Source organism: Bubalus bubalis, chromosome 7 (genome assembly GCF_019923935.1).
Source record: "Bubalus bubalis isolate 160015118507 breed Murrah chromosome 7, NDDB_SH_1, whole genome shotgun sequence".
NCBI classification, from domain to species: Eukaryota; Metazoa; Chordata; class Mammalia; order Artiodactyla; family Bovidae; genus Bubalus; species Bubalus bubalis.
Genome location: NC_059163.1, coordinates 88,671,833 through 89,248,548, shown reverse-complemented (window position 1 = coordinate 89,248,548; position 576,716 = coordinate 88,671,833). Strand labels below are relative to the sequence as shown.

General features: G+C 38.1%; 1 long non-coding RNA gene and 1 other non-coding gene across 9 annotated transcripts; both read right to left on the bottom strand.

Annotated features, from left to right (window-relative positions):
- Nucleotides 1–156,969: 156,969 nt before the first annotated feature.
- LOC123334482 lies at nt 156,970–541,967 on the bottom strand. 8 transcript variants are annotated; one of them, XR_006552420.1, is made up of 9 exons: nt 541,068–541,967; nt 519,936–519,973; nt 510,689–510,764; nt 449,855–450,116; nt 376,173–376,288; nt 247,647–247,770; nt 244,650–244,753; nt 243,367–243,438; nt 242,450–243,138 (listed from the first exon to the last, which is right to left on the bottom strand). It is a non-coding gene; the product is annotated as an uncharacterized LOC123334482 (long non-coding RNA). The 8 variants fall into 8 exon arrangements; XR_006552423.1 differs by lacking the exons at nt 242,450–243,138; nt 243,367–243,438; nt 244,650–244,753; nt 247,647–247,770 and adding exons at nt 156,970–157,715; nt 184,930–185,045 and having other exon boundaries at nt 541,068–541,963; XR_006552424.1 differs by lacking the exons at nt 242,450–243,138; nt 243,367–243,438; nt 244,650–244,753; nt 247,647–247,770 and adding exons at nt 156,970–157,655; nt 184,930–185,045 and having other exon boundaries at nt 541,068–541,963.
- On the bottom strand, nt 307,301–307,430 carry LOC112586303. The gene has a single exon (XR_003110769.1). It is a non-coding gene; the product is annotated as a small nucleolar RNA SNORA76 (small nucleolar RNA).
- Nucleotides 541,968–576,716: the final 34,749 nt, after the last annotated feature.

Here is a 576,716-nt window from a genome sequence, read left to right as displayed (position 1 = left end):
AAAAAACTCCCCTGAGATTTCATATTTCTATAGGAACTCTTATTTCAAGGAGAGTTTGACTTGCTCTGGTTTTACACAGCCACGGTGCCATCATGCCATCTCATTGTTGGGATATGCAGAGGTCACTGAAAAGACCTGTGCCTCTTTTATGGAGACAATGAGTAGGATATTATACCTAGACAATGATAGAGAGACAGGGAACTACTTTGAAGTTCAGATAATTTGACAAGTTCTGGAATTCCTAAAAAATAATGGAAAGAATCTCTGCCGAATTTTTATTTTGTTTTTGGTCTGCCTTCAGTTCACTTAGGCGGGTTCAGGCAGGAAGCACAGTCTGTACAGCTCAGTCTGATCTGGAGGGATTAGTTACAGCAAAGAAGGCTGTTGTGCAAATCTGAGTCATTTTTTTAAATGGTAGCAATTCTAAAGAAAAAAATTCATAACACACATAAACATGCCAAATCCTACCCTTCTGATAAGTGTGTGCATGCTCAGTTGCGCAGTTGTGTCCGACTCTTTGTGACCCCATGGACTGTGTAGCCCACCAGGCTCCTCTGTCCATGGGATATTCCAGGCAAGAATACTTGAGTGGTTTGCCATTTCCTTCTCCAATATACCTTTCTGATAAGTATATCTGGACAAAACTTTTAATGTAAAATCACCTAAATATTACTTACACCTAATTAGAATGATCTGTTCTATTGCAATGCTTTATTGGACTCTAAGTGAAAGGTAGGGGCTCTTATTTCTGAACAAAATGTAATTTCAGTCATAATAGTAAATAAAATACTTAATTTGGCATACATTTTCACATCATCAATTGCTTTTAAAGACAAGGGCACAAGATAGGAATTGCACAAGCAAGGTGTGAAAGTTTTTCCATCCATTTTAAGAGCAACTAGGGGGATGTGAAAGGTGAAATGGTGATCTAATTTTTCCACAATACTCTGGGACTAAAATAAGTGTGAAATAAGGAAAATTAATTTTCAAAATATAATTTCCTAGCTGAAATTATTTCAAGTTGGAAGAGCAAAATCTACCCCTTGAAATACACCTCACCCAAAGATCTATTCTAAAATATCTAAAATGATCCGTTTTCTGCTCCACCTAAAATTAAACTTTTCACATTAAACTTTAACATTTTATCTCTGCCCTTAACCAACTCCCCCAAACCTGGAATAATCCTGAGACAAAGAAACTAACTTAACTAAAACACTGATTACCCAACTGTAAGATCCATTTTCTATTACATTATGGTCTCATTGTGTATTTTCGGAAATGTTCTCTGCCTATGGAATGACAGAGTTACATGATCATAAAAATGAAATAAAAATATTTTAGTGATGATTTTTTAAAAATCACCTATATTTTGGTCCAAGAATCACTGCACAAATACAGTGTCAGAGTTGCAAAGAATGCTTATATTCAAGATGGCAACTTCATGTGGTCAGGTAGCATTACACAAGTTATTCCAAACCGGACAGAAGAAATACTACAAAAAGTACTCAAGATGCTGCTTTTCTCCCATAAGAGCCCCACCACTTACACAATTTGGAGTAGCCCAAGAGATCTGATAATACGTGCTTCTTACTATATTGCATAAGACCATTTCTCTTTTCTGGCTATTTATTTATTCATTCAGTTAATATGCCATAGTTAATAATGACCTATTATTAACAATTTTAGGCAAAGGAGAAAAGGAAAGGTATACCCATTTGAATGCAGAATTCCAAAGAATAGCATGGAGAGAGAAGAAAGCCTTCCTCAGTGATCAATGAAAAGAAATAGAGGAAAAAATAGAATGGGAAGGACTATAGAGATCTCTTCAAGAAAATTAGAGCTACCAAGGGAATATTTCATGTAAGGATGGGCTCAAAAAAGGATAGAAATGGCATGGACCTAACAGAAGCAGAAGATATTAAGAAGAGATGCAAAGAATACACAGAAGAAGTATACAAAAAAGATCTTCATGACCCAGATAACCATGGTGGTGTGAGATCACTCATCTAGAGACAGACATCCTGGAATGTGAAATCAAGTGGGCCTTATGAAGAATCACTATGAAAAAAGCTAGTGGAGGTGGTGGAATTCCAGTTGAACTATTGCAAATCCTAAAAGATGATGCTGTAAAAGTGCTGCGCTCGATATGCCAGCAAATTTGGAAAACTCAGCAGTGGCCACAGGACTGGAAAAGGTCAGTTTTCATTCCAAGCCCAAAGAAAGGCAATGCCAAAAAATACTCAAACTACTGCACAGTTGCACTCATCTCACACGCTAGAAAAGTAATGCTCAAAATTCTCAAACCCAGGCTTCAAAAATACGTGAACCATGAACTTCCAGATGTTCAAGCTGGATCTAGAAAAGGCAGAGGAACCAGAGGTCAAATTGCCAACATTCACTGGACCATAGAAAAAGCAAGAGAGTTCCAGAAAAACACTATATCTACTTTATTGACTATGCCAAAGCCTTTGACTGTGTGAATCACAATAAACTGTGGAAAATTCTGAAAAAGATGGGAATACCGGACCACCTGACCTGCCTCCTGAGAAATCTGTATGCAGGTCAGGAAGCAGCAGTTTGAACTGGACATGGACCAGTTCATTGAACAGACCGGTTCCAAATCCGGAAAGGAGTACATCAAGGCTATATATTGTCACCCTGCTTATTTAACTTATATGCAGAGTACATCATGTGAAATGCTGGGCTGGATGAAGCACAAGCTGGAATCAAGATTGCAGGGAGAAATATCAATTACCTCAGATATGCAGATGACACCACCCTTATGGCAGAAAGTAAAGAAGAACTAAAGAGCCTCTTGATGAAAGTGAAAGAAGAGAGTGAAAAAATTGGCTTAAAACTCAACATTCAGAAAACTAACATCATGGCATCCGGTCCCATCACTTCATGTCAAATAGATAGGGAAACAATGAAAGCAGTGAGAGACTTTATTTTCTTGGGCTCCAAAATCACTGCAGATGGTGACTGCTTACTTAAAAGATGCTTACTCCTTTGAAGAAAAACTATCACCAACCTAGACAGCCTATTAAAAAGCAGAGACATTACTTTGCCAATAAAGTTCCATCTAGTCAAAGCTATGGTTTTTTCCAGTAGTCATGTATGGATGTGAGAGATGGACTAAAAGAAAGCTCAGCACCGAAGAATTGATGTTTTTGAACTGTAGTGTTGGAGAAGACTCTTGAGAGTCTCTTGGACTGCAAGCAGATCCTACTAGTCAATCCTAAAGGAAATCAATCCTGAATATTCATTGGAAGGACTGATGTTGAAGCTGAAACTCCAGTACTTTGGCCACCTAACACGAAGTGTTGACTCATTGGAAAGACCCTGATGCTGGGAAAGATTGAAGGTAGGAGGAGAAGGGGACAACAGAGGATGAGATGGTTGGATGGCATCACCGACTTGATGGACATGAGTTTGAGTAAGCTTTGCGAGTTGGTGATGTACAGGGAAGCCTGGCGTGCTGCAGTCCATGGAGCTGCAAAGAGTCGGACATGACTGAGTGACTGAACTGAAATGATTAACAATTTAAAAACTTACCTGGACAATTAGTAGAAAGAGCACTATCATTACCAGGATATTAAAGCTTGAATACTCCATTTCTTAAGATTCATAACTAAAAAGAATTTTGTGGATTTTAACAGAAAATCCATAATGCTTGAAACTGTGACTTGTTTTTAGCTCGGGGTATGAAAGGCCTACAGAATTTCATTTAAGAATACATAAAATTAAGGAAAATTCAGGTAGGAAAGCAAAGAATTAGAATGCTTGCTTGAAATTAAGATTGATGTTATTTAATTAATTTGTTAGTTGCTTTGCTACAGAAGTTGGACAGAATGACAGAATTCAGTATGTAGCAAGATAAGAAAGATCTTTTTTGGCAATTGTCCTGCAATTTAGTTTTATAATGATTTGAAGGAATAAAAAAAGCAATTATCAAGGCAATTGCTTCAATATGTATTCTTTTTGCATGTTCAGAATCAAATGACTTCATTTATCTTTATTCTGTTAGGTAAGTGGACAAATTAAGAGTCAGCCAAAATCTATTCTTTGGCTTCACTTAAAATGAATATACAAATCAAAAAACTAATGAAAAATAACTTGGATCAGAAGTAATTACAGGGGTCAAGCACGTAGTATTTCTTTTCCCTATCCCTCTCTTCTCCACCTAGTACACACACACACACATCACAGAGACACATGCATAAACACAGACACATGCACACCATGATTATACATCCACACACATGCACACTGCATTTTCACAAATACACATTTATGCACTCACAGAGACCTTTATCCAGGTATTTTGATGTTTTAATTCATCACAATTAATCAAAGTTCAATGTCTCTGTGTCATTCTCCACTCTCACTATATAATATGCAGTGCTATTTGCTATTTTAATTTTTTATTTGCTTATCTACCTGGTCATCTTAGAAGAAGTACCATTGGTCAGCCTTTTTTACAAAAGTGTTTAACTAAACCTTACTCAACTTGTTTGCTGTATTTTCTTGCAATCCATGGGTAGTAAAGTTGACTAGATTTATAATTACAACATTATGAAATAATCTTTAGAACATAGTTGCACAAAATTTATAAGGTTCGGGGGTCGATGCATTGACATCTTTCTGTTCTCTGGTCTAAAAGGACAGCAGAGGGAGCCCCTGCATGACTTAAGGAAACCAAAGGCAGGCTGGAGAAGAAAGGTTTCATGATCGGAAATTATGCATGGTGCCCTCTGCTGGAATCACTGATCGAAAGCTTGGATTTCAAAAAGAAATTTGCAAGCACAGAACCCCAAACTTTATGTTCATATGTGTTATCACCAGACATCATAAAGGGCATAGCAGAATTTTCTAAATAAAACTAATAATTTCTTTGAATTAAAAAAATAAATATATGCTTTACAGTTTTTACATGAAATTTGAGGTTGAAAATGAAACAAATGTCTGTATAAAATCTCACTTCTCTAAAATTTGTAACATTACTGAGTAGTCACAATAGTTTCTCCATAAGTCTGTAACTCCTATATTCTAGAATCTTAACATGAACTGTATAAACTATGACATTCATATGACAATAATGCAGGTATAACATTCTAATGTAAAATAGTTTTACAGTGGGTGAAATAATCCATTTAGAAGGTTTTAGATTTGGGTTTGTACTGACTGAACAATGTGATTAATAAATGTTTTTCCTTATGATAGGTCACCAATGATCCCACTTAGCATTTTAATTCTGCTTACTTTTTAATTCCTTTAAGGAATACTCCAAAAAAGGTATCTTTTAATTTAGAGTGATTGGTAATAAAATTACTTTCAATTTTATTGTAAATAAATAAATATTAATTATAAATAAGGAATTCATTATTTCTACTGAGAACCAACAAATCTCTCAATATACCATACAATATCATGTTACAGTATTATGTACGATAATACTATGTAATCACTTGCAAATAAGACATTTATGAAGTCCACTGTGGAAACCACTTCTTACTTAACTCTCCTATTATATTTAAGTCCCATGTAGAAAAGCACTATTGAACTATAATTTGAAAGTAACAGAAATTTGAAAACTATTTCTTTCATTAATGTTTGTTACGATCAAATGACTACTGACAGGGTCCATCTATAGGAAATAAACCAGATATTGAATGGGAAAGAGTTTATTTGATGTTCTGCTTCTATTTTACACTGACTAGGCTAGTTAATTTACTATTAAGCGCTTTTAGTCTGTATTTATGATATTACTTTGAAACTGTGCTTAGAAGATACTCAGAATGTTAAACTCGAATGGTCTTCAGTTGCTGTCATGTCCAACTCTCTGCGACCCCGTGACTGTAGCCTACCAGCCTCCACTGTCCAAGGGATTTTCCAAGCAAGAATACTGGAGTGGGTTGCCATTTCCTTCTCCAGGGGATATTCTTGACTCAGGGATCGAACCCGGGTCTCCTGAGTTGCAGGCAGATTCTTTACCACTGAGCCACCTGGGAAGCCCCAGAACTCTAATGGTAAAATATAAATGCTGTACATATACACATAGCACTAACTTGCTATATATATATATACACATATATATATGTATAAAATTCAAGAAAAAGCATGATATTACTGTCCTCCATAGCATCATTGGGAGGACTGATGCTGAAGCTGAAGCTCCAGCATTTGGCCACCTGATGTGAAGAGCCGACTCACTAGAAAAGGCCCTGATACTGGGAAAGATTGAAGGCAGGAGGAGAAGGGGACGGCAGAGGACAAGATGGTCGAATGGCATCACCGACTTGATGGATATGAGTTTGAACAAGCTCTGGGAGATGGTGAAGGACAGGGAAGCCTGATGTGCTGCAGTCCGTGGGGTTGCAGAGAGTCAGATATGACTGAGCAGCTTGATGCTGACAGCTTAATGCTGAGATAGTGTAGTTCTGGGAGAAAGAGCTTGGCACTGCTATCCACAGTGCTTGTGGGGCATGATTTTCTCTCTTAGGTTTTTTTTCTAAAAGCAAAAAACCTCTTTGGATTTCTTTCAGTTATGGAAAACAGGCACTAATGTAAGTCTTTTGTAAAAGCAAAATGATGTCAAACAAACTTTTGGAAAGTGCAGTATACCTGTATAGGTATATAAATTCAAACTTAATCTAAAGGTGTTCAATATTCTTTGTCTCGCTGTCTCTGTCTCTCCCTTGTCTACCAATTAGCTATCTACAGTCTATCTCCACCTCTCTTTCCTAAAATAATGTGTGACAAGAATACAACACATTTTCTGACTGAATTATGCTTATACTGATTTGCCAGTTATTCCAAGATCATCCATCCCCATCTATCTGCACAACAGTATGAGCTAATAATCTCCTCTGCCCTCTGTGTGGGACAGAATTAACACCATTTCTTGTGTATCATTGATTCTCAACTAGTTTTTTCTCTAATTTTGTATATAAATTATTCATATGGTGAAAACCATCTTTCCTCATTTTTGTCATCAAGTGTATCAGTTCAGTCGCTCAGTCGTGGCTGACTCTTTGCAACCCCATGAATCACAGTACGCCAGGCCTCCCTGTCCATCACCAACTCCCAGAGTTCACCCAGACTCACGTCCATGGAGTCAGTGATGCCATCCAGCCATCTCATCCTCTGTCGTCCCCTTCTCCTCCTGCCCCCAATCCCTCCCAGCATCAGAGTCTTTTCCAATGAGTCAACTCTTCGCATGAGGTGGCCAAAGTACTGGAGCTTCAGCTTCAGCATTATTCCTTCCAAAGAAATCCCAGGGCTGATCTCCTTCAGAATGGACTGGTTGGATCTCCTTGCAGTCCAAGGAACTCTCAAGAGTCTTCTCCAACACCACAGCTCAAAAGCAACAATTCTTCAGTGCTCAGCCTTCTTCACAGTCCAACTCTCACATCCATACATGACCACTGGAAAAACCAGAGCCTTGACTAGATGGACTTTTGTTGGCAAAGTAATGTCTCTGCTTTTCAATATGCTATCTAGGTTGGTCAGAACTTTCCTTCCAAGGAGTAAGTGTCTTTTAATTTCATGACTGCAGTCACATCTGCAGTGATTTCGGAGCCCAGAAAAATAAAGTCTGACACTGTTTCCACTGTTTCCCCATCTATTTCCCATGAAGTGATGGGACCAGATGCCATGATCTTCGTTTTCTGAATGTTGAGCTTTAAGCCAACTTTTTCACTCTCCACTTTCACCTTCATCAAGAGGCTTTTTAGTTCCTCTTCACTTTCTGCCATAAGGGTGGTATCATCTGCATATCTGAGGTTATTGATATTTCTCCCGGCAATCTTGATTTCAGCTTGTGTTTCTTCCAGCCCGGCGTTTCTCATGATGTACTCTGCATATAAGTTAAATAAGCAGGGTGACAATATACAGCCTTGACGTACTCTTTTTCCTATTTGGAACCAGTCTGTTGTTCCATGTCCAGTTCTAACTGTTGCTTCCTGACCTGCATACAGATTTCTCAAGAGGCAGGTCAGGTGGTCTGGTATTCCCATCTCTTTCAGAATTTTCCACAGTTTATTGTGATCCACACAGTCAAAGGCTTTGGCATAGTCAATAAAGCAGAAGTATATGTTTTTCTGGAACTCTCTTGCTTTTTCCATGATCCAGCGGATGTTGGCAATTTGATCTCTGGTTCCTCTGCCTTTTCTAAAACCAGTTTGAACAACAGGAAGTTAATGGTTCACGTATTGCTGAAGCCTGGCTTGGAGAATTTTGAGGATTACTTTACTAGCATGTGAGATGAGTGCAATTGTGCAGTAGTTTGAGCATTCTTTGGCATTGCCTTTATTTGGGATTGGAATGAAAACTGACCTTTTCCAGTCCTGTGGCCACTGCTGAGTTTTCCAAATTTGCTGGCATATTGAGTGCAGCACTTTCATAGCATCATCTTTCAGGATTTGAAATAGCTCAACTGGAATTCCATCACCTCCACTAGCTTTGTTCATATACTCAATAACTAATTCAAATGCCATTTCTTTTTTGAAGCAGCCCCTGAGTTTTCACACAACTAAAAGAAGCTGTGTGCTTTCTCTGAACTCTCATAATATATTTTTAATCTTTTTCAGAACTCAGTGTATTTATCATTTATTTTTCCTTCTGTGGTACAAATCTTAGGTTTAATCTATTACTCTAACAGGAAGCTCTATAAGAATCAATGTATCTCTAGAAGTGAATAACATGAGTGCTAAACTCAATGGAGGGTTTTTTAAAAATATTTACAAAAATAATCACAACTTATGACCTAATTATATTTATTTAAAGCACTTTTTAGTAAGAGTATTCCCTGAGATCTAGTGTGCCTTTAAGGAATATATGGTATCCCAGGGTTTAGGCTATTCTGACTTCAAGATACTGTACAAAGTATGTTTACCAAATGATAAATTGTGATTACCTATAATTAATACAAGTTAAAATGGACAAGTAACTTTACTCAAAATGATTTCTTTTAGGAGTGACAACTTTCAAGATTATGCATCTTAAGAAAACTGAAGAAACGTGATTCAGTTTGAAAACGAAATATATATTTTCACATCTAATAAAAGTTTCTCAATTAAAAATATATTTAACTGAATATATATTATATATAGATGCATAGAAATACATCTTAAGAGTTTTAAAATATAAGGAAATTTTGCTAAAAAATAAAGCTTTTCTAGAAGCAATTTTTGTGTATTAAAACACTGTATAGCCAGGTTTTTGTGTCACATATATGTACAAAAGGAAGATTCAGAGACTGTGTGATCATTTACTTTATTGTCACACTTTTTGAATTACCATTATGTAGAGATGCAATCATAATATTTATTAACATATACATATGGCTTAAGAATGTCCCATTTGTTTATTTTTATTTTCATTATTCTGGGACATGGATCATAAAAGCTGCTGCTGTGATTTATGTCAGAAAGTGTTCTGCCTATGTTTTCCCCTAGGAGTTTTATAGTGTCTGGCCCACATTTAGGTTTTTAATGCATTTGTGCTTATTTTTTGTGTATGGCATTAAGAAACATCTAATTTTATTTTATTTTATATTTTTACATATGGCTGTCTAGTTTTCTCAGCACCATTTGTTGAAGAAACTGTCTTTCTAACATTGTGTAGTCTTGCCTCCTTTGTCACAAATTAATTGATCATAGATGCATGGGCTTATTTCTGGTTTTTCTATCCTTTCCATTGATCTATATCTCTATTTTTGTGCCAGTACCATACTGTTTTGATAACTGTAGCTTTGTAGTATAGTCTGAAATCAAGGCATCTGATTGCTCCAGCTCTGTTTTTCTTTTTCAAGATTGCTTTGACTATTTGGGGTCTTTTGCATCTCCATACACATTTTGATAATTTTTGTTCTAGTCCTGTGAAAATGTCATTGGTAATCTGATAGGTACTTCATTGAATCTGTAGATTGCCTTGGATAGTATAATCATTTTGACAATATTGATTCTTCCAATCCATGAACATGGTACATCTTTCCATCTGTTTATGTCTTCTTCAATTTCTTTAATCACCCTCTACAGTTTTCAGAGTACAGGTCATTTGTCTCCTTAGGTAGGTTTTTCCTAGATATTTCATTTATTTTTTTGATGCAATGGCAAACATAATTGCTTCCTGAATTTCTCTTTCTGATCTTTCATTGTTAGTGTATAGAAATACAATAGATTTCTGTGTATTAATTTTGGAACCTGCAACTTTACCAAATTCATTGATGAGTTCTAGTAGTTTTCTGGTAGCATCTTTAGGACCATCTATGTATGCTATAATGTCATCTGCAAATGGTGACAGCTTAACTTCTTTTCCAGTTTGGAATCCCTTTATTTCTTTTTCTTCTCTGATTGCTGTAGCTAAGACTTCCAAAACTATGTTGAAAAAAGTGGTAAAAGTGGACATCATTGTCTTGTTCCTGATCTTGGAATGCTTTCAGTTTTTCACCATTGAGTATGATGCCAGCTGTAGGTTTGTTGTATATGGCTTTATAATGTAGAGGTATGTATCCTCTATGCCCACTTTCTGGAGAGTTTTTATCATAAATAGGTGCTGAATTTTGTCAAAAGCTTTTTCTGCATCTAGTGAGACAATCACATGGTTTTATTCTTCAGTTTTGTTTTGTGGTGTATCACATTGATTAATTTGTGGCTGTTAAAAAGAAATCCTTGTATCCCCGGATGATTGATTATTGATGATGGTGTATGATCTTTTAATGTATTGTTGGATGTGGAATGCTGGTATTTTGCTGAGGATTTTTGCATCTATGTTCATCAGTGATATAGGTCTGTAATTTTTTTTTTTTTGGTGATATCTTTGTCTAGTTTTGGTTTCAGGGGTACTGTGGCCTCATAAAATGAGATTAGAAGGTTTTCTTCTGCAACATTTTGGAATTGTTTCAGAAGGACAGGTGTTAACTCTTCTGTAAATGTTTGATAATATTTGCCTGTGAAGCTATCAGGTACTGGACTTTTGTTTTGGGGGAGGTTTTTGATCATGGTTTCAATTTCAGTGCTTGTGACTGGTCTGCCCAAACTATATTTCTTCCTGGTTCAGTCTAGAGAGACTATACCTTTCTAAGAATTTGTCCATTTCTTCCACGTTGTCCATTTTATTGGCATACAGTTCCTTGGTATTTCTGTGAAGTCAGTTGTAACTTCTTTTTCATTTCTCATTTTATTGATTTGAGTCCTCTCCCTTTTATTCTCAGTAAGTCTGGCTAAAGGTTTATCAATTTAGTTTATCTTTTCAAAGAACCAGATTTTGGTTTCATTGACCTTTGTGATTTTTTTTTTCTTGGTCTCTATTTCACCTACTTCTGCTCTGATCTTTATGATTTCCTTCCTTCTACTAAGCTTTTGCACAGAAAAGGAAACAATAAACAGAATGAAAAGACAACTCACAGATTGGGAGAAAATATTTGCACATGTTGCGACTGATAAGGGATTAGTCTCCAATTTACAAACAGTTTATGATGCTTAACAGCACCAAAACAACAACCCACTCAGAAAATTGGCAGAAGACCTGAACAGACATTTCTCCAAAGAGGATATACAGATGGCCAATAGATACATGAAAAAATGTTCAACACTGCTAGTTGTTAGAGAAATGCAAATCAGACTACAATGAGATATCACCTCACACGTGTCAGAATGGCTATCATCAAAAAATCCACGAACAACAAATGCTGGAGAGGGTATGGAGAGAAGGGAATCCTCTTACACTGTTGATGGGAATGTAAATTGCTATAGCCACTATGGAGAACAGTATAGAAGTTCCTTTAAAAACTAAAAATAAGGCCATCATATGATCCTACAATCCCACTCCTGTGTATATTATATCTGAAAAAAAAAATATGATCTGAAAGGATACATGCACCCCATTGTTTTTTATGGCACTGTTTACAATTGCCAAGATGTGGAAACAACCTAAGTACACATTGGCAGAGGAATAGATCAGGAAGATGTGGTACATATATACAAGGGAATATTACTCAGCCATTAAAAAGAATGAACTAATGCTATTCACAGCAACATGGATGGACCTAGACAGTGTCATGCTGAGTGAAGTAAGACAGAGAGTGAGGAATATTATAAGACACCCCTTATATGTGAAATGTAATAAGAAATGATACAAAACAGAGACTCACAGACTTAAGAAATGAACTTATGGTTGTTGAGGGGAAGGGATAGTTAGGGAGGTTGGAAAGGTTATATACACGCTGCTATATTTAAAATGAATAACCAACAAGGACCTATTGTATAGCATATGGAACTCTGCTCAATATTATGACCAGAACAACCTGGATGAGAGGTGGGTTATGGGAGAGAAGGGATACATGTATATGTATGTCTGAGTCCCTTCCCTGTTCACCTGAAACTACCATAGCATTGTTAATTGGCTCTACTGCAATAGAAAATAAAAAGTTTAAAGTTTAAATGTAGAAAAATATATAAATGGAAATTTAGAAATGCCCTTGTGACAGAGACAAATATAACCCTTTCACTTTTTCTCTTGAGAATATAGACCATATTTTCAAGACTCATCTCCTTTAGATGGAACAACATGACCAAGTTTTGACCAATGAGACATGGATGAAAATGAAGTATGCCAAGCCACTCCCAGGCCTAGCCAATAATCTCTCCCCCCAGCAAACTTCCATACTCTTATTTCCTGAGAGATGACTTCAAGGCCTTAAGTAACAGAGTCACACAATGAAAGAAACCTTAGTCCCTGAATCACCACTTGGAGGAAAGCTACCAGAAAAACTTTCTGAGAACATCCATATTGGACAGTTACAGGAGAGAAAAATATGTTTTATTATGTGAAGCCACTAAAATTTCTGTATTGCTTGTTATAGCAGTTTTCCAACCCTAACAGAGACACAGCAAGAAGTCATACTATTTATCTTGTGACTTGTAAACAGCCCACATGGAAGTTTGCATGAAAGGATGAACTTCATAAACTTAGATTAGGCCAACCAAGAGGCAAGAAACCTACAACAAATGAACAAATTTTTATTGCATGAGATCCAGTTCAACAAGGACAAAAATATTTGTTAATCACATTTTTATGAAGAAATCATATTGAATGAATTACATGGAGAATGCTTCTTTAAATGTTATATTTCATTTATTAGAAAAGTGTCATTGAGAAAACTAAGAATATCAACACTAAAATCTTAGTGCTTGAAATTACTTGAACAATCAGTTCAGTTCAGTCACTCAGTTGTGTCCGACTCTTTGTGACCCCATGGACTCCAGCACGCCAGATTTCCCTGTCCATCACCAACTCCTGGAGCTTGCTCAAACTCATGTCCATCCAGTCAGTGATGCTATCCAACCATCTCATCCTCTGTCACTTGAAAATTAACAGTATGAAAATAACTCTTACTTTCCATTCTTACATTTGATAACAACTTAAGAGTTTGCTAGAATTCACATGTAATACATTTTATCACATGTAATGCAGCTTGTCTAATTTTATCACCAAGGGAAGGCTTCAAGGTAGATTTATTGGAAGTCCCATGTTTTTTTTTTTTTTTTTTTGCCATGGGAAACTAAAAGTTAAAATACCTCTAAATCTATGTAGCCAATAGCAGCAGAGCTGAGGCAAGAATTAACCCATTCCAAACAATGCTATATTTTCTGACTATTCTGTGTCAGAAACCCTTCAGGTATTATATTGAAGGTACAAAGATGAATAAGAGATGGTCCCACCTAACCTAGTCTGTCCTAAGATTATGCCATCTCTTCTTTATTTGAGCTAAGAAGTGGCTGAATATTCGAGTGGGATGTATTTCACTATTTTCTGGAAAGGGCCTTTTGGTTGCTCAGAAACTTTGAGAGAGTCCTGTTAACCAGTGTTGCTCAGTATTTGTCCAACTCTTTACAACCCCATGGAGACAGCCTTCCCGGCTCCACTGTCCATGGAATTCTCCTAGCAAGAATACTGGAAGCCATTCCCGTCTCCTGAGGATCTTCCCACCCCAGGGAACGAATCCAGGTGTCCTGCATTGTAGGTAGGTTCTTTGCCATCTGAGCCACCAGGGAAGCCCAGTTAGACATTCCAGGTTGTGGCAGTTCTCATCACCCTTCTCATGTCTCTCCACCACCAGCACAAACACTGCCCCCACCTGCTGGCCTCCCACCATGCACAGTCAGCAGCTTCGTGGAGAAGCCCCTGCTCTAGCTTATCTCCTCAGAGAACACCAAATCGTAAGTGGCTTTTGTGTGTGTGTGTGTGTTTTTTTTTTTTCCTGTGCCGAGGTGGTTACCTGAAAGGCTATTCCATTTGTTCTTTCTCCTTTGAGCTGAAACGCAGATGGGGAGTAATAGGCTCTACACTCTGGACTGTCATGGGCCCAAGGACTTTGAGTTGCTTTCAGTGTCTTACAAGAGCATGCCTCAGACCACCTTAATCCTAATGGGTGAACCATATATTACACAGACTATCCTTTTTGTGTTTTATACACAAGGATTATTTAAGAGGCAAAGATTCAAACCATTATAGTCAGTCTTGTGTTGATGCTTTTAAATGCACTGTCTTCTATAGTCTTCATGACAAATTAATGAGATGAGTACCATTAGAAATCCTGACTCACAGGTGAGAAAAATCTAAGCTTAGAGAAGTAATAAAACTGACCAAGGTCACACAGTTGGTCAGTAAAAAGGGATGACTCTAGGAGCCTTTTCTTTCTGGTGTCAAACTTCTTGCTCTTAACTAGTCTTGACTTTGTTATATTATCTCTTCTTCTTTGAAACAGTGGCACTCAATCAAAAGAAATCTTAAGGTTTGAGTTTATAGAAAAAAAAAATGAGCAAAACAGTTCCTTACATTTAATATAACTCTTGCATTTGCACAGCCATCTGTCTGCATGTCTTCCCCAAAACAAATAGTGTGATCTTGTATTCATAGTCCAAACTCAATATCATAAAAATTCACATTGTTTGATGAAAACTGCTTGTATTTTTTCTTGTTTAGGGAGATAATACAAAGAAATACATCTGTGTCTGTTTGGGTACTCATGACTATGCTTTTTGAAATTTATATGAAAAAAAATTCTATTTTACAAGACTTTTAAAACTTTATGGTTCTTCAATTCAGTCCAGTTCACTCACTCAGTCTTGTCCAACTTTTTGCGACCCCATGAATTGTAGCATGCCAGGCCTCCCTGTCCATCACCAACTCCCGGAATTTACTCAAACTCATGTTCATTGAGTCAGTGATACCATCCAGCCATCTCATCCTTTGTCATCCCCTTCTCCTCCTGCCCCCAATCACTCTCAGCATCAGGGTCTTTTCCAATGAGTCAACTCTTTGCGTGAGTGGCCAAAGTATTGGAGTTTCAGCTTTAGCATCAGTCCTTCCAATGAACACCCAGAAATGATCTCCTTTTTACTATATTGTAAATTGTAAAGCAGGAATTTAATCTTTCTACTATACCCTTCTCATTACTCTTATCTCTAACAGTTAAAATATCAACTGATTAAGCATAAAGACAAAATATTTGTGATTATATAATAATTATCACAGTCAACTTTAAACAAAGGTTATATTTGATGTGTATACAAAGTTAGTACAGATTATTTAGATGATGAATTAAGATTTGGTAACTGTGGTTAAGAAATTTTCCCAAACTAACTGTGAGTAAGCAAGGATAAAACTCAGTCACTCTGACATTACAGTTTGGCTTGTAAGCTTCCCACGTCAAACCATTACCATTGAAAAGAATGGGAAGAGTTGTTGGTTTTTTTCCCCCTCAGAAATGTCCTTTAAAATTAACCCTATTAGAAAATACTCAATTTGGTATTTTTAATATATTATTTGTAGAAAAAGTTCTCTCTCTTGAAAGCCGCATTCCTTTATGCAACAAAAGGAACCATCTAACAAATGAATCTGATATTAAGCATGCAGAGATGGCATAGGGGACACAGATGTATAACTAAATATAACAGATATTAGAGAAGTCAATGGGAAAGTCTTAAACAAAGTCAACATAAGTTAAGGAAAAACTAAAGGAGACAGGTACAGAGTCAAAAAATTTATCTACATCCAATCGAATATCATCCAAAGGAATTTGACTGAATTACTTCATGTGTATTGAGCATTGTTTTAAAAGGAGTAGTACATCAAGGCTGTATATTGTCACCCTGCTTATTTAACTTCTATGCAGAGTACATCATGCGAAATGCCGGGCTGGATGAAGCACAAGCTGGAATCAAGACTGTGGGGGAAATATCAATAACCTCAGATATGCAGATGACACCACCCTCAAGGCACAAAGCAAAGAGGAACTGAATAGTCTCTTGATGAAAGTGGAAGAGGAGAGTGAAAAAGCTGGCCTAAACTCAACATTCAAAAAACAAAGATGATGGCATCTAGTCCCATCACTTCATGGCAAATAGATGGGGAATAAATGAAAATAGTGACAGACTTTATTTTCTTGGGCTTCAAAATCACTGTTGAAGGTGACTTCAACCATGAAATTAAAAGACCCTGCTCCATGGAAGAAAAGCTATGACCAACCTAGATAGCATATTCAAAAGCAGAGACATCACTTTGCCAACAAAGGTCCATCTAGTCAAAGCTATGGTTTTCCCAGTAGTCATGTATGGATGTGAGAGTTGGACCATAAAGAAAGCTGAGCACTGAAGAATTGATGCTTTTGAACTGTGGTGTTTGAGAAGACTCTTGAGAGTTCCTTGGACTGTAAGGAGATCAAACCAGTCATTCCTGAAGGGAATCAGTCTGACTATTCATTGGAAGGACTGATGCTGAAGCTGAAGCTCTAATACTTTGGCCACCTGATGCGAAGAACTGACTCATTGGAAAAGACTCTGATGCTGGGAAAGATTGATGAGAAGGGGATGACAGAGGATGAAATGGTTGGATGGCATCACTGACTCAACAGACATGAGTTTGAGCAAGCTCTGGAAGATGGTGAAGAATGGGAAGCCTGTCGTGCTACAGTCCATGGGGTCACAACGGGTCAGACACAACTGAGAGACTGAATTGGCCAAATTGACTGACTGACAGTCATTCAATTCCAAATGACCCTAAAAGTTATTATCCTCCTTTGCCAGATAAGGTAACTGAGGTGCAAAATGGGTTTTTTAAAAAGTGTCCAAATCCAATAGCGTAAACCAGGATTTAAGCTTAGGTCTGACTCCACAGCTCTTGATCTTATTAGGAGTTTATCATATAATTATAATTAAGTGCTTATTATTGCAGTTTTCCATCTCAAAAGTTCTGCTAACTTTTAAAACACAGTATTAAATTTTAAAGCACAGTATATTTAAAAATCCCAATTATGCTATAGCATTCCACATATATTATGTCTCAGAAAAGCATTCACACTGACTCTACTGAGGCTGTAAGTCATGATTTTCTCTCTGACAACATCATAAACTCCATCCAGAATCTGAAAATAAAGCTTCTCTGCCTCATGCATTGTCATTAGTCATATAGATTTTTCAGTTGGGACTTGGTGGTAGGACAAGGCGAACAACTCCACAGTCTACCTGGGAGAGACATCTCTTTAGGGGAAAGGTCTGGATAACTGTATTCATGCTAACGCTTTCCAAAAATATCTTTTCTTTTGGCTACTTTTTCTGTTTTGAGATCCTGCCCCCAGGCTAGTACCAACTGGAAGGACTATTAACATCTAGCAAACAACTTCTGTATCACATTCTACCTTCCACCGACCTCTTTGATTTCTGTCTGGTTTCTGACTGCTCAAGTTTTAATCCTGGCTTCTCACTTACTAGCAATAGCAGTATTTAATTGCTCCCTGTAACAGATTCCTTATCTATAAAATAAATGTAATAATAGTACCTACGCGGTAGGGTTATTATAAGGGTCAAGTGAGATAAGACATGTATTAATAAGATGCTTAGAGCAGTTTCCAGCATTCAGCAAGTCTTACTCAATTAGTATTAAGTACAAGCTTTAAAATGGAAAGAGCCAAGATTCATATTGTAATAATCAACTCCTATAGGTTAATACTAAACTTTTTAAAGAACAATTTTTAAGATATGTGAAATGTGTTCTAGTTCAGTTATACTAATGAAGAAACTAACGTTCAGAACAATAATTAATTGTTGGGACACAGTACCTGAGGCATTAAAGATATAGAGTCCTATAAACTACTAAGGGAACAAGGGGAAAAAATTGAAACAGTGACAGATTTTATTTCCTTGGCTCCAAAATCACTGCGGACAATGATTGCAGCCACGAAATTAAAAGACGCTTCTTGGAAGGAAAGCTATGACAAACCTAGACAGCATATTAAAAAGCAGAGACATCACTTTGCAAACAAAGATCTGTCTAGTCGAAGCTATGTTTTTTCCAGTAGTCATGTACAGATGTGAAAGTTGGACCATAACGAAGGCTGAGTGCCAAATAATTGATGCTTTTGAATTGCGGTTTTGGAGAAGACTCTTGAGAGTCCCTTGGACAGCAAGATCAAACCAGTCAATCCTAAAGGAAATCAACCTGAATATTCATTGGAAGGAATGATGATGAAGCTGAACCTCCAATATTTTAGCCACCTGATGCAAAGAGCCAACTCACTGGAAAAGACCCTGATGCTGGGAAACATTGAAGGCAAAAGGAGAAGGGGACAACACAGGATGAGATGGGTGGATAGCATCACTGACTCAACAGACTTAAATTTGAGCAAACCCTGTAAGATAGTTAAAGGACAGGGAACACTGTAATTCATGGGGTCGCAAAGAGTTGGACGTGACTTAGCGACTGAATAACAACAAAAAATGACTAAGAACTGGTACAGACCCACTGTGGGTTGTTTCCAAACTATGAATTTTTTTTTTCCTTTAGATGAGAGATAAACACTATCTCTCAAGTTGGACAACTCGTTTAGAAGACAATTTGATATTTCTCCTTCTTCAGTTGATACTATCCTCTATAGACATGGTTCCCCTCTTTACTAGGAGAGAACAATGGATTTGGATCTACAAATATAAGCCCTAGCACCTTGAAATATTTATAGAGGCTTGGGCTTGATGTTTGAGGTACTAAGAGGGAAACTGTTTCCGGCTACAGTCTGAGAACAGATTAATCTGAACTTGGCTGACCAGAAAACATAGTCTTCTCAGATTCTTCGGTGTAAGTCACTTCATAGGCTCAAAAACCTGGCAACAACATAAAGAACATCATGTACAGAGTCATGTGGGTGGCAGTTCAAATCTTGGATTTAACTCTCAGCATTGATCTCTGGGAAAATTATTTAACTTCCTTCAACTGCAATTTCTTTTTCAACAGTCTTGATAGGAAGATTAAGTGTGAGCATGTGTCTAAAGCACATATTACAGGGCCTGGCAGATGGTAGTTATTGGAATGTGAGTTGATTTGAGCATTAAATAGCAGGTTGATGTAAAGGCCTTTAAATATCCCAAAAATGAGATTCTTTAAGTCTATGAATCTTTAAATCCTGACATACAGCTTTCTTTCTACACACAAAATGTATGCCTACTTTGTGTAATTCAAAATCCCTATCCTACACATGATAAATAGAATCATCCAGCTGTGGTCAGTAAATTATGTAAAAAAATCGCTTAGTGTTTTCTGCTGAAAGAGGTAAAGAGGTTACCTCAGACACCATATTTGTCAAATATTAAGCTCATCACCTTATTAAATTGATCCTTTCTAATTTATTCATGCAAGTGAAACACCCAAGACTGTTTCATCACTGAAAGTGAAAATCAATAGCAACAACCCTCTTTATGGAAATACATTTTCTAATATAATAAAATTAAACCAGGAACTTTTAATATCTTGGAAAATGCACACACTGGGTTGATACAGCCTTCCTGTTAACACATTTAATGAGCCAGAATAGGGAGGAGGGTCAGAAGGGTGGAGAAATAGTATGTCAGGGTGGAGGGAAAATTTCCTGGGATTCTAATCATAGTTTTTAAACACCAAATAGCCAATAGGGGTTTCAGCTTTGATCAAAAGCCCTTTACAAATTATAATAAAATAAACGGCCATGGATCATGCCATAGTCTATGAGAATGAAATGCAGGCATTTTCTCTTTAACTTTGCTTGCTCTGGAACTTCAAAAACTGCTTCAACCCCGATGGCAAAGCTGGAAGATTAGGTACTAATCTTTCCTCTTGAATTATTTTCTGATAATAGCTATTGTTTAATGGACTTATTGCTGGCATTCTGGGATATTACATATAAAAGGAAAAAAATATCTTTCCTGGTCTTTTTGCTGACAAGATTAGAATTAAGTTAATAGCCATCTGATGCTCCTAATTTTAACTTAAAATATTGTTAATTCTTCACAGACATAGCAATTTAAAATTTTCTGTCTTGACCAATACACACCAATAAGCACGTTATGAAAAAGTAAGGGGTAAAGGATGAAGAGAAGTAGACTGTAAAAGGGAAGAGGGAAGATTGTAAAAGGAAGAGAAACAAAGAGAGCATTGATTATGTATCTGAAGAAACTGAGAGCACCACTGAACAAGATTTCATCATGAACTTCTTTATATTATTTTTTCTTATCTTAGGATATTTCTTTGACCATTTCATTTCCATTTTCCAAAACCTTTTATTTGCCCAAAGGCTAAGACATAAGGATGCTTTGCCCCTCTCTTTTCATTCCTTACTTCTATTAATCCTTCCTTGTTCTTTCCCATTATCATTGTTCCTTAAGTGAGTCATAAGAGTGCCTATGCATCTGAATACAAAAAACTCCTTTCAAGACACGGATTCTGGCTGTGATTCTCTTGTGATCTTTTCCATGAATGGAGGTAACCTTCATAAACACAGCATTTTCTTTCTTTAGAACTAGTTATGCCCTGGGCATAAGGACAGATTCTTATAAGATGATTGATCTAAAATTCCCTTTAAGAATATAAAGGACTTTATAAGTTCAAGGGAGTAAATTAATACCCACAAAACAACTATTCACCAATGAGATAAGAAAACATTCTTAACTTTGCTGATTTTTACTTAAGATTCCTAACATTTAAGTCCATTGAGGCTATATTCAAAGCCTACTCCTCTGGAAAATATTATAGGATTTTTAAAATATGGCTACAAAGAGCAAACGAAGATTTGAGTCTCCAGAGAAAAGTTCTATAGATTGAATGCTGCATAGAAAACAATGTATTCACCTTAAGAAGATGAAAGGACGAAAAGACCCTGAAGGGTAATAAAACTTACCCATTTTTTTAGAGCCTCAAGAAGCTGTCTTATCAGTCTTGGAAGTTGGAAAGTATTTGCAATCTCAAAGAAAATCCTAAATAGTGTCCAAAGAAAATGTCTACATAGATTTTTAAAACTTCACTGTTTTTTCATTATCTCTCTATGACTTTACTTGAGAAAAATTTGTTCAGAATTATGATGTCATTATTTTTAAATCTTTGTTCTACATTACAATAAACAATATTCTTAATAATTAAAATATGATTACCATGTTTTAATTACCTAATTCATTTTGTAAAAACAAGATGGCATTCATAAATGCAAAATTTTAACTTAAATAACTTTAAACTCTTATAATTTTGTTTCAGAAAACCTTTCTCAGTGAGTACAGCTAAATTAATAGGCAATTATTTGGTCACTAAATGTATATAACTTGTTAGTTCATGACATGGGACAAAATCATAAAGATTTAAATGCAAAAGACAATGATATGGCAACTATAAATAAAAAAAAAAAAACCAAGAAGACGAGTAAACAAAGAAAAAGAGAATGGGGAAATAGTTTGTAAGGATCTGAGGAAACAAAAAAAGGCAGAGTTTGACCATGAAATAGCCCAAGGGTTCATAGGTATTTGTCATCATAGAATTTAAGCTCTAATACAATGAGCAATTTTGACCTCCCTGATGCTGGGAGGGATTGGGGGCAGGAGGAGAAGGGGATGACAGAGGATGAGATGGCTGGATGGCATCACTGACTCGATGGACGTGAGTCTGAGTGAACTCCGGGAGTTGGTGATGTTCAGGGAGGCCTGGCGTGCTGCGATTCAAGGGGTCACAAAGAGTCGGACACAACTGAGCAACTGAACTGAACTAAACTGTATATAACCGAACACTCTCCTTGTACTTTATTCCACCTGAGAAAAGAGTAAATAAAAGCATCTGGAAATCCACATATACATTCACCCATTCTCAGGTCCCGAGGTTGCCATCCGTGGGATAATGCAACATGGGTGCAATGCATTGCGGACTTTCTCAATAGAAACCAGGATGCAGTAGTATGCTGATGGGAATTTCTTGATAGCCAATAAACTTTATTGTCAAGGAACATTGGCTACCACTAAAGAGCTGCTGCTGCTGCTAAGTCGCTTCAGTCATGTCCAACTCTGTGCACTCCACAGACTGCAGCCCAGCAGGCTCCTCCATCCCTGGGATTCTCCAGGCAAGAATACTGGAGTGGGTTGCCATTTCCTTCTCCAAGTAAAGAGCTAGTGGTGGTCAAATTTTGTGACTTAACATAGAGTCTATATTCTGTGGCTTTTGGGGGCTAGCAAAAGCCCAATGGGCAAAGACTATGCCCATTTAGAAACTGTGAATAAAATATATTTACAGTACTTATATCTTACCATGGCAATTTTTACTGATACTCAGAAGTATAATGAGAACCAGCTTAACTCTTGCCAATCAATGTCGGAAGCAACGGGATAGGAATGAGGGAGAGAGGGTGTTGGAGGCAGGGTGGTGGAGACTAAACAGATATTCTCTGAAGTATATTTTATGGCGCATAAAACCAGATAGACGTGATCTCTTTGCAAAATATCTCTTTGATCAAATAAATTGAGGAAAAACTGTGTGTCACACACACACACACACAACCTCCCTGGGAATTAAAAATTCACATTAGCACATAGTAGGTACACACATGCCTATACACATAGTAAAGACTCTAAAAGTCCCTCAAGGCATAGCATTTCCCAAACATTTCTGTCTGCTGATTTCACTGGCATATTTGGAAACACTGCTGTTGAAGAATGTGGTTTGATCTGTGGGAGCCATCGAAGATGTTATATAAGCAAAATGCAGGAAAGGGTAAAACTTTCAGCTAATAAGAAGAACAAGGCCTGAGTATCTAGTATAAAACACGGTGACTATCGTTGATAACACTGTCTTGTATAAATGAAATTTGCTAATAGAGTAGAGCTTAAGTGTTCTCACCAAAAATAAAAAAAAAGATAAATATGTGAGGTGATGGATGTGACGTGTAAATCAACTAGATGGGAGATCCTTTCACAATGTATAGGTGTATCAGATCACTGTGATGTACACTTTAAATATCTTACAATTCTATTTGTCAATTATACCTCAATAAAGCTGGGGGGGAAATGCAGGGCAAAATGGAGTACACAGGTAAGAAATCACCTTAACAGAGGAGAGTGCTTTATTAATTTCAGCCCTTTATTGCAAAAGTAAATGCCTGAAAAATTCTACACACTAAGGATTTTTGAACTACCTTCTGTGTCTCCCCACTAAGTGGCCTCCAATACTGGCTGCTCATTAGAATTGCCCAGGATCTTTTTAATCATCAAAAGAGAGTCTGACTTAATTGATTTGGCTGCAACCTGAGCATCAGCATTGATGAAAAGTTTTCACATGATTCCAGTGCTGTCTGGTTGAGAATCACAAATGTAAAAATTTTTGTAAAATCCATTTTGAGACCAATGAAAATGTTTAACTTATAACTAAAGGCTTTTGATCAGCCCAGCAGGCTGTGGTGTGGCCTTGTGTAAAAGGTATTTGTAATTGATGTCGGCTTGGAAATCCTCTCATTCAATGCTAGCTCACCATCAGCCTGGTTCTCTGCCTTTATATTCTGCTTCCTTTTGCTTTAATACATTAGCCCTCTTGTTATGCTCTCCCCTTGAGTTTCCTCCCCCCACTACCAGCCCCTCTTGCCTTTTAGAAAGGCGTTTTCTCATGTTGCCCCTTCTCCTGGCTGTGAGGAATCACTCACAGATGAAAACAGCTTTGGTGGTCATGCAGCTGAGGATAATTGGATTTGGAAGCACCTACCATCTAAATGCATACAGGTCAACATAAGCTGCTTCCTTCTTAGCTACAGCAGGAAGCCCAAAATAGAAGCAATTATCATGAAAGAAAATCTCATACTGCTGCCTAGGGGCATGCAGCCCCTCCCACTCTCACAGCATCTACTACCTTTTATGGGCAATCTGTTTTCCTCCTAATTGGACATTCAGGTGGTGCATAATAAAGCAGGGTTCTGTCTTTATGGATGCAGGTTATTTGTTTTGAATATACATGTAAACTTTTACACCAGCACCCAACTTTCCTTTATTATTGTTGTTAAAGGGTAGCTTACTGTTTTTTCCTCCAGGCAACAACTGTATTTAATGAAATTGTAGATTTGAGTGTCAACTCCCCAAAACAGGAAATATGGAACTGGAGTTTATCTCCATTTTTCTTTCCTTTTTTTTTTTTTTTTTTTTGTTTTGTGTAGTGGGTATGGCCAGGCATGCTGGGAAGAAGTTGTGGACTACTTCTAAAGGAGGTAATCTTGAGGGAATAATTTTTTACTTTTCCCAAATAGTTCTGCAAACATGAAACACCAAAAATACAAAACAAAAGCTAGTGTCTATTAAATGCATATGTGGGAAGGAGGAACTGAAGGACGCAAGGAATGGGGAGAGCACAGGAGGTGAAATCTGACAGGAGGGGGAGAAGGACACGCTGAGGATGAAACACTGTTGGCTCAGTTGCCTTCATCCACAATTCTGTGAGTAAATAACTTTACAAGTGCTCTTTTCTTATTCTTGAAGCCTAGAGACTGACAATTTTGCTCAAATCCCGATTAAGTGATTTATTTAAAAGTGCTTCTTTCCAGAAAATCCACAAAATGGAGTCAAATAGTCTCTTCTCTACTCCCACCATCAATTTTTGTTATCTATACCAGCAAGGGAGTGATGTTTATGCTTTTTCCCTCCTGTCTCCACTATGTAAAGAAGAAATCTGTTTTTTATCAAGCGCTCAACTTTTTAAAAAATATCATAGTATAAAACATCAACATACATAAACTGAGATAACTTCTTCAAATGAGAAAATCATCTGTATATAAGAAAATTAATCATCTTTCCAGACTGAACCCCCAAATTGAAGGGGTTGAAAGTATAATATATAATCATCTGTTCTTATATCTGAGAAGAACTACTGGGACTGATATATTTCAGCACAGGATCTCAAGAGTCTCTTGAATTTCTGAACTAACAAAAAGAATTCATGCTAGTAGTCTATACCTCTTTCACATATTTAAAAAGCACTGATTTCTTTCCATATTTTCATAACAGGTTGCCTACACCACATTTTTGTTCATTTTGCTATCACTTGGTACTTCGTTCATTTAGCGTGCAAAACCACTTTAAGAAAATTCTACCAAAACTCTATCACGACAAATCAGATGAGAAGAGGTTCTGAAACCTCGGCTCTTTGGCAGACAAGGAGAGAAACTGGTCCACAGTGAGAGGGATCCTGGGTAAAGCTATGGAAGCTAACAGCCTCCTCAGACAGCACTTCTTACCTCAGCAGAGGACATCAACTAAACGCTTTGCTCCTTCTAAAACGTGGGCATTTTAAGTACGTATTTTATTGAACTGATGAGATGTAGTGAACTAACATAAGGGAATGATGTCATTATTCATTATATATCATCATCATTCAGTCGCTCAGTCATGTCTGACTCTTTGTGACCCCATGGACTGCAGCATGATAATATATAACATCATTTGGAGCAGAGCAACCTTTGAAAGGGGTGTCCCAGGTGGTGCCAGTGGTAAATAACCCTCCTGCCAATGCAGGAGACATAAGAGATGCAGTTTTGATCTCTGGGCTGGGAAGACCCTCTGGAGGAGGACACAGCAGCCCACTCCAGTATTCTTGCCCGGAGAATGTCATGGACTAGAAGCCCGGCAGGCTACAGTCCATAGGGTCACAAAGAGTTGGGCATGACTCAAGGGATTTAGCACACACGCATGGCAACTTTGAAAGGGCACCACTGGAGACCACGGCAAACCAATGGAGACTTGGCCATGATTTTCATTCTCACCAAATCTTTACCTAGATCTCCTGTCTGTGTCAATCAAACAGATTCCATCTTTTTATGCTCTCTCAAAAAGAAATAATAAGAATAATATAGCCTCCCTTTATTTTTCCCCTTCCTCATTACTGGTCTTCATCAGGCAATAAGGAATTCAGTAACTCAGAGCCACCTATCCGTCGCTTTTTCTGCATTTGAGAAGCAAGGCCATGAGGGAAAAACAATAAACCACACTCTATTAATTTCCACATCTTTCATTGTTCAGAAATTATGATGACAGCATATGAAATAGAACTCCTACAGTGCAATCTTTTGAATCAAGTCCAGGGGTCCACAGTATCTCCACATTGGCCCCTTACTAGTCTGCTCCTATTGATAATTCATGTTCTATCATTAGGGAGAGCAATGATCTTACTGACAGCATCGTATCCTCCATGAATTCATTTTTATTGGCCAGATTGCATAAGGCCAAGTTATGGGAGCTCTAAAATAAAATAGACAGGAACATCGAGAAATATCGACCCATTGAAGGTTCTTGGACAGGGAAATAATACGAAAAAAAAACTTGCTTTTGAGTGAATAACCTGGGAGTCATATGTAAATTATGACAAAATGGAAGACCCTGGTATAAAAGATAAGAGCTATAAATAACAGGGTTGCAGGTATAAATGAAAATGAAGAATGCAGAAAGAAGAGAGAGTGTATTGGGATGGTAAGAGAAAAATACTTGGAATTTAAGATCTGACTGGATCTAAATAATTAAAGACATACACACTTCTAAATTGACTGCAAGAAAAAAGACCTTCAAGACTGGGGGAATTTTGATGCCAAAAGAGAGAAGTTTAAAAGAACATTTGCTAGAGATAGGAACTTGACTTTGGACATGCCGAGTTCAAAGTAAAGGCAAGGTATATGGGTAAATGTATCCAACAGGTGCCTGGTGACTCTGTAGTGACACCTTGGTGAGAAGGCAGGGCTGGAGATGGGCATGGAGGAGATAAAACATAGAGGTGACATGTGAAGCTGTGAGTGGATGAAGTGGCCCAAGAGTGAGTGTGGAGGGAGTTTCAAAGAGAAGAGATGCCAAAGAAGGAGGAGGAAAATGAATCTGGATGCAAAGAAAGAAATGAGTGCAGCTCTGAGCAGGTCAGAAGACAAGAGACTCTAAGGGCAAGGTAGATGTGATGTGGGCAGAGCAGCAGCACAGTAGTTACTGGATCTAGATTTGGTTCTGGATCCACTATTTTACTAACTCTCACAGACCTACTCTGAACAAATTCTTTGTATGCAAAGTAAGGCATTAAGATGAGCTTAGCATTTCCTGAAAGTTGTTCCACAAAAGATTTTAAATCCTACAGAAAGCAAATGAGGTGTCCTGTGTCCAAACACACTTAAGACATGCCTATTTAAAATACTGTGAAATAGATTTTGCTTATTGCAGGAGTTATGATAATTTTTATAATATTGATATGCATCATGAATCTCCAAGATGAGAGACACAGTGTGTAATGTTTCTGAAATTATTTGACAAAAGAACATGTGTGTGTTTGTGTGTGTAGTAGCAACATTTCAAAGTATCAGCGGAACTATGGAAACACCAGCCCAGAAGATTTCTAATGACTCTCCCAACTCCAGAATTTTATGACTCTATCGGGCATAGAGTCTGATTCTTGAAAATCTTCGTTTAATAACGATACACAGCAATGTTAATGCCATCATTAAATGTTATCTTTAAGCCCAGAAATCTACATTTATTATTTAAAAATCTGTTTCTAATCCATATTTATCCATGGTAATCTATACTATCAAAAATGACACATTAATATAGTTCTCCAAAAGAATTATGCTTTTAGAAACCTACAGCTTTTTTATCAAAGGAGAGGTTTTTATTAGGTGAGGTGATAGATGTCAACCAAACCTATCACAATATCTAAGTACACCAAATAATCATGCTATACACTTGAACTTACGTATTACTCTATGTCAATAATATCTCAATAAAAGTTGTGTGTGTGTGTGTGGGAGGGGTATTTTTGTGTACACTAGATAAAGAATCCACTTTTTTTCCCTTCAAAATAGAGGAACCTTAGAACTAAGTGTTACATATTATTTAAAATTAAGAGGGGGGAAAAACATTTACATGGAATTCATGATACGTTTGTCTCTGGCTCTAACTCTGAAAACAAGCTGACTAGCCAATCTTGCCTGACTACCACATTCAACAGAAGTTTTTCCACTCTGTCTACTCCTGTTCTTGCTGATTCTTCACTCATAGTTTTCTTGTTTGACCCTGTTTGCCCGTGTTGCTGACCAATCCCAACTCCCCGACAGCATGGCTCAAGTCAAAGTAATAGTTTCACTGAATTGTGATCTTTCAGTCTTTATTTACAGATTAATTAACTTGATTTTTAAATAGATTTTACATGCACAGGAAAAATATCAACGGATATTAGATCAAATGTTAATCATAAAATGGTTAGTATTTCCTATTTCTACTGCTGTTATTCTTTTTTACAATTGAAAGTTGATGTACAATAATATATTAATTTCAAGTATATTACATAAATGATTTGACCTTTGCATACATTACAAAGTGATCACCATGATAAGTTTAGTAACCATCTATGCCCAAAGTTATTACAATATTACTGACCAGATTCCTTCTGCGGTATATTACATTCCTCTACTGCTATTATTCTTATTTCTGTTATAATTATTTGCTTATTTTTATTAAGAAATCATTTGAAGCTTTTGTTACATGGCTTCCCAGCAATCAAACGGGTATAATAATAAGTATGAGGATCTGGGAATTAGGACTAGAAATTTATAGTTGGTTACTCTGACAGCAACAATATGACAATTAACAGGCTGACATTAAGAGAGGTGACAGAAAAAGATGCACACTGAGATCTATTACTACATAGGAATGGACCTTCATTCAACATGACAAGTGTGGGTAATGAGGAAAAAGGTTAAATGGTAAAATGGTTAAAAGGTAAAATACAAAGCTATAGCTTTGTATGTTAAACCACATGAAAATACACATGACATTTTATTTGAAAAATCTTAATTCAGAACAGTAGAAAATGAACAGGTAAATGGTTTGGCACACAAAGGGGTAAGCTTGAGTGGTTAGGAAAATGATAGTGTACAAAATACCTCTTCCTTTGTTGCTGAATAAATGATACTTCGATATAGTTTCACGTGAAAATGTACTAAACAATATTACATATGGTCCGATATCGTCTACTGTTTTTACTAAAATGTTATTGTTAAAGTCTGATAGCTTTAATTTACCGACATGAAAATCAGCAAAGACACATTTTAAATTGTTCAACTCCTGCATGAATTCGACTACTCCAATCAGGGAAAGCAGTGCCCTTGGCCGTCACGGGACAGAAGGTTACGATAACAAGGTGGGCTATCTGGTGGTTTCCTAGGAGGAGTCACTGGCCATGGCATCCCCTTTGTGAACTAGTTCGCAAACTTTTCTAACAAAGATGTAGAAAATAACAGACATATTTCGTGAGGAAATTTGGGGAAGTCTTAATTTTCTTAATTCTAACTTTACAATTTAATCACTTTGAACTTCAAATGATACTCTGACTCTTCAAAAGATTATCATAATTGTACAGCTTTCCTCATTAAAGTTAGAAAACCTGAACCAATTGTCAGCATTAAATTAGCACTATAAATTTTATTTCAATAAATAACTCAAATATTAGTATTTCCTGACTCACAGAAGATATATATATTTTTTTTTTCTTTCACAAAAAGCATGTGATAGAAAACATTGCCAATTTCCACACTGGCTCTTTTAAATGATAATTTGTTTAAGGGCAGGGTATTTTTGAAATCAGACACAACAATGCCATCATATAAAAGTGATTCTATATTCAGTTATACCATCTTTTGGACAAATGTATTAGAAGCATGAAACTCAAGTGACACTTTCATTTTCCTTCTGAGTCAAAGTGTCTGTGGTATTAGATCTCAGTGCAGTAGCTACAGCATCCATACAAATGTAGGTATGAAGTACCCTCACTTCAACACTTCATGAACTAAAGCAAAGTTGGTCCTAAATTTTTAACAAAACCTGAACTACTGTTTACTCCTCTCCAGTTTAAACGAACCTGAGAATATAAAGAGCTCCTTTCAGCTTTCTGTCAAATAGGAAAAGATTTTAATAGAGAAAGTGATGAATAACAATGGTCACATTGGTTTCCTGGTAAGTGGTCATCTCTCTCTAATTTTTCTGGCATAATATGATTGTTATCCTAATTCTATATCCTAATGCTGAAATGCCAGCTTAGGATTTCTCCTTTTCGGAGAAGAAGGGTATAGACAATGAAAACTTTCACATATAAACAGTTTACTTCTCGAAGAAAGCCAAACGAGCATACAAGAGCACATAATCATTAGCGGCGTCTTTTAGAAGAGGGAAAAAAAACCTTGGGGGGAGAAAAAAAACCTCTTTATTAGAGTAAAGAGGATTTACAATTTGAGATGATACCTGCCATCCTAGAGTTACAAAGGACAGAGAACAAAGCATTATTTGAGAAAACTACACTAAAAGATCCTAAGGCTCTAGTAATGCTTAAAATCCAAAGTAATTATCTCATATCTGAACCAAGAAACAAAAACACATGATGTGTAGAAGCTTTTAATGTTGCAGCATCTTCCCAGTTTCCTGAAATTTTGAAGTGAGCTTTGTCTCTATTTTCTTCCTGCAAACATTGTAAAGACTTCATAATCTTACCTTTGACCTACCATCCTTCATGAGCTAGCTTTTCCTGCTTAAATAAGTATTCTGCTTTGCTAACTGGACATGGGCTTTTGAGTATAAATAACCTACTCTATTGTTAGATTAAGTCCAACATCTCACTTAGGGGAAAATTACACAGTGTTCAAGGACCTGAGTGAAAATTATTTTTATTGCATACTCTTATTTTTTTCAAAATGGCACATATAATCCTCACTGTAAATAGATTACATAAAAAGAAAAATATTGCTTCTAAAATCTCATTTTATTTAGACTCAGAAAAGAAATATTTATACGTTCCCATAGTATGCTCAACTTTCTTCAAATAACTTTTGATATTCTAAAATTTAGTTTTTGTTATAGCAAGAAGAATATTCTACCACAAAACTCAGAAATATTTTATATTTATTTAACTACACACTGTGGCTTCCCAGATGACTCAGTGATAAAGAATCCACCTGCAATGCAGGAGACTCAGGTTCAATCCCTGAGTCAGAAGATCCCCTGGAGAAGGAAATGGTTACCTACTCCACTATTCTTGCCTGAGAAATCCCATGCACAGAGAACCGGCGGGCTACAGTCAATGGGATCACAAGAGTCGGACACGACTTAGCACCTAAACAACAACAATAACAAATTACATATTACTTAAATAAAGAAAGGAGACATGTATCTTTTTGGTCAAAGTATAGTACATAAAGCACACATTTCTTTTAGATTAGAGTCACCATGCAAGGTTGTCTACCAGATGGAGCAGAATCAAGTCATATAGATACACAGTGGTAAACGACTCCATTGATTCATGTCTTTTTCACAAGACACATGAAGAAATTTTCCATTGGACTGGGGTTGAGCAGTCTACATATGTAGGTCGATGGAAAAGCTTTCCTTGGTTTTTGGTCTATCATTCTGTTGGCCCAAGTCTTTCTTGATTATTAGACTCTCATCCCATTTTCCCTTCAAATCCTACCATAATCCACATATTCCAATATTCAAGTTTCATATCTCTAGATCTGTATTCCCAGCTCTGCAAGATATACAACCTCAGTTCTATTAATAATTTCCTTTAAAAGTACTCAACTTATATATAGGAAGTGAGAGAACTGAGCCAGAAACAGAGATGGTGCTAATGTAATATAGTGGATATGATTTTAACTCAGCTCAGACGACCTTGTTTTACATTCCAATTTTTTGCTCACTCTTCATGTTGCCCTGGATGTGATCATTGCACCTACTTCATGAGGTTAATATGTGGATAAAATGATGTTTAGAAATGTTTGATACTGTTCCTAGCAGTACCCAATTATGCTATAATTATAATTAACAAGGCAAAGCTGTCATGTGTTATACTAAGAACAGACCTGATAATTACAATAATACCAAAATTCTATTAAGTGAATATTTTGATTCCTTAAATCCTAAAGTCTCATTAGAGATCTGAGTTGGCACTCCTATGAATTTCCTTTAATTCAGTTCAACAACAATGTAATAACCGAGCATTAACTATTTGCACTGTGATAGATGATAGAGAATAAACGGAGAGGGAAAAGGAGAAAAAGGACAAGAACTGACATAAGAGATGCAGGTTAGATTCCTGGGTCAGGAATATCCCTTGGAGGAGGGCATGGGAATCTACTCCAGTCTTCTTGCCTGGAGAATGCCATGCACAGAGAAGCCTGGTGGGTGGGCTAGAGTCCATAGGGTGGCAAAGAGTTGGACCCAACTGAAGTGACTTAGCATGCATGCACAACATTCATTAAGTGTTAAGTTAGGTGTCAGACATTATGTTCAGTATACATCTTGGCCAAATAGACTGAAAAGTCATCAAGCTGGCAGGTGGTAAAGCTAAGATTTGAACTTGAGTTCTCCTGACTTCAGTCTGTATTCTTTCGTGAGAAAGGCAAATAAATAAGCAACTATCCAGAGGATAGTATAGAGTGTACTGAGTACTATGGAAGATTGGGGAAAGCATGATGAATTTTAACTTGGCAGAACTAGATCAGACAAAATAGAAGTGGTGACACTGAGTTTATTAATACTAGGGAAAAATAACAAAATGTAATAAAACAGTCAATGTTTATTTAATGATTACTATGTGTACTATTCTAATGTTTTATTCAGGCAACATACAGATAAGGGTGAGAAAATGTATTTTGGGAGAAAGATCAGACTCGACCCAGAGCTGAGACAGCAAACAGCAACCGACACAATAATGTAAAGCAATTACCCATCAATTAAAAAGAAATAAAATTTTTTAAAAAGAAGGAACTTCATAGTCCAGTGTACTCAGTGTTTGTATGCACAGGGAAATGACAGTGATGAACAAGAAATGCAGGTCAAGGCCAGTGTTTGGAGCACTCTCTGGATGCTGCGCTAAAAAGAAAACAATGGGTTTTATCCTAGAGAAAAAAAGAATAGAATCAGGTTAGGTTTCTTAGCAAAAGAGTCATATTAATCAGACCTAATCCTTTAGAAAAATAATTAAGTTAGAAAAGTAAAAAATGATTGAAGTTAGTGTCTCCAGAATAAACAGATAGAAAATAACTTAAAAATTAAAACACAGTGAGATTACTCAAATTGTTCAAGTAAGAAATGAAAGAAATTGAGCTTTTAAACTGGGAGTATGAATGAATCTGCCAGGAGTGGATATAATAGGTCTTCAAGAAACAGAATTGACAGAATTTGATACATTAATGGATACCAACAGTAATGACAAAAGAGAGGTCTTCAAGATATTCAGGTCATATTGCCAGTAAGTAATGTGTCTATAGTTCCAGAGAGAGAAGAGAGCCAGAAACAATGATAGATGATGGAGAGATGAGAGGCCATTGGTCGATGGCTCGAGTTCACAGTACTTCCACATAAATATATATATGATGGATACTGTAAGTATACACAGCGTATGTAAAATGTGAGGGTGAGGATTAATGGAAGGTTAGGCTGTTCAAGCAAAAATTTCAAATTCTTATGAAAGAGCTAGCAGTGAAGAACTGGATTAGCTGGAGAGAAGCTGGATTTTTCATTTTCTTTTTAAAAAGATGAGAATAAACTTCTTTTTAATGTCTAAGAGAAAAGAAGCAAAAGGAAAAGGGACATATTTTTGAATATCCTAGATAGACAGTGACAGAGCAAGATTTAGGGGAAAAGGAAACAGGCCTTGATGAAGAGCATAACAAGGGAGAACCCAGGAAAGAATATAAGCCTTGGTTACCTGCGGCAGAAAAGAAAGTAAGAAAACTGGGCCAAGACAGAGGCTATCTCCAGCCATTGATGAGAAGAGTTGATGGGCTTTAACATGTGTGTATGTGCATGCACAGTGTAAGCTTAATCATTTTGCTTCCTCTACAGCAAAGCCTGAGATGAGTTCATTTGCAAAAAGAGAGAAAGTCAAGTTGGGGTAGAAGCTTGAAGGAGGAAATAACATCTGAAATTTCCCCTTTGAGAGACAGATAGAGATTGCAGAACAATCGTCAGGCTCCATTTCAAAAGCTGGCATTCTAAATATCAGAAGAGAGTTGTTTCCTCCATCATTAGCCCGTAATTCTGGAGGAAGAGGTTTTCGGTTATTTCAATGCGGGACATTGCCTCCTGCCTGCGTGGAACAGTGAAAGGACGAAAGAACTAAGAATAGTTCTAAGACATTTCTTAAAATAGTTGAGCCAGGAATTCAAGTTTAGTTTACAAGTCAGAGGCAAGAAGGAAGGAGGATGGATGACAATAATGACAAGGATGACGACAGTGTTGGTGGCATCACTGTGTAGCTTTTAGAGTGTGCTTGGCAGTGTTCTATCGATTAATTCTTTCATTCTATATAAAGTCACGTCATGAATGCAAAAAAATAGGTTTATTTCCTAGCCAGATGTACACTCCACATCACACTCGCATTTTTAATATGTTTTACTTGCTAACGCATTTGTGTGTAACACATCATTTCCAAGACACATGGGCAATTTGTTTTCACTTTTCTAATTCACATTCTAGATGGCTCCAGTTCAGCACTGGAAAATTTAGCTCATTTTCCAAACATTACATTAATGCATGATTTAGGACGTAAACAAGAGTTGAAAATAAAATCCTCTTGGATATTCTGTTGTTTTAAAATATGAAGGGTTCAGTAATCCTTTAAATCTGTAATCACTAAGAAGAAATCCGTTGTCACTAAACCACATGTAGCTCTCTACAGAAACCACATAATGCAAAGTTCTCCAAAGAATAACTATCATTAACTGTGACTGTGAACAATAATGGATCTTCCTTGTTGCTCAGATGGCAAAGCATCTGCCTGCAATGCAGGAGGCCTGGGTTCAATCCCTGGGTCGGGAAGATCCTCTGGAGAAGGGAATGGCAATCCACTCCAGTATTTATCCTTGCCTGGAAAATCTCACGGAGAGAGAAGCCTGGCGGGCCACAGTCCATGGGGTCGCAAAGAGTTGGACACAACCGAGCAACTAAAACTACCACTACTGCTATGAACAATAACAGTACGTTACAAGGCCACTCACACATGCATGCTATTTTATTTGACATCATACAAGTCTTTATTCTCTTCCTTTGAATTGAAGTTAAAGCAAATCCAATCACAGTAATAAAATTACCAGAGGTGAAAAAGCAGTTATCTCGTATGTGAAAATATTCAACAAGATGCATAAACAAGGACCCATATTTGAATTAAAGCTGGCCTTCTAGGCACGTTTATCATGAGAAATTTAAAACCCTCAACTAATCTTTAAATTGATCTATTTTAACATGATTATTAAAACCACAAAACTACATATATAATCTCTATATGTTTGATTATATCACTAATATTAGAAAATATAGTACATTTCTTTAAAAAATTTTACATCTTGTTGAAGTCATCACAGAGAAAATTTACTTAGTGTATTTATAATGATACAATTTTGAATATCTATGATATTTGTTTCTACTGAGCTTTTCTTCTTTTCCAAAACATTATATATTTTAAATTTAAAGAAAATGTGCCTGCTTTTATTATTATTTTGAGATATTTTTCTCCATAGTAATCTTTCTTATTCCCATTGCTCCATTGTGAAACCTTTTTTTAACCTTAATTCCATCTGTAGTGCCTTTAGTCCCTTCTAATTTTGTATTTTTAAATTCTTGGGGGCCTCCATAATTTTTAACTAATCTTCTTGCATAAGATTAAATTTAAACTCCTCCTTGTAATGATATAAGATCTTTAATAAATGATCTTATAGCTTCTAATGTATTATATTGATAATTATCAGCGGCACTTTAATTTTTGTGGAATTTCCCTCTCCTCTCTAAAAACTAAGAAACTAAAATGAGCTCAGGGGTTTAGATGACTTGTTCAGAGTCACAGATCAAGGAACAAAGATCTCCTGATACTCAGAACCTTACCCCATGAAAAAAACACATAGAGAGGGCTGCACCCCAAATCTCCCAGCCCCATTCCTAAAGACCTCAGTCTACTTAAGGTTAATTTTTAAAATCTATCTAGGATGGCATTTGTAAATTGTCAGAAGCTTGAGTAGCCGCTGTACAAAAAGCCTTCATGTATAAACATCTCCGAAACAGGCAAATGATAGATAACACATGAGCATTTTTTATCTTCCCAGCTTCAGCCTTTGGCTAGCTTATAAATTTTTTAGAGGGGAGCTATAATGCTATTGAATTGATGACAGCAACAGACAAGAATTTGGAGACAGGAAGATTCCTTCAGACAGACATTCCCCAGACAAACTGATAGCACTTAAGAGTTTAAGTGACACCTCTTCTCTAAAATCCCTAGAGCAAAACCCCCCAAAAGCCATCAGATCTCTTGGCATCAGGTGTGAACGAAACACAATTCATCCCTCGGATTATATCATATTACCCTATAAGCTTCTATGTTAACAAATCATATAGAATACAGCTCTGCTTTGTTTCCTCTGGAAAGTAATTAGGCAAAATCTTTTCTCTGATTTTCATTTACCTTTGATTGAAAAACAGCTGGCTACCCAGAGGAATTTTCCATTTGTTATTCAGCATAAGAAGTGTCTTTACTTTTATGTCAATTGAAATATATCTTTTCTTTTGACAATAACTTGGACAACGATACATATTTCATTGCAATGCAAATGAATAATGTATCAGAAGAAAATACGCATGCCTTTGTATGCTTTTAAATTTTTTGCAATTTTTAAATGTCACTTTCCATTCATAGTTATTACCAAAATGGTCTTGATAACACCAAGAAATTTTTCTAATCCATCACTACACTGACTTTTAAAGGGACTGAAATGGGACTATGTGCTATGTTTAAATTTATCCGTGGTCAATAACCAGGAGGCCAGAGGTCCAGCACTGTCATAAGCCGCACTGAAGGCCTAGCACCGGCTGCTTTTCTCTCAGTCAGTTTTGTCATTTTTAACACTGACGGGAGAGAACGAGGTGATTTTCATTTTCAGACCAGTTAGCATCCTATATTGTACATTCAGAGATAATATATTCCTAAATATTAATATATTCCTATATAAGCTATGGAAGGGAAAATTGCCTCCGTATCGGACCAGTCTGGTGGATGGCCAGATGGCTTGCCAAAGTACCTCTGGACAGATGGGAGTTTTATGTAAAACTGATGCAGCCTTCTCCTGATTCAAAAAACTCACAGAATTTCTGGAACTGCTTCAAAACAACTCTTACCAAACACATTTCGATGAGTTATGTCTATGCTGATCAGAAACATACGGATTGAATTTTCCTAAGGTTTAAAAATTAAATGCAAAGAGCATAACAAAATGAATTTTTCCAAAACTAAAAAATTAAATCTTGTAAGATGCAAGAAGCCATCCTATATGGTTCCCTCTGAGAGTGGCTCCTTGGCTACCCATCCTTTTTTTTTTTTTTCCCCCTTAAATTATGATTAGGGGATTTAATATTCACTTATTTTTATTTTTGTTATATTAGCTGGCGTTGGAGAAAAATCAGACTGAAATTCATGAGCCCCACATGTGAGCAGTTATTACCAGTACTCCTTTAGGTAGGATGGCCTCACTAACGTTTGTCAGTAGCCTTGAAAACTTGTCAGAAGCCTTTGCTAAAGAAGAACCAAGTCAAGAGATAAACAAGATCTATCACAATCAAAGATGAATGACTCCAAGTGCAGCCCTTCCCAAAAGAGAATTAAGACAGGGAGGATGGTGGGATACACTGATGCAATGTCTAGGATTGAATCAGTCAGTACGGTAGCTTCCAGCCATATATGGTTATTTAAATTTAAGTTAGTTTGACTTACATTAAAATTCAGTTTATCAACTGCAAGAGCCACATCTCAAGCTCTCAATAGACACACATGGCAGACAACTGCTCTACTGAACGGTACAGATATAATACATTTCCATTGTCACAGAAAGCTCTATTGACCAATGCCGGCCCAGTATAATGCCTAGCATGCAATAGCTGCCATATGAACATTGAAGACGCTAACTATAAACTAATAAAGACATTTTGAATAGCTAACATTAACTGAGTAAAGTTTGTTTTCAAAGAAAATAAATTTCCTTTTTCTGCAGATTTTTGGGCCATCTTCATATATACATTATGTCAGAATAATCACTATGCTAATCAGTTGATATAATTTAAGCAGCTTCTATCAATCACTATAAAACATCAATTCAGCTATATTTTCTCTCAATTATCATTAAAAAGATCTTGTATTTGTATTGATTTAATTATAGGAAACTATTTAGCATAGAAAGCATATTCATTTAACCGTCACAGAACTCTAAAATTAAGGATCATTTCTGTTTTATAGAAACAGGTATGGAAACATGTTAATGGAATCAAATGACACAGTTACACAGCTGTATTTAAATTTAGAGGAATCAAGGGATTATTTATAGTGCGTGCATGCTCAGTCACTTATCTCACTCCTTGCAACCCCATGGAGCCTGCCAGGCTCCTCTGTACATGTAATCTTTCAGGCAAGAATACTGAAATGCATTGCTATTTCCTTCTCCAGGGGATCTTCCCAACCCAGGGATCGAATGCCTACCATATAATAAGGGAGTAATAAATATTGCATTTTTGTTGTTGCTGCAGTTATAATGAAGAGAATTATGGCCTGAAATTACCAACTGTAATAATTAGTTTTCAAAAATGGCTCCCAGTGAGGAATAAGCAATGAGCTTATTCATGTGTGTGTGTGTGTGTGTGTGTGAAAGCTGCTCAGTCGTGTCCGACTCTTTGTGACCACATGGACTATACAGTCCATGGAATTCTCCAGGCCACAATACTGGAGTGGGTAGCCTTTCCCTTCTCCAGGGGATCTTCCAAACCCAGGGATCGAAGCCTGGTCTCCTACACTGCAGGCAGATTCTTCATCAGCTGAGCCACAAGTAAAGCCAAAGAATATTGGAGTGGGTAGCCTATCTCTTTTCCAGTGGATCTTCAGGGCCTAGGAATCAAACAGGGGTCTCCTGCATTGCAGGCAGATTCTTTACCAACTGAGCTATCAGGGAAGCCCGAGCCTATTCATGCCTTTATGTAATCTACTTACACACTGAATACTGGACTGACCTGTGACTGCCTTCAACCAAAAGAATGTGGTAGAAGTGACACACAATTCTAGTTTCGAGCTTAAGCCTTTTAAAAGTCCTGACAGCTTCTTCTCATGCACTTTTGCGAGCCTTTGAGCCAACTTGTAAGGAGTCTAGTTAACCTGATAGAGACATATGGAGAAACCATGTGGAAAGGCCACAAAGAGAGAGGGAAACCATGGAGATTCTATAAAGTGATAAAGAGGCCTCACCACCTGATCATCCTATCTGAACACAACCTTCCAGTCATCTCTCCCAAGACACTGGAAGCCATCTTTCACGTTCTAGCCATGGCCACCACTTGGCCACAGTCACACAAGTGACCCCAAGTGAAAACCAGAAGAAGAGTCATCCACTGAGCCTTAGTCAATCAATAGAAACATGAAAAATAATTAAATGTTATTTTAAGCCATCTGGTGGTTAAGTGGTTTGTTATAAATAACCAACAAATAACCAGAGCACCTAATACTTGTAAAACTACATACGAAATCTTCAAAATCATTGTAGTCAGAGATAATATTTAGGTTTCTCTATCTATTGTCTTCTATTTGATATGGTCTCACTTATTATATCTGTCAAATATACCTCTCATCTAATTTTTCCTAACACAGATTCTGAGCTATGTTAAAGTAAATCCACCTGATTTACCATTCATATAACCTCTTTCTTCTGGTTTTACATCTTTGATTCACAACATTTTCGTTATCTGTGATATTTCCCTTTTTCATAGAGGTCAATCTATTTTCACTTTCTTCTTCCCAGAAGCCTTCCTCCACTTTACTACTATATTTCCATGGCTCACATATACACATTTTGAACCACATTAATGCACTGATATATATTTATAGTAGATGGCTTATTTAGTATTACGTTTCACTTGTGCCTCAATCCGATTTTGTCTTTGAAGAACAACAATGTAAACTTTTGTGTTTTTATGCAGTACTTAGTATATCACACAACTCTATATATAGATTGTCTCCCGGGGACAGACTAACATCACCAAGCTCTAGAAATAGCTGACTATAACACCAATGTCAGTTCACTAACATAGTAAGAAAAATGATTTTCAAAGTAACATGACTAGACTAGAATGATTTTATCACATTATGGTGGTTTTAACCTATAGGCAAACAACATGGGAAGCTAATTATAATCAAAAGCTTGCTTATTGAGGGTGGAATGTTTCTTAATACAATTTGATTGTATTATGGAATCTATCTAAGACAGTCTCATGTATCCATAGCCACAATAAGCTTATACCCATTGCCTAGCCATGCAAATGCTCAGGTCAGGCATACTCTTTCTACACCGTGTTGAATAAATACTTCTTAACTGGATCTTTATTCATTCAAAAATAGTTACGAAGCATCAACTATATATCAGGCATTAAGAATAAGGAAACAAAATATGACATAAGGGGACAAAAATCCTCATCCTAATGGAAGTTACATTTTAGGAAAAGTTTCTGACTTACTGCTAAGCTCTCTAAAATAAATTCTAAAAAAAAAAATTATTTTTTAAGTATGCTCATATGTATATAGCTATTGTTTTCTATATTAGAAAATTTATATTTTACCTGGAATTCTGAACCTATAAAGCTATCAGAATAAGCAAATATCTACTGACACTGAGATTAAGAACTTCAGTTTGCCAGATGGGTAAACGGTTAGACCATACTTCTACAGTGCACTAAGGTAAAGCATTAAATCCTTCTATTAACAAGAATCATTATAGCCCTTTATTTCAAAAGTGATTTAGAATTTTTAAAATAAACCCAAAGCAACCATCTAGTGCAGTCTATATTTTCTGATACATCCTTTAAACTAATGTTCACTTCTGCAAAAATCACCAGAACATCTATTTATTTGGTTCAAGCTAATGTTATCCCATTGCTGTCAGTTTCTAAGCCTCATCATCACCTAATAGGGAGCAAATACGCTTTGCCTCTGACAACCTAATAAGGTATCCAAGGGATTTTAAAAATATTTAACTGGGTTTGGTAAAAATCCTCCCCCCAGCCCCCACCCCCTACTCTCTAAAAATATAAAGCCTTTAGTCTTCAGTAATACAGATTGAAGGACCTGAAAATGTCTATAAACACATTTTCCCTGCTTATCTAGGGTTCTCCTCTGTTCATTGGGATCAATGTTTAGATTGTTTTCAGAGAGGGGACAGCACCTTGTCAATGCCTGTTACATGTCAAAGGGTCATCTGAGCTTGAATCCACCATTGGAGCCTCGAAGGAATGCATTTACTTTTAACAGGCTGAAGTTTGGGCCTGTGAAAAATTATTATGTCAAGGTATAGCCATTTAAGGAGGGTTAGTGTAAAGTTACTCCACCATTAGGCCTATGGACTGAAATGATCAGCACTTCAAGAAAACTCCTGAGTATTAATGGAAACAGGAAATGATGACAACAAGGTAAATAACAAAATACCACCTATGGTAGTGATGATGTTGAAAATAGTGCTATGGAATTCAAAGGGTTCACAAATTTGAATTACTAGATGTGGTTCCTAAAAATATTCCTCGTTGTAACTTTGTGTTTTTCCCTAACAAAGACCTCTATAATAGAGATATTTTATCAGCATGTTTATTAACATCTTTCATTGACTATTTTATAAAAGTACAAGACTCATTTTGTAGCTCATTTTAGTTTCCTTTAGACTCCTTCTACTTATCAATTCAAGCATGTGACACATATTTCTTTGCTGAAAGTTTTTGCTACAAGGCTTTGTTTTTTTAATTGGAGGAAATTGCTTTACAATGTTGTGTTGGTTTCTGCCATAACAACAACGTGAATCAGCCATAATTAAACATATATCCCCTCCTTCATAAACATCTCTCTGCTCCCCCCATCCTACCCCTCTAGATCATCACAGAACATCAGGCTTGACTCCTTTGTTATATAGCAACTTATCACCAACTATCCGTTTTATACGTGACGGTTTATATATGTTGATGCTACTTTTTCCATTTGTCCCACCCTCTCCCTCCCCTACTGTGGCCACAGGTCCATTCTCTGCATCTGCATCTCCATTCCTTCCCTGCAAATAGGTTCATCAATACAATTTTTCTATATTTCTTATATATGTGTTAATATATGATACTTGTTTTTCTCTTTCTGACTGACTTCACTCTATCTAACAGGCTTTGGGTTCATCCACCTCACTAGAATTGACTCAAATTCATTTTGTATTATGGCTGAGTAATACTCCATTGTATATATGTACCACATCTTCTATATCCATTCATCGGTCGATGGACATCTAGGTTGCTTCCATTTCCTGGCTATTGTAAATACTGCTGCAATGAACACTGGGGTACATGTGTCTTTTAGAACTGTGGCTTTCTCAGGGTATATGCCCAGCAGTGGTGCTGCTGGGTTATATGGTAGATTTATTCCTTGCTTTTAAGATAATCCCCATGCTGTTCTCTATGATGGCTGTAGAAGTTTACATTCCCACCAACAGAGTAGGAGGGTTCCCTTTTCTCCACATCCTCTCCAGCATTTCTTGTTTGTAGATTTTCTGATGATGGCCATTCTGGCTGATGTAAGAGGATACCTCATTGTAGTTTTGATTTGCATTTCTCTAATAATTAATGATGTTGAGCATCTTTTCATGTGCTTATTGGCCATATGTATGTCTTCTTTGGAGAAATGTCTGTTTAGGTCTTCTGCCTATTTTTTGATTGGGCTGTTTTGGAAAAAATCAGAGTTTTATGATCAAATTCATCAACCTGGTCAATGAAAAGTTATGTGTGGCTCAATTACACATTAGAAAGAGCATAAAGTCAGACATTTATTAGCTGTTTCTCATAGGATAGGTACTTAAATTCTGTTCCCTCATCTACTAAAATAAGTATAACAATACTACTTCAAAAGGTTTTTATCAGAGGGAATGAGTGTGAAATGTCTCTAATGTTGCCAAATCCACAAAGGTTAACTACATATTTATCACAGAACTGTATGAAAGAATAAGTCATACTAGAAGTGAAACTGAAGAAATTCAAAAGCACCCAAAATACTTAATATTAATCATCGCCATCATGCAACTCCACCAGGTTTCCCCACAGGACTAAAAGGGTCACCATTCCATACTAAATCATTTTCATTAAGTGCACAAGCTTCAGGGGCTAAAAACAGTTTGATTTAGCAATTCAAAGGCAAAGGTACAAGGATTTCCTTAAGGTATATGTAAACATGGACTTAAGCCAGGAGCTCTGTAGGCCCCCAGGGCTGGCGCTTGCTTGCAAATGAGCCCATCCTTTGGACAGAGAATGCCCTACAGCAGGATAGCGTGAGATGCAGTCTTGTGTGGAAGTTCCTGATAGTCAGGTTTACATAGCCACAACAGTGTTGACAAAGATTTTTTGAACAGTAAAGAAACTGGGGGCAAGGCTAACATCCATTCTGGTTTGGTTGGAGGGCAGTTCTTTACAAAATCATGGTTATGGGTTAAACAGTTTTCAAAAGGCAGAAAGCGGAATGAATTTTATGTTCCTTTCTTTTCTATTATCTTTCTAATACATCACCTAAATCCTTACTGTTACAGTCCCTTCTTCATCACTTCAGTGGAAAGAGAACAATCCAGAATTGGGTGAATTATTCCTAAGAAAGCCTGACCTATACAAAATCTGGTAAAAGGATTAGCATGGACTTCTTGCCTGCTGTGCTTTTATTTATGCACGGTTCATAAAGGCGCACTGCTGATTCCCATTTAGCTTGTTATCCGCTCTAATCCCATTATTTTTCTGCTACTGTTGCCTCACCCTGAAATGTTCAGTTTTTGTTCTTAGGATAGTTTTCTCCTCACAGGTGAATTGTTCTTTACCGTCTCTATCAGAGGTCATTCAATCTGTCAAAGGCTTTTTGAAATGCAATGTTCTTTCCCAAGATTTCACTTTCAAGGTACAGTGAAATGCCTACAAAGATCTGCACCACTGACAAATAAAATTATCATCAACATCTACTGAATAAACATAAAAATGGTTATGGCATGATACAGATCACAGTGGATAACATAAAGGCATGTAATGCACTGTCCTCATTCAACTGCCTGGTGAGGCCTGGTGGGCAGAAAAGACAACCACAAGTACAAAGCAGTACATGGAGTTCAAGAAAAGAGAGAGCACTCTGAGAAGAAGCCAAGGTAGTTAAAGCCTGAAAGAAAGGTTAGGCTGTTTTTGAGGGTAAAGAAGGGAAATTAAAGTGACAAGGGCAAGGTTTTAGTAAAGACAAAATATTTCTGGAGCCCATTTGGATCGTAATAAGAGAACTAGAATGCTTGAAATCAAGACTATACCCAGAGGCTTAGAGAGAGAAAACTTTGGGTAATGGGCTTGTGCCACATTATGGAGAACATTCTGTACTAGGTCAGAGCAGTCAGAAGTATTCAACAAGGTCATACTGTGTGGTAGTTAAAGTACAATCTGCAAAGATGAGTTCAAATCCAAGCATTGCTACTAACTGGCTATGACTCCTTGGGAAAATTACTTTCATTTATTTCTCCAGGTGTAAAGTAAGATTCTTAATAGCTTCCACTTATAGAGAATTCATGAGTATATAAGATAGTACATATAAGATGACTATTCCCATGAGCACCGTGGTGGCACTAAGGGTGATGATGAGCAAACATGTCTGATCTTTGTCATCGGGGATTTAGGGAAAAGGAGTTTGGATTTATTCAGTTAGATGAAAGAAAGCAACTTTTTTTTATTGTTTCTTTTACACAGACAAGTATCATGATGAAAACTAACTTGGAGGTAAATAACCTTATAATCTTGTAGTAGAAAATTTATACACCTAAAGCATATACCTGCCAGGGGTCTGATAGCAGAAACGTGATAATGAGTTTCTAGTTAGATGTTATGAAAGATCAAAACTCTGGATTAAAAGATATGCCATTCATTTGCATATTTGGCTGTGATCTGAAGTAGTAAAATAGAAACATTATAGTTATAAGGGAAGATTTTCTTTCTGCAGGATTTACTGTAGATTGCTCAATCTTTATTTATATTCATTAAAGAAATGAGAAATCATTTACTGATTCATGCCTTAGACCTCCTGAGATTTAACAATTGATTATAACAACTTAGCACTAAACCACTTCTCTCAAGGCCAAGGAAAACTCAGGCAACTCAAAATCATATCTATGAGCCATTAATTAAGCAATAAAGATAATTAATGGAAATAGCACTGAGCTGAAGCCCAGTAGCTGCAGTAGGAGTCTTACTATTCCCATTATAACCTTGTAAAAATTCCACTATCTAATCTGGGTCCCAGATTCTTCAACATGAATAAATGGAACCAGAGGTACTCAAAAGTCCTTCCAGCTCACAAATTCCAGGATTTTATGATGTAATTCAAAGAGCTGGTCATTCCAAACTACTTTGGTAGAGTGTGTTATTAATATGTTCTCTTTAAGGTTAGCATAAATTTTTTCAGTCATTTAATTAGAGGGCTGTGCTCAATAACATAGAAGATACATATAGAACACAATATTTTGCAGTGGTGTGTGGGATTCAGCCATTGTGAGAGCCTATTGCTAAAGTTTTAGGAATATTAAAAGCCCATTGACATCAGGCTGTTAGGCTCCCATTGATCATGGTGGGAGAATTTATACCCTGCAAATCTGTAAATAACACAAAGTATGTTTTGTACTTTTGTTTGTCTTTTCTGGATAGTCAGTTGTTAAACATTTATCAGCACATTAAATGGAATAAGTAAATCAATATTATCAAGCAGCTACGGTCTTCTGTTTTGTAGTTTTTGAATTATGATTGGCTCTGTGAGAAAAACTAGTAGGAACTGTCTCGAAGAGTAATTCAGAACAAATAAAGTACATTTAAAACAAAGTGCAACATGATGTCAAAAATAACAAAACTACTCTTCCATTTTATCTCTTTCCTATTGTCTCAAGATAATTCTGATTGGTATAAATGAGAGCTGCCAAGAAGACATGGACTGTTGTTCTATATCCCAGCTGGAAATCACAGTCAAGATAGCTAGTTCTTAATAGAGTGACTTGTCCTCAGTGGGATGTCCTAGGAAGTGGGTTAGCTTTAAACAACATCAGGGATAAATAAGAATACTCACCATAGCAGCACTGACAGTGGTTTAACAGCAACCCACAGAAAGAGCTGAAGGCAAGCATTACTCCTAATAAATATCTTGATATTGAAGCTAAGGGACTCTAAATTTGGTTTGCAAGATTGCCAACACATGTTACAATGCTTCCTGGGGTCCGGCACCACCACAGAATCATTCTAAAAGGAGCCAACGTAGAGGGTAAGAGAAGAGCTTTAAATCTGGATATAATTTCTCATAAATGAAATAAATGTGCCTTTTTAAGGATTTTTGCATGCCTGTTAACAAAGAAAGAGACACTGCAGATTTACAGGGCTAGAAGACTAAAGCTCCAAGAGTCTTTGTTTGAGAAGAGTAAAATGTTCGAAGATAACTCACTACAAAACCCTGCCAGGACCCTTAAGAGGATGATGAAATGTGCTTTGAAAAGAGGAACCAAGTGCAATAATCCCAGGAAGATTTTATCTCTTGATTCTTTTTCTTTTGCTCACTGCTTTTTATTAAAATGTGTATTGTAAAATAGCAAGAGTAACAACAAAAAATAACTGAGATTACTACTACTTGGCACCTCATCTGATGTATGGCAGGGTAAGCAATCTCATACTGTGAGTGTATGCTCAGTTGTGAGTGTAGTTTTTAGAGAAAGTTTTTAAAAGAAAAATGGCTTAAGGACCTAGAAAAATCAAAGTATATATCCTAATACATTTTCTTTTCTATCAGGAGTGTAAAGTTTATATACTCCCATTGTACTCAAGATGGAATTTAGACTTAATTTCCCACTGCTAAGGATCAGTTCAGTTCAGTCACTCAGTCGTGTCCAGCTCTTTGCGACCCCATGGACTGCAATACGCCAGGCCTCCCTGTCCATCATCTACTGCCAGAATTAACTCAAACTCCTGTTCCCTGGTGGCTCAGAGGGTAAAGCGTCTGCCTGCAATGCAGGAGACCCAGGTTCGATCCCTGGGTCAAGAAGATCCCCTGGAGAAGAAAATGGCAACCCACTCCAGTATTCTTGCCTGGAGAATCCCATGGACAGAGGTGCCTGGTGGGCTACAGCCCACAGGGTTGCAAAGAGTCGGACACGACTTCACTTGATAAAGTAAGCGACTTCACTTTCACTTTGACTTTTCATGTCCATTGAGTCCGTGATGCCATCCAACCATCTCATCCTGTGTTGTCCCCTTCTCCTCCCGCCTTCAATCTTTCCCAGCATCGGGGTCTTTTCAAATGAGTCAGTTCTTTGCATCAAGTGACCAAAGTATTGGAGTTTCAGCTTCAGCGTCAGTCCTTTTAACAAATATTCAGAACTGATTTCCTTTAGGATGGACTGGTTGGATCTCCTTGCAGTCCAAGGGACTCTCAAGAGTCTTCTCCAACACCATAGTTCAAAAGCATCAATTCTTCGGCACTCAGCTTTCTTTATAGTCCAACTCTCACATCCCTACATGACCACTGGAAAAACCATAGCCTTGACTAGACAGACATTTGTTGGCAAAATATTGTCTCTGCTTTTTAATATGCTGTCTAGATTGGTCATAACTTTCTCTGCTAAGAATAAGACCTGTAAAATGAGCTAATCACTCCTTTATGGCCCAATCAAGCCACATCTACTAGAGCTACTAATAGCAGCAACATTTTGAAGAGTAGGCCATTTGGAAATCACCAACATTTACTAATTAGTTCCATTAGCATTCTTAGGAAATAAAATGATAAAAAGATTTTGTACCCAATGGAAAAAAATTTAAAAGAGTTAGTGAAATTTAGCTTGAAAATTAATGTTGATGTATTATGCCTTACTCATAACTCTGTTTTCTTCTTATGATACCTATGCATATTGAATCCATAAGAAAACATTCCCTGAGATAAAATGAATAAAAGGGCAGAAAACTGTCTTAAAAAGGAAGCCATCAAATCAAGCTTTCCAAGTATAACCTTGTTCTCTTATTGGTGTTGGTTATTGTTACTATTATTATTCTTTATTAACATTATTATGCAGTGATATACTTTTAGCAGAAAAATGAGCGGTTTCTCTCATCCTGACATAAAATTATCATAAAACATGAAGTCTCTAATGCTTATGAAAGAGAATTATTGGTTGTGTGTAGTGATTTTCATTTCTGTTGGAGTAGTTATATCTGTCAGTTGGGCTGGGGAAAAAAGAACCATTTATAAAGTATAAATATTCACTTTGAAATTTTCATGAAAATTTGGCAATGAAAAAAAAAAAAACCTGTAAACAATTTATGTCTAATGTAGAGGATTCCTGCTGCTGCTACAAAACAAAAAAGTAACCACACCAAATGCATTATAGACATCACGCTAACCAAGGCTGACAGTGCTGGGATAGGGAATCAGACATAATCTTATTATTTGGCTATAGTTTGGACAGCTTCTAGGCATGACTTAAGAAACAGAATTCAAAACATTATTTTCTAAAATGGCAGTTTCCCATTCAAGCTTCTGTTTCCAATTTGTCATCTCCCTCAGACTCCATTCCTCTCCCTGCTCCCCTCCTTCTCGCATCTTCTTCTTCCTCCCATGGTTACCTCCTTACTTTCCTCCTGACTTCTTGGTCAGCTATTTTTGAAGTGGTAAAATACTTCCTTGGGATTTCCTGTTTGCCTATTATAAACCACATGCAAATTATCTCAATAGTATGCTAATCACAAAAGGTTGGGTGGGCGAATGACTCTCTCACATGTAAAGTCACTGTTGTGCAGGGTGTGAGGCCAACTTTTTCTTAAATGAATTTACCAAGAGTCATTATCGAGAAACTAAATCTTTGGAAACATTTACACAAAACATGGTGATAGTGGGAACCAGATGCTCTCATTTCTATTACAATGCTTTTGCGAGTTGGGCCTTTTTTTTTTCCTCCTCTCTCCCCTGGTATAAAGATCAAGTTTCCACACTTTATCATGGACATGTTGCAGTAAACTGTGTCAAAGTCTGCCTCCACTAATCTGTGGCTGTTATTAATATCAATGGAGAAGAGCTATAAATTCCACCCTGACATGGCTTCAGTGGTGTGAACCCCTAGATCTTCTCTAATCCCAAGATTAGATACTGAAGTGCCATTTCAATTGCACGATATTATCACATCCTATCACTTGGTCCCGTTTCAGACTGGAGCATTTACTGACAATACTTTCCAAGCTGTTGCTAAGTTGTGAGCACTCCAGCTTATCTACTGCTCCTTTTACAGCCTTAACTAGTAAGACTCAGAAGAAGTGTCCTGCTAATAATGCCACCAAAAACGATCTGCTTATTTTCATCCCCTTTAATACAAAAGGTCCTTAATAGTCACAAACACTTATTTACTCTCAATCAGTCTCAGTGAAAGAATAAGTCTCCTTTTACTTATTAATTTTTTGGACCTATGCTTATTTCACATCCCTGTTTCTTTCTCCTTGGATTTCTTATTGACATCATGAAAATCCTGTGAAGATGTGAGGAACTCTTTGTTGCTGTACATGGCCTTTTTTTTTTTTTTTCTGTGAAAGATTACTTCATGTTCATCTCTACAGTAGAAATGATGAATTAAGAACTTTAGAGACTTAAGTAGAAGTCAGTCTCCTTACTATAACAGACAACAAAGACAGTTAAAATAGCTTGACATATTTGATGAGAAGATGTATTTCTTCATCTGAAAATAGGACTTTCCAAAGTTTCTGGATCATCAGAATTTGGTATATATGTAATTGCTACTGCTACTGCTAAGTCTCTTCAGTCGTGTCTGACTCTGTGTGACCCCACAGACGGCAGCCCACCAGGCTCCGCAGTCCCTGGGATTCTCCAGGCAGGAACACTGGAGTGGGTTGCCATTTCCTTCTCCAGTGCATGAAAGTGAAAGTGAAGTCGCTCAGTCGTGTCCGACTTTTAGCGACCCCATGGACTGCAGCCCACCAGGCTCCTCCATCCATGGGGTATTCCAGGCAAGAGTACTGGAGTGGCGTGCCATTGCCTTCTCCATATATGTAATTACATACACACAAACACTGGATAACAATGAATCTGCTTGGCACCTCCACTTGGATAGCGAGTAGAGCTACCTGCTCAATAGGAGCAAAAGTGAACTGCAAATTCTCTGAGTAAACCACTCTTTGGCAATATTCCCAACTCAGTTCCTAGCCACAGCAACCCAGTATCTTCACTGATGCTCTCTCGCTTTATTATACATACAACTCCTGAATAGATCTTGTGTGCCTAACACTCAAATCCAACCACTCCCTACCACCTTTTCTCCTCTGGTCATACAAGCCAGTGTATGTCCTTACAAAAATTTTTGCACTCACATCTTGATTAGATTTTAGTCTTTCACTCTCCCCCCTTTAAATATTTCCTTAACAGAGCATCCAGAGCAATTCTTTTATAAAACACTTCAGATTATAGCAATCTTATACTGAAATTTTTCCTTGGTGTTCCTTCCCAAAGGGGAAAAAAACAACTAAATCCATCATTGATTACTTATGTTCATCTCTACGGTAGAAATGGTAAATTAAGCACTTTAGAGACTCATGGGGAAAACCAAAGTCCTTAGGGTAACAAACAAAGACAGGAAAAACAGCTTGACATAACTGATGAGAAAATATATTTTGTCAGCTGAAAATAGGACTACAAGACTGCAAAAGCTGGCCAGCATTCCCTGCTCTTTTTCATTCCAGTGACTCAAGTCACTTTGCTGTTTCTCCAGCACTGTGGCCATGCTCCATCTCAGACACTTGTACTCTATTTGCTGGCATCCGAGAAGTCCATGTGGGTCCCTCCTTTGCCTCTTTCTACCCAAATGTCCTGTTCTCTATGATGGGTGGGGAGAAAATAGGGTGTTTGGGTTTGACATGTCCACACGGCTATATTTAAAATAGATAATCAACAAGGTCCTACTGTATAGCACATGGAACTCTGCTCAGTATTCTGTAACAACATGAATGAAAATAATTTGGAAAAGAATGGATACATGTACATGTATAACTGACGCACGTTGCGGTACACCCAAGACTAACACAACACTGTTAATTCACTGTGTGCACGTGTGCGGGTTAGGTCACTCCAGTCCTGTCTGACTCTTTGCAACCCCACAGACTGTAGCCCACCAGGCTCCTCTGCCCATGGGATTCTCCAGGCTAGAATACTAGAATGGGACGCCATGCCCTCCTCCAGAGGATCTTCCCAACCCAGGGATCAAACCTGAGTCTCATATGTCTCCTACATTGGCAGGCAAGTTCTTTACCACTAGCACCACCTGGGAAACCTGGTTATTTACTATGCTCCAATATAAAATTAAAACTTTAAAAATTAAGCTTTAAGCCCCACATCCCCCTGTACTCCCTTTCTTCATTTTCATTTTTCTCCTTAGAACTTTTCACAATCTGTTATACATTTTATTATTTACTATGTTTATTGCCTGACTCCCCTCACTAGAATATAAACTCCATGAGGATGCACATGTAGGTCTGATTTATTTGCTGCTTTATTCTTAGGCCTTAGAAAGTGCCAGGAACATAGAAGTACCCAATAAATATTGTAGAATATTTACATCTCTGTATCTATTGCATTGTACTGAATGTCATCTGTGTTTGCCTGCTAAGCTGCTAGGTCACTTCAGTCGTGTCCGACTCTGTGCAACCCCATAGACGGCAGCCCACCAGGCTCCCCCGTTCCTGGGATTCTCCAGGCAAGAACACTGGAGTGGGTTGCCATTTCCTTCTCCAATGCATGAAAGTAAAAAGTGAAAGTGAAGTTGCTCAGTCGTATCTGACCGACTCTTAGCAACCCCATGGACTGCAGCCTACCAGGCTCCTCCGTCCATAGGATTTTCCAGGCAAGAGTACTGGAGTGGGGTGCCATTGCCTTCTCCTGTGTTTGCCTGGTAGCATGATATTTTTGGAGGTGACTAGAATTATTAACATTAGAATAAACCTTGAAAAAAGTAAAATATAATTTTATTCATTTATTTAACCCCATAAAATCATGATTATCTATTGATTTTGTTAAAGAAAAATAACAAAGAATCTACATTTTATAAGCATAGTATTAGTTTCCTTAAACACAACTAGATAAAATAATCCACAATAGGTTATATATTTCTAGACGTTAAGATCTCTATATATACTTGATGCGTTTAATGACAGGTTGTAAAATTTGAAGAAGACAAAAACAGAAGTTTTAAATCTCAACATACATAATAAATAAGTTGGAACAACTAGAGATTCCTAAAAACAAAATGCATTATATTGATCCACCCACAATATAGCTTGATCTCAGGGACTTTAAGATACTTATGTAGTAAACTTCAAGAGTATTTGCATTTAATTACTGAATAAACAAGTGTAGCTGGTATATAAGCCAGGGACTTCTGGTAGCACTTTGTCAGTTTTCTTTGATCTCTGGAAGTTTTAAGTCCTTTTCCAGACTTTAGCTAATTACTAGGGACTTTTGTCCCCTGCTCCACCTGCTTTTCGCCTTGTTCAATCTCACCAGTTGTTTTGTCTGTCATTACACAGACTTTGGCATGAAAGTCAGCTCCCTGTCAGTGTGTACAAGAAAGCAATCCTTTTGATAATAATAAAGATTTCAGAGGGCCACACAGTGGAGTCTTATCACAGGGCGTGCAGTTTTCCACCAGTTTTCTGTTTCTTCTCTTTTCTTTTCCTCCTCTACTCCCTTCTCACTCTTCCTCTCTTTTTAGAAACAAAGCAAGTCTCTGCAATTCACATTTAGTTGACTCCTGAATTCTTATGTTTTGTTGCATGAAAACCTTCTGCTTGTTTCTGGGACTGTCATCTACCCATTCAGACTAGTGAATGTCTTTTCTGAAATAAAAAACATTTATCTTCACAAGGAAAAATGCTAGTTACGGCTGCTAACATAATAAGTTAAAAATTAACTTCCAAGCCGTTCATCTTTATAATGAAGAGCAGCAACAGGAACTGCTCTAGTAGCCTTCAATAAAAACAGCATTTAGTTCCTATTTTGCTCAGAAAGGATTATATGCAACTTGAAAATACCACAGCCTAGCTAATTATTATACTACAAACAAAAGTAAATGAGAAAATGTGAGCAAAGGGAAAATAAAGATAACTAAGATGAAGCCAGAAATAGGATTAGTATATTAAATGTCTACTGAGGAATAACCAACAAACTTAGATTGGTTTTGTCAACCATCATTTCAAAGTGGGAACCTAGTCAGTCTCATAATTCAGTTGCCATAAAGTTAAAAAAGAAATGTTTCTCAGAAACCCAACTAATTACGGCATAAAGACTTTTTTAAAGTCTGTATCTTCATTAAAAAGATACTGTGTAATGAGGTAAGCAAGTTCTCAAAAATATTCTTAGAATAAATAAAATATAAGTGTTAAAGAGTAGTTCAATGGCGTAAAAGCTAAGGGCACTTCAGTTCAGTTCAGTTCAGTTCAGTTGCTCAGTTGTGTCCGACTCTTTGCGATCCCATGAATTGCAACACGCCAGGACTCCCTGTCCATCACCAACTCCCAGAGTTTACTCAAACTCATGTCCATTGAGTCAGTGATGCCATCCAACCATCTTATCCTCTGTCATCCCCTTCTCCTCCTGCCTTCAATCTTTCCCAGCATCAGGGTCTTTTCAAATGAGTCAGCTCTTCACATCAGCTGGCCAAACTATTGGAGTTTTACCTTCAACATCAGTCTTTCCAGTGAACACCCAGGACTGATTTCCTTTAGGATGGACCGGTTGGATCTCCTTGCAGTCCAAGGGACTCTCAAGAGTCTTCTCCAACACCACAGTTCAAAAGCATCAATTCTTCGGCGCTCAGCTTTCTTTACAGTCCAACTCTCACATACATACATGACTACAACTCTCACATCCATACATGACTACTGGAAAAACCATATTTAATAAAACTAAATTTTTGAGGGAAATAGTCAATTCACTGATTTATTTTCCACTTTAGTAGAACATGGAGTGTCAAGGAATGTTTCTTTCTTTTACTTCAGTGGTTAGTGTTATAATCATTGTATAGTCTTCTATAAGAAAGGTAATATATTATTAATTTATTCTAAAAAAAACTATATTAAAATTTCATTCTTGAAATTTTATTGAATTTTGAATATTGAATATTGAATCTCAAATAATTGAATTATTTGAGACTTGAAGTATCTGATATTTTAAGAATATAATCTTATGCTAAGAATACAAATTGAGAGAAGAAAAATCATTATAACATAAAGCAAAAATTGATTTTATTTTGATAAAATAAAATTAGGAGATGAAAAACATAACTTTTATCAGATTTATGTCTTAAGCCAAAAGCGTACATTTGGCATTGCTTCCTGAATGTGAACCTTTTGTATGAAAACATTGTTATCTCCCATGAGGGACAGAATGAAAGAGGGGGAATAAAAATATGTGTGAGGCATCTAAGTCTCTGGATGAGACTAATTTAATGATTGAAATATAATGAATGGGAAACATATGTACTTATTTCCCCTTAAAATTCATATTTAATGAAAAAATGACCTTCACAGCTAACAGTTTATGATGTGATGTCCTCCCTTTAGCCGTGTCTAATTTTAATTTTATTAAAGCCATGTTTCTCTAGTTATATGCTTTTCCATCAGATAACGTAAAATTTAAAAGTTTAGAAAGAACTAATGGGAAAATAGGATTTATAATCCTATCTCTAACTTTGAGGGTTTTTTTTTTTTTTTTTTTTTGGCCTCCCACAGTGCAAATACGCAGCAGGTGACTGAGAAAGACTGTATAAATTATTCTAAAGCTAAACTGGAATGCCTTTACCAAACTTCTCTTTCTCAAGACTGCTTCATAATAGTAACAACACAGAACAAAAAGGAATAAACCAAGGCTGTCGTTCAGTCCACTGTCACAGTTGTTTAATACTGGTATCAGTTCCTTGTCTCATTTTCTATGCCATTGGGTTTTAAATATTTGGAATATGAACCCTAGATCAAATTCATGGTCAACAGATATGAGTTAAGATATTAACACATGTCTTAAAAAACAAAAAGCAGACGTAATTGTGTTGAAGGACAAAACAGATCAGTTCAGTTCAGTTCAGTCGCTCAGTCATATCCAACTCTTTGCGACCCCATGAATTGCAGCATGCCAGGCCTCCCTGTCCATCACCAACTCCCGGAGTTCACTCAGACTCACGTCCATCAAGTCAGTGATGCCATCCAGCCATCTCATCCTCTGTCGTCCCCTTCTCCTCCTGCCCCTAATCCCTCCCAGCATCAGAGTCTTTTCCAATGAGTCAACTCTTTGCATGAGGTGGCCAAAGTACTGGAGTTTCAGCTTTAGCATCATTGCTTCCAAAGAAATCCCAGGGCTGATCTCCTTCAGAATGGACTGGTTGGATCTGCCTGCAGTCCAAGGGACTCTCTAGAGTCTTCTCTGACACCACAGTTCAAAAGCATCAATTCTTTGGCGCTCAGCTTTCTTCACAGTCCAACTCTCACATCCATACATGACCACAGGAAAAACCATAGCCTTGACTAGACGGACCTTTGTTGGCAAAGTAATATCTCTGATTTTCAATATGCGGGAAACTAAAACCCAGATCATCTCAATAAAGGACTTGCAGGAAAAGCAGAAGCTATTTTTTCAAAAAGAATCTTGGAAAGATTCTTCCATCTTAGCAATTAGAAAAAAAAGAAAAAGAATTAATGACAGAAGAGTGTAAGAATTGGGGCTGAATCATGGGGAATAAAGGAAGGTCTATTTGTGAACAGTGCTATCAGTTGACTTCTTTGTTCTCATTCCGACCCACAAAGCTTCATTGACAAACAAAAACTAGTGGTCTTCTCAATTGAATAACTGAGTCATCAGCCTGGGGAGATGCAAGTGTAGATGTTAGCGCCTCAACCAAACCTTGATAATTCTGCTAAGGGACACTCAGTCAACAATTCTGCTCTCCTACACAACATGTAGCCTGTCAGCCAGCCAATTCTACCTGAGTATTCAGAATTCCCACAACAACCTCTCATTTATGAGACCATCCATCAGAAACATACCCACCTACACAAAAGAAAGAGCTATCTGAAATAATAAATTTTTCTTTCATTTCCAAATGTAAGAAGGCAAACAAGAGCTTCAAGACATCAGAACAAAATCCATTTGAAAATCTATTGTTGATAGGAGAGGGTACAGCTCCCTGTTGCCAGTTGAGCCAATGAACTCTTTTCCTGGTATTTTTGGATATGTGGCAAAGAAAGCTGTCTGGGTCTATCAACAGCCATTTGGGTATGATAGGTGGAGAGGCCATAGGTTTTACTACCAATACTCTTTCCAACAGAGAGAAGATAAATCTATCATAAGAAAGAAGAAAATAAGCACCCAAAAAAAAAAAAAAAGCAAAGATGAGAGACAAAGTTTTGTTGGCATCCAGATTATATTCTATTCCAGTTGTCTCCAAGTCTCAAAGACGTCCATGCTTTGCCAGCAGCTTAGCACTCGTGCAATTCTATAAATTCCTTTGTTTTTCAATAGTTTGAAAATACATCATAATGTTTGAAAACAATTACTGAATACATTGCTTTATAAATTATCATAGTAGACATGATATATTTTGTGACAAGATATGACAAGTCATAAAACCAACCAGAATTTATTTCAACATATATTTTCCTCCTTACACTATTAAGACATTCTATGCATATTCCAATAACACTGTTGATTTCAAAGAGGCCTTTGGGACTCAGCTTTTGGAACTGCCTTTTGAACATTTTACAGAAAGCATTACAGTGTTTCCAAAGATTCATGTCACTGAAGGTAAATATCATATTATTTTAGATTCCGTTTTTATAAATTAATTAGAAGGTGAAATCTTCTCAGGTACATTGAGTACAGTTGGGGATAATGAAGAGCAAACAAATATATTTAGTCTTAGTCACTCAAACCTTAATCTCTCAGAGCCAAGTGCCAATGGCCACCATGATGTTTTGACCATTATACTGTAAATCATGTTTGTCCTTAGTCGTAATATAACTATTTGAGTCCAGATTGGACCTTAATTTAAAGATAATTATAAAGCAATAAAGAATGTATATTGCTTAAATTAGATAGGTTATACTGTGTAAACAATCCCAAATTCTCATAAATAAATGTGGTTTTTGTGTTCATTCACATTTAGCATCGGATAGTAGGGTTTGGGGTTAAGTGCTCCCCAAATAGGAGAAGGCAATGGCACCCCACTCCAGTACTCTTGCCTGGAAAATCCCATGGACGGAGGAGCCTGGTAGGCTGCAGTCCATGGGGTCACTAAGAGTGGACACGACGGAGCGACTTCACTTTCACTTTTCACTTTGACGCATTGGAGAAGGAAATGGCGACCCACTCCAGTGTTCTTGCCTGGAGAATCCCAGGGACGGCGGAGCCTGGTGGGCTGCTGTCTATGGGGTCGCACAGAGTCAGACATGACTGAAACGACTTAGCAGCAGCAGCAGCTCCCCAAACGGGCCTCACCAATTCCAGGGTTGAAGGTTTTCTTATACCAGCAAGCAATTCTTAGATACCAGTTGTGTGTCTTACAATCCAACTCAATTCTGCCATTAGCCAAAGACAGCATCAGATTCCATAGATCAGGGGCTCAGTCTTGCAAGACTGTTCCCCTCCTCACCCCACCCCATACACACTTTAGACACCTATTATGCTTCTCACAAGCCATCTATAGCTCAGAGGTTCTCAGGAATTCTTCCTTAGATTCAATTAATCTGCTAGAGCAGCTCACAGAACTCAGGAAACCAGTTTACTACTAGATTACTGACCCATTGCAAAGGATATTAAAAGATAGAAATCAACAGCCAGATGAAGAGATATAAAGGGCAGGGTATGTGGGAAAGAGAACAGAGTGTGGCACTCTCCTCCATTTCCACATATTCATCAACCAAGAAGCTCTCCAAACCCGAACCCTTTGGGTTTCTATGGAGGTTTCAGTACATAGGAATGACTTGGTAATTCACTGACCACTGGCAGTTAATTCAACCTCCAGTCCTTCCCCCTCCCCAGACTTTAGCGAGTGGGACTAAAAATTCCAACTCTCTAATCACTTGGTTGTTTCTCTGAGCAACCAACCCCCAAAATTAGGCCCCCAAAAAATTACCCCAGGGATATAACAAAAGACAACTTTGTTGCTCTCATCACAGGAAATTCCATGGATTTTAGGATCTCTGTGCCAGAAACATGGGCAAAAACCAAATATATATTTCTTATAAATCACAATATTACAGGTAAGCAGTTTCTCTGTTAGAAGCAATCGGTCAAGGGCCAGGATGACGGAGACAAAGGAGGCGTCACCACCTCGTATTGTACCATCTAGAGATTTGATCCTGTTGGTCACCGTGAAAGGGAAGAGAAAAACCTGGAGAACCACATATGCGTCTTTCACAGCCTTGGCCCAGAATAATGAGCCGTTTTCTCCTCACAAAATGCTCACTGGATAAAAGCGGTCACATGCCTTGCCTACCTGGAAGGAGACTAAGACATGGCAAAGTGGGCATGGCTGTCTCTGTCACAGAGCCTAGGTCATGACCCTGCAAAGCCACTTCAAGATGATCTTCCCTAGTTCCCTATGGTCAGTAATCTTCTATTGTACATCAAGATGTCTCTTTTATATTATAATATAATAAATAGACTGTTTTTTTAAAAAAAGTGTGACAGTTATTTCCAATTTGACTCTTCACTTTTGAGGAATAAAGCATACCAGTATCAGCAATACCATATTTATGGAGAAGAGTTTTCAAATGAAATCATAGCCTAAAATGTTTTATCTCCTCAAATAGGAAAAAAAAAAAAAGATTATATAAATGATTTAATTTTATTAAAGAAAAAGAAACACCTAGCATATTTATGTAAGCAATTTTTCTATTTTGATTCTATAAACTGTACTTGAAGTTTATTTTAAATGTCTCCAAATCAAATAGGTTATTTTCAAACTCACTGGTAAGCAACCTTATTTTTCTCACATAATTGATTTAAAGTAAGTAACTGATTTTATTTGTTAAAATGACAATATGTTTTATATTATAAATACTATTAAGAATTGAAAAAATTGCTTTATAGTAAAATCTTTAACAATACACTGATAAAAGATTTTATTTATTTAAAGTCACTTCTTATCATTTACCATGAAAAAAGATGTCTCAAAATTTCTATAGTGATAAAAATAGGTTGCTAAGAGGAAAAAAAAAAAAAATATATATATATATATACACACACATATTTAGAAATTGCTAGCATAGAAAAAATATGTTGTTTCTGAGCTGATATTAAGAAATCTGAGTTCTCAAACTGATTCTGGGCCCCATTTCTCTTGTCAGTAAATCCAGGGTCTGCTGGAAGATTTTTGAGGACAGGCTCCTCACAGGAGCATCCCATCAGCTCATGTATTTGCAGTAGGAAGACATTGAGACGCCTTTGAAGGCATTTTCTCGGGTCCAAATCATACTACAGCAGACCCAATCAAGTTCTCTCCATCCCATGCCCTTCCTTTTCCAAAAACTTGCCAGTGATTTTTTTAAGACTGCATCATTAATTAAGATAAAAAGGCATAGTAAAACTCATGAGAAGAGATAGTATAGCAGAATAAATTTCAAAAGGAAAAAAATACTTTAAAAAACAAAGCACAACGAAATATGAAAAAAGTGATTTCACCACAAAAGACCCAAGATATGATTATTTGATCTGGTATGAAGAGCATCATTAGAAATGCATTCTCTAGGTCCTAAAACGTTTAATAGCATCTTAGCTAATTAATCAGTGTGGAGAATTTTAAAAAACAATAACAAAAATCCAATGCCAGCATTTGCACTTTTATTACATCAGAGTGTCCAAGTATTGCTCGAAAACATTCACCTCAGTTTATAGATGTTTTATGTGCAACTGTTACCACAAAAAAATCCATCAGAACAACTCAAAATAAATGTCTCTAAAACTAAGTACATTTTCATTTAGTATTTGTTAGCTACCTACTTCGGAGAAGGCAATGGCACCCTACTCCAGTACTTTTGCCTAGAAAATCCCACAGACGAAGGAGCCTGGTAGGCTGCAGTCCATGGGGTCGCTAGAGTCGGACATGACTGAGCGACTTCCCTTTCACTTTTCACTTTCATGCACTGGAGAAGGAAATGGCAACCCACTCCAGTGTTCTTGCCTGGAGAATCCCAGGGACGGGGCAGCCTGGTGGGCTGCCGTCTATGGGGTCACACAGAGTCGACTGAAGTGACTTAGCAGCAGCAGCAGCAGCTACCTACTTATTACTCAATCCCATTTTTTTGGCCCATCTATTATAGGATTATGAGTCTGTTTATTTTCAAGTTGTAGAAGCTTTTGCAAATCTAGGTATTAAAAGTTTTATCAATCAGATACTTTGAAAGTTTTTTTTTCAATCTATAAAATATATGAAACGCATCAAATTCTAATCCTCAAGACCCTTGTTGATGAGTTAACAGATTCTAAGTTTCTTTATTAATACTCTTAAATATGGACTATAAGAAAAATCAAATGTGTTTTCTTATTTTTCCCTTTCTTTTACTGATGGGAAGTGGAAAAAGTTGTTGGAAAATAAGCAATGTCACTGACTCTTCTTCTGGTAGATGTATTTTATTCCCATGAGGGACAGTCATGGATAGGCTACCATTTTGTTTTAATTAAGTGTATTCCAATCGGAGAAAATCAGCCCTTTTGTTTATTCTTCAGTTTCCTTCTAGCAACCTTTCCACTTATCCATAGTACAAAGAAAAGATGAAATCATTCAAAGGTAAAGAACCCAATCTGGAAGAAAATATAAATCAGTAAACAGAAGCTTATTCCTCACTTCTTTATAGTTAGACTGAAAGCTTATGTCCTCCCAAAATTCGTACATTGAAACCAAATCCCCAACATGATAGTATTTGGAAGCAAGATGCCTTATGAATCAGATTAGTGCACTCATAAAAGAGGCATCTGAAAGCTTTCATGTCCCTTCTACTATGTGAGGACATAGCAAGAAGATGACCGTCTACGAGCCAGGAGGCTGGCCCTCACCAGATACTAAATCTGCAAGGGCCTTGATTTTGGATTTCTTAGACGCCAAAAACTGTGAAAAACAAATTTGTATTATTTATAAGCCCCCCCAGATGATGGTATTATTTTTGTTATGTTAGCCCAAATGGACTAAGATATTCATACCCTAAAATACACAGTAAGAACAGGAATCAAATTAAAATAAGATATCAGAACTGAGATATTAATAGCCACAATAGACTAGAAAGGTTTTTTTTTTTTAATTGAGAAAACAAACAGAATAAAACAACTTTATTACAGAATTAATAATAAATTAAATGCAGAATGCTCAAAATATATGTGATTTATTAAATAAAAATCTTGAAATAATCAACATAAATGCAGGATGGGCAAGACCAAGATTATAAGGAAACTAAAGAGAAGGTAATACAAATGAAAGATAGATCAATATAAAGTAGAAAACCCAGCAAATGGATCAGAAGACACATTTGATGTTATACCTGAAATGAAAAAAAAAAAAGAAAGAATGTGCACCTTGAGGAGCACATAGAAGAATTTGAGACAGACTGTTCAGTCCAAGCTTAGCCATAGAATGTCAAGGATTAAGAAAGACTTATTCAAGCATTTAAATAGAGAAAGCCATTCACCGACATGAATGGAAAAATCAAGCAGGACTCAGATTTCACCGTACAAATATTCAGTGCCAGAAAACAATTGCACAATGTGGATGAGTATGATGCAGGAGCATAACACCCCGCCAAGTAGTTACTCAAGTAAAAAAGGCAGCAGACGTATTTTAAACATGAAAAAATTTAGGAAATGCAGCAGCCATAAGTCACTACTGATAAAAGGGAAAAAGTTTCAAGGGCAAAACTCAATCACTTAAGAGATAAAGTTAAAAGCAAACATCTCTGAATTTATCTGTTGAATGAGAATTTAAAAACAAATTGTTAACTTAATTCCAGGTCTTTTTGAAAGCTGCATCTGACTCTCGTTAGATTCCTTATTTTTCTAGTGTTCCTATTAAAATTGCTATCTATGTCTACCTGTTTTCTGGCGCTGAATGTTACCATGGGAAAATCAAAGGCCTTCCTGATTTTCTTCCAGAGGTGCTACTTATTCTTTCTCTGGATGCTGAGCGCCTTTAAGTGTTCTTCTAGGTGAATTGCATTTTTTTGCTTGAAAACTTGCAGCAAAGTCACAACGGCTGCACAGTGTGGTTAGGCAGAGAGCAGGGCTGGGTCTCCTTTCAAGTTTCTTTGGTTGTGCAGGAAAAGATTCAGAAGTTTCCATGTGTCCTTTGCTGCAGGGCCACTCTATATGGCCTTCTCAAAGAGCTCTTCCCTGGTGGTTCAGCTGGTTAAGAATCTGTCTGCATTGCAGGAGACTGGGGTTCAATACCTGTGTCAGGAAGATCCCCTGGAGGAGGGCATGGCACCCCACTCCTGTATTCTTGCCTGGAGAAGTCCATGGACAGAGGAGCCTGGCGGGCTGTCGTCAATGGAGTCCCAAGAGGAGGATATGACTGAATGACTAATATTTTCTTTTCAAGAGCTATCTGTACCAGGGAGCTAAGAGTAAGTAAGCTGTTACAGACCTTTGAGAACCACCAGCGGAAGTACCATTCCTGATCCTGCCAGTGAGCAGCTGGGTGATAGGCTTGCCTTCAGTTCTATCCTGAAACACCAAGAGGGAGCCTCCTTTCTCCACAGACTCTAATTAATGTTCTCCTGGTTCTCAGGTAGGAAAAACCTCAGCCACTTGGTACACTATTCCCTGCTCTTCTTCTGTAGGCAGTGGGGTCACCCGGGTCCTCCTAGTGCATGGACCATCCTTCCACTGATAGTTCACACATCTCATGAGCCATGTCCTTTGTAAAGGTAGCAGGGTTCTGATCTTTTCTCCACCCTTTCTGCCTCCTGAAGTCACTAAGATTTGGTGCAGTTTAGAGGGAAGCAACCCCAGGTGTCACAGTGGTAAAGAATCCACCTGCCAATGCAGGAGATGCAGGTTTGATCCCAAGGTAAGGAAGATCACCTGGAGTAGGAAATGGCAATTGACTCTAGTAACCTTGCTTGGTGGAGAAGGCAATGGCACCCCACTCCAGTACTCTTGCCTGGAAAATCCCATGGACGGAGGAGCCTGGTAGGCTGCAGACCATGGGGTCGCGAAGAGGCGGACACGACTGAGCGACTTCACTTTCATTTTTCCCTTTCATGCATTGGAGAAGGAAATGGCAACCCACTCCAGTGTTCTTGCCTGGAGAATCCCAGGGGTGGGGGAGCCTGGTGGGCTGCCATCTATGGGGTCGCATAGAGTCGGACAAGACTGAAGCAACTTAGCAGCAACCTTGCTTGGAAAATACCATGGACAAAGAAGCCTGGTGGGCTATGGTCCATGGAGTTGTAAAGAGCTGGACATGACTGAGTGACTGAGCATTCACACAGAGGGAAGCAAAGCCCTGTGCACACCCTCACCTACCAGATTCTAGCACAGAACAAAGTTTTATCCTCTATCTTAACTTCTGCCCCACTCGGGAGGGGTAGTTAGGCTGTAGTGATGAAAGGAGTCAGAATGTGTATTCAACCTGTGTGGCAGTCATGGAAGACATGAACCATTCAGAGTGCACTTGTCCTGCTGTGTGGACAGCTACTGCTGCTGGACCTGCTCCAGATCCACCATCCTGTTTGCATGGAGGCCACACTTCCCACAGGCTCTTCCTAGCCAGTGACCAAGGATGGTGGGAGAACCAAAGCAGGCCTGTCCCTGTGAAATTCAGGACACTTCTGAAAAGCATCTTCAACTCAAGTACTCCTTGTTGGCCTGGCAGTTCAAGACCCTGCTACCCAATCATCTCCCTTCTCTCTCTTCCATCACAGGTATCGGACCTTAGGGGAGCAGTGGGAAAGATGAGGGTGAAACCCTTAAAACTAGTTACTTATCAAAATAACAACATCAGCAATAACAAAGCTTACCCAAAACCTATTTTACACTCCAAGAGTATTAAAAGCGAATGATGGCATACCTGGTGAGGTTAATTTTCTCCCTATCATCCCATTCTGAAAGTTGGGATATTTTATTTGAATATGGACAAAATACATGAACTTAGCTTGTGACTAAGTGTTAAATAGGAATAGCTCATTATCAATAAAAAGATGTATAATTTTAGCATTTTATACCCATTAGCTTATTTAAACTGCATGAAACTTGGAGATATTAAAATTATTTCCCCCATTTTATAGATGAAAAAAGATGCATTGAAAAGTGAAGTAACTTTTTCAAGGCCACACATCCATGAAGGAGCAGAGCTGGGCTCCAACCGCAGGTACAATGACTCTTCAGATGGCAAGACTTCTCCCTATGGCTAGTGCCTCTTCATGTGTTTCATGAACTGAAGAGAACTGCAATCTCCCTACTGATGTAAAAACTAAGTACAAGCTATGCTCCCTTGCATTTAAGACTCAATAAGCTGTCCTGGACTCACTATTCCTGCTCTCTGTTTCTTATTACTCTACTTCATGAACTTTAATTGTAGTCAAAGGAAATTGGATTTTTCTGTTTCTCAAACCTACGTCTCTCTTTTCATATATTCATGACATCATCTGTATTCAGGATTTCCTCAGCAAGTACCATAGCCCCCAAACACATGTATATGTATTTTTCACTTAATAATTACTTCAGTTCAGTTCAGTTCAGTCTCTCAGTCATGTCCGACTCTTTGAGACCCCATGGACTGTAGCATACCAGGCTTCCCCTCCGTCAATCACTTATCATGTGCCCAGCACTTTGCAGACAAAACGTGCGATGGTAAAAATGACAGGCAAGTTCTTCATCCTCAAAGAATCTTATACTCTAGTGTCAGAGACTAGATGAATTAGATAAGATAAACATGGGTTTCAGACAATGTTAGAAATCCAGGAGGGTGAGAGAGAGAGAGTAACTAGGGAAGAAGCTTCTCTAATCATATGGCGTCTTAGCTGAAATGTGAAGGATGGGAAGAGACTATCTGTGCAAATAGCCCAGGTGAAGTTTTTCTAAGAAAAAAGGAAAGCCATTAAAATTTCTTAAGCAGATTGACTTTTTGAGCTCTGGGAAAGAGAAGATGTTGGTATGGATGGGTAGTAGCAGTGATGACAAGAACTGTAGAGACTTCGTCATGGATCGGATAGGTGATGCTGGAGAACGGGGTGGAGATAGAGGAAGAATTAAAAGAATACTTCCTTAAGTCTGGACTTGAGCAACTCAGAAGATGCTGATGTGAGAAGTTGAGTATAAGGGAGAAAACTTCAAGACTGACATTTCAGACATAGATTACAAATTTCTAATCAACATCCAATCAAAGATATCAATTATACAAGCTGTAGTCTGGAGCTCAAAATCTGGTCATGAAATGGTTCTGAGTCTTTACACCATCAAGATGTGTTCACTGGATTCTCTGAACTCTCAGCAACTTTGTGCCTTGCTTTCCCCATTTATCACACAAAAGCTTTTGAAAAAATCCTGGCATGCATGGCAGTTTATAATTGAGTCATGTTAAAATACACAGACAAATAAAAGATGCTAAAGCTTTCCTGCCTGACCTTATAAATTACTCCTTATCTATAAGTGCCCAAGAGATAATTATTGACCTTAGCCAGTTATTTAATTGTTATATCCATCTACTAGATAAAGCTCAGTATTGTCCATATTTATATTCCTTCTAGCTTCTAAGACATCATTTAATAATGCTATTATTGATATAAATGAATATCTCATCCCCCAAAAGTTCTGAAGATATTATACTGTACTTTGGGGAGAAAAAAATAAATGACAATCCTGCTAAAAATCGAACACAGCCAAAACCATCTCCTGAAGTTATCTGACAATTGCAAAGCATCTGTAAAGGACATCAAAAGGAAGAAGCAAATTTTTACAGAAAATTTTGCAAATACATAAATAAGTTTAAATTATTGTTTGACAGAATTCACTTAACATATTTAAAACATTTTGTTATTTTTACAGACATACCTTAGAAAATTTTGATATATTAAATTCACATACTTCATGTCAGCTGAATAGTAACATTTGCTGAAATATATTATCATCCTATATATTATTATGTAAACAAATAAAACCATTCTTTTACTTTCTCTGTTTTTCATTTCTGTCATTTTTTTTTTCCTTTTGAAGTGAAGGATATTTCAAAGTCATTCAAAAGATTTTACTGCTTTTAGGATTAATTGTATAATACAGTGCTGAAATTACAAATTGATTTTAAAGACTCTGCTAGAGTGTCTCTCTGTATTTTAAATTATCATCCAAGCTCTAGGATGAGAAATTGAAAAGCTGATAAAAGCAACCTCCTTATCCAATAGTTTATTACCTTTAAAAAATCACTAGTGTTTGATTTCAGGTGATGTTATATAACATGACTCCCATGAAAGATTTATAGTTTTGCCATATGCAAGAGGGCTGTTTAAGCTCAATACAGTACTGTTGCTGTTTTATATCAGTAACTATCAAGGATATTTATTATCAATACCCATGGTGCACCAAACAGCTATACTTGGCCTCTTTGAAATATTTAGAACAGCTTTATGGAACTATTAGCACTAATAATAATTTTCATCATGAATTGATAAAATAGAAACAGATTTGTGGCCATCGTGACCTCTCTAGCAGGAATGGCTCTTCTTATCTGAATGCAGCCCCCTTTCCAATTTAATCTCTTAAAACGAAAGTCTGAACGTCAGCATCTATCAGTACTGTTTCTTCACCAGCTGTGAGCACTAATATATGTGAGGTGCTCCTCTAAATATAAACATTTTATCTTCCCACTGTGTTCTCAGTCCCTGTTACACAGGGACTTTGTGTTCATACAGTTACTTATATTCAGTCTTTTTAGAGAAAGTAGAGAGAAGCCAGAATTAAGTTATTACCTAGTTACTGGCAATAATGATGATGCCTTAAAACTATCCATATATAAAAATCACAAAATTATATATATACACATATGTATATAAATACATGTACTTAATTATATGTATATATAATAATATACATGTGTTATCATTCTCTCAACCATACTGCAAATGTGATACTATCATGTCTATTTTTAAAGTGAGAAAACTGTTCAGTGGGCCAAAGGTACCTCCCTAGAGTCAAACAACTGAAAAGTGGAAAAGCTGACTCCCACCCCAGCCTTTCGATTGCACAGATTTTCATCACATAGTACCCAATGTTCAGCAGAAGCTCAATTTGTAACACTGACCAAGAAACTCTGAAAGTGCATATGAAAAATTTGAAATAGCTATTTGAGGGATTCATGGGACTAATAACATTTCAATTGCCTCAATAGGAATAATGACACAACTCTGTAAGTTTGTAAAAGGATGAATTAGAATGGAATTTAGAAGAACTGGAAGGTTTATAAAGGAATCACAAAAGTGTTATGATATTTCTAGAGTTTTAAACTCAAAACATTTTCCCCCACTGGATCTAAAAGCCACAAAAAAGCCTATTGAAAATTTGTATTTTTTGGACTCGCACACTTGCAGATACCTTCATATCATACAAATATAGCACAGATCCTTTGATGTTAGTTAATCTCACAGGCTAGAGCTGTGGCTACCAGAGGTGATAAGAAAGTTTTTATTTATGGAGGAAAACCGATTATCTCCCAAAACAGATCATACCACTTCCCCAATACAAACAGTTTCCAAGTTATGTCCACTCACTCCTACTTACTTTTAATGACATCCCTTGAAAAATCTCAGGAGTATCTAAGGAGCAAATATCTTATTTAGAAAAAACATACCATAAAGAAAACTAGTTATTATCTCTTAGTAAATGTGGAGAGTTTTCTCACTTCTTCATGTTCTTCATTCTTAATTTTTTTTTTTACTTTATATATTTTACATGCATTTTTACTGTATCTCAGAGAGGAAGTAAAATTATAATGTTAAAACAGCAAAAGCCATATAAAATACCATATAAAATCTGCATAAAGATATATACTAAAAATAAGAGAAAGTTAATTCACAAAAATGCCTTCTCATTTCATTTGGTACGTTCTACTGTGAACACATCTGCAAGCAATACCAGAAAATAGAAGAATGTGTTGCTGAATCTGCCTCAGCAAAATCTTTGATGATAGCTAAACATCAATCAGTGCGACTAAGCAGACAGTCTGGAGTTTGTAAACAGAAGATAAAACTCAAAAACACGTCTCTGAGTTGGAATCTTATTCAGGAAGAATCAATGCAGCATAAAGATTTAAAAGATAAGATGTAAGAACAATCTCTTCTTATGAGATGAATCCAGCAATTTTAAGAATGTGTTAGACTTAAAAATATTAAAGTGCTGAAGTCACCAGAGCTGAGGCTTGGTCAGTAGACATGTTATAAAAGTTTGACTTTTTCTGATGAAGGAAGTACATTTGCATATATGCTGCTGCCGTGTTCAGTTGCTCAGTCATGTTCAACTCTTTGCGACCCCATGGACTGTAGCTCGCCAGGCTCCTCTGCCCATGGGGATTCTCCAGGCAAGAATACTGGAGTGGGTTGCCATGCGCTCATACATATTTGTGTGTGTGTGTGTATATATTTATGTGTGTGTGTGTGTGTGTGATATATATATATATCACATATATTTTCCTATACATATATAGGCAAATGGGGCTTCCCTGGTGGCTCAGATGGGAAAGAATCAGCCTGCAATGCAGGAAACCTGGGTTCCATCCCTGGGTTGGGAAGATCCCCTACATGAGGGCATGGCAACCCACTCCAATATTCTTGCCTGGAGAATCCCCATGGACAGAGGAGCCTGGCAGACTGCAGTCCATGAGGTTGTATAGAGTCAGAGACGACTGAGCAACTAGGCACAGCACAGCATGTATTTTATATACCCACATATATATGAATATGAGATAACAGTGCTTGCTCCAAATTAAAAAACCAATATCAGCTACATATCTCATATACAGTTATTTTAGAATAATATATACTATTCTGATATTTATATATGCATACACATTTATACATGTATTTATACATGTATCCTGTTGTGTGTGTATATATATACATATACATATATACATTTATGTTGACAGAGAGAGAGAGAGAACACTGTATTTACCATAACCCTTTATGTAAACTTGAGTATTTCTATATATGACAACTCTGTGATACCTACATTTACCACTCGTCATTCTCAGAAAAATGAATGTCATTTGGAGGTTCCTTTAACTCTCCTTTTCCTACACTGGTATGGTTTATCATATAGCTATGAATTTGGTTTTTCACCTCCATCACAGTTTTATAATCTTTCTATCTAGGAAAAATGCTTTTCACAAAGATGGCTACCCTATTAAAATTGTGAGAATTAACATATTTTAAGAATATTCACCATATAGGGACTAATTTGGGGGAAGGGGGTGGGAATTTGGCCAACAGAGGTAAGATGCCTATTGAGTTCTCTTTTCTGAATTTTCTTGTGTCTTAAACCCTTTTGGTTTTACGTGGGCATCAGACTAGCCACTGTAAAGTGTGACTTCATTTATAGTCACATCACAGAATAAGATTACTTTCGTTGACTATGAGATTAGAGTCTTCCCCATAAATGTGTATTTTATAACTACTGTTAGGTGTAAGCAATCATAGCTTAAAACTGGAAGCAAACACACAGAAATCATACAGTTGATTCAGGCTAGAGGCTCTTAGGCAAGTCACTCTTCACTTGCCCTAGTCAAGATAAGTAGTGCTAACACTCTCATTATTCATCAATAAAACAAGAAAGATGAAAAGAGTGGGAGGGCACCAAGTATGATAAATGCTAAATAAAATGTTTGGGAAAAGTGAATTCAGCAGTCAGGCAGAGATTAAAATACAGCATATCCTTGGGTCACTCAGTTAAAAGGCTGAGGACATTCATCAGGGAATTCTATGGTGTTTGGCAAACATGTTCATTATAGATATAAGGGAATTCTGACACAGGTAATATAAACACTCAGCCCTTATCATATATCATCACCAAGTATTATAAACTATCCCTAAGAAAACCATGTTTCTTTTTCAGTATAAAAACTGTGTGAAATTTGGGGTCATGGTACCAGCCTGATGTAGAGAATTTTTAACCTTACTGCTCTTTTGTCAAGCACAGTTTGCAATAAATATTGAGATGAAAAGTTCAATCAAGAAAATATATTTTTATTCATATGCTGAACTATCTAAGAAAAGTAATATAATTGGTATCTTCAATAAATAAAGAAGCAGGATTTCAAAATGTAATAATAATGCTTTCAGAATTTATCTAATAAAATAGGCAACATTATTTTAGACACATGAAAATATGAATATAGTGGGTGCATATGTGGACTTGCAACATATAACACATTCAACTTAGTGTACACTAATGTGATAATATGATGGTTCCAATAGTAAAGACTCACTGATAGAAATCTATAGTACATGCAGGTAACCCACCAACATTTTGGCCTGCCCACTGCAACTTTAGTAGAACTGAAAAGAGAATAGAAGAAAAACAAGTAACCACAAGATTCTTTTTTGGCACACTTAATAAGGAGAGCAAGAGGACATTACTAAAACTTTAAAGTCATATAGCATGACCATTGGAGAAGGAAATGGCAACCCACTCCAGTATTCTTGCCTAGAGAATCCTGTGGACAGAGGAGCCTGGTGGGCTGCCATCTATGGGGTCACACAGAGTCAGACACGACTGAAGTGACGCAGCAGCAGCAGCATGGCCATTGACTATTGGAAAGTATTAACAACCAACAGATCACTCAATACATTGCAAGCTGTGGGTGTCCTATAGATCAAGATAAAATAAACCAGAACTCACACATTAATAAGACCCATAAAGAATGGCCAACCAGCTGACAAATTACATATAAAATTTGACTTATAAATACCCTCAGGCATAAGTCTGATTTTACACTTTTTACCCAACAATAGAGTTAAGCTTTCCAGTCGTAGATATAAAATCTACATCTTTAAAATGGCAGTACTGCATAGACGCAGGTTTACTGCAAAGCTATTAAAACTCAAGCGTCCTTCAGTGTACCAACCCCTTCTAGGATCTTGAAGGTTACGTGGCTTTGCAAAATATACTAAACATTAAACATTTCAGCTTAATTTTGTTAAGAAATGTGTTTTCTTCTATTCCAATTTTCCCTCCATTTTCATCCCCTCACTGTGGATGACAATAGAATAACCAGTGACATTTTTCCGATTCAGCTAAAGGGAAATTATCTGGAGAAACAGTAGTTTAGAGTTACTGGAGTATAGTTTACAGATTTCCAGTGATATCTGTGTATAGTTAGGTTGCTGCTAGCCATAGAATGGCTCTCACAATTTTCCTACCAAACACTGACAGAGCCAGAGGCAATACCATGATATGAACACTTCTTTGAAGGCCTACCTAGGACTAGAAGTATGTGGATAGTAGAACAGAAAAAAAAAAAAGAAAGAAAGAAGTGAATGGAGCCAGAAACTAACCTTTGGATAGTTTTACAATCACCAAACATGTAAAGTTACAAGTGAAGGATTTGTTTCTCATCAAAATATGTTAGTTCTCTCTTATCAGGAAAGGAATATACTCAATAAGGCAGCATATAAACCATAAATGTACCCAGTACTTTTTTTCTTTATGGAAATTACACTAGAATTGTATCATAAGTTCTCTTTGTAGAACACAAGCCTGGTTGTATTATTTCAGCTTACGTGTTTGTGAGTCAAATTACCAGGTTTCTGAATAATGGATGACGCTTAAGTCATCTGACTCATTGGAGCTTGATGAAGTCTGGGGGTTCCAGAGGAAAAGGCATACAAAATTCCTATAGATGCAGCAGGTTGATGTGAAAATACGAGCGCTCAGTGACAAAATTCCTCACATATTAATTGATCAAGCAATGTATATACTATCATAGTGTTTGATTATAGTATTATATAGCTCAAGATTCCTGATGTGGACACAAATGAAGGTATCTCTTTTAATCATCCTTAAATTCATTTATGAAAACAACTAAGAAAATTCTGATTAAAAGTTAGTAGAATATGAAGCAAAATAATAAAATGAGCAAGAAAAGCAATAGAATTTATTCTGATATTGAGAAGTAAATAATGACAAAGAATTAGACCATGTTAAAAGTAACAATTCATTAAAAGGAAGAGACAAATTTTGAAAAGAAATAATGAATAGACTTAGATTATTTAAAACTCCAATTGATGAAGAAGAGTAAATTTTATAAATAGATTACTGAAGACCTACAAATTTTCCTAATCTGACACAAAATACTGACAGACAAAATAACACAAAACTCCCAGTAAGCCTTTAGGATAAAGACATAGTAAAGAAAAAAACTGGTTAATTCAAGAGTATTTAAGAGTACTTACTGAATAAGTAACTTTGAAATACAAAGAAATCTTTTTTTTTAATTGTAGTTGATTTATAATGTGTTAGTTTCAGGGGAACAGAAAAGTGATTCACCTTTATATATACATTCTTTTTCAGATTTTTTCCATTATAGATTATTATGCAGCAGGCCCTTATTCTTTATCTGTTTTATATATAGCAGTGTGTATCTGTTAATCCCAAAATTCTAATTTATCCCTTTCTCTGTTTCCCTTTGGTAACACAAGTTTGTTTTTTATGTCTGAAATTCTCTTTTGTAAATAAGTTCATTTGTACCATTTTTTAGATTTCATATTATAAGTGATATCATATGAGATTTGGTTTTCTGTTTTTCCACTTACTTCACTTAGTATGATAATTTCTAGGTTCATTCATGCTGCTTCAAAGCCATGAAATTATAGCCTACACATCAAAGTTGATAGTTTTCCCAAACTTTAAAAATAAACCTAAACATTTAATTATTACTTATAAAGCTGAAAGTTTTCAGATCCAACTTAAAAAAAAAACACACACACAAGAATTTCAATCAACTATTCTAGAAGATAGAATTAACTATTGTTCTACATAAAAAAAAAAATCACAAAATCATTGCCATATGAAGAGACTAGTAAAAGATTATGCACAGTACTTCCTACAGAAAAAATTCAGGATAAAAAGTATTATAGACATTGGTCAGACAGTTAATAAATTACTACGCTTTTATATGGATTTTGGAATGTTCGTTACATTTGTTAGCTTTTTTAAAAGTTTTACCTATTATATCTTTCTTTATTTTAAATAATTATTTCTGAATCTAATTTTGTTTTTAATGCTGTGCTATTTTCATAAGGATTCTTCCTAGGTGGTGCCAGTAGTAAAGAATCCACCCACCAATGCAGGAGACATAAGAGATGCAGGTTCAATCCCTAGTTTGAAAGGTCCCCTGGAGGCGCCCTGACAACCCATTCCAGTATTCTTGCCTGGAGAATTCCATGGACAGAGGTAACCGGCAGTCTAGGAAGGCTCCTAAAATTGTGTAATTTAGGTTTCACATTTCATAAAAATTAGTTCACACCCACAGTCCCCTGGATTTCACATGATAAGTGCTGGGTTCAATTCTCAATTCAGCAATTTCTAGGAGAAGTGATTTCAAGCTTTTACTTAGGATAATAAGAATAATTCTGTCACATATTATTATAAAAATTAAGTGAAATAGACATATTATAGTACAATGTAATGTGTAAATACTTTAATGTAAAGATGTTACTTTTATTATTGTGGAACTGAATTCTCTTTAAAATGATGATTGTTTTTATTTTCATGAGACATGAAACTGCATCTATAGTAAGGGACAATCAAGAAAAATTGACCTAAACCACATGATTTAACTTAAGGATATGGAAGACTTACCCAAGAGTGGAAAGTTTTAAATGTAGCCATGAATTACTATGGGAAATTATCAGACTATCATATAATCTCTTGAAAGTAAATCTTTCTGAAGATTCAAAGTAAATGGTTCAAATTCTTCATGATATAAATGAGTCTGAAATTTCACTGAAAAAGGGTAGTAACTTATTTTACGGACATTTGTGCACTTTTCTTACTAAAAAACTAATACAAGGACTTTCAGGGAAATTATAAAATAAGATAAATTTACTATCATCTACAAGCTGGGTGATTTTAACTTCTCTAAGGAGAAAATATATACATATTAATAACTCGTGAAACATAAGTTAAATATCATCTTATGATCTCACCATGTAAAATATCAGCCCTACCTACTTCCTCATCACAGTCAGTATCCCCTCTGATATTTGTATTTCCATTTCACATGTGTCACTCATCTCATGTCTCATCAGTCTCCAATTCTATTCCTTTATTCTAGGCTCTTCATGTGCTTTCCATCACCAGCATATTTTAATTTTTGCTTTTAGGTCATTTGTTATGATATGCTTACCTTGTATATTTCCTAAGGCATGGAAGATCTGATAGCCTCCACTAATACATGAAAATAAAATTTTATATTTATATCTGTTGTCATATAACTTGATCATTGTTTTATATCATCTTGTGCATGCATTTTTGTTTTCCAACTAGCCTATAACTAAATTATTACAGATAAAGAATATATAAAACAGTATTAGATTCAACTACAATTAACACTAAAATCTAAATTCACAATGGCCTTAACAAGAAGCTTGTTTCATACACATATGAGTTCTGGGGGTAAACGAATTGGTATAATGACTCCACCCCATAAAGTCCTCAGGGACCCAGCTCCTAAAGCCGCTACATTACTCACTCCAGAGGGCATTGGTCATAATGGCTATATAGCAAAATGCAACTCTGGGGTTTCTCCAGCCACTGCTCTAACACTCTTATGGGGTGGCCTCATGCTTCTGGTCCAAGATGGCCTATACCCAGGCTTCCAGTGACAAAATGAGAGAAAAGAACCACATCCATCTTTTCAAAAAATTTTTCCAGAAGGTGCCGTAGAACATGTCTGCTTGCAGCCCAATGACTAGACCGTGGCACATCCACGTACCCACACCCATCTGGAAGGGCAGGTAAGAGTTGCATTCTGCATCTGGCAAGCCCTTGGTCACTACAAGGAGAGAGAAATGGGGGCAAATAAGAAAATGAAAATGAAATGAAGTTGCCATTATGAGGATGAAATCAAAAGAAAAGAGATTTAAAAACTGGAAAAGTTTTGCCCCAATTTTCTTGGACTATACATCAATATATAGGCTTGGGAAAATTAAAACTTTTGTGTGAAATATACAAGTGCATGATAAACAGAAAAATATAATTTTGTATTGCTTTGAAAGAAAAAATATTTAAAACATTCCTAAATTTTTCACTAATATAAAGGTATGCTTACAAACTGGAAGACAGAATTCTGAAAGACACTGCATCTTTTCTTTTTTTAGTTTCCAATATGTCAAATATATTCCATTATGGCCTAAGTGCTGAGTATATATCAGGTCCTACATGCAAATCAAGGATTTCTGAACATATCATGATTTAAAATGTACATTTATACAGTATGTCAACCATGCAAACTTTTCTTGGAAGGTGATAGTGGGAAGACGAAAAAGGGCAGTAAAAGGTAAAAAAAAAAAAAAAAAAAAAAATGAGATCTCATGAATAGTTTTCATTGAAAGAGAGGTTTCTGGAAAGTGTTGGAGTGTCTCAGACTACATCTTACAGCTGTGTGCGAAGCACTATCTTCACTTTCTTCACCAGAACCAGCATAAACATTAGTGCACTGAAATGACATAGCCAAAAGGACATAAAACAAGATGTGTCCAGAGATATTTTGAAGTTAACCTTGAACTAGAGTAAACAATGGTCTATGAATATTTAAATACTTCAGGGGAAAGGAAGGAAAGTATAGGAATATAATTTTTTTTTTGACTCTGAGGAATAAAGCCTTCTTTTCTTTCCACTCTGCTTCTCTCTTCAATTCTCTAAGAAATAGGTTATATCTAAAACTAGAGCTGGAAAGGAATTTCAGCGATGTTTTACCAGCAAGTGGCCCCACGTGCACCTGTGAGACACCTTCCCGGAGCTGCAGATGCAAGTGGGATACGTTCATGGCAGCTTAGAACAGATGGAACCACTACAAGCAAAAAGTAATTTCTTATATAAAGTCAATGAATCTAAACCTGTCTGATGTTGCCCAAGGATAATTTGAAATAGATTCAGATAGCTCCAAACCACAGTATTTGGGCTTTAGCATGTTCTTGTCTGGTAATGATTTAAATTTGATAACAGGCCAGATTTCCAACTTTTTATCCCCTTTTCCCAAATCGATGTAGAGAGCTATGAATTTTCATGCAGCAAAATCATTTAATATCAGTATCCTGCCATTTTACAGATAGATCATATTTTCAAGAAAAGGAAAAACTCATTTCACGTTCATATTTTCCATTTGTAGAACCCATAACAAATATTTAACTTTCTAATGGTTAGCTTTCTACAAGCTTGTTTCAGTTAGCAGAAAGAAATGTGACTCTATCCATAGCTCACAAAAACCCCATGCGTGGCACAACACAATTTTGAGAAGAGACAGATGGAAAGAGTTTATTCTCAGTGTGAAAAGCTATAATTTATTCCTTGGTAAATAAATAAATTAAAGACCATTCACATTTGAATTAGCCCAGAAACAAATGTGAAGGGCCTTCTCTAGTATACAATGGTAGCTTTAGCATCCTTTTATGTAAACAAGGCTTGAGCCAGCATTGGCATTGGAATTTGGTGAATAATAAACAGTGGAGGGGCCCAATGCCTACTATTAGCCATTGGGAGCCTACAACAAACTTGTAAATGTACCAGAGCCATTCACCTGGCTCTGGAAAAAGCCAGGTCACTGGCTTTTGCATTGACACTTGCATTGACAGAGGATGACAGACTTTCTACTTCTCAATGTCATTGTTATCTGAAGAGATCATGGGATTGGTGAATACAAGTGTTCCCAACTTTACTATGAGGCATCTTATTTCTTCAATGTTTTTATCAAATTTTCACATGACATGGTTTCAAATCTCCCCAACATCCATCCTAGTCATTTCTGAGTAAAAGACAGTCTACATTGCCCTTAAAGTATAACACCCCAGATTGAGCAGCATGAGTTAGTTGGGCATGATATGACCACTGCACAATAGTGGATCTAATACCAGCCTTTATTTAGATTTTATGTTTTTAATCAATACCAATATCATAGTAACTATTCGTAGAACACGGAGAAGGCAATGGCACCCCACTCCAGTACTCTTGCCTGGAAAATCCCATGGACGGAGGAGCCTGGTGGGCTGCAGTCCATGGGGTCGCGGAGAGTCAGACACGACTGAGCGACTTCACTTTCACTTTTCACTTTTCACTTTCATGCATCGGAGAAGGAAATGGCAACCCACTCCAGTGTTCTTGCCTGGAGAATCCCAGGGACGGGGGAGCCTTATGGGCCGCCATCTATGGGGTCGCACAGAGTCGGACACGACTGAAGTGACTTAGCTTAGCTTAGCTTAAAGCAATAATACTAACAACAATAATAAAAGGGAGAAAAACACGCAACCATGTTAACTCACCAGACCAGGAACTCCACCTGAGATAGGAATGATTTTACTCCTGATTTTACTACTTCCCCAGCACCTACATTCTGACTGCAAAATAGTTCTCAATAAATGTTTGTTGATCGAATTACACTGTAGAATAATGGATTTGGAGCAAAACCATTACTAGAACTATTTAGAAAAAATCATAATAAAAATCAGAATTAGTGGTGTTCTATGGAGAAACAGGCTTTCCAAGACAGTGGCAAGCTGAAGGCTGAGAAATTATTCCAAACACTGATGCACAGATTTGTATACCTTTTCAATTAAGTATGTGGTTGTGCTAACACTAAGTGTGGTCCAAGAGCCAGGAAAATCCAATGATTGTAAACAATCCTTGAAATAAACATACCTGGTTTTCCAGGGTAGGCTTTCCAAATGGTGAGTATAAAGGGATGAGAAGTGAGTGCCTCAGATCTGGTAGTTATAACTCATTGTCATTGCTTTGTGAATCGAGAAAAGCTCAGGGGAGTTTTGTCCAATGAATTTCTGCTTTGTGTGAACTTACTACTTCAAATAATAATTTACATCTTTAATTAATTGTTTGAAATGTCATTCACTCATATTTTCTGTGTGTGGTGGAGATGGGGTGGGGAGAGGTGTCTCTTCCTAATCACCTGGAACTCACTAGAATTCTGGTGGCAATAAATCTAAAACCAACCATATTAATACATGTCAACATGCTCCTATATAAATATATAATATTTTGCCTTCAAAACATTAAATGAGATAGAAAAAATGCTTAAACGTAAGTAATGAAAAAGAAAATTATCTAAGGCAAGAATAAAGAAATTAAGATTCATAGTTGTACTGACAAAATGCCACTTATTGTATATACCAAAAGGTTTATAAGGTATACATAAGGACAAAATTTTAACAGTTATCAATATGCAACAAATGATTGATAGATGATTGCTAGCTAGCTAGATAGCTAGTTAGATAAGTGGATAGATATACACACAGACACAAGTACATCCCAAACTACAAAAGGTTAAGTAAACAGGATTTCAGTATCGCATATACAAGTACAGGCTGGGGGTTTCATGAATAAGGAAGAATAAGAGCTAACACTATTACAGATCTTATCCAAGGTAAGAAGCCAGAACTTAGAAGCCAGAGTTTATCCACAAACCCAGGAACAGGAAGGGAGCTGTCTCTTCTATGAAAAGAGAACCAGAATTAGTGAACTAGGAAAAAAAAAAAATTCCACCTTGGCCTGGAAATGCAAACAGATGTAAGCCACATATTCTGGGCCATCAGTTGAAAAAGAATATACCCTAAACAAAAAGTATAGAATATGAATTCACAGTTACTCAGGGTAGAGGAACCTGTGTCAAGAAACAAACAAACAAATTGGTCAAGAAACAATTAAACCTGTAGGGAAAAGACAGATAAACTTGGGGGGAAAACTGCTGCCTCTACAACCTATATCAGGCATAAGGCTCTCATCAGTCGACAATTTTCATTGAAGAATACACAAGTAAAATTTTTAAATGACAAGAGACGGAAATATATCCATGAGGGCAGCAACAAATTAAAAAAAAAAAACAAGAAATCTCCCAATCAAAATTGTAGGAAAATCTGAAAATGATATTAAAATAAAAATATATTAAATTTATTAAATAAATAAAGTAATAAAATCAGCCTGAAGACTGAAGTACTGATTAATTTTGAACATTGCTCAGTTAAATGTGTAAGTAGGAACACGATATATAGACAAAGACTGTTTAAATGTCAAGATTATATGTATGGTATAGAGAAGACCAATCCACAAAAAGAAATGAAAACAACAAAAATCAATTAAAAAAACTACGGAAAAACTACTATAAAATATAATCAAACATATTAGGAATCACAGTCAAGAATCAGTTAATTACTGATTACAAGAATCAGTTACATTTATCTGTCGATGGACAATTAGGTTACTTAGCTATTGTTAAGGACAAAGTAATGGCGACCCACTCCAATACTCTTGCCTGGAAAATCCCATGGACGGAGGAGCCTGGTAGGCTGCAGTCCACGGGGTCTCGAAGAATTGTACATGACTGAACGACTTCACTTTCACTTTTCACTTTCATGCATTAGAGAAGGAAATGGCAACCCACTCCAGTGTTCTTGCCTGGAGAATCCCAGGGACGAGGGAGCCTGGTGGGCTGCCATCTATGGGGTTGCATAGAGTCGGACACAACTAAAATGACTTAGCAGCAACAGCATTTATTGTTAATGATCCCGCAATGAACATCAGTGCAGTGCAGTGCAGTTCAGTTCAGTCGCTCAGTCGAGTCTGACTCTTTGCAACCACATGAATCGCAGCACGCCAGGCCTCCCTGTCCATCACCAACTCCCGGAGTTCACTCAAACCACGTCCATCGAGTCAGTGATGCTATCCAGCCATCTCATCCTCTGTCGTCCCCTTCTCCTCCTGACCCCAATGCCTCCCAGAATCAGAGTCTTTTCCAATGAGTCAACTCTTTGCATGAGGTGGCCAAAGTACTGGAGTTTCAGCTTTAGCATCATTCCTTCCAAAGAAATCCCAGGGCTGATCTCCTTCAGAATGGACTGGTTGGATCTCCTTGCAGTCCAAGGGACTCTCAAGAGTCTTCTCCAACACCACAATTCAAAAGCATCAATTCTTTGGCACTCAGCTTTCTCACATAGGGGTGTACATATATTTTCAAATTTAATTATTTGAGAAACGTCCATATTGTTCTGTATAGGGTCTACTGCACCAATTTACATTCCCACCAAGCATGCACAAGGATTGCTTTTTCTCCACATCTTCACCAATGCTGTTATTTCTTGTCTTTTTGATAAGCCATCCTGACAGGTATGAAGTGATATCTCACTGTGATTTCAATTTGCATTTCCCTGATTGTTAATGATGTTCAGCATCATTTAATACGCCTATGGCCATCCCTTTATCTTCTTTGGAAAAATGTTTATTCAGGTCCTCTACCCATTTTTTCATCAGATTTTTTGCTTTTTTTATACTGAGCTGTATGAGTTCTTTATATATTTTTGATTGTGCTGTCGTTGGTGGTGGTCATCACTAAGTTACATCCAACTCTTTGCAACTCCATGGACTGCAGCATGCCAGGTTTCCCTGTCCTTCACTATCTCCCAGAGTCTGCTCAGATTTATGTCCATTGAGTCAGTGATGCTATCTAACCATCTTATCCTCTGTGACTCTCTTCTTTTGCCTTCAATCTTTCCCAGCATCAGGGTCTGTTCCAATGAGTCACCTCTTCGCATCAGATAGCCAAAATTCTGTAGCTTCAGCTTCAACAACAGTCTTTCCAATGACTATTCAGGGTTGATTTCCCTTAGGGTTGATTGGTTTAATCTCTTTGCAGTCCAAGGGACACTCAGGGGTCTTCTCCAAGCACCACAGTTCTAAAGTATCAGTTCTTTGGTGTTCAGCCTTCTTTATAGTCCAGCTCTCACATCCATACATGACTACTGGAAAAACCATATCTTTGACTATATTTTGAATGTTAACCTCTTATCAGACATATCATTTGCAAATATCATTTTTCATTCAATGGGTTTCCTTTTCATTTTGTCAATGATTTTCTCTCTGTACAAAATCTTTTTAGTTTGATGTGGTCCTATTTGTTTATTTTTGATTTTGTTGCCCTTGCCTGGGGAGACAGATCCCAAAAAATATTAAGACCAATTTCAAATAGTATATTACCTATATTATCTTCTAGGAGTTTTATGGTTTCAGGTCTTAAATTTAAGTCTTTAATCCATTTATGAGTTTATTTTTTTACATGGTGTGAGAATCAGCCATTTCAATTTTTTTTTCATGTAGCTGTCCAGTTTTCCCAATGCCACTTATTGAAGAAATCATCTTTTCCCCATTGTGTATTCTTGCCTCTATTGTTGGGGACCAATTGATCGTATAAGTGTAGATTTATTTCTGGGCCCTCTATTCTGTTCCATTAATCTCTGTGTCTGCTTTTGTACCAGTAACATACAGTTTTGATCACTATATCTTTGCAGTATAGTTTGAAATCAGGGAGCATAATGCCTCCAGCTTCGTTTTTCTCTCTTAAGACTGCTTTGCTTATTTGGAGTCTTTTGTGGTTCCATGCAAAATTTAGGATTACATTTCGTAGTTGTGTGAACAATGTCTTTGCTGTTCTGATCAAGATTGAGTTGGGTAATTGCTTTGGAAATTGCTTTGGGTAGTATGGATATTTTAATAATATTAATTCTTCTAATCTGTGAACACAGATTATCTATGTTTTTGCTGGGAATTTTTTATTATTTACTTTCATTACTTATAGTCAGTATGTTCAGATTTTCCATTCCTTCCTATTTCAGTCTTGGAAGGTTATATGTTTTGAGGGATTTATTAATTTCTTCTAGGTTGTCCAACTTGTTGACATACAATTTATTTGTAAGGTTCTCTTATAAATATATTTTTGTGATATTGGCTATAAACACACTTCCATTTCTAATTTTATTTATTTGGGGCCCTCTCCTTTTTTTTTCTTGATGAATTGGATTAAAGGTTTGTCAATTTTCTTTATTTTAAAAAAGTTCTAAATTTCATTGATTGTCTTTTCTTTTCTTTTTTGTGTGTCTTTTTCATTTATTTCCACTCTGATCTTTATTATTTTCTTCCTTCTCCTGAATTTCAGCCTATTTGCTTTTCTTTTTCTAGTTCCTTTATGTGTAAAGTCAGAGTGTTTATTTGAAATTTTTCTTATTTCTTGAAGTAGACTTGTATCACTATATACTTTCCTCTTAGAACTTATTTTGTTGTTTCCCTTCAATTTTGTAAAATTATGTTTCTAGTTTCATTCATCTCAAAATATTTTTTAATTTCCTCTTTGATTTCTTCATTGACCCACTAGTTTTTTAATAGTATGTGTTTGGTCTCCAAGTGGTTGTATTTTTTCCAGTTTTCTTGCTGTAACTAATTTTTATTTTCACACTCTTGTTTTTGGTAAAGATGCCTGGTATGATTTCAATCTTAAATTTATTGAGACTTGTTTTGTGACTTAGCATGTGATTTATCCTGGAGAAGTTTCCATGTTCACTTGAAAGTATGTATTCTGTTATTTTGGGTTGGAAAGTTCAGCATCTATCTGTTAAGTCTACTTGATGTATCATTTATGACTAATGTTTCCTTATTGATTTTCTTTTTGGAGATCTATTTATTGATATAAGTAAAAGTCCCCTACTATTAATGCATTATTATCAGTTTCTCCCTTTCTGCCTGATAACATTTGCTTTATATGTTTAGGTGCTCCTATGTTACATGGCTATACATTTACAAATGTTGTATCTTCTTCTTGGATTGATCCCTTTATTATTATGTAATTATCTTCTTTGTCTTTTGTTATAGTTCTTGTTTCAAAGTCTCTTTTGTCTGATATGAGTAATGCTACCTCACCTTTCTTTTTGTTTCCATTTGCATGGAATATCCTTTTCCATTCCTTCATTTTCAGTATGTGTATGTCTTTAGCTCTGAAGTGAGTCCCTTATAAGCAGCATATATATATATTTTTAATCCATTCAGCCACCCTCTGTCCTTTGGTTGAGAATTTAGTGTATTTACATTTAAAGTGATTATTGATAGGTATATACTTATTACCATTTTATTATTTTTGCATACATGCAAATTGCATGTGCCTAGTAGCTTAGGTGGGAGAGCAGGAGTTGAAGTAAGCATGAGCTATGGCTTTTTCCAGAGTGTGCCCAGGCCAGCCACTTGGCAAGGTGGTTTGAATATACAGCTCATCACACTCCAGGGGCTGTGCCCCTGGTGAGGGTTAGGAGGTGCTAGGATGGGCCAGGGCTTTTCCAAGGGCACGCCTGAAGTTGCCATTTTGGAGGAGGTGACAGGGTGGTGACTGGAGCCAGGGCCTTCCCAGGCCAGGGATTCTCCCAGGAGGAGGGGACCACCTTGGCAGGATAATTGGAGCCAGAGCCATGTGTGGATGGGAGGCATTCTAGGGTGGCCTTAGCAGGCCATCTAGAGTTCCAGGCACTTTTCAACCTGCTGCCTCTGCACTGGAACTTAGAATGAGTCAATTTATGTGCACAAAACTTTAAAAGCAGAGTCTTAATTTCCTAAAGCCCTCTAGCTCTCCAAGTCAAAATAGGCTATCTTATTTTTTTCAAAACCAATTAAGGGGACTCAGCTTTCCAGTACTGGTTCTCAGGACTGGGGTACCAAATATGAGGCTTAAATCCCTCATTTCTTAGGGAGGACCTCTGAGTTTGTGATATTCCTGTCCTCTTATGGGCCCCCCTGGGATGTGGGTGCTGACTAGATCTCTTGTCTTCCCCTCCTACACATCTTGTTTTTTTTTATTTTTTTTCTTTGTATTATTAATTGTATTAATAGAAGAGTTGTTCTGCTAGTCCTTGGATCATTATCAGAAAGAGTTGTTCCATATAGATTGTAATTTGGGTATATTCATGGGAGGAAGTGAGATCAGGGTCTTCCTACTCTGCCATCATGATCCCACATCTCCTAGAATACACATGAAGCACATATGCATTATTTTAGAAACTGGTCATGAAGAAGCCAAAAAACAAAGCTTCAATTAACTCAAAGTATCAATATCAAAATCATATTGATAATAATAGCCTTACAAGTTATTTTAATGAAAGCCATTGGGTTATTTTTAGACAGGAATGATATGATCTTTCTTAAGTTGTAAGAGTCGTTGTAGCTACTGTATTGAAAAGAAAGTGTAAGATTGAAGAGTCAAAGATGAAAGCAAAGAAGCCACATTTCTTGGTGTACAGATGATTAAAGAATCCAGAAGCAAAATTAGTGCAACAAAACAGTGGAAAAACTAGTCATGAAGGAAATACTCACTTCAGACTAATTACATTGAAATATCCATTATGCAGAAATACAACTTCTGTGTAGAAGAAAATTATAGTCCTGCTCTAGGGTTAATGCATAAATAGAAATGCAATATATGATAAATGCAATATATAAATAGTTCATTTCTGAACTATTTTCTAGTTAAAAAAAAAAAAAAAAAAAACACAGATCTAAGACAGTTGGAAAAAAGCCAAAGAAATCTCACCATTGAGTAAGCCCTGCTGAATCAAATTGTCTGGTAGTTTCTGTCACCACTCGTTCACTATCTTTGAAATAGATTACTATATGAAATTAGGCTCCTTGGGGTCTTGGATCTCACAATGGCCTCAGAAGAAAAAAAAAAAGACTCATTGTTTACTTATCAACACGAGTTAATTTATCAAAAAGAAGGTCATTTAACAAGGTAATTTATCATCTTCTACTATGTACAATGCTCATATTCCAAACTTTCCAAGGAAAACACTAATATCTACTATCTTCTAGATAAAAAATTAAATGAAGGAGGAAGTGACCAAAGGAAGGTCAGTAAGAGAGAAACTACCCTTTGTTCAAATACTGAGCTTTATATGAAAGACTGAAACAGGATTTTCTAAAGGACCTGAACCTACTTAACTATATCTTCTAATTTTGAAAACTCTCATTCTACTTCTTTCCTTTTCTTGTAAGAGGTTGAGTGTTGTCTGAGCTTAAAATTATTTAGATTAGATTTACAACACATTTTTAAAAAATTATAAAGCAATTAAGAAGATTTTGGAACTGTCTTTTGGGTTTGCTTCTTTGTTCTTCATAATGGTATACACATACAATTTAAACTACAGATTTTTAAAATTTTCTGATTCTAAAACTACCATTCCCCCTACCAGCTACATAAAGTTTCCCTGTTAATCATTACGGCTATTTACCTTACTGTCTTGATATTTGACACTCTCTTTTTGGAGGACTAAATAAGGAAAATGTAACTTTTTCCACTACAAAGTCATTTAGTACAATTTGGGATTGTTGATATTCCCCTCACCTACCCTCTGCTATAGCATCATGATGGCAAAACACTACCATCCAAGAATTATATGTGCCCTTTAAGCTATCTTATATTATCAACTGAAAAATATACCATAAAAATTGTGACCATTACACTTTGTTGAATAACATACCTATAAAAAGAAGACAATTTAGTTTTAAGCTGATAGTTATATAGAGTAAAAAAAAGATATTTGTATGTTCTTTGGGATTATTAATTTCAACAATGTCTGTCATGCTCAGTAAGTTCCAAATGACAGTGGGGAAACATATGAAATTGAAATTAGACTGCTAGAGAAATCTGAGAGGAGATATAGAAAATCAGAGCATATTATGCACAATCCCCAGCTCACTTGTAGACTATCATTTTCATTTTCAGTCACTTGATAACTTCTTCCTAGAGTTTTCACTCTTAACTGTGTTTGTTCTTAAAAATTAACAAACTATATAATAAAATTAAATAAATGATTTTAAGCCCAAATGCTTGAAACTGAAATATTTATATAGAACATTAAATTTACAAAATGATAAAATTTTAAAATAATATAAGATGTTTTCACTTGAATTTTGTTTAGAGAAAATGAGTCTTTTAAAAAGGAAAAATGATTAAATGCATTTAAGTAACATTTCATCTCTTTTTATGTTTATATATGAAGTGAAATGCCCAAATTATATTGAAACAAATGTATTTATATCCATGTATTTAATGACCATTTCATCAGATTTTACCAAGTAGCTTTATGCCAAGGTTTCTATGACAATATAAGAATAAGTAAATTAACATCTCTTTACTCAAAAACTACAACAAATAAGACAGTTGTAAATACAAGTAAATATTTTAACATGGAGGCTGTTAAATCTACCATAGGTGAGATCATTATTGCATGATAGTTCACTTTATCATTCATTCAACAAATAAATAAATTCTTTCTAAAAAAAAACTGACATTCTTCTGTGATGAATAGAGAGAACAAAGCCAACAATGAGAAAATTAATGACTTCACATGATTATTTAAAATGATAAATGTAATCATTAATCTAAAACAGGGTTCTAGTAAAGAGGGCTAGAAGTTGCTTTAGTTTCCTGTTACAGATATCTATAGCACCGGTTAGGATCCACTTTGTTCTCTGAGAAGAGAGATTGTTTTGGCTTACATTTTGTAGTGATGGGCCATTCAAAGCTTTATTCTTTTTATGAAATCACGTTTATGGAATTGTGACCATATAGACTATAATGCTTCTCTTAATATACATTATGTGATTATTTTACACCAAAGAAAAGAGCTATAGCAATATATGATCAATTCTAATTTCATCTTTTTATGATACCTTATAAAATGTTATTTTTCAAAGATCTTCCCCAAATACCTAAATTCCACAATTTCAGACTATCAGGAAAAGTCCATTTGTCTTTGACCCAGTGCATAGGCATATCCCACGTTCACATTTAATTCATTTAAAACAAATGACATTTGAAAATGTAGCATATTGTCTAGCTTGAGAATCCCTGATAGATAGCTAAATACTAGCCTCTTAGGCAGTAGTTCTTTCCTCAGGTAGACCTATCTATGTGTCTTCTAGGACTCTGGAAAAGGCAATGAAAACCATGGGTATAATTTCTGCACAAATAACTAACATAAAGAAAATTGCCAGGGCAACTTCTATTACTAGAATTCCCCATTTCAGAAAAAAATGCATTTATCACAATTTTAACTCTCCCAGGGCAATGTATGCCCTGCTATTGCAATTCCAGAATAACTGCTTATATCTACAGTCATTCCTCAGTATTCTCATAAGTTTGGTTATAGTAGCCCCTCAAAGATACCAAACTCTGTAGATGCTCAAGTCTCTTATATAAAATGACGTATTTGTGTATAACCTAAGCACCTCCTTCTGTATACTTTAAATCATCTCTAGGTTACTTATAATATAAATTATAAATAGTTGTAAATACAAATGTAAATGCTATGTAAATAGTTTCTGGCACAAGGCAAATTCAAGTTTTGCTATTTGGAACTTTCTGGAATTAGTTCTTTTTTATTTCCCAAATATTTTCAATCCAAGGTTGGTTGAAACCACAGGTGTCGACTCCAAGAACATAGTGGGCCAACTGCATATGGCAGTACAAGCTTTTGCTCAGTTATTCTTCCCAACTAATTAATAAGGTAAATAGAACAGTAACTATTATCCGTAATTTTCTCTAGGCTTTGGTGGTGGCTCAGAAGTAAAAGAATGTGCCTGCAATCTAGGATATATGGATTCGATCCCTGGGTCAGGAAGATTCCCTGGAGGAGGAAAGGGCAATCCACTCCAGCATTCTTGTCTGGAAAACCCCATGAACAGAAGAGCCTGGGGGGCTACCGTCTATGAGGTCACAAAGAGTCAGACATGAATTAACAACTAAACAACAATAGAGGAAGGGCTTCCCTTGTGACTCAGCTGGTAAAGATCCTGCCTGCAATGCGGGAGACCTGGGTTCAACCTTTGGGATGGGAAGGTCCACTGGAGAAGGGAAAGGCTATCCAGTCCAGTATTTTGGCCTGAGAATTCCATGGAATGTATAGCCCATGGGGTTGCAAAGAGTCGGACACAACTGAGTGACTTTCACTTTCAGCAATAACAAACAGGCAAGGTAACACAAATAACTGCATTGCAGATTAAGAACTCTAAAATAGATTTTTAATTCTTAGTTGAATGTTCCTTCTACAGTATTGTAAAGCCTTTGCAATGATAAACTTGGTATACTGGAAGAGTAGTTCCTTTCACTTGAATGTAGGCTATGTAGAAAACTGGGAATTTTACCATCTAGAAGAAAATTGTAAAAAGTATAGCACAAAGATTTTTTAAACAATGACATTAATAGTAAAATCTATGAATGTATACCAAAAAATACCGTGTTAACTTTTCACATAAACAGAAAGTCACAATAATATTCAGAATTATTTCCTTCCCTGATAAAATTTCACAAACCAATTTCTCTATTTTCTAAGATTTTATGATCTGGCTTAATGTACTTTGTGTTATATTAGTTCTGTAATGTCTGACTCTCTGTGACCCTATGGACTATATAGCCTGACAGGCTCTTCTGTCCATGGGATTTTCCAGGCAAGAATACTGGAGTGGGTTGCTTTGCACTCCTCCAGGGGATCTTCCCTACCCAGGGATAGAATCCAAGTCTCTTATGCCTGCTGCATTGGCCGGCGGGTTCTTTACCACTAGCACCAATTTTATAATCTTGCTTCAGTTCAGTTCAGTTCAGTCACTCAGTCGTGTCTGACTCTTTGTGACCCCATGAGCTGCAGCACACCAGGCCTCCCTGTCCATCACCAACTCCCGGAGTTCACTCAAACTCACATCCATCAAGTTAGTGATGCCATCCAGCCATCTCATCCTCTGTCGTCCCCTTCTCCTCCTGCCTCCAATCCCTCCCAGCATCAGGGTCTTTTCCAATGAGTCAACTTTTCGCATGAGATGGACAAAGTATTGGAGTTTCAGCTTTAGCATCATTCCTTCCAAAGAAATACTAGGGCTGATCTCCTTCAGAATGGACTGGTTGGATCTCCTTGCAGTCCAAGGGACTCTCAAAAATTTTCTCCAACACCACAGTTCAAAAGCATCAATTCTTCGGCACTCAGCTTTCTTCACAGTCCAACTCTCACATCTATATATGACCACTGGAAAAACCATAGCCTTGACTAGACGGACCTTTGTTTGCAAAGTAATGTCTCTGCTTTTCAATATGCTATCTAGGTTGGTCATAACTTTCCTTCCAAGGAGTAAGCGTCTTTTAATTTCATGGCTGCAATCACCATCTGCAGTAATTTTGGAGCCCAAAAAAAAATAAAGTCTGACACTGTTTCCACTGTTTCCCCATCTATTTCCCATGAAGTGATGGGACCAGATGCCATGATCTTCGTTTTCTGAATGTTGAGCTTTAAGCCAACTTATTTACTCTCCTCTTTCACTTTCATCAAGAGGCTTTTTAGTTCCTCTTCACCTTCTGCCATAAGGGTGGTGTCATCTGCATATGTGAGGTTATTGATATTTCTCCCAGCAATCTTGACTCCAGCTTGTGCTTCTTCCAGCCAGTAGTCTGAAATTAAAACCCCATATTGATTCTTTAGAGAGTCAAAGTTAGGGCTTCTGTGATTGTATATGAGAAAATACATGAAAGATGACTGATTTTCAATTGGGGTGAAAGAAGAAAGAGCATATAACCATAGCTTTTATCAATTACTCTTTCCTTGTAGTTGCATAAGCTGTCAGACCTGCTTTCATTCATAATCACTGAGTGACTTTTCAACCACAAACACCATTAAGATGGTCAGGGAGAAGATCAAAATATAATCATCTTTCTTCTAAGAATATTTTTGTAGGATGAACGTGAAAGGGGAAGAAAGGTGATCTGCAACTTGATTTTACTTGGATTTTAATTTAAAAAACTATATATTAAAAGTCAGGCTTCCCTGGTAACTCAGCAGTAAAAAACAAAAATCTGCCTGCAATGAAGGAGACGGGGGTTCAATCCCTGTGTCAAGGAAGATCCCCTGCAGGAGGAATTGGCAACCCATGCCATTATTCTTGACTGTGAAATCCAATCCCATGGACAGAGGAGCCTGGTGGGCTATAGTCTATGAGGTTGCAAGAGTTAGACATAACTTAGCGACTAAACCACCACCACCGTATATTAAAAGTCACTCAAAACTGAGAAAACAGATGAACTTGTGGTTTTCCTTCCAGGGCTTTCTTCCTAACCTACCACTAACAATGTCGTAGAATACTGAGACAATGACAATTGCCAATGCCAGAGCTAGGTTTGGAGCAATTGCTGAAAGTCTGAGGAAGGATTTTCTCCAAATGATAGTCACATTGAAATAACCACAGCACAAACTTTTCCAATATTCCACCCCCAACTCCTTCAATTACTGATAGACGATCAGTACAGTTCTTTGAAGGATCTAGGAAGAGATGCCCATGAACTCATGGATGACCTAGCGAGGCAGTGAGAATGGAACGAGGACATTTCAGTATGCTAGCAGAGCTTGGTGTACATCTATCAACACTTCTGAGTAGGGCTGGCAAAGACAGTGCTGTCCTAGTTGGACAGCTGCTCAGGATTATGATTCTGTATGGTGGGACCTGCTGTTTTTAAAGAGAATACATATGTGTTTGCTGAAAGCCAGGAAATATTAGTCAAAAAAAACCCTTATTGGTTTTTTAAACAATCCAAAGACTTAAAGAAAGGATCTGAAGAATAATGGTGCTACTGTTGACATGTGGTTGTTGAATGTTTTATGTACTGTTTCTAATGATAATAATTGAATGTGAAATGTATTTTTATGTTTTTCATGAAATAATACCTTTCAAGTTAAAGGTTAAAAGAAAAAGATGTAAAACTCTGTGAGAGGTATTAACTCCACAGATAATTGGGTGAAGAAAGAAGGCAGATCAGAGCAAACGTTTTAAATGATTTAATATTCCAAAGCAAATACTAATGCAGATTACCTAATTCTGGAACCATGTCCTTCAGTATATGTGAGAATGCTAACCAAGAAGATTATTAAAAATGATTTAGAAAAAACAATCACTTTCAAAGTGTTTAGACAATCCTAATTATGTCAGTTATCATGAGGTGATGACAGGCAAATTTATAGGTGATTTAATAGAACACAATACACATAAATGAAACTTTTAAGCTACTTACTGTTATTTATACCTTTTTAGGAGTCTAACATTTCAATGAAACCATAGCCAAAAAATAGAAATACTGGCAAATATTTAGGCACCCACTAAAATAAAAAAAGAAAGGAATCGAGCACCACAGCCAACAAAGAATCAACCAGCCATCCATCACTGTGTTTGACCATCTGTCTGCTTCTCTCTTCAAATACTTATCTACTTAGGAACCACCCATTTCCTTGGATGTTGGAAAGCCAGATAATATACAGCTTTAATTTAGCATTTCCACATGTTCCTAAGGTTTTATATTTTCTCTTTGAATAGAAACATAGATAGACATACCCTTTTCATGGTTTTGGAAAGAAATTTAGAACAGTGGTTACTGAAAGAAACTGTTTTCTTCAGATGTTGGTAAAATGAGTAAAAAGGAGGAAAAGGACAATACAGTGAATTAAAATAAAATTATTCTTTTGAAATTTGTGCTTTTTCATTGTTAAAATTCTCTTTAAATAATCAAAAGATGTTAATATAGTAGCTGTTTAACTTTGTTCTTTATAAAATAAAAATGTCAAAACTATGCTGCTTTATTTTACTTTTTCTAGTCTCTAAAAATCAAAAGTCTTAAATCAACTGGTTTACAGTCTTACATGGAAATAAATGGGTTGCTTTGAAATATATATTTAATTCATATTATTCTTTTCATAAAGACAGCTTTTTTTCTGTCCATAATCTATATATCCTCAACTAAGTAAAAGCCCTAAACTGTGCTTTTGTGATATGATTTCTGACTCACATCCATGTGTATTTCTTGGTGTCTCTTTCTATTTCCCCGCTTAATCCCCATGACTCCTCAAGCATCTGTCCATGTTTTCATGACTATCATTAAAACAACTTTGCCCACTTCTGAATATGCAATTTTCTTGCTTAGCACAACTAAATGAATGGGTGACAAAAGAAGGCAAGCACAGTTTAAATCAAATACACTCTAAATCACGTTGCTGGTCACTTACTTGTAGTTAGCACTGGAGACCGAGTTTGAACTGGGACAACTGCCTGCAGTAAAAGTGAAAATGAGTTACAACCACCTGGGACCACAATTCACAGTAAGAAATTTGTTCCCACTACTCCCCAGAAAGCACATTCACAGAGACACAACCAAACATGCACAGCTGAAGTTCAAAGTCTCACAAAACAATACTTATCTTTATTTAATGCAATGCATGATCACATTTTTTATTTTATCATTTAAGCTGACCCCATTTGCTGTATTGATTTCATGACCCACTAAAGCATCATAGCTCAGTTTAAAATTGTTCATTATAGCACAGTTTATAATGTTGCTATTGAATTTCATTGCTATATAAAGATCAAAACAATTAACTTCCCTTAAATCAATATAAAATTAGAAACCCAGCCTTATCAAATAATTTCCTAGTGTGTTGCCATTGAATTCTTGGAGGAACGAAAGACACAAATATTTTTATCTCATTTTTCTGTTCTCTTTTTATGTGATGTGATAGGCTGTATCTTAACACTCCTAGGTTTTTCTCTAGATAAATTTCTTCTAAACTGGAGAGGAATGATAACTATGTGTCATTTTTTTTTTTAAGTAAATTTGAGTATCCTAGTTTTAGCGTTGATAATGACTCAAATGTTGACTTAAGATTCTGAATTATATGGATGAAATCCTGAGATGTTCTTAAAATCACTAAAGAAGTAACAATTACCTTAAGTTGCCTATTTCAAGTTTATGTAATAAGTCTCTGCAAAGTTTCCTGATTTATTTTCAAATAAATAAGAGGTGGGTAAAATTTTAAACTGGTAAAGACATTGGTTATTTATTCATGGATGTGTATGTATGTGTGTACACAGACACACACTTTTATGGCAAGGAGATCAGGCTTAGGAATTCAAACAGATATAGTTCAAGCTCTGGTTTCAGTGTCTTCTAGAAATTTGTAGAATTTCTTCTGAGATTTCCTCCTCTGCAAAATAGAATAATAATCACACTTGCTTCACAAGCTGTTGACAGGGACAAACTGTATAGAGTAAGTAAAAATCAAAGTGCCATTAAATTGTTCATCATTGCTATGGATTTCAGGGAATGATCTGTTTAAGTTCATTTCATGCCTGGGGAAAAAATAAAATTATCCTCGCTGACCATTTTAATTGATTTCCATGCATGACTCTAATCTTATAATTCAGTTAATACATGTAAGTAGAGAAAAAGAGACCCCTTAAGACAAGGAAATTATAGAGAACAGATTAATAATATAGTTGAAGTTAGGAGGATATCAAATTCTGTACTTCCTAAAATCTTTAGACATTTGAACTTGACCATCGAGTGATTACTACTGAGAGAAGCTCCCATACTTTGAAGGATTAAAATTCCAGCTCCACTTGGCTCCCTTAAATTAATAACCATGTAGACAACCCAGTCTGTAGACCGTGTTCCATAGACTACAACAGGCACACAGGTTAAATCCAGCCCACTGCCTATTTATCTATGGCCTGTGGACTAAAAATCATTTTTACTTTTAAATGATTGGAGAAAAGAATTGAAAGAAGATAAACATTTTGTGACAGTTAAAGTTATATGAGGAGAAGGACATGGCAGCCCACTCCAGTGTTCTTGCCTGGAGAATCCCAGGGACGGGGGAGCCTGGTGGGCTGCCGTCTGTGGGGTTGCACAGAGTTGGACACGACTGAAGCGACTTAGCAGCAGCAGCAGCAGCAGGAAAGTTATATGAAGTGTGAATTTCTGTGTCGATAAATAAAGTTTAATTTGAGCACAGTGTAGGTCCTTCATTAGTATATTGCCTTTTGTGCTACATGAGAAGCTTAGCAGTTGCAATAGAGACCATATGGTTTTTAAAGCCAACATTTAAATATTTATTATCTTGTTATTTATAGTTTTCCAACCCTGGACTACAGAGCAAAAAGAAACTCAAGGACAAAGTGTAAATGATGCTTATTAGCTCCATCATTCCTCCACTATAATTATTTTAAAATATAGCAAAAATGATCCATAACCATAATAAGTATATTTATATTTGGTATAGAAATACATAACCAAAAAATATAGCACTATTTTTCTCAAGGAGTTTAGACTTTGATGCCTTGAATGGTTGATTTTGTAAAGAGTGATTCTACTACTTAATTTAAAACATCTTGGAAAAAAAAACTTGAAATCTGTAGTTCAGATCAATCCTTTATAGATGGTTAAAGTGAAGAAGTTTTAATAAAAGAATCTTTCTTTTCTCTGGCTAATCCTTAAGATCTGGAAAAAAACAAACAAACAAAAAAACCCTTTCAAGCTGATACTGTTTCTATTTTTTCCCTGCCAGTAGAAATGAAGCCAAATAAAATCCTATTTCACAGTTCCCCTCAAGGATATAAATGAGGCTGAAAGTGTCCTGGCTTCGTCAGCTAAGCTGGCGAAAATCCCTATAGCCATTTGCTTATCTCAGGGGGACTGGATGGCTCCTTTAAATTATATTTTATATGGTAGGTTCCATATTTGAAGAACTCTCTGAAAATGTCTTATTCCTTAAGTGGTACAATGGAGATGCTGGTTCACTTGCCTCCATGTGCTCTCCTACACACTCTGCTCATGCGTAGTTACCCTGCCAATGTCTGTAAGGTAAGAACCAGATGCTCTTAGCCACAAGACAACAAATCAAGGAACTGAGCTACAAAAGATGACGCCACTTTAAAAATCACTCTCTTCCTTTCTCGTTTCTCATACTGATCACTTCATACACCTCTCGGGAGAGAAACCGTCATAGCTGCTTGGAATTAGATAGCATAATTTCAGATTTTCAATGCTTCTATTCAGTAGTTGAGGATGATTTAAAATCTCTGAGGATCAATTTTATTATCTGTACACAGTATAATATTATCTGTATGAATAATAATTATTAATTGTATCAAGTTGTTAGCTTGAAAGAAAATAAATATGAAATTGTACATAAATGCATAAACTGTATACAAAATCATCATGAATATCTCATTTAGATAACAAACTAGTATTCAGTACAGTTCAGTTCAGTTCAGTCTCTCAGTCATGTCCGACTCTTTGCGACCCCATGAATTGCAGCACACCAGGCCTCCCTGTCCATCACCAACTCCCGGAGTTCACCCAGACTCAGGTCCATCGAGTCAGTGATGCCATCCAGCCATCTCATCCTCTGTCGTCCCCTTTTCCTCCTGCCCCCAGTCCCTCCCAGCAGCATCAGAGTCTTTTCCAATGAGTCAACCTTTCGCATCAGGTGGCCAAAGTACTGGAGTTTCAGCTTTAGCATCAGTCCTTCCAAAGAACACTCAGGGCTGATCTCCTTCAGGATGGACTGGTTGGATCTCCTTGCAGTCCAAGGGACTCTCAAGAGTCTTCTCCAACACCACAGTTCAAAAGCATCAATTCTTCGGTGCTCAGCCTTCTTCACAGTACAACTCTCACATCCATACATGACCACTGGAAAAACCATAGCCTTGACTAGACGGACCTTTGCTGGCAAAGTAATGTCTCTGCTTTTGAATATGCTATCTAGGTTGGTCATAACTTTCCTTCCAAGGAGCAAGCGTCTTTTAATTTCATGGCTGCAGTCACCATCTGCAGTGATTTTGGAGCCCAGAAAAATAAAGTCTGACACTATTTCCACTGTTTGACCATCTATTTCCCATGAACTGATGGGACCAGATGCCATGATCTTAGTTTTCTGAATGTTGAGCTTTAAGCCAACTTTTTCACTCTCCACTTTCACTTTCATCAAGAGGCTTCTGAGTTCCTCTTCACTTTCTGCCATAAGGGTGGTGTCATCTGCATATCTGAGGTTATTGATATTTCTCCCAGCAATCTTGATTCCAGCTTGTGTTTCTTCCAGTCCAGTGTTTCTCATGATGTACTCTGCATAGAAGTTAAATAAGCAGGGTGACAATATACAGCCTTGATGTACTCCTTTTCCTCTTTGGAACCTGTCTGTTGTTCCATGTCCAGTTCTAACTGTTGCTTCCTGACCTGCATACAGATTTCTCAAGAGGCGGGTCAGGTGGTCTGGTATTCCCAGCTTTTTCAGAATTTTCCACAGTTTATTGTGATCCACACAGTCAAAGGCTTTGGCATAGTCAATAAAGAAGAAATAGATGGTTTTCTGGAACTCGCTTGCTTTTTCCATGATCCAGAGGATGTTGGCAATTTGATCTCTGGTTCCTCTGCCTTTTCTAAAACCAGCTTGCACATCAGGAAGTTCACAGTTCACGTATTGCTCAAGCCTGGCTTGGAGAATTTTGAGCATTACTTTACTAGCATGTGAAATGGGTGCAATTATGCAGTAGTTTGAGCATTCTTTGGCATTGCCTTTCTTTGGGATTGGAATGAAAATGGACCTTTTCCAGTCCTGTGGCCACTGCTGAGTTTTCCAAATTTGCTGGCATATTGAGTGCAACACTTTCACAGCATCATCTTTCAGGATTTGGAATAGCTCAACTGGAATTCCATCACCTCCACTAGCTTTGTTCGTAGTGATGCTTTCTAAGGCCCACTTGACTTCACATTCCAGGATGTCTGGCTCTAGGTGAGTGATCACACCATCGTGATTATCTGGGTCGTGAAGATCTTTTTTGTACAGTTCTTCTGTGTATTCTTGCCACCTCTTCTTAATATCTTCTGCTTCTGTTAAGTCCATACCATTTCTGTCCTTTATCGAGCCCATCTTTGCATGAAATATTCCCTTGGTTTCTCTAATTTTCTGAAGAAATCTCTAGTCTTTCCCATTCTGTTGTTTTCCTCTATTTCTTTGCATTGATCGCTGAGGAAGGCTTTCTCTTCTCTTCTTGCTATTCTTGCTATTTCTTATCTCTTCTTGCTATTGCTAAACTAGTATTAGCTTTTATATATTCCACAATATCTATGTGCTATATTCTATGATAACATCTTGCATACATTATTACCATATTGTATTTTCATCAAAAGATATGTATCAGTCAGTATCTTCTACTTACTAATCAGGAAACTGAGACAGAGAAGGATAGAAAATTATTGAAAGACATATGGGATAAGTAGCCCTAAGTTAGGGCTTCCTTGGTAGCTCAGCTGGTAAAGAATCCATCTGCAATGTGGGAGACCTGGGTTTGAGCCCTGGGTTAGGGAGATCCCCTAGAGAAGTGAAAGGCTACCCACTCCAGTATTCTGGCCTGGAGAATTTCATGGGGTCGCAAACAGTCGGACAGGACTCAGTGATTTTCTCTTTCACTTTCAGCCATAAGTGAAAATGTGAATCTAGATCTACCTGACTCGGTAACCAAACTCTTCACTTTCATATTATTCCGCATTTCTCCAATAGTGGAGGGGGGGAAAAGAGATATTGCTTTAAAATATAAAATGACATTTTTCAAAAATGTAAGCCACAGAAATGCTGAGACAAATAGACAAATACCAAATACTTGAAAGAAGTTTATGTCAATAAAGCTACCATCACGAAGTATTGCTTAATTTTGTTAAGCAAATAATTTTAGTATAAATGCAGTAAGTTGAACTACATCTATTGTATGTGGTTCCTTAGTAATCTCTTTTACTCAATTAAGATGTGCCAAAGATATTATTTTCTTATCTGCTCTGCAGGGATTATTTCAAGTGTTTTAAAACCCTCATATTCAAGAAAGGTTTTTTGATACATACACATTAAATCCTCTTGCAGTAAACCAAAACCTGAATTTAGGGAAAAAAAAAAGATTTTCAGAGTTTCTCCCAAAAAATGCCATAGGAGGTATATAATCCACACCTCCATCCTCAAAGTGCAAAGCTGTTTGGCTGCACGTACACACAATTGAAGGGGCAGACTTTGCTCTTCCAGCTCTCTGCTTTCCCTTCTACTTCGATCTTCTACTGCTCTCTTCTCTTTTTTCATTTTGGACTCTGCCCCCACCCTCAAGAAGTCACTGAATTATTTGATATTCGGACTTTTAAACTCCTCTGTTTCTGCTCTTTGAGTGAACAGAAATTTTAACAAGGCACGTTCTTCTTAACATCGCTTCACTCTTAAACACGTGATTCATTTCAAGTATATGGAGACAAAACAGAACTAAGACATGATCCTGTGAGTTAATAATCCTAAAGTTTGTTTGACATGCCTGAAACAAAAGTTAATGTTTCTTGTGTTAGGTCCTCTTTTTTTTTTCTCCAGAGTGTCAGAGACGACCTCCTACGATGGGAGAAAAGGAAAACACTTGCTTTCTTTGGAGGGGAAATTCAATGCCAGAGACATACACTTAAAGTTCGTGATTGAAATTCCAAAGACAGGGTCTGGGGCTACCCACTTTGTTTCTGATACTGTGACAAAGCTCTCCTCGCCTCCATTTCTCTCACGTGACAAGCCTCATCCCCAGCTGACAGTTGCAGGGCATCCACCTGAAACTTCCTGAGCCTACAGTGTAAATGGACTCATTTCATCTGAGGATTAGTAAAAACAAGTTCATTTTTCCAGATTCAGCTGAAATCCCACCTATGAAGCTTTTAATCACTAAAATCCACAGCAATCCCAATGCACTTATTGACTGTATAATTCATAGAGAACCTGGAAATGTTTTTGGAATTGCTATTTAACACTTTTTTAGTTTGAGAGAAATTTTCCTCTCTTTTTGGCATTTAGTGAAGAACTGGACCAAGCAAAACACTCTAATATCTACTAAGGGCTTCCCTGATGGCTCAGATGGTAAAGGATCCACGTGCAATGCAGGAGGCCTGGGTTTGATCCCTGGGTCGGGAAGATCCCCTGGAGAAAGAAATGGTTTCCCAGTCCAGTATCCTTGCCTAGGAAATCCCCATGGACAGAGGAGCTTGGAAGGCTACAGTCCATGGGATCACAAGGAGTCAGACACAACTGAGCCACTGACAATTTCACTTTCAATGGTATCATAAATCAATAGTAATATCTATTAAAATGAACCTGGTAACGAAGACAAGGTAGCCTTTAAAAAATACAGAAAAGAGTGGGATGGATTTTAGAAACATTTCCATAGGAATAAACAAAATATTTAAAAACTGGAGTTCTTAGCAAATTATAGATAATTGACACTCTGGTGATGACAAGAATGCTGCTGCAAAAAATAATAGCAAAGAACATAAACCAGGCATTTGCCCATTGTCAGGCACTGCGTCTTTCCAACACACAATAAATGTGTTATTGTAACTTACATATTATGGATAAGAAAATTAAGGCACTTAAGTAAATTTTTAGAAATGTCAGCTAAGTGGTGGAGTCAGGATTTGGAACTCAGGCAGTTTGATTACAGAACCCATGCTCTCTAATCAAATTAATAACTTTGGCTTCAGAGTAATAATATTACATAGCTACTTCATTTGGACTTTAGAACAGAATTATGAAAGAAATAAGGCAGCTTATCCTACTGACAGTAATTACAATCTGAAAGAAATCTTACATTTAAAACATTATCTTGAAAAGACATGAAAAGGTAAAAAGTGTATTTGAGGGTTCTGGACTAGCACTAACTATGCCACTTTTCCTGAAGAATTATAAATAATAGATAAATTGACAGAGTTTCCAGTGAATTACACTAATATAATTCAAAAATAATAAACGTATTATTAGTGAAAACAAGTCTAAATACCAATGATTATTTCCTCTGCAGCACAAAAACCCCAGAGGCCCAAAAGGGTGAGTGGAAGGAGCAGCGACAGAAACCTGGAGACAGAGATGGGCCTGCAAAGCCCTCCTGAAAAAGGCACAGAGTCAGCCCGCAGGGGCCCAGCAGGGAGGAGGTCAAGAGAAGAAGTAACCTGACCCACTCTCCTCTTGCTCTCTGGCCTTTTGCTTATGGCTGCCTTGGTCTATTCCAGCCAGAAGCCAGAGGCCAGAGAACCCACTAACGCAGTCCCCACTGCAGGCCAGAAGGTGGGTGGAGAGCAGGGCGGAGGATGAGAGCAGGCCCGAGAAGCCACCAGAAGGAAGGTGGCCAGGAGAAGTGTCATCTATGCACATTTCAATTTTTCTACAGTCTCCTTCATAGAGTTAAAAATATACAGTTTTATCTGTACCATTCTGGAAAGTCCTCCTACGTATTAAAAATCTAAAGCAAAATCACTAAAACATCCATAATGAAAATCTTTTGCCTTAAGAGACAATTTTACCTTTGCTTCTTTTATGCAGTACATCCTTATATATATATATATATATATTTTTTTTTTTTTTTTTTTGAGTAACCCTATCTGCCAGGTACAGTGCTAGGCATCAGAGATGACAAGTTAAATAACATGGTCTTTGTCTCCAGAAACTTACATTCAATAGGAGAAAATAGCTAGCTAGGTAAATTATCATGGTGACTTGATAAGTTCAATGGTGTTGGGGGCCCACTGCCTGACTTACTGAATTCCTGAAAAATACTTTTCTCCTTAACTCTGTTGGTTCTGAAATCTTATAAACAATAATTATGATGCTTGTTTGGTGGCATTTGTGAATAATAATGTACAGGTGTTCTCTACAGCTCTAATATTAAAACCTGGTGCTCAGAACTCTAAAGCCTGAGCCTATAGTCACCTCACTGCTTTGACACTTTTATCAAGATGATTTTGCAGCAGGGTTTACTGTTGCTCCCTTCAGTTCAGTTCCGTCTAATTAATCTCGGGATTTGGGCTTAAGCGCCTGAGACTTTCTGCTTTAACTGTATCTCTATTCTTCTGGACCAGAGGTAAATGTACAAATTCACAGAAGGACTCATTTAAATAAAAAGCAATAACCAAATCTTCACCCACCTGCCTCGGGTGAGGTATGCAGAAGAACTGAAACTTCTTAGGTTGCCTGACATTATCTTCGGCATTTTTAGGAAAATTATCAAGTATTTTTAGGGGAAAAAACCTATTCATGGGCCTAGTGATGTTTTACAATTCACAGTTCCCTGTGTATAATAAAATAAGTCAAGTGAAGGGAGAGAGCTGCTGGCGTAAAAGGACTGGGTGAAACATTCAGAAGAAACTTGAAAACAATTTCTCCAGCAGAAGGGCAATGAAAAGAGCAGTTATCTTGATATCATATGACTCTGGGTTCTAATCTAGGTTTTTTCATTTTGTTCTTAGGCAAGTTTGTGAATTTCTGTTAATATCAGATCTCTTCTGTGTGAAGGAAAGATTGATTGTAATGCCTTCCTACTCAGGGTTCTAATGAGGCTTAAGATTATGTTTGGTAAGCATGTTTTATGTGCTTTAGAAAAGGTATCTTCTCTATATGATTATGATTGCTATTATTCCATGGCACCCTAACGAAAAGAGGCTACACTAGCAACAGAAGTACAAATAGTAGGAGAAAGTGTAGGAGTACTAAGAGAAAAGGAAACAGTACATAAGTTTATAGTTCACAGTTTATAACATAAACAGTTCACAGTTTATAAGAAGCTGAATTTTTGACTTGCTTGCATTTCTCTCAGATATAAAATGTTAAGTGCTCATCAGTATAGATGAGCACATTATTCCTGAGGAATAGTGGACATCCAGTGGCCTACTGAGCTCCTAGGGATAGCCTATAACCTAATTCCAGAAACTTCTCACCTACAGTTAGAGAAGCTGAGGCCAAAGAACATCAGACCTAGCTTCTACTATCACCACGTTCCAGCCCTAGCCCATCCTCCAAACACACCACAACCATGCACTTAATTCACATGGGGTCAAAGTGCTGTGCCTGGAGTGGGTTCCAGACACTTCAGATTTTCATTCCTAGTAAAAGAACATTGGGGGTGGTAACACTAATTCAAGTACATTTATTTTTAAGGTATACTCATTGAAATCAGAGCCCTTATACATTGCTGATGGGAATGTAAAATGATACAGTCACTGTGGAAAACAGTTTAGCTATTGCTCACAAAGTTCACATGTCTGACACTTCGTGACCCCATGGACTGTAGCCCACCAGGCTCCTCTGTCCATGGAATTCTCCAGGCAAGAATACTGGAGTAGGGTACCATTTCCTCCTTCAGGGGATCTGCCTGACCCAGAGATCAAACCTGTGTCTCTTAGGTCTCCTGCATTGGCAGGCATATTCTTTTACTATGAGCATCACCTGTGAAGCCCATAGCTCACTTTAAAATGGTTAATTTCTGTTATATGAATGCTACCTCAAACAATTATTTACACTTTTGAGTATATTTATTTAAATTGTACAAATGTGCTGTGCTGTGCTTAGTCACTCTGTCATGTCCAATTCCTTGCAACCCCATGGACTGTAGCCTACCAGGCTCCTCTGTCCATGGGGATTCTCCAGGCAAGAATACTGGAGTGGGTTGCCATACCCTCATCCAGGGAAATCTTCCCAACCCAGGGATCAAACCCAGGTCTCCCTCATTGCAAGCAGATCCTTTACTAGCTGAGCTACCAGGGAAGCCCATCTATACACATATAATGATATATTACTATTTGACAGATTTCAAGGGTTCTGGTATTAATACCTTCCAAAGGGAAACAGCAAATCAACATGTTCAAATTGACGATGGTCACAGGTAATCTCTTGCCACCAGAAATATGAAATTAGTCCTAAACAGATATAAATATTAACTAAATCATTTCTAATTTTTATTAATAATCATTCTATATCACTGCTTATTTTTCCCCAAGTTTCTTCCTGACTGATGACTACTTTTTAATCCCACTATCTCCTGCTGTTGCTTAAAATAAGTGTTTTCTCTGGATAGTAACATTTTAGTTCTTCACCTACAAACTAATGCACTAATAAATTTATAAATATCTCCACTACAAGAAAATGGATGCTTTTAATGCACTATACAGCTCAGTTAATCTAGACCTGACCAAATCTGACAGTGTTAGTGACATACTAACTGTGAAATCACACAACCCCATGCCCAAAAGCAAATGGCTCTTCCTGTCCTCTGATCCTGATGGTTCCTGAGCCACATATCTTATCATGGAATGTGTGAAGACATGGTAGCAAAAATAGCCTGACCACGTGTCAACTTAGAACTTCAAGGCCCACCCCCTCCATATATTTGTAAAAGTCGCTCTTCATTCCACTTTCCTCTGCTTTAGTTTTTTTCATAGCATTTATCACCACCTGGCAAGAATGTTATTTATTTATTTATATTCATTAATATTTAGTTATTCATATAAGCTTCAGGAGGGCAGAGACATCTGTATTGTTTGCTATTCTATTTCTAGTACCTAAAATAGTTCCTGGCCTACAGACAGTGCTCAATTAATAATCGTTACATAAATTTATTAACAGCTTCCAGTAACTGGAAATTAAACTATATTTCTACTCTTAATTAATATAGATGTTTTTATGTTAATGTTTTTTCTTATTATTTTTCTAGCAATATTTATTTTTCCAGTTAAGCTACTTGCCTTTTTTTCAATTGAACAATCAACTCACAGAAAAGATTTGATGAGTTGCTATATTTATATTTCTTTCACATAAATTGGTTCTAAATTATTTTTAAATGTAATATAATTTGACATTATATATTAATGTCAAACATTAATATATTTCTACAGAGAAAATAAATTCAAGCTATTTTAAGCTTCCTCCTTACAATTTTACACATGTGACACCTATCAGTAACACTTCCTCTGAGATATATGTGTGTGTTAGTTGCTCAGTCGTGTCCAACTCTTTGCGACCCCATGGACTGTAGCCCACCAAGCTCCTCTGTCTATGGGATTCTCCAGGCAAGAATACTGGAGTGGGTTGCATTCCCTTCTCCAGGGTATCCTCCTGACCCAGGGATCAAACCCAGGTCTCCTGCATTGCAGGTAGATTCTCTACCATCTGAGCCACCAGGGAAGTCCCACTGAGATAAATAAAACACTTCATTCTACTGTCTAGTCCAGTCTCATGAAAATGATTTTCAGTCATTCTTTTAGATTTCTGGACATTTAGCTTACTAGAAATAAAGGCTAGGAAATCTTATTTTTATTCTAGATCTACTGGTCAACTGTCAATACCTCTAAAGCTTATTTCTGCTATAAGAATATGTTTGTTTGTTTGTGTTAGTCACTCAATTGTGTCCGACTCTATGTGACCCCATCGACTGTAGCCCACCAGGCTTGTCTGTTCATGGGATTCTCCAGGCAAGAATCCTGGAGTGGATTGCCATGCCCTCCTCCAGGAGATCTTCCTCACCCACAGATTGAACCCAGATCTCCTGCATTGCAGGCAGATGCTTTACCATGTGAACCACAAGGGAAGGCCTGTATAATACATACAGGTCTATAACATTTATTTGCCTATGATATATAGACAAATAAATATTTCATTTTTCTAATATGGTTTGTTTTTTCAAATGGTTTGCACAAGTGATATTTGAAGACCCTTAATACATATAGTGGAGAGGGCAATGGCACCCCACTCCAGTTCTCTTGCCTGGAAAATCCTATGGACCGAGAAGCCTGGTGGGCTGCAGTCCATGGGGTTGCTAAGAGTCGGACACGACTGAGTGACTCACTTTCAATTTTCACTTTCATGCATTGGAGAAGGCAATGGCAACCCACTCCAGTGTTCTTGCCTGGAGAATCCCAGGGACAGAAGAGCCTGGTGGGCTGCCGTCTATAGGGTCGCACAGAGTCGGACATGACTGAAGTGACTTAGCAGCAATACATATAGAGTCATGGATCTTGTCAGCTATAGTGTCTCCTTAAGCTTGAATCAAGGCAAAGAATAAATCAGTAAACAGTGTGGGCTTTGAAATCATATTTTCTAAGTTTGAATCTTGACTCCTCTGCTTACTATACTGGCAATCTTTGGAAATTTACTTCTTCAAGATTCAATTTCCTCATTTATAAAATAGTGACAACGTACCTGTGTCATGAAAATATTGTCAAAAATAAATGACATAATCTCTGTGAAGTATTATATACCATAATGTCTGGCACAAAATAATTGCTCAAAACAGGCTGGATGTCATGTTTGCATCATCCCCCTAAATGTATGAAACTTTTTTCTCCTTGAACTTCCATGTATTTTTGTATGTGTGTATCTCAAGACATTTTCGTATCTATCTGGTACCAAAGTTCTTTGTGTATTTCTCTTTTTCCTGTATTACTCTCACATAGGAAATCTCATCCATCTTCATCTTCTCTGAAGTGTCCAGGCTTGTGTCTTGAACATGACAGAAATTTAATATATTTCAAAAAATGAGTGAAATTAAAATGGGACAAACATATCTACACTAGATTCCTTTAAAAAGAAAAATTAATTTCATATGTCTCTTGCAAACAAAATTACTTTAAAAGCTTTTTAGATATAGCTTTCAGAAAAACATGAAAGATAAATTTTAAAATGTGGATTGCTCTTGTATTCATCACTTCAGAAATAGGTATTTTCTTGTGTATACTGCTTTCAAGCATGTTGTATTTGCATGCCATTGAAGAATGAATTAGAATCAGAGATTCCATACTTAATGATGGATTTGTAAATTTAATACGCATTATTTTCAGAAAACAAAAACTTCCTACTGGATTGAAACAGTAGAACCGAGACCTTATTGGATCATCACAACTTCCTACTTTCCTCTTCTATTCAAGTACTATTTTAAGCTTTGGCCTAACCACTCATTTCACGGGAACAACGGGACCCAAAGAGAATAATAAATATGTTTAAGATTATTCAAAACAGCAGAAAAATTGAAGTGTTTGGTTTTTAGCCCATCTACTTGAAGTATCCTCTGATAATTTAACAACTAAACTTGCAATAAATAATGTAGCTAATTGAATTTTTAAGCTGAAAAATCATTATAATAATTTTGACTTTTTTCTAAAATTTCCTATTCAAAGACAAAAGGACATCACACCTAGTTCAGAAATTTTTAGCATTATGGTGACTAATCTGCTACAAGTTATCAACAGAGCTGATTGGGTAGAACACAGGATTGATATTTTCCTAACTACAATTACCAAGCTGTTATATAAGCATGATAAATTTATGATTGAAAATGTCAACCTCTGGTTGTCCCCTGGAAGTCTCACTGTGCTAAAAGCAGAGTGTCTGATAAATCCCTACCTTGCCTTGCTTTGCTTTGGCTTGCTGATAATTTTATTCCTCAGAAAGCCAAGGGGGCAAAAGTAGAGGAATAATATTTTGAACCTAATTTTACTAAATCCTACATATCAAGGGTGATACTCAAGCTACTTCATAAGCAATACTGAACAGGCACCAAGCAGTCAGGTGCTAGAGCCCCTCTATGCTTCAGCAGTTACTCCTGTAGCTGTTAAATTGTATGTCTCCTGGATCTGGAGAGAGGTACAAGAACCCAGTGAATTAGGGAGACACTTGGGCATATGAGGAAGGAGAATTTATCAACCAATATTTCATTATATTAATATTATATTCAACATTTATTTATATCATTATATAATGGATGCATATAAGTTTGTTGATAATTCTCCCCTCTTATGTCTTGAATCTATTCCCTTTTATATAACCCAGAAATACTTCTTTGCTTCTGAAATTCACAGATACCTAAACTGAATCACAAGTCTCATAGTTTCTATCTACCCCAAACCATCCAACTCCTTTCCCAGACTCTAGTCTCCATTTTCTAATTCATCTTGGCTTCTGATTGTGATATTTTCCAGGTGCAAATCTTCAATGTTTCTCCAATATTATCAATAGAAAAACCAAAATTCTTAGCCTTAATACTAAGACATACCTTTCACCTGATCCCAACATACCCTTGCAAACTGTTTTCTTGAACAATTTTTTTTTTTATTCATCCTACAATCAAGCCCAAATAAACAATTTGGTGTTTTCCGAATAAAGGACACAGTTTCACACTCCTTTTATTCCTTTGCTGCTACTCTCAACCAGAATGCCATTTCCTTCTTCTGTGTCCAAGCACTTCACAGCCAACCTCAGACATGACGTTCATCACAGTTTTCAGTGATCTCTACATCCATTACAAGCTGTATAGTGCTGTATATTTCCTGATGAAAGTAACCACCATATTGAACAATTTATTTTTTCATATATCTAATCTCCTGTTGTAGATGGTAAATTTGCTGGATATGATATATGACTGATTCAGATTTGTGCCTTGATAGCACATACTATATCTACAGCAGCTACCCAACAGACATTTGGTGAATGAAGAAATGAGTATAAAGAGCAAGAGTACAAAATGAAATTGGCAAGAATGTTGGCAAAGACTAATTCTCATCTCAAAATTTACCTAACTGAGAAAAAGAAATGCTGACTATAGTAAATAATGTGTCCTGGTCTCTAAAATGGCATATTCTTACATTGACTAAATAGTAGATAAAACTAAAGTTTTAAGTTATAAAACAATATATGACCAAAGAAGACGAAAGTCCACAAAAAATATACATGGGTGTAAGAGTAAATTTTATACCAGAGACAACTAAAGAAATCTATCTGTATGCACAGGAGTTATTATGTACATATGGTAAAAGAGGGCTCTCATGACCCAAGACCCTTGATACCAAACAGCAAAAGAGCCGAAACCCAGATAGAACTGAGTCTTTCGAAAAATAGTTGTTGTTCAGTCTCTCAGTTGTGTCCAACACTTTGCAACCCAAATAATTGTGGAATGGAGAGTAGGGAAGTACATGCTCTTTTGTTGTTGTTTGGTTTGGTTGGTTAATTGAGCATTATTTAATGCATTTCAACTAAGAAAAGAAAAAATATATATATATAGGAAGGGAGAGATAGGTTCACTGTGTGGCGAAGGTAATAATACTAAACATACATAAAATTGCCAAGAAACATTTTAAAATGTTTATACTAAAACAGAATGAAATCTCAGTGGAATCACGAAGAAAACATCAGACAAACCCATACTGTAAGACCTTCTACGAAATACCATACTCCTCACAAATATGTCAGGATTAAAATATAAGGAAAGACTGAGAAACACTACAGATGAGAGGAGACTAAAGAGACATAATGACTGAATGCAGTGTGGTGTTCTGGATTGAATCCTGGAACAGAAAAAGGGTATAACTGGAAAGCTGGTGGAACCCAAATAAAGTGGTCCGGTGTCTTTCAGCTTTCCCTGAAACTTCCCTTCCCTGCCAGCTAAGTGGGAATTTTCCTAATATTCCTGAGCTAGGGGAAATGATGAAGAGAGTTATGACCTCTCCCATGCCATGATGGAGTGAAAGGAAACAGAGAAAAACACAAACAACCTTCTCTTTGATATTAATATTTCTGATGTTAACCACCTCCCTGGACTGCCATCTTTCAAGGGAATTTAATGTTGCTGGAAATGGGAGAAATCACACCCACATCTACTTTCTAGGGCTTAGCTCCTTCTACCTAAAACACTATTTGTGAGTTCCCACATCCATACGTTAATGATATTACAAGTTTTCATTCATCTGTTCACTTATTCAGTGAGTATTTACTGAGTGCTTACTGCATACCAAGGTACCAGAGCTTTTCTGAACTAAAGACACAAAAAGACCAACCAGGCACCCTTATTCTCATGCAGATTACAAGCAATGTTTACTGAATGCCTACTACATGGCAAGAAGTATAATCTATACTTGATTAGATTATCTAAAGATTATAATTAAAACCGGAGTGTTAATTTACTAACTAATATGAACTTTGAGGGCAAACTTTAAATAAGATCCCAATAGATTGGAACATTTAGACCACATTAACAAGATTAATTTTAAAGTCCTAGACATAATTTTTTTTTAAATCAACAACTTAAATGGAAGCCTATTTTAACAGCAGCAGATTTTTAAAAAGACTCAGAGCTTCTTGGATGTCTCTCTACTTGATTGTATATTAATCAACTAAGAAATGACAATACAAAATGGTAATGGACAATTTAGAGTTCAACCCAGGTGGCTCAGATGGTAGAGAATCTGCCTGCAGTGCACAAGACCCCGGTTCGATCCCTGGATCGGGAAGATCCTCTGGAGAAGGGAATGGTGACCCACTCCAGTATTCTTGCCTGGAGAATTCCATGGGCAGAGGAGCCTGGCAGCTATCGTTCAAGGGTTCGCAAAGAGCAGGACATGACTGAGCGACTAACACACACACCATTTCCACTGCACTTTGAATGCTAGATTTTAAGTGAGATACTAGAATAATGGTACATGTTCTTAAAGAAATGAGTTGTCCAAAGACCACTTCATTGGAAGAATGGTTGAAGCAGCTAGAAATCTTTCACCAATAGGAGACACGCCTTAGAAAAATTGTGATAGGTTTGAAGAATTGCTTTGTCAAAGAAACATCTAGCTTTTCTGAACAATGCCAAGATGCCAAACTAGGACAAGCAGGCCAAAGTTACAAAGTGACAGATGTCAAACCAATATGAATTAGATCTACATAAGAATAAAGCTGATTAGAAAATCAAGGTGTTTCCTCAAGTAATAATGACTTTCTTATAGGTGAAAATGTCAGAATACAATAGAAATGTAGGGGGTCAGATTTTAAGACCTTAACATTTCCTTCCAACTTCAGAACTCTATTGTTCTAAGAAGATGCAGTTATCAATCTGTATGATATAAACTGATGCTGGTAAAAACCGATGCTGGGAAACCCTGAAGGCAAGAGAAGAGGGCAGCAGAGAATGAGATGGTTAGATAGGATCACCAACTCAATGGACATGAATCTGAGCAAACTCCTCTGGGATATAGTGGAGAACAGAGAAGCGTGGCGTGCTGCAGTCCATGGGGTTGCAAGAGTCAGGCAGGACTTAGCAACTGAACAACAACAAAAAAGATATAAATAAAAGCAAATGACTCTGCCTTCTATGGATGTTATTCCTGCTATGTGAGTCTGCATCTCTTGCTGCTTCTCACATCTGTCCCCCAATATTTATTTGACTTGTCTATCTCCTTTGTTCCTCATGGCAATTACTCAGGTAAAACCACTTTGCTATATTCCAGTGCAAACTCCAAGAACCAACAGTGATGACATACAAGGAAACCAATGATATTAAATCTTGGTTTGTTTCAATGAATATTGGACCCCTGGCCTACCTCCTTTAAGCACTTGGTGTGGAATTTGACAGTAATGATTTGTAAATCTTCTAAAGAAAGGTGAAAATCAGAGAAATGAGAATTCCTAAAGTCCTGATGTTTCACAGATTGGTAGCCTGCCATTAAGAAAATACAGGGCATTGGGTGAGTGAGCTGGAGCCATAAACATTATCAGGTAAAAGTGAGGTTTCCTGGGGCTGCAGAAAGAAATGAGCTTGTTCCTACTCCTGGTATTAATCATAATAAGTGTTTTATCTCAGGCTGTCATGTCTAGTTTCTCCATGCAATTTACCTCTCAGGCACACTGTTCACAATATCAGTTGGCCTTATCTTTTAACTTATAGTCTTCAAGTACCTAAATGTATTTCCCCCAAAGTTCCCACAGTTAACATGACAAAAGTCAACATTAGTACTATTTTAAGACAATGCTGCACCCACATTATAAAAGACAGAGTTGCTTATGCCTGGCTACTCCTATCATCTGTTGAAAAGTATAACAGGCAGCACCGATTCTTTGCCTAATTGCAGCTTTAATGTGAGATTTTGCAACCATTTAAATGGGGGTCCCTAGTGCTTTAAAAAATTTATTTATTTCACTTTTTCTCTTTGCCAAAAAAATAAAATAGAGATGTGCTTATCCTATATCTTGCTCATCTTATATCAAACAATACTTGCTAGCTGATATAGTCAAGTCGTTAAGTAGCTTTTGAGGGATCGCATTATGAAGTTCACTTTCTAAGAACCAGCAAAATGATTAGGAGCAATCCAACCAATCAAATAATCAATTTAAGCCAAAAATACTGCAGAGAGAGACTTTTTGCTAAAAATGTCAGAAAAAAAAACGAACCAGTAGCTTCTACAAACTCACTGAAAGATGCCAACCTGAGAAGGTACAAATTGAAGATGAGACAGCTAATAACATTCTAGTCTGCATGACCCTATTTCATTGAAGTCCTCTTATGATCTGCTAATAATCCTTTATAACTAAACTCAAGCATAATATTAAAATGTAATCCACATGAACACAAATTACAGGACAGTTCGTAGGCTGAAGTGGTTACCGCTTCCAGTCATGCATGACAATCACTCAGTGTACAGCTTTAGTTTCATATGTTTTAAATCATTTGCCCCAAGATTTTAGGGGAAAAAAATTATGATTCATTTCTATCCATAAGTACAGTGAAATAAATCTCATTTAAACTCAAACTGATAAGAGTATGTCCAAGGCACAGGCCTTATGAATTTGCATACCTTCCTTTAGAACTAAAACCTTCCGCTACATCCCCATAGAAATGAGGTCATCTTTTGAGGAATATCTTATGAACTGTTTACAGTAAATAAAACTGAGCTTACCAGAAACTGCCTATGGATGTCATTAATCAACACATACACACACAAATTTTGATTCCACATTGTGATAAGATTTGTTTAAACAATACTCCCTGTATTCAACTGCTGTGCATATATTTTCCATTTCTTCTATTTCAGTATATTATCTTCATCATATCTTGAAAAATTCAGTTTTTGTTTAATAATTAAACAATAAATTGAACCAAATAATAGATTATTAGAAGTAACACATTGAAAGTATTTTTAGTTTAACTGAGGTAGTTTTATACTCCAGCACAACTGGATCATGGACTTGCCCCAGGGGCTCAGTGGTAAAGAATCTGTAGGCAATGCAGAAGACCCAGGTTCAGTCCCTGGGTTGGGAAGATCCTCTGCAGGAGGGCGTGGCAACCCACTCCAATATTCTTGCCTAGAAATTCCCATGGACGGAGGAGCCTGGCAGGCTACAGTCCTTAGGGTTGCAAAGAGTCAGACACAACTGAGCAGTGAGCACACACACAACTAGGTCATGCAAATAATCTACTAAACAGTTTTACTTTAGAGCAAAATTATTGTTTGGATGCTGTAAAAATTGATCCCAAGGCTAGAAAGAAATGATAATGCACAACTTAACCTTATAATCTTTTTCTGATTCTGCCTCTCATGTAAAAACTGGGAGTTGGGTTGATGTTAACAACTTTCACATTTAAAATGTTGACTTGGACTCCAATAAAGAAAAAAAATGTGAAAATTATTGTGTGAGCTTTTAAAAGATTTGACTTGATTTTTAATTTACAGATAATAGAGTAGTATTAGCATAGGTTATTTTCCAAGTTGAGTGTTACTATAAACGAGGAAAATAACATGCTGTCAGATAGGAAATAATGACTTGCAAGCATTATGACTATATCTAGACTCATAAAGTGCTCTGAAAAAAAAATGCTGCTCCACAAATAGCTATTTGGTGAGATTATCATTAGACATCTGACCAAATTTAAACATTTTTACTGAAGGAAATGGTTTTCCTTAATTTGTTTTTGTATTTTTTAATGAAAGCAAGTTCTAAGGGAATAATTTATGAATGTCATTTAAGCCATTTTAAAATGGTGTATGTCAAGATTAATGTAATAACATCCTTTCAAATAATTTCTTGGAAATATTTAATTAAAACAATTCTATTTTTATGTTTTATATAATCCTAAGCATGGAGAAAAACAGGCTAAGAGATTTAAAAAATAAGCTTTTATTTAATATTAAAGATATCCCCTACACTGTGGCATGTAGTGATAGAAACAAACAGATAAATAAAACATAGAGTCTGACTTCAGGGAGGTTTTAACCCAGTGGTGAGGTCTGAGAAGAGGTGATGGAGAAAGAGGAGAAGGGACAACAGTGAGAAGGTCAACTAAAATATGAAATACAAAATACAAATTACAAAATACAAAATAATAAAATACAAAATAATTACAAAATAATAATTACAAAATACAAAATAATAAAATACAAAATAAAATACAGAAGCCACTGAGTTCAGCTGTAAACCTTTGACAGGACAGGCAGGAAATACAGATTTAGGAACCAGCTAAATGTAGGACATTAGGGAGTGGTAGAAAGTCCAAGTAACTGCAGAGTGCACGCCCCATGCAGAGCCATTCAAAATAAGTTATTTTTAAAACACTGTGCCAGTACATCAAAATAGTTTATCAGCTCAATTCAGTCAGCAATTTAAAATCCTTGTTTTAAAACTATGAGACAAATTAAACTGTGATATGACAAGTGTTATAGTCAAGGTACAAGTAAAATTTACTGAGAGCCTCAAGAGCATAGTGAGTAAATCCAGGAGAGGGATTGGAAAAGTCTTCAGAGAGAAAGTGAGATTTAACTGAATCTTGACAAATAAGGAGGATTCAACACATAGTGAATGGCAGACACAACCTGATGCAGAGGCTGAGAGCCTGGGATTTAGGGCTGCACTGCCTGGGTTCAAGTCCTAGCTCTGCCACTGGCCAATTCTGTGCTCCAGCAAGTTAATTAATCTCTATAAATCTCAACTTCCCATACATAACATGATTATTTACCTCAACTTACCTACTTAAGATTGAAGTACAAACCTTAAAATTGGAGTGTTTCAAAGATTAAATGATAAGATGCATGTAAATTACTGGCTTAGCATTCAAATTTCTACACATAGTTATATGTATTAGCCATTTTATAGTTCATTTCTAGAATTCAGCAAATCCTCCTATAAAATTGATCCCAGATTTCACCATTCCCCACAACTTTGTTGCAGTACAGCTGTCAGGAGGAAGCTGAGTTTTCAGACCTAGAGGCAGAATCATTAGTAAAAGAGCAAAGGAGATGAGGTAGAGAGCTACAATCATCAAAATCAGTAAACACCAAGAGGTATTACCCCGTATTTCATTACACTTGAGAACCTCTTGCTGTTTTAGAAATTACAAGCTGTAGCAAGACAAACCTTATCTTGTATAATAATGCTGGAATCATTCGTTGAAAATGCACTCAATCAGGAATAAATGGCACAAAACGATTATGCCAAGTGCTTACTCAACTCCTGTCATTTGGGGTCTAATGTTGATTTAACTGCTGTGAGGATATGGCACCTTTTCCACTCAGAACAAGGAGTCACAAAAAGATTTTCATGGAAGGAAAGTTTTGACTTTTCCTCTCTGGAGTTTCATATTGAAAAGGCAAAACATCATGTAAGCAAATAGAAAATAATTAAAAACAAAAATAAAGCAAGTTTCTCCCCAATCTTGATACCATGCCCAATTTCCCACAACATCTTCCAAATGGTTTCATACCACAGCACACATTCCTGAGACTGATTCCCAAAGCTTTTCTTAATCTAGCCTCTCAGCTGTTCCCAACAGCATTCTCTGCTCCTGCAGAACCACTCTGCCCTGCAAATGTCTGCCACAGCTCCAGGTTACTTCAACTCACCTTCCTGCCCATGTCCCCTTTGCTAAACAAATGCTTTCCTTCCATTAAGAACCAGTTCTAGTCCTGATGCTGCTCTCCTGCTGCAATCCAAAACAGACTCTCTTTCCTTCAAATTCCTACTGAATTAAATCCTATGTATTTACACTCTATTTGTCTATATTGATACTATTTATATCAACCATAGACCTTCAAATCTGTGATGCCTTCAGTTGCTTCTATAATTTGAAGTCTTTCTCTTCAAAATAAAAGTTTATTAATTATTACATTCTGTTTGTTTTTAAGTGTTTCTATATTTTTAAACTATTTGATTCAACTTGATTTTTTTAATATAAGATGTGAAATGTTAGGGCTTGTTGTTGTTCAGTCACTCAGTCATGTCTGACCCTTTGCCATCCCATGGACTGCAGCACGCCAAGCTTCCCTGTCCTTCATAATCTCCTGGAGCTTGCTCAAATTCATTTCCATTGAGTCGGTGATGCCACCCAACCATCTCATCCTCTGTCATCCCCTTCTCCTCCTGCCTTCAATCTTTCCCAGCATCAGGGTCTTTTCTGATGAGTCAGCTCTTTGCATCAGGTGGCCAAAGTATTGGAGCTTCAGCTTCATAATCAGTCCTTCCAATGAATATTCATGATTGATTTCCTTTAGGATTGACTGGTTTCATCTCCTTAGGGGTTAGATTATCTTTTTTTCAAAATGATCATTTTGACAAAACTATTTATTGAAAAATTGTTTCCTCCACAATTCAACTCCAAAGGTTTATTTACCCCAATCAGTCCATTTCAAGGAGTCCTAATACATGGACCTGACTATTCTACCAAAATGCTAAGTCATTCATCAGTATTTTGTGTTTTATAATTGCATTTTTGAATAAATTTTCATATATTTATTAATCTAGATAAACTTTAAGACCACTTAGTTTACTAAAACAAACCTTAGATTTTCATAAGAATTACCTTTAATATACCTGGTAACTTGGCAAGGAACATATTACTATCATATCTGGTAATTAATATAACATTTAGGAACATGTTAAATCTTCATTTATGTACATCCAACATTTTTTAGAACTCCTACACTGTCTTTAAGTTCTGAACAAACTTTAAGTTCTGAAATACCCTGTTTTTTCTAAACACACCTGATGTCTACTTTCTCAAATATACCCACTTCCTTCTTCCTGCTGAAAATGTTCTCATATCTCCCTAATGGTCACACTCACTTTCCAGAGAAAGCCATTTCAAATGCCACTGTCTCCATGGATCTTCTAATTAGACAGCAGAGAATAATTTTCTGATTTTTCTAAACTTCTATGGAGGAGACGTGTATGTCACATCAAAAATTTTGATTTATTATCCAAATGTCAGATTTCCTTTTCTTCTTTGTTTTCCAAAATTCTATGTAACCATCTCTCTTTTAGACTTGCACTAACTTGTATGTAAGACTACATTTTTTTAATATTTCCCCAAAAGTCCATTTGACAAATTAATAGTTAAGTAATAAGATCTGATAGATAGAGTGCCTGATGAACTATAGACGGAGGTTCGTAACATTGTACAGGAGACAGGGATCAAGACCATCCCCATGGAAAAGAAATGCAAAAAAGCAAAATGGCTGTCTTTACAAATAGCTGTGAAAAGAAGAGAAGCGAAAACCAAAGGAGAAAAGGAAAGATATAAGCATCTGAGGGCTTCCCTGGTGGCTCAGAGGATAAAGTGTCCGCCTGCAGTGTGGGAGACCGGGTTTCAATCCCTGGGTCGGGAAGATCCCCTGGAGAAGGAAATGGCAACCCACTCCAGTACTCTTGCCTGGAAAATCCCATGGACGGAGAAGCCTCGTAGGCTACAGTCAATGGGGTCACAAAGAGTCGAACACAACTGAGTGACTTCACTAAGCATCTGAATGCAGAGTTCCAAAGAATAGCAAGAGATAAGAAAGCCTTCCTCAGTGACCAATGCAAAGAAATAGAGGAAAACAACAGAATGGCAAAGACTAGCGACCTCTTCAAGAAAATTAGAGATATCAAGGGAACATTTCATGCAAAGATGGACTCAATATAGGACAGAAATGGTATGGACCTAACAGAAGCAGTAGATATTAAGAAGAGGTGGCAAGAATACACAGAAGAACTGTACAAAAAAGATCTTCATGACCAAGATAATCACAATGGTGTGATCACTGACCTAGAGCCAGACATTCTGAAATGTGAAGTCAAGTGGGCCTTAGAAAGCATGACTACGAACAAAGCTAGTGGAGGAGATGGAATTCCAGTTGAGCTATTTCAAATCCTGAAAGATGATGCTGTGAAAGTGCTGCACTCAATATGCCAGCAAATCTAGAAAACTCACCAGTGGCCACAGGACTGGAAAAGGTCAGTTTTCATTCCAATCCCAAAGAAAGGCAATGCCAAAGAATGCTCAAACTACCGCACAATTGCACTCATCTCACACGCTAGTAAAGTAATGCTCAAAATTCTCCAAGCCAGGCTTCAGCAATACATGAACCGTGAACTTCCAGATGTTCAAGCTGGTTTTAGAAAAGGCAGAGGAACCAGAGATCAAATTGCCAACATCTGCTGGATCATCAAAAAAGCAAGAGAGTTCCAGAAAAACATCTATTTCTGCTTTATTGACTATGCCAAAGTCTTTGACTGTGTGGATCACAATAAACTGTGGAGAATTCTGAAAGAGATGGGAATACCAGACCACCTGACCTGCCTCTTGAGAAACCTATATGCAGGTCAGGAAACAACAGTTAGAACTGGACATGGAACAACAGACTGGTTCAAATAGGAAAAAGAGTTTGTCAAGCCTGTATATTGTCACCCTGCTTATTTAACTGGGCTGGAAGAAGCACAAGTTGGAATCAAGATTGCCAGGAGAAAATATCAATAACCTCAGATATGCAGATGACACCACCCTTATGGCAGAAAGTGAAGAGGAACTCAAAAGCCTCTTGATGAAACAAAGATCATGGCATCTGGTCCCATCACTTCATGGGAAATAGATGGGGAAACAGTGGAAACAGTGTCAGACTTTATTTTGGGGGGCTCCAAAATCACTGCAGATGGTGACTGCAGCCATGAAATTAAAAGACGCTTACTCCTTGGAAGGAAAGTTATGACCAACCTAGATAGCATATTCAAAAGCAGAGACATCACTTTGCCAACAAAGGTCCATCTAGTCAAGGCTATGGTTTTTCCAGTGGTTATGTATGGATGTGAAAGTTGGACTGTGAAGAAAGCTGAGCGCCATAGAATTGATGCTTTTGAACTATGGTGTTGGAGAAGACTCTTGAGAGTCCCTTGGACTGCAAGGAGATCCAACCAGTCCATTGTGAAGGAGATCAGCCCTGGGATTTCTTTGGAAGAAATGATGCTAAAGCTGAAACTGCAGTACTTTGGCCACCTCATGCGAAGAGTTGACTCATTGGAAAAGACTCATGCTGGGAGGGATTAGGGGCAGGAGGAGAAGAGGACGACAGAGGATGAGATGGCTGAATGGCATCACTGACTCGATGGACATGAGTCTGAGTGAACTCTGGGAGTTGGTGATAGACAGGGAGGCCTGGCATGCTGTGATTCATGGGGTTGCAAAGAGTCAGACACGACTGAGTGACTGAACTGAACTGAATAAGAAACAAAATTTTTTACAGAGAAACTTATAACTAGTAGGTAAGTATTTTACATTATAACATGCTACAAGCAATTTTTAAAATTATTTTAAATCTGTTTGAGCTCTTTTCTGTCCTTAAGTCCTTGTCTCAGCTGGTCCCTGTCTCAGGCACTCTTATCTTCTTATGCCTTCCCTGCACAGTGAGTGCTCAGTCAACCAGAGTGGTCACTGCAATGTCCAACTGTCCCTCTACAAGGCAGAGGGCTTTCTCATCCTTAGGAAGCGTGGGTACCAGAAGATAACCGGACTTTGGAAGGTCCTTATCAGATTAACCTCAAATCAGCATTAAGAGGCATGAGTGGCAGGAGTCTCTTCATAAAACAAAGCTTTATACCAGCTGCTGAGAAAATAAAAAATTTTCCACGTCTGTATTTACTTTACTGTGACAATCTGTTGTCTCCCTACTACATGACAAATGTTTTAAGTGCAAAATCACTGAAATATTTATCTTTAAATATCTCCAAAGCACTATATTCATAACCAACCCTATGTTGCTTCTTGTAGATCAGTGCTTTTAGATAAATGAATGAATGATTTGATTAATTTATAAATGAATAGATATATGGCCTTTGCATGGCTCATAAAAGAATATGAATAGAATTAATCTGGAGAAAGCTCTATTTTATTGAAATGAGGAGACTAATATTTATAACTGGATATATCTGTTTCCCACTTTTTCTCCTTGGGTCCACAATATCTCAGTCTCTTAGTGGAGAGTTCTGTTGTGGTTTTCAGTTTTAAAAGAAAACAAATCCACCTCTAGTTTCAAGTTTATTTTTTGTTTGTTTTGGTTTTCTTTTGTCTCTCATTTACTCTGAACCAGCCTCTCTCAAAGTCTCATAGAACATCAAAAAAAAAAAGAAAGAAAGAAAGAAAGAAATCTAAATCAACAGGATATTAAGTAGAACTTTTCAACTGTCCAGAATTTGTCATTGAGACAAAAAATTGAAAACAAATGAATCAAGTACTCTGTTCTAAAGAGAGAAATAGCCAGGAAATCCATACAAGTTGTCAAAAGTGCAACAGGTTTCTCTGACTATAATATCTACCTTTTAAAATCACAACTTATCTACAGCAGAGGAAACTATCAAAAAAAATGAAAAAACAACCTACAAAGTGGGAGAAAATATTTGCAAATAATTTGAGTGACCAAGAGTTAATATCTAAAACATCACACAGCACATACAACTCTATCAAAGCAAACAACTTAATAAAAAAAAAATGGAGTCACAAGACCTAAATAGGTGTTTCCTTCAAAGAAGACACAAATGGCCAACAGGCACATGAAAAAATGCTCAACATTGCTAACTACTAAGAAATGCAATTCAAAACTACAATGAGGTATCACTTCATACCAGTCAAAATGGCCATCATCCAAATGTCTGTAACAATAAATGGGAAGAGTGTGGAGAAAAGGAAATTCTCCTACATTGTTGGTAGGAATGTAAATTGGTGCAGCCACTATAGAAAATAGTATGGAAGTTCCTTAAAATACTAAAATTAGAACCACCGTATGTCCAACAATCCCTCTCCCGGGCATATATTCAGAAAAGATTAAAATTGTAATTTGAAAATATACATCACCCCAATATTCATAGCACACTATTTCCAACAGCTAAGACATGGAAACAACCCAAATGCCCATCAATACATGACTAATTTAAGAAAATGTGTTATATATACACACACACACACACACACACACATATATATATATATATATATGTTGCTGCAAATGGTAATATTTCATTCTTTTTTATGGCTGAGTAGTATTCCTGGAGTATCCCATGGACAGGGGAGCCTGGTGGACCCTACAGTCCAGAGGATCACAAAGAGTCAGACACAACTGAAGCAACTTAGCATGCATGCACACAAATATACAGAGTGAGCCATAAGAAAAATCTCAATAAATCCCCAGCTTCAGAGAGTGCATAAACCCCATTATCTCTATACAAGAAAAATGGAAAATTAATAACAAATTTTAAGCAAAAAAAGAGCCCTACTGGAGTTTTTTGAAGCTCATCTAAATTATTATTGAGTTAAATAATAAATATTAAAGCCATAGTAAGAAATTCAGGAAATAGTAAAATTAAAAACACTAAATTTCAACACTTAGGAGAAGAACCAAAACTTAACAAAAACAAATGCTCAGCCTTAAGGGTAATCATTATGAAATACAAATTTGTGAACTAAGCATTTAACTTAAAGCATTATAATTATTTCATGTAACATTAATAATATCAATAGAAGCTTCTTTTTAAAACAACCACCCTGTTATAACATTCTATTAAACATATTATAATAGTTTCCACTTTTAATTCTGACTTAATGATATAGATACCAGTCCAAATTTTGCACACGGGAAACAGGCTCAGAGAGTTTGAAAGTTTGCACCTTTTGCAAAATCACACAACTAGCACATGCTAACTTCACTATTCATAATACAATATTGAAATACCAGTCAGGAGTAATAAAATATTTAAAATAACAGAATAGTGAATTATAAATCAAAATGGTATCAGCATTAGAATCATTAAGACTAATACATTCACAAATGAAAGGGACAGAATTCTGGTAAATGAAAAAGAGTATACACAAATAACCAAAAATCAGAATGAGACAAGATGTATAACAACAAAGAAAGGAGATTTTAAAGATTTTCAGACAGTATTCTATACAGTCCAGTACTAATCAATTTGAAATTTTATACAATTTTAAAATATATATATATAGACTTCAAAAGTTGGCTTATAAAGTAGAGAACTTAAAGAGAGAAAAAAATGAAAGAAATTGAAAGTATGTCAGAGATTATGTCCTCAGATAGCTTCAGACCAAAATAACCTTCCTGATAAGCTATTTTGATCTCTTAAGGAATAGATAATGCCAGTGTTATGTAATATTATCAAACATACACAAAAACATAATAGTTTCAAATGCATTTTTGACATTTTTCTAATCTTCACACCAACAGTCTGACTGAGAGCCACTTATAAACCAGTAAAATGTTGCCTTACTTAGATACATGCAGAAATACTGAGCAAATAAAAGATGTATCCCTAAATAAATGGTGTGGGAGAGTTAGAGTGGAAAGATTTTTAAAGACCTAGCAAACAATGTTAACAAAAGAATAATTAAAGGAAAAATACCATACTTGCTTAAGAAGGTTGTGAAAGTGAAAAACTCAGTCGTGTCCGACTCTTGTGACCCCACGGACTATAGAGTCCATGGAATTCTCCAGGCCAGAATACTGGAGTGGGTAGGCTTTCCCTTCTCCAGGGGATCTTCCCAAACCAGGGATTTAACCCAGGTCTCCCACACTGCATTAAGAAGGTTATTCTTATATAAAAGCAACACAGTCCTTCCTAAATAAATGCATAACAGTCATAAAATTCAGTAATTAATAGTCTCAAAATGTATAAGGAAAATATTGTCAGAAATTTTTTAATCTTTCAGAAATTTTTAGAGATACAGTTGTAGTGGAGGATTTTACTTTAGAAAAAGTTTCACAATTCACTGGAACAGTAGGCAATAGCAAATAAACAGTCAGGAAAGTAATAAAATGACCAACAAATGTGAAAAGGTGTTCACTCTCATAGCCAAACAAATACAAATAAAAGAGCTTTTTTTGGTCAGATTAGAAAATAAAAAAGAAGAAAAATAATTAGTGTAATGGAATATGGAAGCCAACAATAATGTACAAAGGACATTAAAATATAAATCAATATACCTTTTTTAAAGCTGTGTAGTATAAATATTGAAATTTAAACATGATACCATCTAGCCTATCCATTTCACTCCTAAGAGTGTATGATGAGAAAACAAGAGTGAAATGATGTGAAGATTTCATGCGCCTGAATGCTCAAGACAGTGAAAACTTCAAAACAATCTTATCCTAAAAAGAAGACTGATTTAATTAATTTATTGTAAACCTATACAAAAGAATACTTTTAGATAATAAAAGTAATAATGTTAGGACAGATTTTAGAAGCCTGTTACATATGAGTAGTGTGTGATCGCATTAAAAAAGTCAAACTGCTGAGAGCTGGTGAAGAATGCAGAAATTTGTTCACTAAAGATTGCCATTAGTTCATTGGCTCTACTTAATTTAGTCTTTCCTCTCTTCTGTTTTTAATTTGTGATTATTTTTACCTTTTAAATATGAACTTTGATTTCATTTAGTAAAAAGATTTATGTGTGTCACTGAATCAGATGTGTTTCAAATACCAAACAAATTTTAGTTCTAAAAGCTGAGACCACAAAAATCTTTAAGTTTTGAGATATTTCATCCCAAATTAAAATCAGCCATTCTTGGGCTATCCTATTATCCCTTGACTGAAAGAGGCAAAATTCTGACCAAGATTGGTCTCAGATCAAGAGTCTAGCTCTTTTCTGAAAAAATAATTGACTTAAAATTTTAAAGCTCAAATTCTATTTGCATCTATCAATTTGAACACTATTTTTTTTCCTCAAACAAATTGTACTATCTAATTTACTTTCTGAGCTGTGATCATTTCAAATTTCACCAGACAGACCAAGTTAAAAACTTCTTTAAGTGTGATCAGTCTTCTTGTTTTACTGCTATTTAGACCCAGATTTCAAAGGTCAATGAATTAGGCCAGTACTGTTTAGATTATGTACCAACTACAAACATACCATAATGTGCAGAGCTGATAAGAAATGTGATCGATAACCAGATAGCGTCTTACAGCTGGTACTTTAGAAAGGAAAGATGATCAAAAATGACCTAACATTTTCAGCATTTGTTTACAACATATTCATCAATTGTATAGCAGTCAATGTATTTTAAACAGCATGACTGCTCAAGCTGAAGTTGCTTTATATCATAAAAACCAAATAGAAACCCATGAAGCTGTGTTTCTCAGTGTGGTTATAGATTTTCTTTGTATTTCTATTTAATATATAGCTTTAACGACGTATCTTGGCACTTTACTTACAACCGTTCTGAAAACAATGTGTTCTTCACTGAGTAAATAAGTCAAATACAAACAAGAAGTAGTTCAACTTAAGCCCTGAAAAATCTCAGGTCAAAGTAGTATATGAGTGTTTTAAAATCAATTTACTCAGTATCCCAAAGGATCAGCACTATTTTCTAAAGCTCTAAAGCTCTGGATAAAATTCTGATATAGAGATTTTAAATATTCCATCCAATACGAACCTTAAACAACTCAATATTTTCATTAACAAAGTATCAAGCTATGATTCCTGACTATAAACTTCTAATCTGGAAATTTAAATGTGTTTTAAGTGCATTTGGACTCGGGAGTCACAGTTACACCGCCCCCAAGCTCATTCTCTAGGCCAAGCTCCATTTAAGAATTACATATATATTATTTCACATAATCTGAACAGCAACATTATGGAGTAGGTAGTTCCCGTTTTAAAGAATGAAGCATAGACAATAAGTATCTCCCTGCATACCTAGCTAGTGGGTGGCAGAGCTGACTTTCAAACCTAGCCAGCCCAGCTCTACAGTTTATACTCTTAACTTTTGTGACTTGGCATAACTATCCATTGATTTTTATTATATTTGGCATGTATGTGCTAAGGTATGTGTCTTTTTTAGAAAAATTTCTAATGATTTAAATGTGGCACAAAGATTGTATTATTAAAACTAGTTTCTAAAAGTGAAGTGATAATTTCAGCCCATATGTAGTCTGGACTTCCCTGGTGGTTCAGATGGTGAACAAGCTGCCTGCAATGCAGAAGACACTGATCCCGGGTCAGAAAATTACTCAAACTAGCTTCTGAAAGTGAAGTGATTATTTTAGTCCATATGTAGTCTATAAAGATGTAAACGTGTTGTCACAAACTTTTTTCCAGCCTCTTTTCTCTTTTTACTCAGTTTCCCATCTCTTCTCTACTCATGTACTCCTTTTCTCCCAGAAGGCTCATGCCATCCCCTCTCTTGATTCACTTTTTCTCCCCTCTGTGCTGCATCCCAGATCAACTGGCTTTCTTCTAAGCTCACCCTGCCCAGCCACCTCCCTCTACACAACTTCTTATTTCTCAGCTTCTGGATCTGAGTAAATGACTTAATTACCATCCTTCAACAATCCTAGAGGTTATCAGGCTTCCCTGGTGGCTCAGGTGGTAAAAAGTGCCTGTAATGCAGGAGATCCAGGTTCGATCCCTGGGTTGGAAAGCCTCCCTGAAAAAGGAAATGGCTACCCACTTCCATATTCTTGCCTGGAAAATTCCAGGCATATCTTAGGTGGAGGAGCCTGGTGAGCTGCAGTCCATGGGGTCAACAACCCTAAGATTATAGCACCAGTATATCTTATCACAGAACGTAGAGTTGATGCTGTAATAAAGATGTCTTTCAAACACATTTTAATAGTGATCAATAGAGTCTTAAATACAATTTTGAAGACTTCTACTCCAATGGCCCAATTTTTCAATTTCACTTGCCTTTGTGATTTCAAATTTTATTTCCAAATTTCAGCTTAATAATTGCCTACTTAAGAAATAGGACATAAAGGAACAGCTCTCCTTTAAAACAAGCTTTATCTTGCATGGTATTGTTTGACAATTAATCCCAGTTCTCTTCTTAACTATGGAAGTCAGTTGCTTTATGATAAATTACTATCTGACACCCTAGTAAACTTTACCACCAATAAAACAAATAGGAATTTAAAGGAGTAAAAGAAAAGAAAGAACATGGATCATGGAAAGAGAGAGGTGAAAAGGATGCTAGCAAAAACAAACCAAAAAAGTTTGAAAAAAAGTCAAACCTTCATTTTCAAATAAATACAAATACCTATTAAATAGACAAAAATAAAAGTAAATTTTTTACTTTAAAAACCTGAGCATCCAAAAAACAAAAAGCTTGTCTTCATTTCTACTGCATAAATTTTAAGATATGACCATACAAAAAGACATCTATCATCATATTGATTGATGAGGAATAAAATTTTTAACTTCAAAAATAGGTCAGAAACCATTAAGTGAGTGGCATGTATGTGTTTGTATGTGTACAAGTGCACTCACACTGAGCCATATCTTGGGTGTTTGTTTTGCACAATGAACTTTTCTCATCTGTCATCTGCTCTGCGGGAGGAAATAAGTAGGGAGGGGGCAAACCTTGTCTTTCTTGCTTTTAAAGAAAGGCCTGCAATTAAATGAAGGAAGAGTAAGGGTCCTCATTAGAATCACAGTGATTCCCACCACTTGTTTGTGGTAAAGGTCTGCTTCTCTCCTTGGGGAGTGGTCTGTGGTTCCCTTCTCCCTACTAACCTGGATGTCTTACCTTCCTAATACAGGAAGAGCTGACTGAAGCTTTATCACATTTCTCAGAAGCCTAAATTTAGCGGAACTTTTAACTGTGCCTTGGAACACCGTGTTCATGGAAGTTTTCTCCTGCTGTGGATTATTGATGCTGCAGGAGCAGATAGACTGATGTGCCTTGAATTCCAACAAGGACAAAGTGGCGTGTTGGTATTCTTTATGAATAAAAAAGTGAGTATTTTTAAAAGGCTTTTTACTTCAATGTGCTCCGTTTTCATTCCTGATCAAATTAATGTGAGTCATTTAAATGCCATGCAACATTAATTTATATTTACTCATGTGAAAACTTTGTCTACTTATTTGCTCATACTGGAATCATTTGAGACCAATCTGTAAATAATATTCAAATTCGCTGTCATGCAACAAGAATTAACGTGTGTGCATAGACATGCATTGGGGAGGCAGGGGATAAAGAGAAGGTAAATTATGACAAGCACATTAGAAATTAGCAAAGCTTGAGTCTTGATAATCACCAAATGGTTATTTTCCCCTTTTTTTCCCTAAATCAGTTTTGGCCTCATCCTGACAATTAGGAAGTATTTATAAGCCACAATTTGGCTCAGGGAAGTGATGTGTCTGTTTCTATAGACTACTTTAGAAGATTAAGACCTTTCAGTGTATCTGATCCCTCTGCTTCTTTAGGACCCACATTTTGGAAGAACTGCCGTCTGATTTTACATCGGGATGTTCATAACCTGAGTTCTTAAAGCTGTATATGAAACAGATTTCAAAGGATCCAGGTCTGATTAAAACAGTTAGCCTGCTCACATCCTCCCTATTTACTGTGGATTACAGAAAGGGAAGTTGGGGTTAAATCAGCAGGTCTTCCTGCTTCCCGAGGGGTTAAACTGGCAGCCGATTTGGCACCCACAGGAGGGCTGACAGGTAGCAGGATTTGTCTAAGCAGGCTGCCTGAGAGCCAACAAGGAAAACTGAATGCTCTGGATTAGTTCTGGATTATGTTGTCAGAGTGAAGGCTGATGGACAAACTGCAGAGAAATAAAATGCAATCTGTTTGGGGAGAGAGGCAGCGTGCATAGCTTTCATTTTTCAAGAAATGACAAGAAAAATCATTAATAATTTGTAAATCCATGTCCATTAACTTTTCTCTTTGGTGTCCCAAGACAGCCTTTTTAACATGAGTTTGCCACTGTCCTATATCTCTTCTGCTGGTGACAGATGACAAGATAGATATGAAATTGGATTCATAGTATAATACCCCCACCTCCAAGAAAGACAGAGCTTTATTCTCCCTACACGGCTCTGGTTCCCCCATACCTTACCCCTACCCCGCCCCCAGGATGAAAGGAAACTGACATTGAGACAGCCAAATAACATGTTCTTGCTTTCTTCCTACTGTAATAAATTTCTAAGACAATGGCATTACTTAATGAAATTTAAAGGCAAAAATAAGTAAATAATCATGACAGTAATCATGATAGTATTAATACTATTCATTATTATGATAAAATATGCTATGGGATCCCTTTTTTCTTCATAAAGGACTTGAGCATCAGTTTCAAGAACTCAGTTAATAGATGTGAATATTCAAGTACATTTAATAAAAACAAATTCAGATCTCTGTAGGAAGGGGTTAAAATTTTCCAATATAGGAGTTACTAAAATTCTTAAAAGATCACTGTGAAATAATTCTGGTTCCGTTTACGAATAAAACTAAGGTTCTAAAATAATTTGGGTTTTTTTTATAAGTTTCTTAAAGTGAAAGTTATTTTATCATCAGATAAAACTTTCTGCTTGAAACCAATAAATATATTCAAGTGTTTCTAAAATAGCAAAAATTAGGATGTCCAGATGTTTTGGCTTATGGCTAAATTATGAATATTATTTAAAAATAATTTCTTAAATGACATTTTATGGGTACAAGAAGATAGTATTCATAGACTCTAACAGCAACAGGGCAGGATGCTTTCCTTTATGATTTCAGTAACAAATTCTCTCTTTTTTGACATAGAAGATTTTTCTTTCTTCTTCACAAGAGCAGGATAAATTCAGCCCCAGTTCCTCAGAATAAACTGAATACTTTTGTGTATATCATTACAAACAGAAGGAACCAAGATTTTGAGCTTAAGAAAAATTCTATCTTGAATTTCCACTATTCTGACATCTCACTGCATCTGGTCCATAGTAAGCAGTCAATATATAGTTGATGAATAGATAAATAAAGCAGTAAAAACATTTAATACAAAAAATACTGAATTTACTCTGATTCACACAAAGCAAAAAAATGCCTGTTAGAAATTTTATTTGCATAATATTGCTCTATTGGATAATGTTAATACATGAAGCATAAAAGAATAATAGCAACTAAAAAACATATACTCAAGTGGTTATTTCGCATTGTAACAAATAAAAAAGCCTTCTGTGTACCTAAAGCTATGTGATTTTTTTTAATTAGAAGCAAATTAAATCAGCCTATATGTATAAACATACTCTCAAACCTGTGTTTACTCATAAGGCTGTTCAACCATAGACCATCTTTATACAACGTATTATTCAAAAAAGGAAACTGTTGATATAATTATTTTCTTTTAACAGTGAACATCCAACTATTTGCCCATGTAATAGCTTTTTATTACAGTCAATAACCACTAAAACTATTTTGAAATCTTGGTTTCAAATTAAAAGTAATTTGTTGGGCAGCAATATAAACTGATGCATAAAGAAATACTGGGATTTTGTTTTTTCCCACAACTGCCTTCAAGATAAGTTCTGCCTTAATGAAAAGTAGTACTTCTTGATTATTTTCATATTTTAGTATACAAAGGAAATGATACTACTTTCTGAGCACTAGTGTATCAGAGAAAGCTGCCACTGGCTGAGGGTCCACCCTGTTTCTCCACAGCCGATGACATCAGTTTTTCTTCACATCTTTGAACTAAGGGGTAATAGGGCTCTGTGCCACTACCTTAATTGGCAAGTTCCACAGTACTGGATTTTTTTTTTTTTAATCTCAGGACAAGCACATCATGAATTTAGTTGTTAATAGGAAGAAACTTTGGTTTTTCCTTTTTCTGAAGAAATTTAAGCAATGATAGAGGATAAAATATTTCTCTTCATTTTTAATAGTGAAATAATAATAAAAATAATGAGAAGTCTAACTACCTAGAAAATATTTTCAAATATAAAAGAAGTATATGAAAAAAAAATCATCTTCAAAGGATGTGATAGAATAAAAGAATTATTTAACTGCCATTCACATTATGTATAAGGTGAGTCAGTGTGAAAACAAAAAAATGGGCTATAGGTTAAAGTTATATAAAAATTCTAAATATTTATAATTTTAAATATGTTCAAAGATTGGTTGAGGAAAAAGATTTTACAGATGTGTGGATGGCAATTATTAAATCATTTCTATGAAACTATATATGGTGCAGAATTTCACCTAGGCCTCTGCTGCTGCTGCTGCTGCTAAGTCACTTCAGTCGTGTCCGGCTCTGTGAGACCCCATAGACGGCAGCCCACCAGGCTCCCCTGTCCCTGGGATTCTCCAGGCAAGAACACTGGAGTGGGTTGCCATTTCCTTCTCCAATGCATGAAAGTGAAAGGTGAAAGTGAAGTCGCTGAGTCGTGTCCGACTCCCAGCGACCCCATGGACTGCTGCCTACCAGGCTCCTCCATCCATGGGATTCTCCAGGCAAGAGTACTGGAGTGGGGTGCCATTGCCTTCTCCACCTAGGCCTCTAGCCTTTCTCATTTTCTCAAAGGTAAAACAATTACCAAATATTTTAGGTCAGCGAATTGTCCATGAGTATGAAACCATATATGTTATGCTGCTGCTTAGTCACTTCAGTCATGTCTGACTCTATGTGACCCCATGGACGGCAGCCTACCAGGCTCCCCCGTCCCTGGGATTCTCCAGGCAAGAACACTGGAGTGGGTTGCCATTGCCTTCTCCAATGCATGAAAGTGAAAAGCGAAAGTTAAGTCACTCAGTCATGTCTGACTCTTCACGACCCCATGGACTGCAGCCTACCAGGCTCCTCCATCCATGGGATTTTCCAGGCAAGAGTACTGGAGTGGGGTGCCATTGCCTTCTCTGATATATGTTATAGACTTGGAAAAATTACAAGTAGTCAATGAAAAAAGATGACGAGGTGCAAAGAACAACCAAAACCATGATGCATTTAAAGACTCTCATAGCTCTTTAAACTAGATCACTACTTCCTAATGGATTAAAGGCATAACGCTACTTCATTACTCTTAAAAGTGACAATAACTTTTCCTGAAATTCTATAGAACCCATGTTATAATAGTGTCCCTGGACTGATTAGTTTTGTAGTTTCTGTTGTAGATGATCTATTGTTTTGTATCTTTAAAAATCTTGTGGTTTTATCTTTTTGAACTTAAATAAGAACATCAAATTGCAGAGATATTTAAATTGTTTTTGGCATGAAATCCAAATAAAAGTCAAAGTGATTCAGCAATCACATAATATGTATTTTTATGCCCAATGTCCACTCCAGTAATATAAGGATGAAAAATAAATAGAATATAAACAGAATAGAATATGAAAAAGTAAAAGTGTATGAGAGTCATTTTGCTGTAGAGAAGAAATTAATACAACATTGTGAATCAGCTATACTTCAATAAAAAAGGATAAAAAATGTTTGTTGGGTTTGGAAAACTAAAATATATGCATTACCTTAAAAAAGAAGTTTTAATATAGTGATTAGGGATGAAATCATATTTCAGAGAACTGAAGATTAAAGACAGAAAGTGAAGACTGCTCTTTGGTAAAATTCAGGTAAGAAAGGAGAAGGAAAAAAATGAATAAGAACTAGTGGGACCCCAGGGTTAAGGGACATTTTATTAGAATGGGAGAGATTTGAACACCCCTAGAGGCTCATGGAAAGAAATCTTTAGAAAAGTGAGTTTGAAATTTTCAGGATTTGAGGCCTTGAAAAGTGGAGTAAAGTACAGCAAAATGGGGAGGTTATGGAGCCAAAGGATACCATGAATGGATAGATCTTCAGGCTTCAGGGAAAAAACATTTAAGATTGGTCTGGATATAAATAGCTTATAGGTAGAAGGACAAATCATAATGAGAGTCTGCAACACAGCTGTGATGGGCACAATTTTCTCAATAAATCAAGAGGTCATTATCTGGCAAGAGGAAAAGGCTGAACAAGTTACATGAGAAATGTGACATATGTTTAAATTATTCTTTGAAAACACTGGGAAAATATACTGAAATGGGGACCATGTTACAATGACTGATTAAACCGGAGACCATATTTCTGTAATGGTCAATGTCCAAGTTTATGTGATTATTTTTTGGTAGGTTCAGCTCCCTGGATATGAGGGCAGAGAAAGTGGATCACAGCAACAATCCAGGATAAGGATTTTGTAGGTAGTTGATGAACATGTGTGTGCTCTGCTCAGTCGCTCAATCATGTCCAGCTCTTTGCAACCCCATGGACAAGCCTACCAGGCTCCTCTGTCCATGGGATTTGGCATACACAAGAATCAAGGGTGTTGGTAAGAGACTAATTTGGGAAACAGTCACAAAGTCCAACCTAAGAGAAAGGATGAGAGAAGAGGAGAAACCTAAGGACTGAGAAGAGCCACATAAAGTAAGAAAATGGTCATGACTGGCACAAATAGTAGGAATTTTGTAAATTTGGGTAGTGTGTGAGATGGCCTGTGGTACAGGAAAGCTAAAGGCAAACCGTGGGTAATTCTGGCATTCAAGGAACAGACATATTTTTGTTCTGATTGGTGGTATGAGAGAAAAACTTTTGATTTTCAAACTAGTTATAAATACGAAGTTTGATGAATGCATTAAGGAATACCTTAGAAATTTTTTGCCATAGAGATACATTTTAACACAATTATATGGAAAAATACGAGTGATCTCAAATTATTTCCTGTCCAGTTCAATAAATAAACCAATTCAGTCCCTGAATAAACTTTTAAGAAGACATAAGTGCAGGAAGACATCATCATCAAGACGAGGGCTTGTAAAGTGATTTATTCTTTGACCAGAAGAGTTTTCAGAGCCTCCTTGGAATTTCTCCCAAAACACAAAAAATAAAAATGTGAGAATCTGACATCCAAATCCACCCCTCTACCGACCTCTGAAAGAGGTTCAAGATTCCACCAAGACAGAATAAGATGAATCTGAAAACCTTCAGAGAGAGAATGGGCACCTCAGATACTTGCAAGTTAGGGGACAGCTTTGTTCATTCTCAGTAACAAATGGGCAGAAAGTCAACAAGCTTTCCATGGGACATGTCTTTTAGCTTTTAGACCTCTGTAGGCCTATACACTCCAAAGTACTGTATTTTGTAGTTATAATAATTCCAAAGGAAGAAAAAATATTAAGATCTCTTAAAAATACAACTATGAAATTCTATCCCTAAATTCTATCCCTAAAAGTCTATGTAAAACTAAACTTTCAAATTATGGATTCAGTTCAATTTGAGAAATATTTACTGACAGAACACTGTGTTTTAGACACTGAAGAAAGTATCATAAGGTAAACACAGTTTTGTTTTTAAAGAACATACTGTAATCACAATAAACTCCATAAACTCAGGCTCTAATGGGCAACAAAAGACCATAGCAATAAATATCTCATGGGATGAATCATAAGAAGAGACCTAGTCAGGAAAATGCACACATGGTGGGGTGAGGAAATATTTTTCCTTTTGCCACTATAACCGAAAGAGACTTGGCAGAGCAACACAGTAACAGGTGTAATAAGTTGAAATCATGCAGTTCATATACATGAATTGATATATGAGTTTTTATCATTCTTGCAAAGATATATAATCAAAGCCATGTTTTTAAAGGCCCAAGTGAAAGAGAAAGCTGTGTATGTGTGTGATTCTCCTTAATGTAGTCCTCGCCAGCTTTTAAGGATTATCAACACCATCATCAGAAACCATAGCCGCAGTGTTGGAGTACAGAGATGTTACACAAATGGCCATGATTCTGTTTTTTTAACCTCCCTTTCTGTATCACCATCTCATCTAACACAAGTACACATACACACACACACACACACACACACACAACACACTACATCACCTTCTCCTCCTTTATCTTGCTTCACAGCACTTGTTAGTATGTGAAATGGCCTTTTTGGTTAGAGATCTTGCGTGTCTCATTTAGGGCTGGACCCTAGAACCTGAAGGAGGACTGGAATACTGAACTGAATGGATGAATGAATGAAAACACCGATCCCAGGGCTCCACAGAGATGCTACACAAACATTTTAGATTTCAATTAGGCAGTGTTGCCTTTGATGTTTGTTTTTTTTTTAACTCATAACCCTATTTTCTTTTGTTTCTTCTTATTCTTACAATCAGGTTTTAGAATTTATATTTCCAGAAGATAGAGCAGAAGAAAAGAATTATCAAAATACAATTCAGACCTGGAGACATAATTTGAGAGTCATATGCAGACACATGATAAGTAGATGCTTGTGATTTTTGTTACATTTTTAATATTTTTTCAAGGCATTTTTTATTGGTCTAACATATGTGTGACATAAAATTTATCCTTTTAGTCATTTAAATGTACAATTCAGTATTAAATACATTCACATCCTTGTGCAATCATTGCCATTATCTATTCCCAGAACTTTTTTATTCCCAAACTGAAACTCTGTACTCATTAATAATGACTCCCCATTTCCCTCCTCCCCCTAGACCCTGGTAAACAGTCTTTCTGTCTCTTATGAATTTGACTATTCTAGGTATCACATATAAATGGAATTCTCCATTATTTGTTGCATCTGACATTTCACTTAACATAATGTTTTCAAAGTTCATTAATACTGTAGCATATACCAAACTTTTATTCTTTTTTAGGCTGAATGATATTCCATTGTGTATGTATGTGTATATAGCATACATACATACACATACATATATATATATAGTGGAGGTGATGGTATTTCCAGTTGAGCTATTTCAAATCCTGAAAGATGATGCTGTGAAAGTGCTACACTCAATATGCCAACAAATATGGAAAACTCAGCAGCAGTCACAGGACTGGAAAACGTCAATTTTCTTTCCAAACATGAATTCCCTGGGCCCTTTGTGAGTACTATCTTCTACTGTAAGTTCTATCAGAGAGACTATGAAATAAAAACACTGATTTTATGTTAAATGTGCTGTGTCACTGTGCTTTTCTGGCTTTTCTCTCTAAGTGTGAGGATTTATGGATTAAGGTGCTGGCATGTCAACTTTGTCAAAGGAATCCATCCCAGGATACTAATAAAAGATTTATAGAAGCACATTTTTAAAAACTTTCACAATTACACTCCAAGGAAGAAAATTAAAAGTTATAGGCCACAATCTGGAGATAATTTCCACAGATTTTAGCAAAAAAAAAAAAAAAAAAAAAAGGATTGAGGAGTTCCACAATGGCATCTGCATGTTCCCCCAGGAACCCAAACCTTTTCTTTAGCTGGCATTAAAAAAACAGATAAGCTGGTTTCACCCTAAAAACAATTCACGTTTTCTAATTTCAAGTTTTGAAGGAATATTTTGATGAGTGTCTGTGTATTTGTGTGAGTGTGTTAGTTGCTCAGTCTTGTCCAACTCTTTGCAACCCCACGGACTGTAGCCCACCAGGCTCCTCTGTCCATTGGGTCATCCAGGTAAGAATGCTGGAGTGGGTTGCCATTCCCTTCTCCAGGGGGTCTTCCCCACCCAGGGACTGACCCTAGGTCTCCTGCATTGCAGGAGTACTCTGCCATCCTGAGCCAGGAGGGAAGCCCTGTCTTGATGAGAATATATACATAAGTTAATCATTGTGTTAATGCTTTTAATTTAGTGGATTTCATTCAGTTAGCAAAGTGGTAAGAAGATGAAGCTACCAAATAAAACATAACAGACACTGGGAATAGAATGAACTGAAAAGCAATAAGATGGTAGACTGAGCAAATGAGTTACCTTCCTTTTGACTGAATCTCAGAAAAATCAAGAATTATCTAAGACAAGGAATAGACTCATAATAACAATTTGAAAAAATATTTTCAAAATTAGCAGCAACATTTTGAGAATTTGAAAAATGTGAGATGGAATAGAAACCAGATAAAATAAAAACATCAATTAAAATATGTAGAAATCTGTTTTAACCTATCTATTTTTATCAGGGAAGCCCAAGATACAGGCACCAATATCATGGGGAGATTATAGTAATTATCAACAAAAGATGCTGCTGGGACAATGAAGTTTACATATTACTACACATTTATTAGAAAGGCTAAAATAAAATATAAACCTATGATGCTAAATGCTGGCATGAATACAGAGCAATATTACCTCTCATTCACTGCTTTTGGAAGTGTAATATGATACAGCCACTTTGGAAGACACTGTGGAAGGTTTTTTGATTTTGAAAATTAAAAATATATTTACCATATAATTTGGCAAATGAAATCCTACATGTTTACTTAGGCAAAATAAAACTTTAATTAGAAAAAAAAAAAAAAATTTTCTTTCCAATCCCAAAGCAAGGCAATGCCAAACTACCGCACAATTGCACTCATCTCACATGCTTCTAAAGTAATGCTCAAAATTCTCCAAGCCAGGCTTCAGCAGTATGTGAACCATGAACTTCCAGATGTTCAAGCTGGTTTTAGAAAAGGCAGAGGAACCAGAGATCAAATTGCCAACATCTGTTGGATCATCGAAAAAGCAAGAGAGTTCCACAAAAACATCTATTTCTGCTTTATTAACTATGCCAAAGACTTTGACTATGTAGATCTCAATAAACTGTGGAAAATTCTGAAAGAGATGGGAATACCAGACCACCTGACCTGCCTCTTGAGAAACCTGTGTGCAGGTCAGGAAGCAACAGTTAGAACTGGACATGGAACAACAGACAGGTTCCAAATAGGAAAAGGAGTACATCAAGGCTGTATATTGTCACCCTGCTTATTTAACTTATATGCAGCATCATGAGAAACACTGGGCTGGAGGAAGCACAAGCTGGAATCAAGACTGCAGGGAGAAATATCAATAACCTCAGATATGCAGATGACACCACCCTTATGGCAGAAAGTGAAGAAGAACTAAAGAACCTCTTGATGAAAGTGAAAGTGGAGAGTGAAAAAGTTGGCTTAAAGCTTGACATTCAGAAAACAAAGATCATGGCATCGGGTCCCATCACTTCATGGGAAATAGATGGGGAAACAGTGGAAACAGTGTCAGACTTTATTTTTGGGGGCTCCGAAATCACTGCAGATGGTGACTGCAGTCATGAAATTAAAAGACACTTACTCCTTGGAAGGAAAGTTATGACCAACCTAGATAGCATATTAAAAAGCAGAGACTTTGCCAGCAAAGGTCCGTCTAGTCAAGGCTATGGTTTTTCCAGTGATCATGTATGGATGTGAGAGTTGGACTATAAAGAAAGCTTAGCGCAGAAGAATGGATGCTTTTGAACTGTGGTGTTGGAGAAGACTGTTGAGAGTCCCTTGGACTGCAAGGAGATCCAACCAGTCCATCCTAAAGGAAATCAGTCCTGGGTGTTCATTGGGAGGACTGATGTTGAGGCTGAAACTCCAATACTTTTGCCACCTGATGTGAATAGCTGACTCATTAGAAAAGACCCTGATGCTGGGAAAGATTGAGGGCAGGAGGAAAAGGGGATGACAGAGGATGAGGTGGTTGAATGGCATCATAGACTCAATGAACATGGGTTTGGGTGGACTCTGAGAGTTGGTGATGGACAGGGAGGCCTGGCGTGCTGTGATTCATGGAGTCACAAAGAGTCAGACACGACTGAGTGACTGAACTGAACTGAACTGATACACACACACATACTATATTTGGTTTATGTGCTGATAGACATTTGGCTTGATTTCACTTCCCTTCAACTACTGGGAATATTTCTGTTGTGAACCCTGCTTTCAATTCTAAAAGTGCATTAAAGATTGCAAAAAAATTTTTTTATTCAGGTGAACTGGCAAATAAAAAATATTGGAAGTGTTTGAGAGGAGAGAAATAATCTGGCTTATATTTTACCATCACGACTCCCACCATGGGCTTCACAGGAGGCGCAGTGGTAAAGAACTCGCCTGCCAGTTTAGGAGATGTAAGAGACGCAGGCTAGATCCCTGGGTCAGGAAGCTTGCTGGAAGAGGGCATGTCATCCCGTTCCAGTATTCCTGCCTGGAGAATCCCATGGACAGAGGAGCCTGGCGGGCTACACACAGTGATAGGGCGGCACAGAGTCGGACACAACTGAGCAAGCACCACCACCGCCACTCTCACTAGTCTGAAGACGTTTGAGAACTTACACTCAAATTTTAAAAATAAATAAATAACACTGAAGTAACTTGTAAGTATATAAAGCAATAAAACCCCAGGGGAGACATCATAAGTCAGCAGGGGAATCTACAAATGCAGAAATGATGCAGGGAATGATGAGACCCTCATAGTGATGGGAAGTTGATGGGAACAACCTGGGCCCCATTCTGAAGGCCCCTGGAATGTAATGAGCAGATGCCTTAAACGTTGACTCAGAAGTGCATGCATGCTCAGTCATGTCTGACACTTTGGGACCCCATAAACTGCAGCCTGCCAGGCTCCTCTGTTCCTGAATTTTCCAGGCAAGAACACTGGAATGGGTTACCCTTTCCTACACCAGTTGACTCAGAGGGAGAGAAAAATAAAGAAACAGACATCCATCTTCTGAGAAAAAGATCTAAGACCCTCAACTACCAGTTCAGTTCAGTTCAGTCGTTCAGTCGTGTCTGACTCCTTGCAACCCAATGGACTGCAACACGCCAGGCCTCCCTGTCCATTGCCAATTCCTGAAGTTTACTCAAACTCATCTCCACTAAGTCCGTGATGCCATCCAACCATCTCATCCTCTGTCGTCCGCTTCTCCTCCTGCCTTAAATCTTTCCCAGCATCAGGGTCTTTTCAAATGAGTCAATTTTTCGCATCAGGTGGCCAAAGTATTGGAGTTTCAGCTTCAGCATCAGTCCTTCCAATGAATATTCAGGACTGATTTCCTTTAGGATTGACTGGTTGGATCTCCTTACAAGGCAAGGCACTTTCAAGAGTCTTCTCCAACACCGCAGTTCAAAAGCATCAATTCTTTGGAGCCCAGCTTTCTTTATGGTCCAACTCTCACATCCATATATGACTACTGGAAAAACCATAGTTTTGACTAGATGGACCTTTGTTGGTAAAGTGATGTCTCTGCTTTTTAACATGCTGTCTAGGTTGGTCATAGCTTTTCTTCTATGAAATGAGCAAGCGTCTTTTAATTCCATGGCTGCAGTCACCAGCTGAAGTGATTTTGGAGCCCAAGAATATAAAGTCTGTCACTGTTTCCACTGTTTCCCCATCTATTTGCCATGAAGTGGTGGGACCAGATGCCATGAAATTAGTTTTCTGAATGTTGAGCTTTAAGCCAACTTTTTCACTCTCCTCTTTCACTTTCATCAAGACGTTCTTTAGTTCTTCTTTGCATTCTGCCATGAGGGTAGTGTCATCTGCATATCTGAGCTTATTGATATTTCTCCCAGCAATCTTGATTCTAGCTTGTGCTTCATCAAGCCCAGCATTTCACATGATGTACTCTGCATATAAGTTAAATAAGCAGCGTGACAGTATACAGCCTTGATGTACTCCTTTTCCTATTTTGAACCAGTCTGTTGTTCCATGTCCAGTTCTAACTCTTGCTTCCTGATCTGCATACAAATTTGTCAAGAGGCAGGTCAGGTGGTCTGGTATGCCCATCTCTTGAAGAATTTTCCAGAGTTTGTTGTGGTCCACACAGTCAAAGGATTTGGTATAGTCAATAAAGCAGAAGTAGATATTTTTCTGGAACTCTCTTGCTTTTTTGATGATCCATCAGATGTTGGCAATTTGATCTCTGGTTCCTCTGCCTATTCTAAAACCAGCTTGAACATCTGGAAGTTCATGGTTCACGTATTGCTGAAGCCTGGCTTGGAGAATTTTGAGCATTTCTTTACTAGTGTGTGAGAGGGGTACAATTGTGCAGTAGTTTGAGCATTCTTTGGCATTGCCTTTCTTTGGAACTGGAATGAAAACTGACCTCTTCCAGTCCTGTGGCCACTGCTGAGTTTTCCAGATTTGCTGGCATATTGAGTGCAGCACTTTCACAGCATCATTTTTTAGGATTTGAAATAGCTTCACTGGAATTCCATCACCTCCACTAGCCTTGGTCATAGTGATGCTTCCTAAGAGCCACTTGACTTCGCATTCTAGGATGCCTGGCTCTAGGTGAGTGATCACACCATCATCACACCATATTGGTGGGTCATGAAGATCTTTTTTTGTATAGTTCTTCTGTATATTCTTGCCACCTCTTCTTAATATCTTCTGCTTCTGTTAGGCCCATACTATTTCTGTCCTTTATTGTGCCCATCTTTGCATGAAATATTCCCTTGGTATCTCTAATCTTTTTGAAGAGATCTCTAGACTTTCCCATTCTATTGTTCTCCTCTATTCCTTTGCATTGATCTCTGAGGAAGACCTTCTTATCTCTCCTTGCTATTCTTTGGAACTCTGCACTCAAATAGGTATATCTTTCCTTTCCTTTTCTCCTTTGCCTTTCCCTTCTCTTCTATTTACATCTATCTGTAAGGCCTCCTCAGACAACCATTTTGCCTTTTTGCATTTATTTTCCTTGGGGATGGTCTTGATCCTTGCCTCCTGTACAATGTCATGAACCTCTGACCATAGTTATTCAGACACTCTGTCTATCAGATCTAGTCCCTTAAATCTATTTCTCACTTCCACTGTACAATCACAAGGGATTTGATTTAGGTCATACCTGAATGGTCTAGTGGTTTTCCCTACTTTCTTCAATTTAAGTCTGAATATGGCAATAAGGAGTTCATGGTCTGAGGCACAGCCAGCTCCCAGTCTTGTTTTTGCTGACTGTATAGAACTTCTCCATCTTTGGCTGCAAAGAATATAATCAGTCTGATTTTGGTATTAACCATCTGGTGATGTCCATGTGTAGAGTCTTCTCTTGTGTTGTTGGAAGAGAGTGTTTGCTATGACCAGTGTGTTCTCTTGGCAAAACTCTATTAGGCTTTGCCCTGCTCATTCTGTACTCCAAGGCCAAATATGCCTGTTACTCCAGCTGTTTAACTTCCTACTTTTGCATTCCAGTCAACTATAATGAAAAGGACATCTTTTTGGGTTGTTAGTTCTAGAAGGTCTTGTAGATCTTCATGGAACTGTTCAGCTTCTTCAGCATTACTGGTTGGGGCTTAGACTTGGATTACCATGATATTGAATGGTTTGCCTTGGAAACAGAGATCATTCTGTTGTTTTTGAAATTGCATCGAAGTACTGCATTTCAGACTCTTTTGTTGACTATGATGGCTACTCCATTTCTTCTAAGGGATTCTTGCCCACAGTAGTAGACATAATGGTCATCTGAATTAAATTCACCCATTCCAGTCCATTTCAGTTCGCTGATTCCTAAAATGCCGATATTCACTCTTGCCATCTCCTGTTTAACCTTTCCAATTTGCCTTGAATCATGGACCTAACATTCCAGGTTCCTATGCAATATTGCTCTTTACAGCATCAGACTTCACTTCCATCACCAGTCACATCCACTACTGGGTGTTGTTTTCACTTTGATTCAGTCTCTTCATTCTTTCTGGAGTTATTTCTCCACTGATCTCCAGTAGCATAGTGGGCTCCTACTGACCTGGGGAGTTCATCTTTCAGTGTTCTATCTTTTTACCTTTTCATACTGTTCATGGGGTTCTCAAGGCAAGAATCCTGAAGTGGTTTGCCATTCCCTTCTCCAGTGGACCACATTTTGTCAGAACTCTCCACCATGACTCATCCATCTTGGGTGACCCTACACAGCCTGGCTCATAGTTTCACTGAATTAGCCAAGGCTGTGGTCCATGTGCTCAGATTGGTTAGTTTTCTGTGACTGTGGTTTTCAGTCTGTCTGCCCTCTGATGGAGGAGGATAAGAGGCTTATGGAAGCTTCCTGATGGAAGAGACTGACTGAGGGGGAAACTGGGTCTTGTTCTGATGGGCGGGGCCATGTTCAGTAAATCTTTAATCCAATTTCCTGTTGATGGATGGGGCTGTGTTCCCTCCATGTTATTCACCTGGGGCCAAACTATGGTGGAGGTAATGAACTATCAACTACCAGTTAGGTCTTTCAAATGTTTTCAGTACTTTTAATTTTCACATCAACACATACTATTTGCAAAAAATCAAATATTTTAGAGATTAGAAAGTCTCCCATAAGACCACTGCTTAGAAATAACCAGAATTAATTGTTGTTTCTCTTGGTTTAAATTTTATATTTGCATCAAAAGAATTACCAAAGAGGGATGAAATGGACCTAAAACAGAATAAGAGGGGGACTTTTTTTAAGGATTCAGGAAAGGAAAGAAAGTAGCTTGAGTCATCAAAACACTGGAAGAATTTGGATAATGACACAGCAGGAAAGTGAAGGAGATAAAAAGGGTTTTAAAAAGGGGGTGCTAGTCTAGAATCTCAAATTTGTCAACAGGTCAAGAGATGTGGACAGAAAAAATCAATATGTTTTCAGCACAGTTCTTGGTCTTTTTTTGTATGGCACTAGAGAAGGCAATGGCACCCCACTCTAGTACTCTTGTCTGGAAAATCCCATGGACAGGGGAGCCTGGTGGGCTGCAGTCCATGGGGTCGCTAAGAGTTGGACACGACTGAGCGACTTCACTTTGACTTTTCACTTTCATGCATTGGAGAAGGAAATGGGAACCCACTCCAGTGTTCTTGCCTGGAGAATCCTAGGGACGGAGAAGCCTGGTGGGCTGCCATCTATGGGGTTGCACAGAGTGGGACATGACTGAAGCGACTTAGCAGCAGCAGCAGTACAAAATTATGGAACACTTATCAGATAAATTCTGCTAAATTGAATAATATTATGAGGATAAAAGAAACAATTCTGTCAGAAAAAGAAAAAACAAAACAAAATTTTTGTTTTTTCCTTTGAAATACACTTGTATTTTTGTGCTTTGTGCAAATAAATTTTTGCTTGGCTATTCTTTTATTACTATAAGCATTAATCAATTTGTGGAGACAATTATACTCACTGACAGAAAGAATACTATCTCTTTTACCCTTTAATTTGTTTCTGATCTGCTGAAAGACAAGAGTACCTAAAAGTCTTTTTATCTAAACCATCTTAAGTATAAGGTACCGTATATACCAAATTCAATGGATTGGACTAATGGAATCCAAGAAAGCAGTAATTTCTTCTGTTAGTTTTTCTTTTTATTCTCAGTTTCTATACATGAAAGATAATGAAGGCTGGTTCAATGTGCTAAATATTTGCAAAGATAAAAACCATGGCAGAACCATGTAGACTCCAAAAAGGTTTGGAGCTACAAATGAAAACACCACTAAACAAGGAGAGGAAATGAGTAATGATGCAGAAAGAATAGCAGGCAAGAAATTGCTGAAAGAGCAGTATGTGGCCCTCCACCCGTAGTGAATCAGAAGCCCTGGTAATAAATATTTTTGAGGTATTTTTAGGTACATACATACACATCTATTGAACTACCAATATAAGTTATTATACATATATATTCTGATACACAGGCTTAACTGATGATAGAAATTTTCCACTTCTAGGAAAAAGCAATAAAGAATGAGTCATGATTTGGCTTGTGTATTTTATTGCTTTTCATATTCCAAATTAAAGTGCTGCTTTCCATAGAAAATTCATCAAATGTATTAGGATATTTATTTCTTTTTAAAATATACTTATCCTAAGAAATATTGACAACAGTTTTCTTAGCTTGGTCATAACACGAGTCAAAATTCTGTGGAATTCACTCCTGTAAGGAAGATACACAGTGTGTTGTTAGAGAATGTGAGAAAAATCATACTGTATGTGTTCTCCACATGCAGAGTTTTGATCGCTGAAATCTAGAAGGAAGCTCTAATGGCAGAGAGAGAATGTATTGGTTCACATTTGATGTAATAAATTTTGATCTGTAACTCTTCAAATCCCCCTGTGAACAGCATTACTATGCACCTTCATAAAGTCCAGCCCAGCCTGAAAAAGTCTTCTTTCACATATTCACATATATTAAGTTTAATTCACAAGTAGATAGAACAGAGATTTTTCAATCCCTCTTCCATCAACCTAGTTGATGTATTTACACAAATAAGGGAAATCAGGATCCAGATAATTAGGAAATCTATTAAAAGAAAATATGATCAATTCAAGAATGTTAAACTCATGAACCAGTTTTATTCTATGCTACTCAATAAGTAAATATTGCACTAAAGTTGCTTATTTTTTCCTGTCTTATAATTGCTTTTTATTTTTTTTAAAAATCCCTTTTAATCATCCATGTATTTCATTTATTATGCAACCTCATCTCTAACTGCCAAGGGCAATTGAAGGTTAAGTATTGACTGGAATTTTATAAGTATACAGTGAAAGTGTCAGTGGCTCAGTTGTGTCCAAATCTTTGCAACTCTGTGGGCTATAGCCACCAGGCTCCTCTGTCCATGGAATTTGCCAGGCAAGAATACTGGAATGGGTTGTCATTCCCTTCTCCGGGGGATCTTAGGCATCCAATCCAAGTCTCCTGCACTAAGGGCAAATTCTTTACCATCTGAAAGTGTAGAGGTTGCCCCATGAGAAGAAGGAGTCAGACACCATTATCTCTATCCGTACATACCATCAGTAGGAATTCTTCATTAATTTTCAGAAAACTATAACCAAAATTGCAGAAAAGAAACAACAGGGAAATTTTCTTCTACCTTCAAGTCTTTACATTTAATGGCCAAATGTCTAATACTTGTAAGCAACTGTGTGTGTGTGTGTGTGTGTGTGTGCGTGCTCCATTGTACCATGTTTATTAATGGCATTTTTGTACTCAAAATGTTTTAAGTATTTCCAGACAACTTGTTTTACTAGTAAATTAAAACATCTATTTGACAAGCAGAAGTTAGTCATTTCTAGATGTTCTTTTGAATACATTTTCCCTTTCCGCAGTTCTGAATCACAGAAGCAGCGCAACTGGCTGAGAAAAGAGCATCCTGGGCCTTTTGTGCAGCGGTCATTGTGGGTCATCTGAACACTGCACAAGTAGCAGCTCAGAAACGCCCCAATTGAAGAGGGCTTGGGAGGTTAATTCTGTCATTACTGCGTTGACATGAGGCATGTTGCAGCCTTCAGTGCAAAATGTTACTCGTAATCTTTTAATCCCAAATTAGGTCAATATTTTATCAAGTTAATCTAGCATGAAGATTAATTGCATTAGTTACACACACATATACACATGCAGGTTATTTGTTTTAGAGATACTTTTAATCAAAGAGCAAACCCCTGGTTATAACAGACACTTTTCTTTTTTAAATCATCCTTTTTCCAACAGTATTTATCTTTATAAAAGAGACATTTATTCTTTTCATTGATCTTTACATCAAGACTGATGTAAGAAGAAGGATAATGGCCTTATAATTACTAAAACAATGACTGCTTAGAAAAGCTGTTTATGAGGGAATAATGACTTCTGACTGAAATGTTTTTAATAAAGTATCTCATTCTTTGGTCTACTGTTTCAATTTAATTCTATTTGTTTTCTTAAAATATGTGATTAATTCTACAAAGAAAGTCAGTGGTTTTCTGTGTTTGCATGTTTGTAACTCTAGGTATGTTTTAAAATATTATAACAAAGAGTATGAACTAGAGTGGTTTCCTAGAAAATTATTATATCATAGTTTTTCAGTTATGAAAACTGAGATGAGACACATCTTCCTTTTTTTCTCTCACTTTTAAAAATCTAAGTAGAGTTTAGGGGATAGGAAGGTGGAAATATATTTATCTAAGTGGCATAAATCTGCTAACAGAAGTCATTAGAGTGGACAAATGCCTTTCTCCCTGAGTTTTTTAGATAAGAACTGTCTGGTAGTTTAAAATTCCCAGGCGTCATTCTGGGTAGTATTACAGGCCCCCCTGGGTGGTAGGACAGAGTTCATGCCCTGTTTCGTCAAATATCCAATGACATTCTCCAAGGGTCATGCTAATTATAGGGATTTTACAGCCAATGTTTGAGAATATCACGTCTCAAAACTTTAGCTTTTGTCTTCAAATATTGGCTTTCTGGAATTCATTTTGTGAAAATGATAGTTTAAAGAATTCAGGAATACTTTCATATGACTAGCCTTTTATTAGTATTAGTTAATGGATGAATATCAACTCTTTCATGTGATGAATAAATCAGCAACAAACTCAGTACACAACTCTTTTAAGAAGAGGATATTTGACTGAATTTGGAAATAAAGTTCACTATCCTGAATGTCAGCCTTACAGTTAGTATGAAGTTCAGATGAGCCATGCTGAAGAAACATGCCAAAGAATTCTCTATTCTTCTAATATATAACAATATAATATAATAAGAATATAATTTATCTTCTCGTGATAATAATAAAAATGTATATCCAACTTGATAAAAATCAGCCAAGTGCACAATCAACATAAACTGAAGACAAATACTTTTTAGAAAAGAATACTATTTTTAAAATCCCAAATGAAACAACAAATTATTTAAGATTCAAGTTTCAATTTTTATTTTTTCTACTCTGTTCTCAAATTCTAAAAATTTTACATGTCCACCATGTCGATTCAAACAATAAGAGGTATAAAGAAAAGCTAAACCTCTTCTTCCTTCTATCCAATCTCATTCATCACAAGCAGTCAATATTAAAAACTTAGTGTATAGCCTTCCCACTTCTTTTCCACGTTAATTTAAATATAATTTTATAAGTGCATGTATGCTAAGTCACTCTAGTTGTGTCCAGCTCTTTGAGAAACTATGGACTGTAGCCCACCAGGCTCCTCTGTCCATGGGATTCTCCAGCAAGAATACTGGAGTGGATTGCCATTTCCTCCTCCTGGGGATCTTCCTCACTCAGGGATCGAACCCATGTCTCTTACATCTCCTATATTGGCTGGTGGGTTCTTTACCATTAGCACTATCTGGGAAGCCCAGTATATACATGTTAATTTATAGACCTTCTTTAAGTCCTAATTTAAAATGTACATATAGAAAAAGACTGTCTTAAAGTTTTAAAAATATATACATATACCATTGTTTTTTATCATATTCTATATTTTTAAATTAATAACATCTTATTATCAAATTTCCTCATCAAGAGATATAGATCTAATAAATTATTTTTAACAACCCAATAAAAAAATGCCCATCCCTGATAAAATGCTGCCTAATCTCTATTAACCACTCATTTTCTTACTGAGAACTTCTATTATGTGTACCTATCACATAACAGGTTTGTGTGGTGGTCAACAAAAAGTACTAGCTAGAATTTCTGACAATATAATTTCATTTACAAGAAGAAAAAAAGACAAAACAAATAATATATCAATGGTATGGTCTTGTGATTAAGAGTATGGTTTCTGGAGTTGGCAGATGTGGTTAGGAACTAGGACTCCAGTATCCACCAGCAGGATGAAGCTCTGGACAGTGTCTCATCCTCTCTAGGCCTCAATTTCTTTATCTGTAAAGCAGGAACAATAACAGTACCTTGAGAATAAATAAATGAGAGAAGGAAAACAAGCACAATGTAGTGCCTAACACCTGATAAGTGTTTGATAAATTTTAGCTAATCTTACTGTCACCACTGCTTAGATGATCCATAAGAAGGGGCTAAGTTATGAGATAAAGGTGTGAGTCCCAAAGGTGTAAATTGTAGTGTAAAAGCTGAATCTCTGGGAAAGCTTCTCGAAGGTGAGCCGATCCAAATGGACACATGTAGTATTTCTGAGGACTAACTCTCACTGCCATTGTGAGGAGGAAGGGGGTGTGGGTCACTCAGCTGGGGAAGAAACTGCAGGGAAAGGAGGCAGCGATACGCAGATCAGATTTTGTATCACGGGGGTATGAGATTTCAGAGTTAGAGGCGGCTTTCTGGCTCCGCTAGGGTCATCCTGCCCAGTAGAAGGGTAGAAGGACACGTCCAGCTGGCAGTGGCTGAGCCAGGGTCAGAGTCTAGGACTCCTGCCGCCCAGTTTATCTCCCTCTGCTCTTGCTGCCTGCCGTATCAAGGGTCTAATGTGATGACAGTCACATTGTAGGAGGATTAATTTAGCAACCGTGTGTAGGCTGGACTGAAGGAGAAAAGTCTGCGAAGAGAGGAGTGAAAAAAGAGGCTATGGCAGTACTCCGGCCGTTAGGTGATGAGGCTTCAACGAGGACAGTGGATGTAGGATGGAAAAGACAAGAACAAATCCAAACTGATGCCCAAATCGTGAGATGGAAATGTCAGTTACTTTCCAACATGGTTCAGTCATAAGTAATTAAACATTATCTTCTACAACTTCATGTCATAACACAAAGTAAGCAGTAGCATCAGGAAATTAAACCAAGCTTTCTATGACCCTTACTTTGCCATTCCTTCTCCACATCCCCACAGCTCACCACTACCCTTCACACCAGACATGTAGACTGGTTCACCTCCACTCTGCCCAGCATCTCCATCTTTACCTGATATCTGAATGACTGTGACATTGGAAAATATGTGATAATCAAACTTTAATACCTACCGAATTTTATTTCAATTTTCCCCCGTTGACCGGGAATGTCAATTCTATGTGTATTGGTAACTAGAAGGATGTCTTGAAGCAAATTATTTTTTCCCACACAAAGAAAAGTAACTTTTTAACAGCTGACTCAAAGTCATGGACTGAAGTGACCAAAGGAACAGAAACTGATTCCAGATTTTAAAAATGTATTAAAAAGAATTTACTGGAAATTGGCATGGTTCATAATCAAGACAGTTTAAGAATCAAGCTCTGTGGTAGGCAAAATTCTAAGAAAAACCCTGTCCCTAGAACCTGCCCCTCCAAGTGTACACATGCCTTCTCCCGACTATTGAAACACTAACCTAGACACTGCTGTGAAAGAATTTTGCAGATATAATTAAAGCCCCAGATCAACTGATCTTAAAACAAGATTATTTGGGTGGTCCTATCCTAATCAGTTCAGTTCAGTCACTCAGTCATGTCCGATTCTTTGCAACCCCATAGACTCCAGCACACCAGGCTTCCCTGTCCATCACCAACTCCCAGAGCTTGCTCAAACTCATGTCCATCGAGTAAGTGATGCCATCCAACTATCTCATTGTCTGTTGTCTCCTTCTCCTGCCTAAAATCTTTCCCAGCATTGGGGTATTTTCCAATGAGTCAGCTCTTCCCATCAGGTGGCCAAATATTGGAGTTTCAACTTCAGCATCAGTCCTTCCAATGAATATTCAGGACTGATTTCCTTGAGGATTGACTGGTTTGATCTCCTTGCAGTCCAAGGGACTCTCAAGAGTCTTCTCCAACACCACAGTTCAAAAGCATCAATTCTTCAGCACTCAGCTTTCTTTATAGTCCAACTCTCACATCCACACACGACTACTGGAAAAACCATAGCTTTGACTAGACAGACCTCTGTCAGCAAGGTAATGTGTCTGCTTTTTAATATGCTGTCTAGGTTGGTCCTAATCACATGAGCCTATCCTAATCACATGAGCCTTTTAAAAGGACCACAGTCCTACAAACACAAGTAACCAAATTTTTTGATAGCTCCTTATCTGGGCCTTAGAAAGCATCACTACGAACAAAGCTAATGGAGGTGATGGAATTCCAGTTGAGCTATTCCAAATCCTGAAAGATGATGCTGTGAAAGTGCTGCACTCAATATGCCAGCAAATTGGGAAAACTCAGCAGTGGCCACAGGACTGGAAAAGGTCAGTTTTCATTCCAATCCCAAAGAAAGGCAATGCCAAAGAATGCTCAAACTACCGCACAATTGCACTCATCTCACACGCTAGTAATGCTCAAAATTCTCCAAGCCAGGCTTCAGCAATACGTGAACCGTGAACTTCCTGATGTTCAAGCTGGTTTTAGAAAAGGCAGAGGAACCAGAGATCAAATTGCCAACATCTGCTGGATCATGGAAAAAGCAAGAGAGTTCCAGAAAAACATCTATTTCTGCTTTATTGACTATGCCAAAGCCTTTGACTGTGTGGATCACAATAAACTGTGGAAAATTCTTCAAGAGATGGGAATACCAGACCACCTGATCTGCCTCTTGAGAATTTGTATGCAGGTCAAGAAGCAACAGTTAGAACTGGACATGGAACAACAGACTGGTTCCAAATAGGAAAAGGAGTTTCGTCAAGGCTGTATATTGTCACCCTGTTTATTTAACTTATATGCAGAGTACATCATGAGAAACGCTGGGCTGGAAGAAACACAAGCTGGGATCAAGATTGCCGGGAGAAATATCAATAACCTCAGATATGCAGTTGACACCACCTTTATGGCAGAAAGTGAAGAGGAACTCAAAAGCCTTTTGATGAAAGTGAAACTGGAGAGTGAAAAAGTTGGCTTAAAGCGCAACATTCAGAAAACGAAGATCATGGCATCCGGTCCCACCACTTCATGGCAAATAGATGTGGAAACAGTGTCAGACTTTATTTTTCTGGGCTCCAAAATCACTACAGATGGTGACTGCAGCCATGAAATTAAAAGATGCTTGCTCCTTGGAAGGAAAGTTATGACCAACCTAGATAGCATATTCAAAAGCAGAGACATTACTTTGCCAACAAAGTTTCGTCTAGTCAAGGCTATAGTTTTTCCTGTGGTCATGTATGGATGTGAGAGTTGTACTGTGAAGAAGGCTGAGTGCTGAAGAATTGATGCTTTTGAACTGTGGTGTTGGAGAAGACTCTTGAGAGCCCCTTGGACTGCAAGCAGATCCAACCAGTCCATTCTGAAGGAAATCAGCCCTGGGATTTCTTTGGAAGCAATGATGCTAAAGCTGAAACTCCAGTACTTTGGCCACCTCATGCAAAGAGTTGACTCATTGGAAAAGACTCTGATCCTGGGAGGGATTGGGGGCAGGAGGAGAAGGGGATGACAGAGGATGAGATGGCTGGATCGCATCACTGACTCGAGGGACATGAGTCTGAGTGAACTCCAGGAGTTGGTGAGGGACAGGGAGGCCTGGCGTGCTGCGATTCATGGGGTCGCAAAGAGTCGGACACAACTGAGCAACTGATCTGATCTGATCTATCTTGAAAGAATACTTTGAGGCCCAAATGAGAAGCATAGCCCCAGTCATCATTTGATTTCGGATAATGAGACCCTGAGCAAAGAATCCAACCACTCCTGCCCAGATATCCAACCTATGTAATTGTGAGCTAATAAATGAATGTGATCTCCAGTTTACTGGTAATGTGTTACACAGCAACAGAATTCTAATATGGGTTCCAATCATTTATCTTTGAGCTTTTCAAGCACCCTGTAATCATAATAAATCAATAACTAGCTCCAAGAATACCCACTTCCTATTTTGAAGAACATATAACTTGAAAGACTGTACATAATATATTTCTTTCAGAAGTATATATCACTATTCTCAGTGTTACACAGAAATAAGTTCATTAAGAAACCAGGAAAGTTGGCAGATTCAAATTACAGAATTTCAGTGATATAGGAAGTCAAGATCTTTGTTAAAGAGAATCTATTGTTTAAAAGAATATTAGATAGAAGGCACAAAGTAATAAGATGAAGAATATACTAAGTACATTTGTAGTTTTTATGTCTGAGAAATATCCTTTGTTCAGGAATATATAAATACAGGGTCATAAAGGTTTGTAACTCAGTTATTTGGCCTTGCTTAAAGAGAACCCCAAATATGGCTAGCTTGGTTTCGATCCCTGGGTTGGGAAGATTCCCTGGAGAGGGGAAAGGCTACCCACTCCAGTACTGTGGCCTGGAGAATTCCATGGACTGCATAGTCCATGGGGTCACAAAGAGTCGGACAGAACTGAGCAAGTTTCACTTTCACTTAGTGTTAAGAGGCTAGTACTCTACCAGATACCTGGAGATACTTGCTACTTTGTTTGAAAATTGGCATGTACCATTCACACATAGCCAATGATTTGCTCCTAAAATAAGCTCTGGCAATTCCCCATTTGATAGTATTCAAATTTGCATGGGCTGTCTGAGGAAATGTGAGCACCTAATGATGACCAGTGCTCAGGTGGGAAAGCTCCCCTTGAATAGCAACATTGTTGAGAGGAGCCAAACCTGCTGGTGCTCCCCCTCTCCTAAGTCGCCTCAGTCGCGTCCGACTCTGTGCGGCCCCGCAGACGGCAGCCCACCAGGCTCCCCCGTCCCTGGGGCTCTCCAGGCTCCCCCGTCCCTGGGGCTCTCCAGGCTCCCCCGTCCCTGGGGCTCTCCAGGCAGGACCCTGGGGTGGCTGCCATCATGGTGAGCTATCACAACATGTTCAGCTGTAAAGTTAGAAGCATAAGGAAAAGTTCTCTCAGAAAGATAAATCAGTTAAAGTACAAGACATATTCTAGGTGTTAATCGTATGATAGGAGAACACAGTATGTCTAAGAAATCTAAAATAGAACATTTTTGCCCTTCCCTAAGGTCACTCAATAAGATCATCAGAAAAAAGAAAAAAGATTTTAACCTTGAATTCTCTCCTGGAGACTTCAGCAGCCATTTTTATTATTCCTTGACTAACATTAAAATTGAAATATTTGATCTCGATTGTATTGTATGTTTCATTTTCACCTGTAGTTTTTTTTACAAAAGTAAAATTGTCTCACCTGTACTGGCCCCCCAAATTCAGTTGAACTCTATTTGCTTTCATAGGAAATGGAAAAACCATTTTCCATTTGATCTCCACCATCACTGATAGTGAGATAGCCAAGAACATAAACCATATCCACATATCAGTTTTATAAAAGATCAGATACAGAAAGAAACGGACCATAGTTTAAATCTCTCAACATAGTAAAGGTAGAAATAAGCTGAGTTAAATTAGAATTGACCTCCTTTTTATAAATTCCATAACATTTTAGAGACTATATATATCTACAAGTAGCCTGGTTTGTTTGTATGTTTGTTTTTTTGGCTAAAAGATTAACAATTTGCTGTAGATACCTATCAGGCTTGGCTATTGCCAAAACTATCTTGGGAATTAAATCTATTCTCATGACTAATATAGTCTGTAAAAATCTGACATAATTTTTTTCGTGGTACTGTTAGAGAAATAAAAACATTTCAAGACTGTCCTTACTACAACTTTTGGTTTATCATAGCAAATAAAGGATGTTCCTTTAACTTACTTTATGATAAAAGTTTGCATTTTTGTGACCTAAAATAATATTTTTTGTTTTGTTCCTTTACATTCTATTTATTCCATTTACTTTCTTTTATTTTTTCAATAATACCAAATAAGAAATATCCATTTTTTAAAAAAATGCTTCAACACTATATTTGATAGACAAAAACAAGAATAAATACAATTATGATAAAACTAGGGTAGCAGACCCACTCCAATATTCTTGCCCAGGGAATCCCATGGACAGAGGAGCCTGGCAGGCTGCAGTCCACATGGTCACAGTCAGACATGACTGAAGCAACATGGCACACAGGCAGTGGTTGCAGACCAATATCAATTTTTTTGCATCAAACTATTAAATCATTATTGTCCGTACTGATTGTTTAGTTGGCTATGTGTTTCTAAGACAATCAATGTATCTTGCCTAAAATTTTATCAATGAAAGAAAATTTTAGATCATCTTATTCCCAAATACCACAAAAGTAAAACACATTTGATTAGCTCACTGAACTAATGTCAGTAATTGGCCTCCCGGCTGTCCCTCTTGTCTCTCCCCATCTCAAGCCTTATTCTCCATTAGCATCCAAAAACTCTGCAAAACCATAATCAGATCTTGCTGAAATCCACTCAGAACCCACTGTGATCTTTCATCTTACTCAGAGTTAACCCATTGTTTTTAAACGGTCTGTAGGAAGCTGCACTGATTTCCCATGCCCCTTTGACTGTATCTCCTGATGTTCCTAAAGGCAAAGAAAAGCCCCAGCCTCAGGGCCTTAGACCACTATTGCCTCTGCCTGGAATACACTTCCCTATTCCTCATGGCTTGCTCCTTTTGTCCTTTTAGCTCTTAACTTAAATATTACTTTCTCATGGAGTCTCTTTAGAGCCAATCTTTTCAAATCTGTCAAAGATACACACACACATCCTACCTGTATACATGCACTCCCTGTATTTGCTGCTACGTTACCAGTCCTAAAACCCTGCCTGGCACAAAGAAGGTGCTCTCGAGGTATTCTGTTGTTGTTGTTAATGAATAACACAAGTACACGCGTGAGTGCTCAGTTGCTTCAGTCGTGTCCAACTCTTTGTGACCCTTATGGACTGTAGCCTGCCAGGCTCTTCAGTACAAATACATATGAAGCAAATAAAGTAAGATAATTTATTGGTCTTTTTTGCATATGTTACTTAGTTTCTTTAAGGCGGTTATTAATAATATCAATGCCTCAATTTTACATTTTGTGCCCATTCACTACCCTCCACATATTGACTATTTTAGTTAGTAGCTATTAATAATTAGTTATTACCTCATTGACTGTATTATTTATTGCTGCATAACAAATTACGTGAAAACTTAGTAGCTAAAAACAAGAAATGTTTATCACGTCAGTGTCTGTAATGAGCAATGTGGGTGCCTCTCAGCTTAGTGGGTTCAGCCTCTCTCCAGAAGTTACAATCGAGCTGTCAGCTCTGACTCTAATCTTCACAGATTTGTAAAGGGCTCAGCATCTACTTTCACGTTCATTCAAGCCGGCTGAGAGTCCTCGCACTCAGGCCTCTGAATAAACCGCCAACGTGCATCCCTGTGACAGGGCAACGTGTGCTCCGAGAAAGAGAGCTAGGAAGGGCTTCGGAGACAGAAGCCACCATCTTTCACGACCTCATCTCAGAAGCAGCACCTCAGTCCAGCCCACATTCAAGGGGAGGGGACTACCAAGGGTATGAATACCAGAGACAGGGCTCCTTGGTGCCATCTGAGAGGCTGACTAAATTTCAGACCATTTTATGGATAAAGAAGTTGAACCCTAGAGATGCAACTCTTCCCAAGGTATACAGTTAAAAGTAAGACAGAGTAATTCAAATTCTCTAATCAGTATCCTCTGAGGATCACTGATAATTTTAAATGTAATAAGTATTTTCAAAAAGTCAGAAGATATCTTTTTGTCTTGCTACATGCCAGATACTATTTAATTGCTTTATATATGTCAATCCATTTAATCTCTAAAACAACCCTATAAGGTATACTTTTTATACACATTTTACAGATGAGGAAAATGAGAAATAGAGAATTAAAGCAACTTTCTCAGAGTCATACAGCTAAAAAAGGGTCAAAAGTAACATTCAAACCCAGCCATCTGGCTTGGCTTTATAATCAGTACTCTATACTACACACCTCTTAGATCTATGAAAACTAAAGACTAAAATGCTTTTCTAAGTCACTTCAGTCGTGTCTGACTCTGTGCGACCCCATAGATGGCAACCCATGAGGCCCCCCACCCCGTCCCTGGGATTCTCCAGGCAAGACCAAAGGAGCGGGTTGCCATTTCCTTCTCCAATGCATGAAAGTGAAAAGTGAAAGTGAAGTCGCTCAGTCATATCCAACACTTAGCGACCCCATGGACTCCAGCCTACCAGGCTCCTCCATCAGTGGGATTTTCCAGGCCAAGAGTACTGGAGTGGGGTGCCATTGCCTTCTCCCTAAATGCTTTAGTCTTCATCAAAATCTATTTTGTAGCTCTTGTCTTTTTATACTCAAAACAAGAGAGGAGCAATGCTATTTTAAAAATTGTCTTGTGGGGAAACTTTCATCTAAGAGGCAAAAATACCTCAGATTAAAAATCTTATTCACGGTGTGAACTGACCTGCAGTGAGAAGACAGCTGGGCAAGCACGTGTTGGTTGGATCTATTCTAGATAGAATGTCTCACTGCTGACTATAATGTTCTCAGGTGAATAGCCCTTCTCCTTTCAAAGAAACAAGAAAGCCACACACAGAGAATGCATCCAGTACATGGGAAATACCTCTCCTCCTCTCTTCTTTCTAGTTTATAAAAGTTCCCCTTTCAAATGGTAATAAGTCACTTCAGAGAATGCGTTTTCTAAAGGATGACTGCCCTGGTTGAGTAGTGACACACTTAAGTCAGGCATGCAATAATCCCTAGAAATATACCGCCTGGAGTGTCTTATTGCTTAATTAGAGCTGGCACAGGGCCACTGCTTCTTAGCCTTGAATCAGTGCAAGAGCGCTGGAAGGAGGCAGGGGTATTTATTAAAAGTGCTATTTCAGGGGGATATAAAGTAATGGCACCGTGCCAGTCTGCAGAAAATAAAGCCAAACACTCTTGCTACCATAGTAAAATGTCAAACTGCCTGGCTTTGTTGTAGTCAGAGATTAAATCCATCATTGTGCCCATGATCAGGGTTTAAATGTGATCTCTGTTGTTCTAACAGACTTTACAATCATTACTCAAGGACCACTATCAATGTAAACATAGCTTTCCCCCAAAATAGTCATTGAACAGAAGGAGGAAGCCATCACTATAATTATGTAAACATATTCTCTTACTTTCTTGAATAGCCTACCATCTTTTTTTTTGTAAGTACATTTTAGAGAAGAGTAAATGGAGAGTTCATAGGAACTAGATGAGGAAAGTCTGTGACTCAAGCTGATGCCCCCCAGCTTCTGTGTGTACTCAAGTGGCTTCCACCTTACAGTGGACAGCAAATTTTACTTTTTCATAATCCCTACATTCAGTTCAGTTCAGTTCATTTCAGTCGCTCAGTCGTGTCCGACTCTTTGTGACCCCATGAATTGCAGCAGGCCAGGCCTCCCTGTCCATCACCAATTCCCAGAGTTCACTCAAACTCATGTCCATCGAGTCGGTGATGGATCCAGCCATCTCATCCTCTGTCGTCCCCTTCTCCTCCTGCCCCCAATCCCTCCCAGCATCAGAGTCTTTTCCAATGAGTCAACTCTTCGCATGAGGTGGCCAAAGTATTGGAGTTAGAAGTGCTCTATTTCTAGTTGTGAGACAGTCTATCTAGGGGATACAGTACTCTATTAACTAGGTCTTTTGTTCTCTCCTCAATAATTGGTTCCCATTTCTCCATTTTGTGTAATAGCAGAATTTACTCCTATCTCAACCCCTACTGGAACAGAATTTCTTGCTTCTAATCTAGCCCTTCCATGAGTTGGCCCTAAATGCTACTTTTGGTTCTCCTTGGTGCTGGCTACCTGTCCACTCAGAACTCTACTGACTACCTATTTTGAAAGTTCTTGAGTAGACATTCTGAGTCTCAGACTAAATTTGATTATTTTGCCAATGGTACTTGCACCTCACCTCCTTCTTTCTTACACTGATCATTTTTAATTTTTAGATGACTAATTAAAAGTTGCTAGGCCAATAGTGACAACCTGAAACAACTGACACTTTTCCACTCTCATATTCAAATCCCTGCAATTTCAACATATGTGTTAGGGTTCTTACCCTAGCCATCTCTTGGTCAGTCCTTGCTACCACCATTCAATGCAAAGTCATAACAGATGAAAAGTCAGTAACAAGATCCTCTGATATTCAGAAGAGGTAATGATTTTGGGTTGACACTGTAGGAAAACGTTTTCTAAATTTCACAAATACTACATAAAAATTCAATGTAAAAACATAGGTAAAAAGAATACCTCAACTGGAAATTGTATGCTTTATGCAATACCATGAGCTTAAGTTAAGTAAAATTTCAATGCTCGTGCTTAAAAAAAACGGCCCCATCTTAAACTGCCAGAAGTCATAGCAGTTAGGGCTAAACCTATGCTAAATGTTAATTTTTCATGGAGACAAAAGAAACTGCTTTATTTATTCAAACTGAAGTATATAAGAAAAAACTATAGGCAGATCCTAGAGCAGCAACAAAGAACACTGTTTAACCTCTTCATCACCAAAGAATTTCAACTTGTCTTATGGATAGAAACAGTCCATACGAATGATTCTTTGTTTCACAATGAAAAGCAATAGAAATATGTATATGGTTTTCTTTATAAACAATCTTTCACAGTCATTGGATATCTGCATTCTTTCAAGATCAGGCTCTGTCTACACAATTTATTGAGTGCCCAATATGTTCTCATGGACAATGAACCAACTCTCCCAGCCAGTAGCAATGTACCTACGTGCCTAGAATATGAAATAAACTTTTACTGGAAGTCAAAACCAGCTATATAATTTGTGGTATAATGAATGCAAATGAAAATCCTAGGCAGAATGAAAATCCTAGGTTCCTTTTCCAAAGTTTATTAAAAATTGTTATGAATTTCAAGACAGCAACAGCAAATGGGACGCCCTGCTAAGTGTGGAGTCTTATGGAACTGCCTAAGTGTCACGTTCATGGCTGTGCTGGAAGTCTAAAACACAGTAAGTACAATGCAATTAAATACATATGCTCAACAGCACTGTCACATAGGCAGCTTTTCACGTACACAGGTACTCTGTTAATTCAATCCTTTTTAGTCAGTTCAGCAACACAAACAAAAACATCTTCAATCCCACTGCACCAACCAAAAAGACAATTATCTTACTTAGAGCAAAAGAATTCATTCTCAGATAACTGGTGCTCATGACTTATTGGCAAAGCTGGTACATGTTCTAACACTAAAATAGAATTTTTAAAACATATTTATGTATTATTTTAGTTTGCTGAAGAGAGCTATTAATGTGTAAAATCTTTTGAAAAAGGAAGATACAGCAAGTAAAGAAAAACAGGGTGTGTGTGTAGGGGGAGGGGAGGGAGCGAGCGTCCATGCAGGTACTAATGGCAGAGACTTGGCTTCCAAGTTCCAGTTGAGTCTCTGCAGCATCATGTTTTGGAATTCCGAACTTGCAACGATTTGGAAATACTATAGGCCGCCACAGGCTTTTCTGTTTTTCTTTACGCAGTGTATATTTCTCCACCATGCCGATCTGGGAAAACAATTGACATCAGTCTTGACAGTACCAGAGTGGCAGGTTGCAAAGAGTCTCCTGGTGGAGAGAAGCAAAGGGCAGAAGAGAGCATAGGCTAAGTTACCTCATTACTAATATCTGCCCGACAAGGACTGGAGTGAGATTTATGTGCTGAGAAATCAAGTAATCATTGATGTTCCAGGCAAGCAAGTCCAAAGCTTAGATTTTACTGGATCATATCAAAAGAGGGAGAAGAAACAGATGCATCTTCCCAACTGGGAAAAAAGAGACAGGGTTATGGATCAGAAAGAAACTATGTGTGATGCATATGTGCCTGATTATACTACGATGCCTTTCCTTTTCACATATATCTAGAATATGCAATTTATTTCAATGTTTATTTAGTACTTGATATTCTATCAGCTTGGGAAAGATGACTGTTTCTATAAATGCCATCATGAAATGGAATTATGACTTGTTTGTTCAGATAACTTTTGTTTATCTCCCTGAGATATTCTAACACTGACAGAGACTCATACCACTCTTTGGCATGTGCGCAAGCTAAGTTGCTTCAGTCGTGTCTAACTCTGTGTGACCCTACAGACTGTGGCCTGACAGTCTCCTCTGTCCATGGGATTCTCCAGGCAAGCATACTGGAGTGGGTTGCCATGCCTTTCTCCAGGGGATCTTTCTGATCTAGGGATCGAATTTGCATCTCTTTGATCTTCTGCATTGGCCAGTGGGTTCTTTACAACTAGTGCCACCTGGGAAGTCCATACCACTCTCTCACCTTTTTCCAAACATGTAATCAGAACAGATTCTTAGGAAAGTATCCTTTTCTTGTTTACTTGGCATAAAATACTGCTTTTCCCCCTTTGGGATCTTTTTTGTACAATCTCTTAATTCTATAATCACTTCGTATGTCGAGAGTATTTAAAAGTCTTGAGACATAATCTTTTTTTTTTAACCAAGCAAGCCATGTATGTGCATCTTATTGTATGTGAGAAGCACCATTATTGCTAAGTAATTTTATGTATCAGTTCAAGGTTTATCACTGACTCACTGAACGAAAATTTTTACCTTTAAAAATAGAGCCAAAGACACTCAACAATATAAAATGGGAATAATATACCCTTGTCCCTGAAACAGAGAACTGTGGTTGTTTTTAGTATTAAAACCAGAGGAGGACTACATAAATCTTATATTCCCCTCTATACTCATTTTTAACTAATCTGTGTATAAGCTTTGAAGAGACCATAGTCAGCTCTAGGAATTAACCATAAAATTTTAAAATTCCTTTCTACACTATAATACTGTAAATCTAACCTACTTATTCCCACTAATTCCATAGTCGATGTGTGTATAGAAAATTTCCTTTTATTTTCTTAAGTTCTTGTGCAATCAAATTTCTCTAGACATCTCGTGACTTTCTAGGCCCATTCGGACCTATGCCCTGGTATCTAGGAACGTACTGATGGGGATAAACAGGAGGCTGGACATTATTTGCATCCTTCTTTGTTTGATGGAGGTTATTGAGTTGCTTTGCATGCTCTTTACTTATTCAACATCCAAAAGTAACCACAATTAAAAGACATATTAAATTAGAAGTCAATGATGTAACTGAATTCACACCACCGTAAGTTTAAATTGGCACCTCTAACAGTGGTCCCCTCTGCCTTTGATTTCTTAAATGGTCTTAGAAAACTATTTTGTTCAGGTAGTAATAAGCCAGTACATATTCTGGGTCATAGACTACTACTTCAAGATGACAATGAGTATGTGATTTTTTCCCCAGGGTAGCCATATATTAACATGTTTTTCTTTTCTTAATAAGATTATAGGGGAAAAAAATCTCAACTTTCTGATTTTTTTTTTCACTGTCTCTCACAGTTAAAACCTCTGTTGTCTGTTTTTGAAGGAACACCAAATCCTCACTGCATTTCTTCAGCTTTATCAACAGTTTATGAGATGCTTTATCAAAAGAACATAAATGAAGTAAATTTAGTTACTTCTGTCTTCCTTATTTTATACGTGCTACTGGATTTCTGGATTCCATGGGAACCACAGAAAAGAGATATGTTGGAATATTTTTAGTTTTGTTTTTTTTTAAAAGGAAAAAAACACTATTCCCATTCATCATTATTTTTCTTCTGTCAATGTGAATTTAGAAAATCTTGCTACTAATTTTGCAAAATTGTGATTTTAAAGATTCTAAAAACCTGAGTGCTTTCTATTTTACCTAGAATTTTTAGTTACCATGTTACATTTGGTGTGCTTCAAACTTCATTGACTAAATAGGAATTATCTGTTATCATTCATTATGTAGGTTAGTAACAATATGAGACATATGCCTTTAGTAAAAATGCAGCAGGAAGGGCTACATAATTTATGAGACCCAGTGCAAAATAAAAATGTGAGGCCTCTTCTTTAAAAAGGATGAAAACTTTCTGGACAGTTACAATGGAGCCTTAAACCAAGTTTAAGACCCTTCTAAGTGTGACTCAATGTATTACTTGTCCGGACATTTAAATAATTCACTTTGTAAGAATGAAGAGTGCATACTGAGACAGCAATGCCCAAATCAATTCACTTAGATATTCCCCCAAACATGTCTAGTACAGGTTTCCCCTGATATCCAAAAAAAGGCATTCCCATGCAAACTTTCATGAGCCAAACGGAGCAAAGCAAAGAAGCAGTACCTTAGAATACATCTCACTAACAGATGCACACAATAAATTGAGAAAAATTATGGATGCTCACAGACACATGTCCATGACTTGATGTAGAAATGTTGAGTATAAATCCTGGGGAAGGCGCTCAGTGGTGCCCTCTCACTGCAAGGGGAACCCAGTGCGTCTCCAACACTATTTTTACTTTTTTTCATAAAAGTAAAAATTCTCTTCCATTCTGGAAAAGAGGCACTGATGAACATCTTCGATAAACAAAGTGGCAGAAAACAAACTTTCAAAAAGCGGGGGATGCCTGTAAATATTATCGGCATACATTGCCTAGATCACTGGGAAACAAAATGTTATTTAACGAATGTCTTACATCATTTTAAATTTAAGCAGTATAAACTGAAGTAGGTTCCACAGTTCTTTTTTTTATTATTATTCAGTTGTTAGTACTTGGTTCTATGAAAAGTTTTGAAATTTAATGTAGCACTGTAAATTTGAAACTTTTCTGAGCTATATATTTATATGAGATATATTTTGATAATATGTTTATAGTATGCATATATAAGAATGTTATATATATATATATATACTTGGTATACTTAAAATCATAAAAATAAACAAATTGAAATTGCTATTTAAATTTCTTTAAATAGAAGGTCTCATGCTTCTTGCCTAATAAGAGATAATTGACTGAGTAAGGTTAAAGCATCATTCATTCATTTAGCAACACTTATTAAGCACCTACAATATCCCAGGCAATATTACAAGTGCTGATGATGCTGCAGAGAACAAACATGGTGCACAGTTGCATGAAAGCCAAGTATCTATAAACAAATGAATGGATGAATAATATGTGGTATCCACAGACAACAGAACATTATTCACCTAGTATATATATAAAAAGAAATGGAAAAGGAAAAAACTATTGTTTAATTCCACTATGTGAGACGCTGAGAATAAGCAAATTTATAGATACAGAAAATAGAGTAGAACTTATTAGGATCTAAGAATAAAGGAGTGAATTTATTGTTTAAACAGACTTTCTGTTTGGGATGAGGAAAAATTATAGAAATAGTGGTAAAAGTACTTCATGTGTTAATACACTTAAAAATGGCTATAATAGGACATTTTATGTTACGTACATTTACCATGATTTAAAAAAAAAAAAACTTCACAAGTAATAATAGAGTTGTATGCATCTCAAGAACACTGGAAACCAGAAAGGGCAGGCAAGTGATCAGAAAAGGAAGATGGAAATATAAGACTATTTTAAATAAAGAAGCAAACAAATACATGTTTGCCTATTTCCAAATTTAAATACGGTGTTCTCCTAAATACACAGTTTAAAATAAATTTCTTTTCCTCACCATAATTTATGATCCATAAATGTCAGAAAAATATATCCCCCTTAGCAGCAGAAGTCAGACAAGATCAAACAGAATGCATTTGGGGTGATGGTTTATATTAGGATATTAGTCTTTGAGTTATTTGTTTAAAAAATGTAACACTAGTTAACCTTCTTAAAAGATCACCATGTGGGAAAGTTCAGTTCAGTTCAGTTCAGTCGCTCAGTCCTGTCCAACTCTGCGACCCCATGAATCGCAGCACGCCAGGCCTCCCTGTCCATCACCATCTCCCGGAGTTCACTCAAACTCACGTGCATCAAGTTGGTGATGCCATCCAGCCATCTAATCCTCCGTCGTCCCCTTTTCCTCCTGCCCCCAATTCCTCCCAGCATCAGAGTCTTTTCCAATGAGTCAACTCTTCACATTAGGTGGCCAAAGTACTGGCGTTTCATTTGTAGCATCATTCCTTACAAAGAACACCCAGGGCTGATCTCCTTCAGAATGGACTGGTTGGATCTCCTTGCAGTCCAAGGGACTCTCAAGAGTCTTCTCCAACACCACAGTTCAAAAGCATCAATTCTTCAGCACTCAGCTTTCTTCACAATCCAACTCACATCCATACATGACCACTGGACAAACCATAGCCTTGACTAGATGGACCTTTGTTGGCAAAGTAATGTCTCTGCTTTTGAATATGCTATCTAGGTTGGTCATAACTTTCCTTCCAAGGAGTAAGCGTCTTTTAATTTCATGGCTGCAGTCACCATCTGCAGTGATTTTGGAGCCCCAGAAAATAAAGTCTGACACTGTTTCCCCATCTATTTCCCATGAAGTGATGGGACCAGATTCCATGATCTTCATTTTCTGAATGTTGAGTTTTAAGCCAACTTTTTCACTCTCCTCTTTCACTTTCATCAAGAGGCTTTTGAGTTCCTTTTCACTTTCTGCCATAAGGGTGGTGTCATCTCCACACGTGAGGTTATTGATATTTCTCCCGACAATCTTGATTCCAGCTTGTGCTTCTTCCAGCCCAGCGTTTCTCATGATGTACTCTGCATATAAGTTAAATAAACAGGGTGATAATATACAGCCTTGACATACTCCTTTTCTTATTAGGAACCAGTCTGATGTTCCATGTCCATTTCCAACTGTTGCTTCCTGACCAGGTTTTCACAAAAAAGGAAGTATTAAAGGATTTTCTATTTTTTTAATCTCACATAGAAATAAATATTTTCTCTTACATGTGTCATTTTAGAAAATGACAGAACACACTAATAAGAAGTGTTGTATTCATTAATCTCATCTATGTGTACCAAGCAATTTCTTCCCAATATAATTCTGTACTAGAAGAAGTTTAATAATTTAAGGTGGAATGCAGTGTTATTTCCTACAAAAATGCAATATATTATGAAGTATCCATGTCTGATATTTCAAAAATTATATATCCATATGGTGTTAAATAAACAGTTATTAAATCAATATCTTAATATCTGGCACTTAATTAACCACCAGGCATGCCTACTGTTGACATCTACCTGGCTTTCTGTAAACCCAGCTAAGACTAGAATCAGTTAAATGTTAATATCCTTATATGCAATTCACCGCTAAGTTCATAAATTCATATTTTCTTTTTTCCTACATCCTTTTTTTTCTGTTGACTATTTCTACACATATTAATATATATCTGAATCTGAAAGCTTAAAATACGCCAAATGAAAATAAACTTGCAATGCAGCTTAACTGGGAAGAATCTCGATTGTTACACATCTTTAAAATTCACCAGGATTAATACTATATGTCATAATTTTTAATCTAAGTCTAAAAAGCTGAAGGAAATTATGGAAGCAGATTTTTTCTGAACCTATATATAAATATCATGCATCTATTCCTTACAGGAGGACCTAGCCTAATCTTCATTACATGTTCAGAACAACTCTAATAGAAGGGAGTTAAATATTTAAAAGTACATGTACTATAGTAGGTATTTCCTGGGTTCAAATCCTGGCTCTGTCATTTATTAATAGTGTGAGAAACTACTTCCTTTTTCTTGACTCAGTTTCCTCATTTATAAAAATGAAAATAATAACATACTGACTTCATAGTACTGTTATGAAAAGACAATAAATGACTTAAAATACTAAGTATGTGTAGTGTGTGTTAGTCCCAAAGTCATGTCCGACTCTTTGCAACCCCATGGATTGTAGCCACCAGGCTCCTCTGTCCATGGGGATTCTCCAGGCAAGAAGACTGGAATATTCAGTAATACCCAGGGATCAAATCGGGGTCTCCTGCACTGCAGGTAGATTCTTTGCCATCTGAGCCAGCAGGGAATTTAAGATGTGTTATCAGATCCTTGCTCGCTCAGTTGCTCAGCAACTCAGTTGCTTCTGTACTGACTCTTTGTGACCCTAAGGACTGTAGTGCACCAGGCTCCTCTGTCCATGAGAATTCTCCAAACAAGAATACTGGAATGGGTTGTCATGCCCTCCTCCAGGAGATCATCCTGACCCAAGGATCAAACCTACTTCTCTTTACGTCTCCTGCATTGGCAGGCAGGTTCTTTACCACTGGCCCCACCTGGGAAGCCCAATCAGATCCTAATTCTCTACTAATTCTTGTTATTTTAGAGAAAAAAGAAAGAATCTACCTATAAGACATTTGATCATTGGAAAGTTATGATTATTAAACTGTATCAATGGCATTTAGATAGAAAACTTTAAAATTAAAACACCTGTTGCTCCTACTTAGTATTATAATAACACAATTTTATTGAGGAAATGATGAATGAAATTTCAAGGTATCTTTCCTCACACCAGTAGCCAAAGCACACAAGAATATTTTTTGGCAATCATTCACATATTTTAAAGTTTTTCCTTTGTAATATTTTTTGTAATAACTCAGATGTTTCCAACAAAGCCAATTTTATGGTAAATAACAAGTGGATGAAATTCTAGTTTGGTCTGTAAAATAGTTTTCAGGGAGTTTATTAGAATAGAATCTTAAGAACAATCTCTTCATAAGGCATTCAGGTTCTGATGTCATTAAAGATCCAGTCCCCCCCATATGTTTTATGGAGTTTAGTCCAAACATATTTTAAACCTTTACTAATTATTCTATCCAAAAAAGTGTTTCATTTAAATATTACTAAGTAAAATTTAAAATACTGGGAAAACACTCAAGTAAAAGTTTCAAGAACTTTAACAAGGACATACTACCATAAACAAGGGGGTCCAACCTTTCCCAAGGCAAAGCAAAGTTTTCCTGCTCAGGACTATTCCGTGAGGCTATTTTCTTCTGTGATTGACTGATGTTTGCTTTTGCTGGTTTTTGTGCCATGGGAGTTGAGTATTTGTTTTCTATCTACTGTGATTTTGCCTTCCTCTCCAAAACAATAAACTCTACATTCTAACAGTATCAGCCACAAAAAATTAACCAAGCTAACTTTTATTACCTTGTTTTCTTGGACTATAAACATGATGAGGTGAGATGCACTCCTGACCCCCTGGACCAAGTCAAGTCAGAACACTGAAGTGATCGGTATTTATGGCAAGATCTATTGTCAAAGCATTGTTTAAAAACGAAATGAGGAAATGTCTCTCACCTACTATGATAGGATAGTACTGAGAAGCTATTCTATTGTATAGAATCTGGGCTAACATGCAGTGTTTAATTCTTTTTTAAGCTTTACAGTGATTTCTATACTTATCTAATATTTAAAACTTTCTGATAAATTTGAATAAAATTTTATTTTCTTTTTTCCCCTGTACATTACATTTTTATCAAAGCTCTTTTTAAAGAAAGAGTAAATGAGCTTTTCTATATTCAAACAAAATGATTTTTCGACATCTGGGTTGGGGGTTTTGAGAGGAGGGAAGGAAGAAGGCAGAAACAATATCCCAAGTCCAAAAATCATCTAAACAGAGACAGAAAGTAGCAGCAGGAAATTAATACCAGGTTTAAAAGAAAAAAAATGTTACTATAATGAAGCAAATGTTGAGCCAGATGCTACATATGAATGAACCCCTCTCCTAAGAAGCGCTGGCCACTTTTATAAAATTCAAGTGGCCCGATGAGAGTTGATGACCTTCCAAAAGTTTCAGACTAAAACATTAACTGAATTATTCATAGGGTTTGGCTTAAGAAAATTTCAAACCTGTAAAAACCAACATATTTCTGTTTTGTATTTGTCAAAAGTGATGAGATTTCTTCTAATCAATACATTTCACTTGAAAAGCCATTTGTATTTTTTCTGCTGTTACCTTTTGTGTATACATAAAAACTTGTATTACTCTATTTGCATTATTCTAAAGCTCACAAGCAGACTTTAATTAATATACTTTCAATAAAAATTTAGTTATCATTGTTGGAAATGTGAATAATATTAGTATTAATCTGCCTGGCCAGGCAGACACAGACTAAATCAGTTCTGAGACATAGTTGTCCAAACTATTAAGGAAAATGTCAAAATTCACCTCAGATACATATTAATTAATTTTTATAGTCATAATTGGCTGTGAAAGTATCTGATACACGAACTGTAATTTGGAAGCAATAGTAAAACCAAGATAACAGAAGAGAAGCTGACCATTCTTTTGGGAACTCCAATATTGGAACTGAATGTGGTAATTAAAATGTTTTATAGGAAGTTTGCCCATCTAACCAGACTAAAAAGTAACCCAGTAATTTCCACATTGTTAAATCATTGGCAAATTCCTTTGGTGAACTTTGTGACACAAACTATAGGGCAGCCTATTAAAAATTCACCAGCATGCAAAGCACATGTATACTCGCATGCCTTCAACCACGCTTATTATGAGCTACATTCATGTGTTTTCAAATATACTATGTAAAACCCTGGCGGGCCAAGGCCAGATGTGGTATTTTATCTGCATTCTACCCTTGTCTGCCCCTCTGCTAACATTTCACTGAGCACAGCACACAGTTCAGCATGCAATGTCAAATAATTGCTGGCTAACACAGTGCACACATCCTTCTGTACATAATATATGTTACCCATGAAACGCAAATATTTCAAGTATTTAAAGTGTATAACAAATTAACAAAAAGAGCACAAGAGGCAAAAAAGCAAAACAAAAGTTATATCCTTTCACTGAAGGTTTCTATTACTGAATGTTTAAACTCAACTATTTCAAAAACAATATACACAGAACACAAACTTTTCTAACCATAGAAATGAGAGATGATATCAGTTCTTAGAAGTAACTAGAGATAAATTACCAAAGACAACTGATGTCTTTTTTTCACTTCATCAAATACAAACCTTAAAATTACTTAGAAAACCATTGTGGTAATATGCTGCTCCAAAATGTTGCCAGTTAGAAAATACATTTTATCATCTGACAAGTCTTTATTTCCCTAGCCCTCCTTCATTAAAAAATACTTCTGTAGTTTGATGCATTTTTCCAGAGGGCAATAAATAGGTTAGATCATAAGTGTCTTTATCCACTGACATACAGACTGACTGATGGAAACTTCTAACAGCCTTAAGACTTTAAGCCTTGGTACAAGGGTTTACATCAGACCCTTCGCAGAAGAGGAAAGCCATTTAATCCTAGAAACTTGCTAAACTTCCTACGAGACAAACCAGAGATTTTGTGTGTTTTATTAATTCCAAAAAAACAGCAAAAAAATATTTTTTATATCTCTGGGTGTTCATATTCCTTCCCCCCCCCCCGTATAACTGTGTATTGGAAAAGACTGAGCTTTGGGTGGCAAACCCAATTTCAATCTATGCATGTGTCATTTTCCCTATTCAGGGCTACTGCTTGCTTGGATCCCTGAGACTAACTGCTGCCACTTCATTCTGAAATGACGTTCAGGTTTAAAAAAAAAAAAAAAAGTAGAAAGAGAGAGAGAAAGAATGCCAAGGGACACTGTGTTTATCCTCCTAAAAGCAAATTCAAAGGTTTCATAATTTAAATAGAAAGTGACCAGAGCACACATTTGCCCAGGTGCTTTTTATTAAATTATTGAAAGCTTATTTCTCTGCATTTTTTAATTCTCAACTCCAATGTATATTTTCTATGTATTTGTACTGAATGAGAAAAAATTCCCAAAAGATTGCATACCAAAGAGCAGAGCCTCCTGTTCCCTGAGATTGATGTATGTTTATGAGGAAATCCAGCATGCAATTTTCAAAACCTGCAGATTCACTGTAAGTTAAACCATGTGGCCTCCACTCAAATCATTCCCTCCTTTCAAAATCAGTCTTTGGAACTCCCAGTTGCCCTTTTCCCTTAAATCTTTCCGCACTGATCTGTCCCCTCCGACCCCAGTTCTACGCAGTTGGAGCCACTGGGGGTGGTGATCCGCCAGCCATCTGTATCCCTCCCTCTATCACTGAAGCACCGCTCCACTGCCCTCCCCAAAATCGAATCTTATTTGACGGCCATTTGCTCTTTTATCTCACAGAAGAATATTTTAAATAAAAAAGGACATTTTCTTTGATAGAAAATACCTGGAGGGTTTGATAAAAATATAGATCGCCGGCTTCATCCCAGAATCACACCACTGATGGGTAGAGAGAGATTTGCATTTTAAATCTAAGAACTTCCTATATTACTTTTATGCCATTATAAGAGTGGGGAAAATATGTTCAGAAGGACATGCTTCTTTTCATAACAATCCACAAATTTTTTAAAAGTATGTATTGCTGAATAGACAAATGAGAAGCAGAAATATCCAACCTCAAGCAGAAGTTAGAATTTTAAGAGCTATATAATGTGTCATCAGTAAATTTTCAAAAGACAGAAAAGAAAAATAGAAAATGCAGCTTTTGTTTCATTATTTGAATAGGAAGAGTCGTGTAGCAGCACTGTTCGAGTCTGAAGGCCACACAGCATCTGTGAATTGATATGTGACCTTAATTCTCAGATAAAAGAAATTAAAATACAGTTTAGGTAAAGAATTTGCTGTCCACTTTTAAACCTTTTGTTGGTTCATTGTCACTTAACCTAGGCCTCATTTGCCTGGGGATTTGTACAGAATTCTGCTGGAGGGCTTCAGAGTTGTTCAATAACAATTTCAAAGCCAATTTAGGATTAGGCAGTTTAACCAGGTGAGCGGAGGGTTTCACTTCGCGAAAGAAAGCCGCAGCTTTGCCAGGAAGTCCTTACTGTGAGGCCCAGGGCTTGATTAGCCCGGGTTTGGAGGAGCTCGCACTCAGCGCGGGGATTAATCCCGGTTCAAGCTACACCGTCCCGTTCATACAGGCAGCGGTCCGTGAGGACAGACACGCGGGTGCCACAAGACTCAATACTTCATGCCTCTTCCGCGTATGAATTAGCACTTAGGGGATCACTGAATATTAAGACAGTCACTCCCGACTCATGCTGAAGAAGTGCACACGTTCAGAAGAGTCTTAGCGGAAATCAGGAACCAGTGGGGATGCGCTGCCTTGTACCTTTTTTTTCTTAAATGTCAGAAATACTTGATGTGTCTATCCTGAGACTGCAGTGTTTTCCTTAGTAGAGAAAGGCACACTTATGAAACATTTCTCAGTCAATATTTTTATTTCTCTCAACCAAAGGCTATATCCCCTACCTATGCTTGTTCCCACAGTGAGCACAGTCTCTGTGCGGCGTGGCCACATTCAAAGAGACATGGAGTCCTATGTGTGCTCAGAATTCTTGCCAGTGAAAGGGCGGGATTCAGAGAAACGTGTGTGCTCAGAAAGTTGTGGAGAGCAAGGGATTCTCCTTCAGGGGTACTGAGATGTAGATTTTAAGAGAGTAGCACTGATGATAAAAATTATTAGGTTCATTTACATTTCTGCAGATAAAACCAGTCTCTGAGAAGAAAGGAATATGTGCAAGAGAATAGTCAAAGGCAAACGGGCAAAAAAATCAAAGGCTGGTAAAAGGGATGATGAGTAGAACAAACAGCTGGTTGTTCACGTAACAAGGTTCTAGAAGAGAGTGGTTCCAGTCGAGAGGGGTTCAGGGATCAGCATCAGCAGCATCACTTGGAAGCACGTGGGAGCGGCAGCACTTGCCCTAGACCTACTGAATAGGACTCCGTATTTGAACCAGGTCTCTAAGTGGTGCATACCCACATGAATGTTTAAGGTTCCCTGTTCTAGAGAGAATGACGAGTAGAGATATGGGCTTTGAGCTCCAGAACACGTTTCAAATTTTATTTTTAGATGAAGGAAGGTAGAGTAAGAGTTTGAGTCTGGGAGTTATTTTAGCAAGAGGAATATGCTACTGTGTATCAGAATATTTGGATATATTACCATTATGAGGCTGGAGAAGACTCTTGAGACACCCTTGGGCTGCAAGGAGATCAAACCATTCAATCCTAAAGGAAATCAACTCTGAATATTCATTGGAATGACTGTTGCTGAAGCTGAAATTCCAATACTTTGGTCAGCTGATGTGAGCAGCTGACTCATTAGAAAAGACCCTGATGCTGGGAAAGACTGAAGGCAAAAGAAGGGGGTGGCAGAGGATGAGATGGCCAGATAGCATCACCAACTTACTGGACATGAGTTTGAGCAAACTCCAGGAGATGGTGAAGAACAGAGAAACCTGGTGTGCTGCAGTCCCTGGGATCTCAGTCACATGCTACACTCCATGAGACTGCAAAGAGACATGACTTCGCATATGAACAACAAAAACACATATACATATGCATAAAAGAAAAACAATTAGAATCTTATTGAGGTAGTTCAGTTGACAACCATGTAGGATAAATACTTTAAGAGATATTTAAATGCATTATGCTAAGTCGCTTCAGTCGTGTCTGACTCTATGCGACCCCATAGACGGCAGCCCACCAGGCTCCCCCATCCCTGGGATTCTCCAGGCAAGAACACTGGAGTGGGTTGTCATTTCCTTCTCCAATGCATGAAAGTAAAAAGTGAAAGTGAAGTCACTCAGTCGTGTCCGACTCTTCGTAACCCCATGGACTGCAGCCTACCAGGTTCCTCCATCCATGGGATTTTCCAGGCAAGAGTACTGGAGTGGGGTGCCATCATTCTATATTTTCTTTTATACTAATTCCTAAAATGTATCAGAACTCCTTGCCCCTCCATTCCCGAATACTAAATGTTCCCAAGAGTGTCATTCTCAGGCAACATGTTATCAAATAGCAATTCAAAAAAGGCTCACTCTCTACATGATAAGCTCACAAAACATACATCAACCTAGTCAGCACCTAAAGAAACCTAATGCAAAATTGTGATTAACACCATGAAAAGTAAGGGTCAAGATGAAAAGATGGCAAAGACTAATTTGTGTGAGAGAACAGATCAAGAAATATATAGGTCCTCTGCTATCCAAATCCAGGGATTTGATTTTCTAATAGCAGGGGATGACTGTACTGTCAGAGAACACTGGGTAAGAGACAGATAGTGGTGGACTGAATGTAACCAGTGTCATTTACCTAGAAGTTCATTGATAGAGAATTGATACAATGTCAGGAAAAGATTTAACCCAGCTGCCCTTCCTATTAAAGAATCATGATGATAATTTATGTTGCAGCACTGAGCATGAGCCACAACTCAAGAGTATGAAGTTGTGAGCTTTTTATCTGTGGCTTCTTTTCCTCTGGGCCTCTAAGTCATTTTGCCATGAATAAGTTCTCTCTTAAAGGCATACCAGCAGGGTTGCCCAGTCTATATAAGAATCTTCTGCAATTATAGACGAGTCGGTGTGGGAAACCATCTGTAGAAGACTGTTATCTATGCTATAACCATACTGCACTCAGACACTAAAACAACTGTCCTGCCTCAATGATGTGCCACACTAATTCTTTCTATTTGACTTGCTCACATGCAAAGTTGGTACCGCCTGTGGACAATGATAGCAGCTAGTCTAACTTGAAGCTAACAGCCAGTTAATAACTAAGTTTGCTATCATAGTTCCATAAGCTTTATTTTAATCGTTGTTAAAGACACATTTCCTTGGTGTAATATTCTACAAGAGGCAGTTTAGTAAGCCACTTAAGAAGCTGAGTTGTCTAGACAAAACTACTCAACACCTCTTTGGGCCCCAGTTCCCTTGTGTCTAATATGAGGATAATATTAATGCCTACTTCATAGAGTTGTTGTGAGGATTAAGTTGCATGTGTGTGTGTGTGTCTGTGTGCAGGCACATGTGCATATGGCACTCAGCTCATAACAAGTGCTATGTAAATATTGGTTATTATTATCAAATGCTAGCTCTCCAAATATTACTAATACAACCTGTCAATAAGATAGAGCTGACTTTATTACTTAACCTCAGTGAAGGAAAAGACAACCTCTTCAAAGCTTTGATTGTGTTCTTGAGAGAGAAAATTTGACCTTGCCTTCAAAATTTATTGAGAATTAAAAGCTTTGTTTATTGTGGGTTTTTCACTTAGGGGGATTCATTAAAATTAGATAAAGATTCAGACATAACTGTCTAGCACTGATTGTATTTTGATGCTTTCCATTGAAGATCTGGTAGGTCTTTAGGGAAGTTCCCAAGTAATGAAATCATTTACCTGGATGAAAGTCTCATGAAATAGTAGTCATCTTAACGTGGATATATATTTGGGGGTGGGGGTAAGTAGAAGGGGCTGATAGGGAGTTTTAGTCCTCACTGTCAAGCTGTGTATATGGGTTAATGGTTTCAATAGACATTATTATTGTTTATTCCTCATTGTTACATTTTACAGAAGGAGGTAATAATTAATGAATAAGATAATCTGTTTTCACCCATAATCACCCAGGAAACATCAAGACCTTGAGAAACCAGACAAAATGTATGGGAGTTCCCGGGAAGTCAGATCTGAGTGAAGTAGAAAGGCCGGGGGGTGAGAAGGAGTCAAGTAGAGAGAATGAACAGTGAAATAATATCAGAAACACATTGTTGATAGCACAGTTTTTTTCTGATGTCGGCCTGCTTTCTTCCAATATTTACTTATTTACATCAGGTTTGATCCTTAGAGGGCAACAAGTATCAACCATTGCATCTGTACTGTTTCGGTTTTCCCTTTATAGCCAGTGTGTGTGTGTGAGTGTGTGTGTGTGTGTGAGAGAGTCAATTGCTCAGTTGTGTCTGACTCTTTGCAACCCTATGGACTATAGCCTGCCAGGCTCCACTGTCCCTGGGATTTTCCAGGCAAGAATGCTGGAGTAGGTTGCCACTACTAGGGTATCTAAAAGATCTTTTGAGAAAGGCAATACATACAGTATTACCAGAAATAGGAGTGATATTTACATACAGATACATGTAGATATATTACATTGAAGGCAAGATGACTACAAGTAAATGGCAAGGGCTTTGACTCTAAGTGGATCTTCCTTCAAACCCTGTTCTGTCACATACTAGCTGTGTGGTCTTGGACATGTTATTTAACCTCCATGAACTTTACTTTCTTCACCTATAAACTAAGACCAGAGTATCTACTTGCAGGAATGTTATCAAAAAAGAGGTAATTATTTGCAACTAATTCTTAATAAATTATAGTTATATTAGACTGTATATTAGAACGCTTTATATTTTATAGGTTACATCTATATCTATCTATCTATCTATATATATAAGTACTCTTGCTTATGATATAGAAATATATCACTATATAGTATTTGTGAATTATATATCTGCACAAATTAGTAATTACAATATATGCATGTCATTCCTATTTTAAAGCTGAAATCTCATTAATCATATGTACACTCAACAAAGCTCCAACCAATACTTTGGTCACCTGATGTGAAAAGCCAACTCATTTGAAAAGACCCGGATGTAGGGAAAGATTGAGGGCAGGAAGAGAAAGGGGTGACAGAGGATGAGATGGTTGAATGGCATCATGGACTCAATGGACATGCATTTGAGCAGAGTCCGGGAGATATGAAGAACAGGGAAGCCTGGTATGCTGCAGCCCATGGGGTTGCAAAGTGTCCGACATGGCTGAGTAACTGAACAACACTCAGCAATCACAGAATTTAGTTTTAATTGCCAATCATAACTAATAAGTACAGTACCTAAAATATCCCCTATCAAGTAATCCTTTTCTTATTTATACTCAAGACACTCAACTTTATTTGTTTCCTCAGATAAGACATGCTTTTGAGCTTTTCCCATTTTTATAACATTATAAATTCTAGATCTAAAAACTCTAAAATTATTCCAAAACTTTTTAAAGTCACTATTTCTGCTACAGCATTTTTAAAAAGAAGATTTATTGGGGTTTATCATCGATTTGTTGTGCTAATACCACATGCTTGACTAGAAGAACTGATTGATAAAAATAGATTTAAAAGAATCAAATAATAAAATAAAAAACAAGCTGCAATTCTAATTTCAGATTTTACGGATGTATTATTCACTTCTTTTCTTTGGGGGTTTCTTTACATTAGTTAACACCAAACTATACTTGTCATCTCTGATTGTTACTTAAGATAAATTTCTCTCCAAAGAGGTTTATAATGAAGAGGGATAAAGTTGGCATCATAAAAAATGGCATTTTTGAACATGTATAATACATTTCATTTTAATACTATGTTGAAACTGAATATCAACAATGTCCTTTCTCCTTCTCTTCCTTTTCATGGTGCCAAAAGAGCCCATACATCCAGGTAGCCTTCAGATACAGTGTCAGAGAGCCCCATTTCTATCACTCCCTGATGATGAATGAGCTTCTTCGCCTAAACAAATAAGCACTTCAGAGGGTTACCCTTGACAGGGTTGTTAATCCAGAGAGCCTGCCTTATCGCTGCAGAATTCAAGGGCTGAAGGTTTACAGGATCCCTGCACTGCCTGGCTCTTGGGCAGTTGTCTGTAAGCCGCAGGGCACATGGCCACTCTTTTCAAAGAACAGCTAGGCTCTGCCCTTCTCTTCAATGTTCCCTCTGTTTCCAGATCCCGTCTTGGGCTAACTTGGGACTTTTCTTGTAGCCAATTGAAATCATTTATTTACATGTAAGTTAATATGCTACATGAATATAGCTTTCCTTTTATGTCCAAAAAAAGCAATAGGCCAACACAAATTCTCATGCATGCAAAGCAAATACAAGACAGGAAGGTTATATGACCAGTCCTGGTCTTCTGAAAGCAGAACTAGAAACACCACCTCTGGATTCCTGCATATGAAACACAGAGACAATTTTTACCTCTTATCAGCATTGTATAAATTTCTTACCCAAACTCTCTGGCTCTTGATTTTGCTTCCATTGACATCTAGACTAAAGGTCAGCATTTCTTTTACATTCCAGAAGCTATTAGGAATCAGCTTCAACTTAGATTCCTGTTGAGAATGGATGAGTTGATCTTAATTCAATGAGGGTCAACAAATCTCTCAGTAGCATCTCTCAAAATATGTGTCCAGATGATTAAGAAGTCAGGAAGACAGCCTCTTTAACAAGCATACGCTTTCTTGATATATTTTTTTTAAGTATCAACATTTTTTTTTTCAATAATAGTCACAAGTTAAAAATCAGTTTTGCCTCTGTAAATGATTAGCAGGGACTTCGAACATCCTTCTAACCTCCTCTATCCTTCCAGTCCCACAGTGTAGCATCACAGGAGATACGTAGAAATAAAGAATGCACATTTTTTATCCCAGTCACAAGCCTTATGTCTTAAAAGGTTTAGGAAAGGCATGTGACAAAGCCTGTTTGAAAAGCAGAGCATAATGTGTTTTCAGTTTATAAATTATAAAATATTCAAAAGCACAGGCTAACACCAAGGAATTGGTTACTGCTAGATATCTGGAACTGTTTTTTCTTTCTCTTATCTCCTTGGTTTCTCTTTATTTCCCTCATTAAGAACAAAATGCAAATAAAATGCAAATGAAAACCCTTAGGCCTGAGAAGCAGGAAAACAACCGTGCCAAAAGAGGAAGAATATGGGGGGTCTTTTTGAATGCTTATCAAACAAATAGTTTAATCATAGGATTTTCTGATTGACCAGTTCCTAAAATGTTATTTTCTAATTTGCATGTTGCTTAAGTATTAAATTTTAAAACCCCATGGTTGGTTAAGCAAACCAGACAGACTATTCGCATTTTGTTTTTAATTCTTGAATAAAGAGCCTAAAATTACAGATTACAAATACTGTTGATCAGTACAGAAAGTTTGCTACATTATTTCAACACAGGATTGCTGCATTGTAGTTATTTCACAAAATGGGGACTCTCAACATTCCATTAGATTATGTCACTGCATTTGTTAAGAAAGAAGAGTTGGAATATGCTCTACCACAATGATAAGTATTGAGCTTCCTAATACTCTGAATATGTGTGGGTAGCATTTTAAGCCTTAAATTTGGATCTGCAGGCCTTTCTGAAGATTCTTTATAAATTAAAGATCAAGTGAATCATATTAAAATAGCTCAAGAAGATTCCACCCTAGAAGGAGAACCCAGTGTTTTCAGGCTTCCTGTAAACCTATTTACATGCATATCAGAGCTAATTGAAAAGGTTAAAATTCTAGGAAGGATCAATTCTACTGTAATGATTACATATCTGTATTTAGATTCACAGAAAACCCTTGCATTCAAATTCCACAGCTGGTTTTAAAAATTATTTGTATTTATTATGAACTAGGAATAAAAACTATAATAATAAAATAAACTATAATAATGAAAACAGGCAGACTCTAACAAATGAGCCACCAGGGAAGCCAATATAATAAAAACTAGTTGGCTTAAAACTCAGCATTCAAAAAACTAAGATTACAGCATCCGATCCTATCATTTCATGGTAATAAATGGGGAAAATGTGGAAACGGTGTCAGATTTCATTCTCTTGAACTCCAAAATCAATGCGGATGGTGACTGTAGCCACAAAATTAAAAGACACTTGCTCCTTGGAAGAACAGCTATGTCAAATCTAGACAGTGTTTTAAGTAGAAGAGACATTACTTTGCCAACAAAGGTCTGTATAGTCAAAGTTATGGTTTTTCCAGTAGTCATGTATGGATGTGAGAGTTGGAACATAAAGGAGGCTGAGCGCCAAAGAACTGATGCTTTCCAAATGTGGTACTGGAGAAGACTCTTGAGAGGGCCTTGGACTGCAAGGAGATCAAACCAGTCAAGCATAAAGTTAAGCCTAAGTCCCAACTTCTCCCAACCTCTACTTCCTCAACACTTTATTTTGTGGCTACATCTTACCTTTTTTAGATCATCTTCAACTTTATGGCAAGGAAAAATGTTTCTCTCAAGTTGTAAGACCATGTAAGTATGTAGTCATGATATTTATATTTATCAAAATATGTTAAGTATCTTTTTGACCAGCTTGAGATTTGATTAAAAACATAACCGTGATATATCTACCATTGTAGATCTTTATATATTTCACAGAGAGTTCAACAAATGGATTAAAATACATTATTTCTAATGTCAAGTATAGAAGCTATATTATAATATAGTAACTATTAAAAGAAGAAAACAATTTCTGGGTAGATGTTAATCAGTGTCCCCTGTATCTAGATAGACAGTATCACTGAAACATGTGTCAGTATACCTAAGATAAATACACAACAGAGATTCTTAAAAGAGATTAGATAAGTGGGAGAAAATTCAAAAGAAAAGCAAAAAATGAACTAGAAGATTGATTTATCCAGTTTCAAATGCCTTGGCTTTAGAAGTTTATGACAAGAATCGACTATTGCTTAGAGAAAGTAAAGACAAGAAAAATTTATTTGTAGCAATAGATTATTGTTTAATATAAGTAGAGAAGATGAAAATTAAAAGAATGAATCTTTTATAAGCAGTGGAAAGGATTTCAAAATAATGAAAATAATGCCTAAAACAGACCAGAGTCACCTTAGGGCTTTATGTAATGTTAAGTTTTGTAATGGAAATAAAAGGATATCATATAAGACAAATATCTCTGCCCTTAAATATCTTCTTATAGTCTTAGCTCTATTCTGTCAGATAAATGAAGTCTTACGAGGAAATCCTGTTTCTTAAAATAATTTCTATGTCTATCTTAGTCCATTATCTTAGAAAAAATAAATGATTACATATATTTCAGTCAATGTCATTTTCCTGAGAAATTAACTACAGAGAGTTGACCTTGAGATGTTTGGATAGAAGAGAATCTCTCAGGTCTTTCATAGAGTGTATTCCTTTCCAATAATCAGCCAGATGTACATCTCAATTGCTCTTTATTTCTATGTATCTATTGACTAGGACATTCGCTCTGCTAAGGAACAAACACAAAAGCATCCATGAGAGAGCTATCAACTGTGATGTAACTGCCCCATGGAGAGATTGTGTCCTTGTTTTCCTCCCTCTGTTATCTCACTAGACAAATCTCCAGCCTTTAATTGCAGCCCTGACTGTGCAATAATTAACAGTTTGGGTTGGGCGAAGGGTCTTTTTAAAGTACTGTGTAGCATATTTGATGTTTTTACCATATAACACAACTTAGTATGGAATTGATTTTTAAAATAAAAATTACTTGGCAACTGCCATTGAGTGGTCTGGACACAGCAGGAAAGCATTTAGATTGCTTGATTGTTAAGACAGATGTATAAAATTGATTTTATTGATATCAGAGTGGCTCTTCACATTTGTCATTGGGTACATGTTATTGTCTTTTTGGAAAAGATCAACTAGCGTGAAAGAGAGTCTTCTTTTGTATCTGCCTCCCAAATAAACATTAACTCCTGCATACAGAGGATGAGAAAAGGTTCCCAGTGCAGTTGGTAGTAGGCGTGAAGTGGAGGCTACTTCTGAGAAGCTCAGATTAGAGAATGCCCCTCAGTAATGAAGTCAAACCCCAGATGAGATAATTCGCTGGGCTTTCATCAGCTACACTCAGCTCTCATGAGGTCCTATCCAGGCCAAAACACTGAATTGAACACAAAGATCTCCAAAATAAAACGAGAAACTGACTTCACAGTACAGCAGCAGGGCTCACGGTGGGACTGGTGTGAATGCTTACAAAAAAGAAACGAGCTCAACATTAGAACACAGCTTAACAAGAATGAAATAAAAACTAAGTTTTCTCTATGAATGCTCTTTAATGGTATGATAATATTATATAGAATTTATCCCAAATGGAAATGATACAGTAGTGATTTCTTTTCAAAACGAGACAGTATAAAGTGGCATCTCTTCATGTATATGAAAATTCTAGGCTTGATCCAGTCTATTTTCATACTATGAAATAAAATGGTGATTTTAAAATAATTTATATTTATCACTAAACTTATTCCTAGATGTGTGTGTGTGTGTGTGTGTGTGTTTATGTTTGTGTGCATGTATCAGTTGATCAAGCATAATAGAATAAGATTTCTATTTAGGAACACAATCAAAGAATAAATTTTTTTTTCTTCATTCTATTTTAAACATGAGTCATGATGGAAAATTCTTACAGAACGATCTCAACTTTCCATCAGATATGGCCTTCTTAAGCCTCCAATATCTAGAGTAAGTAAAAGCAGATACTTGATATGAAAAGAGTCTAAGAGATCTCTTCCGGCTGATCACCACAATGACCATTTAAGACACCCCTGGTTTCAAGGACCATGTGAAACTATGTTTTCAGAATTTAAAAGTGAAAGTGTCATGTATCAAAAACACAAGACATATGGTCTAAAATGTACTAGGAATGTTCAGGACTGGCTACATAATTATCAGAATCCAGTGCATAATGAAAATGGAGGGCAAGAGCAGAGCATTACACCAAGCGCCGAGTCCTGTGTGACTGCACAGGTCACCACACACACCCGTGAAGTGGCCCTGGGTGTGCTGCAACGTGTAAGGAGGGAAAAGCTTGTTTTACTGAGTAACTTCTCCATGCTTCATATTATTTCCCCATCCCCTAGGCTCATAGCACGAATCCACGTCTGCATTGATTGGCTATGCATTCAGAGACCTTTTACCTGGCCTCTGTTTGTGTGGCTTAATATCTTTATGACATGGAATGAACAGCTTGGCGCCACGTTGCTGTTATCCATTAACCATTCCTGTTTTCCTAATCATCTTTGACTCCATCTTTCTCTGTACTAACTGTTATTGTCTTCGGAAAAGAGATGTGAGGTTTCCTTGGGCTGTTCTGGTTTACATGACATGATTTGTGTATCTGCCTACAAGAGTTTCTCAAATGAACCCTGTGTATTATCTTCTTCCCCAGATCCTCCTCCTCTGAAGAAAGAAGAAAAAGGTCATACAGCTGTAAAATGACAGCACTTATGAAAAATGAGAGTTTGGCCCACATGGCTCTCATCAGACGCAGACTCATCTGCTGTGCCACAGACACTGCTCATTTCCTTCAGAATCAGACTACAGTTAAAAACAGGAAACACCTAATAAATTGCCTGCTCTATCAAATTAACATAGCATAAAGAAACTTTCAACGTAATCAATGAGTATCACTTGCTTTAAAAAATGCAATTATCAGACATAAAAAAATCTGTGACCATACTTTTCTCTATGAAGCTATTTTAAGATGTCAACCTTAATTCAAATTTAGAAATAAAAACCTACTCAGAGAAGATGCACAAACATCGGAGTTTCTATTTAATTTGTAGTCACAGATGAACTTTAAGCATTTGAAAAACAGTGAGAACTTTTATCATATAGTGATAGCGCTAGGATTTTTAGGCACACACAGTTTTTTAAATAATAAATTAAGCATACAACTATCATACAAGTGACAGAATTCCTAAGATAACCTCGTTTTGTGTGAGATTAATCAATCCCATTTTTCAATGTAAAAAAAAATCTCAGCTTTATGCAATATTTTATCAGGGCAGTATCTAATTGTCAAGAGCTGCTGATTTTCATATATTCTTGCCTAGAGAGAAATCAGTAATAAACCATAAAGCAAGAGGATACTTTCTTGAGCTGCATTTTGGATAACAAAAATACAATTAAATTTGTTTGGGGGGAAAAATATTCTATGCAATTACAACCCTTTTTTGCTCCTGCTCCTAAAAAATCCTTTCTCCAATGAAAAAATAAAGGGTAAAAGTCTGAAAAAAAAAAAACCAAAACTATGCCTTCATTCCTTCAAAGCCTTTGAAAGTCTAATCTCTCTAATGCTTGTGTGCTCTGGGTTGCATTCTTATTCTTAAAGCAAGCTTCTAGAAAAATGTCAAGGAAATAAAATCTTTTCAGAATTGACAAGAAGAATAATCATTACACTTACATTCCAATACACTCATTTGGAAACAACCTTTATTTCTAGAAAGAATTCAACTGGTATGTCCCTCAGAGGTGACCAAAAAAAAAAAGTTTCTACTACCACTCAGACATTTTACTATTCAAATCAAGAGTCTACTCCACTGAGAGTAGTATTTGTCCTATGCATGAGTGACCCCTTCAGGTGCTGTATTGAAAAGACCATTCTATGCACAGAGTGGAAAGGTCCCCCTTACACAGTGTATAAATGCTAAGAGTTTTCAGAAAATTTTCAACAGAGGAATTCACTCAAAAGTGCTCTGCGAATAATAATTATGATTTTAAACAAGCTAACAAATGCTTCTTCTAACAATGTATCTCATATACCGTTCATACATATTAACCAAGAAAGAAATTTTGAACACTATACGCAAGAAACTATGCTAGAAATAAGATAACCATAGTATTCAGAATATAATATCAGGTCCTATTTCAAATAATTCATGCTCTGACTCTATAAATATACTTGTTTTAGTCACTAAGTTGTGTCTGACTCTTTTGTGACCCCATGGACAGTAGATAACCAGTCTCCTCTGTCCATGGGATTTCCCAGGCAAGAATACTAGAGTGGGTTGCCACTTCCTTCTCCAGGGGATCTTCCCAACCCAGGGATTGAACCTGCATCTCCTGCATTGGCATAAATATACTAGAATTTATCAAATTATGTATCTGGATCTATTCTCCCAAAATATGATTATTACAATAGGGAATACAAATTTCTGTCCTTTAGAGGTTTAATTAAAAATAATCTAATAATTAAGCCAGACTTTTTCAGGAAGACATGATAATCTCATGATCTTCACTGTCAGAGAAAATGTCTGAAGCTGTCCTAACAGTGTAGGTTGCCAAGGAAAAGCAAGTATTTGGAGTTGGGGTAATTCTGAATTTGTGAATTTTGAAATGAATTAGGAGTTGGACCCAAGCATAACTACCACGAATCCAAACTAAATGCCTAAGGCAAGGCTCATGAATGGGAGTTGTATTCAAACTGCCAATACACTAAGTGCATTGGATAAGGCAGGGTAATAATGACCAGGATCTGGAAAATGACAATAGCTGTCTGTAGGGAAGCAGTGTCATAGACCTGGGGTAGAAGGATAAGATGGAGTGAGGCAATGCCTTAGCCAAGGTGGGCAGGCGTTAAGTACAGGATTCAACTTTCCAGAAATAAAGGGTTTGGAGGGCTGGACCCAAATCAGCTAATGTTCAGAGCAAGATTTCATTTTGGATAGTGCCAGACTACAAACTAGTCATTGTGGAACTCCACAAGGAGTTAGTTAAGCAAAAGGCAGCTGGTGCACTATTGGGGCTGAACTGAACACCAGACTCAAAGCTGAGGGTAAGAGGGTGATTCCTTATCCCTTCTTCATGAGAAGTTGTAAGGGGTCCGTAATAAGCAGCAAAGTTGACATTCATTACTGCAGTAACTACGCCAAATATTGGACACACTGCTCGAGCAGGAACAGACACAGAAAAGGGTTTGGATTAGAGCCTTTGAGCAAGGGTGAAATTTTGAAAAGGGAGGGGAGGAATGTGGCATTTGCCCGTGAGGGAGGAGTGATATTACATGCTGTATTTAGGAATTAAAAGCTGATTATTGAATATTCTGCCAACCATAAACCTCAATATCAATACTTTTATATATGAATGGTATAAAAATCATTTGCATATATAAGGATGGTATGGAGATAATAAAGATGTTCAGATTTCCTGAATGATTTTAAATAACTTTTAAAAATTTTATGCTAAAAAATATGTCAAATTCTATCTTTAAAATATAGTCTTTATGTTAAACAGAGATTACCTAAACTTCTTGGATAGATCTTAAGTTCATACCATTAAATTTTGTACAGGCTTGTGTACATGGCTCTATTCTGCTAAAACATTTAATAATATTTTACTGAAAGTCCAAAGGCATTCACATCAAAAACTTTTGAAGCTAAGCAGAAAAAGTTATACACTTATAAGAGTATTTATATTAGGTGAATAATTAAAACAAGACAAAAAGTTGTATCAATAGGCATAAAAATGTGTTCAAAATACAAATATGAAATTTAACATCATTAGATATAATGTACTTTTCCATAGTTAAAAAATAATTCAATACTCTTGGATGAAAAACTTAAAAATGTATAGATTTAGTTCTACATTTATTTGTATATTTAAGAGAATTTAAGTAAAAATATAGCTTATAGTAAAGGTGATGGAATATGACAAAGAGTCATAGATTTTCTGAATAGATACATGATAATTGACATTTTTTAAAAAAGGAATTACATTGGGAAACATGTTCTATAAGCTAGTGAAACATATTATAAAGCTACAGTAATCAAGTGATGTGGTCAACTGTATGCATATATGCTTGTTTTGTGATAAACTCTTAGAAGTAGGACAAACCTATTATTTAACACTGCTAATAACTAAAGTTTCTTTTTTTAATCAGGGCTAATCAATGAATTATTCTTTGCAGTCAGCTATTTCCACTAATAGAATAATATTAATTAGATTAGTAAAAATGTATTAAAAATCTACTGGATGCTGACCTTGTGAGTCACTCATCCAGGCAACTTAAAACTGAAGCATATCTGCTCTGTGATTTTGTATCCCTTTCCTTCTTTTCCCTCCATGACTTTTTCAAGAAAAATTAAAAATCTTTCTCGGTAAAAGCCTGACCTAGAAAATGCTCAGTTCCTCCCACTTCTGCCATGAACTCCAGGAGACAGAAAACAAACTGGCTCAAGGAGAGTCATTATTTCCAGGGTAAACAGAAGATGTTTCACGGACAGCATGTGTCATCAGAGCAAATCTCCTTATCACCCAACCTCTGCCTAGTCTGGAAGGTAACAGGAAGCAAAGAGAGAAGCTTAAAGACAGACTTTTAAACACTTGCAGTAGGAGAAACAATTCTCCGCAACTTGTGTTCAATTCTGGTGATAAGGAAACATACCTTCCAAAACAGACCAGTCAATGAAGCACTCACATTGCCAACCCCATCTGGCCAAGAGTTCCACCCATTTTTAGTGAGGAAGAACCCAATAACCTGGCTGGCTATTTGTATTTTGTGAACTTTATAGTTACACTAAATTAACTATTAACAGTGTATGTCTTTTACTCTGTTGTACATTAGTTCAATTATTTGAACATCAGTTATTCTGAGCTAACCATTTTATGAGCTATAATAAATTCTCAAGTAGAAATACCTCTTTCTCATGAGGCAGAAGCTATACTATTATTCAAATCAAGATTATATTTAAGAAAAACACCCCACAGAACAAGAAAGCATCACCTTTACCACTGAACCATCTGGGAAGCTCCATGATAGCATCAACATCCACTAAACTATTGAGATTAAGTAACTTTAGGTTCTTTAAGTGTATGACTGTGGGCACATGTGCACAATCACACAGGCAAACACATACACACGAATACAAAAAAAAAGCAACAAGCAAAACTGGAAAAATTATGTTAATAAATTATTGCAATACATCGCTACTTCTGGGCTTCCCAGGTGACCCTACTGGTAAAGAATCTTCCTGCCAATGCAGGAGATACAAGAGATGCAGATTGGGCCCTTGGGTCAGGAAGGTCCCTTGGAAGAGGAAATGACACCTCACTCCAGTATTCTTGCCTGGAACATCCCATGGACATAAAAGCCTGGCGGGCTACTGTCCATAGAGTCGAAGATTTGGACACAACTAAAGTGACTTAGCATGTGTGCGTGTACACAAATTAAAATACCTGTGAACATTTGATACAGCAGAAGCAAGTAAGCTGGACTTGGTGGTTACCGAAAAAAAGAGATCCCAAGTCCACAAGTCAAATGTAGCAAAGAGGAATGCAACACTAAAAACCCTAATCGGAGACTTCATGCCATTGGAAGGGGGTTTTCCCTCAGTTATTATTGGGGGGCGGGGCAGAGGTCTCTTACTCCACACACTTGTTGCAATGGACCAGAGTTCCCATGCAGTGCCAGTACATGAGGAAGACTCCTCTGGACTTCCTCCTGAGCTGGTCGGTATAGACACAGTCCCCATTCAGACTTACACAGGACCCTGGCAATTGCTGTACTTGCATCACAGATAACCCAAGAGAATCTTGGCTGAGGTTGGAAACCAGAGGTCAAGGGCTCGCATCTAGGACCCACCTGTTGGGCACTGTCCTCCAAGGACTTTCTACCTCCCAGCTGGGAGCTTCCAGGCCCAACCCAGCCTCAAGTAACATCCTTGCTTCCAGCTCTTTTTCCCCAAAGAGTCCAAGCTTCTAGAAAACAAAATTGAAAAGCACAGGTTATTTCAAATAACTTCTACTTTTGCCTTCTAAATAAACTTCCCAAGAACAGCGAGTTTGGCTACCGGTTTGGACCTGGGGAAAAATAATAGAGGAAAAGCAACAAAAAACAAGTAAATTAATCAATTATGTTGCCTGGAAATAATGTGCAAAAGTAAGGAAACGAGTATTTTAATATGCCTATTTTCTATCATTCTGTTTCTCAGTTACACTTGCTTCACATCATACTCTTTCTCTATTTCACTCCATTTCTCTCATATTTTCATCTCTGTCCCTCACTCATGACAGCAGTCCTCTAAAGTACCCCCGTGGTAAGTACGGGGCACAAACAAACTGGCTAGGAATCTTTAGAAGTGTTTGCCCAGAACTAATTCAATGTCTTTTAAGTTTTAGACTGTGAGGGGCATGGGGAGTTATGGATAATAAATTTTTCTAGTTTATTCTCAACAGCATTTGGCAATAGATATTCCAATGGTCTTGAAGAAATTCTGGTCAAAGCACCATATCTCTCACCTGTAACTGGTGTTTAAAATTTAGATGATAAAGTAATCCTTTTAGTTTGCAAAAGCTAGTTCCCTGACTTTTTCAAACTTACTTTAGACAGAGATGCTTTAATTTTTTTCAAATTTCCAAGCCCCTGAACGGTTTAACTCATCGAGTTTTAGAACGCTACAATGTGAAGTCGCATTTAGCAGATGTTCATCTCAAGGAGCTCCAGAACTTCATAAATTATTATAAATTAATTTGCTTATTTCAGAGTTTGACAAAGCAGCTCCTGGGGTTTTGCATGGTCTGTGCTGGAGGAATAGAAGACTGAGAAAAGCAGCAGGTTGGGGTCCCAGGAAAAAAGAGTGTCTTCTGTGTTTCAGTAAGGGGCTGTGTCACATAAAACTTATGGCGGCTGTTAAGTGGCCGAGCCAGCTGCATCCCATGTGCCACAAATGCTCTGGCCTCTTATTTCTCCCATTCGGTTATTGTGTCTATAAATTCAATGGGCCACCTGTGCAATGTGCTCATGCAGAAGAGCCCCAGAGGAAGCATTAATGTATCAAGGCTCATAAAGCACAAATCCTTAAATGTAAAAACGGACACTTTCATCCTCTCCAGGCTACATCTATATAGATTTCTTTTTAATGAAAAATAGAAAAGGTTTATTTCCTGGTTATAGGATAAAGCGCCTATGAATGGTGTTATACAATTAACAACTGCAGTTTTTAAATCTCTCTTTGGTGTGGAGCCACCTAATTTTATTTGCTGAAACTATGTGCCCGTCTATGGTGAGAAAACCCATCCCTATCAGTAACTCACCGTTCAATTTAATCATGAAGATGACTCATGCCAAGTGCCTGGCAAGCATCATTTCATATGATGAGCAACAACAAAAAGTGCAAACTTCAACTGAATATGTCTTTTTTCCTTTCTATTCCTTTTTAAAATTAGCTTCCCTGGGCTGGTGCACTGGGACGACCCAGAGGGATGGAATGGGGAGGGAGGAGGGAGGAGGGTTCAGGATGGGGAACACATGTATACCTGTGGTGGATTCATTTTGATATTTGGCAAAACTAATACAATTATGTAAAGTTTAAAAATAAAATAAAATTAAATTAAAAAAAAATTAGCTTCCCTGAAAATTTGTTGCCTACTGGCAAATCTAATGAAGCCATTTCTCTATTGTTGTCTCTTCACTCTGACAATGTTAGCCAAACATTTAAGCAACATTTTGCACATACCCCTATTTCACCTGAAGGGTTGTGACTATTTATTTATCTCTATCTCCCTCCCTTTACATTGTAAACGTCTAACAGTGGTTCTTAATGGTCGTTGGAGGCAGTGAGTGGATATTTAGAGATCTCTTTGTATATACACATTCACTTTCCAGGCACTTCCTTCCCCATCCTCAAACACTAACAGAACACAGAAAAGCAGAGAGTAGAGAATAAAGGAAAAAAGGTCATGTGTATTTTTGAAAAGTTCCCCACTGTGGGAAGGAGATACACCTCATTCACATTTGTGTGCACATCAGTAACCTGGCACATCACAAGATTAGCTCTGAATGAACAAGTGAGTAGGATAAGATAAAGCAAAAATTTTTCATTCAAGTAATTCAATATTAATAATTTGAGTCAAGTTATTTACCAAGCCTATTCTGGCAAATATACTTATGTATGTGTGTGTGTGTGTGTGTGTACAATATATTAATATACATATAATACATCAATATATGTGTATATATTGATGTATTATTTTCTAATCAACATTTGTACCCTCTAAACCAATAGTTGGAAGAGCAGAGAAGTTGATAACGTTTAGAGGATGAGATGGCTGGATGGCATCACTGACTCAATGGACATGAGTTTGGGTGAACTCCGGGAGTTGGTGATGGACAGGGAGGCCTGGCATGCTGCAGTTCATAGGGTTGCAAACAGTCAGACACGACTGAGACACTGAACTGAACTGAGGGAAAGAAAAGAAGTAGTATTGATGAACAAGAACAAGCCTAGTATAACATATAGAAGACAAAGAAACTCTACAGTTTAATGACTCTGTTGGGCCTCAGATTCCTGCATAAGAACCAGAACACTTACCTTATGATCTGTGCTAAAAAGCTGAACCCAAGCTGCTGTACACTCTCATTGTTTCCTTACTGATAAAACATTAGAAGTTCTCACCAAAATATGATAAGTATTTAAGAGAAGGGAATAAAACATATATTTTGTGACACCTCCTAGGTGACCAGGATTGATTCCTCTTATTACCAAGGAGTGAGGAGAAAAAAATAGACCTGATATTCAGTCACTTAAGAGAATTCAACTTCAGAGTATGCAGGAAAGATTTAACCTTACCAAAGACAGGGCTGTACTTTCTCCTAGCTCCCGAAAGATGATCTCTAGGAATAGTGTCTTTGTAAACCTGGAGGCTTTCGGCCGCACCAGACAATCTAACCATGTGACTTCCAATGGGGTTTTGGGCCATGTGATATCTACTACCTTTAGAGGGGCTGGAGACTAAAGATCAGACACTTGGGCAGTCAAGTTCACAATGAAACCCAATAAAAACTAGGGACACAAGCCTCAGGTGAACTTGCCTAGTTGGCTGTACTCCACGTGTATCATCACATATCATTGCCAGAAGAATACCGCTGTCCAAGACTGACAAGGAGAGGATAAGCAGAAGGTCCTTGTTTGGAACTTTCCTGAATTCTGCTCTGTGAATCTCTTTCCTTGGCTGATTTCTCACCTGTAACTAACTGTGAGCCTAATAGTTTAAACCCAAGGGTGGTCTCTGAATACCCAGGTTCTGTAGCTAATATCAGAATGGTCTTATGGACTGATCCCTAACTTTGTACAGAGCTTCTCTGATTTGAGGGTAGAATTAGGGGAGTCACAGACTCTCAGGTCATTGCAACACAGGGATTAAATGAGCAACAGAACTTTCCAAAATGAGATGGCTCTTGTATATCCTGTCATTGGCTACAAAGACTGGTGCTTCTGGAAATCCTGACTTAACTGCCAGCAGTGCCTCAAGTGGCAACAAGTGGTGACAGCCAGGGCTTCACAACTTTAGAAAAACTACCTCCCTAAACTGCTTCTCATTTACTTTGAAAACTTACAGAATTATTTTCATATTGCATGAAAAGTAAACGTACTATGTTGTTTTCTAATTCTCTCCTGATTCATAGTAGGGAATCACAAGTGAGGATCACTTTAATAATTAAGCAAATAACAGATTTGACAATCACAATCATAATTATAATGCATACATATACAAATGGTGTTTACACTGTACAGGGACTACTCTGAGTGATTTAAATAAATTAACTCTCAACCCTCACAATCATTAACCCTTAATGTTATAGATGTTCGCCCACTGATAAACCTTTTACATTAAATTTTAAAAGTAAAGTTTGGTGTAAACCATTCAGCGGCATCAGAAAAGCCACTTTGTTTCCGTTTTGTTGTCATCTCAGTCTATTTCAGCTCAGATCTACATCCAGGATTTTTAGTGCTGATCTCCCAGAAAGAACATCATGAAATCAATTGTCTTTTTGAAAATACTCTTTCTGGTTCTGTAGGAACCAGGACTTACAGGAAATCCAAAAAGGACTGGTGGAACGGGGACTTTGGAAGTGGAAGTGGAAAATATCTTTAAGATGCCATTGGGCATTAGTTTGTTCAATTAAAAAAAAATGCTGAGATATGGCAATTTTTCCTCCCCTTGTTGAATATATAATTTGATAGAATTTTAGATGTTTATGATGTCTGACTTTCAGAAGTATTTTGCATTTGTGCAACCAATTCTTTTCTCTTTTTCTAATTATATGAAATGCTGCTGTAAATTTCTTTCTGGGGCACATACTCTTCCACTTATCTATTGCTACATAACAAATTACACAAGCACTAATTTTCTCATGGCTCTGTGATGTAGGTAGGGCCCAGTAGGAAGAGTTCAGTTTTATTCACATAGCATCAAATAGGGTAGCTGGAAGACTGGGGTCAGAAATCTTCTGAAGATCCCTTCATTCACATAGATGGTGGCTGATGTTGGCTGTTGGTGGGGCACTTAGCTGGACCTGTGGCCTGAATATGGCTTTTCCATGCAGATGCTTGGCTTATTCATAACACAGTATTTAATTTCCTAGGATGAGCCCCAAAAGAGAGAGCACCAGAAGGAAGCCTTCCCATTGGTATAATCTCACCTGAGAAGTCATGTACCCTGAAGTCATATTACTCCACTTCACTTTATGGAGAGTCTCACCCAAACTTGTCTAGTATCAAGAGAAGGGGATACAGACCTCACTTCTTGATGGGGGAGGGGGGAGGGGTGGCAGGTGACAAGGTTGTGGAAGAGCATGTGGGACAAATAGTAACACTTGTGCCATTTGGGGGCAGTATCACCTACCACAACAACTCCCTGTGAGAAAGGAAAACCAATGACTGTGTTTATTTTTCCATAAGGAGAAAAGAAACACATCTATTTCACAATTAATGTGGTATGCACACACATTCAGAACTTCAGGTTACTGGGAAGTTGCCAAGTTTTATATTCTTGACAACTGAAATGTAACACTTCTCTCTGATTCCTATTGGCCAGCTGGGAGTCAAATGAGCTAGATGATACTGAGGACCTGAACACAAACAAAACTTTCTTTTTTTAAATTAATTTATTTTAATTGGAGGCTAATTACTTTACAATATTGTGGTGGTTCTTGCCATACATTGACATGAATCAGCCATGGGTGTACATGCATTCCCCATCCTGAACCCCCCTCCCACGTCCCTCCCCATCCCATCCCTCAAGGTCATCCCAGTGCACTGGCCCTGAGCACCCTGCCTCAGGCATCGAAACTGGGCTGGCGATCCATTTCACATATGGCGATATACATGTTTCAATGCTATTCTCTCAAATCATCCTATCCTCACCTTCTCTCACAGAGTCCAAAAGTCTGTTCTTTACATCTGTGTCTCTTTTGCTGTCTCGCATATAGAGTCATCCTTACTATCTTTCTAAATTCCATATATATGCATTAATATACTGTATTGGTGTTTTTCTTTCTGACTTACTTCACTCTGTATAATAGGCTCCAGTTTCATCTACCTTATTAGAACTGACTCAAATGCACTCTTTTTAATAGCAGAGTAACATTCCATTGTAGATATGTACCACAGCTTTCTTATCCATTCATCTGCTGATGGACATCTAGGTTGCTCCCATGCCCTAGCTATTGTAAATAATGCTGCAATGAATATTGGGGTACACATGTCTCTTTCGTTTCTGGTTTCCTCGGTGTGTATGCCTAGCAGTGGGATTGATGGGTTGTATGGCAGTTCTATTTCCAGTTTTTTAAGGAATCTCCACACTGTCCATAGTGGCTGTACTAGTTTGCATTCCCACCAATAGTGTAAGAGGGTCCCCTTTTCTCCACACCCTCTCCAGCATTTATTGTTTGTAGACTTTTTGATAGCAGCCATTCTGACCAGTGTGAGATGGTACCTCATTGTGGTTTTGATTTGCATTTCTCTGATAATGAGTGATGTTGAGCATCTTTTCATGTGTTTGTTAGCCATCTGTATGCCTTCTTTGGAGAAATGTCTGTTTAGTTCTTTGGCCCATTTTTTGATTGGGTCATTTATTTTCTAGAGCTGCATGAGCTGCTTGTATATTTTTGAGATTAATTCTTTGTCAGTTGCTTCATTTGCTATTATTTTCTTCCATTCTGAAGACTATCTTTTCACCTTGCTTATAGTTTCCTTCATTGTGCAAAGGTTTTTAAGTTTAATTAGATCCCATTTGTTTATTTTTGCTTTTATTTTCATTACTCTGGGAGGTAGATCATAGAGGATCTTGCTGTGGTTTATGTCAGAGTGTTTTGCCTATGCTTTCCTCTAGGAGTTTTATAGTTTCTGGTCTTACATTTAGATCTTTAATCCATTTTGAGTTTATTTTTGTGATGGTGTTAGAAAGTGTTCAAGTTTCATTCTTTTACAAGTGGTTGACCAGTTTTCCCAGCACTACTTGTTAAAGAGATTGTCTTTTCTCTACTGTATATTCTTGTCTACTTTGTCAAAGATAAGGTGTCCACAGGTGCGTGGGTTTATCTCTGGGCTTTCTATTTTGTTCCATTGATCTATATTTCTGTCTTTGTGCCAGTACCATACTGTCTTGATGACTGTAGCTTTGTAGTATAGTCTGAAGTCAGGCAGGTTGATTACTCCAGTTCCATTCTTCTTTCTCAAGATTGCTTTGGCTCTTTGAGGTTTTTTGTGTTTCCATACAAATTGTGAAATTATTTGTTCTAGTTCTCTGAAAAATACCATTGGTAGCTTGATAGGAGTTGCACTGAATGTATAGATTGCTTTGGATAGTATACTCATTTTCACTATATTGGTTCTTCTGATTCATGAACATGGTATATTTCTCCATCTATTTGTGTCCTCTTTGATTTCTTTCATCAGTGTTTTATAGTTTTCTATATATAGGTCTTTTGTTTCTTTAGGTAGATTTATTCCTAAGTATTTTATTCTTTCCATTGCAATGGTGAATGGAATTGTTTCCTTAATTTCTCTTTCTGTTTTCTCATTGTTAGTGTATAGGAATACAAGGGATTTCTGTGTGTTAATTTTATATCCTGAAACTTTACTATATTCATTGATTAGCCTAGTAATTTTCTGGTGGTGTCTTTAGTGTTTTCTATATAGAGGATCATGTCATCTGCAAACAGTGAGAGTTTTATTTCTTCTTTTCCAATCTGGATTCCTTTTATTTCTTTTTCTTCTCTGATTGCTGTGGCTAAAACTTCCAAAACTACATTGAATAGTCATGGTGAGAGTAGGCACCCTTGTTTTGTTCCTGACTTTAGGAGAAATGCTTTCAATTTTTCACCATTGAGGAAAATGTTTGCTGTGGGTTTATCATATATGGCTTCTATTATGTTCAGGTATGTTCTTTCTATTCCTGCTTTCTGGAGGGCTTTTATCATAAATGGATGTTGAATTTTGTCAAAGGCTTTTGCTGCATCTACTGAAATAATCATATGGTTTTTATCTTTCAATTTGTTAATGTGGTGTATCACATTGATTGATTTGTGAATATTGAAAAATCCTTGCATCCCTGGGATAAAGCCAACTTGGTCATGATGTATGATCTTTTTAATATGTTGTTGGATTCTGTTTGCTACAATTTTGTTAAGGATTTTTGCTTCTATGTACAAAAGTGATATTGGCCTGTAGTTTTATTTTTTTTGTGGCATCTTTATCTGGTTTTGGTATTAGGGTGATGGTGGCCTCATAGAATGAGTTTGGAAGTTTACCTTCCTCTGCAATTTTCTGGAAGAGTTTGAGAAGGACAGGTGTTAGCTCTTCTCTAAATTTTTGGTAGAATTCACCTGTGAAGCCATCTGGTCCTGGGCTTTTGTTTGTTGGAAGATTTCTGATTACAGTTTCGATTTCTGTGCTTGTGAAGGGTCTGTTAAGATTTTATTTTTCTTCCTGGTTCAGTTTTGGAAGATTATACTTTTCTAAGAATTTGTCCATTTCTTCCAAGTTGTCCATTTTATTGGCATATAGTTGCTGATAGTATTCTTTTATGATCCTTTGTATTTCTGTTTTGTCTGTTGTGATTTCTCCATTTTCATTTCTAATTTTGTGGATTTGTTTCTTCTCCCTTTTTTTCTTGATGAATCTGGCTAATGGTTTGTCTATTTTATTTATCTTCTCAAAGAACCAGCTTTTAGTTATGTTGATTTTTGCTATAGTCTCTTTTGTTTCTTTTGCATTTATTTCTGCCCTAATTTTTATGATTTCTTTCCTTCTACTAACTCTGGGGTTCTTCATTTCTTCTTTTTCTAGTTGCTTTAGGTGTAAAGTTAGGTTATTTTCTCTTGTTTCTTGAGGTAAGTTTGTTTTGCTATGAACCTTCCCCTTAGCACTGCTTTTACTGAATCCCATAGGTTTTGGGTTGTTGTGTTTTCATTTTCATTCATCTGTGCATATTTTGATTTCTTTTGTGATTTCTTCTATGATTTGTTGATTATTTAGAAGTGTGTTGTTTAGCCTCCATATGTTTGTAATTTTAATAGTTTTTTTCCTGTAGTTGACATCTAATCTTACTGCATTGTGATCAGAAATGATGTTTGAAATGATTTCAGGTGGTTTTTTGTTTGTTTGTTTTTTTGAGTTTACCAAGGCTAGATTTATGGCCCAGGACGTGGTCTATCCTGGAGAAGGTTCTGTCTGCACTTGAGAAAAAGGTGAAATTCATTGTTTTGGGGTGAAATGTCCTATAGATATCAATTAGGTCTAACTGATCCATTGCCTCATTTAAGTTTGTGTTTCCTTGCTAATTTTCTGTTTGGTTGATCTATCCATAGTTGTGAGTGGGGTATTAAAGTCTTCTATTATTATTGTTTTACTGTTACTTTTCCCTTTCATACTTGTTAGCATTTGCCTTACATACATAGGTTGGGTGCATATATATTTATAATTGTTATATCTTCTTCTTGGATTGATCCTTTGATTATGTAGTGTCCTTCTTTGTCTCTCTTCACGGCCTTTATTTCAAAGTCTATTTTATCTGATATGAGTATTTCCTGCTTTCTTTTGGTCTCCATTTGCATGAAATATCTTTTTCCAGCCCTTCACTTTCAGTCTGTATGTGTCCCTTGTTTTGAGGTGGATCTCTTGTCAACAGCATACATAGGGGTCTTATTTTTGTATCCATTCAGCCAGTCTTTGTCTTTTGGTTGGGGGCATTCAATACATTTGCATTTAAGGTAATTATTGATAAGTATGATTCCGTTGCCATTTACTTTGTTGTTTGGGGTTCAAGTTTATATACATTTTCTGTGTTTCTTGTCTAGAGAAGATCCTTTAGCATTTGTTGAAGAACTGGTTTGGTGGTGCTGAATTCTCTCAGCTTTTGCTTGTCTGTAAAGCTTTTGATTTCTCCTTCATATTTGAATGAGATCCTTGCTGGGTATAGTAACTGTGGTTGTAGGTTTTTCTCTTTCATCACTTTAAGTATGTCCTGCCATTCCCTTATGGCCTGAAGAGTTTCTATTGAAAGATCAGCTGTTATCCTTATGGGAATCCCCTTGTGTATTATTTGTTGCTTTTCCCTTGTTGCTTTTAATATTTGCTCTTTGTGTTTGATCTTTGTTAGTTTGATTAATATGTGTCTTGGGGTGTTTTGCCTTGGGTTTATCCTATTTGGGATTCTTTGGGTTTCTTGGACTTGGGTGACTATTTCCTTTCCCGTTTTAGGGAAGTTTTCAACTATTTTCTCCTCAAGTAGTTTCTCATGGCCTTTCTTTTTGTCTTCTTCTTCTGGGACTTCTGTGATTAGAATGTTGGGGTGTTTAACATTGTCCCAAAGATCTCTGAGGTTGTCCTCATTTCTTTTAATTCTTTTTTCTTTTTTCCTCTCTGCTTCATTTATTTCCACCATTCTATCTTCCACCTCACTTATCATATCTTCTGCCTCAGTTATTCTACTGTTGGTTCCCTCCAGAGTGCTTTTGATCTCAGTTATTGCATTATTCAAAAAGAGGCATTGGTTGCCTCTTTTTTATTTCTTCTAGGTCCTTGTTAAACATTTCTTGCATTTTCTCAATCCTTGTCTCCAGTCTATTCATCTGTAATTCCATTTTGTTTTCAAGATTTTGGATCATCTTTACTATCATTATTCTGAATTGTTTTTCAGGTAGACTCCCTATCTCCTCCTCTTTTGTTTGGTTTGGTGGGCATTTATCATGTTCCTTTACCTGCTGAATATTTATCTGCCTTTTCATTTTGTTTAGATTGCTGTTTGGTTTGTTAGATTGCTGTGTTTGGAGTGTCCTTTCTGTATGCTGGAAGTTTGTGGTTCCTCTTTATTGGGGAGATTCCTCCCTGTAGGTGTGGTTGGATGAGTGGCTTGTCACAGTTTCCTGGTTAGGGAAGCTTGTGTCCATGTTCTGGTGGGTGAAGCTGAATCTCTTCTCTCTGGAGTGCAATGAAGTGTCCAGTGGTGAGTTTGAGGTGTCTGTGGGTTTGGTGTGACTTTTGACCACCTATATTTTAATGCTCAAGGTTATGTTCCTGCATTGCTGGAGAATTAGCATGGTATGTCTTGCTCTGAAACTTGTTGGCTCTTGGGTGGAGCTTGGTTTCAGTGTAGGTATGGAGGCTTTTGGATGAGCTCTTGTCAATTAATGTTCCCTGGAGTCAGGAGTTTTCTGGTATTCTCAAGTTTTGGATTTAAGCCTCCTGTCTCTGGCTTTCAGTCTTTTTCTTACAGTAGCCTCAAGACTTCTCCATCCATACAGCACTGATGATAAAACATCTAGGTTAATGGTGAAAAGAGTCTCCACAGCGAGGGACACCCAGAGAGGTTCACATAGTTACATGGAGAAGAGAAGAGGGAGGAGGGAGATAGAGGTAACCAGGAGGAGAAGAGGGGGACTCAAAAGGGGAGAGACCAATCTAGCCAGTGATCAGTTCCCTAAGTGTTCTCCACAGTCTTGAACAATCAGAGAGGTTCACAGAGTTACATAGAGAAGAGAAGATGGAGGAAGAAGATAGAGGTGACCAGGAGGAGAAGAGGGGGACTCAAAAGCAGAGAGACCAATCTAGCCAGTAATCAGTTCCTTAAGTGTTCTCCACAGCCCAGAACACCTAAAGAGATTCACAGAGTTAAGTAGAGAAGAGAAGGGGGAGGGAGTAGATAGAGGTGACCTCCTTTCAAAGAGAATGGGCTGCCTTTCTGGGTGCCTGGTGTCCTCTGCCAGCATTCAGAAGTTATTCTGTGGAAGCTGCTCAGCATTCAAATGGTCGTTTGATGAACTTGTAGGGGAGAAAGTGGTCTTCCCATCCTATTCCTCTGCCATCTTAGGACTGCCCCCAACAAAACTCTTAAGTGTCTTAGTTTTGAAAGAATCAGGCCAATCAGGGATAATTATGTATGTTTCAATGCCTTAAGAGATATTCCATGTAAGATATAATGCTAAAAATTGCCCAAGGGGGTGGAGGATGTATGGAAAGAGGTCTTTCAGCAGCATTTAAAGGAGATTTCCAATAGACAGAAGACATCAGACTAAATGGATACTTGGCAATATCCAACTTGCCTGTTTCAATATTGCTAACCATTTCTCCGAAGTTGTTTGTGCCAAGAGCAGCAACATCCAAACCCAAAGTTTGCCTAAATAATAGCTTAATTTAATGAACACACATTTTCCCCTTGAAGTTAAGTTTTAAAACTAGTTCCATAACTGACCCTGGCAACAGATCAAGGATTCGCTGCCCTCAGTAAAATGCAAAAGTCATTTCACATGGTTTTTCAAATTTTTATGCATAAGCCAAATATCCCTTTGATTAATTCTTAGAATTTTATGAGTTTTATTAAAACTCAGTAATACACGAGTCTACCAATACAGAGTGAAGATACCAGTTTTGGACACCAGGAAATCTGTCTGGTCAAACAGTAGTATAGCTTCCTCTTTGCCACTTATGTGAGAAAATCAAACCAGAATTCCAAAAATATTACAAATGGAACAAATTTCAGAGTTTTCAAATTGTTATAGTTCTCCCTGAAAGTCAAAATGCTAAATCATGGGATGTAGAAGGAAAGTAGGAACATGGGAAGAAAGAAAAGAAGATGAAAGGAAACTAATATTAGGAAAGAAATAAATTTTGAGAGTAATTTATTCCATTGTGATATTTTTAAAATATGAACTCACATGAGAAACAATTTACTTTGAGTAAATGACCACAATTTTCAAATGACAAGGATTGCAAGTATTTGCAAGGTTATCTACAAAATAATTACTTCAAGAACAAAGTGGAATAAAATACCATTGTCTTTTAAGCTGAGATTACTTTATAATTTTTAAATAAAATTTTTGTCATAGATGAGAGGAAATTTGCTCTATATTTACCAGTAAAATTTTTCCATTAGTTAGAGCCATAAGCTCACCTCATTGTGTCCTTTGTGGCACGCTCAGTGGTAGAAAGTAAATGTTATTTCAAGTTAAAGGGCCTGACTTGCTAGTAAGTTTTGAAAATTTACCTCACTCCCCTTAAACCCCAGTATCTTCACCTATAAATAAGTGAATAATAAAACTTAGAGCACATTTTTATTATGAGAAGTAAAAAAAAAGTAGATGTAATTTATTTAAAAATGTAAAAGCACTATAGTACATTATATCATAATTATTATTTTTATTACTTGACTGTAACACTATAAGAATGAATAAATAAGAAAATTTTCTTTAACAGATTTTTTTTTTTTCTGAAATTCAGTTTGAAGATACAATACAGGAGATGGAAGAAAACTATATCTGGTTAAAATACTAACCAGATACTTTGTAACTTAAAATTTAGTAAAATTTGTCCCCTGCTTCCATTCCAAAAAAAAATATTTTTCAGAAACTCAGGTATTTCACATTTCAAGATATATATATATTATGGAGGCAAAATAGTGAGGGAACAGTGTGTGAGCATATGCAGATTTTTCTGAAGCACTTTTTATGCTGACATTTCTATAAGGAGAGGAACTTGATTACCTTTCTACTTAGTGTTTAAAATTGTCTTTCCTTAGAAGAAATGGAAAGGAAAGAATAATTGGGGAAATTCATCTATAATTAAAATTTCTCAGGATTTTTTTGAAGTAACATCAGCACAGAAAGCAAATGATGATCAGTTTTTCCAAATAAATATTGTATATTATAGTTTAAATCTCCTTGTTTTAAGTACTCTGCACTGTGTTCTATCACACAATTTAAGTATAGAGCCATAAATGCCTCTTACACCCTATCATCACTGCAACGAGAAAATCCTGGAGGTGATAATAAATAACATGGCCAGTGTGGTGGGCAGTTAGTTCCCTAGAGAACTAGTCTCTCCAGTCAGGTGTCTCCAGGACTGCGACTTGATTCCCTAGACTTGACAGGACTCACAGCTATGCTAAATTCACATTTCATGCCTGACCACTAAAGAGAAGTAAAATAGTCTTGCTCCTTAAGCTAGTTACTTCTAAAATCCAGATAACATTCACCATCACAAAGCCTTGTGGCAAGAGCCCAGGTCTGTTCACCAAACCCCAGTTCTCATAATTTGAGTCACTTTGGGATAGAAAGAATGGTAAGGCTTGGAGCAAAAAGAAGATGATTCAAGTACAAATTCTATCACTTAGATTTGAAATTGAGGCCATCAATCAACTTCCCTAAGCCTTAGATCCTCCCGTAAAACAAAAGCAGTGCCCTACTGTCCAATACCACAGTGAGAACACTTTGAAAACTGTAAGCCAGTAGTTGTCAAACTCTAGTATGCATCACTGTCACCCGGGGGCTGTTCAAAAGAAATGACTAGATTCCCATCCCCAGAGTTTCAGTAGATCTTGGGTGGGGCCTAAGAATTTGCATTTCTGACAAGGTTCCTTGTGATGTTCCTGCTGGACCAGGCACCACACCTGGGGGATGACCATTCTAAAATACTACACAAATATAAGTGAATAACATTACTATTGTAGTAGGTGCCAAAGTAGCTATTAAACAGTTTATGAGCAACAAGTCTTCTGAAATAAAATACAACCCATTGCATAAGACTGCAGCAATGCAGAACACGGCAAGCCACCGCCGTAAGCAGAAACTTCTCAGATGGCTGCAGGGATTACCACACCAAGCACGTACGTGTTGTGGTGAGATTTTGTTCCAGCTACATACTGCTGTGCTCAACAAACTGAAAGAGCAGAGTGTCTCAGAGACCCAGTTCTTTGTCAAGTCTCAAAAAGCTGCCTTTCTAGTAGAAATTGATTCCTCTGTCTGGAAAATTGACTGTATTCTTGATTTTTGCTTTTCAAAACCTACTAATCAACTTGTTTCTTGAGTGAAGTTTGGATCAAGAACTATATGGACTCAGTATTTGATAGAAATATTTGGTATATAATGATATACTTTACACAAAACAAATCAAGGGATGTCAAGTTTTGGCAGTGATGGCAAATTGTTAATTTCATTGCCTCTCATCTAGTTCACCACTATTAAATATAAAAATGCCAAAAATACAGCCCTGAGACTGCTCTGAGGACAAAATTCAAAAGCTTAATTTAAAATTTTTAAGGAATCTGTGAAAAAATGTAATTCTCTGTGAAACTGACATTTTAAAGAAGGAAGGAAATATGGTGCTTTAATAAAAAGAATTATTATTTGTAGTATTTACATACATAGTCTTCTACAGTAATGTTAAAGTAACCATTTTCATCAAATTCCCCTCAAAATAACACACTTTGCATCCCTAAGTGGTCCTGGACAAGTAAATTTTATGAAAGTGATGTACTCACAACTGTGTCCCAGGCCTCTTTAAAACACCCTCAAAACTCAAGTCTGCAAGAAGAACTGCTTTACTTGGCTCAGTTTTACTCCAAATTATTATTGTGCAACATGAAAATCATAAAGAATTTTACTAACTTTTCTCCTCCACTAAAACCTGGTACCATATCAATACATTTCTACTGCAGATCTTCTTGTAAAAGTCAAGTGATTAGGACATGCTCTAGTCCAGAACCTGGTATAGGTTCCTGAGTCAGCTTTCTTCTTATCTTCTGGCTTATTAGAAAAATGCTATGGGAGACTTGGGCATAGTAAAGTATAAATCAGGCAGTACTGAGAACTAGATAGCATTCTTTATGACATCACCAGCTAGCAAGAAGGCAAATAAAAGTAATACTACAAGTCATTATGCTGACAATATGCATGCACATGATCTTGCTGAAATAAAGACATCTTAAATTACAGGTTAAATTCTTTAAGGCCTTTCCCAACGAAGTTCAATAGCTCTCTCAAAATCTTGCTAATAAACAGACATAAAGGAGAGTCCTCATTTACATTTGTTTGATATCTTACTGGAAAAAGTTGATATTGACTATTGATGTAATTAAAGACAAAAAATGGACTTGCAAACTAGTTCACCTTAATGGGGAAGAGGGACAGGGAACTTTCAGTGGAACTACAGTGGATTGAACTCCAATTTCCAAAATTCACAGTAATGATTATGCAGTATGATTACATTTCTACATGTAGAAACTATATCTACAATTAGAGAGTTGCTGTTGGTAGTATTTAATAATAATTAAGACTTTAAATTACTGGTAGCTATCATAATGAATTCCAAAAATTAACACACACCCACACTTACTATAAAGTATTTACATTGCATTGCTCAAATGCAGAAGTAATTTACAGTTTCAGCAAAAAAATGCCTGTTGTGATTCCAACTATATACATTATGAACATTCCATTCAACTTAACACGGATAAAATAAGCAACTTGTAACTTTGATGAAGTCTCAAATAAACTATTTGATAATGAAAAATGATCTAATGCAATGTGATAAGAAAAATACATCTCAGGAAACGGGTAACAAGTTTTCTCAGGACAAGGGGATAAAGCATCAAGACAGCTGAAATAGTGCAATAAAGAATGCTGAAGTAAGTCAGAAAGAGAAAGACAAATATTGTATGATATCAATATTGTATGATACTTAAGTATCATACAAGTATTATCTGATACTTAAAAGAAGAATCACACAATAAAATAATACAAATGAACTTATTTACAAAACAGAAACACTCACAGACTTATAGAGCAAACTTATGGTTACCAGCAGGGAAGGGCAAAGGGAGGAATAGTTAAGGAATTTAGAATTGACATGCACACACTCCAATATTTAAAACAGAAGACCAACAAAGATGTACTGTATAGCATGGGAAACTCTGCTCAATATTACGTAACAACTTAAATGGGAAAAGAATTTGAAAAAGATTAGATACACATATATGCATAACTAAGTCACCTTGCTGTATACCTGAAACTAACACAACATTGTTAATCAACTATACTCCAATATAAAATAAAAAGTTAAAAACAGACTAGGGGGCTCTGTGCCCCTCAAGTCTAAGACAAGTTCCCAGGCCATGTTACATCCCATCTCTTCAGGTTCTGAAACACGCTCAAACTTAACTCATTTTTAGCAGCAGGCAGCCTGTTAAGGAATAAGTATACCCTAGTCAGATCACCTGCAGTCCCGTATTGTGCCTCAGGTGTTGAGTTCCTTTTGCATGCATGTGTACAGGAGGAAGGGGAGGCCAATATAATGATGCCTTATACTGTTAGCTTTCATAAAAAACAAAATGTAAGATGGTTTGAGCCTTCTTCTCACATTAAGATAAGTTTCATTCTCCCTTCATGAATAGAGAAGTCATTCTCCATGAATAATGTTTGAATATATTTTCATTATTTTTTTTAATATGGAAGCAACAATAGAGAGAATAAATAATCCACTAAAAACAATAGAGAGAATAAAGAACCACTAAAAACACTGGGCTAGAAAATATTTGTGTCAATTTTACTGTTGTTGTTGCTGTTAAGTCGGTAAGTCAGGTCTGACTTTTTTTTAATGACCCCATGGACTGTAGCCCACCAGACTCTTCTGTCTGTGGAATCTTCCAGGCAAGAATATTGGAGTGGGTTGCCATCCCTATAAACTGTCAAAACTCTTGGACAATTAATCTTGAATTTCCCTTCATTTAATTTTTCAACTAGTCCATCACACTGAATGTTATTCTACTATGCACTAAAGCAGAAAAAAATACACCAACATATATGCATACCATATTAAAATTTATATAAAATTATATATAAGTAAAGCTATACACATACAGACATATATATGTGTGGTTTTCCAATATGCACTACAGGAAGATTCTATTTGCACTCATTTGTTTTACTAGTTTAATTAATAATTATTGAGGATCTGGTAGGGCACTGAAAAAGATGAACTTCCCAGGTCAGTAGGTTGGCATCACTGATGCAATGGACATGGATTTGGGCGGGCTCCGGGAGTTGGTGATGGACAGGGAGGCCGGCTGTGCTGCGGTTCATGGGGTCCCAGAGTCGGACACGACTGAGCGACTGAAATGAACTGAGGATCTGTTAAGTGATAAGCACTAAATACTGTATGAAGATAAATCAGACGTGTTACCTGACTGTGAATCTCACACACTACTAAGAGAGACAGACTCAAATAAATAAATAAATAAACTCAACTATACTTAAAATTTGTAAAAAAAAAAATGAACAAACTATATAGACTCGTAAACAGATAAATGCAATATAGTATGAAAAGTTCTATATAGTATGAGTGCTTTTTGCATTTTACTATAGATACTAAGGGAGAAGGCAATGGCACCCCACTCCAGTACTCTTGCCTGGAAAATCCCATGGACGGAGGAGCCTGGTAGGCTGCAGTCCATGGGGTCGCTAAGAGTTGGACACGACTGAGCAACTTCACTTTCACTTCCATGCATTGGAGAAGGAAATGGCAACCCACTCCAGTGTTCTTGCCTGGAGAATCCCAGGGACGGGGGAGCCTGCTGGGCTGCCAGCTATGGGGTCACACAGAGTCGGACACGACTGAAGCGACTTAGCAGCAGCAGCAGCATAGATACTAAAGGAAAGATAAGTTAATGTAGCTTCCCTAAAAGCTGGTTCTAGGTATTTTCCCTCTGTGTCTAGGAGTTTCCTCAGAATTTATCAATTTGAAATACTCTGGCAGAGGCTCAATACCATCATCAGATGGTTTCAAAACTGTCTCCACCACAAACACATCCACCTATCAGTGAGCAAAGTCACTTCTGCTGCTTCTCTGGGCACATCAAAGCAAACATAAACATTTTAAGAGGGCCACAAAGTGAGAACGGCATTGGGAGTCCAGGTCCCAAAAGAACAAAAGGCATGAGCATGAATGCCTGAGAAGTTTCCTTTTAACACACTAAGGTCTGTTACACACTCACTGAGAACCTACAGGACAGGATCCAAGCTCCAGGCTGGGCACTGAGGATTCAGAAAGGGATGCGACCTGGTCGATGCTGTGCAGCAGCAACAATTGATATTAAAATAAGGAAACTGACACAAATAGTTGCCACTACATCTACCTACACAATATATTATTATAAACATGTTCATGCTACCAATTGAAAATACTGAATGCATTTCTATTTTTCAAAAATTAATTACCAATTAAGTTACCAAATTACCAATTTTAAATACGTCTTCATATCTAAATTACCAATTTTGAAGATGTGTTTTAATAGCAGATGGCAGTAGAGATGCTCCCTAATTAACCCGATTGAAAAAACTTTTTAAAGGAAAGTCAGTAGTGTGTGGAGCCTCTCAGAATGTCAACACATACTTAAGGAAGTGCTTTCTAGCACTGTTTATGCAGAATTCTCTTTATACTGGCACATTAACTCCAATTTCAGTCTCTCTACTCTTGCATACGATCCCTGTGGCCAAGAGATCTCTTGAATTTATAGTTCTACATCCATAAATGGTTCCTTTTTCCTTTGGACCAGGATGCATTTTCAATTTCTAATAAATTAAGGTGGCATGGTTGTACTTTAGCAGTAGGTCTCTAACTATTACTTCAAAAAATGAAGTTTAATCCATTATGAACTGAGACTGAAATTCTGCATATTATTTTCTATTATCAGTGCTACTTACAGAAAGCAGGCACATCTGTCCATGCCCTAATGGCCATTAGTTTACATCAAATACATTTTATTTAACATGATGGGGGTCAAGCAGGTTAATTTAATTTGGGGGCATTTGTGATTTTTTTCTTCATGCTACAGAACTTTTGTAAGACACAGTCATTACACATAAAACCCCAGTGCTCATATTTGGTTTGGTCATTCAGGAATGTGTTCTCACCAAGCAATAAGAAGAGTTCTTTGCTGTAAAGGATAAAAGAAAAATATCTCCCCCCACCAACAAATCCTGACTGTAAACACAGGCCTGCCCCTCCATGACCCTGGATGTTGCCAGTTACACATATGCATGGAGCATGGGAATCTTCTTTGCAAGCCCTCACCTGCCACTTCCATCACGCTGCGGCCTCGGCTCCAAGCAGGCAGTAAATCTGTCAGTGGGGCCTAGCACCAAATGGCACCGTGTTCCTATCTAGCCTTTTAAGACAAGCCTCCGAACAATTTCTTCCCTTTAGACTGACATAAAGGCTACACTCAGAAAAAGGCTGATACCAAAATCTTTACTCAAGTTGCTTTTTCTCTTAAAAATTTTTTATCAATAGAGACTGATAAGAACAAATTTCAAAGAATCATCTAAATGTATCCGTACTTGAAAAATCAAGGACACTCATTTTGTTTTGGTTTGCCCATAAATACCGACTAGTGCTTGAAGAGCTGAAGATAAGCTGAGGGATATACTGAGAGGGGATCACTTGGCAGCCTGGTTTAAAGACTGTACTTCTGAAGCTCCATCCAGTGAAAGGCTTGTGTTTACCCACCTTTAACTAGAACACTGCAGTTTCAGCTTTTCTTTCTCCCATTAGTTCCAGTTTACTGCTATTACCAGTGATGTACTGAAATAGAAAGAGGGTCATAGAGTAATCTGAGAAGAGGAAAAATAAGTAAGACTCTGCATTTTAAATACTGCAGTCATTTGGAAAGGATAGCTTTCATACAGAAATCCCCAAACCTTGCAAGACTCCCCAAAAAGAATTGATTTGTTGTATTTTAGAGATACATTTCATATTTAAAATAAGCTTAATAGATGGTTTTCTCCATATGCATATATATGTGAAAAATTGTTCCCATGCTATAGTGGGATGAACAAAATTTGCAGTTAGACCTGGGTTCAAATACTATTTTGGCCACTTATATGTAGGTTTATGAGGATAATGAGATAGTATATATAAGTACCTGGAATGTGACAGGTGATTGAAAATTTATTAGTTCTGGCTTCTTCTTTATCAGTCATAAATATTAAAATTAAAAAATATTTATTTTTACATGATCAATGTAAATTTGTTTTTAAAGTCCCTCAATGGCAACCCACTCCAGTACTCTTGCCTGGAAAATCCCATGGGCGGAGGAGTCTGGTAGGCTACAGTCCATGGGGTCACTAGGAGTCGGACACAACTGAGCGACTTCACTTTCACTTTTCACTTTCATGCGTTGCAGAAGGAAATGGCAACCCACTCCAGTGTTCTTGCCTGGAGAATCCCAGGGACAGGGGAGCCTGGTGGGCTGCCATCTCTGGGGTCGCACAGAGTCGGACACGACTGAAGCAACTTAGCAGCAGCAGCAACAACTATGAGTCCTTTTCTTTCTGTATGAGTTGACATCATTTTATTTCATAATCGGTTAGCCTTTTCAACAAATGTTGCTGGAAAAACGGGACCTCCAAATGCAAAAAGAATGAAGTTGGACCCTTACCTTACAAAAATGAACTCAAAATGGATATAAGACCTAACTGTAAAACCTAAAACCATAAAACACGTAGAAGAAAATGGGAAAACTTCATGACAGTGGATTTGGCGGTGATTTCTTGGATATGACACCAAGTACAGACAACAACAAAAAAGAATAAGTTGTACTTTATCAAAATTAAAAACTTTTGGTTATCAAATGACATTTAATAAGTAACAAAGCATCAAAGGACATTTTCAACATCATGCAAAGGAAGCACACTGAATGAAGAACATATTTGAAAATCGTATATATGATAAGGAGTTCATATCCAAAATTTATAATTAACTCCTATGACTAAACAACAAAACAACAAACAACCCAATAAAAAAAGAAGACTTAGACGTTTCTCCAAAGAAGACATATAAATGATCAATAAACACATGAAAAAATGCTCAACATCACTATATCACTGCTCAAGATGAAAACTGCAAATCAAAACCACGATACCATTTCACTCAACAGGATAGCTATTATCCAAACAAACAAAAAATAACAAATGTTGGCAAGGAGGTGGAGAAATTGGAGCTCCTGTGCACTGCTGATCAGAATGTGAAATGGTGCAGCTGCATGGAAAACAAAGTGGAGATTCCTCAAAAAATTAAAAATAGAATTGCCATATGATCCGCTTCTGGGCATATACTCAAAAGAATTAAAGGCAGTTATTTGAACAAGTATTTGTCCATCCATGTTCAAAGCATTCACATTAGCCAAAAGATAGAAACAAGTCAAATGTCAATCAGTGGATGAAAAGGTAAACAAAATGTGGTGTATATACATATAATGGAATATTATGCAGCCTTAAAGAGGAAGGAAATTCTGGCACAAGTTTAAAAATGGGTAAACCTTGAGGACATTACACTAAGTGAAATAAACCAATTGAAAAAGGACACATACTCTATGATATCACATAGACGAGGTATCCAGAGAAGTCAAATTTATAGAGACAGAAAGTAGAATGGTGGTTGCCAGGGACTAGGGAAGAGAAGTGGGTAGTTATTGTTTAATGGGTAAGGAATTCAGCTTGAGAAGAAGAAAAAAGTTCTGGATGAGTCAGGTGGTGGTTGCGGAACAATGTAAATGTACTCAATGCCACGAAACTGTACACTTAAAGGTGGTTAAAATAGTAGATTTGATGCTGTGCATATTTCACCATGATTTTAAAAATCTAGCTTATTCTAGCTAGAAGACAGTTTTAATCAATATATGGAAGCATGATAAGAAAATTCATTCGTACCTATAAAATAGCAGCACTCTTTTAAAAGCTGGTCCCAGTACACAAATCAAATTTCCCAATGACTATTTCTAACAGCAAAATTAAATATGAAAAGAGTCCTTGCTCACACTTGAAATCCCATTAGTAGTTTATTTTATGTGGCAGTTACATAAGAATCAGAAAGAACTAAATTCAAATTCTAGTCCTACCACTTAGCTATAAAAAACTGAACAAGTACTTAGTCTTCTCAGTTTCTTTATCTTTATATTTTAGGACTGCATGAAAGTGAAAGTGAAGTCGCTCAGTCGTGTCCGACTTTTTGCGGCCCCATGGGCTGTAGCCCACCAAGCTCCTCCGTCCATGGGATTCTCCAGGCAAGGCAAGAATACTGGAGTGGGTTGCCATTCCCTTCTCCAGGGGATCTTCCCAGGGAATGAACCCAGGTCTCCCACATTGCAGGTAGACGCTTTAACCTCTGAGCCACCAGGGAAGCCCTAACATTCAGATATCCTTCAGTGGGTGAATGGTTAAAATAACAGTGGTATATCCATGGGATGAACTATCACTCAACAATATGAATATACAAAACAGTGTGGAAGAATCTCCAGAGAATTATGCTGAGTGATAAAAACCAATCCCCAAAAGTTACATACTGCATGATTCCACATACTTAACATTCTTGGAATGACAAAATTATGGAAGTGGAGGGAAGATTAGTGGTTACCAGGAGCTAAGACAAGGCAGAGGAACGTGGATATGGTTACAGAAGGACCGTGTGAAGAGTCGTGTGATGGTGAAAATATGTTCTGTCTTGGCTGTAACTGACGTCCATCTCCTGGAGTGTGATGTTGTACCGTGGGTTTGTAAGATGTTACATTGGAGGAAACTGACTGAAGGGTCATTGCATTTCTTTGTATTATTTCTGTAATCTATAATTATCTCAAAGATTTTTAAATTTCAGTTTTAAAATGTTGAGTGAGGGAAGGGGAAGGCATGTTCATGCACTTCGAAAGTGTGAACAGTTTCTGGGGAAAATGAAGATTGAATTGGTTTAGAATGTCCTAGTAGAATTTCCAGGTCTCCTTGAGACTGGTGATCGTGAATTTACTAGGACAGCAACCTGCTCTGCTGTAAACACACATCACCTATAAACTTACATTTACTTTCTGGCTATAGGAATAGAGAAAACAGGTGGTTGGGTTTATTCAGGGCACAGATGTCATCAAACAGGTACAACAATAAGGAAAAATAAAGGATAATGTTTCTCAAAGCCATCTTTATCCTATTCATTCTCTCCAGCTGCTGCATAAGCTCAGAACCCTGTTCTTATACTTTAGGCTATGGCCAGTACTTCCTCATGATCCTGCTGTCTATTTTTTCCCATCCTATCAGAGATCAAATTGCCAACATCTGCTGGATCATGGAAAAAACAAGAGAGTTCCAGAAAAACATCTATTTCTGCTTTATTGACTATGCCAAAGCCTTTGACTGTGTGGATCACAATCAACTGTGGAAAATTCTGAAAGAGATGGGAATACCAGACCACCTGATCTGCCTCTTGAGAAATTTGTATGCAGGTCAGGAAGCAACAGTTAGAACTGGACATGGACCAACAGACTGGTTCCAAATAGGAAAAGGAGTATGTCAAGGCTGTATATTGTCACTCTGTTTATTTAACTTCTATGCAGAATACATCATGAGAAATTCTGGACTGGAAGAAACACAAGCTGGAATCAAGATTGCCGGGAGAAATATCAATAACCTCAGATATGCAGATGACACCACCCTTATGGCAGAAAGTGAAGAGGAACTCAAAAGCCTCTTGATGAAAGTAAAAATGGAGAGTGAAAAAGGATGGCTTAAAGCTCAACATTCAGAAAATGAAGATCATGGCATCCGGTCCCATCACTTCATGGGAAATAGATGGGGAAACAGTGGAAACAGTGTCAGACTTTATTTTTCTGGGCTCCAAAATCACTACAGATGGTGACTGCAGCCATGAAATTAAAAGATGCTTACTCCTTGGAAGGAAAGTTATGACCAACCTAGATAGCATATTCAAAAGCAGAGACATTACTTTGCCAACAAAGTTTAGTCTAGTCAGATCAGATCAGATCAGATCAGTCAGTCATGTCGGACTCTTTGCGACCCCATGAATCGCAGCACGCCAGGTCTCCCTGTCCATCACCAACTCCCAGAGTTCACTGAGACTCACATCCATCAAGTCAGTGATGCCATCCAGCCATCTCATCCTCTGTCAGCCCCTTTTCCTCCTGCCCCCAATCCCTCCCAGCATCAGAGTCTTTTCCTGTGGTCATGTATGGATGTGAGAGTTGGACTGTGAAGAAGGCTGAGTGCTGAAGAATTGATGCTTTTGAACTGTGGTGTTGGAGAAGACGCTTGAGAGTCCCTTGGGCTGCAAGGAGATCCAGCCAGTCCATTCTGAAGGAGATCAGCCCTGGGTGTTCTTTGGAAGGAATGATGCTAAAGCTGAAACTCCAGTACTTTGGCCACCTCATGCGAAGAGTTGACTCATTGGAAAAGACTCTGATGCTGGGAGGCATTGGGGGCAGGAGGAGAAGGGGACGACAGAGGATGAGATGTCTGGATGGCATCACTGACTCGATGGACATGAGTCTGAGTGAACTCTGGGAGTTGGTGATGGTCAAGGAGGCCTGGCGTGCTGCAATTCATGGGGTCGCAAAGAGTCGGACATGACTGAGCGACTGATCTGATCTGACCACTGCTAAAGAGAGCCTTAGGAAGAAGTCAACACCCCCAGGGTTTCTCTCCTTAAATTCTCCAGTGGTTCCCCAGTACCTGGAGAGCACTTTATTTGAAGCGCAAACCGCTTTGGCCCTTAAGAGCTTACCCCTAATTTCTCTTCCAGGCCCTCCACCAACTTGTAGCCACAGAACTCAGCATCCCTCAGCCTTGTCATTTAGCCTACTTTCCTTTCAAATTTGTGGGTCCAGAAGAAACAGTGTTGCCTGCAACTAGGCTGCATAGGAGTAGCAGATGGAAACCCACTCCAGTATGGGAATCCCAGGCACAGAGGATATAATCCATGGGTTGTATCCTGGCAGGCTATAATCCATGGGGTCACAAAGAGTTGGAAACTCCTGAGCAGCTAAACAGCAATGCCTCCATAGCCCCAGAGCCTCTTATGCAAAAGCTCATTATATTAGTCACAGTTCTCCAAAGAAACAGAACCAACAGGACGTGTATGAGTGTGTGTGTGTGTGTGTGTGTGTGTGTGAATAAAGAGGGATTTTTAAGGAACTGACCCATTCAATTATACATGCAATTATGGAGGAGCCTGAGTGAATGTTAGTCACTCAGTCGTGTCTGACTCTTTGTGACCCCATTGACTGTAGCCTGCCAGGCTCCTCTGTCCATGGGATTCCCTAGCAAGAATAATGGAGTGGGTAGCCTTTCCCTTCACCAGGGGATCTTCCCAACACAGGATCGAACTCAGGTCTCCTGCATTGCAAGTGGATTCCTTACCGTCTGAGCCATCAGGGAAACCCATGGAGGAGTCTGGAAAGTACAAAATCACACATACATATATATACATATATATTAGGGTAATCTCGGTGGCTCAGTACAAGACAGGTATTCACTTGGCTTCCTTTTACATGGTCATTCAGAATCCTGGCTCCTTTTATTCATTGTACCACTTATACTACATCTTCCTCAGAGTTAGCCATAAGCTCCTCTGCATTCAACCAGCAAAAACATTGAAAGTGAGGAATATCATGCAGGATATTTGTGGCAAGGCTTGGAAATGGAGTTAGACACTTTGAGAAACATTTCATGGACCAGAACCTGATCTCATGGTTTCAGTCCATTTGCAAGGGAGGCTGCTAAATATAGTACCATCTGCCTGGACAAGGAAAGGAGACTGGTGGGCATCTAGGCAGCTTCTCTGTTACAAATGCAACCTAGGAGATGGTTGTCTTCCATATCTTAAGGAACATCTCCAAGAGTACAGTCTCAGAGAGAAAGCAGATTATCTCCTTCTTTATTTGACAGTCCCCTAGTGTCAGGTATTTCTCACTTTGAGAAGAGATATATTTGCTTTTAGGGGCACTGAATCATTTATTCTAGGCTATTTAAAGGCACAAGATAAGCATTCTGCATTTCCCTGAATATCTTAACTGACTGAAACAGTGAGAGGGGTGGAATCAGAGATGAATGAAGTGATTTACTTGTATATGATTTAAAACTTTAAATTTAAAAAGCAAACTTGAATAAGAAATAGAATGAAAAATTCACATGAATTTTAAAATACAAAAATCATGAAACTTCAGTGAAATGCCATACATGAAGGGAGCCCTTTATGCTGAATTTCTCCCCATTTCAATATGTATGTGTTCATTTTGCTCTAGGATCATTTTAGGGGAAATGTATGAGATGCACTGATCATTCCAAGCAAACATATTACCTTTTGTGTTTTTAATTATTAAACTTTATCTTTCTACTTATTTTCATGTGCCAAATATTTTGTGATTCATGTATATGTACATATAATAACTAAACATTATTATAATCTGAATATTACACACTGGATATGGAGAAATTTATACTGCCATACCCAAACTGCCTCCCCACACTTTCAGTATAAATATACTGACACATTCTTTCAGCTAAAGACAGTTACCACATTCTTTCAGCTAAAAACAGTTATCACCCAAATGGTACTATGTTGGCAATGTCATCCAGCTGTTAAGATCAGTTCTCTCTTGCACATGTTCAAAGATAGGCAGGTGGAGAGGTGTTGTTAAGACAAAGTATGGGCAAGCCAAGTGACTAGTTCAAATTTGTGTCTGTCTACATTTTGGAAAAGGCAGCTTGTTGTTATCTGGATTTCCAGACCTGAGACATTTGTTTATTTGATGTGTAACACAGATAAAGTTACTCTTAAACTTCACATTTTATTATCTTAGAAAAGAAATACATGCTGATGATATCTAACAAAACAAGCTTAGACGCACAAAGAGTTCATTGTTTTCCTTCTTCTCCTTCTACCCCAACCTTGGGTAGCCAGTGTTAACAGTTTAGTCCGGGGTCATATGAATATATACAAGCATGCATGTATATAGGATTCATTGCTTGTTTGGGGGTTTGTTTTTTTTTTGCGCAAAAAATGGAATTGTACCAAATCTGTCACATTTCTCATTTAACACATTTACAAATATTCTAGTTCATAAAATGTAGATCTAATTCATTTTAAATTATAGAATTATATTCTTTAATATAATATACCACAACTGATTCAACTTGAACATTCATGGTGTACCTTGCTTACACATGTGTTTTTAAATAACCACAGAAGAATTCTGCAATAAATAACCTTATATAGATACCTTTACATAATGGACCTTTTATTTCTTATTATAAGCTATATTTTCAAAGAGCCAATTAATATATATATATATATGTATATTCAATTTTGAAATTGATCTATTTGCCAGCACAGTGGGCAGGGTCTTCTTGCCAGCCCCAGCCTGCGACATCTCAGCAGATCTTTGAATGGGCCACAGCCACCTCTCTGAAGAGTTCAGTCTTGGGGATGGTAAGGGGAGGCTCTCCCCAGTTTATTCCTTCCTTTGACACTCTGCCTCAGCCCTTTGAGGTAGTAACTGCCCCTCAGATCTGTATTCCTCTAATTTCTAGAGGTCTTTCTACACCTTAATATTTGATGCCCCTAGTTAACCCAATTTAAATTTTCCTTGTCAAATTACTGGTTCAGTTTCAGTCCCCGGACTGATAGCTGGAAAAGAGCCTTCTGCCCTCAACACCTGTTACAAGAGTATGAATTAATTGTGTTGGCTGCTAAAATTTGAGGGGTGATGGTTATAGCAATTAGACTATCTCAAACAAATTACTGAATTATGGTAGCAGTTAATATCTGGTAAATCAGGTACTCTAGACTCTTCTTTTCCAAACTGGCATAGCTAATTTAAGACAGTAATACTTTGATATGAAATTTTACTTCATTTTAGCTCATTCCAGTAAATGAAAATTCTGATTGAGATAATACATTTATGAAATTTAATATTTTTATAATACTAATTCACCCAGAACATATATCTCTATATTAGCTTAGTTAGACTTTACATAATATTCCCCAATAATATTTTTAATTTTTTTCAAATAGGAAATACCTTGCTTATTAAATTTCTTTGATCACTACTTTAAATAAGATCTCTTTCCATTTTTAAATTCTTCCTACCAGCCCAAAGAATGTCTATAGATTTTTGTACATTGATTTTTTTTTTTCTAGCCATCTGCCAAGTTTTCTTTAAATTTTAGTAATTTTTAAGAAAATCCTCTGGATTTTTGTTATCTGAAATAGAGATAAATCAATCTAATATTTACACTGATAGTTTCACTTCTTATTGCATTAGTTAAAACCTCTAAAAACTGTTTATGTGGGGATGAAAGTGATAATCCCAATATTTTTCCTGATTTTAATGTAAATATTAATAATGTAATATTTATTTTGTTGTTTAGTATTGGGGCCAAATTAACTTGTTGTTTTTCCTTCCTGTTTACTTAGGGTTTTAGATAAGATATAGTTCCCAGGTTTTACTAAGTGTCTTTTGACATTCACTGGTCTAGTCACAGAGTTTTCTATTTACTTGGCTGATATAAGGAATCAGATTTCTTCCCAGAATCAACGACTTCCACTAGCCACAACTCCCTTTCATAGGATCCAAGATATATTCTTCACCTTGAAATTGTCCATATAAACTTAGATAGGAGGCGGAATCACAAAGCTCCAAGTGTTCTGCACAGGGCCTTTCTCCTGCACGTCAGCACCACTAACACCATTATAAGGAACCTGGAGCTCCACATAGTCCCAGTGAAGCCACTCCATGCCCCACCCTCAAAACTCCCTGCTTCTCCAATGCCACTGCTCAAGAAACAATACCTCAAAGGACAGTATAATTAGATCTGACCATCTATACCCTTCAGAGAGGCTTTCAACACTAACACTGTCATGTCCTATACTCATGGTTCACACAGTCCCAGCACTGAAAGCCCACATTCCTGAGGTTGTCTTAATTCCCAAACTCTTTTTCCCTCACAGCTGTTCAGATCACCTAATCAGAACCAAGCTCTTAGTCTAACCTAATTCTCCCAGTGGGTTTCAGCTGAGGCACCCCTGGCATTTAGTGCAGGAGCCAGAGATGCTACCTGTCGTGCCGTAACTGTTATCTTGAAATTCATCTGGAGATTCTTTGGGAATTTCACATTGATCCTTCAAGTTACCGTCTCCCAAATCTATAAGCATATGATGTAGCAGTCTCTACAGTTAACATAATTACTTTTACGTTAAATTACTGCTATGGGGAATACTAGGAAGGGTGTGTCGGAAAAGGCAATGGCACCGCACTCCAGTACTCTTGCCTGGAAAATCCATGGACGGAGGAGCCTGGTGGGCTGCAGTCCATGGGGTCCCTAGGAGTCGGACACGACTGAGCGACTTCACTTTCACTTTTCACTTTCATGTATTGGAGAAGGAAATGGCAACCCACTCCAGTGTTCTTGCCTGGAGAATCAATCCCAGGGACAGGGAAGCCTGGTGGGCTGTCATCTATGGGGTCGAACAGAGTCTGACAAGACTGAAGCGACTTAGCAGCAGCAGCAGCAGCAGGAAGGGTGTGTGCAGATTTAAGAGACCTCTACATTAACCTCCTTAATCTTTCTACTGTAAGACATCCCAGTCTGCTCTCATGATCTTCATCTTATTTCTCTGTTAAATTTCTCTGGGACAAATTTAGTTTCTGATAAGTAACTCTTAAAATCTACCCACCCCCTGACTTTTCTAGTCCCCTAGTTAAGAGAATTTAATCTTGGGTGTATTTCCTCTTTTTTCCCCTCTTTTGTGGCTCAGCTGGTAAAGAATCCACCTGCAACATGGGAGATCTGGGTTCGATCCCTGGGTTGGGAAGATCTCCTGGAGAAGGGAATGGCTACCCACCCCAGTATTCTGGCCTGGAGAATTCCTGGGTCGCAAAAAGTCAACACAACTGAGTGATTTTCACTTTCCAATTTATACTGGGTTTGTACTTTCTACTTTCCCCTCTTTTTTGTCCCTTGTGTCTTTGAGGATCATGACCTTCTCTTCCAGAACTACCTCTGTTGTTTTAATTTAGTGTTATTTCCTTGTTTTGTTCTATTATAATTTCCCTCTGCTCTTGTTATATTAATATCCTCTTGAAACATATTTTTCCAATCACTCTAGTCCATCTTTGATATTCTGAGCAAAACTTGATTCCTAAAAACAGAAATCGGTCTTCATAGTTTCTGTTAGTAAACTTGATTTTTAAAATAGCCTAGATTTATAAAAATGCACATAAATGAATAGTTATGTATTAGTGAATAGTTACGTAAGAGACTACCTTACCTTTGGACTACTGCAAGTAAAGATTCTTTGAGTATTCCTGTACATTTATTTTGGTTGAAATATGCATTCAACTTTGTCAGACACATACCTAAGGAGCAGAATTGCTGATTACATGGATGTACTGAGCCAGGATCCGGTTGGTGCAATTTCATGCACAAGACTTTGGTATACTTTGAAAGAGTTAAATAATAACTTTTTTTTTACAACTGTATAGCCCAGAGATATATAACTGATCTAATAAAATCATATCCTATGGAAGTAACATGATTACTGCTGAACAGTTCCCAATATTTAGGCAGAAATGTTACTAGACTTGAAAAGGCAATTAACCATATACCACAATTTGATAAGCCCAGATTACAGAGAGCTCTAATCGGCTATCATGTTTGCATCATATTACCTGAGAAATGGACACCAAACAGTGGAGTTACTTGGCCAAAGCAACACTCTAAGGAGACATTCTGGTAGAATGGATAGGGCAAAATAAAGCGCAAACCTACGTGCACCATTTAAAAGCTGCTTGAGAGGGATCTCCTTTTGGAGACTTTAGAAAATGGGGGAGACAAAAGGAGAGCTTTAGCGATGTCCCATCAAAAGTGAATCCAGAAACTGATATTCCTGTATAATAGTTTCATTACATTTACTACAGCAAGAATGCCACCATCAAGCTTTTCCCAGATCAAATTCACCTCACAACTTCTAACCCAAATGTCAAGGTTGGTTCCAACACTGCATGACCATCTAAGATCAAACTGACCAAGTTAAAAAAGGGAAAAAAAATGTTATTTCTTTAAAAAGTAATGACAATTATCATAAGACTTAGCAGGAAAAAAATGATCCCTCAGAAGCGCAGACAACAAGCACAGAACTGTGCTTAGTGATTTTATTCCTGCTAACAAAGTCGCTGGATTTCTACTCTATGAAAGAATTTCTCCAATTACTCAAAATTGTGCTTTGGGTGTTTTTGCTTATAGAAGCCCAGGAGGTACTAACGGAGGGTAAAGAACACCTTCCACAGAGATGAATACAGAATCATTAGCGACTTCAAATGCTTCCACAGAAGTACTGTGCTCACCTTGGTGTTCGTCTAGTCACTACGTACATATCATTATAGTTTCCAATTGGGAAAAATCAACTCTAAATTATTGTTAAGAACTAGATCCAGATTATGGCAGATGATTTGGGTTGTATATATTTTTAAAATAAACTACAATAGTAGCCATCTATTTTAGAAGTTTTTGTTTATTGTTTTCTATGGAATAACAAGCAAAAATAGAAACAAAAGAAAGCAGTGGTGAAGGAAAACTTTGAAAGGTGGAAAATTTTCCTTTTAAACTAGTATTGAAATTAACAGATCAGTCATTTTTAATAGTCAGATTTGTGTTTTTAAAAAAACTGGTTATGAGTTGCATGGGCATCAATTTGTTTCAAGCCATTAATAGCTGAAGAAGACTTATAAAATCTTAAAATTTATATAAACTGAAATGGTTTCCTACTGACATATATAATAAAGATTTTATTTAAACCTCCATTTCAAATGGCATTGCGTTGGCAACCCTACACTCATAAATTCCCATTTGAAATATATTCATACTGACAAATTATATTGCTGGAATGTGGGAGGAACTTTTACAAACAATAAGATTAATTTGAGTGGATAGAAAAACATCTGTCTACCCAAAAGAATAGGGCTTCCTAGGTAGCTCAGTAGTAAGGAATCTGCCTGTCATGCAGGAGACATGGGTTCAGTCTCTGAGTCCAGAAGATCCCCTGGAGAAGGAAATGGCAACCCACTCCAGTATTCTTTTTTTTAATAATTAAATTTGTTTACTTTTAATTGAAGGATAATTGCTTTACAGTATTGTGTGGGTTTCTGCCAAGTATTATGCCCTTTTCTGCCACTCCAGTATTATTGCCTGGAAAATGCCCTAAAGGAAGGAGCCTGGCAGGCTATAGTTCATGTAGGTCGCAAAAGAATCAGACGCCACTTAGTGACTAAACAACTCAAAAGAATACAGGAAGAAATTATATTCTCTTTCACTGGCTTCAAATGGACTCAGAACTCTACAGAACTTATCTTTGCTTCCAATCCATTACTACTTCACTCCTGTCATAAAGACCCCACTCTTTGAGACTCATGCAATTTTATTACACTCTCCATCTCTTTCTTATTACTGTAACCAAATGAAAGGAATGCCTGTGTCATCTCAGTGGCAGTCTTCCTGTCCATGTTAAATCCTGCCATCTGCCTCAAGGACTTCAGTGTTTCACCAAAACCTAGTCCTTCAAATCCCTGGTCTACTGGTACCAAATAATCTTCTCTTCTACTTCCAACCCAGACACCCACAACCACATCTATACCCGTTTTTCTCACCTTCCACAATTTTTTTTGGAATTGCTCTACCTCCAAAACCACTCATTCAAGCATCCTCACCACAACTTCTTCTCCTTCCACCTTACATTCAACGTCTCCCTGCAAACAAAATTTTGGTCTCATTAGACCACTAGTCCATGGATATATCTACCATGGCTCTTTCAACATAGCTCTTTCTTTCACAGTACTCTTGCTGAATCCCAGTCACATTAAATACCTGACTTCAAAACCAAAATCTAGATTCCAAAAATAAAACCCAATATTAATAAAATATTTAACAAAAAGTTTGATGTAAAGGGGAGAAAAAAAGAAGAAAGGCAAAACCTCCACTACTCAACTTTATATTTTTCCCTACCTAGTGGAGCAGCTTGAAGGTCCATTTCCATATCTGTTATTTCTGGTTCCTGCTGGTAAATATGAACCATATGCTGCAGCACACACCTCCTGAGGCAGTAAGTCCCCAGAAAAACCACACTGAGACCTGGCCCTATTGGCTTAGAAAAAATAAGGACAGGTAGTAAAAGATACTGAGAAGAATAAATATCTTTTTAAAGAAATCTGCTTTGGATAAGGCCATGGCTCCATGCAACAAGAGACAGTTATCTCCTAGCAAGGCGAGGTGGTTAACCAGCCTGGTGAGTCGCGCAGTCATGTCTGACTCTTTGTGACCTCATGGACTATAGCCTGGCAGGCTCCTCTGTCTGTGGAAGTCTCCAGGCAAGAATACTGGAGTGGGTTGCCACTCCCTTCTTCAAGGGATCTTCTTCACTCAGGGATCAAACCTGGGTATCCTCCATTGCAGGCAGATTCTTTATGTCTGAGCCACCAGGGAAGCCTGCGGGCTCACGGAAATCTGTAGGTTTGTGCCTCTCAAGAGCATCTACTCAAGTGTCCCCGTTCCAGGTCCTTTGCTTTAGCACAGAAGACCAGCTAAGGTTACTAATTCAGTCTTTTGTAACTCTGCCAGTATTATTATCAAATTTCAGGCCTAATTTTCAGCTCAGGCGGCTCCCTAGTTGCAGGAGATGAAGTTCTCTTAAAACATTGCTCTGTAAGCTTTTTGGCTTTTGTGAAGTGCCCTAAGTTGGTAGTTAGGTAGCTGGAAGTCTCTGTCTGAGCCTGTTAATTCTTTTTCTGTGTAACTTCAGTACCAGTTAACAAATTCAAATCATTTCCACTCTTGTTATAATAAGCATCGTTCCCCATATCTTTCAAGGGCTAAAGCTATAGCTTGAAAGTGCTTCCCTTTTCTCTGTATTCCATCCCTGTTCCCTAACTACTGCAGACAATAAGAAAATTCAGTCATGCAGCAAGGTACAAACTGAATATATCAAGTAATATGTGCCTGGCATGCTGCAGTCCATGCGGTCGTAAACAGTAGGACACAACTTATTGACTGAAAAACAACAAATATGTAGAAATAATAATCAATTCGAAGAATAGTGGGGAAAACACCTCATTTAAATAAAAGAGATTTAAATAAATGTTTTCTGTATAAATTAGCATTAGGTCCAGCTACCTGCAACATAAAACCCAAATAAACAGCTTAGATACACAAGTGCTCATTGTTTCATGTGAAAATTCCACTGGTCAGGAGCCTGAGACTAGAACAGCAGTTGCACAGATCCCTAAAGGTCCTGACTCCTTCCAGCTTTCTGCTTCAGCCATAGTGCCCTATTCTCACCACAAGAAAGAGGAGAGAGAAGCACACACCTCTCCTTTAAAGAACACTTCCCAAAACTGCAAACATCATCTCTATGTATAACCCATTGTTCAAAACTTAGTCAAGGAATAGGCTTACCCACAAGAGAAGCTATATATTTAAGCCTGTATTTTGAGTGGCCAGGTAGCAGCTAAAACTCAGGACTTCCACTGGAGACAAGGAAGGGGAGAGATGCCATTAGGAAACAACTACATGTCTCTATCACATCTAGGAATGTTTAAAAAGAAATATTAAGATCTACAAATAATTAGTTTTTAACTGCCTGAGAGACATAAAAGAGCTGAACAAATGAAAATGCACACCGTGTTCTTGGGTAAGCAAAGAGCAATTTTACCTAATAAAATTGATGCAGATAAGTTGCAATAGCTATGAATTTTAATTCCTCATATAGTACAGCAAAACCATATATAAAACAAGACTGCTAAAAATATGAATAGATAACAGAAACACAATTATAGCAAAAAATTGCAATCCTTGCTAGAGCAAATAAATAAAAATAAGGTTATAACTATTTTTAATACTAGAATAAATAACACCCAGATATCAGATAACATCATCTTTCTTAAAAAAATAAAATTGTCAGCAAAAGGTTCAATGGTCTCCCTAATACTTCTAGAAAACTATGTCATTCCGTGTCAGGATTTCCTCTAGTCTTGTTCCTGCTCTCTGAACCTCATTGGATTCTTGCCTTCCGTCTCATTCTCCTTTATCTACTGTGCATAGGTCCAGACATGGAACACAGACCCTGTTCTTCATTTATCTAACAACAGCTCATAGGGCCTTTTTTGTTTCCTGTCAATTTAATCGAAAGTTTGGGCCAATGACAAGAAAATTACTTACAGATACTCAGCAGCCTGTTCTTAAAAGTTCTGAAAAGGAAAAAGGAAAGTGATGTCTCTCAGTCATGTCTGACTCTTTGCAACCCCATGGACTGCAGCCTACCAGGCTCCTCCATCCATGGGATTTTCCAGGCAGGGGTACTGGAGTGGGTTGCCATTTCCTTCTGAGTATCTGGTTACTCCTTTACCATGAATTTCATCCATTTTTCTGAGAAATCTATCTTCTTGTCTGGTTGCCCAACTCTTTTTTTTGACCAGGAAAACTGCCCTAACATTTTCCTTTGCTCTATTTTCAAGTTCATTCCATTTGACCTCATCTTAGCAAATAACTTTTACTCATTTTTTTTTTTAATGAGAGATAGCTCCAGTAGATAGCTTGGGTGGAATAGATCAGAAGGGTTATGATATCACTGTAATTTCTCTCAGACTCCGTAGAGCCATGACAAACACACAGAGTCAATAACGCACTGCAGCCAGCTTGCACGGCCTCACAAGAGCCAAGTATGTGAATCTCTTTTTTACACCCCATTCAGTAGGTTGAACCCGGCATAGTGGATATTTACACCCTGAAGTTGGAAAACACTACAAATATCAATGGTTTTGGTTTGGTTTGATTTAGTTTGGGGTTGGGGGTGGGGGTTTTTGTTTGTTTAGAGAGGTAGTTGGCCAGCACAACACTGAATATATTCTACAAAAAATTGTGTTAAATGTGCACATGAAGATTCAACTATTTTGATTCCTTCCCACATGAACCAGCCTAACCCTCCAGGGCAGTAATAAGAACAGGGAGAGGACACTTAGCAACATGTTTCCACTGCTTAGATTTCACACAGACCACAAGAACAGGATACTCTGCCTATTCTAATCCATAATTGTCTCCATGCAATGATACTGAGTAAAACAACTCAACCAGCATGAATATGCAACTACATAGTATCTTAATTTGTTAATTATACTGGACTTCCCTGGTGGCTTAGATGGTAAAAGCATCTGCCTACAATGCGGGAGACCTGGGTTTGATCCCTGGGTTGGGAAGATCCCCTGGAGAAGGAAATGGCAGCCCACTCCAGTATTGTTGCCTGGAAAATCCCATGGACAGAGGAGCCTGGCAGGCTGCAGTCCATGGGGTCGCAAAGGGTCGGACATGACTGAGCAACTTCACTTCACTGGCCTGACTAGAGTTCAAACTTAAGGACAAAGAGGTGCTATGAAACCGCATTCTAAAGAGAGGCTCTGAGGATCGCTCTCTCTCACAAGACCTAATGGAAAGTAGAAGAATCAGGGGCTATAAACCCAACCAGGCCCTATTCCCACTTCACACGCCCTTCCCGCCCCCCACCCTGACCCCACCACTAGCATATGGAGATAACTGGAGGTAGAGAAGAGAAGGTTTTGAAGGCATCGAGCTTTGGAGGAATATAGTTGGTATTCATGGGGAAAGGTACTTTCCTAGCTGTCAAGCCAAGATGGCAAGAGGAGATTCCCTTAGAGATTACTGAATAGAAATTTTTGTCCATCCAAGATGAGCAACTGGCCTTTTATTTGGGGAATGGCTATCTGCTAAGACTTGCTGACCTGTCCTTGTGAATTAGAGAGAAATGATGTTAGGCTTCCCAGGTAAAAAGCCCACCTGTCAATGCAGGAGACTCAAGAGACACAGGTTCAATCCCTGTGTCAGGAAGATCCCCTAGAGGAGGCAATGGCACCCCACTCCAGTACTCTTGCCTGGAAAATCCCATGGACAGAGGAGCCTGGTGGGTTGCAGTCCATGGGGTCGTGAAAAGTTGGACATGAATGAGCGACTTCCCTTTCACTTTTCACTTTCATGCATTGGAGAAGGAAATGGCAACCCACTCAAGTGTTCTTGCCTGGAGAATCCCAGGGACGGGGGAGCCTGATGGGCTGCCGTCTATGGGGTCGCACAGAGTCAGACACAACTGATGTCAACTTAGCAGCCAGCATTCTTGCCTGGAAAATCCCATGGATAGCGGAGACTGCCAGGCTATAGCCCATGGGATCACAAAGAGTCAGACACAACTGAGTGAGCACACATGATGATTGGCTAAGAAAGAGGATGACGATGGAGCAGTCAAGCCTCTTATCATTTGCTGTGCTAAGGGTGTACAGATTTAGCATTGGTCCAGGGGACGCCAGAAAAGGAGCTAATCTTGAGATCTTTTTGTCAATGCCTCATACAAAGGGCTACCTTCTAGGTTAAGGGGTCTAGAATGACAAGGCTGTGTAATACTCCCATAGTGGATGAGAGCTGAGTAGAAGGAATAGAAGTGCTTGTGCCAAAGAAGATGCCCCTTGCCAGAGAAATGAGTCACAGAAAGACCTCACAGGCAAAAACTCATCTGTGCCACTCCCTGAGAGATCAATGCCTTCAGCAGTCTTCAAAAAGAGGCCACCACCAGCACCCTGTTAGGGTTAGCCAGAGGAACAGCACAAATCAGCACAACCCAACAAAGGAAGAAGCTCACCCATACCTAATTAAAACAGGTTGACTTTTCCGCCTTCTTCTGGTCCCCAAAAAGAGGAGATTGGAGTCTCCACCCAAATTCCCCACCAGTTTCCCACACTGTGATAAGACTCCCTGTTGGTTTCTGCTGGCTTATGCTACTCTTTGGGCAAACACTCACAGGATGCTAATGGTGGCCTCTTTGTGTCAAAGGCATTTAAGGACTTCATCCCTCATGTAGATCTCCTGTGTGAGTTACTCACCCTATCCCATGGCCATTCTCTAGCATAGGAGATCAAGCCGTACCTACAGGTCTTTTCTGGCACGTCTTAACATTACGTAAGAGGTCCTAGTCTATATCATTTGGCACCTATACTATCATCCCTTGGTGATAACTTTACTGTTAGTAGGTTTGTTTCCAAGACTGTGTAAAAGATATTGTATACTGCAGAATGAAACAATGCAAAGAACCAAACACTAATTTTCTGCGACACAAGTTGGTGCTAACTGGTTTATCCGATTTCACTTTACTTGTACTTAAGAGTTAAAAAAAAAAAAAAGTTCTATAAATCTCTCTATAGTTTATATCAATGCAAGAAATTTTCACTTCAGATAAAAACCTACTTATTTTTAAAACTTTATTTAAACTTAAATGCATATTGTCACAAACATTACTTCTCATCCTCTTATTTCTCAACAAAGACAAGGTCTTGCTCTAACTTCTCCTTCCCCTCACCCAAGTTGCCAACCCCACGACTCACTACTGTTTATTTTCACAGTAATTTAGCTTTCCAAAAGCCCAGAGATTAGACAATACACTCTGATAAGCAAATGACCCAACCACTTCAGTTAAACATTGAAAAAGTAGCAGAAGCTTTTAAAGTTCAGTCTTTTCTTTCTCATCCCACTCCAAACTATTTTCAAAAAAAAAAAGATACACATCATTTTTGTCTCCTCTCAGAAAGCAAAGGTAATTATAACTGTTTTGTTTTGTTTTAAATAAATCCCCTCATCCAATATAATAAGGTATACCAGAGTGTGCAAATGAAAAGGCCATAAGCTAAATTTATTCTGTAAACAAAGCTGAGGCTGAGGAAGTGTAACAGTACAATTTCTTTTCAATATTTGAGTTTATGTCTTGGTAAGTGCTCTCCCTGCCACCTCATCAGCACCTAATGAGTTACATCTGGGTGATGAGCACATTCATATAACATACCTGATTTCTCAAGGTAGTCTGTACTGATTGAAACAAATATTGAATATATGGATTCATGTGAGTATGTCTCCCACTAACAGGGAATATGTCTTCTTCTTTTCAAGCATCCATAAAACATTTTTAAATATTATTTCAAGAATGGGAAAACAAACCAACAGAAGATTAGAGACTACCTTAAAGCCAATAAAATTAAAAAAGATCATAACAGATGAAAAAGAAGCATTGAAAACTAATGCATGTTGAGGAATTATCCAAAGATTTTGGGGAAGTTATGCTTTTGAGGAAGATATTTAGTTGGATCACAATTTCAAACTAAAATTCATTAAAATAAATTTCATTTAAAAATGAAAACAGAAAACAGAAATTGTGACAATTTAACTGATCTCGGAATGGATAAGCACTTTCTAATCATAGATAATGGAAAGACATCATTGAGAAATGTTGTTAAATGTACCTATGTAGAATTTGAAGTCCTCTGCAAAACTCATAAAATTAGACATGCTGCTGCTGCTGCTAAGTCGCTTCAGTCGTGTCTGACTCTGTCCAACCCCATAGACGGCAGCCCACCAGGCTCCCCCATCCCTGCGATTCTCCAGGCAAGAACACTGGAGTGGGTTGCCATTTCCTTCTCCAATGCATGAAAGTGAAAAGTGAAAATTGAAAGTGAAGTCGCTCAGTTGTGTCCGACTCTTAGCGACCCCATAAGACAATTCAAATGGAGAAAATCACTTATATTAATGACAGACATTACTGATATTAATGACAGACACTTCATAATATTTGCAGTATTTAAAACTCACTCAGTTTGTAAAAGGACTCTTAAACTTTTGAAAATGGACAAAGAATATGAATGGAAAATTCATAGGGACTTCCTTTGTGGCACAGTGGGTAAGAATCCGCCTGTCAGTGCAGGGGACATAGGCTTGATCCCTGGTCCAGGAAGACTCCACATGCTGTGGAGCAGCTAAGCCAGTGCATCACCACTGCTGAGCCTGCACTCAGAGCCCACGAGTCACGACTACCGAAGGCTGTGCACCTGAGCCCGCGCTCCGGAAGGTAGAAGGCACCACAAGGAGAAGCCCGAGCACAGCAACCAAGAGCAGCCCCCGTTTACAGCGGCAAGAAGAAGCCTGCATGCAGCAATGAAGACCCAGTGCAAACAAAAAGAGAAGAAAACTGAAAACATAAAATCTCTAAGTTATAATACAAATGAATAGACGCACCACCTAAAACGGAGAGCAGGTCAACTGTGTTGTCTATTATCCTTTCCTTAAGTTAATAGGGCTGCCAAGAATTGTAGTGAGAAGAGTCTCACACTCAGCTGGTGGGATAAACTGGTATGAGCTGTCTGGAAAATAATTAGACAATATGAACAAAGATGAGCAAATGTACTACTATTTCACCAAAAAGAAACAGTCTCAGAGATGAGAATAAAGATTTATATGGAAGAAAGTTCATGACAGGATATACATGGAAACAAACATTGGAAACAACCTAACTTCTAATAATAAAAAATAATTGAATGATTTTTGAAGAAAATTAAAGGACATGGTAAATGTTTTAATATAATATTAGGTGTAAATGTATGGGTGTTCGTATATGTCAATTAATAAAAATTCTAAATCAGATTAAACATCACAAAGGAGTATACTTAGCACAATTATAAAAGTTTTAGTTTTTCCTAAAAACTGTGCAGTGTTTTCTAAATCTTGTAATAATATGTGCGTATTATAAATATTTTTATAAAGTACTGATGTGGTACTGAGTATATTTTTTCAATGGTTTAGAAATCACTGATGAAAAGATTTAAATATATAACCTTATATTCCAGTGGGTTTGCCACTATATTTCCAGTGCAGTTTAAATCTATTTACACCAATCTACATTGAGGCATCAACAACAAACCTGAGTGTTAGAGACAAGAAAACGGACAAGGAATTTTCTTGCCCTGACCATTGTCCAGTCTAATGAAGAGACAGGCAAGAAAGTCAACTATGAGAATACAGGGTGCTAAGTGCTGTAACTTGAGATATTTACAGCATATAGTACAAGTACAGTTGAAAAACAGTGAATTCAGCCTACAGGTAGGTGCTGGAGAAACTTCCATGAAAAAGGTCACCTTTGATCTGACTCATTCTTCTCCCTCATCTTCCTTTTTTTCTTCTCCCAGTATGTTAGAGACCAAAGAGATACAGTATAGAGATGGAGTCATGAAATTTGGCAACACAGTCACGTTATGAGAGGTTCTTAAAATCAGCTACAGAAAGAATTATTTATTTTTATTATCTGTAAAATCTAATACATAATAATTATTAGTAGTAGTCACTCAGCTGTGTCCAACTTTTTGCGACCCCATGGACTGTAGCCCGCTAGGCTCCTCTGTCCATGGGATTCTCTAGGCAAAAATACTGGAGTGGGTTGCCATTTCCTCCTCCAGGGGACCTTCCCAACTGTACATAAAGGAGACTTCATAATATAGACAAAATAATCCCCTAGGGAAACCATAAGTTGGAGGTGCTGAGGATTTTGCTGCATCTCAGTCATGGAACTGGGATCCTAGGGGGCAGGATATTCCTCTTCAAGAAAGGTCAGGCTGGCCAGCTGTAAGCTGTGCACGACATTGACAGCCTCCAAGCAGTGACTGCATCAGGGTCGATCCCAGCTCTCCGACTCGGTCACTCTTTTCTGAGGGTGGAGCCTCAGTGGCTGAACCAGACAGTGACATGGGGCCTGCTTTTTCTGCCACTGTGCAATCGCTGTACCGGCTGGTCATTGCTCTAGACCTCTCTGCTGGGCATCACGGGGTTAGCATCCCAGTCTGAGGTATTCCCCTTGTTCATTTCTGCCTCCATCCCCTACCCTTCCCCTTTGGCACTTCTATTCAGTCTCCATTTTCACTTTTCAGAGAACCCAATCAACACAAGGGAGATGTGTTTAAAAGCCCCAAAGAAGCATGAGGGAAGAAAGAAAAAGGAACAGGGCTAGAATGAAAATGAAACTGGCCTCTCATGAGATGAAATAGGACAAAGGCAATATAATTTTCTTTTCTGGTAATATCCTCTCAGCTATCGCAGGCATTAATAAAAAAAGTACACAAGTGACAAGTGAGGTGACAATGTATACAGAAATCAGAAAATTAGAATGTTAGGGAACGCTTGCCAATGGGTTGGTTTGGATGAACAGAGAAGAAAAATGTATATTGGCACATAGTAAGAATTAAAAAGAAAGTTAGGAGCTAGATCACGGAGAATGCTACACCCTATGTCAAATACATGGACATCTTTCCTTCTAACCTTCTTAAATACCATTTTTTAAACTTCCATTATTTCTATAGTCTTATGAAAGGTCAATGGAATTGCAACATGAAAATCTAGAGTGGAATTTATTGTTGTTGTCATATTTCCACTGAATATTAAAAATAAAGTCAAATATCAAAAAGGAAGTATGCACTTTCCAAGGATTGCTAGCATATCTACTTACCCTTATATCTGGCATAATATTTCATCAGTTCAGTTCAGTTCAGTCATTCAGTCGTGTCCAACTCTTTGTGACCGACCCCATGAATCACAGCATGCCAGGCCTCCCTGTCTATCACCAACTCCGGAGTTCACTCAAACTAATGTCTATCGAGTCGGTGATGCCCTCCAGCCATCTCATCTTCTGTCATCCCCTTCTCCTCCTGCCCCCCGCAATCCCTCCCAGAATCAGGGTCTTTTCCAATGAGTCAACTCTTCACATGAGGTGGCCAAAGTATTGAAGTTTCAGCTTCAGCATCAGTCCTTCCAATGAACACCCAGGACTGATCTCCTTTAAGATGGACTGGTTGGATCTCCTTGCAGTCCAAGGGACTCTCAAGAGTCTTCTCCAACACCACAGTTCAAAAGCATCAATTCTTTGGCACTCAGCTTTCTTCACAGTCCAACTCTCACATCCATACATGACCACTGGAAAAAACATAGCCTTGACTAGATGGACCTTTGTTGACAAGGTAATATCTCTGCTTTTCAATATACTATCTAGGTTGGTCATAACTTTCCTTCCAAGGAACAAGCATCTTTTAATTTCATGGCTGCAATCACCATCTTCAGTGATTTTGGAGCCCCAAAAAATAAAGTCTGACACTGTTTCCCCATCTATTTCCCATGAAGTGATGGGACCAGATGCCATGATCTTAGTTTTCTGAATGTTGAGTTTTAAGCCAACATTTTCACTCTCCTCTTTCACTTTCATCAAGAGGCTTTTGAGTTCCTCTTCACTTTCTGCCATAAGGGTGGTGTCATCTGCATATTTCATAGGCAAATATTAAATGGTTTATTCCAGTGATCATAAAACAGGTGGCGATTTGAGCACATGTAAGATTTAGTTCATCAGACAATCTATCTATCAGATCTAGTCCCTTAAATCTATTTCTCACTTCCACTGTACAATCATAAGGGATTTGATTTAGGTCATACCTGAATGGTCTAGTGGTTTTCCCTACTTTCTTCAATTTCAGTCTGAATTTGGCAATAAGGAGTTCATGATCTGAGCCACAGTCACCTCCTAGTCTTGTTTTTGTTGACTGTATAGAGCTTCTCCATCTTTGGCTGCAAAGAATATAATCAATCTGATTTCGGTGTTGACCATCTGGTGATGTCCATGTGTAGAGTCTTCTCTTGTGTTGTTGGAAGAGGGTGTTTGCTATGACCAGTGCATTTTCTTCGCAAAACTCTATTAGTCTTTGCCCTGCTTCATTCTGTATTCCAAGGCCAAATTTGCCTGTTACTTCAGGTGTTTCTTGACTTCCTACTTTTGCATTCCAGTCCCCTATAATGAAAAGGACATCTTTTTTGGGTGTTAGTTCTAAAAGTTCTTGTAGGTCTTCATAGAACCGTTCAACTTCAGCTTCTTCAGCATTACTGGTTGGGGCATAGACTTGGATTACTGTGATATTGAATGGTTTATTGAAAAGCAGAGACATTACTTTGCCAACAAACGTTCGTCTAGTCAAGGCTATGGTTTTTCCAGTGGTCATGTATGGATGTGAAAGTTAGACTGTGAAGAACGCTGAGCACCGAAGAATTGATGCTTTTGAACTGTGGTGTTGGAGGAGACTCTTGAGAGTCCCTTGGACTGCAAGGAGATCCAACCAGTACACTCTGAAGGAGATCAGCCCTGGGATTTCTTTGGAGGGAATGATGCTGAAGCTGAAACTCCAGTACTTTGGCCACCTCATGTGAAGAGTTGACTCATTGGAAGAGACTGATGCTGGGAGGGATTGGGGGCAGGAGGAAAAGGGGACGACAGAGGATGAGATGGCTGGATGGCATCACTGACTCGATGGACGTGAGTCTGAGTGAACTCTGGGAGTTGGTGAGGGACAGGGAGGCCTGGCATGCTGCGATTCATGGGGTCACAAAGAGTCGGAGACAACTGAGTGACTGAACTGAACTAAACTGAACTGAAGATTTAGTTAAGACATGCATTTAAAGCTTTTTATCACCAGTGTGCTCTGACAATAACAATTTCTCTGTGATGTGATCTCTGTCAGATCAAAGTTTCCAAGTGTCTTTACAAAACTATATGTATCCATCTATCCAAGGAGTTCTTTCTTATGACAAAAGTTTGCCTTTCAGATATGTCACAATCACTTAACCATGACTCAAAAACTCTTTGCATGGACACCTCCATCAAACTGACTGTTGTTTACAAGGCCCTGGAAATGGGCTAGTTTCTCACAGCCTTTAGTTCAGTACCATCTATCACACAAGAGAGTAAGTACATAAATTCCTTTTGTTTCAAGTGTTACAAGGGACAAAAGAACTCAAATAGTCTCTAAGATATTCTCTTAACTGAGTATTTTCCAGTGATATCCTATGGCCCTCACTGGTGGACATTTCCTTATAAAACATTCTTAATACAGATGTCTGTATCCAAGGTAATGACTTAAATGGGCTTAAGCTGAGAATTGCTTGAAAGCAGGGGTTTTATCTTATTATTCTCTGTATCTGTGGTACCTGAGGCAACCAGTAGGTAGCAATTTCTGATTTTCATTTCAGCTTTACAAATTAGAAGCATGTCCTCTGAATGTAGAATAACATTAATTGTTCCAATGACTATGCTTATAAGATAAAAATGGAACTATTTTTTTTAAAAAAAAGAGTTTAGTAAATTACATTTTTAGTAAAGTTTTTGTAAAGTAAATGATGCATAAGAATCCATCCTCAGTGGCTTTCTCTCACCCACTTATACATGGTTCAGTTCAGTTCAGTCGCTCAGTCGTGTCTGACTCTTTGCGACCCCATGAATCGCAGCACTCCAGGCCTCCCTGTCCATCACCAACTCCCGGAGTTCACCCAGACTCACATCCATCGAGTCAGTGATGCCATCCAGCCATCTCATTCTAGCTTCAGCAAAGCCTGATGAGTCATTGGCCTGGCATGAACTTCGTAAGGCATGGGTAGCTATCATCCGTAAATATACTGCACTTCCCCATAATTAATTTCCCTAATACTAATGAAAGTTTTGCTGATCTGCATGTTTATTACCAAACAGGTTTAAAATGTCAGCCTTAATTGATTTTCTACCTAACTCATTTTAGAGCAGGTTTTTTGCCTCCAGAAAGATTATCATCAATTCAACCAATATGAACAACAGTAAATAAATAAAAGAAAGAAGACTGATATGGATAAGCTTAAACAAAACTGCCAAGGACAACAAGTCAGAAATGTAAATGCCACTTTAGTCGCCTTCCTTTTCTGTTTCTCTGCCCACTTCTCTCCTTTCTCCAAGGATGTCTATGAAGCATACTAAACAGAAAAATGCAGCAATGCCCTGATTCTTGCTCTTCTGGAGCTTGAGCATGAATCACAGCTGTGCAAATTTTTAATATGCTTCATCTGAGAGATTAGCTAAAGCAGAGATGTAAAATCTTTAAATAATATTTTTAGGAAAAATAAAGGTAGAATTTTGTGTGCAAAGAGTCGGACACGACTGAGCGACAGAACTGAACCGAAAGGTAGAATTTAACCATCTAAATTAGTTACAAAATTAGTAGATTATTTGCTATTTTTCTTCATATTCTTTAATCAACAACATGACAATTGGCTATAAATATGCAGGCTACTTTTGACCAAAATGCAGAATAAAAAATAAAATAAATACTAGAATACTAGAATGAAAATCTAGTTCTACTTGAAACATGAAGTATTTATTTGAGAAATCCTCTTGCTGAATTTACCACAATTTAATGAAAATTGTGAAATATACTAGCTTGCCTTTGACATGTTTTCCAATTCAAGAAAGATTCTGCTCCTGTTTTTATCTCCCTTTGATCTTTTGCTCCCTTTAAAACAAAATTTTATGTTTTCCTATAACTGAAATAGTATATGTTCTTTAGAAAAAATTTTACATGTGCTGCTGCTGCTGCTAAGTCGTTTCAGTCATGTCCGACTCTGTGCGACCCCATAGACGGCAGCCCACCAGGCTCCCCCATCCCTGGGATTCTCCAGGCAAGAATACTGGAGTGAGTTGCCATTTCCTTCTGCAATGCATGAAAGTGAAAAGTGAAAGTGAAGTCACTCAGTTGTGTTCGACCCTTTGCGACCCCATGGACTGCAGCCTACCAGGCTCCTCCGTCCATGGGATTTTCCAGGCAAAAGTACTGGAGTGGGGTGCCATTGCCTTCTCCGTACATGTGCTATGTATCTCTATATTATCTTTTACCAATTATATTGACACATTTATTTGACTCCTCCCCAGAATACAAATCCTTCCATTCAGAACAGAAACTCTGAGCCCCAGTGCCTTAAACGGTAAACAGCACATGTTACAGGTTCAAAATATGTTCTTTGTTAAAGTAAGCAAATAAAAAATTTCCACAAATTTACCACTATGAATTATTTACTTACATTTTCTGTTATTTCTTTCAAAATTTTTAACTCTGTTCTTTCTGGGTCATTTTCCTAAGTTGGAAAATAATTCTAAAAAATTTTGACAAGAGAACTCATATTTAAAAACCCTCAGGAGTCAAACAAATAAATCTCAAGTGGTAGAAATGAAGGTCCTATAAAAGGAAGATATTCCAGAAAACCAGAGGACTTACTATCATTTCTAAAATTGTGACACCCACTCCTCCACTTCCTTGTAATATTAACCCTCTGCTGCTAAGGTAAGGAGCCAAGATTTTCACTATAAAAGTGATACAATATATAATTCAGAAAGGTAAGAAAAAGTCATGTAATATTAAATGTGAATTGGAAGTATCAGTATGAACTCAAGACTTTTTATGTGTTTTCTAGCTCTACCTCTGGATGAATGTAGAAACAATGACATCTTTTAACAATGAGGACATTTTGTGCCCATATTTTGTATCATAAGGACCATTCTCCATTAAAGGAAACCAGAGAAACTTGGAGAAATGCAACCAGGAATAAGTCAGGGAAAAAACAAAGTGGAATCTGAGAAATCTTGCTGCACTAGTAAAGAAATAAAAGTGCTCAAAGACTAGTGGAGTTGTACTAGTTATCTGTAGCTGTAAAACAAATCACAAACTTAGAGCCTTAAAACAATATGTATTATCGTCCAGCCTTAAAACTTAAGCCTTAAAAAAAAAAAAAAAAAACTTAAGCCTTAAAACAATACATATTATCTCCCAGCATTGTGGGTCAGAAATATGCAGGTGGCTTAGGGGGTCTTCAGACTCAGGGTCTCTCACAAGGCTGCAATGAAGCTGTCAGCCAGGCTGTAGTCCTCTTGGGTTCATCTAGGAGAGGACTTACTTCTAAACTCACGCATGTGGCTGTTGACAATATTTGTTTTCTCATGGGCTGTTTTAATGAAAGCTTAAGTTCCTTGCTGGCTGTTGATCAGAAGGTTCCCTCAATTTCTAGCCATGTAGGCGTCCTCATAGGGAAACTAACAACATCGCGTCTGGCTTCCATTAGTGTTAGCAAACAAGAGAGTCAGAACGGATACCAACACAGAAGCCACAGGCTTTTCATAACCTAACCTCAGACATGATGGACCACCACTTTTGCTCTATCCTATTTGTTAGAAGTGAGTCATTAGGTCCAACCACACTAAAGGGAAAAGATTATACGAGGGTATGAATATTAGAAAACAAGGATCTTTGGGAGCCATTCTAATGGCTTTCTATCACACAGATCATGCCAGAGATCAAAGGAACAAGTCTGAATGTGTTCCAACTGAATTGGCTATTGAGGACAATTTGAACACCAATATAACAACTATAATAATGTATTATGATGCAATGAATTTTTTTTTTAAATACTATGAGTCTATAGCTATTAGAAAAAGTAGAGGAAACATTTTAAGTGAGGGAAATGTATTACTTGGAGTCAGATTGATATTTTAATTGAAAATTTATACTTAAAAAAAACCTCAAATTATTTTACACAAATCTTTACTTCATCCAGTCTCTATGAAAAGTTTACACATATATTTGATCCAATAAAAATTTCAGTTCATCTCAAAAAAAAAAAAAAAAGAAAAGATGGAAAGAAGAAGGGAAAAACAGTCTTATGCAGAAGAAATGATATAATTAGAAAATCACCATTTTGTAAGCCCTAATCCCAAAATAATGAAGGAATCTTCTAGCATGGATTATCAAAAAGAGCTAAAGCCACTGGATGAAATGTAGTCATATAACAGACTCAAATAGTGCCAAAATGTTATCAGAGGATTAAATATTAGTAGATTAACAATAATTAATATTAATAATAATAGAATAAATATTAATTAATAAGAGCTAAAAAACATGCCTTTTTCAGCACCAATTCTGATGGTCAGCATCTTAGCCAATCACTAACAATGGACAACTTTATCCCATATGCCTCCTGATATAATGTAATGCTAAATATGGATCATCGCCTATGAAATTTTCTTGCCATAAATGTTTGAAGTTAATCTAGTCAAGGTTTTAGATCAAACACCCAAATTAGAGGAAAAAAGGGAAAGAGGAACAAGTTAAACAAAACCATGAGGAAGCAAGAAGACAAATCTAGGATGAGTGACATCCAAGAAAAAATTACCCTGGATTTTTCAAAAGTTGCTGGTATGGGATACAAGTAAAGAAAGGAGGCCTGTTCTAGGTAAAACTAAACAGAGCTCAAAACCAAATGCAACATGTGAACCCTGATTGGACTGTGCATAGAAAAAATAAATTGCTTAGTTCTCTGGGGAATGTCATCCAAAGAGGTCACAGACATATAGTCCTAGGATTAAAATATAGTTTCCTGAGTGAAAAGTTTAAATCAGAGAAAGAATGGGTTATTCCCTGTAATTCTTATAACCTCACAATTTAGTTTGTGCACAGTTGACCTCTAAGCGCTTGGCCTATGCGCAGTAGAGAGGGCCCTTCTCTACTGATATGGGTGTACATAACTTACAGTGTATAGGCTGGGCAGGGGTAACCGCGCAACTAAGCAACATGGAGAGACCCAGCATGAGGAAAGGGCCCAATAAGAAATAGACAGCCTCCAGAGTCCAGTGCTGATATCAGCCTCTTCTTCCATGGAACTAACTTTAACTTGCTGAGAAGTTCCTTGCCAAGCTACCACAAAAAATTTCTAGGAACATCAAGGACATCTCCTTGGGGGACAATTAGAGAGATTTTAAATGAACTAAATATTAAATTGTTGAATTGCTATAAATTTTCTTAAGTGTGATAACAGTTTTGTGGTTGTACATAAGAAAGTCTTTTCTTCTTAGAAAGTGCATGCTGAAGTATCCACAGGTAAAATGTCATGATTTCTGTACTTACTTTCAAACAGATTTTTTTAAAGTAGGTATATGCAGAAAGAAACAGAGACACCAGCACAGACACATACATACATACATACACACATACATACACACACAAAGACAGAGGAAGAGAAAGAGAAAAATAAAATGTGGCAAAAATGTTAGCAATCACAGAGAATCTAGGAAAAGGGTATGTGAGTGTTCTTTATGCTATTGCTTGTTCATACTTCTCCTGGAGTCTGAAATTTTCGAAATAAAAACTTGAAGGAAAATGAGGAATGTCTGCATCTTGAGTAAATTAGAAGTTAGTTTACAAACAATATGAAAACATGCCTCATAGTTCTCCTTCTTTTGTAATTAAAGAAATCAATAATCCAGATTTAGATACTAGACCGCTGGCTGCAAATAATTGACCTAGGAAACCAGATTAAATTATTTAAGAACAAAATTAATTAGAATACTGAAATGAGGACATGGCAAATAATATGCTCAAGGGAAAATTTTACCTAGGTGATTTTTAAATCTCTTGTTATTTCTCATGTATTATACACTGTAAGCTGTGACATTAATCCAGTAAAATTTTAGACAAAATCCACTGTTATTGAAAAATATTTCTCTTAACTATAATAATGATTATTCCTCAATATAGTATCCATTACTTTTCATTGATTGCTAAGTCATCATTTGTTAAACTAATGTGTGTGTCCTCAGTCATGTCTCTTTTGTGACTTCCTGGACTGTATCCCACTAGGGTCCTCCATCCATGGAACTTTCCAGGCAAGAATATTGGAGTGGGTTGCCATTTCCTTCTCCAGGGGATATTCCTGACCCAGGGATCAAATCCATGTTTTCTGCTTGGCAGGCGAACTCTTTTACCACTGTGCCACTTGGGGCTTTTTGTTAAATAATGTTAAGATATTGGTCCAAGAAATCAATTAAGGAAATAAAGGAATATTTAACCAACTGCTGTTCTCTGACTTTCTATGACTATTTCTTCAGTAACTGATTAAAACAGATTTTATTGTCCTATGTAACTTCTCCACTGTGACCTTCTTTTTCCTATTGTCTAATAGAAGTGTGCTTCAATTGAATATTTGAGCTACCTGAGAAATAAAAATCACATTTTCCCTCTCATTCTTTTTCTAATTAATGTGTGAATCCCATCTACCTCTAAGTCACTAGATGGTACTCAACATTAAACCTGGAAAAAGAGGGTCATAGACGTAAATTCAATTACACATGGGAAGCTAGCTGCTGTTTTTGTTGTTCAGTTGCTTAGTCGTGTTCAACTCTTTGCAACCCCATGGACTGCAGCACTCCAGGCTTCCTTGTCCTCCACTATCTCCCGGAGTTTGCTCAAACTCACGTCCATTGAGTATTCCATCCAAACAACTCATCCTCTGTCATCCCCTTCTCCTCCTGCCTTCAATCTTTCTCAGCATCAGTGCTTTTCTAATGAGTCAGCTCTTCACATCGGGTGGCCAAAGGACTGGAGCTTCAGCTTCAGCATCTGTCATTCCAATGAATATTCAGGGTTGATTTCCTTTAGGATTGACTGGTTTGATCTCCTTGCAGTCCAAGGGACTCTCAAGAGTCTTCTCCAACACCACAGTTCAAAAGCATCAATTCTTCAGTGCTCAGCCGTCTTTATGGTCCAACTCTCACATCTGTACGTGCCTACTGGAAAAACCATAGCTTTGATGATACGGACCTTGGTCAGCATAAGTAATGTCTCTGCTTTTTATACGCTGTCTAGGTTGGTCATAACTTTCCTTCTAAAGAGTAAACGTCTTTTAATTTCATGGCTGCAGTCACCATCTGCAGTGATTTTGGAGCCCAAGAAAATAGAGTTTCTCACTATTTCCATTGTTTCCCCATCTATTTGCTATGAAGTGATGGGACCAGATGTCATGATCTTTTTTTCTGATTGTTGAGCTTTAAGCCAATTTTTTCACTCTCCTCTTTCACTTTCATCAAAAAGGTCTTTAGTTCTTCTTCTCTTTTTGCCATAAGGGTGGTGTCATCTGCATATCTGAGGTTATTGATATTTGTCCTGGCAATCTTGATTCCAGCTTGTGCTTAATCCAGCCCAGAATTTCATATGATGTACTCTGCATAGAAGTTAAATAAGCAGGGTAATAATATACAGCCTTGACGTACTTCTGTCGCAATTTGGAACCAGTTCATTGTTCCATGTCCGGTTATAACTGTTGCTTCTTGACCAGCATACAGGTTTCTCAGGAGACAGGTAAGGTGGTCTGGTATTCTCATCTCTTTAAGAATTTTCTTCCGTTTGTTGTGACCCACACAGTCAAAGGCTTTAGTGTGCTTACTGAAGCAGATCAGATCAGATCAGTTGCTCAGTCATGTCCGACTCTTTGAGACCCCATGAATCGCAGCACACCAGGCCTCCCTGTCCATCACCAACTCCCAGAGTTCACTCAGACTCACGTCCATCAAGTCAGTGATGCTATCCAGCCATCTCATCCTCTGTCGTCCCCTTCTCCTCCTGCCCCCAATCCCTCCTAGCATCAGAGTCTTTTCCAATGAATCAACTCTTCGCATGAGGTGGCCAAAGTACTGGAGTTTCAGCTTCAGCATCATTCCTTCCAAAGAAATCCCAGGGCTGATCTCCTTCAGAATGGACTGGTTGGATCTCCTTGCAGTCCAAGGGACTCTCAAGAGTCTTCTCCAACACCACAGTTCAAAAGCATCAATTCTTTGGCGCTCAGCCTTCTTCACAGTCCAACTCTCACATCCATACATGACCACAGGAAAAACCATAGCCTTGACTAGATGAACAGAAGTAGATGTTTTTTCTGGAATTCTCTTGCTTTTTCTATGATCTAACGGATGTATGCAATTTGATCTCTGGTTCTTCTGCCTTTTCCAAATCCAGCTTCTACATCTGGAAGTTCTCAGTTCACGTATGGCTGAAGCCTAGCTTTAAGGATTTTGAGCATTACCTTACTAGCGTGTGAAATGAGCACAATGGTACAACAGTTTGAACATTCTTTCTCACTGTCTTTCTTTGGGATTGGAATGAAAACTGACCTTTTCCCAGTCCTGTGGCCACTGCTGAGTTTTCCAAATTTGCTGGCATATTGAGTGCAGCACTTTAGCAGTAGCATCTTTTATGATTTGAAATAGCTTAGCTGGAATTCCATCACCTCCCCTAGCTTTGTTCATAGTGATGCTTCCCAAGGCCCACTTGACTTCATATTCAATTCAAAATTTAAAAGAAAATTTTTTTCTCAAAGAGAGTAGATGTTGGTATTACAGAACCCCGTTTTGACTGTGTCTTTGGCACTAACTATTCAAACAGCATGTTCTTTAACATCTTCCCTTGTTTCCTAATCTGCAGAATATATAGCAATTTCATTGTGTTATTGGGGAGAATAACTGAACAAATGTATATAAAATGCTTGGTACAAAGCAAACCCTAAACAAAAGCTAGTTTTCTACCAAACTAATTCCCCTAAATGATTGACCATTATTGTATTTTTCTTAACAAAAATAGTACCTTAATAATTGTGGTGAAGAACCAGTTTTCCAACTATATAACTAAATTTGACCTCCAAAATTAAGTCTGGTCACAAACATGCATGTGACTTTTTTTTTTCCTTAAGAAAAACCAGGTACTTCCCTTGAGGTATGGTGGTTAAGACTTTGATTTCAATGCAGGGAGTAGGGGTTCAATGCCTGCTCCAGGAGCTAAGATGCCACATGACTCATGGCCAAGAAGTCAAAACATAAAACAGAAGCAATGTTGCAACAAATTCAACAAAGACTTTAAAAATGGTCCTCATCAAAAAAAAAAAATTCTTTAAAATAAAAATCAAAAGGGATTTTCTTAGATGATCTCTCAGTTCACAGAATTTTAATATTTGTTAGTTATTCTAGATTCTTCAAATATAATGAACATTAATATATAGTTCACAATAATAATATGGTTAAAATTTTAGGATTTTAAATTATTATTTCTCAAAGAGAGAGCAATTAAATGGAAACCGGAATCAGATTATAAAAGTCGGTAAAGTACATTGCAGGAAAATGAGAAGACTACTAATCAAAAGAGGGTTCTTCCTCACAGAAAAGCCAAGCTAAAGGGTCTCAGAGGGCTGGTCGCCCTGTTTGTATCCCATTCATCAAAGTCTTAAGTCACTGGGTTAACAATCTTCTTACATCTCACATTCAATATTTCTCAACTTGATCCCGTTCCTTAAAAAACTATTCTTAAAATAAATCCCAGCTCTTGAGGTGGAATGCCATTCTTTATTTTATTTCATTATTGTTTCTCAGATTTTTTTTCTTCATTGCCATGTTCAAACAGCTCACAAAAGAAGCGCTATTTTCAACCGATGCAGGAGCCATGGCCCTGATCTCTCTTACCAGTACTCATCTTTTTGCTTCCCATAGAATCCATAATCTTTGACTATGATTTAAGAGTGCTTTGCAAGAATTAAAAATAAATTCAATTTGGAGACAGTTGAGAGATGCAAAACAGAACGATATTTAAAATATGTCATTCAATGCTCTGTTTCTTATCTTCCTGGAAAATACTGAAACTCTAATATCTATGGCATGCGCTTATAAAGTAACCAAGACAAGTATAGTTGGAGTTTTAATTATCTCACATCTCATAACCTCAGTGTGCATGCTTGCTTAGTCGCTAAGTCGTGCCCAACTCTTTGTGACTCAATGGCCTATAGCCCTCCAGGCTCCTCTGTCCATGGGATTCTCCAGGTAAGAATACCGGAGTGGGTAGCCATTCCCTTCTCAGGGGATCTTCCCAACTCAGGGATTGAACTTCGGTCTCCTGCATTGCAGGTGGATATTTTTTTTTTTTTTTTTTTTTTTTTTACCATCTGAGCCACTAGGGAAGCCCACTAACCTCACTAACCTCAGAAGTACCTGCAAAGGAAGACCAGAGAGCAGTGCTTTGACAGTATGCATTTCTCCTTAAGGATGCATTCTCTTTTTCATTAGTTTCCAGATTCTCTGGAGAAAGAAGTGGAGAAAGTAAAAAATTTGCTTCAAATTTAAACCTATAAATTTGTCAATTTGAATTGCTGCTTTATTCCCAAAGGCATTTGAAACAATTTACTTTTCATATTTGTCACAAGCTAAGTGTGAGTCTAGCCTACTCTTAAAAAGAGCACTGCTGATACTGAGAGAATACGGTTGTGTGGCTCCCCCCAGCGCCCAGTGAGAACGTCAGCACAGCCCGGAGAAACTGTAGGAGGAAAAGTGATGCTTTGAATTATCGCCAGCAAAAGCCCACTGTCCAGCCTTCTTCAACACCTGGTAACAGCTGGTGTAAAGACGAGATGAAAAACGAACAGAGGTCAAATCCAGGAGGACTTCGTTTGTACAGCAAATCAATTTAAAGCAACAAAAGTATCGAGATAAAATTTCCAAGAACTTCTGAAGCTTAAAAACCATAGCTAAACTTTAGTAAGAAGAGATGCAAAGAAGTTAGAAGCAAGGCTTCACTTCACATAGCATCTCATTAATAGTTTCAGATTCAGAAAAGTAGAAGAACTTTTCCCCTGTAATACCAGGGGAAAAGCTAATACCAGACTATTCCCAAACCAGCAAGTAATTTGGAATGGAAACTGACACAATACAAAATTTTGAATGTACAGAATATATTCCAGCTGAGAGTCTTCAATATCAGTGCCTCCCAGAGGTTCTGGGCAGCCATTTGGCATTTCATAGTATCAAAACTTCTCGGTCTTGACCCAAATTTCAACCATGTCCCACGGACAACATTGCCTTGGTTCTCTTGAGAGTTCAACCCTCATAGCAGCCTCTAAATTCAAAGCATAGTTTCTGAGAAGAGAAAATCCCATGGAACAAAGATGGGAAGATATATCTGCCTTCCAAATTTATAAGCCCCTCTATTCACCAGCACCAGTCAACACACAAGAGCTGGGGGGAGGGGGGAGGTACTCAGCTAACCCCTCCTATCAACAAGCCTGACTCATCAGTTCTCATGTCATCCCACCTCTTAAGAGTGTCTCCTAAACTAATGCATGAACAAAACCCCTCCTTGCCTTTATCCCTTTTCTGATTCCTTTCTTTTTCTGTTTTTTTTTTTTGTTTTTTTTTTTTGTTTTTTTTTTTTTAACATCTCTCTGGCCTCTCCTCCCTCATACAGACAGCTCTACCAGGCCACTTTGCCCTACTGCTCTTTTCCAGGTTTCAAGATCAACTCCACTCTGACTTTTGTTTCCCTTAATCTTCTATCAAATTTCCCTCGGCCTCCTGTTACTACTAACATGGGAAGCAGTCTGTTAAATAAATTACTGAAGAGGCTCTACTACAAAATGCTAGAGAGTCATAGAGCTTAGAGGTCCAAAGAGTCTCAAAAAGTGACAGAGCTTTCAGCTCACAGCCTGTTAAGGTACCTCTCTGAATTTTTCAAATACTGAAATTGAGGCTTAAAGCAAGTAAGTGTCTTGCCTGCTGACAATTACTTGGAATTTTCAGCTTCTTAAGACAGGATATTTCCCATTATAAACACTACTTCCTTATACATAATATGGAAAAAGTTATGAGGAAAGGGTTAGGTTTTTCCTATTTGAGCATTGTCACTTATATAAAAAGCCACCTGACAATACTTATACTTGAATCCCAGTATCAGAAACAATAATTTAACAGAAACTTTTTAATTTAAAAATATTTTGTCTTTTAAATTCTTTTTTTTCTTTCACTTCAATATGAATACTTTGCGCTTTTTTCAATAAATGCTTCTTCCCTGGTTATTGTGTATGAATACAAATATGTTCTCATTTTAAGGTATATTGTTTCTGCCTGCCAGCTGTCATGAACTGCAACTGCAGGAAAACTCAACCTTTCTTGTATGTTCTTTATGTTTTGTTTTGCCATAAGAGTTAATTGCAGATCTGCTCCCATAGCTTCCTTACTGCTGCGGAGTTAACCATGGGTTTGCTGCACTGAGGAAGGTTTATCAAAGGTCTGGAATCCAAAACAAGGGCAACAATAAACACCAATTAGACGCAGGCCCTCTGCTCCCACTGCCTTCACAGGTTAAGGCAGCAACCTAGCTTTTGAGTTCATTAAGACTGGACTCTCCTAAAGCCCCTGACGAGTGTGGCTGAGGGGACATGCGTGGCTGAGGGGCCTGTTTCCAATGTGACTTTTGGATCATAGTTTTCCATCTTGACTGACATGATAATAAGGAGGTGCTGGCAAGCAGCATTCCTGCTCTCTACTTTTTTGAAACAGCTTCTCATGGGACTTTGCAATTATATCAAGCCCTAACACATCTATTAGGAGTAAGTGACCTGTGAGTCTGTCACCTGCAGTTTATTTTGTCACAGACTAATAACTTGAGAAAATAAAATTGGGACTTGATTGTGAGACAAAGAATATCCAGTGCAAATTAAAAATTACATACACTTTCCAATTTTGAAAAAAGCATGCATTTCTCAGCTGTCTTGCATAATTTTCCTTTTAAAAATTACTTTCTAAAATAGAAAAATATAAGTATAGCTCTCTAAAAACACAAAGATAAAGAGATATATAAACTGTTCTATCACATCAAGAAAATGGAATTGCCTTTAAAACATTCGGTTTTATTAAGTAAACAGAAAACTGCTAGTAATTGAATAAAAACTTTGAAACATTAACACAAATATTGGCTATAGTGACCTCTAGTGTTCTTAAGGCTGAACAATCAACAGTTAAAAAACCAGCTACTTAACATATTCAACGTGGTTAGCAAATATAAAATCAAATTATAATTTCTGAAAATGAAAACGATCTCACTAGTAAGTATGGCTTTACAAATTATCATCTCCATGAAAAGAAGACAAAACAATAAAATGAAGGATTTTATTATTAACATCTTATCTTCCTAATGATTATCTTTTTCATTTTTTGTCTTTAACTTTTTTACATGGATACATATTAATACAGTCAACACTATATATATTTATCCCATACAGTATGGGAATCTATTTTTTTAATTTTAGAAAAAAATATTTTATTTCTTTGACTCAACCTGAAATCAGAAGTACAGACAGATACCAAAGGGTTTATCACTGGAAAAGTGTTAGGTGCTGACTTTATATTTTAGTGCTTTTTGTGATATGACTATACTTCCATCTCCCAAAATACAAGTTCTATTTTCAAGGAGGAGCTGACTAAATATTAAAATCAGATAATTAGAATATAAAGAACAAATGTATAATAGGACATTTTTAAGGTACAGGATGCCTGGATTTCTGTTGTTCAGCTTCTCTTTCCTGCAGGAATGACAAATCAATTAATTTATAGCATTTTTCTCTAAGAGGAAAATATATGAAAACAGGACTTGTTTAACTATGAGATGCATTATTATTTTTAGCTCTAACAACCTGGTAAAAACTCTTGCAGTCTATGCTTTTTCAGGAAAAGAAATTCTACCTATGCAGGTCCTACAAATTGATAAGCAATAGTTCAAACTGTGGAAATATGGGGTTTGTGTTTCTTACCTAACAAATCTCATCCTTCAGAAGAAACAGTGAGAAAGACAAATGTCATACAATATTGCATACATGTGGAAACTAAAAAAAAAAAAAAAGATACAAATGAATTTATTCACAAAACAGAAACAGACTCACAGACTTACAGAACAAACTTAACGATTACTAGGGGAGAAGGGAGGGGGACAGGTTGGGAATTTGGGATGGACATGTAAACACTGCTATATTTAAAATGGATAACCAACAAGGACCTACTGTGCAGGACAGGGAATGCTGCTCAATATTCTGCAATAACCTAAAAGAATTTTTTTTCATATAGATACATCTATATATATAATTGAATCACTTTGCTGTATACCTGAAAGTAACACAACATTGTTAATCAACTAAGCTTCAATATAAAATAAATGAGAAAAAGTTGTAACTATGTGAGGTGATTGGTGTTAACTAAACTTACTGTGGTAATCATTTCCCAATGCATACATATGTGAAATTATTATGCTGTACACCTAGGACTAATGTCATAAGTCAGTTAATCTCAATAGAGCTAAAAAAAAACTCTTGCATTTTGTTAAAAAAAAAAATAAGAAAAAGGAACAGTGACTGAAAACAAACATTTCTAGAATGTCCTCATTTGTGTTTCTCATTTGCTCTGATGTTAGGGGAGTCCTCTTGTCTCGTCTATACAGTAAAGCAGCAGCCACGGTGATCTCAGAATAAAATAGTTAAGTGACAATGATATATGAACTGGGCTCTTGGAAACTATGGAAAGGCAATAGCTCATCCTTTTAAGAAAACCTCAAATCACTAGCTCATATTTCATGAAATATTGCATTTTCATCTTATCCTTTTCATTTCTGCTATTGTTATAAACGGAGACCTATAGGCAAGAAAAATGAAAGATGCGAAATAATTAACCTTAAAGTTAGGACTGCTTTTTATGGATGACTGCTTCTAACCATGTGTGTCATTCAATCACCAAGTCACCAAATTAAGTTTGATTTTTATTATTTAAGTTATTTTTATTATTAGGTTATAGGATTTTTTTTTTAAAGAGGGAATTAATTTGTACGTAGGTATATGGGGAAAGCTTTTAAAGATACATAAACTAAAGGAGACCTCAACACTTTAATAAAGGGACACTGAATCACCAAGAACATTAAGTCAAAAGTTAGAGGAAGATTAGCTTTCCTCTTTCCCTCTTTTAAGTTGACAAGTAAAGATCAGAGTGATGTAAGAGCTAAGAAAAAAAAACAGGATTATATGGGGACAATAAATTTACATGTGCTTACCCAAAGGGGTGATCATGAGGTATGTAGCCCAGGGGAGCAGAACACAGCTCACGATGATGCCAGAAACTCCACAGGGGAAAGCAGATGAAAGACATTTTCTATATCTTCAGCAACCCCAAATGTAAGGAAGAGAAGTCATGTGATATTAAGGTCGATGGGATGTTCCTGCTTCTATATCATTTATTAACCTGATGCTTGTTATATTAAAAAATCTGTTCACCTATGCTCAAGAATGCAGACAAATCTGTGCCAAAAAGATACTTCTGAGCTGAGCTTAGAGATCTTAAGACCTTCGTGGGTCTCACAAAAATGTAATAATTTTTACACAATTTTACTTTCCCCCAAAATAAATAACTCCTTAAATTGTTTGAAGTTAAATTTTAAGTTACTTTGGTAACCTTGAGTTTCCATCTATTGTATATGTAACCATTTTAGTTAATGTAAAAAATATACTGAAACTTGCAAAACATTGATTAAAGAAATTTTAAGACACAAATGAATGGAATCATATCCCCTGTCATGAACTGGAAGACTTAATATTGTTAAGACATTCCTTCTACTGAAAGCAATCTACAGATTCAATGCAGTCCCTATCAAAATACCAATGGCATTTTTAACAAAAATAGACAAAAAGAATTCTACAATTTACATGGAGCAACAAAAGACCATGGATACTAAATCAATCCTGAGCAAAAAGAAGAAAACTGGAGGCATCACAGGGCCTGATTTCAAAATATATTACATAGCCACAATAATCAAAATAGTACAGTACTGGCATAAAAACAGGCCAAACAATAGTATAAAAAGCCCAGAAATAAACCCATGCGTACACAGTCAACTGACCTTTGACAACAGTGTCAAGAATACACAACAGAGAAAGGACAGTGTTTTCAATGAATGGTGTTGGGAAAACTGATATCCATATGCCAAAGAACGAAATTAGTTAGACCTTTATCTTACACCATGTGTGAGCCACTCAGTCATGTCCGACTGTTTGTAACCCTGTGGACTGTAGCCTGCCAGGCTCCACTGTCCATGGAATTCTCCAGCATGAATACTGGAGGCAACAGAAGTAAAATTAGACAACTGGGTCTACATCAAACTAAAAAGTTTCTACACAGCAAAGGAAGCAATCAACAGTTAGATTGAGAAGGCTATCTATAGAATGAAAAAAATACATACCACATATTGGATAAGGAATTAATCTCTAAAACATATGAAAAACTCCTACAAATCAATAAAAAAATTAATAATCCAATTAAAAAATGTGCTAAGGACTTTAACAGAACCTATCCTAACAGAAGCGGAAGATACTAACAAGAGGTGACAAGAACACAGAAGAACTATACAGAAAAAAATCTTCATGACCCAGATAACCATGATGGTGTGGTCACTCATCTAGAGCCAAATATCCTGGAATGCAAAGTCAAGTGGGCCTTAGGAAGCATCACTACAAAGTTAGCAGAGGTGATGGAATTCCAATTGAGCTATTTCAAATCCTAAAAGATGATGCTGTGAAAGTGCTTCACTCAATATGCTAGCAAATCTGGAAAACTCAGCAGTGGCCACAGGACTGGAAAAGGTCAGTTTTCATTCCAATATCAAAGAAAGGCAATGCCAAAGAATGTTCAAACTACTGCACAAATACACTCATCTCACACGCTCGCAAAGTAATGCTCAAAATTCTCCAAGCAAGGCTTCAATGGTACATGAACTGTGAACTTACTGTGGAAAATTCTTAAAGAGATGGGAATACCAGACCACCTTACCTACCTCCTGAGAAATCTGTATGCAGGTCAAGAAGCAACAGTTAGAACTGGATGTGGAACAACAGACTGGTCCCAAATCAGTAAAGGAGTATGTCAGGGCTGTATATTGTCACCCTGCTTATTTAACTTATATGCAGAGTACATCATGTGAATACCAGGCTGGATGAAGCACAAGCTGGAATCAAGATTGCAAGGAGAAATATCAATAACCTAAGACACGCAGATGACACCACCCTTACGGCAGAAAGCAAAGAAGAACTAAAGAACCTCTTGATGAAAGTAAAAGAGGAGAGTGAAAAAGTTAGCTCAAAACTCAACATTCAAAAAACTAGGATCATGGCATCCGGTACCATCACTTCATGGCAAATAAATGGTAAACAATGGAAACAGTGACAGACTTTATTTTCTTAGGCTCCAAAGTCACAGCAGACTGTGACTGCAGCCATGAAATTAAAAGATGCTTGCTCCTTGAAAGAAAAGCTATGACCAACCTATACAGCATATTAAAAAGCAGAGATATTACTTGCGGACAAAGGTCCAGCTAGTCAAAGCTAGTTTTTCCAGTAGTCATGTATGGATGTGAGAGTTGGACTATAAAGAAAGCTGAGTGCTGAAGAATTGATGCTTTTGAACTGTGGTGTTGGAAAAGGCTCTTGAGAGTCCCTTGGACTGCAAGGAGATCCAACCTGTCTATCCTAAAAGAAATCAGTCCTGAATATCAATGGAAGGACTGATGCTGAAGCTCAAGCTCCAATACTTTGGCCACCTGATGTGAAGAACTGACTCATTGGAAAAGACCCTGATGCTGGGAAAGATCAAAGGCAGAAGGAGAAGGGGACGACAGAGGATGAAATATTTAGAAGGCATCACCAACTCAATGGATATGAGTTTGAGCAGTCTCCGGGAGATGGTGATGGACAGGGAAGCCTGGTGTGCTGCAGTCCATGGGGTCACAAAGAGTCAGACACGACTGAGTGACTGAACTGAAGGACTTTAATAGACATTTTTCCAAAGACAACATACAAATGGCCCTCAGACATATGAAAAAAATTCTCAATATCATTAAGCATCAGAGAAATGCAAATCAAAACCACAATAAGATATATCACATCTCAAAACAGAGACAAGGATGACAACAATGTGGACAAATTAGGACCCTTGCACGCGATTAGTGGGAATGAAAAATTACACAGTTGCTATGGAAGTTTCTCAAAAATTAATAAGCTACCATATATTCCAGCCATCCTGCTTCTGAGTATTTATCCAAAAGAAGTGAAGTCAGGATCTCCAAGAGATACAGCACTCCCACGTTCATTGCAGTACTCTTCACGATAGCCAAGATTGGGAACAACCTAAATATCCAACAACAGACGAATGAATAGAGAAAATGGAGTCTACACACACTATGAAATACTGTTCTGCCTTCAAAAAGAAAAAATTCTGCAATATGAGATTATGCTGATGAAGCTTGAGGACATTATGCTAAGCAAAATAAGTTAGTTAGAAAAAGATAAAGACTGCATAATTCCACTTATATAAAGCATCTAAAATAATCAAATTCATAAAATCAAAGAGCAGAATGATGGCTGCCAGGGGCCAAAGGAGAGGAAGATGGGGAGTTACTAACCAATATGCATAAAGTTTCAGTTAAACAAGATGAATAAACTCCGGAGATCTGCTATAGAACATTGCACTAATTGTCAACAGTACTGTACACTTAAAATTTTTAAAGGGAAAATCTCATGTTAATTCTTACCATAATAAAATAAAAATGTTAATGACATCTGAAAAAATATTCAATATAATGAATACACTAAATTTCCACCTTTAAAAAATAATAGCCAAACTAAAGTAAAAACACTTTAAATATTTTTACAATATTTACAATAGTTAATATTGCTCTGATAATCAGATACAAATGATATTACTAAAGAATAAAAATCTTTTTTTCTATTTATAGGAAAAATAGGCGGATATACTTGTTATTATGTGGACGTGCATTAGCAGGTCTTTATGCTCTAATTATATCCTATGCCTAAATAAATCCTTCTCTAAGTATCTGTTCCTCCTCGAAGGTACTACTTTCAATAAGGCTAATAATATCCACTTCACAGGGATATTTTAAATCATCAAATGAGACAAAGGTCACAGACTGCCTTGAATAACTCCTAGAGCAAAATAGGCAAATAAGGAACAATAACGATTCCACTTTTCAAAAACAACATATTTTTGTCACAATACAGCCAAATTTACCGCACATTATCTTATAACATCTTTTGTAAACTGCCCCAAATCCCTACAGCTTCTTAATTTAAAAAAATTTTTGTGTATTCCTTTTTGCCATTAAGTTTCATTTAAATTTTAATCAACTTTACTAAGGTATGATGTACATGAAATAAAACATGTCCATTTTAAGTGCATATTTTGATGAGTTTAAACAAAAATGTACAACCATATAACCATGACCACACTCAAGAAATGAACATTTTAATTTTCCCTAAAAAATTCTCTGGTGCCCTTTGTAATCAGCTCCCCATCCTCTGGTGCCCTGCATCCAGTGATCTACTTTCAATCATTATAGATTAGCCTATTCTGTAATTTCATATAAATGGAAATAAACAATATATCCTGTTTTGTGTATGGTTTCTCTTGCTTAGAATAATGTTTTTACTATTCACTCATATGCTTATATTAATAAGTTTGTTCCTTTTTACTGCCAAGTGATAATATATTGTATGGATTTACTGCAATGTGTTTATTCTTTCCCCTGTAAAGGATGTTTGGTTGGCTTCTAGTTTTAGGTGACTATGACAAAGCTGCTGTAAATATTCTTGTGCAAAACAGTCATACATTTTTCTTTTCCTTGGGTAAATGACTAGGGGTAGAATTGTGGGTCCTGTAGTAACTACATATGTAACTATATATTTAACTTTATATGGCACTGCCAGACTGTTTTCCAAACAGTTGCATCATATTATTCTTCCACCAGCAATATATGAAGGCTCTGTTTTCTTTTCATGATTGTTAACACTTGGTCAGTTCAGTTCAGTTCAGTTGCTCAACCATGTCTGACTCTTTGCGACCCCATGGACTGCAGTACGCCAGGCCTCCCTGTCCATCACCAACTCCGGAGTTCACTCAAACTTATGTCCATTGAGTCCGTGATGCCATCCAAACATCTCATCCTCTGTCGTCCCCTTCTCCTCCCGCCTTCAATCTTTCCCAGGATCGGGGTCTTTTCAAATGAGTTAGTTCTTCACATCAGGTGGCAAAGTTTTGGAGATTCAGCTTCAACATCAGTACTTCTAATGAATATTCAGGACTGATTTCCTTTAGGATGGACTGGTTGGATCTCCTTGTAGTCCAAGAGACTCTCAAGAGTCTTCTCTAACACCACAGTTTAAAAGAATCAATTCTTTAACATGTAACACTTGGTACTGTTTGTCTCTTTATTTAGCCATTCTAATAGGTATAGAATAGTACCTTATTGTGGTTTTAATTTTAATTTAATTCTATCTTATTTTAATAACATAGAATAGTATTTTGTTATTATTTAATTTTCCTATTTATTAATGATGCTAGCATCTTTTCCTGTGTATTGGCCATTCATATATCTTCCTTTTTAAAGTGTGTGGTAAAATATTTTGGCAGCTTACACTTAAAGTATTTAAATTACCTGATTTATTCTGAATAGCTAGAACAAGACTCTTGAAAGCATCTCCCCTTGCTGGTGGTTCCAGTGTAAGAAGCCAAATTTAACTAAGATCTAATACCTGAGGTAACCGAGGAAACCGATGAAACTCGGGGAGACGGTGATGGACAGGAAGGCCTGGCGTGCTGCAGTCCACGGGGTCACAAAAAGTCGGACACGACAGAGTGACTGAACTGAACTGAACTGATGAAACACAGTGGGATAGAGAACAAAAAAGCAAAGAATATTGCAAACTGAATCCAAAGAAAAGCTGAGGCTGTAAAAAGAGAAAACACAACATAGCTGGCAGTCAGGAGGACCAGGAGAGAATCAGGCTTTAAAAATTGATTAAGGATAAATTTCAAAACACAGACTGTGAACATAGGATGTAGGGTACAGTCCTTTAATGTACTATTGAGTGTTTTTATGGCATCAGCATGGAAATTTACATAAAAAGATTGGATATCTTGTTGGTTTGAGTTTAGTACTTTAATAGTATACCAAGTTGTCACTGACTTCTTGTCCTAACTGAGAAAGCAGCCTCTAGTAAATAGAGCAAGAGATGGAGTTTAGAAAAGGTGGCTTTTACTGTAATGTTTGTGATTAACATGTTATAATCTTATCAAAAGGTAACTTCCCTGGTGGCCCAGATGGTAAAGAATCTACCTGCAATGCGAGAGACCCAGGTTCGATTCCTGGATTGGGAAGTTCTCCTGGAGAAGCGAATGGCAACCCACTCCAGTATTCTTGCCTGGAGAATCCCATGGACAGAGGAACCTGGTGGGCTACAGTCTATGGGATCTCAAAGAGTTGGACACGACTGAGCGACTAACAGGTAATCTTATCAAAATGCTTCTTCTGTCTGCATCTCAATTTCCTCAACAATCACACATAAACAGCTTGATTTATAGAAGCTGTATCCTTAAACTTTTGCACAAGTAAGAGCAAACAAGCAACAAAATAATCTGTGTTAATACCATGAGTTCCAGTAATCTTCACAGAAACTCAAATGCTAAAGATTGCTTGTAGTCATGCTAGATGTGTGGTCTAACCACAGAGAGGTTGCGCAAAATGCTTTCATTACAAAAATTTAATAATACGTATGTATAAAGTAAAAGGCGCAGTGTTCAAGAATCTCTTCTGACATGCTTGCCTACAGCACTTCCATATCAGGAAAGCAGAGGTGTGATCCCATTCGGCTGACTCCCTGGTATTTTTCCTTTTCTTTCTTCCGCATCTCTGGATCCCAGTCCTGTCAGCCTTCCTCAGTTGGAGAAATCACAGTGACTTAGGGAAGGTGAGGGAGATAGCCTAAGAGCCTCCTTGTACATGTCTCTCAGCTGCCCCGGAGGAGTACATCAACACTCATCCCTGAACCTTTCTGAGGGAAGGGTTATCACAGGACCCCCTATTTCAACAAACACATATGGAATGCCCACTCCGGACACCCTTAGTTTTCTATTACATTATTTTCCTTATAGGACAAAATACTAGTAGCATTGGCTGGCAGAAGAATAAAAAGAGAGCAAAATCTCTACAATGTATCCACCTTGATATTCTCACTGATATTGTTGTATCTGCAGATAATTTTTGTTATACCATAGATATTTTCATTACAGATTAGGGAAAAAGGGAAGACCTAAGTTACTATCATTTCTATATAAACAACAAATATATATGTATGTATATATATATAAACAAGGTTTTTGAAAAAGCATTTACTCGTGCAATAAAAATAAACTGAAATAGACAAGATGAAATAACTTCAAAAAACTAAACAACACAAAGGAATTCATTTTTTCTACAATCTTCAAATGTAATCAAGTCCAACCCACAGAAAAAATATAAAGAGCTATCATACACAATTCAAAGAAGAGGAACCCAAAAGGATAACAAGAAAATGAAGAGACGTTCTAGTTCATTAATCAGAGAAATTCATAATACTTATTCATTAATAAGTATTAATTAGTAATAAGAATTAATAAGTATTAATCAGAGAAATATAAATCAAAACCACAGTGAAATTTAAGTCTACACCCTATACACTAGCAAAAATCATAAACCAATAGAAAGTCAGGCCTTGATGGGAAGGTGCTGATCCTGAGCATGGTGGGCACTGTTGCGTTAAGTCGACAGGCACCCTGGAGAAGAGTGTACTGGCAGTATCCACTTAAGTATTTTTCTGGGTATGTGTCCCTTGGAATTCCACTGGATCTGTAAGTGTGAAAGCATGACAATGCTCATGATAGTGTTGCTAATGGGGATGTAAAGTAGAAGCAATTTGGACTGTCCTTCCTTGGGCAAGTACATAGATACAAATGGTGAACATTACCAACTAGTTAGAATGAACACACCAGACAGAGGGCTGAGAGAAAAAAATGTGCAAAGAAAAACAATAACGGTAGCACAATGCCATTTAGGTGAGTTTTCTAATCATTAATGCATCCTTAATGTACACAGTAAGAAAAGCACACAGTTAAAAGAATCAATATATTCAAAAGAACAGATCTTATATACATATATTAAAATGATTGTCCTTAAGGAACAGGTATGTAAACGGGAAATAAAAATAAGAGTAACTAAATAAGTAAAACAAGAGACAGTCCCAGTAAGACCAAAGATGGTAGATAACTTAAGACCATAAATGATAATCAAAGTGGGGCGGGGAGCAGAGAGAGATAGAAACAGAGAGACAGCGAGAAAATGCTATTAGGAAAGTACTAAAATAATTAACTATTGCCTCTAGGCTTCTAGAGCACAAATAAGCTAGAAATATCTTTTGTAGGAACAGAAGTTTTCTTTGAAGTGTGAAGATAGTGGAGAATGTGAAGAATTTAGATCATATTACTCCTAAATTCATCTTGCCACACTGCGATGACCAAGAGACAGAAACAGAAGCTGTTAGAATAGCAGAGTTAAGCCACCTTTAAAATAAGCCCCTGTATGCCACTGTTAGCAAACCTAGAAAAAGCAGGGCTGGCCTAGAGCACATAGTAAACATAATACATTTATATTAACCCTTGGAAAGGACAGCACCCCCAAAGTCTTCACAATATAGCAACCCTCTGGATTTATCATTAGGAATATATATTTTGAAAATTATGAAGATGTACCCTTACCATTTTCTTTTAAAAAGTAAAAACAATCTCTGGAAATCTTTAAGAAAAATAATACTGATTGAACTCTACTTTAGAGAATGCATAGATGAACTTGGGCTTGGAGGAAGAATCAAAATATTTCCAAATTTCTGTCTTATATAAAGAATAACCTGTCCCCTTTGTTAAATAACCAGCTGATGAATTTCAGCGCTCTATGAAAGACAGAAAGTGGAAACAGCATCCTAGCACCTATATTTCAAGTGGTGATAACAGCTGCTGTGGGGAAAAATGGGATTCCATGACCAAATAGATGGGTAAACTGGAGGCTAAACGAAGTTTCATGGACATAAACCACAGGACTTGTCAAGCCTATTCAATGCCAAAGTGCACTGTGAACATTCCAGATATTTAGGACCCAGAATTTCCTGATCTAACTACAGACACCACACTGAGACTTGCCTGGCAGTTCAGGGGTTAAGACTTCACCTTCCCATGCAGGGGGTGCACGTTCAATCCCTGGTTGTGAAGCTAAGATCCCACGTACATCTTGGTCAAAAAACCAAAACATAAAACAGAAGCAGTATTGTAACAAATTCAATAAAGACTAAAAAAAATGGTCCACATCTAAATACAGACACTGTTCACTATGGAGAACTCTGGGGGATTAGAACATCAAGAAATGTTACTCTAGGTCAGGTGTTACCAAATCCAGTTGATCATCAAAATCACCCAGAGTTATCTATAGCTGTATGGATATACGGGCTTCCCTTGTGGCTCAGCTGGTAAACAATCTTCCTTCAAATGCGGGAGACTTGAGTTATATAAATATAGACTGTGAGTACCATCCAGACTAACAGGCTCTATTTCTGGGAAGATGAGGAAAAGAGAAGAGGAAGCCCAGAAATTTGCATTTTTAAATAAACTCTCCAGGTAATTTTGTTAATTAACTCAATTTGACTATCCTGCATAGATAAAGATTTAGGTATACAGGATGTTTCAAAAATCTTTGTATAGTTTTAAGCTTTAATAATTTCAGAAGTATAACACTACACACTTAGAAAAAATATTCAAAAGGTCATATAAATTTTTTAAATACTGTTGTTTCTTGTTAAAATTTAACATAACCACTGTCTTATATTACACATTTACTGTAGCTGATTTTCAAACTTTGCAAAAAAAGTTACAAGAATTGTATTTGTAATTCTAACCTTAATGTCACTCAAAGAATGAAGTATTAACCATACACAACAGTTTTGAAGTCACCCCTCAAGAGTCCAAGTGAGAGAGATCAGGTTACTAAAATGGCCAAGAAAAAGTATTTTTTCTATCAGAAACTGTGGCAGGGACACAAACACAGTTAAAAGTTTACTTTGTATTCTTATTTAAGATATTACTTCATGAATCTGTTAATGTATCTGAAGTATAATAGCATTAGATATTCATTATAATTATTTGAGGAATAAGAGGGCTCAAGCTGTTTACTAAATTAACATAGTAAATTTGCAGCCACTGTAACTGCAGTGTGTATTATACTTTTAAGAAAAGTAGCAATCCATGAATTGCATAATTGTCAAGATTTTCATTTAACAAAAAATGCCCATTCCTCAATCATAACAGGTAAATGATAAATTAAAATTCTCATTTAAATAAACTTGCAGAGAATAATATTTGTAGAAAGGTATTTGAATAAAACTGTTTAGTATTAGAAATTTTAAAGATGATTTTTTTCAAAAGACCTCACTAAATCTTTACAATGGAGAAGGAAATGACAGCCCACTCCAGTGTTCTTGCCTGGAGAATCCCAGGGACGGGGGAGCCTGGTGGGCTGCCATCTCTGGGGTCGCACGATGTCGGACACGACTGAAGCAACTTAGCAGCAGCAGCAGCAGGAAATGGCAGCCCACTCCAGTATTCTTGCCTGGAGAATCCTATGGATAGAGGAGCCTGGACAGCTGTAGTCCATGGGGTCACAAAGAGTCAGACATGACTTAGAGACTAAACAACAACAAATAGTTGATTTTCAATGTTGTGTTAATTTCAGGTATATAGCAAAATGATTCATATATATATATATAAAACATATATATTGTATGTATGTATATGCATGCTAAGTTGCTATAGTCATGTCTGACTGACATATATATATGTATGTATGCGTGTATATATACATATACACGCATATATACACATATGGCTTCCCAGGTGTTGCTAGTGGTAAGGAACCTGCCTGCCAATGCAGGAGACCTAAGAGTCACAGGTTTGATTCTTGGGTCAGGAAGATCCCCTGAAAGAGGACATGGCAACCCACTCCAGTATTCTTGCCTGGAGAATCCCTATGGACAGAGGAGCCTGGGGGCTACAGTCTATGGAGTCACAAAGAGTCGGACATGACTGAAGTGACTTAGCACAGCACACAAATCTTTACAATGGAGATGCATGATGCTCTTCTTATAATTGACTAGTAACAAATGCAATGTATCAAAAAGAGGTACTTAAATAAAATATATATTTCAGAGGGACCAATTCAAAGTGTATGGACTAGCATCTACTTAAAAGGAGTAACCTGAGAATTATCAAAATCTGTAGATGATGGAAGATGAAAGAGAAAGAACTTAGAAAGAGCTAGTTTGATTAGGTCTCATGAACTATATTAATATATATAGGTGTGTTTACCTATCAGTGGATAAAGAATGTCATCAACTCACACTAATGAAAGTAATTGAAGATGACAGTTACAGATTCTTGGATTGGAAGAATTAATATTGTTAAAATGACCATACTACCCAAAGCAAGCTATAGATTCAATGAAATCCCTATCAAAATACCAATGGCATTTTTCACAGAACTAGAAGAAACAGTTTTAAAACTTGTATGGAAACACAAAAGACCCTGAATAGCCAAAACAATCTTGAGAAAGAACAGAACTGGAAGAATCACACTCCCTGAATTCAGGGAGTTTATACCTCAAAGCTAAAGTAATCAAAACAGTATCGTACTGGCACAAAAGTAGATACATAGTCAATGGAGCAGAAGACTAGAGAACCCAGAAATAAACACATATACTTAAGGTCAATTATTCCATAACAAAGTAGGCAAGAATACACAATGAAGAAAAGACAGTCTTTACAATAGGTTGTGCTGAGAAACCTGAACAGCTACATGTAAAATAATTAAAATAGAACATCATATATGAAAAAAACTCAAAATGAATTAAAGACCTAAATGTAGGACCAGAAACTTATTAGAAGAAAACATAGGCAGAACACTCTTTGACATAAATAGTAGTGATTTTTTTTTTTTGGATTTGTCTCCTAAAGCAAAGGAAATAAAAGCAAAAATAAACAACTGAGAACTAATTAAACCTAAAAGTTTTTGCACAGCAAAGGAAATCATTAACAAAATGAAAAGACAACCTACAGAATGGAAGAAAATATTTGCAAATGATATGACTGATAAGTGATGAATATCCAACATATATAAGCATGTCATACAATTCAACCTCAAAATAATAAACAACCTGATTTAAAAATGGGCAGAAGAACTGAATAAACATTTTTCCAAAGAAGAAATGCAGGTGGCCAACTAGCACATGAAAAGATCTCATCATTAATCATTAGGGAAGTGAAAATCACAACCACAATGAGATAGCACCTTACACTTGTCAAAATGGCTATCATGAAAAATAGTCTACAAATAACAAATTTTAGAGAGGATGTGGAGAAACAGGAATCCTTGGACACTGTTGGTGGGAATGTAAATTGGTGCAGCCACTGCAGAAAACAATATGGAGGTGACTTCAAAAACTACAAATGGAACTACCATACGACCCAGCAATTCCACAGCTGGGTGTATATCTGAAAAAACAAACGCACTAATTGAAAAAGATACATGAACCTCAATGTTCATAGCAGCACTATTTACAATGGCCCACATATGGAAGCAGCCTAAGTATCCATCAATAGATGGATGGATAAAGAAAATATGGTATACAGATATAATGCAAGACTACTGAGTCATAAAAACAATGAAATTTTGCCATTTGCAACAACATGGATGGACTTGGAGGGCAGTATGTATATTGTCACCCTGCTTATTTAACTTCTATGCAGAGTACATCATGAGAAATGCTGGGCTTGAAGAAGCACAAGCTGGAATCAAGATTGCCAGGAGAAATATCAATAACCTCAGATATGCAGATGACACCACCCTTATGGCAGAAAGTGAAGAGGAACTAAAAAGCCTCTTGATGAAAGTGAAAGTGGAGAGTGAAAAAGTTGGCTTAAAGCTCAACATTCAGAAAACGAAGATCATGGCATCTGGTCCCATCACTTCATGGGAAATAGATGGGGAAACAGTGTCAGACTTTATTTTTTGGGGCTCCAAAATCACTGCAGATAGTGACTGCAGCCATGAAATTAAAAGACGCTTACTCCTTGGAAGAAAAGTTATGACCAACCTAGATAGCATATTCAAAAGCAGAGACATTACTTTGCTAACAAAGGTTCGTCTAGTCAAGATTATGGTTTTTCCAGTGGTCATGTATGGATGTGAGAGTTGGACTGTGAAGAAGGCTGAGTGCCAAAGAATTGATGCTTTTGAACTGTGGTGTTGGAGAAGACTCTTGAGAGTCCCTTGGACTGCAAGGAGATCCAACCAGTCCATTCTGAAGGAGATCAGCCCTGGGATTTCTTTGGAAGGAATGATGCTAAAGCTGAAACTCCAGTACTTTGGCCACCTCATGCGAAGAGTTGACTCATTGGAAAAGACTCTGATGCTGGGAGGGATTGGGGGCAGGAGGAGAAGGGGACGACAGAGGATGAGATGGCTGGATGGCATCACTGACTCGATGGATGTGAGTCTGAGTGAACTCCGGGAGTTGGTGATGGACAGGGAGGCCTGGTGTGCTGCGATTCATGGGGTCGCAAAGAGTTGGACACAACTCAGCGACTGATCTGATCTGATGCTAAGTTAAACGAGTCAGACAGAAAACAATAAACACTGTATGATATCACTTACATGTGGAATTGAAAAAATACAAATAAATTAGTGAATATAACAAAAAAGAAGCAGACTCACAGACATAGAAAACAAATTAGTTGCTACAAGTGGAGTGAGAGAAGGGAGAAGGAGCAAATAGGAGTAGGGAATTAAGAGGTACAACTATTAGGTACAAAATAAACTACAGTGATATACTATACAGCACAGGGAACAGTTTTAATTAAATATTTTATAATAACTATAAATAAGAGTATAACCTTTAAAAATTGTGAATCACATTGTAAGTGACATAATATTGTACATTAACTATACTTCAGTTTTAAAATTTTAAGGAAAAAAAAGAATGTCAGCAACTCAAAGAGATTTAAGATTGCTCACTACACAAGAAAATTTCACATATCTGAAATTTCACCACTCACAAAAGAAATTTGATTCAGGTTTTCTCAAATTTAACAACTCTAAGCATTTACATCAGATTAATAGATGAATCATCTATTCAGTTCAGTTCAGTTCAGTTGCTCAGTCATGTCCGACTCTTTGCGACCCCATGAATCGCAGCACGTCAGGCCTCCCTGTCCATCACCAACTCCCGGAGTTCACGCAGACTCACGTCCATCGAGTCAGTGATGCCATCCAGCCATCTCATCCTCTGTCGTCCCCTTCTCCTCCTGCCCCCAATCCCTCCCAGCATCAGAGTCTTTTCCAATGAGTCAACTCTTCGCATGAGGTGGCCAAAGTACTGGAGTTTCAGCTTTAGCATCATTCCTTCCAAAGAAATCCCAGGGCTGATCTCCTTCAGAATGGACTGGTTGGATCTCCTTGCAGTCCAAGGGACTCTCAAGAGTCTTCTCCAACACCACAGTTCAAAAGCATCAATTCTTTGGCACTCAGCCTTCTTCACAGTCCAACTCTCACATCCATACATGACCACTGGAAAAACCATAGCCTTGACTAGACGAACCTTTGTTAGCAAAGTAATGTCTCTGCTTTTGAATATGCTATCTAGGTTGGTCATAACTTTCCTTCCAAGGAGTTAGCATCTTTTAATTTCATGGCTGCAGTCGCCATCTGCAGTGATTTTGGAGCCCAGAAAAATAAAATCTGACACTGTTTCCACTGTTTCCCCATCTATTTCCCATGAAGTAATGGGACCAGATGCCATGATCTTCGTTTTCTGAATGTTGAGCTTTAAGCCAACTTTTTCACTCTCCACTTTCACTTTCATCAAGAGGCTTTTTAGTTCCTCTTCACTTTCTGCCATAAGGGTGGTGTCATCTGCATATCTGAGGTTATTGATATTTCTCCAGGCAGTCTTGATTCCAGCTTGTGCTTCTTCCAGTCCAGCGCTTCTCATGATGTACTCTGCATAGAAGGTAAATAAGCAGGGTGACAATATACAGCCTTGATTTACTCCTTTTCCTATTAATTGCTCATATTTTCCAATTCTTTATAATTTAAATGAATTTTATATTTTTTAAAATCAAATTATTTTAAATAAATGTTAACTAGGTTAATAGATTCTGGCAATTACTGGAATGAGTGAAGTTAATTCAGATGACCATTATGTCTACTACCGTGGGCAAGAATCTCTTAGAAGAAATGGAGTAGCCCTCATAGTCAACAAGGGAGTCCGAAATGCAGTACTTGGGTGCAATCTCAAAAACAACAGAAAGACCTTGTTCGTTTCCAAGTCAAACCATTCAACATCACAGTAATCCAAGTCTATCCCTCAACAACTAATGCCAAAGTAGCTGAAGTTGAATGATACTATGATGACCTATGTGACCTTCTATAACTAACACCAAAGAAAAAGATGTCATTTTCATCAAAGGGGACTGGAATGCAAAAATAGGAAGTCAAGAGACACCTTGGAAGTCAAGAGCCAAACAAAGGAAAGTTTGGCTGTGGACTACAAAATGAAGCAGTGCAAAGGTTAACAGTGTTTTCCCAAGAGAACACACTGGTCATAGCAAACACCCTCTTCCAGCAACACAAGAGATGACTCTATACATGGACATCACCAGAAAGGTCAATATTGAAGTCAGATTGATTATATTCTTTGCAACCGAAGATGGAGAAGCTCCATACAGTCAGCAAAAACAAGACCGGGAACTGACTGTGGCTCAGATCATGAAATCCTTATTGCCAATTGAAGAAAGTAGGGAAAACCACTAGACCATTCAGGTATGACCTAAATCAAATTCCTTATGATTATACAGTGGAAGTGACAGATTCAAGGGATTGGATCTGATAGACAAACTGCCTGAAAAACTATGCATGGAGGTTCATAACATACTACCAGAGACAGTGATCAAAACCATTCCCAAGAAAAAGAAATGCAAAAAGGCAAAATGGTTGTCTAAGGAGGTCTCACAAATAGCTGAGAAAAGAATAGAAGTGAATGGCAAAGGAGAAAAGGAAAGATATACCCATATGAACACAGAGTTCCAAAGAAGAGCAAGAAGAGATATGAAAGCCTCCCTAAGTGATCAATGCAAAGAAATAGAGAAAAACAATAGAAGGGAAAGACTAGAGATCTATTCAAGAAAATTAGAGATACCAAGGGAACATTTCATGCAAAGATGGGCACAATAAAGGACAGAAATGGTATGGACCTAACAGAAGCAGAAGATATTAAGAAGAGGTGGCAAGAATATACAGAAGAACTATACCAAAAAAGAGATCTTCATGACCGAGATAACCACAATGGTGTGGTCACTCACCTAGGGCCAGACATCCTGTAATGTGAAGTCTAGTGGACCTTAGAAAGCATCACTATGAACAAAGCTAGTGGAGGTAATGAAATTCTAGCTGAGCTATTTCAAATCCTAAAAGATGATGCCATGAAAGTGCTGTACTCAATATGCCAGCAAATTTGGAAAACTCAGCAGTGGCCACAGGACTGGAAAAGACAGTTTTCATTCCAATCCCAAAGAAAAGCAATGCCAAAGAATGTTCAAACTATCATACAATTGCATTCATCTCACACACTACCAAAGTAATTCTCAAAATTCTCCAAGCTAGGTTTCAGCAGTACATGGACTAAGAACTTCCAGATGTTCACACTGGATTTAGAAAAGGCACAGGAACCAGAAATCAAACTGCCAAAATCCACTGGATCACTGAAAAATCAAGAGAGTTCAGTAAAAAACATCTACTTCTGCTTAATTGACTACACTAAGCCTTTGACTCTGTGGATCACAACAAACAGTGGAAAGTTCTTAATGAGATGGGAATACCAGACCACTTTATCTTCCTTCTGAGAAATATGTATGCAGGTCAAGAAGCAACAGTGAGAACATGGAACAATGGACTGGTTCCAAATTGGAAAAGGAATACATCAAGGCTGTATATTGTCACCCTGAATATTTAACTTCTATGCAGAGTACATCATGTGAAATGCTGGGCTGGATGCAGCACAAGCTAGAATCAAGATTGCCCTGAAAAATATCAGTAACCTCAGATATGTAGATGATACCACCTTTATGGCAGAAAGTGAAGAGGAACTGAAGAGCCTTTTAATGAAAGTGAAAGAGAAGAATGAAAAAGTTGGCTTAAAACTCAACATTGAAAAAACCAAAGATCATGGCATCCAGTCCCATTACTTCATGGCAAATAGATGGGGAAACAATAGAAACAGTGACAGACTTTATTTTCTTGGGCTCCAAAATCACTGCAGATAGTGATTGAAGCCATGAAATTAAAACACGCTTGCTCATTTGAAGAAAAGCTATAACCAACCTAGACAGCATATTAAAAAGCAGAGACATTACTTTACCAATAAAGGTATGATTTTTCCAATGTCACATATGGATGTGAGAGGTGGACCATAAAGAAAGCTGAGTGCCAAAGAATTGATGCTTTTGAACTGTGGTGTTGGAGAAGACTTTTGAGAGTCCCTTGGACTGCAAGGGGATACAACCAGTCAATTCCTAAGACAATCAGTCCTGAAGGACTGATGCTGAAAATGAAGCTCCATTATTTGGCCACCCAATGCAAAGAACTGACTCATTGGAAAATACCACGATGCTGGGAAAGATTGAAGGTAGAAAGAGAAGGGGACGACAGAGGATGAGATGGTTGAGGTTGGATGGCACCACTGACTCAACTAACATGAGTTTGAGCAACCTCCATGAGTGAGTGAAGAACAGGGAAGCCTGGTGGGCTGCAGTTCATGGGTCTCAAAGAGTTGGACACAACTGAGCAATTGAACTGAACTGAGGCTAATAGATGTATCTGAGTCTTCAGAAATAAGAGGAAGATAAAATTTGAACTTTGGCAATCAGGAAATCAAGGACAGTAATATATCTATTACTTTGTAAATTGCCCTTGTCCTTACACCTCGAATTAATTTTATCTTTAACTGGACTCTTGAGAGCAATGTTCTATCAAGTTAATGCACCAAAAAACAAACTTCAAACTTTCAAGAGATTTGCCTTCCCCAATCTAAATTAAAACACTGAAAAGGACAGGTTGAAACACAAAAGAGATCATGAAAATTTCAAAATAATTCCGTTCTACATTACCTCCTGTCCCCATTCCTCTATCCCACTCCACCTCCCCAAAAAAACTTAAAAATGATTGCTGCAACAGAGCCCATAGTACATTAGCCTTCTAGGGGTATCACAGCTGTCTGAAAGCTGGGGGGAAAACTCCAGGCAGGATTATGGTTTCCTCCTTTTTTGTTATTGTTGTGTTTCATGCTGTTCATTTGGGGGGTTTTTTGAAACAGAAGAAAGAATAGACAGCTGGATGGACAGACAGACAATTGCTTGAAGCCAGATTATTAGTAGCTTAAGTAGTAATCTTTTAAGTGTATTGCCAAACATACCGCAAAGAGATCTGAAACAGCTCTTGTCTGAAAAAAGTTGAAGAGACATGGTAACAGCTCACCTCAAACTGTTTTTTTGACCCCAAACCTTAAAATGTTACTTTCATCTTGTTAAAAGGTGCTTATAGTAGTGTAAGGTTTTGAGGCTTCCTTTACTGAATGTGTCCCCAACTGCTTTCCTCAGCTGTCATTTGAATTACTTGAATTTTTATCATGGAAAAATATCACCTCCATAATTCATGCTGTGTCAATATAAAATTTTCAGTAATCCACCAGAATTAGAATAAATAAAACCACTTCAACTGTATTTTTCCTTGCTTTACAAATCAGATGACAGACAAAAGTGTGGCTATGTAAACTATCCCAGTTAGACACATTGGCCTGTGCCATTAAGATTTCAAGGGAAGAAACTCTCAACAGAACAATAAATTTCAGATCAAAACTGGACTAATAAAAATTTCTATATGAGTATCCACACACTAGCAGAGAAGAACAAATACCTTTGTCAAAATCTTATTGGGGAAATAGATTGATATAAAAATAGAAGCAACAACAGAAAATGATAATTTAGATTTTTGAAAGTATAAAACATTTTGTGTATTTTTTTCTTGACAGGTAAAAACAAAACCCACAAAACCATTTATATACTGCACTCTCTTCTTATTCGTATCCTTTACATTGCATTTCTTTCTTCATGGATGGGAGGTGAGTGAGGGTAGCATTACAAAAAGGAAGCTGCAAAGTATATAACTAATAGATATTTATTTTAATCAATTCAGACAATATATTCACTTTCAGACAACATAAAGGATACATTAAAAAAAAATTCACCCCACCCCATTTCCCAAATGTTAATATATATTCTTTATGGTTTTCTATGCTTATATAACATATATGTAATTATATAATGTGTATATAATTAAATATATATACCTTAACTTTCAAGTATTTTGAAACTTACTCAAAAAACTGTTAGAGACTCACAATACCAGAAAGACTAAATATTCTTTGTTTCAAAATAAATTTTTCCAATCCAAGGTATACAGAAGGTATACAACTTTTTTTTCTATGTATTTTATTTTATTTTATTTTTAAACTTTACAATATTTTATTGGTTTTGCCATATATCAAAATGAATCCGCCACAGGTATACATGTGTTCCCCATCCTGAACCCTCCTCCCACCTCCCTCCCCATACCATCCCTCTGGGTCGTCCCAGTGCACCAGCCCCACGCATCCAGTATACAACTTTAAACCAAGTATACAGTTCTACATTCTTCTAGGCAATTGTTCTGAAAATAAGGTTAGTATACCTTACCAAGTAAAAACAATCATAGTAAGAATCATGGAAGCCACTAACCCAGAAAACCTAAAAAACAAACAAAAAGAAGAAAGATAAAGAATACTAATATATCTATCATTAAGGACTCAGAAAAGCTTACACCATAAGTTTTCAAAAACAATGCCAGAAATACCCTGATTTGCAGCTTGTCACAAAAGAGCATTATCAGTCTCAGCACACATTTTTTTCTTTTTCTTCTTATTTCAAAAATGTCTCTCCTTTAAGATTTCAGCAATGGTTTAATTTGAAACAAGTTCCTTCAGTATTGATGCTGTTATGAACAATGAAGTGTTCTGTTTAATGTTACAAATTCTCAACTATCTGTAGTTTTTCTTTATTTGTACCAAAAACTTGACTGTGATGCAAATTAACAATTGCCATATTCCTGGTTTATGTATCATTGATGTGGCAACTGCTGTAGCTGGTTTCCTGGTGTCTTTAAGTGATTTAAACTGGATTTAGATTGTTTCAGGAGCTAAATGCTAATTGCTGAAACTCATCATTTGTGCGGTTGTACATGGCTAAATGATTCACTTAGATCCTAAAGCTCTTACCGTCAATGGTGTGTTGGTCATGGTTAACAACCAGTTCTGTGGGTAGGGAGAAGCCCAGTCCTGATTTGTAGAATTTTCCAATTTCCGGGTAGTAAATAGTCCCACTATGGCCAATTTCAAGATACTGAAATAGGTCAATAACTTCAGAGTTGGGAAGGGATGTGAACAACCAGCTCTTGGGAGCATCTACAGGCCACTTCACAGCAATCTTGAACAGATAACTGAAATTCAGTGAGATTCCAACTTTTCACTCCATACAGCCACAATCATAACTACTCCCCTCAAAATGAAAAGCACCCCTGTTATCACCCATTCTCTCCCCTTTCCCATCATTTCTCCTCCTCCTTTAGAAAACCGAGTCTAATTTTCTGCTGAGCTTTTGATCTGAAATTTCTTTCCCTAAACCCATTATTAAGAATGCAAAACCTTCACTTTGCACATCTTGACAATATCATGATCTTATTAAAAAAAAAAAAGAAAAGAGCAGTAGCTGCTTTTATTTCCTTGCATCAGGACTAGAGTCAAGAGGAAGGTAAACAATTATAACCATTCCCTAAGGAACAGATGCTTACATGGCCTCTGTTACATGGAACAGAGGGAATTACATGGGAATTTCAGAACTTCCTATCAAAGTTCTTTTCCATCTCCTCACCCTTAGGGTCACCATGAATGGTTTCACATGGGAAGTGCATAGTCAAGTGCCTGGCACAGGGAAGGGATGGATATGTGTTTGTTGAATAAGTAAACGAATACTCATTCCTCTCCCAATCTTGTGATACCCATAAGGACAGTCCCACAGAAGGAAGTATCTATAATACGAATTTACCTCCATAGTGTATCCTCAGCTATTATACAATATGAGTAATATGAAGGCCATTTATGAAAGGGAAGCCTATGGAAATGTTTCTGTATTTATCAATGGAAGAATTAAGTTGCTAAACTGCAGCAAAGGGAAAATGTCCATGTGTGCTAAGTCGCTTCAGTTGTGTTCAACTTTTTGCAACCCCACGGACTGTAGCCCACCAGGCTCCTCTGTCCATGGGATTCTCCAGGCAAGAACACTAGAGTGGGTTGCCATGCCCTCCTTCAGGGGATCTTCCCAACCCAGGGATCAAACCTGCAGCTTCTGCAGCTCCTACATTGTGGGTAAATTCTTTACCACTGAGCCACCAGGAGAAGCCCAAAGGGAAAATACTATATTCCTAAAATTTTCCGAAATCATTGCTATCTGTACTGTCACTATTTCTCCAAACTTCCAGGCCCAGATTCACTGGGGAGAACCTGCCTGTACTCCAGGAGGCCATGTAAGCATCTGAAAAATTGTACCAGATGAAAGCAACTGGCTTAGAACGTCACTCAAGTACTGTTCTTCCCTGACCTTCTATTCTCCCAACACTTCCCCTGCCTTCTTTTCTCTTCACCAACACTATAATCACATTACCACTGTAATAAATAATCTTTACTAGGAACCTTGCTCCAATTGAGAAGCCCACAACCAGCCTCATAATTTCATGTGTTTTGATACTTGTTGATCTCTTCTTCCTTGAGCTCTTGCAGAAAATAAGGACATTTCTGAGGGAAAAATCCTATAATTTCATGTGATTTATTAAAAATGTTCAAAAGTATTCCAAATTGTATCATTTTATTTTGTAAGCAGCATTACAATTATTATTCTCCACCTCTTCTTTGGAAATGCACTTAGATTTAATCTACATTACAAACTAACAGTCTCTGATTAGCTAATCTGACCTTTAGCCCAAAGCATGCTAAAGGAACTTAACTGAATTAATGAATAAATGAATGAATGGATAAATGGATATTATAAGATCAAAATCACTATTCTAGAATCTGTATAAATGTACTTCGATATTCAATATAATTGAAAAAATGCTTATTTAGAACACATTTTATCACCATCTTAAAAATCAGCTACATTTGACACAATTTCATTCAACTCTGCATCTTGTTAGGGACCAGAAAATATAAAGCTATTTCTCAACCAAATCTTTGTAAACTTTGTGGTTGCAACTGCTATGATAGTAGGATTAAATTTTGTCTTCCCTGATGAGCTTTTGTAAGTATAAATTTTTGAAGTCTTGATTATATCTGTTTTTATCATTATGCCTTTTTTAAATTCAGTAGCTTCCTTCAGAATCCAGTTTCAAACATATTGGAGAAGGCAGAAACTCCTCCGTTTGTTTCTACAACTCTTGTAAATTTGTCCAAAACCCACATAGCCTGTAGAGGTCCTTCTAATTCCACAACTATAATGCAGGCAACACAGGCAATGGAACCCTCAACAATTTGCAGGGAAAAGGAAAACTACAGCCTCCTAAATGACAGGAGTTGCATTTTAAAACGCTTCCTTCCTTCCAGAGGTTGGAGGGGGGTTCAGGATGGGGGATACATGTGCACCCACGGCTGACTCATGTCAATGTATGGCAAAACCACTACAATATTGAAAAGTAATTAGCCTCCAAATAAAATTAATTAATTAAAAAAATTTTTTTAAACCAAACACCAGTAGTTTTATTAAGATGGAATTAAAAATCAGGTATTAAATATATTTTAATTTTTAAAAAAACTCTTCCTTCCCAATGGTTCAGAAATACCTTCAAGATTCCTTCCTTTCTTCATTAGACACTTACTGACCAACTATTGAAGCTAGCAATTGAAAACTAATATGTAGAAGATACATTTCTATTGACGAATTTAAAATACTGTTTTGTTTTGTCCAAAAAAATAATATTAACCACAAAAACTTGGGTTCTTCAAGTGGGTACCTATTCAATACCCACTACTGAGTTTTGGGGGCTTCCCTTGTGGCTCAGCTGGTGAAGAATCCGCGTGCAATGAGAGAGACCTGGGTTCAATCCCTGGGTTGGGAGGATTCCCCTGGAGAAGAGAAAGGCTACCCACTCCAGTATTCTGGCCTGGAGAATTCCATGGACTATGCAGTCCATGGGGTCGCAAAGAATAGGACACAAACTGAATGACTTTCACTTTCACTGAGTTTTTAGGCTTTGTCTTCAATTTTAGATATATTTGAGTAGTTATCAGTGCTGTCAGAAAACTGCCTGGTTCACAGTTCAACCTGTCTGCAAAATCCTCAGTGGAGAAATAGTAGAGCTTAAGTCACTTACCCCAATTGGTGTCAGCTATTCCTGATGACAAGAGTGCCAGCAGGGTGGGCAAGCTTACAGTCAGATTAATAAGAAGTTTAATCCCCTACTTCCCCAATATTAATATAATACAGCAGTTTTTCTTTCCATAGGGTACAATTAATAATCACTTCTCATTCAAGCAGTTGAGACACAACACTACCATTAGGCAGGGTTTCTCCAACAGCTGAGTCATCCCTTTCAATTTGGTGTCAATTAGGCTAATTAGTGGTTAGCGGCTCAGACTGCCCTTCAATCATTTAGAAATAGCTTTTCACACAAATGACAGGCACTCACTCTCCGATTTTCTCACATACTGATAATCTATGTCTTGGCTGCTAAAACAGTTACTATAAGCAGGAAAGACAGCATTTGATTGGCTCAGCACTTGTCTGCCAACTGTCACAAAACAGAGCTTTTGCTGGCCACCCACTAGTTCTATGGTCTCTTGTCAGCCACAGCCATTGAGGCACAATTTGTTGGCCACTGATATAACTCAATCGTGGTATCTTTTCATCTCACCAGCTAGGTGGTCGGGGTGTGCTTCCCCCTGAGGGCATATGTAACTGTTAACACACTATTTCTTTTGGCTCTGGTTCTAAACCCAGGCAAAGGGGATTAGAAACCTGGCTTTTAATTGTGCTTGCCTTTTTCTTTCGTGAATGGCAATCATTCTGTAGCACCTTTTGTGATATGAAAATGAACACTGGATTAAAGCATATTTTTGATTCCTCACCAAGCATTCTAGTCAGTCAGGCACCTTGCTTAAGCCGGTGGGTGTGCTTAGCGGACAGTTCAGCTTTGGCAGCCGGCAAACATTGAGCAATTTCAAAGCAGACCTGGTTTCTACTCCTGAAGAAGATCACTGGGAACAACTTTACGGAGATAACACAAAGAATTATTTAGTATTGTTCATTTAGTTATCAGATAAAATCTTGAAAATTTTGACAGATTGATTTCCCTCATGAGATTTTAATAATCATAATACATAAACAAAGAGCCTGCATAAACTGTAGAAAAACATAAAGTTGTTCTACAAATTAAATATTCAGGTAAAGAATATCTTTTCAAAACTAAGGTTGTGTTATGACTTTTGAAAAATGTTATGTATACTGACATATCCTTTAGTAAGCCTCATAATATGAGAGAATTTTCATTTAAATAGGACATAATTATGTCCTGTCTAGAAGTTTAGATGTTTAAGAAAAGTTACCTTATTAAATTAGATATGTTTTCAAAAAATTAAATGTTATCAACATTTTGATTCTCAGAAGTTGAATCCTATGTAATAAGATTATATATATGAATATATTTTTTGAACATGGTTATTCAAAATTTCCAGGAGTCAATATAAAATTAGAAAATTTGCCAATTAAGTATTTATGATGATATAGTAATATATTTGAGTAATGAATCTCATGGAAGATTTTATGTAAAAAATATTCAAAGTACATCACTGACATGAAAAATGTACTTATAGTTTAAGCCTATCTGTGCTACAATTAAATACAGTCTATACTTTTACTATATAAATGATGATATATTTTTATTTTATTTCTATGTTGAGAGTCTATATAATGTGTAAAATATATTTATATATTACATAGAGTCCAGCTATATAAAATTTTAAATATACACTTAAATTTAGATTGTATAAACAAATTAAAAGAAGTTGAAAATACTTAAGTATTTAAAAATGTGGTATCAATTACAGCCATAGAAAAACGTGACCAGCAAAACCTGAAAAACAAAAAGATCCATTCTGACTAAAATTGGCTCAAAAAATTAAATAACAATAATTTGACCCATCATATAAGTTTTTAACATTTTATAAAAGGTACTTTTGATAATTTTCATTTTTAAAATTAATCATCTGAAGATGTAAATATTGGATGATTTTTTTATACTAGCACTACACATATTTTAAAAGTCAAATATTTATGTTCTGTATGTTGAACTCATGTAAAATGGGTATAAATAAAATAGAGGTATAGGTTTGAACAGATAAAGCCAGATGGATATATCTTTGCATAAATAGCAAGTTATAGACCAGAAACATGTAACTTTTCTTTTGATTTGCCTACTTATTGATTATCAGTAAGACTCAATCTTAGATTTTGTTCCTCTTAAATATGAAATGATACTTTGAAAAAATTTTTTCTTAAGCAATAAGGTTTACATTAAACTATAGACAATGCAGTATGTGGAACAAATTTTTTAAATATGTTCTACATATAAAGTAAATTAACTTCTAAAACATGGGAATTGGGGAGGAAAAATAATTTACAGTGTTCTGCTATTTACTCTGCTACAATCTTTTAAGGCTCCAAAATGTTCTCTTTCATACTATTTCAATACTAGGCAATCCATGCCTTCAAACTAAGGACTTCACCTATGAAAACAATCCAAAAACAGTATGGTACAATCTGGAAAACATAATCAGTCTCTTTTCTATACTTGAAAATCTTTTCCACATAACTCATCTCATTACTTGTTAAGTAAATGTTTCAAAATATAAAACAGTGAGAGAAAATGATGAAATAACATCAGGACTGAGAAAAGAGGACAGAATAGAACAGGGAAGTTATAATTTTCAGATCAGACTAGGGATTTCAGTTTCAGAAAGAATAATGCTTAAGATATGTATTACAATAAAGAATATGAATTTTTGCATTTTTTAAAATGTCAACACAGATCAACTTTTCACCATCTATTGATTTTTTTTTTTTCATGAAAAGGTGTAATTTGTACTTTCAATAGGGTAACCTCTGGCCACATCTGGCTATTGAGCATTTCAAATGTAGCTATCCCAAAATGAGAGATGTATTTAAGATCAAAATACACACTAGATTTCAAAGATTTAGTACAAAAAATGCAAAATATATCCTTAAATTTCTTATATTGATTACATGTTAAAATGATAATATTTTGGATGTATCAGTTTAAATAATGTATTACTAAAAGTTATTTCACGTTTCTTTTCACTTTATATGGTCACTAGAAAATGTAAAATTATATTTCTTGCATTTATTTCTAAGGAACAGTGCTTGTATAGACTGCATATACATAGAACTAAATGATCATTTCAATCACAATATTAATGTAATTTGTTTTTTTCTGAAGTGCCAAATAGATGCCCTAAGCAAACTAACAATACCAAAATTAGCCAAAAGGTAAACAAAAGTGAAATAAATCCAAAAGCAGCAAAACAAACAAAAAACCCACAAAACGTGGAAAGATATCTAAAAATAGGTAACTGGACAGTTTTCCACTACTGAAGTCATACAAATGGCCAAACCATTTGTGAATATTGATGCAGCTTCAGTTTTTCATCCATGTCCATCAGATTCATCCCACTAGAGAATAGTCTACATTCCTGTTACCCTTCCATATATATTGGCCATGTGTTATTCTAAGCAATCACTAGATGATTAAAATTAAAAGCATAAGATTGATAATGTATACCCTAGCTCATACATACAAATAGCTCTGCTCTACAAAACATACAAGTTTAACTACCAATTAATTGTTTTTTTAAAAAAATTATACATTCACTCCCTCAACAATAAGTAACATGGTTATTTTATTGGCAAGTATGTTTGAGTGTTATTATATCAAAACAGATACTTGAAAGCTGTAAATTTTAATCAATCCATCCGTTATCTTACACAGTATTGTATAAGAAAGTCAACAGAGTGGCCGTATCCAAAGCACAGATTGAAACCAACTTTGATATTAAATAAAATGAGAAAAGAAATGGCAACTGGAACTGAAAAACTTCACAGCTACATCAGAAATAAAATTAAATTATATTGCCTATACTAGCTTTCCATCTCATGGCATGCTTCCTTCTCTCTGACTCTGTTTCCAGTAGATTGGTCACTTAAAGTTCTGTTCACATGGAATTTGATGAAATCCCCAATCAGACCACAAGATGGGTAAACCTGTTCTAACTGCTCTTACAATATCATGGAACAGAGCTTGAATTACCAATCCACCAGAGAATGCTAATGCAATTATGAGTGTTTACTTACACCATGTGTTTCTCACTGAGCCTCCCCCGCTGTGTCAGGATAAACCAAAGGGAGCTAATGTTTTATAGATGGTAAGACTCTGTTTGTTTTCAGTAGGGCTAAGTCTCCCAAAGCACTCAGACACACTAATTAAAGTAAACTGCAGAGGCCCATAATAAAATATATGTGTTTGGAGACTGTGAGATGAACCCTACTGGCTTATTAAAAGTCAAAAGAAAAATATACATTATTTATGACTTCAAAGGGACACATTGTGAGCTCTAGTTTATTTAAAGGATTAACAAAGCAGTGGTTATTGGTGACCATCTGAACGTTTCTTCCTTCACAGTTCATTAGTTCTGTCATATATGTGAGAAGTCATCATTTGGGTTCAAATCAAATATTATTAATCAAATAAATTACAGAGAGCACACCAACATTATTAAACGAAATCTTTGTGAAAATAACTGCTAATAAATCTAGTACTTACTTTTCAACAGTTGCCTAGTTGCAACAGCGTGATTTAGGTTTTCAAAATGTGTTATAAGGATTAAACAATACATTCTTCATAAATTTGGCTATCCCCAAAAATAGGAAGCTGGGGAATATAGTTACTAACCAAGTTGCTTCCTATCTATGTTCACAAAAGTTATTCTGTAGTCCCTTAATGTGGAAACCTGTAAACTTCACAAGGAAGTCCACTTTCTCATTTTCAACACAGACTACAATAGAAGGAAAAGTTATGGCACATGAAAATCAAAGCCTTTTTACATCTTATATTACTTTGAATTAAGAATCTTTGAATTCTAAACCAATCCACATTATTCAATCAAAGGACACTGTCTACACTTAGCTTAATCAAGCCTGAACAGAGGATGATGAGGACAATATTGCTACATCTGTTCATCAGTATATGAATAACTTCAAAGTTAACCATTTTTAATATGCTTCAATCAATGAAAATTTCATATTACTTAACTGATTATCATCATACATCTGAAGATTCCATATAAATGAAATCTTGCAAGCATTTCCGAGTATGATACTAAAAGAATTTATTCTCATATGGCTCTAGTCACCTTGAGATTTACCTAAGTTTACACTTTAAAAGGAAATAATGTCCTCCCAAAATAAGATGTCTCTTCTGGACTGTCTTGGAAATAAGAGTTTCCCTAGTTTTCTCAAGACAACAGATGTGATATATAGGATAGATCTGAAATTGTCTCCTGATTGCTTTATTAGGGGTTTTATCTCATTTTGGGCTTCCCTCGTGGCTCAGCTTGTAAAGAATCCACCTGCAATTCAGGAGACCTGGGTTCTATCTCTGGGTTGGGAAGATCCCCTGGAGAAGGGAACCTCTGCCCAATCCAGTATTCTGGCCTGGAGAATTCCATGGAGTCGCAAAGACACGGACATGACTCAGCGACTTTCACTTCACTATCTCATTTTTTTCTTTATTCTCCTTTTCTCTCCTCTGTCCTCCTCCCCTCCTCTCCCTCACCTGCACTCTCTCTCTCTCTCTCTCTCTCTCTCCATTTGGCACTTGTTTCCATCTGAAATTTGCCCACAGTCATTTATCATCACAAGCTTAAGTAAAGAATATAAAGCCCAGGGTTATGACATTTTTAATTTTATGGGTCACACGTTCAGGCAGTGAGTTAAAATTGCTGAGAATTAAGAACAAATGATATGATATTCATGTTTTATTTTCTTTATAAGTTCACTTTAACACCTCTATATTCTGCCCTTCATTAAGCAGAAAAAGAAAAAAACCTAATTTGAATAAACTCAGCCTTACCAAAATAGAATTTAGTCAAAATTAGTGTTATTTCTATAATTTGTATAGCTTAACCTCAACAGGGACTGATATAAACTTAATTTTTAGATTTCTGAAATCTATTGGCAACATATTTATATTTTATTATTTTAATATTCTAGAAAATATTAATGGTGGAAAGATTATATTATTCCCACTTAGTTGTGAGAGATTTCCACAAAATGTGCATTACAGAAGGAAAATAATAAACTAAATTTATTGGAGTAAAGGCTAATTATATTATTAGTCTTTTATCTATTTCTCTTTTTTTCTCTTGCCCATATGGTTTCCTCTGCCTATTTTCCTGTAATGCTAGATTTAAAAGTTTCTTCTGGAACTGTGGTACATCTTCTTAAAAAGATGCTCTATAGATATATCCTGTATCATTTCAAGAGCATCACATGATGATCTGGTAAGCAAAATTAAGCAAACAAATGAAAACCTATCATTGAGAAATCCATATCTTCTTTAAATCTTAGGTTCCTTTGAGCAATACAAGTATTTGTGTGTAACTTGACTGTATCGGTATAAACTCAGAACAGGTGCCTTTAATTCTTTGGGCCAAATACTCTTAACTGGTTTTTAATTCTCTCCACTTTATCAAATTAAGGTGTCTTTATTCCAGCATTAGATTGAAAGTATTTTACACACACAATAAAGATCTTCCATTTTCAAATTAAATTTTGGTTGAAATAAGATAAATTATACCTATATTTCTTTAGCACTTACTGTGCTCTATTACCTCCATTTTATAAATAAGAAAACTGAGATTTAGAGAAACATGGTTATTTTTTTACTGTCATACTACTAGAAAGCAGTGAAGCCTTGATTTTAATACTAGCCCAATCCTGTCTGTAGAATTGAGAGTTTAACCACTCTGATAAATTTCCTCTCTAGTAATAGAATACTATTGTTAACCTACAAAGTCAGACTTCTAGGGCTGTGATTACAATAATCAATGGATGGTACCTCCTAAAAATTAAGTTGAATGTATTCAGCTCAAAGTATTTCACTATAAGGTTAACATTCATTTCAGTTCAGTTCAGTTCAGTTGCTCAGTCGTGTCCGACTCTTTGCGACCCCATGAATCGCAGCACGCCAGGCCTCCCTGTCCATCACCAACTCCCGGAGTTCACTCAGACTCAAGTCCACGGAGTCAGTGATGCCATCCAGCCATCTCATCCTCTATCGTCCCCTTCTCCTCCTGCCCTCAACCCCTCCCAGCATCAGAGTCTTTTCCAATGAGTAAGCTCTTCGCATGAGGTGGCCAAAGTACTGGAGTTTCAGCTTCAGTATCAGAACATTACCTTTACTAAATAAATAATTAAATTATCTTAATAACCAGAGACTTGACACAACAAGATAAATCTCTGGCCACAGGATTCCTTCAAACTTTCATTATCTTCACATTGTGTGGCTCAATTCTATCTATTTTAAAACTTTACTGTTGGAATTTATACAAATTTATAACCACCAATGAAATATCCATGTTTGGAGCCAATAATTTGATATTATCAATATTTGTTTCTGCCTCCTCTCCCAAAGCTGTAACCTTCAAATGGTACAAATTGTGTCTGACATGCTCAAAGCCAAATATCACACTGTGAGATTCAAAAAAAAGTTTATTGAACTAACTGTTAGTACTTTGGACCATTTATAACTCATTCCACAATCCTAAATACATGGATGGTATTTCATATACATACATTAGAAAAATGATGACCTCTTTATAAAATGGAAATGAACATCTTTTTCAAAATATGACAATAAAAAGTTACTTGGAGACCTCAAAACTTAAAAGAGGGTGGACAAAATAAATTTCCAGGTTCAAAACTAAATTTGTTATTGTGTTTAATCTAATCTAACTTCTGTTTAACTTTGAAAACAGCAGGAAAGAGAAAAAAATGCCCAGGTATTCTCTGGAACAATCTTAGAAACCCAGGACAATCTTAGAAACCATTTTTAATTCATAGCCCCAAATCTAAAGGACAAGCATTTCTTTAATTTCTAAATATGTATTTAGAAATGAATTAACATTGTCACAGATTTATAAAAACTATTTTTTTTCAAGTTGACAATTTAGGGGTTGAGATTCAAACAGTAAAAAGGTAAATAAAAGTGAAGTAAAACTTTTTATGTCATCCAATTTATCCCAATTTGTATAATTGTTATTGATAACAATCTCACTCATGAAACTGTAAAGTTCCTTAGGACAGAAGTCAGGCCTACTTCTCCTCTTTATTTTATCCCTATTGCCAAAGACAGTGTCTAGAAAATGTGTACATTAAGTAAACATGTGCTAAATGTTTATCACTGAATCGTAAATATATTAAGTCCTGTAGGATTTCAGAGGGGAAAAGATTGCTTCTAGTTGGGGTAACTGTAGAAGACTGTGTAAAGGAAATAACTCTTGAGTTAACCTTGAAGATTGAGCTATAATTTCAGTAGGCGGGGTTAAAAATATATGCTTGAACATTGGAGAGCAGAGGGTGGCTTTGAGAAAGGAAGGATATCAGGCAGATAGAATAACATAAGTAAAGATGTGGAGGATAAAACATAACCATAGTCTGTTACAGCAGGCAGACTGACTGAAATGTGGTGCTGAAAGGAGATTTTTGAAGAGAATAAAGGGGAAAAGGAAGCTAGGATCAGATCAAGATTCAGGAAGCCTTGAAATTCAGACCTACTCTGGAAGGTTTTGAACATGCAATGAAGTACCATTTTATGAACCTAAATCTAGCAACGAGCTACAAAATAGTTACTGCGTTAAAATAATGGTAGGAGGAAAGCCAGGAAAGAGAACTGCAAAAATCTAAGTGGGAAGTAAATAACACTCTGAAAATGTTTCTGCTATCAATTTCTGAAAATGTTTCCTTGAAATCAGCAAATTGTTTAATTTGGGGGACTTCCCAGGTGGCGCTAGCAATAGAGAACCTGGCTGCCAATGCAGGAGATGTAAGAGACTCGGTTCAGTCCCTGGGTTGGCAAGATCCCCTGGAGGAGGGCATGGCAACCCACTCCAGTATTCCTGCCTGGATAATCCCATGGACAGAGGAGCCTAGTGGGCCTTGGTCCATAGAGTCACAAAGAGTTGGACATGACTGAAGCAACTTGAAATGCACACACCCAAAGAGATTTTACAGATCCTCTTGACCACACATTGCATTTTATAATTTAGGAAACTGAGGATCAAGAGATTCAATGACCTGCCCAAAATTGCAAAGCCAATACTGATTGTGGATCTCCTCACTTCCAGCCCCGTTGTTCTTTCTATTATAAAAGAACTCCCCTCAAGGTGACTTTTTAAATTAAAAGGAATTAACAAAGAAACAAATACAGAATTAGGACCTTTATTGCTATTTCACTAGCCGACAGTAACCTTATTTAATAGATCTTCCTTGCCACACAGATATCCCGCTGAAGCATTGTAATAAATGTAATAAAAGGGAAGATTAGGGCAAACATCGGTGGGAAGACATTAATTAGAGGAGGACCTCACCAATTCTCAGTTGACTAATCCTCAAACCCTGTAATTCTCATAAGAAAACTGGCAATCTTGCTTTACTTCTTATCAAAGAGACTTTCCAGCTAAAGAGAGGGGCAGGCTCAAGTAATCAGAATCTCATTAATTTTATTAAATATACTATATAAAGTCCCATAGTAAATAATTAAGCCCTATTAAACAGATATTGATAGTACATTTTATCCCTTCTTATTTATAGACACAAATAAAATGACAGTGCTTACACAGAAAATCATAAAACATAATTGTTGTTATTGATGGCAATAATACCTTATGTTTGTTTTAGAGATTTTAAAGCTTTTCAAGCATGACTGTTGCATCATCATTGCCACACAAAGCATTTATGTCTTAATCTATTTAAGTTTCCGCCTGCTAGCTGTTAAAGCATCACTTGAAAATAGTTAGATTTTCAGCAATTTGGGCATATATGTTTGTGATAACCTGACTTAAGAAAGTAATAGTTGTTTGACATGTCCAGTGGGGAGGGCCTGGCCAAGTGTAGCTTCAAAGGCTGCCAGCAGTCTCTAGTTGTTCAGTCCCTAGTCTCGTCCAACTCTTTGCATATCCATGGACTGCAGCACGCCAGGATTTCCTGTCCATTGATTCCCAAAGTTTGCTCAAACTCATGTCCATTGAGTTGGTGATGCCATCCAACCATGTCGTTCTCTGTCACCCCCTTCTCCACCCGCCTTCCATTTTTCCCAGCATCAGGGTCTTTTCCAATGAGTTGGCTCTTTGCATCAGATGGCCTGATGCAAACTGGAGTTTCAGCTTCAGCATCAGTTCTTCCAATGAATATACAGGATTGATTTCCTTTAAGAGTGACTGGTTTGATCTCCTTGCAGTCCAAGTGTCTCTCAGGAGTCTTCTCCAGCACCACAGTTCAAAAGCATCAATTCTTCAGCATTCAGGCTTCTTTATGGTGCAACTCTCACATCTGTACATGACTACTGGAAACACCATAGCTTTAACTATATGGACTTTTGTCAGTAAAGCGATGTCTCTGCTTTTTAATACACTGTCTTGGTGTGTCATAGCTTTTCTTCCAAGGAGCAAGTATCTTTTAGTTTTTTGGCTGCAGTCACTGTGTGCAGTGATTTTGGAGCCCAAGAAAATGAAGTCTGTCACTGTTTCCATTGTTTCTCCATCTATTTGCCATGAAGTGGTGGATGCCATGATCTTCAGTTTTTAAACATTGAGTTTTAAACCAGGCTTTTCACTCTTTTTCTTCATCTTCAGAAAGAGGCTCTTTAGTTCCTTGTTGCTTTCTGACATTAGGGTTGTATCACCTGCATTATCTGAGGTTGCTGGTATTTCACCTGGCAATCTCGATTCCAGCTTATGATTCATCCAGGAAGCCATCATTATTCAGAAACTGCCAGCAGTGTTTGAAGCCATACTAGGTAGTATCAGGGCTTCCCTTATAGCTCAGTCGGTAAAGAATTGCCTGCAATGCAGGAGACCCAGGTTCGATTCCTAGGTCAGGAAGATCCCCTGGAGAAGGCAATGGCAACCCACTCCAGTATTCTTGCCTGGAAAATCCCATGGACAGAGGAGCCTGGTGGGCTACAGTCCGTGGTGTCGCCAGAGTCAGACACGACTGAGCGACTTTACTACTAGGTAGTATCAACTAAAACACACAAATGTAGTCTCCACTTTCACTAGAGTATAAGCTAGGGCTTTTAAAAAAAAATATTGAAAATGCTAAAAGTTCTAGAAATTGTCTTTTCTTTTGCCTATATTACTCATTTCTACTTGTACAAATATACGCTTCTGACTACTAGTGAAATTCATAGTGGTATCATTTGTCTTAGCTTTGACTGTGCATGGGTTACACATGCAAAACAGAATTTATCATTTTCAACTGAATCACAGTGCTGTGCATATAGTCATTAAGTCAACTGATACAGTAAGCTGAATGGCTCCCCAATACATGTCCACGTTCTAACTCCTAGAATCTGTCAATATGATGATTTGTATGGCAAAAGAAGATTTTCAAATGTAATTAAAATCATGGACCTTAAAAGAGATTATCATGGATCTTCCAGGTGGGCCCAATCTTATCACACGTCATTAAAAGTAGAGGACTTCTCTTGCTACAGTCAGGGAGATACTGCAGAAATCAGAGAGATTTAAAACATAATTGGGAGTCAGCTGGCCATTGTTAAAGGGGACTTCATGGAAGGGATTGGAAAGAGTACAAGAAGTCCCTAGGAGCAAAGACTGGCCCTAGCTGATGGCTAACAAGGAAATGTGGATGTTAGTCATACAACCACAAGGAAATTTGAATTCAGCCAATAACCTGATTGAGCCTGGAGAAGATTCTTCCCCAGAGCCTCCAGTGAGAAATGCAGCCCAGTCAAAGCTTTAATTTCAACCTTGTGAGACCCTAAGCAGAGGACCCAGTCAGGTCCACTAGAACTTCTGACATACAGAAACCAAGGAACGATACATTTGTGTTATTTAAAGCTGCGAAGTGTGGCAGCGTGATGTCAGTGTCATGGCAGCATGAGACAATCCCTTTGTCTCTCGTCTTCAATCTACAGCCAGTAATATATCCATAACTCAACAAATGTTCCTCTGCCCGACATACCAGGACATCAGAGAAATCCATACATCCGTACATCTGTAGGTGGGCAGACTGAAACCCACAGGGGAGACTGGAACCAGGGGAAGAGACCACAATCGCAACCTCCAAGCTAAAGTGGTTGAGCCCGAAGCCCCAGGGACCCAGTAGCAGCAGCAGAGATGATACACATGATACCAGCCTCCTCTGGCCACAGCAGCAACCACAACCACAGAGAACCAAGCAGCGGTGTCAGCAGGACCTGCAACCCCAGTCCCTCTAGCCATTCAGAGCCCCCTGCCCACAGAGGCAGCACTCAAGACCCTGAAAACTCCATACACAGTTGAGGTACAAACTATCCCAGCTCCCCCACTCAACCTCCTTCTCCCCCTGCCAAGGAAGCAATGCTCCTGACCCAGGTACCCCCAATAGAGGAGGTACCCTCCATTCCAATGCCCCAGCTGTAATGCCAGCAACAGCAGCATGACAGCAGCAACATCAAGCCACTAGTGAATCGTAGGGACACAAGCAGTGATGATGTGGCTACCAGTGATACCTCTGACAGAGGCAGTAGAGGAGGGAGACTGTGGAGTCTCAAATACAGAGGCAGCGCAGGTAAAAGAAACCAAAAACTTGTGCTATAGCACCACCTACTGAAAATCAAAATAAATGCTTCAAATTACCAATCTGTTGAATTGAACTGAGTCAAGTAAAAAATGCTTTACCTACAAAAGAAAGATGTTTGCTACTTCTAATGCATTGACAGAGGAACAACTCATCAAGCACCATGAAAACCATAGTAACAAAGCATCACAAAAAGAAAATAACAATTCTCCAGAAACCAAACAAAGTCACAAAGAATTGTGATCAAACTGATAGAGAATACAAAGTAGCTATTATGAAGAACCTAGACAGTATATTAAAAAGCAGAGACATCACTTTGCCCACAAAGTTCCATATGGTCAAGGCTATGATGTTTCCAGGAGTCATGTATAGATGTGAGAGTTGGGTCATAAAGAAGGCTGAATGCCGAAGAATTTATGCTTTTGAACTGTGATGCGGAAGAAGACTCTTGAGAGTCTTTTAGATGGCAAGGAGATCAAACCAATCCTAAAGGAAATCAATCCTGAATATTTATTGGCAGGACTGATGCTGAAGCTCCAATACTTTGGCCACTGATGCTGGGAAAGATTGAAGGCAGGAGGAGAAGGGGATGACAGAGGATAAGATGGCTGGACAGCTTCAGTGACTCAATGGACATGAGTTTGAGCCAGCTTCGGGAGTTGGTGAAGTACAGGAAAGCCTGGCATGCTGCAGTCCATAGAGTCACAGAGAGTCGGACATGACTGAGTGAGTGAACAACAATAATTATGATGAAAACTCAATGAGCTTAGAAAAGCAGTTCACTGAGCTCAGAAATGAAATCAATAAGAAGGAAACTCTTCTCCAAAGAGAATGACACTCTTATCACAGAACCAAACAGAAATTCTGGAGCTGAAGAATTCAATAAATGAGGTGAAGAATGCATTAGAAAGCACTGGAAATAGGGCAGGCCATATAGAATAGAGAATTAACAAGTTCAAAGATAGAAATAAAGGATTCAGGTAGAAAACAACAGAAAACTATTTTTTTAATGAAAAAACTCTATAATAACTATCTGACTCCATTAAAAGGACAACATAAGGATAATGGTTAATCAAGGGAGAAGGAAGCTGGGAGCTTACTTAAGAAATAATAGCTGAGAACTTTCCAAACCTGGGGAAGGAATGGATATACAAGTCCATGAAGCTAATCAGTTAATTTTCTCAATGCAAAAAGATCTTCTCCAAGACACATTAAGTTAAAAACTGTCAAAAGTTAGTGATAGAGGAAGAATTTTAAAGGTAGCCAAGGGAAAAAAAAAATACAAGTTCTCTGAAAGGAGCCCTCGTTAAGCTATAAGCCATCAGCAGAAACTCTATAAGCCAGGAGAGAGCAAAATAACAAATTTCAAATGTTGAAAGATAAAAACTTGCAGCCAAGAATATTCTATCCAGCAAACTTTTTTTCAGATAAGGAGAAATAAAGGCTTTCCCAGACATATAGAAGCTTCAAGAGTACATCACCACTAGACCTACTTTACAAGAAATACTGAAAGAAGCTCTTCTAAAGAGATAAATAGAAAGAATCAGAAAATTGTAATGCTATATCAGAATATGTTACTAAGGACTTAATCATTAGCATAAAGTCAAAGGAGGAAGCAAGAATGAAAATAACTATATCTGCTTCAATCTGGTAACAAACTCACAACATGAAAAAAGTGAAAACCCACAGCTATCATTCTAAACTTAGGAGCAAGATAAGGATGCCCACTTTAACCTCTCTTATTCAACACAGTATTGGAAGTACCAGAGCAATTAGGCAAGAAAAAAAGGAATAAAAGGCATCCAAGTTGGAAAGAAAGAAGCAAAACTGTCACTATTTGTGGGTGACATGATTTTATATATTTAAAACACTAAAGACTCCACCAAAATAACTATTAGAAATAATACATACAGAAAAGTCAGGGTACAAAATTAACATTAAAAAATCTTGTTCTTCTATACACTAACAATAAACTAGCAGAAAGTGAAATTAGGAAAACAATCACACTTACAATCACATCAAAAATAATAATGTACCAGGAATAAAATTAACCAAGTGGATAGAAGACCTGTACACTGAAAACCAGAAGACACTATTGAAAGGAATTTGAAGACACAAATAAATAGAAAAATATTCTATGTTTATGGATTGCAAGAAATTAACATTGTTAAAATGTCCGTATTACCTAAAAGCATTCTACAGATTTAATGCAATCCCTATCAAAATCCCAATGACATCATCACAGAAATAAAACAAAAAGTCCTAAAATTTGCATGGAACCTCAAAAAAGCCCAAAGATCCCATAGAAGAATCTGGAGCAGGGATAAAGGCTGGAGGTATCACACTCCCTGATTTCAAATTATAGTACAAAACTACAGTACTCAAAACAGTAAGGCAGTGGCAGAAGAGCAAGCACATAAATCAATGGAACAGAACTGGGAGCTCAGAAAGTAGACTGCAGTCCAAGGGGTCGCTAGGAGTCGGACACGACTGAGCGACTTCACTTTCACTTTTCACTTTCATGCATTGGAGAAGGAAATGGCAACCCACTCCAGTGTTCTTGCCTGGAGAATCCCAGGGATGGGGGAGCCTGGTGGGCTGCTGTCTATGGGGTCACACAGGGTCAGACATGACTGAAGTGACTTAGCAGCTTAGCAAATCACCACAAAGGCGCCAAGAACATACAATAAAGGAAAAAAAGTCTCTTCGGTAAATGGTGTTGGAAAAACTGGACAGTCAAATACAATAGAATGAAATTAGACCATTATCTTATATCATACACAAAAATCAACTCCAAATGGATTAAAGACTTGAATACAAGACTTAAAACCATAAAACGCCTAGAAGAAAACAAAGGCAGCACATTATTTGACATCAATCTTAGCAATATATTTTTTGATGTGGTTCCTCAAGCAAGGGAAACAAAAGCAAAAATAAACAAATGGGACTACTAATTTAAAAGCTTCTGCATAGCAAAGGACACCATCAACAAAAAGAAAAGACTCTTACAAGTGCAAGAAGATACTTGTAAATCATATATATGACAAGGGGTTAATATCCAAAATATATAAAGAACTAATATAACTCAATGACAGGAAAAAAATCTGATTAGAAAATAGAGAATCTGAATAGATATTTCCCCCCAAAAATGATATATAATGTCCACAGGCACATAAAAAATATTCAACATCACTAATTATTGGGTAACTGCAAATCAAAACAATCATGATATATCACCTCACACCTGTTAGAAAGGTTACTATCAAAAAGATAAAAAATAATAAGTATTGGAGAGGATGTAGAGAAAAGGGAACCTTTGTATACTGCTGGCAAGAATGTAAACTGGTACCACTATGGAAAAAGTATGGCAATTTCTCAAGAAGTTAAAAACAGAACTATCATATGATCCAGGTATTCCACTTTTAGAAATGTACCTGAAGAATATAAAGACACTAATTTGAAAAAAAATGTATTCACTTCTATGTTCGTTGCAGCATTATTTACAATAGTCAAGACATGGAAATAACCTAAGTGCCATCAACAGATGAATGAATAAAGATGTGGAATGGAATACTGTGTGTGTGTGTGTGTGTGTGTGTGTGTGTTGCTCAGTTGTTTCCAACTCTTTGCGACCCCATAGACTGTAGCCCACCAGGTTCCTCTGTCCATGGGATTCTCCAAGCAAGAATACTGAAGTGGGTAGCCATTCCCTTCTCCAGAGGATCTTCCCCACCCAGGGATCAAACCCGGGTCTCCCACACTACATGCGGATTCTTTATCATCTGAGCCACCAGGAAAGCCCAGTGGAATACTACTTAGCCATAGAAAAATAAAATATTTCCAGTTGCAACATGACTGAAACTTGAGGGTATTATGTTAAGTAAAATATGACAAATGCCATATGACTACACTCATGTGTGCAATATTAAATAAACAAACAAGCCAAATTAAAAAACAAACATAGATATAGAGAACAGAGTAGTGGCTATGAAAGGGAAAGGATGGTGGGTGAAATGTGAAATAGATGAAGGGAGTCAAGAGTATGGTGACAGAAACTAAACTTTTGGTGGTGAACATGCTGCATTGTATACATAAGTCAATCTATAATGTTGTACAAATGAAACATATAATGTTATAAACCAATGAGTGTTACCTCAATTTTTAAAATAAAACTGTTAAAATCTGTGGTAATCTGTTACAGCCAAAATGAAAAACATACACCTGCATATTCTGGTTGATTTACATAATGGAGAATATGCCATGTGTAAATAATTGTATTAGGGTATATATGTCCTTATCTTGCCCAACATACAATCCATTAGTAAGATAAGATGTATATATGAAAGACTGATTAGTAAGTCAGTCAAAGCTGTAGTAAATTACATGATAATTCATAAACATATTTTAAAAAGAAGAAAATGCCTATTTAGATCATCTAGTAAAAGCTTAAAAGGTAGATTTTTTTCCCTATACATCAGGGAATATTTCTTAAATTACAGTATCTATAAGGATCAACTGGAATCTCCTGGAGATTTTATTTAAAAGATTTCACTCAGAAATTCCCACTCTCAGAATTCCTGATCCAGTAAATCTGGGATGAGGTTTGGGAGGTTGTTAGCAAGTTTCCAGGTGATGCTGATACTGCTGATGAGGACCAAAATTAAGAACCACCATGCATAAAAAGGAAAGGAAATGGTTTAAACAAACATTTAAAGTTTAAAAGTTCAAGAACTGTTTAGGGACTGTGTTGTTGTTTGAGTTGCTAAGTCATGTCTGACTCTTTTGTGACCCCATTATAGCCCACCATGCTCCTCTGTCAATGGGATTTCCCAGGCAAGAATATTGGTGTGGGTTGCCATTTATTTCCTCAGGGGATCTTCTCGATCCAGGGATCAAATCCACATCTCCTGCATTGCAGGCAGATTCTTTATCACAGAGCCATCTGGGAAGCTCTAAGTAGCCCAATATGAAAATCATGCTTTGGAAAGATTTTGTTGTTGTTGCATTGCTCAGTTATGTCTGACTCTGTGACCCCATGGACTGTAGCATGCTAGGCTTCCCTGTCCTTCACTGTCTCCCAGAGTTTGCTCAAACTCACATCCATTGAGTTGATATACCATCCAACCATCTCTTCCTGTCACCCCCTTCTCCTCCTGTCCTCAATCTTTCCCAGCATCAGAGTCTTTACAGTGAGTCAGCTCTTCATATCAGGTGGCCAAAGTATTGGAGTTTCAGCTTCAGCATCAGTTCTTCCAATGAATATTTAGGGTTGATTTCCTTTAGGATTGACTGGTTTGATTTACTTGCAATCCAAGGGGCTCTCAAGAGTCTTCTCCAACACCATGGTTCAAAAGCATTAATACTTCAGTGCTCAGCCTTCTTTATGGTGGAACTCTCACATCCATACTCAACTACTGGAAAATCCATAACTTTGATTATATAGACCTCTGTCAGTAAAGTGATGTCTCTGTTTTTCAATATGCTGGCTAGGTGTGTCATAGTTTTTGGAAAGATTACTGAAGCCATAAATATTTGGGAAATATCGAGTCAGGAAGAAATCTAAAGTAGAAAAAATTAAATATTAAGGATTTCATTATAAAAATCTGAGGTGAGAAGCCTAAAATCAATGAAGAATGAGCAGATATAGAAAAGGAAAAAAAATGCTTGAGGATTAGCAAAAGGCTATACAAAAATAATAAACAATAAAGTTACCTAGCATGCTACACTCAGAGAAGGCAATGGCACCCCACTCCAGTATCCTTGCCTGGCAAATCCCATGGACAGAGGAGCCTCGTAGGCTGCAGTCCATGGGGTTGCTAGGAGTCGGACACGACTGAGCGACTTCACTTTCACTTTTCACCTTTCACTTTTATGCACTGGAGAAGGAAATGGCAACCCACTCCAGTGTTCTTGCCTGGAGAATCCCAGGGACGGGGGAGCCTGGTGGGCTGCCGTCTATGGGGTCGCACAGAGTCGGACACGACTGAAGTGACGTAGCAGCAGCAGCAGCAGCAGCAGCAGCAGCATGCTACACTAAAGGCAATTGACTCATTAAGATTTTAGGCATTTTATATTTTCTTTTTCTTCTGTCAATTTTGGTTGTGTTTTTAGAGGAATTTATCATTTCATGTCATAACAACTATCAAAGTTATTAACACAAAGTTGTTCATAATGTCCTCTTATTACCTTTTTAAGCCTTTAATGTCTGTAACAATATTGCCTTTTTCATTATTAATATTGGTAATTTGTGTTATAGATAATTTGTGTTCTTTTTCTTCATTAGTCATACAAAGAGCTTTTCAACTGTGTTACTATTTTCAAAGCGTTGAATTTTGACTGTTGATTTTAAGTTTACTTTCTCCTTCATTTATTTTCCTTATCTTTATTATTTCTTATATTTCTGGTCAATTATTATAGATAGGTTGTAATTTTTACTGATTGACATGAAAGCATTAGAACACTGGTATTCAGCTTTTCTTATTTTCTACTGTATGTTTTTAATGCTCTAAATTTCTAAGCTATGTTTTAACTGCATTTCATAAATTTTGATGTGCCATGTTTTCATCACTGAATTTGGAATACTTTTTAAAATGTATTATGATTTCTTTCCTGACCCACAAACTTTTATAAGTATTTTAAAGACAACTGTGGGACTTTTTTGCCTTTATATTATTAATTTCATTAACTTTGAGAAAATATATTCTGAATTATTTCAATCCTTTGAAATCCTGATCACAGGGACCACAACCTTGTCTAACTCAATGAAACTAAGTCATGCCATGTGGGGCCACCCAAGACGGACAGGTCATGGTGGAGAGGTCTGACAGAATGTGGTCCACTGGAAAAGGGAATGGCAAACCACTTCAGTATTCTTGCCTTGAGAACCCCATGAACAGTATGAAAAGGCAAAATGACAGAATACTGAAAGAGGAACTCCCCAGGTCTGTAGGTGTCCAATATGCTACTGGATATCAGTGAAGAAATAACTCCAGAAAGAATGAAGCGATGGAGCCAAAGCAAAAACAATACCCAGTTGTGGATGTGATTGGTGATATAAACAAGGTCCGATGCTGTAAAGAGCAATATTACATAGGAACCTGGAATGTTAGGCCCATGAATCAAGGCAAACTGGAAGTGGTCAAACAGGAGATGGAAAGAATGAACGTCCAACATTCTAGGAATCAAGGAAATAAAATGGACTGGAATGGGTGAATTTAACTCAGATGACCATTATATCTACTACTGTGGGCAGGAATCCTTTAGAAGAAATGGAGTAGCCATCATGGTCAACAAAAGAGTCCAAAATGCAGTACTTGGATGCAATCTCAAAAACAACAGAATGATCTCTCTTCGTTTCCAAGGCAAACCATTCAATATCACGGTGCTCCAAATCTATGCCCCAACCAGTAACGCTGAAGAAGCCGAAGTTGAACGGTTCTATGAACAGCTACAAGACCTTTTAGAACTAACACCCAAAAAAGATATCCTTTTCATTATAGGGGACTGGAATTCAGAAGCAGGAAGTCAAGAAACACCTGGAGTAACAGGCAAATTTGGCCTTGGAATATGGAATGAAGCAGGGCAAAGATGAATAGAGTTTTGCCAAGAAAATACACTGGTCATAGCAAAGACAAGAGAAGACTCTACACATGGACATCACCAGATGGTCAACACCGAAATCAGATTGCTTATATTCTTTGCAGCCAAAGATGGACAAGCTCTATACAGTCAGCAAAAACAAGACCAGGAGCTGACTGTGGCTCAGATCATGAACTCCTTATTGCCAAATTCAGACTGAAATTGAAGAAAGTAGGGAAAACCACTAGACCATTCAGGTATGACCTAAATCAAATCCCTTATGATTATACAGTAGAAGTGAGAAATAGATTTAAGGGACTAGATCTGATAGACAGAGTGCCTGATGAACTATGGATGGAGGTTCATGACATTGTACAAGAGACAGGGATCAAGATCATCCCTATGGAAATGAAATGCAAAAAAGCAAAATGGCTGTCTGAGGAGGCCTTACAAATACCTGTGAAAAGAAGAGAAGTGAAAAGCAAAGGAGAAAAGGAAAGATATAACCATCTGAATGCAAAGTTCCAAAGAATAGCAAGGAGAGATAAGAAAGCCTTCCTCAGTGATCAATGCAAAGAAATAGAGGAAAACAACACAATGGGAAAGACTAGAGATCTCTTCCGGAGAAGGCAATGGCACCCCACTCCAGTACTCTTGCCTGGAAAATCCAATGGACGGAGGAGCCTGGTAGGCTGCAGTCCATGGGGTCACGAAAGTCGGACTCGACTGAGCGACTTCACCTTCAATTTTCACTTTCATGCATTGGAGAAGGAAATGGCAACCCACTCCAGTGTTCTTGCCTGGAGAATCCCAGGGATGGGGGAGCCTGGTGGGCTGCCATCTATGGGGTCACAGAGAGTCGGACATGACTGAAGCAACTTAGCAGCAGCAGCAGCAGCAGAGATCTCTTCAAGAAAATTAGAGATACCAAGGGAACATTTCATGCAAAGTTCGATAAAGCGTTCGATAAAGGACAGAAATGGTATGGACCTAACAGAAGCAGAAGATATTAAGAAGAGGTGGCAAGAATACACAGAAGAACTGTACAAAAGAGATTCATGACCAAGATAATCATGATGGTATGATCACTCACCTACAGCCAGACATTCTGGAATGTGAAGTCAAGTGGGCCTTAGAAAGCATCACTACGAACAAAGCTAGTGGAGGTGATGGAATTCCAGTTGAGCTTTCAAATCCTGAAAGATGATGCTGTGAAAGTGTTACACTCAATATGCCAGAAAATTTGGAAAACTCATCAGTGCCCACAGGACTGGAAAAGGTCAGTTTTCATTTCAATCCCAAAGAAAGGCAATGCCAAAGAATGCTCAAACTACCGCACAATTGCACTCATCTCACAGGCTAGTAAAGTAATGCTCAAAATTCTCCAAGCCAGGCTTCAGCAATACGTGAACTTCCAGATGTTCAAGCTGGTTTTAGAAAAGGCAGAGGAACCAGAGATCAAATTGCCAACATTCGTTGGATCATGGAAAAAGCAAGAGAGTTCCAGAAAAACATCTATTTCTGCTTTATTGACTATGCCAAAGCCTTTGACTGTGGATCACAATAAACCCTGGAAAATTCTGAAAGAGATGGGAATACCAGACCACCTGACCTGCCTCTTGAGAAACCTATATGCAGGTCAGGAAGCAACAGTTAGAACTGGACATGGAACACCAGACTGGTTCCAAATAGGAAAAGGAGTATGTCAGGGCTGTATATTGTCACCCTGCTTATTTAACTTATCTGCAGAGTACATCATGAGAAACGTTGGGCTGGAAGAAGCACAAGCTGGAATCAAGATTGCCGGGAGAAATATCAATAACCTCAGATATGCAGATGACACCACTCTTATGGCAGAAAGTGAAGAGGAACTCAAAAGCCTCTTGATGACAGTGAAAGTGGAGAGTGAAAAAGCTGGCTTAAAGCTCAACATTCAGAAAACAAAGATCATGGCATCTGGTCCCATCACTTCATGGGAAATAGATGGGGAAACAGTGGAAACAGTGTCAGACTTTATTTTGGGGGGCTCCAAAATCACTGCAGATAGTGACTGCAGCCATGAAATTAACAGATGCTTACACCTTGGAAGGAAAGTTATGACCAACCTAGATAGCATATTCAAAAGCAGAGACATTACTTTGCCAACAAAGGTCCATCTAATCAAGGTTATGGTTTTTCCAGTGGTCATGTATGGATGTGAGATTTGGACTGTGAAGAAAGCTGAGAGCCAAAGAATTGATGCTTTTGAACTGTGGTGTTGGAGAAGACTCTTGAGAGTCCCTTGGACTGCAAGGACATCCAACCAGTCCATCCTAAAGGAGATCAGCCCTGGGATTTCTTTGGAAGGAATGATGCTAAAGCTGAATCCCCAGTACTTTGGCCACCTCATGTGAAGAGTTGACTCATTGGAAAAGACTCTGATGCTGGGAGGGATTGGGGGCAGGAGGAGAAGGGGACGACAGAGGATGAGATGGCTGGATGGCATCACCGATTCGATGGACATGAGTCTGAGTGAACTCCGGGAGTTTGTGATGGACAGGGAGGCCTGGCGTGCTGCGATTCATGGGGTCAAAAAGAGTCAGACACATGAGCGACTCAACCGAACTGAACGGAACTGAATATCATAAAAGTATGTTATATATACAGATGTAAGACTGTGATACTGTTCTGGTGGGCTTCTATTTATCTGTTTTATTTCTGTATTTATCTTCCTCGAGATTTTCTGAGATTTTCAACTCTGTGTTTGTGTTTTTTTAATCAGTTCTAGAACATACTCAGAAATTTTCCTTTCAAATATACTTATTTCAAATTTTCTCTTTCTCTTGTTGTCACTAAGAGTTTGCTATCATTTCTGCCCTGCTTTTAAGAAGTCTCAGGGCTAGAAATACTGGTTCTTTAATCTTTTGCTCTACCTACGCTTAAATTTTGCTAAATGTTTTGAGAAGAGACTAGTTGTGTGTCTGAGATGACTCAGGTCTCCAGTTTTGCTATTCCAGTCCTATGTAACTGACATGGAGTTGTGAGCATTTAAGTTTAAAGTTCCTTTCGCATCAGCTTGCTATGATGTGAAAACTGTCTGTCTAAAAATTGAACCAATAGAAAAGAATTATAAAACAGCAAAAGAAAAAAATATGCAGGAAGACTGAGAATGATGACATTGTTTGAATCCCTGGCCTCAGTGATACTTGAAATTAGTACTATCCCTCATCTTTTCAATTATGTGAGTCAATAAATCTCATTTTTCCTAGTTGAAATTCAGCTTATGATCACTTGAAACTGAAATAATCCTGACAGGTATAATCAGTAGACTGACATTTGCCATATGCCATTTTTCAATATATTTTATCTTTTTACCTTTTCTTCAAGTGACAATCACTATCTTTTTATTCTTCCACCAGTTTGAATTAAAACATATTTAAATATACCTCAGCAATCCCAACAGAAATACATTTATATAAGAGACTTAGAGGACTCTGAAGAAAATACATGTCTACCTAAAAAAAAGATAAAATAGGCATAAGCATAGTTCAGAAACAGAACTTTGGGGTTTTGAGGAAAAAGTAATTCTGGGTAGTTGATTAAATGGTTCAGGATGCTCTTGGGGGACACCATTTGGGAATTTTCAGCAATAACCAATGGTGGAGGAGTTGCTGGTAACTATGATCAAAATTACTAGACAAGAAAAGGAACAAGTGAAATAATTATCAGGGGCTTCCCTGATGTCCAGTGGTTAAGAATCCGCCTTACAATGCAAGGTACACCAGTTCCATCCCTGGTCCAGGAAGATCCCACGTGCTGCAGAGCAACTGAGCCTATGGGCCACAACTACTGAGCCCATTCTCCAGAACCTGAGAGCCACAACTACTGAGCCCATGCACTGCAACTACTGAAATCCAAACACCTGCAGTCCGTGCTTCACAACAAGAGAGAAGCCACAGCAAAGAGAAGCCTCTGCACCACAATGATGAGTAGCCCTCTCTCTCTGCAACTAGAGAAAGCCAGCGTGCAGCAACGAAGACTCACCACCGCCAAAAAATAAAAACAAATAAATAAATTAACTTAAAAAAAAATAAAAAGATGATTATTACTAAAAATGATCTCCTTTTGGACTCCAGCCTAGGATGCTGGAGGAACCCTGGTTTACTGCATTCTGTTACTGGCTCTGACTTGTTGCACGATGATGGTGGGCTAACTTGTATCTCTTAGCATCCCCAGAATCTAACATTATTTTGCACATAATAAGTTTATGAATGCTTTCAGAAAGACATCCATGTAAAGGGAAGAGGCATTAGATTGAAAATAAAAAGATAAATATTCTATCCCCAGGGTCACCAAATACATCTTTCATGACTCTGGTTAAGCCACATAACATCTCAAAGTCTCTGTTTTCTATAATATCTGCTGGGCCTGGTTGAGTGATGAGAAAGATGAAATAAAAATGAGTATGGCAAAGTACTCTGTAAACTATAATATGCTTTCCAAATGTAAAGGGTTAATAACATCATTAATGCTGATAATGTTCAAACTTACACATTTATGTTGTGTAATTTCTATTTAAAAAGTCAGAAAGCTGATTAAAGTTGCAAGTGTATTCAAAGGTTTAAAAATCTTATTCAGATCATTTTGAAGAACCTACAAGATACAAATAGGCTTTATAGGGTCATATATTCCTTTGTGGAATTCACTATGAATTTACCAACTCTCCCCATTGAACATAGCAATTCTACCTATTTTCATCTATTTCCCCCCCTTTTCTTCTTTCTATACTCTCAAATATGGATGTATTCACTAATGCAGAAGCTCCCCAAATCCCATTATTTAGAGATTTGTATGGAGGTTTCATTCGATGGACAAAGTTAATTAAATCAATTGGCCATTGGTAACTAAAGTCGATCTCCAACCCCTCTCCTCTCCCTGAAGGTTGGGAGGAAGGACTAATCCTCTAATTCCAAGATTAGTGTTTCTGATGACCGGCCTCCATCCTGAAGCTATCTAGCCCCACCCCCCTGTAGCATCTCATTAGCATACAGAGGACAGTAAATTCTAAGGATTTTTCAGAGCTCTGTGCCAGGAACGAGGTACAAAGACCATATGTTTATTTTTTATGATATCACAATAGAAACAAATATTACCTCTGACATGTGCATTATGCAGTTATCCCTTATTTAACCATAAACCATCTAACAGAGAAATTATAATTCACTCTAAAAAGAAAAGTTTGAAATATTATATCATTTAATCCCTAGTAGTAGTCTGGATAAAATTTTAGAACCTGTACCCATGACTAAATGTAATTCATCAGCTATCTGAAGCAGATCAGTATAAGCAAATTCAATGAAGTAACCTTGAGCTGATTTTTTTTAATTTATTTTAATTGGAGGCTAATTACTTTACAATATTGTGGTGGTGTCTGCCAAACATTGACATAAATCAGCCATGGGTATACATATGTCCCACGATACTGACCCCTCCTCCCGCCTCCCTCCCCACCCCATTCCCCTGGGTTGTCCCAGTGCACAAGCTTTGAGTGCCCTGCTTCATGCATCAAACTTGCACTGATCATCTATTTTACATATGGTAATATACATGTTTCCATGATATCCTTTCAAATCGCCCCACCCTCGCCTTCTTCCACATAGTCTAAAAGTCTGTTCTTTACATCTGTGTCTCTTTTGCTGTCTCCCATATAAGGTTGTCCTTACTATCTTTCTAAATTTCATATATATGCATTAATATACTATATTGGTGTTTCTCTTTCTGGCTTACTTCACTCTGTATAATAGGCTCCAGTTTCATCCACCTCATTAGAACTGACTCAAATGTATTCTTTTTTTATAGCTGAGTAATATTCCATTGTGTATATGTACCACAGCTTCCTTATCCATTCATCTACCGATGGACATCTAGGTTGCTTTTATGTCCTAGAGACTGTAAACAGTGCTGTAATGAACATTGGGGTACATGTGTCTCTTTCATTTCTGGTTTCCTCAGTGTGTATGCCCCGTAGTGGGACTGCTAGGTCATATGGCAGTTCTATTTCCAGTTTTTTCTACTTTATTGACTATGCCAAAGCCTTTGACTGTGTGGATCACAATAAACTGTGGAAAATTCTGAAAGAGATGGGAATACCAGACCACCAGATCTGCCTCTTGAGAAACCTATATGCAGGTCAGGAAGCAACAGTTAGAACTGGACATGGAACAACAGACTGGTTCCAAATAGGAAAAGGACTATGTCAAGGCTGTATATTGTCACCCTTCATCATCTTATGATGATGCAGAGTACATCATGAGAAACGATGGGCTGGAAGAAGAACAAGCTGGAATCAAGATTGCTGGGAGAAATATCAATAACCTCAGATATGCAGATGACACCACCCTTATGGCAGAAAGTGAAGAGGAACTAAAAAGCCTCTTGATGAAGGTGAAAGAGGAGAGTGAAAAAGTTGGCTTAAAGTTCAACATTCAGAAAACGAAGATCATGGCATCTGGTCCCATCACTTCATGGGAAATCTATGGGGAAACAGTGAAAACAGTGTCAGACTTTATTTTTTTGGGCTCTAAAATCACTGCAGATGGTGACTGCAGCCATGAAATTAAAAGACGCTTACTCCTTGGAAGGAAAGTTATGACCAACCTAGAGAGCATATTGAAAAGCAAAGACATTACTTTGCCAACAAAGGTTCGTCTAGTCAAGGCTATGGTTTTTCCAGTGGTCATATATGGATGTGAGAGTTGGACTGTGAAGAAGGCTGAGTGCCAAAGAATTGATGCTTTTGAACTGTGGTGTTGGAGAAGACTCTTGAGAGTCCCTTGGACTGCAAGGACATCCAACCAGTCCATTCTGAAGGAGATCAGTCCTGGGATTTCTTTGGAAGGAATAATGCTAAAGCTGAAACTCCAGTACTTTGGCCATCTCATGCGAAGAGTTGACTCGTTGGAAAAGACTCTGATGCTGGGAGGGATTGGGGGCAGGAGGAGAAGGGGACAACAGAGGATGAGATGGCTGGATGGCATCACTGACTCAATGGATGTGAGTCTGAGTGAACTCCGGGAGTTGGTGATGGACAAGGAGGCCTGGCGTGCTGTGATTCATGGGGTTACAAAGAGTTGGACACGACTGAGCGACTGAACTGAACTGAACTGAACTGAAGGAATCTCTACAGTGTTCTCCATAGTGGCTGTACTAGTTTGTACTCCCACCAACAGTGTAAGAGGGTTTCCTTTTCTCCACACCCTCTCCAGCATTTATTGTTTGTAGACTTTTTGATGGCAGCCATTCTGACCAGCATGAGATGGTACCTCAGTGTGGTTTTGATTTGCATTTCTCTGATAATGAGTGATGTTGAGCATCTTTTCATGTGTTTGTTAGCCATCTGTATGTCTTCTTTAGAGAAATGACTTAAATATATTGATTGGAAAGCCAGGTTAAAGATAAATAACATAGGCAAGATGTATTTATTTGATCATTTCTCAACAAACATTCAGCAACTAAATCATGCGTGCATATGAGTGCTCAGTCATGTCCAACTCTTTGTGACCCCATAGACTGTAGCCCACCAGGCTCCTCTGTCCATGGAATTTTCCAGGCAAGAATACTGGAGAGGTTCCTATTTTCTACTTCAGGTGATCTTCCTGACCCAGGGATCAAACCCTCATCTCCTGTGTCTCCTACTCTGGCAGGCAGATTCTTTACCACTGAGCTACTTGGGAAGCCTAACTAAACCATGTGAATATATAATTTTTACCCATCACATTGATAAAAGTTTAATTCAATGTTAGTGAAGGTGTGGGAAAATAAATACTCATATATCTTAATGCTGTAGGGTAAAACAGTAAAGAATTTGAGGAATTCAATTTGGCAGTACTTAAAATGTTTAAGGGCTCCCTTGGTGGATTAGTGATAAAGAACCCATCTGCCAATGCAGGTTCGGTCCCTGGGTTGAGAAGATCCCCTGCAAAAGGAAATAGCAACCCACTCCAGTCTTGCCTGGGAAATCCCATGGATAGAGGAGCCTGGCAGGTTACAGTCCATGGGGCCACAAAGAAGTAGAACATGACTTAGCGGCTACACAACAATAAAATTTAATGTGCAAACACATTTTAACCCAGCCATTCCTTCTAAATACATATTCAGATATATTTCCACGTGTGCAAATTTCTGTAATAATATTATTTTTATTAATTACAGGGATGAAAATGTGAAAACACTCTAAGCATCTAGCTATAAGGGAATATTTCAGATGATTGCTAGTACCCATTCGGTACATACTTAGCACTTAAAAAGAATATGATAGATAAAGTCTTGTCACTATCTCAATGAGAGACTGCCAAATGGAAAATCAAGCTGAAAACACTGTTTAGAATAAGACCCTTATAATATTAACAAAAAAGTAATAACTATACATGACATGGAGAAGGCAATGGCACCCCACTCCAGTACTCTTGCCTGGAAAATCCCATGGACGGGGGAGCCTGGTAGGCTGCAGTCCATGGGGTCGCTGGGAGTCGGACACGACTGAGCGACTTCACTTTCACTTTTCACTTTCATGCATTGGAGGAGGAAATGGCAACCCACTCCAGTGTACTTGCCTGGAGAATCCCAGGGATGGCGGGGCCTGGTGGGCTGCCGTCTATGGGGTCGCACAGAGTCAGACACGACTGAAGCGACTTAGCAGCAGCATGCATGACATATGCTCACAAGTTAATTATATTATATATCTCACATAATATTGTTAAAAATAATTACCCCTCTATGAGGGAGCAAATAACAAAAACTCACTTTTATTCTATGTTAGTTTTTTTGGTTTAAATTTGTATAATGAAATTGTATTCATGTGTTATTTTGTGAGTCATTTATATCTGAATATTCCTGTAAGACAAAATAATCCTCAGATTCATCCAACCTATTCACATGCAGGCAATGCCCCCTAAAGTCCTGTGAGCATGGCTTTCCAGGTGGCAGCAGGGTCCATCTGCACTCTACCATACACGTGCTCCCGCAGGTCCTGGAGTACCAATAAATTTGAGACACCTGATTTCCTGCCATTAGCCTTTGAGACTACCCTGCCACTGTCAACCTGCGCAGTTAATTCATTTATCATCCGGATTTGTCATTCACATCACAGTATCTCTTCTCCTACTCACTCTTCTTCACGTTCTCATTCTACCTGAACATTTTCCCACCTCTGCTTGTACCACGGAGTCAAACCTGCATTTGAATCTTAGCTCTGCCACTATTTGTGTAGAATAGGGCAAGTCACTAGAATTCCATGAAGTCTAGTTTCTTCAAATATGAAATTATGAAGATGACGTCTGCCTTCCACTATTACTGTTAGCGTATTGCGTGTGCAGTATAGTGCTGGATTCCTATTTAGGGTGAAAAACTAGCAGCACCTATTATTGTCTTTCTCTGGCTCAGCCATCTCCTTCCTTGGTTCAGGGACCCCATAACGCATCAATTCCAAAGTTCCTGAGCACTCTATGCCTGCTCTGCTGACCCTAACTTCTGTCAACAGGGAAGCATGACAGAAAATTTCTACAGGAGCCACGATACTCGGTCTTAACTGCTCAAATTCTATGGCAACAGTGCCATTACATCCATTGTGTTCCAGAGGCTGAAAGATTAAAAAATACTAACACTCCCTTATAATCAAAGCAACATGGGATCATGAGTGCGTCCTGTTTTTCTCCTGAGTGCCAGGAAAGAGACATACAGAAGAGTGAGCAGAAAGGTAAACAAAATGTTTTTCTTATGCGTATAAGACAAGAAATGATAGGAGGATATAGAATGAGCAAGTATTAAGAAAAACAACTACCAAGATGAATCAAGCTTCCTCTGGGTCACCTCATATGAAGGCATATACAAGTCTTCTTTCTGAAACACTATTTACCTAAAGCCACATTGCAGGTATGGTTACCACTTTCCATGACATGCAGAAACACATCTGCATTTGATTCTGTAAAGCATGTAATTTAAACACTGGCACAACACTGTCAGTCAGTCCATAACATCTGAGTTGTAGGGTCTAATGCATAGGTGAAATCACATGATGATGAAATTGTTTCAACTAATCAGGTAACTTTATCCCAAACCACGCTATGGTTACTATCATATTCAAGTGCTATTTTCCAGTGAAGTACTGCTTCTCGCTGCTTTTTTGTTATTCTCATTGTAAATAAATTCAAGAGCACTACAACCACATATGAAACTGTACATTTTAAGGCTTTATTTACAAATTCATGCTTAAAATAATGTTGATTTGTTGCTACCACTGTGAAAAACTTTTAAATTACATATAAGTGGTCACATCTTTTAACAAGAAAGGCATGGCTCAAAAATACTTTAAAGACACCCAACAGCACTAAACTGAACGTGAATCCTGTGCACTAAGTGTATGGGTTACCAGTCAAAACAGATGCCATCCTCCATGGTAATGGGTGTCTTTGCTGGTATTCTTCACATTGCTATTATGAGAGCTCTTTATTAAGACATCTTCATCTGAAGCTTTCTTCTAGACAACATATCCTATTTAATAAACTAGGTGCAAAGCTCTTTTAAACTGTTTTGGATTTTCTTTACCTTAAATAAATTCTGCATAAAAATCTATATCAGAACAATTTCACCCAGGCGAAAATATATGAAGAAAATAAAAATGGTCTTTCTCTCATTCCTTCATATTTCCCCCTGCCCCTCCTAGATATAATAACCTATTTCCGAGGTAATACATATAATTCTGTGACAAATCCACTTCAGCCTTGGTAATGCCCTTCGTTTTGACTTCAAAACATTCACTGGCTCTCGTGGATTTGTACTATTTAACACCCAGATAAAGGTAAGCTGCCTTTTTTAATAACAATGGATTACATTTTCTCGTTACATTCTCTTATTCAATTGGATTTTTTCAATTTCAGCATATCTATTCTAGGGGAGAAATGTAATGTCAGTTCTGAGAATAATTGTAGTTATTAGAAAAGTAAACATGAGGGAACACAAAGTAACATAAACTGAAATTATCTAATTAAATTACTATACAAGGCTAGTATTTCCACGGAAAAGCAAAGCATCAATGTGCTCTATATTTTACCTCTCCTTTTGCTGTTATAGGACTATGTTACAGCTTGTATCTTCGCATAATCAAATATATAGGGAGAGGATGTGGGGATATTTTAAATAGAAATAAAAATGTGGAGCATGTACAATGAAAGAGATACTGTGGCATTTTATGTTTAGAGCCTGGTCTGATAGTTCCTAGACTAAAAACTGTCTTACTTTTAAGGATGTTCTTCCTGAATACTAATTCCAGATTACACCTCAGGGTTTTCAGATGCACTAGTCCTTATATTCTGATAACATGGCTAAGTCCATTAAAACTTACTTTGTGCAGTGCTCACACACATGCAAATAAAACTACTTTATTAAGACCTGTTCTACTCAATTTGAGCCATTAAAAATGCCATCCATTCACTGATATTTCAAGTTGCTTACTTAAATTACTTAAATACTACCATAATAATAAGATTAACTAAGAGGTTTCCAGGATCTATATGACATACACAGTACCATTTTTGTGTATATACACATTTTTTTGTGTATATACACACCATTTGTGTGTATATGACATACACACAACCATTTTACCTAAAGTTTTGCATAAAACTCCATGCATTCTACAGGATAGGTTTGCTGACCTCTTTTCCAGGTAACAAAACTAAGACCCACAGAGGTGAAGTGTCTTATTCCAAACAGCTCAGCTAACTAGCTTAAGCAGTTCTTGAACCTAGTCAACCCAGTTCCAAAGCGTATGATCACTCCAGTGCACCTCTCACATTCCTGCTTTCAATCCTGAGACCTGAACCCAAGCATTGCGCTACCTCAGCACCCAGCACTGTGCCCAACATCCAGTGATTGCTTAGTAAGTGGTCAAGGAAAGAATGAATGAATATATAAATGAACAAAATATTAGTCTTGGTATAATACAGACTATGGCCCACAACTTTGAAATGTACTATCATAGTTTCTTAAAGTCAGCGTGCAAAATCATGGAAGTACAAATCAATTAAAAATAAATCTCATTAAAATCACATTTATAGCAGCATATTTCTACTTGAAAAAGATACTTCTACTTAAAGTATGTTACCCATACTTTAAGGTAATAAGCATATGTGATCTAATATATGTACATACATTACAGTCTGAGAAACTGGGCATATTGATGTCTTTGTTTTCACTCAAGTTCAAAGTTAATTATGATTTGTTACTGGAACACTCACTTTTTGCTGTGTCAGAATTAAAGTAGTGTATTTCACCTTCATCCCTTTTTCAAAGAAGGCAATGTTTAAATCTGATATTTGGGTTTAAATCATGTTTTCCGACCAACATTCCTTTGGAGAGCAGAATGCAATATTCAGTATTTCCAGGCATGCTGTTGTTGGACAGATCCCATAGCAATGAACCTGAAAGACTGGCAGGATGAAAGAGGAAGAGTTCAGAAGGGACAAAGCCAAGATGCCAAGATGGAAGGAGAGGAGAGAAGAAGGTGGTGGCGGCTGGGGAAGTGGGGAGAGACAGAGAGATTTGTATTAGTCTTAATACCTTGTGACAGCCATGTAGAATGACATAATCCTGTTTTGTAGGACTATTTTGTTAAAATAATAAGAATATTGTGTTTGCCTTCTTTAAAACATTTCATAACAGTGTACCAACAAAAGATATGGAGACCCTCCTGTTTCATTTCCTGCCTTCATAGAATGTTGTGTTACTAAAATATTTTTATTACGGCAAAACCTGAAGCAATATAAAATGTTTGCTTGAGGATTTATTTGAGTCCCTTTAAGCTGAACTTCTGTAATGAAATCTATTTACAGACATTCCACAGTGGCCTATGGTTACTAGCTTATGCAAATGAAGTGTGACCCTGGGAATAAACCTCTTGCCCCCTCATCATCCTCCCTGGCTTCAAAGGTCTCCAGGCAATCACTTTTTTAAGTGAAGAGATTTTTAAGCTGAATTGAAATAGAAAGAGAGGGAACATAACTTGATGCCCAATACTCACATAACCCAACCATTTACCATCTACTATTTTCCCATAAATATTTAGACACTAATTTATAAATCCATTTGGGATAAATGTGTTTGTGTGTAACGATTTTTTTTCAGCCTCTTCTTCTACTTTGAATCCTAGAAACTAGAGACCAATATCAATCAATAGTCATTTTCTCTAACTTCATTTCTTACTTCTTAAACTAAGGGTCACTAGATTGGGACAGAATTGGTTTAGTGATAATAAAATCTTTTCAGCTGATTCTATTATCACTGAAAATATATTTGTGCTGAGCACAAGAATAATCAAAGTAATTAGAAAGACTGCACAACTCCATGAGTATAATAACTGTAATTTGGATATATCAGTGTTAGGAATATAGGAATATATTGATTTTTATAAGCAATTTTTTAATGGATCAAATATTTAGAGAAGGGTAATGGAAGTGGATAATTCATTGCATTTTCAGATGTATTAGTGGGAAAGAGCAGTCCAAAATTTTTGAATGGCAATCACCATACCAAAGTACATAATTTTAGGGGGTTCCTTCCTACTGGACGATACCTTGAAAAAAAAGTTATTTTTTGTGGAGAAAATGTTTAAACTCCAGATGGCTAGTGGATTCAAATCAGTTCCTAGAGGGCCCGAGACCTCAAGGTCAAAGTGTCATCACAAGATATTGTCAGAATTTAGAAACAAGTCCAGGATACTCTGGAAACTGTAGGCCAAGAGGTCTCCTCTGCAATATTTCAAGGGATGGCAAACCACAGATTACTAACTTTTTGACCTGGCCAAATGACATGATGAAGTTAGAGTGCAAGAAAATGTTGGCAATTCCCTGTGAATCTACTTATATATATTTATATAAATACATTTATATATATTTATACACATATATATTATTTATATATTTTATATATTAAATTTATATCTTTTTATTTATAAACATAAATTTACAGGAAATTATATATACATATATATTTTAAAATATATAATAACATTAATTATATATGTACATATAAATTCTCTACTTAAGTCTTCTGAATCCTTGCTATTTTTAATGAAATATAGAGCTTTATTAACTAGTGATTCAGTGGTAAAGAATCTACCTGCCAATGCAGGAGACACAGTTTCGATCCCTGGGTCAGGAAGATCCCCTGGAGAGGGAAATGGCAAACCACTCCAATATTCTTACCAGGGAAGTCTCATGGACAGAGGAACCTGGCAGGCTACAGTACATGGGGTCACAAAAGAGTCAGACATGATTTAGTGACTAAACGACTACAACAAAATGTTATTTAAACTAGCTTATCGTTATTCATGTTCTGAATTGTGCAAAAATCATTAAATTTATATCATGGGATTTTATTTTAAATATTTTATGTTGAATAGTCACTATTTGGCATAGGTGACTAGTTATGCCTTGAAATGTGTAAGTCTCTGCAAAATCCTTGCTTTTAAAGGGGTCAAGGACCTCAAGACCATAACCATCTATGCCTGGAAAAATTTGAATAGGCTCTAGAATGGGGCTAACAATCCTGAATGCCTGGCCAGCAACGAATGAATGAAAGGTGGGGACGTAATAAATTATGTCCCCAAAATAGACGCCAGAAATCAGTGCTACAACTCTGAAAGTCACAATAAGTAATGTCTTAAAGTTTTGTTGTGCTTGTGAATATTATTAAGTTGAAGAGGAAACATGCATGAGACCAGAAAAATGGGAAATGATATAACAGAACTATGATCAGTAATTAAGAAGAAACTGTAGTGGGTTTCCCCAGTGGTCCAATGTTAAGCCATCACCTTCCAATGAAGGGGATGTAGGTCCAATCCCTGGTGGGGGAGCTAAAATCCCACATACCTCAGGGCCAAAAACAAAACAACAAAACAAAATATAAAATAGATACAATATTGTAAGAAATTCAATAGAGACTTTAAAAAATGGTTCACATCAAAAAATCTTAAAAAAAAAAACAAAACAAAACAAAACTGTAGCATACCAAGCTAAAATCAACTAAAAATTTTAATACTAGAGACACTAAAAACCCAATGGAGAAAAAAAATCAAAGAACTCAACCTGTGGAAAGTAGGAAATCCAGTAGAAAACATGCAAACATTAAAAGAAAACATTCCTTTAAAAAATAACTCAGCATTCATACACACCAAAGATTCCCTTTGGAAGCATTTCCTCAGATACTTACCTGTCAAATTTTTAAATTTCAAGAAATAAGAAAGATTGGAATATAATCTCAACTGTGGATATTGGTCCTCAGACTGAGAAGCCGGTAGGAGGGTCGTCAAAGATAAAGAGGTACTCTTAACAAGAGCCACAAAAAAAAAAAAAAGATAACAGAATTTAAAATGGCAATATCCTTTGGAAAGACAATAGAAAATCCAAGTTCAAGTTCCATGGAATGGTCACGGTCTCCCACTTTTTTAAAACCCTGGCCACTATGGCAGAAGACACATCTTGTGTCTCACACAGTTTCAGAAATCCCTGTTCTGAACCACATTTACACAATAAGTAGTAAGACAGCATCCCTACCAGCAAAACCCTGGGATGTGTCAACCTTACCAGTTCTGCGTACAACTCATCACCACACAACATTCCCTAAAGAATAATAACCCAGGCTATTTTTCCACAGTGGGTTAAAAATCTCAAGGAACAAAGGCAGAGAGAAAGCTCTAAAAATTCACAGAAATGTACCATCAGTGCAGATGGCCAGAAAATAATGGCAGACCACAGAGGACAGTATTTGAGGAAAGGATTTACCTCTTTGGGCCAAACCACATATGGAGAGGGCAGTGTGCTTGGGGCCTAAGCATTTCAGCCCACGCCCCTTCAGCAAGTCAAAAGCATTCTGATACTGTTAGGTCATTAGGCACCACTTCAGGGGCCACAAGAACCTAATGTTTTCTTCTCGACCAATAGAAAGATGCAAAATACAGTTGCCTTCTTGGTAGATGAATTCCAGCTAGGGGGCACTGAGGTCCTGGAAGACTGATATGAAAAGTAGCTTGTGCTTTTTGACTATATCTGTGAAAGATGCTCCGTTCCTTTGTAAGTAAAGTTGTTACTTAGGAGAGGATAGAGCAACTTCATGTAAAGTCCAGGACCATAGTAGCTCCAACCAGGCTCTTACAGGAGTAAAGAGCTATGAATCCCAAAGTGAAGGGAAAGTCTAGGTTATTAGCTCAAGGTTGAACAAGGACTGGAGGCATTTCTGGGAGATGCAATAGGTGGCACTAGTGGTAAAGAACCCGCTTACCAATGCAGGAGACTTAAAAGATGTGGGTTAGATCCCTGCAACGGAAAGATCCCCTGGATGAGAGCACCTCAACCCACTCCAGTGTTCTTGCCTGGAGAACCCATGGACAGAGGAGCCTGGTGGGCTATGGTCCATGGGGTCTCAAAGAGTCAGACATGACTAAAGTGACTTCACATGTATGTATGTGTCATTGAAGCCTTTCAAAGCAGTGCCTAGGCTGGAGTGACTGGTAATTAAGCATATGCATAGGGACTCTCTCCTGCAGAATGAGTAGGCATCCAGGAAAAAGTGCAGACAAGTCTAAGAGTGAAACCATTTGGACAAGGGAGGCAAAGTGAGCTGAACAAATTTTCCTGTACCGTGTATGCCTCGTTTGAGAAGTAAAACTAGCTTGCCCTTTAGCCTTAAGAATTTACGGGGCTTCTTGGGCAATTAAGGAGGTGGTATACTAAGAAGGCAGATAGGTACTAAAGTGATTAGAATATGTTCTAAGTTTATGAAGCAGGACATACTGCTTATAAAACAATTATCAGTCTCTCTTCAAGGCTTCTATCATATTCATCATAATTGCATATTTATTCTCACAACAACAAATAATACATTATTTGAAATATCTTTCCTTAACTGTGTGTTTTGATTCTCTCCACAAATACATGAAAAGTGAAAGTGAAAATCACTCAGTCATGTCCAACTGTTTGCAACGACATGGACTATACAGTCCATGGAATTCTCCAGGCCACAAATACATATCTAGTTTCTAATAAGAAACTACTGATACAAACTTCCAATAACAGTCACCTTCCCTATTCATTACAGCACCTATCTTCAACTAATAAATTATGCTTTACTTCCTGTGGTTACATTGAATTCCAAAATATAAAATACAAATTCCAATTTCCTTTCAATAATGTCTTTCAAGATTAAATTTACCCATGGTTCAGTGGTAAGGAATACACAGGTTCCATCCCTGAGTGGGGATGATCCCCTAGAGTAGGAAATGGCAACCCACTGCAGTATTTTTGCCTGGAAAATTCCATGGACAAAGGATCCTGGAAGGCTACAGTTCATAGGGTCACAAAGAGCTACGCACACAGACACATAATGTTTTTCAAAGTGTTGTTAACCTCCCTACAAAATTAGTTTTACTTCAGCTTGAAACAAACTGCATTTTCAGGGGATACTGAAACACAACAGAGATCCTACTGGGTTGTACAATCTTTTTTTGAAACAATCGTGTTTTAAATTAACTTTAAAATTTATATATATATATATATGTATGTATGTATGTATGTATGTACATGGGCTTCCCAAGTGCCACTGGTGGTACAGAACCCTCCTGCCAATGCAGGGGACATAAGAGACATGGGTTAGATCCCTGGGTCGGCAAGATGCCCTGGAGGTGGGCATAGCGACCCACTCCAGTATTCTTAACTGGAGAATCCCATGGACAGAGGAGCCTGGTGGGCTACAGTCCACGGGGTCGCAGAGAGTTGGACACAATTGCAGAGACTAAGCGAGCACACATATATGTATATCTGTATGTATACATACGTATGTATGTATGGTTTTTTTAACTGAACTTGCAACGATCCCTAGGAAGAGATGAACAATTGGACACTAGGCACAAGATATGCCTGACACCAAGCAGCAGAGGCTGCAGGATCCCCGATGTCTCAGAAGGAATTTCAACCTTGTCTTTTTTTTTTTTTTTTTTTAAACTTTACAATATTGTATTAGTTTTGCCAAATATCGAAATGAATCCACCACAGGTATACCTGTGTTCCCCATCCTGAACCCTCTTCCCTCCTCCCTCCCCATTCCATCCCTCTGGGTCGTCCCAGTGCACCAGCCCCAAGCATCCAGTATCGTGCATCGAACCTGGACTGGTAACTCGTTTCATACATGATATTATACATGTTTCAATGCCATTCTCCAAAATCTCCCCACCCTCTCCCTCTCCCACAGAGTCCATAAGACTGAGATCTATACATCAGTGTCTCTTTTGCTGTCTCGTACACAGGGTTATTGTTACCATCTTTCTAAATTCCATATATATGCATTAGTATACTGTATTGGTGTTTTTCTTTCTGGCTTACTTCACTCTGTATAATAGGCTCCAGTTTCATCCACCTCATTAGAACTGATTCAAATGTATTCTTTTTAATGGCTGAGTAATACTCCATTGTGTATATGTACCACTGCTTTCTTATCCATTCATCTGCTGATGGACATCTAGGTTGCTTCCATGTCCTGGCTATTATAAACAGTGCTGCGATGAACATCGGGGTACACGTGTCTCTTTCCCTTCTGGTTTCCTCAGTGTGTATGCCCAGCAGTGGGATTGCTGGATCATAAGGCAGTTCTATTTCCAGTTTTTGAAGGAATCTCCACACTGTTCTCCATAGTGGCTGTACTATTAGTTTGCATTCCCATCAACAGCGCAAGAGGGTTCCCTTTTCTCCACACCCTCTCCAGCAATTATTGCTTATAGACTTTTGGATCACAGCCATTCTGACTGGCATGAAATGGTACCTCATAGTGGTTTTGATTTGCATTTCTCTGATAATGAGTGATGTTGAGCATCTTTTCATGTGTTTGTTAGCCATCTGTATGTCTTCTTTGGAGAAATGTCTATTTAGTTCTTTGGCCCATTTTTTGATTGCACAGAGGGCAACATAACAGGGAGGAAAAATAAATAAACAATTAAAATTCAACCTTGTCTTTAAAGGCTGAGGCCTGAGTCATTAAGTGCTCAAACCTTAAGTGGCCGCAGCAGCCCAGTTGCTCTGGGTTAAAAACGCAGCTTCCGCGGGGGTCGGAAGGCAGCGGTTTTGCGCATGTGCAGACTCTGGCGCTGCAGCAGGACACCCAACACCAAATGCAGGCAAGGCAGGGGATCAAAAGCCTTCAAGGGTCAGAGTTTCTCAATGTCCAAACCATAGGATTACTTCAGGATTTAACATCAAGCTCAATTAAATGCAATTTACATAGATCCTTCTTTGAGCATAACCAAAAGGAATTTTTTAATGTTGATAAAAGAGCAACAAGTGGGAATAAAACCACCTTTATACCCTCTCAACAACAAACAAATCAAACAACCAAACTGAGGTGAGAGGATTACATGCCATATGATGGTATGCATCCTATGACATCACCATCGTTATTACCCAACAATTATTGAGCATTGTCATGTGCAAGGCAGTGTGGTAAGAGCTGATAATACAATGACAAACAGGGGAGGAGAAGTTAAGGGGAAACTTCCCAAAGAAGTCCGAATTTCAAAGAATGAATTTGAAAGAATGGATATCATTTTGCCAGATAAACAACACGGGCTAGCAAAAGAGGAAGGATGTGGAAAAAAGAGAAGGCATTCCATGCAGAACAGATCTCATAGGCCAGCAGGGAGGCACCAAACAGCACAGGGAATTCGTGAAACTGCAATTAGTGCCACACAGATAGATACATATTGCTAGGGCCCAGGTGAAACTGTCAAACAGCATGGGCAGGAACCAGTTTATGGAGGATCTCATATACCTTGCTAAGGTTTTTCAATTATCCTAGGGCAATAGACTCCTCTGGTGGCTCAGACGGTAAAGCGTCTGTCTACAATGCGGGAGACCCGGGTTCGATCCCTGAGTCGGGAAGATCCCCTGGAGCAGGAAATGGCAACCCAATCCAGTATTCTTGCCTGGAAAATCCCATGGACGCAGGAGCCTGGTTGGCTACTGTCCATGGGGCCGCAAAGAGTCGGACACGACTGAGTGACTTCACTATCACTAGGGGCAACAGTGAGGGGAAAAAAAGTCACATACTAAATAAGTATTTTGGAAAAATAATTTTGCCCAAGGTATGGAGGATGCAATGGAGGAGATTGTGTTGCAGGAAGAATATCAGTAGATTATTTTGAATATCCAGGGGAGAAAGATTTTTTAAGAAAAGTTTCAGCAATGGCAAAAGCAGCAAGTTTAAAGAAGAGAGTGTCTGAAACAATTCACAGAGGCAGAATTGATAGGGCTCATTGGATCCTTATTGGATATGGAGGTTTGACAGAAAAGCCAATTCTGATTAGGAAAGACACACAAGTCTCGGAGGATGGGGAGTAAGTGAGATTCATTTGGAATGTGTTACTCAAAAGGGGCCTGTTATACCATCAACCATCTATTGGAACGAAGATGACATTTTTCCGGATTCAAAATTTTTCTGTTTAAAAAGCTTTTTCCCCCTAGGAGATACTTTGAAAGGAATCATTTTATAAGACATCGTGTTACTTTGAATAATATCCCTACATAAAGAATTTGCTCCTTGAAGAAAATTGCCACAAATTTCTAATTCCTTGAGCTGTGTAGGATTCACATGCCAGGTCATAACCCTCATGCTTTTAAGTGATAAATAATTTTATTTTTCCCTTGATTGGGCATATGACTTCTCCCTCCTGCTGAGAGCATGTGTTTCTTCGGTACATTTGTTTCCCACCGAGATCAGACTTGCCCATGACCTATGAAGTAACCTGAACTGTGTTATATTTTTAAAGACCCATAGAGGAGACAGAAATGATTGAGCACCCTCAACATTTTGCCCAGTGGTCTGACATCATAGATATTCTCTGGGCTCATTTCAACATTTGACCAGGTATTCTTCCCACTGAGTCATGCTGAAACAAAATACATTATCTGTGTAATTACTATCTTCAACAACCTAAAATTAAGCATATTATTATGACTCTGTGGTACAATGAGAAAGAAATTCTCGGCTTTAAGAAAATTAAGGAAATACTGGTTCTAGGGAAGTTATACCATACAGGTAGAATAGATTTTTAGAAAATATTTTTCATAATTGCAGGAAAAAAGGTCTGTCATGTCTTCTGAAATGACAAAGCCCCCTCTCATCCCTTTCCTAAAAAAATAAAATTAAACCTAAGCATAGTTCTAAATACTGTCATTAAAGGTTGTATTTAGGTTTCAATTTCTGCTTGTTTAACAATGCATTCATTCTTAAATATACAAATCATAACTACTAAAATATATAGCATGTCCCTAGAAAGTGAGTATATCTTATTATAACTGGCTAATGTTGCTTTCTAAACCCAAAACCTTTTAGAAAGTTTACATAAAAACTCTGATAAGGTCCTAAAAACATCTGTGATGAAGATCACACAACACAGTTAATACCCAAGAAGAACTGTCGACAGTAGCTTCTTACTGCCTGCCAAAGTCCATGACTCTGTTTTAAGATTATGGAAGGCCATTCATTTTGTTTTTATAAACTTAAAGATGACTTAACCAAATCCCCTAACAGTAGTTAATGGTTCTTAATTATATGATGTGATAAAAAACAAGAAGAAAGCCTTATTCACTGAAAGGCACTATTATTACTAAAATTGTCTAATTTTATATGTCAGTAAAATTAAAAGATGACACAGCAAAGATGGAAAAATATCCCATGAAGTGGTTAAACAGCAATCAAGTTTTCACTTCTCTGTGCCAAGTTTTACTTCAGAGAAGTTTCAGTTGCATACAATTTGGGGGTAACATGAAATTAAGTTTTAGAAGCAGATTTTATAGCAGAACAATTTCATCCACAACCAAGTCTTCTTTATGTATATGAAGAAGTACATTTTGCATCATGCCTTGAATCTGCTAGCATTTCCATGATTAAAATTTTGACCTGAAAGTTAAACAGCAAGATAGTCTATTTTGAGTAATCCTCATTGGATATATCAATATATCCAATAACATTTTCAACAAGAGTACAAAGCAAACACTGGCTTTCAAGGGTTCTATAGGATTTAGAACATTGGACGAGATAAGCATACCTGAGACTGCCTACACCATTTCCTTTGGGGACAAGAACTCTGCTTCTTTCAAACCTGTGTAAGTATCCGGGCTAATCAAGAGTTTCTAGTCTTCATATGTCTTGCTGCTACTGCTGCTAAGTCGCTTCAGTCGTGTCCGACTCTGTGCGACCCCATAGACGGCAGCCCACCAGGCTCCGCCATCCCTGGGATTTTCCAGGCAAGAACACTGGAGTGGGTTGCCATTTCCTTTTCCAATGCATGGAAGTGAAAAGTGAAAGTTAAGTCGCTCAGTCGTGTCCGACTCTTAGCGACTCCATGGATTGCAGCCTACCAGGCTCCTCCGTCCATGGCATTTTCCAGGCAAGAGTACTGGAGTGGGGTGCCATTGCCTTCTCCAATATATCTTGTTACCCTATAATAACTAGTACTATCTATTGAGTTCCAAATATGTACCCATTTAATTTTTTTCCATTTGACATTTTCAGAAACCCTATGAGATTGGTAGTATAGTCCCTATACTATAGAGAAAGAATTTAAGGCTAATAGAAACTAAATTATATCCTCAAAATTCACAGACTCAAAAAACAGAAACAAGACTAAAATCCCTCTTCTATTCAACAGGATTTGAAGTACACATCTATCTAACTCTAAAACAGGCTCTATCCTATACAAGGCTGCTTTCCATATATCCAGCTCTACATTTAAGTGCCCCACCTTAGACTAGGTAACTGTATATCCATCTTATATAACTTTCACATAACTTATATATTAATAGTAATCCCCCCTTCATTCACAAAAGTGCCCCAGTTGAAAAATAATTTATATGATCAACTTACCTTTAAGTTAATACACATGACACTAAATGCATGTCATTTTTGTTGTTGCTGTTGCTGTCGTTTAGTCGCTCAGTCCTGTCCAACTCCTTGTAACCCCATGGACCGCAGCACACCAGGCCTCCCTGTCCTTCAACATCTCACAGAGTTTGCCCAAGTTCATATTGATTGCATAAGTGATGCCATCCAGCCATCTCAGCTTCTCATGCCCTGTTCTCCTTCTGCCCTCAATTTTTTCCAGCATCAGGGACTTTTCCAGTGAGTCGGTTGTTCACATCAGATGACCAAAATACAGGAGCTTCAGCTTTAGCATCAGTCCTTCCAATGAATTTTCAGGACTGATTTCCTTTAGGATTGTCTGTTTTGATCTGCTTGCAGTCCAAGGTACTCTCAAGAGTCTTCGCCAACACCACAGTTCAAAAGCATCAATTCTCTGGCCCTCGGCCTTCTTTATGGTCCGACACTCACATCCACGCATGACTACTGGAAAAACCATAGCCTTGACTAGACGGACTTTGGTCAGCAAAGTAATGTCTCTGCTTTTTAATATGCTGTCTAGGTTTGTCATTGGAGAAGGCAATGGCACCCCACTCCAGTACTCTTGCCCGGAAAATCCCATGGACGGAGGAGCCTGGTAGGCTGCAGTCCATGGGATCGCTAAGAGTCGGACACGACTGAGCAACTTCACTTTCACTTTTCACTTTCATGCATTGGAGAAGGAAATGGCAACCCACTCCAGTGTTCTTGCCTGGAGAACCCCAGGGAAGGCGGAGCCTGGTGGGCTGCCGTCTATGGGGTCGCACAGAGTCGGACACGACTGAAGCGACTTAGCAGCAGCAGGTTTGTCATAACTTTTCTTTCAAGGAGCAAGCATCTTTTAATTTCATGGCTGCAGTCACCATCCGCAGTGATTTTGGAGCCCAAGAAAATAAAGTATGTCACTGTTTCCATTGTTTCCCCATCTATTTGCCATGAAGTGATGGGACTGAATGCCATGATATTCATTTTTTGAATGTTGAGTTTTAAGCCAGCTTTTTCACTGTCCTCTTTCACTTTCATCAAGAGGCTCTTTAGTTCCTCTTCATTTTCTGCCATAAGGGTGGTGTCATCTGCATATCTGAGGTTATTGATATTTCTCTTCTTGTCTTCTACTTATTATATTTCAAATCCAGCTTTTCTCCAGCTACAATTCCACTGTCTTAGTTCTGACTCTCAGAATTTATTTTCTGAACTATTAAAAAAATTCTCAACTGATATTTTTACCTACATTGTAATTTATCTCTAATCTTATTTCTGCTGCTGCTAAGTCGCTTCAGTCGTGTCTGACTCTGTGTGACCCCATGGACTGCAGCCCACCAGGCTACTCCGTCCATTGGATTCTCCAGGCAAAAACACTGGAGTGGGTTGCCATTTCCTTCTCCAATGCATGAAAGTGGAAAGTAAAAGTGAAGTCGCTCAGTAGTGTCCGACTCTTAGCGACCCCATGGACTGCAGCCCACTAGGCTCCTCCATCCATGGGATTTTCCGGGCAACAGTACTGGAGTGGGGTGCCATTGCCTTCTCCGAATCTTAGTTAGAAGTAACTAATAAATGTGCTTTAGAAATAATGATGTAGATCTAGAAATTACTTTTTACATTTTTCTGTGGCTCCACAATAGTCTTTCTAGGAATAAACCCTAGTGGAAAATACTTTTTAAGAAGAAAATCATTATTTAACAAATGTGTTCAATACAGTTACTGAGAGATGTGCTTACACGTTCCATGTCATTTCTAAATTACCCACATCTCTCAGTAACTGTATTGAACACATTTGTTAAATAATGATTTTCTTCTTAAAAAGTATTTTCCACTAGGGTTTATTCCTAGAAAGACTATTGTGGAGCCAAAGAAAAATGTAAAAAGCAATTTCTAGATCTACACCATTATTTCTAAAGCACATTTATTAGTTACTTCTAACTCTTATTTTATGTACACATATTTTTTTCTGATCTGATGGGGGAATCCCACCTTAGAATAAAGAAAAGCAATGAAGCTGCATTTGTCTCCACATATGTTTAAAATTTCCTTTTTGGACAACTAAAAAACAAATATCTTTATTATTTTTTTTAAAAAGGACACATCTTATCATGTAGTCATCCCAATTTAAAATCCTTAAACAGTTCCTCAGAATCTTCAGGATAAACACTAAAGCCTTCTCAGAACTCTTAAGGCCCTTTGTTAATTGCTCCTTGCTTACTTCTCCACCCTAATCTCTCACTACCTTCCCTGTCACAGACTACACCCCGTCCTGCTAAATGTTCTATAGTTGCCAAAATATGCTGGTTTCTCTCTTGCCTTAGCACAGACTGCCTTCTTACTTCTTCCTCCTCTCTCCTCAAATTGTCCTAATTTTCACATCTTCAAGCAGACAGTTCTGGTATCCTCTCCTCTGCTTATCTTTTGATTAAATTCTTGCTTGACACAGCACCAGACCTGAAGCACTCAGGGATAGGTTGCCATTACTGAGCTGAGTTTTGAGGTGTCTCTAATTCTACCCATTTCTGCTCTCCTAAGTGTCATCTCCTTGGGTGAGGAATGGGTGAGTGAAGGTCTACCTCTCCTCTTTCAAGGTGTTTCCATGTCCTTTCCACCACTGCCCGCAATGTCTTCAAGTTGGAATTACAGTCTTTTGGAAAGAAAAAAAAAAACTCTTGCTGATTATTTGCCAACTTCCATTAGGTTTATGTTAGATGCTTTTCCTGGGAGCTCCATAACATCCAGTGAATTGCCACGTGATAGTTTAATGTTCTGATTACCTGTCTGTCTCATTGACTAGGCTATAAGCTATTTGTGGTAGTGCTTTTGTCTTTTAATTGCAATATTCAGAACTGGATCTGATGCACAGTAAGCATATGATAGACTTTTAATAATAATAGGACATTGGTCTATTGAATAGGATTAAATGAAAGATGACCATGATGGTGCTATAGGAAGGCAATACATAAAGTTTGATGTATTTATGATTTTTATAATAGACACTTGAAAATCTTTGCGAACTATAGCTACCCCATATAATAAAATTACAAGTTTCCTTTCTCTTTTAAGCCATAATATCCTGGCTTAAAAGCAGCCTTTTTTCATAGTATCTATTCAAATGATAAAGTCAGAAATTCAGAACATGAAAGAATTATAGAATCTAGTCTAGTGATTTTCAATCCATTATTTAGCAATAGATCAAAGTCATAATCATCCCCAGAACACAAACACTTTATAGCTCTTGGCTAAGAGCTGCTTCCAGGGAATAAAGGGCCTTGATTGTTCTACTTCTCTATGTCCTCTCTGGGCCTAGATATTCTAAGACTCTGAATAGCACAGTTGTACAAACTCCAATCTAGTCCAGAATTTTATATGGCAAAAAAAGAAGCCAAAGACAGAGAAGGCTGTGATCTTCCCAGGAACACCACACGATGTAAGACGAGACCTGAGTCTTCTGGCTTCAAGGGCCTACATTCCAAAATCCTTTCACACTTAGCTCTGGGAACACTAGAAAAATTTTCCCCTTGCCTAGGTAAAACTATTCAAAGAGATGATAACAGTACTAGGAAATATGGACACTAAAGAAGTATTAGACTGAATTACATTGAAAACATATTTGTGTTACAAAGCACATTGCCTATGACGCTGATGATATTTAACCAAAAACTGTAAATTGCAAGCTGCCAGGTACCTGTATTTTTCCTTATCAGATTTTCATCATAGACTCTTGGAATTTTCCCCCATTAACAAAGTCAATGAAAAAATAATAGTGATACTACTTTGAGAGAATCCCACAAATGTATCCCCTCTCTGAATTCACAGCATTTTAGAGGCAAAATCTTAATATCAGACAACGGTGGGAGGCAGCCTCATTAAACCTGGCTATGAATTGTATTGGTTCTTATTCCAGATTGAATTGTGTGCCTTCATGTATATGTTGAAGTCTCAGCCCCTAGTGCCTCAGAACATGGCCTTGTGTGGAAATAGAGTTATGGTAGTTGTAAGTAGTGAAGATGAGATCAGACCACAGTAAAGCAGACCTAAATCAACAATCAATATCACCAGTGTCTTTTAAAAAGGAAACTTTAGAGACAAACACACAGGGGAAAATACTACATGAAAACCAGAGTCCTGCTTCCATAAGTCAAGGAATGAACAGAAGCTGGAGATTGCTGAAAAAGATCCTTCTCTAGTGCATTCAGAGGGAACATACCTCTGGTGACACTTCAGTCTCAGACTTCTTGCCTCCAAAACTGGGCCAATAAGTGTTTGCTGTTTAAGGCACCCAGTTTGTGGCACTTTGTTAGTGTGGTCCTTGCAAATTAATAAAATTCTAGATCTTCAGTCACGCTCAAGGGGTTTTTTTCTCAATCATCTAGTTGAGTAAATTACATGCCACAAAATTAGATCTCTTTACTTAAATTTTCTGGTTGCTAGAAGTTAATCCAGAAAAAAAAAAACATAAATAGCATTACAGACAATTAGATAATATCTGTATGCAGAGGATGAATTGAATACAAAATCATAAAAATATAGACAGCACAATGTGCTGTAAAAATCAATTATATCTAGAGTCAAGTCATACAGTTCTATTTTGATTAAGCTTCATATAACTGAACACAGAAATTTATGACCTTCATGTATTTGTTTCACCCCATTTATTTATTATTATCTGATTGCTACATTTGAAAACTTTATTTTCACCTACGATCTACAATATTTTAAAGACATGTAGAGATATTCCAGCATTAGATTTTTTTTATGTCTGCTCCCTAGTGTATGCAATCCTCTGGCCTCTCTTTTCATATACAATTTCATACAAGAAATCTGGTCCCCACAATAAGCCTTGCAAAAAATTAGTGACACAGATAAATATTTTAAAGGATTGCTTTAGTTCAAGCAATGATTTCAAAGATAAACACTTCATCTAACTTCCACATTTAGCTGTCTGTTAATAGACTGCTATCAAACTAAATGTCAAAACATAATCAAACTTCACATTTTATGATTTAACATGTCATAAAACCATACAGCTGGATGCTATCAATGTGAAATTAGTTCTCTAAAAACTATTAAATATACCCAATGATTTCTACCTTCTTTCAAGATTAGTAAACATTACTTATTTTATAAAGTTCATGTATACTCTAGAGAAGATATTTGTATTTTAATCAGACAATGAAATAACTCCTTTATAAACAGAAATAACATTTGAGTGTGAATTTTTCTTTCTTATACAACTATACAAACCAGGAAAAAGAACTAGTCCCCTTTCAAGTATCATTTGAAGGTTGGCTGTTTGTATTTTTCAAGAGACATATCCCTTCTCTTTTAAGTTTTTACTCCTACTTTATGTTATAAATATGTCAGTATCACTGCCTTCATACCAAGCAAAGATGAAGGAGCCTGTGGTTCAGGTGACCATTTTTCCAGCTCTTCAAGAATTAAGTTGGTCACTGCTTTCCCATGAGACCCCATCTTAACAGTTTAGGGATTAAGAATCTCCATAATCAGCTCACAATGAGAACTGGATGAGTGTAGGCAAATCATTTGATTTAATTCCATTCAACAAATACATATGTGTTAAGTGCCTACAATGCATTGTCATTGGGCTAGGCATTGGGTAACAAGAGAGAGAAGAAAACTCTTAAGGGACCTATAATTGAGAGACATAAATAAACATATATTGACATTATGAGGTAAGAAAAAAGATAACAATCTACCCAGGGTGCTATAAAACTTAGGAAATGGTGCTATGAAGCCACTTGGCCCATCCAAGAATTGTTCAATTGATTTCCTGGAAAAGTTAGATGAGCTAATTTCAGGAGAGATGGATAAGAGACTGGTCAGCAGGGAAGGTGGGAAGGTTCTCCCAAGTCATGGAGAGAAATAAAGTGAAATGGAGAAGTGTGCCCAAAATTTTGTCTCTCCAAAGTGAACACTTAGTGTAGGATATTATTAAGATCAATATCTGTGGAAGGAAGCATGAAGAAGCAGGACTGGGGCAGAAGTGGAAACTGAACCAGTACACAAGATGCCCAAGTCTCTGCCAGCAACGTGAGAATACCTGGAGCCAGACATTTATATCCTTGCCTGGCTCTGTCACCAGATGTAAGATGCCCAAATGGTGAGACCTTGGGAGAGGCAGCACCCTGAACTTGAGGAAGTCAGAGAAGTGGCTGAGAGCTGGAGGCAGCTGGTCAGCAAGTCCTCCTGGAAGAGGGTGCAAACAGAGCATCTCCATGGGGCCAAAAATATAAATCTAGTAGAGGGCCAGCATATTAATCTGTAAATGCCCATGTAGTAAATGGTAGGGGAAAAGTTGAAAAAGTAAATTTTCAAAGATACATTCTCATAATAATGTTCTAGTCTCACCAGAGGGAGCCAATTATGTATCTCTTCCGAACTCTACATTCAGTGACATCATTTTGGTATCTTGAAATCATCCTTGGAGAAAGTATTTACACCATAGAAACTGGCAAAAGTTACAAATCAGTGCTTTATTTTTCTTAGAACTAGTTTACCAACACAAAACATCACCATTTTCCTTCCTATGTCCATAAACCCAGTTTTGAACCATGATGAATAAAAGCCCCAGGTAAGACAGCATTCTGCAATCTGTTCAAAGTAGGAGTGCGCATAAGTCAATAACCCCCATTCTTTTATGCTGAGAGAAGTAAAGACTCTTCAATTTCCTATCCTTGCCACTAAATTCATTTCTGCCTTGGAAAATTGTAGTAGTCTCAAAGGATAAATTCATTCATTACAAGCATTCTGCTTTCACATGTATTCAAGAATATGTATTAAAGGCCTGCTGCTGCTGCTAAGTCACTTCAGTCGTGCCCGACTCTGTGCGACCCCATAGACGGCAGCCCACCAGGCTCCCGCGTCCCTGGGATTCTCCAGGCAAGAATTAAAAGCCAAGTTATGTACTGAGAACTCGATATTGAGCAAGCAAAAGACTTAGTTCCTATTCTTAGAGTTTACAGTCGAGACGCAAACACTAGATAAATCATAAAATAAATATATAACCATAAATGGTGACTATAATGAAGAAAAGATAGAGAATGAGAGATACTTGAATATCTTTGATGTTTTAACTTTACAAATCACCACACAGCATAAAATAAAACATCAAGTTAATAGAGACTAAGAATTAATGATATACAGTTTCAGAAAAAGCAAATTATAATTATTTTTTGAAAATTTTGTCTTATCTACTGTTATGAAAAGCCCAGTTGAATACTGATTTTTTTCCAAAAATTTCCATATGTGCACTAGCAATCATAGTACCTCATGTTTTCCATTTACTGTATCATTACATTCATCTGCTGTATCATTACAAAGATACAGAAACAGAGAAATTTGAATAGCATCAAAAATCAGAATTTTTCTCCTTTGGCCACTGTTATTTACATTGTAAAGAATATCTCATGTTAAACTAGACTCTCACTTTTTCTAAATAATTGCCTTGAATATTATTAGTAAAATTCTCCGGTTAGGACATAACATATGGCAAAGAAAATGAGGAATCTCACCTTAAAATTCATATTCCTGGGCTGACTATATGAAGGAAAAAATGTGTTTTCAATTTACTATTTTTATTTTTAAAATGTGATATTTTCATTCTTGGAAAAAGCTGAGACTTATGCCTGACATATATCTCACAGTATAGGAGAGGATAAATGTAACATCTATTCATGATACTGCAGTTCCTATCTGGATTCCCAGCCATGATAACCATGCAGTTAAAAGCATGTATCAAAATCTTGTTTTAGAGGATTTGGAAAGTAACACTTTCTATTTGTGGCACCACAATTATGTGCTTGTGAATTCTGATCATATAAAAAATAATTAATCCAGGACAACCTGTCTCTACTTCCTTATGGTCAAGTTTAGATTAAACAAGATTTTGCCATTTTTAACATCTTTTCTCTTCACCCCAAAGTCATTACAAAATACATCTCTAGAATCAGATGAAAATTTATAAGTGTTTCCACTGTGGATTGCACCAAAGAGTTAAAACATCGCAATGCATTATACATATATTCACACATAGGGGCAAAGGGATACCATTCTCATTTTTCATCATCAAGGCATTTATAAGACTTCTATCTTCTTTTGCTTTTGTGACCTCTAGCCAGAAAGGCCAAAGTAAATAAAGGTCAAGATAGATGTCAAATCAAGCAATTACTAAACAGGGAACTTGGCTGTGACCCTCAGATTAGAAATGCTGACCTGTGACAGCAACAAGGGAAAACCTTCCTGCAACTCCTTCTCTCATTTTATGAAATACAATCTAGATTTCAGCCTAGGTTGAAAAAAAACTGATATCCTTCATTTGCGTTTTAATTTTTTCCACCCTTCGTATTGGGGTTGTCCTCCGATTTTCTCCTTGGCTATAGGCTCTGAATTGTAGATGCTTGAAAGGAAAAATTAACAAGAATTGGGAGCAGGGAGGGATAACATACCTACCATGAAAAATGAGACCAATCCAACACAACACAAAATGTTGCAATATCACTTTTATTCATATAGCTGTACTTGGAACTGCATGAAATTTAGGTGATTTGCACAATAGCAGTGACCTCAGTCAATAACACTCATAGTTTTTCTGCAGTGGGTCACTTGGAGTAACAGCTTTGTGAAATATTCTTTGGAAGGTGACTAAAATTTGCAAATTTGTTTATATACCTGGACCTGGATTCCTCTCATCTCTAAAATATAACTCTTTCCTCTCTAGTTCCAAAAAGATATTGAAAAATATTATCCTTATTACCCATTACAACCCACATTCACTCCTGAATTCCTCAAATCCATAAACTTCCCACCCTTCAAAAGATCTGTATTAGAGTTTTCATTTTCTAAAGGAAAAATAGAAGATTTTCCTATGAATTTTGAGTTGAAACAGAAAAAAAGAAAGGAAGTCTGTCACAGAAATAGTTGGATAATGGAATCTTACAAAAAGGTTTCTGGCTTTTTCATTCCCTGCTTGACTTTCCACAATTCACAGGAGAATATTAGTAATTAAACAAAGAACTCTTGGCCTTATTTCCTGGTAAACTATTAATTTTGTTGAATTAATGGATTTTGACTGTTGAATATAATTATTTCAATAAAGTTCATTAAATCAAAGAACCTTATTTGAATTTCTGACTTTGAAATAATCTGACCTCCCCCCCAAAAAAAAACAGAATCAAAGACTAATTAAAAAAACAAACAAACAAAAATAACAACCATCATCCTGTTATTGGAGCACAAGCCTGGAATTCCAGTGAGGAAGAATTATCCAAACAAAAACAGAAAAAAACCTTTTTTTAATGAAAGTACTACTTTTCAAACATTCTTACATTAGCAAACTTTAAACATTGACCTTAAAGGGAGAATGCAAATATATCATTTTAAGGTACTTTCCTTTTCAGATTCTGCTCAAATCCCAGTCTCCACTGAAAAATAAAAGACAATTGGAAGATTTTCTTAGCTGCATACTACAGAAAACCGAAACAAAAGGAAAAGTTCCCATATGAAAATGACAGTCCATGTAAATTATATGTTAATCTTTTAAGTTTAATTATTTTCTGCCCATATGCTCACAACTTTCACTTCTTTGTTCAAGAAGTCTAATCAAAGATCCTAGTGGAAAGTCCAGCCTATTATTTTTGTTATTATAACTGTTTCTTCTAGTCACCAAAGAACTTAATGTAGCATAAGGGCTGTGAATAATCATCTTAGAAAGCATGGATTCCTTCACAGATTACACTAATTTTGGAATATTATTTCTTTCAAAAGCGTCAACATACAAGAATACCAGCAGGAGCAGGAATGAACTCTATATTATTTCTTTGAAAAAAATCATATTCACCTCTACTGCATGCATTTTTATTTACAAAATTCCCAGAGCTAAGGCTAAATAAAAGAACCCAGTTCACAATCGTTTTGAATTACTACATCTTATTTCTTCATTGTGTCTGCGGTTAACAAAACTGAATGAATAAGACTGAAGTTGCAACCTGTGATGGCTTGACATGTTTTCTGTTTCCTCAAGAGGTGTGGCCAGATTTTTTTTTTTAATTGTGTACTGAAAAATAATTGTCTAAGAGTAAGAAACTGGCATTTAAATAGGAGTGGATTCCCTCTAAATTTTACCCCAGTGGCTCCAAGATATGAATCACAGAAAATGGTCTACTCCCTGTGGTCAACATTCCTTCTACCCACATTCAATAATGCCAATTAGCCTAGGTGGGGCCAATACAGGGGTAATCTTACAAATGGACCATTTTAATAATAATTTTTCCCTTTGGAAGGGGGTCTGTGGGCTTCAAACAAACCAAAAATAAAATTAGTTTAAGGAAAAGGAAAAGTTAGACTTCAAGGTTAGAAAAAAATTTAAACTTTAATCAGTATTTCTTCTTTTTGTCTTCTTTATTCCTTTTGGAAACTGAAATAACTCAAGAAAGCATAATAACCTTCTCTGGAATTTTCACTCAGCTTGAGGATGCCACAAGTTTGTTAATATGTTTGTTTTAAACCCTATGCTTTTTAGAAGTGTAGTACTCAGGGATAGAAAGTGATGAATGCAAAATACAAAATTAATTTAGAAGACTGAATTTCTTCATAATGAATTATTTCATAATTAACTATGAAATATATTCTAGAATTTATTTCTGTCCTAAAGAAATATATGTGTTAAATAGCACCTATTATAGTTTTTATATACAGTTCATGTGCTATCGTACTAAGTCGCTCAGTCGTGTCCAATTCTGTGTGACCCCATGGACTCTAACCCGCCAGGCTCCTCTGTTCATGGGATTCTCCAAACAAGAATACTGGAGTGGGTTGCTATTTCCTTCTCCATGGGATCTTCCCGACCGAAGTTTCTAACCCATATCTCTTACTGTCTCCTGTATTGGCAGGAGCATTCTTTACTACTAGCACCAGCTGGGAAGCTATTTACCTCAAAATCTATAAGCATTACACAAATCAATGCCTAACCTTTACCAAAATATTATAAAAATCATGTGTACAATACAATTATTCAGCCACGAGAAAAAATAAAATTCTGCCATTTGCAACAACATGGATAGAACTTAAGGGCCTTATGATAAGTGAAATAAGCTAGACAAAGATAAATACTGCATGGTATCAGTTCTATTTGAAATCTTTAGAAAAAAAATATCTAACATACAAACAGAGTAGAAAAGTGGTTGCCAGGGGCTTAGAGCATGGAGAAAATTGAGAGAGAGTGTAAAAGGGTAAAAATGTTCAGCTATAAAATCTGAGAACCTGCAACCCACTCCAGTGTTCTTGCCTGGAGATTCCCAGGGATGGGGGAGCCTAGTGGGCTGCCGTCTATGGGGTCGCACAGAGTTGGACACAACTGACGCGACTTAGCAGCAGCAGCACCAATGTGTAACAGGATGACTATAGTTTGTAACAATCTATTGATAACTAAAATTTGCTAAGACAGTAGAATTTAAATATTTTCACCAAAAATAAATAAATAAATGAGGTGATGTATATGTAATTATATGGAGGGAAATCCTTTCACAATGCATATTTATATCAAATCATTATCAGTTCAGTCACTCAGTCGTGTCTGACTCTTTGTGACCCCATGAATCGCAGCACGCCAGGCCTCCCTGTCCATCACCAACTCCCGGAGTTCACTCAGACTCACGTCCATCGAGTCAGTGATGCCATCCAGCCATCTCATCCTCTGTCGTTCCCTTCTCCTCCCACCCCCAATCCCTCCCAGCATCAGAGTCTTTTCCAATGAGTCAACTCTTTGCATGAGGTGGTACTGGAGTTTCAGCTTTAGCATCATTCCCTCCAAAGAAATCCCAGGGCTGATCTCCTTCAGAATGCATTCAATATGTTATACTATAATTTTATTTATCAATTTTACCTCCATCAAGCTGCAAAATATACAAACAATCAAGATACAGTGAAAATATATCCACATAATAATCCAGGACAATCTCTGAGGTAAATTCTTTGATTGTCTAACAACCTTATAAAGTGGAAAAAGTAATTTTTCCATTTTAAATGTGAGGAAATTGAGATTCAGAATAATTATGTCTATGATCTCAAGCTAATTTTTGTGAGAGTAGGTTAGATTCTAGGCCTTCTGGATTCCCACATACCACTTCATAGTCACCCTGCCAATATTTGATTCTGTCCCCCAAAGTTTTATGTAACCTGTCTGTTCTTTGGGAATTCAGAGGAAGCACAGGTAACTTGTTTAAGGCTTCATGGATAGCAGGGCTTTGAGTAGAGCTTTAGATGAGGACCAGTTAGACCAGGAGGAGGGACAGAAGAAAAATATGGCAGGAGAGGGTAAAACATAGCCAAGAAAAGATAGTAACAGCATTTATTAAGCACATATTATCAGATACTATACTGAGCAGTTAGCCTACATCATTTAATTTACTCCTTACTACCCACATGAATGAAGCACATTCCCATTAGGAAACTGAGGCTTAAGAAACTTAAATATCAGTTTGCCCTGGGTCACAGAGCTGGGACAGAAGTAATAGCTGGATTGTAACCCTGGTCTGTTTGGACACCCGAATTCAAACTCTTCAGCTTTACTCTCTACTACTTCTGGAGCCGGGGCATAAGGAATGGGTATGAGTGAAAATAACCTGATGGCAGAAGAATCACACTAAGAATGGAAGAAAATGAGCCAGATGGAACAGATGGGATTAAATTATCAAGTGTCTAAAAATTCAAGAAAAATTAAATTTGATGTAGTAAGCAATGGGTCCCCTTTACATATTTTTGAATTGGAAGAAAGACAATAAAAAGAAGTATCCAAAGAATATCTTAAGGCAGTAAGATGGAGCGAGTAAAGGACGAAGATAAGGGAGCTAGTTAGTAAGCTATCTAATGCTTCAAGTATGAAATGATGAAGGTCTAATCTAGGGTTGTCAACATGATCATGAATCAGAAGAAAAGGATACAGAAAACAATTACAGGGAGGAATCAACATAACTTCATGACTAATTAGATGCAAGAACTGAAGCAGAGGAACGATGAGTCAAAGATGACTGGATGGTTTCAAGCCTGGAGGACTGGAGAGATGGCACCACAAAGAGTAAAGATGAGAGAGGAATCTGTGGTGGAAAAGCCTGAGTTTGTGTTTAGGCATGTTGGATTTCAGTGACTGACGAGAAGGGACCTGGCGATGAGAACTCATTTTCAGATATCAGAACATATAGCTATAAGAAAAAAGGGCACCATGCAATAATGAAAGGTGGAAGTTGTGGATATATCTGAATGTGCAGCTGAAGAACATGAAAAGAGAGAGAGAAGGGCTGAGATTTTAGTCGAAGGAGCTTCCGTTAAAAAAGGATGCTGGAGAAGAACGAGGAGGGGTTCAGGAAATAAGCAAAACCACTTTCTTTCCATTAAAGGATTTACAATTTACTTGGGGAGGCATATTAGCATGCGTGACGCAACATCAGTGAAATTATTTCTCTTCACTGGAATATAAGCTCCATGAGAGCAGAGACTAACTCTTAAAATAGGACTTGGCATATTTTAGAAATTCAATAATATTTGTTGAATAAGTGAGTAATTCATTGTACACCATGTTTCAGTAACTAGCACAGTACCTGGCAAACAGCTGGAGCTCAATAAAGCTTGCTTAATTGAATTGAACTACTAATAATTCTATCTTTAGTCCTAAGGAGATCTCATCTTAAAGTGGTTAATTATGAGATTCCAGATAAGTTCACTAAAAATTCAAAGAAAAGACACATTATCAAAGCATTAAAAGTAAAAATCATGAAGTGGCCTTGGAATAAAGGGAAAATAAAAAGAAGGAATATCAAGGAAGAAGACAGTTACTAAAGGCACAGAAGCAGAAACAAATTTGAGACATCTGTGCATCAGTTTAAAATTTGGATGTAAATGAAGGATATGAATTAAAGAAACATGACAATTACCATTGTGTGTGGTGCTAGTAACAAATAAGTATATCACACACTTTCATGATTGGCTAAGGCAATAAGAGAGAAATAAGCTAAAGACCATGCCAAGGTTTGTGACCTGAGTGACCCACCATAAGAATGATGGCAATGGGAACTCAAGTGGAGAGGAAGATGTATTTGATTTTAAACATGGATGCCCAATGTCTCTGTTAGGGACCATTTGAATGAAATTCACTCAAACCAATTCAAGTGAAAATGGCACTCATTTAAGATGAAACACAAAATTTTGTAGACATCAGAGAAAATTTCAAAATGTATAGCTTGGCCAGCATTACACATGGAAAAATCAGGAAATAAAGCTGACGGTCCTTTCCTCAGTCCTTATATATCATGAGATATATTATATACCTCATGATTCTGTGGCTCTGATCCATTTCCAGATAGACTCTATAGACCAGCTTTTGGTTTTTCAAGGTATTCTTGTTCCTTTAGAACTTTCAGCATGGACATGACTTTGGCTTGCTATGATGTCAACTTTACATGAACATCCAACTTTTGTGCTTTCATTCTGAAAAAATGTCTCACATGCTTTCACAGGAAAAATACTATCACTGCTCTACCTTTTTTTTTTTTTTTCCACAAAATTATATGAAGTTATGGCAGAAAGTGAAGAGGAACTAAAAAGCCTGTTGATGAAAGTGAAAGTGGAGAGTGAAAAAGTTGGATTAAAGCTCAACATTCAGAAAACTAAGATTATGGCATCTGGTCCCATCACTTCATGGGAAATAGATGGGGAAACAGTGGAAACAGTGTCAGACTTTATTTTGGGGGGCTCCAAAATCACTGCAGATGGTGACTGCAGCCATGAAATTAAAAGACGTTTACTCCTTGGAAGAAAAGTTATGACCAACCTAGATAGCATATTCAAAAGCAGAAACATTACTTTGCCAACAAAGGTCCATCTAGTCAAGCCTATGGTTTTTCCAGTAGTCACGTATGGATGTGAGAGTTGGACTGTGAAGAAAGCTGAATGCTGAAGAATTGATGCTTTTGAACTGTGGTGTTGGAGAAGACTCTTGAGAGTCCCTGGGACTGCAAGGAGATCCAACCAGTCCATTCTGAAGGAGATCAGCCCTGGGATTTCTTTGGAAGGAATGATGCTAAAGCTGAAACTCCAGTACTTTGGCCACCTCATGCGAAGAGTTGACTCATTGGAAAAGACTCTGATGCTGGGAGGGATTGGGGGCAGGAGGAGAAGGGGACGACAGAGGATGAGATGGTTGGATGGCATCACTGACTCGATGGACGTGAGTCTGAGTTGAATTCCGGGAGTTGGTGATGGACAGGGAGGCCTGGCGTGCTGCGATTCATGGAGTTGCAAAGAGCTGGACACGACTGAGTGACTGAACTGATCTGAACTGAATAATTCTATAAGAAAATTCATTTTTCATGTTTATTATCAACTGGAAGTATATATATTAATTCCCGTTCACTTTGATACTCATTTATTTATTGCTTTAAAAAGCTTCCTTTCTACACTCCATGTTATCTAATATAAAAAAATCAACAGATCTCACTCACTATCTCTCACAGATACTTACTCAATTGAAAATGGATTAGAACTAAGGTATTATCTCTTAATGGGGCTTTCCAGGTGGCTCAGTGATAAACAATCTGCCTGCCAAGCAGGAGACACAGGTTCAATCCCTGGGTCAGGAAGATCCCCTGGAGAAGGAAATGGCAACCCACTCCAGCGTTCTTGCCTGGGAAATCCCATGGACAGAGGAGCCTGGCAGGCTACAGTCCATGGGGTCACAGAGTCGGACATGATTTATCTACTAGACAACAGCAGCAGCAGTATTATCTCTATCAGTTGAATAGCTAAGAAAATATCTCTGGATGTTCTTTGGTAATCTTTTCTTGATGGGATTTCATGGCTCCAGGAAAGAGGCCTCCACCCACACAAAAATTCTCTCCCTTGTGAGCCAATAATCTGAAATTTCATTACTAGAATTTTATCCCTTTGGTTGACAACTTTGATCCTTATGAAAATACTTATTCTTTTGTTGTATGTAATAATTCCTCCTGCTCCTAGAGACAACCCCTGACTTAATTTTACCAGGTCTATCTAACTTTCCTGGTAAGCTAAATCTTTTGCATGTTATGTACTCAGATCCAGCAAATAGTTCAAGATGAAAGGGCAGAGGTATTGCTAAACTGCAAGCCAGAAAAATAAACTACATCAAATGTTAGTATTAAATAGTCTTTTGCAATTTATTTGTAACTACTTCATAAGGAGTTTCTCAACATAACATTGTTGAGAAAACAATGTTAATTTTATTAAGCTTCAGACTATTTGCAAAAGTAGGTTTCAGATTATTCTATAATTTGTGGTATACAAGAGCAATGGACCTAAATTTTAAACTAAAAGAGAAAAAACCTTCCTTCAAAATATAATCTTAACAGAGTCACTACCAATGCTTAATCCCCCTTCAAATAACTTTTTTTATTCTTAAAGTATCAACATATATTTAATAAGTCATAAGGGAAAGATTGCCAAAGGCCACACTGATGTTTCCTAAATATGAAGAAAATAAACGATAAATATTAAAATCAGTAAGTCTATCATCACTCATGGTACATATATATATATATGTATATATATATATATTTATATATTTCTTCATATATATAGTTCCTCATGTCGGACCTACTTTGTTACCTTTCGTAGTAGTGCACAAACCTAAAAATTCTCAGTGCCTAGCTGTACCATAAGCATCTTCTAATTGGTTCATTTGTCACCTATTCACTTCTTAACAATTTCCAATAGCCCATCTTTAAAGTGTTAAAGCTTTTCTGATGATAAAAATTTATCTACTTTAATCTTTCAAAGTACTGACAATTCTGTTCGTTGTTTCTTTTAATTTCAACATTAAGGAATACAGGCGTGCATTCTTATTTATAAATAGATAAGTATGCAAATATGGTCCATGATATAAGATCTTTCATGTAACACAGTCACCATGTGTGAAAGCAGAAATTAGTTCTCCATTCACCACCGATATTCAGATATTACTGACAGTTTTAAGGTGACTACTCAATGCAAAAATCTTAATTATATTATCTGAAACTATTTGAATTAAGGACTCTTGAGTGAAGCAGCTATACAAGGCAAGCTTGTATTGCTTTGATGGACTCATTCAGTTTCAAGCAAACATTTGACCAAGTTATAGGATTTATATTACAATGTATTTCATTTCTTTAACTCTAAAAATGTAGCTACGAAAAATCTTATTAAAAAATCCTTTCACCTAGTAGTTACAGAACCTGAAAAAGTCATAAATATCTCTGACCCTCATTTTTCTTATCTATTAATTTGAGAAAATAAATCACAGCATTTTTCTATGGATTAAATTAAATGAGATATTAAAGTACCTGGCGCATAATAGATTTTCAGTAAATGTTTGCCTTTATTATTATAACTGGGAAGAGTATTTCAAGGAAAGAAGAAAAGTGACATTATAATACCACTTTTAAATCCAAGAATTGAGAGGATTCCCTGGTGATTCAGTGGTTAGGACTTTCAATACTATGTGCCTGGGTTTGATCCCTGGTCAGGAAACTAAGATCCTGCAAGCTGTGAAGCAAAAAGAAAGAAAGAAAAAAAAAAAAAAAAAAAATATATATATATATATATATATATCTCTCTCTCTCTCTCTCCAAGCATTGAAATCACATGTATTCTTGGGCCATCTTCTTTTTCCTTCCTTACAACTGCCCAGAAGTTTATGTCTGTCTCTCTCTCTGTTTAGTCGCTAAATCATGTCCGACTCTTGCGACCCCATGGATTTTAGCCTGCCAGGATCCTCTGTCCTTGGGTTTCTCCAGTTAAGAATACTGGAGTGGGTTGCCGAAGTCCATTAGATTCTTGGCATCTTAATTATGGATTTGATTCTACAGGAATAAAACCAGGAATATCAGGATTATACACAAGAGTGTATAATCTTGTGTATTATACAATCACATCAACATGACACCAATTGATGGTGTTAATTCTCTTCAATTTAGGAAATGCAAAAATGAAACTAATGAATGAATTGATTGAGCCAAGCCATTAACCCTTAAATAAAGGGTGATTACCTACTTTTGACCTCAGATTACTAGGAAGATGCTTTGGTCCTATTTCAAGATGACTTCCCAGTTTGTTTCTTATTTACATGAAGCAATAAATATCTTTTTTTTTCCTAGGTTCCCTTCTCCCTCCACTTTAACTTCATCTTCTGATATAATGCTAGACACATCCTACCCTCTAATCCTGCTAATCAGTCATTCCTTCTTTTTCCCATACCCTGCAACAACTAACCCTCAAGCACTTTTTTACACAACTTGGTCTTTCTATACTTCAGTAAACTGAAGATTTCACTTTGAAGGATTTCACACTTAAAGTTTCTTCCATCAAACCTTCCTATTGACATGTCCTATAGTGCAAAACAGGACAGTACTCAAAATAGTGAGGCTGACCACTAAAATTCTGATATCTATGGAGAGCCAAGTGAAAATAATATAGGCTAGGATAAACGTCTGGAGAAGGTGATGGCACCCCACTCCAGTACTCTTGCCTGGAAAATCCCATGGGTGGAGGAGCCTGGTGGGCTGCAGTCCACAGGGTCGCGAAGAGTCAGACAAGACGGAGCGACTTCACTTTCACTTTTCACTTTCATGCATTGGAGAAGGAAATGGCAACCCACTCCAGTGTTCTTGCCTGGAGAATCCCAGGGACGGAGGAGCCTGGTGGGCTGCCATCTATGGGGTCTCAGAGTTGGACACAACTAAAGCGACTTAACAGCAGCAGCAGCAACAGCAGAATAAACATTAACAATCTAAAAACCAGACAAAGCTATCTACAAGCTTGGTCAAACTTTGAAGAAATAAGAGGAATGTTAAATGAAATGTCCCCACAAGAACTAGCTATCCTCAATGGGGTTTTTTTTCCCCCCATAAGCCAGAGTTTTAACCTGATCAACCCATCTTTCATTAACATGTTGCAGAAATCGGGCCTGGCCAACCACCCCTGAATATACTCAATTGTCTGGACATGCTTTTGTGGTTGAAACTCAAATGCTTCCTCCCACACAACAAAATAGAAAATACTTTCATTTCCTTGAAAAGGTCAAGTATCTGCAAAATTTCATATTTTTATATGTTTTCCTTTTATAAAATTCATATTACCTATTTAATAGATTACCTTTCTATCCTAGCAGAATCAGAAATTTACATTTATATAATCAGTTTCTTTTAAGTTTGTAGAGTATTGATTACATAGCATTCAAAGCTATTCATTTACACGGGTTCTCTGGTTTTTGCCTAAATCTACATATGTTTTATGAAAACTAACAAAATGAACTAAATATATAATAAACTACAATCTATTTGTGACTGTATATTCAGTCTAACATGCACTTTGGGAATACTTCAATTTGATAACAGTATTTATATGTTTTGTGCTACAGTATAGAGAAATAGGCATTTTCATATTTATTTAAACTTCAATATAAAAAGGATTTGAGTAGATTCACAAATATTTGAGCAATTAATGGCATAATAATATACACACAGACATATATACACACAATATTACATGTCCGATACCTTTTCACAGGCACTATCCTATTTATTTCTCAGTGACCTCATGAGGTGAATCTATTGTTATCTTCACTTGTTACAATTAACTTGCTCAAAACCCCCAAACTGAGGAGCAGTTGATTTGGATATGAACCCAGGTGATCTGACTCTAGATCCATGTGTTTGCTAGTAAAGATAGAGAAAGAAAGGAAACCAGAGTTACAGTAAGCCCAAGAAATGTGCACTGAAAATTTTCTCTAATACAAAAAATGAATCATAACTTTGGTTCTGATTTTTTGGGAGCCAAAGAAAGAAACACAATCAGAAACAAAATTCACAATGTCCATAACATAAAAGCCATACTAACAATTCAGAAGAAATATGGCATCTTCTCTGGTGGACATTAAGAGAAAGAGCAAAGAGTAGTCTTAAAGACAAACAAATGAACACCACCACCAAAATGTAGCACCTTCTCATAATCCACTTACCTGCAAACTCGGGGAACACTCAGACTTAGAGAATAAACTTATGGTTGCCAAGGAGGGGAAGGACTGGGGGAAGGGATGGTTAGGGAGTTTGAGATGGACATGTACACACTGCTATATTTTAAATGGATAACCAACAAGGACCTACTGTATAGCACATGGAACTCTGATCACTGTTATGTGGCAGCCTGGATGGGAGGGGAGTTTGGGGGAGAATGGGTTCATGTGTATGTATACCCGAGTCCCTTGACTGTTCAGATGAAACTATTACAATATTATTAGTTGGCCATACCCCAACAGAAAATAAAAAGCTTAAATTTAAAAAAAAAAAGCAAACTCAAGGAATAACCCAGAACCTAACTCAGAAAAAGCACATTTTTAATGCTCCAAAGTAATATTATTATATCAAATATGTATGCCAATGGACTGGTTTGACCCTAGAGTAAAATTTAGAGTATCTCCAGGAATGTAAAGAGTACATTTTCTGTGTGTAATCTTCCCAGTATAACAATGTAGTATCTTAGTAATTACTAAACATTGAATGAGAATTAGAAAGAAAATATTAATATTATATTCATTGGTAAAAAAGCTGAGATGTACCTATTTTACCTGGCTGATTTAGAATATGTCTATTTAATTCTTCAGCAAAGTAGAAACAAAAAGGACACAAATCACTCTAAGCTTCATTCTCCTTGTCTGTAAAATAGGGATAATAATACTACTCCTTCATTGTGTGCTTTGAAGAATTAATGAAAAATACATTAAAAATTCTAAGAACAGTGTCTGGCTTGTGCTATACACCAATTAAAATGTTGATTACTATTAATAGTAGTACTATTCCTAAATCTATATTTAGAAACTCTAAGATGGTCTTTCAAAGCTTTACAAAGCATAACAAATTGAAACAGAATATTAGGGCTTGAAGAATTAAAGGTGAAATCTTCATATTGCCCCAGGAATCAAATAACTACTCTTAAGTCAGGAGTCAACTCTGAAAAATATGCAGATTCTGTGGGTTTGGTCACTTTTTCAAAGTGTTTTAAGTTAGGTTTAATTTTTTGAAGGGAAAGAATGCTTTTTTAAAAAAAATTTATTGTCTAGACAAAAGTAAGCCCTTAAATCTGTTAATAAAGTAAAGACATATTTCTATACAAACTAGGACACTGTTAAGAGTGAAAAGATGTGATAAAGTAATTAACAGGCATTAATAGATCTACAACAGGTGTCAGCCAGGATAATTCCAGCAATTCTAGGATATAGTCACCATAACTATACTTTCTTCTATATTTCAATCATACAGAGAATAATTAATGGCTGTGCATTATCTTAAAAAATATTTGCAAAGGGCAATGGGGCTAGTATTTTTTTTTTTGGAAAATCATAAAATTGCACCTTTTTTCAATATATTAATCTCCCAAACAAATCAAGTATTACCAATTATATTCAGAATCAAAGGAATTTTAAAACTTTACACACAAGTTGGGACCTTATCATGAATTCCAGTGGCTTATGATGCTGATCAATTTGATATAACTGGCCAGTTAATATTATTCAGATTTATTTGGATACATTTTTTCTTTGTATTTTTAAAATCTATGGACAAATAAATACCCAGTAAATCCCTTCAGTGACTTTGTAAACCTATATAATAGAATCAAAAAATTTTTTTGATTCCTTATATTTTTTTTTTCCTTTTTGGAGGACATCTTAATGCAAGGGGAAAAAATATTTCCAAATTTTTTAGTCAAATATTACTTTTTTTCCACAAAGGATTTTGTCTTGCCATCATCCCCCTAGTTTAGTCTTTCTATAGTCTTCAAACTCTCATTACCACACAAGTAAATGAACAAGGGATAAAAATAATAAATATCTCTCTAACGCTTTAGATTGATGATTTTTTAAATAATCATTTAAAATAAAGAATAAATGGAGGGTTCCGCACCTCACTTCTAATCTTTGAACATAGCCTATTCCCATGCTTATCCTCTGAGAATCTAAGCTCTATGAGAGCAGGGACAGTTTATTCAGAACTATATCCTCAGAACACTATGTAGAATCTAACATGCAGTAGGTGCTCAATAAACACTTATTAATGAATGTAAAGCCCATTATTTAGGCTTCACACATCAGTCTTTAAAGTCCAGGATTAGAACAACCAATCAAAAAAAAAAATCTTAAACAACTTGTATTAAAGGATTTACTGTGACACAGAAGGGGGAGGTAATGTCACATTCTCATGCAATCTTTGATTTTTATTGGTACAGATAAGGGACTAGTAGTCCTGCCTTGTTCTGTACTCATCAGATCATGTAGTATAAGAAATCTTGACAAAGTGGAATCAATTAGGAGAAGAAGAAGAGATGGTATTGAAATTAACCTGTAAATTATTAATAATCATTCGTGCATTATTAAAGGAATCACAGGGAAAGACAAAGCAGGGCATGATCACTCTTTAACTATCTTCCAACCTTATGGAAGAGGAACTGGATGATTCCATGTAACCAAGAGCATATAAGATGCTGTGAAACAAAATGTAACTCAATACAAAAATAATTTTTTATGAGAATTCTGCATCATTCCAGTGGTTAGGACTTGGCATTTTCGTTGTGGAGAGCTTAGGTTCAATCCCTGGCCAGGGATCTGGCAAGCTGGATTAATAATAATATAATAATAGTTTTAATAATTAGAGCTGAGGAAGAATGGAATGGATTATCTTTCTTTGAGATGCTGTGCTTTCTATCTGAGTTGATAAAGAGCTCCTCTGAAAAGACATACTGAAGTCCCTAGAACTTCTAAATTGATATTATTTTATTATGTATCTATATATGTAAAGTATAAAATACAATGCCAAATTCTAATGCTTTGTATAGATAGCTTTATATAAATAGCTTTCAGCATATAAAAAATAATATTTAGATATCTAGGAACTTTTTATTATTTCCATGATCATTTCAGAATACATACCAACCAAAATAAAAATAAATATTCTGTGACTCACTTCAAAGAGATATCTGTTTTTAGAATGCTTATTACATATAGCTAGTTGTTAATTTCTATAAGAAGTTAGTGAATGAATAATCAATTGGTATAAACTAACTCTCTCTGAATTACTTGATAGTTTCTTTCTTTTGCTGGAAAAGTTAAGAATTTGGATAAAAAGATGCTCCACATCTTATGTCATCAGGGAAATGTAATTCTTTTTTTTTTTTTTTTTTGTGAGATCTTAGTTCACTGACCAGGGATTGAACCCTTGCCCTTTTGCAGTGGGAGTACAGAGTCCTAAACACTAGACTGCCAAGGGATTCCCAGGGAAGTGCAGATTAAAACAACAAGATACCACTACAAACCTATTAGAATGGTCAAGATCTGAAACAATGACAATACCAAATGTTGGTAAGGATGTGGAACAACAGAAAGTCTAATTCATTACTGGTGGAAATACAAAATGGTACAGCCACTTTGGAAAACAGTTTGGCAGTTTCTTGTAAAACTAACCATACTCATACAATATGATTCATTAATCACATTCTTTGGTATTTACCCAAAGGAGTTGAAAACTTGCATCTACAGACACACAAAAAATATCCTGTGCATGAGTATTTATAGTAGAATATATATATAACTCATAATTGCCAAAATTTGGAAGCAACCAAGACAATGTTGTTTTAGTAAGTGAATGGATTAAAAAAAAAAAAAACCTCTGGTACAACCAGACGGTAGAATGTTGCTCAGCACTAAAAAGAAATAAGCTATCAAGCCATTAAAAGATAAGGACAAACCTTAAATGCTTGTTTAAGAATATGAAATTTCTCTTCTATAATGTGAAAGAAAATATGAAAAGGCTACATATTGTATGATTTGATCAGATTCTAAATGGAATATCAAATAAATGTAAAAATATTCTACTGAGAAAGAAAATATGCATTTTAAGTTGTTGATAGCTAGATTGCCAATATATTATATATATATATATATTTTAAGAGTATGTGTTGTGTATACATATATATGGGCTTTCCAGATGGCAGAGTGGTAAAGAATCCATCTGCCAGTGCAGGAGACAGGAGAGACACAGGTTCAGTCCCTGGGTCAGGAAGATCCCCTGGAGAAGGAAATGGCAACTTGCTCCAGTATTCTTGCCTGGAAAATTCCATGGACAGAAGAGCCTGGCGGGCTACAGTCCATGGGGTCACAAAGAGTCAGACACAATTAAGTGGGTGAGCACAGCATACATATGTATTCTTTAAGGAAAATATTTAGGTACTTTAATATTCACCTACTTCTCCCTTCCCACTCATTTATTATCCTAAGAAAATCAATTTTGCATTTTATTTTAGGTTTTCTTTTATATATTAGTTGCGAAGAGGACTCTAATTCTTATTGAAAAGTGTTGCTGAGCTAATGGCACCTTGCCACAGAAGAAAACAGAAATTACAGAATTTACAGTTTGTAATTTTAATTTGTAATTTAAAATTACAGAATTTAGATTTCTAAAACGTGCCATCAAGACCCAAAAGGCTCAAAATGCCTCAAGTTATCATCAACATCACCATGCTCCTCTTACAAAGCTGCCTCTCCTCACACTCTGACATTCAAAATAAAGAACCCAAGTAGTTATATGATCTCATTGTTTTTGTTTTGTTTAATTAATTGTGCTTTTTTTTTTTTTCTGGGCTGGCCATAATCCACTATGAATTAACTCTGATTTGGATTACTTTAAAAACCCAACCTTGTTTTCATGTTAAACTGTTGGTACAGCTCATTTTAGTAACAAGAGTACTCACTTAAATTCTAATTATAGTCCACTATTTGCTGCAAATCTTTTTTCTTCATAGCAATGCTTAAGTCAAGCTTTTTCATTTTGTATTCTTGTAACTCATGTTTTCCTAACGATGCTTCCTCACACTTTATCTTGAAGCACACCAAAATAAAATAATAACTTTGCTTTTAATATTATAAGAGAAAATATTACAGCATTCAAAGACATCACAGCTATCTGGACATATATATTAATATATATATAATTTATTCAACTAAATATTATTCATTCAAAAATTTCAACTAAATATTATTCTACTCAGTCTAATTTTTCATCACTGGAAATATGCAAAGAGACTCTTGATTAGTTGGCCTACTGAGAGATCTATGAATAGTTTTTATTCATCAGTTTCAAACAGGATAATTGGCCACAGAACCCAAGACAAAAATGATTTGGAAGAGGATGTGGCAAGGTGGTAAAGGAAGTAACTTAAGATATTCATACGGCTCTTGAATAGCAGATTATGAAAGAGTGGTTTAAAACACCTTTGTAGTTTCCTTGGATAATCTCTTAAACATGCAAATAAGTGACTAAGTTAAAGAAAATCAATTTAGCAATGGTTGGGGCATTTTTCTGTGGCATTTTAGGATCTTGTTAAAACTGGTGATAATTAAACCTAAATCCCAAGGGCCTCCTGTACAAAGATTGGAGTAAATGAAGAGACCAAATGACTGAGACTTCTGGGCTGAGATTTCAATCACTGACACCATGAAAGATTGTCTTTGCTCCATCATGCCATAAAAGGATTTAATGATTTATTTGTCTTTTGAATTTCATGGGCTCCAAGTCGATTTTAACGGATTTCACATGATTTCATCACAGTGCTGAAAAAACAATCCACAATACTGAAACCAAGCGGACAGTTTTACAATTTATTTCCATTCATTCATAAACTACTATCACAATACCAATCATTATATCTCCCTAAATCTCATAAAATCTCATAAAAATAACTATTCATGACAATATCATGTTGACAAATTAATAGAACAATAAGCCTTTTAAAAACAGATATGATTTTTAAATAGATTCTGAGTATCAAATAAATGTAAAGATAAAGTACTATGGAAGAAAATAAATCTGCATTTTAAGTGTCAAAAGCCAAATTACCAATAAAAAGACTTTCAAATTGACACTTATGGAAGAGTTAAGTACAGGATACTATGGGAACCACTGAGGGGTGCCCGGCCAAGAATGAGTAGGGATGGGGAGAGATTGAAAGTTCGGGAAGTTTTCCTAGGCTTCAGGAAAAGGCCTTAATTCAGAGAGATAATGCCCTTCACCCTTCAAATTAAAGCAAATGAATTCAATCTAGACTTAAAATGTTAATACCAGTTTGACGCACTAAGTAAAGCACTAATATAACCAAGATCATCAATGTCTGGTACATCTACACCTTTTGTCAAGAAAGTGTGCTGAGTTGATTTTTCCCTAAAGAGTCAGCTCAATACCAAGAAAAGCTATTAAACCTGCTGATGTTTCTATAGTAACAAAGGACCAATAATTACTATAATTTTTTAAAATAAACATTTAAAAATATTTATATTATATTTATCATATCATATTTATATATTAAACTGGGAAATTTTCACATTAAAAATACTCATTGTACAACCTACAACCATTTGTTTTTCATTTATTTTAAAAAAGGAAAAATAGATTCAATACATGGGGCAATATTTACATATTTTTTCACTAAACCGTTACCCGATATTTGACTGTTCTTCAACTTTTTGAAAGGTCATTCCAGTATTCTGACCAAATGTCATCCTAATATATGTATACATATGTATGTGTATATATTTGTATATATAGAATATATATATTTTAAGACATACACAAATATATCAAAATGATGGTTATCAACCATATCAAAATATGCCCCCTGAGATTTGTATATTTTTTTCTCTTTTGAATTTTTTTCTTTTGAGACAGTAAGCTTTAGCATTTCAGCTTCATAATTAAAGATGAAATTCAGTTTCATAAGTAAAGATGGTATTTTCCAGTATTTATGCAGTGCTGTTTATAATTTAAACTTTTTAAAAAGGAGCAAGGAGCTTGTTCATCTTCAGAAAGTTTTACAAGATTAATTCTTACCATATCACCTCTGAAGCTTGACTAAACACCTTAATTAAACCATTACATAACAAGGAATTAAGAAATGATATGACAAGATACATTGTACTCACATTGGAGTGTCTCACCTGGAGTTTAGAGTGACTAACTTTGTAACCTAAAATTTTAGAATTAAAGAATACTGCTTTGCTCAACAGATGTGATTATAATTCATTATCTCAAGCAATGCTCAGAGTGTACCTTGACTAAAACACAAAGACAGAGAAAATGTTCATAACAACTTTTTTTTTTTTATAAAGTTCACACTGAATCCTAAATAGGCAAGATTTTTTAAAATGTATCCCTATCCGTCCTAAAATCTTACATAGTTACAAATCTTCATTTCTAAAATGACTCTAGGTTTCTAAATCATACATATATAAATGTGCAAAAAATAGGTAAATGTAAAACATCAAAAGGATTTAACAACTAAGAAAAATTAGTAACAGTAAATCCCTTTCAATAAACATGAGAGAGAAAGGACATGGACTTTCATTCATTTAAAAAATAAAACTCGATAGCCGGTTTCCGGAGTAAATGTTTTCTTTGGACCACAAAACAGCTCTAAAACATTGCTAGTCTATATAGTTGAAATATATGTTTTTTTCCCTGTCTGTAGTATCTCATATCTTTAAGAAAAATAAGTAGGAAAAGTAAACACGAATAGCCATGAAAATGGAGATATCCAAGCACAGTTAGTGGAAAATGTCCACCATAAAGATTACATAATGAACTATAATTACTATGACTGAATATAAGGCCATGGAAAAGTTAGAGGAACACAAAATAACAACTGCTAAAAAGGGTCTTTTAAGATATAAATTAGGCTACCATTTCAAAATGACCACATACACACACACACAAAAAACCTAGCTTTTGTGAAATTTTTCCCTAATTATTTGGCACTTAAAAACACAGTGCCTAAGTTTACATTTCAAGTAGATTATGAAACGAAATCTTGGAGAAGTACATTTTTAAAGGCTGTTAAAAAGCACGTATATCCAGGTGCTGGCTTCACACTCTAAATGAAAACTTTGCAAATGGCTCCATCTTCAGGCCATTCACAATACACTGAGTTCAGTTATAAGGATGCCTGATTCACACTTGGCCGTAATAGTTCTTCCATTGCTCACTATCTTCAAATTTGTTCTGTGTTAGCATGGGAAATATCAGATTGAGTGAATTCATTAAGACACAAAATTTTGCAATTTTCCTTCACACGGAATATTTCTTCATAGATCAGTTTACTGCTCAAATACACCTATGCATATAAAGACCAATGGGAGAACATTAGATTAGCCCCCTGAGGTTAATTCTAAACAGACAAGGCTAAAAGAAAAGTAACTCTTTAAATTTCACTCTCTAATTTTAGAAGCAGCTATATTATTACATTTTTTTTATCTTCCAGCTTCTCAAATTCCTTCTTAGAGTTTAAGTTATTAAATACAACATTTACAAGCTTATGATTGATTGAAACCAAACAGAGATGACTTAAGCAAGGGACTCCTTTTCCCCCCTGGTAAATAATATTCATCTCTTTTTCCATTTCCTCTTTCCCTACTCTTAGTAAAGTCAGAGTTAGAGAACATTTAAAAAGAACCTGGAAGGAATTACATGGAGCAAATGAATCCAATACAGCTCTAAATCCTGACTTTTTAATCTTCAAACCCTATGCAAGTCATTTGACTTCTTATCTCAAGGAATGAGACACAACCCAGACAGACCTGCTCTCAGATCTCACATGTCTGCAAATTACCATATTTATTTGTTAAGCCAAGCAACCCCTAGAACTGGGGTACTAAAGAAAAGCAGCACCGCTCTTCATACCAAAGACAGCAACGTAGAGTGACTTAGACAATCAATCACAAATATTCATACACTTAAGCCTGCAGATCCAGGCTTGCCATAAACTTTGACCATTCAAATTCGAAAGAAGTTTTATAAACATATTATAATGGCTTCCATGAAGATATTTCCATATAGAGATTGCTTAAGTAAAACACCCATTAGACAAGAATCATATCGGGCATGAAATATTACATACTCTCCTCAAGCAGATAATTATGGAGTGACTATTACAATGCAGGGAAAGTGTGTAAAACTTGAAAAATGTGAAGACAACAGCTGCTCAAGGCCCCAGCAATTCAGGACAAATCTGACACAAGGTCAAAAAGGATCACAGAATCTCAGGTTTGGAAAGACTAACTAAAGATAATTTAATCCAACCACACCTCTAATGTTGTCATTAAAACCAATCTCTGTCTCTGTAGTCTCTTTAAGATGTAGTTGATGATAATTCACTGCCTGATCTTAAAGTCACTGAAGAAGCTAGTATCATGTGGACTCAAAGTTAAATAGCTGGCTTCCCAGTGGCTCAACGGTAAAGATTCAGCCTGCCATGCAGGAGACATAAGAGACACGGGTTAGATCCCTGAGTCTGGAAGATCCCCTGGAGGAGGAAGTGGCAACTCACTCCAGTATTCTTGCCTGGAGAATCCCATGGACAGAGTAGCCTAGCAGGCTACAGTCCATAGGGTTGCAGAGTCAGACACGCCTGAAGCAACTGAGCATGCAAAGTTAAACAGCAGAAAGAATCTCATTACCTTCTGTTATTTGTGAAATAAACAGATTTCTGGGCCTCCACTTCCAGAAGTGTAGGCACTCCATGGGCAGACTTTACAGTCACGAACAAGGAGGAAGGCAGGGCATGAAGGGAGCAGCTCAAGAGCTCACTCCCTGCTGGGGCAGAGCCAGCTGAACTACCAACTCTGCAACCTGAATGCAGCCTCCGCTGCTAAATGAGCAAGGTAAAGACTAAAACAGAGAATGAGCAAGTACTATCTCTGACATAGTCTGACACTGTAGAAATATATTTTTTGAGCAAATAGACCCCAGTTGCAATGATTTCTGCATTGGTCAACTGAAACTCATTCATCAACAGCCAGAATCCTTTTCTGTTATGAACCCTGCTTAAGCCAAAGTTCAAGTCTAAGTCTGTTTGGTCGGGTTCAATACTACAGACATTTCAAAAAAGCTGTGACTGTAAAAAGCACAAGACAATAAAAAGAAGGAAAAAAATAAGGCTCAGAGGAAATGATGATTCATAATGAATCATCTCTCAATGAAGAGCTGAAGTTGAATGTAGTTCATTAAATATATTTGTGATGCTATGAACTGGAGCCTGCCAGGCTCTTCTGTCCATGGGATTCTCCAGGCAAAAATACTGGAGTGGGTAGCCATTCCCTTCTTTAAGGGATCCTCTCAACCCAGGGATCAAACCCAGGTCTCCTGCATTTGCAGGTGGATTCTTTATTGTCTGTGCCACCAAGGAAGCCCAAAATTTAATTTAACCACTGAATTTTAAAACTAGGGAACATAAATAACTTTTCCTCAATTAATGATGAAACAATAAATTATTTGTGTATTCCACATGGAAGTGAAAGTTGCTCAGTCATGTCTGACTCTTTGTGAGCCCGTACTGGAATGGGTAGCCTATCCCTTCTCCCGGGGATCTTCCCGACCCAGGAATCAAACAAGGGTCTCCTGCATTGCAGGCAGATTCCTTACCAGCTGAGCCACAAGGGAAGCCCAAGAATACTGGAGTGGGTAGCCTATCCCTTCTCCAGGGGATCTTCCCGACCCAGGAATCAAACCAGGGTCTCCTGCATTATAGGCAGATTCTTTACCAACTGAGCTATCAGGGAAGTTTATATACCACATAGGCTCATAATTTAATCCATTGTGATATTTTTAATTACTTAATTTCAAGCACTAGTATTTAATTGACAATATCTATAACTGATCAGAATAAAACAATGGAATTTAGCCCATGCATATCATAGATAATTCTATGTTTCTCTTGAGAAAAACCATATTTCTGATGAGCAAAAATCTAAAGAAGCAGAAAGTGAAAAGTATAAAATAAATCAGAAAAGTAGTCATTCTCTTTGTCAACGAAAATATAATCACATAGGAGTATTTATTTAGTTATATTTTCATGGTAATAAGAAATATAAATTTTAATACAATTCTAAAAAAATTTTTAAATACATTAAAAGTTTATTACACTGTCAGTTACAAACTATTTTCTTCTTCAATATAGAACTCAGAGTTATTGGTTATCTGAGAAGTAAATTATCACATATCATTATCTTTATAATAAAGGCAATCACACTTTTTGAATGCTGACTGTAGCATTATACAAGGTGCTTTACAAACGTTAGATAAGTTTATCACCAAATGAAACTTATATGTATTTTACTATGTGAATTTTTCAAATAAGAAACTTGTAGCTAAGATGCCACATTCTTTGCCCAAGGCCCATCTGTCTGACCCAAAAGTGATGCTCAGATATGTGTCCCTGCCTTTAAAATATCACTTTAAAGCCCTACTCTATACTTCAAGAAACATATTGACACATTGTCCTAAGAATTTTAATTTAATTTTTACAATTCTATATTATATTCCTAACACATTTAAAACCATAAATACATCATCTTTTACTTCATAGAAAAATATTTTCTTGATCTCAACTAAATGGAATTTAATACATACAAAGTTTAATCAAACATTAATAGCTTTATTGTATTTTAAATGCTATACTGGAACATTATATTCAGAATTAGAAAATCAAATTGCATCACAGAAGCCAAACTTTGAGGACATTAAAGTTGTTGCTAAGTAATGAGCAAAAGAAGAAATAAAGGACTGATCTTTTTACGTTAAAATGTTGGCAACAATTTCTAAAATGTAAAGATATCCTGAACTGTCATTAATTATGCCTGAGAGTGTATTTTACATATGAATCTTTAAGGGAAAAGAGGCAGCAATAAGGAAGAGTTCCCATAAATCAGTATTTTAATTTTCTTAGTTTTCTAGGTGAAGTAACAAACTCATGAATGCAAGTGGATTAAAATGCAACAAATTAGAGTTTAGTATTATGGTGCTTTATATCAAATAAAATAGCAATTTTGAGAGAAGAGAGATGCATTTAGCCATATTTTTTTGTAATAACTTAAAAATGTGATATTTTAACTTTAAAGATTAAATTAACTTTACTATTGTTTTAATCTTCCCTCTGTTGAAAACATTTAACCATTATCTCATAGTTTTGAATCTACTTATGTACAAAATCAAAAATTTCTCTCTGGAGGTATACTCAACAAGATTACATTTTCTTTAAAGCAATCCGAATTAGCCTGTCCCTAAGGAAAGAGTTCAGAAGCCCCTTAGCTCCATATCTGGAGAGGCTGTTAGTCTGGAACGTCCCTCACCAGGAAAGAGTGGCCGGCCCGTTTGCAATTGCCACTAGGTGGAAGTCAAGGCACTCCCTGGGCACAGGCCCTTGCTGCAGTCCCAAGGCCGGCCTTGCTAACATGTCACCCAGAACCCTAGTGTGAAAAGGAGGGACTGTGCCTGATGCACTGCCCTGTGCAAGCCCCGCGCCCTCTCAGATGCCTACAAAGACGCTGACAGCAGGAGCCTTAACCTGCCACCTCGCTGAATTTTGAACCTCAGCCAGGAATGAAAAGAGAAGAGTGAGCATCTTATAACCACAGCCAAGCTCGTGATGGCCCGATCACTCCAAAGCCTCTAGATCATTCTGAAGACTATCCACATAATCAGTTTTGCAGATAAGTATTCTTTTTTTAATCTTTTCTGCCAAAGTATTCAAACAGCTCAACAGCTCTTGCTGTTACTCCTCATTCTAATCAGCCCTCCCTCCTCATTCTTCTGATATCAGTGGTTTGTTCAAGAGTCTCTGAATATATATTTCTACCCAAACAGAGTTAAGACACAACATCCAGGAGCGAGGCACTGTGGGAGGCTACTGACTGCATTCGTCTGGGGGAAGCCAATTATGAATTTCTATGAAGAGCACGGACTTCAGATAACACATTTAGGCATCATCATAAAAAAAGGGCAAGCTTGGCAGATCGACCATAATCACCTTCAGAATCTTGACCATGATATTCAAGGTAGCATCTTCCCTGTCCAGAGGGGCAACTCAAGGCATAATAACTCAAAGAATCCTTTAACTCAGGCTTCATGCAGAAAATAAAGGGAATTACTGAATAATCACTAAGCCTACAGTATTGAGGTCTATTTATAATTATATCTAATTAATAGATAACTTGAGCATAATTATATATACATACCAAAACTACAATTCACATGCAGTAAGGCTGAGATATAAATTTCCAATTATTTCCTCCTAATAATCGGTGGACATTTTTAGCAAATGTGATGAAAAGTGGGGTCTCTGGTATATTCTGTCTTCCTTGTCTCCTTGTCCTGCCCATGACTCTTTGACCGCCTCTCTGTATTTCAGTCCTTTTCATGTCATATAAAAGTACAAAAAAAGTGCCTTTTTTATATTAGAACCATCACCTAAGTCTCTGTTTATGATTGGTCAGTGTACATTTCCAGTTCAATTATCATCAGTAGATTCCTACTGGGGATTGTTCCCTCCATTCTGCTCTGAGGGAAAAATAAAGTGCCAACCACTGTTCAGTCTGTTAATGTGGCTCCATGACCCAGGATCGGCCTGAGTGCTCTGCAACTTACTTTTCTCATTCACCACCCAGGATGGTGTTGTAGTTGGGAGCAAACACTAAAGCCAGGCTCCCTGGCTCTGAGTCCTGACTTTGTCACTAACTAGTTACTTGGCCCCAGGAGATATGTAGAGCCTCTTTCTGCTTCAGATTTCTTATCTTACAATGGAGATAGTTGCATTCACTCCTAGGGTTCCATGAGGATTCACTTACCTAATTCATTCACTTGGAACTGAGCTTGGTACACGGTGAGTATTTTATGTTACCTCCATTTATTCTGTGTAGTTGACATCTGCCATCCTACTACTTTAAGAGCTAATGTTTTAATGCATACCCAAATGGCGACCCTGACTCATTTAACAGGAAAAAAAGGGATGTTTCTCAACTAACTAGATAAGTGATTGCATTTGCAAGAAGACACGACCAAATTCCAACTTTATGCATAAGTTCGCCAGTTTTGAGAGACTACAGAGCTCAGCCAGCAAGGTTAAATCATTGCATAATGTCCCCAATAAGCCATTATTACATTGTGATCACAAGGTCAAATTGTCTATTTCCAGCTGCTAAGTTAAAAGATGGAATTCCATTGTTTTTACACTGTCTCTGCTCTAGAAAAGCTGTCAACTCATATTAAATGTTCTGTTAAGAATTCTGTAGATTTTTACAGAAGTGACTTCCTGGTTGAGGTATGGGGAGTATCTACCACCAGCATTATAAGGAAGAGATCCTGCCGCGGCTGCTGCTGCTGCCACTGAGTCGCGTCAGTCGTGTCCGACTCTGCGACCCCATAGCCGGCAGCCCGCCAGGCTCCCCCGTCCCTGGGATTCTCCAGGCAAAAACACTGGAGTGGGTTGCCATTTCCTTCTCCAATGCATGAAAGGGAAAAGTGAAAGCGAAGTCGCTCAGTCGTGTCAGACTCTTAGTGACCCCATGGACTGCAGCCCACCAGGCTCCTCCATCCATGGGATTTTCCAGGCAAGAGTACTGGAGTGGGGTACCATTGCCTTCTCCAGGGAAGAGATGAGAGAAAAGTAAAACCCTGCTTGTTACTTCTGGGAACTATGAGATGTAGGTGCTCATGTTTAGCAGAAAACTATTTAGGTTTGGATTAAACCTAGACTTTCTCTGTGTCACTGACACTCAAACTTATAACTTCCTGAAGGAAGAAGTCAGTAAATGGCCTAGTGTAATGGCTAAGTTTATGAGTTAACTTGGCTAGGCTAAAGTACCCAGATATTTGGTCAAATGTGTCTGATGTTTCTATGAAAGTATTTTTTATATGAGTATGATTTTATCACTAGAATTTCAGTAAAGCAGATTACCCTCCATAATGTGGTGGGCTTCATTCAAACAATTAAAAGCCTTAATAAAAAGACTGATCTCCTCGCAGGAAGAGGTGACTCTATCAACAGACTACACTCAGACCTGAACTGCAACATCAGCTGTTCCCTAGCATCCAGCCTGTTACCCTGTCCTGTAGAATTTGACGTTGCGAGTCTCTGCAATAACAGAAGTTGATACCTTAAAATAAATATCTCTCTAGACATAGACATGATAGAGATAGAGGTATATACCTCCTATTGATTCTGTTTCTCTAGAGAAGCCTAATACACGATCTTCTGCAAAAAGATTCTTGAATGCAAAATCTAACCCATATCCAGAGGGAAAGTCACCCATATCTTCTTCAGTTTCCCTTGGGTGGATATCAGATGACACATGCTTTGCAATTGTCTTTGGAAAAGGACAGGGATTGCACAGCTGCCTAAATAATGAGAACTTATCTAGCCCAGAAAACAGTTTGCTTCAGTTCAGTTCAGTTAAGTCGTTCAGTCATGTCTGGCTCTTTGTGACCCCATGAGCTGCAGCACGCCAGGTCTCCCTGTCCAACACCAACTCCCGGAGCCCACCCAAACTCATGTCCATTGAGTCGGTGATACCATCCAACCATCTCATCCTCTGTCGTCCCCCTCTCCTCCTGCCCTCAATCTTTCCCAGCATCAGAGTTCTTTCAAAGGAGTCAACTCTTCCAATCCCTCTGACCACTTGAAAAACCATAGCCTTGACTAGATGGACCTTTGTTGGCAAAGTAATGTCTCTGCTTTTGAATATACTATCCAGGTTGGTCATAACTTTCCTTCCAAGGAGTAAGCGTCCTTTAATTTCATGGCTGCAATCACCATCTGTAGTGATTTTGGAGCCCAGAAAAATAAAGTCAGCCACTGGTTCCACTGTTTTCCCATCTATTTCCCATGAAGTGATGGGACCAGATGCCATGATCTTAGTTTTATGAATGTTGAGCTTTAAGCCAACTTTTTCACTCTCCTCTCACTTTCATCAGGAGGCTCTTTAGTTCTTCTTCCCTTTCTGCCATAAGGGTGGTATCATCTGCATATCTGAGATTATTGATATTTCTCCCGCCAGTCTTGATTCCAGCTTGTGCTTCCTCCAGCCCAGTGTTTCTCAGGATGTACTCTGCATATAAGTTAAATAAGCAGGGTGACAATATACAGCCTTGACGGACTCCTTTTCCTATTTGGAACCAGTCTGTTGTTCCATGTCCAGTTCTAACTGTTGCTTCCTGACCTGCATATAGGTTTCTCAAGAGGCAGGTCAGGTGGTCTGGTATTCCCATCTCTTTCAGAATTTTCCACAGTTTATTGTGATCCACACAGTCAAAGGCTTTGGCATAGTCGATAAAGCAGAAATGGATGTTTTTCTGGAACTCTCTTGCTTTTTCCAAGATCCAGAGGATGTTGGCAATTTGATCTCTGGTTCCTCTGTCTTTTCTAAAACCAGCTTGAACATCTGGAAGTTCACAGTTCACATATTGCTGAATCCTGGCTGGGAGAATTTTGAGCATTACTTTACTAGCATGTGAGATGAGTGCAATTGTGAGGTAGTTTGAGCATTCTTTGGCATTGCCTTTCTTTGGGATTGGAATGAAAACTGACCTTTTCCAGTCCTGTGCCCACTGCTGAGTTTTCCAAATTCGCTGACATATTGAGTGCAGCACTTTCACAGCATCATCTTCCAGGATTTGAAATAGCTCAACTGGAATTCCATCACCTCCACTAGCTTTGTTTGTAGTGATGCTTTCTAAGGCCCACTTGACTTCACATTCCAGGATGTCTGGCTCTAGGTGAGTGATCACACCATCGGAATTAACTGGGTTGTGAAGATCTTTTTTGTACAGTTTGCTTAATTTACATTAAAAGCACTGAATTAAAAAACAGTGCAAAGATATTCAATTCTGTCTTATCAAAAATCATGAGTTCTTAATGCACTGAGAATCTAAAATTTTTAAAGAACTTGCTACATCTTCATTCTTATTTTGTGAAAACATAAATTTTTATATAATTCCAAAATCAAAAAAGTAGCTTCACAAATTTTAAGTCATGGTACAACAGTTCCTTTTAGACTGCCTCCTATATCAATAAAGAGGGAATTTGGTTGCAAGTACCCATCCAATATGCTGCAGATGAGTTACAGGTGTGCTATAACTGTATCTCTCCCGCTAGCTCTTAGATCATCTAAGAAGAGTCTGGAGTGGTCAAAGTTCCTGAGTGGTCAAACATCTCCAGTGCCCCTTTTTCCAGAGCTCCACAAAGTGCTATTCAAGTAGAGTCAAGACTGATGGTATTCCCTCCAGTCCCCATGGACCGTAGAAACTAAGAGTGACACCCAGTCATTCACTCTTGTACCATGACATGCTACATACAACCATCATCTGAACACCTATCTGAACATCAGTAGCCAGCACACTGGTGCCTATCATGGACAAGGAGCCCAAGGAGCTACTGAAGGAGTTTGAATCCACCTGCCAGTGCAAGAAATGTGGATTCAATCTCTGGGTCAGGAAGATTCTCTGGAGAAGAAAATGGCAACCCACTCTAGTTTCTTGCCTGGGAAATCCCATGGACAGAGGACCCTGGCGGGCTACAGTCCACGGGGTTGTAAAAGAGTCAGATGTGATTTAGCAACAAAAAAGCAAAACAACATGCAGCATAGCATGTAGCCCAAAGAATAGCTGCAAAGGTCTGGCTGGTAAACCGAGAGGGAGGCTGGCAAACGTACCTTCAGGCAGTGGCCCCAAACCTCTGCCTCTGCTGGATACTTCTCTTTGATGTTGCTCGTATGTCCTTGTAGTAGTGTACAAGTGAGTTGCGGGGTGACTGAGCTAACTACCTACACATTTCTACTGATTACTGCTTCATTATTTTAAATGCTTGATAAGAAAACATCTGACTAGAATGGCTGCGATCCAAAAGTCTACAAGTAATAAATGCTGGAGAGGGTGTGGAGAAAAGGGAACCCTCTTACACTGTTGGTGGGAATGCAAACTAGTACAGCCACTATGGAGAACAGTGTGGAGATTCCTTAAAACACTGGAAACAGAACTGCCTTATGATCCAGCAATCCCACTGCTGGGCATACACACTGAGGAAACCAGAAGGGAAAGACACACGTGTACCCCAATGTTCATTGCAGCCCTGTTTATAATAGCCAGGACATGGAAGCAACCTAGATGTCCATCAGCAGATAAATGGATAAGAAAGCTGTAGTACATATACACAATGGAGTATTACTCAGCCATTAAAAAGAATACATTTGAATCAGTTCTAATGAGGTGGATGAAACTGGAGCCTATTATACAGAGTGAAGTAAGCCAGAAAGAAAAACACCAATACAGTATACTAACGCATACATATGGAATTTAGAAAGATGGTAACAATAACCCTGTGTACGAGACAGCAAAAGAGACACTGATGTATAGAACAGTCTTATGGACTCTGTGGGAGAGGGAGAGGGTGGGAAGATTTGGGAGAATGGCATTGAAACATGTAAAATATCATGTATGAAACGAGTTGCCGGTCCAGGTTCAATGCACGATACTGGATGCTTGGGGCTGGCGCACTGAGACAACCCAGGGGGATGGTGTGGGGAGGGAGGAGGGAGGAGGGTTCAGGATGGGAAACACATGTATACCTGTGGCGGATTCATTTTTATATTTGGCAAAACTAATACAATTATGTAAAATTTAAAAATAAAATAAAATAAAAAAAAAAAAGAAAACATCTGACTAGATTCAACATCTATTTACACTATCACAGGATATTTTAACACTACACCTGTCACTGAAAGGAAGTTTAAAAGCTTTTAGAATCTTAGATAATCATTTCAACTGGCATAAATTTATAAATGGTAGAAATACATTTTAAAAATATTCCTCACTATTTATGCAAATAATTTCTCATTAGTGATTATTACCAAAAGTTTGAAGAGATCAAAACTAAAAAGTCTTACTAAAATTTTTCAAATTACTTTATCTATCTTTATGCAAATTAAATATTAAATTTTTATGCAAATTAAGTACTGGTTTTTCTCCCAGACACCTCTGTATTTTATTATTACCATCATAAAATCCTTGAAGATTATCCCAGTGTGCATTGCAAACGTTATTATTTTCCACATATACCATGATTAGTTGCAGGATGAGAAACACTGGTTAAAACAGATTTCAACATTTAGCAAGAAATCCCCAGATTGTTGCTGCATCACCTACTCCTTTAAGCTTCCTAAGGGCAAACTATATGCCTACTTCATTATTGGATCTTTGGTTCCTTGTCTGGTGACCAGCCCAATAAATATAGGCTAAAGTAATCAATACATTTGTGTGTGTGTGTGCATGTGTGTGTGCATGCTCAATAGTGTGTGCTCAGTCACTCTTTGTGACCCCATGGAAGTATGGAAAAGGATCATCACTTTCTTCCAAAGTAAAATTTTAAATCTTTAGCCATTTAATTATGGATAGGAGAAACTTTGAGAATTCCTTTGGGAATTTTTTTTCCTTCAAAGCACTTTAAACTTAAAATAAGAACCTATATTACTTAGCAAAAAATGGATTCTTAGATAGCATTATTAAAGAGCAGTGGAAAAGGGCAATGTCACTCTGACCCTCCAGATTCCTTCCATCTTCTTCCTACCATCTAACTCTCCCAAAATTCTCCCTCTTTTCTGGTCTGACTTCTAAAAGTGACTAAATGGAACATTTTAATTTTTTTCTTTTAAAAAAATTATTAATAAGATTTTTTGGCATATGAGTCATTAAAATATGTTTTCTGTAAGTCTACAAAGAAAAGTTTTCTTACTCTTGTTACAATGTTTCTCATAAAGATTTCCATCCTTTCTCAATGACAATGACAGATTTGAACTTTGCTGAATTTTTACTTCAAGTCAAAATTTGTTCATAAATTTATAAACTATCAGTAGGTGAAATAAAAGACAAAAAAAGCAGAAAATATGTACAAAGTTCTCATTACAAGAATAATAGCAAATCTAGTTAGTCTAGTTAACAAGTTAATAATGCCAGATAAATTTACCAAGCTCCCCAAAATGCCTAGCATTTTCACTACAATCAGAGTCAGAAATAGAAACATCTTTTGATATTTTCCCTTCTAAGAGTAGCATCTACCCCAAAGTAATAGATGCATTTCAAAAAAATTTGATCGTGGCCTTAAATAATGGTTCCTGCAGGAAATAAAAGAAAAATAACAAGCAAACAAACAAATGAACAGCAGATATTTTGGCTGTGAGGTCAAAGTAATTTACCATTTCACCGACCCACATGCAGCATATTTGAACACCTGGAATATGGTTCATTTGTTACATGATTAATTATCATTTTTCCTAAAATCTATGGCGCTCTATACCTCACAGCAGAAGTCAAAATGCTACACCACATAAGAAAAAACCTAGGTGGGTTTAGCAAAGCTGGATTTACCAAACTCAATCAGTTACACATTCCTTTGGTACCTGTGTGATTAATCTGTTTTTAATTAAGTTCCATTGTTGTCATATATTTAGTAAACAAAGGAGCATAGATGAAAATATTGATTGTTTACAGCACAAATATTATGTAGCTTGCAATTTTACAAGACCCATGGTTGAAAGTGTGAAAGTGTTAGTCGCTCAGTCATGTCCAACTCTGCAACCCCAAAGACTGTAGCCCACCGGGCTCCTCTGTCCATGGAATTCTCCAGGCAAGAATACTTGAGTGGGTAGCCATACCCTTCTCCAGGGGATTTTCCCAACCCAGGGATCGAATCTGGATCTCCTACAATGCAGGCAGATTCTTCACCATCTGAGCCACCAGGGAAACCTACAAGACCCATTGGCAAGATTAAGGCTGAAAGCATCTAATGTTCAGACATATTCTTTTCTTTATACTTCTGTGTGATTATTTTGTTTTGTTTTCTGAACATCCCACACCCACCTGTTTAGTTCATGTGACAGGGTAACTGAATGGACATACCATAAAAGCTCTTTATTTCTGCCATGCTGCACAGCTTGTGGGATCATAGCTCCCTGATGAGGGATCAAACCCATGCCCCCTGTAGTGAAAGCACAGAGACTTAACCACTGGACCACCAGGGAAGTCCCTTGAAGCTCTTCTTAAACATAGATTCCTTCTGGTTCCAATTTATTTTCCAACTATACAAAAGGCAAGTTCACACTTGTGTGGAAAATTCTCTGGAATGCTCTATTATTTTGACAAACAGTAGATTACAATTCTATCTTCATGAACAAGTCTATTCCAATTTTCTCCTGCATAAAAGTTACATCACAAGAAAAAACAAATTAAAATTACCTTCAGATCAGATCAGATCAGATCAGTCGCTCAGTCGTGTCCGACTCTTTGCGACCCCATGAATCGCAGCACACCAGGCCTCCCTGTCCATCACCAACTCCCGGAGTTCACTCAGACTCACGTCCATCGAGTCAGTGATGCCATCCAACCAACTCATCCTCTGTCGTCCCCTTCTCCTCCTGCCCCCAATCCCTCCCAGCATCAGAGTCTTTTCCAATGAGTCAACTCTTCGCATGAGGTAGCCAAAGTACTGGAGTTTCAGCTTTAGCATCATTCCTTCCAAAGAAATCCCAGGGCTCATCTCCTTCAGAATGGACTGGTTGGATCTCCTTGCAGTCCAAGGGACTCTCAAGAGTCTTCTCCAACACCTCAGTTCTAAAGCATCAATTCTTCGGTGCTCAGCCTTCTTCACAGTCCAACTCTCACATCCATACATGACCACAGGAAAAACCGTAGCCTTGACTAGATGAACTTTTGTTGGCAAAGTAATGTCTCTGCTTTTGAATATGCTATCTAGGTTGGTCATAACTTTCCTTCCAAGGAGTAAGTGTCTTTTAATTCCATGGCTGCAGTCACCATCTGCAGTGATTTTGGAGCCCCAAAAAATAAAGTCTGACACTGTTTCCACTGTTTCCCCATCTATTTCCCATGAAGTGGTGGGACCAGATGCCATGATCTTCGTTTTCTGAATGTTGAGCTTTAAGCCAACTTTTTCACTCTCCACTTTCACTTTCATCAAGAGGCTTTTGAGTTCCTCTTCACTTTCTGCCATAAGGGTGGTTTCATCTGCATATCTGAGGTTATTGATATTTCTCCCGCCAGTCTTGATTCCAGCTTGTGTTTCTTCCAGTCCAGCGTTTCTCATGATGTACTCTGCATATAAGTTAAATAAACAGGGTGAGAATATACAGCCTTGACGAACTCCTTTTCCTATTTGGAACCAGTCTGTTGTTCCATGTCCAGTTCTAACTATTGCTTCTTGACCTGCATACAAATTTCTCAAGAGGCAGATCAGGTGGTCTGGTATTCCCATCTCTTTCAGAATTTTCCACAGTTTATTGTGATCCACACAGTCAAAGGCTTTGGCATAGTCAATAAAACAGAAATAGATGTTTTTCTGGAACTCTCTTGCTTTTTCCATGATCCAGCAGATGTTGGCAATTTGATCGCTGGTTCCTCTGCCTTTTCTAAAACCAGCTTGAACATCTGGAAGTTCACGGTTCACGTATTGCTGAAGCCTGGCTTGGAGAATTTTGAGCATTACTTTACTAGCGTGTGAGATGAGTGCAATTGTGAAGTAGTTTGAGCATTCTTTGGCATTGCCTTTCTTTGGGATTGGAATGAAAACTGACCTTTTCCAGTCCTGTGGCCACTGCTGAGTTTTCCAAATTTGCTGGCATATTGAGTGCAGCACTTTCACAGCATCATCTTTCAGGATTTGGAATAGCTCAACCGGAATTCCATCACCTCCACTAGCTTTGTTCATAGTGATGCTTTCTAAGGCCCACTTGACTTCACATTCCAGGATGTCTGGTTCTAGGTCAGTGATCACACCATCGTGATTATCTGGGTCGTGAAGATGTTTTTTGTACAGTTCTTCTTTGTATTCTTGCCATCTCTTCTTAATATCTTCTGCTTCTGTTAGGTCCATACCATTTCTGTCCTTTATTGAGCTCATCTTTGCATGAAATGTTCCTTTGGTATCTCTGACTTTCTTGAAGAGATCTCTAGTCTTTCCCATTCTGTTGTTTTCCTCTATTTCTTTGCATTGATTGCTGAAGAAGGCTTTCTTATCTCTTCTTGCTCTTCTTTGGAACTCTGCATTCAGATGTTTATGTCTTTCCTTTTCTCCTTTGCTTTTCGCTTCTCTTCTTTTCACAGCTATTTGTAAGGCCTCCCCAGACAGCCATTTTGCTTTTTTGCATTTCTTTTCTATGGGAATGGTCTTGATCCCTGTCTCCTGTACAGTGTCACGAACCTCATTCCATAGTTCATCTGGTTAATTTAAAATTACCTTAACTTGGTTTTTTGGGGCATTACCAGTGTTTAATTTTTTTAAGAAAATAATTCTAAATAGCCAGATACCTGTTGTTTCCTCTAATTCTATAATTATCTGAGTTTGAGGCCTTAAGAAAAAATAAGTGATTACATCTTATACTTTCCCCCAAAATCTAAGATCTCCCAGAAAAGGAAGAACATACAGAAGACAGTTATCCTTTTTTTTTTTTTTTTTTCATTCTTGAGTAGCTTGGAAATATGGCCAATGTCAAGAAAGGTCAACATAACAAGCATTATAAGCCTAATAAATTAAATATTGAAGGTAAAGAAAACTTAAGACTTAAAAATACAGAAAATATATGGCTCTTTTGAATTTCCTATTCTAGCATGTGTACATGCTAAGTCACTTCTGTCATGTCTGACTCTTTGCGACCCCATGGACTGCAGCCTGCCAGGCTTCTCTGTCCATGGGATTCTCTGGGCAAGAATACTGGAGTGGGTTGCCATACCCTTCTCCAGGGGATCTTCCCGAAGCAGGGATTGAACCTGTGTCTCTTATGTCTCCTGCACTGCAGATTTTATACCACTAGCACCACCTGGGAAGCCCATCCCATTCTAGAGTAATATGCAATTACCTGATGACTAGCTTAATAGTTTATTAGTTTTCAAAATTCTCCAAAATTCCTCTTCAATTTGATAAATTTCACTGGCTATGTATTTGTGTTAACACATAACATGATACCGCAGAACTGGAGGCTTTGGAGCCAGAGCTTTTAGAACTGACCGTTGAATGTATGCCATGGGTAAAGCAATATCTCTGATATTTAGTATGTTCAACATTTTAAGGGACTACCTTAAGGTCACACAGCTGTTTAGTGACCAAAGCAGAACTAGACTCAGCCTCTGGAGTCCTGGCTCCTTGGCAAGTATTTCTCATTTCCTGCTGCTTGCTAACCATGGGAGGGTTGGGGAAGAGAGGTGTCAATTGTCATCGCTTTGCTGCTGAGGACAAATGTTGCATCACTTCATTGGAATGCAGTCCTTCATTGAGCAAAATCTCAAAGTGACATCTAGTGGAATACCCAGTCTCTATGGAGACATTTAATTAAACTGCAGTCCCTTTATACCAGCACAAATATTGTGAGGGAAAACAACTCAACTCCTTTGACATTTTTGCAAACAGGTTTAGTGGAATCCATTCTGTTTACTTTTACTGACATTTGTTTTTCAGTCAATTATTCCACATAGTTATTTTTTTTCCTTTTATAATTAATTGCTAGCAAGTTAGTCATAAGAATAAATACAAGTAATTCCTTTCTTTGGTACAAGCACCAGAGTTTAGGTTAATAAAACAGCTGATGAAAATAAACACTCATTTTACTCCTCCCCTTTCCTTTTCCTAATAGTTCTAGTTCACTTATATATCACACTAGTGGCAACAGCAGAATGCAACTAGAAAGAATTTAACCTCAAAAGCATCAAGGGTTTCCTCCTCACAAAGCCCTAAATCTTTGGAAAATAACATACTTTACTGGATTAGGCATCTGCCAATTAACTAACTAAATATGACAATCATTTTTTATCTCATATTCATGTCTCCAATCTTTGCACATCTTTATTTTGAAATTTTTTGTGAGCTCTTGAAAGGTTCAGAAAGTCTTCATCATAAAAAGTTCTATTCAATGTTTTTTTTGTTCCATGGGATCTCATTGAGTAGACACAGAAAAACTAATTTTTAAGAAATTGAAAACCATATAGTGAAGAGCAGAACTGCTCAGACTCTAATCTGCACATAAAAAACCTGGAGATCATGTTAAAATGTGTATTCAAATTCAGTAGATCTGACTGAGGCCTGAGAATTCATGTTCCTAACAAGTTCTCAGACAAGACTTTAGTCCAAAAGGGAAAAGGTGTAGTGGGAAGGGAATTTACTTTGGAACTCAGGAGCCCTGATTGCAACTCAACTTCAGTGGTTCCTGTCAGTGAGAACCTGAGAGACCCCACCCTTCTTTTTCCCCCTACGCCACTCACAGCCACAATACCATCATCTGTCTTGGATCCACTGGGACTGACCTAATCATGTTCTTTGTCCTACTCCATGTCAGGACACCCCTAGACTCCCAGGCTGCCTTCCAACTCCCACAGTTGAATCCTGCTTAGCCTCTGAACCTGTCCTGTCCCCTTTGCCCATCCCTTCCCAAGTTCGGAAATCTTTCTCCTTTGTCCTCTAAGGCTTTGTCAACTGTCAACAGAATCTCCAGTGTTCATTCTCTATTAACTGAAAACTCTCTTCCCCATCTTGCTTTAAGGAAAACTTGTGTCTCCACCGAGGAAACTGCTTTCCCTGCAGTCTTCTTAGTGGAGTTTATTTTGTCTCTCATAGAAATAGAGAATATGTCCTCCTTGCTCCTTATTGCTACTTTCAGACAAGTTTTCAATCCTTCCTTATTTCCAAAAACCACCCATTTTGGATCTCTGTCATTGGATTATGTCACCCATGATTTCTCATTGTTCTTGTCACCAAAATGCCAAGGATCCCCTTCATTTCCCCTACCCAAGCTAGCCACCCACTCCCGTGGCCATTGCCCTAGACCTTGTTGCTATTAACAACCACATCTTCTCTTTAATTACATGCAACCACTTTCTGCCATCACCTCTTCTCATTTTATCTCGTTCTCTCTGTGTTCTGCCCTCACAATTCTCCTATATCACTGGCACTGCTAAGGCATTGACCCTATCATCTTTTAAGTGTTCCTCACATCTTTGATGTCCTCATTCCTCTCCTTACCCTATTTAAACTCCATTCTCAATGATTATTGACTCCCTTACTGCTTTACCTTATCTCCTACCTTTTGTTGCTCTTGCTTTGTAATACTAGAGTCCCATTTAAATCCAAATTTCTGCTTAGTCCACGCCTTCCTCCAAGCAGCTAAAATTACAAATCAGGGTGGCTGGTCTTTCTTTAAAACTTGATCATAAACCTCAAGTGCTCCCACCATTTATACATATGTCTGTAGCCCATACACTCTTCAAATTATTTAGTTAGTCAAAAAAGTTCATTTGGGCTTTCTGTACACACGTGTGAAATCCTGAATGAACTTTTTCACCAACCCAGTATATAGGCTGCCATTTTAGTCTCTCTCTTCAAGTACTCAGTACTCTTCTCCTACTGTTACCTTAAGCTGATAACCTTGCTTCCTGTTTTACTGGAAAAAAAAAAAAATAGAAGCAATAAGAAACAATTTCTACTTACTTCCTTCAACACCTCTACCCACATGCCTGCAATCTTTGCCTTCCGGCCTGCTACCATTGTTGAATTGTCCAATGTGCCTATCAAAAATCAATTCTTAAGAAAATAGAAAGAGAAATTAAGGAAACAATTCCATTCACCTTTGCAATGAAAATAATAAAATACTTAGGAATATATCCGCCTAAAGAAACTAAAGACCTATATATATATAAAACTATAAAACACTGATGAAAGAAATCAAAGAGGACACTAATAGATGGAGAAATATACCATGTTCATGGATTAGAAGAATCAATATAGTGAAAATGAGTATACTACCCAAAGCAATCTATAGATTCAATGCAATCCCTATCAAGCTACCAACAGTATTCTTCACAGAGCTAGAACAAATAATTTCACAATTTGTATGGAAATACAAAAAACCTCGAATAGCCAAAGCAATCTATTTTTTTTTTTTTTTGCACATTTAAGCAATTTTTTTTTTATTTTAGTTCAAAATGGCTCATAAAACAGTGGAGACAACTCATGACATCAAAAATGCATTTGGCCCAGGATCTGCTAATGAACATACAATGTGGTGGTGGTTCAGGAAGTTTTGTAAAGGAGACAAGAGCCTTGAAGTTGAAGAGCGTAGCAGTCAGCCTTCAGCAATCGACAACAACCATCTGAGAGCCATCACTGAAGCTGATTCACTAACACCTACAGAAGTTGCTGGAGAACTCAGTGTCAACCATTCTATGATAGTTCAGCATTTGAAGCAAATTGGAAAGGTGAAAAAGCTTGATAAGTGGTTGCTTCATGAGCTGACCCCCATCAAAAGAAATGTCATTTTGAAGTGGTGTCTTCTCTTATCCTATGCAGCAACAGTGAACCATTTCTCAATCAGATCATGACATGGGATGACAAGTGGATTTTATATAACAACTGGCAACAACCAGCTCAGTGATTGGACCGAGAAGAAGCTCCAAAGCACTTCCAAAGCCAAACTTTCATCAAAAACCCATCATGGTCACTGTTTGGTTACCCACTGCCATCTTATCCACCACGGCTTTCTGAATCCTGGAAAAAGCATTACCTCTGAGAAGTATGCTCAATAAATTGATGAAATGCTCTGAAAACTGCACTTCCTGCAGCTGACCAATTCCTGCATTGGTCAACAGAAAGGGCCCAGTTCTTCATGACAACGCCTGACCACATGTAGCACAACAAAAGCTTCAAAAGTTGAACAAATTGGGCTACAAATTTTGCCTCATCCTCTGTATTCACCTGACCTCTCGCCAACCAACTACCACTTCTTCCAAGCATCTTGACAACTTTTTATAGAGAAAATGTTTTCACAGCCATCAGCAGGCAGAAAAAGCTTTCCAAGAGTTCTTCAAATCTTGAAGCACAGATTTTGGTGCTACAGGAATAAGCAAACCTGTTTCTCATTGACACGAATGTGTTGATTGTACATGTGTGTGTTCAGTTGCTTGAGTCCTGTCTCTTTGTGACCCCCTTGGACTGTAGCCCACCAGGCTCCTCTGTTCATGGGACTCTCCAGACAAGAACCCTGGAGTGGGTTGCCACGTGTTGATTGTAATGGTTCCTATTTTGATTAATAAAGATGTGTTTGAGCCTTGTTTTATTTTTTTTTATTTTATTTTTAAACTTTACATAATTGTATTAGTTTTGCCAAATATCAAAATTAATCCGCCACAGGTATACATGTGTTCCCCATCCTGAACCTTCCTCCCTCCTCCCTCCCCATTCCATCCCTCTGGGTCATCCCAGTGCACCAGCCCCAAGCATCCAGTATCATGCATCGAACCTGGACTGGCAACTCGTTTCATACATGATATTTTACATGTTTCAATGCCATTCTCCCAAATCTTCCCACCCTCTCCCTCTCCCACAGAGTCCATAAGACTGTTCTATACATCAGTATCTCTTTTGCTGTCTCGTACACAGGGTTATTGTTACCATCTTTCTAAATTCCATATATATGCATTAGTATACTGTATTGGTGTTTTCTTTCTGGCTTACTTCTCTCTGTATAATAGGCTCCAGTTTCATCCACCTCATTAGAACCGATTCAAATGTATTCTTTTTAATGGCTGAGTAATACTCCATTGTGTATATGTACCACTGCTTTCTTATCCATTTATCTGCTGATGGACATCTAGGTTGCTTCCATGTCCTGGCTATTATAAACAGTGCTGCGATGAACATTGGGGTACACGTGTCTCTTTCCCTTCTGGTTTCCTCAGTGTGTATGCCCAGCAGTGGAATTGCTGGATCATAAGGCAGTTCTATTTCCAGTTTTTGAAGGAATCTCCACACTGTTCTCCATAGTGGCTGTACTAGTTTGCATTCCCACCAACAGTGTAAGAGGGTTCCCTTTTCTCCACACCCTCTCCAGCATTTATTGCTTGTAGACTTTTGGATCGCAGCCATTCTGACTGGCGTGAAATGGTACCTCATAGGGTTTTGATTTGCATTTCTCTGATAATGAGTGATGTTGAGCATCTTTTCATGTGTTTGTTAGCCATCTGTATGTCTTCTTTGGAGAAATGTCTATTTAGCTCTTTGGCCCATTTTTTGATTGGGTCATTTATTTTTCTGGAGTTGAGCTGTAGGAGTTGCTTGTATATTCTCGAGATTAGTTGTTTGTCAGTTGCTTCATTTGCTATTATTTTCTCCCATTCCGAAGGCTGTCTTTTCACCTTGCTAATAGTTTCCTTTGATGTGCAGAAGCTTTTAAGGTTAATTAGGTCCCATTTGTTTATTTTTGCTTTTATTTCCAATATTCTGGGAGGTGGGTCATAGAGGATCCTGCTGTGATGTATGTCGGAGAGTGTTTTGCCTATGTTCTCCTCTAGGAGTTTTATAGTTTCTGGTCTTACATTTAGATCTTTAATCCATTTTGAGTTTATTTTGGTGTATGGTGTTAGAAAGTGTTCTAGTTTCATTCTTTTACAAGTGGTTGACCAGATTTCCCAGCACCACTTGTTAAAGAGATTGTCTTTAATCCATTGTATATTCTTGCCTCCTTTGTCAAAGATAAGGTGTCCATAGGTGCGTGGATTTATCTCTGGGCTTTCTATTTTGTTCCATTGATCGATATTTCTGTCTTTGTGCCAGTACCATACTGTCTTGACGACTGTGGCTTTGTAGTAGAGCCTGAAGTCAGGTAGGTTGATTCCTCCAGTTCCATTCTTCTTTCTCAAGATCGCTTTGGCTATTTGAGGTTTTTTGTATTTCCATACAAATTGTGAAATTATTTGTTCTAGCTCTGTGAAGAATACTGTTGGTAGCTTGATAGGGATTGCATTGAATCTATAGATTGCTTTGGGTAGTATACTCATTTTCACTATATTGATTCTTCCAATCCATGAACATGGTATATTTCTCCATCTGTTAGTGTCCTCTTTGATTTCTTTCACCAGTGTTTTATAGTTTTCTATATATAGGTCTTTAGTTTCTTTAGGTAGATATATTCCTAAGTATTTTATTCTTTCTGTTGCAATGGTGAATGGAATTGTTTCCTTAATTTCTCTTTCTGTTTTCTCATTATTAGTGTATAGGAATGCAAGGGATTTCTGTGCGTTGATTTTATGTCCTGCAACTTTACTATAGTCATTGATTAGCCTAGTAATTTTCTGGTGGAGTCTTTAGGGTTTTCTATGTAGAGGATCATGTCATCTGCAAACAGTGAGAGCTTTACTTCTTCTTTTCCAATTTGGATTCCTTTTATTTCTTTTTCTGCTCTGATTGCTGTGGCCAAAACTTCCAAAACTATGTTGAATAGTAATGGTGAAAGTGGGCACCCTTGTCTTGTTCCTGACTTTAGAGGAAATGCTTTCAATTTTTCACCATTGAGGATAATGTTTGCTGTGGGTTTTTCATATATAGCTTTGATTATGTTGAGGTATGTTCCTTCTATTCCTGCTTTCTGGAGAGTTTTTATCATAAATGGATGTTGAATTTTGTCAAAGGCTTTCTCTGCATCTATGGAGATAATCATATGGTTTTTATTTTTCAATTTGTTAATGTGGCGTATTACATTGATTGATTTGCGGATATTGAAGAATCCTTACATCCCTGGGATAAAGCCCACTTGGTCATGATGTATGATCTTTTTAATGTGTTGTTGGATTCTGATTGCTAGAATTTTGTTAAGGATTTTTGCATCTATGTTCATCAGTGATATTGGCCTGTAGTTTTCTTTTTTTGTGGGATCTTTGTCAGGTTTTGGTATTAGGGTGATGGTGGCCTCATAGAATGAGTTTGGAAGTTTACCATCCTCTGCAATTTTCTGGAAGAGTTTGAGCAGGATAGGTGTTAGCTCTTCTCTAAATTTTTGGTAGAATTCAGCTGTGAAACCGTCTGGACCCGGGCTTTTGTTTGCTGGAAGATTTTTGATTACAGTTTCAATTTCCGTGTTTGTGATGGGTCTGTTAAGATTTTCTATTTCTTCCTGATCGAGTTTTGGAAAGTTGTACTTTTCTAAGAATTTGTCCATTTCTTCCACATTGTCCATTTTATTGGCATATAATTGTTGATAGTAGTCTCTTATGATCCTTTGTATTTCTGTGTTGTCTGTTGTGATCTCTCCATTTTCATTTCTAATTTTATTGATTTGATTTTTCTCCCTTTGTTTCTTGATGAGTCTGGCTAATGGTTTGTCAATTTTATTTATCCTTTCAAAAAACCAGCTTTTGGTTTTGTTGATTTTTGCTATGATCTCTTTTGTTTCTTTTGCATTTATTTCTGCTCTAAGTTTTAAGATTTCTTTCCTTCTACTAACCCTGGGGTTCTTCATGTCTTCCTTTTCTAGTTGCTTTAGGTGTAGAGTTAGGTTATTTATTTGACTTTATTCTTGTTTCTTGAGGTGTGCCTGTATTGCTATGAACTTTCCCCTTAGGACTGCTTTTACCGTGTCCCACAGGTTTTGGGTTGTTGTGTTTTCATTTTCATTCGTTTCTATGCAAATTTTGATTTCTTTTTTGATTTCTTCTGTGATTTGTTGGTTATTCAGCAGCATGTTGTTCAGCCTCCGTATGTTGCAATTTTTAATACTTTTTCTCTTGTAATTGAGATCTAATCGTACTTCATTGTGGTCAGAAAAGATGCTTGGAATGATTTCTATTTTTTTGAATTTACCAAGGCTAGCTTTATGGCCCAGGATGTGATCTATCCTGGAGAAGGTTTCATGTGCGCTTGAGAAAAAGGTGAAATTCATTGTTTGGGGATGAAATGTCCTATAGATATCAATTAGGTCTAACTGGTCTATTGTATCATTTAAAGTTTGTGTTTCCTTGTTAATTTTCTGTTTAGTTGATCTATCCATAGGTGTGAGTGGGGTATTAAAGTCTCCCACTATTATTGTGTTATTGTTAATTTCTCCTTTCATACTTGTTAGCATTTGTCTTACATACTGCGGTGCTCCCGTGTTGGGTGCATATATATTTATAATTGTTATATCTTCTTCTTGGATTGATCCTTTGATCATTATGTAGTGACCATCTTTGTCTCTTTTCACAGCCTTTGTTTTAAAGTCTATTTTATCTGATATGAGTATTGCTACTCCTGCTTTCTTTTGGTCCTTATTTGCATGGAAAATCTTTTTCCAGCCCTTCACTTTCAGTCTGTATGTGTCCCCTGTTTTGAGGTGGGTTTCTTGTAGACAACATATGTAGGGGTCTTGTTTTTGTATCCATTCAGCCAGTATTTGTCTTTTGGTTGGGGCATTCAACCCATTTACGTTTAAGGTAATTACTGATAAGTATGATCCCGTTGCCATTTACTTTATTGTTTTGGGTTCAAATTTATACACCGTTTTTGTGTTTCCTGTCTAGAGAATATCCTTTAGTATTTGTTGGAGAGCTGGTTTGGTGGTGCAGAATTCTCTCAGCTTTTGCTTGTCTGAAAAGCTTTTGATTTCTCCTTCATACTTGAATGAGATCCTTGCTGGGTACAATAATCTGGGCTGTAGGTTATTTTCTTTCATCATTTTAAGTATGTCTTGCCATTCCCTCCTGGCTTGAAGAGTTTCTATTGAAAGATCAGCTGTTATCCTTATGGGTATTCCCTTGTGTGTTATTTGTTGTTTTTCCCTTGCTGCTTTTAATATTTGTTCTTTGTGTTTGATCTTTGTTAATTTGATTAATATGTGTCTTAGGGTGTTTTGCCTTGGGTTTATCCTGTTTGGGACGCTCTGGGTTTCTTGGACTTGGGTGATTATTTCCTTCCCCATTTTAGGGAAGTTTTCAACTATTATCTCCTCAAGTATTTTCTCATGGTTTTTCTTTTTGTCTTCTTCTTCTGGGACCCCTATGATTCGAATGTTGTAGCGTTTAATATTGTCCTGGAGGTCTCTGAGATTGTCCTCATTTCTTCTAATTCATTTTTCTTTTATCCTCTCTGATTCATTTATTTCTACCATTCTATCTTCTAATTCACTAATCCTATCTTCTGCCTCTGTTATTCTACTATTTGTTGCCTCCAGAGTGTTTTTAATTTCACTTATTGCATTATTCATTATATATTGACTCTTTTTTATTTCTTCTAAGTCCTTGTTAAACCTTGCTTGCATCTTCTCAATCCTTGCCTCCAGGCTATTTATCTGTGATTCCATTTTAATTTCAAGATTTTGGATCAATTTCACTATCATTATTCGGAATTCTTTATCAGGTAGATTCCCTATCTCTTCCTCTTTTGTTTGGTTTGGAGGGCATTTATCCTGTTCCTTTATCTGCTGGATATTCCTCTGTCTCTTCATCTTGTTTAAATTGCTGAGTTTGGGGTGTTCTTTCTGTATTCTGGCAGTTTGTGGAGTTCTCTTTATTGTGGCGTTTCCTCACTGTGTGTGGGTTTGTACAGGTGGCTTGTCACGGTTTCCTGGTTAGGGAAGCTTGTGTCAATGTTCTGGTGGCTGGAGCTGTATTTCTTCTCTCTGGAGTGTAATGAAATGTCCAGTAATGTGTTATGAGATGTCTATGGTTTTGGGGTGACTTTGGGCAGCCTGTATCTTGAAGCTCAGGGCTATGTTCCTTTGTTGCTGGAGAATTTGCTTGGTATGTGTTGCCCTGGAACTTGTTGGCCCTTGTGTGGTGCTTGGTTTCAGTGTCGGTATGGAGGCGTTTGATGAGCTCCTGCCAATTAATGTTCCTTGGAGTCAGGAGTTCCCTGGAGTCAGGGTTTGGAGTTAAGCCTCCTACTTCCAGTTATCGGTCTTATTTTTACAGTAGTTTCAAAACTTCTCCTTCTATACAGCACCATTGATAAAACATCTACGTTAAAGATGAAAAGTTTCTCTACTGTGAGGGTCACTCGGAGAGGTTCACAGCGTTACATGGAGAAGAGAAGTGGGAGGAGGGAGTTAGAGGTGACCCAAATGAGATGAGGTGGAATCAATAGTGGAGAGAGTGGGCTAGCCAGTAGTCACTTCCTTATGTGCACTCCACAACTGGACCACTCAGAGATGTTCACGGAGTTATACAGAGAAGAGAAGAAGGAGGCAGGAGACAGAGGTGGCCAGAAGGATAAAAGGGGGAAATGAAAAGGAGGGAGACAGATCCAGCCAGTAATCAGTTCCCTAAGTGTTCTCCACCGTCTGGAACACACAGAAATTCACAGAGTTGGGTAGAGTAGAGAGGGGTTAGGGAGGAGATACAGGCGACCTGGTAGAGAAAACGGAGAGTCCAAAGGGAGAGAGAGCAGTCAAGCCAGTAATCTCGTTCCCTAGTGAAAAATGGGTCCTGAAGATTGGGTTCTTAAAGGTACAAAATTGGTAACAAATACATAAAAGCAAAAATTAAAAATCTAGAATAGAGTTTGGAATTTCAAAAACGCGATGTTAATGAAAAGAAGAAGGAAAAGAAAGAGAGAAAAAACGAACAAAGAAAAACAAACAAGGTTGCGAAAATTATAAAGAAACTACAGGTACAAAATTGATAACTAATACCAAAAAGCCAAAATTAAAAATCTAGAGTAGAGTTTGGAATTTCAAAAATACAATGTTAAAAAAAAAAAGAAGAAGAAAAATAAAGAGAGAAAACAAACAAACCAACAAAAACAATGTTGCAAAAATTATAAAGAAAATACAGGTACAAAATTGATATCAAATACCAAAAAGCATTAATTAAAAATCTTGAGTAGAGTTTGGAATTGCAGATATATGATGTTATATAAAAGAAGAAGAGAAAGAAACAGAGGGAAAAAAAAAAGTCACAGAAATTATAAAAAAAAAACTATAGGTACAAAATTGATAACATATACCAAAAGGCTAAAATTAAAAATCTAGAGTAGAGTTTGGAATTTCAAAAATACGATGTTAAAGAAAAGAAGAAGGAAAAGAAAGAGAAAAAATGAACAAAGAAAAACAAACAGGTCGTGAAAATTATAAAGAAACTACAGGTACAAAATTGATAACTAATACCAAAAAGCAAAAGTTAAAAATCTAGAGTAGAGTTTGGAATTTCAAAAATACAATGTTAAAAAAAGAAGAAGAAAATTAAAGAGAGAAAACAAACAAACCAACAAAAACAATGTCGCAAAAATTATAAAGAAAATACAGGTACAAAATTGATATCAAATACCAAAAAGCATTAATTAAAAATCTTGAGTAGAGTTTGGAATTGCAGATATACGATGTTATACAAAAGAAGAAGAGAAAGAAACAGAGGGAAAAAAAAGTCACAGAAATTATGAAAAAAACTATAGGTACAAAATTGATAACATATACCAAAAGGCTAAAATTAAAAATCTAGAGTAGAGTTTGGAATTTCAAAACTACAATGTTAAAGAAAAGAAGAAAAAGAAAAAAACAAAACAAAACAAAACACGGTCAAAAAATTATAAAATATATATATGAAGTTTGCTGAAGAAAAAAAAAATAGGGTCTTTTTTTTTTGGCAAAGTAATAGTTATAAAAGTGAAAATTAAAGGACAATAGAGGACTTAATTTTTTTTTTAATTAAAAAAAAAGAAAGAAAGATTGATCATAAAAATAGTAAAAATATATCTAGGTCTTTCTCTGGTTTTGTTGTGAGTATTGTGGGTTCAGTTCATTTTTGGCTAGTTCCTTGGTCTGACTTATATTTCTCAAGATCTATAGGCCCCTTCCTATGTAGTCCGTAGTAACCACAGGGTTTTAATCTATGGCCTGTAGCTTCCAAGGCGTTTCCCTCTGTTATAGCTTCTTCTGTTTGCTGGTCTCTTCAGTGTCTGGTTTCCGCCCTGACACAAAGGGGACGGTGGAGGACACTTTTTTTTTTTTTTTTTTTTAGGCTTACTTGTTCAGTTGCGCTGTGGGGAGGGAGGTAGGGATGCTGCAAACAGATAACACTGGCGTGCGCTCGCAGTGCCTCAGCCACACTGGGTCTGCCCCCGCTCACGGCGCGTGTAGCCTCCCTGCCCACACTGCTCGGGCTCTAGGTTGTTCCGCCGGGAACAATCAGAGGCTGGCCCTGGGCTGAGCTCCCAGGTCCAAGCCGCTCAGGTTCAGGCACTAGGGTAGTCCTCAGAGGCACAGACTCGGTTGGGCCTGCGTTTTGTGCTCTTCCCAGATCCAAGCAGCTCAGGTGATGTGTTTGGCGGGTGCCAATGCTGCGACTTATCGCCTCCCCGCCACTCGGTTATCTGGGTGTAAAACCGGCGCACCTTCTCAGGCAGATGTTGACCGTCCAGACCCCCAAGAAGTTTTAGTTAGCAAAGAAGCCTGCTTACAGTTTTATAGATAGTGTCTCTCTTGGGCTGCGATTGCCCCCTTCCGGCTCTGGCTGCCTGTCACCGGAGGGGGAAGGTCTGCAATGGGCTATCTCTATTCAGTCCTTTGTTCTGTGCGCGGGCCTGGCGGTGTCTTAGGTTAGGGCTGGCTTTTCGCGTGGTAGATATCCCACAGTCTGGTTTGCTAGCCCAAATTATTTCGCTCAGATAGCGCTCAGGACATTCCGGCCAATTCTTACTCTAAGGGACACAGCCCGCGCCCCGCTTCCCTGCCCAGCCCCCGCTTGCTAATGCCGTGTGCAGGCGTCTGCGCTGCTTCTCCGCTGGGGGAGTTACCGTAGGGCTCACAATCTGCGATTTTTAATTGTTTATTTATTTATTTATTTTCCTCCCTTTTATGTGGCCCTCTGTGCTTCCAAAGCTCAGCACAGATTCGGCAGTGAGAAGGTTTCCTGGTGTTTGGAAACTTCTCTCTTTTTAAGACTCCCTTCCCGGGACGGAACTCCGTCCCTCCCTCTTTTGTCTCTTTTTTTGTCTTTTATATTTTTTCCTACCTCCTTTCGAAGAGTTGGGTTGCTTTTCTGGGTGCCTGATGTCCTCTGCTGGCATTCAAAAGTTGTTTTGTGGAATTTACTCGACGTTTAAATGCTCTTTTGATGAATTTGTGGGGGAGAAAGTGTTCTCCCCGTCCTACTCCTCCACCATCTTGGCTCCTCCCCCCCAAAGCAATCTTGAGAAAGAAGAATGGAACTGGAGGAATCAACCTGCCTGACTTCAGGCTCTACTACAAAGCCACAGTCATCAAGACAGTATGGTACTGGCACAAAGACAGAAATATAGATCAATGGAACAAAATAGAAAGCCCAGAGATAAATCCACACACCTATGGACACCTTATCTTTGACAAAGGAGGCAAGAATATACAGTGAAGAAAAGACAATCTCTTTAACAAGTGGTGCTGGGAAAACTGGTCAACCACTTGTAAAAGAATGAAACTAGAACACTTTCTAACACCATACACAAAAATAAACTCAAAATGGATTAAAGATCTAAACATAAGACCAGAAACTATAAAAATCATAGAGGAGAACATAGGCAAAACACTCTCCAACATACATCAGAGCAGGATCCTCTATGACCCACCTCCCAGAATATTGGAAATAAAAGCAAAAATAAACAAATGGGATCTAATTAAAATTAAAAGCTTCTGCACAACAAAAGAAACTATAAGCAAGGTGAAAAGACAGCCTTCAGAATGGGAGAAAATAATAGCAAATGAAGCAACTGACAAACAACTAATCTCAAAAATATACAAGCAACTCCTGCAGCTCAATTCCAGAAAAATAAATGACCCAATCAAAAAATGGGCCAAAGAGCTAAATAGACATTTCTCCAAAGAAGACATACAGATGGCTAACAAACACATGAAAGGATGCTCAACATCACTCATTATCAGAGAAATGCAAGTCAAAACCACAATGAGGTACCATTTCACGCCAGTCAGAATGGCTGTGATCCAAAAGTCTACAAGCAATAAATGCTGGAGAGGGTGTGGAGAAAAGGGAACCCTCTTACACTGTTGGTGGGAATGCAAACTAGTACAGCCACTATGGAGAACAGTGTGGAGATTCCTTCAAAAACTGGAAAGAGAACGCCATACGACCCAGCAATCCCACTGCTGGGCATACACACTGAGGAAACCAGAAGGGAAAGAGACACGTGTACCCCAATGTTCATTGCAGCACTGTTTATAATAGCCAGGACATGGAAGCAACCTAGATGTCCATCAGCAGATGAATGGATAAGAAAGCTGTGGTACATATACACAATGGCGTATTAGCCATTAAAAAGAATACATTTGAATCAGTTCTAATGAAGTGGATGAAACTGGAGCCTATTATACAGAGTGAAGTAAGCCAGAAAGAAAAACACCAATACAGTATACTAATGCATATATATGGAATTTAGAAAGATGGTAATGACAACCCTGTATGCGAGACAGCAAAAGAGACACAGATGTATAGAACAGTCTTTTGGACTCTGTGGGAGAGGGAGAGGGTTGGATGATTTGGGAGAATGGCATTAAAACATGTATAATATCATATAAGAAACGAGTCGCCAGTCCAGGTTCGATGCAGGATACAGGAAGCTTGAGGCTGGTGCACTGGGATGACCCAGAGGGATGGTACGGGGAGGGAGGTGGGAAGGGGGTCAGGGTGGGGAACACATGTACACCCGTGGTAGATGCATGTTGATGTATGGCAAAACCAATACAATCTTGTAAAGTAAAAATAATAATAATAATAAAAATCAATTCTTACACGTAGTACTAGATCTTCTCATCCCCCCTCACTGCTGCTGCTGCTGCTAAGTCACTTCAGTCATGTCCAACCCTGTGCGGCCCCATAGACGGCAGCCCACTAAGTGGGTTGCCATTTCCTTCTCCAATGCATGAAAGTGAAAAGTGAAAGTAAAGTCACTCAGTCGTGCCTGACTCTTAGTGACCCCATGGACTGCAGCCTACCAGGCTCCTCCATCCATGGGATTTTCCAGGCAAGAGTACTAGAGTGGGTTGCATCCCTCCTCACTAATCCAGCCCAGACAGGCCTTCAGAGAGCTGTAGTTCCCACTAAATTCTGAGTGTAACCCCCTGAGAGACCCTGATCCAGATCCATCCATTTAAGCAGCTTCCAAATTCCTGACACATGGAAACTGGGTTTTTAAAATATTTATTGTTTTAAGCCACTAGGTTTGGGGGTGACTTTTTATGCAGCAATAAACATAATATAAGAAATAAGTGAATGAAGTTACAAATCACAAAATCTACATCATACCCACTGGTTAATTAGGAAGGATTTATATACCAGTCAATTGAGGGACTAATTCTCAAGTATCAGGAGAGGAAGTACAGCAGGTACTTTTTCTGGGGAAAAAAATGGGGGCCTAGAGAACTGGACAAGGAGCATAGCCTTCATATAGAATGGTAGAGTATGATCATGTAAAATATCTTTGATTCTTCTGATCCCCAGTGTGAAAGAGAAAACTCCCTAACCAAAGAGAAACTCTGACAATTATGGATGCTCACTATCCAGGCAGCATTCACAATCTTTGTCAGTATAGTAGGATAAGAAGGGATATCCTAATAGCTATCCTAATAGCCAACTCATTTCTTCCCTCTCCTGAAGATGGACAGCATTTCTTTCAGCTGGTCCCAGAAGAAATAGTGGAGAAAACTGCACAGATGTGTCATGTGATTTCTTCTTATTGGGCTGACCAATTTATACAAATACTTATTGGAATGACCATGCAAACCAGAATCAGGCAGTTTTATCTCATTGGGAGTGACCATGCATTTAGGAGTCAGGCTGCCTACTCATCAAGAATGGCCAGACATTCAGGGCTTGAGGCTCCAAAGCTAAAAGTAACTCATGCCCTCCTCCAGGGGGATATTCCTGACCCAGGGACCAAACCCACATGTCTTACATCTCCTGCATTTGCAGGTGGGTTCTTTACCACTAACACCACCTGGGAAGCCCATAAAAATAACCCACCAAGCACTTTAAATCACAGATTAAATGCCAGGGATATTTTCACATTTGAAAATAATATTGGAGTCTAAATTCAAACTCCTGTTTGATGAAGAATTCCTCAGCTAGTTTTATTTCTAAGGCACATAAGCTGTAACTCTACAGTTTGATGACCAGAGAAGAAAGAAATCTTATAATAAAGTAGGTGTTTCTTTTTTTGGTTTGTTTTGTTTTTGCCTTAAGGGCTCTAGGCCCAGGAGCAAATGCTCCCAGAATCCCTACAGAGACACTTGAAGAATCTATCCATTGTCAATTGATTGATAGGAAGATAGATAGATACAATAGATAGATACACACATATATATATTTAATTAAGTACATATAAATACATTTTTAATTTATCAAGAAAAGGTATTTTTTAAACATAGATAGAAAAGTATCAACTGATCTGAAAGTTGGCATTTATTTTAAAGTTTCTCACCTAACAGTAGTTTCCAAACAAAAAGATATATGTTCTTCTAGGCTTTACCAAAAAATCAGACAATGAATTTGGCCAAATCTTATACCTATGGTTTAGACATTTTAATAGAAAACTCTAAACAGTTTTTAAACATTTTTATTTTGTCTGCAAAAAAGTTGCATCACCTGACTATTCAGTAGTCTGTGAAAGATCTTTACTACTGTAACTTGGTTAATGTTTTCATATCATTTTACTATTCCTAATATTAATTATATTTGTGGCTATGATTACTACAGAAGCTATCAAACAATTTCTACTAACTCATAGAAGACATGGCTCTTTGAACTTCATCATTTCTCTAGCTACACTTACTCCCTTAATGATCTCATCTAGTTACTTGGCATTAAACATTGTCTATACACTAATGATTCCCAAATTTATATCTAGGGCCCAGACAGCTCCTCTGAATTCCAGACTCATATATCCAGCTGCTTATTTGACAACTCCATTTAAAGGCCTAACACACACTTCACACTTATCTTGTCTTAAACCAAACATCTGATCTTCTCTCCTGAACCTTTTCCTCCCACAGTCATCTTCCCCTTCTCAGAAAACAGAAGCCTTATCCTCCTAGTTGCTCCTGGTCAGAAATCTGGGAGTTATCACTGACTCCTCTTTGTTTCACCCTGATATCAAATCCATCAGCCACTCCTGTCGATTCCACCTTCCATGTAGCCCAGAATCTGACTTCGCGCTGTCTCCACTACAGCTGTGTTGAGCCAGGGTACCTCTACCTGGACTCTACACCTGGATGACTCAGCCGTCTCCTGGCAGGTCTCCTGTTTCTGCCCCTGCTCCCTGTCAGATACACAGTACTCAGAGTGATTAAGTAAAAATACAAGTGATTGAGTAAAGCATGTCCTTCCTGCATGAAAAACCCTAAACTTGTACCTCATTTCAGTAAACCAAAAGACAATTCTTCAAGGTCCAACATAATTTCCACATCATACCCTCCACCTCCTCCACCCTGTTACCTAACTCATATCCTATATTCTCCCCATTATTCACTCTACTTGAGTCTTTGACCTCTTTACTGATGCTCAAACATCAGGGCCTTGGCACTGGTCCATCCATTTCCTGGGATGCTTTTCACTCAGTTAGCCACATGGTTCACCCCTTATTTCCTTCAGGTCTTGGCTCCATTGTCTTCCTTGGTGGCTCAGAGGTTAAAGCATCTGCCTGGAATGCGAGAGACCCAGGTTCGATCCCTGGGTCAGGAAGATCCCCTGGAGAAGGAAAATGGCACCCCACTCCAGTACTCTTGCCTGGAGAATCCCATGGAGGGAGGAGCCTGGTAGGCTACAGTCCATGGGGTCGCAAAGAGGTGGACACGACTGAGCGACTTCACTTTCACTTTCTTGGCTCCATGGTAACTTTCCCAGGGGTTCCCCTTCCCCTATTGAAAGCACAATCCCTCTCCTCTCCCACAATACATATCCTCCTTTGCTTCATTTCTCTTCATTGCCCTTTTCAACTAACAGCATAAATATTTTGTTTGTTTTCCTCTACTAAAATAGAAATGTCCTCAAGGCAAAAGCTTATATCCACTTTATTACTATACAGCCAGTTCTTAGAATATTCTTAGCAAGTAGTAGGCACTCAATAAATACTCATTGAATGCATGAATATTAAATAATTGGAAAACCATTTCCAGTCAATATTTTAGCAATTGGTTACTATCCTAGCTAATAGAAAGCCCAATATAGAATTGCTCATTCCCCCTGGAAACAAACATACTCTTTCTTTTTCACACTGTTGAATACCTAAGTCATTTTAACTCAGTTTTATTAATCTTTGAAGCAAAACCTAAACTCCAGTGTTATGATTCTTTTTCTGGAAACACTGGTTTCTGAATATCTCAATATTTTTCCACATCTGAGAACCCCATTAGAGCTGATGATCATATCACTATTTAAAACTAAATGGACAAAGCATCTGTGGGCTTACACCCCTTCCTCTCTCTACCAAATGCAATCAGGGAAATATTCTGCAGGAACTGAATAATTATAGAATAGGGGTTACAAGCTATGGCCTGAAGACCAAAGACAGCTAAGGTTTCCAGATGAAATACAGGATCCCCAGCTAAATTTGAATTTCAGATAAACAACAAATAATTTCTTAGTATAAATATGTCCCAAATTCTAAATGCAGAATCTAGAAACCTTAAGTCTGGCCCAGCACCTTATTTTGTGTTCAGTTCAGTTCAGTCACTCAGTCGTGTCCAACTCTGTGACCCCATGAATCACAGCACACCGGGCCTCCCTGTCCATCACCAACTCCCGGAGTTCACTCACATCCATTGAGTCAGTGATGCCATCCAGCCATCTCATCCTCTGTTGTCCCCTTCTCCTCCTGCCCTCAATTCCTCCCAGCATCAGAGTCTTTTCCAATGAGTCAACTCTTCGCATGAGGTGGCCAAAGTACTGGAGTTTCAGCTTTAGCATCATTCCTTCCTAAGAAATCCCAGGGCTGATCTCCTTCAGAATGGACTGCTTGGATCTCCTTGCAGTCCAAGGGACTCTAAGAGTCTTCTCCAGCAACACAGCTCAAAAGCATCAATTCTTCAGCGCTCAGCTTTCTTCACAGTCCAACTCTTACACCCATACATGACCCCAGGAAAAACCATAGCCTTGACTAGACAGACCTTTGTTGGCAAAGTAATGTCTCTGCTTTTCAATATGCTATCTAGGTTGTAGCCCACAAACAAAGAATGGTTTTTCCATCTCTAAGTGATTGAAAGAAGAACAATATCTCATGACAAGTGAAAATTATATGAAATTCAAATTTCAGTGTCTATAAATAATTATTGGAACACAGGAATGCTATTTGTTTAGTTGCCATCTATGGCCACTTTTGGGCTTCCCAGTGCTAGTGCTAAAGAATCCTCCTACCCATGCAGGAGATGTAAGAGACGCAGGTTTGATCCCTGGGTCAGGAAGATCTCCCAGAGGAGAGCATGGCAACCCACTCCAGTATTCTTGACTAGAGAATCCAATGGACCAAGGAGCTGGGCGGTCCCTGGTCTAAAGGGTCACAAAGAGTCGGACATGACTGAAGTGACTTAGCATACATAGCCACTTCCATGCTTCAATCACACAATTGAATAGTTTCAACAGAAACCAAGCCGCAAAGCCTAAATATTTACTATCTGGGCCTTTGGAGAAAAAGTTAATCAACCTGTGCTGTAGACTATTTCCTTCTTATTCTTCCCCTGATTGAAGACTATGGCAAAATAACTGTTTCTTTTAAAAATCTCTTCCCACAGGAACACTCCTGCCAGCATTTGATGTGTTTTAGCTCCAGGAAGAAAGAATTAACTTTTTAAAAAATCACTAATTTCAATGAGAAATTAGCCTCTAATATCACATTTTGATTGTAAGTAATTAAGGATTCCATATGATCCTGGGGAAATATTACTTTCAGCTAAATTGAAAACAGGATTATAACAGAAGAGATGATATAATTCATTCTAAATGATGAGGGTGACTTATTCTTGGGTTAAAGGCCCAAGTTACTTTCTGTTCCAATATCTCTCACATGTTATAAAATGATGCAGACTACTTTAGCTCCTGTATGTGGCAATTTCTATGATTCAGGCTAATTAATTCCTCTGTCAAGTATAATTAATCATCCCTATCCTACTGTTTCAGGAAATTTCATCTACAAAAGGCAGTGGAACAACTGTTCATGGAAACTAATAAAGGTCTTCTCTCATGGAAAGATCTTTCAAAACAATTAGTAATTAGTTAAATGTGCGCAAGTGCCCAGAAATTTCAGATGCTCAGTCAATTTCAAATGACATGGCCTTTAGCTAGCCAACCAGCATGAGTAGTAAAATTGAAACAATTAGTTTGAAAAGCTATACACTGGTAAGAAAAATTATAAGAAGGAAATCAGTTACCTGTGTATAAAATTCAATGTAAATGTTAGAATCATAAAATAAGGATATAATTGCAAACCAACTAGAGACAGAAGGAATTAAAAGAGCCTAACAGCAACTTGTATTTTCTATCTTCAGCTTTTGTTCCTTAACAAAAGGTTCCTTTTGAACCTTTTGTTCATAAAAATGAATAATTTTTATTCAGAATATTTTATACTTATGTTTACCAGAAGTAATTTATCTGGGTAGAAAAGGTGACCTATATTTAAACTGCCTATTTTGCATGCACTAAAATCAGATCTTTAATTTCACGAAATGATAGCCTCTCAGCACTGAGAACGCTTCTCTACTGCTCAAACTAATTCTCATTCCTATTACTGAGGCTTTTTTGCATTTGGTTTATAAATGTTCATTTGTATTATACCAGAAATTTTGACTGAATCAAATCAAACTAATTTGCTACCAGGAAAGCAATGATAGCACTGTGATAGATTTAAACCAGAAAATTATTCATACGATTCTCTCCAACCCTTTCTATAGTATCGTGGGTCAGAACCTCCTGTTGATCAATTCTCATACCAGCTCTGCTAGTCAGTTCCAAAGGGTTCCCTTTCAGTTCAAATCCATGAGCAATCCCTAAATTTCATCAAAAATCAACATTAGGTGATGATATGTACAAGAATATTACTCAACAATTACACTTTTGTTTAATGATGAAATACTTTCTATCTTAGGTGATAGTTTGTCTAATATACTATCTATCAAAAGTATATCTTATATCATTTATGTATTCTTATATTGCTGAAATTATATCTTATTCATCTTATTCTGTCTCTTCATCTTTGCAAGCCTGAGCTTAAAGCTGTTTTTCACCTCTGTGGACAAGCACGTCATCTATAATGAAGACTCTGCAGGGTGTCCTCATGACATTTTTTCTGCCACATACCTCATCTTGGATGTCCATTCTGTAATAGATCCTCCCGACATTCCTCTGTTGACAAGCATCAACCCACTGATGAAATCAGATTATCACTCCATAGACAAGCATATCTGACCGAAACCCTGGAAAACAAACCATAAGAACACTAAGAATAAAAATAGTAAGAATAGTTCTGCATGTAGTATAACATGTAAAACACAGCATGCATTTCTACTCTTACTGAAATGGAAAATTTTCCTTCACTTGCTTAAGGCCAATTAGTAATAGTTAAGCTCCAGTCTTCTGTGACATGGAACATGTCTTTCAATAAAAGGAAAAGCAGATCATAAGCCTACTTCTCAGCTGTGACATGCTGTCTAGGCTCTGGTATGTCTCAAGTTGGAAAATATGCCTTTCCCTTCACAAAGAGAAATGCCACATGCCACAGGGGCTGTGAACCCTGTGTGCTTGCTTATCACGGTGTTCTGAAACTGAAAACTACCAATTTTAAAATCGTATGTTATTAAAATATTTCTTTATTTAATTTTATAAAGGCTTCCCTCTAATAGCAACTTATTCAATGCTGGGAGAATCCAAAACAACTGCTATTCCTTCAACTAGTCTATGATATTTTATTTTCCAATCTCAGGTAACATGTCCTTGGAGTGAACTGATACACATATCTAACTATCTTCAGATTTTAGACTGAATTCTCAAACTGTCTTCACACTGGAATCACCTGGGAGTTTCAAAACACACTGATGCCTATTATCTACCACCAGAGATTGCAAATTATTTGGCCCCAGTGTGGTCTGAGCTTGGGAATTTTTAAATATCCTCAGATGACTCTAATGTGCAACCAGGTTTGAGAATCACTGGTCTATAGGAATATTTATTAACATCGAATTACCATGTGGGCATTAGATAAATAATTACTGCATCCTGTTGTCATCTGACAATGTCAGAGAATGACATTCAGACTAGGTAACCTTACTAGCAGTTGTTGCAACATATTAAAATGCCAGGCACTTTACCAACATATTTAAGCCTCACAACATTCCTGCAAGGTAGGTATTATCATTCTTACTTCTTCAACAGGTGAACTGAAGATCAGAAAGGTTGGACTGATTACCCAAAGTCACCTAATAAATGATGAAGCTGTATTTGAATCAAGTCTGTTTGATGCTAAAAGACCTGTTCTTTCCACTATGCCAAACAATTTCACTGGAGGTTATATCACCTCCGAAGAAGTAAAAATTAGTTCTTACAGATCAAAAAATCCTTAGATATTATAATGATCTGTGATCCTCCAAAGTTCAACTCTGCTGACACAATCTTATTCCTTAATTTCTCTCACTGGAGAAAATTTTAATTTCTTTTTTTTTTTATTTAGGAAGACAATACTGAAAAAAATCTTTGAGAAACACTCCATCATGTTCTGTCTCCAACCATTTTGGTTAATAATGAGTTAACATATATACTACTCACACACCACATATATATTATCTGCTATACAAAATACCTGTAGAGAAAACAGCTCTCTCATCAATTTCACTATTCCCATGTTGGCTTTCCTGGTGGCTCAGTTGGTGAAGAGTCTGCCCACAATGTGGGAGACCTGGGTTCAATCCCTAGGTTGGGAAGATCCCCTGGAGAAGGAAATGGCAACCCAGTCCAGTATTCTTGCCTGGAGAGTTCCATGAACAGAGGAGCCTGGCAGGCTACGGTCCATGGGGTCACAAAGAGTCGGACATGACTAGTGATTAACACACAAGTTGTACTCAGAGTTGAAAAAAGCCACAGTATGAATAAAGCTATCTATGTCATAGTTCCAATAACACTAATGATGGGAGAGGAAGTAGTGTGTCCAAAAAGTATTATCTAAAAGTCTTTATAAATGTCTGTTATACTGCTACTTCATCATCCAAGCAGTAGGTTGTTGGTTTGCAAACTTAGGAATTTCCCAAGTGAAATCTAAAATTAGCCCCTGTACATGTATAGAGCAAGGAAAGACCAAGAAAAAGACAGACCACTTAAGATTGGTAGGTGGCAGGTTTTAATAAGCAAGGGAACTTACAAGGCTTATCTTATGTATTGGGAAGATGAGTGGATCTCCATACCTGTCCCTGGAATCTTAAAAGTTTACACAGAGGCCTTAACTGAGTTTACTCATCTACACTGTCCAGATAATCTCAACAACACTATCTAAAGGCTGTGTCCTTGGGTTTCTAGTGCAGGAAACTCAAGTGGAACGCACAGTCCAAGGACAGGGGAATGGGTGAGGAATCATCAATTGCCCAGGTCCAACTCCAGGGTTAGCCAATGTTACATCCTCTCAATGATCTTCTCCAATATAGGTAACCACTAGAGTAAGCTTTCTCTGATTTGACTTGTTACATGGCAAAATATCTCAGTTTTAAACACTTTGAGACAAGAATCAAGTCATTCAATTTTCTCTTATAGCATTGGGCCTTGGATAAACTAATCAATCAGCAAGTGTGTGTAAAATTCAAAAGAAGGAATTTCCATTGCCCGTTCAGAGGTTATTAATCATACATTCAAATACACACAGTAATTAAACAATTCTAAGTAAATTTTAATTAATATTTATTGATACAGAAGATGTTTTTTCCCACTTTTTTTTAGAATCACTATTTTTTAAATCATTTTTTTATTCTGTAAAAGACAAAAGTACAACACAAAATCAGCATCAAAATTTAACCTGATACCTTTTCTAGATGTTAATTTGATTTATCAAGATGTCACCATTGCCCTATGAAGGAAAACAGAATGAGATATTTGGGGCTATTGGCAAGTGTTCAAATACCTGAGCTCAAACTTTGGCTAAAGGCGATGAGAAACCCTACCTACCCTACGGCAGCCTGAGAAAACACCTTCAGGAAGGTGTGTCCAACTTAAGCCGAAAAGTCAGTGTGGAACAGAGATAGAATTAAAGTGACAATCAGAAATACGGTGTCACAAAGTTTATTTGCCCAAGGCAAGACTAGAGTAGCTTTGAACAGTTTCCTTAAAGGAGTTGCTTCTTAAAACATTTGATAACCCAACAATCAAGGAGGATTCCTCTGTGAGCAAAATTCTAGAAAAATTCTCTGAGGTTTCCAACTACAGAGGTAAAGAATATTCAAGAATGTGCCTGGAGGGGTGAGGGAGGCAATGACACCAAGAAAGGAGTCACTGTAAGCTATAACTGAGAGTGGCTTTCCCCTTCCACAGCCCCTGCGCTCTACGGAGGAAGAGAAAAGACCTAGAAGAGGAGAAAGCAAGGGGAGCCGCCACTCCTGGGGTGGTTGCCATTGGAGCTGAGATAATGTCCACTGGGAAAGAAGCCTCACTGCATGAAGGGCTCTAGCCCTTTCTGCTTTCTCTAACCCATTATGCTGGAGAAGGCAATGGCACCCCACTCCAGTACTCTTGCCTGGAAAATCCCATGGATGGAGGAGCCTAGTAGGCTGCAGTCCATGGGGTCGGGAAAAGTCGGACACAACTGAGCGACTTCACTTTCACTTTTCACTTTCATGCATTGGAGAAGGAAATGGCAACCACTCCAGTGTTCTTGCCTGGAGAATCCCAGGGACGGGGGAGCCTGGTGGGCTGCCATCTATGGGGTCGCACAGAGTCGGACACAACTGAAGTGACTTAGCAGCAACCCATTATGCACCTAGAGCTCCTGCCCAGCATCTTTGATTATTCTTCTCGTGGTGAGAAAATTAGGTCCACCAGAAAAAAAGAGGAAAATCTAGTTAAATTTGCATTGAAAAATTCTAGCAGGTTATTGAGACTTGGAGGGTAAAGTCACATTCAGATTCCTGTCCTAGAGAGAATCTGCTCCATTAAAGGAGTTGTGAGGCAGAGCTGCTACTACTACTAACGTTGTTCAGTTGCTAAGTCATGTCCAGCTCTTTGCAACCCCATGGACTGCAGCACGCCGGACTTCTCTGTCCTTCAATATCTCCTGGAGCATGCTCAAATTCATGTCCATTGAGTCGGTGATGCCATCCAGCCACCTCATCCTCTGTTGCCCCCTTCTCCTCCTGCCTTCAATCTTCCCCAGCATCAGAGTCTTTTCAATGAGTCGGCTGTTCACATCAGGTGGCCAAAGTATTGGAGCTTCAGCATCAGTCCTTCCAATGAATATTCAGGATTGATTTCCTTTATGACTGACTGGTTTAATCTCCTTGCAGTCCAAGGGACTCTCCAGAGTCTCTTCTAGCACCACAGTTTGAAACCATCAGTTCTTCAGTGCTCAGCCTTCTTTTTGGTCCTACTCTCACATCCGTACATGACTATTGGAAAAATCATTGCTTGGACCAGATGGACCTTTGTTGGCAAAGTGATGCTCTGCTTTTTAACACACTGTCTAGGTTTGTAATAGGTTTCCTTCCAAGCAACAAGTGTCTTTTAATTTCATGGCTGCAGTCTCCATACATAGTGATATTGGAGCCAAAGAAAATAAAATCTGCCACTGTTTCCACTTTTTCCCCTTCTATTTGCCATGAAGTGATGGAACCAGTAACACCAACAAATGATGGTAGATAACATTCATTGAACATGTGCTATACATCAGTCACCATATTAGGTGTTTTATATTCATTTTTTCACTTAAAACTTTCAAAAATCTTATGAATTTTTTTCTTATATATAAAGAGAAAACACTAGAGAGTTTAAGCATATGTTAGGTCACAATTTGCTTTGAGTTTTCTTGTGTAATGAGCTAATACTTGAAAGCTTAATCCTCTCATATCAACCCCACTTTTTTTATGTTTATGGATGTAATGGAGAATCTTTGCTTCCTCTGTCAGGGACAGAAACCTAACTCAAACCAGACAAAGCAAAAAGGACATTTCATGAGCTCGTGCAACCAAACTACAGCAGCGGTCAGGCACCAGAGCTCCAGCTCATGCCTCTGTTCTCCTTTGGATGTTAGTCTCTTTCTTCTCTATAGTACACAGGTATTCTCCAGTCAACTGAAAAAAACGGCCATTGACAATTCCAAGTTACCTCCTTCCAGGTTCATCCCTCCAGAGAGAAAAGGCTTCCCCTCCAATTTCAGGGTGAAGAACCAGGCCTCCCCGGCCCAGTTTGGGGCATATAACCCATGTGACCACCCTGAGATCAATTGTTGCAGCTTAAATGCCCAAGACTGAATTATGTGAGTACCTCTATGGCCAAAAAATCAGGGCCCTGTGTCTGGCAACCCCAGCAGAATCACCTGATTAGGATAAAGGAGTTTTTTAAGAAGGGGTGAGAGGTATGGTTACCAGAACCAGGAATACAGGACAGAAAAAAATAGCAGATGTCCACTACACCAATTAGTATACAAATAACCTGTATATCATATTAAATGCACATTCTGACTCAGGAGGTCTGAGACAAGGCCCAAGGTGCTACATACCCAATAAGTGCCTAGAAGATGCCACAAACCACACTTTAAGTAGCAAGGCACTAACCTTCTTACCATGCATCTCCCACAACTGTCTAAACATGGTAGATGCTCTGAAGCTTAGGGCTCACCCCCAAGGACAAATGCAATCTCACATGCTTGTCTGAGCACGGTGCCTTCTCAGGACCAGCCGGGTGTCCCCGTCACAACACTGAAATAGCAGAGGTGTTGCCCGTCAGGATCGAGACATATTGGCAGAACTCTGTGATAAAAACACTTTACAATTTCATGGCACCTTTCATTCCAAAGTGTTTCAAAGCTATATACATTCAGCACCACTGAAAGATGATAGAGGCAGCAGACTCCGTGGGGTGAAGGAGGTGTCGGGGGATGGAGTGGGGGTGGAGGCATAATGTGAGCTAAGGTCAGCGAGACATTTCTCTGTTAAAGGGAACACAACACCAAAAATTAAAGATAAGAAAGAAAGAAAACTAAAATCCTTAAGGTTCACATTCAAAGAATGTTAGCACATAGGTTAATGTTCAGAATCATTTTCATAGAACCATCATCTCCCAGTGGGTACAGGCACTCTGAGAAGACAAAGAAAAAGAAAAGGAAATCAGAAATGAGCTAAACAACCAAGAAGATTAAAAAACATCAGGAAATCTATAAGGTCTAAATCCATTAACTTCAGTTTGAATAGGCTATGCTGATCTTAATTAAACAATTAAGTCTTAAAATTTTAGAGGGAAGTTTTCCACTGCATATTCTCTGGTGTGGGAAATAGCCTCTTGTTTGTGGAGCATTGAGTAAAAAAAAATGACCTTTCTAAGTACTGCAAAATGTGAATATTTAACTTAACCTTAATATACCAGATGAAAATGTGGGTAGTTCATATATGTTCTGGGGGGAGGGAGTCACTCTATGATGGAGCTTGAATATGGAAAGTTTTAATGACTTCTAGAGTATATGCCTTTTAAATAAATCCATTTTTTAGTGCTGTTACATCCCATTTACTACCAAGGACTCCTGGGGGGCTTCCAGTGACTTGGAAGGGGTTCTTTTTTCATTTCTTCTGGCTCCTCTGACAATGTCCAGCAAATAACTGAAGACACATAAGCTCCCACAAGACAGTTTCAAGGAGGGTGTGCTCTGGCAGGATGTGGCCACCTGCCAGGGAAGCACATACCCAATTATAAGGGCGAGGAGAGAAATCCTTTTACTGTTTCATATTTCCTGGAGTTCCTAAAGAACTTGTTGCATTAATCTTCCTTGTGAAATCTTTTAGTAAATGTACGTATTTATGAACATTCACAAAAACCTCAAGATAACGAGGGGGGAAAAAAGACAGGAATTCTTGGACCAGAAATTCATCTTTTCTGGCTCTTTTTTTATTCACTATCCTCCCATCTTTCTCCTCCCACTTTCACTTGAGACGGATGATGAAAACTTCCCCAGCTAGCAGATAATAGTGGTTATTCCATCAGGAGGCTTATTACCTGGAATCACAGCCTTATTGTTTTGTCAGAGAACAAACCATGCTACTCATAAAGGCAGCAAAAGTGTTTCCCATCAGGAAATACAGTACAATGACCCAGTACTCTTGTACCCTCACACTGTAGTTTTGAGCCCCTGGCAAAGTTCTGCCCCAAAGCCTATTTTTAAAAATGATGGGAAGTAACTTATGCATCTGGTTATCTCTCAGGATTCTGTCAGTTCCACAACTGGAAATGGTGCTGCCACGCTCACTCCAAAAAAAAGTGGTGGTGAAGTGTAGGCTTCAGATAAGGATTTACACTGAGAGGCCAGCTCCAGAAACTACGTAAAAGATTATAGCTAGGAGACGGGCAAAGAGAAAGGTACAGTCATAAGATTAGAGTTATTGCAATCTTACAGATAAATGAATATATTCCATTTCGGTTTGCTGTACATACAATAGCACAGAAACAAAGCTGAATATATACCTTGTGAATTATAACCATCTAACATGCCGCCTTGGAATGAACAATATAAAAAGAAAGAAATGTTGCCCATTAAATGGCACATTTGAAGCGATGGAGTCTTAGGAATTATATCCTTATTTGACTCATCATCTGATTTACTGATAGTCTATTTGCTTCTCAAAAGCTTTAAGTTGGCTCAACATTTAACTAATGTCAATCACATAAATATGAATTGAGAGCTGACTGCATCCAGGCACTGTTCTAAGAATTGAGAATTCTTAGTAATTAAGACAAGCATGTTTCTGCCTCTCAGAACTTACCATCTAACATTATAGTCTAGTTTAGCATGAAGAATGTAATTGTTGAAATATGGACTACTGAAACTAGAACAGAACTGTTGAGTCCTCTATGGCACTTGCATCATCAACCACCTTGTGAACACATGATTTATTGAGTGAAGCTGTCTATCTTTAAAACAAAAATTACCATAATAATCTTAAAATTCTAACGTTTTACTTCAACATGGATAATAAAATATTTTCAGAGGTCAAACAGTTTAGGGTAACTGAATTTAACTCCAAAAACATCCATTGATTGTCTCTGAAATATAAAGTATATTATGTAGTCCTCCAAGGAGCACAAAACTGATGAAGACTTGGCATCTACTCAGGCTGGCTACAACTCCATTCAGAGGTTGTTTACATAAAGAACAAAAATAGAAAGTAAAATGAGGCAGACACTGTAACAGTGGTTTAAACAAGCTCTAGATACATGTGGCAGAGAAGGCAATGGCACCCCACTCCAGTACTCTTGCATGGAAAATCCCATGGACGGAGGAGCCTGGTGGGCTGCAGTCCATGGGGTTGCGAAGAGTCGGACACAACTGAGCGACGTCACTTTCACTTTTCATTTTCATGCATTGGAGAAGGAAATGGCAACCCACTCCAGTGTTCTTGCCTGGAGAGTCCCAGGGATGGGGAGCCTGGTGGTCTTCCGTCTATGGGGTCGCACAGAGTCAGACATGACTGAAGCGACTTAGCAGCAGCAGCAGCAGCAGATACATGTGGAATCAAAAGGTTAACTTTTATGACAACTCGAGCTCTCTACAGAAGTTGCAGTTGCAAGAAGGCCATGAAGGATGAATGGATCTCATCAGGCAGATTGGGTGAAGGCAGAGCAGCACAATGGTTAAGCATTGGCAATATGACGTAATGGTTAGAATTCTGGCACTCTCTCTTATGAGCTCTATGACTTGGTCCAGTTTTTCACTTCTGAACTGGGATAATATGATAAGATGATTCATGTAAATACTTTACTCAGTGCCTGCTACATAATACTAATAAATATTCAGTTCAGTTCAGTTCAGTTCAGTTGCTCAGTCGTGTCCGACTCTTTGTGACCCCATGAACTGCAGCACGCCAGGCTTCCCTGTCCATCACCAACTCCTGGACTTCACCCAAAGGTGATGCCATCTAGCCATCTCATCCTCTGTCATCCCCTTCTCCTCCTGCCCCCAATCCCTCCCAGCATCAGGGTCTTTTCCAATGAGTCAACTCTTTGCATGAGGTGGCCAAAGTACTGGAGTTTCAGCCTCAGCATCAGTCCTTCCAATGAACACCCAGGACTGATCTCCTTTAAGATGGACTGGTTGGATCTCCTTGCAGTCCAAGGGACTCTCAAGAGTTTTCTCCAACACCACAGTTCAAAAGCATCAATACTTTGGTGCTCAGCTTTCTTCACAGTCCAACTCTCACATCCATACATGACCACTGGAAAAACCATAGCCTTGACTAGATGGACCTTTGTTGGCAAAGTAATATCTCTGCTTTTTAATGTGCTATCTAGGTCGGTCATAATTTTCCTTCCAAGGAGTAAGCATCTTTTAATTTCATGGCTGCAATCACCATCTGCAATGATTTTGGAGCCCCAAAAAATAAAGTCTGACACTGTTTCCACTGTTTCCCCATCTATTTCCCATGAAGTGATGGGACCAGATGCCATGATCTTTGTTTTCTGAATGTTGAGCTTTAAGCCAACTTTTTCACTCTCCTCTTTCACTTTCATCAACAGGCTCTTTAGTTCTTCTTCACTTTCTGCCATAAGGGTGGTGTCATCTGCATATCTGAGGTTATTGATATTTCTCCCGGCAATCTTGATTCCAGGTTGTGCTTCTTCCAGCCTAGCGTTTCTCATGATGTACTCTGCATAGAAGTTAAATAAGCAGGGTGACAATATACAGCCTTGATGGACTTCTTTTCCTATTTGGAACCAGTCTGTTGTTCCATGTCCAGTTCTAACTGTTGCTTCCTGACCTGCATATAAATATTAGTTTCAATTATTATAGCCACTACGAACAAAGCTAGTGGAGGTGATGGAATTCCAGTGGAGCTATTTCAAATCCTGAGAGATGATGCTGTGAAAGTGCTGCACTCAATATGCCAGTAAAGTTGGAAAACTCAGCAGTGGCCACAGGACTGGAAAAGGTCAGTTTTCATTCCAATACCAAATAAAGGAAATGCCAAAGAATGCTCAAACTACCTCACAATTGCACTCATCTCACACGCTAGTAAAGTAATGCTCAAAATTCTCCAAGCCAGGCTTCAGCAATATGTGAACCGTGAACTTCCAGATGTTCAAGCTGGTTTTAGAAAAGGCAGAGGAACCAGAGATCAAATTGCCAACATTCGTTGGATCATGGAAAAAGCAAGAGAGTCCCAGAAAAACATCTCTTTCTGCTTTATTGACTATGCCAAAGCCTTTGACTGTGTGGATCACAATAAACTGTGGAAAATTCTGAAAGAGATAGGAATACCAGACCACCTGACCTGCCTCTTGAGAAACCTATATGCAGGTCAGGAAACAACAGTTAGAACTGGACATGGAACAACAGACATGGAACAACATTTCCAAATAGGAAAAGGAGTCCATCAAGGCTGTATATTGTCACCCTATTTATTTAACTTCTATGCAGAGTACATCATGAGAAACGCTGGGCTGGAAGAAGCACAACCTGGAATCAAGATTGCCGGGAGAAATATCAATAACCTCAGATATGCAGATGACACCACCTTTATGGCAGAAAGTGAAGAGGAACTCAAAAGCCTCTTGATGAAAGTGAAAGTGGAGAGTAAAAAAGTTGGCTTAAAGCTCAACATTCAGAAAACAAAGATCATGGCATCTAGTCCCATCACTTCATGGGAAATAGATGGGGAAACAGTGGAAACAGTGTCAGACTTTATTTTTGGGGGCTCCAAAATCACTGCAGATGGTGACTGCAGCCATGAAATTAAAAGATGCTTACTCCTTGGAAGAAAAGTTATAACCAACCTAGATACCATATTAGGCTGAGCGCCAAATTGATGCTTTTGAACTGTGGTGTTGGAGAAAACTCTTAAGAGTCTCTTGGATTGCAAGCAGATCCAACCAGTCCATTCTGAAGGAGATCAACCCTGGGATTTCTTTGGAAGGAATGATGCTGAAGCTGAAACTCCAGTACTTTGGCCACCTCATGCGAAGAGTTGACTCATTGGAAAAGACCCTGATGCTGGGAGGGATTGGGGGCAGGAGGAGAAGGGGACAACAGAGGATGAGATGGCTGGATGGCATCACTGACTCGGTGGACGTGAGTCTGAGTGAACTCCGGGAGTTGGTGATGGACAGGGAGGCCTGGCGTGCTGCTATTCATGGGGTCGCAAATCGTCAGACATGGCTAAGCGACTGAACTGAACTGAAGAGTAGAGGAAGAGAAGCCAGGAAGTATAGATCATACTTTAAAGAAGAGCTGAAGAGGAGTGTAAAAGGCTTATTGAAAAAGAGAGGTTAAGGGATAAATTGTTGAGGGCCTCCAAATGCAAGAAAATTAATATGGCCTCTATTAAACAAGAAATAAGAAACCACTCAAGAGTTTTGGTGTAAGGGAGTAAGTGACATAATCAAATTATAATTAAATTTTGCTTCACACTTACCAATTTTAGACAATATTTCTAAAGCATTTTTAAGATGAGTAGTGGTACAACAATCATGACTTTGACTACTACTAATAACATCTACTGTTCACCAAGCACTTACTATAAAAAAGCATTGTGATAGGTACTTTGCATATTTTCATTTAATCCTTATCAATATTAAAACAATGAATCATGTGTAATCAGACATATATAACAGATGAGAAACTAAGGCTTACAAAAGTTAAGGAAATCCCAAGGTCACACACTTAAAAAGAAAAATGAGTGCTATAGATGATGCATCCTTCAGCAAACTTAATAGTGTGGTTGTGGTTTGTTCTATCCTGATGTTTATCATGCTCCATTGCATTTGACTGCTTAATTGTCTGCTACCCTACTAAAGTGAAAGTTTCTTAAATCAGTGATTATATATGAGTCACCACTGTGTTCTCAGCAATCAATACCCTATCATGAATGATTATTAAGTGAATGAATATAACTTTATGGCAGAATTTTCCTTAAATTGCATATTAATAAGCTTCATCTGACTTATTGCAAGCCTGCTAGAGTTGTGGCTAGAATATGAGTCCATAGAGTTTATATTTTTTTACTTTTTTAAACTATGTAACTATATAACTGTTATATGAAAAGGAAAGAAATTATTTTTTTCTTTTAATTAGACTGTATTTAGAGTCCTCCAGAGTCAATCTGACCCAGATTCAGCCCAGTCAAAAAAAATAGTTCAAAACAAAGATAGAAAAATGAAATATAATTAATAACTCTAAAAATGGGCAATCAATAAAGTTAAAAAGAAGACAAACACTTCAGATCATTTAAGCATGGGTTTTATCTGGCGGCCTGATGTTGATTCTCTGGCTCTAGACTAACATGACATAAACAAAAGTTATATTGTCATTTGGTTAATACATTGAAACAGATATTATCCATTAAACGTTACTATGGGTAATCTTAAATGGCTTGAAATTTAAAAGAGGAAAGCCCATAAGACAATTTGATTTTTCCAGAAGATTTACAGCCCAACTAGCCTTTTTCTTTGGTTCAGTACACACAATGTGAGGCTTAATATGATTCATAATGGCTGAAAACTGGCTAAAAAAAAAAAGTCAAGTTATAGGATTTTAAAATCACCAGGAATAACCTAAATAGAGAATGATGAGACAGAAAATATACAAATAAGTGTGTCTGGATTAGATGATTGCCAAAGATTTTCATTTCTGCATTACAATTTCTATAGCTTCCATGTTAACTAATAAAGGGTCTGATTCTATCCATGATTTTTGACTGCTGATAGCTTTCAAAGCCTGTCACCCACCACCCATCCCTTTCTGTTCCTCAGACGGGCAAGCTGATGAGAAATCCTAGGTGCCACCTCCTTTGGTAACCACATGGTCCCTAGTCCATGCCCAGGAACCCAGACCCTAGACTTGCCTCAAACTATATTACAGGCTAAGCCGGTCTCCTCTCCCTTTTCTTTCAACCCGTCTCTGGACCTGCTCTTTGCAGAGAGCTCGCTTTGTCGGTAATAAATCTTTTCACACTTTCTTGGTGCATGTGTGGCATCGTTAGTCTTGACATCATAATCAAATTTTAGGTTGGGTTTCACCTCTGCAGAGTGGATGACAATTCAATATATTATTTTTATAATGTAAAAGGGTCATGAAAATGAACAAATTTTAAGGGTGTTGACAAATCTTAAACACACACACACAGAACAAAGTAAAATATATGTCACTTCTCTGTGCACATTTCCTGAATATTTCAAAAAATAATTTTACATCATGACATGGAAGAAATTAAACTACTACTTGTCAAATAATCTTCTATTAAAGCATTAATATTATATCATATGAATAACTGATAAAACGGACAGTGAGGGGATTTTTTTTTTAATTTTTATTTTATATTGAAACATAGTTGGTTAATGATGTGTTTGTTCAGGTATACAGCAAAGTGATTCAGTTATACAAATACATATATCTGTTCTTTTAAAAATTCTTTTTCCATATAGGTTATTACAGAATATTGAGAATTTCCTGTGCTATACAGTAAGTCCTTGCTGGTTATCTATTTTAAATATAGCAGTGTGTACATGTTAATCCCAAACTCCCAGTCTATCCCTGCCTGCCACCCTTCTGCCCTGGTAATCATAAATTCATTCTCTAGGTCTGTGAATCTGTGTCTGTTTTGTAAATAAGTTCATTTGTATTATTTAAAAAAATTTTCACATATAAGCAATATCATGTGACATTTGTCTTTCTCTGTAAGACTTACTTCACTTACTATGATAATCTTCAGATTTATCCATGTTGCTTCAGATGGCATTGGTTCCTTCTTTTTTTTTTTTTTTTTTTTTTTTTTGAGAAGACTCTTTTTTTTTTTTTAACTTTACATAATTGTATTAGTTTTGCCAAACATCAAAATGAATCCGCCACAGGTATACATGTGTTCCCCATCCTGAACCCTCCTCCCTCCTCCCTCCCCATTCCATCCCTCTGGGTCGTCCCAGTGCACCAGCCCCAAGCATCCAGTATCGTGCATCGAACCTGGACCGGCAACTCGTTTCATACATGATATTTTACATGTTTCAATGCCATTCTCCCAGATCTTCCCACCCTCTCCCTCTCCCACAGAGTCCATAAGACTGTTCTATACATCAATTTACATGTTTCAATGCCATTCTCCCAGATCTTCCCACCCTCTCCCTCTCCCACAGAATCCATAAGACTGTTCTATACATCAGTGTCTCTTTTGCTGTCTCGTACACAGGGTTATTGTTACCATCTTTCTAAATTCCATATATATGCGTCAGTATACTGTATTGGTGTTTTTCTTTCTGGCTTACGTCACTCTGTATAATAGGCTCCAGTTTCATCCACCTCATTAAAACTGATTCAAATGTATTCTTTTTAATGGCTGAGTAATACTCCATTGTGTATATGTACCACTGCTTTCTTATCCATTCATCTGCTGATGGACATCTAGGTTGCTTCCATGTCCTGGCTATTATAAACAGTGCTGCGATGAACATTGGGGTACACGTGTCTCTTTCCCTTCTGGTTTCCTCAGTGTGTATGCCCAGCAGTGGGATTGCTGGATCATAAGGCAGTTCTATTTCCAGTTTTTGAAGGAATCTCCACACTGTTCTCCATAGTGGCTGTACTAGTTTGCATTCCCACCAACAGTGTAAGAGGGTTCCCTTTTCTCCACACCCTCTCCAGCATTTATTACTTGTAGACTTTTGGATCACAGCCATTCTGACTGGTGTGAAATGGTACCTCATAGTGGTTTTGATTTGCATTTCTCTGATAATGAGTGATGTTGAGCATCTTTTCATGTGTTTGTTAGCCATCTGTATGTCTTCTTTGGAGAAATGTCTATTTAGCTCTTTGGCCCATTTTTTGATTGGGTCATTTATTTTTCTGGGGTTGAGCTGTAGGAGTTGCTTGTATATTCTCGAGATTAGTTGTTTGTCAGTTGCTTCATTAGCTATTATCTTCTCCCATTCTGAAGGCTGTCTTTTCACCTTGCTAATAGTTTCCTTTGATGTGCAGAAGCTTTTAAGGTTAATTAGGTCCCATTTGTTTATTTTTGCTTTTATTTCCAATATTCTGGGAGGTGGGTCATAGAGGATCCTGCTGTGATGTATGTCAGAGAGTGTTTTGCCTATGTTCTCCTCTAGGAGTTTTAATCAGAGTAGATTATGAATTTGATTCAGAGTAAGCATTTATCAAATGCTAACGTGAACAAGGCTCTGACATAAAAGCTTGTATATATTAGCCCGTTTAGCTCTCATAACAACCCTATGCAATGGATATTTCAGGATATCACTTTACAGGTGAGGAAGCTAAAGCACACACAGATTAAGCAATTTGTGAAAATGAAAATCTGGTAAGAGAGGTGACAGACTTGAAAACCTAGAAAACATGTCTCCAAAACTACATACCCTAAGCCACCTCTTCTCCAAAATTTAATAACTTCAGTATTTTTTATCATAATTGTATATCACACAGGATTTATCATCTGTTCTCTTTATGTGGGCATTTTCTAAGTTTTTAATATTTTCAAAGGAATCAAGCCCTAAACTAAATACAAGTTTCAGACAAGCAATTAAGTGTGTTAGTTGCTCAGTCATGTCTGACTCTTTGCAACCCCAAGGACTGCAGCCTCCCAGCCTCCTCTGTCCATGGAATTCTCCAAGCAAGAATACTGGAGTGGGCTTCCCTTCCTTTCTCCAGGGGATCTTCCCAACCCAGGGATTGAACCTAGGTCTCCTGCATCGCAGGCAGATTCTTTATCATCTAAGCCACCAAGGAAGCCCTGTGAAATCAGTCGCAATCATCATGGGTTAAATTTACACTGCATTCATTCCCATTTTTTCCTTCTTCTAAAAATGGTCCAGTTTTCCTTCCTGCATCCTTCTCTTCTTCATGAGGCCAAATGCATAAAGGGACAAGTACCACATCTTGAGCTACAGCAATGAACCCGACTGGTGCAAAGGTAATCTCAACCCGTCTGCCACTGTGACTGGGTCAGGAGTACAGATGTAAGGCAATCAGCAGCAGGCACTGCCCTGGCCACAAAGATTAGCTCAGGAGTGGATGGTTCAGTCACTCAGTCATGTCTGACTCTTGGTGGACGTATGATCTGATTGAGACCAATTAGATCTTATGACCTAATTGAGACCAGGGAAATATAATGGAAGATTTACATAGAACTCCTGGGAACTAACTTTTCTCAGTCAAAAAAAAATCACTAGGCAAATAGCTCTCATTCTCTCTGAAAGTCATGAAACAGAACTGTGAAGCTTAAAGCAACTACAGTCAGTTTGCCTCCTTGAAGAAGCCAGCTTGAGGATGAAGCCAATACACAGAGGAGGGTACAGCTGAGCAAACTTTGGAGAAGCAGCCAGAGCCATTGGATTAAAACAGGCTGAAGCCAGCCTCCCCTGAATTTTTGAGCAGGGGAGCTAGTAATATTTATTTGTTAGTTTAAGCTAGTTTAATTTTGTTTTCTGTTACTTGCAGTCCTAATTCACACATGTGTAAAATCGGACTCCCTCTAGCGATTTTATACTACTCTATCCTTTCACAAACATCTGTACAAAACAGCCTCTCGGTACCAATGTAACATTCCTTATGCATATGGAATGGAATGTCAGTAACTTCACGCTAGGATTTTTGGCTGTTAGTCTGTATTTTTCCTTTCCAGAAATGTCATTAACCGTTTTACTCCACTATTTTACATCATAGTTAATTCCAGGCTTTTTCGCAGTTTGTTTCTGGGTAAGATGGCATAAAAGATATCGGTGGGAGGAAGCTAATAACAGCTGAGTTTTTCTTTTTTAGTTGTTTCATTCTTTGTACTCCCTCAGTCATCACTCCCACAGGACTCTGATGCACTGACTAGGGTCAGTGAAGGACGAAAGAAAGCTGGTCAAATTGAGCACAGAGAGAAGTAAAATCTCACATACTAAAAAGTGGGAGGGACCTCGCAGTAGTCCAGTGGTTAAGAATTCGCCTTGCAATGCAGGGGACGTGGGTTTGATTCCTGATCTGGGAAGATCCACACGCAGCAGAGCAACTAAGGATATGCACCACAACTACTGAGCCTGCGCTCTAGAGCTTACAAGCACTGAGCCCACGTGCTATCACCACAAGCCCAAGCACCCCAGAGCCCAGGCGTGCATGCTCAGTCACGTCAGTCATGCCCAGCTTTTTGTGACCCTCCTGGACTAGAGCCTGCCAGGCTCCTCAGTCCATGAGATTCTCCAGGCAAGAGTGCTAGACTGGATTGCCATGCCCACCTCCAGGGAATCTTCCCAACTCAGGGATCGAACCTGAGTCTTCTGCATTACAGGTGGATTCTTTACTGCTGAGCCACCAGGGAAGCCCCCTAGAGCCCATGCTCTGCAACAAAAGAAGCCACTGCAATGAGGAGCCCATGCACCGCAACTAGAGAATAACCAGCACTCCCCGCAACTAGAGAAAAGCCTATGCAGCAATGAAAACCCAGCACAGCCTAAATAAATACATAAAAACTTAAAAATCAAAAGCTATGATTATAGAGACTATGATAAACAGGAAAGAAAAATTAGTCATTATACTCCCCAAAGACAGTGTTTGTCATTCAGTCATATCCGACTCTTTTCAACTCAATGGACTGTAGCCTACCAGGGAAGCTATTGATTTAAAAAAAAAAAAAGAATTTTTAAAACTCTGAAGCAAGTAAAAAATAAAACACCAAAAATATGTTAACAATGGTTGCACTAGAGACTTCCCTGGTGGTTCAGACAGTAAAGAATCCACTTGCAATGTGGGAGAGCTGGGTTTGATTCCTCAGTTGGGAAGTTCCCCTGGAGGAGGGCATGGCAAGCCACTCCAGTATTCTTGCCTGGAGAATCCCCGTGGACAGAGGAGCCTGGTGGGCTATGGTCCATAGGGTTGCAAAGGGTCGGACATGACTGGGCAACTAAGCACACAGCACAGCACTAGAGACTATACAGATTTTTCCTATTTTTTTTACTTTTTTTAATGATCACAGGTTATTTTATGAAGAAAAATTTTAGTGTTTTAACATAGGAATGCTATATGGCATTTTTATTAGCCACATGTTTAAATTGGCAGACTTGTTTGAGATGTACAAAGATAAGAAAGTTAAAGAGGGAATATTTAGCATTGCATAATTTGAAGACCTTGATGTCCACTTTCCCAAAGAGGTTTTCTTTGCCAAAGGAGATGCATGGTATCCAAAATAAGACCTCACACCTCATAAAATTTAAATACTGTCCTTTGGGTGCAAAGAAACAGAACACCACTGAAATCGGGTCTCTTGAGTCACTTGGCAATCTCTCAGCCTTCTCCAAAGCAGCAATACCATACAAGAAATAAAATAGCATGAGAGGAGAGAAAAAGAGGACAGAGTTATGACTCACTCTGACTTAGGCAGACTCTTCAAAGGGGATAAGGGAAAGAGGCAAGGAATTAGATAACGCCAGGCTGCAAATCTGTATATATCAGTACTTTCCAAAAGTGAACCTCCAAGTGAAAGGTTGAAATGAAGGGGAGACAAGAGGAAAATGAGGTGGAAGCAGATGGAACTGGAAAGATCTATGCCAGAAATATGTATATAAAAGGACAAACAGTAGACCTGAATTATGGATAGAGATAGAGGAGTTAATATAAAGGACAGAAGGAAAGTGAACAGGCAACCAAACGAGAAAAGATATTCCCAGTGGTGTCAGACCTGATGATGGAAGCCTTGGCTAGACCCTGGGAAGGGAAGGTGGAGGTGAATGACAAATGTGCAGCCTCAAAATAAATCATCTTTTCTAGACCTTCTGCAGGAACAAATTTTCCAGAGATTTAGATTTGGTAAACAGACCAAGCTGGATCACAGTGAGGAACTTATAGGGGATTTGAGATGTCAAACACACAGAAGCCAAGGTTTGCCTGTAATGCTGGAAACAACACTACAGCCTTTTAGTATCAGGCTCATTTCAAATAACTTCAGTTTAGAGAGACTTCTCTAAAAAACCTACAACAATGTGTTAGTTTTTTCTTAGCTGTAAGATATAGCAACAATCAGTCATAGTTCATGTATATAGTCTTGTTAATTCTTCCTTAGACTTGAAAACTATGTATAGTGTTCATGCATGCTTTGCATTATTTAACATGTTTACATTTAGTATTTGAAATCAACTCATCTATTATAATGTGATAGAATTGTCAGCCTGAAAGAAACACACATTTGAAAAGAACCTATATTTTCTGATTTTTTAAACAAACAATTCTTCAAGTGGAAACTGTTAACTGGGAGTGAATTTTGTGCTTGAGGTTGTTTTCTTAATTTTCAGATCTGAACAGGCCATAAGCAGAGTAATGAAAATAGGCTCTAGAGTGACAGCGACCTGCCTGTGTTTGTCAGCAAACAAACCTAAGCTCTCTGTCCCTGAATCTCCTACGAGATGATAATATCAGTATCTGCCTCACTGGGCTATTTTGAGGATTAAATAAAATGACACATGTGACGTATTATACTGAGCACAGCATCTGGCACATAAAAAAGTATTCTGTAAATGCTGCTATTAGTTCTAAAGTCCCCATAATTGTCATATCACTTTTTCAACATTATTGCCAATATGGTTGCCCCTAAGAGTGGAAATTTCATTGACAAAAAAAATCATTTCTTACTTAGTTGTACACATATTTCAGACATCCTGAAGTCCCTGATCTCATGTGTATAATTTGCTTGAAATGGAGGACAGTCCCTGCCTCTTCCACACCCTCGGTACCTGGCTAACTCTCACTCCTTCCCACTGTCGGCTAAAACATGTCTTCCTTCTAGAAGTTGGCCTTCTCTGACCTGGAGGATGGAGTTGGTACCTAGCAACCTGCTCTTCCCCTATGCTCTTGTCATCACATTACACTGTAATTCCATGTGTATTTTACTGATTTATAATCCCCCTCATATTACGTACACACACACACACACAATTTTAAGCTTTGTGAGAACATAAATCTATCTTCTGAGCCTTCATTTCTAACCCAAACATGTAGTCGAAGTGTTCGTGGCACATACTGAGTTACTAATAAATGTACATTTTGAATAAATAAAAGACACTCAGCAAATAAATGTGAAGAAGTTTTACAAACCCTCTATGCTAGGCTGAATCATAAAATATCCACTAATCCAGAAGCATCCCATAACTACTGAACTATTAAATTCACTGACTACTTGCCAAGAGTCCCCTAAATCAGGTAATTTGACAATAAATAAAATACCTTGACATATTTATGCAGATCTTTGAAGCAGTGAGTCGGAGAAAGCAATTTAAATAATATGCCCTCAAGAAAATTTTTACAAATTTAGTGCTTTCCTGAGTCCAGTCATCTTAGTAGCTCCTTAAATAGAAATTACCTTAATGGGAAGAATGATGGAAAATAGTCATCAGAACGGCATAAAAATTCATCTAATAAGTATTTGTGAGTACTTCTGTGTTAGGCCTACAGGCAGATCAAAGAAAGACAAAACACAGACTTTCCTCTCAACAGTTTGATAATCTAAATGACATATAAATAATATGTCACCTCCCCCCACCAAATTCAGGCTTCCCTTGTGGCTCAGCCCATAAAGAATCCACCTGCAATGCAGGAAACCTGGGTTCGATCCCTGGGTTGGGAAGATCCCCTGGAGAAGGGAAAGGCTACCCACTCCAGTATTCTAGCCTGGAGAATTCATGGACTGCTTAGTCCATGTGGTCAAAAAGAGCTGGACACAACTGAGCGACTTTCACTTTCAAAGTCCTACCAAATTTCCTACCAAATTCCTTAATGAATGCCATTTATTTGCAGTTATATACATGTGCTTAATTTTGAATTTAGGAGAGGTCATTATTGAACGTTAATATGAACATTGGTTTTTTGCAACTGACATGAACTTGTGTATCTGAGATAAATTAAGCATGCCATAAAATTGTATCACAATTTTATGATTAATTCACTCTTTTGAAAATAAACCAGTTTCTCCAAGAGCACATGCTCATAACATACATCAAATAGACAAGATGATTTGTATATAGCTTCTAAAATTTTACCCTGAAACATCTAATTATTTTTCCTTTTGGAAAAAGCATCTGAACAACTGTTGAAGCCATTACTGTTCTGTCCTTTGGGGGCAATAGGCGAGACCAAGCTCCCTCACATGCTGCATTTTTCTCCAGATTCACCAGGAACCTCGTAGGCTTGCTGCCGCATGACCTGAGCCCTTTAACAGGTGGCCAGTACTATTTCTCCTCCCTACTGTCCCCTCATCAAAAACGAAATACTGGATTTTTCTTTTCTTTTCTTTTCCCTCGTGCAAATATCCAAAGTAGTGGGGAGATTCTCAGGAGCAAAGTTTAACCCAGCAGAAACTTCATGAACCTGCAGGGAACAAGAGTTTTGCTGGTGATATAGGAGATTAATGGGTCTTTCCCTGTTCCTCAAAGCTGAGTAAAATGAGCGAGAACTATGAAGATACTAGTCCTTCCATAATATCAAAGGTCAACAGAATCTCAACAAAATGATGGCTACTAAATGGTTTACTGGACACTGCAACCATTTCCCTTTGAAAGTCAAGAAAGTCTTAATTTATTATTACACATTTTGCTTTGGCCTCACCAAGGCAATCCTTGGAGCAGCACTTAGGCTGCATAAATATATAAAGAAAGCTTTTGTTCCGATGTGTTAAGAGACTAGGGCGTGTTGGTTCTCAGCCACCACACCCTCATCTGTGGTTGAGTATTCCCATCCTTCCTTTCTGCAGTACAGTTCATTCTCAGTTAGTGACAAAGTCTTATTTCCAATTCTGAGACTGTGGTTCTATTTTCCATAATACAAAGATCTCCTGTTGTTTCCTTCAGCAACCTGGTGGGAAAGAGATTCACTTCAAATCATTCAAACGAAGAAACTCCAAGGAAGCAAGAATTTACACAAGTTTGGGGCAGGGTTAAGGGAACGGTGACACATGGAACAAAGAATGCTGAGGCCCCAAAGACGTCAACAGTGGGAGGAAATGGTGTGCCAGGAGCCCAGGGGGACCTCACACTGAGAAGGTAGGACTGTATGGTAGGAGCAACAACCACAGGAGACATAAAGAAGGAAGAGGAAACAATCTGACATCTCTCTCTTTTTATCTTCCCGTTGATTTCCTATTGGCAAAAATCTAACTAAACGTTAGAAACAAGTTACAAGAGAATCCAAGTGATAAAATCTGTAAGGAACAGCTCCCTGGGAGTACAATATAAGACAGAGAAAGGCAAAGAATACAAAGTACATTATACAAATCACAATGCAAGATAGAGAAAGGCAAAAAAATATAAAGGAAAAAAATGCACAGATACATCCAAATATAACTTGTTAGCAAGTTGTTAAACTAGTCCAGCAATGTTTATCCCCAATGGTTTAAATAAGAGAACTACGGAGAGTTCTCCAAGTGAAGACTTTGTAATAGGTTTGTGTGTAAATAGCACTGGCTATTTTCTTATCTCCTCCCCTCTTCTCAAGCAACATAACGACCCTCAAAAGAACTACACAGAAATACTGAAATAATATTCTCCAAGACGGCAGACTCTCTGGCAATATTCTTGCTGAGGGATAGAAGCTCACAGCTGACCTTGTACCATTACTGGTACAAGCAAGAGCCTTTAATCCTCAGGAGTTTGTGTTATAAATACTGATATCTAACCTCATTTGGAGAAGTGAGGATGGATTGCTAGCCAGAAAACCCATAATAGCTGAGCAAAAAGAGAGTAAATTGGTGGAATCATGCAATTAAAAATATGCAAAGTACCAAAACAAATTTAATTCCCATCACCTTTTTCAGAAAGTTACTAGAGGGTGTGATCCAACAAAATGAGAGTAAAAATCAAGAAAAAGAAATGAGATCCAGACATCTAGAGACCTAACATGGAAGAAAGATGAAAGTCACTCTAGAATGTTGATAAAGGAAAGTTTGAGCCTAGAAAGACAGAAGACTCCATAAAAGATGTTGCCGAGAAGAAAAAAAGAACACAAACGGGAAGAAAGGAAGAAAAAGAAAAGAAGGGGAGAGGGAAGGGGCGAAGTGGAAAGGAAAGATATATTTGACTAAATTGAAAAGACATTTATAACTCTCAGAAAGTTGGAGAATAATTAGCAAATCTCTAAAAATTATAAGATAAAGAGGCAATTATTAACTTTAAGAAATAATATAATTAGAGTAAACAACTTGACTCAGTTGTAAAAAGTACTTACTTAGTTGTAACACTGAATATTGCTTTCATCAAAAAAGTGTGATATAACCATGTTGGAAGATGAGTGAAGGCAGGTGGGCAGGGAAGAAGGGTATGTTGCAGGTTAAAAGAGAGAAATCCTCATCTTTCATAAAAGTTAACCCAAAATTGCTACATGTGGAATATAAATGTAAAGATGGTTGTTTCAAATTATAGAGAAAAAAAGCAGAACAATCAGCTACAAGAGTTTGAAGTGGATGCCTTTGAAGAATGGGAACTGGAGAAGAGTTGGGGTAGGGACTGGTCAGAATTTTTTGTTATAAGCTTACTAGTACTATCTCAAATCTTAAAACTATATGTGTATATATAAAATGTTATATACTGTGTGTATATGTGTGTGAACCTGTGAGATTAAAATTTAGGTTAAATATTCAAAATCAACCATAAAGTTCACAGTTATACTTTACAAGAATAAAGAGACCTGTTGAACGACGCAGAGTAATTAGAATTCCACATGTAGGTCTACTAGGAGACCACGTAACCCACAAAGAAGAGAAAAGTCCCAAAGGTCATCACAAATAAGCAATGTGAGGCCTTAAAATAATGTAACATCAAATGAGAGAGTTTCTGTCTCTGGCTGGGGTGCTTTAATTGTGTCTCAAATAAAATACACTCTGGGATATTTATAGCTTTAACTAATCTCATTTTCATATAATATATGACAGACTTTGGCCCTTCCTTATACATGGAAAGGGTTAGACACCTGTTGATTTATCGTTTGCCCAGCAAACTAAATGCTAAATCAATGAACTCCCACGGCTCCTTTGCAAAATATAACTCAAAAGCCAACTAGGAAAGGCCAGAGTAGTCAAGGTAATCAGAAGCAGCAGAGCAGCTACCTACAAGTAAAGGGATGAGACACAGGTAATGAAAGTGTTCCCATTCTTTTGCTAATCAGAGATGCCCAAGAATGTGTTTTAAATTGTGTATGTTTCTTTCCTGGTTGCAAATAGGAAAACAAAAGTTAACAAAAGAGAGATTGTTCAGGAGTACTGAGTACAAACAGATCTCTTACTTTTTTTTTTGCCTGAACTACATGGCTTGCAGAATCTTATCCCCAACTAGGCATCAAACCTGTGCTGCTTGCAGTGGAAGCATGGAGTCTTAACCACTGGACCATCAAGGAAGTGCCCAAAACAGATTTATCTTTACTTATGCTCCATGGAGCGTTGGAAATATCAGCAGATTTTTCTAGGATTTTTACAATCCTGACATTTGTTTGCATTATTTTCTGATAAACCTGTAAGGCAAAGAGATTTACAAAAAATAATGGGAGAAGTTTCAGTTGCAAGTTCAGAAACATTTTACTTTCCAAATTATCTTTTAGTGTCAATATGAGCAACACAAAGAACATGAGATTTAGAGTCAATATTACCAACCTTAATATTAGTCAACCTTGCACTAATATTACCAACATCAAAGGATTCTTATAACAATTAGAGATAATCTATGTGAGCAGTCTGGCACATAATAGATACATGCATGCATGCTGTCGCTTCAGTCGTGTCTGACTCTGTGCAACCCCATAGACGACAACCCACCAGGGTCCTCCATCCACAGGATTCTCCAGGCAAGAATACTGGAGTGTATTGCCATTTCCTTCTCCAAATAGATACATAATTATCTTTATTATCATTATTCTCCAAATAGTTGAGATTTTAGTCAAGTATAACCTTGTATACACTCTTTTTATCAAGTTCAGTTTCACCAATAAGGAACACTGGTAGAAAAGAGAAAATGCAAAATACTTCTATGGCTACAGTAATGCCAAGAGGTAATTAGACAAGAATAAGACCCCTTGTCCTTGTGTGATAGCAGTTAGTACTATTCACCAAATAGCCCCATGAAGAAAAGTTATGACCAACCTAGATAGCATATTGAAAAGCAGAGACATTACTTTGCCAACAAAGGTCCAGCTAGTCAAGGCTATGGTTTTTCCAGTGGTCATGTATGGATGTGAAAGTTGGACTGTGAAGACAGCTGAGCACTGAAGAATTGATGCTTTTGAACTGTGTTGCTAGAGAAGACTCTTGAGAGTCCCTTGGACTGCAAGGAGATCCAACCAGTCCATCCTAAAGGAGATCAGCCCTGGGTGTTCATTGGAAGGATTGATGCTAAAGCTGAAACTCCAGTACTTTGGCCACCTCATGCAAAGAGTTGACTCATTGGGAAAGACCCTGATGCTGGGAGGGATAGGCGGCAGGAGGAGAAGGGGATGACAGAGGATGAGATGGCTGGATGGCATCACTGACTCGATGGACGTGAGTCTGAGTGAACTCCGGGAGTTGGTGACAGACAGGGAGGCCTGACGTGCTGCGATTCATGGGGTCGCAAAGAGTCGGACACGACTGAGCGACTGAACTGAACTGAACTGAGGCGCCTTCTAAGTATCTGGTTGCGGAGCAAGGACCTTACATTAGCTTTGGTCTATGTGTTGTGAGCAGGAAGTCACATGCATCATCTGGGCCAAGTATTTGACTGCAAAGCAAGACCATCCAAAGCTCTCTTTTTCATTGAGCATAGTGACCAGCAATGTTCAAAACGGTAGCCACTCTGTCAACCCAGTTCCTGAGTGACTATACACAGAGCCTTCCTGATGACCCACAATTGACATGCTAGTGTGAGCAAGAAACAAAACTCACTGTAGATTCCTGAATGTATTTATTACTCTCTCTGGGCCTATGCTCACTCATGTCCAACTCCATGCAACCACACAGACTGTAGCCCACCAAGCTCCTCTGTCCATGGGATTCTCCAGGCAAGAATACTGGAGTGGGTTGCCATTTCCTCCTCCTGGGGATTTTTCTGGCCCAGGGATTGAACCCGTGTTTCCTACATCTCCTGCTTTGGCAGGCAGATTCTTTACCATTGAGGCACCTGGAAAGCCCATATATTTGTTACTAGCTTAACTTAATAAATAAGGGAAGATGATTCATCATCCGAACAGCAATCTATCAGTCTCTGTCTCCCTCTCTCTTTCTCTTTCACATTAATAACAATTATTATTATTATCATTATTATATGGTACTAGGCACTCAACTGAAAAATAACATGGCATTGGGAACATGTGCAGCTTCCCCCAGTGATAAAGAACCTGCCTGCAATGCAGGAGATGCTGGAAATGTGGGTTCAATTCCTGAGTCAGAAAGATCCCCTGGAGAAGGGAATGGCAACCCACTCCTGTATTCTTGCCTGGAGAATCCCATGGACGGAGAAGCCTGCTGGGCTATAGTCCATAGGGTTGCAAAGAGTTGGACATGACTGAAGTGACTGAGCGTGCATATGTGCATGCTAAGTACACACAGAAAGAGCCTACAGGAAAAGCAGAACAGATTACACCTCCATTCACAAAGATATGACACCTTCACAGGGACAATAGGAGTAACTAAATGACAATTTTCTGGTTCTTCTTAGATGATTCGTACTTCCCATATTTTATGTCCAAGAGAAGTCATTATATTCTCTCATGAAGTCTTTTAATACTTGAACTGGTTTGAATACATTTCTGGCCTTTGCAACAAAAACAATGCTAACTAGAACTGACTCTTGGACCAGAGCAAGGCACACGGAGCCCAGTACCATTACAGGTAGCGTATTGCTAAGAAGAGCAACAGGGGAGAGATTAAAGGGATGACCCCTTACTCCACAGCTCCACAGTTAAGCCAAACAGTGCAGTTAACCAACGGCAAACTCAGCAAGCCCCCAAATAAACCTTAATGAGCACAGTATATTATCAGGAGTGCTCAGTGCCTATTTGACGAAATAGGGAAAAAAACTACTTATCCTCTGAATTAAAGAGTTGCTTATATTCTATGTAGTAAATAACTACATAAAAATATGTCATTAATTAAAAATGTTTGCATGCAAAGATCTTACTCCAAGGAGAATGTGCGCTGGGCCCGAACATAGTTCATCTGGTATGTACAAGCGCTGCAGGGAAAACGCGAGCACCTGCATGAACATCTGATTACTTAACCAGGCCTTTTGTCTACTCTGTCAGATCTCTCTGCTAGAAATCCCTTTTTCTGACACAATCAAAAGAAAACCAGTTTTTCAAATGAATGTTCGTTTACTCCAAAGAGCAAGCCAGGACTTATACTTGCCGCGTGTGTCTCCATCTCCTGTCAGGAGACGGTTGGTAATTACTGCAGGGTTTCACTCCGGGGAGGGATTGTCCCTGCAACTTTCACTGATTTGTTTAACCAGCAATGAAATGCGATTTACATGCCTTTCTCCCAAGGTGGTCTTCTTGAAAAACCACAGCAAAATGATCATCTGCAAGCTGAGCTCATGGTAAATAAAACCAGGTCCTTTTCTTTTCTAAAGTGGAAGGTCTAATCCTGTAGTCTTGATTGCTTTCCTAATTACAGACTCCAATCACTGCCACAGTACCCGGTGGTGGCAAGAGCTCTGTAACCGGTTATATACCCCGCCCTCGTCATGAACCTCCTCACTTAAACCCAATACAGAACCAACTCATATCTACATGTAGCAGGTACTGAAAACTTCACTCAAGCCAGGGTTTCATTTCCCTTTTCATTTGTTCCCTTTTGTTCTTTCTCACCATTGTATCATTAGAAAAATGTGTTCTTTTCTTCCAATTAAAAAAAATAGTCAAAAAGCCTGGCATCATCTCCCATAAATACAATACTGAGGAATAACAAAGCAACCCAGATCCCAAAATCACAAGGGACTGTTTTTTCTCAGCTCATTTCTCAAACATAGGATGAGCGGAGACAAGGAAGGTATGTATTACAAGCAGATTTCCCCACTCCAAGAACACAAAAGCCTTACAATGAAATGAGAGGTGCAGGCAAATTCTCAGAAAAACGTAAGTACATCCCAGAAGACCTCATCTTAAAGCAACACTTGCCTCCATCTGCCCACACTCTTCCACTTGACCATATGATAAATGCAGATTCCCCTGAAGGTATGCCCTTGTCCAAGGAACTACCCCAACTCAAATCTGGGAGGAAGAACAGGGGAAAGTGTTTAACTGAAACCTAAATACAAAATGTAGTGCTTTGTAATCCAGTAGCACCTCCTACTCAGTATGTCTTAAGTGCTTTTCAAGCATGAGGTTTTTATTACACTCCTTTTCAGAAAGCCGGAAGCAAACTGAGATAAAATAAAGGACTTAAGCCTAAACTCAGCCAGCAAGGCAGGACAAATAGAGGGAGGCGCCCAGACCATTACTGTGAACTGGGCCTCTGATGTGTTTAAGCGGCTGCCAAGTCGCCCAGCTCCGAACACAACCTGACTTCAAGGAACAAGATGATACGGCTCCTCCTGAAGAGGATGAGAAAGTGACAAGAAGATTCTCATCAGTGAGTAGATCACTCTGAGAACACTATCCCCCACCCAACCTTGGAGATTAAGGAAGCAGGGAGGGAGAAACCACATGAGCTCTTCACCACCCAGCTAAAGGCCTACTGCTTTACAGAACATCAATATTATAATGCTCACTCGGCTGGTCCGGACAAAAAAAAGCAGCACGTGGGACTGACTAGTGAGGCTGAACTTCTATAACGATTAACTGAGGCAAGAAACTATTCACCTACCCATTTTTTCCTCTCCAAAAGTGAGTGCAAATACAATAAAGAGAGTCACATCTTAATTTTTTATTCTCTCCAACTACTTCTGCAGTCAGTTTTATACATTCAAGGTATTTTCTGACCATTAAAAAATATCATATGGACACACCACTATATTTTAAATTAAAAAAGAAAACAAGAAAAAAATAAACAGTGATAATAATGAATTATAATTCATTGGACAAAAACAACAACAACAAAAAAGATATGAACCCTATGTGTTCTCCTAAAAAGTTTAGAGTTGTGCCTCATACAGCCAGGTCCATAATCCACGAAGCATTGGTTTGGGGAAGTGGGGGTAGGGTTAGGGGTCGGGGAGGGGTGGATTGGGAATCTGGAACTGGCAGATGCAAACTATTACATGTAGAATGGAAAACAAGCTACCTGTATAGCACAGAGAACTATATTCAATATCCTGAGATAAATCATAATGGAAGCAAATATTTTAAAAAGGAATGTGTGTGTGTGTGTGTGTGTGTGTGTGTGTGTGAATCAGCAGAAATTAACACAATATTGTAAATCAACTATACTTCAATTAAAAAAAAAAGAATTGACTTGTGCGTATGATTTAAGATAAGGATTTGATCTTACTTTTTTCCATGTGGATACTTCAATGATACAGCACTTTTTTTTGAAAAGGCTTTTTTCTCTTTATTACAAAGCTATTGCACATTTGTGATAAACCAAGTCTTCATATATCGAAAAAAAAAATACCACAAAGGACACTTCGTGTTTTTTTTACTGAATGAAAGATCTTTAAAATTCTGTAGTGCTTTACAATTTTCAAAGTTTCACACACATAATTTCATACAATCCCATAATAGCCCTTTTCCTCCCTACCTCTATATTGCCCTTCCCCTCCTTCCTCTCCCCATTGGTAAGCACTAGTTTGTTCTCTGCATCTGTGAGTCTTCTTTTTTGTTATATTCACTACATTGTTTGTATTTTTCGATTCCACATATAAGTGATATCATACAGTACCCATCTTCCTCTATCTGACATGCAGTTAGCAGAATGCTCTCCAAGTCAATTTGCCTTGTGGCTGCAAATGGCAAGCTTCCATTCTTTTTTATGGCTGAGTAGTATTCCACTGTGTATATGTACCACATCTTTATCCATTCATCTGTTGATGGACATTTAGGTTGCTTCCATACTTTGCCAATTGTTAATGATGCTGCTGTGAACAAGGAGTGCATGTAACTTTTCAAATTAGTGTTTTTGTTTTTTTCAGACATATTTCCAGGAATGAAATTGCTAGGTCATATGGTAGTTCTCTTTTTAGTTTTTTGAGGAGTTTCCATACTGTTCTCCACAGTGGCTACACCAATTTACACTTCCACCAACAGTGTACGAGGGTTCCCTTTTTCTCCACATCCTCATCATTCTTTGTTGTTTGTGTGTTTTGATGACAGCCATTCTGACAGGTGTGAAGTGATATCTCACACTTTGGTTTTGGTTTGCATTTCCCTGATGATTCATGATGCTGAGCATTTATTCCTGTGCCTATTGGCCATCCGTGTTTCCTCTTTGGAAAAATGTCTATTCAGTTCTTCTGTCCATTTTTTAATTGGGTTGTTTGCTTTTTTGGATGCCAAGGTGTATGAGCTGTTTATATATGTTAGATATTAACTCCTTATTGGTCATATCATTTGCAAATATCTTTTCCCACTTCAGTAGGTTGTCTTTTCATTTGTCAATGGTTTTCTTTGCTGTGCAAAAGCTTTTACACTTAATTAGGTCCTGGGTTTGTTTTTTTTTTTTTTTTTTTTTTGCTTTTGTTTCCTTTACATTAGGAGATGGATCCAAAAAAATAGTGCTCCAATTTATGTCAAAGAGTGTTCTGCCTACATGGTCCTCTAGGAGTTTTATAGTATCCTGTCTTACATTTCAATCTTTAATCCATTTTGAGTTTATTTTTTATGTGCTGTTAGAGAATGTTCTAATTTGATTCTTTTACGTGTATCTAGGACACCTTGTATTTTTAAGATTAGAAAAATGATTAAATTGCTAACATTAATAAATAAAGTGTTTCTCTCTTCATTCAAGCAGACTGCTCACTCTCCTTGACAAAGTGCACTGAATAGTACAGAGCATGGTGCCCTAATAAAGGCCACACAGAAACATGAGCTCAGTCAGTAGAACCCACTTCCAGAGAATACATTTACTTATATTCTTGTCTCACAGGCGGCAATTCCCTTTCTGACCAATTTTCTAGAGAAAACTTTTCTTTTTGCGAACCACTAATTAGCTAACCTGAAGATTCTCATCAGTTGAGATCAATATCAATCAACATCAAATACTTGATGAGACACATGGGAAAGATCAGTTCTATTTGGTTTATTTTCAAAGTCTTTATCATCGACATCACTGCCTGCTTTCTTATATAAATATATACAGCTTGAACAAAAGACTGTGCAGAAGTATATAAGTTAACTTTTGTATATCTAGAGATTCTAGGACATTTACCACTTCCACTTTTTATTCTAAATACTTTATATTTCTGAGCATGACACGCATTCATTCAAGTTGAGCTCATAATATGATTTCCAGTGTACAGATAAGGAAACTGAGGCATTAAAACAGTGGTTAGAGCACTAATTGTCCTTCACAGTTAGGAGACTGCTGTTGACAGTATTAAGAGAGACAACAAGGCAAGTCAGTTACTGAGCTGGATTAAACCTTCAACTTCTCCTAGGTTTACGCTTGATCAGGGAACCACCTTGTCACTCCCACAAGGTCATGGAGGTGGGTAAACTTTTTACAATGTTACTGACTTTAAAGGAGTCCTATCTTTATTTAGTTAACCCTCTATCTTGGCCCTTCCTATTTGAGATCAGCTGTCTACATATTTCCATGTTTCGAGTATACTCAAGAGCAAGACTGTAAAGAATACAAAAATAAATCAGGACGTAAAGATTATCAGCCTGAAAGCCACTAGGAGACAAAAGAAACTGCCCCAAGGAACAAGGGAAATTAACATTCTTTCCTATCCACCTGGCAAGAACTAAGATCAAAATGAACTGTTGGGAAGCTCTGCTAACAAGGAAGCATTAGGACTGTAGGGATCCTATAAAATATTCTAGCACTATTAATATTAAGGTTTCTAAGGACCCTTTTATCAATGATCATTCTTCCCCATTAATACAATGTTTTGTAAGAGTCTCCTTATCAAACTGCCTTGAATTCTTTCTGGAAAAAAAAAATGGAATGAATGAATGGTTGGATAAAGAGTAGAATATGTACAAGCTTTATAGTTAGACAGACCATGGCATTGAATACCACCTTTGACATTTGTTGCTGCTGCTGCTGCTAAGTCGCTTCAGTTGTGTCCAACCCTGTGCGACCCCATAGACGGCAGCCCACCAGGCTCCCCCGTCCCTGGGATTCTCCAGGCAAGAACACTGGAGTGGGTTGCCATTTCCTTCTCCAATGCATGAAAGTGAAAAGTGAAAGTGAAGTCGCTCAGTCGTGTCCGACTCTTCGCGACCCCATGGACTGCAGCCCACCAGGCTCCTCCGTCCATGGGATTTTTCAGACAAGAGTACTGGAGTGGGGTGCCATTGCCTTCTCCATGACACTTGTTAGGTCATGTTTATCTGACATTGAGAAGTTACTTAGTCTCTCTGAGCCACTTAACTTCTATGAGCCAAAAGTTCTCATATGTTTAAAAAATAAATAATAATATCTCCTCTTATGGTGATTAAATGAGACTACATATAAAGCACTTGATACATTGTAGACATCTAATAATCAAGAGCTATTAATTAAAGCTTCTCATCAACCTAGATTACCAATAAAACCATTCAATGTGAGGTGGGGGGAAATAAAGCCTGACTATCTTTATCACATATAAATAAAGCATTCTATTAAAGCATTTTGAAAATAGTTTGCATTTATTACTTCTATGATTTAGTGGGCCACCAATAGATTAAATACATGTTACTATTCCTTACCTCTTTGTACAAAGAACAATTCATTTTATGAATGTCTTTGAAAAGAAATAATAAAGTTTAAAATTTCTTAATCTAATTCTCAGACCCTACTAAGTGATTTAATGCAATATCAATCTTAAATTTTAGTCAGTATAAATTTTTTTAAGAAGTTAAAAATTCCTCTATTAGAACATGAACTCAAATCTAATTGAACCAGAAGTCATGTGACATTAGTATGCCACATAAAACCTTTGAGCTAGGATTTCTCACATATCTAATGGAAACTTGAAGTAGGTTTCTAGTTGCAAATGTTTTCTTTTACCACACTGTACATTTTGTGCATTAAATATGGGTAGTGGTGAGTAGTAAAAGTTGCTGAAGGAGAAGAGGGAAACAAACAAACACAAAAATGTCACTGTTCTTCAGAACTGAAATATATTATCCAGGTTATGCATTCAAGATCTAAACTTCTCTGGTACTCAGAGGACAAGGGTAATATCATATGCATCTTTTTATCTCTTCCTCACCCCCATCTCAGCATGAGTCTTTCTTTATAATAAATATTTAATAATATTTGTCATTGAAGAAACAAACCCATGAACACATAAACTTCAAATTTAAACCTAGAAATTTCTAGGATTGTTCTTTTTTTGAGTACTTTGACTCCAGGGCATGAATTATACAACCATGATTTGCTTCTGGAGGCATCTCCAAGGTCATCACATGAGCATAAAGCATTCTATAGAATAGAGCAGCGAGGTTGACTGATCACAAAATGGAAGAAGCTTTAAAATTTATTCTAAAAGCAGTAAGTAAATGACATTTTCTGAGTTTTTATTTCAGAAGAAAAGGCCCTGGAACAATCAGCAAAATGCCAAGAAAATTAATTCAATATACATGGAAGATAGAACAGAAAACAACCAACTTCAGAAATCTGTACAAGTCATGTGGTAGGGACTCAATAGTAAAAGACCAAGAACTTCTGTTTTAGTTTTACACTTGCTTCATAAAAAAGCCACAAACTTTGCAAAATATGCGATGGATACTTTCTGTTGGATATTTTTAATTTGATCTAATTGTTCTTGACAGTTTCCTTTACCACATCATGCATTATGCACATTAAACATGGGTAGTGGGAAGGGAAAACTATTCAAGTGGAAAAGGGAAAAAGAAAAAAAAAATTTTTTCTTTCAAAATTGAAATAAGCTATCCAGACAAACTAAGCTGTATAATTTTACATATGAAAAAAGGAAATGAAGATGGCAAAAATCATATTACGTTTAGTGTTGAGAGTATTAATCATCTTTTGAATAATTCAATGGATTATCATACCGATAGTGTATTTTATCTTTTAAATTATGGTAAATCAGTAGTCAAATTTTACTTAGGAATTAAGATAGTGCTTTATTGAAGACTTCATTTAAGTGATCTGCATTTAACTGTGAGATTGTAATGAAATTTATTAAAAAGTTTATACTCATAGACTTTGTTACCTTTCTCACATCCCCACTCTCTACCTCTAAAGAGAGCTTTGCTTGACCTACTCATGTTTATCTTCTTTCCCACCCTCTAAAGAGAGTTCCACCTTACCAGTCCAATGCCCCTGCTCATATTTTCTGGAAATAAGAGATTTTCTCAGAGTAATCTAACTTCGCCTCGGCTACATCAGTTATGAGTCCCAGATAATTTATTAGTTGACACTAGGAGGATACAGACCAGTAACTCACATAATAATCAAACTAGCTGCTTGTAGTTCTGAATATATCCATTAATTTATCTTTCAGATATCTTTCTAATACTATCTTTCAGAAAGTCCAACATGTGCTGTCAAGTGGCCCATCCAAGTCTTGACTCAGACCCTAATATAGCTAAGATATCAAGGCCAGCTAGGATTCCAAATGCAAGAGATCTGACCAGTAAAAGAAAGAATTAATGATATAAAGAAAAGTTTCCATGAGGAGAGATTAGGAATCAAAAATTTAAGCATAAATAAGAGAACAGATAGTGAATAACTAGAGGCTGTGGGTATATCATTCAAAAGGATTTGCAAAAAAAAAAAAAACATGAGATTGAGTTGGTGATGCTAGGATGTAAAGCATGAGTTTTAGGGCAAGGGTCAGCAAACTAAAGCCTGCTGCCTCCTTTTGTAAATAAAATTTTATTAAAACTCACACCTATTTATTTGCATACTATCTATGGCTGTTTTCCTACTACAAGAGCACAGCTGAGTAGATGCAATGGAAACCATATGGCTTACAAAACCTAAAATGTTTATTATCTGGCCCTTTACAGAAAAAATGTTTGGCGACCTCCAATTTGACTTTAGGAAACTGATGATTACATCATGAGAAAAGAAGTCTGATTTCATACCTCATGTTCACACCTCAAATTATCTCACACTTTAGGTTATATTTGAAGTAATCTGAATTTCACCATTTTGTTGAAGTAATAAATTTGGAGAGGTCTGTTTTTTTCTACAGATTGCTATACAATTTTTCATATATAAACCTCATTAGATAAAGTATATCCATCTACTCTTCTGAAATATTAAGGAGAAAAATTTTTTACACATTTGAATTGTAATGTTTTCAAACAAAAACTGAAATACTGTAAAAGAATTTGAGGAGCAGGAAGAAAAGGAAAAAGCTTTTAGTGATGTATTGATGATGAGAGAAACATTCAGAAGCAAACCAAAGAAGGGTTGCCTTGCCTTCTCCAAAGAATGAGTAGGTATCCTCAAAGATTTCTGTACTCAAAACCTTCTGGTAACCATCTAGTTATCATTTAATTATGGCCACCAAGATTAAGTGGTACAACTGGATCCTGTGACCCTCATTGAACAGGAAGCTCTTTCAGTGGTGGCCTCTCCCATCTTCAGTTCTAACCTAGTGAAAATCACTAGTACAGAATGCTAGTATGCCCATCAACAGTACATTTCTCAATTTTTTGTTGAAAGGAGTAATTTCTAAACCTTCTTGGATTCTTAGGACTAAAATTTAAGATGAGCAACCCAATAACATCTGTAGAATTTTTTTTTTAAAAATCTATAAATCTTACAAGAAGAATTGACTTTCATGTCCACACTGGGAAGTCTTGGCCTCTCACCCAATTTCTCCAGTTCAATTTCCTCTAGTTCAGTTTTCAAAACCAAGGCCTCTCAAATAAAAGGGATGCTTATGATAGGAAGAAAAAAGAAGACGCCTACAGCATCACCACTTAGTAATGTAAATCTCCTCTCTACCATCTCCAGAAGGGAACTGGGGCCATTTACACACCCCTACTCATCCCAGAGTTTGTTTATTGGCTTCGTGCTAGAGCAGCTTATTGAAGACTCAGTTGTAGGCTTTGTTGTGAGAAAATGCCTCCCAAGGTATGAGATGCTCTAGCATGTGGTCTGCATTCTGAATCATCACCCAAATACGATACTATTTTTCACATAGAAATGATACCTGGGTTCAGGGACCAAAGGATAAAGAAGGAAGTGGCAATCTTCACTGGAAACTCCCCATGATTCACAATCGAATTTGTTTCTCAAAACTAGAGGTCCCTGAGACACTACCAGGGAATATATGAGGCCAGACTAGTTTCATAATTATACTAAGATGTTATTTGACTTTTTCACGGTGTTGACTGGAGGAGGAAATGGTAACCTACTCCAGTATTCTTGCCTGGAGAATCCCATGGACAGAGGAGCCTGGCTGGCTACAGTCCATGGGGTCACAAAGAGTCGAAAATGACTGAGTGACTTAGCACACACGCATGCACAGTGTTGACATCGGAAGCAACGTAGATAAAACTTCTTGTGCCTTAGCATGAACCAGAGCAGTGGCACCAAACTATACCAGTAGCCATTGTGTTCACCTCCTGGCTCTGGCAGTAAGAAATAACAAAAACAGAAAGTGTAAGTTCCACTTTAGAATGTTCTTGATGAAGCCATAAAAAATATGAATTATATTAACACTTGACCTGTGAATACGTGTCTTTTTAATATTCTCTGTGATGAAACGGGAAAGATTCATAAAGCATTTTGGTAACACACTAAATATGATGACTTGAGGAAAAGCACTTGTATGATTATTTGAATTAGGAGCTGAGCTAACTTTCTTTACTGTAAAACACTATTTTTTACTTTTAAAAAAAAAAATGACAGACAAATTATGGCTATTCAGATTGAGATTTGGAAAATATTTTCTTGAACAAAGTGAATTTGTCACTTTAAGAAAAACAATGGAATAGTAGTTGTGGCCAATGATGATTCCAGCTTTCAGAAGAAATTAAATTTTTTTTTAATTTATATCCACCACCATAAGTTTGACAGTTTCCTAAAACTTAAAGATCTTCTGAAGAAATCAGTGGTAGTGTTTAGAAACATGAATTTTTGATGTTATATGATAAAATAGTTTAGCCTTCAGAAGATCTGAATAACTCAGAGAAAGTGTTTTCCAAATAACCAATGTATAACATTACAAAACCATGAAAGATCCATTAAAAACATGAGACAGACCAATGGATTTTAATATAAGAGAGTATTAAAAGTTTACTAGTGTGGTATCAGATTCCATATTGCAAATAACCTGCAAAAACCTACAATTAGTCAAGTTTTAGTGGGTATCAAAAAGGATATCCACAATTATATGAAAAGATTATTTTTAAAAACCTTGCTTTTCACCAACTATATATCTGTGTGAGGCTGGACTTTCTACATATACTTCACCTAAAACAACACTTTGCAATACTGAATAGACATCCAGCTATCTTCTAGAAGTCTCTAGAAGTCTCTGTCTTCTATTAAACTAGACATTGAAAGAGAATTAAGATAATGAAAAAAAAAAAGAGAGATTTGTAAAAACGTAATACAATATTTTTTTTTCTCCTCTATAGTTATTTTTACCTTAAAAAGTAGGTTCTATATTTTAACATGTAATGAGCTCATTATTTTTAATGAATAAATAAATATATCAAAATTATCTTCAGTTTAATTTCTAATATGATAAATATCCATTACTCTAAGCCATGCAAACAAGCACTCTTTGGGAACTTCAACAGTTTTTACAAGTATACAGGGGCCCTGAGACCAAAAGTTTATGAACTGTTATCTTAGATACTCTTTTTTTTTCTCCAAACTGTAACCCAATGCTGTCTGATAATTCCTAACAGTTCCTAGCTGACAAGAATAAGGATTTATAAGGTACTGTAAAATCTTATATATGTATATATATTGAAGCTTACAAAAAAAAGCTTACACAAGGCTTACAAAAAAAAAAAAGAAGCTTGCAATCTCAAATTCATTTTATAAAATCATTCTATAGTTACTACTTTGTGAAAACTAATATTTTCATGGAAAAAATTATAAGTTCCTTAGAATTTCCTTGAAAGCCATATTCTTAACTACAGGCATTTTATACTAAATATGTCTCATCTTCATTTAGGGTTCACAAATATGCATAACTTGTTATCAGGGCCCACTTAATTTTCACTTAGCTGAACACATTTAGTTGCCTTAATCTCTCCTCACAAATGGATCCTTCCATTCCCTCTACCCTTATTATTTCTCATTTCTGGGTTTCTTCTAAAGATTTCTTTTCTGAGAGTTCACAAAACAGCAAATTGAATTCCAGGTATGATCTCTCTACCACCCAGTGATGGGAGTAATCTGTTCTCTGCTCTTCTAATAAAAAGCTGAAAATAATTCTAGACCATCACCCCTAGACTTATCTAACTTTTTTGTCCTCAATCACACTGAGATAGCTATAGTATTCACCGGCTTCCAGGTTGTTCTTTTCTACTGACTTCCAGAATTGCAGATCAGTTCTCCACATTTCAAGTGATGTACCTGTAAAGATGATCTTATTGACACCCTCAGTTCTATGAGATTATAAGGGGGGCTGTGTTGAAAAGAAAGTTCAGCAAGAATAACAATAGCACTCAACTGTAACAATTGTATGTATGTCTGCACACATGTTTAAAAGTTGGGAAAGATAATTATTTTAGTCACATAAATTTAGCCATCAAAAAATAACATATAATTTGGCTCAAATAAATGATCTTTATCTTCAAGGTACACCAGTCTTTCAGCATTCCATTATTTTCCTTTAAATTTATGACTAGTATGTCTTTTTTAGCAAAGGGGAAAATATTTTAGAAATTATTCTCTTAAAGGAAAAAAAATCATATTTTATGTGGATTTTTTTTCACATAGTAAGGTCCTTATGGCAGAAAGTGAAGAGGAACTAAAGAGCCTCTTGATGAAAGTGAAAGAGGAGAGTGAAAAAGCTGACTTAAAATTCAGTATTCAAAAAACTAAGATCATGGCATCCGGTCCCATCACTCCCTGGCAAATAGATGGAGAAACAATGGAAACAGTGTCAGACTTTATTTTCTTGGGCTGCAAAATCACTGCAGATGGTGACTGCAGCCATGAAATTAAAAGACACTTGCTCCTTGGATGAAAAGTTATGACCAACCTAGACAGCATATTAAAAAGCAGAGACACTACTTTGCCAACAAAGGTCCATCTAGTCAAAGCTATGGTTTTTCCAGTAGTCAGGTATGATGTGAGAGCTGGACTATAAAGAAAGCTGAATGCTGAAGAATTGGTGCTTTTGAACCGTGATGTTGGAGAATACTCTTGCAAGTCCCTTGGACTGTAAGGAGATCAAACCAGTCCATCCTAAAGGAAATCAGTCCTGAATATTCATTGGAAGGACTAATGAAGCTGAACTCCAATACTTTGGCCACCTGACATGAAAAGCTGACTGAATAGGAAAAAACCCTGATGCTGGGAAACATTGAGGGCATAGGAGAAGGGGACAACAGAGGACGAGATGGTTGGATGGCATCACCGACTCGATGGATATGAGTTTGAGCAAGCTCCAGGAGTTGGTGATGGACAGGGAAGTCTGGTGTGCTGCAGTCCATGGGGTCACAGAGTCAGACATGACTGAGCAACTGAACTGAACTGAAGGGCTCAGAACGTATCTTTGTAGATTTAACACTTTTCCATCTATTGGTCAGTAGGATTTTTTTTTTTTTTTGAAGGTCTTCTGCTCCACTTTTTTTTTTAATTTTTTTTTATTTAACTTTACAATATTGTATTGGTTTTGCCATATATCAAAATGAATCCGCCACAGGTATACATGTAAAATTCTCAACCTCTTGGAGAAAGAATCACTATTAAGCAGAAAGAATCGAGGGGTCACTCGAGTTCAAAAACTACTGCATAATTAACTGGAAAAGGCTATATACTTACAGACATTTTCCGAAGACGTAAAAAAAAATACAGAAGAAAATTTAGTGTAAATGTAAACAATATTCCTCTGATTATTTCTGAGATGGGATTTTATAAAACACTTGTTTCAGAGGAAACAAATTGAAATTTGGGATGGAGAGATTAAAATGAAGCTTTGTATTTGATGTCCCCCTCAATAAAGAAAACTTATCCCAACCATAATTGACATCTATTTCTGGTTTCTAACACCAGTCAGTCGAATGAATGGAGCTCTCGTTGCATCTGTGCACTATTCCTAGCTCCATGAAAAATAAGTTATTTTCAGGAAGTTGATGTTTATCCACTTGCTTTGTAAAGTTAACATTGTTATTAATTAGAAACTAAAGAAAATTTTCAAAATATATAATTCCTGTGTATTCTCAATTCCCTTGAAAAGAACTAGGATACCTGAGTAAAGAGATTCTGGTTTTAAATATTCATTACACATATAGAAAATTCCCAGAAAATGTTTTTATTTTTAAGGGACTACCTTTGAAAACTTGTAAACCTCCATTCCCTTTTTTAAAAAATAAATAAATGATAGCTATCATTTAGTAAAGTTTATTGAACCTGCAAATTTTCTGTTTCTAGAAAAAAGTAAATCTTGTAAACCTTGACTTTGAGCCAGTTCTCAAAGAGTGTGGGTAAATTCCTCAAATATGTATAATTTAGTTTCCCTTAACTTTCAAAATAATAATTCATCTTATAGAACTTTGCAGATTTTACTTAGTCAAACAAATCAAAGAGTTCAAAGTTTATTGCAAAAATTGCATTTAGAAAATTCATATAGCAAAATAATGTGTTCCATTAGAAAATTTGAGACTATAATATCAGGCTTTTAATCACATTTTCATCATAATGATCAAAAACTCTTGCTACCTTTACAAAATATCTCCATCTGGCTCCCCTACACTCAGTTTTTTTTTTTAATGTGGTTAATGCACAAATTTTTCTTTAGCAAATTTTTGTCTCATCTGGATCTAAATCCTATTATTAAGTCCCTACAATTCAGCATATATTTATTGAGAGTCTCATGTGTGCAAAGCTATGAATTAAGTACTATTAAATCCCTGAATCCTACTGTAAAATCCTATTTTGCCTACATCAATGAATCCATTTCAGAGGGTAAAAAACTACAATAGCCTTCCAACTGGTCTCCATAACTTCAATTTATTCCCCCCTTTAATCCCACCTGAAAACTACAGCCAGATGAATTGTAAAATAAAAATCTAAAAGCAACTGTTGAAAAATAACACAAAAGGCTCGTTTTCTAAAGTATAACAAATTCACATATTGTTTTTACCTACGGAAACTTTCATTTAAATAAAACATTTTTTAAAATAGATGAAGGGAGAGATACTTGGATTAAGGTAGGGAAAGGGGAGCAAAGACCATGGGTTCAAAGGAAAACGTTTAGGCTTGTTGCCTTGCATTGAAGGTCTTCTACAAAACAACCTCTGTGTTCCTTAACCATTGTCTTCCTCGTACTGTCTCCATTCCTGAAACTTTGGGCCCATCCAGATATTCTGATCATTTTCTCTCAAATACATTCTGAACAACACTATCTCAGTCACTTTTGCTTATGCTATTTATCTTACCTCAGATGCAACTTCCTCGTATTGCTCTGACCATCTAATCAATTTCTTACCATTATTTGAGGCCTAGTAAAATTCTGCGTGTTTCTGCATATTTCTCAGAACATGAAAAAGTAGTGAAAATTCTCTCCTATGCTTATCATGTGAACTGCCACTTAGCATTGGTAGTAAGTAAGACAAGTTTTTATAGAGTTTAAGATAGCTTTTCCAAAATCTCCTCATTGGTTTAGAAATATCTTCTCAGTTACATAACTTCCAGTCCATTAATCCTTCAATCTTGATTTCCTGTGTTTGAAAGATCTGTCAAACCATTGCCAGTCTCAATGTTTTAGTCTCTGTCTTAATTATCTATTGCTAGGTTACAGTTTACCATAAGCTTTGTGGCCATAAACACCACACATTTATGATTTCACAAATTCTGTGGGCCAACTTAGCTGAGTTCTCTGCTATAAATAAGGTGTCAACCAGGGCTGCAGTCTTACCTGAGGCTTGACTGAGCCAGAATCTATTTAATACTTCCAACTTCACACGGTTGTTGGCAGTACTGAGTTCCACACACGTTTTTGGACCAAAACCCCTGTTTTCCTGCTGCATGACCCTCCATGTGAGCAGCTCACAACACGGCAACTTGCTTCATCAAAGCCAGCAAAAGGGAAAGAGGGTCTCCGTGCCAAACAGGCATGATCACTCACGTAACATAATCATGAACACCCTGTCACCTGTGCCATAATCTACTTGGCTAGAAGAAAGTCACAGATCCTGCCCACACCCAAGTAAAGGTATTTAAACAAAGATATGAATACAAGGAAGCAGCAATGATGGCTGCTGCTAAAATGACTATATCAGTGAAAGGATGCTTAGATTAAATGACGTCAAGAAGACTTTTAAAGTTGATTCCAGACATCTGCAGAGAAGGCAATGGCACCCCACTCCAGTACTCTTGCTTGGAAAATCCCATGGATGGAGGAGCCTGGTAGGCTGCAGTCCATGGGGTCGCTAAGAGTCGGACACGACTGAGCGACTTCACTTTCACCTTTCACTTTCATGCACTGGAGAAGGAAATGGCAACCCACTCCGGTGTTCTTGCCTGGAGAATCCCAGGGATGGCAGAGCCTGGCAGGCTGCTGTCTATGGGGTCACACAGAGTCGGACATGACTGAAGCGACTTAGCAGCAGCAGCAGGAGCAGCAGTATTAGAAAAGGATGGGTTTCCCTGGTGGCTCAGCAGTAAAGAATCTGCCTGCAATGTAGGAGATGTGAGTTCGATCCCTGGGTCAGGAAGATCCCCTGGAGAAGAAAATGGCAACCGACTCCAGTATTCTTGCCTGGGAGGCCCTATAGACAGAGGAACCTGCAGTCCATGGGGTCACAAAAGAGTAAGACAAGACTTAGAGACTAAACACAGAACATGGAAGGAAATGTCCTTACTTATACCAAATACCTGGTCAAAATCAGAAGGACTATTGTGACTTTGCCTCTTATTCAAAGGACTTTTCCAACAGACTGGCTAAGGAAAGGACCTAAGGTCTTGGAACTATAGAATTCCATAAGTGCTATTTACCAATACAACTGGGTATGGAAAAGACTGATTGATTTAAGAAGAGTATAGCACATCACCAGCAGTGCCTTATAGAGGCATGATTCTAAAAAGCCTGGTTTTAGATATAAAGACTCACAGCTTGGAAGACTAGTGTGGAGTTTATGCCATAAGCCTTAGAGTAAAGAAAACATAATCATGAAGGAAGAGAAGTTTCCCCAACTCAGAAGGAGGTTTTATGTTGGCCAGTAGATGGGAAAGGAAGAATCAAAGGTGACTTACTAGGTGATCTAAATATTGGTAGCTACTTGAGAAAAGGTCTAGTGTTCCATTGTCTTAGGTCAAATAATGACTGGGAAGGCCAACAGAAGGGAAGGAAACATCTCTGGATAGTATATAGACAGTGTTGCAGAAACCAGTCCTCGAGAAACCAACCACCACACTCTGAGAGTCGGAGAACACTGGTTAATTACACCGGCAGGCCCAGAGGAATTAACACTCTAAGCTCTGAGCCCCGAACAAAGGGATTACAGAGTTTTTATAGGCAGACTGTAGTGGGCAACACTAGCTGTTAATAGGGGTTGACTCATTGGAAAAGACTCTGATGCGGGGAGGGATTGGGGGCAGGAGGAGAAAGGGACGACAGAGGATGAGATGGCTGGATGGCATCACTGACTCGATGGACGTGAGTCTGAGTGAACTCCGGGAGTTGGTGATGGACAGGGAGGCCTGGCATGCTGCGATTCATGGGGTCGCAAAGAGTTGGACATGACTGAGCGACTGATCTGATCTGATATGATGCAGCAACAACAGTCAAGATGGGGAGGGGGATGCCTGGCCTGGACAGGCATGATTAAGCAGGTTTGCAGGGGGCAGGCGATTGCAAAGAGCAGGACAAGGGTGAGTGAGATAAACTCCAGTTCCTAGTATTGCAAGTCCCCACTTTCTGAGACTACGTGACCTACATGATCTAGACTCTGCAAGGGGCAAGCTGAGTTACAGAGGCAGGAGAAGAAGGTTATGTAAAATTTTAACTTTTCTTCTTCAACAGAAATCTGAGATGAGCTTGAAAAGATTCCAGAACAGAAAGCTCATTGCCTGGCTATAAAGAGTGTAACTAGGCTGGGTAAAGAAGTCCTGCATTCAATACTACACCTGAAATAGCAGTGGCTGAAGGAGGTATCTAGATGGATGGTCTGAGAGCTTCTTCATCAGAGACTTAGCTCTCCAAAAGGATGAGGCCACATCAACCAAGAGTTTCCTAGCAACCTTAACAGAGGAGATACAAGCCTGAGAGTCAAAAAGCGCAGAAGAAAGCTTTGCAGTGGGATATAAGAATTGGAGGCCAGGTCAAGGTGTGAATTCAGCATCAGGAGGGATAAGGGCCAACACTCAAGACCAAGAGAGAAGACTGACACCACAGTGGAGGCCATAGAACATATAAGAGGCCCAGCAGGCCAGTTGTCTTGGCTTCTCATGAGAAAGAAACATCTGATAGCCACCATTACCATCCCCCAAGAGGACAGAATCATAATTAACTAAGCAGTTACCGGAAGAGACAAACTTTAACTGAAAGTGCTAATTACCTTAAGTTGGCAACGAGTAGGCCCTCATCAACAAAAAGTGGGGACTTGACAAAGCTTATGTTAATTATTGGAAAACAAAGAACATTGCATTTTTTTTGCACACGAGCTATAACTTGTATCTATTGACAACTTTATCTCTTCTAGAAACAACATTTTATTGGTGAAATACTGTTTTAGGCTCTGTAGCAGATGTTAAGAATACAAAGTTTTTTGTTTTTTGGTTTTTTTGTTTTTTTTTTTTTTTTTTTGCTGTTCCACAAGGTTTTCAGGATTTCACATCCAGGGGTTGAACCTAGGCCCCAGCAGTGAAAGCACCAAGTCCTAATGACAGGACCACCAGGGAATTTCCCAAAGATGAATAAATCTAAGTTCCTGAACTCCTCTTATAGTCTTACAGTGAAGTGGGCATGTTAGCTAGGCTATAAAACCTGTTGTATCTGAATATTTGTATTAGTATATAAGTATGGGATTGTGAAAGTGAAGTGAAAGTCACTCAGTCATGTCCGACTCTTTGCTACCCCCTGGACTGAATTTTCCTGGCCAGAATAATGGAATGGGTAGCCTTTCCCTTCTCCAGGGGATCTTCCCAACCCACGAATGGAACTGGGGTCTCCTGCATTGCAGGTAGATTCTTTACCAGCTGATCCACATGGGAAGCCCAAGAATACTGGAGTGAGTAGCCTTTCCCTTCTCCAGCTGATCTTCCCAACCAAGGAATCGAACCGGGGTCTCCTGCATTACAGGTGAATTCTTTACCAACTGAGCTATCAGGGAAGTGCTGATTTAACAAGGGCTTAAACAATAATAAAGTCTACCTGTGCGTGTGTATGCTCAAATCATGTCTGACTCTTCGCAACCCCCTGGACCATAGCCCTCCAGGCTCCTCTCTCCATGGAATTTTCCAGGTAACAATACTGGAGTGGGTTATCATTTCCTATTCCAGGGATCCTCCCAACCCAGGGATTGAACCTGTGTCTCTTGTGTCTCCTGTATTGACAGGCAGATTCTTACCACTGTGCCATCAGGGAAATCAAGTCTATCTTTAGCACACAACTAACCGTAAGCAGTCCAGAGTAGATATGGTAGCTTCACAGTATCAGGGAGATAGGCCTCTTCTGTCTTGTTACTCTACTATCCAGGGGTATTGCCCGTATCTGTATAAGCAAAAATGGTTCACCATACCCATGTTCTAGTCAGTGGATGGGAAGGATAAAAGGGTAAGGGAAGGGCATACCCTTTACTTTAAAAGTCATGTGTCATAAGTTGCACACACCATTTTGTGCAGAAAGCGTTGGCAAAGAACCCAGTCCTATGGCATCACATGTCACCCTGCTTATTTAACTTATATGCAGAGTACATCATGAGAAATGCTGGGCTGGAAGAAGCACAAGCTAGAATCAAGATAGCCGGGAGAAATATCAATAACCTCAGATATGCAGATGACACCACCCTTATGGCAGAAAGTGAAGAGGAACTCAAAAGCCTCTTGATGAAAGTGAAAGAGGAGAGTGAAAAAGTTGGCTTAAAGCTCAACATTCAGAAAACGAAGATCATGGCATTCAGTCCCACCACTTCATGGGAAATAGATGGGGAAACAGTGGAAACAGTGTCAGACTTTATTTTTCTGGGCTCCAAAATCACTGCAGATGGTGACTGCAGCCATGGAATTAAAAGACGCTTACTCCTTGGAAGGAAAGTTATGACCAACCTAGATAGCATATTCAAAAGCAGAGACATTACTTTGCCAACAAAGGTCCATCTAGTCAAGGCTATGGTTTTTCCAGTGGTCATGTGTGGATGTGAGAGTTGGACTGTGAAGAAGGCTGAACGCCAAAGAATTGATGCATTTGAACTGTGGTGTTGGAGAAGACTCTTGAGAATCCCTTAGACTGCAAGGAGATCCAACCAGTCCATTCTGAAGGAGATCGGCCCTGGGATTTCTTTGGAAGGAATGATGCTGAAGCTGAAACTCCAGTACTTTGGCCACCTCATGCGAAGAGTTGACTTATGGGAAAAGACTCTGATGCTGGGAGGGATTGGGGGCAGGAGGAGAAGGAGACAACAGGGGATGAGATGGCTGGATGGCATCACTGACTCAATGGACGTGAGTCTGAGTGAACTCCAGGAGTTGGTGATGGACAGGGAGGCCTGGCATGCTGCAATTCATGGGGTCACAAAGAGTCAGACACAACTGAGCGACTGAACTGAACTGAACTGAATGGCAAAGAGGCTGGGAAATGCGATTCTCATTTGGTTAGGTATGTGCTGTGCTGTGCTGAGTCACTCTGTTGTGTCTGACTCTTTGCGATACAATGGACTGTAGCCCACCAGGCTCCTCTCTGCCCAAGCAGATTCTCCAGGCAAGAATACCGGAGTGGGTTGCCATGCCCTTCTCCAGGGGATCTTCCCAACCTGGGGATTGAACCCAGGTCTCCTGCATTGCGGGCATATTCTTTACCATATGAGCCACCAGGGAAGCCCATGAATACTGGAGTGGGTAGCCTATCCCTTCTCCAGGAGATCTTCCCAACCCAGGGATCGAACCCAGGTCTCCTGCATTGCAGGCAGATTCTTAACCAGCTGAGTTACCAGGGAAGCCCTTGGTTAAGTATATGCCTAATTAAATCCTTTTACTATATAAGGACAGATAAGATATTGGGGGACAATATAGCATCTGTCTTAGTCTGTTTCTCTGGCTTCTCAAATGTGCGTGGTATATGATCCAACAAAGAAAAGAAACTAACGTGTAAAGGGAAGATAGAGGAAAGTCTGTGAGCAGAGACAGCATCCTGATCAGGGAGGCCTTCAGAAAAGAACGGAGGCTTGAACTAAGTCTAAGATGACTAGACAGTCACCAAGACCACAGATCAGAATAAAGGCATTTAGAGGGAAAGAAAATAAAAACATGTTATTATCACAGATTGTGACATTTGCTGTTCCATTTAGGAAATTTCAAGTAGTTCTATGAAGCCAAAGCATATGGAGGGGTAGTTGGAGATGAGATTGGCTAGATACAAAGGAATCAGATAATAAACAGTCTTCTACAGCCAGCAAGGAATTTAGCCACTGCTCTGTAGGTAAAAGGGAAATGCTGATGAGTTTTAAGTAGTGAGGTGACATAACCATATTTATACATTTAAGAGATTACTCTAGTGACAATGCAGAGAATAGATAAGCCTGAAGATAAGGGTAAGCTTTAGGAGGCAGTTTTACAAAAACAAGATTACAAAGGTATTACTTATGGCAATACCCATAAGAAATCAGAGCTTTAGGTGACAGATTCTGTAGGACTTGGCAATTAACTGATAGCAGAAGTGAAGGGACCCACTCCAGTGTTCTTGCCTGGAGAATCCCAGGGACGGGGGAGCCTGGTGGGCTGCCGTCTATGGGGTCACACAGAGTCAGACACGACTGAAGCAACTTAGCAGCAGCAGCAGCATTAGAAGTGAGGGGAAAGGAAGATTACTAATGCTTGGGTGGATGCAGCTTAAGATGGAGAATTCAAAATGAGATCATAGATATGTTGAGTTTGAAGGTACTAGGGATGCTAAGAAACAACTGAGTGAAGGTGACCAATATTCAGATGAAAACAAGGATCTGGAGTTAAAGAGGTCTAAAAGTGAAATGTGTGTTTGGAATCATCAGTGTGATGAGGTCATTGAAACATTTGACATCGATTAATAAAAATACAGAACTTGAGAAGACACCTGAGAATAAAGACTGCTTAATATGTACTGCCAAATACTGATAGTATCACATACTTTGTGAAGCATTTCTGGAAGCCAGATTTCAGGGTTCTGGACCATACAGGTAGCTAATATATTCAAATACATCAAAAGTTAATGTGACTGGGAGCTGACAGTGAATCAAAAAGGAGAAGGAATTCTGTGGCTTCATAGATAAAGAAGGAGGAAGAGAATTTTAAAATAATAATTATAATAGAATGTAAGTCAAAAGATCTGGTCACTCCCTTACTGGCAGGTTGAGCTGGGGAGAGAAGAAACTGATCTTTAAAGAAACAGAAGAATCATGTGCAGAAAGAAGCAAAGCCAGGAAATTAAAAGTGAATACTGCCTGTATTTCCAACATGTTCTCAATTCCTGGCTTTCCTTGGAATTTCTTCATTCCTACCTTTGAGTTCCACAAAACATCAGAGTCATTTTTAACAGCTTTTTCCTTTTCCTCTTAGTCCTAAGCAAATTGATTCGCTTCTTGCAACAATAAGACTCTAATACACAGATACAATATCCTTTCGGAAAGAAAAAATTAATTTTCTCCTACATGGATGTGAGGAAGTGTGAGGAGGAAAGTGGGTAGAAATAACTATCCTTATCTATGGCAGAGGTCATTAGGTACCATCCCAAAGACATTATTCTCTTTCCTCAAAAGGAGAACCCACATTTTTAATTGACAATGGTTGAAAGCAGTTTGCAGTCTCCCTTGTAGCCGTGCATAACATGTGACAAACTTCTGAATGATGAGATGTAAGTAAAAGATGATATTAGAACTTCTTAGAAGACTGCTTAAAATATTATTATCAAATATTATCTAATAATAAATTTTATCAAATAATATCAAATATTATTATGTAGAAAATATCTTTGTGCCCTTTCTCCCTTCCTTTTTCCTGCATTCTGGACAGCTGACCTGAGGGCAGAAGTTGCAGTAAACACCCTGATTCAAGAGGTGACCTTGAGAATGAAAGCCATCCACAGAGTAGGCGAAGAAGACGGGAGGAGCCCAGATCTCTGATGACCACAGAATCACCAAAAGAACCTAGAACTCTTTTCTCTGTTTATTTTATATGGAAGAGAAATAAATTCCTATCTTATTTAAGAGATTTGAAACTTGCTGCTAGATGCAGATAAACCTAATTGCAGAAGATACTTTAAAACCTGATATGCCTTTTTATAATTTATACAACTCCAACTCTTAATATCACTACTGCATTTATCACAGACTATTTTCTTACATTAAAAAACTGTTTAAGAACTCTTCTTCCTTACATTTCTTTATAGGAGAAGTCAGAGTGATGTGATGGGGGAAAAATAGCCAGAAAATTAAGAAAACTATATTTAAATGCTATCCATATTATTTCGATAAGAAATAAAACTTCAGGTACATTTTTTATTTTTAGATTGAGAAAGCTTAATTAGATGGTATCTATGGGCTTCCCCAGTGGCTCAGTGGTAAAGAATCTGCCTGTCAACGCAGGCGACAAGGAAATGCAGGCTTGCTCCCTGACTCCAGATCCCCTAGAGAAAGAAATGGCAACCCACTCCAGTATCCTTGCATGGAAAATCCCATAAACAGAGGAGCCTGGAGGGCTGCAGTCCATGGGGTCACAAAAAGAATCGGACGCTGAACGACTAAACAATAACAAATACAAAGTCCCTTTTAACTGCAAGAACTTCTCTTATCCTGTATGTTTCGTTTTTTTCACAGAATTATCAAAAAGATCAAATATATGATTATTATTTAGCAAACACATAGCACTGTGCCAGGCACTTAGCAATATTAATCACCAAAAGAGTAGGTGCCACTCAACTTGCCCAAAGTCACACAGCTTATACTCAGCAGAACCTGGGTTCAAACCCAGGAAGTCTCATGGGTCTCTGATCTAAACCACTATCCCAGCCTAACTCAAATAAATAGCCCCACTTAACCAAGTCACGCCAGTAAAAATGGTTCAAAGAACCTAATAGGACTTGGAAGTTTCATTTATGAAATATTTCCAAATGTGATTTCTCCCAGCCCTTTAAACACAGTATTGGTGAAAAGCTCAGAGTGCAACAGGGACTTCAGAAGGGTACATGTGTCATGCTCTAGACTAGATGGGCTGCACAGCTTCCCTAAGAATCAGGACTGAAAAAAACTTGCTTAGAATAGCCTCTGGGGAAGAAGGGCGTTCATTCTTTCTATTAAATCACATTTGCATTTTAAACAACTAGATAAATGAATAAATAAACCATCACCTATCATTTTTTCAAGCTGGGCTGTATCATTGATTCTGCCACTGCCATGCAGCAGATGGGCTTGCTCTGGCATGTCTGATGCTGACCTGCCATCTCTCAGGGACTCCAGCCACTCCTGCTCCTCACTTCCCTGGCATGCGAATATTGAGTTTCACATAGAAATGTGAAAAATGCCTTTAAGCTCATTGCTACATGAAATACAATATATTTGCCAGAGAAGCTGGACTCTCATGTTATTCATAAATCAATTATGTTTATCCTTAGACCAGAAAGTACTAAAACGTTCTTTCCTCATTTTGAAATCCAATCTGATATCCACAGTAATTATGCTGCCTTTCATATGAATCACTGTCTCATACTGTAATCGTTAGTACTATGGCTGATTCATTTTCTGCCTTATAGTATTTGAAATGATCATTTCACTTGGGGTAGGATTTGGGGAGTTATTGAAGTAAATCCTTTTATTCACTAGACTTTCCTTTTTTATCTCATCTTCAGTCTCTTTGTTCAGATTTTACACCAAAGTTTTACAAAGGCTATAGCAAGTCAGAGAAGAGCAAACTACTAAATCCTCCTGAAGCTAGCAAAGCCATACAAATGGATGGCGAAGCCTCTCTCTCCACCGCACTTCACTGATCTCGCCTTTCCTACCAGAGGTAAACCGCACCCATCCTCTTATTTGCCCCTTTCTTCTTCCTGAAATAGGGTCGTTTAATATGATGTGTTGAAACACTTTTAAAATATCTAAGTCTTTATTTCTGGTCATTTTCCAAATATACACAAATAGATATGAGTTATTTTCTAGGGATCATAGACCTCACCATTTTAGAAGAGCCACATTTAAAGACAGATGTCTGCTGCCCTGGAACCGCCAATATCACATTATTCCATGCATATTAGGCAGGTGTCATGGGATCATCTTGGTTCAGACCCTCTGGAATGTAAGGCATAGTCTTGGGATTATGCCCTGCTGCCCTTTCCACATTAAATGTTCCACTGTCAGAATGAGCGGAGACAGGTGGACCCAACAAAAGGCCATCTAACTCAGACTGCCAACCCCCTGGTGGAATATAAGAAGATGGAAAAGCAAGAACCTTTGCAGACACTGTCAGTGCTGTAAGAAAACATTATGATAAAAAAGGAGACTTGATGTTGCAGATATTAATAAGGATCACTCCAGTGAGAAATTCCTTTCTGTGGCCATAGACACAAGTAGATTCTATTTCAACATCCATGATAGCTGTACATTAGGAGGGGTTGTTTGTATTATACTCCACTTAAGAGCTATTCCTTATCTTGAAAATTGATAAAAGCTGATTTCCAAAGAAATAGAGGAAAACAACAGAATGAGAAAGACTAGCGATCTCTTCAGAAAATTAGAGATACCAAGGGAACATTTCATGCAAAGATGGGCTCAATAAAGGACAGAAATGGTATGGACCTAACAGAAGCAGAAGATATTAAGAAGAGGTGGCAAGAATACACAGAAGAACTGTACAAAAAAGATCTTCACGACCCAGATAATCACGATGGTGTGATCACGCACCTAGAGCCAAACATCCTAGAATGTGAAGTCAAGTGGGCCTTAGGAAGCATCACTACGAACAAAGCTAGTGGAGGTGATGGAATTCCAGTGGAGCTATTTCAAATCCTGAAAGATGATGCTGTGAAAGTGCTGCACTCAATATGCCAGCAAATTTGGAAAACTCAGCAGTGGCCACAGGACTGGAAAAGGTCAGTTTTCATTCCAATCCCAAAGAAAGGCAATGCCAAAGAATGCTCAAACTACCACACAATTGCACTCATCTCACATGCTAGTAAAGTAATGCTCAAAATTCTGCAAGCCAGGCTTCAGCAATACGTGAACCGTGAACTTCCAGATGTTCAAGCTGGTTTTAGAACAGGCAGAGGAACCAGAGATCAAATTGTCAACATCTGCTGGATCATCGAAAAAGCAAAAGAGTTCCAGAAAAACATCTATTTCTGCTTTATTGACTATGCCAAAGACTTTGACTGTGTGGACCACAATAAACTGTGGGAAATTCTGAAAGAGATGGGAATACCAGACCACCTGACCTGCCTCTTGAGAAACCTATATGAAGGTCAGGGAGCAACAGTTAGAACTGGACATGGAACAACAGACTGGTTCCAAATAGGAAAAGGAGTCTGTCAAGGCTGTATATTGTCACCCTGCTTATTTAACTTATATGCAGAGTATATCATGAGAAATGCTGGGCTGGAAGAAGCACAAGCTGGAATCAAGATTTGCTGGGAGAAATATCAATAACCTCAGATATGCAGATGACACCACCCTTATGGCAGAAAGTGAAGAGGAACTCAAAAGCCTCTTGATGAAAGTGAAAGAGGAGAGTGAAAAAGTTGGCTTAAAGCTCAACATTCAGAAAACTAAGATCATGGCATCTGATCCCATCACTTCATGGCAGATAGATGGGGAAACAGTGGAAATAGTGTCAGACTCTATTTTGGGGGGCTCCAAAATCACTGCAGATGGTGATTGCAGCCATGCAATTAAAAGATGCTTACTCCTTGGAAGGAAAGTTATGACCGACGTAGATAGCATATTGAAAAGCAGAGATATTACTTTGCCAACAAAGGTCCGTCTAGTCAAGGCTATGGTTTTTGCAGTGGTCGTGTATGGACGTGAGAGTTGGACTGTGAAGAAAGCTGAGCACCAAAGAATTGATGCTTTTGAACTGTGGTGTTGGAGAAGACTCTTTTTAGAGTCCCTTGGTCTGCAAGGAGATCCAACCAGTCCATCGTAAAGGAGCTCAGTCCTGGGTGTTCATTTGAAGGACTGATGCTGAAGCTGAAACCCCAATACTTTGGCCACCTCATACGAAGAGTTGACTCATTGGAAAAGACCCTGATGCTGGGAGGGATTGCGGGCAGGAGGAGAAGGGGACGACAGAGGATGAGATGGCTGGATGGCATCACCAACTCGATGGACATGAGTTTGAGTGAACTCTGGGAGTTGGTGATGGACAGAGAGGCCTGGCGTGCTGTGATTCATGGGGTCACAAAGAGTTCGGACACGACTGAGCGACTGAACTGAACTGAACTGAACTGATGCTCTCTTTGCATTTGAAGCACTGGGTTTTTCATTTTAAAACATGAAGTATGAAATAACACCTTCATAATAAGAGCGCCCATTCACTGAATGACTATGCTAAGAGGTTTATAGTCACAATCTTATTTGAGTCTTAAAACAACTCTTTGAGGTATTATTAACTCTTCTTTATAAATGAGGAGATTAAATATCACCTATCTATTAGAGAAGATCCATATCAAAAACCAGGCTTATGGAGCTCCAACATTCATGTTTTTAACTATATGTTACATTTTTAATCTCATGCTATATTGCCTTTGCACTCATGCATGGACTGTTCAAGAGCTATACCCAGTTTTTCCCCAGGTCAATATGTCTTGTTACCAGCAGTTGGTTTTTAGAAACTTCATTTTTGCTTTCCACTTGCAAAGCTCACAGGGTTGTTTTGGTTTTTTAATGAAGTTAAAGTACAGAAAAATGACTATTGTATCCAAAAGCAGAATTTGCTTTAAGTGATTTCAACCACTGTAATTGGTACCCCACTCCAGTACTCTTGCCTGGAAAATCCCATGGACGGAGAAGCCTGGTGGGCTGCAGTCCATGGGGTCGCTAGGAGTCGGACACGACTGAGCGACTTCACTTTCACTTTACACTTTCATGCATTGGAGAAGGAAATGGCAACCCACTCCAATGTTATTGCCTGGAGAATCCCAGGGATGGAGGAGCCTGGTGGGCTGCCATCTATGGGGTCGCACAGAGTCGGACGCGACTGAAGTGACTTAGCAATTTTCTTTATCAACACATTTATTCTATCACCACACAAAAAGATCCAATACGAGCTGAGTTTGTATTTTGACTGAAGATGATCCTGTGTTTTGTAAAATGACTGGTTTTATAACATATAGAATGATACACCTCTGTGCAGTAGAACAGTTGGTCTTAAAATAGGCAGTTCTGCCATCAACCCTTCCCCCACCCTTGGCTTCTTTTGTAGAGCTGCCGTGACATCTAGTGGCCAAAGTTTAGGGTAGATTTTCTTTATCCATGCAGCATGTGGGAATTCTAATTTAGAAGCATATTTACAACCTCACATAGCTAATGAAATTTTAAATTAATACCGTGCTTCACAGTTTACAACTCACTTTTGCATCTATCATTGGTTTATTAACTTGAATGCTATGACTTTCCTATACTACTTAGATTTTTAAAATACATACTATTAAGTGCCACACCAAAGCCATGGTTTATTCTGAGTACAGGAATGAATAATAGAATTTGATTTTTTATGCCTATCTTCTACAAAAGTAACAACTGTTTAGATTAAGTGTCAATGGTAAATCAAACTTACATTTTAAATAAGTCTAAATAAACAAGTAATAAATTTGTATTATCTCAAAAAATTTACAGTAAAAAATTATTAATATACAAGTAAATTCTCTATGCCTCTTGCTGACTTAAGAATGATTTTTGCTAAATAAAAAAATAGTTCAGGATTGGGAACACGTGTACACCTGTGGCAGATTCATATTGATGTATGGCAAAACCAATACAATATTGTAAAGTAATTAGCCTCTAATTAAAATAAATAAATTTTAAAAAGTAAAATAAAATAAATAAAAAATAGTTAACACTATTTCAATAAGAAATAGAAGACTAAAAATTGGTTTTAAAAAAAACAAAAAATGGTCATTTTCAGCCGATTTTTTAATTTCAAAGGTCTGCTGCTGCTGCTAAGTCACTTCAGTCGTGTCCAACTCTGTGCAATCCCATAGACAGCAGCCCACCAGGCTCCCCCATCCCTGGGATTCTCCAGGCAAGAACACTGGAGTGGGGTGCCATTTCCTTCTCCAATGCATGAAAGTGAAAAGTGAAAGTGAAGTCACTCGGTCATGTCTGACCCTCAACAACCTCATGGACTGCATCCTACCAGGCTCCTCTTTCCATGGGATTTTCCAGGCAAGAGTACTGGAGTGGAGTGCCATAGGTCTATTCCCTAGTAATTACACTTTCTGAAGTTTAAGTTAAAAGAAAACAATTTATAGAAACCAATATGCAAATGACCAGACGAACTTTTTAAAATTTTTTTCTAGTGCAATTTCTCAGCCTAACAAACTCCAAAAAGCAGAGTCTGAGAGAAGTCTGATGCATGAATGGTTTATCAAAGATGACAGCTGCAGAAATAAGAGCGAGAGACAAGAAGCGCCAGGAAGGACAAGGGTGGAGAGAAGAGGAGAAATAGCCACACAAAGGCACAATAAGGAGTTGTCCACTATTAGGTGCTAGATCTATGGGACTTTTTGCAAAGAATTATTGAATATACTATGTCTCTGCTGGAAGGATGAAAAGGTGAAACATATATCCATTAACTCACATTCCCCATTGGTCAAGGTTTGCCGCATGGGTTGCAAGATCTCCCACACTTTCAGGTTGCTCATGTGTGTTCAAGCATCCCATGGGGCGGGTGTCAGAGGAGGCGCACAAGGACGAAGGTAAGGCACTTCTGGTTACACAGAAAAAAGCAGGGCAACCTCTGTGCCAACCTGTTCCCTGCAACCACAACTGCAAGGAAAGATAAGGCCAAGTGGATCCACAGTGGTACATAGAGATGTCCAAGACATGTGTATATAAAATTTGTGTTATGTTCCTAATAAATGGGTCATTCAAGCTTATTGTCATGGATACTTTTATATTTGTGGGCACTGTTAAATATGTTGATTAACTGATGTAATCATCACTCTGGCCAGTGCACAGTACAAGTCAAAATTACAAAGAGATCTTGAATCAGTAGTAAAAAGCCATTATCCTGAGTGACAACTATTTTAGAGGTGTTGTCCAACTAATGCTCACAGTAAGAACTGTTATGTGAAACTATTTTAATCTTATTTTTAAAAATCAACATTTAAAATCAGTTATCTCTATGTGAAATCCTGATATGGTGGGAATAACTGGCTGCTGGTAAGAAACTCTGTTCAACTTTCATAGAGTCCCAAGATCAGATGTTTCCCAGAAAGAAGAGAAACAAAAGATAATGAGAGTGAGAAATAGAAGAAAATTAAAAGCCTATCTTAGACCACCTGATGTGAAGAGCTGACTCATTGGAAAAGACCCTGAGGCTGGGAAAGATTTAGGGCAAGAGAAGAAGGTGGCTACAGAGGATGAAGATTGGATGGCATCACCAACTCAATGGACATGAGTTTGATAAAACTCAGGGAGATAGTGAAGGACAGAGGAGCCTGCTGTGCTGCAGTCCACAGGTCGCAAAGTGTTGGACATGACTGAGCAACAACAGGTAATGAAAAAGAATTCCCAAAAGATAAATTTAGATTTTTGCCTGCCAAAGGAAAATTGGAAGTTCTACTCTTTTGTATGTCCCTGTAGTTCTCAAACTGATGACTTCATTGTCCTCAAAGAGCAAAGCTTTGGTTACTCCTTTCTTCTTCACTGCTATCAAACTCAAGTCAAAGAATTAAAAGTAAAAAATAAAATCATTAAACTCCTTGAAGACAACATAGGTAAATTTTTTTATAATCTTCAGGATGAAAAAGGATTTTTCAGCCAGAAATCATAGAAGACTAGTAAACTTTATTACCTAAGTTGTAAAAACATATGTAGTACAAAGATATGCCAAACAAAAAACCAAATACTTGTAGAATGTATGACAGAAAAGTAATTAATATCTGTACTATTAAAAGAGCTAGATCAACAATCAGCAGACTGATTATCAGCTCTCATTTTAGACACTATCAGAATGAAAATAAATTAATATTTTCATTTCTTAATAAAGAATTTAATCATCAATGCTCCTTCTTTACTCACATAACAAAATAACAGCTACAAGTAGAAGCAGTCATCATTATAGTTTATCGATTTTATTTAAATATAAATATATAGAGAGAGAGAGAGAGAAAGAAAGAGAAGATGCACTATAATCATTTTAATGCTTAACATCTCCAGTGTCATTTATAGGGCCCTTTATTCAGCTATACTCACAATAAAGTATAAAATGTACTACTTTTCTGGTAAGTAGGATGATGAGAGTCTCCTAACAACACAGTTTGTATTCCTATACATTATGCCAAGGTGAGTATACCTTCTTTATAGGTTTACTGGGGTAATGATTGAGGCAATATATGTAACTTTTTGTTGTTTAGTCGCTAGCTCGTGTCTGACTCTTTTGCAAGCCCATGGACTATAGCCCTCTGGACGTCTATGTCCACGGGATTTTCCAGACCAGAATACTGGAGGGGGGTGCCCGTTTTCTTCTCTGGGGAATATTCTCGACCCAGGGATTGACCCTGCATCTCTTGCCTTGGCAGGTGGATTCTTTACCACTGAACCACCTGGGAAGTCCATATGTAAATTGAGCATCTCAATAACTATTTAAAAAAATTAAAGAGCTCTATCAAATCAGTAAATAAAAGAGAAACATCACAGAGTATACCAAAGAACTTGAATATACACTTAATGAATAAAAAAGTTAAAGAGCAACTAACACGAAAATATATCAATAGCAAACATTTATTGAGAGTGAATTTATCAGGATATGTTGTAAGAGTTTTGTGTGTGTTAATTCATTTAATCCTCACAACAATCGTACAAGGTTTATATTATTATTATCACCATTTTTCAGATGAGCAAACTGAGACATTGAGAGGCTAAATAATTGGCACAAAGTCAGAAAGCTGTTAAGTGATACAGATAGGATTTGAATTCACCAACTATACACCCTCATTATAAATCCAAGGCAACTGAAAACAATTTACTGCTTTCCACCTGGTCAGTTGATAATGATCTTTAAGATTATCAGTGTTCTGTGGGCACTCATAAATTGTTGAGGGAAGTGTCAAATGATACAGTCTTTGTGAAAGACAGTGTAACAGTATGCATAAATGTTAAATGTTTTCTCTGTGTCCCAGATAAACTTCTTGTAATAGCATAACCCAAGGAGATAAAGAATTAGAAAGATGTATAAATAGAAAGGTTCTTAAAAGCATTGTTAATAATAGGAGGGAGAAGAAAATGGAAACAACCACAAAGTTCATCAGTGGAATAGTGGGTTAAATGAAGTGTAGCTACACAATGAATGAACACACAGCCTTAAAAATGGATGACCTATTCATTGACATAGAGAGGGCTGAAGATCACCGAGTATAAATTCTACTACAAAGCAGGATATAGTCTATGGTTTTCAGCTTTCTACTGTCATAGATCATGAAGGCCTTTAGAGTCCATAATGAAAAATGGCCCACTGAGTCACTGACTCTCAATTGCATAAGGGAGAGGAGCAAAATCCCTAGTTATAAACTGTTGATGTATAGTATGAGGATATATATAGACAAAGATATATGTATATATTTATATCAATATATATAAAACACCATACATATACCATATACATATGTACACATATACAACTCTATATACATATGTTTGCTAAAAAAAATCTGAATGAATCTTTGCAAAAACTCAAACTATAAATATTAGCCTGAATAACAGTACTGGGAAGTTATTTATATTTCCTTCCTCATAATTTTTATTTGGATTTTCCATACAATTGTATATTATCTATCAAATCAAGAAATAAAATAATGCCATTTTCATCTGGAAAAAGAATTAATGCCTTTGATATGTTCTTCGTAAGCTGAGGAAGACATCACCATCTTTCTCTGTTCCCCATAGGTCATCCAAGTTTGTGAATAGCTTATGACTAGATTTCTCTTGTTTCATCTTTTGGGTTACTGCCATACTTGTGAATCTTCAAACAAGGGCCAATATATGTAAAATGAACACTTCCTTTATAGATGACACTCTTAAATATTAAACCTAAATGATGAAAACACAGAAGAAAAAAATGCTGAGCTGCTTTGTGACTTTCAAAGAGCCAAGTTCCTCCTCCCATAAGAGGTAACTCCTCACATTCCTTAAGGCTTTAGCAGATCCCTGCTCCCTGGAGGAGAAGCAGAGCATACCAAACTTAAGGAGCCAATGCCTCCCTTATACATTAAGAAGTCAATAACTCACTTCTACCAGGATTAGACCATTGATTCCAACATGATCTTAACAGAAGTGTTTAGTGGCAGTTCCCTCCCTGCTAAACCTCTTAGTATAGCATGTTCTTAGGATATATCCTCCCAAGAGAGTAGCAGGGTAGATTCAAGCTAAGAAAGCTAAATCAACTCATCTTGGTCGGTAGCTCAGCCATATGGCTACTGAAAAACAGTCTATGTTGCAAAATGGGAAATCCTGTACCCTGAACCATCCACCAGTTTCTACTGGATCTAATACAAACTGTAAAGCTTCTGATGTGGGATTAGGAATCAGAAATCAAATACCATGTAAAACAGATTATTCTATAATAAACCAAGTGAAAATTCAGAGCAGATCTTTTTTTCGCCCCTGTAGAAATGTATGTATTACACACACACATGGATAAAATTAAAATGGCAAATAAATATGAAAGTAAAACACATTTAAAATAAGGAACAGTCTCTTTTCTAGGAAGCTATACATAAATACCAATCAGATATGCAGATGACACCACCCTTATGGCAGAAAGCGGAAGAACTAAAGAGCCTCTTGATGAAAGTGAAAGACTAGAGTGAAAAAGCTGGCTTAAAGCTCAACATTCAGAAAACTAAGATCATGGCATCCGGTCCCATCACTTCATGGCAAATAGATGGGGAAACAATGGAAACAGTGATAGATTTTATTTTCTTGGGCTCCAAAATCACTGCAGATGGTGTCTGCAGCCATGAAATTAAAAGACGCTTATTCCTTGAAAGAAGTTATGACCAACCTAGATAGCATATTAAAAAGCAGAGAAGACTTTGCCAACAAAGGTCCATCTAGTCAAAACTATGGTTTTTCCAGTAGTCATGTATGGATGTGAGAGTTGGACTATAAAGAAGGCTGAGTGCCAAAGAATTGATGCTTTTGAACTTTGGTGTTGGAGAAGACTCTTGAGAGTCCCTTGGACTGAAAGGAGATCAAACCAGTCCATCCTAAAGGAAATCAGTCCTGAATATTCATTGGAAGGACTGATGCTGAAGCTGAAACTCCAATTTTAGCTACCTGATGCGAAGATCGGACTCATTGGAAAAGACTCTGATGCTGGGAAAGATTGAAGGTAGGAGGAGAAGGGAACGACAGAGGATGAGATGGTTGGATGGCATCACCGACTCAATGGACATGAGTTTGAGTAAGCTCCAGGAATTGGTGATGGACAGGGAGGCCTGGTGTGCTGCAGTCCATGGGGTTGCAAAGAGTTGGACATGACTGAGTGACTGAACTGAACCGATACATAAACACCTATACATAAATAGTAAGGATGTGCTTAGTTCGCTCAGTTGTGTCTGACTCTTTGCAACCCCATGGACTCTAGCCCACCAGGCTCCTCTGTCCATGGGGATTCTCCAGGCAAGAATACTGGAGTGGGTTGCCATGCCCTCCTCCAGGGGATCTTTCCAACCCAAGGATCGAACCCAGTTCTCCCACATTACAGGTGGAATAATTATATTAAAAAGTCAGTTATCCTTATCTTCAATTATGATACAATAACTATTTATTAAACATGCATATTTTCTATGCATAAAAATTAGTCTTTAAAACAAATGATCTCTTAGAAATAAAAGTGACTGAATTCCTGTCAAATGTACATTGTAAAGCAATTATCCTACAATTAAAATTTTTTTAAAGAAATATAGATTATATTCCTAAACACAATACATAAATTTTATATATTTTATATAAATATATTTATATTTTATAAATATAAATTAAATTTTAAAAGGTGATTGAAGAGAACTCATTCTAAGTCTAGATCAGAATTTAGCCTGCAAAACTATTCTGGGTGACAGGAATTATTAATAGTATTTTATAGGTAAAGAAAGTGAGACCAATAACTCTTACTGACCTACTCAAACAGTAAGTAAATGGAAGGGCTGGGATTAGTGCCTAGGTCTTGACTTTTAAGTCCAAATTTCTTTTTATTGCATCATGCTTCCTCCTAAACATTACAGAGAAAAGTTTCTTATTCAGAGTAGGTGAGAAAGAGTGGATTGTAAAAAATTAGTAATTTGTGCATTTTTAAAATGTATAAGAATACAACATGCAATTGCTTCAAGACAGAAAAAATATTAGTAGGTTAGAAATACTATGTTACAGAAGAAGTTGTAATGAATGACTCTTGGGTGAGTTTAGTTAATAAAGTAATAGAAAGATACCATTATGAGTTGATTCTTCTACATAAATCCTGAGGATAGCACAGCAGCTACTAGGCTCAGGCTCCATGTTAAAGCATTAGTTGATGGTTGAGTGGTGAATGGGACCACCAGTCTTACCCCAGGGAACTGGTTCTAAGTTTATTCTCAGATAGAATGTGTGAGAAAAATACAAACTAACAAGCCTGCCCTTTGAGAGACAAGGGAATGATGAGATGCCTATTAAAATCATTGCAACCACAATGAGAACAGAGCCTTCTCAGCAAACATAGAAAAAATGTACTTGGAGAAGAAATAAAGACCACTCAGGCTTGCAGGAGGGGTATCACTGCAATATCCACAACTTTCAAGGCTATATAACAAGATCCTATGAATGGGAGACACAGCGGGACATCAGAATTAAAGTTACAGCAAAAAGACTGGCTTTGGCTACTGTATAGGAGCAATGACAATCCTTCTGAGAAGATTTTGTGAGCCTCCCAAGACCTACTAGAGACTTGAACAGAGACATTAAATGATTAAGCCTTTGGTACTCAGGAGCTTCCCAGGTGGCGCTAGTGGTAAAGAACTTGCCTGCCAATGTGGGAGAATAAGAGACCCGGGTTCAATCCCTGGGTCAGGAAGATCCCCTGGAGGAGGGCACGACAACCCACTCCAGTATTCTTGCCTAGAGAATCCCATGGGCAGAGGAGCCTGGAGGGCTACAGTCCATAGCCTTGCAAAGAGTTGGGCGTGAATAAAGTGACTTTAGGCACTCATAGCCAAAGATTAGTTATACTGAAGGTTATGTAACATTGAGGTCTAAAGCTACAGTATTCCACATTGACACATGTTTCTAGTTCACTTGGTCCATGAACCACATTTCTTCCACCTTGCTCCTCTACTAGCACATCTTCTGCTTGGAAGAAGCTTTATAGACAAATCTTTTTTTCAGCTCACTGAGTATGTCTGAAGACCCAAGTCCAGAAAAGTCATACATAACTTCCCATATATCTTTGGTAAAAATTTAGATACATGGATACTCCCAGCTATGAGAAAGATTGGGGCATGTCATTCTTATACTCCAGCTAACATTGTGTAGTCTTTAGTTTACCTTATAATATGCCTTATAATTCTATTATTATGTAAGGAGAGAACAAATTTTTGTGATCAATAGTCTCTACCTGTCAACTAGTAGTCTTTAATCTTTTTTTTCCCCCTGATCTCTCCATTTATTTATTTATTTATTTTTATTTTATTTTATTTTTAAACTTTACAATATTGTATTGGTTTTGCCAAATATTGAAATGAATCCACCACAGGTATACATGTGTTCCCCATCCTGAACCCTCCTCCCTCCTCCCTCCTCCCTCCACGTACCGTCCCTCTGGGTCGTCCCAGTGCACCAGCCCCAAGCATCCAGTATCATACATCGAACCTGGACTGGTGACTCGTTTCATACATGATATTATACATGTTTCAATGCCATTCTCCCAAATCTTCCCACCCTCTCCCTCTCCCACAGAGTCATACATCAGTGTCTCTTTTGCTGTCTTGTATACAGGGTTATTGTTACCATCTTTCTAAATTCCATATATATGCATTAGTATACTGTATTGGTGTTTTTCTTTCTGGCTTACTTCACTCTGTATAATAGGCTCCAGTTTCATCCACCTCATTAGAACTGATTCAAATGTATTCTTTTTAATGGCTGAGTAATACTCCATTGTGTATATGTACCACAGCTTTCTTAGCCATTCATCTGCTGATGGACATCTAGGTTGCTTCCATGTCCTGGCTATTATAAACAGTGCTGCGATGAACAGTGGGGTACACGTGTCTCTTTCTCTCCTGGTTTCCTCAGTGTGTATGCCCAGCAGTGGGATTGCTGGATCATAAGGCAGTTCTATTTCCAGTTTTTTAAGGAATTTCCACACTATTCTCCATAGTGGCTGTACCAGTTTGCATTCCCACCAACAGTGTAAGAGGGTTCCCTTTTCCCCACACCCTCTGCAGCATTTATTGCTTGTAGACTTTTGGATCGCAGCCATTCTGACTGGCGTGAAATGGTACCTCATAGTGGTTTTGATTTGCATTTCTCTGATAATGAGTGATGTTGCGCATCTTTTCATGTGTTTGTTAGCCATCTGTATGTCTTCTTTGGAGAAATGTCTATTTAGTTCTTTGGCCCATTTAATCTTAATCTTCATTTACATACCCACAATTGTACTCCTCCTCTCATAAAACTAGAAATTTGGAAAGGAACATAGTTCACATGTATATGTTTATAATTCTTACAGCCTTTATGTATATAGTATATATTCCATGGTACAAGTTCAAGAAACTCATAAGATATTATTTGGATGATATGTCTGAACCGATGCCTAGAACAGCAAAAAGCATCCCTCACATAACAGAATCTAAACTTGGACATAAAATATATTACTGCTGTATATTTTATAATTTTATCTTTAGAAACTAGCTATTATACATTTATTAAATCTATGAAAATACTTATTAAAAGCATGATCATCTTGATAACTCAATGTTTTTTTTCTGAAAGGAAGGGAATCCAATTCAAACAATCCCTGATTACACAGAATACCTGGTTGAAAAATTCTAATTATATGATATATAGCTGCTTTTACTAAATTCAGTCATCAGAGTGTTGATCTTTACTAAAATCATTTAAATAAGTTATGTACACAGACTACCCTAGAGAAAAATACAAAGTATGTATAGACATTTTAAGCAAGATCTTTTCAGAGTATTGTGTTAAAACCCAACATATCGGGATTTTAATATTAAAAGTTTCTAAATGTAGCTGAGTCTATTAAAAATTCATTGGCTTAATGACTTATTTATCTTTTAACTGAAGTATAGTTGATTTACCATATTATATTAGTTTCAGATGTACAATATAGTGATTCAATATTTTTATAGATTATACTCCACTTAAAGTTATTATAAAATATTGGCTGTATTCCCTGTGTCATACAATATATCCTTATGGGTTATGCATCTTATAAATAGTAGTTTACACCTCTTAATTGCTTACCCCTATCTTGTCCCTACCCACTTTCCTCTCCCCACTGGTAACCACTAGTTTGTTCTCTATGAATCTGTTTCTGTTTTGTTATATTCATTCATTTGTCTTACTTTTTAAATTCTACATATAACTGATAACATACAGTGTTTGTCTTCCTCTGACTTATTTCACTAAGCATAATATCTTCTAGGTCCATCCATGTTGTTGCAAATGGCAGAATTTCACTCTTTTATGGCTGAGTAATATTCCAAATATATGTGTGTATATACCATAGCTTCATATACCATATATATATACATATATATATAAATGTACACCACATCTTTCTTATTCATACATCTGTTGATGGACACTTAGGTTGCTTCCACATCTTGGCTATTATAAATAATGCTGCTATGAGCACTGGGGCACATGTATCTTTTTGAATTAATGTTTTCATTTTCTTCATATATATATATATATATATACACCCAGGAGTGGAATCTCTGGGCCATGTGGTAGTTCTATTTTTAGTGTTTTGAAGAATCTCACATTTCAAATCTCTCAAATCTCAGTATGGAGGAATCTCTATACTGTTTTACATATGCTGTGCTGTAGTCAATCATATCCAATTTTTTGTGACCTCCGTGGACTGTAGCCCCCCAGGCTCCTCTGTCCATGGGATTTCCCAGGCAAGAATACTGGAGTAGATTGACATTTCCTACCCCAGGGGATCTTCCTGACCCAGGGATCGAACTTGAGTCTCCTTCATCTCCTGCATTGGCAGGCAGATTCCCTACCACTGCAGCACCTGGGAAGCAATGACGAACTGTTTCATGTGCCTGTTGGTAATCTATATCTTCTTTGAAAAAATGTCTTCTTTGAAAAAGCCTTCTGCCCATTTACTACAAAACTACAGTAATCAAAACAGTATGGTACTGTCACAAAAAAAGAAACGTAGCTCAATGGAAGAGAATAGAGGGCCCAGAAATAGACCCAAATATCTACGCCAATTAATCTACAACAGAGGCAAGAATATACAACAGAGAAAAGACAGGCTCTTCAGTAAGTGCTACTGGGAAAACTGGACAGCTATACATAAAATAATAAAATTAAAACATGTTCTCACACCATATATGACTTCCCTGGTGGCTCAGATGGTTAAACGTCTGCCTGCAATGCAGTAGACCTGGGTTCAATCCCTGGGGCGGGAAGATCTCCTGGAGAAGGAAATGGCAACCCACTCCAGTATTCTTGCCTGAAAATCCCATGGACAGAGGAGCCTGGTGGGCTACAGCCCATGGGGTCGCAAAGAGTCGGACCAGATTGAGTGACTTCACTTTCACGCCATATACAAAAATAAACTCAAAGTGGATTAAAGACTTAAATGTAAGACTAGAAACTATAAAACTCCTAGAAGAAAATATAGGCAAAACAGTCTTCAACATTAATTGTGAGGGTATTTTTGTGGATCTGTCTCCTAGATCCAAAAGATCAAGGAGAAAAGAAACAAACGATCTAGGGCAAAAAAAAAAACACAAAAACAAACAAATGAAACCTACTTAGACTTAAAAGCTTTCACACAGCAAAAGAAACCACGCACAAAACAAAAAGAATATACAACAGAGAAACAAACAGACTCTTCAATAAGTGTTACTGGGAAAACTGGACAACTACCTATAAAAGAATAAAATAAGAACATTTCCTCACATCATATACAAAAATAAACTCAAAGTGGATTAAACGTCTAAATGCAAGACTACGAATAAGAGAAAATGCTTGCTAATGATATGACCAATAAGGGGTTAAGATTCAAAATATGTAAACTGCTTATACAACTCAATATCAAAACACAAACAACCTGATTAAAAAATGGGCTGATCATTTTAAATACCTCAACATAATTTTCTTAAAATAGCATTAATTAAATTTACTGAAATAATATTAGACTGTTGCTTAACCTTAAAGAATGTTTCCTTTCTCAACCAGCTAATATGGTATCATGTATATGTAATTTTAAAACTGCCTCCATTGAACAGTCTATTCTGTTTTAAATTACATTTTAATTAGACAATTCTAATCCATATGATTAAATAATTTTGAGATTATTTTAGGAGAGAAATGGACTTGAACAAACAGGAATCCTGATAATTATAGTGCAGGTTACTCTCAGCCAAAAATAGGTTAGGGAAGGTTTCTCAGTCCATGTTTTCTCAAGCAAAGCCAAAGTATGATAACAAAAGAATACGCATCTCAACCTATGAACAGAATATAAAGTATATAAAATGAAAACTCTCCTTAGAAGTCAGTGAAGTATCTGAATATAATGTTAAGAACTTGCTCCAACTAGCATTGAATGTAAGGTTTTTACATTTTTTTCTGTTTTATATTTTTGAAAAGTGTTTCCACACACAAAATGGATAAGTTTGGTGAACTACTTTTACCCCTATTTATCCACAGAAAAATATAATCAGACTAGCAGCAAAATAAGCTCAACACACACTGTGCCAGCAAATCCTTGATCTTAAATTTAAAAAGAGAAGAAACAGACTCAAAGACAGTTGTTAAGGAATTCTGGCAGAATCTCTTCAGAGAGAGAAGTTAATAGGTGTAATAAATGACCCAGGGCACTGGTAGGAACAAATTATATAAATAAACTTAAGAAGAAGTTATACAAAAAACTTGGACCCAAACAAATGTGAACCTGTAAGTTATAAATGCAAACTCAGGATGGCATGGCCTAGTAAAAGCTGTTTGACCTGCCGCTCCTCTATTCTTTTGTCAGTTACAGGAGTATCCTCTTAAGCTGTCACTTTTACAAATGTAAGCAAAATAATTTTATAAAGAGATGTTTTGTCTTATTAAACACTGCCCCCAGTACATAGTCCAGATTTCCCTCTTAGCTTGAAGGAAAAGTGAATGAATATTGAAGCAGAAGGTTTACATTAAAGTTTTTATTTAAATTATCATTACCATGGGCTCTTAAATCACCTAATGATTCGTTTGCTTTGCAAACCTAAAACAGAACTTTTTAAGATAAACTTTAACTCACTACAAATCATAAAATTATTTCCATATAAAGTCTGTTTATTAAATGTGTTAAACCGTTATATGGCCCCTATAAATTTATGGAAAGGCAAAGAACTGCTTGGAGGAATACCTGCAAAAGCAATATACATCATAAAAAAAACTTTTACACTCTGAAAAGAGAGAGTACACAAGGAATATCCAAAGCTGGGAATTGAATTACTAAGTCTAACATGAGCCAAGATGATCTCATTTTATGTGAAGCCATCCTTAAAGGCAAAGATTACAGCCCTAAACTTTATCTATTAGACTTTCATTATTTTGGCTAATTCTAAGAGGAGTCATTTCAGACTTCTTCATCTCCTGATTACAAGGAATTTAATGACTGATTGGGGTTCAACAGCACATAGCCCTTTCCCCATTTTTGGATGCAAACAAATTCCTGAAAGATATGGTTACAAATTACCATAGCTCCCAGTAAAAGATCATAATGTTAATGTTTCAGCATCTCTGGAATATACCTGTTAATTGTAGAGACTTTAGTTGTAGATACAACCATAGCCTTCCCTGATAGGAACTATATATGGCCAGGTTAGCTTTCTAACACCTTGAAACTGGCATGTTAAGTTATTATGAAAAATATTAGGACAAATGCCCTGTTTCTGCCAGATTCCCTAAGTAAAGCTGCACTGCTCCATCAACCAGCAGACATTATCTTTTTTCCTATGACAACCTCAGTAGGAATTAACAACAGAAGGAACTCTGTGAAGGCTCAGAGCTCCAAGGGGACTATCTGGCAGATTCTAGAAAGGCTCCTTTCTGAAGGAGTAGCTGTGACATCTACTAACTATTTGGTTGCTATACAGACAAACCATGTATCTTTTTCTCCATGATTTCACTTCATTGGTTCATGTCAGAGGATTACCAGCCTCAAAGAAAATATCACTTGAGAATATTTTATGACAAATCCTCCGTCTGTGGTGATCAGAAATTGGTTTTATTTCCATATCCTCACAACCACAGCTAAAAGTGAAATTATTCCTAATCTCCTACTACACACCAAGTCAAATACTCATGAATGCACACAACACAGAGAGAAAGTAGTACAGTCATCCAGAATATTTTCTTATAAATAGATCTGTCACCTTACTTTATTTAATTGCAAAAGAAATATATTAATGTTTTTCTGATTACATCATGAGGTTATAATGAAAATTAAGCTCTTATAAGTCTCTAAAGAACCCATATCTCTTTGGATACAAAAACTGCCCAACACATGATATATCTAAAATATCTTCCATGTGTGTCATACAAGTTTCATAGGCGATGAAGACATTACACATGACTGTCTTGAGACAGTGACTGGTTTCTTCACTGTCAAGGAACAAAGGAAAAAATACTTGCAACAGGCTTCCATCTGGATAGTACAGAACCTGAGCATTACTCTGAACAAAACTGATCCTGGAAGTGGTTAGATTTTTCTCATTGCTATCATTTTTTGACAGGTGTGGCACGAAACTGCCAAGTAAAACATATATTTAAATGCAGTAATCCAAGAAGAATGGTGAGTTGTGTAGTCTGTATTTTATAAACACAATTTCATTTGATATGTATGTGTGCTCCTTACCGAGATATTAAAAGCAGAATAAAATGCAATTTAAAGTCAAATTAATATCTAGGACACACTTTCGCTTGTTATTTAATTCTCAGAAATAATTATACAATATAGATATTATTATCTCTGTTTTCTAATACAATGACTGAAACTCAAATGTTGAGTGATTTGTCCAAGGTTATAAAAAGTTAATAATTGATGGAATCTGATTTTGAATCCAGGATTTGAAATACCAAATCCAGAGTTCTTTCCACCATGCCATGTTGCATCCTTACACAACACTCAATATTCTTTTCAGCTAAAGGACAATGCTAAGAAAAGCTCACCATATGACTCAACATATGACTTGGGGTACTTGTGTGAATTTCCATCTTCTGAGGTTCCTTGAGAGATAAGGAAGCAGCCAGGAGAGCAGCAGTAAATCCTTAAGTGTCATTCAACAGGAAACATCCCAGAGCCATTCATTTTAGCCTTGGCAAACTAACTTTTGGTTTAGTTTCCTTTTCTGGATTTCATTAAAAGATGGTGCATGTGTAAATCAAAAAGCATAGGAAGAATAAAAATTGGTAAAAAAAAAAAAAAAAAAAACCCTGAGTCAGTAAAGATCAGTGTTTATTTTAGAAATGCAATACTCTTTATAAAACAATTATTTCTGACACATTTTATATAAATTCATGTAAATTAAATTTTAGTTCATTGAAGGAATTAATTACTCAGAGGAATACCTTGGTATAATTTTTGTAAGCAAATATTAATCTTGAAAATAGCTACCTGTAGGCAACAGAGCACAATGCCTGACAGCAAGGACTTCAGAACCAGACTTCCTAGGGTTTCCTTCCGACTCCTCTGTTTACCAAACATGTGGCCTCAAGCAAGATACTAACCTCTCTGTGTCTCAGGTTCCTCATTTGTAAAATCAGGGCTGATAAAAATAGTACTAATAACAATCTTAAGAGTTATTATGAGAGTCAAAATGAATAAAAGTACATATTAAGTACTTAAACTATAAATACTGGCACATAAGAAGTATCAAACATGTTAATTAAAAATACTGTCACACTGCTTAAAACAATATACATTTCTGTTACAAATAGCTGCCTATTTGGATCTGAAGAGACATTGATGATAAAGATAATAATAATGATATAAAATTATCATAACCATTTATTTATTATTATTATGAGGCATGGGCTTATGTAGTTATGTGCTAAGTCCCTTCAGTCGTGTCTGACTCTTTGTGACCCCATGGACCATAGCCCACCAGGCTCCACTGTCCATGGGAATTTCCAGGCAAGAATACTGGAGCGGATTGCCATTTCCTCCTCCAGGGGATGCTCCTGACTCAGGGATCAAACATGAATTTCCTGCATTGGCAAGTGGGTTCTTTACCACTAGCGCCACCTGGGAATTATCATAATCAAATTAACTACATTATTTTTAAATTTATTTATTTTTAATTGGAAGATAATTGCTTTACAATATTGTGTTGGTTTCTGCCATGCATTGACCTGAATCAACCATAGGAATACATATGTACTCTCCCTCCTTTACCTCCCTCCCACCTCCCACCCCATGCCATCCTTCTAGGTTGTCACAGAGCATGCCATTTGAGCTTCCTGTGTCTTCAGCAAATCCCCACTGGCCATGTAATTTCACATATGATAATGTATATGTTTCACTGCTACTCTCTCAATTCAGCCCACCCTCTCATTCCCCCTCTGTGATCACAACTACATTATTGACCACTATGCTGTATGGCTCCTTGGGTATAAGCCAAATCTCAGTCTTAAAGACATGATGAGTCCAGTTTTCAGATACATGGGTAAAAGTATTGAGGAATGCATAAGTAAGGCTATGAGCTGAAAAGAATAAAGACATAGATAGACAGAGATTATATACTTACAGAGGCATATATATATATATATATATATATATATATACACACACACACACACACTAGATGCATTTTTAAAAGATGGTAACTTTATAGAAACAAACCTGACCACTGAAATGAAATGACAATTTGCCTACTTGAGCATTCCAAGAAGATACTGTCGACGCCTTAAAAATTGCTCCTGCCCAGATGCCAAAAAGACTAAAGCTCTACTTTTAAAAGACTCATGCCATTGAATAAACTTTGTTCAATTCCTTTAAAAAAAAAAAATTTTCTCCTAAGAGCAGGTAATGACACATAAGTTAATTCAGGTATGAGAGACTGATGAGAGTCTATTCCAGGAAAATGAAGAGGCACAGGACAGAAGAGCTCAGTCTTGTTTAGTACTCTTCTTGGGACAGGAAGAAGAAAGGGCAGACACAGAAAGCAATGAACTAATAGGGGATCCACTGAAGAAGTTTAGAACCAGCCCTGAGATTGACTTTCTGTATTTCTTATACTCTGAACCGGACTTGGGAAACTTTTTCTGTAAAGGCTCAGATAATAAATATTTTAAGCTCCATAGGCCATATAGTCTCTGTCACCACTACACAACTCTGCCATTGCAACACAAAAGCAGCCCAAGATAATACTACACAACAAATGAATCCTGCTCCAGTAACACTGTATTTACAAATACAGGCTGTGGCCAACTTTGGCCCTCCAGATGCAGTCTGCTGATCTCTGTTCTAGACCAGTAGCACTTGGGATTTTCTGATAAAATCCCCTACCATATTGCTCCCACATAAAATGTAATTAGTAATACAGTTATTTTAAAAAAAAAAGCATCTTTGTAAAGAGAAGGAAAAGAGCATATATTAATGTATTTAAATCTTTAATCCAAGTAAAATGCAGAGTAAACCCAAAACTCTGTTACACTATCTACAGAAACCCTGTAATACACAGAAACCCTGTAATAGAACACACAGGCCCCAGATTGTTGCAAACTGATGTTCTGGAATTTGCGAAAGTTGTTGTGGCTCAGAGTTTTCTTCTTGTGGACCCATCAACCAGATATTTCTCAATTTTAATAAATAAGGACACAAACTTTAAAAATGTTAAGGAACCCAAAGTCAAGCTGGCCAATAGAGACTCTCTATTGAAACATCAGACTTGTCTGACTTCAAAGCCCATGCTGAAAAAGAACTTTGACTTCTTTCTACCAATAGGAAAATCAGTCTTCACTAGAGTCCATAAAGCAACATTAATAGATAAGTAACTATCATAGGCAAAGCAGTTTTATTTCACAGGGTTTTTGCTCTGGAGGTGCTTGAATAGTATCAGGACTCTAATATTTAGTGTTACATATTTCAAGAAAATGTAGAATATTTACACTCAACCTATATTTTTGTTACTCTAAATATTTCAAACAATTATTTTGGAAATTCCCAAGCATAAGTTGAATACTGATTTTCAGAGTAAGATGTATTAATATTTAACTTAAAGCTATATATTAATAAAGATGAGTCTTAGCAGAAGAAAGAAAAAATCCACTTAAATTTTGCTAAACACCAGGGGAAAACAGAATTGGTAAATCCAATTCAAAACATGGACTGGGCTCTTATCAAATAACTTTAAACATGTACACAAATTAAATACTTGGGGGAATTTCACAATGTAAATTTTAAAAAAGTAATTAGAAAGGCAGATGGGACTTCAGTTCAAAGAACTACTTCTTTAAAAAGAGCCATTTGTAATAACTCACGAAGTGAAACATATGACATCATGGTGTACATTTTATTTATACGAGATTAACTGGTTACTAAGTTAAGAAAGTTACTAAATTACTAAGAAAAAAGACAATGCGCTGCAGATTTCCCCTAGGTTGCTGACATTATATTATGCCATTGATTTCTGTATCTGTCATCATATTGCAACCTTAAAATGTATTGCTGACCTGGTTTAGACTATCACACATCTTTGAGTAGGGCTACTATAGCACTAAGATTGCAAAAGGATCATGACAAAAAAGGTTACAATTTATTATTATTATTATTGAAATTCTGAAAACAATTTAAATTTTATATAATTTCTTCTTTGATCCTCAGTTAAATGATTGCGGAAAGTCAATAATGACAAAGTAGATAATTTGGACAAATAACTAGAAAAACTGAACAAAATATAAAAAGCATATTCTCCAAGGCACTGGAAATCCAAAAAAGAGTGAAGACTAAACAGGACAAGTTCTGGGGAGACTGAGAAGCAAGGAGATGAGCCTGACATGTGAAACTACTTACTCTTTGGGGGCAGGTTTCTGAGTCGTTCAGTGAGTCAAGACTGCCTGCAGTGCAGGAGACGAAGGAGATGTGGGTTCAGCCCCTGGGTCAGGAAGATCCCACTCCAGCATTCTTGCCTGGAGAATCCCATGGCCAGAGGAGCCTGGTGGGCTATAGTCCATGAGGTCGCACAGAGTCGGATGCAACTGGGCACAGGCACGTTCTCTCGAGGGTACTGACAGATCCAGAAGGGGCAACTTGATGACTAGGAAGCTGAACTCTGCTGATGGCCCCGAAGAGGCAGAAGGAAGGGGTTAGAGTCCAGGGTTACTAGCTTATTTTATTTAGTGTCTGCATGGCATATCTGAATTTAAACTTCAGTTTTAATTATTATTTAAATTGAGTGAAAAATAAACTTAACTCCAATTAAGAGAAAAAGATCATTGGATTGAATTTTTTTATATATATATGCCATAATTGACAAACCTAAAGCAAAAAGATACAGAAAATAGCAAGTAAAAGACTATAAAGGGATGCCATGCAATTCCAACCAAAAAACATAGTATAATAGTACAAAATATAATAGTATATAGTATATATAATAGTATAATACACAAAAATAAAACACAGCAAATTTGAAGGCATTCCCAGAGATAAAACAGCATATTTCATAATGATAGAAGTTTAACTCGCCAGGAAAATACAATAGCTCTAAAATGTATACATATTACAACACAGCCACATAATATGTAAAAAAAAAAATTAACAGTACTAACATGAGAACTAAAGAAATCTACTATCATATGGAAGATCTTAACATATACGTTTTAGTAGTATTAGGATAAACAGAAAAAATATCAGTAAGAACTTAGAATAGTTGAACAATTAATACGTTTGAACTAATTGACTGACACAGAACACTGCCCTCAACACATGCTAAAATGGCATTCTTTTAAGTATGTATAACTCATTTATAAAAATCGATCCTCTTTTAGACCATAAGGCAAATTTTAATAAATTTTAATGAACTGAAATCTACAGTATGTTTTCTGGCCAATTAAGGTAAAATAAGTTCTAAAAGTTTTCAGAAAATCCCCCTTACATTGGAAATTAATCAGTATATGCCAAACCTTTTATAGATTTAATATAATCCCAATTAAAATTCTAGTAGGCCTTTGCTTTATTTTGGAGAAGGAAACGGCAACCCACTCCAGTATTCATGCCTGGAAAATCCCATGGACCAAGGAGCCTGGTGGGCTACAATCCGTGGGGTCGCAAAGAGTCAGACACGACCGAGCGACTTCTGTGTGTGTGTTTGCTTTATTTTGTTTTGTAGAATTTGACAAGCTGATCCAAAATGTATATGAAGATAAGGAAGGCCAAAATTATCCTCATATCAAGAATTACATAAAACTACATAATTAAAACAGGGTTCTCCAATGGCTCAGTGGGTAAAGAATCTGCCTGCAATGCAGGAGACATGCATGGGTTCAGTCCCTGGGTCAGGAAGAGTCCAGGGAGGGGAAAAATGGCAACCCACTCCAGTATTCTTGCCTAAAAAATCCCATGGACAGAGGAGCGTGGCAGGCTACAGTCCAAAGGGTCACAAAGAGTCAGACACATAAAGCCAAGAAACATTCACTCATTTGTGGAGAGTTGATTTATAACAAAGATGGGACTGTAAAAGAGCAAGAAAAGGATGATCTTTTTGACAATTTGTGCTGAGACAAACTGAAGGCCCTTGAGGATAAAAAAATAAAAAGTGACCTTTACCTCATACCATGTACAAAACTGTGAAAGCCAAGTTATACAAGCTTCTAGAATATAATATTAGAGAATATATTTATGACCTCAGAGTAGAGAAAGGCTTCTAAAACAGAACGGAAAAACCATGAAAGAAAGAGTTGATAAATTGGACTACATTAAATCTAATCATAAAAGATCATGAAAGAAAGAGTTTTCATAAATCGGACATTAAATTCAAAACTTCTGTTTTTCAAAAGATACCACAAAGAGAGTGAAAAAGGCAAGCCACAAACTGGGGACGATAACTACAATAAATATAACAAGCAACAGACTCAGATCCACAACAAATTAATGAGGAAAAGTCAATGCAATAGTAATATGGGCAAGAGACTTAGATAAGTGCTTCACTCAAGAGGATATCTAAATGGTCTATAAGTATAAAGAGTTCAGCATCACAAGTAATGAAGGAAATGGAAATTAAAGTCACCATGAGATACCACAGCATCCCATCAGAATGGCCAGAATGAAAATATCTGATAATATCAGTATTTGAAAATATGCAGAACACTGGAAATTCTAACACTGATGGCAGGAGTAATGTCAGTAGAAATAATATGGAAAATAGCTTAAAACTGTCTTTTAAATTTGAAGATATATATACCCTATGACCACCATTTCCACTCCTAGGTATACAGCCAACAATAAATGCCTACATGTGTTATTCATGAGACAAGGTCAAGAATGTTCATGGCAATATTATTCATAATATAAAAAACCTGGAAAGAGCACAAATGCCAATTGGTGAGAAGTGATAAATTATGATATATTCACACAATGGAATTCTATGCAACAATGAAAATGAATGAACTTCACTCAGACAATAACATGGATGATTCTTATAGATAAATCTGTTGAGATAAAGTCAGATGCAAAAGAATTTATGTCAGTTTAATTTACATAAAGTTTTTTAAATAGACAAAACTAAACTACAGAGAATTAGGGACATGTGCTTGAGTTCTGCTAAGAAGAAAAGCAAGGAAATTATTTTATTAGTTAGGGATTAGGAGGGAGTGTGGAAGAGGGGTTCTGGGGAGTGACAATGTACTATTTCTTGACCTGAAATGGGTACACGGATATTCATTTTGTAATAAACCATTAAGCTATATTTGTATTGTGTACTATTCTGTATGTATACTATTCTGCTATGTTTTACAATTAAAATGGATTTTTTTAACTACCATCCACATTAGAACTTAAAATTTAAAATATTATTTTGATAACTATCTGATATTACAATAGTGTGCTTGAAAAGGAGTTAAAATTACTGAGGTTTCAAGGGAATATTCACCAAGAACTGAGCCAAGCAAACAACATAAATAATAACAAATATAATATTGATAATGGCTGAGGTATATAGCACTATGTGTCAGACACTATTCTAAGCATTTTTTGTATATTAACTCATTTAATCTCATAAATCCTATAAGACATATAGAATAGAAATATCAGAATATATATTCACTCCTCTAATTTGAATCATAGGATTACCATTTGTGAAGAAAAACAGCTCTGAATACAATAGCACCACTGAGCCCAGAGATGCACCCTTTTTGAAAGTCATGGGTCACAACAAACAAACAAAAACACTTGTCAAAGAGTTTATGACAATAAATCAGGAAGAGATTAGATATTTTAAAAGGGATCAAATCTGTCCATCAGTTAAGGGTGGAGCCAGTTAGGAAGCATTGTAAATAAATGAGGAAACTTAGCAAATTTTTAAAAATTCAGATTATCTAACTAATCCACCCATTTGGGGACATGTCTTCTTTTGCCTTAGAATTTTCCTCAATATTGGCACACAGAATACATTTTTAAAAAAATTTTAAGATTCCAATACAGTGTTGAAATAACTTTTTATTTTTTCTTTTTGAAAATTGCTTTACAATGCTGTGTTGGTTTCTGCCATACAACAATGTGAATTAGCCATAATTATACAGATATCCCCTCTTTCTAGAGCCTCCCTCCCCTCACCCCATCCCACCCATCTAGGTTGTCACAGAGTGCCAGCCTGGGCTCCCTGTGTTACATAAAAACTTACCACCAGGCATCTGTTTCACACAGTATTAGTTAATATCCCAAATGAAATTAAGCTGAACTTGTAGGCAAGTGGTATTAAGAAACAGCCATTAAATGCTCCATGGTTGGAAGGATGTGTTCAACCAAGCACGATGCTATTAAATATGTATATACTACAGTGTCTTTGAGTTGCTAGGAAACTATTGTGATCCTTTTTAAATTCTGAGATTAAAAGCTCACTGAGAATTGTGTTTTAATTTGTGACAACTTGAACACTAGTCTACTATTTGATAAAATAAAACCAGTTTCCTTAGATACATAGAACAGCATAGTCAGCTAACTCAGAGTTGGTTGACTGCTTACTACTGGAAAAATCACAGCTTTACCTATATGCATCTTGTCGGCAAAGTGATGTCTCTGTTATTGAATACACTGTCTAGGTTTGTCATAACTTTTCTTCCAAGGAGCAAATGTCTTTTAATTTCATGGCTGCAGTCACCATCTGCAGTGATTTTGAAGCCCAAGAAAATAGTCTGTCACTGTTTCCAATTTTCCAATTATTTGCCAGGAAGTAATGGGACTTAATTTAAATAGAAAAGTTTATCACATGTTTATGTTTACATAAGTGGATTCATACTTTACCTTATCTTCTATGATATGCTTATTTCACTCAACATGAAGTTATTGAGATTCACCAATTCTGAAGCATATTTTCATTAATTTTCACTGCTGTATAGTATTTTACATGTGGCTAAGCATAGTATATTTATTCATTGTATGTTTATGATATTGAATTGTTTTCAAGTTTTACAATACTTCTGTAACATTTTATACATATTTATTTGCTAAAAAATTAGAAAGGTTTATGAAACAACCCTGAGTGTGCATTTATCAATTCAACACTGAATTAATGTTATCTTTTAGTAAACATTGCTTTATATTTTTAATTAAACATCTATTTTGAGATGACTGTAGATTGTAGGTAATAACAGAGAGTGTAAATCAGTTATACATTTTGCCCCAATGGTACCATCTTGCAAAACCATAGACAACATCACGGCCAGGACTAACTTCATATAATCAAAATACAAGCCATTTCCATTACCACAGGGGTCTCTCCTGTTACCCTTTAATAACTACACCCACTTCTCCTCTGTCCTTCCCCCATGTTAAACCACAGCAACTACTCATCTATTCACCTCCATAATTTCGTCATTCAAGAACAGACATACCTCAGAGATACTATGGGTTCAGTTCCAGACTATGCAATAAAGCAAATACTGCAATAAAGCAAGTCACCCTAAATTTTTGGCTCCCCAGTGCATGTTACGGAGAAGGCAATGGCACCCCACTCCAGCACTCTTGCCTGGAAAATCCCATGGGTGGAGGAGCCTGGTAGGCTGCAGTCCATGGGGTCGCTAAGAGTCGGACACAACTGAGTGACTTCACTTTCACTTTTCACTTTCATGCATTGGAGAAGGAAATGCAACCCACTCCAGTGTTCTTGCCTGGAGAATCCCAGGGACGGGGGAACCTAGTAGGCTGCCGTCTATGGGGTCGCACAGAGTCGGACACAACTGAAGCGACTTAGCAGCAGTGCATGTTATGTTTACACTATGAAGTGAAGTGAAGTCGCTCAGTCGTGTCCTACTCTTTGTGACCCCATTGACTGTAGCCTATCAGGCTACTCAGACCATGGGATTTTCCAGGCAAGAGTACTGGAGTGGGTTGCCATTTCCTTCTCCAGGGGATCTTCCCGACCCAGGGATCGAACCCGGGTCTCCCGCATTGTAGGCAGATGCTTTACCCTCTGAGCCACCGTAGTCTATTAAGTGTGCAATAGCATTATGTCTAAAAAAATGTAATACCTTAATTAAAAGACACTTCATTGCTAAAATTGCTAACCATCATCTGAGCCTTAAAAACATGATCAAAGTAACATCAAAGATCACTATCACAGATCACCAAAACAAATCCAATAATAATGAAAAGTTGGAAATATTGTGAGGATTACAAAATGTGACAGAGACACAAAGTGAGCAACTACTGCTGGAAAAAAATGGCATCAGCAGACTTGCTTGATGTACTTGCCACGAACCTTCAATTTCTTTAAAAAAAAAAAAAGAAAGAAACAAAAAAACGCAGTATTTGCAAAGTTCAGTAAGCAAAGCACAATAAAACTTGGTATGCCTGTGGCTGGAATCATACTATTCATAACTTTTTAGGGATTGTCTTTCTCACTCAGCATAATTCTCTGAAGATTCATCTAAATTATTTCATACATCAGTAGTTTGTTTTCTTCATTGTTGAATAGTATGGTATAGATGTACCACAGTCTGTTTAACCATTCAACAGTTGAAGAAATTTGGATTTTCACCAGTTTTTAGCTGTTATACATAAAGCTGCTATAAACATTATGCACAGGTTTCTTTGTGAATGGAAGTTTTCATTTCTCTGGGATAAATGCCCAGAAGGTCATATTATAGCTGGACATTTAATTTTTTTAAGAAACTGCCAAACTGTTTTCCAAAATGGCTGTACCATTTTACATTCCCACCAGCAATGTATGATTGTTCCAATTCTCCTACATCTTGGCCAGCATTTGGTAAACCCAACTATAATTTTTAATGTCAGCATATTACTAGGACATAAATATTCAGACAGTGTATTTATGTAATTCCGTTTCCTGGAGAAATAATTTGTTCAATTATAGAAAAAATAAAAGATGGTGATGGTTTAGATGCTAAGTCTTGTCCAACTATTCTGACCCCATGGACTGTAGCCTGCCAGACTCCTCCGTCCATGGGATTCTCCAGGCAAGGATACTGGAGTGGGTTGCCATTCTCTTCTCCAGGGGATCATCCCGACCCAGGAATTGAATCCAGGTCTCCTGCATTGCAGACAGATTCTTCACTGACTGAGCTACAAGGTGGCCAGTTACAAAAAATTAAGAATAAAAACTGAAACTAATAAAATTGAAAATAATAAATTAGCTAACAACTACATATACTATTAATAATTACTTCATATGGTTCTCTAACATAACTTTTATGAGTCAATGACTTATTCTACCTTTAAAAAGCTCTCAACAAGTTCATCTTCACCAACCATATTTAAAATTACAGCTTTACCAACAGTTTTGTGTTTTTTGGGTAAAAAGTCAGTCAAAAGAAATCTATCAATGTGAACAGATGGCTCAAAACAGTGTGCTACCACATGCATTCACTTCTTTTTCTTTCTTTCCTTCTTTCTTTTTTTGCAGATTTATTTTGTCTTGGCTTCAGATTCTTCATCTAAACCAGTGCTATCTCTCAAACATAATTGTCCACAGAAGTGTTGCTAGTCATTTGAAAAGACTCAGGAAAAAAAAAAAGTCATAATCCATCTAGACCCAACTTGCTATCTTAAGAAATCCATAGGATTATATGCCTATTCAGTTATTTAGGGAGTTAAACCCAGGCTTAAGTATAATAAAAAGCTTACTAAAGTGTCTTTTGTCCTCTACTGGAATACATAGTCTCACATGCAAAGCAGAGAAGCAGGAAGTAATCACAAAAAGAGGAAAGATAGCACTACAAACTGAGAATAACCAGAACTTGCTCTCTTGTGTTTTGAGTTAGCCTCTGCTTCCCATACCTTGAGAGGCATCAAATTAAAAGAATGTGACTCGAGACCACAAAAAAAAAAAAAAAAAAAAGGAACTACACAGATTTACAGGCGTGCTCATAAGTCCATGTAGTTGCACAGCTCCAAGCAGAAGGTTTATGTTCATTTAAGAGTGGAAAATTTTCAAGTTCTTCCAGAAGCACCATCTGTTTCTACTGGCTGGTCTTGGTTTGAATTATTTATTACGATAATCTCAGATTTATCAGGTTAACCTTTGGATTGCCTCCTAAAAATAAGTATGGAATATGTAGAATTTTTTGAGTAAATATAGGAAAATATAAGAACTAATTTTACCATTTTAATGAAAGAAGCTTAAGGTCGTCATCATAACAAAATAACCAAAAAAATTCTGGTTTATTACATGTAATGGGTTTGATCCATACAGACAACACAGTTGGTCCACAAGATGGCGCTAAGGTAATTAACATTTTTAAAGAAACATTCAGTGCAATCTTAAATACCGTAAATAAAAATTTCCCACCATGGTTATCATAAGATATCGGTCTTATCAGTCTGTTAATGAGAAATGGAAAAAAAACAGAGTTCCCAAAATCAAAGCCAGGATTTTAAAAGCTGACAAACAGCTTTCTATGAATCTTTATGATCTGGTAAGTCTCAGAATCTTAAGAAAAATATAAGTGACTTCTTACGAGCAAAGTTAAAGATAAACGGCATGTTATGAAAGGATTAAATATAGAAACATTTGGAAAAATACATTTCCAAAAGACAGCAAAACTTTCCCTAGTGCAAAGTTACATTAATCTCAATGAGAGTTATTTTAGAGAAATGGAGGGAGAAAATATAATTTTTCTCACATTTAAGAACTCCAGTTATACACTCTTGGGTTTTGTAGACTGGAACAACAAACCTTCAATTAAAAATAGGTATATTTAGAGAGAGCAGTTAAGAATCTAATTACCACACCAAACTGAGTGGTCAGTTTCTACCTTCTTGAATTAAGTCACAAACCTGGTTGCCTGCAGGCCATTACACAGCCAGTCTAATTCAGCTGCATTTTCTCAAAATCTAACTTTAAGACAGCTCCTAACTGGCTGATGAAATTAGAGAGAAGTGGATGGTAAAGGCTGATGTTCCTTCTACATGAAGGTATGAGCTTTCTTTTCCTCAATTTATTCTGGTTTTACTGAGGCTGTATATTTTGGCATAAGTTTTTCCCACACTCATACCAATTATTTTTTACTAGTATTTAGGACTAGCAAGAACTGAGAAGCAATTAATTCTCATTTTTCGTTGTTTGAAGTGTCACTCCAGTGATTATTAGCCATTTGTAATAGTATGGATAAATTTTTAAGTTTGTTAGCACAAAGTTACATATGAAAATAAAATGGAGTACTAGTGACTTTTGAAAGCATAAAAAGCAACTTAGAAAAGAAGTCCAAGTCCTATAAGATCAATTTTATTCCTAATGGAAAACATTTCAGAGTATGAGTCATGTGCAACTTTAGCTAGGAGTTTTAAATCTTTAAATCTTAATCCTCTGAATCTTTATGGAGGAGAGTCCTTAAACGGAAAGCATTCCATACCTAACTTCTAAATGGCCTTTCAGATTAAAGTATAGCATCAATTATGTGTGGCCATATTGAAATCTGTATCATGGAGCAAAATTTCTTAATTACCAAATGAATAGTCAATGGATGGAAAAACATATCTTTCTGGGTTTACCTTCAACTTGATGGCCATTTAGTAATATTTATAGCCATAAGAGGGCTTCCCTGGTGGCTCATATGGTAAAGTGTCTATCTGCGATGCAGGAGACCCGGGTTTGATCCCTGGGTTGGGAAGATCCCCTGAAGAAGGAAATGGCAACCCACTCCAGTACTCTTGCCTGGAAAATCCCATGGACGGAGGAGCCTGGTAGGCTAAAAGTCCTTGGGATTGCAAAGAGCTGGATGCGACTTCACTTTCACTTTTTTCATAGCCATAAGAAGAGAAGATAATTGCAATGTAGCCTCTACATCTTTCTTTGTTCAATAAACCATTGAATCCCTAGCATATGTTGAAAACAAATGAAGTCATACAGGAAATTTGAAGCCAGAGTCCATTGCCCCAAAATTCATGGCTGAAGAACAACCCTGCCAAGAGCACGAGCTCAGAAAGAAAGAGAAAGATGGACAAGAACACTCAAATTTAGTTTAATATAACAGACACTGTGGATTTGATGTATTGTATATTCAAAAGTGAGTGACATGCCATCTTGTCTTCAAAGACTTCACAACCTAATTGGGAAATAGACATTTGTACAAATAATTACAATGGCCACTGTAATTGTACAGCTCATTACCCTGCAATGAAGTAGATCTGAGATGTGGTGAATGTAAGACCTTCATTGTATATTTACTACATTCAAACAAGAGTCATTTAGAACCATTTGCCAAGTATTGCTTGAATATATTGAGTAACAACAAAGAAGCAAGAAGTCCTTAAAATGTCCTTATACTCAAGTTGCTGCCTTTCTAGCTTAGGCAGGAAAGAACACTGGACAGAGCCTGGCGAAGATGTAAATTCAACTGATATCATAATCCAACAATTGTAAAATCTGTCTCTGTGTTTCTTTTCCAACATTCCCCACCCTGTAGAGTTAACAAACAATAAAAGATCTTGCATCATGATCACACACACACTCACAACTGGAGAACAGTGTGTTAATGTAACCATGACTGTAAATTATAGATTGCTCATAAAGGTGAAAATCTGGTTAAGCAGCAGTAGTCTAGAAGGTTTAAAGAGGGGCAACTTAGCTATTAACCTCTCTACTCTTCTGAAGCTGTACTTTTCAGGGTCTACAATGGGTTCTTAACTGAAAGTGCGAACATTTTTCTGGTTTATATCACTCTTTACCTTTTGTTATGTCATTCTTTCTCCATCTCCTCACCATGCCCAGCCAGACGCCAAACCCTAGATACCACCACAGTGTCTCTCACATCCATCCCTTCTTTTCCATTCACAATTTTCCTGTAGTATTGGTAGGATACAGAGTCCTCACCTTTTATTACAAGAGCAACAAGAAGAAATCAGCTGTTTCTCTGCCCAATGGCAGAGACTATGGCCTATTTCCAGACAGTTGTATGCTTCCACTTTGAACCTTGCAAGAATAACAAACAGAAACATGTTTCAATCATATGACTCCTTGTCTCAAGAATCCATCAGTGATGCCTATTAAGGTATTTCCTGTTAAGTATAAGTTTCTTGGATTGATATTCCAGATTTTCTAGATTCTTCTTGTCTATAATTAGACTAGTTAAGAGCTGGAATTAGAGTTCAGTGTTAGGTCTGTCCAACAACAACCCCATGTCCTGGCCATATATCCCACTGTCTTTTTGATAAATGTTACCTGTGGCAACTAATGCAGAAATAGGTCAAAAAAAAATTAGTGGGTTGGGCAGTTGTGTTTTTATTTTACCCTACAATCTAAGGAACTGATATTATAGTCACAAGATGTGTGTTTAAATTTTATAACATGCCTTTCAAATGAGAATTTACTCGTTCATTGTGAAGGTGTCCTGACAACTTTTGACATTAAACAGCCATTTCATCTTCTTTAAGGAAAACAAGCAACTAGAAGAATAAACAATTGCAAAGCAATTGTCCTCCAATTAAAAATTTTAAAAAAAGAAAAATCAACAACAGACAAGAAATGGCACACTTGTCTAACCTGTTTCATAAAATTGATTTTGCTATTTTATAAAAAGCCTTTAAATCACAAAGTAATAAGTGGTATATGTGCACTATGTATGTTCAAATGTTTTAATTGAACAGTTTTATTGAAAATGCACCATTAATTGATTAAAGAATAAGAAAGAAAACCTAGAAAAATATGTTTAGAGAATGGTGACAATCATTTCTAATCCAAAATCACAAAATTTCCACTTCAGTTTGGCAGTGCGCTCAGCAGTCCCACAGATCTGTCTCTTGCTTCAGCAGAGTTTGGATGGCCCAGACCCAGGGATGCCCCTTGCTCCAAGGGCCAACCTTCTGAGGTTCCCAGTGCAACCTTCTGAACCATCCTCTCATCTATGCTCTGCCTCTGGGACAGGCCGACACCATTTTTTTTTTAACTTAGCTTCCTATTACCAATCAACCACGAGCTCCCAAATTCCTCAGAATTATTCCACCCAGGTGGAGGCCGCCATACACCACCTGGTTAACTTGTACCTGCAGTCTCCTACACCTACCTCTCTCTGGGCTTTTATTTCTACCAGGACAATGTGACTCCAGAGGGCATGGGCCACTTTTCCTAAGAACTGGCCAAGGAGAAGCACCAGGGAGCTGAGAGTCTTGAAAATGCAAAACCAACACGGCAGCCATGCTGCCAGGACATGCAGAAGCCACCTCCAGATGAGTGAGGGAAAACCCAGGACGCCGTGGAAGCTGCATTCTCATGGACAAGAACCTGAACCAGGCTCTTTTCGGATCTGCACACTCTGGGTTCTGCCCACACAGACCCCCACCTGTGTGACTTCCTGGAGAGCCACATCCTAGATGAGCAGGTGAAACTCATTAAAAAGATGGGCACCCACCTGACCACCCTCTGCAGGCTGGCTGATCCCCCGGCTGGGCTGGGCGGTCTCTCTTTGAAAGGCTCACAGTCAAACACAACTAGGACCCTCCAAAGCTCCGAGGCCTTTAGATGAGCTCTCAGGTGTCAGGGTGGAGAAGGCAATGGCACCCCACTCCAGTACTCTTGCTTGGAAAATCCCATGGATGGAGGAGCCTGGTGGGCTGCAGTCCATGGGGTCGCTGAGGGTCAGACACAACTGAGCGACTTCACTTTCACTTTTCACTTTCATGCATTGGAGAAGGAAATGACAACCCACTCCAGTGTTCTTGCCTGGAGAATCCCAGGGACGGGGGAGCCTGGTGGGCTGCCGTCTATGGGGTCGCACAGAGTCGGACACGACTGAAGTGACTTAGCAGCAGCAGTAGCAGCAGGTGTCAGGGCTTCTACCTGAAACCCCTCTCTGTGGCCACTTAGGCAGTTTTTTAACCATCCTGGAGCCCTCTCACAAATCTTGGACCAAATGGAAGCAATAAAGATTTTTGCAGACAAAAATTTCCAATTCAATTCAATCAGGGGAATATAAAATTATACATTACAATTAGCAAGTCAATCCTTGATTATGCCTCTGATCTGAGACATCGTCTTGAAAACAGAGAAGGACAATGAAGCTAGACGAAAAGAATACAGAGAGAGGGAAGGTTCTATCTAGGTGGGTCATATCTTAAATTAATAATAGTATAAATAAAATAATAACTATAACATATCACTTATAGGTCTGCTTAGTCTTTTATTAGCCTTTAGTTAAGATTCTGATTCTACATCCAATATTGGCAATTAAAAAATGAATAATTTAGTAGGTGCTTTTAGAAATAATATTTTTTCATGAAAAAAATCTTCCATTAATAGTGATTACAGAGCAGTAGAAGTTAAGACAGGTAGATTTTGGATAGAGAGAGACAGATGATAGACAATCATAGCTAGGTAGCTATTCAGATAAACTGTAAGCTTTCTGATATGGTGTTAAAAATAACACTAATTTTCCTGGGCAGAGTTTCCACTATATAAACATTAGTAAAACTTGAGTTATGTTTCAATACATGATTTCTGCAATTTATCTCAAGGCAACAGAAAACCACTAAATGATCCCCAGTGTAAGGAGAATTTAAATCATGTCATTTCTTATTACGGTTGTATAAAGCACCTGTCAGCAACATTCATACACCTACACTAGTAATTACTGGTATTGATTTGCAACACTCCAGGATTTCTCAACTAATCTTAAAGGATGTCAGGGAATTATCAAAAAAAATTAACATCCTTTATTTTTAGAAAAATATGTCTGAAGACCGCAAGAGAAATCAGGGAACATAGCCAAGATAAAATATTACACTTTGAAATTGCAGGAAATCAACAATTATTACCTATTGTAAGTAAGCAAATGGGTGGCTACAAGTCAGGAAAATTACTCCTTCGAGCTATAGAAAGATCATTTGCCTGATACAACAGCTCCCTCCAGTGGCAGTTAATGGTAACCTGACCGGCTGGCTGCTGCTACTGCTAAGTCACTTCAGTCGTGTCCGACTCTGTGCGACCCCATAGACGGCAGCCTACCAGGCTCCCCCATCCCTGGGGTTCTCCAGGCAAGAACACTGGAGTAGGTTGCCAGTTCCTTCTCCAATGCATGAAAGTGAAAAGTGAAGGTGAAGTCGCTCAGTCGTGTCCGACTCTATGCGACCCCATGGACTGCAGCCCACCAGGCTCCTCCATCCATGGGATTTTCCAAGCAAGAGTACTGGAGTGGGGTGCCATTGCCTTCTCCGACTTAGGGGCAAATATGAGCAAAGGAAAGAACAAAGACGCTCACACTGGGGAAGGGGCTTCTTTTTTCAAATGGTCATGTTCCAACCACAGGAAAACTGCCTTGTACCAAAATGCATTATTTTAGAGTATTCAACCACTCTCAAAGCCGAAAGACGATTTAAAACGAGGAAACTAAATCATTCAAGACACTGCAGTTATGCCTACAATGTGTAAAGAATCTAGTGGAAAGTGAAAAATTAGGTCAACTGTCCAGATATTTGACTCGACATAAATAAGAACCCTGGGACTGACTTTTCCACTGTATATTCTTGGGTAACATATGTATAATCTGAGATTAGAATCTGAGCATTTTGCTTTCATTGTGTTTTCTTTAACTGATTTCCATGACATTTCTTGTGAAATGTGCTCTCTTTGGTATGTAAGTTCAGCAAAAGACGAATCTATGTCTGGTTCAAAGCTGTATTTTAGCCTCAAAACGGTGCCTGTCCCACATTACAGTCTCAATATATGTTTATTAAATTAATGAAGAAATGTGATTCCTTCGACAATACTTTAGAGATGGAGTCTTTCACTCGTGTTCATAAATATCTTTGAGAATCTGTAAAAAGCAATAAACTCTTTCCAAACATGTATGTATAATTATGCTTACAGTTTCCAGGGTTTCTTGAACTCTCTGTCACTCACTTTATGAACCACAGGGTAAGGAGCTCTGCTCTAAAAAGAACATTAAGACAAACTTCATAATTGTGGAACTGAGATGGTCAATTGTATGCATCATTTTGTCTGTGTTGCTCCAGCTATTATTGTCTCAGATCCTGGTCTGAGAAAATTGGACTTTCTGATGGTGAAATTAAAACTATTGGGGGAAAATCCAATCTATTTGGAAGTCATACTAAACATCAAAAAATATATGAGAACACAGAAAAAAAAAAAGATTTTCTGTGAACATAGAACATTCAGTCTACTATTTTCTGCTTTCTATTCTTGACAAGCAAGTGCCCACAGTGATCATAATAATCAGCAACCTGAAAAGAATGAGATTCACCAGTTCCCCAGGCTCTACAGAAAGCACTCCTGGAATTTTACCCAAGTCCTGCCAAAAGGGCCAAGTCAGAAGTCAGTGCTAGACATTCCCCCATAAAGCAGTAATGCTGCTCTCAAAATGCCTTTAACAACAAGACTGTGTCTAAGCTCCATGCTCCAAAATCTTTGATGAACCAGCAGTTGTTGTTGTTTCGTTGCTAAGTCATGTCCAACTCTTTTGAGACCCCATGGACTGTATGTAGCCTGCCAGGCTCCTCTGTCCATGGGATTCTCCAGGTAAGAATACTGGAGTGGGTTGCCATTTCCTTCTCCAGGGAATCATCCTAACCCAGGGATCAAACCCATGTCTCCTACATTGCAGGCAGGTTCTTCACCTCTGAGCCACCTGGGATGCCTCACCAGCAGCTGTTCAACCTTCCTTTTCTGTGGCCTAAGTTTGCCACCTTTCCCTACCTTCAACATTGTCATAAAACATAAGAATTTTCCCATTATTCTCTCCTGGAGTGTTTCTATGAGTAGACCTGGTGTTGGTTTACAACCTTGGGAGTCCTGGGGGGGAATTCGAAACTGGCCTTCCTCACACTCATACATGAAGGGAAGGAAGGGATGGAAGAGTCGGCCACACCAGATTGGTTAGGTGGTGGGTTTCATGTCAAGGGTACTTACTTAGGAGGCTTGCCTTTGATGGCTCCAAGTAAATCTTCATACCTGCCCACCAGAACCTTACAAGTTTATATAGAGGCCTCAGTGGATTCAGTCATGTATACCATGCAGAGAGTTTCAAAACCACATTATTCTCTCAAGGCTACATCCTTGAAGCGGCTGCTAGTATAAGAATAGGTTTGTAGATGGCTTGTATATCCAAACAACAGAGGACAGAATAAGGAATCTAGCTCCCAAATTAACTGTGTCCTCCCAGTGACCTCCTCCAACACCTGGCCAGAGCCCATGACAGCCATCTACTTCAATTCAATTGAACCATTATTTATTTACTGATACTTTCTCTGTCCCAGACTCTCTACTAAACATTACAGAGATGGGTAAAAAATGTCCCAGCAATTCCACTCCTAAGAATGTACTTGAGAAAATTAAAAACATGTTCACACAAAAACTTGTTCATAATATTATTATTCATAATAGCCAAAAAGTGGAAACAACCTAAATGCATATCAACTGATGAGGAGTCAAGCAAAATGTGGTATATTCATACAATGGGATACTTATTCAGCCTTAAAAAGGAAGTATTGACACATTCTAAGTGAAGGAAGCTAAACACAAAAGATGACTTATTATTCAATAACTTTTACATGAAATGTCCACAATGGGTAAATCCACTGAGATGAAAGTAGGTTAGTAGTTGCCAGAAAATGTGGGAAGGAAGGAATTAGGACTAACTGCTAATAAATACATGATTTGGGGGGGGTGGGTAAGGAGGGAAATGGGAAGGTTCTGGAATTAGTGGTGATGGTTGCATGCGTGCATGCTAAGTCACTTCGGTCGTGTCTGACTCTTTGTGACCCTATGGACTGTAGCCCTCCAGGCTCCTCTGTCCATGGGATTCTCCAGGCAAGAATACTGGAGTAGGTTGCCATGCCCTCCTCCAGGGTTGCACAATGTCGTAAATATACTAAAAACAGCTGAAGTGTATACTTTAAAATAATGAGTTTTATGTTGGGTGAAGCATATCTCAGGTTTTTAAATGCTATTTAAAAGTCAGTACCGTTGGTGGGGGTGATAATCAGGAAGGGGCACACAGGAGGTTGGCTGGAATCAATTTTACTTATTGATTTGGGTAGTGGTTACACAGGTGCTTGGTTTAAGATAACATATTAAGCCATGTGTTTATGTTGCATGCACAGTTCTGAATGTCTAAATAACAACAGAAATTTTTAAGAGAAATAAAGTAGGGAATAGTTACTGTTGTTGTTTTTGTTTAGTCACTGAGGAATCCCTGGTGGCTCAGAAGTAAAGAATCCACCGGCAGCGTAGAAAATGCAGGGTTTGAGTCAGGCACGATTTAGCAACTAAACCGCCATCACCAGTCACTAAGTCATGTCTGACTCTTTGTAAGCCCATGGACTGTAGCTCGCCAGGCTCCTCAGCCTGTGGGATTTCCCAGGCAAGAATACTGGAATGGGTTGTCATTTCCTTCTCCAGGGGATCTTCCTGACTCAGGGTTTGAACTTGCATCTCCTCACACTTAGAATCAATTAATCTGTGACAAAGAATGCAAGAATATACAATGGAGGAAAAACAGTTTCTTCAATAAACGGTGTTGGGAAACTGAAGTCACGTGTAAAAGAATGAAATGAGACCATTTTCTAAAACCGTATACAAAAATAAACTCAAAATGGATTAAAGACCTAAATGTAAGACTGGAAACGATAAAACTCTTAAAGGAAACATAAGCAAAACACTCTTTGACATAAATTGTAGCAATATTTTTTTTCAGATCTGTTTCTTGAGGCAAAGGCAACAAAAGCAAAATAACCAAATGGGACTTAAGTAGACTTAAAGGGTTTTTCACAGTAAAGGAAACCACCACAAAGCAAAAAGATAACCTATACTATGGAAAAAAATAAATGTTTGCAAATGATATGACTGACAAGGGGTTAATCTCCAAAATATATAAATAACTGATACAACTCATACTGTTCATGGGGTTCTCAAGGCAAGAATGCTGAAGTGGTTTGCCATTCCCTTCTCCAGTGAACCACATTTTGTCAGAACTCTCCATCATGACCCACCTGTCTTGGGTGGCCCTCCACGTCATGGCTCATAGTTTCACTGAGATAGACAAAGCTGTGATTCATGTGATCATTTTGGTTCATTTTCTGTGATTGCGGTTTTCATCCTGTCTGTCCTTTGATGGATGAGGATAAGAGGCTTAGGCAAGTTTCCTGATGGAAGGGACTGTGGATCTTGCTGGGATGGGCAAGGCCATGCTCAGTAAATTTTTAATCCAATTTTCTGTTGATAGGTGGGGCTGTGTTCCTTGCCTGTGGTTTGGTCTAGGCTAAACCATGGTAGGGCTTATGGCAACCTCCTCCAAAAGGACTTATACCAGCATGCTGTGCCTCCCAGGGCCACCGCTATCAGTCCCCTGGCCCCGAGGCAGGCCTCTGTCAATGCACACCTCCGCCAGAGACTCCCACACACTCACACACAGAGACATCACTTTTCTGACAACAGTATGTATAGTCAAAGCTATGGTTTTTCCACTAGTCATGTAGAGATGTGAGTTGGACCAAAACGAAGGCTGAGCACTGGAGAACTGATGCTTTTGAACTATAGTGCTGGAGAAGACTCTTGAGAGTCACTTGGAGAGCAAGGAGATCAAACCAGTCAATTCTAAAGGAAATCAACCCTGAATACTCACTGGAAGGACTGATGCTGAAGCTCCAATACTATGGCCACTTGATACAAAGAGCCAAGTCACTGGAAAAGACTCTGATGCTGGGGAAAATTGAGGACAGGAGAAGAAGGGGGTCACAGAGGATGAGATGGTATCATTGACTCAATGAACATGAGTTTGAGCAAGCTCCAGGAGATAGTGAAGGACAGGGAAGTCTGGCATGCTGCAGTCCATGGGGTCGTGAAGAGTCAAACATGACTGAGTGACTGAACAACAACAACATACAACTCAACATCAAAAAAAAGTCATTTATCTCATATGTGGAATCTAAAAAGAAATGATAAAAATGAGCTTACTTACAAAACAGACAGAGAATGATGAAAGGATGTGGGAAAGGGATAGTTAGGTAGTTTGAGATGGACATGTACACACTGCTATATTTAAAATGGATAACCAACAAGGACCTACTATATAGCACATGGAACTCTGCTCAACATTATATGGCAGCCTGGAAGGGAGGGAAGTTTGGGAGAGAATGAATACATGTATATGTATGACTGACTCCCTTCACTGCTCATCTGAATCTATCACAACACTGTTAATGAGTTATACCCCAATACAAAATAAAAAGTTTTTTAAAAATCATTTAAAAGGGGCCAGAAGACCTGAATATTTTTCTAAAGAAGACACAGGGATAGCCAACAGGCATATGAAAAGATGCTGAATATTGTAAACCATCAGAGAAATGCAAATCAAAGCCACAATGAGATCCTACCTCACACCCATCAGAATGGCTATCATCAAAAAGAACACAAATAATAAATGTAGAGAAAAGAGAACCCTGTTACCCTGTTGGTGGGAATCTAAATTGGCATAACCACTATGGAAAACACTATGAAAATTCCTCAAAAAAACAAAAAATAGAGTTACCATATGACCCAGCAATTCTACTTCCAGGTATATATCCTAAGAAAATGAAAACATTACTTCAAAAAGATATATGCACTTCAATGTTCATAGCAGATTTATTTACAATAGCCAAGATATGGAAGCAACCTAAGTGTTCATCAACAGATGAATGAATAAAGAAGATGTATATATATAAACATAAATATGTATGTAGGCTTCTCTGGTAGCTCAGCTGGTAAAGAATCTGCCTGCAGTGCAGGAGACCCCAGTTCGATTTCTGGGTCAGGAAGATCCCCTGGAGAAAGGATAGGCTACTCACTCTAGTATTCTGGCCTGGAGAATTCCATGGACAGAGGAGCTGAGCACAACTGAGTAACAACAGTAGAGCTGCTGCTGCTGCTAAGTCGCTTCAGTTGTGTCCAACTCTGTGCGACCCCATAGACGGCAGCCCACCAGCCTCCCCCGTCCCTGGGATTCTCCAGGCAAGAACACTGGGGTGCGTTACCATGTCCTTCCCCAATGCATGAAAGTGAAAAGTGAAAGTGAAGTCGCCCAGTCATGGACTGCAGCCCACCAGGCTCCTCCATCCATGGCATTTTCCAGGCAAGAGTACTGGAGTGGGTTGCCATTGCCTTCTCCACGGTAGAGCTATTAGTAATAATATTAATTCAGCTCAGTTTAGTTCAGTCACTCAGTTGTGTCTGACTCTTTGTGACCCCATGAATCACAGCACACCAGGCCTCCCTGTCCATCACCAACTCCCAGAGTTCACCCAAACTCATGTCCATCGAGTCGGTGATGCCATCCAGCCATCTCATCCTCTGTCGTCCCCTTTTCCTCCTGCCCCCAATCCCTCGCAGCATCAGGGTCTTTTCCAATGAGTCAACTCTTCGCATGAGGTTGCCAAAGTATTGGAGTTTCAGCTTCAGCATCAGTCCCTCCAATGAACACCCAGGACTGATCTCCTTTAGGATGGACTGGTTGGATCTCCTTGTAGTCCAAGGGACTCTCAAGAGTCTTCTCCAACACCACAGTTAAGACGTCTGCCATTTCTAAGAATGCTGAAAAAAATAAATCCTTCCTACCTAAAATCCTCTTTCCAACCAAAAAGAAAACCATGATCAAAGCATCCTTTAAATCTAAATCTATTTACTTAGCTACTAACAATGAAGCTTAATGTACCAATTTATTGGAAGTTATAAATATGCCAAGCTTTGTCCACGATGTACATCATATTTCATCAGACAGTGATAGAATTGAAAGAAAGAAAGAGGAAATTACTCCTTTTACTTCTGCATGGTAACAAAAAGCTAAAATTTAATTTGATGGTAGACCCACAGAATGTAGAAACTCCTGTATCTTGTAGAACTTGAAAAACATCTTCACTTGATCATTACTTGCTGATGTACCTAGTTCTGTCATTAATTCCAAAAATCCTGTATGTTCAAACCATGCTTTGTGTTTATTCTCTCAAGTGGGAACAATCTGTTTTCATCACTGAAGCCAGAGAGATTTTTTCTTAAGACAAAGGAAAAAAAAAAATCTGACTGTAACTATTTAAAATGCTTCAATATCTGCACATTGTTTGGGGGTTAAGAGGGTAAATCTTAAAAAAAAAAAAAAGAGGGTAAATCTTGGCCATTACCTTCAAGGTCCTGGATAATTTGGTCCCAACCTCCTTCCCAGCTTCCTTGCTGACCACTGTCCCCTTTAATTACTGAGGCTTGGCCCCCAAACCAGCCTTCTATTCCTTGTATTCAACTATCAAATATGCCACTCTGTCTGAATATTTTCCTCCCCACCCCCTTTTATCCCCCACTCTTTCTTATATGCCTCCTACTCATCCTCTGAGCCTCAGTTTAAATGTCTCTTCCTCAGGGACCAGGCTACACCCTCGTATTATTACCTCACAGCACTCTATGCTTCTCCTTTGTAGCACTCGGCACAATTGAAGGTAAGCATCTACGCAAGTGTTTGTTGAATATCAGCACCCACTAGATTGTAAGCGTCATGAAAACAGCAAACATCAATGTCTGCATCGCTACTGCATCCCAACATCTAACCTGATACATACTACTAAATACATAAAGTGGAATTTCATGTTTTTATTTCCTTGCAATCCCTTAAGTTAAAACTCAAGAAATTTTACAGTGAATTTAAGTGACAAGTAAGACACCTGATACACATGCTTAGCCTGGGACAGTACAAAAATCCATAAATATTTATTACTTAATAAATATTTGAACAATGTTACTATGAGTCAATATCTGGCCATAAAGTTATAAAAGATTTACTATAAGTTGACATTCATAATCTCTCCTGAAATATTGAATCTCCATACCCAAGAAGAAAACTTAAATATTCCTCTATTTTAATATCTATGGCATTTAATCAAAACATAATTCCATAGCAAAGAAACCAACATGGCCCATATCCTGGGCTTGCAATGCGTGTTTGATCACATCTTATATTTTTCCACTGACTCATTCGCCTCACCTGCCTTCGTTAATGGAAGGCCCATTATCTGCCTCTTGAGACCTGCCCTTTCCCTCTCTCAGCCCAGAGGCTTAGTCACTCTAAATGCCTGCTGCTGGAGAAAACAAGAAAGCCTCCTTGGGTCAGCACGGCTGTTGTTTCTTTCACTACCACAAGATGTCACTGCAGAAAACCAGGTCTTCACAATTCTGTCTCCGACCTGCAGCTACAAAATCCTTTCCATCTTAGTGCCTGCATAACTTCACACTTGAATGTAAATTCATAGCTCTTTAATTTTCTACCCAGATGCTGTCTTTTTTTTTTTTTTTTTGCAAAGCATGACAATAAGCATCAGAGAGGTCTCAAGGCCTTCCTTCCCAGAAGACTCATTGACCTCCAACTATCCAGTAATAGAACTTCCCTGGTGGCTCAAACAGTAATGAGTTCACCTGCAACACAGGAGATGGGCTGCCAACCAGGTGACGTAGGTTCAATCCCTGGGTCAGGAAGATACTCTGGAGGAGGAAATGACAACCCACTCCAATATTCTTGCCTGGGAAATACCATGGACAGAGGAACCTGGCAGGCTACAATCCATGGGATCGCAAGAGTAGGACACAACTTAATGACTAAACCATCACCATGAAGTAATAAGCCCTGTGGACAAGGCCAGCTACATAATTTGCAAAACCCTGTTCAAAATAAAAATGTGGGATCTTTTGTTCTAAAAACAGGGAAAAGTGTCAGTAAACATATTACAATATCAAACTTTTCCTTTCTTCCACAGTCCCTTTCATCATCTCATGGCGGGTTTTATTCGGTGTTCAATGGTGTTCACTCTTAGGCATGAGGATAACCACAGGGCAAGGGCAAACCTCCACATGTGCCCAGGGACCCCTCTGTGGTGGCACACATGGCTCACCAGCTGCTGGGATCTGTTTCCCAGCAGCCACTATTGCCATGCTACAACTATGCTATGCTATGCTATGCTATGCTAAGTCGCTTCAGTCATGTCCGACTCTGTGCGACCCCATAGACGGCAGCCCACCAGGCTCCGCCATCTCTGGGATCCTCCAGGCAAGAACACTGGAGTGGGTTGCCATTTCCTTCACCAATGCATGAAAGTGAAAAGTGAAAGTGAAGTTGCTCAGTTGTACCACTAGGGGCAGAGAAGTCATCTTCAGAGAAGTCGTCTTCCCTTCCAAAGGCCCCACTGCTCCAACCCACAGAGGACAGGCAACTACCAAAGGACCACAACTTCCCTGCCAGGATACACGCAGTACCTGGACAAGTGGAAAAAAACCTCTCCATCACTTACTCAGTTGCCAAGTATGCAGTGGAATTGCTGGTCCAGGGATGGTCACCACCTTCCCTTGCCTTATGATGCCACAAGCATACACTGACCCTAAACCTCCGTGTTTGTCCACAAACCACTACTAGGGCCAAAAGGGGTGGCAGAATGCTACGTATGGCACCTTCCAACCTCCTCCCCAGCAACCCAACCTGGTTGCCAGCTCAAGCAGAGGACAGCAGTAATAATGGGACACAGGCAGGGAGGATGTGCAAAACTGGGAGCAGAGAGCCAAGAACCTATCCTGGGGAAGTGGAAGTCAAAGGGACCAGGAGTGAACTGAGGCCCCAAGCCCCCAACATATGCACCGTTGTGCCAACATACTTCACTTACAAATAAACAAATTCTAAGATAAAATAATTAAGAATTTCATGGCAACAACAACAGAACATCACACCCCAAGTGCGGGGATCCTGTGTGACCATCCTGGTTCCATACGTGTGAAGCCAGCCCTACCAGCAGATCATGGAATCTGGAGAGAAGGATCTTCATCAAGCCACCAAAAGTCTATTACACCCTTCCTCCAGAGCCATGGTTGTCTACTCACCTTATGTTTCATAACCTGGCAGAGTACTCAAGTGACTAATGTCTCAAGGAGAAAATTCTATTTCAAGGTGACCAGCTTAGCAGCAGCAGCATCTTCGTTAAATAAATAAATTGTATATCCCCAAGCACCATAGTTAGGAAAAGCAAATGCTCTAAGAAATTCAAACTTCTTTGAAGAGTGTGATTAGATGATTAGTAAGATAAAATTGGAGAAGACCCTGATGCTGGATAAGATTGAAGGCAGGAGAAGGGAACAACAGAGGATGAGATGGTTGGATTGGCATCACCAACTCAATGGACATGAGTTTGAGAAAGCTCCAGGAGATAGTGAAGGACAGAGAAGCCTGGCATGCTGCAGTCCACAGGGTCACAAAGAGTTGAACACAACTGAACAACAAAGATGAAACAACAACAATAACGATAACAATAAATGCATACACAACTTCCTCATCCGCGGTGTCTCAATAGAAGAAAGGACTTCACAAGCACATCTGTGTTATTCAGATGTTATCACTGCTCTTCGCTTTTGACTGAATTTGGTAGAAAAGAGACTAATATAAATGCATGTTTTTCCAAGTATCAGAAGAAAAAAACAAAAGAGTATGATACTGTGGTTTATAATAAGAAATATATATTTGGTCTTCAACCCTGCTTCAGGCATAAAGCTCCTAAAATCCTTGGCATTTCCTATACGATAAAGGTGTCAATAATTGTAATATACCCCTTTCAACCACACTTGAGTTAATGAAGCCATTTTGGGGAAGTAGGGAAGCACCTGAGGATGGGGGGCTGGTTACTAGGAGAACCAACCATGGGATTCAGTTCAGTTCAGTCACTCAGTCGTGTCCAACTCTTTGTGACCCCATAAATCGCAGCACGCCAGGCCTCCCTGTCCATCACCAACTCCCAGAGTTCACCCAAACTCATGTCCATTGAGTCGGTGATGCCATCCAGACATCTCATCCTCTGTCGTCCCCTTCTCCTCCTGCCCCTAATCCCTCCCAGCATCAGAATCTTTTCCAATGAGTCAACTCTTCGCATGAGGTGGCCAAAGTATTGGAGTTTCAGCCTCAGCATCAGTCCTTCCAATGAACACCCAAGACTGATCTCCTTTAGAACAGACTGGTTGGATCTCCTTGCAGTCCAAGGGACTCTCAAGAGTCTTCTCCAACACAACAGTTCAAAAACATCAATTCTTCAGCGCTCAGCTTTCTTCACAGTCCAACTCTCACATCCATACATGACCACTGGAAAAACCATAGCCTTGACTAGACGGACCTTTGTTGGCAAAGTAATGTCTCTGCTTTTGAATATGCTATCTAGGTTGGTCATAACTTTCCTTCCAAGGAGTTTGTTTTTTAATTTCATGGCTGCAATCACCATCTGCAGTGATTTTGGAGCCCCCAAAAATAAAGTGTGACACTGTTCCCTCTGTTTCCTCATCTATTTCCCATGAAGTGGTGGGACCGGATGCCATGATCTTAGTTTTCTGAATGTTGAGCTTTAAGCCAACTTTTTCACTCTTCTCTTTCACTTTCATCAAGAGGCTTTTGAGTTCCTCTTCACTTTCTGCCATAAGGGTGGTGTCATCTGCATATCTGAGGTTATTGATATTTCTCCCAGCAATCTTGATTCCAGCTTGTGCTTCTTCCAGCCCAGCATTTCTCATGATGTACTCTGCATATAAGTTAAATAAGCGGGGTGACAATATACAGCCTTGATGTACTCCTTTTCCTATTTGGAACCAGTCTGTTGTTCCATGTCCAGTTCTAACTGTTGCTTCCTGACCTGCATACAGGTTTCTCAAGAGGCAGGTCAGGTGGTCTGGGTAAATCCATCTCTTTCAGAATTTTCCACGGTTTATTGTGATCCACACAGTCAAAGGCTTCGGCATAGTCAATAAAGCAGAAATAGATGTTTTTCTGGAACTCTCTTGCTTTTTCTATGATCCAGCAGATGTTGACAATTTGATCTCTGGTTCCTCTGCCTTTTCTAAATCCAGCTTGAACATCTGGAAGTTCACAGTTCACGTATTGCTTAAGCCTGGCTTGGAGAATTTTGAGCATTACTTTGTTAGCATGTGAGATGAGTGCAATTGTGCGGTAGTTTGAGCATTCTTTGGCATTGCCTTTCTTTGGGATTAGAAGCCTGGAATTTTCAGTGCCATCTCCAGATCTCTGGGGAGGGGAAAGAAACTGGAGATTGCACATTTTAATCAATCACACATATGTAATAAAAGCAGAAGGACAGGGCTCAGAGAGTTCCCAAGTAGATGAACCAGAATGCTTCCTCGTGCCACTGTGTCAGGCCCCAAACTCAAAGCAGACAGAAGTTCCTTTGCTCCGTACCTCACTCTGTGTGTCTTTTCACCTAGCCGTTGATTTGTATCCTTAGTAATAAACTAGTAATTTGGAGAGTAAACAGGTTTCCTGAGTTTTATGAGACTCTCTAGCAAATTAATCAAACTCAAGGAGGGAATTATGGGAATCTCTGATTTACAGCCAGTCAGTCAGAAGCCCAAGTGACCACCTGGACTTGGAATTAGTATCTGAAGAAAAGGGCAGTCATGTGGGGCTGAGCCCTTAACCTGTGGAATCTGATGCTGGAGAGGTAGTGTCAGAACTGAAATGAATTGTACATCCAGCTGGCATTGGAGAACTGCTTGGTGGTGAGAGGGAAATCCCCAGTCACACATTTATACTTGGTGACAAGAATCATTACATGACATCATGTTTATTACAAGAAGTTATCAGATCCTGTTGGGCAAAGTCTCTGAAAAATCATCAAGTAACCAACACTGAAACAATCAGAGGTTCCCTTTATCCTTCTTAATTAATTTCCTTCTTAATTTTCCTTCTGGTAAGAAGCAGAGAGAATCAGTTTTCTTCCTTAACCTCACTTCTTTTCTCTTTTCATCTATATATTCCATTACATTATAAATATCTCTGAACTCTGCCACCTTTTCCTTTTTTCTAATTATTTTTTATCATATTTGATACGAAGCATATTTGACTGTGTTCCTAATTCATTGTTCTTGTTGTTCAGTCGCTCAGTCGTGTCTGACTCTTTGCAACCCCATGGACTGCAGCACGCCAGGCTTCCTGTCCTTCACTAATCTCCTGGAGTTTGCTCAAACTCATGTCCATTGAGTCGGTGATGCCAACCATCCAACCATCTCATCCTCTGTCATCCCCTTCTCCTCCTGCCTTCAATCTTTCCCAGCATCAGGGTCTTTTCTAATGAGTCGGCTCTTGACATCAGGTAGCCAAAATATGGGAGCTTCAGCATCAGTCCTTCTAATGAAAATTCAGGGTTGATCTTCTTTAGGATTGATTTGCTTGATCTCCTTACAGTCCAAGGAACTCTCAAGAGACTTCTCCAACACCACAGTTTGAAAGTGCTCAGTGCTTCAGCACTCAGCCTTCTTTGTGGTCCAGCTCTCACATCCATACATGTGAGACTGGAAAAACCATAGCTTTGACTATATGGGCTTCTGTCGGCAAAGGAATGTCTCTGCTTTTTAGTATGCTGTCTAGGTTGGTCATAGCTTTTCTTCCAAGGAGAATGCATCTTTTAATTTCATGGCTTCAGTCACCATCCATAGTGATTCTGGAGCCCAAGAAAATAAAGTCTGTCACTGTTTCCATTGTTTCCCCATCTATCTGCCATGAAGTAATGGGACCAGATGCCATGATCTTAGTTTTCTGAATGTTGAGTTTTAAGCCAGCTTTTTCACTCTCCTCTTTCACCTTCATCAAGAGGCTCTTTAGTTCCTCTTCACTTTCTGTCATAAGGATGGTGTCATTCACACATCTGTGGTTATTGATACTTCTCCCGGCAATCTTGATTCCAGCTTGTGCTTCACCCAGCCCTGCATTTGATATGAGGTACTCTGCATATAAGTTAGATAAGCAGGGTGACAAGATGCAGCCTTGATGTACTCCTTTCCCAAGTTGGAATCATTCTGTTATTCCATGTCCGGTTCTAACTGTTGCTTCTTGACCTGCACACAGGTTTATCAGGAAACAAGTAAGGTGGTCTGATATTCCCATTTCTTTAAGAATTTTCCACAGGTTTTTTTTTTTTTTTGTATGATTCTTCAAGAATACACAGAACTATACAAAAAAGAGCTTAATAACCCAGATAACAATGGTGTGATCACTCACCTAGAGCCAGATATCCTGGAGTGCAAAGTGAAGTGGGCCTTAGGAAGCATCACAATGCCAAAGAATGTTGAAACTACCACACAATTGCACTCATTTCACATGCTAGCAAGTCGTGCTCAAAATCCTTCAAGCTAGGCTTCAACAGTATGTGAACCAAGAGCTTCCAGATGTACAAGCTGGATTTAGAAAAGGCATAGGAACCAGAGATCAAATTGCCAACATCCACTGGATCATAGAAAAAGCAAGAGAATTCCAGAAAAACATCTGTTTCTGCTTCATTGGCTACATTAAAGCCTTTGACTCTGTGGATCACAACAAACTGTGAAAAATTCTTAATGAGATGGGATCCTGATTCGTAATTATGTTATTTGAACTTAATGTTCTCTTAATGTCAGCATTGAGATTATTCTAGTTTCATTAAACATATCTTATGCTATAGTATGTGTTGGTCCCTTCCATGATGTCAATGGTTTTTATCTAAATACATGAATGTATTGGGCTTCCCTGGTGCCTCAGACAGTAAAGAATCTGCCTGCAATGCAGGAGACCCAAGTTCAATTCCTAGGTTGGAAGATCCCCTGGAATAAAAAATGGCAAGCCACTCTAGTATTCTTGCCTGGAAAATTTCATGAACAGAGGAGTCTGGTTGAAAACAGTCCATGGGGTCGCAAAGAGTCGGACACAACTGAGTGACTAATACTTTCACTTTCTTTCACTTTACTTCCCTAGACCTTATACCCAATTTCATAGGAACTTCAACACAATTGATTAAATTTTTTGTTGGTCTTCTCCCTTATATACTCAACATTCACCTCAAATTCCTAATCTAACCCTAACCTCAACCTCAGCATATGATTTTGTCTTAAACATCAGTGCATAAATTACTTTCTCAACTATCTTCCTCTCTTTGACCATACCTCCATTTCTTCACAACCAGTTCTATACTCCTTGCTCATCATCTCAGGCCTCCTCAATCTTTCACTTCCTTGGAGACCTTGCTCCAACTATTTCTATCTCTCCAATATGTTCAACCTCTCCCTCTCACCTAAGTCCTTCCTTTAGATTATAAGCATGCCCAGTTTTCATCCAAAACAATACAATAAAAAACACCTTCTGATCCCACTGTATATGATCTTTTTCCCTCCCTAATACATGGGTTTACATGTCACACCTTTTCTCCCTCATCTTATCTCCTTGCTGCTGCTGCTGCTGCAGCTAAGTCGCTTCAGTCGTGTCCGACTCTGTGCGACCCCATGGACTGCAGCCCACCAGGCTCCTCCGTCCATGGGATTTTCCAGGCAAGAGTACTGGAGTGGGGTGCCATTGCCTTCTCCTCCTATCTCCTTTCACCTAGTTAAATTCAACTCACCTTTTGGACATCAGTACACATATCATTTTTGGGGGGAAGTCATTCTTGCTGCCCAAGTGTGATCAACTTCCTTTGTCAAATATTTTCAATAATCTAAAGATTATTCAAAGATTATTTCAAAGATTTACCTCAATTTGTAATTATATGTAATTTAGCATTATTTATTCATTAATTTTTCTCTCCACTACTCTTCAGACTTTGGAAGAGGAAGCACTGTGTCTTTGATCAATATTGTTCCTTCAGTGTATTTCATAGATCCTAGGATGTATTTGGTATTCAATAAATGTTTGTAAATAAATTAATATATTCATTGATTGTTTCTCCTAGATACTTCTTTTAAAAGTTTATCATAGCTCTTCAGTCTAGAAAAACAATATGAGTTTTTTAGGGAAAATAAAACATCTATTTTTTCTTCACAGAAGTAATGCTAAAAAGGAGAAAGCATGTGTAGAGAGAAAGAAGGCATTGGCTTGGAAATTGGGAAACCAATTCTCTGTCACTATGGAGATTCCTGTTCATGATAAGTAATAAATGTGAAATTCTTAAAGTTTCTTTTCTCTGAAATCCTCTGATTTTCAAATTATTGCCCACTAAAGCAATAATTATGGGGTATTCCTAGAAGGAAACTCTGGGGGGGGGGGGGAATGTATATGTCTACATATATTTTGAAGTTTCTTTCATTTATTGAGCACCTAAGAAACAAGTGCTGATCTGGCCCATTTAACATGCTACAGGAAAATCTTTCTTTAGCAGCCCAACTTCAAATACGCATTGAAACTAGGATGCAATCTCAAAAACGACAGAATGATCTCTGTTTGTTTCCAAGGCAAACCATTCAATATCACAGTAATCCAAGTCTATGCCCCAACCAGTAACGCTGAAGAAGCTGAAGTTGAACAGTTCTATGAGGACCTACAAGACCTTTTAGAACTAACACCCAAAAAAGATGTCCTTTTCATTATAGGTGACGGGAATGCAAAAGTAGGAAGTCAAGAAACACCTGGAGTAACAGGCAAATTTGGCCTTGGAATATGGAATGAAGCAGGGCAAAGACTAATAGAGTTTTTCCAAGAAAATGCACTGCTCATACCAAACACCCTCTTCCAACAACACAAGAGAAGACTCTATACATGGACATCACCAGATGGTCATCACCGAAATCAGACTGATTATATTCTTTGCAGCCAAAGATGGGGAAGCTCTATACAGTCAGCAAAAACAAGACCAGGAGCTGACTGTGGCTCAGACCATGAACTCCTTATTGCCAAATTCAGACTTAAGTTGAAGAAAGTAGGGAAAACCACTAGACCATTCAGGTATGACCTAAATCAAATCCCTTATGATTATACAGTGGAAGTAAGAAATAGATTTAAGGGCCTAGATCTGATAGATAGAGTGCCTGATGAACTATGGAATGAGGTTCATGTCATTGTACAGGAGACAGGGATCAAGACCATCCCCATGAAAAAGAAATGCCAAAAAGCAAAATGGCTGTCTTGGGAGGCCTTACAAATAGCTGTGAAAAGAAGAGAAGCAAAAAGCAAAGGAGAAAAGTAAAGGCATAAACATCTGAATGCAGAGTTCCAAAGAAGAGCAAGAAGAGATAAGAAAGTCTTCTTCAGCAATCAATGCAAAAAAATAGAGGAAAACAACAGAATGGGAAAGACTAGAGATCTCTTCAAGAAAATCAGAGATACCAAAGGAACATTTCATGCAAAGATGGGCTCGATAAAGGACAGAAATGGTATGAACCTAACAGAAGCAGAAGATATTAAGAAGAGATGGCAAGAATACACAGAAGAATTGTACAAAAAAGATCTTCATGACCCAGATAATCACGAAGGTGTGATCACTCACCTAGAACCAGACATCCTGGAATGTGAAGTCAAGTGGGCCTTAGAAAGCATCACTACCAACAAAGCTAGTGGAGGTGACAGAATTCTAGTTGAGCTATTCCAAATCCTGAAAGATGATGCCATAAAAGTGCTGCACTCAATATGCCAGCAAATTTGGAAAACTCAGCAGTGGCCACAGGACTAGAAAAGGTCAATTTTCATTCCAATCCCAAAGAAAGGCAATGCCAAAGAATGCTCAAACTACCACACAATTGCATTCATCTCACATGCTAGTAAAGTAATGCTCAAAATTCTCCAAGCCAGGCTTCAGCAATTTGTGAACCGTGAACTTCCTGATGTTCAAGCTGGTTTTAGAAAAGGCAGAGGAACCAGAGACCAACTTGCCAACATCTGCTGGATCGTGGAAAAAGCAAGAGAGTTCCAGAAAAACGTCTATTTCTGCTTTATTGACTATGCCAAAGCCTTTGACTGTGTGGATCACAATAAACTGTGGGAAATTCTGAAAGAGATGGGAATACCAGACCACCTGATCTGCCTTTTGAGAAATTTGTATGCAGGTCAGGAAGCAACAGTTAGAACTGGACATGGAACAACAGACTGGTTCCAAATAGGAAAAGGAGTACGTCAAGGCTGTATATTGTCACCCTGTTTATTTAACCTATATGCAGAGTACATCATGAGAAACGCTGGACTGGAAGAAACACAAACTGGAATCAAGATTGCCGGGAGAAATATCAATAACCTCAGATATGCAGATGACACCACCCTTATGGCAGAAAGTGAAGAGGATCTAAAGAGCCTCTTGATGAAAGTGAAAGAGGAGAGTGAAAAAGTTGGCTTAAAGCTCAACATTCAGAAAATGAAGATCATGGCATCTGGTCCCATCACTTCATGGGAAATAGATGGGGAAACAGTGGAAACAGTGTCAGACTTTATTTTGGGGGGCTCCAAAATCACTGCAGATGGTGACTACAGCCATGAAATTAAAAGATGCTTACTCCTTGGAAGGAAAGTTATGACCAAACTAGATAGCATATTCAAAAGCAGAGACATTACTTTGCCAACAAAGGTCCGTCTAGTCAAGGCTATGGTTTTTCGTGTGGTCATGTATGGATGTGAGAGTTGGACTGTGAAGAAGGCTGAGCGCCGAAGAATTGATGCGCTTGAACTGTGGTGTTGGAGAAGACTCTTGAGAGTCCCTTGGACTGCAAGGAGATCCAACCAGTCCGTTCTGAAGATCAGCCCTGGGCTTTCTTTGGAAGGACTGATGCTAAAGCTGAAACTCCAGTACTTTGGCCACCTCATGTGCAGAGTTGACTCATTGGAAAAGACTCTGATGCTGGGAGGGATTGGGGGCAAGAGGAGAAGGGGACGACAGAGGATGAGATGGCTGGATGGCATCACTGACTCGATGGACATGAGTCTGGGTGAACTCCGGGAGTTGGTGATGGACAGGGAGATCTGGCGTGCTGCGATTCATGGGGTCGCAAAGAGTCGGACACGACTGAGCGACTGAACTGAACTGAACTGAATTTCTCTGATGAGAAGATCCTGAATTGTGGTATAAAAGCATGAAGAGAGTGTCCATTTCAAGTGGGGAATTTTAACAACCTATTAATAATTTTCCAAGGGTTTTCCAATTTCCTTAATCCTAGAAGATATGGCTTTGCTTTTATTTTCCCAAAGAGGCTTAAAGGCTTATCTTTTTTAATAGTTTTGTATTCCTACAATACATCTTCCATCAAACTGTCTTCCTTGGATGTGTCTAAAATAAAGGATGAACAATTAAAAGCAAACACTTAAAAATTTCATTATGATTTTACCAAAATGAAACTCCCATAATAAAATTATATCCCTTTCCATCTCTTATTATTTTTTCTTTTATTAATATTAAGTAGTAGATTGACTGGTTGTCCAGTAGTTCTACTATAGAATAAATTTAAGTTAAATTCCTGATGTAGGTTTCAGCTAGTATTCCTATTTCTAGAGACACCACCTTGTGGAAAGATACTCTAAACTAATAATGTAAGACTGAAGAAAAACATTTGGCTGAACACATATAGATGGTCTTTAGACAAAGAGTTCAACTGTGCTTTATGAAAGTAATGTCACTATGCAAAAAAGAGCCTTTTTTAAAGTCATCATGAGTAAGTGTGTTAAGTCTCACGTCCACAGGACTGATATTTACTGAGGTTTCCTAATGACATTTAGCAACAATGCTGACTATAAGAAAAGAGACATACCTCAGTGAAATATTTAGGTTGTAAATGTTTAGGGAATTAAAGAGCTTATAAGTGGTTATTAACACAAAGGGATGCATAGCTAAGGAAAGAGATAATGAAGCATGAATTTCATAGTTAGCATATAAAACAAAGAACATGGTTTGTAATTACTATGTATGCATACATTGTCTTTAAAGATATATTGTGGTAAAGCCAGTACAGTATCAAAATAAGCTCAATGTGCTGGAGCAAACACTTCTACATACTGCTAACCTATTCATAAAGGTACCAACATCAATTTCCCTTGAAACTCTTATCCTCTGCCAAACAAGTGTCATCTTTGAAGATTAAAACCAGGCAGTATTCACTAGTCCAGCTGATATTCAAAAATAATATTGAACATGGTGGTTCCTTAAAATATTAAACATATAATTATCATATGGTTTCGTAATTCCACTTTTGGAATTGGGCTTATACTCAAAAAATTGAAACCAAGGATTCTAACAGATATTTGCACACCAAAGTTCATGGCAGCATAATTCATAACAGTCAAAAGGTAGAACACAAATGTCCATCAAATGGATAAACAGAAAACGTGGTATACACACACAGTGGAACATCATTCAGCCTTAAGGGAGAAGGAAATTCTGACACATGCTGCAACATGTATGAAACTTAAAGACATTATGCTAAGTGAAGTAAGAAGCTGGTCACAAAGGAACAGATATTACATGACTTCATTTTGATGAGGTATCTAGAGCAGGTAAATTCCTAGAGACAGAAAGTAAAATGGCAGTTTGTAGGGATTGGGAGAAAAGAATGGGAGTTGTCAGGGGGGTCCCAAGATGGTGGAGAAATGGAACAGGGAAACCACCTTCTCTGCCACAAATTCACCAAAAGATCATTTGAATGCTGAGCAACTTCCACAAAACAAACTTCTGAATGCTGACAGAGGACACCAGTCACCCAGAAAGGCAGCCCATTCTCTTCAAAAGGAAGTAGGACAAAATATAAAAGACAAAAAGAGAGACAAAGAGTTAGGGATAGAGACCTGTCCTTGGGAGGGAGTGGTGCAGGAGGAAAAGCTTCCAAACAGTAGGAAGCCATCTCACAGGCGGGCCTGTGTGGAGTTTTGGAATCTCAGAGGGTAACATAACCGGGAGAAAAAAATAAAACCCACAGAATACCCATCTAACAGCAACTGCCAGCAGAGAAATAGCCCAGACACTCACATCTGCCACCAGAGAGCAGGGGTTGGAAAGGGAGGTGTGGGCTGCATAATCAGTGCTTAGGGTAAGGACTTAGGGTAATGCCCTGAGGGCAATTCTGAGGGCGCTAACATGAAATAGCAATCCAAACTGTGGGATTGCCAGAGAGAAAAAAAGAGAACTTTCCCATGAAAGGCTCTAACGCGCAGCCTGGCCTGTTCACAGAACAAAGGACTGAGTGAAGACCAAAGGACAGCTAGCCGGCTGTGTACAGCCAGCCCCCCACGGCTGCCACCACCATCTCTGGAGGCAGAGGGCAAGGCATGTGACAGCCGGAGCCAGAAGGCTAGGGGCTGCTGTATTCTCAAACCCAGAGACTGGCATCCTCCACCACACTGTGAGCAGGCTCCCAGTTGCTAACCACGTCTTCCTGGGATCCTGGACAGCTGACATCTGCCAGGAGGGTCGCAGCCTAAGATCAGCTCCCCAGAGGAGACACACAGCACACCTGAGACGGCGCTCTTACAGCGCACCCAGCAAACCTAGCATCCAGACGGGAGCAGGTGATTAAGACACACAGCCCACCTGGGACAGTGCGCTCACCAAGCACCTGGTTGCCTGAGTTGCTCGGACCTGAGAAGGGCACAAAATGCACACCCAACAGAGTCTGTGCCCTAGCGGAACCCAAACAGCTTAGACCCGGGAAGTGCACAAAATGCAGGGTCCGCTTTGGACAGTGCCCCTGCAGAGCACCCTGGAGCCTGAGCAGTGTGGGCCCAGGAAGCACACGCCACCTTGAGCTGGGGCAAACCCAGTGTGATCCATACACTGGGACCACTCCCCACATATGCCAGCGATATTTGTTTGCAGTGTCCCTCTCTACTCATAGCACAACTGAACAAGTGAGAATAAATAAGTGACCACTTCACCCCCTTGTGTTGGGGCGACAATTAGACACTGCAGAGACTTGCAAAAAGAGGAAGCCAAAATAAACAAAGAGGTAACTGCTCTGGGAGTGACAGGTGCAACAGATTAAAACCATGTAGTTAACATTGACTGAGCATGGGAGGGGGCTTATAGACCTTGAGAACAAGTACAAGCTGGAGGAAGGAACCATCTGAAACTGAACTGACCCCACACCGACCAAGGCAGCTCCAGAGAAATTCCTAGATATATTTTTACTATTATCATATTTTAATTTTTTTTAATTTAAGTTCTTTGTTACTCCTTTAATTTTCATTTTTATAATGTCCTCAGTTCAGTTCAGTCACTCAGTCATGTCCGACTCTTTGCGACCCCATGAATTGCAGAACGCCAGGCATCCCTGTCCATCACCATCTCCTGGAGTTCACCCAGACTCATGTCCATCAAGTCAGTGATGCCATCCAGCCCTCTCATCCTCTGTCGTCCCCTTCTCCTCCTGCCCCCAATCCCTCCCAGCATCAGAATCTTTTCCAATGAGTCAACTCTTCGCATGAGGTGGCCAAAGTACTGGAGTTTCAGCTTTCAGCTTTAGCATTATTCCTTCAAAAGAACACCCAGGACTGATCTCCTTCAGAATGGACTGGTTGGATCTCCTTGCAGTCCAAGGGACTCTCAAGAGTCTTCTCCAACACCAACAGTTCAAACGCATCAATTCTTCGGCGCTCAGCTGTCTTCACAGTCCAACTCTCACATCCATACATGACTACTGGAAAAACCATAGCCTTGACTAGACGAACCTTTGTTGGCAAAGTAATGTCTCTGCTTTTCAATATGCTATCTAGGTTGGTCATAACTTTCCTTCCAAGGAGTAAGCGTCTTTTAATTTCATGGCTGCAGTCACCATCTGCAGTGATTTTGGAGCCCCCAAAAATAAAGTCTGATATTATTTCCACTGTTTCTCCATCTATTTCCCATGAAGTGATGGGACCAGACGCCATGATCTTCGTCTTCTGAATGTTGAGCTTTAAGCCAACTTTTTCACTCTCCTCTTTCACTTTCATCAAGAGGCTCTTTAGATCCTCTTCACTTTCTGCCATAAGGGTGGTGTCATCTGCATATCTGAAGCTATTGATATTTCTCCTGGCAATCTTGATTCCAGCTTGTGCTTCTTCCAGCCCAGCGTTTCTCATGATGTATTCTGCATACAAGTTAAATAAGCAGGGTGACAATATACAGCCCTGACGTACTCCTTTTCCTATTTGGAACCAGTCTGTTGTTTCATGTCCAGTTCTAACTGTTGCTTCCTGACCTATTACCTTGCAAAAAATGCCCTATTTTTAAAGCAAATCTCATATATATATATTTTTATATAATTTTTGTGATTGATTCTGTTTTGTATTTTTAATACTAATTTTTTGAAAGTCTAACCTCTACTCTAGATTTTTAACCTTTGCTTTTTGGTATTTGTTATCAATTTTGTACCTTTAAGAATCTAATCTTCAATATCCATTTTCACTTTGGGGTGTGATTACTGGCTTGATTGCTCTCTCCCCTTTTCACTCTCCCTTTTCTCCCTTGGGTCACCTCTATCTCCTCCCTCTGCCTTCCCTTCTGTACTCAACTCTGTGAATCTCTCTGGATGTTCTGGGCTGTGGAGAACACTTAGGGAACTGATTAGTGGCTAGATTGGTCTCCCCCTTTTGACTCCCAGTGTTCTCCTCCTGGTTACCTCTATCTCCCTCCTCCCTCTTCTCTTCTCCATGTAACTCTGTGAATCTCTCTGGGTGTTCCCTGCTGTGAAGAATTGTTTCACCTGTATCCTAGATGTTTTATCATTTGTGCTGTATGGATGGAGAAGTCTTGGGGCTACTTTAAGTATAAGAGTGAAAGCCAGAGGCAGGAGGCCTAACTCCAGAACTTGAGAACATCAGAGAATTCCTGCTTCCAGGGAATATTAATAGACAAGAGCTCACCCAAAAGTCTCCATACCTACACTGAAACCAAGCTCCACCCAAGAGCCAACAAGTTTCAGAGTAAGACGTACCACACTAATTCTCCAGCAGAGCAGGAACACAGCCCTGAGCATTAAAAGATAGGCTGCCCAAAGCGATGCCAAACCCATAGATAACCCAAAACTCACTACTGGATACTTCATTGCACTTCAGAGAGAAGAGATCCAGCTCCATCCACCAGAACACAGACACAAGCTCACCTAACCAGCAAACCTGGACAAGCCACTCGTCTAACCCCACTCATAGGGAGCAAGCTCCACAATAAAGAGGAACCATAAACTTCCAGCCTACAGAAAAGACACCCCAAACACAGCAATCTAAACAAAATGAAAAGGTAGAGAGATATTCAACAGGTAAAGGAACATGATATATGCCCACCAAACCAAACAAAAGAGGAAGAGATAGGGAGTCTACCTGAAAAAGAATTCAGAATAATGATAGTACAGATGATCCAACATCTTGAAAACAAAATGGAGTTACAGATAAATGGGCTAAAGACAAGGATTGAGAAGATGCAAGAATGTTTAACAAGGACCTAGAAGAAATAAAGAAGAATCAACCAGTAATGAATAATGCAGTAATTGAGATCAAAAGCACTCTGGAGGGAACCAACAGTAGAATAACTGAGGCAGAAGAGAGGATGGGTGAGGTGGAAGACAGAAGGGTGGAAATAAATGAAGCAGAGAGGAAAGAAGAATAAAAAGAAATGAGAACAACCTCAGAGACCTCTGGGAAAAAGTTGAATGCCCCAACATTTAAATCATAGGTGTCCCAGAAGAAGAAGACAAAAGAAAGGGCATGAGAAAATACTTGAGACAATAGTTGAAAACTTCCCTAAAATGGGGAAGGAAATAGCAACCGAAGTCCAAGAAACCTAGAGAGTCCTAAATAGGGTAAACCCAAGGTGAAACACCCCAAGACACGTATTAACTAATGAAGATCAAACACAAAGAGGAAATATTAAAAGCAGCAAGGGAAAAGCAACAAGTAACACACAAGGGGATCCTATAAGGATAAGAGCTGATCTTTCAGTAGAAACTCTTCAGGCCAGAAGGGAATGGCAGCATATACTTAAAGTGATGAAAGAAAAAAACCTACAACCCAGATTACTATACCCAGCAAAGATCTCATTTAAATATGAAGGAGAAATCAAAAACTTCTCTGTAGACAAGCAAAAGCTGACAGCTTTCAGCACCATCAAACCAGCTCTTCAACAAATGCTAAAGAATCTTGTCTAGACAGGAAACACAGAAAAGATTTATAAACTCACACTCAAAGAAGCAAATGGCAACGGGATCATACGTAGCAATTCAGTTCAGTTCGGTTGCTCAGTCATGTTCGACTCTTTGTGGCCCCATGGACTGCAGCACGCCAGGCCTCCCATTCCATCACCAACTCCCGCAATTAACTCAAACTCATGTCCATTAGTCGGTGATGCCATCCAACCATCTCATCCTGTGTCGTCCCCTTCTCCTCCTGCCTTCAATCTTTCCCAGCATCAGGGTCTTTTCCAATGAGTCAACTCTTCGCATCAGGTGGCCAAAGTATTGGAGTTTCAGCTTCAACATCAGTCCTTCCAATGAACACCCAGGACTGATCTCCTTTAGGATGGACTGATTGGATCTTCTTGCAGTCCAAGGGACTCTCAAGAGTCTTCTCCAAAACCACAGTTCAAAAGCATCAATTCTTCGGCACTCAGCTGTCTTCACAGTCCAACTCTCAGATCCATACATGACTACTGGAAAAACCATAGCCTTGACTAGACGGACCTTTGTTGGCAAAGTAATGTCTCTGCTTTTCAATATGCTATCCAGGTTGGTCATAGCTTTTCTTCCAAGGAGTAAGCGTCTTTTAATTTCATGGCTGCAGTCACCATCTGCAGTGATTTTGGAGCCAAGAAAAATAAAGTCTACCACTGTTTCCACTGTTTCTCCATCTATTCGCCAAGAAGTGATGGAACTGGATGCCATGATCTTAGTTTCCTGAATGTTGAGTTTTAAGCCAAATTTTTCACTCTCCTCTTTAACTTTCATCAAGAGGCTCTTTAGTTCTTCTTCACTTTCTGCCATAAGGGTGGTGTCATCTGCATATCTGAGGTTATTGATATTTCTCCCGGCAAATCTTGATTCCAGCTTGTGCTTCTTCCAGCCCAACGTTTCACATGATGTACTCTGCATATACATTAAATAAGCAGGGTGACAATATAAAGCCCTGACATACTCCTTTTCCTATTTGGAACTAGTCTGTTGTTCCATGTCCAGTTCTAACTGTTGCTTCCTGACCTGCATATAGGTTCCTCAAGAGGCAGGTCAGGTGGTCTGGTATTCCCATCTCTTTCAGAATTTTCCACAGTTGACTGTGATCCACACAGTCAAAGGCTTTGGCATAGTCAAGAAAGCAGAAACAGATGTTTTTCTGGAACTCTTTTGCTTTTTCGATGATCCAGCAGATGTTGGCAAGTTGGTCTCTGGTTCCTCTGCCTTTTCTAAAACCAGCTTGAACATCAGGAAGTTCACAATTCACATATTGCTGAAGCCTGACTTGGAGAATTTTGAGCATTACTTTACTAGCATGTGAGATGAGTGCAATTGTGCAGTAGTTTGAGCATTCTTTGGCATTGCCTTTCTTTGGGATTGAAATGAAAACTGACCTTTTCCAGTCCTGTGGCCACTGCTGAGTTTTCCAAATTTGCTGGTATATGGAGTGCAGCGCTTTCACAGCATCATCTTTCAGGATTTGGAATAGCTCAACTGGAATTCCATCACCTCTACTAGCTTTGTTCATAGTGATGCTTTCTAAGGCCCACTTGACATCACATTCTAGGATGTCTGGCTCTAGGTCAGTGATCACACCATAGTGATTATCTGGGTCATGAAGATCTTTTTTGTATAGTTCTTCTCTATATTCTTGCCACCTCTTAGTATCTTCTGCTTCTGTTAGGTCCATACCATTTCTGTCCTTTATTGAGCCCATCTTTGAAAAGTTTCCTTGGTATCTCTCATTTTCTTGAAGAGCTCTCTAGTCTTTCCCATTCTATTGTTTTCCTCTATGTCTTTGCAATGATCACTGAGGAAGGCTTTCTTTCTTATCTCTCCTTGCTATTCTTTGGAACTCTGATTTCTAATGGGTATATCTTTCCTTTTCTCCTTTGCTTTTCACTTCACTTCTTTTCACAGCTATTTGTAAGGCCTCCTCAGACAGACATTTTGCTTTTTTGCATTTCTTTTTCTTGAGGATGGTCTTGCTCCCTGTCTCCTGTACAATGTCATAAACCTCTATCCATAGTTCTTCAGGCACTCTGTCTAACAGATCTAGTCCCTTAAATCTATTTCTCACTTCCACTGTATAATCGTTAGGGGTTTTATTTAGGTCATACCTGAATGGTCTAGTGGTTTTCCCTACTTTCTTCAATTCAAGTCTGAATTTGGCAATAAGGAGTTCATGGTCTGAGCCACAGTCAGCTCCCAATCTTGTTTTTGCTGACTGTATAGAGCTTCTCCATCTTTGGCTGCAAAGAATATAAGCAATCTGATTTCAGTGTTGACCATCTGGTGATGTCCATGTGTAGTCTTCTCTTGTGTTGTTGGAAGGGGGTGTTTGCTATGATCAGTGCGTTCTCTTGGCAGAACTCTATTAGCCTTTGCCCTGCTTCATTCTGTACTCAAGGCCAAATTTGCCTGTTACTCCAGGTGTTTCTTGACTTCCTACTTTTCCATTTCAAGTCCCCTATAATGAAAAGGACATCCTTTTGGGGGTGTTAATTCTAGAAGGTCTTGTAGGTCTTCATAGAACCGTTCAACTTCAGCTTCTTCAGCTTACTGGTCAGGGCATAGACTTGGATTACTGTGATATTGAATGGTTTGCCTTGGAAACAGAGGTCATTCTGTCGTTTTTGAGACTGCATCCAATTACTGCATTTCGGCCTCTTTTGTTGACTATGATGGCTACTCCATTTCTTCTAAGGGATTCTTGCCCACAGTAGTAGATATAATGGAGTGGTGAGTGGTGGTTGCAGGGTGCTGGAGCAGCAATTGGCCGAGAGGAGATACCCCACATCCAAGGTCAGGAGCAGCGCCTGCACTTCACTGGTGCAGCCATGAAGAGATACCCACATACAAGGTCAGGGGCAGCAGCTGTGCTTCACTGGACCGGCCTTGTGGAGATACCCCACATCCAGGGTCAGAAAAACCCCAGTAAGACAGTAGGCACTGAAGCAGCTATGAGGAAATACCTCACATCCAAGGACAAAGGAGAAGCCCCAACACGATGGTAGGAGGGCAAATTCGCATTTAGAATCAAACCCCGTTCCCTCCAGAGATGCTCAGAGGGCTCAAACAAATTTTGTGCACACCAGGATCCAGGGACCCCCACAGAGACTGAGACATAACTATGTTTGAGCATCTCCTGTAGAGGTACGGGTCAGCAGTGATCTGCACAGGGACAGGGGTTCTGGGTGTGGGTATGGCATAAGTCCTCCTGGAGGAGGTCGCTATTAAACCCACTATAGAGCTGCCAGAACTTACATAGGACTGGGAAATAGACTCTTGGATGGCACAACAGAACCTTGTGCACCAGGACCCAGGAGAAAGGAACAGTGACTTCACAGGAGACTTGCCTGGGGGGTGTCCAGGGTCTCCAGCGAAGGCGTGGGTCAGTGGTGGCCTGCTGCAGGGTTGGGGGGCACGGACTGTAGCAGTACATGCCTGGGATCTTTTGAGGGAGGTCAAAATTTTCATTACCTCCACCATAGTTTGGCCCCAGGTAAATAGCAGGGAGGGAACTCAGCTCCACCTATCAACAAAAAATTGGATTAAAGATTTACTGAGCATGACCCTGTCCATCAGAACAAGACCCAGTATCCCCCTCAGTCAGTCTATCCCATCAGGACACTTTCACAAGCCTTTTATCCTTCTCCATCAGAGGGCAGACAGACTGAAAACCACCATCACAGAAAACTTACCAATCTAATCACATGGACCACAGCCTTGTCTAACTCAATGAAACTATGAGCCATGCTGTGTAGGGCCACCCAAGATGTACAGGTTATGGTGGAGAGTTCTGACAAAATGTGGTCGACTGGAGAAGGAAATGGCAAACCACTTCAGTATTCCTGCCTTGAGAACCCCATGAACAGCATGTGAAGGCAAAAAGATAGGACACTGAAAGATGAACTCCCCAGGTTGGTAGGTGCCCAATATGCTAGTGGAGATCAGTGGAGAAACAACTCCAGAAAGAATGAAGACATGGAGCCAAAGCAAAAACAACACCCAGTTGTGGTTGTGGCTGGTGATGGAAGCAAGGTCTGATGTTGTAAAGAGCAATATTGCATAAGAACCTGGAATGTTAGGTCCATGAATCAAGGCAAATGGGAAGTGATCAAACAGGAGATGGCAAGAGTGAACGTTGACATTTTAGGAATCAGCAAACTAAAGTGGACTGGAATGGGTGAATTTAACAAAGATGACCATTATACTTATCAATAATTACCTTAAATGTAAATTTGTTGAATGCCTCAAGCAAAAGACAAGACTAGCTGAATTGCTGTCTACAAGAGACCCATCTCAAACCAAGGAACACATACAGACTGAAAGTGAAGGGCTGGAAAAAGATATTTCATGCAAATGGAGACTAAAAAAAGCAGGAGTAGCAATACTCATATCAGATAAAATAGACTGAAATAAAGGCTGTGAAAAGAGACAAAGAAGGACACTGCATAATGATCAAAGGATCAATCCAAAAAGAAGATATAACAATTATAAATATATATGTACCCAACACAGGAGCACCTCAATACGGAAGACAAATGCTAACGAGAATGAAAGGGGAAATTAAGAGTAACACAATAATAGTGGGGGATTTTAATACCCCACTCACACCTATGGATAGATCAGCCAAACAGAAAATTAGCAAGGAAACACAAACTTTAAATGATGCTATGGATCATTTAGACCTAATTGATATCTATTGGACATTTCACCCCAAAACAATGAATTTCACCTTTTTCTCAAGTGCACACAGAACATTCTCCAGGATAGAGCACATCCTGGCCATAAATCAAGCCTTGGTAAATTCAAAAAAAACTGAAATCATTTCAAGCATCTTTTCTGATCACAATGCAGTAAGATTAGATGTCAACTACAGGAAAAAAACTATTAAAAATACAAACATATGGAGGCTAAACAACACACTTCTGAATAACCAACAAATCACAGAAGAAATCAAAATATGCAGAGAAACAAATGAAAATGAAAACACAACAACCCAAAATCTATGGGATTCAGTAAAAACAGTGCTAAGGGGAAGGTTCATAGCAATACAAGATTACCTCAAGAATCAAGAGCAACATCAAATAAATAACCTAACTTTACACCTAAAGCAATTAGGAAAAGAAGAAATGAAGAACCACAGGGTTAGTAGAAGGAAAGAGATCATAAAAATTAGGGCAGAAATAAATGAAAAAGAAACAAAGGAGACTATAGCAAAAATCAACAAAACTAAAAGCTGGTTCTTTGAGAAGATAAATAAAATTGATAAACCATTAGCCAGACTCATCAAGAAAAAAAAAGTAGAAGAATCAAATCAAAAAAATCAGAAGTGAAAATGGAGAAATCACAAAAGACAACCCAGAAATACAAAGGATCATGCTGCTAAGTCACTTCAGTCGTGTCCGACTCTGTGTGACCCCATAGATGGCAGCCCACCAGGCTCCCTCGTCTCTGGGATTCTGCAGGCAAAAACACTGAAGTGGGTTGCCATTTCCTTCTCCAATGCATGAAAGTGAAAAGTGAAAGTCAAGTTGCTCAGTTATGTCAGACTCTTTGCGACCCCATGGACTGCAGCCTACCAGGCTCCTCTGTCCATGGGGTTTTCCAGGCAAGAGTACTAGAGCGGGGTGCCATTGCCTTCTCCAACAAAGAATCATAAGAGACTACTATCAGCAACTATATGCCAATAAAATGGACAACTTGGAAGAAATGCACAAATTCTTAGAAAAGTATAACCTTCCAAAACGGAACCAAGAAGAAATAGAAAATCTTAACTGACCCATCACAAGCACACAGAAATCAAAACTGTAATCAAAAATCTTCCAACAAACAAAAGCCCAGGACAAGATGGCTTCACAGGTGAATTCTACCAAAAATTTAGAGAAGAGCTAACACCTATCCTTCTCAAACTCTTCCAGAAAATTGCAGAGGAAGGTGAACTCCCACACTCATTCTATGAGGCCGCCATCACCCTAAAACCAAAACCAGACAAAGATGCCATACACAAAAAAGAAAACTACAGGCCAATATCACTGATGAATATAGATGCAAAAATCCCCAAGAAAATTCTAGCAAACAGAATCCAACAATATATTTAAAAGATCATACATCATGACCAAGTGGGCTTTATCCCAGGGATGCAAGGATTCTTTAATATTTGTAAATCAATCAATGTGATACACCACATTAACAAATTGAAAGATAAAAACCATATGATTATCTCAATAGATGCAGAGAAAGCCTTTGACAAAATTCAACATCCATTTACTCTCCAGAAAGCAGGCATAGAAAAAACATACCTCAACATAATAAAAGGCATATATGATAAACCCACAGCAAACATTATCCTCAATGGTGAAAAATTGAAAGCATTTCCCCTAAAATCAGGAACAAGACAAGGGTGCTCACTCTCACCACGACTATTCAACATAGTTTTGGAAGTTTTAGCCACAGCAATCAGAGAAGAATAAGAAATAAAAGGAATCCAGATTGGAAAAGAAGAAGTAAAACTCTCACTGTTTGCAGATGACATGATCCCCTACATAGAAAATGCTAAAGACACCACCAGAAAATTACTAGAACTAATCAATGAATATAGTAAAGTTACAGGATATAAAATCAATACCCAGAAATCCCTTGCATTCCTATACACTAACAATGAGAAAACAGAAAGAGAAATTAAGGAAACAATCCCATTCACCATTGCAACAAAAAGAATAAAATACTTAGAAATAAATCCACCTAAAGAAACAAAAGACCTATATAAAGAAACTATAAAACACTGATGAAAGGAATCAAAGAGGACACAAACAGATGGAGAAATATACCATGTTCATGGATTGGAAGAATCAATATAGTGAAAATAAGTATACTACCCAAAGCAATCTATAGATTTAATGCAATCCCTATCAAGCTAACAACAGTATTTTTCAGGGAACTAGAACAAATAATTTCACAATCTGTATGGAAATACAAAAAAACTCAAATAACCAAAGAAGTCTTGAGAAAGAAGAATGGAACTGGAGGAATCAATCTGCCTGACTTCAGACTATACAAAGCTACAGTCATCAAGACAGTATGGTACTGGCACAAAAAGAGAAATACAGATCAATGGAACAAAATAGAAAGCCCAGAGATAAATCCACACACCTATGGACACCTTATCTTTGACAAAGGAGGCAAGAATATACAATGGAGAAAAGACAATCTCTTTCACAAGTGGTGCTGGGAAAACTCATCAACCACCTGTAGAAGAATGAAACTAGAACACTTTCTAATGCCATACACAAAAATAAACTCAAAATAGATTAAAGACCTAAATGTAAGACCAGAAACTATAAAACTCCTAGAGGAAAACATAGGCAAAGCACTCTCTGACATAAATCACAGCAAGATCCTCTGTGACCCACCTCCCAGAATATTGGAAATAAAAGCAAAAATAAACAAATGAAACCTAATTAAACTTAAAAACTTTTGCACAACGAAGGAAACTATAAGCAAAGTGAAAAGACAGTCTTCAGAATGGGAGAAAATAATAGCAAATAAGGCAACTGACAAAGAATTAATCTCAAAAATATACAAGCAGCTCATGCAGCTTAATATCAGAAAAATAAATGACCCAATCAAAAAATGGGCCAAAGAACTAAACAGACATTTCTCCAAAGAAGACATACAGATGGCTAACAAACACATGAAAAGATGCTCAACATCACTCATTATCAGAGAAATGCAAATCAAAACCACAATGAGGTACCATCTCATGCTGGTCAGAATGGCTGCTATCAAAAAGTCTACAAATAATAAATGCTGGAGAGGATGTGGAGAAAAGGGAACCCTCTTACATTGTTGGTAGGAATGCAAACTAGTAAAGCCACTATGGAGAACAGTGTGGAGATTCCTTAAAAAACTGCAAACAGAACTGCCATACTACCCAGCAATCCCACTGCTGGGCATACACACCGAGGAAACCAGAATTGAAAGAGACACGTGTACCCCAGTGTTCACTGCAGCACTGTTTGCAATAGCTAAGACATGTGACCAACCTAGATGTCCATCAACAGATGAATGGATAAGAAAGCTGTGGTACATATACACAATGGAATATTACTCCCCTATTAAAAAGAATGCATTTGAATCCGTTCTAATGAGGTGGATGAAACTGGAGCCTATTACACAGAGTGAAGTAAGTCAGAAAGAAAAACACCAATACAGTATATTAATGCATATATATGGAATTTAGAAAAATGGTAAGGATGACCCTATACATGAGACAGCAAAAAAAATACAGATATGAAGAACAGACTTTTGGACTCTGTGGGAGAAGGTAAGGATGGGATGATTTGAGAGAAGAGCATTGAAACATGTGTATTACCACATGTGAAATAGATTGCCAGTCCAAGTTTGATACATGAAACAGGTCACTCAAAGCCAGTGCACTGGGACAACCCAGAAGGATGGGCTGGGGATGGAGGTGGGAGGGGGTTTTGGGATGGGGAACACATGTACACCTGTGGCTGATTCATGTCAATGTATGGCAAAAACCAGCACAATATTGTAAAGTATATAGCCTCCAATTAAAATAATTAATTTTTTTAAAAGGACCAGACCATTGTCTTCTTTCTCACAATGTTTTTTCTATGCAGTCATTTTTTTTTGTTATCTACTTGCCAGTGTGCTGACTAACATTTTTAGATAATTGTGTTTTCCAAGTTAATATTGATTATGTGGTTATAATTCATTCAACTGTTAGCAATCTGAAGTCCTACCTGGCTGAAGTAAATGTTAAATTCCTAAATTAAAAAAAGAAAAAGAATGGGAGTTGTTTAATGGGTACAGAGTTTCAGTTTGGCAAGATTAGAAAGTTCTCGAGATGGGTGGTGGTGCCATCAATGAGTTTAGTGAATGTCACTGAATAATACACTTAAAAATTATCAAAATGGTAAGTTTTACATCATGTACACTTTACCATTTCTTTAAATCTTTTGTAAGAAATAGTCATATAAAATTTAGAAAATTCAGTTAAGCAAAAAGTGCTCATAATCTTACAAGCCTCATAAACTATTGTTAACATTGCAAGGGGGAACCCTAATGCCGATGATTATCCTAAATGTGACGTGACTATTCATATCTCTCAAGGAAAAACAAAAAGTAGAACAGTTTAAGCAAAACCAATTTGAAAAGGATCTTAAAACTCATCTTTTACATATGGGGGAAAAAAGAAATAAAAGAGAGTTCCAGAGGGGGTAAGAAACCTTCTCCAACTTAATAAAACTCAAAATATATATTGACTCTTAGCTAATATGTGTTCCTACAAAATACCTATTTTATAAATAGCTGATCCTACTTTTAAAAAGCTCATCGGGTCCTAAACAAATTGAATTTATCCATGTACTCAGTGTGTTTCACATTTAAAGCCTTGCTGAAGAGCTATAAATAGTGCAAGGCTATAGCACTTTCATAATCAGCAGGTAGAAAGGAGGTAAAGAAGACCATTTAGATGAGAACAGATCTTCTGTTAGGTATACAAATACTGGAAATGATGTACATTTGAGTCAAACATTATTGAGATGTTTTCATCTCTTTTCCCACACATATAGATTACTCATTGTCATACAATTTCTTGAAAGCCTGAAAATTAATCTTTAATGTGGAAAGGGAAATTGATTAGCACACTGAGAGCTTGTGCTGTGGCTCTCAGGACTGCATGCACACTCACTGCAATAAGCAGGAAAGAAGCCACTTGATCTAGAATACGGTCCCTGGAAATTCAACGTGACTTGAGTTTTAAGTATAAACACATACTTTTTATGAGCATAAAACACACTTTTTATGTGCACTGTTCAAAGTTGAGGTTTATCAAGAGTACATTTCTACTAATCCACATGCTAAAAGAAGAGTTGGTAGGTCTTTTAAGTACACGCATCTGCATTACTTATCTCACAAACTCAATCCACCTGTTTTTGTCTGTGTGTATACTTCCAGTCACACTTTATATCCCAGAGAAAAGCTAAGTAATTTGTTACTTAAAAACAAGACAAAACAGAGTCATGATGACGCTTCTTGGCTTGGTCCCAATATTATTAAGGCATGAGAGGAAACTGTGGTAACTGATCCAGGAAAGGAAGGTGCTCTCTTCTCAGTGATCTTCGACCTCATTTGTGACCATGCTTCCTCCTTCCCAGAAAGCTTAAAATTCCAGGGTGTTTATTATTTGGGATTTGGCTGACTCACACATAGGATGGAATTTTTTATTGTTCTTCCTTTGATTTCTATTTTCTTCAGAGGTTCCTAAGCATGATTTTTTTCAGTTCCCATAACTTGTATTGATCCACATGTTTCCTTAGGAAAGAAATGCCCTTCCTCAAACACCATTTTCCTGGTGAGCACCTTCAATCCAGGTTAGTAAGGAACATCTTCTGAGCAGCTTTTCAGGCTCCTCATTCCTATCTCTCATTGGATTAATCACACATACCCATGTTACCCCTGACACAGACATCTACTGTTCCACTTATTCCACTTCATTGCAATGTCTTTAACTTCAAAAAAGAAGAAACATGTGCTCTCCTGCTAGATTACTGCTCACCTTCCAGGGAGATCATTTTTATTTTGTCTCTGTATTATCTGCATCTAAAACAGTGTCAAACGACTGAAGGACTAACACTTAACACTATGAAGGTGGTATTTGAAAGTGAAAGTGAAGTCGCTCAGTTGTGTCTGACTCTTTGCAACCCCATGGACTCTAGCCTGCCAGGCTCCTCCGTCCATCATATTCCAGGCAAGAATACTGGAGTGGGTTGCCATTCCCTTCTCCAAGGGATCTTCCCAACCCTGGGGTTGAACCCAGGTCTCCCACACTGCAGGCAGACTCTTTACCGTCTGAGCCACCAGGGAAGCACCATAAGTAAAAAAAAACAATCATTCTACCAAGTGCTACACCAATATGTACCCTGTGCAGAAAAATCAGTCAAGTCCTATGGCTTTAAGAGAGGCATCTTCAGATTCTAGGGAAGAAAGATAAAGTAGGATGGAAAGCCTTTGCACTGGAAAAAATATTTTAAACAATATACATTCTTTGAGTAAAAAGCAGAAAACACAGGCAACAAGAGGAAGAAATAAAACTGGCCTGATTCAACCTCCAATAAATAAATACTGCTTACACGGTACTTTCCTTCAGACAGTGCTTAATATGGGTGTTGGTATTTATGTGTGCATGTAATCTGTATGTTTAAATACAATCATTGTTTAAATTTACAAAATGGATGGTAGTCATCAAGATTACTGGCCCAGGGGTTAGACTTGAGGTGGAATCCTCACCTCTGTCTCTTACTAGCCTGTGCCCTCAGGCAACACAGGTATGACCCCTCTAAGCCCACTTGGGCTCCTCAACTTTAAAATGGGAGGTAACCACTCTGCCTTTTCCAGAGGTTTATTGTGATGATTACATGGGATAGTCTTGGTAAAGCCTTCTGCACAGTGTCCAGCCAGAAGTACACAGTACATGCTGGTCACTGTTGTCACGAGAGCTGCACAGCATGCCTTCACATATGATAAGGTCACCTTTGTCACTCTTATTTTTCAATATGTGCTTCTTCATCTATACACAATACCTTGTAGAATCTTTTTAAGTTCCCCAAAACCTAAACAAACAAAAGAATGTCAAAGATTTAATTATAGCTTTAATTATAGATTTAATTATGTCAAAGATCTTTAAAAATAATTTTAATTACTAAATTAACCATAAACCAAAAAATAAAAGTGTCAAGTACTAATTGATCCCAATTAATTTTTGTTAAATGTTGACTGTTTGAACTCCAAAATGTAGTCTATTATTAATACTTCACCAAAGAATCTGAGATTTAAATCTGGTTTTGTGTTCAAAGTCAGGATCTACCTCCAGCATGCTATCTGTGTATCTGTTCACTAAACCTCATTTTTTTCTGCCTCCTGCTAGACTTCATTGCTCAGCCTTACATAAGTAGAAGTGACATATGCCACTTCAGGGCTTGGCACCTAAAAATAACTTCCTGCCAACCTTATACCTCTTATTTTTCCTCTTGTTTGCTGGCTAGATTCAGTTCATCCAATAGAGGAATCCAAGACCTTAGAAAATTGCAGACCAACCAAATAAAAAAGCCTAGGGTCTCAAGTCACCATGTAAAGGAGATGAGGAATACCCAAATAGAACTATTGGGTGAGCAAAACATAGGTTTATATGGTTCTAAGCTCCTAAACAGATGGGGATTGCAGCCATGAAATTAAAAGACGCTTGGTTTTTCCTGTGGTCATGTATGGATGTGAGAGTTGGACTGTGAAGAAGGCTGAGCGCCGAAGAATTGATGCTTTTGAACTGTGGTGTTGGAGAAAACTCTTGAGAGTCCCTTGGACTGCAAGGAGATCCAACCAGTCCATTCTAAAGGAGATCAGCCCTGGGTGTTCTTTGGAAGGAATGATGCTAAAGCTGAAACTCCAGTACTTTGGCCACCTCATGCGAAGAGTTGACTCATTGGAAAAGACTCTGATGCTGGGAGGGATTGGGGGAGGAGGAGAAGGGGACGACAGAGGATGAGAGGGCTGGATGGCATCACTGACTGGATGGACATGAGTCTGAGTGAACTCCTGGAGTTGGTGATGGACAGGGAGGCCTGGCGTGCTGTGGTTCATGGGGTAGCAAAGAGTCGGACACGACTGAGCGACGGAACTTAACTGAACTGAAGCTCCTAAAATTTTTGAGGTTTTTTCCAACAGTCTGCCTACCCTAAATTGTAATTTCCATATCTTTCTTTCACTTTTAAAACTTTTGTGTACACTGTGCACATTTAAAGATAAAAGAAGTAGAAAAAGAAGAAAGGAGAAAAATAATCTTCACCACTCAGAGATGAACCCTGTTTTATTTTTTTTATATATCTTCCCACTTTCTTATACATCTTCTTTTGGGGTTGGGGAAGTGGGGCAGTGAGAGGTATAGATATAACAGAGAGAACCAAGAGATGTTATTTAAAAGATGTAAGCAGAGGTTTTATTGGAGAACTTTTTTTTTGTTCCTTAATGGATTACTTTATTGTGAAGTGATGGGCTTCCAGGGCATTGTATGGAAAGCAGAAAAATGACAAAATTAGATTGCTTTGCATAATAAGTAAAAGGATTTTCAGATTCCCTGGAGCATTTAAAAGCCCAAGATAAGAGTGAAGGAGCCAAGAGGAAGAAAAAGGAAAGGAGGCTGCTGAGGAAGAGAAAGGTTCCATCAAGAGAAGACAAGGAAAGGGCCCAGGAGAGCAATGCCAGTGAGAAGTTCCCAACGTTGGGGATTCCTGAAACACACTTGAGAATAAGAGCGTCTAATATTTGATCCTAACATTATGGCCATGATGTGTCCTGCTGGCCCAGGATACCCCCCTTGTCATTTATACCCCTGAGTATTTAATAAAATCTCATCTGTATGAATGTTTATATGACTCATGTCTTAAGAAAGAAAGCCAAGGAAAATGACAAGTAAGACATAATAAAAGCTACAATCAAAGAGGAAGCAGGATGTCAGAGAAAGATGACAAGGAAAACCTTGGGACAGCTCTATCAAATAACATGTCATGGACACTTGCCCAGTCTGAAATGGGCAATGTCTCTGAAATATATAATGTGTCTGAAAATATGCTTTTTAATGGCTGCCTGCCATTTGAGTGTCTGAACAAACCACTTACTAAACCCTTCCCTATTTGGTGCATTTAAATTGTTTCCAGTTCTCTGCTGTTAAATATACTTCCTCACCAAGCAAATACATACAAATATAAAATTTGGGTCCAGATTTCCTGGTTTATCCAAGGCTTCTGTTATTTTAATGAACAAAAAGTCACTCAAATCTGCTTAAACAGAGAAGTATAACTTAATATAAGGATCCAGAACTGGACATGGAAAAACAGACTGGTTCCAAATAGGAAAAGGAGTATGTCAACAAGGCTGTATATTGTCATCCTGCTTATTTAACTTATATGCAGAGTACATCATGAGAAACACTGGGCTGGATGAAGCACAAGCTGGAATCAAGATTGCTGGGAGAAATATCTATAATCTCAGATATGCAGATGACACCACCCTTATGGCAGAAAGTGAAGAAGAATTAAAGAGCCTCTTGATGAAAGTCAAAGAGGAGGGTGAAAAAGTTGGCTTAAAGCTCAACATTTAGAAAACTAAGATCATGGCATCCAGTCCCATCACTTCATGGCAAATAGATGGGGAAACAGTGGCTGACTTTATTTTGGGGGGCTCCAAAATCACTGCAGATGATGACTGCAGCCATGAAATTAAAAGACACTTACTCTTTGGAAGGAAAGTTATGACCAACCTAGATAACATATAAAAAAGCAGAGACATGACTTTGCCAACAGAGGTCCGTGTAGTCAAGGCTATGGTTTTTCCAGTAGTCATGTATGGGTGTGAGAGTTGGACTGTAAAGAAAGCTGAACACCAAAGAATTGATGCTTTTGAACTGTGGTGTTGAAGAAGATTCTCGAGAGTCCCTTGGACTGCAAGGAGATCCAATCAGTCTGTCCTAAAAGAGATCAGTTCTGGGTGTTCCTTGGAAGAACTGATGTTGAAGCTGAAACTCCAATACTTCAGCCACCTGATGAGAAGAGCTGACTCATTTGAAAAGACCCTGATGCTGGGAAAGATTGAGGGCAGGAGGAGAAGGGGATGACCAAAGATGAGATGGTTGGATGGCATCACCAACTCAATGGACATGAGTTCGGGTAAACTCCAGGAGTTGGTGATGGACAGGGAGGCCTGGCGTGCTGCAATTCATGGGGTCGCAAAGAGTCGGACACGACTGAGTGACTGAACTGAACTAAGCACTACTACTCCACAAAACCCGCAACTTCATGCATTCAGTCTCATGAGGAACTGGTAAAGGAGGGGCTATAAAATTACCAGCAATCACCATCTCATTGCTTCCTTCACAGGTTACCCATTTTCCGAACCTCTGTATGTGTGTATGAGAGAGAGAGAGAGTTTAGAATTGATGTTCATATTAAATAATGTATTAAAGATACACAGTAGGTTCTAATAGCAATCTTCAATTCTTTGTAAGAAAGTTCTAGATGTCATATAACTAATGTGACTAGCCCACTTTCTTTACCTGTCCAGTGTCCTATACTTATGTCTCTGTTTTTCACATGTATTCTTATTCCAATGTGTTTGCAATAGGAGGTCTGTTTCTCACTTCAGGGCCGCATTCAGTCTTACTCATTCATTGCTTATCAACTCCAGAAATGGCTACTTATACTTACAGCCCATCTGTCTCTCTCACTTGAGGGCTCTGTGCCTGTGGAATGACTGCTACATTATCTCTGCAAAGGAGCCTTCTTCAATACGAGTGATGAGCCAGTAGCAGGAGTCTGTGTCTTCTCCATATCCTCAATCACCTGCTGCTGCCCTTGTGGCCACATCAGCATCTGATATCTGCCAGGCTCTTGACTGCATCTCTGTTCACTACTATGGTTTTACATTTGTGGTCCACGGAGGTGTTTACCTTGTTTTTGAGCTGGCAAAGTCCTTACAGATATCTCCTCAAACAGATTATCTATCACTGCTCTTTGGAACAGAGAGAATGTGTCTTAGGCTGGAAGTCCTCTTCGCTTAATCCTTCTCATCCTTGTAACTATTGACTTTCTCTCCTCAAGCACTATGACATGGGGTGTTCCCTCAGGTCCAGAAAAGGAGGCCATGGGCTTGGCAGATACCACAAAAGATGCCTCTACACAGTCTTAGGATAAATTCCTAGATGTGGAATTTTTGTCTGAAAGGGACTTCATATATATATATATACTCTTACATATATATATATATATATATGCAAAATTCCCTCTGGAATGGTTAAATAAAGTCATACTTCTATTAGCAGCAGTATGAGAGAGACCCATACTGCTCTCAGCCAGCACTAGGCATTCTTGAGAGCTGTGATTGATAATTAGCATTTATTCAACTTTACTTCTGATGAGGTCAAAATCCTGCATTACCCTCCATTTTCATCAGGGTCATATTAATACTTTCTGGAAGGTGATCACAGACTTCTCTTCCTGCTACTTTACATCTTTGGACTACCTTCACATTCCTGCATGAATGCAAGTGGGCATATGGGATGTATAATACAGTGATTTATAATAAGAAATATGTAGTTGATCTCTGTCTCTGTTTCTGGTCCAGAATTCCTAAAACCCTTGGAATTTCCTAAATGATAAAAGTCATAAAAGTGCCTTGATATTTACCATAAACCCTTTTTAACTACACCTGAGTGGAGTGAGTGAAAGTTGCTCAGTCATGTCCGACTCTTTGCAACCCCATGGACTGTATAGTTTATGGAATTCTCCAAGCCAGAATACTGGAGTGGGTAGCCTTTCTCTTCTCCAGGGGATCTTACCAATCCAGGGATCCAACCCAGGTCTCCCGCATTGCAGGCAGATTCTTTACCAGCTGAGCCACAAGGGAAGCCCTCAGTTCAGTTCAATTCAGTCACTCAGTCGTGTCCGACTCTTTGAGACCCCATGAATCGCAGCACGCCAGGCCTCCATGTCCATCACCAACTCCCTGAGTTCACTCAGATTCACGTCCATTGAGTCAGTGATGCCATCCAGCCATCTCATCCTCTGTCATCTCCTTCTCCTCCTGCCCCCAATCCCTCCCAGCATCAGAGTCTTTTCCAATGAGTCAACTCTTCGCATGAGGTGGCCAAAGTACTGGAGTTTCAGCTTCAGTGTCACTCCTTCCAAAGAAATCCCAGGGCTGATCTCCTTCAGAATGGACTGGTTGGATCTCCTTGCAGTCCAAGGGACTCTCAAGAGTTTTCTCCAACACCACAGTTCAAAAGCATCAATTCTTCTGCACTCAGCTTTCTTCACAGTCCAACCCTCACATCCATACATGACCACTGGAAAAACCATAGCCTTGACTAGATGGACCTTTGTTGGCAAAGGAATGTCTCTGCTTTTGAATATGCTATCTAGGTTGGTCATAACTTTCCTTCCAAGGAGTAAGCGTCTTTTGGCTCATGTTAACCACACCTGCTACTGCTACTGCTACTGCTAAGTCGCTTCAGTCGTGTCCGACTCTGTGCGACCCCATAGACAGCAGCCCACCAGCCTCCCCCGTCCCTGAGATTCTCCAGGCAAGAACACTGGAGTGGGTTGCCATTTCCTTCTCCAATGCATGAAAGTGAAAAGTGAAAGTGAAGTCACTCAGTCATGTCTGACTCTTAGCGACCCCATGGACTGCAGCCCACCAGGCTCCTCCGTCCATGGGATTTTCCAGGCAAGACCACACCTAGGCTCATGTTAATGAGATGACTTCTGGAAAACACCTAGGATGGGGGCTGGTTGCCAGGGGAGATAACCATGTGATCAAAGAGCTGAAACTATAGTCCCACCCCCCTGACCTTAGCGGCAGGGGGAGGGGGGGCGGGGCGGGCTTGTGGTTGAATCAACAGCCAATGGCCAATGATTTAATCAATAATGCCTGTTTAATGAAGACTCCATAAAAACACAAAAGGACTGGCTTCAGAGAGCTTCTGGCTTGGTGAGGATGCAGAGATTCAGGGGAGAATGTCACACTCACAGAGCATGGAAGTTCCACGCCCCTTCCCACATACCTCACCCTATACATCCCTTCTATCTGGCTGTCCCTGAGGTATGTCCTGTTATAATAAACTGGTAATAGATAATAAAATGTTTCTCTGAGTTCTATGAGTCAGTCTAGCCTATTAATCGAATTCAAGAAGGGTGTCATGGGAATTTCAGACCTATAGCTGGTTGGTCAGAAGTAAGGTGACAATTTAGAATTGTGAGTTGCATCTGAAGTGGAGGCAGTGGACAGTCGTGGGTGATTGAGGCCTTAACCTGTGGGACTGGATGCTATCTTATGTAGTGTCAGAAGTAAGTTGATGACTTGGTAGTGTTGGAAAAAATGTGTTCCATAGAATGCCTAGTCATTATTACATAGAATCGATAGAATAAGTATTAGTAGTTTAATACAAATTTTAACAGACTATATGATGCTAGATCTAGGTTACATAACTTTCTAAAGGCACATAGGCATGTGTTTATAAATTTTTATTATTCACAGTTTCTAGACTAAGCTTTCTAAAGGCTATGTTTACAACCATCCAAAGCAATTATGCTTGAATTTTAGGAGGTTTTATTGAGCATATTTAATCCCATTTACCTGCTAAAGCTTCCCAAGGTGAAAAATGAGAATGTTCTTTTATAAAACAACTGGACACTTTAAGTTAAAAGTCTAAGGAGAAATAAGAAGTAGTCCCTGCCCTCAAGAAATGCACAAGAGGAAAATAAAGACAACAATAAGTCATATATGAATCATTTTCTTAAACTTGGGATCCAGACATAGCCTAAGCCCATGGAATTTTAACATTTTTGGAGAAGACCTATAGTTTAATAAATCAATAAGATGCTTCCCATAAGGATATCTTCTTTTATCTCACTTTTTTAAATCAGGAGGCCTAATTGAACACAAATCAATATAGGGAAAAAGTGCTACACTGATCACTGAAGCCAAACCCTTGGCCTTGCCAATAAAGCTCTGAGTACCCTCGACCTTCTGACACATGTCTTGTCAATTAATGCAGTTCATGGAGGGATTGCATTTTAGCTGATGTCTTGATTTCCGTAGTTGATAGAGCAGTGGTTCTTACACTTTAATGGATAGAAGATATTCAGCTGCACTATTTGGTTTACCAGTTGCAGACTGTACCCCCAGAGATTCTGAGTCAATAAATCTGGGATGGGAATCTTTCATTGATCACACACTCTAGATGATTCTGAGGCAGGAGCTTCATGGACCCTGTTTTTAAAATTCCTTGCTATCTTCTTCCTATGCTATAAATATTTGGATTCAGGTTACGAATTTGGCAGTGCGGTGTGGGCTCTAACAGGGGAATGGTGGTACAGATGAGAGGGCTTCCCTGATAGTTCAGTTGGTAAGGAATCCACCTGCAATGTAGGAGACCCCTGTTTGATTACTGGGTCAGGAAGATTCCCCTGGAGAAGGGCTAGGCTATGCACTCCAGTATTCTTGGGCTTCCCTTGTGGCTCAGCTGGTAAAGAATCTGCCCGCAATACAGGAGACCTGGGTTCAGTCCCTGGGTTGGGAAGATCCCCTGGAGAAGGCAAAGGCTACCCACTCTAGTATTCTGGCCTGGAGAATTCCATGGACTGTGTAGTCCATGGGGTCTCAAAGAGTCAGACATGACTGAGTGAGGTACAGAGGACAGAGCGACTAATTTCGCTCAGTGGAAAAGGAAAGGGAAGAAGAGGGTAAGAAAGACCCCCAAATATTTGATCTGGGATTTAGAAGATGAGAAGAAAGTTTACAGCTAAGAAGGAGAAAAAAAAGGGAGGAGGAAGAAGGAAAGTGCATACAGAAGAATGACAAGTAGATATGGCAAAATATGTGACTCAGATGGTAAAGAATCTGCCTGCAGTGGACGAGACCCTGGTTCGATTCCTGGGTCAGGAAGATCCTCTGGAGAAGAAAATGGCAACCCACTCCAGTTTTCTTGCCTGGAGAATTCCATGGACAGAGGAGTCAGGCAGGCTACAGTCTGGGTCGCAAAGAGTTGAACACGACTGAGCAACTAACACACAGCAAAATACAAGACTGTAAGGGTGGACTTGAGCTGCCTGACACAGAGCCTTGGGTCCTCAGAGAAGTAGTATATTCTGTAGGTTTTGTGGTTCCCAAATACAATAGCCGCACCACCATCTCCTAAGTCATTTATCAAAATGAAGATTCCCAGGGCCTCCAGCAAACTGACTGAATCAAATCCCTTAGGGAAAGACCTGGGCATCTGGACTTGTAACAAAGTTCCCCAGACATTCCAATAAGCATACAGTATAGGAAATATTGGTAGACCAAGAACTAGTCTACCCTGAAACTGTAGGTCCTTAAAAAGACACAGCGTCTGGGACTTAATGTCAGGAAATATCCTGCCAAGGGATAAAAATATAGTCAAGAAGAACTGTAAAGTCAGAAATAGGTCAGTCAGAAATTTCCTATAGAGAAAGGGATAAATTACAAAGATGGGAGTTAGGTAAATGAGCTGAACCTTTAAAAGCAGAAGATATGGGGAAGGCAGTTTCTAGAAATAAAGACAAAATGAGACAGAAAATCTCTCCCTATGAGAGATCAGGTAGAAGTAGACTTCCTGAACTCTACAAAGTACTGTGCAACTTAACAGCATCCATAATCTGATTATTTTCACCTGGAGTTCAAAAGCCATCCATTGCAATTAGCTGCTGTAAAGAGTAATCTAAGGGGGGAAAAAATCAGGATTTTCAGATTTATGGTTCAATAGGAACCTGACTTTTAAAAGACAGAGTAAAAAGACATGGAATCGTCAAGAGGAGAAAAGGGTAGTGTGAGCTGTCTCTCTTCATTTTGTAAATTACCTGAGCCATAGAATTCAACTCATCGTTCCCCATATACAGTCTATGGAATTCTTCAGGCCAGAATATTGGAACAGGTAAGCTTTTCCCTTCTCCAGGGGATCTTTCCAACCCAGGGATTGAAACCAGGTCTCCAGCATTGCAGGTGGATTCTTCACCTGCTGAGCCACAAGGGAAATCCAAGAACACTGGAATGGGTGGCCTAGCCCTTCTCCAGGGGAATCTTCCTGACCCAGGAATCCAACAAGGGTCTCCTGCATTGCAGGCGGATTCTTTACCAACTGAGCTACCAGGGAAGCCCAAGCATATAGGACTGTTCCTTAAACTACCATTAGATGGCACCACGGTTTCGGTTTTTGTTTTTTGGAGTTGTTTTTTTTTTTTTTTTAAAGGTATTTTCAAAGATAGTAAATTTCCCTGGTGGCTCAGATGGTAAAGAATCTGCCTGAGAATGCAAGAGACCCAGGTTCGATCCCTGCATAGGGAAGATCCCCTGGAAAAGGGAATGACTACCCACTCCAAAATTCATGCCTGGAGAACAGTCATGGGGTCACAGAGAGTCAGACATGAGCGACTAACACTTTCACTACTTTAAAAAAAATAAAAGAACAAGACAATGTTGTGTTAAGGAAAGACTAAAGCCCAATTAAAATACCAGATCAATATCCACAGTCTTATTTATTGTCTTTACTCAAAATTTTATACTCTATGCTAATGTTATGACCAGTAAATTACATAACTTAGCCAGAAATGGATCAGCTCATCAAATTCACAGACATAAAAACTCCAAAGAATGTCAAATATGGTTGTCAGTTAAGAGATGTTTCTTTGCAATAAAGCTGCTAGCTAACTTCCGTGTGTTATGACTTTTGTGGACTTTAGGTACTCTTGCCTTCATGGGCCCTTTCCTCCAGAAAACATATATGTATTATAAAATATTTTATGCCTGCTTTGGTATAAAGACACATATATTCCAGGCTAGATTAATCATTAAATACTACTTTTTTTTACTGAACTTAAAATAGTGTTAAAATATTTTTATGGGCTCCTAACAGTATCACACTGGAGAAGGCAACGGCACCCCACTCCAGTACTCTTGCCTGGAAAATCCCATGGACGGAGGAGCCTGGTGGGCTGCAGTTCATGGGGTCACTAAGAGTCGGACACGACTGAGCGACTTCACTTTCACTTTTCACCTTTATGCATTGGAGAAGGAAATGGCAACCCATTCCAGTGTTCTTGCCTGGAGAATCCCAGGGTCGGGGGAGCCTGGTGGGCTGCCGTCTATGGGGTCGCACAGAGTCGGACACGACTGAAGCGACTTAGCAGCAGCAGCAACAGTATCACACGGAGAAGACAATGGCAACCCACTCCAGTACTCTTGCCTGGAAAATCCCATGGGCAGAGGAGCATGGTAGGCTACAGTCCATGGGGTCGCTAAGAGTCCGAAACAACTGAGCAACTGCACTTTCACTTTCATGCATTGGAGAAGGAAATGGCAACCTGCTACAGTGTTCTTGCCTGGAGAATCCCAGGGATGGCGGAGCCTGGTGGGCTACCGTCTATGGGGTCGCACAGAGTTGGACACGTCTGAAGCGACTTAGCAGCAGCAACAGTATCACAAGCCCATTGACTGTACCTACTATGCCCAGTGGATAATTTCACCCTGGCTCCTTTAAGTTATTCTAAGAAATGAAATTTAGAAAATAAAACTAGAGGGAGACAATGAGGGTGAGGATGAACAAAGCCCAAACTGTCTATAGTAAAAGTGAAATTTCTTTAAAGCTTCATGCATTAGCTTAAAATTATAGTCAAACATTGCAAAAGTATGTTTTAAATGACTTCCAATCAGGGGAAATGAAGGAAAACAAAATTTCTTACCTGGGTCACTAGTCCATGGATAGGATGCAACTGCAGTGAGTTGATTTATCTGTGAAAGTTGTTACTCTGGAATTCTCTGCAAAAGGAAGCAGAATTAAGTGTACACACAAGACATTGATGGAGTTCAGCAGCAACAGGAAGTAGAACCGATTTATGAGAAAGAGTATTTTCATTTCGAGAGTTCTAGGTTTCTATTTTGTCAAGAAGAAAAGATGAAAGCAGAAGGGAGCTGCTGTTATTTTTCTCAGGATCTAATTCTGAAAAAGAAAGTATATGACTTTGATATTTTAGAGTCAACAGTTTTAACTGGGATTCCCAGGTGGTGCTAGTGGTAAAGAACCTGCCTGCCAATGCAGGAGATGTAAGAGACACGGGTTCGATCCCTGGCTTGGAAAGATACCTTGAAAAGGGTATGACAACCCATTCCAGTATGCTTGCCTGGAGAATCCCATGGACAGAGGAGCCTAGCAGGCTACAGTCTAGGGTCACACAGACTCGGACACGACTAAAGTGATTTATCACACAGGCATGCACAGTTTTAAGTAAAGGCTTACACGGTACAACAGCAGCTTCAAATAGAATCCAGGAAATTCCCTGGTGGTCCAGGGGTTAAGACTCCATGCTTTCACTGCCAAGAGCTGGGGTTCAATCCCTGGTCAGGCAACTAAGATCCTGCAAACCCCATGGTGTGGCCAAAATAAATAAATAAAATCCAACATCCAAGAATCAGAGATCCTGAGAATGAGGGGTGGGAGTGGGTTGGGGAACTGTGGCTGGTAACAGATTCTTGGGGAAGCAAGGAGAGCCATTCTAGGGCATTCTGAGCAACAGTAAAATAAGGTGAAGCTGTGTTGGGTGTCTGGAGCCAGGGATCCCAACAGGGGTCAGGGTCAAGTGTATGGGTCAAGGGTCAAGAGTATGGGGCTACTCTCCTAGGGGACTGATAGCCTTTAAACAGCATCCTTGATGTGGAGATTGCTTTAATCGAATTGCTCTCTCATGAATTTTTGCTAGACTTTGGGTATGAGTATTTGCCAGAGAATGTCTTAGTTTTTAATTTGTTCTTAATATTTTACATAGTATAATAATAATTTATCAAAAACTTTCTGTAGTGTCAAAAAAAAGCCCTTCATTGAAATTGAGATGATATGATTTGCTTTAACTCTAATTTTCTTTCAATGTTCACACCTCATAAAGGTTATGGGGGAAATACTCATTTATATAATTAACCCTCACTATGACCATTTTGGGGAGAAGGCAATGGCACACTCCAGTACTTTTGCCTGGAAAATCCCATGGATGGAGGAGCCTGGTAGGCTGCAGTCCATGGGGTCGCTAAGAGTTGGACATGACTGAAGCGACTTCACTTTCACTTTTCACTTTCATGCATTGGAGAAGGAAATGGCAACCCACTCCAGTACTCTTGCCTGGAGAATCCCAGGGACAGAGGAGCCTGGTGGGCTGCTGTCTATGGGGTCGCACAGAGTCGGACACGACTGAAGCGACTTAGCATGCATGCATGAATGCATGACCATTTTCATAGTCATAGAATTGATGGTTTTGAACTGTGGTGTTGGAGAAGACTTTTGAGAGTCCCTTGGACTGCAAGGAAATCCAACCAGTCCATTCTGAAGGAGATCAGCCCTGGGATTTCTTTGGAAGGAATGATGCTAAAGCTGAAAGAGGACATGCGAAGAGTTGACTCATTGGAAAAGACTCTGATGCTGGGAGGGGTTGGGGGCAGGAGGAGAAGGGGACAACAGAGGATGAGATGGCTGGATGGCATCACTGACTCGATGGATGTGAGTCTGAGTGAACTCCGGGAGTTGGTGATTGACAGGGAGGCCTGGCGTGCTGCGATGTATGGGGTCGCAAAGAGTCGGACACGACTGAGCAACTGAACTGAACTGAACTGATGACCATTTTCAAATATTTAGAGCTACCAAAAAAGAAAAACTCTTTGGAATGGAAATAGTGGGTTTCTAGATTTCCTGCTGTCATAATAAGTTAAAGTGAAATTGGGATGTACTCAAATTCCATAGCAAATAACTCAATTATTTATACTCAACTTAAAGACTGTTGGCAGAGAAGTCCTTATGTAGGCAAAGACTTCTCAGAACTTACTGCATTAATGAATCAAAAGAGAAAAAAAAAAAAAACTTAAAGAAATACAGTCTTTAGTACAGGAGTAATTCTCTGGGGATTTCAGTCTAAGGAAAAGTCCCACAGAGAGGATGGTGAGAAAATAGCTCCCTGTACTCTCCATTTTTCTCAAATAAGCATGTATCTCACCCCTAAGGTTTTCCCCAAGAGAGGTGGAGAAGGAAGGAATAACAGGTGTCTACCAGCTCCTGCTCTTTCTGAGGCTTGAGGAATAAGGCCACGTAATGATTGAAGCACCAGTCCTCCAGTTCCAATACACAAGTCTGACCGGCAGATCTGGGGATGTTGGAGTGGCTCCAGGTTTTTTACAGGGTACTTTGCACATGAATAAAAAGCAGCATAGATTGTTTATGCACATACCACCAAACATTTCTGACCTTTGGCAGTTCCACTCTCACTTGCTTAAGTCTAATGTAGATTGCATAGCATTTAACATTAACCTACTGTTCTATCCATTAAGCTTGCACTACACCCATCAGGAAGAGTGAATTCCTTGATGACGAGCCATTAGGCGAGACAGTGCACGGTTTAGAATCAAATTACCTGGGTTCGGATCTTGCCTCTGCTACTTATTACTTGTAAAACCTTGGGCAAGGCGGTTAGCTTCCTTAAGCCTCCAGTTCTGTATCTATAAAATGGAGATGATGATAATAATAGCTAACATCAGAAATATCTAATAAGGACAACCTAAAATAATCCATATAAAAGTTCTTAGCTCATGGCACGTGGCATAGAATAACAGCTCAGAGTTGGGTGTTAGCCATTTGACTTGTTATTCCAGGAACCGGCACTTTAGGACACGTCTGTTATAGATGGCTGAGGACATCTGCATGTTACACAGAAAGACTAGGGACAGAAGGGCGTCACCCACGCCTCTGCCAAAGCAACTTGAAAGTTCAACTTTCAGTGGCAGTGAACAAGAAATAAAGGCCAATACCCGTTTCCTCTGGAACCTGGCCAGTAATTTGACATCTGGGAACTGGCTCAACTTGTAGGTAGAAATAAACAAATCTTTTCCCTTGCAACCTTATGTACCAACATTCATTCTAACACTCCTTTATACCTACTCTCCACTTCTCCAAAATGTATAAAATAATTGCCTCCCATAAACCCATGTGGCACTTTCTAGTGAAAGTGAAAGTCACACAGTCATGTCCGACTCTTTGCAACCCCATAGACTATACAGTCCATGGAATTCTCTAGGCCAGAATACTGGAGTGGGTAGGCTTTCCCTTCTCCAGGGCATCTTCCCAACGCAGGGATTGAACTCAAGTCTCCCACATTGCAGGGGCATTCTTTACCAGCTGAGCCACAAAGGAAGCCCTATGTATCCTAAATTTCAAGGTATCATTGTGTGAATGGTAAATATTTCTATTAACATTTCCATTATAGGATTTAATGACATTGATAAGGAAATACTCTATATTGAAAGAAATTAACACTTTGATTTCAAATTTTGGCCTTTTTTTCCTTTCACAAAAAAATAGCAAGGCGAGATAAGAAAGCCTTCCTCAGTGATCAGTGCAAAGAAACAGAGGAAGACAATAGAATGGGAAAGACTAGCAATTTCTTCAAGAAAATTAGAGATACCAAGGGAACATTTCATGCAAAGATGGGCACAATAAAGGACAGAAATGGTATAGACCAAACAGAAGCAGAAAACATGAAGAAGAGGGGGCAAGAATACACAGAACTATACAAAACAAGAGCTCCCTGACCCAGATAACCACAATGGTATGATCACTCACCTAGAGCCAAGTGGGCCTTAGGAAGCATCACTACAAACAAGGCTAGTGGAAGTGATGGAATTCCAGTTGAGCTATTTCAAATCCTAAAAGATGATGCTATGAAAGTGCTGCACTCAATATGCAAGCAAATTTGGAAAACTCAACAGTGGGCACAGGACTGGAAAAGGTCAGTTTTCATTCCAATCCCAAAGAAAGGCAATGCCAAAGAATGCTCAAACTACCATACAATTGTACTTATCTCACACACTAGTAAAGAAATGCTCAAAATTCTCCAAACTAGGCTTCAACAGTATGCGAACCATGAACTTCCAGATGTTCAAGCTGGAATTAGAGAAGGCAGAGGAACCAGAGATCAAATTGCCAGCATCTGTTGGATCATTGAAAAAGCAAGAGAGTTTCAGAAAAACATCTATTTCTGCTTTATTGACTATGCCAAAGCCTTTGACTGTGTGGATCACAATAAACTGTGGAAGATTCTTAAAGAGATGGTAATACCAGACCACCTTACCTGCCTCCTGAGAAACCTATATGCTGGTCAAGAAGCAACAGTTAGAACTGGACATGGAACAACAGACTGGTTCCAAATCAGGAAAGGAGTATGTCAAGGCTGTATGTTATCAACCTGCTTATCTAACTTATATGCAGAATACATTATGCAAAATGCTGGGCTGGAAGAAGCACAAGTTGGAATCAAAATTGCTAGAAGAAATATCAATAACCTCAGATACACAGATGACACCACCCTTATGGCAGAAAGTGAAGAGGAACTAAAGAGCCTCTTGATGAAAGTGAAAGAGGAGAGTGAAAAAGTTGGCTTAAAACTCAACATTCATGGAGAAGGAAATGGCAACCCACTCCAGTATTCTTGCCTGGAAAAGTCCATGGACAGAGGAGCCTGGCTGGCTGCAGTCCATGGGGTTACATGACTGAGCATGTGTGCATGAGGGTGGAGGGTCACAGGTTGGTAGCAATAAACTAGTAGAACTAAAAAAAAAAAAAACTCAACATTCAGAAAACAAAGATCATGGCATCCAGTCCCATCACTTCATGGGAAATAGATGGGGAAACAGTGGAAACAGTGTCAGACATTATTTTTGTGGGGCTCCAAAATTACTGCAGAGGATGATTGCAGCCATGAAATTAAAAGACACTTACTCCTTGGAAGGAAAGTTGTGACCAACCTAGATAGCATATTCAAAAGCAGAGACATGACTTTGCCAACAAAGTCTGTCTAATCAAAGGTATGGTTTTTCTGGCAGTCATGTATGGATGTGAGAGTTGGACTGTGAAGAAAGCTGAGCGCCAAAGAATTGATGCTTTTGAACTGTGGTGTCTCAGAAGATTCTTGGGAGTCCCTTGGACTGCAAGGATATCCAACCAGTCCATTCTTAAGGAAATCAGTCCTGAATATTCATTGGAAGGACTGATGCTGAAGCTGAAACTCCAATACTTCGGCCACCTGATGAGAAGAGCTGACTCATTTGAAAAGACCCTGATGCTGGGAAAGATTGAGGGCAGGAGAAGGGGACGACCAAAGATGAGATGGTTGGATAGCATCACCAACTTGATGGACATGAGTTTGAGCCAGCTCCAGGAGTTGGTGATGGACAGGGAAGCCTGGTGTGCTGCAGTCCATGGGGTTGCAAAGAATCGGACATGACTGAGCAACTGAACTGAACTTCCCTTCACAGGCCACTTATTCCATAGCATGTTATCACACAATTATTTACAAAGCTTTCTTACTTAACATTTATTTTATTCAAAATCATTATAATGGCTAGAGTTGTTTCCCCTAATTTCAGTTCTACATGTTTTCCACCATACATAATTTATTTGAAACACAATAGAAAGATCCATCCCCACAATCACATTCTTGTTGACAACAGGTCATTTCATGTGTCCTTTTAAGGCCTCTCAGAGATGTAGAATCAAGGAGCGTAAGAAATGAAGTCTGTTTCACAATCAGTATCCAGCTCCTCTTCATTGAGGCTAGTTGGAGGATTTTTAAATCCCTTGCCTCAAGTCTGTCCTTTTTATGCTTTAGCTTGAGCTTGTTTTTGTTGTTTAGTTGCTAAGTTGTGTCAACTCTTCAAGAGCCCATAACTTGCAGCACACCAGGTTTCCAGGTTCTCCACTATCTCCCGAAGTTTTCTCAAAGTCATGTCCATTGAATCACTGATGCCATCCAACCATCTCATCTTTTGTTGCCCCCTTTGCCTTCTGCCCTAAATCTTTCCCAGCATCTGAGTCTTTTCCAATGAATCAGTTCTTCACATCAGGTGGCCAGAGTATTGGAACTTCAGCTTCAGCATTAGCTCTTCCAATGAATATTCAGGACTGATTTTCTTTAGGATTGACAGGTTTGATCTCCTTGCAGCCCAAGGAACTCTCAAGAGTCTTCTCCAACCACCTAAATTGCAGTTCACAAATGTCCCTTTTCTAAATTATTCATTCTCTCTCACTATTAATAGCCTGATCACATAAATACTGTGAAAGTTTTAGCATAATCAAGGAAACATTTATTCCTGATTCAAAAGAAAAATCATTGAGTATCTTCTGTTTCAAGGATTCTGCTAAGTGTTGCTTATCTAGTGATGAATGAAACAATTATAGCCTCACACTCCCGGGGCTTATCATTTAGTGGTGGAATCAGACATGAGACAAATAAACACAAAAATAAACATATAGTTACAAATAATATGAGCCCCCCAAAAAAGATAGAAAAGCAGAGGGAACATATGTAATTATAATAAAGTGAAAGTCGTTCAGTCATGTCCAACTCTTTGCAACCCCATGGACAGTGCATGGAATTCTCCAGGCCAGAATACTGGAATGGGTGGCCTTTCCCTTCTCCAGGGGATCTTCCAACACTAGAGATCAAACCCAGGTCTCCCGCATAGCAGGCAGATTCTTTACTAGATGAGCCACAAGGGAAGCCCATAATTATAATAAAGGGGCACCCAATTTATGCTGAGAGGGTCAGAAAAGACCTCTCTAAAAATAGAATATGTTATTTAAAACCTAAAGGATTCACAGAGGTTAGCTAGGTGAAGATTGTGGGGGTGGGGGCAGGGGGGGCAGGTGACATTTCTTCTAAGCAGAACTCTTGCGAAGTCCCAGGACAACAAAGAATTTGCCACATTAAGAAACTGAGGAAGCTCAACATGGTGAAGCTTAGTGAGCAATCAGAAAAATCCTGTAACACGGACTGGACCTCATATGCTGCTGCTGCTGCTGCTGCTAAGTCGCTTCAGTCATGTCCGACTCTGTGCGACCCCATAGATGGCAGCCCACTAGGCTCCTCTGTCCCTGGGATTCTCCAGGCAAGAACACTGGAGTAGGTTGCCATTTCTTTCTCCAATGCATGAAAGTGAAAAGTGAAAGTAAAGTCCCTCAGTCGTGCTTGACTCTTCGCGACCCCATGGACCTCCGTCCATGGGATTTTCCAGGCAAGAGTACCTCATATAACTCTTCTGAATTCAATTTTTTCTTTAATCTGGAATGTCTATTCAAAAAACCTTACTGCTAGATAATTTCCAGTGTGATTTCAAATCTCAAATTCCCAGCAAAATTTTACAAATAAGCCTGTGCTCCAACCTGCCATCTTCTGTACTCCCACTCATCACTCCCCTAAGTCCTGTCCCTGCTAAATGATGCCTACATTTTAAAAATTACTTATCAAACAATCTAAAATTAGTGGAGTACAAAAATGAAACAATGTTTGCTTTTCTCCTTTTAACAACTCTCTATAAAATCTCTCTTTCTTATATTTCAACATCTTAAGCAGGTTTCATAGGCTGGTAGTCACATCTAGCTGTTAATGTCTAACCTTATCTAATCCAACATTTAAAACTCCAATCTCAATCCAGTTCTGTATTGGTTCCTTTCCTTCTTGGCACCTGCTGAACTCGGCCTGAGTGATTAGGGAAGGAGAAGGCTAATTCTGATCATTTCACTCATCCTATCTCACACTTAACGTTTCTTTTCTTCTCCAGTGTTTTGGTGAAATGTAGGGCTTCAAAGATTGCCAACGGATAGATCCTGAAGAATATTCTATGTTAAACTGAAGAATTTGGTCTTTATCTTTTAAAGGAGATGTAAAAAACATGAAAGAGGAGTTACACAAATAGGTTTTCAGTTTAGAATAACCCCTTCACTGCAGTATAAAGAGTAGATTATAGGAAACAAACAAGGAGTTGGATAACAAAGAGAACACTGGCCTCTTGAAACCTCTCCCACCTCTGCCTTCATAAGTTTCTTCTCACAAACCTCTCCCCAAATGCCATGCAACCTCCACTGGCTTTGAAATACTCCTGAAAAATCCTCTCTCTAAACTTGGGCAAGCCTGACTAATCACTTCTTGGATTTATTAAACACTACTACAGGAAAAATGGCATTTCTGCTTTATTAATCTTGGCTGAAGGGCACCAAGATATTAAAATAGGACTCTTTTGTCTTGGAATTTTACCAGTGGCCCTGAAGTCTAAGCACAATGTCTAAATTGCGGAGCTAGACCACCAAAGTAATACACCCTAAGGGTTGTGGGACTGATTCTACTAACATTGTTTCATTTCCCACCTCTATTTCTATAAATATCAAAATGGAAAAAGCCTAGAGAGAGAGTGCTTTATGGAAACTGGTCTGGGTGCTATGGAGGAGATGAGATGGGGGACGAGAGGAAAAAGTACTTTCTTTCACCTTAATCCTGGTGAGAGGAGCTTCTGTGAACCTTTCAAAAACCTTGCCTACAGCCTCTGAAGACTGGGAGACCAAAGACTGGAGTCTGCTTCTGCTGCAGGAAGTCCAAAGATGCAAAGCCATGGCTATTATTAGTCTGACTGTAAACAGCAGAGAGAGCTGCATTAGTCAATATTTACACTACCAATGACAAAGGAGTCCGTTTCCTAGGATCCAGATGTGGCTCCGGGGCCAGAAAGGCAGCCCGGGGTGTAAGAGATGAGCCTGGGAAAGCCAAAGGCCCACTGTAGGGAGACCTCCTGCAAGCAGCTTCTGGATGAGACTCAAAAGCAGCCAGATATGGGAACATTACTTGTTTAAAAGAGAACTGCAGTCATAGGTCCTCTAGCAGGAGGCTCTCCCAGGAAAAAAGAACACCCCCAAAGAATAAGAGACAACAACTATCTGACTGTCATCTTTGACACGTTCCTTATCTATGTCCCCCACCCTTAACTCTGGGTATCCTGTGACTCTCTTTCAACCAACAGAATGTGGCAGAAATGACATTGCAGGACTTCTGAGGCTAGCTCAGAAAAGTCACCGCAGCTTCCACTTTGTTGCCAGATACAACCATATCCGTCAAATAAAACTTTTCTTACCTCTTACCTTTCTTCTCCAGATGGGTTGGAAACCATACCTAGAAGTGGGAGAAGTAGAATTACAAAATCATGAAGAGGTAGGGCATGCTTCTCCCGTTCTTAAGCAGGGGGACAGGAGAACCCTACATTAGATAAGAATTCTAAATTTTGATACTATACTTGGCAAAAAAAATTTTTTGTTGTTAAAGTGGGGCTTTCTTGTGATTGAAGGAACCAGAAAGTTATTCGACCTGCCAAATATTTCATCCTAGGTAGGAAAGAGTAAGTCCAAATTTGAAAAGTGAGAATAGAAAATAATTCACACACTACAGAGTCCAATTTGTTCAATAAAAATGCATCCCTGACTTATGTTTATGTTTTGAAGCAGATGTAAAACAAGAGCTACGGAGTCAACAGAGAGCTGGAATTACCTAGAAAGCAAAGGCCACCTGGTGACTATATCTAAGCCAGCTAAGATCCCTGGCCTGGTCAGGGTTAGGACTTTTTATGAAATAAATATATTGGCTAGTTCAATTGCTTGGACAAGTCATAAAAACAGAATAAGAGCAAAGCTGGGCTATACTTAATATTCTTTTATACTTTTCTGTTAAAACATCTTGGGTGTTGTTTTGTTTTTGTTGTTGTTGTTGTTGTTGTTGTTGTTTTTGAGGGGGTGAGAGGAAGTGATTCCTGGAAGCCCAGTGGATGTGGGATTAATTTTAAAATTATTCTATGTCTAATATTCTACACATGACCAGTAGATGAAGTGGAATTAGCAAGTCAGAGTAAATCTCACAGACCAAGACAAGAAGGTTGATTTTCTCTTAGGGGGTTATATATTCTTTTATAATATACCCTATAATTTAAATTCTCTCTAAATAGATATGTGTGTTCTTTTTTTCTTTTATGTTCAGAAATTCTCATGCCAAGGAAGATAGAGTGCCTATATCCCCTCCTCAAACTCTGAGTGGGCATGTGATCCATTTTTAACCAATAGAATTGTGGCAGAAGCGACACTGCACTACTCCCAAGGCTTGGTCAGAAAAGCAGCACAGCCCCAGTTTTGTCTGCCAAGACACTGACTTTGGGAGCCCTAATGCTACACAAAGGGCATTACCCTGAGACTGTCGTACTTTGAGGAAGGTACCAACAGGCCAAATGGAAATGTTCCAGTTGACACCCCCATTGACCTCACAATTAACAAACACCAACCACCAGGCAAATTACTTCAGCCCCCAGCGCTTGAGCCGCCTCTAGCCACCCAGTCTTCTCACCTGAGGGCCTGACGTCTGAGCAGAGCAAAGCTATTGAGCTAGGCCTTATCTAAATTTCTGACCCACGGGATCCGTGAGCATAATAAAATGTTTATTTTCAGCTGAAAAGTTACACAGCAATAGTAAGTACAACAGTAGGAATTTTGTAAAATAGTGACTGACCTGGCCAATTTCTAGAATTCACAAACTCCACCAATTTCTTTATCCTATAGGTCCAGTTTTCCCTTATACATCTGTATGGATTGAGTCTTGTCCCCTAAAATTTCATACGAAGTCTCAGCCCCAGTGCATCAGAATGTGACCTTATTTGGAGATGAGGTAAATAGATAAAGAAGCTAAAATGAGATTATTAGAGTGGCCCTACATTAATATCTTTATTTTAAAAATGATAATAACTGGAGACAGACACACATACAGGGAGAAAACCCAGTGGACGTAAAGGTAGCCATGTACAAGCCAAGGAGAGAGTGCCAGAACAGGTCCTTCCCTTGAAGCCCGCAGAAGGAACCAACTCCCCCAACATCTTGATTTCTGATGTCTGACCTCCAGGATTGTGAGACAGTAAATGTCTGTTGTTTAAGCCACCAAGATTGTGGTACTTTGTTATGACATCCCTAGAATATGAATACAGCATCCAAGCTAGGGCCAATAGTCAGGGAGAATTCCCTGGGGCCAGAGATAGTTGGAAATTCAAATTTCAGAGTCATATCCATTGGAACTGTGCCAATGTGTGAGTGTCATCTCCAGTAATCTCATCAAGTGGTCTGCTAACCTATTTATCCCTGCGTGCTAAGGATGTTACTACCTCCCAAAGTAGCCACTGAATACTTACCCAACTCTGTTAACTATTTAGTAGGATCACCTTTAGGATCCTAGCTGTTGTGGCTATTGCTGCTTAGTCGTTAAGTCAAGTCTGACTCTTTTGCATCTCCAAGGACTGTAGCCCACCATGCTCCTCTGTCCATGGGATTTCCCAGGCAAGAATACTGGAACATGTTGTCATTTCCTCCTCCAGGGGATCTTCCCAACCCAGGGATCGAACCTATGTCTCCTGCATTGGCAGGTGGGTTCTTTATCACTGAGCCACCAGGGAAGCCCTTATGATTACAGAGACTGAATTTAATCTACCTTACATAGGATGATTCCTTACAAATTCTCAGACAGCTGTCTATCTCCCCTGAGTATACTCCTCAACAAAAGAAACTTCCCCAGCCTTATGCAGACATTCCTTACATGATATAATTCCATATGCCTTCACCACCATGATTATTCTCCTCTGAATATAAGTCCATTTATGCCAAAACAAAAAAACAAATTTCCTATAATTAAAAACTGCCAGTAAAACCACAGACTACCTTTCAAGTAGTTTACTGTCACTTAAAAAAAGAGCTTTGAAGACTCAGGAATGCTGTAGAGCAATTACTAAACAGAGAACACATCAGACTCATCCTCCTCAAGGATACTTTTGGATTTTATCATTTAATAACAATATTAGACATTTGAGGTTCTGCTTATATTCTTTAATGAACTAAGTAATAAATGAAGTACAGAAGGGACTCACAATAAAATCTTTGTTGATAGTATACTTTAGCAAGGCTTCACAAAAGCAAAAAACTGCAGGCAAAAAAAAAAAATGAGAGCATTCTGAACAATAAGCAGCAAGCTAGTTATTTATCAGTGCATCTTATTTAGCTTCCCTTTGGATAAGCTAGGTCTTTAATCCTTCTACCACAGATACTCATGAGAACATTTTTTACAGAAGCAGTTTTATAGAATTAGATCTAACTGCTTGATTCTTTTTATTGATGTTGAAATTAGAATGTTCAGAAGAAGATTTCTTTCACATGGTTAGCCCTGTGGCATTTTCATACAAACCTATCTACAGATCAATTTCTAAAATATGGTTCCTTTTAGTAAAACATATTTGAATAAACTTTTGTCTTTGAACAAAGGAAGTTTTTGGTGTGCCTGAGCCAAAGCACAGTGAGGTCATGAACGGTTGGTTCTAAGCCGTCCAGCTTCCTGCTTTCCTTAACAGTGCTGCTGAGCAAGAGAACTTGTCTACAGATGGAGAATTCCTAAGATTATATGTGCCTTCATTCAAACTCCTATTCTGCTCATAAAGCTAAATGAGCTTCAGCAATGATGTTTACTAATAAAACAGCAAATACAGCATATCATAGCCTGGGGAGACCAATATTTCTGTCATGGCCTCATCTTTGCTCTGGAGATAGGGGCATTTTCCAATTCACAAACTGTTCACTCCCTGAAACTGCTCCAGAGAAGAGTAGTGTAGGAGTCAGGGGAAAGAGCTGCCTAAGGGGAATGAAAAGGTCTTTGGTACCTTTGTATGATCTTTCAAAAAAGTGGCTTCATTTCTTAGCCCAAAACAAATCTAAATTTAAGATCAAAGATTTAAACAGAACAACACAAAACAGAAACCACAAAATATCCAGGAAAAAAATGAGGGATTCTTTTTCAAGCTTGAAACATGAACTTTATAAACATGATCCCAAACACAAAATCCATAAAAGTATAAGTTTAACATCATAAATTTTTTAACTCTCTGAATGACAATAAACAAAACCATTGGCAACAGGATATGAATAGAACAATTAATATAAACAAACAAAAAATACTTAATTTCATTCACAATTTTTAAAACAGAACTCAAAGTGAGGAAACTGCATATTTTACCTATCAGATTAGCATTCATTTTAAAACTTAAACCCAGTGTTGTCATGAGTGGAAGGAAAAGGCCTTTGCATACAGTGTTAATAAAGCAGTGAAACTGAAACTGAAGTCACTCAGTCGTGTCCGACTCTTTGCGACCCCGTGGACTGCAGCCTACCAGGCTCCTCCATCCATGAGATTCTCCAGGCAAGAATACCGGAGTGGGTTGCCATTTCCTTCTCCAGGGGATCTTCCCAACCCAGGGATCGAACGCGGGTCTCCCGCATTGGAGGCAGACGCTTAAACCTCTGAGCCACCAGGGAAGCCCCAATAAAGCAGTAAATTGTTGCAAAAATTTCAAAGGGCAATTTGGCACTATCTATCCCTGATGCTTTTCATCAGTCTTGAAAAAAAATTGGCCATTATTTGTGTGAATATTGCTCCTGTCTCATTATAAATCTTTTAATATTCCAATTTTGTATATGCTAGCCAAGATAATCCTGAAGAACAGCGCTGAACAACTATGGCACAGATGAAAAACTATTATAAAACTATGGTAATTAAGACTGTGGTAATAATGCTAGTATAGACAAATCAACTATGGTAGGCAGAACTCTAAAGATACCAACTCCCACTTCAAGCTCACCATTCACTGTTATTTAATCAAGCCTAATCAAAATACTGCTGTGAAGGAACTTAGCAATATAATTATAGTTACTAACCACCTAACTTTAAAATAGATTATCCTGGATTATCCAGGTGGGTGCAATGTAATTACATGAACCCACAAAAGCAAAAGAGGAAGGCAGAAGAGCCTGTCAGAGATGCAGCCGAAGAGTAATTAGGAGAGATTCTAAGTGTGAGACGAACTAGACTTGCTGTTGCTGGAGAAGGGCCACATGGAAAACATGAGGAGGAATGCACAGCTTTGAGAAGCAAAAACTAAACCCCAACTGACAGCCAATAAGGAATTGGGGAACTCAGCCCTACAACAGCAAGGAATTTAATTCCACCAACAACATGAAGGACCCCAGAAGCAGATTCACCTCCAGAGCTTTCAGACAAGGGCCCAGCCCGGCCAACACCTTGATTTCAGGCTTGTTAGACTCTAAAAACTTGGCATGGTGCAGTTCATGAGGTTGCAGAGTCAGACATGACTTAGCAGCTGAACAACACCAACAAAGACTCTAAACAGAGGACCCAGAAGAGTCACACTGTACAGAGGCTTCTGACCACAGAGCTGTGAAACTTAAAATGCGTGTTGTTTTAAGCCACTCAATTGACGGTAACTTTCAGTGACAGTATTAGGGGGTTAATATCGTGACCAAGGATAAAGAATCTATCAACAGGCCTACACATATGGCAAAAGTGACCCTGAAGTACAGTGGGAAAGGATGCTCCTTTCAACATATAGTGCTAAGTCTATATAATTTTCTATATTTAAAAAAACATGTGTCTGAACCACTATTTTACATCATATACAAAATAAATTCCAGATGGATTGCAGATTTGCATGTGAAGGGGAGAGTTGCGGTATAGGGGAGGGCAAGTTTTCAGAGAAAAACATGAAAGAAGGTCTTTGTAAGCTCCCTACTCCAGTTTTTGGTGGTAATTGTATATATTTAGGGTGTACAGTGTAGTTTTATTAAAGGTTTACAGTATGATGATTTAATATATACATACATTGTGACCTGATTAATTAACATATCTACCACTTCATATATCTCCTACCTCACATAGGTACCATTTGTGTGCATGTATGGTGAGACACTTTAGATCTACTCTATTAGCAAATTCACATATACAGTGTTATTAACTCTAGTCATCATGCTGCACATTCAATTTCCAAAAGCTATTCATCGTATAATAGAAAACTTGACTAACATCTCTCCATTCCACACCCACCCCCAGTCCCTGGTGATCACTACTTTAGTTTCTGGTTCTGTGAGCTCAACTTTTTAAGATTCTATACAAAAGTGAGATGATACAGTATTTGTTTTTCTCTAACTTATTTCATTTAGCATAATGAACTTCAAGGTCCATCCATGTTGCTGCAAATGGCAGGATTTTCTTCCTTTATGGATGAATAATATTCTAATGTGTGTGTGAGAGAGAATGTTTGTGCACTATGTATATATATATTTACATATACATATATATATTATATATATCTTCAATCTTCTTTGTCCATTCATTCATAGATGGGCACTTAAGTTGTTTCCATATCTCAGCTATTGTGAATAACTCTGCAATGAATATGGGACTAAAGGTATTTCTTCAAGATACAGTCATCCCCTGATATCCTTGAGGGACTGGTTCCAGGACCCCCAGAGGGTACTGAAATCCTTGGATGCTCAAGTTCCTTATATGAAATGATGTAGTATTCACATATAAACTACACACAGCCTCCTGCATACTTTAAAGCATCTCTAGATTACATATACTACCTGATATAAATTTTATGTAAATTATTTTAAATGCAGTGCAAGTGCTATGTAAACAGGTAATCAGCAGCAAACAGTAAGCTCCTTTTCCTTCTTGAAGTTTCTGGGCTTTTTTCCCCCGGGTATTTTCTACCCACAGTTGGTTGAATCCACAAATGTGGAACATGAAGATGTGCAGGGCCACCTGGACTAGTTTCAACTTCTTCAGGTATATACTCCAAAGTGGAATTCCTGGGTCATATAGAAGTTCAAGTTTTTTGAGGCACCTTCATACTGTTTTCCATAACAGCTGTACCAGTTTACATTCCCACCGACAATGTACAAGTTCTCTTTTCTCCACGTCCTTGCTTACATTTATCTCTTGTCTTTTTGACAATAGACATGCCAACAGGTGTGAGATGATAGCTCAATATGGTTTTGATTTGCATTTCCCTGATTATTAGTGATGTTGAGCGCATTTTCACGTACGTGTTGGGTATTTGTATGTCTTCTTTGGAAAAATGTCTCTTCATGTTCCTTGTCCATTTTAAAATTAAGGTATCTGTGTTTTTGATCTTTGTAACTTTGAAGTAGCAAAAGATTCCTTAAACAAGACTCTAAAAGAACACACTATAAAGGAAATCTTTTTAAAAACTGGACTATCATAAAGTTAATAACTTTTCCCAAACAGAAGACATTAATAAGAGAGTAAAAACAATCCATGGATTACAAGAAAATACCCACAATGCATATATCTCACAAAGGACTGACATCTAGCATATAAAGAACTCCTGCAAACCGATAACAAAAAAAATTAGACAACCCAGTGGAAAATGAACAAAAGATCTGAACAGATATTTTACAAAAGAAGAAATCAAAATGGCCGATAAACTTACAGAAATTGTGCAGAAGTTCATCGGTTGTCAGGGAAGTGCAAATAAAATCACAATGAGATGCCACTACACACCCATCAGAATGGCTACAAGGATGGCATAAATGCAAAGTAGCTAGAATTTTCATATATTGCTGGTGAGAGTATAATTTGCATAACTGGACATCATTTAGCAGTATCTACTAAAACTGAACATATGCATAGTTTGTGACCCAGCAGTCCAATCCTAGGTATTAACCCAACAGAAATGTAAATGTACATCTACCAAAATGAAAGTAAGAATGTTCACAGCATCATGATAGGTAATACCCTGTGTTTACAAAACCTAGAAATTACAGGGTTCCAGGTATTGTTTCTCAGCTCCAAAACCACCATTCTGTAGTCTGTTTCTTTTTTTAAATAATGTTATTTATTTATTTTTGGCAGTGCTTGGTCTTCACTCCTGCAGGCTTTTCTCTAGTTGCAGCAAGCAGAGGCTGGTCTCTGTTACAGCGCGCAGGCTTCTCATTGCAGTGGCTTCTCCGGTTCTGGAGCACAGGCTCCAGGCTCATGGGCTTCTGTAGTTGTGGCACACAGGCTTAGTTGCTCTGTGGCACGTGGGATGTTTCTGGACCAGGGATTGAACCCATGTCCCCTGCGTTGGCAGGCAGATTCTTACCCACTGCACCACCAGGGAAGTCCTGTAGTCTGCTTTGTAATGATGAAACCTCAATTCTGCAAACCACATTTCTGCTTTGCCAGTAACTCTCTGTTAGCTTTTGCCAATGGAGATGCCAAAGAAAGACTGGAGGGCCAGTAGAGGATAAAGGACCTGGATTCCTTTCTGTTTGCTCCCTGTTCTGTCAGCATCATGCCAGTATTGACTCTTCACTCTGATATTAGCAATTGGTTGCAGCTTCCAGTTTGTCGCACACTCCCAGAACCAGTCTCCTCATCCCCTCTCAGAATGAGAACCATTCAGGCCCCTCAAAGAATTCCTCTTCCAAGGTCCTGAGGTATCAGCACCAGCTGAGCAGCAGCCCCTCTTTGGCTGTCATGATTCTAGTTCTGCAGAGTTACTCCATCAAACACCCAGTTTCTAATCATCTCAACCCCTTCCCTTTGTCCATGAGCCTTACAAGCACTTCCTGCAGTTATTAGCTTTGTATTGCCTTAATGTTCCCTTCTGTCTTTTCAGTTCTCCTATACTTACTCAGCCAATTCTTCATATTAAGTTCTCGCTTTTAAATAATTGATATGTTGATAGTCCATCAACAGCAGAATGGATAAGTGTAACATATTCTCCACATGCAATACTATACAAAAATGAGAATGAATGATCTACTACTATGTCTATCTGATGATACAACTGATTCATGTTGATCTATTGCAGAAACCAACACAATATTCTAAAACAACTATCCTTCAATTAAAAACAAATAAATTTTTTTTAAAGGAGATAAACTATAAGGGGGGAAAGTAGACCAAAGCAGACAGAAAATATTTAATAAGTTTAGCAGAAGAGAAGATGGAGCAGGAATAACTAACTAACTTAGTAGTTTGAGTGCAGTGTCTACATAGAAGGGTACAGTAATCCAGCCAATTTGTAGGTTAGACGCTCGGGGCTAAGATGTCTGAATTCCTATGAAGAAGGGTAGGGGTGAGGGATTGGAAGTGGGGAGTGTCAAGCTAAAACCAGGACCTAGTTGAAGGTCTGTAGGTTTGTACCTTAAGCAGTTGGAAGTCTAGATCCTCTTCCCACCTCATCCACCAAGGACTAGAAATTGAATCAGAGAAGCACCAGACCCTCATGATGCCAGAGACTGGTGTGAAAAACAGAGGAGAGGATTAAATGAAAATCTGAATACTAAAAACTGAGGTCTTTTTCTATCCAACTCTCTACACTACTTTTTTCCCACCCTACTTTCAACAGCAGCCGGCCATACAAGCTAACACTCTCACATTTACCCCTCCTCTCCAATTCATGCTGCATTTACATGTATTCAAAATGCTGTTGCCAGGCATGTGACAGAGATACAGTATTTGAAAAAATCAGCAAGGAAATGTGGCAAATGAAAAGAGGAGAGAATTATTAACTGCAGGGGAAGGTATTATATGAGAAAAAGGAGTGATGTTATACACATTGCTTAATAATGCATAGCACTTGCACAGTCATAATAATGTAAACACTGAGTTGATTTAACCCAAATTTATTGTGTTACTCCATCAAGGAATGTAGCAGAAGAGAAGGAAAGTGTTTGGGACTTGGGAGTGTGCTGGGTATGATTGCCTAGTCCTCAACATATATTCTCACCCTTTCAAGGTACCCCCTTAATCACAGAAGCCACAAGCTAAAAACAACCACATTTCCCAATTCATCTTGATGCTACAGTTCTGCATATAAACTCTATCATAAGATGTACTCACTTTAGATTTGGAAGGCAGAAGTGAGGCAAAGGCCATTTCCTTGTAGCTCAATCTATTGGTAAACAAGGTTGGACAGATAAGAACATCTGCAGTAGGCAGACTTCACATCCCAGTGTGTATTCAGGACCCAATGGGTATGCCATGCATTCTGCAAGGTGTGCCATTGAATCCAATAGTCTTGTGTGGTCTTAGCCTCCCACTAAATTGCTGCCTGCCCAACCCCCTAACAATTTGGTAATCACCTAATTCCCTGCTCTAAATCCCTAGAATTGTTGCAGTCTCCTGAACCAAACACTGAGAAAACTTAAGTACCAAATGACAAATTGAGAAACAGCAGTATGAGCACTTTATTGAGAAATCCAGAACTTCATACCAGGGAAATAAGTTAGCAGAGTGAGAGTGACCAGAGAAACACTGGAGAACAGACCTGGGAATATACAGAAGGGAATATAATTGATAAATTACACTCAAGTTATCCTAAAAGCATAAACTAGATGTGGCCTCACTGATCTAATACTGTTACAAGCTTTAGGAAAATATTACCATAAGGCAGTTTTAAACACCTATACAGATTCCAATTCTCTTCTCTAAAAATATTTCTTCAGTTCAATTGCTCAGTCATGTCCGACTCCTTGAGACCCCATGAACCGCAGCACGCCAGGCCTCCCTGTCCATCACCAACTCCCAGAGTTTACCCAAACTCATGTCCATCCAACCATCTCATCCTCTGTCATCCCCTTCTCCTCCCACCTTCAATCCTTCCCAGCATCAGAGTCTTTTCCAATGAGTCAGTTCTTTGTCTCAGATGGCCAAAGTATTGGAGTTTCAGCTTCAGCATCAGTCCTTCCAATAAATATTCAGGACTGATCTCCTTTAGGGTGGATTGGTTGGATCTCCTTGCAGTCCAAGGGACTTTCAAGAGTCTTCTCCAACACCACAGTTCAAAAGCATCCATTCTTTGGTGCTCAGCTTTCTTCACAGTCCAACTCTCACATCCATACTTGACCACTGGAAAAACCATAGCCTTGACTAGACGGACCTTTGTTGGCAAAGTCATGACTCTGCTTTTTAATATGCTGTCTAGGTTGGTCATAACTTTTCTTTCAAGGAGTAAACACCTTTTAATTTCATGGCTGCAATCACCATCTGCAGTGATTTTGGAGCCCAAAAAAAATAAAGTCTGTCACTGTTTCCATTGTATCCCCATCTATTTCCCATAAAGTGATGAGACCCGATGCTATGATCTTAGTTTTCTGAATGTGGAGTTTTAAACCAACTTAAAATATTTCTTGGGTCAGGTTTATAGTATTCATATAGCCAAAGGAAGAAGTACATCCAAGTATTTCACAATGTATGCCTCACCATACAACTTTTCGCTGACGTCTGAAAACAAAAGAAATAGCATGTGTTAATACAAACAAAATGTTTCGATGCTTTCTTTTTTAACCCATTAACAAGGAGTTTTGTTGTTGTTGCTTCCCTGGTGGCTCAGACGGTAAAAAGTCCACCTGCAATTCAGGAAACCTGGGTTCAATTACTGGGTCGCAAAGACCCCTTGGAAAAGGGAATGACTACCCACTCCAGTAATCTTGCCTGGAGAATTCCATGGATAGAGGAGTCTGGCAGGCTATAGGCCATGGGGTCACAAAGAGTTGGACACGACTGAGTGACTTTCACTTTTCATCACTTCAAGTCATGTCTGACTTTTTGTGACCCCACAGAGAGCAGCATGCCAGGCTTCCCTGTCCTTCACTATCTCCCTGAGTTTGTTCAAACTCGTGTGCATTGAGTCAGTGATGCCATCCAACCATCTCATCCTCTGTTGCCCCCTTCTCCTCTTGCCCTCAATCTTTCCCAACATCAGGGTCTTTTCCAATGAGTCTGCTCTTCACATTAGGTGGCCAAAGTATTGGAGCTTCAGCTTCAGCATCAGTCCTTCCAACGAATATTCAGGATTGATTTCCTTTATGATTGACTGGTTGGATCTCCTAGAAGTCTAAGGGACTCTCAAGAGTATTCTCAAACACCACAATTCAAAATCATCAATTCTTCAGCACTTAGCCTTCTTTATGGTCCAACTCACATCTGTACATGACTACTGGAAAAACCATAGCTTTGACCAGACAGAACTTTGTCAGCAAAGTGATGTCTCTGCTTTTTATTACACCGCCTAGGTTTGTCATAGCTTTCCTTCCAAGGAGCAAGTGTCTTTTAATTTCACAGCTGCAGTCACCATTCACAGTGATTTTGGAGCCCAAGAAAATAAAATCTGTCACTGTTTCCATTGTTTTCCCATCTATTTGTCATGAAGTGATGGAACCAGATGCTATGATCATAGTTTTTTTTTAATGTTGAGTTTCAAGCCAACTTTTTCACTCTCCTCTTTCATCCTTAGACTGCAATGAAATTAAACCAGTCGATCCTAAAGGAAATCAGTCCTGAGTATTCATTGGAAAGACTGATGCTGAAGCTCCAATACTTTGGCCACTTGATGTGAAGAACTGACTCATTAGAAAAGACCCTGCTGCTGGGAAAGATTGAAAGAAGGAAGAGGAAGGGGATGACAGAGGATGAGATGGTTGGATGGCATCACCGACTCGATGGACATGAGTTTGAGCAAGCTCCAGGAGTTGGTGATGGACAGGGAAGCCTGGTGTGCTTCCTTGGGGTCACAAAGAGTTGGACACAACTGAGTAACTGAACTGAACTGACACTGCATGTAAGTTAAATAAGCAGAGTGACAATACACAGCCTTGTTGTACTTCTTTCCCAATTTTGAACCTGTCAGTTGCTCCGCGTCTGTTGCTCCTTGACCCACAATACAGGTTTCTCAGGAGACAGGTAAGGCAGTCTGGTATTCCCATCTCTAATAATTTTTCACAATCTGTTGTTATCCACACAGTCAAAAGCTTTAGCATAGTCAATGAAACAGAAATAGATGTTTTCCTGGAACTCCCTTCCTTTCTCTATGATTTAACGAATGTTGGCAATTTGATCTCTGGTTCTTCTGCCTCTTTAAAGCCCAGCTTGTACATCTGGAAGTTCTCGGTTCATCCATGAAGGGGAACAAGGAGTTTTACTCTTTCTCAAATCTCTAAGAATTTCCAAGAAGTTTAAGGTCTTGTCATCATTTTTGGATCTGCATCTACTGAATTACCATTTCACATTTGCTAACTCTTCAATCCAAAAAGGTTCACAAAAGGAACTCAACTTCTTTTCCTGATTTTCTCTGTCGCATCACTTCAACCATCCATAAGAAAAAAAATTACGTACATACTTGCATACACGCTTTTGAGAAGACCTGACTCTGTCAACTTTGGGGGAATGTAGAGGGAATTTATTCTGGAGATAAACAAACATCTGAAAACTAAAATTTTAAATTCTTGTTCCTAAAAAGCCCTGTGATCATTTCTGCAACCGTCTCCTGCTTTTAGCTCTTCTCTTCCTGGCACCAACCCTCACAGGGGAAAAAAATAGTCATTTTCTTATGTGGAAATTTTATCCTTCAAACTCATCTGAGGGCCTCCCATTACACAGCCCAGGAATCAGCAGAAACATAGAAATCATGGTAGTCAGTTCAGCTACAGCACTTTTTCAGAACAGAGCCAAAATTTTTCCCTATTTTTGTCCCAAAGTAAGATGTAGAAGGTTTTTCATTCAACTGAAGAGAAGGACATATCGATTATCGGAGCGATAAGATAATGAGAGGAATGCCAAAAGGAAATTCTAACGTGCAATACTTGAAAATATTAATTAAAAGAAATGGCAACCCACTCCAGTACTCTTGCCTAGAAAATTCCATGGATGGAGGAGCCTGGTGGGCTACAGTCCATGGGGTCACAAAGAGTCAGACACGACTGAGCGACTTCACGACAATCTCTCCTGGATAGTTTATATTAGGTTTTGATGATCTTTTTGCCATTGTGTGGTAAAATCCTTCATTCAGTGCTCCCTCAGGAGCACATGGAATAAGATGAGGTAAAGAAATGTAAAATTACCCTGAAAATAAATTACATACTCTGTGTATGTGTGATACATGTGATGTATTTTTATTTAATCATGCCATCGTTTAAATTTTTCTGTTTTGGCAAACACATCATAGGCAATATCTCTCAGTTTTCTTATTAATATTTTTATTTCTTCATAAGCAGTCATTGGGTTCTAACTTCACTCATTCCTCAGTGGCTCAGTGGTAAAAAAAAAAAAAAAAAAATCCGCACGCAATGCAGGAGACACAAGAGACTACCTAGGTCAGGAAGATCCCTTGGAGAAGGAAATAGCAACCCATTCCAGTATTCTTGACTGGAAAATCCCATGGACAGAGGAGCCTGGCAAGCTTGAGTACAAAATGTAACAGAGTCAGACACAACTGAGTGACTAAGCATTCAAAAACGTTTTCATTCAGGAAGCCAGTTTCTAAACTGCAAAGTGGTAAATATTTTATTCTTTAGATAAGGTCACTTATTGAATGTTTCTAGACCCACTTTCCTCATTAAAGATTGAAAGAATTTGAAAACTGAAAGGTTAAATCCCTTGAATACTAATTTATTACTTTCATATATTAGTGACAAACACATAAGTGAATTTGTGATTTTCAGGCTTTTTAAAACAGCTTAATTGAGTCATAATTTACATAGTCTAAAATTTAGCCATTATTAGTATACAATGATCTTTAGTAAATTTACAGAGCTATGCAATACCATCTCAATCTAATTTAAAAACATTTCCACCACCACCCCCATATGGTTTGGGGGTGCTGAAACTTCCCATCTCCCTACAGCTACAAACACACAACTTTGGTCCCCCAATCAGAGTATTTCACCCCTTTGTCCTCTGAGATTGGTTCACAAAAGGCAGATGAACCAATCCAGAGCCCTACCTAGAACTTTCACGGGAAGGAGGGGTACAGGTATGCCCTGATTTTGGAAAGTTTACTTTATGCCACTTCACTTTTATGAAAGACCTACATGAGCACCTGTTTTTGCTAACCAAAAGAAATCCGCCCCCCCAAAAAAAGAGAGACAAAAAGTGAAAACAGCATTCAGGGTTTGTTTTGCAGCGAGCTGTTACAAAGGCAGTGAGCATCCTAAGAAATGACAGTGCCACTGCCAAGCTCCATCCCAACGAACTACACTCAGTATCTCAGCCTCTAGCTGCCAAAGCTTTGAACTGTGCATGCGAGCATCTGTGCCTTAGCGAGATGTGTTTTGTGCATCCACTAGCAAGATGAGTCCTAAAATAATTGCTTCTTCACTTTGCACCACTTCAGCTCACAAAAGCTTTCATAGGAATTCTCTACTGTCAGATAGCCTGGGAAACCTGTATTATTTTTAGCTGAGGACACCAGGCCTGAGGACAATGACACCTGGAGGTTTTTTTCTCAAATGGTAAACCACTCTTCTCCCACTATCTAGTCATCAGATTTGAAAGGGATTTTTTTAAAAATCAATTATCCCATCTCTCTTTCTATAGTACAAAACACCCCCTCCCCCCTCCCCACCCCCCGCTACTGGTCTAGAAGCAATCCAATGAAAGCAAAGGTCAGAACTTTCAATCAGTGGTTAAGGAAATTAAATGCTCTCGTTCCCAGAGAGGGACACCAGTGCCCTTTAGCAGTCATGAGGAAAGTCAAGCTGAGGATAAATCAAACACAAGGAGAATGGCAAAGCCCAGAAAATCTCAGAGAAAGATCCAGAATCCTGAGGAAGCTATTCTTGAAGAGGTGGTGTGGACAAAATTTTTTCCAGCCATTTTAAATTCACTTTTCTATTACTTGCAACAAAAGCAACCTATCCGGTTGAACATCTTTCTGCCCTGGTTTGTTTTGTTAACTTTTCTACATTATTTGACTCTGCTGATCATCTTTTGGAATTTTTTTCTCCTGGGGCTTCAACCCTTCACTCATCTTCTGCTCTTTAAATGCATCCAGCGTATCCACGAAAACAAGCATGGAAAAACATAGATAGCACAGCACATTGCTGTTGATTCAGGTTCATCTCTCCTTTTCCTCTCATCACAGGTCAATGTGATGAGCGTGGGCATCCTTGTATTGTTCCTAATCCTAGGGGAAATATTTTGTTTTTCACTGTTGATGTTCAGTTCAGTCAGTCAGTTGTGTCCAACTCTTTGCGACCCCATGAACTGCAGCATGCCAGGCCTCCCTGTCCATCACCAACTCCCAGAGTTTACCCAAACTCATGTCCATTGAGTCAGTGATGCCATCCAATCATCTCATCCTCTGTCATCCCCTTCTCCTCCTGCCCTCAATCTTTCCCAACATCAGGGTCCTTTCAAATGAGTCAGCTCTTTGCATCAGGTGGCCAAAATACTGGAGTTTCAGCTTCAACATCAGTCCTTCCAATAAACACCCAGGACCGATTTCCTTTAGGATGGACTGGTTGGATCTCCTTGCAGTCCAAGGGACTCTCAAGAAGTCTTTTCCAACTCCACAGTTCAAAAGCATCAATTCTTCTGTGCTCTGCTTTCCTTATAGTCCACCTCTCACATCCATACATGACCACTGGAAAAACCATAGCCTTGACTAGATGGACCTTTGTTGGCAAAGTCATGACTCTGCTTTTTAATATGCTGTCTAGGTTGGTCATAACTTTCCTTCCAAGGAGTAAGTGTCTTTTAATTTCATGGCTGCAATCACCATCAGCAGTGATTTTGGAGCCCAAAAAATAAAGTCAGCCACTGTTTCCACTGTTTCCCCATCTATTTGCCATGAAGTGATGGGACCAGATGCCATGATCTTAGTTTTCTGAATGTTGTGCTTTAAGCCAACTTTTTCACGCTCCTCTTTCTGTCACATAGACCATTTATTATATTAAGGTGTGTTCCCTCTATGCCCACTTTCTGGAAGTCTTACAGGTTATGTTGTCCAGTTCTTTCCATAAAATTAGGTCAGCGTTCTTGTTCTTTAGTAAAATAAATAAAGATTTAGCATAAGAGATTAAGATTTGGCCAACAGATTGTCGAATCTTATGGCTGTAAGATTTGGTCAATTTCAGCAATAAACAAGTAGCCAAAAAAATCACAATTGGTAATTAGTTTGGGGTTTTGGAAAACTTCAGACACCATGAAGTCTATCTCAATGTAGATATAGCCCTTGTTCTGATATAAAATGCTCTAAATATCAATCAAATCCAGGTTTGGGCAAACTAATCTTCCTTTGGTGAACTTATGTCCGTTTAAGACTAAAAGCTGCAAAGGCATGCTGTTTTCCTGTGAGAAAGCTTGAGAAGGAGAGCAAAGAAGAAAATCAGCCACATATCTCAACAAAGTAAAAACTCTAGGAAATTTTAAATTATCTGGGTTGGCCTTCAGGATTTCTGGGAAACAAAAAGGATTCAGTAAAACCCTGAGGCATTACTGTCCAGGTGAATTTTTTTTCTCCAAGTTAGCACAAAGTATTGGTTAACTTCATCAACTGGAATACTAAAAAATGGACTGCATACATCAATTACAGTTAAAATTTTGCTTTTGGTAGGAGTGTTAGTAGGGGTGTGAGGGTTAGAAACAGCAGGGTGTGAAGGGATAGCAATGTTTATTGCTCAGAGCTTCTAACCAAACTTCCCTTCAGTTTTCTCAGCAGCAAAACAGAAGTATTACAGGGACTAGTACAAGGGATAATGAGGCCTTGACCTTGCGATTTTCTATTACGGGCTTTATATCTTTAAAGACTTATATACTTAGAGGATATTGATTATTTCTGGAGAGAGGTTCTGAGGGACCTATTTGAATCTTGATGGGAGGTATGCCGTAGATTTTGCCAACATCAGTTAGACATTTTGGCCATAAGGAGGGTGATAGGTGATTCAGTAGGGATAAATTGATCAGTGTTTCCAAAATGAGGTACATTTTGGAAATGTCACAGAGAAAACAGAAGACATTAAAGAGTCATTTAATTCCCTTGGTTGACTGTTTTGATGACTATTGTCAAATTCTAGAATCTTTTCCTCCTTTTGGGAGAGAGAAATTCTAGCATGATATTTATTTAAGAAGTCTTGGCCTAATAAATAAATGGGGTGGTGGAACTAAGGAGAAAGGGGTGTGTATCAAAGGGCCTTAACAAAAGGAAATAGGCTCAGGGACAGGAATCTTCTAAGGTTCATTACACAGCCCCGTTATTTGAACTGTTTTAGTACTCCGAGGCAGGAACTCTTTATGGTAGTGGGATGGAGCAACAAGAGTGTTGCTAGTGTGTCAGTTAGGTCTGGAAGAGTCTCCCTTAATCTGGAGAAATGTTCCTGCAAGCCAATTAAGAGGGAGGACTGGGAAGAGCCCCAAATAGCTCTTTGAGGCATGTCTTGAGAATGAGTAGGGCATTAAAAACGCTGCTTCAAGGACTGAAGGTGCTTGAAGAGCTGTACTTAAATTTATACCAATCCCTTTTCTAATATCCTGGCCCACTGTAATAATACCAGAAACCAGAAGGACTTTGTTTTGGTTCAGTTCAGTCACTCAGTCCTGTCTGACTCTTTGCGACCCCATTAACCGCAGGATGCCAGGCCTCCCAGTCATCACCAACTTCCAGAGTTTACCCACACTCATGTCCACTGAGTTGGTGATGCCATCCAGCCATCTCATCCTCTGTCGTCCCCTTCTCCTCCTGCCCTCAATCTTTCCCAGCATCAGGGTCTTTTCCAATGAGTCAGTTCTTCACATCAGGTGGCCAAAGTATTGGAGTTTCAGCTTCAACATCAGTCCTTCCAATGAACACCTGGGACTGATCTCCTTTAGGATGGACTGGCTGGAACTTCTTGCAGTCCAAGGGACTCTCAAGAGTCTTCTCCAACACCACAGTTCAAAAGCATCAAATCATCACTCAGCTTTCTTCACAGTCCAACTCTCACATCCATACACAACTACTGGAAAAACCATAGCCTTGACTAGACGGACCTTTGTTGGCAAAGTAATATCTCTGCTTTTTAATATGCTGTCTAGGTTGGTCATAACTTTCCTTCCAAGGAGTAAGCGTCTTTTAATTTCAGGCTGCAATCACCATCTGCAGTGATTTTGGAGCCCAAAAAAATAAAGTCAGCCACCGTTTCCACTGTTTCCCCATCTGTTTGCCATGAAGTGATGGGACCGGATGCCATGATCTTCGTTTTCTGAATGTTGAGCTTTAAGCCAACTTTTTCACTCTCCTCTTTCACTTTCATCAAGAAGCTCTTTAGTTCTTCTTCATTTTCTGCCATAAGGGTGGTGTCATCTGCATATCTGAGGTTATTGATATTTCTCCCAGCAACCTTGATTCCAGCTTGTGCTTCATCCAGCCCAGCGTTTCTCACAATGTACTCTGCATATAAGTTAAATAAGCAGGGTGACAATATACAGCCTTGACATACTCCTGTCCCATTTTGGAACCAGTCTGTTGTTCCATGTCCAGTTCTAACTGTTGCTTGTTTTAGGTAAGGGGCTTTCATTTGATGAAGCTGAAGAATTTCAGCAGTCTTCTTTTTAGGGGATTAATCTAGATTATAACAGAGCTTGTTAGCCAGATTAACTAAATCTGGAGTGGGCCTAGTTTTCAATTTTGGAAGGGAAAAGCCATAGTTGAGACCACCAATAAATAGAGTTATTATTAAAAAGCTATCCAAGTGGAATGAAGGAAAGAAGACCAGAATTCTCTAAAAAGTATTCTGAAGTCTACTGTAATAATTATGGACAGTTTTGTCAGATTTTTGTGTGCAAGCCTGAATTTTGTTCCAATCAACAAGCTTTGGAGAAGTCCAGGAATTGCCAGATGAAGCTGCCTAGTGATTGCATAAAGATGCAAGTTAACAGGCTGGGTTTCTGGTTGTGACTCTAGAGACCTTTCAAAGCTTTTCTAATTAGTCATTTTCATGCAATGCTGGGCCTAGGCTTCACTAACAAGTACATGAACTAACTCATATAAGTCAGAGAAATACAGCTGAAGAGTTTGAATGACCATATTAAATTCCTCAGTAAATCTGTGAGGATCTTCAATTCCTTTGAGAAAAATCTTTGTGACCTGCAGTTCAGCCTTAGTCCAAGGAATATAATAAATTAAGTGTTTAGCCTCTGGATCCTCGGAAAGCTTACTATTAAAGGGACAGGTTCTAATAGATTTAAAGGAAAAGGAGTGGGGAGAGTTTCACAGAAAGGGCAGTGGGGGAGGGGGTGTGGGGTGGGCGGGGAGGTGTTGACAAGAGAATTAGTACAGGAAAACTGAGGGTATAGAGGGGAGGTAGGTGATGTAGAATGGAAGGAGGAAGATGGCATCGGAGTTAGGGCCTGAACATAAGGAAACAAGGGAGAGGAAGAAAATGGTGCTGGAGGCAGAGCCTGAAAAAGGAGCCAGGGAAGAGGAGCTTGAGGCTTCAGAAGCCATCTTACCTTTCTTGAATCGTTTGCCTCAGTTAATTGTAAAATCTTATTTTTCAGAGAGGTAATTTTAGGCTCCTGATAACATTTGGAAGCCTCACGTTCAGTTCAGTCACTCAGGCGTGTCCGACTCCTTGCGACCCCTTGGACTGCTGCACACCAGGCCTCCCTGTCCATCGCCAACTCCTAGAATTTACTCAAACTCATGTTCATTGAGTCGGTGATGCCATCCAACCATCTCATCCTCTTTTTTCCCCTTCTCCTCCTGCTTCCTGCCTCAAAAACCAATCAAAATAAGCATTCTGTTCTGTCTAGGAAATTTTAAAGCTACAGCGTCAAATTTGGTTTTAAGAAAAGTAAGTTTGGGTGTTTCAACAGTTCCCCATAATGGCCAATGGTGTTCTAAATTGCCTTTGGTTAGGTCAGTCCTAACCAAACGCATGTGAGGAAGGGTCATGGTTTTTAAACATAAAATTGGCCAGGGTCCCTGAAGGGGATGGTACACTCAGAACATTTAAATAACTGGAATCTCATTTCTCAGAAGTTTTTCTCTAAAGTTAAAGAATTTTCTAACAGTCTAAACAGATCAAACAGTTCAAATAGCCTACAGGCCTAATACCAGTCAGTCCCAAGGGAACCGTCTGGTCCCAAAAAAGCCAAGCTAAAGTCTGCACAGCACAGTTCTAATCAACTAGCCTAATCCCAAGGGAGTGAGGACAAAGGCTAAACAAGCACAGATCCAAGAGAACAGCCCCTACTGCAAAAAAAAAATCAGGCTGAAGGTTGAACCGACACAGTTCCAATGAAATAGCCCATGTTCCACAAGGAACAGGCTGAAGGCTAGCCAATTTCAGGAGGCATAATTCCTGTTTCAAAAGGAATCAAGCTGAAGGCTAACACAGTTTCAGTTGGAACTGCCTATTTTTTGCTAAAGCACCAAATGAGTACTTGTATACAGAACAAGGCCTTAATCAGAATCGGTGACACCTGAAAATAGATTCGAAATAAAATCTGAAGAGCTTCAAAACACAAAGAGGAAAGAGGCTGAAAAACACGAGATAGGCTTACTCCAAAACGCCGGGGTCTTTGACAAAAGCTTTGTGCAAAAATATGCTCAATGTAAGTACTATACCTGTTTGCTTACCAGCCTGGAAGTCAACAGGAGCCTTCTCTGGATCCCCATGTGGACCGCCAAAATGTTTAACTAACACAGATTACCAGTTATTTCTCCAGCAAAAAATGGGCTTAATTGGAATCAACAAGGATTTGAAATTTGGGGTCTGTAACCATGGTGAGCCACCACAACAAAGAAAGGAGAACTCTTTTAAAGAGAGGTAAAGAAAGTTGCCAGGTTTATGAGAAACAAGAGTCCACTGAAGAGTTGAGAGTTCGAAGTATAGGGGCTTCTCATTGGCTGAATTGTGAGAGTCTCTCATTGGTTGAGCTCTTGCCAGGCAACAAGGGGAAGTGGTTTTCCTTCCGGTTGAGTTCCACTATCCTCATAGAGTATGAGGTTGGAGAAGGAAATGGCAACCCACTCCAATGTTCTTACTTGGAGAATCCCAGGGACGGGGGAGCCCGGTGGGCTGCCGTCTATGGGGTCCAACAGAGTCGGACACGACTGAAGCGACTTAGCAACAGCAGCAGCATAGAGTATGAGAGCTTCCCCTTCTGGCCTCCTGACTCTGTTTTAATTGAAGTCTCTGTTTATTAATTTTTACTCCTTGCACACCATCGGAACACTGTTTGTACTAATTACCCAGTGATTCCCTACAGAGAACTCTGGTCCCTCATGTAAGAAACATTCTGCCTTGGAGCCCAGCCCAGGTTCCTGCAACTTGTTCAAGCTGAGCTCATAGGATACACCTGTCACAGGAAAGAATCCGATATCTGTGTCAGCTGTTCCTACTGGTTCCCTTCCTGCCTTTTTGACAACTCTATTTCAATTATGTTCAATGGCTCTAGGAGCCATGCCTGGGGTTCCCAGGGAACTCAGCAGTAAAGAATCTGCCTGCCAACGCAGGAGATGCAGGAGTCATGGGTTCAATCCCTGGGTCAGGAAGATCCCCTGGAGAAGGGAATGGCAACCCATTCCAGTATTCTTGCATGGAACATTCCATGGACAGAGGAACCTGGTGGGCTACAGTTCATAGGGTTGCAAAGAGTTGAATGTGACTAAGCGACTGAGCACCACAAGCCATGCCTATTCTCTAAGCATTAGCGATTCCTCAGGTCTAAATGCCACATAGTAATCACAATATATACTGTTAAATAAAACTAAATCCACATAAACTGAGTAATCTGTTCGTATCCACAGTGACAAAATTGGGCTTGGTATTCAATTTTGTCCCATCACTTGATGGGAAATAGATGGGGAAACAATGGAAACAGTGTCAGGCTTTATTTTGGGGGGGCTCCAAAAATCACTGCAGATGGTGATGGCAGCCATGAAATTAAAAGATGCTTACTCCTTGGAAGGAAAGTTATGACCAACCTAGATAGCATATTGAAAAGCAGAGACATTACTTTGCTAACAAAGGTCTGTCTAGTCAAGGCTATGGTTTTTCCAGTGGTCATGTATGGATGTGAGAGTTGGACTGTGAAGAAGGCTGAGCGCCAAAGAATTGATGCTTTTGAACTGTGGTGTTGGAGAAGACTCCTGAGAGTCCCTTGGACTGCAAGGAGATCCAACCAGTCCATTCTGAAGGAGATCAGCCCTGGGTGTTCTTTGGAGGGAATGATGCTAAAGCTGAAGCTCCAGTACTTGGGCCACCTCATGCAAAGAGTTGACTCATTGGGAAAGACTCTGATGCTGGGAGGGATTGGGGGCAAGAGGAGAAGGGGACGACAGAGGATGAGAGGGCTGGATGGCATCACTGACTCGATGGACATGAGTCTGGGTGAACTCCGGGAGTTGGTGATGGACAGGGAGGCCTGGCGTGCTGTGATTCATGGGGTCGCAAAGAGTCAGACACGACTGAGTGACTGAACTGAACTGAACTGAAAGCCTAGGAGAATGGTTTACTTTCCACAGCATATAGAACAGTCTTGTAATAGCTATCATTGGACAGATTCCATGAAGTACTTTATATTTGATTCTGAAAGTGACATTTTAAGCAGCATGTTGATATATAGTCATTCTAAGAGGGAAGGATCCAAAAGGCATTATCAAGTGTGAAAGTAAAAGGACTAAGAATGTTCTGTCTTGGGAAGAAAATTCTTAGGAGAGAGCTGACAGTGATCTCAAATATCTAAACATCTGGGCTGTATAAAGGAAATCAGATTTATTTAGTGCTTCTCAGGAGGAATATTAGGAACAATGAGCAGAAGATGCAATTAATTCAATCTGGGCTAAATGCATAATATGAGACATTTCCAATGATTAGAATTATCCCAAAATATTGTTACCTTGTGTGGAAGTAAACACCTATCAGTAAAAATATTTTAAGCCAAAGTTAGATGCCAATCTATCGGAGATGTTGGAGACACACACCCAATTTAATCAAATGACTCAAGACTTCAGATGCTTTTTAAATGCTAGACTGTGTCTCAAATGAAATGTAATCAGTAAAAATTTAATTAGTGCTTCTCAAACTTTAGTATGTGTAAGAACCATTGAGAGAGCTATCAAGAGAGTTATATTTAGGGCCCCAACCCTCAGAGATTCTGATTCAATGTGGGGCCCCAGAATTTTTTTTCTAATAAGCTCCCAACTGATGCCAAATCTACAGGTGCAGAGGCCATGCTTTGAATAGCTCTGCAAATCATAATTATTTATTAGATATTTGTGAAAAGATGAATGAAATTAAAAGGCTTTGGCAAGCAAAAAAGGAAATGAAAAATGAAGTGTACATGGCATTCCTGTAGGAAGTAAAATGGTGGGTGTAATGACTACTTCAAGGAAAATTTCCCTCCAAAACACAGGCCACATCTATGCAACAAATTTTTGGAGAAGAAACTAATTGGTCCATATGGCTGTGGGTGCTCATTTTTAAACATTCCACCAAAGCCCTTCTTTTCAACGTTTGGTTTTGACCAACCTAGATAGCATATTGAAAAGCAGAGACATTACTTTGCCAACAAAGGTCCGTCTAGTCAAGGCTATGGTTTTTCCTGTGGTCATGTATGGATGTGAGAATTGGACTGTGAAGAAGGCTGAGCGCCAAAGAATTGATGCTTTTGAACTGTGGTGTTGGAGATGACTCTTGAGAGTCCCTTGGACTGAAAGGAGATCCAACCAGTCCATTCTGAAGGAGATCAGCCCTGGGATTTCTTTGGAAGGAATGATGCTAAAGCTGAAACTCCAGTACTTTGGCCACCTCAGGTGAAGAGTTGACTCATTGGAAAAGACTCTGATGCTGGGAGGGATTGGGGGCAGGAGGAGAAGGGGACGACAGAGGATGAGATGGCTGGATGGCATCACTGACTTGATGGAGGTAAGTCTGAGTGAACTCCGGGAGTTGGTGATGGACAGGGAGGCCTGGCGTGCTGCGATTCATGGGGTCACAAAGAGTCGGACACGACTGAGCAACTGAACTGAACTAAGTAATTCTAATGTGATGCTGCCATTTAAAAACCTCCTGGGGGGAATGGGCTACCCACTCAAGCACAGGTATCTCTTCTGCATATCTCTAACACCTTCATACCAGCAATAAAACCTGGGGCACTTGTCAGGAGTAAAGAACAGCTATTTGGGACAAATAGTACAAATCAAAACTGTAGATGTCTTTACCCTTTAAATGGAGATCTGAGGCGACCACCTTAAAATACAAGCTACCTAAATGGCAAATTCAAGGAAAACCTTACTCATCCTTCAGAACTCATCTCAAATTGCACTCCCTTGTGAAACCTTTCCTGATTCCATCAACAGAGCCACAAATCCTTACTTCACGTTCAGATCTCTTACTTTATTCTGACTTGCAAAGGATAATTGTTGTATTGGTGTGGGCCCAGTCACAATGGGTTAAACAGAGGACATGTAATATAAAGAATGATTAAATTCTGATGAATAAGTATATTGTTGTAGCTGTTCAGTGGTTAAGTCATGTCCAACTCTGCGACCCCATGGCCTGCAGCAGACCAGGCTTCCCTGTCATTTGCTATCTCCCAGAATTTGCTCAACTCTTGAGTAGATATTGAAATTGAGTTGCTATTGATACTGATATTGAGTTGCTCAATATCTTGAGTTGATAATACCATCTAACTATCTCATCCTCTGTTGCCCCCTTCTCCTCCTGCCCCAGTCTTTCCCAGCATCAGAGTCTTTTCCATTGAGTTGGCTCTTCACATCAGGTGGCCAAAGTATTGGAGCTTCAGCTTCAGCATCAGTCCTTCCAATGATTATTCAGGGTTGATTTCGTTTCGGATTGGTTGGTTTGATCTCCTTGCTGCCTAAGGGACTCTCAAGAGTCTTCTCCAGCACCACAGTTTGATAGCATGAATTCTTCAGCACTCAGCCTTCTTTATGGTCCAACTCTCACGTCCGTACATGACTACTGGAAAAACCATAGCTTTGACTACATGGACTTTTGTCAGCAACGTCTCTGCTTTTTAATACACTATGTTTGTCATACCTTTCCTTCCAAGGATGGGAACAAGTATAAGAAAACTGTATGGAACTCTAGGACCAAGGTACAGTAGCAACGGAAGAACAAAGTTGGAAGAGATTCTCCTACCCAAGCTTCAGACCTCACTAAAGAAGGGACAGTTCAGGCCACTGGATAGCAGAAAAGTTCACTGATTTGTTTTAGCCAGAGCTGACTGAGGTCACTGAGAGAGCAGGAGGCATCCTTGTATAGTGTGAACCAAGGATAATTAATCAGCAGCCAGAGAAATCAGTGTGCACTGGGGATGGGAGCCCTGGGAACAGGCAGGCCACTGGAGCTGGAGAAGGAAGTAATAGCTCAGTGAAAACTTCCAGGCTTCCAGCAATCCATGTGTGGAACTGTATAGGGAATGAGGGCTCTCGTGCTATGGGCAGGAAATCTGTGAAAAACTAGCTTCTATATCAAAGCTGGGAGTGCTGTGGGAAGCTGATTGCCATGTGAGGCTGAGGCTACAAGGTCACCTAGTGACCTCACATTCTGGGCATGTGGCTAAAGCAGAGCTCCACTAGATGTCTTATACCCACTCTACCTACTCATTATGCAGCAGCTGGAAAAAGGGAAAGAGCAGCAGACATCCTCCAACAGCCTCTCCTGAGAAAGCACAGCCTCATACTCACTGTAAAGAGGAGGTGCTTAAAAATAATTCTGTCCATTAGCAGAGACATATATTGAAGAACTAATTTGGAGCTGAGAGGTAGTAAGTTGATAACTGATGTATTTGTATTATTCCTAGAATTTTGGTTCTTTTTAAAAAAATATTTATTTGGCTGCATGGCACATGGGATCTTCATCATATCATGCAGGATCTTACATTGTGGCTCACAGACTCTCTAGTTGCCATGCTCAGGCTTAGTTGCTCTGCAGCATGTGGGATCTATGTTCCCCGGCCAGGGATTGAACCTGTGTCCCCTGCATTGCAAGGTGGATTCTTAACCACTGGACCACTAAGGAAGCCCCAAGAATGTTGGTCTTTTAAAATTAATGGCTAGGTTTCATTTTTGTAGTCTCTTCATTGCCTAGTTTCTATAACAATATATGCATGCATGCTAAGTCACTTCAGTCATGTCCAAATCTTTGTGACCCTTTGAACTGTAGCTCACCAGGCTCCTCTGTCCATGGAATTCTCCAAGCAAGAATACTGGAGTGGGTTGCCACTTGCTTCTCCAGGGGATCTTCCCAACTCAGGGATCAAACCAGTCTCTCTTGCCACTCCTGCGTTGGCAGGTGAGTTCTTTACCACTAGTGCCACCTGGGAAGCCCTATAACAATATATTCCTCAGTAAATAACTGAGAATTCTTAACCATCTTTTTTGCTATTGTTATTGTTGCAGAAATTAGCAAGATTATCCTAAAATTCATATGGAAGTGTGAAGGCCTTGGAATAGTCAAAACAATCTTGAAAATGAACACAGTTAGAGGACTCACACTCTCTGATTTCAAAACTTACTACAAAGTTACAGTAATAAAGACAATGTGGCACTAGCAGAAGGATAGAGATATATATCAATGAAAAAGCATTGACAGCCCAGAAATAAATTATTAAATTCGTAGTAAATTGACTTTTGACACTGGTGTCAAGATCACTCAATGGTGAAAGAATATCTTTTCGACATATGATGCTGAGACAACTGAATATCCACCTGCAAAGGAAGGAATTTGGATATAAGGATCCCTACCTCATACATAATACAAAAATTCACTCTAAGTGGATCTTAGAGCTAAATGTAAGAACTAAAACATAAAACTCTTAAAAGAGGAGAGTAAGTCATCATTACTTTGGATAAGGCAATGGTTACATAGATATGATATGAAAAGCACAACCAATAAAATAAAAATTAGATAAATTGGATTTAATCAAAATTTAAAGCCTTTGTGCTTCAAAAGACATCATAAAAGAAGTAAAAAACAGCCCACAAAATGGGAGAAAATATTTGCAGATCATATATCTGTTGAAGCATTTGTATCCAGAATATATAAAGAACATTTACAAATCAACAATTAAAAAAATAATGAACCAATATTAAAAATAGGCCAAAAAAAGGAACAGATATTTTCCCAAAGAAGATATACAGATGGCTAATAAGCACATGAAAAGAGGCTCAATATCATTAGTCATTAGTGAAATTCATATCAAAATCACAGTGATCTATTCACCTCATACCTACTAGGTGGCTATAATCAAAAAGACACTAATAAAAACTTGGGAAAGATAAGGAGAAATTGGAACTCTCGCCAATGGGAATGCAAAATGGTATAGATGATAGTCTGCACCTGGAAGACAGTTTGATAGTTTCTCAAAATGTTAACATAGAGTTACCATATGATCATCAATTTCACTCAAACACAACAGCATACACAACAAAATTTCATCATACACAACAAAAAAAATTTAAAACATATATACACAACAAAAACTTACACATGAATACTGTTGCATTCACACTAATCAAAAATTGAAAACAACTCAAATTCCCATTAAATGCTGAATGGCTAAACAAAATATACTATATCCATGCAACAGAATGCTAAAAGCTACCATTAAAAGGGAAGAAGTATTGATATTAATACATGCTACCACGTGAATAAACCTTGAAATCTATTCTAAGTAAACCACCCACAAACAGCTACATATGATTCCATTTATATCAAATGTTCAGAATACGAAAATACATAGAGCCAGAGAGTAGGTTAGTGGTTGTCAGGGGCTGGAGGAGGGGGAAGAGAATGGGGAATGACTGCTAATGGATATGGGGCTTTATCAAGAAAAGATGGAAGTGTACTGGAACTAGATAATGATGATGTTAGCACCATAATACCAGAAAGAATGAAGAGACAGAGCAAAAGCAAAAACAACACCCAGTTGTGGATGTGAGTGGTGATGGAAATGAAGTCCAGCGCTGTAAAGAACAATATTGCACAGGAACCTGGAATGTTCAGTTCAGTTCAGTCACTCAGTCGTGTCTGACTCTTTGCGACCCCATGAATCGCAGCACGCCAGGCCTCCCTGTCCATCACCAACTCCCGGAGTTCACTCAGACTTACCTCCATCAAGTCAGTGATGCCATCCAGCCATCTCATCCTCTGTCGTCCCCTTCTCCTCCTGCCCCCAACCCCTCCCAGCATCAGAGTCTTTTCCAATGAGTCAACTCCTCACCTGAGGTGGCCAAAGTACTGGAGTTTCAGCTTTAGCATAATTCCTTCCAAAGAAATCCCAGGGCTGATCTCCTTCAGAATGGACTGGTTGGATCTCCTTGCCAAGGGACTCTCAAGAGTCTTCTCCAACACCACGGTTCAAAAGCATCAATTCTTTGGTGCTCAGCTTTCTTCACAGTCCAACTCTCACATCCATACAGGACCACTGGAAAAACCATAGCCTTGACTAGATAAACCTTTGCTGGCAAAGTAATGTCTCTGCTTTTGAATATGCTATCTATGTTGGTCATAACTTTCCTTCCAAGGAGTAAGTGTCTTTTAATTTCATGGCTGCCATCACCATCTGCAGTGATTTTGGAGCCCCAAAAAATAAAGTCTGACACTGTTTCCACTGTTTCCCCATCTTTTTCCCATGAAGTGATGGGACCAGATGCCATGATCTTTGTTTTCTGAATGTTGAGCTTTAAGCCAACTTTTTCACTCTCCACTTTCACTTTCATCAAGAGGCTTTTTAGTTCCTCTTGAACTAAGGTGGTCCATGAAAAGGTAATTTGGAAGTGGTCAAACAGGAGATGGCAAGAGTGAGCAACACTTCAGGAATCAGTGAACTAAAATGGACTGGAATGGGTGATTTAACTCAGATGACATTATATCTACTACTGTGGGCAAGAATCCCTTAGAAGAAATGGAGTAGCCATCATAGTCAACAAAAAAGTCTGAAATGCAGTACTTGGATGCAATCTCAAAAGCAACAAAATGATCTCTGCTTGTTTCCAAGGCAAACCATTCAACATCACATATTTCAAGTCTATGACCTGACCAGTAATGCTGAAGAAGCTGAAGTTGAACAGTTCTATGAAGATCTACAAGACCTTCTAGAACTAACACCCAAAAAAGATGTCCTTTTCATTATAGGGGACTGAAATGCAAAAGTAGGAAGTCAAGAGATACCTGAAGTAACAGGCAAATTTGGCCTTGGAGTATAAAATGAAGCAGTTCAAAGGCTAACAGGGTTTTACCAAGAACATGCACTGGACACAGCAAACACCCTCTTCCAACAACACAAGAGAAGACTCTACACATGGACATCACTAGATGATCATACCAAAATCAGACTGATTACATTCTTTGCAGCCAACGATGGAGAAGCTCTATACAGTCTGCAAAAACAACACCAGGAGCTGACTGTGGCTCAGATCATGAACTCCTTATTATAAAATTCAGACTTAAATTGAAGAAAGTAGGGAAAACCATTAGACTATTCAGGTATGACCTAAATCAAATCCCTCATGATCATACAGTGGAAGTGACACATAGATTCAAGATATTAGATCTGATAGACAGAGTGCCTGAAGAACTATGGATGGAGGTTTGTGACATTGTACAGGAGTCAGGGATCAAGACCATCCCCAAGAAAAAGAAATCCAAAAAGTCAAAATGGCTATCTGAGGAGGCCTTACAAATAGCTGAGAAAAGAAGAGAAGTGAAAGGAAAAGGAAAAAAGGAAAGATATACCCATGTGAATGCAGAGTTCCAAAGAATAGCATGCAGAGATAAAAAAGACTTCCTCATGATCAGTGCAAAGAAAGAGAGGAAAACAATAGAATGGGAAAGACTAGAAATCTCTTCAAGAACATTAGTGATACCAAGGGAACATGCCATGCAAAGACGGGCACAATAAAGGACAGAAATGGTATGGACCAAACAGAAGCAGAAGATATTAAGGAAAGGTGGGAAGAATACATAGAAGAACTGTACAATAAAGATCACCAGATCACCACGATGGTGTGATCACTCACCTAGAGCCAGACATCCTGGAATGCAAAGTCAAGTGGGCCTTAGGAAGTATCACTATGAACAAAGCTAAGTGGAGGAATTCCAGTTGAGCTATTTCAAATCCTAAAAGATGATGCTGTGAAAGTGCTGCACTCAATATGCCAGCAAATTTGGAAAACTCAGCAGTGGCCACAGGACTGGAAAAAGTCAATTTTCATTGCAATCCCTAAGAAAGGCAATATCAAACAATCTTTAAACTACTGCACAATTGCACTCATCTCACATGCTAGCAAAGCAATGCTCAAAATTCTCCAAGTCAGGCTTCAACAATATGTAAACTGTGAACATCCAGATGTTCAAGCTGGACTTCGAAAAGGCAGAGGAACCAGGAATCAAATTGCCAACATCTGCTGGATCATTGAAAAAGCAAGAGAGTTCCAGAAAAACATCTACTTCTGCTTTATTGACTACACCAAAGCCTTTGACTGCGTGAATCACAACAGTCTTAAAGAGATGGAAATACCAGACCACCTTACCTCCCCCTTGAGAAGTATATATGCAGGTCAAGAAATAACAGTTAGAACTGGACGTGAAACAACAGACTTGTTCCAAATTGGGAAAGTGCCGGGAGCCAGTACGGGAGTCTCCACCCATGACAAGGTCATGTGGGAGAGTTTTGTGGACAAGGCGAGCCAGAACTCAAGGGGTGCTCCTCTGGGCCTGTCTGAGCATCTACCCCAAAACCAGAATCTGTTTTACTATTTTACTACTTTTACCAACTCTTTTGACATTAACAGGTGGCTATTCCCAAACACTTTTTTCTGTAAAAAAATCAACTTAAAACTCTAGTTAATAAGTCTCTTGGGCATAATAGGAGTGTTTCAATTCAAACCCCTCTGATGACTTTTTAGCTTGCCTGACAGGTTTGTTCAGATTTACAGCCTCCCAACCACAAGAGGCACGGGAAGCTTAAGATATTTTAACAATGTAGAGCTTCTCAGAGAGTTAAAATTGTTAAAATAGAACTAGTAGAGGATTTCTTTGTTGAGCTAAGGTTTGTTGCCAAGCTTTCATATCCCTTACCTATTGTGTCCCTGGGAGTGTATTGATTCATATAGTTGGTGTATAAAAATGTAAGCAGTAGCATTAATGTTTGTAACCTTGGACCCTTGAGTTAATTCTTTTTTTGTTATAGCCCACCACACTTTTGCCCTATAGGAATACAACTTTATCTAATGCTTTCGGAGGGTGGCGCCTGACTTTAGAATAATCACCTTTAGAGAAAAATAAGTTTTTTGAAGAAAGGATCATAAAATGTTAACAGGCCTCCTGGCCAGATGATGTAAATCACCTAAAACTTTTACATATGATAAGTTTACCAAAAAAAAGCCTGGCTTCGATAAAGATCAAGGACTGCTGACCTTGCATGACTCTACCCCTTTTCCCATTATCCTTTTTACACAACTTAAGGTATAAGAACTACTTTGGAAAATAAAGTGCAGGCCTTGCTCACCGAAGCTTGGTCTCCCCATGTCGTTCTTTCTCTTTCCTTTTCCTTTTCAAGCTGATTTCCCTGGAGCACAGGGGCTCTCTCTCTGCATTTACTTTCCTGCCTGGGCTTCTAAGACCCACTCGAGAAGGTGCCTAAGGTGGGGCACCTTCTGCGATTCGAGAGGGCGCCTGTGGCCTACGTGAACAGAGCAAGTCCCGTGCTGGGGCTTTATTGGCTTTCTGCGTAAACCAAGGAATATCAGCCTCTTTTCTCTCCTCTATTTTCTTAACTACAAAATTCTTTCCTTATCTCGTTATCTATTCTTTCGCCGATGCCGTCCTCCTGAGAAAATCCCTAGATCCAACCAGGGCTAGACCCCTATAAGTGGCACCTGAACAGGGACCCAGTAAGGTAAGCCCCCAATTGTACAGTTTTCGGACAGCTTGGACCCCACTCAAGGTGCTGCGAACCCCCCTGCATAAGATAGGTAGGGTAAAAAAGGGTGAAAAGTAGTGAAATCTTTTCGAAGGGAAAAGTAGAAAAGAGAGTAGATTTTCTGACATGGGTAACACTAAAACTAAAGAACGACAACTCTTTATACAAGTAATCTTAAAACTGTTTAAAAAGGTACAAAATAAATAAAAATATTCTCAAAAAAAAAAAAAAGGAGGGAGACTGTGCTCTACCTCCCAAGGATAGAGAAAGATCTAAAGATAGAGAAAGAGGTAAAGAGTGAAAAGGAGAGAGAAACTGAGGAGGAAGGAATCAGGGAACACAACAAAATAAAAAAAGGGAAAAAGGAAGTTAAAAAAAGAGACACAGAAAAAAAGATAGAAAAAAGAAAAAAGTTAGAGAGAAAGAGGGTAAAGGGAAAGAAACAAAAAAAAAAAGGGTAGCAAAAAAAAGGGGGGGGGAATGAGAAAGGCAGGGAGAGGGAGAGAGAGAGAGGAAGGAAAGAAGATAGAGTGAGGAAAAAAAAACTTAAAAAAGATTAAAAGAGAAAACAAAACAAAACAAAAACAAAGAATCAGCAGAGGAGTGAGGAGAGGACTTACAGGACGCTGTGGCCAGGCGCCCTGGCAAGCCTCCTCCCACTCTGCGCAAACCTTTAAAAACTCATCCACCACTTCCTTGATTTAAGGCGATTGCCGCGGCCTCCATTTGTGCCTTCCAGGGCCCAAGAGTTCCCCACTTTGCCTCCAAAGCCTCCCAAAGCATTGCCTAAGCCTGAAGAAGATAAGTTTTTTTGAACAAAGGAGCTTTTAAAGCAGACACGTGCACAATATGCAGAGCAGAGCGTCCTCCTTGGAGAAAACCCCCTCGGGGGGGTCTCACCCAGGCTAGGAGAAAAGCGGAACCGGTAAGGGGATTTAGCAACAATATTAACCCCTGACGTGCCGGTTACTCCAATTCCAACGGGAGTGGCTGGCCCCCTATCTGAGGACATTGTAGGATTTGTCCTGGGGAGTAACTCACTTTCTTTAAAAAAAAAAAAAAAAAAATTTCGGTGGTGCTTGGTGTAGTAGATTCTGATTATATTGAGAAATTAAAGTTTTTGATCTCGCCACCTACCAAAAACTGTGCAAATTAATAAAGGTCAAAAAATAACACAGCTTTTGCTTTTACCTTATTATCAGACAGGAAAAAACTTGACTTCTCAAGCTAGGAGCCACAGAACATTTGGATCTAGTGATCTAGCCTTCTGGGTGCAAGAAATTACAGCTCCAAGGCCTTTAAAAGATCTTTTAATTCAAGGGAATAAAATGTCAGGGCTGAGTTACGAACAGTTATTTAGGCTTTTCAACATTTAAGAGACCACACCTTCAATCTTTTGACTGACTCCCGATATATTATAGGGTTGTTTCCTCATATAGCGACTGCTAATATTCCAAAAAATAAAACTACTATTGTCTCCTTGTTATATGATTTACAGAAAGAGATTAAACACAGAGATAAAAATGTTTTGTGGGACATATTAGAGCCCATTCCTGCTTGCCCGGCCCTTTACATGAAGGAAATGCTTTGGCAGATACATTGACTAAAGTAATTGCTTTAAACTTACATAAAAAGATTGATAAGGCCAAAAATTCTCACAAAATTCACCATCAAAATACAGCTGATTTAAGGTATAAATTTCATATCCTGGCCAGATGTGTTGCTAACTTGTGGGAGAGGGTATGCTTGTATTTTTCATCAGGACACAGATTCTTCAATTTGGATCCTAGGCAGACTAATTCGTCCTGTCAGAGTCCCCCAGAGACCACTCGCTCGCTCGCTGCCCCCTAGCCAGCTCTCGCCTCCGCGCCGCCAGCCACGCCCCACACCCTCCTCGCTGCACCCCGTGACCTAGAGCCAGGAAAGTTTGTGCAGCGAGTGAGGGCCGGAGAGAAAAGAGCACCCACGGAGTGCCATCCAGACCAGCAGGGCCCCGCTGGCGAGAGGGAAACGCTGGAGCCCAGGTGGCGGCGGCTAGCCCGAGTCCGCAAACCCCGCCCCTCTGCCCACCATGGGCACCACGGCCCACAGCCTGCCTCTCGCATTCTGCCTCCTGATGCTGGGGACACTGCTCCCCAGGGCCAACGCCTACAGCTGCTCCCCAGTACACCCGCAACAGGTGTTTTGCAATGCAGACATAGTGATCAGGGCTAAAATAGTCAGTAAAAAAGAGGTGGACCTAATATAGTAACTTGTGAACAATGTATGCTTTCATCTTGTTTAAACCCTCAATATAATGTTTGCTCCTTTGTGGTGTTGCAACACCACCCTATCTTATGGTGCCTATATGATAACTATAGTCTTGCTGTATTACAACAACTACAGGATTTAATGCAATCATGACAGTTTGTGGGCTTACTTATCTTGAAAATAACAGCTCTAATAACTACGATTACTTCTGTTACTGTGGCAGCAATATCATTGACTCTACAAGTACATACTGCTCAATATGTTGATATTATGTCCAAAAATGTTTCTTTAACACAGGAGTAACAAGTGACTTTTCCCACACTTTCTCTAACTTTATTTCAGGAAAAAAACATTCTGTCTACTGTTTTTAGCTATGCTACTGTGGCCACACTAGTTCTGCTTTTCACAATTATTCTTCCTTGTATTGTCAAAATTCTTCAACAGAGCACTCAAAAGCTCGCGACTGAACTACATCTGACTGTCTTAAGAAATAAAAAAGGGAGAGATGCCAGGAGCTAGCACGGGAGTCCCCACCCATGACAAGGTCATGTGGCAGAGTTCTGGTGGACAAGGCAAGCCAGAACTCGAGGGGTGCCCCTCTGGGCCTGCCTAAGCATCTACCCCAAAACCAGAATCTGTTTTACTATTTCACGACTTTCACCAACTTTTCTGACATTAACGGGGGGCTATCCTCAACCACCTTTTTCTGTAAGAAAATCAACTTAAAACTCTAGTTAATAAGTCTCTTGGGCATAATAGGAGTGTTTCCATTCAAACCCCTCTGATGACTTTTTAGCTTGCCTGACAGGTTTGTTCATATTCACAGCCTCCCAACCATGAGAGGCACAGGAAGCTTAAGATATTCTAACAATGCAGAGCTTCTCAGGGAGTTAAAATTGTTAAAATAGAACTAGTAGAGGATTTCTTTGTTGAGCTAATGCTTGCTGCCAAGTTTCCATATCCCTTACCTATTGTGTCCCTGGGAGTGTATTGATTCATAGAGTTGGTGTATAAAAATGCAAGTAGTAGCTTTAATGTTTGTAACCTTGGACCCTTGAGTTAATTCTTTTTTTGTTATAGCCCACCACACTTTTGCCCTATAGGAATACAACTTTATCTAATGCTTTCAGAGGGTGGCGCCTGACTTTAGAATAATCACCTTTAGAGAAAAATAAGTATTTTGAAGGATCATAAAATGTTAACAGGCCTCCTGGCCAGAAGATGATGTAAATCACCTAAAACTTTTGCATATGATAAGTTTGCAGAAAGCAAGCCTGGCTTTGATAAGGATCAAGGACTGCTGACCTTGCATGACTCTACCTTCCCCCCTTCCCCATTATCCTCTATGCACACCTTAAGGTATAAAAACTACTTTGGAAAATAAAGTGCGGGCCTTGCTCACAGAAGCTTGGTCTCCCCCATGTCGTTCTTTCTCTTTCCTTTTCCTTTTCAAGCTGATTTCCCTGGAGCACAGGGGCTCTCTGCGTTTACTTTCCTGCCTGGGCTTCTAAGACCCACTCAAGACGGTGCCTAAGGTGGGGCACCTTCCGTGATTCGAGAGGGTGCCTGTGGCCTACATGAACAGAGCAAGTCCCGTGCTGGGGCTTTATTGGCTTTCTGTGTAAACCAAGGAATATCAGCCTCTTTTCTCTCCTCTATTTTCTTAACTACAAAATTCTTTCCTTATCTCTTTATCTATTCGTTTGCCGACGCAGTCCTCCCAAGAAAATCCCTAGATCCAACCGGGGCTAGACCCCAATAGGAAAGGAGTACATCAAGGCTATATATTGTCACCCTGCTTATTTAACTTATATACAGCATATATCATGCGAAATGCCAGACTGGATGAAACACAAGCTGGAATCAAGATTGTGGGGAGAAATATCAATAACCTCAGATATGCAGAGGACACCACCCTTATGGCAGAAAGTGAAGAAGAATTAAAGAGCCTCTTGTTGTAAGTGAAAGAGGAGAGTTAAAAAAAAACTGGCTTAAAACTCAACATTCAGAGAACTAAGATCATGGCATCTGGTCCCATCACTTCATGGGAAATAGATGGGGATACAATGGAAACAGTGGCAGAGTTTATTTTTGGTGGCTCCAAAATCACTGCAGATGGTGACTGCAGCCATGAAATTAAAAGATGCTTGCTCCTTGGAAGGAAAGTTATGACCAACCTAGATAGCATATTCAAAAGCAGAGACATTACTTTGCCAACAAAGGTTTATCTAGTCAAGGCTATGGTTTTTCCAGTGGTCATGTATGGATGTGAGAGTTGGACTGTGAAGAAAGCTGAGCGCCGAAGAATTGATGCTTTTGAACTGTGGTGTTGGAGAAGACTCTTGAGAGTCCCTTGGACTGCAAGGAGATCCAACCAGTCCATCCTAAAGGAAATCAGTCCTGAATATTCATTGGAAAGACTGATGCTGAAGCTGAAACTGCAAAACTTTGGCCACCTGATGCGAAGAACTGACTCATTGGAAAAGACCCTGATGCTGGGAAAGATTGAGCGCAGGAGGAGAAGGGGATGACAGAGCATGAGATGGTGTCATCACTGATTCAATGGACATTAGTTTGAGCGGGCTTTGGGAGTTGGTGATGGACAGGGAAGCCTGGCGTGCTTAAGTCCACAGGGTCGCAAAGAGTTGGACATGACTGAGCGACTGAACTGAACTCAACTGATGTTAGCACAAAATAGTGCACATACCAAAAACCACTGGATTATCCCCTTAGGGTGAACTTTATGGTATGTAAATTCTATCTCAATATACCTGATATTTCTTTTTAGAACTAAAATTTTGATATTTCCCTCCATTTTCTTCTTTCCTTTCCAAGTACAGAGTTATAGCCAAAGAATGTGTACTGGAAAAATAAAATAAAATTCCTTTCTTTTCTTGGAATAATTAGGATATAGAAAGAATTGTAATGTAATAATCAGTGATTTCAAGTTTCATAAATTCTTACAAAATGTCTATTGTGAATGGTTGCCATGAATCCTGAAAATTCTTGTAAACAAGTGAATAGTGGAGAGGCCATAGAGCTGATTACCCTATGGAAGAGAAGACTTGAGTGAGCCACTTGGGCTCTCCCTGGACCTCCAATTCCTAAACTGTGAAGTGAGAAAGTTGGGGTAGATGACCTCCTGCATGCCCTATAAAATTAGCTTTAGAATCAAATTTTCAATGAGTTAAATAGTAATACGGATTATATCCTGACAAAAAAAATTATATTAAATATGGATATAAATATACATTATGATTTTCTTTTTCTCCTGATGGAGCCTGTGTCTTTATTACTAGGCTAAAATATATAATTCTAACCCTGTGTGTATGTGTTATCATGTTTGGATGTTTAAGTATTCTTTGAAGGAATTTTTACCCACATAGCAACATAGGCCTTCTATACATATTTGTTCATATTTTACATAGATTCCATCTCCCTCTGTGTAGAGTTAAAATTAAGACAGCTAAAAAAAAAGCATGAGCTATTTTTGCCAACCTTCTCCTGGGACTCTGTTCCCAAGTTAGGCAGTTATTTAAAACTGAGCAATTGTACTGTCTTTTTTCTAATTGTTATCATTTCAAAAACTGACAGCACTTAAAAAAAAAAAAAAAACACAGAATAAAGCAAACCTTCTTCAACTGGTCAGTGTGTTCCCTTGAAACACAACAGATACTCATCTATCTATCTATATTTGGATTTAAGTATATATTTAGACTCTCTATCCCAGGGAGCAGACTGCTTGCACTCTGAAGCATGTTCTCTTCCATTGTTAGTCATCTTCAGAAATCATTACTTCTTCCTTTCCCACTTAAAAAAAAAAAAGTATAAGAGCTAATTTAAAAAGAAACAATTTGATTAAGAGCAGGAAAAGAGGATAAGCAATAAGAAAGAAAAATCACAGCAAATCAAGTTCTGTGAATCTGTTATGTCCACCCACCCGCTCTCCACAAGAATCATTGCCTGCGTGAGAAGCCCTCCAGGAACGCTGAAGTCACAGTCAACCCCATATCTCCTCTGGGGCCCCTCAGCATGCTCCTCATGACTCCATCTGACACTTATTTTATTCAGCTGTATGTTATATGAGTTAGTTAAATGTTTGTCTCCCCCATCAAAAATTATTTTTCCTCAAGTATTGTGGCAGAATACTCCTGAGTCACACTGAATAAAAAACTAGTCATTTCCCAATTTAAAACTCTCCAAATTCTTCTAAAATGGGGAAGGATGTCTAAGTGATACTTATATTCCTTGAACAGCTCCCTGTACAATGATTTCATAAAATGTGTCCTCAATACAGTTCATTGAATTAAATTCACTTGTGAGATCATTCAGTTAAGTCTTATTGAATGGCCATTTCTTTGGGTTAAAAATTGGCAAGAATTCCATTACCTGGTCCAAATCAAGTTCAGAAACCCACTGTTTAGTGTCATCTTCCTCCTTCCCTGTAAACAGGCTCTCCAATTAGCTCCTCACTTTCAAGTGATTTCTGCCAACATTTCATTCAGCTTGGTTTAAAAACATTCACTAAAGAGTTTTCAAGTTATCAGATCAGATCAGATCAGATCAGTCGCTCAGTCGTATCCAACTCTTTGCGACCCCATGAATCACAGCACGCCAGGCCTCCCTGTCCATCACCAACTCCAAGAGTGCACCCAGACTCATGTCCATAGAGTCAGGGATGCCATCCAGCCATCTCATCCTCTGTCGTCCCCTTCTCCTCCTGCCCCCAATCCCTCCCAGCATCAGAGTCTTTTCCAATGAGTCAACTCTTCGCATGAGGTGGCCAAAGTACTGGAGTTTCAGCTTTAGCATCATTCCTTCCAAAGAAATCCCAGGGCTGATCTCCTTCAGAATGGACTGGTTGGATCTCCTTTCAGTCCAAGGGACTCTCAAGAGTCATCTCCAACACCACAGTTCAAAAGCATCAATTCTTCAGCGCTCAGCCTTCTTCACAGTCCAACTCTCACATCCATACATGACCACAGGAAAAACCATTCAAAGCACTATTGGAAATTAATTTCCTCTTGTCTGTCACAGATTTGGTCTTTAAAAAGTGAAGCAGGGAAGCAATGACCAGTAAGAATAGAACATAAGGTGGAGCAATGCTTTTTAGTCTTTTGAAGTGTTATAGAGCCTTTGAGACTCTGACAGAAAATATGGATACACTTCTCAGAAAAATGTACACATTTATACACACACCACTTTGTATATAATTCCAGCTGTTAACAGATCCTTCCATTCCTGTCAAGCTATTGATTAATAACTTTTCTTCTAGAGGGCTACACTCAGAAGATGAAGAAAGTATTGAGTAATTGTCCAGTCATTTCAACTATTTCCCAATTTTAGATCAAGGGAAAAAAACAGTTTATTCTGGGATCTACCCAGTCCACAAATTACCAGATGGTTGCTACTCTTGGCCTGTATGCTGCTGCTGCTGCTGCTGCTTCAGTCGCATCCGACTGTGCGACCCCATAGAGGGCAGCCCACCAGGCTCCGCCGTCCCTGGGATTCTCCAGGCAAGAACGCTGGAGTGGGTTGCCATTTCCTTCTCCACTGCATGAAAGTGAAAAGTGAAAGTGAAGTTGCTCAGTCGTGTCCGACTCTTAGCGACCGCATGGACTGCAGCCTACCAGGCTCCTCCATCCACGGGATTTTACAGGCAAGCGTACTGGAGTGGGGTGCCATTGCCTTCTCCGCCTGGCCTGTATAAACACAACTAAACTGGAAGAACGCATGGTATGTTGTCCAAACTGAGACACTTCTGAGGGTGAAAGGAGCACCAACAATTGTACCAAGACAACAGAACCATGATCTATAAAAAGAAAATGTTATCATTAAATATTTGTAGAGTTTATTTTAAAAATGTATCAGACCTCTATTATCCAGATGATCATCCCATTTCTTCTCTTTCTATAAGGGGCTAATGTCTATCACCATAAAAGACAATGACCAAATTTATGGATTTTTCTTCCTTTTATATTTTAACTAGAATAAGTCAGTTAAATGCTACAGGACTCACCTTCCTCATTAGTAAATTAGCAGGTGGAATATATGAGCTTTTAAGTGTGGCTCTACCATCCTATCAGCCCAATTTTAAAGTGAGATTTTTATCAGAAATGTTTCTAAGTAAAAAGATTTTTAAGCCTTCTGCTTAGGGGGAAAAAAAGCATTTACAATCACAGTGTATTTGTAAAATACAAATAAACTTGATTGAAAGTAGCTAACAGCTTACAATCAGACTTACAATCTACCATATAAATACTCAGTCTGCAATTTTGAAGTATAAATTGTTAAAAGGTCTTATATATTATTTATTACCATATTAACTAACATTTATAGAGTATTTACTATGTGCCAAGCAGTATGTTAAGCACATTATGTGTCTTCTCACATAGTTATCACACATGAGGTAGGTACCTTAGACCCAGTCTACAAACACAGAAAACAGAACTTAGAAAATTGACTGATGTTACATTGCTAGTGAATGACAGAATCAAAATTAAAACCAAGTTTGTCTGCAGGGCACTGGTTCTTCTAAACTAAAGCTAAAACTAAGAAATTCACCAAGTAATGTCCCAGCTTTGAATTTATCTGTCATTCTACTTGTAGCCCTGACATACATAAAAACACCATATTTCCTGTCTTTATAACAGATATCTCTTGGCCAATCACTTAATTGCTTATTATTACAGTAATAATAGTCATGCTATTGGTTTAGATAGGGGGAAAAGTATATTCAACATTTGTTATTGTTGTTGTTAAGTCATTAAGTCATTTCAGACTCTTTGCTACCCCATGGACTATAGCACACCAGGCTCCTCTGTCCTCCACAACCTCCCGGAGTTTGCTCAAACCCATGTCCATTGAGTGGGTGAAGCCATCCAACCGTCTCATCCTCTGTCATCCCCTTCTCCTCCTGCCCTCAATCATTCCCACCACCAGGTCTTTTCCAATGAGTCAGCTCTTCGCATCAGGTGGCCAAAGTATTGGAGATTCAGCTTCAACATCAGTCCTTTCAATGAATATTCAGGGTTGATTTCCTTTAGGATGGACTGGTTGGATCTCCTTGCTGTCCAAGGGACTCTCAGAGTCTTCTCCAACACCTCAATTTGAAAGCATCAATCCTTTGGTGCTCAGTCTTCTTTTGGTCCAACTCTCACATCCAAAGCTATGGAATAACCATAGCTTTGACTATATGGACATTTGTCAGGCAAAGTAATATCTCTGCTTTTTAATACACTATCTAGGTTTGTCACTGGAGAAGGCAATGGCACCCCACTCCAGTACTCTTGCCTGGAAAATCCCATGAATGGAGGAGCTTGGTGGGCTACAGTCCATGGGGTCGCTAAGAGTCAGACACGACTGAGCGACTTCACTTTCACTTTTCACTTTCATGCATTGGAGAAGGAAATGGCAACCCACTCCAGCGTTCTTGCCTGAGAATCCCAGGGACGGCGGAGCCTGGTGGGCTGCCATCTATGGGGTCGCACAGAGGCGGACACGACTGAAGCGACTTAGCAGCTGTAGCAGGTAGGTTTGTCACAGCTCTTCTTCCAAGGAGCAAGCGTCTTTTAAGTTCATGGTTGCAGTCACCATCCACAGTGATTTTTGTTAGCACATGTTAAAAATATCTACTGAGACCAATAATCTAGGAAATAGTTCATAATAGACTACATCCTTGAATATGAAATAGCTACAATTTTGAGGAATATTATACTGCCTAAAATAATTTTTTAAATGACAACCCCAAAACTATAACTATATTTCTACATATGGTATTTAAAACCAACTTCTATCAAGACTTTTTAATCTTAAAAAATTAAAATATGCATGTATAAAACATATATGAAAAGAGAAGTATTAGTTGCTCAGTTATGTTCAACTCTTTGCAACCCCATGGACTATGGGCCACCAGGCTCTTCTGTCTATGGAATTCTCCAGGCACAAATATTGGAGTTGGTAACCATTCCTGACCCAGGGATCAAACCCAGGCCTCTTGCACTTCAGGCAGATTCTTTACTATCTGAGTCATTAGGGAAGCCCATACATACATGTGTGTAAAAGTCCATTTTTTCAGCATTAGGAAGATACATTAGCACAGCATATGATTACTATCACTTTAGAAGACACCACCTATATTATCTAAATATGTACTACCTTGGAGAAAGTCATAGGCCTTATGGATTTTTAAACCTAACCAATTATATGTTTAACGTTTTAACCTTGAAGTCTAATATGCAAGAATATAAAGCAGATTTTCCTGGGGATATACAGAAAAGTCAAGCAAAATTTAGTAAAGGACATTTCATTAAATAACCAAAAATGAACCACTTCAACAATACTTAAATAAAAATTTCTGAGTAATATGTCATTTTATATGCTCAGGGCTATACTGTAACCAGTTAATCATATGGTTCCTAACCATAATTGTCCTCCTCTTTTTACATGAATCTGCCAGTTTAGGTCTATAACAAGGCAGAACAAAGATGTTTTTCAGAATAGAAACCTTTGAAGACCCTAGAGATGTTCCATTAAATTGTTTTAGCACTTTCTCTCTTATTCTTACTTGTGTAAATGTTATATAGTCCCTATCAGATTTTTAGCACATGACAAGGAGGATCTCTTAAACAAGCATGTGTTGCTAGCTAGCAAGAAAAGAAAAATCATATCAGAAGATAACATTAAATAAGCTTATATTCTTGGTGACCCAAAAGTTTTAAATTTCAAGGAATATTTTAGAAAAAACTTAAGAGTTCCAAACCTTACACCTAGAATGTAACTTGAAGTAAAGTCGCTCAGTCGTAAAATGTAACTTAAGTTCATGTAAATCATAGTACAAAAATTACAATCAATTCACTCCCTACCCCTACAGTTAGGATGATAATAGTATACACTTTCATTGGTAGATCATTAGACTTGTACCAAATAACACAATTAAAACTAAAAATAATAAATATGTGCATTAACTATATCTGATGGAACACCGAAGCTGGAGATAAACTGTCTTGTAAGATACATCAAAACATAGGTCCAAAACCAAAGGCAATCTTTAACACAGACCCAAAATCTTACTAAATCAAAGGCAAAACTTGAAGGTTGTTTTAGCACTACTGCCCAGAAACTTTAAACCAATTGGGTACCGAAAAAAACCAAGGTTTCTTCGAAACCACCCACACAGTGGCTGTCTTCCTGCTCCTCTCAGGCCTGCCCGAGGAGACCAGCTTCCAGCTCAAGCACGAGGAGCACACGGTGCGAATGGAAAACCTTAGAGTCAGCCAAATTCCCACCCACATCAGTTCCTCTCCTCAACAGCGCCCTGACAACCCACGGAAACCAATAGGCTCCATGCGATGCGAGATGAAAGCAGGACCCGCTTCTCTTGCAGAGACTCAATCAACCCACAGAGCAGATGAATGAAGTAGCAAGAGTTTTAAACAGCAAAAGCTGAAAAGATACATGTCATTAAAAATGCAGGCTTGAAGCATGGAGCAATTGTGTTTTCCTAATTATACTTGGAAAAAGCAGCAAAACGTATTAAGTGGTCACATAAAGAAAACTTATATGGTAAATAAAATCCATTTTAAGGGAGTTAGAAAAGGAAAAAATAGTTTGAGTAATGTAAACAAAAATTTAAACCATTTCTCTTCAGAATCACTAGTGAATGAATTATGGCATGCAGAGATTTTGGGAGAGTTGGATGGTTATCCTTTAACTGACACATTGTAAACAAATTTAGCCTTCTCAAATGCAAACCTTTCTAAAATCCATTATTTTATTTTAAATGATTATTACTTTGCTTTCTTAATTAGTCTTAAAGGCTTATGATAAGAAACACTGTATAATGATTTACGAACTCCAGCCTGAGCTCAGATTCTAGGTTGATTCATAAGAATCACCTGAGAAACCTTATAAAAATATGATTTACTAGGGCAGGAGTGAAGCCTAGAAATCTGTGCTTTTAAAAAAACCTTCCCAGGTGATCCTGGTCAGATTCATGACACTTAGAGCGTAAGAGGAAGAACACTTGCCTATTTGTATTCAAATAGCTTTATTTCTAAGACCTATGCGTGCATTCAACACACAATGATAGGGCATCTAACATGTCCTAAAATTGAGCACCTAATAGGGTACTCCGGAGAAGGCGATGGCACCCCACTCCAGTACTCTTGCCTGGAAAATCCCATGGATGGAGGAGCCTGGAAGGCTGCAGTCCATGGGGTCGCTAAGAGTCGGACACGACTGAGCGACCTCACTTTCACTTTTCACTTTCCTGCCTTGGAGAAGGAAATGGCAACCCACTCCAGTGTTCTTGCCTGGAGAATCCCAGGGATGGGAAGCCTGCTGGCCTGCCGTCTATGGGGTCGCACAGAGTCGGACACAACTGAAGCGACTTAGCAGCAGCAGCAGCAGGAATAAGATACTCAGTATACAAGATGAATAAAACAAGGTCTCTCAAAGAGTGCATGTTCAAAACAGGGTAGCCAAATTATAGTGTAGGTCTGTCCAATAATAGAACACAATAAAAATCCATCCCTATACAATGAAAGACCTCCTCAGTCTCAGCCTGGGCTCTCTGGAAAAGATGACATCTGAGTCCTAAAGACTGAAATATTAGCCAAATGAATCTGGAGACAGAATGAGGAGACAGAGGGGGAACAATATGCCAAACACCGCCCTTCCCAATTATTTACCCCCATACAGTATAAAAAGTGGTAGGAAGCAGAGAAGGGCTGGATAGGAATTCAAAATTCAAGTTCCCATCTTGCAAGCAATGGAGGCTACTGCAATACAATCAGTGAATGTTACCATCAGATTTTCATTTCAACCAGATGTCTCTGCCTGTATAAGCAGTATGCAGATTTAAGAAGGATAAGAAATGGAAAGAGAAAGATGAATTAGGAATCCATGGAAGAATTCCAGACAAGAGATACTGAGGGTCTGATATAAGGCAGTGAAAACTGAGATGGAAAAGGGAATACAAATTTCAGGAAAACGGAGACAAAAAGACAAAGTGATAGCTTAGATGGAGATGGCAAGTGGGAAGGATGGAAAAGTTGGAGAAAAAGTAAAAAGGAGTCAAGGATGAGCCCAGCCCCATCACTACCAGACTGAAGTGAGTGACTTACCCTTTCTAAATGTCATTAATAAAATTTGGAGCCTGGATGGGCTTTAAGAGAACTTCTAATTCTAGAAATCTATGTATTATTTTACACTGATTATTGAATTATTCAATGATGTCCTCAGAGCCTCTTAAAGTTGGCTTTACACTAAATGGTTCCTGGACATTTCAAGTTCACATGCCTGCTTTCTAGAATATTGCCAAACTATTTCTTAATGTTAAATTATCAGCTATAAAAGTAGTGGCTGACAGCATCCCTGCCGAAAGCAGCTCTTCCCTCTTCTAAATTTGCTATTCTAGATGTACACTGTAGGTATGGAAGTTAGGTAGATAAGTAATCTTCCTCTCTTCTGAATTACATAGCACTTCATGTGTAATTCCTTATGACACTTTCCTCATTCTACACGGCTTTATTCTTAGCTGTGTAAATGCTTTATATGGCTTATTTAAGCACTTGAGAATATGAAGAGTCTCAATATTCTTTGCACCCCTTCATATAAATCATTCCATACACAACCACCTTGCATACAAAATTTAGACAATATATAGGTGTCTTTTTGCACCAGGATTGTTAGAATGTGAATAGACTGTGAATAAATAGACTGTCAGTAAGGACCCAAGTAGCATTTTTTCCTGAGTAGAGGAACTATAATATAGTGCTCAAGAGGCTTAACAGTCTTTCAGAAGATCTTTTGCTTATTTCTTTGTTCTCAGTTGGGTTCTGGATAGATAGGATTGTTAAGAGGCAGAGATAGAAAACAGCAAGACATTGTTAGAGCAAGAAAAATCAAACATATTGAAGTACAACTTGAGAAAAGAGGCAACTATCAAGTAAAATATATAGATGGTCCCCTGCTTTTGAATGTAATGCAGTTCTGAAAATCTATAAGAGGGTTAACTGTGTACATTCTCAGAAAGCTAAAAACTACAAAAAATCTTTAGGTACATCTTATTGATGTAATTTGAAAAATATGTCTAGCAATATGTATCAATTATTTATTTTTACTTTCCCTGATAAATAAACCTCACAGATAACTGAACAAACTTAAACTACATAGTGTGTTGTTAAGGCCAAAATTGTGCTATTAGGGACATGCCTGATGAGTTTTACTGTTGTTAAATCACAACTAAGTTTCTGAGGCCTATACTGCTCATGTTTCAACAGAACTTTAATTTTTCTAGCATGTAGCTTCATATCTATAAAAATTTTATATCAAGTTCAACTGAATAGTTAAATTGTCACTATTGTGTTCAGAAAAAGAAAGCAATGTGGCCAAAACCGAGTGACTGGCCCTCTTCCTCTAATGGCTCAAAACAATCTTTTTCCAGCTGCTGAATATCACACCACCTGTGTTATCTGTGAGTGTCAATTAACGACGTGGAAATTATAGGTTTGACATAATTTCAGAAGTTATGACTTAGAACTACCTATAATTTGAATATTTGAGAAGACATGTAATCATAGAATTCTGAATTTGTTTTTTAGTATTTAATATATAATGTGTCTATGAGGTAGAAAAGAGCCAGTTGGTATGTACAAAAGATCTAAAATTTTTGCATCTCCAGGGTCTTCTGTATCTCTATTTCCTACTTGAATTCTGTCCTACACGAACTCTGTAAAAGGGTTTAGCCATCAGGGGTTTACTGTTCTTTCTCAATTTTTTTTTTTAATTGGAGTTTAATTGCTTTACCATGTTGTGTTAGATTCTGCTGTACAACGAAGTGAATCACTATATGTATACATATATCCTCTTCCACTTAGACCTCCACTTAGACCACCCCACCCCCATCCCACCCATCTAGGTCACCACTGAGTTGAGCTCCCATGCTGAGCTCCTATGCTATACAGCAGGTTCCCACTAGCTACCTATTTGACACGTGGTAGTGTATATATGTCAACCCTAATCTCCCTGTTCATCCCATCCTCCCCTTCCCTCCGAGACCACACGTCTGTTCTCTATATCTGTGTCTCTACTCCTGTACTGCAAATAGTTCCATCTGTGCTATTTTTCTGGTTTCTACATATATACATTAACATATGATACTTGTTTTTCCCTTTTTGACTTACTTCACTCTGAACCACAGACTCTAAGTCAATCCACACCTCTTCAAATGACCCAGTTCCATTCCTTTCTAGGCCTGAGTAATACTCCATTGTATATATGTATCATATCATCTTTATCCATTCATCTGTCAATGGATACTTAGATTGCCTTCATGTTCTGGCTATTGTAAATAGTGCTGCAATGAACACTGGGTCTCTTTGAATGTGTCTGTTTGAATTATGGTTACTCAGGGTGTATGCCCAAGCAAACATCTTTTTGCTCTTAGTTTACTAGCTATAAGATAAGAATTTTCTAAATGTATTTTTAATAAGAAACTAAGGAAGGCAGAAGCCTTCAAAAGAAGCACAGAAATGGAATGAGTTTTACAGGGTAAGGACTTTCAACCCAAATCTAATCAAAATTTAGATACACCCAAATCAGCTCAAACATTGATTATGTACCCACTACATACATGACTGCAGCCATGAAATTAAAAGACACTTACTCCTTGGAAGAAAAGTTATGACCAACCTAGATAGCATATTGAAAAGCAAAGACATTACTTTGCCAACTAAGGTCCATCTAGTCAAGGCTATGGTTTTTCCTGTGGTCATGTATGGATGTGAGAGTTGGACTGTGAAGAAAGCTGAGTGCTAAAGAATTGATGCTGTTGAACTGTGGTGTTGGAGAAGACTCTTGAGAGTCCCTTGGACTGCAAGGAGATCCAACCAGCCCATTCTAAAGGAAATCAGCCCTGGGATTTCTTTGGAAGGAATGATGCTAAAGCTGAAGCTCCAGTACTTTGGCCACCTCATGCGAAGACTTGACTCATTGGAAAAGACTCTGATACTGGGAGGGATTGGGGATAAGAGGAGAAGGGGACGACAGAGGATGAGATGGCTGGATGGCATCACCGACTCGATGGATGTGAGTCTGAGTGAACTCCGGGAGATGGTGATGGACAGGGAGGCCTGGTGTGCTTCAAGTCATGGGGTCACAAAGAGTCGGACACGACTGAGCGACTGAACTGAACTGAACTGAACATACATAACACTTTATAATGCACAAAGGATAATAGTGGGTCTTCCTTCTGGAAACTTCTATTCCAATTAGAGAGACAAATTCATAAATAAAGGAGTTGCTATAATGCGGTAATGCTAAGATAGACACATGCACATAATACTGGTTTGCTAACAGGCTTGATGGAATATTTCATTTAAATCTACTAATTTTTCTCTCTCAGCCTTAAATTTATTTACTATCCAGTTGTCAACTTCACTTCCCATTCCTGAAACTCGCTGTTTGTCTTTCAGACCTAGATCAGAGAGGTAAATGCACAGCACTTGTGCCATCACTCATATCTCCCATGCCACTGCAGTTATTCTTTCCCCAAAAATTCTCACAAGCTATCTTATACAGTGTACCAGGCAGCCATGAAGAGTAATTGGCACGTAAGATGTAACCCATCTGCTTACCCTTATCTAGTTTTACTTCCACTAGTACCCTGCTGGCAGAAGCTACTTGAAACTCTCAGCACAGGGTCTAATTTCTTGCCCAGCCAAAAATACATACTCTTTCATTTCTGTTTCAACTTTTTGCATTCCCTTTTGGGCCAACCACAGATTTATTTCCTATGTGAGGAATTTAAAGGTCCAGCGTTATTTGGAGAGCACAGATAACTATGGTTTCCTACAAGCAATGAAAAATTACACACATCTCATGTGAGCTCTACTCATATAATAATACTAATATGCTTAATATTAATACTAATTAATAGGTGCCAATAATAACTGTATTTTGCAAACATGATAACTGAGGATTAGAGAGAGCCAGGATTGAAAATCAGGCAATTCCTTCTAACCTTTTGCTTTGGAGAATCAACCTCTCCAACAAGAACAACTTGACCAATTGGGATAAAAGCAAAGGACAGCAGCCAAGACACTCAGGTTAAACCTGGAGGCAAAGTCACATAGAAATTATAGAGTTTTAAAGCAGGAATGGGTTTTTCAAATTGCCTAGCTAAACTTGCTCATTTTACTGATGATGAAATCCAGTATCAGAGACTTTAAATGAACTGCCCACATTTCTTCAGCCTGAGAGTAGCAGAACTACTCATTTCTTTTGTATCCCAGTTTAGAGCTTGTATCACTAACTTTTTCAGTAAGTGACAAAAAGTCAAGCCAAGATGATGTATGAAAAAAGAGATGGGGAAGAAGTGGCATTATTGTGATAGATTTATTGGCTAGCATATTTGAAAAAACTACAGGATACAGGGATAGCTCAACTTTTGGAGTAGTTAAAAGCTGGCCTTAAGAAGCTCATCTCTCAGTCATGAGTTCTGCAGGACAGACTTCATTCTCAGGCCCTATAAGGTGGTTCACTTGTAGTTTCAAGCTCATATCATCATGCACCAATCCTGTAGGCAAGATCTGCTTTTTCTACAGTACAAAAACCCCAAAATTGAGTTTCACTGGCCGTGATGGACCTGACTGGGGCCATGTGCATATCCTTAAACCAGGTCACTGTAGCCATGGGAGGTAGGAAGGGTAAGATGCATTTGAATTGCTTAGTGAAGTTCATATTCTCCACTCCTGGACCCAAAAATAGATTCATCTTTCTCTGAAATCACAGACTGAAAGTGAAAGAAAGTTGAATCAATATTAAAAAAAAAAAAAGTTGAGGTACTGTTAACATAAGAAATAAGAAGTAGGTACAGATAACAAATGGCAAAATCTACAAATTCTACATCCTATCCATAAATAAGAGTTGAAAGAATAAAGGCTAAGAGAAGACAAAAATTGCCTTTTTAGAAACATCCAAAAGACTGTCTTGAGGGGAAAAAAAAGATTAATCAATTCTCTCGTATTTCAAGAAAGAACTGAACCAGTAGGCAGAGACAAGAATACAGATTCAACTCAGTAGATGTAAAGAACTTTCTAACAACTAGAGAGATCCAGTAATTGAACAGGTGGCATCATGAAGTAATGAATTTCCCATAGTTGGAAGCCTTCAAACAGAAGGAGGGTGACCATCTGTTAAGAATGTTATAGAAGGGATCCTTATACTGGGTGGGAGTTTGTTCTAAACTGCCTCTTAGATTCCTTCCAACTCTAAGATTCTAAATTATTGAGAACAGCATGAATAAAAGATCCAAAAGTCCATTCAAGAACTAAATTATTCAACAAAAGGTAATAGAACTTTCAGCTATGAAGTCAAGTCAACCAGACTTTTCGTGCCAGCCATCCAATTTTACAAAGAAAACAGAAACAGATCTATAAAAATGATTATTTTTAAATTACAACATTAAAATAAATTTTACAAGGAAACACAAAATCCAGAAAGCATTTAAAAAATTTCTCTTATGAATTTTATCTATACGTTCACATAATTTCACTTCTGTCAGCTTTATCCCCTAAGTTGAACAGAGTTAAGTTCCATATTACTCTTTTTATCTTCCCAGCTCCTGAGATGTAGGATAGCTAAGTGGCTTTGTTACCATCAGGCTGTGCTTTTTCATTTAACATTATATTAAATATGTTTACCACAATGATATAAAATCTTCATCATTACTGTTATAAGGTCTCATACATTTAATTGTTGGTATACCATAGTTTTGGAGAAGGAAATGGCAACCCACTCCAGTGTTCTTGCCTGGAGAATCCCAGAGACAGAGGAGCCTGGTGGGCTGCCATCTGTGGGGTCACACAGAGTCAAGCACGACTGAAGCGACCTAGCAGCAGCAGCAGACCATAGTTTTCTCAGCCATGTCCCTATTGAAGGGCAGGCTTCTCTCAATTTTCTACTATAGTTTTGCCTTGAACATCAAACAGTTTTTTTTAACCTCTTTTCAATTTTTTCCTAGGTCTGCAGTTGGGCAAAAGGGTATGGATATTTTTATGATTCTGAATATATCCCATATTCAGAATCATAAAAAGAATACCATCAGTTTGTGGTGAACTAGCAGTAATTGATTTAACCATTTCCCCAAGACATTGTCTACATTAGGCTTTATTCAACATTTTAAAAACTGCTAACACTTATTAAGTAGCACTTTATAATTGTTTACATTTTGATTTTTTCTCTACTAACAAGTTTGAATAGCCTTCTCAACTCTTTTTTTTTTTTTAATGAAAATGTAATTCTTAATCTACATTGCTACCGTTAGGAGGAAACTCATAGTACATGTGGGTGCAAAGAAGCCACATCAGAAAAGGGGAGTAAAACAGTTAATGTAAACAGATTAGGCCCAAGATGGAATCACTCATGCTAAACCCTACCTTGGCAAACCAAAACTTAACTGCTTTGATCCTTGGAAAAGGCAGGCCTAGGTCAACTGATCAGTGCTTACTTGTCCAGCACAGGTTGTCTCACCAGGCTCCAAGACCTCCCTTTGCTCCATGTAAGGGAATAACCCTGCTTTAAATGGCAACCCACTCCAGTACTCTTGCCTGGAAAATTCCATGGACTGAGGAGCCTGGTAGGCTACAGTCCATGGGGTCGCAAAGAGTCGGACATGACTGAGTGACTTCACTTTCACTTTCAACCAATCAGCAAATGCCCAGTATAACTTTCCTGTTCCTGCTTACTTTGGTCTATAAAACTCTGTTGTACAATTCTTTGAAGCTTCTTTCTATCTTCTAGATTGGACACTGCCTGACTCATGAATGGCTAAATAAAGCCAACATTATTATTGTTTTTGTTTAGTCACTAAGTTGTGTGCAACTCTTTTGTGACCCCATGGACTGTAGCCCTCCATGCTCCACTGTCCATGGGATTTCCCAGTCAAGGATACTGGAGTGGTTTGTCATTTTCTATTCCAGGGGCTCTTACCAACCCAAGGATAGAAACTGTGTCTCCTGTACTGGCAGGCAGATTCTTTACCACCAACCCACCAGGAAACAAAGCCAGTAAGATGTACTCAATTGACAGAAGCTCTATACAGTCAGCAAAAACAAGACCAGGAGCTGACTGTGGCTCAGATCATGAACTCTTTATTGCCAAATTCAGACTTAAATTGAAGAAAGTAGGGAAAACCACTAGACCATACAGGTATGACCTAAATCAAATCCCTTATGATTATACAGTGGAAGTGAGAAATAAATTTAAGGGCCTAGATCTGATAGTTAGAGTGCCTGATGAACTATGGAATGAGGTTCGTGACATTGTACAGGAGACAGGGATCAAGACCATCCCCGTGGAAAAGAAATGCAAAAAAGCAAAATGGCTGTCTGGGGAGGCCTTACAAATAGCTGTGAAAAGAAGAGAAGCGAAAAGCAAAGGAGAAAAGGAAAGATATAAGCATCTGAATGCAGAGTTCCAAAGAATAGCAAGAATAGATAAGAAAGGCTTCTTCAGCGATCAATGCAAAGAAATAGAGGAACACAACAGAATGGGAAAGACTAGAGATCTCTTCAAGAAAATTAGAGATACCAAGGGAACATTTCGTGCAAAGATGGGCTCGATAAAGGACAGAAATGGTATGGACCTAAAAGAAGCAGAAGATATTAAGAAGAGATGGCTATAATACACAGAGGAACCATACAAAAAAGAGCTTCACGACCCAGATAATCACAATGGTGTGATCACTGACCTAGAGCCAGACATCCTGGAATGTGAAGTCAAGTGGGCCTTAGAAAGCATCACTACGAACAAAGCTAGTGGAGGTGATGGAATTCCAGTTGAGCTATTCCAAATCCTGAAAGATGATGCTGTGAAAGTGCTGCACTCAATATGCCAGCAAATTTGGAAAGCTCAGCAGTGGCCACAGGACTGGAAAAGGTCCGTTTTCATTCTAATCCCAAAGAAAGGCAATGCCAAAGAATGCTCAAACTATTGCACAATTGCACTCATCTCACACGCTAGTAAAGTAATGCTCAAAATTCTCCAAGCCAGGCTTCAGCAATATGTGAACTGTGAACATCCTGATGTTCAAGCTGGTTTTAGAAAAGGCAGAGGAACCAGAGACCAAATTGCCAACATCTGCTGGATCATGGAAAAAGCAAGAGTTCCAGAAAAACATCTATTTCTGCTTTATTGACTATGCCAAAGCCTTTGACTGTGTGGATCACAATCAACTGTGGAAAATTCTGAAAGAGATGGGAATACCAGACCACCTGATCTGCCTCTTGAGAAATTTGTATGCAGGCCAGGAAGCAACAGTTAGAACTGGACATGGAACAACAGACTGGTCCCAAATAGGAAAAGGAGTACGTCAAGGCTGTATATTGTCACCCTGCTTATTTAACTTATATGCAGAGTACATCATGAGAAACCCTGGACTGGAAGAAAGACAAGCTGGAATCAAGATTGCAGGGAGAAGTATCAATAACCTCAGATATGCAGATGACACCACCCTTATGGCAGAAAGTGAAGAGGAACTCAAAAGCCTCTTGATGAAAGTGAAAGTGGAGAGTGAAAAAGTTGGCTTAAAGCTCAACATTCAGAAAACGAAGATCATGGCATCTGGGCCCATCACTTCATGGGAAATAGATGGGGAAACAGTGGAAACAGTGTCAGGCTTTATTTTTTGGGGCTCCAAAATCACTGCAGATGGTGACTGCAGCCATGAAATTAAAAGACGCTTACTCCTTGGAAGGAAGGTTATGACCAACCTAGATAGCATATTGAAAAGCAGAGACATTACTTTGCCAACAAAGGTCCATCTAGTCAAGGCTATGGTTTTTCTGGTGGTCATGTATGGATGTGAGAGTTGGACTGTGAAGAAAGCTGAGCGCAGAAGAATTGATACTTTTTAACTGTGGTGTTGGAGAAGACTCTTGAGAGTCCCTTGGACTGCAAGGAGATCCAACCAGTCCATTCTGAAGGAGATCAGCCCTGGGATTTCTTAGGAAGGAACGATGCTAAAGCTGAAACTCCAGTACTTGGGCCACCTCATGCAAAGAGTTGACTCATTGGAAAAGACTCTGATGCTGGGAGGGATTGGGGGCAGGAGGAGAAGGGGACGACAGAGGATGAGATGGCTGGATGGCATCACTGACTCGATGGACGTGAGTCTGGGTGAACTCTGGGAGTTGGTGATGGACAGGGAGGCCTGGCGTGCTGTGATTCATGGGGTTGCAAAGAGTCAGACACAACTGAGCAACTGAACTGAACTGAACAAAAGAAAGAATAGAAATTAATTCCAAGAAGAAGGGCAAATTTTTCCTTCTCCCAATCAGACCGTGTTCTCTGGGATGGCTATAGAATATTGATAAACCGTTGGTTCCACATATTTCTGATATAGCTTCCTTAAAATAAAGGAACAATAAAGGCCATGAGTGTTCTCTAGTAAGTTCCTTTTCCTTTAAACTCATGTTATCCAGAAACAATAGTTTTTCCTGGAATTTTAAGATTCCAAATATCTCAAAAAGTATTTCCCATACCGAAGGCTCTGCTAAACAGGAAAGAACACAAATTTAAAAAATGAGAGGCCGAAATTAAAGTATAGGAAGCATATAATAACATCATAGTATGTCAAAATTAAACTGAAAAAATGAAGTTTGGCTCAATTTCTATAAATAACTGCACTTGCTTCTAACACTATATTACTAAATGAATACAGATCACTCTGATTCATTTTTTCTTCCTAGAAAGATGTACACATGAGTGGAAGAAGATTTAAAATAAGATATTAAAGGTGCGAAAGTGAGAGATTCAAAGTCCTTGTTCCCACAGCAACTGCACAAGATACATTTGTACTACACAGACCACTCCTGAGAAAAGAATCTGGTTTTTGCCACTTACTAATCCCTAGGAAAACACAAGGTAAATACACCAATAAAATCACAACTAAACTACATTACAATTTGAGATCAACAGGCTATAGTTGCCTAGGTAATAAAAAATCTTATATTTCTCCTGGGAAACTGGCAGTAATAGCTTTATGTATTTATTATTCATATTATGCAACAGAGTAAAAAGGTCCCCCCCAATAAGATGCACTTGAAAGTATGTGATCTGTGATGCAGTCTGAATAATGTCTTTTGTATAAAATGCTACTACTGGGTTTTTGGAAAAGAGATGAGCCTCTAAATCTTTAAGAAAGACCAAAGTCTTTATAAACAAATGAATAACAGTTCAAAGAGGAAACCCATGCACTAAATAAAGGATAGCTACTGAGAAAGAAGGTTCTGACATCAGTTCTAGGCAGGAATCAGAGAATTCTGCCCAACTTTTGCTGAAAATTCTTGATGTTTGCCAGGAAAAGCAGAATAGAATTTAGAGAAGAGCTAACACCTATCCTGCTCAAACTCTTCCAGAAAATTGCAGAGGAAGGTAAACTTCCAAACTCATTCTATGAGGCCACCATCACCCTAATTCCAAAACCTGACAAAGATCCCACAAAAAAAGAAAACTACAGGCCAATATCACTGATGAACATAGATGCAAAAATCCTTAACAAAATTCTAGCAATCAGAATCCAACAACACATTAAAAAGATCATACACCATGACCAAGTGGGCTTTATCCCAGGGATGCAAGGATTCTTCAATATCCGCAAATCAATCAATGTAATACACCACATTAACAAATTGAAAAATAAAAACCATATGATTATCTCCATAGATGCAGAGAAAGCCTTTGACAAAATTCAACATCCATTTATGATAAAAACTCTCCAGAAAGCAGGAATAGAAGGAACATACCTCAACATAATCAAAGCTATATATGACAAACCCACAGCAAACATTATCCTCAATGGTGAAAAATTATAAGTATTTCCTCTAAAGTCAGGAACAAGACAAGGGTGCCCATTTTCACCATTACTATTCAACATAGTTTTGGAAGTTTTGGCCACAGCAATCAGAGCAGAAAAAGAAATAAAAGGAATCCAAATTGGAAAAGAAGAAGTAAAACTCTCACTATTTGCAGATGACATGATCCTCTACATAGAAAACCCTAAAGA